At 45.4% G+C, this 576,716-nt stretch overlaps 1 protein-coding gene across 2 annotated transcripts; it reads left to right on the forward strand.

The window, feature by feature from the left end:
• The first annotated feature begins 231,245 nt into the window (after positions 1 to 231,245).
• LOC147712722 (uncharacterized) lies at positions 231,246 to 485,483 on the forward strand. Of its 2 annotated transcripts, none has more exons than XM_086923372.1 (5): positions 231,246 to 231,443; positions 289,062 to 289,250; positions 374,904 to 375,172; positions 471,601 to 471,756; positions 482,813 to 485,483. In XM_086923372.1, the coding sequence occupies exons 1-5, from the start codon at positions 231,371 to 231,373 to the stop codon at positions 483,005 to 483,007; spliced, it is 882 nt and encodes a 293-aa protein (XP_086779498.1). In that variant the 5' UTR covers positions 231,246 to 231,370; the 3' UTR covers positions 483,008 to 485,483. The 2 variants fall into 2 exon arrangements, with proteins under 2 accessions (XP_086779498.1, XP_086779499.1); XM_086923373.1 differs by having other exon boundaries at positions 471,601 to 471,801; positions 482,813 to 482,949.
• The last annotated feature ends 91,233 nt before the right edge of the window (positions 485,484 to 576,716 follow it).

Here is a 576,716-nt window from a genome sequence, read left to right on the forward strand (position 1 = left end):
GATATTTCTTGGAATGCGGAATTATGGGACAAAATATGGCTTCGTCTTCGCAAATCCTCTAGAGCTGCCAATACGACACAGACACTCCTCTTTATATATAATAGACTTTTATTTACTCCTTCTGCCCTCCATACATATTGTTCCACCACTTCTCACACTTGTTGGTCTTGCTCGTCACCGCATGCTGATCTACTTCACATGCTTTTTAAATGCAAATTTGTTTGGAACTTTTGGACAAAGGTGTGGTCCCAAATAAACTCAATTTTCCACTCTACTCATCCCTTTTCTATTTTACATATATTTTTAGGTAGTTTATCTCCCATTTGGAAACCCGTTACCACACACATGAAAATAATTGATCTACTACTTGCAGTAGCATTTCAACAAATAACAAAAAATTGGAAAGACTTTACCAACATTTCATACCAAGCATGGTGGTATGCTTTTTGTTATAACCACAGATTAGCTACTACATTTGTTTATCCCCAACATTTAGCATCCAAACGTTTAGATTTATGGGAACCAGTTATTTCATTCATAGACACCAGTGCTAGGTGCCCCCTCTATTACACCTCTGCAACAAGAAGTAGCTAAAAGCCTCCATGACTTCCTCTATGCTATTATACAGTTAGACTTATATTCTTTATTGTTATTATATTTCATGTATTCTAAAATCTTTCTTCTCTCTATTATATACCATTTATGCTATTTGATATTCAAAATGTCTTACCAGCCTACAATGCTTTTTGTTTTTACCCTTTGTATAACTTTTACCTCAACCGACACAGATTGTATACTTTTTCTTATTTTTATTGCTCTTATATATTGTATTCTATTGCATTCTTTTTCCCAATAAATAACTTTTGAACTTAAAAAAATATAATAATCGATTAAAGTAATATAAAAAATAATTTCAATCAAAAAATCATTACAATTCTAAAATATAAAGTACTAAACATAAGAACAAACAATGTTAAACAACAATATAGAAAATACATGATTAATATAAATACAGTTTTCACAAATTTTGGCAACATTTGGGACTCAATAGGGTTTAGATTTACTATTCCAGTTCCATTCTAAGCAAAAGTAAGTGTTGGAATTCAGAGGGTTTAAAGCATTAGATTTACTATTCACACTCCAGTTTCGACAACAATAGGTAAAGTGTTGGATTGCGGAGTGGTTAGATTTACTATTCCCACTACAGTCTAAGGTCCAAGCAACAGTAGGGAAATTGTAGGACTCTGGATGAGTTAGATGTACAGTTCACAATTCAGATTAAGCAACAGTAGGGAAAGTGTTGGACTTCGTAGGGGCTATATTTACTATTCCAGCTACAGTCTAAGCAACAGTAGGGACATTTTTGGAGTTTCGTAGGGGGTTACAAATAACATTAAAAAAATATATAAAAACATAGGTGAAAATCTTAAGTCATACTATATATGAAAAAAAAACCACTATATCTTTTGAGAAAAAACGAAAATATTTACAAATAAAATACATAAAAATAAAACTTTACAAAATCACTTCTCCACATACCAACAGAAAATCACAAAAAAAATACATACAACAATATTTATTTGAAAATATTACTTAAACATACCAAATAAAAATAAAGCCCTATAAATTCAAAAACAAAATTCACTGACAGTCCACATGACTCACAATTGAGCAGAGAGACAGACTGAGAGTTTGGCTGAGAGAATACTCCATCACACTTGTTCGAAAAACTCTAAATTAGGCTCTTTATTTTCAATATTTCATAGCACATAGCAAACAATACAGACCATCGCCACTCATAGATCATCTTTGCCTATTGGGTTACATTCAACTTTTTTACAAAGTGGGTACACTTTGTGATGCCTTCATCCAAAGAGAATACACATGTCAATAGGTTCCTCATAAACCACAGGTACATTTTTTTCTTTATGTCCAATTTTCCTCCTCCCCCGACTAAGCCCAGACAAGGCCTCCGGTGCCGGCATTGACATGCGGCTACAAGGGTCACCGCAGCCCGATGACCCCTTCTACGGGCTCTCAGGGGGCGCCGCCATGATTTTTTGGGCAATAATGTGGAAAGAGCTGCAGTATAAATAAGGATTACAATGTTGGCTAGCCGGGAGCTCTGTTGCTTACGTCCTGTCGGCAATGTTGTTTGGCCACACCCTCCCGGTTGTTGTCTTTGGATGGATTTTGCTTCAGCTTTTTTCCTTCTTCAACAGTGGATTCTGTCCTTGGACACTTACCTCCTGTTGTTTACTTCACCATCATTCAGTACAGTGGCTGCAGAAAGGAATTGCCCATACCTCAGGGTCAAACCGTCAAAGCTGCGAAGATCTCTGCTGCGTCCGGGCCTTAACAATTGGTTTCCATGCCTCCTTTGAAACCAAGAATCTTTACTGACACCTGTGTTGTTCTTCAAGGGCCGGCACTGAGTTCCACACATTTTAATATATACATGGCTACTTTGGGTAAGATTGTGGATCCCTTTGGAATTGAGATCATGTCTTACGCACAGAACACCAAATTAATAATCTCATTTGAACATGATCTTGAGATAGCAAAATCTAGACTTTTTATTTGCATATGAAAGTTGCCCTCATAACTAGTTGGTTAGACTATGACAACGCTCGCTTGGTTGCCACTAATGAGGCACACCTGTCTAGATTGCAGGTGATGCAGAATATTGCAGCCAGCTTAGTATGCAACCTTCCCTTTGGCTCTCCTTCAGAACTTATGCTAAGATCCTTACACTGGGTTCCTATCAGGAAATGTATTTTCAATCTTCTCTGCCATACTCATAGAGCATTGTACGGGGTAGGCCCTACCTATATCCAATCCAGAATAATTTTTTACCACCCAGGTAGATACCTCAGATCCTCCAATATGGCTCTGGCATTCCCCTGTCATATTAAAACTGCCTGTAATGGTGGTCATTCGTTCTCTTATCTGGCTCTGCACCATTGAAATAGTTTGCCGACCCAAATTCGTTCCTGTCAGAATTTTCTAATTTTCAAGAAACATATAGAAACGTGGTTATTTTAAGTTTTTTTTGTCTTTTAGACTTTCACCTTTCTCTGGAGCAGTAACTCTAGCGCCAGAATACTCCTTCAGGAGTGAGTTGTTGCAATTTACAAGAACCACTAACATAACATAACATAACAATACTGTTAAGTGTTGCAAATCTATTCCCTTCTTATTTTCTCTGCAAAATAGGTGTCCCCAGTGTTACTTGTTTATGTATCATGTTTTTACGAAAAGTCAGTAGTTTTTGTCACTATTGCTTCATTTCACTCCATGTCAGGTTTGTCGTTTTTCACTGTTTGAATTTAATTAAATGTGTCCTTTCTGGAATGTGTGAAAGATTTTCCTTGACTTTCAAACTGAACTGTCTCCAAGGTAGACTTTCTGCTGATTTATACTTAGACCTGTGGATCCTAGCTGGAGGCAGACTTCCTGTTGGTCCTCTTCTAGATTTATACTTAGACTCTCCCTTGACTTCCAAACTGAGTAGATTTATTTTAGCCTTAGAGCCCGACCTAGCGGGCTCTACCGGCCATTAAAGACCCACTCCATATTTAAAGGCCCAAGCTGAAGGTGAAGGCCTTTAACAAGGGAGTGGGCCTTTAATGGCCAGTAGAGCCCCCTGGGAGGGCTCCAAGGTAGAACATTTCGTCCCAGAGGGCAGAATGTTTGAATTGGTAAAAACAAAGGCCTCACAGAGCCCGAGGGGATTTAAATCCCCTCAGGCCCGAGAGACCTTTGCTCACAGCAGCAGCTGTGAATGAAAAACAACATTAGAAAGTTGCTGGCTTCTACCGGCCCGTAAAAGTCCAGTGTACTCCAATGTCTGCAATGGAGTGCTCAACATTCTTATGTTTTAATTTGGCTTATGCTGTTCTTATGTTATAATCTCTCACATTTGGCTTTATATTTATGCATTGTTGATGCGTATTTGTATCTGACCAACTGACTACTTTTTGCTTTCCGTAATGATTCCTAATTTCCAACAAACCTTTATGGTTTTCACTTTGAATTTTGTCCTGCAAAGGTTTTCTTTATTTGCACAATGACCCCCATCATTTGCCACTCACACTGCCTGATCCTGTGCATCCCCCTTTTAAATAAAATGATAGCAAACAATAGCAAAGGATGCAAAGAACAGAATATAATTAGAATAAGATTGTGCATAATTTAATCAAAAATATGCACCCCAAAAACTGTCCGTTATTAGGGAATCCTGGAATCGCGTGGAGTAATTAATGCTGGTGTACTTGTTTAGGCTGTTAGGAGTTTCATTACATGATTATCAATGAGGCATTGTGAAATGAGTTGTCTTGAGTGGTGAGTTGTCCTATCTGGATCTTGACAATACACTTTTAGTGTATGAACTAATCATAGGTAGTGTTCTTTATTAGATGGTTCACAAGGATAGAAATGTCCGCTAAGGGTAGGTTAGAGCTGGCCGAGATTCTACCTTGGTGTGATTAGAAGCACTTAAGGTGCTACTTTGTGTGATGAGCTTTATTTTCTATCCTGTATCCTTTATTTTTTTAGTTTTATGTATTGCATTTCAAGTATCGTTTTGAAAATCATATTGTGATTAGTTTTTTTATTTTATTTATTTAGCATCTTCGTGAAATACAACATAGAGCAAAGCACTGAGCTGAAATAGCAGGGTATCTTGGTTACATACATACTGAAAATTTTCATTAAACATCATTAAAGCATAATAATGGCACTGCAACAGTATATCCGGAGATGTTAACACCTTAAAGGCTCAACTTAGTTATTGCTGCTGAATCCCCCTATATCACTCCGTCAGCATTCCTCGACCCTCTACCTGGGAATGTAGCAGGCTTGGCAGCTCCCCTAGAGTGGCAGAATGGTAAGGCTTGAGACAATCCCCAGTAAAGAATAGGCGCTTATCCCACTCCTGTCGGCACCAGGCCCTGCTCCCGCTGTGAGGGGTGGTCCTGCTGCTGTGCCGCTAGGTACTCCCTGAGGGGTCCCCAAATGTCTCTTGGTCTAGAGGCTGAGGGGGCAGTCTGCATATTGCTCGCTCCTATTAGAACAGGACGCCAAGCTTAAAAGCCAGCCCTGTCTCGTGGGTGGCCTCCTTCCTCCCCAGTGTATTGCTACTTCTCTTTTGGCCAATAACAAGGCAATTGCGGCCAGTCGTCGGACCTTAAAAGGAAGCTGTACAACATACCCCAAAAGTGGGTTGATCTGGACTTGAATATTGTTACTCAGTGTGTGGTAAACCTCCACCAAAAATGCGTGAATACGTATGCATGTCCAGGCCAGATGTGCAAAATCAGCATGAGGGGATGGACATCTCTGACATTGGTGCGGTCTATTAGGATCTATCTTGTGTGCTCTGTCTGGGGTGACATACATGCGTCGTAGGAACTTGAAGTGGATCAGTCTGTGTCTGCTGTTTATGGAGAAATTTGGTCTCCTGACAACATGCCGTCCATTGTTCATCAGATATCTGGTTGCCCAGATCTGCCTCCCATGCACTCCGCACCCTGCTATCGTTTACCGGGATCAACTCTACACGTTTGATAAAGTTGCTAAATCAAGTGACCCCCCCCCCTATAGTCAGTGTAAGTGGCGGTAAAGATGGAGGCTCCAGCGGGAAGTCGGGGAATCTGGCCTGAAGTGCCGACTGGAGCCTGGCAAGGACAAACCTATCCCTGAATGTGGCATCTAGAAAAACGGATGTGTCTTCAGCGTCGAATATATGGCCCGCTGGGAAAAAATCTCCCAGCTTGGTGATGTTGAATTTCTCGCAGGTCTTCTGTATAAGCCTTTTCCCCGTTATCGGAAGTAGCTTAACATTGGGGAGTGGCATGTCTGAGGAATACACCATTTGGGTGTTCGTGAGTCACCCCAATTGGGCCCAAGCCCAGCTAGTTGTGGAGACTGGTTGGATATCCACGCGGTCTCGTGGGACACCAACAAGCAGCACCGCGGCCAGCGTGTTTGGAAGGACAAAGCCAGATTCCGGTTTCAGAAAGGTGATTCTGGCGTCCGGGTGAAACCAGGCCTGCGCAAAGCTGCATTGCGCTACCAGGTGGTATAGTCATAAATCAGGTACGCCGTATCCCCCCCTGGCGTATGGCAGTTTCATGACCTGCCATCTAAATCTGGGCATCCTAGAGCCCCAGACCAGCCTGATCAACTGGGCACGAAGTGCGCTAAAAAACTTATTTGTAAGGTGAATTGGGATATTGTGAAATAAATATAAGAACTTTGGTAGAACTATAATTTTAATGAGTGCTACACGCCCGCCATGGAAAGTGGGAGTTTCAGCCAATTATCAATTTGCGTCTCAAGTTTGGAAATAGCCACGCCATAATTGCAACGATGATTTGGTCGACCTCTAGATGTATGTGAACCCCCAAATACTTCACTGAGTCCGAGCACCATACCAGTCGAAATTCCAGTGTCCATTGGGTCATACTCTTAGTGAGAGGAAAGAGAACCGATTTATGCCAATTAATCCCCAGCCCAGAATGTGTTTCAAAGCACAGAATTTCTCTCAGAAGGGGTCCTAAATTAGTCTGAGGGTCATGGACATATAGGATCATGTTGTCCGTGTAAAGGGATATCAGCAGTGGTCCCGTACGGAATCGCAGGGCTCTGTGTAAATGTTTCTCCTGGAAGTGCCTCACTAGTGGGTACATCGCCAATATGAACAACAGAGAAGACAACGGGCACCCCTGTCAGGTACCTCTTTTGTGCAAGGGGGTCTAATCATTTGTGCCAGGATCCTACCGGGGCAGTCCCCTTCCCCATATACCCTAGCATTGTGATATTTCCCCATATAAAGAATTCCCTCTCTGCTGTTTCCCTGTATTCCAGTAGTAATGCTGCCCTCTTTTCGCCATAGGTCGGGTCTGTGGCTGTCACCTTAGCAGCGTCCAGGGCGCCAATCTCACCCTCCACCCGTGTCAGAGTGCCACAAATGTCACGTAGCTCTCCAGAACTTTTGGCCCACACCCCTAATGTAAGCCTTAAAGCCCTCCCATAACACTGCCTCCGTATCCACCGACCCAGTGATGAGCGTAAAGTATTCTACAATAGCGTCCTGGACCTCTTTCCCAAAAACCTCATCTTCTAGGGCCTGGTGGGGGAACCTACACTGCCTTTCAAAACCTCCAGGGCGAGAAATTGACAGGGAGAGTAGCACTGGAGAGAGGTCTGAGTAAGTTCTGGGTAGCGTTTGAATTTTACTGAACCACCTAGAAATGTCCGGAGTAGCCAACCAATAGTCTAGTCTGGTCCAGGTGTCATGGGAACTGTTGTAATGGGTGTAGGTGGTATGGCTCGGGTCTCACGTCCAGCTGATGTCTAGGAGTGAAAAGTGATCAATTATGGAGTGCAGAGTCTTACGCGCTCGAGGCTTGGGATCTGGGGCCCTAGAGCTGCTATCAGTGGGCGGGTGCAATGCGATATTGAAGTCGCCCCCCAGTAGAAGGGGCATGATGCCGAGCTGTAGCAATTTGGATAACAGTCTATCATAAAAATCAGGGGAGTCAGTGTTCGGGCCATATATACATACTAATGCTGTTCTGTGACTTAGCAGCATTCCCACCACTCACAAATCTGCCTTCGGGGTCATAGGTGAGAGAGTGACATGTGTATAAGGATAGCTGTGCCTCTGGCATAATTGCTATAGTTTGCAAAAAATCTATTCGGGCCCCAAGAGGCAGCGAACCGTGACTGATCACTGGTGGGAAGGTGCGTCTCTTGTAAAAAGGCAACATCCACCCTATGCCTTAGCAAATAATGAACCACCTGCCGTTTCTTCCGGGTATCATTTAAACCTCGGCATTCCATGTCGCTAATATGACACTCGAAGGGCCAGAATTATAACCTAACTGCGCCAACCACAGAAAAAAAAACTTATGACCAAAAGTAACCATACACAATACCCAGACAGCCTGGACACAAACATAGGAATTACAGCAGCCGTGCAATGCAATACGAACAATACCCATCCCTCTCCCCCACCCAGCCTTCCCGCCGGTCCGGAGAGGCAAAACCAACATTCCAAGAACTTGTAATAGCACCGCTGGTCGTACATCTATAACCAACAATAAAATCAATGCGGTACTGTCAAACATCACCATTACGATCTATTTGGTGTTCACCAAAGTGGGGGGTGCATTGCCCTCCGCGATCCAGCAACCCAACAAATAATACACTCAAAGCATGTTGTCCCGGTTCCTAACAGTAACATACCAAATGCGAGGTACAGTAGCAGATATCCTGAGCCCAGCAGTCAATCATGTCCAGAGTTTGAGAACAAATCCACACTGCTGGTGGAGCCACTGTGTGAGGGTGAAGCAGTTTCAGTGTCTGCGGGGCGCGTGCTGTTAAGTTTATAGTTGCAGCAGAATTCCTGCACCTCTGTAGGATTTTCAAAAATGTGAACACGACCATTCACCTCCACTCTCAGCCTGGCAGGATAAAGTATGCCATACTTCAGTCCAAGATTTTTTAGTGTAGCTTTAACCCGTAGGTATTTCCTCCTCGCGTCCTGAACCATGGTCGTAAAGTCCGGATATAGTGACAGTCTGGAGCCCTGCCAGGAGAGTTCTCCACGTTCACGAGCCAGCCGCAGTGCGGTGTCTCTGTCGTAAAGTTCATTATTCGCGCGATGATGGGCCTGGGTGGGCATCCTGGTTTAGGGCGGGGGCCAAGAGACCTGTGTGCGCACTCCACTACAAAACCAGAAGTAAAAGCTTATTTCACAAACAGGTCAGTCAGGATCATCTCCACTAGATTATCCATGCGCCCTGAGTCTGTGGACTCCGGCACCCCCACCAGGCAAATGCTATTGCGACGACTTCGCGCCTCCAAATCTTCGTTCTTTATCGCAACTTCTTTTAGGATTCGTTCCATGAGGTCTGTTTTATTCACTGCTTGCGCCTTTCCATCTTCTAGGTCTGACGTGCCGGATTCGACGACATCCAGTCTGCGATCGTGCACCTGAAGCTTCGCGCCAGGATCTTCTATACGCTTGTCTAATGAGTCAAAGCAAACATCCAGAGCCTTGAACCCGTCTCTCATTTCCAAAAGCAGGGGTTGCAAGGGGTTTCGGTCGTCTGCCGGAGCAGTAGGAGGGTGTCCACCATCCGCTATGTCGCCCAGTTGGTCTCTGGAAGATTCCCCTAGCTTCTCAAAGGGGAGGACGCGCTGTTTAGGGTCTTTGCGGCCCATGCCGCAGCTACTCAGGCAGGTGAACTTGTGAAGCTTGGCTATAACTTAGGGCGACAAGCAGACTGCGATATAATGCCACAGTAGCCCATCGCAGATAGTGAAAGGCCTCCTCAGCCGTGGGAAGCGCGCCCCAGCCGCGATTAATCCCAGCACCCCGCCAGCCAGGCCCCAGACAGGCCCTGGTCCACACTCCCAAGACCGCTCAGGCTGCAGATGTAGCGGTCACCTCGCCGCGATATGTAGTGGTCGAGGAGGCATAAGTGTAGGTGTTCTCCCCGCAGTCACAGGCTCCAAGTAAGCAAAGGGGGCCCAAAGGCGTGCTCATGCCACTCATGCTTGTTTAAGAAGTCGCCCAGCAGGCGACTCCTCAAATAAGCAGGAGCCCCAGGGGGGGAGGAGTTGCTGCATAAAATCCCAGGCGCTGGGGCCATGGATTGTTCATTGTGCCCCAGGAGCGTCACAGACAGAGGAAACCAGGGCCCAGCTCGGCGCTCCGCAAGTTGCGTGGGGCGGGGCCGCCTCCGCGCTACGGCCGCATTCACGACCCGGGGGTAGCTAGGAGCCTGGACTACCGGACCCGTTCAGCCCACCGCTCCCTACATGCGCCGCCGCTGGGGGCCGCAAAGCACGCCGCGGCGTGCACAGCCTCACCGCACTGATCGCTCGGCACCGGCCGGCTGCTTCCTCACTCCTCCTTGGCCCCTTCCTCCAGCAGGATCCGTGCGGCCGCCATCTTGCCCAAGGTGCTCCATGGAGGCTCTGCTTCACCCGATGTATTCCACCTCCGCCCAGGCGGTCAGCGTCCCGCCGAGGTCATCAGTGCATGTAAAGTTTCCGGTGGTTTGGTCCAATGGATGACCGGGATAATGTTGTTTGGGTGCTAGATCCAGGAGAGCTTCAGCGAGCCACAGCCATCCTGTGCATGGCGTAACCACGGCCTCCATATTTTGATTAGTTAGTGTTATTATTGCATGTATTGTGAACTAGGTTGAGATTACAATAATTTAGTCTTTTGAATATGCCTGTGATTGCTTCCTGTGGGGAAGAGAATCTGTCCTCAGTTGGTACAGGGATCACAAAATTCTCTTGAACTATGCATTATGCACATGCTTGTGCTTTGAAGAATGGAATAGATTTACTGCTGACAATAAAAAAGTTAACATTTCCTGTGCTTGTTCCATTTGAAGTGAAACAGAGCCTTAATGAGTGGGACTACTTGGTGAATGAGAAAGCACATATGAAAAAGTTGAAAAGCTGTCAACTGTTGGATGGATGTGAGATTGTGTTTGCACAAAGAAGGCATGGAGACCGGAGCACTAGAATCTGTTCGTGCTTTCCCTGCAATTAATGATGAATTTACTGAAAAGTAAACAAAAAATGACAAGAATTAGGGCAAGATTCCAGTTAATTTGCCTGAGATCTCTTGTGTAAACGTAACTGCTTAATTTTCTGCACACTGGATGGTGTAGGTATTCTGACAACGGATGAGGGTGCTTCAAAATAAAACACAAGAAGCAAGTATTAACATGTTTTCGGTTCTGCCAGCAGAAGACTTACCTTTGGATGTACTGTCATCAAGTTGGTTTGGGATTTTCCTGGAAAAGAAATTAGATTGATTAAAATTGCAGAGCCAGTGCAGATCACAGTAAAACCAAATGCAGTGTATCCTGCACTCCTCAATACAAGCTAACTCATTGAAGCAGAAAAAGGAATTTAACCATAAAAATTACAGTACTCTCAAGAGGTAGTTATTTATTTGAGACTCCAAATTGAGGAAGGAGTAAGGAAGATGTCCAAAGAATACATTTCTGTGATTCATAAAATGAACCCACCAACAACACAGACAGAAGTGAGGATGTTTCTAGGAATGGTTAACATTTGTTGTCAGTGGATTCAAAACATTTTCCCTGGTTGCAAAGCCTTTACGGAGGCTGACTCAAAGTGATGTGAGGAATGCAGTGCCTTGGGACAATGAATGCATGCAAGTCTTACTGGCCCACTTTCTGTAGCGCCCATGCTCTAGGCATGCCAAATTATGAGAAATATTTGTATTTATTTTGTCATGAAAGAGAAGGGTGCACATTTTCTATTTTGACTCAGCAACATGATGGAGTGAAACAGTCCAGTGCATGCTTTTCTGCTACATTAGACTCATTGGTGGGCTTTAGCCCAGGGTGCATGAAGGGAATGACGCCAATGACTTTGGCATTGTTCAAAGATAGGTGATTGTGATGGGACACACACTTATTGTGCTGGTTACACCTTCACTTGAGACATTGTTAACTTGTACACATACTCATCATCTTACAAACAGTTATGTTGCAGTACCCTCAATCCTGTGACATTTCTGCCATTGCCAAGGAAGGAGCTTGTTGGTAAAATAGATACAATTGACCATGATTGTATTGTTGTGCACCTAACACAGACTGGATATTCAAGATGCACCACTTGGCTAATTTAATTTTATTTGTTGATCGTTCTTGTCTGAGAGACCATTATGGAACTCTTTGAGCAGCATATGCAGCTGCACAATAGCACATATTATAGGAGCATCATACTTCTGTAATGTAACTTTAGCACAAGTAACAGAATGGATCTATATACCTATATGGTTTTGGAGTGGTTCATTATGTTGGCCAATAATGGTGACAAAGAGATTTCTTGACAAATGCTGGCACCCTTATCAGAAATGGGTAATACATTCTGGGTTTTTTGGAGGCCGTACATTTCTCCTCCATTGTTTAATGTGCCCTACACAGGAGTGGAGACAACACATCTTCAGTAATCAATATTTTGAGGATGAGGCAGTAAAGTACTGTGCTTTTGTGTCTGGTACATTAGAAGTAAATGATAAATGTGAAACAAAACAGCTCGATCACTTGAGTAGTTGCAGGTATTGCAAAATATAGTGTCAGAGAATGAAAATAAAAAATTAGAGAAAGCAGGATGGTCAAAAGACAATAATGAGATTCGGATTTGGATATGAGATGATGAAAGATGTGTATTACCCAATTCTATTTTATTGCAGATGGCAAGATAAATGAATTGGCCTACTTATGTGGGACATGGTGGTATGTTGTCAGTTAAAAGGTATTGGTTTTATCCACATTTCAGGAAAATAGTAGAGACACTATGTCAGAGATGTGCCTCTGTCAGCAGGTAAACATCGGTAGGAGGAAAAATCGATAGGAAAGTCAGACGGTCCCTTTACAAAATTGAAGTAAAAAAATAAATAAAATGCCCCTTATAAAAATCTGAGATATATTTTAGTAATTGACTGTAATTTACCCAACCTACTGGTACAACTCACTGACTGGAGCCAAGATATACCAAGGCAATTGAGCTCTAGATGTGGTTTGCCAACTTATTTAGAGTCATATAGAGGTATTCATTTTAAAAATGAGGTCATAAGAGTCCTATGCATGGCACTGAAAGTGGAGCAGAAATTACATTGTGGATATCACCCAGAAGGATCAGGAGTTTAGGGTGAAGGAACCCGTAAAGCAAAGTTTACTACGGTGTGTGCACACTGAAATGACCCGATGCCCTTACCTTAGCTTTGCTGTGTATGGCGAGCATGCCCAAAAAACAAGCTTATCTCCATATGAAGTCTTAATGGGGCATGCTATGCGGATTCCATGTATTCCTACAGCTGCACTTATTATACACAACATGATCTGATTCTGGATTATTGCAAAGGTATGTCTGATTTGATAAGCAATGTCTCTCACAATGTGAATTTGGCTACACCGTCTTCACATAAAGAACCCTGCCATGACCTACAGCCTGGAGACTGGGTCGTGATGAAGAAACATATTTGTAAAAACTGTTTGGAGCCTCAATGTAAAGTTCTTTGTTCCAGTTGATCTTGGTGGTGAATACTGCTGTGAAGTGTAGAGGTTTGCCACATTTGATACAAGCATCCCATATGAAGAGAGTGAATACTGCAGATGAAGAAGTAGTGACACAAACCACAAATTCACAGGGTCAAGCTCGAGTTTACTACCTGGATCAAGGCACAGCACAAGTGGCCATTGCGGAATGCTTTTTCCATGAGACAATGCAAAAACAATAGTTAATGGACAGAATGCAGAACAATGTCATAACTTCACCCCAGTACAGAGATCTGGGCCTAAATCCATTGTTGTTTTGCTGACCATGCTATTCCAGTTTGAACCCAGCCATATGCAAATCAGTCTTGTACCTGTGCCCCATGGGAACAGTCCAGCCCGAACTGCCAAGCCAGGTCCTCCCTGGACTGGAAACAAGCATCCTAGGACCGGTTTCCGGCTTCCATCCCTCATCAGCCAGGAAAGCTTGATTCCAGTGGCATGGAGAGCACGGGACTCACGTCTGAGCATACATGTCCCACTCGGGGTGACAAATGCAAAAACAATAGTTGATGGACAGAATGCAGAACAATATCATACATTCACCCCAGTCCAGAGATCTGGGCCAAAATCCATAGTTTTTATGCTCACCATGCTTTTCCAGTTTGAACCCAGCCATATGCAAATCAGTCTTGACCCTGTGCCCCATGGGAACAGTCCAGCCTGAACTGCCAAGCCAGGTCCTCCCTGGGCTGGAAGCAAGCATCATAGGACCAGTTTCGGGCTAGCAGCCCTCATCAGCCAGGATAGCTTGATTCCAGTGGCATGGAGAGCACAAGACTCACTTCTGAGCATACCCGTCCAACTCAGGGTGACAAATGCAAAAACAATAGTTGATGGACAGAATGCAGAGCAATGTCATACAGTCACCCCAGTAATAAGATCTGGGCCTAAATCCATCGTTTTTTGTTCACTATGCCATTACAGTTTGAACCTAGCCATATGCAAATCAGTCTTGACCCTGTGCCCCATAGGAACAGTCCAGCCCGAACTGCCAAGCCAGGTCCTCCCTGGACTGGAAAAATGCATCGTAGGACCTGTTTCGGGCTTTCATCCCTCATCAGCTAGGATAGCTTGATTCCAGTGGCATGGAGAGCACAGGACTCACGTTTGAGCATACCCGTCCCACTCGGGGTGGCAAATGCAAAAACAACAGTTGATGGACAGAATGCAGAACAATTTCATACATTCACCCAAGTACAGAGATCTGGGCCTAAATCCATCATTTTTTTGCTCACCATGCCATTCCAGTTTGAACCCAGCCATATGCAAACCAGTCTTGACCCTGTGCCCCATAGGAACAGTCCAGCCCGAACTGCCAAGCCAGGTCCTCCCTGGACTGGAAACAAGCATCCTAGGACCGGTTTCGGGCTTTCATCCCTCATCAGCTAGGATAGCTTGATTCCAGTGTCATGGAGAGCACAGGACTCACGTTTGAGCATACCCGTCCCACTCGGGGTGACAAATGCAAAAAGAACAGTTGATGGACAGAATGCAGAACAATGTCATACAGTCACCCCAGTACAGAGATCTGGGCCTAAATCCATCATTTTTTTGCTCACCATGCCATTCCAGTTTGAACCCAGCCATATGCAAACCAGTCTTTACCCTGTGCCCCATGGAAACAGTCCAGCCCAAACTGCCAAACCAGGCCCTCCCTGGACTGTAAACAAGCATCCTAGGACCGGTTTCGGGCTTTCAGCCCTCATCAGCCAGGATAGCTTGATTCCAGTGGCATGGAGAGCACAGGACTCACGTCTGAGCATACCCGTCCGACTCAGAGTGACAAATGCAAAAACAATTGTTGATGGACAGAATGCAGAACAATGTCATACATTCACCCCAGTACAGAGATCTGGGCCTAAAACCATTATTTTTTTGCTCACCATGCCATTCCAGTTTGAAACCAGCCATATGCAAATCAGTCTTGACCCTGTCCCCCATGGGAACAGTCCAGCCCGAACTGCTAAGCCAGGTCCTCCTTGGACTGAAAACAAGCATCCTAGGACCGGTTTTGGGCTTTCAGCCCTCATCAGCCAGGATAGCTTGGATTCAAGATAGTCTGGCTGATGAAGGTTATGAACCCGAAACTGGTACCAGGATGCTTGTTTCCAGTCCAGGGAAGACATGGCTTGGCAGTTCGGGCTGGACTGTTTCCATGAGGCACAAGGTCAGACTGATTTGCATATGGCCATGTCTGAACTGGGGAGGTGGAGTCAACTAAAGAATGATGATGGATTAAACCCAGATCAGTTGACTGGGGGTGAGTGTTTGATTTGCTCAAACGCTCCATCCATCATCCCCTTTGCTATCGCTTTGTTTGCCCTAAGTTGGCAGGGTATTCCCAGACGTGGGTCCCTTGCTCACTTTGCCACTGGATTCAAGATAGCCTGGCTGATGAGGGTTATGAACCCGAAACTGGTCCCAGGATACTTGTTTCCGGTCCAGGGAAGACATCGCTTGGCAGTTCGGGCTGGACTGTTGCCATGAGGCACAGGGTCAGACTGATTTGCATATGGCCATGTCTGAACTGGGGTGGTGGAGTGAGCTAAAGAATGATGATGGATTAAACCCAGATCAGTTGACTGGGGGTGAGTGTTTGATTTGCTCAAATGCTCTGTCCATCATCCCCTTTGGTATCGCTTTTTTCCTTGACACTAAGCATTCCAAGATGGTCAACTGTGTATGTGCATGCGTGGTGATGAACCAGTGGCCATCGTGTGATGATTTTTCCCATAAAGAAAAAACATTGTATGATTGCCACCCATACATGTGTCTTTTCGTTATGAGAAATAACACGAAAGCTGCTGGTGTCACGAGCATTCGTGCACATGCAGCGTGGGGCAATGGCAGCCATTTTCATTTGTTTTAGGGTTTTTTTAAATGCCAACGGAAACAAGCATTGGCATGGAGGTGCAAATGAGAATGGTGTTTAGACCATCATACTTTATCCTGTATAATGTCACATTTTGCACCACTTTTCACTCACTCACACGTCAAGAATGTCCTCTCTTCTTTATTTTGGGCTCTATGCTGTTCCCCCATTTCAGTCATGAATGCCTATTATTTTTATTTCCATAACTGATTTTCTGTATGCTGATGATTATATCTGCTTCTTTTATTTCTTTGAGCTCGTTTTTTTGTACTCTTTTCCTAGAAGCTGGACCCCTGCAACATACTGTGCATGAAGAAAAAACACAAGACAGTAAAATTATCTATCTAGATATTTATAAAAATATATGGATATATTTATAAATATATACTATTATATATAAAATGATACAACAAAACAATCACTTGCATTGTGATTTCTTTAAAAATGGGTGGGCAGACTAGGTTGAATGAGCCAAAACCTGTAAATCAGGAATATGACTGAACCAGACACCTAATGAAAATTAGGGCTACATCTGTTCTTCTTTGGGATTTTTTTTACAGGAGATAGAAATAACTGAAATACTGTGGTATGGGAGAAAAATTGACCATCATTTATCTTGTCTCTGTAGATGTACTGGATACCGGTATTACAGTGCCAAAGTATATGCCCATCATTATTTGTGTGTCAGTGGAATGTACATCAGATGTTTTTTGCCACAATTATATATGTCTGCGCTCTTTTGATAGGGAGTATGCCCATAAGAACGTCCATCGGTTCCTGTGCTGCTCAATTTGCCCAGATTATTGTCCACATCTGAGGTCTATGCACATTCTTTTGGAAGCCTGGGGGTATATGATATAGAGTTGGACCAGACAATCATATGATTAGTATAATGTCCCACCCACTTATAATTAACATTGTGTGGCCTCACAGTAACTATATGTGGATAATAATTTGCCTCCTTATTCTGTCTTACACACAGAGTATTCTACACCCCTACGTTGACTCAGTCGGCTTCTCCAAACTTCATCAACTCAAGGAAGTTTCTCAGATGGACTCAAAGCAGAACAGATCCTTCACTTTCTAGAGAAGGTAACCCACAAGACAGATAATTTCGCAAACAATCAATGCATCACAAGCCTACCAATCCTTTGGAAAGGTAAATGAAAAAGTTACCTCTAATCAACAGCAATCATCTCATACATGTCTAGCAGTAAACCAGTAGTCAATTCATACATGTCTACCAGTAAAGCAGCAGTCATCTCATACATTCTACCAGTAAAGCAGCAGTCATCTCATACACTTCTACCAGTACAACAGAAGTCATCTCATACACATCTACCAGTACAGCTTCAGACCATGCTGCAGCATTGAAATGACAACCATTTAAGTAGTGGTCACTGCCACTTTCATCAACTATAATGAGTGATCCCTGTCTTATTTTTCTTTTTAATCACTTCACTGTCTACAAGACAATTAACCATCAAGTTCTCATCAATATTCTATCGTCATGCATTGGATTTGCAGTAGTGCCACATGAGTTCTTCTTGGCATAATCATACATAACTTCATGAAGGGACCCCAAAATGTTGAACACCCTGTCAGTAAAAGCAGAAAGAAGGTACACTTCTTTCCATTAGTTTCAATTAAATGTGAATATTCCCAAAATATTCAAATGTTTTCCCATTTTAGGTATCTTAGTACGTGAAGTTGTACTCTTGTTGTAATACTTCACGGATTCATAAAAGGATTCTGCCTGATTCATCAGTGGTTTACCTACTATTATTTCCACAGACACGAACTCTTCCAAATGAGCGTCTCCAAACTAGTGGTTTCCTTTTTTACCCGGGAGTACCTCAAAGATATTGCCCCTTGTTTATTCAACTTTGATATAGTAGAGTTCTTCATGCAAGTCACAGAATCAAAGTCCACCAATATGTATGTATGTATGTATCGCATATTTGTATAGCGCAAACTATCACCCAAAGGGTATCCTGCCGCTTTGACTCTTAGCGGACCATACGCGATGTTACACTGCTGCAATACTTACACTATCCTAGGAAAGAGAAACGTTTTTAATCCTATTTAAAAGGAAGGAAGGTCTCCCAGGCTTCTCAAAGACAGAGGTAGGGAGTTCCACAATTTAGCTGCGGTAAATCTAAAAGAGCGTCCACCCATCCGGGTCCTCAAGATCTTAGGGACTACCACCAGGCAGGCTGACAAGGAGCGAAGAGATCTGGCAGGCGTATACCAAGAAAACAGCTCCTGCAGAGGAGACGGACCCTGCCCGTGAAGGGCCCTAAACACTAAACATAGTGCTTTGAAATCGATGCGTTGCGAGATTGGCAACCAATGAAGGTCCATAAGCGCCAAGGAAGATGAATCAGAGCGCCGACGAGAAAGAGCCAGCTTGGCAGCCATGTTCTGTACTCGCTACAGTTTACCCACCAGGGTGGCTGGCGTACCCAGAAGTAGTGCGTTGCAGTAGTCGAGTAGTGTGCGGAGCAACATCATGCAGGTAGCCACTGTTTTATTCACAAACGTGTCTAACTGTAAGTTAGATCCAAACATCACACCCAGGTTCCGAACAGAGTCTGCCACCAAAACAGCGCCCTGGGAAGAAGTAGGCCAAAAGTCCAACGGCAACGGCCGAGGGGTACGATCCAGCGAACAGTGCAGTACCTCCATTTTAGAGCTGTTAAATTGCAGGGAGTTTTGACTCAACCAATCCGCGGTGGCTGTCATACAGAGATGGAAAGTCCCCTGAGACACCGCATCCCTACCTTCAAAAGAGAAGATAAGTTGCGTGTCATCGGCGTAGTTGATGACCGCAATACCAAAGGACTTAATCAGTCTGACCAGGGGACGGAGGTAAAGATTGAATAAGATAGGGCTAATGGCCGTCCCTTGGGGTACGCCCTGCCCCACTTTTTTGATGTCAGATCTGTAGGGCGGCAAGGCTACCACCTGGTGTCTATTACCAAGATAGGAGACCAGCCAGTCCAGAGCCAGGCCAGACACCCCAATTTCCTCCAGTCTCCTGACCAGAATGGCATGGCTGACCGTGTCGAGCGCGGCCGACATATCGAGCAGCACTAAAAAGGCTGCCCGACCAAGGTCGACTCGCGAACGAAGATCGTTCTGAACGGTCACCAATGCGGTCTCAGTACCGTGGGCTGGCCTGACACCAAACTGGGCCACATCCAGACAGGTGTTGGTCTCCATGAAACTGGACAGATGTTTGGTGGCCAGCTTCTCCAGCATCTTAATGGGAAAAGGAAGCAACGAGATGGGCCTGTAGTTCGCTGAACAGGTGGGATCCAGCGTTTCCTTCTTCAGCAGCGGAGAGACCACGGCCAGTTTCCAACAATCCAGAACTCGGGCGGTACTGAGGGACTGGCAGCAGATGGCATGGAGGGGGGGGAAGAGCTCCTCTTGGAACACTTTCCAAAATTTATGTGGTAGCGGGTCCAGGGGAGAGCCTGAAGATACACTGTTGGCCAGCAGACAAAAATCCTCCAAGGAAGGAAGGGGAAAACTGTTCAGCCGTGCCTGCCTTCCATCCACCTCCGAGGACCCTGAGGTGGTTACTAGTGCAGGATCAGGCGTGAACTGGATACCTGGGATGGCCGTAGTGCCAAGATTGCTCAAAATAGTGGCAATCTTGTCTTCAAAGGCCTTTTCCAGAGAGTCGCATAAAGCTTGAGAGGCCGGAATGTCATTAGTAGCACAGGCAGGACGAGAGAGATCCTTAATGATCTTAAATAAGGTCTGAGATTTTTTCGCTGCTTGTAGTAGTGTCTCCTCGAGAAACCTGGCTTTGGCACACTTAATCTGCATTTTATAGTCCGTCAGTGCCTGTTTAAAGAGGACTTTATCTGACTCAAGGTACTGTTTCCACTCTCATTTAACTCAACTTGAAAATATCCACTGTTAAGGTGTTTCCCTTGTCTCTGTGACTGCCTTGTTCTCAGTGCACACAACATCAGAAAAGTTCATATCTAGAAATGGCTCTCTGACATGAAGGTGGGAGGACTTATAACCCAAACTTCCAAAGAGGCTAAATCGCTCAGATTCAACCTCAATAGAAAACTGCCCTTCTAAACACACCTGGCAAAGGAAATCAAGATATGTGGTGCACTTCTAAGCAGAATAAAATTCTACTTCTCAGAATATGACTTCAGAGCTACCACCCAAACCTTGATCCTCTCACTCTTCCACTGGCAACTGTGTCTCAACATTGGCCCCACCGAAGGATATCATAAACATCACCCTACTGATCAAAGGGCTAAAACACATAAGCACCTTATTATTATACTGATGAATATACTTTGCCTATCTCTGTAGGCTTGCATCATCTACAAGACATGCTGCATCAGCTACAATGCAGTGCTGATCACAATGAACTCTCAAGCCTACCTGGCTTAAAAGATAACCACAACTGGAGGACAATCTAACACAAGAAGCCAAGTTATGGCCGGAAAGGAAAGCAATAACTGCAAATAACAAACATCAGGAAGCAGGCCTAGTGTATATATTCTGAAAGATGCACCTCATTAGTCATTGTTAAATGATCAGCTAGCTTCTCTGTTTTTATTAGCCCAACCACAAACTCACAATGTTCTACCTCTCTCAAATTATTCTTGATCTCAAATCATTCCAGTATACGCTGCATGCACTACAACTGCTTTCTCAATACAATATAGAGCCATATTCTCAAGGAGCACTTTATCGCAGCCAAAGTCATGATAAATTTACCACGCCATTCACAAGCTGGTGCAAACAGCCAATATCACCAGTTTTCCGGAGATAGCAGCCACACAAAACAACGCCACTGATGACCCCAGCAACTATCGCTAATGAGATGCAGAGTAGGCATTCCTGTGCAAAAAGCTGCGACAACACCACTCCGCAACATCCCCAACGACCAGCCTGATCTGCGATAAGAGAACAAAAGACGCGATAAGTCGCTTTAGCACCAGGAAACTAACACCTGCTCTGACCTGGTGCGAAGGTGGAAGGCAGTCTGCACCACGAAAGGGAGCACTCCCCGGAGCCACACCTGAAGAACAACAGATGACATGGAGCCACTGAACATGCGGGCCGGACATCCAAGAGGGCCACGACACCCACCCCCAGGAACACACCCCACAACCTCAGACACCCACTGCCCCCCGGACTAACACTGAGGCAGCTCAGACAAACACATCGACCCTCCAAAATGCACCAACCACACAGACCCAACATCAGAGAATGTCATTGCCCACCACATGCCCAAAGGGACAACCCTCGTCCGCATCCAGATCACCATTGTACACAGGCTGGAGGTACCAACACAGCTGACAACCAACATCCCACCTCAGACCAAGTTGCTGGCCAAGATGAACCTGTTGGCCCCTGGTACCCTCCAACCAACATCCACACGAGTCGGAGGAGTCACACAGCCAGCCCAATACAAGTCCCTCACAACGGTCATGGATGACACCATCAGCTTGGTACTCCACTATCTATACTTTCCACACACAGCGTAGGAACAGCCAGAGACCAAGCAAGGTGTCTACACCATAGCTGGCTTCCCGCATGTGTCAGGGGGTAATTGACAGCACACATGTCTTACTTGTGCCCCCTGGCAACACTGCACACAATAAGCACAACAGAAAGCGCACGTATCCCACCAATGTCCAGGCAATAACGGCCCACCTACGAATCCCCACCAATGTCGCCCCCAACACCCCAGGCAGTGTGCATGATTCCTACACCTTCCGACAGTCCATCATCAACCTGCGCTACCAGGATGGCACCCACGAAAATGCACTGCTCGTTGACCAATACCAAATGAACACCCCACACACCTCAACTCCACAATCATGCAACTCACAACTCTGGGGATGCACATGTCACAAGCTCGCATACAACATGCACACCCACCAGACACAACAGCACAACTTAATTTTGGAACCTGGGCCAGCCATATACTTTAGCCATCAATGGCATGTCACCTCAGCCACACAATAGCAGGATGTGAGAAGAGGTGGGGACCAGACATGTGTGAAGGAGGCAAGTGGCAGTTGAATATGAATGTACACAATGGCAAGTGTGGCATGGATGTGCTGGACAGGCTTCAGTATGCAGACTACACACATAACCATGTCGACAGACCCCGCTGGTGTATGGAGTGTAGTGGACAGTGGACGCAACCATGTCACCCCAGCTAGTGGGGGAGATCACGGAAAAGTAGTTTGTTACATTCCCCCCGTAAGCATGAGCGGAGTGGGCTGGCCCGGCGTATGCCAGGTCAGCCTAGGGGTGTGAATAAAAGGCATGTAACTCTGGGCGTGGTCCTCTTCCAGAATGCCCAGCGTCTCTGCCAGGGTGGCACCTCTCACCCCGCCATGAGGCCGAATCTGTGTGCCTACTGCATTCAGGGCCACTGGTCCCCAAAACCGTCTTGCTTGCCCCTGCGCACTCAGGCCTCAATGCCCACCTGCTGACATCGGCGTGTGTCATATGGGGCCCACCACTTGCCGGTGCAAGCGCCAGGCCTGAGGCCCACGACTTTGGTAGCCTCCTCAGACTATCATGACCTCCGCGACACAGGCCTGCAGAACTCCATTCTCGTTGACCTACTCTACCGGCATACACAGCAGACAAGTAGAACACACAATTAGAACTGAGTCTTGATTACACCATGGCAGGGAACATTATTATTAAAGGCTGGGGTTGAGTCACTATGCTCCTTTCGACGTGGTGCCACCAAGTCTGTGCATAGCATCCTAACCACACATGTCTGTGGGCACACGCGGACTGCTACTCCTGGGCCACACTAAGCTTGAGAAGGTCATACATTTGGTACTGAGTCTTGATCATGCAATGGCCGGGTACACATGGCAATGCAGACTTTACATCACTGTACCCCCTTCGATGTGGTGACACCAAGTCAATGTATAGCATCACAACCACACGTTTCTGTGGCCCCTTGCTGGAAAGGCCTACCGCCTAGACTGGGGTTGAGTTGGTCGCACAATTGGAACTGAGCATCTATTTTTTAATGGCAGAGTACATATTGCACGCAAGGAGAGTTGTGAGGATTACGCGTTACAGTCAGGAGCACAAAAGGATCATCCTTACGGAGGTGATCGAACACTACCGACAACTGCCCTGGTATCACTAACTCTGTGCATCGCGTGCCACGTGGATGTGGGCCACTACTGACAGCTGCCTCCGACCTACACTGCGGTCCAGTAGGTCACAGAGTCTTGATTTAGCAATGGCGGAGTTCATATTAGTGTACCTGCATCATCGCAGACTGCATCCCCTCTCAGCCCCGGTGCCAGTAAGTCTGTTCCCCGACATTCATGGACACTCACTGATCGTACATTGGTGGCATCTGAGGCTATGGCCTAGGGGGTAGTTTCATCCTAATGTAGCTGATACTGAATTGGTTCTGGCAACGAGGCTGTCACTTGCCACCCCACCATTTGCTGCTTCTGGATAAAATCAAGCCTTCTGCATCATGCCCTGGAGGAGACCTTCCACTGTCCCCCGAAACACTCCCCCACATTCACCTTCGACATCGACGAGGACCCACCCAGTCCTCGTGGCCCTACCTCAGTGCACCGCAAGTCACCGTCCCGTGGCAGGGAGCTTGTACCAGCCGCTGTGCATCCAGGGCCACTAACTCTGTGCTAGTCATGTCCGAGACCCCTTCTTCTGAGATATTGAATGGCCTCTGAGTTGATGGCCTTAGGGTCATCAACGCTATGTGTCTGGCCCTGCGCTGTCCGCTGCCTCCGGCCTCATCTGCGGTCCACCAGGGCTCACACATCCAATTGAGTCCTGACCGGCCCGGACGTGGCATCACTGCAGGAGGCACATGTCACCATCGCCAGGACCACCTCCAACCGCCATCTGCCAGAGTAAAAATAGTGGTCCTGACAGACTAACGGAGTTGCTCACATCTGTCGTGGATGCCATCATCTGCCTGTTACCCTGCTCAGCACTCCAGGTGTCGCTAACTCAGTGCACCGCAACCCATGGACCATCACTGATTACGTTTTGTGCTGTGGAGAGGTTGCGCAGCAAAGTCACCTCAGGGAGTGTGGGAGACCTGGGACGTTGATGTGGAAGATGATGCAGGTCTAACACACCCCATTGCATCTGCATCAGGAATATCCGGAAGGGACACAATTCTAGTCATTTTCATTACATGAGCGCGCTCAGCTCTAGTGCCCCAACCTCAGTGCACTGCATCTCAAGGAAACTTCTGTTTATATGTTGGGTGACCTCTGTATTTGCTCCTGCTCCCTCCATGTTGCTCAGCAGTTGACTCTGTTATGCAGTTTTCTAAGTTTCCATTGCATTGATGCCCACTGTTCAGGTTGTTGCCAGCACCAAGCACTCCGTGCGGGCTGGCTTACACTCACCCCAATACGCATCCAGCACAGGCGTCACTGTACATGTGGCCCTGCCAATAAAGGGGCCAAGTGCACGTGCCCGTAGCCAGTTCAACATAATATCTGTGTGTGTCCTTGTGGTTTTGTTGTATGCATGAGGGCCCTGGGCCCTACGACATTACATTGTGCTGTATACACCGGACGCAGACATGTCACTGCAGGCAGTGGGTTGGAGCTTGGACATGTAGCTTTGTTGTCACCCGCTCAATACATAAGGGGAGTGGACTGGGCCATCGTACGCAGAGCCAACGGCGGTGTGAGACTGATATTTGCGTGGTTCTGTACTGGGAATGTGCATCTGCATGTGTCTCTATGGCAGTGTGGGTCTCCTCTGTGGGGTGTAGGTGATCCCTGAAGGATATTAGACACACACGTATGTGATCTGGTTCGCCTTCCATGGGTTCGGACCACACCCGCACCTGTTCATCAACCTCCTTTTGGCATTCTGACACCTGGCATCGGGGTGCCATGTGTGGCTAGGTGAAGTGTTGTGAGCCAGCTGTGCTTGCGGGTGCTTCCTGCTGTGTGGTCTGTTGCAGGGTCTGCATTTTCCTCTGAGTAGCTTGGCTGCCCTGGTCCTGGTGGTGGGTTGTGTGGAATGTCCATGGGCTATTTTATTGTAGGCCGTCAGTGTCGAAGGTGTGGTGGTCCTCTCTGGCATTACTGATGTGTGGTCTTCTGTGCTCTGCTGGGGGTGTTGTGTGTCCCTCTGCAATGCGAAGGGGAGATGCATGTTGACATTGTGTTGACATGTATGTTGGCGGATTGTCCTTTTTTACATGCAGACTGTATGACAATGTACATTGTGACTGTTTTGGAGGTGCAGGATTTAGATACAGGACCGTGTACATTTGGACTACATGACGGATGTGAGGTTGTACGTGTACATTTCCATTTCACAGTTTCCAGCTCTGTCAGATGTAGTAGGCCTGTTTCTGCGCGTGTGCGGACCCAATTGTGTCCTCTGTTATGCCGAGTCGTGTTTGCGCATTGTCATTGTTGTCAATGTGGATGTGCTCTTCTTGCTATGTGTGTGTGCTGGAGTGAGCTACGGGGATCATAGACATGATCCTGGGTCATTGAGGGTGTGCAGTGCGGTAGACCTCTTTGTGCATGTGTGCCATTGTGCCCATCTCCACCAGTCCCCCCAGTCCCTGGTTGTTACTCACCCTGTTGATGTTGTATCAGGTCTTCCTGAGCTGTGTCCGTACTCCAGACTCCTTGCACCGTCTCCACACTGATGACTGTGGCCTCGGTTTCCTCCAGCTCCTCCTGTGGTGCAGGACTCCCACCTCCTGTCTCTGTTGCAGCCTTCCTGTTGGCAGCGGACTTTTGCCTGGGGTACATTGTCTAATCATGCCAGCGCCTCTTGGCCTCCTTGATTAGCCTCCTCGACACTCCGACTTTATTTACGGTAGTCTAATTGTGGGTCAGTTGATGGTAGTGTTCTGTCACCTCCTTGACGCTGATCCGGTTTTCCTGCGGACAGCACCTTGTCGTCCACTCCCTCTTCTCCCTGGCTTTCCCCGACCCTGTTGTTCCTTGCTGGTGGTCTGTGGGGGTTGTGGGGTTCCCGTCGGCCTCTGCGCTAGGTCAGAGTGTATCCATTTTGCTACGCACTTTAGATTGTTTCTGGTGTGTTGTATTTGTAGCTTTTATAGTGCATTTTCCCGCCAGACGCGTGGGATTTGCAGGCCTGTTTCTGGCTTTCGCTGCTTTTTGTATCGCGATTGGCCTCATCGCAGGATTTTTTGCATTCACGTTTTGCATTTTTGCGGCGTGGCGTTGATTTTAACACGGACATTTGACGTGTCATCTGGAGGCTATCGCATGGTATCGCCGTGTTCAGAATGCTTGGTTAAAACGGCGTAATTTTCCCACGAAACACTGTGATGTTGGAAGTTGTGTTAAGTTACTTTTGCCATGGTTATTACACGTTCTTGAGAATATGCCCCATAGAGTTTTCTGATGCTCCCCAGCTACGTTCACTGTCTGTAAGTACCAATGCATATGCAAATGTATACCTACATATCCCTCCATCCTAGCACTGCATTGACTTCAAGACTTGTGACTGTCGTCAGGCAAAGGAGCGCTCCCTGGAACACAACAGAAGAACCAAACACATAAAAACGTTGAAAAGGCGAATATGTCTCCCCTTGGCAAACTGGTGTGATGATTATAATTTAAAAAGTATTTTTAAAAAGTATTTAGTTGTATCCCTAAATAATAAAGGAGTTGTAGAGCTAAATAATAAAGAAAAAAAGACAGCATGCTTTCACTTACTGCAGCAGCCACATGCTTAAAAATAAAAAAGTTACATGTAAAAAACTATAACCATTGCATTCAATTGAAACACAAAAGTACAAGTGCGTCCTAGCAGATGTTCATAGAACTGGTATAGAAACCCTTTTCAGTTGCCTTTTTTTGTTTACTTACCTGGTCCGACCATTTTGTGGTCCCCTTTTTCTAATTGTCTTCCCACCTCAAGTTCATCTTCACAGACATGCCACACCTCGCTGATTACACAGGACATGACAAAATCATTCACCAAAATATAAACCCCCTTTTCACTAGAACGATGTATCCATTTGTTGACACAGATTTCAACAATTAGATCTCTGCTGTACTTGATACCAGGAGCGGCTTATGAAGGTAAGAGCGATGGGGCGGGGTTGGGGGGTACTGGACAGACAATGACGAGGAAAAAATAATAATGTATTTCGTTTTCCCTCATAATTGTCTGTCGGGTTCCCCTCTACCCCACCCCACTGCTCTTACCTGCATAAGCCGCTCCTGCTTGATACACTGGCTCGGCTGAAAGTGGGCCACTTTGACCGAAATCCCCCTCTCCTCTCCTTGTTATACATGCAATCTCTGTGAAGCCATGAGCCACTGCAAACACTTTGAGAGAATATGTAGAAATATCTATTATCCTCAATCCAATGATGTCATGGAAATGCCATCAAAGACCACAATTACCATATCTACAAGGTGCTGATTACCTGGTTTGTCAACTCAATCTATTCATCTATTGACTGCCCTTGCAAAACGTTCTTCGTTGTTAAGTCCCTTTTTAGGTCTCGGCTAAAAGACGCGCGTAAGCGCGTCTCCGCCGAGATCTTATGTCAGGGACGATGCTTCCCAGGAGACAGGGTCTGTCGCGCGCTTTGCCTCTCTGGAGGCGATTTCCGCTGGCCACGCGCTCGCGAACGCGCTCAGCTGCTGTCTCCTGGGAAGCAGCTACACCACACGCGCATGCGCAGAAACAGCGACAGACACACACGAGCGCTCATGCACGCACGCACCCACACATACAGCGAACCCAGCGTCGCATGCATACACACACACACACACACGTGCACCGAGCATCCCCCCCCACCCCTCCGTTGTCGCACCCCTCCCCTCCGCCGTCGCACCCCGCCCCCCACCCCTCCGCCGTCGCGCACACACACACGCAGACATACAGGCATTCTCTCCCCCCCCCCCCCGCTCCGCTCACCGGTCAAAGGCCCTCCGGACACGCAGACATACAGGCATTCTCTCTCCCGCCCCCCCCCCCCCCCTCCGCTCCGCTCACCGGTCAAAGGCCCTCCGACCGCGGGGCTCTCCCTCGGTGCTCCTCCAGGCACTCCGTGGGCGCGGGCTTCACAAAACGGAAGTCCCGCCCCACGATAGGTTTCAGTCCCGCCCCACGTTAGGTTTCGCTTGCAGCTCGTTGGGTATAAAAGCTTGTCGATCCAAGTGTGTGTGTATTGCAGATGTTATCCCTTTTTACAACAAACCTTGACCTCACCAGAGATTCGTAATTGTCCAAACATTCCTCTATCTTGGTTAGTTTTTGTGTAATAGGAGATAGCAAGGTAGTTAAAATACTCTCAAATGTCTTCCACTGTTCTAAATCACAGTTCGAGTTAATACCATTTCCCGCTGCATAATTGGTATCACCATCAACCAAATCGGCATTAATTATAGGACTGCCCTCCTCGGGTGAGACACTGTCACGGGTTTTGTTCGACCTTGCCACTTTTGCTCTACAAGGCTCTACAAGGCCTTTGTGGTCCTCCTCCCCGCTTCCTTTTTACTGCCGGTTCCAGAGTTAATCATTTGGTAGAGGTTTTTTTATTTGGGGATGTGGCAGATGCACGTGTAGAGACGCTGGCTGTAATGTTACTTTGGGTCAGTGGCGATTTTGGGGAATCCTCTAGTGTTCCAAGGGGATATGGAACTTCAACGCCAACCTCAATATTAGTCGATGGTATAATAATGATTACATCTTGATGAGCTGGCGAGCGAGCTGTAGCTATAGTCCCTAGGGAAGATCTCCTATTTAATAACTGGACCAGAGACAACAGATGCTCGGTACAGAGGTCCCCTAAGAATAAACTGATCAAGCGTCCCCACCACGCTGCCACCATGAGAAGTACCTAGGTATTTCCTTTCCTGTTTGCTCATCTTTAATAACTTAAGTGAACTTAAGCCAACTGGTAATGCAGAGTAGTGAGTAGTGAGTGCAGAGTGGTAATGCAGAGTAGTGAGTGCAGAGTAGTGAGTGCAGAGCAGTGAGTGCAGAGCAGTGAGACCAGAGCAGTGAGTGCAGAGCAGTGAGTGTAGAGTAGTGAGTGCAGAGTAGTGAGTGCAGAGTAGTGAGTGCAGAGTAGTGAGTGCAGAGTGGTAATGCAGAGTAGTGAGTGCAGAGTAGTGAGTGCAGAGTAGTTAGTGCAGAGTAGTGAGTGCAGAGTGCAGAGTAGTGAGTGCAGAGTGCAGAGTAGTGAGTGCAGAGTAGTGAGTGCAGAGTGGAGTAGTGAGTGCAGAGTAGTGAGTGCAGAGTAGTGAGTGCAGAGTAGTGAGTGCAGAGTAGTGAGTGCAGAGTAGTGAGTGCAGAGTGCAGAGTAGTGAGTGCAGAGTGCAGAGTAGTGAGTGCAGAGTGCAGAGTAGTGAGTGCAGAGTGCAGACTAGTGAGTGCAGAGTGCAGACTAGTGAGTGCAGAGTAGTGAGTGCAGAGTAGTGAGTGCAGAGTAGTGAGTGCAGAGTAGTGAGTGCAGAGTAGTGAGTGCAGAGTGCAGAGTAGTGAGTGCAGAGTGCAGAGTAGTGAGTGCAGAGTGCAGAGTAGTGAGTGCAGAGTGCAGAGTGCAGAGTAGTGAGTGCAGAGTGCAGAGTAGTGAGTGCAGAGTGCAGAGTAGTGAGTGCCGAGTGCAGAGTAGTGAGTGCAGAGTACTGAGTGCAGAGTAGTGAGTTCAGAGTAGTGAGTGCAGAGTAGTGAGTGCAGAGTAGTGAGTGCAGAGTAGTGAGTGCAGAGTAGTGAGTGCAGAGTGCAGAGTAGTGAGTGCAGAGTAGTGAGTGCAGAGTGCAGAGTAGTGAGTGCAGAGTGCAGAGTAGTGAGTGCAGAGTAGTGAGTGCAGAGTAGTGAGTGCAGAGTAGTGAGTGCAGAGTAGTGAGTGCAGAGTAGTGAGTGCAGAGTAGTGAGTGCAGAGTGCAGAGTAGTGAGTGCAGAGTGCAGAGTAGTGAGTGCAGAGTGCAGAGTAGTGAGTGCAGAGTGCAAAGTAGTGAGTGCAGAGTAGTGAGTGCAGAGTAGTGAGTGCAGAGTGCAGAGTAGTGAGTGCAGAGTAGTGAGTGCAGAGTAGTGAGTGCAGAGTAGTGAGTGCAGAGTAGTGAGTGCAGAGTAGTGAGTGCAGAGTAGTGAGTGTGCAGAGTAGTGAGTGCAGAGTAGTGAGTGTGCAGAGTAGTGAGTGTGCAGAGCAGTGAGTGCAGGTGCAGAGTGGTGTGTATTGGCAATGTAAATGACAATGCCATTTATTTATGATTTAAAGAAAAAAAAGAAATGTCATGAGCAATGCCAATTGCTCTACCTTTAATGATGCCGAGACCATTGCATTGCAAATGCTTGTCTTTTTTGCTGCTGAGGAAAATACAAAAACAACAATGAATGGACAGAATGCAGAACAATGTCATACATTCACCCCAGGACAGAGATCTGGGCCTAAATCCATCGGTTTTTTGCTCACCATGCCATTACTGTTTGAATCCAGCCATAGGCAAATCAGTCTTCACCCCTTCTCAGGAATTATGCTCTGATCTTTCTAGGTTCTTGCATAACAAGATCTTTAAAGTATTCAATGATTTTCAAGTTCTCTCCCATGATGATACCTCGATCTGGTCATTTTGCCATTTACTTCGACAGCCAACTCTACTTTACACAAACTGCCCCCTCTCCTCTGCTAAGATATCATAGCATTGCTGGCTCATATCTAGTCTGGCTCCTCAACTGTTTTTTTCGCTTGACGGTGATGTGAAGAGTCCTCTTCTTCTGGTAATTTTCAGTCTTTCCTCGGAATGTGGTATAGTTGTGAATATCTGGAACGTGTTAGTCATGCCACTCGTCAAAAAAATAATAGCCATTTTAAGCATTTGTTGGCACATTTCTCGTTTAACTTTACCACTGAAAATCCTAGCGATGCATGTAAATAAGCAACTCTCCGCCTGTCTTGAGCCCAACCACCTACTAGATCATTCTCAATCGGGTTTCCAATCGGAGCGAGCACAGAATCGGCCTTTTATTGCAGTCACAGAAGACCTCAGACACATCTTAGACTGAGATCTGTCTGCTGCATTTGAAGGAGCTGTGTCCCACGTTCTAGATCTGCTCTGGAACCCCAGGCTGATGACTCTTTTTATCAGCATGAAAGCGAGGAGGAGAGAGAAATCATTAGCCAATAAATCATACAGTTTCAATAAACTATGACTCAGAAGAATCCCAGACTCCCAGTTAGATTTAGTTAGTTTATTATAAAGCCAAGAACAGTTGGATATACAAGCACCTCAAAATGAGGGTGTAGAATTACATTGGAACGAATACATAGCCAAACCTATGGGCGAAGTTACGGCGATGCAGCATGTACAGAATAATCAGTTTGAGAATCTGAATACAGAAAATAATAGCGCAAACGTCGAAATTCCTTTTCATTGGAGGTTCGTGAGTATAAAGCATTAGTTTGCACCTATACTACCACTAGCGTGATATCCCTTCTTGGCATTCCCCAAGGCAAGATCCATAAAGGTGTCAGCATGTGAAATCTTCCTAATAGGTCTCTTCACGTTAGATGGGTCGAATTGAATAAAGCTACAGAGCTCGTTCTAAGAAACTCTCTCTCTCTCTCAAGGCAATGCAGAAGTCCCCGGACACTGTCCCTAACTTCGCTACTTCACTTTTGCAGGTAGTATCCCAAGATGCATTGCTGCATCACACCATACAGCCAAGCTACCTCCTTGTGGGTATTTTCCAAAAGGCAGCGATGCTCCCAAGCCTTTGCAAGGTTGACCTTGATTCCCAGACTTGCTCAGATGAGAAAGTGCAACAGTTCTTTATTATCAGTATCAACATTCAATGTATCCTCTTCACCCTAAGCCTAAATCCTAAAACAAAAACATTATTCTAGCTAACAAGGATGAATTCTCCATCTGCAACAGAAAAGTGCGATAGAACAAATCCAAGATGCACATGAAATTCTCTAATAAATCTAATGTGAGAGCTACTGGGGGAAACATACAGTCCAGGCCTACAGAAATCGGTCAGCATAAGAAATGGCACAAGGCCTCATGAAATTGCACACAAAGCAAACATTATTACTGAGTATATCTAAATTAACATGGTACATAAGAACATCACTTTTGTGAATACTTTGTCAGCGACATGTATGAGTTCTGCACGTTGATGTTTTCTGATAAACATGCATAGTTGAAACGTTAATTTCTTCATGTTTATATTGAAAATATCCCTAACATGTCACCTTTCACGTTATTACAGTTCACTTCATGATGCCTAAGTTCATACAATGATGGATTATATGTAGGGACAGACTACCCATAATTATAATGCACCCCTACAAATGAAAGAGCAAAATTGGTGCTCTAACAGTACCCCCTCTGATGGCAAGTGTCATAACACCCACATTACAACTTCCTGTAGAAGGAACCGACCTAAACAGACGTTGTATCCAGTCTCCCCTGTCGAAATCTCTCTAAGCTCTTAAAATTCTCATAGTGACTGTCCTGCAGTCTCTCCAGTCTCCTCTCTCACTCTCTAACCTCAGCTCATCTCGACTAATGCCATTTGTAAGCCTTCACTGCTCCATCAACAAAATGACACAAACCGCAACTATTACTATTGTCTTCAAGATATAACCAATGATTCCTTTTCCAAGGTTTGCAAACCAACTTCCAACTTTTCCAAAGCCTTTTCCAACTTTCCTCCAAATCCCCTCAGCTGCCAAATCATGTATCTCATGGTGTATCTCAGTGATGTTACTTATATACTTCCTCAGATCCTTACTATGGTCTGGGATACATGTACTGCACTGTTTAACCCTCAGCATTTTACAGACTCCGTCTTTTTTTGCTAATAACACGTCTAAAACAAGACAGTTTTGCATCACCATAGCTCTTATTGAGACTATCTCTCCATCTACAAGTAACAATGACTGAGCTGTGTTGACCAACAATTTATCTACTATAGTTGACAACCTTCTAATCTTAACATCATTTAAGACCACTACCAAGCTGGGTATCATTTCTTAAACACATCGCCTACAATCTCTCCAGCACTGGTTCCAGATTTCTCTGTATGTGGTGACTTCCCTTCCAAACTCTTCAAGTCCTCTACATAGTATATGTTAGGAAACACGATAGCCACATGACGTGCCATACCAATCGTTTGGTAATTGAACAACCACATTTTTTCCACACACTAAATACACATTCAGCACAACTTGCACTGCATCCTGTAAGAACTTCTTTGAAGAAGCATCAGTGGTGAAAATGTGATCACACACACTCTGTCCCACAAATATGGTGCATAATATGTCTGTACTTGTCTGATGCAAAGCTTCCCTTGCTGTTCCCAATCCAAAGCTATTGGACCATAACTTCCCTTAGCCTTGTGAGCCAGCTCCTCCTTGGTCCATTTAATTTTTCCTTCTCTATTGTTAAGGTTACCCATAATGACCTATGTCTATCTTCTACTTGGTCTACACATTTCTTCTCAATGTCAGTTTGCATGAATGTCAAGTTATGTCTATGTGTATAAGCTGTATCTTATGTAACAGTAGGCACAAAATACATTTCCATTCTCCCTTCTTGTTTGTAATAATTGTATTTGTTCAGATGTTTGTAAGCTGGAACTTCTGAAAGCACTAAATCATAGTTTGAGAAATAGTACTCGTAATGACCCTTTCCATAAAACGTGATAAGCAGCAAACTGCAAGTAATAAATACCATATGTCAAGGGCAGGTGATGATACTAGATACCCTTCTCAACAGATGCATGCAATTGCATGCACACATAACAATCTCTCACATCCATAGTATTTACATACTCATACAATAACTTTGCATAAGCATTCAAGGTATAATCACCTTTGGACAAATCTGCATGCAATAAGCGACTAGTCTGTTCTATCAAAGCATTGTCAGCTCCTAATGTACCCTCTTTTGTGCTAGAAGTGGTAGATGTGGATGTCCCATGTACTCCCACCCCCTTAACTTCGGCTTTGTGTGGACGTAATGATGACTACAGCTTTTACTATGATCACTCCTACAATAAGTGTACCTATTATGGATTTGTGCCTACGGTTTAAATTTCTAGACTCCATTTTCAATTGAGTTCGGATTGTAAGAGGATCAATGCAAAGTCTCTTGCTCTGCCACTCACTGGTGCACACTAAAGTTCAGATGCAGTTTCTTCAAGTCAAAGAAATAATTTTCAGTTCAAGGTACAATATTTACACAGCTTGGAAGACTTCTCTAGCCCTCTTTCTTCTTCTACGGAAAAGTACCTATTTTTATTCTTCTTCCACTTGGGCCTTTTGGGCAAACAGAATTCTATTTACAGTTCAATTTACATCCCTTATGTGATCAGAGAAACTTTCTTCAATGACACGCTGCAAAATTTCAATGCGAATTGCTGCAATCTCCTGAGCTGGTAGCTGATTCCCAAAGGTTGTAAACGTGAGCTCTTCCAAAATCAAGCTCCGTAAGTCTAGCTGGATATGCTATAGTCAATGTCAGAACTTTATTGGCCTCTACTCCAGGGACTAGCAGTTCAATTTCAATTATCAGCACCATTCCTCACTCTCCTGGACCACACTCTTCCCGGCATTTGTAACAAGGTAAGACCATTCCGTAGAGGCGTATCTCTGGCATGGTAGTCTGACACTCCTTAACCTCCTCATGCGCCTTTGCTCTTTTTTGCCCTCACTTTGATCCAGTTCAGATGATTTAGTTATGAGAGCAAGGTCTCTTTCTGGAGCAAGTCTCAGATTGTGCCTTTTCTGCCTCACAGGCCACGATTCTCTTGTAACTACAGTTTTCTTCCGTAACATCCAACCACTCTCCAAAACAGTCTCTTCAACTGAGTCCGACTACCACTCTGAACTTTACCATCTCCCTCAGAGCCTTTACCTGGACCCCCCTCAGCATGACATGGTGGGTATCCAGCTTCTTCAGGAGCCCTCACAGTTTGACTTGCCCTCTCCGGTGGTCTTGCAACCATGGCTGGAGTTACTTCAAGGAGAGGAGCGTTTTCTTCTGAGGGTCCTGAAACTCTATGGGTGTTGGAGGCGTGTATCCAGTTTGGCAAACCTCCACACTTCACAGCATAGTTTGTCACTAAAATCCCCTAGTAGGGACCTCGCTAAAGTACAGCAAGACAGTTCTTCCTCCTCCTTTCGGACCAGGACCCAGTCCCCAGGGCTCAAGTCATGGCAGAGGTCTTTCGAGGTAGGTGCAGTCACAGCTTCAACCTGGTGAGACACAGAACGAACCACATCAGCCAATCCCTTGCAATAGTCAAGAACCAAATTATCTATGATGGTAATTAGCGCTGTGGATGGCACTGCAGGCAAGCACATCGCCCCCCCCCCATGAGGATCGGATCTTGTGAGGGGATAGCCCAGTCCTCCGGCCTAGAATGCTGCACAAACTCATCAACAGCACAGGCAATGCATCAGGCCAGTTCAGAGATGTTGAAGAGCCATTCCTGATGTTTCTGGCATGTAGCTACAGTGTAATCTTTGATCAACATTCAAGGCAGTGCACAGCAGCTTCATGATCTCACTAAGGAAGTGAGTCCCTCTATCCGACTCCAATGTCATTGGAAACCCGAACCGAGGTATAAGCTCCCTCAACAATAACTTAGCTACTGTGAGACTATCACACCTCCTAGTCAGTTATGCTTCCACCCACCATGAAAAGATGCACACTGCAACCAGAATGTATCTCAAGCCATTGCACCCAGGCATCTCCACAAAGTCTAGCTGTATTTGTTTGAAAGAACCTCCGGGCGGTCCAATGTGACTCAAGGCAACCACAGTTTTCTTTCCCACATTAATCTGCTGACACGTGACACATTGATGGCACACTGCATCAGCGATCACACGAAACCTCGGGTTAATCCATGTTTGTCTGAACACTCGCACCAATGCATCTCTCCCAATGTGAACTGCTCCATGAATCTGTCTCGCCATAGGATTCAGTAGACAATCTGGCAACACTTCTCTGCCATCAGTTGAAACCCAAATACCATCTTCCCTTTTCTCACATCCTGCTCTGATCCAACCGACCTGTTCTTGATCTGACATTTCTCCCTGCAGACCCCTGACTTCATCCCAGGTATTTGAAATGGCTAGCATCATGCTGAGCTCGGTTCTCTCGGTGCTCTCGCCAGAATATTCCCCATTAAAAATGCATGCATGACTTGCACAAAAGCAGACTACTTTGTCTGCATATCTGTTCTCTATGGTCACAAAATCTTCCCCTTTCCCATGGACAGCACACTTCATGCCTTCCACTTCCTTTGTTCGCTGCAAGGCTTCTAACAGTTGTCTCACATTCTCCCCATTCCTAATGGGAGATCCTGATGAGGTTAAGAACCCCTTCTGTGACCATAGGTGTCTGAAGTCATGAACCACACCAAAACCGTACTGGCTATCAGTTTCGATGGTGACTCGGATTTGATCGGAAGCAAGACATTCAAGGGTCAAAGCAATGATTTCAGCTACTTGCGCGGGGTATACTCCTTCTAAACAAGCAGCTTCCACAATTCCAGAAATGGTGTTTACAGCAAAAGCTGCTCTTAGGTAACCCTCACTGTCTCTCAAGCAAGAACCATCAACAAAAAGGACTTGATCAGATTCAGGTATAGGTTCATCTACAATTTCGGGTCTCGGTTTGGTACAAAGTTCAGTCACATCCAGACAGTAATGGTCTTCACAATCTTCCCCATCCATATTTGGAATATGCATCAAAGTAGCTGGATTTATCACAGAACACCTCTTCAAGGTGATGTTCTCAGCAGCTAACAAGATTTGTTCATATATGGTAAGTCTATTGTTCATCAAATGCTGTGTTTTGATTCTCGTCATCAGGAGCTCAACTGACAGTTTAACATAAACAGTAGAGGATGACCCATCACAATACTTTCACACCTTTCAATGCTGATACCTGTTGCAGCAATGGATCTGAGACATCCGGGCAATGCTGAAGCTACAGGATCTAATGTAGCTGAGAAATTGGCCACTGGTCTACGGACACCCCCATGTGTCTGTGTAAGCACGGATAGAGTACAACCCTCCCTTTCACAACAGAATAGTGAAAATGCTTTGTTGTAATCAGGCATTCCGAGAGCTGGAGTGCGACAATGGCATTCCCTCAGCTCCAAGAAGGCAACCAAGCAATCATTATCCCAGGGTACCGGATTGCTCATATCTTTATGTGACATTCTCTGTAGGGGCTTCGCCTTCAACAAGAAGTTTGGAATCCATTGTCGGGAGTAGGCAACCATTCCCAGAAACACCCTGACTTCCTTCTGTATGGTAGGTGCATTCATTTTCATGATTGCCTCAATGCGGTCCGGTAAAACCTTTCTCTTGCCTTTCTGTGTCCATTTTCTGCCAAATGGTTCAATAGAGCAACGGCATCTACAAGCCTCTTCTGTCTCTGATGCGATCAAGAAGTCGTCAATGTACTGCACGAGCACTGAATTCTGTGGCAGCACCACGCTTCCATGGTTCTTTTTCAAAATATGGTTAAAGATGGATGGACTTTCAGTAAACTCTTGTGGAATACGACACCATGTTAAAACACAATTCTCCAGCCGGGAAGCAAATAAACATTGGCTTTCCTCATGTAATGGGATGGAGAAAAATGCCTGACACAAGTCAATCACAGTAAACCATTCAGCCTCTCAAGGAATCTGAAACAGTATCACAGATGGATTCGGTACTACGGAACAACATGGATTCACAAACGCATTGATTTTTCTCAAATCCTGAACTATGTGATATTTATCGCTCTGCTTTTGTAACCTGACTATGGGTGAATTGCATAGACTTTCTATTATCTCTTTCAGAATGCTTTGCGAAATCATGGAATCACTCACAGGCATAATCCCTGCCACCATTTCCGGTGTCAGGGTGTATTGGGGTATTCTTGGAAATTCTGCATTTGTCTTAATCTGTATATGAACTGGCTCAACTCCTCTGATCAATCTTATCTCTTCCCACAGGAGAGACAGTGCCTCTCAAGTCCCATGGCATGTCATCCACTGTTAGTACGGGAAACATATCTAGACAGTGGTTCTGGTTCGCCAGTTTGAAAGCAATGTCATCATCATTAGTCTGTAGTCCTACCCCCTTGGGTGTGCAATAGATGGTACAATTCAGTTTGCAAAAGAGATCACGTCCTAGCAAACAGACTGGACTCTAATCGCACACCACAAATTGGTGTTGATCTTGAAAAGCTCCTATTTTCACACATATTTCTTATTTCAATGGATTAGTCATTCTCCTATTGGCAACTCGGACAACTTGGATCAATTGTCCTGAGAGGGCTAGGTTTGGGACTACTGCAGATCTCACAGTAGATTGGGTAGCCCCAGGGTCAGACAAGAATATAATGGGATTACCGCCTACACCTGCCTACGTCTGCCTCCACATACATTCGAGCTATCTTAATCAAATCAATATCTTGTGGAACTATTTTAGACTGTAACCATGTAATTACCTGTTCAAACTTTTTCATGACCAAAGGTGAAGGACCGTGAGTTTTAGGATCTCTGTCTGGTTCAGCAAAAGGCCAATCTTACAAGCAGACAATAAATCACTAGGAACCACAGTATCAAACAATGTATTCAGGTCAATCCACAGCACCTTCTAAATCTTTACAAAGCGATCAACTTGCTTATACTATTCAGCAGCCAGCTCCCTCTGCAGAGGAAAATAATTTGTGAACGCTGCCAAATCCCCCTTGCTCCAAGGCACATACCCTCCACTTGGCACCTCTCGCGGTGGACAAGCCCCAACTCCTTGTGTCCCCCCTCCTGGAGGTGGTATATCTCCCTTTACCTTCCTAACTCTCTTTTTCCCTGACCATCTTTCCTCCCATTTGTCAAGCATGCTCCATGCACGTATCCCAATAATCAACTCTCGAATGTGTGTTTTCAAGCCACTTACCCTTTTCTCTTCCAGCTCCTGATCACTGTAATTCAACCTATGGTTTCCCTGTATCATTTTCATTTTGGACAGGTCTACATAATATTTTTGGGACAATTCTGTCAATTTCTCATGTGCTCCTCTTGCTTTACGGGTGACATCCTTCGCCACAAACAATAGGTAATCCTGTTAGTAAATTTCTATTTATTTACTTTATTTATTTATAAAGTTTTGTATACAGTGAACAAGGCCCAAGAGGGTATCAGAGCGCTTCACATCTTTGCGGATGTGGGATACATTAGTAGGAACAATCATTCAGTATATGGGAGTAGCATGCTAAAGGTGTAGTCAATAGTTGGACACAAGAGTAGTGGATAATCAGAGCATCGGAGTAATAGACAGATAGATAAATAATAAAACATACTGTGTCTTAGGGCAAAAACCTATTTATTAGTATAGTTTTCACTTCATTTTTGAATGAAGAGGTAGATGAGATTCAACGGACTTCCAGTGGCAGAGAGTTGCATATCTTCTGGATGATGCCCAAGAATGCTCTGTAGCTCGTTCTCTTTTTTTTTACAGATCTGTGGTTTCAGTAGTAGTGAGTTTGCACTTCGTGAATGTCTGCATCCCCCTGATAACTCAAGCTTATGCGCCAGAGGTATGGGGGTCTTGAAATGTAGGGATTTATGAGTCATGCACGCAATCTTTAGCAGAATTCTTGCTTCGGACGGGAGCCATTTTAGAGATTTTTAGGGCTGGAGATATGTGACCCTTTCTTTTAGTACCGGTTATCAATCTGGACATAGCAATAAGTGAGGCACTTGGGGGGCTGTGTTGTGTTAAGGAAGACTGCAAAGAGTGGAGCTTCCGTAGTCAAGTCTAGGCAATACAAGATCTTGGACTGCAAGTTTAAAGTCATTGAGTGGTAGGAAGGGTTGAGTTTCCTTAGAATTCTCATTTGGTGATTAACTCCCTTGGTAGCATTGCTGATATAATTCCACATATTTGGGTGTTTGTCTAGAGTGACGCCAAGGAATTTAGCGGACTCAATAATGTGAGATGTGCAGTTGAAGTCTGTTAGATGCTTCATCCAGAGGGTGATCTTGGGAGTGTATTTGGGGGGAGCGATGAGGAGGAATTCTGTTTTGGCAGTGTTGAGGTTGAGATGGTTATCAGTGAGCCAGTTTTGCGTGTTCAACAAGGTAGAGTTGATGGAAATGAAATCTTCTGGGGTGGATATTTTCAGATACAGTTGAGTGTCATCTGCATACATGTGATAAAGAATGTTCCCAGAGTTCAGAGCATTTGCAAGTGGTTCTAAGAATGAATTGAAGAGAATGGGTAAAAAAGCAGACCCCTGAGGTCACCCATATTGACAGCTTAGAGAGTGATTGATTTACCTTGACTCTCTGGGTTCTATTGTGTAGGAATGATGTAAACCAGTGCAGTACAGGCCCTGATAGCTCCATCCTTCATTCGAGAGTGGATAGCAAGATGTTGTGTTTAACTGTATCGAAGGCTTAGGAAGACATGATTCATTGTCGTCTAGCATTTTTACTATGTCATCCATGATGTGATTGAGTGCAGATTTGGTGCTGTGACCTTGAAGAAAACACGATTGAAGTTGGTACAAGAGTTGGAAGGTCTCAATGTGGGTACAGAGTTGAAGTTGGTAAGTTCTGAACTGACTGCATTAGGTTTTTTTAGAATGAGGTAACCTGCCCTACTTTAAGGCAGTCGGGGATATTGCCTTGCAGGAGGGAGGCATTAACAATCTTAGACCATAGTGGTTGAATGGCAGCATTTATTTCTTTGAAGTTTGGGGGTGGTAGTGGGTCACTGCTATCCTCTCCAAAAGCAAGTTCCCACTGATTATTTCATCCACCTCAGTCTTCAGCCTCACTATGTCTAGCAATTTCGCTTTCACCTCAGCCTTGAATGTATCATGACTCAACGTGCTACTCTCTCCTTATCCCTCACTACACCAATTTCTCTGAAAGTTCTTTGAAGTTGGGGTCTGGAGGATATGCTGGTTTCCAGAGGTTTCCTGACCTGCACCTACTTCTGTTATCCTTCACATGGGTCCCCTGACGGGAGCTTCCCACATTCTCAAATCTGAATTTGAGTACGCTAATGAAACAGATCGTATGGCACTAGACCCAACATGTACTCTCGAGGGCTCTGCAGATGCTGGCATTGGGGTAGTTGTGCGTCCCATGGCACATCCTGATATGTCTTAATTTCCCTTTTAATTTTTCCATGGAATCTCGTCCTGTTTTTTGCCTGTGCTGCTCGCATCCATGCATCTAATGCCTCAAACTCTAGGTGGAGGCCGTATTGAAGACATCACTCCCCTCAACAGATACAACACTTCCATCGTAATTAACCATAACGCAGAAAAGCCAAATCTCCCTCTTTTTTCAGTGATCTTGTGCCACTTTTGAAATAAAACTATAGAGTCCTACATTTGTTGCCATGTAATATGCTGGCTTATCATTGGGTGGTGCTTCCTCACCCCTTTGAGTAACCACACCCCGATCTCCCCTGCAGAGATCCTGTAACACCCTAAAGCATCGTACGATTAAATCAGATTTTTCCTTCAACTGACAAGATTTTCTCAATTACAACTTTTTGATGACTACCAACCAATCCCAGCTTGGCATTACACCAACAGACCTATCACAGTGCAGAACACTCTGACGTCACCTTTTCCTCCTTGCAGCGGCTCACCCTCCTTCACAATTTCTCTGGTCATTTTCACTCACACAATCACAACTCCACAATTTTCTGTCTTTCTAAGAGATCAATAGAATTCAATCACTCACACACAGTGACCCTCATCTGAATCAATATAGTCCACCCCTGTACTCAAGGTTTACCAAACGATTCTCTCACACGTCCCCTTCACTCAAATTTCCCTGTCTTAGGTGGAATGGCCAATGATGTCTCATGACAAGTCCTCAATCCTGCAGTTAGACAATTGCCACAAGTCGGTGTATTCTACACCACTTAATATATTCCGGGATCTTAGGCCACTTTGGGGCCTGAAACTCAAATCACAAACTTTGGACCATGTCCGGCCCGAAACCACATTCACTCGACTTTCACACAATCTCCACCAGACATCATACAATCAACACACTCCCACAATCTAACACATGACACATCCCTATTGATACTCACTCCTCTGTTCACGGCAGTTCTCGCTGTACCATCAATCTCTGTCGGTCTACGCCAAAGTCCGTTGTTCTCCGCTCTCGATCATTAGTCTCTAATTTGGGGCTATAGAGAGCTAGGTCTTTTCTAGAGTTTTCTAAATTCTCGCCCACTTCATTTGATAGCCATCCTACGCTGCTACCAACTGAAGGAGCCGGGTTTCACGTTCTAGATCTACTCTGGAACCCTAGGCTGATGACTCTTTTTATCAGCATGAAAACATGGAGGCGAGAGAAATCATTGGTAATTCAATCATACAGTTCCAATCAATTACGACTCCGAAGAATCACAGACTCCCAGTTAGATTTAGTTCGTTTTTACAAAGCTAAGAACAGTTGGACATACAAGCACATCAAAATGAGGGTGTAGAAATACACTGGGACTAATACAAAGCCAAACCTATAGGTGAAGTTAAGTGATACAACATGCACAGAATAATCAGTTTGGGAATCAGAATACAGAAAATAATAGCATAAACGTTGAGATTCCCCTTCATTGGAGGTTTGTGAGTATAAAGCATTAGTCTGTCACTACACTACCACTAGCGTGGCATCCCTACTTATCATTTCCCAAGGTAAGATCCATAAAGGTGTAAGTGTGTGAAGTCTTCCTTAGAAGTCTCTTCAAGTTAGATGGGTTGAGTAGCATAAAGCTACAAAGCTTGTTCTAGGATGCTCTCTCTCTCAATGCAAGGCAGAAGTCCCCAAACACTGTCCCTAACTTTGATACTTCACTTTCGCAGGTAGTATCCCAAGATGCATTGCAGCATTACACCATCCAGCCAAGCCACCTCCTTGTAGGTAATTTTCCACCCGGCATCTATGCTCCCAGGCCTCTGCAAGATGACCTTGATTCCCTGACTTGCTGAGATGATAAAATACTACAGTTCCTTATTATCATTATCAACGCTCAATGTATCCTCTTCTCCCTACTGCCTAACTCATAAAACAAAGACATTATTCTAGCTAACAAGAAAGTATTCTCCACCTGCAACAGAAAAGTGAGAAAGAACAAATCCAACATGCACATGAAATTCTCTAGTAAATCTAATGTGAGACCTTCCAGGGGACAAAATACATTTCAGGCCTACAGAAATCGGTCAAAATAAGAAATGGAACAAGGCCTCATGAAATTACGCATAAAGTGAATGTTATTACAGAGCACATCAAAATTAACATGTTACATAAGCACATCAATTGTGTGAATACTTTGTCAGAGACATGTACGAATTCTGCACATTGACGTTTTCAGCTAAATACACATAGTTGCAACGTTAATTTCTTCACCTTTGTACCGATAATATTTCTAACACATCACCTTTCATGTTATTACAGTTCACGTTCTAATGGCCTAAGTTAATACAATAAAGGATTATATGTGGGTGCAGACTACCCATGATTATAAAGGACCCCTACAAATGAAAGAGCAAACTTGAGAGGCTCACCTGGTTTACTGCAGGGACGAAATCAATGGAAGCGATGCTAAGTCCCAACTTCCCTCACCTACCTCCTTTGCCCAACTAGGTCAAAGCAAAAAAGGGAAGGTGGGGAAGGAGGGAAACAAAACAAGGGAAGGAAGAAGAGGTAAACATCCACTGGAGCTTTGTGGGGCGATTCCCAGATTCCTGTCCGAGAAAACACAAGGTAAGTATGAATCAAGACTACCAGTAACTGGCTGCATGTTAACCCTTTAGTTCTAATGAGATACCTGTAAAGGAATATATCAAGTACATGAGGGGGAAACAAATCCCAAGGACTGTAGAATACTCCCAGTGTCTAAATGGAAGGACAATGTTCAGTGCGTGAAAAGGACTGCAGAAGTTTGACATTAAACAAGAGATGAACAATTTAGTACACAAACCTATGTTGAAAGAACCACAGGAGTGAATCGGACCCTTTATAAAATTAAATATCCGTAGCTCCTGAATTAGGGAAAAATCAAAAAAAATTCCCTGGACAGGAGAGAGCACAGAAAAAAGAGGGCAAAAAGTGCAGGGTCACTTTAAAAAAAACAAAAGTGAGATATCCAAGACTAATAACCTAGTCTCTTTGTTCCTTTTTTCCACAAGAAGAGAATTAACAGAAACTAAGCAGACCCTAAGAAGCACACCTCTAATCATAAGACCATCAGACACAATGTTGCCAGGAAGCCAAGGGTTAAGAGACTGCAACTTAAAAGAAACAATGTTGCCAGGGAGCCAAGAGTTAAGAGGCTTCGACAAAAAAGAAACAATGTTGAGAGGGATCAAAGGGTTAAGAGGCTTCGACGAAAATGAAACAATGCTTGCCAACCGGCAGACACTACGTAACAAAGTGCTCTGGAAGAGCACCAAACACCCAGGAAGAAAAAGGTAACAAGGAAGCCCCTGCAACCCAGAGCGAAGCAAGGTCAAGAGCCAACTGCGGTCAACAGAGGGACAGAAGAGCTGCTGCGTAAGCGGAGAAGGCCTGGCGGGATCCATACTGGAACATGAAGCGCGTTACAAATGCGTATCCCTCCCTTATATACACCTCAGGTGCCGCCTTCGCCCGCTGACAGGGAACAGCGGACGTGGCTCGCACCTACGTGCTCAAGCGAGAGGAAGCTCTGCCACAGACAGCGTGACCTGCACAGCACAACAAAACTTTTCGCTCTAACATATCTGACACAGTCTTGCATGCCAATCTCATCTCTCGTTTTCAAAGTATAGGAATCTGTAACAAAGCCTTTGGATGATTCTGCTTTTCTTTCTGAAAGAACTCAATTGGTTACCCTCCTTCCTTAAAATCTGCTGTGTTTCCTGTTCCCTTTAGGACCCCTCAGGGCTCCTCCCTAAGTCCGGCCCTATTTAACATCTACATTGCCCCTCCTCTATGACATATGCAGATAGCATACAAATGATTACATACAAGACTTTACTGCCACTAAAAAGATTTTATACCAGTATGTTTTCTTTAGCTGAATGGATGAAATGTGTCTTAAGATAACCAGCGATAAGACAGAGGTTTTGTTGTTCTGTCTATAATTATCCATCTGGCTGACAGCATGGTGGGCAGCTGATATTTTCTCAGCACCAGTTCCAGTACCTAAAACGAAAAATCTAGCCTTTCAATTTCATCAGAGCTTGACCTTTGCTAACCAAATCACCCGAGTTGTCTCAACCTGTTTTTCATTACTTCGAACTTTCAGGAAAACCATCCCCCTCCTTCCTGACTATACATGTAAGACCATAATTCAGGCTCTAATTATTTCTCACCTACATTATGGTAGCCTACTCTATCTTGGACTTCTTCGACACTCACTAGCTCGTCTCCAGATAAAGTATTGATTAGAGTTCTTCAGAATAATATCCACAGTAAATGTATGAACATTTTGTGAGAAAAAGTCACCGCAAGATCAACACCGCGCTAATCTGTAGGTTTGAATGGGCAAGTGTCATTTCGAGTTCAAACACGATTGTATAATTACTGTGGATGTTACAATGACGAACTTGTGTCGATACAATGAAGAATGGTATTGAGACTGTACATAATTTAGCCCTGAAGGTTAATGGCTATTTTTTATTCTTGATGGAATGAAAAAATAAAGAAGTTGTGAAATTGTATTTGAGATTGGCATGTTCATCTTTGGAACTTATTGACTGGGTGGGTTCAAGTTCAAAATTGTTTCTGTTTCTGCTTGTATAAAAGCTATTTATATTGCTTCTGGACTCCGGTGGAATTGCACTAAAACATGCATAAAGGACTGACAGGGGTGTGCAATGTGGCTAAAACCATTGATGATTTTGGTAAAGGCCCCCAATCCACCCCTAGAGGGGTAGAAGACTGATGCATCCTTTCAGGGGTGTGGGCATGGTGCAATGCCTGGGTAACCCACCCCCACTCCCTTTTTTGTTGGGCCTATATTTACCAAGGTGACTATTGGGCTTTCTGTACTCCAGGGGCAGATTTTTGGTAAATACCCCCGATCCACCCGAGGGGGGGAATTAAAACCTCCCATTTGTTCTTCTTGGGGACAGAAAATCTCCTGGACCCAGGAGGCAGCAGGAGAACTAGCCCAGTGACATGTTTTTTTAGCTAACCTTTGAGGTTTGCAAGGGTTTCTGAGTAAGAAAACCTTCTAGGAGGCATGCAAGTCACACTACCATGCACTCCCTCAGTGTCTAGTTTACACAATTGTGTGGGATTTGTAGGTTTCCCTGGGTGACCTATCCATGCTGCTTTTGGGGCCATTTCCTGTCATAGGCAGTAGGCCCACCCACACAAGTAAGGTGCCATTTATTCGGGAGATGTGAGGGAATGCTGGGCGACAGTTTCCAGAACTTCCCTCATAAAAATGTAAGGAAAATGTGTGTTTTTACTAAAATTTGAGGTTTGCAATGGCTTCTGGATGCGAAAACCTACTTAGAAAGACACAAGTAACATGACCCTGAACACCCATAGGTGTCTATATTTCAGAAATGTCCAATTTCTTGCAAGACAAAATAAAAGCCATATTTTCTCTACTTTCTTGGTCCCCTACTGGGGAATCCACAAGCCCTTGGCACACTTAGAATTCCCATGATGGTAGGAAAAAGGAAAATACTTTTGCTTGAATACCTTATGTGAAAAGATTTTTATGGAGGAGTAAGCACAAAGAACTACAAATAGCCAAAAAAGGGCTCAGCACTTGGATGACGTCAGCAATTAAGGCGTTGAAGGTATTCCATGTTAGTGAGGTAGCTACTTTTACATTTCACATGTATTACTTAAATTACTTCCCTAAGTGTATTTTCTTATTCTATGGTGCCATTTTTCTGTAGTTTGTACATGCAGCATATTAATATTTTATTGTGATTGTTCATTGTGTGAACTAGCTTGTCTGTAGGGGTCTTTGTGAGCTTAGATTGTGTATGGGTGCTTATACTGGGCAACAATTGAGAGCTCTGGAATTGAGGATGGAGATAGTGCAAGCCTCTCCCATTGCATGTCAGTGAGTCATGAAAGGAGTTCAGAATGCATGCTTATGAAATATTTTGCCCTTCTGCAGAGCCCCTACAGCAATGTTGACATGAGCCAATCGTAATTTTGATTCTATGTTTAAGTGTGTGAGAGGTACAGAGCTCTTGGAGTATTGAAAGGGCAAAAATAGGAGAAAAAGAGCAGCTTCCATGTGAATGTATGTGGGAGATTGTGAAGTGAATGAGATGCAAGTTACATGCAAATAGGCGAGTGAAAGGATGGTGTGGAAGAGGTAAGAGATGAGGAGTGGAATGGGTATGTGGAGGATTTAAGAACAATGTGGTGAGAAAAAGAGTGTAAGTGTTTCACAACGAGTCTGTAGAGGAGAGTGGTATGAAGGGAACAACAGGAGTTATTGCGACACTTTTCAGACCATAACCCCTTCGACAGGCCTCAATAATTTCAAATGCAATTCTAATTATTTAACTAATTTATCTGATACTAACAAGCATTGGAAAAGTCTATAGGTCTGGCTTATTTTAGGCATATGTCCTTAATTGTGTGATGTGTCTGGGTGCAATAACTACCACAGAGTGGAACTCAAGTACAAGTCAGGTGGCATGCTGTGTGAAGTACAGGATTTTAGCTAAGGTTTTAACCTATGCCCTTAATTACATAAGCCATGTCTCTTGGAAATGATTTATTGTTACACTTCTTTGGCCATGCCGCTTTTAGACACTTAAAGCCCTGTCTACACCTAAATATGGGGAATTCGAATTGAGGACCTTAGTGCCCTGGAGAGGTACAAGGAATCTTGGCATTCCAGTAAAAATATAAATTTGCTTCAGAAACGGTCTCCGGTCACTCATGAAGAAGTTTGTACAGCTTTTTCTTGTAATTTGGTGCCCTCTGTTTTCATGCTCTTTTTGTTTTTCCACTCTGTACACGACCTCTTAATTTTCTAGGTCCATTGTGTCCGGCATTCTCCCTGCAACCCTCATTCTCCCCAATGCCTCCTTCTTTGCTCTCTCCACTGTTTGGTGATTCATCCGTTCAGGGGACACCCGAAACCTCTCACTCAGGCCTCTCTTTGTCCTCCATGAGCCTCTCATCTAGGCACCTTCTCAACCCCTCAAGGCCTGCGAGTTCACTCTCCCTCTCTTTTCCATGTCCCATTCTTTACACCCACTTTTCCTTCACATCATTTGGAGGACACAAGTTTATGGTGTATGAAGGCTGCGGTTTATTTCTCAAAACACAACATGGATCATACATTTCACAATATCATGGTTGGTCATTCACGACCCATGTTTCCTGTCATACTTCACATCTCATAGTAATATTATCCGGGAGGGGCGTGGCTTGCAGCCGCAGAAGATGGCCGCAGGTTGCTAGAGCGCCGCTAGCAGTCAGCACATAGACCCGCCATCCGTCATCATCCGTGGGCAATTCGAGATGAAACACTGGAGATCTGTTCCACAGAGACCAGGGTCCCACCGAGGAAGCTCGAAGCGTCCGTCTTTGACCGCTCGTGCCGGAAAACTGTGAGTGGCGTAGCTCCCCCCTGCACAAACAAAATGGCACCCTGACACCGCTGCCACTGGATTTTGAGGCCGTGGACACTGGCCTGGAGGTTCATCAGCATATCGCCCCACTGTTTCCGGACCGTTGGCAGGCAGCGGCTGTGTGCGTATATCGTGCGCAGCGGGAGGCGTCCCTGCAGAATACCTTCTGAGTGCGTGTTTGGCGCGGCGTGACCACGAGGAAGGCTGATGGCGGCGAGCGGCCTGTATCAGCGGGGCCGGCCATGAAGGAGGCACCGGATCAAGTGACCATCCAGATCAGGGGTGTGGTTCCGGCCCGTTTCATGAACCGACAGTGCTTTGGCTGACCGCAACATCCCCCCCCCCCCCCCCCCCCCGCTTGGGAGCGAGAACTAGCGAGGGCCTGGGATTCCACAGAATCGCCTGCAAAGCTCCAGCTCTTTATTACTACAGGGTACTGTGGGCAGCGACTAACGTTGTTGAAGGAGGCACTTGGTGTGACCGGGACTGGCCCTGAGGGGATACCTGCTGCATGCACGCTGGTCTGAGGTGGCAGCCGGGCCAGAAGAGTGAGGGTGACCCGGTTTCTACCCTCACAGCTGAACTGACTTCTCTTGCCCGAGAAGCCTGGGGCTACCGGGGAGAGCGCAATGTGCTCCGAGAAGGGAGGGCCTTGTGCTCTTCCCATTGCGTGCTGTGGACAGTGCCTAAAGTCTTCTGGCATCTGGTGAGACGGGGACTAGCCCAGAGGGGGCTGCCTGCCGCACTTGTGCTGTCCTGAGGCCGCGACCGGGCCGAAGAGTGGTTAGAGACCCAGTTTCTCCCTTTACAGCTAAGCAGAACCTGTTTGCCCGAGAGGTCCCTACTACTGAACCCCCAGAGATCGAACCAGCCACCAGATGAGCAGAACTCGGACAACACTGTGAGACCCATAGCGGGCAATCAGGGCCCCGAGAAGAGTGCCATGAAGTAATTTGGGGTTGTGAAGCCACAGAGACTTAATGATATTTCTTTTCCTTGGCCCAGAGATCTCGACGTATGTAGAGGCATAGTAGGGAGGGGGGATACTGGAAAAGTACGGAGCCTCTCTAGGTGAGAACTGTTGGACTCTTAAGAAGGGGCTCCAGGGGTTGAAAGCCATGGGAGGTGCACAACTTTGTCAGGGGGGACGACCTCAACAGGGGGTTGACCGTCGCAACATCCCACTGGATTGCCCTATTACCAAAAAGATCATGGGGTGGGACATTCGTTAGTCTTGTATAATTCTTCTGGCTGACTGCAAGTGCATGTTTCCTCTTACATGTTGTGTTGGGATGTGATGGGGAAAGGCACTCTGCATGTTCATAAGATGGGAGGTTGGGGAACCATCTAGCAGGGAGGCAGGGTGGGAGGTGTTGGAGAAGGGGGTGGGGGTTTATTTCAGGGGTTGGTATGTTATGCTCGAGTCCAGTGATGTCCTTTAGTACGTGGTGTTCTGACCATAGTAACAAAAGGTCCTATCACTTATCCGATGCGGTCAACTTTTTTTGTCTGTAATGGGTTCACAAACTAAGGGTATCACATGGACGTGGAATGTAAACGGGCTGGGTAACAAAATCAAGAGGACCCTAATCCTACAATACCTTAAAAGACATGCTTCAGATGTGGTCCTCATCCAGGAGACGCACCTGGCTGGGAACAGATGTAAAGCCCTTGACTGCTTTGGTTATAAATTGGTTGTTCACTCAGGGTTCACATCCGGCTACAGGGGGGTGGGCATCCTGATCCATAATGCCATGCCAGCGGTCCTGCTGGGCACGTGGTCCGACGATGCGGGCTGCCTTGTCGCGGCTGCGGTGCAGTGGGAGGGTCACACAGTAGTCTTTTGCTCCTGTTATATCCTGCCAGGCCTACACACATCTATGCTACCACGGCTGGGCTCCTTCCTAGCGGATCTTCCCTGGGGCTTCTCCTATTGGGGGGCAATATGAATGCGGTGATGACTGCTGATGTGGACCGGTCAGGGGATGGATCTGGATACAGGGGGGAGCGGGGCCTGCGGGGCCTAGTCACAGTGATGGGCCTTAGCGACCTGTAGCGCGCGCACCACCCAACTAGCAGGCAATATACATTTTACTCAGCCCGGCATACGACATCTTCCTGGCTCGACAATTTCTTCGCCCGCTCCGATCAGATGGGAGCCTTTACTGACCCCTTCATCTTGGCCCATAGAATCTCAGACCACGTGCCGGTAGCGGTCACATTTCAGGGCCCGTTCATCAACAGTGCCTTCTTCCCGAGGATTGACCCATGGCGTCTCCGTGATCAGTTTGTAGGCGACAAACTCCGAGAGGGCTCGCAGCTCTATTTCGAGGAAAACCAGGGTTCGGTGGACTCTCAGTAATGCTGTGGGAAGCCTACAAAACGGTGTTGAGGGGGAAGGCACAGGCATTGATTGGTGCCCAAAAGAAGGAGGAGCGCCTGTGGATCGGCCAAATTGAACAAAACATTGCACATTGGAAGGAGAGGCTGGTACCGCCTCCTCTGTAGACCTCCATCACAGACTGACACTTAAACAATGGGAGCTTCGTTCCCTAGCAGAAGAGGAGGCACAGGCTTATGCACTGGCCACACTACGCCGGCTTAATGATGTGGGAGATAAGTCCCTAAAGTTGCTGGCCTGGTAGAGCGGCAAGATAGGGAGCACTCATGGGTAGCGCAGGTGATGAGACGAGTCTGGGTCTCCAGTATCCAACAGAATGGCCATAGCGGAGGCGTTTGCGTCCCTTTTTGAAAGGGTGTATTCACCAGTGTGCGCTAGAACTGAGGGGACTGTGCTGAATTCTTGCAGGATTTCTGGCTGCCACACCTGTCCTGTGAGCAGAGTGACTGCCTCAAAGCAGACCTCACAGAAGAAGAAATTAGTAAAGCACTTAATTCATTACAATCCGGAAAAGCACCTGGACCCAACGGGCTCCCGATAGACATTTATAAGAGCCAGGCAAATGTCAGCATAAACCCCTTATCCAGAGGTTCTCGGTAGCTACACCAGGTAGGTCCCCCCTAGCCACCGCGTGGTCCTCCCCGTGCTGTGTGCTGCGACCGCTGTTTGATTTCTGTATTTTTTTGTTTCCTTTGTGCCTGTAATTTTGCTGTTTTTCCCCTCATTCCCCATGCCTTCTGTATTCTGTTATTTTGGTTCCCCTCGTTCCCCCTTTGCCTTCTGTGCCCTCCCGCTTCCCGCCTCGCCCTCTGCTTCCTGCCGCTGCTCCCTGCGGCCCGCCCCCCCACCGTTCCCATTCGCCACCCCGCTCCCGCCTCCCAGCTGCTCCTCCCTCCCTCAGCCCCTCATATGGAGGCCGCACGGTGGTAAAGGGAGCGACCCTTGACCCTGTCACCAGGTAGGTCGCCCCCCTAGCCACCGTGTGGTCTTCCCCGTGCTGTGTGCTGCGACCGCTGTTTTATTTCTGTATTTTTTCGTTTCCTTTGTGCCTGTAATTTCGCCATTTTTCCCCTCGTTCCACTTGCCTTCTGTATTCTGTTATTTTGGTTCCCCTCGTTCCCCCTTTGGCTTCTGTGCCCTCCGCTTCCCGCTTCGCCCTCTGCTTCCCGCCGCTGCTCCCTGCGGCCCCGCCCCCGCCGTTCCCATTCGCCACCCCGCTCCCGCCTCACAGCTGCTCCTCCCTCCCTCAGCCCCTCATATGGCGGCCGCACGGCGAACGCGCAGCGGACGCGTGCAGCGGGTGGGCCGATTGTGCACTGAAGGCGCACCAAAGGCAAGCCCATCTGCGCCAGTCCGCATCTGGACCGCGCCCAGCACCAGAACTCCTGGTCCTCGACGATGCCAGCCCACCCGACGGACTTACGACGCTGCAACCCTCCATGCATTCAATGCCGGCCGGAACCCCGCCTGCTACCGAGCCCCCCGAAACACGCCCACGGACCCTTCACCTGCCAAGCCTGCCAATTCACCTGCTTCCGAACCTGCACCGCACCCGCCACGCCAAGCCCCAGCAACAACCACCTCAAGTGCATCCTGCTCAACACCCGCTCCGTTCACAGGCACGCTGTCGAACTCTGGAACCTCCTCGACTCAACATCACCAGACGTCGCCTTCCTCACAGAAACATGGATGAAGGCCTCCTCAGCCCCGACATCGCCATAGCCATCCCGGAGGGCTACAAGATCACCCGGAAGGACCGCATCAACCAAACCGGAGGAGGCATCACCATCGTCCACAGAAACACCATCCGCATCATGACCAACTCCGACGACACCCTCACCGCCGCCAAGCACCTCCACTTTCAGATACACACCGACCCCAAACCCACCCTCAGAGGCACCCTCATCTACAGACCCCCGGGACCACGCACACAATTCAGCGAAGCCACCGCTGACTTCGTCAGTCCGCAAGCCCTCACCTCCACAGACTACATCCTCCTAGGGGACCTCAACTTCCACCTGGAGAACAACAAGGACTGCAACACCGCCGCCCTGCTGGATAACCTCGCCAACCTCGGACTCAAGCAACTGGTGAACACCCCCACCCACTACGCCGGCCACACGCTTGACCCCATCTTCTCCAGCAAGCACATCTCCTTCAGCCACTCAACCGGACTACACTGGACAGACCACAACTGCGTCCACTTCAGCTTCAGGAGAACCACGACTCACCACCACCCGCCACATCTCGGCCCACCTGAAAGACCTGCACTGGTTCCCCGTCAACAAGAAGATCACGTTCAGACTCCTCACCCACACACACAAGGCTCTCCACGACACGGGCCCGAAGTACCTCAACAGCCGACTCACATTCTAAACACCCACCCGCCAGCTCCGTTCCGCCAGCCTCGCCCTCGCCTCCGTCCCACGAATCCGCAAATCTACCGTCGGAGGAAGATCCTTCTCCTACCTGGCAGCCAAGACATGGAACTCCCTCCCCACTCACCTACGGATGACCCTGGACCATCACTCCTTCAGGAAACAACTCAAGACCTGGCTGTTCGAGCAGTAGCTCCTTGAGACCCTAACGGGTGAGTAGCGCGCTTTACAAATTCTATTGATTGATTAATTGATGGTAGCTAGGGAGAGGTGTACACTCCCCCCCCCGGTCATTGGGAAGCTACGATAGTGGTTATTCACTAACGGCCAGATTCATCAACGGAAATTCGGCTCGCAAAGGGCCAGATTCTGAGAATCTGGCCCTTTGCAAGTGCAATTTTTGCATTTGGGATTCATCATCCCAAAAGCAAAATTCGCTATTATAGAATTCGCATATTTGCTAGGAATTGCATTTAAGGAATCTCTATTTGAGATTCCTTAAATGCAATTCATGAAACATTTAAAAATTGCGAATTCGCAATTTTGGGGGCGCTATTTACAGCGAAGTCAAACCTCGTGGTAAATAGCGGAAACTTAGAAAAATGCACTTAAGTGCATTTTTCAAAGTTGTATGTTACACACACACATGTCCTTGGAACATGTGTGTGCGTAACACCAGCATCCAATATCATTTCAGGGGTGCAACAGGGTGTCCTTTGGACACCCCTGCACCCTTGAAATCGCAAACTCAACATGCGAATCGCTAATAGCGAATCGCACATTGATATGTCTTCCCATTTATTCCTATGGGCCTTTAGGCCCATTGGAATGAATGGGGAGTTATTCCTTATTTGCGATTAGCAATTAGCTAATCGCAAATAAGGAAGCTGTAGAAATCGCATTAAATATTACAATTTCTACATGAATCCCATTTTGCGAGTCTGTATTAGCGATTCCTTAATAATCGCTATTACAGACTCGCAAAACATGCCGATGATGAATCTATCTGTAAGTTGGGAAGCCACCGGACCACTGCTCCTCGTACCGCCCCATCTCTCTTATCAATGTGGAGGCCAAGGTTCTGGCAAAGGCCTTGGCGGACAGACTGCTGTCGGTCCTACCGGACTTGGTGCATATAGACCAATCTGGATTCATGCCCCGTAGGAGCACTAGTCACAACCTGCGACGTCTCTATGGAGTGTGATATATGACGGAGGATGTCGGTGATACACAGACAGCATTGATGTCATTGGATGCATCAATGGCATTCGATAGTATCGAATGACCCTACTTATTTATGGTGCTTCAGAAATTTGGCTTTGGCACCACCTTCAGTGCATGGGTGCGTCTCCTGTACGAGCAACCGATGGCTCGGGTTAGAGTAAATGGGGCAGTGCCCAGGGTGTTCCCCCTTAAGAGGGGTACCAGACAGGGCTGCCCCTTGTCTCCTCTCTTGTCTGCCCTGGCCCTGTAGCCATTGGCACACTGGATCAGGAGGGATGGGTCTTTTTGGGGCCTGGCCCTGACGGATGACTGGGAGGAGCGTATTTCTCTATACACTGATGAGATCATACTATAAATGGCGTGGCCATACCATTCGATAGCGCAGGCGCTACATCTTTTTGAACTGTTCTGCAGCTATTCCAGATACACTATGAATTGGGGGTGATCTTTCCTCTGCCAGTCCCCCCACGGGTCCCTGCCAGATGCCAGCCACCGTCACGACAGATGACTTTAAATATTTAGGGGTGTACATAACCAGGGATGTGGGGGAATTTTTCCATAAAAACCTCGAACCCCAGTTGGCGTGCCTTGTGACCGATGTTAGCCATTGGAGATCCCTCCTGCTCTCCCTCATGGGCCAAGCAGCACTATTAAAATGCTTGCCCTGCTGAGGCTGCTGTATAACCTACAAAATACACCATACCCTGACCCTCACGGAATATTCATACATATCTCGCAGGCAGTGTGGGCACTGCTCTGGAATGGTGGAATTCCCAGAATAGCCCTCACCAAACTTACTAGGGGGGTATACGATGGGGGCCTGGCACTACCGTACGTGCGACTGCATTACTGGGCCTCCCAGCTTCAAGTAGTAAATGACTGGGTGTATGCAGACAGATCCGAAACGGCCTATAGAGTTGATAGACTGGCAATGCCCAAGGGAAATTGTGAGCACTTGCTCTATGCCCGGAGAGTGGGGAAAGAGTGGCTGTGCATACTAAGGTGGTGGTCCAGTGCTGGAGGAAGGCGAACAGGTTTCTGGGGTGGTCGGACAAATTGACTTGCAGTACCCCCCTGGGAGATCAACTGCGAGAGGTGTCACGACTGACAGGCTTTGGGGGTTAGAAATTAATCGGGATAGAATTTTTGGGTGACGTTTGGAAGGGTTCTGCTCCCCGCTCCTTTGCCTACCTCAAGAAGGAATACGACCTTCATGAGTCACAATACTACCACTATCTACGTCTTACATACGCCATTCGCTCACACACGAGCAAAGACACATTCATCCCAGAGTACTCCCTCATGAAGGATAGGCTATTGTTAGATCCCATATTAGAGAAGCCCACGTCCACCATCTACCGAAAACTCATAAGCAAGATGCCTGACCCACTGGTGAAACTTAGAGAGACATGGGCCCGCGACTTAGGTGCCATTGAAGACGACGACTGGCAAGACGCCATACAGAGCCCGCAGGAGATAGCAATCCGTCCTAGGTTCAGACTGGACCAATTGAAAATACTTCACTGCGTATACTATCCTCTCACACGCTTGTACAAATGAGGCAGGAGCCCATCGGCCCTTTGCCTGAGGGGTTGTCAGGGGAAGGGCGCCTTCTACCACATGTTATGGGAGTGCCCTGTTATAGTCTCATTCTGGACCGAAGTGGTAGACAAAATGTCGGTGGTTCTGGGCACACCTGTTCGGCTGGAGCCGAGGTGGTTGTTATTGATGGTCAAGGGAGACACAGATTGGTCAAGGCATGTGGAACTCTGGTTGGCACTGGCAGCGGCGATAGCAAACAAAAACATCGCCAGGGGATGGGGATCTCAGTCGCCCCCATCATGGGAGCAGTGGGGGAGAGACCTAGATTGGTGCCAGCGTGCCGAAGAAACCATATATAAGAGTAGGGGATGTTTGAAAAAATGGAAAAAGATTTGAGGTCCGTCTCTCTTTTTCTTGAGACCAGGGCAAAAGTATAGGGAGGGGTAGGGGGCTGGAATAGTAACCATGCAACTGTTCATTCCCGATGTGTACTGCTGTACGGTTTTGACTGATCACCACAATGTTATCTTTTACCCTGATTGTTGCTCACAGATCTCTGTAACCTGGTACTACGAGCTATGTTAAATAAATAAACAGAATTTCAACAAAAAAAAGAAAGTAATATTATCTCTCTTGTTTTGTTTCCATTTCTAGCTGACAGCACTAATCTTGTGCAGTGGCCCGTTCCGCAGGTATCCCAGTATTTACAGTTCTAGACTTCCCTTGCTACCAACCTCCTGGGTGGCCTTCAGACTGGCCAGAGCTGCAAGCGCCATTCCGCTTGGCCTGTACCCTTGCTGACCACTCGCCTGCTCACCATGCCCCTGCAGTATGGCATCCCAAGGACTCTGTCTGAGCGGCCCTTCTATTTTGCCTGTCTTTGTGTGCTGTTGCCTGCTCACTCATGCTCCTGCCATGAGGCATCCCCAGGGCTCTGTTTGAGCAGCTCTTCTATCTAAGTTACTCTTTTTCGTGGGTACCTTTTTGTGCTGCCACGTCCATGCTGCCTGCGGTTTCCCGATCGGTGGCAGCTCCCCCTTTTACCTGCTTGCCCATGTGAAACCTAGTTTCTCCAGAACCCGAACTATATTGAGTAGGAACATATCCATGCCCACCACGGTTAAGTGTACCCCATCCTCAGGTGGTATCCTGGTGAACTAAGGTTGATCAGTCTATGCCTCACGAACCCCCAACCATTCGCCCTGGATATTTTTGCTATTGTTATGTTATGTTATATAGAACTTGTAAAGGACAGCTTTCACTCCGGGGAGCATCATGGCACTATGCAGAGCCCAATAGAAACACACAAACCTACCAGGGAGAAATCAGATAAGTGATCTATATAGAGCGTCAGGGGACGAAAAGATCCAGGTTTTCAGGGCCTTTCGGAACATGATCTCTGTTTGATTAAAACAAAGCTGGTTGGGAAGCCTATTCCAAGCTTTGTCCCTAGCACCGCAATCGATGTTCCTCCCTTTGTCTTACATCTAAAATCTGGGGGCTTCAAAAGATTCACAGTGGAGGATCTGAGAGTGTGGTGTGGGACGTAGTGGGCACACCTAGCTCAAAGATAGTGGGGGCCTGAGGAGTTGAAGGCTCTGTAGGTAATTACTAGGATCTTAAAGAGGACTCTTTTGTGGATGGGCAGCCGGTGTAGCGCTTTAACGGCAGCTGAGGCTGAAGAGCTTCTGGGTTATTTTAAAACTAGCCGTGCTGCTGCATGTTGGACCATCTATAATTTGTTTAACACTGACTTATTGGTCCCTGCATAAAGGCTGTTACAATAGTCAAATTTATTGTAATGTTAAGCTTACGTCTGAACTTGTCTACCACCCCCTTCTCAATGGCCCCTCTCCATACCTGCCGTGCTATCAATTCTGACCAAACAATTTCCACAGGGTGGATCATCCTGGCCAGTGCCGCCATTTCTGATGTCATGGGGCCCAACAACTGCCTTCTCTCTACCCTTGCCAGGTCGTTCCCTCCTAGGTGCACGACAACCGCATTCCACTGCCTTCCTTTTAGTAATTCCTTTTGTATTGCTGGGAGCAGCTGCTCCCTCCTCATGCCCAGCTGCTCCATCCAGATCACCTCAGTGTTTCTCAGTCATATCCCTCGGAAGTCCTTGCATTCCACTGCCCATCGCTTTGCCCATGTGATGTATGAATGGCCCACGATCCATACCACGCGCCGGCCCCCGACCTGCTGAGAGATAGGGAATTTCAAATGCCTGATAGCCTTATGTACCCTTTGTACGTCTTGACTCTGGCCCAGCTTTTTGATCCGCTTGGCACTGAGCCCCAACTGGGCCACGGTGGGTATTGCCCCTATGCAGAATGCGTGTGACCTGAATTCCCTGGGGGGGAAACCCACCTTCTCTAGGGCTTGGCTTAGTGTTGCCATGAATTGGAACCGGCCGAGGTATGTACCATCTTACTGGAGCAATAGGGGGTCATCGGTGCGTAACCCCTCCCCACATATTCCTTCATTAGGCACACCGGGCAGCACTCCTTATCCTCAATGCCGTCGATCCGTGCGTCCTTCCTCCTGATGTTTTGATCTGTCTTTGACTGCCTCAAGTGAACTATCATAAGCCTTTCCTCCATGTGTAGGTCCCCCGTGTGTATTCTGGCCAACCCCGGGGTCCCTCTGGCCAGATCCCCCAGATCACTGATCCTGTAGGCTCTAAAAAAGGCATGGGAAAAAAAGCTGCTCTGAACAGCGTTCTCTCTAGATGCAATGTGCAGATTTCCTCCACTGCCCGCAGGACCGCCTACTCTGGTGAGGTCAGTTGTGTAGTCCAGGGGGCCCGTGCCCCCTTTTACCTTGCTTTGTTTGTTTTCCCTTTGGTCTCCTATTGGGTGGTTCCCTCCTTTTGAATGATGCGCCCAATTGCAGCGTGGCATTTTCACAGACTTCTCGCCTAGTGACCATGGTCTCGCTACCACCGCCGTGAGGGGTTCCCAGTGGGCCCCAATTGGTCCAGCTTTGCTTCCCCGGCCCACACTACTTCTAATCTCTATTAATCTTCCTCCTAACATTTTTCTTCTTCTGTGTTTTTTTTGTCTACCCTCAGGTGCTGCTTCCTGTCTGGGTCTTTGTAGTATATGCCTCCTGTCACACATTGTAAAACGTTTTATACTCTTTCTGGTTTTCATTTCCATAACCATTATTGCCTCCCAGGTCAGATATGTGTTTTTTCACGGAATAGAGTTCTCACCACAAGTGAAATTCTTTATTTCATTGTTGCAGTAGTGTATTAGGCAGAGTCTGAGGCACAAGATGTCAGTTACAGATGTTGCCTATGTATTGGTGTTGGGGCCAAGTTGTTCGGCTAGATCTTACAGAGAACGTGGATTTGGGTAACCAACCCTTCCAGACATCTAAAAGGTTCTGATGAGATGGTTGAAGCCATACTCACATGCAAGATGTCACATCTACGTTGGAATGAATGTTATAGTATAGTATAGAGAAATATTGGCTGACAAATATTATGTCTTAAATATTGTTTACAAAATTATTGCCCGATTGAATGTAGATTTTCTATTATTAACTCTAACAAGGTAATATTTTTTTAAATTATATTTAAGATTCCACTGTGGCATCACAAACTGTTTAGGAGGCAACAAGTGCGTAAAACCTTTAATGAACAGCATCACAACAGCTGATTTAAACAAGGAAGGTTGGTCCAGCAAACCCAAAAAGGTATACAAGACCAACAAACACCATTAATGGTTCCGAATGAAAGACCTCCAACAATTTGCCTTGTAGGCGGTCTGTTTTTCAGACTCCACACCCTGCCACAAATTTGTCCCAGCGACTCTGTAAATAGGTTTTACAGAGAGACACCTGCCCTTGAGGATAACATACACAACCTCAAAAGGTAGATAAAATGCACTCACCTGCTGGCAATCAAACTTTATGCATGGAGGTGTAGATTGAGAAGGTTAGTATACAGAACAGTGCACTGCTGCTGAGACAGAAGAACCTCTTGAAGCAGTAGCCAATGGTAGGACAGATGCTATTGCCCAGAATTCCTGGTAAAACACTCTCCTGGCCTACTAGGATGGCTCGGGCCTAGTCTTGGAATGCTGTGGAAGTGTGTGGTTCCTGAGTCCTCAAAGTGAAAACTGCTGTCATAGAGATCCGGTCACTTGTGCGCTACCTGATTGAAATGAAAGGACCTGTACCGCACGTCTGCCTCTGCACCCCCTATTCACTGTCTACGTTTACGCCAGAGATTGGCATGTGAGTCCACAGGCCCAAGAAATATGTGATTCACGTCTAGGCGTACAAGTCTAGACGTACGCTCCAACAATCTTTGGGCATATCAATATTCAAAATTAAAAATATATAGAAGGATTTGAAACGTATTCAGTTAAGCCAGCGGAGCAACAATCAGCCTACACAAAACGAGATAAAGCATTAACGAATTATAATAAAGAAACTGCATCGTTTATCTTTACTGTGCCTTCAGAGGTGCTCACACAGACAGGGAAAGTCCAGCAGAGCTAACAGCACGCCCCCACCCTGGCATCTGAGACATCATTCTATTTTAATCATTTTCTAAAAGGAAAGTCAAGGTCACAGCCAATCAGGATGGACTGTTTTCCTTACCAACTTCAATAGAAGAGAAGATAATAGGCGGAAATTAGTAGGCGCTAGAAGGGAGGGCAGCTGCTCGCGTTGCAACTGACGGGCCCCAGAATGGATATGACATAACGGGTTATTTTCAGCCTGGGAGGGAGTTGCCTCAGGGCAAGGGTGCGTCCAGGCCCCTCTGACGCAGCGAGGTGACTCGCGGCCCAGTGTGGAATCTGAGCGACCCGGAGTGACACGAACTCTGGCTCCGGCAAAACCGCTGCCGCAGCAGTCTGCCGTTCCACCACAGAGGTGCGACGCCAGTTTAATTTAGGCCTTCAGAGAGTCTTCAGCAGTGCAGCGCGTGTGCACCGATAGGGGAAATGAAAACGTTGCCTCGAAAGACCAGTGATTAATTTGGACTCAAGATTCTAGATCAACAACTGCAATTTTTGTTTGATCTTGAGCACGTTTCATTATCTGTCAGTGACTCGGATGATCAATCAGCGTAAAGTTGAATAATCTCTCAAAACATAAGAAAAATGTTGTGTTTCACTACCAAAAGCGCAAGAAAAGGGTGCATCAGACTCACAGGTGCCAAACACCAAACGGGCATTATACATAAAGGTATGGAGGCAATAGACCCAAACTTTGGGGCCGAGGCTCTACATTTCTGAATTGTGGGGCGGCACCATCTTCAATGCTCGAGTCACAATTCATTATTGGTCCTCCTCTCTTGGAATGTAAAGGTTGCATTTTGATATTCATTGAGTCAGTTTACCTGCAGGATGTGTTTGTCGTGCTCCTTTGGAACATTCAGGAGTAAATGGTGAGTTCTAAAACACACTGGGTCCAGATGAATAGAGATGAAAATATTTTTTCGAGGTATATGTGATAACCACTCCCCCAGATGTTGACGAAAATTGGTGGCCATGGGTTCAGTTTAAGAACATTATTTCCGGTTCATTCCCTGTTTAATGTCATGCAGTTCCTTTGTCTTGAATCATGGGATATTTATACAAGAGATAGAGCTCAAGACCAGGATCCATATCACACAGTATGCTGAATCTGCTCTCCTTGGTAGTACCTGGTGACACTAAGTTCTAGCTCTCCTCAAATATTTTAGATTTTGATATGCTTAGTTATTCCAAATGCCTGAACTGCAGTGCAATTCTGGAAAGCTGGTAGTTGTAAAGTAACAACAAGCATTTACAATGCAACGGTTTCGCCTTTGACAAAGTTAGAGCCCATGCATCCTTCCTCACACCCATGCATCCACAACCCTGCGCATCACTCCCTGCGCACATCCCCTGCAACCACCCCCGGTCAAGTGCCCCGCTGTACATCACGGACAGATGCCACCACCACCCATGGCCCCACCCTCGGACCCCCCAACAAACTCTCTCTTACCTCAGGGCCGGAGACACCTGCAGGGCAAAGAGAGACATTAGAGGGTGGGGAGTGAGAGTCGTCGGGTGAGAGGGACCGAAGCCCCTCAGGATAGAAGGCGTGTGGAACGAGATGGGGTGTTTGAAGAGAGAGGGGGACCCCGTCAGCAGTTAGTTTCCAAGCAGGATCGTCATTGCAAGCGCTTTCTCACGCTTTTAAAATTGACGGCCCTGCAGACAAACACCACTGTGGGGGCTGTCAATAGTGACAGACTGGTGTTCCAGGGGGGGGCAAGTGCCCCCCCTTACCCCCCCTGCGGACGCAGTTGGTAAAAGGAATGATTTCTCTGGGTTTTATACAAGCTCTAAATTGATACCAAAATGTTGTTCCTGAACACTTTTCTCATTAATATTTTCTTTCCAAAATAAAGAGCCAAACGTTTCAACGAGTTCATTAGAGCATATCCGTTTGTGATTGGCAATAAGTTTATTTTGAGTTTTTTCTGCTTTTCTAGGAATAATATAAAGCGGTTGGATCAGACGACTCATCAGCACTGTTGAAATAATGGAATCTATTTCAAAATGAATGCGACTAATGATGGGCAGACCGCAGCCTTCTTCTTATGTGTAGTTATATATTCCTCGGGCACCCTTAGGTCTGTGAATTAGTGATGGCCAAAATGGGGACAACAGCAGTTGTTTAATGCTTTATTTCAGTCAAAGACCATCAAGCAAGACACACGTTCAATCAGATGAAGTTAAAAGTACAGAGAGCTAAGAATAAAACATCCGATCCACAAAACTAACTATAGACTTGTACCAAGCAGGGAGTGTTCAATAAAATGCCTTCAGAGGTGCAATAAAACAGACCCGGCTGACATCATCCCAAGAGACAAGACTTACTACAACATGGATCTCAACAGACTGTAAATTCACTCGAGCCCTGTTCACTTTTATGAACCTCATCTCTGAAGAGCAGCGCGTTCAGTGGCATCTTTGCAGGAGAAAGACCGGAGGTGTGTACACAGAGCAGCCATCGCTCTCAGCGTTCACATCCGGGTTAAACTATGATGGGCCCAGCTGCTGCCTGGTCACTCCGCACCCTGTGACTGCCAGAGGCTGCTCTCATGGTGCAAACAGACGGAAGCCCAGAGTCCGGCAGCAAAGGTTCATCCATTTATGTAAGATAAAGGAATGCGCGAAATCCAGTAGAGTTGGAAGAAGGTACCCCCCCCCCCCCCGCCCCCCGGGACGGATCATCCCTCCAGTGGAAGCAGGAACGGTGAGTAAGAAGCATCATACCAACCTCCACCAAACGGACCCACCATGCGTGAGCCACACCTTTAAAACACAACAAGACACAGCAGAAGGCAGAAGACGTCACGCACGCGCAACGCGTCCCTCTTGATGATTGTCCGCATTAAATAAGGATATTCATCATCAAGCGAAGCACACATTTGAAAATCTTTAATCAGTCTTTTAACAACTTCAATGTCCCCTTGATCTGAAAAGAGAGAGAGCCTCACACCGTTCAGGGGATCCGTGCCGCTGCAGCAGCCGTGTGCACCCTGCGTGCGGAGCCACGCAACACCCGAGCAACACAGCACTCACCGTGGGCGGAGGCGCGGGGCTGCAGCTGTCCTACTCGGCAACACCTGCCCGGCAACGTCCTCCGCTTCTTCCGGGGCTCCCTCCAGGCAGGCCACGGGAGCCCCGCGTGGGCCGCCATACTTCTTGTGGGCCGCCGTCTTCCTTCTTCCCCTGGGCGGCGGGGGGGGGGGGGGGCGGGCACTTCCGGCCGGCCGCGCTAGGATTGGCTGGCCGGCCGGCCGGCTGAAGAAACCTCGGAGAAACCTCGGAGAGGACGAGGGGGCGGGCGGGAGAGGACGAGGGGGGCGGGAGAGGACGAGGGGGGCGGGAAAGGACACGGACGTCGGGAGGGAGTCGGAAAACGTGGGGACGGCGGGAGGAGGGACACAAGGCAGGACAGCAGCAAGCACGGCCCGGCCGGACCAGACACGGGGGCGTTCCCGGCGTCGCGTGACGTCGCCAAAGCCAAAGAATCTCGGGAACGCCCCCGTGTCTGGTCCGGCATTGATGGACAGGCCCCTCGTCCAATGGCTAGGCTCCATTTATGGAGCTAGCCAATCGGACGGGGGGGCGTGTTCCATAGTGCTTACTATACTCATTAGATTTCTCTGGAGGAGGAGCCTAACGGCTCCGCCCCCCAGCGAAACCTAAAAAGCACAAAAACTAAGCTCCAGGTGTGAGAATCCATGCTCCTCCCACAGCAGAGAACAAACACCCCAACTTGCAACACACCCATGAACACTGGTAGCAGAAGAATATTAAATAGTAACACTCTCATTGAACATTTCGGGCAGCAGGGAGTGAAGAAAAACTCATTTACAATATAGGCCCGTGAAATTTTCACATATGTTTTTCTGAAGGCACTATGGGCGAGATGTAGGTAAGTTAATTTTACCGATTCATAAATACCGAATTTTACCAATTCGATATTTATGAATCGGTAAAATAGAAGGGGGGAGATGTAGAAAGGGGGAGATGTAGAAAGAATCAGTAATTGAATTACCGATTCTGTAAGAATCGGTATTTACAGAATCAGTAAAGCCCATTGATTCCTATGGGCATTGAAGCCCATAGGAATCAATGGGCATTACCGGATTGGTAAATACCGCATTTTGCAAGGGTGCAGGGGGTGTCACTTTGACACCCTCTAGCACCCCGATTTAAGGCATGTGTGACATGTGGCACACAGACATGCCCTAAGGGCATGTCCGTCTGTCACATGCCATAGGTGTGCATGCACACATGTGCATGCACACCTGGAATCGGTATTGTACCACCCAATTGGATTGGGTGGTAAAATACCGATTCGGTAAGGCCTGCGGGACTCAGAAGAGTCCCACCTACATTTCACAATTACCGAATCGGTAAAAATACCGATTCGGTATTTTGCCGATTCAGTAAATTTACCGATTCGGTAAATTTCCTGAATCGGTAAAATAGGCCACCTGCATCCAGAATAGCCATTTACCGGTCGGTAACGGCCGAATCGGCCGTTACCGGTCGGTAAATGCCGACCTACATCTGGCCCTATGATTCTTCTGCAAGGAGGATGGATCATGTAATAGAACTACTCTATGCGCGCCCGTAGGCTTCTCCAACAAATAGCTCGCGAGCTACAGCTAGCTCTCTAGCTACCTTTAAGTAGCTCCTCAGTGTCTATCCAGCCTACTAAATTAAAAGCTTTTGCTTGGCTGAATTTATATATCTATGCCAAAATTGAAAAATGTGCATTCAAGACGAAAATGTGTATATTTTCAGAACTCAACTGAAGTTTGTAGAAAGATGGTTGAATTCCCAAAATAGATTTAAAGCTTACTAATAGTATTACCTTGGTATCAGGGGCATTCAAGATATACCTATTATGTATTGCATATTTAAAAGCATTCCAAACTGGCAAAGCCTTTTTTGCATTACTGCTGACTACCCTGCCTGAAGCACTGACGTCATCATGGTTAGTAACCTCGAATGGGGTGGCTATTAATATAACCTTGTCCTAAGTGGTCATCATTACATCACTAATAATATTAGTAGCTCGAGATGATTTTCATTGATCATAAGTAGCTCTTATTACAGAAAAGGTTAAAAAAAAAACCTTTTATGTGGGGAGGCTCAGTAGTGGCAAAACAAAGCTCTTGAACAAAAAGAAATAAAAGCATTGCACATTCTTAAGACTCCTTCCTCATTCACTCTAATGTGCCCCCTTCTCCAGGTCTCTCTTTTCTAGGTCGTATGCCCATATACCCGCTTTGAGGTGACCTTACAATTGTCTAAGGAGATGTATTACAAATGTGTTTATTGTGAAAATCATTTTGTGAGCTCCATACAGAATCAAACAACCTTATGTTATAATACAAAACCACTTTCAATCATATTAACTGCACTAAATATTGGAACAAGCTAAAACATACATTCATGCCACAGTTACTGAACACTTTGCGCTGGGTTTGCGGCAGAAAAGTGAGGCATACCACCAAGTGTTAGAGTGGCAATTACTTTCCACTGCAAAGCGTGTTAGCTACGCACTACAATGAGCTACTTTGAATCAACGGGCAACGACCCATTGATTTTGATGCAAAACTCTAGCTACTAAAAAAATAGAAATTTGAGACAAAAAAGTGTTCCTCCTCGGGGTAGACATAATGGGGCATATTATCAAGAACGGCGATAAAATTATCGACGCTTTAGCGGCAGGAAACTGCAGCTAAAGCTGCGATAATGGGCCTGATAATATGCTCTTGTGTATTCCCATAGCAGCCCATGTTCTGGTGTTAACCTGGGCTGCTATGGGAATTCACAAGGGCATTTTAGCAAGCCCATTATCGCTGCTTTAGCTGCAGTTTCCTGCTGCTAAAGCGGTGATAATTTTATCGCCGTTCTTGATAATATGCCCCAATGTTTGTTTTCTCAAGCATTTCCAACTTTGCATGTGTGCTTTTCTGTACAGCAAACATACAAAGTTGTAAAAGTTTAAACTATGTACAAGCATAGTATTTTGTTGTGAAAAAAATGCCTAATTAGAACTGATGCAATAAAAATCCCATCCCAATTTCAAAAAATAGTATCTATTTTTATATTTAATATGACACCAAAATAACAAAAATCTGATGAAGGGAGCCAAAGTTATGATTTCAGCAAGGTTTTAATAAATCAGTGCAATTCACTCCAAAATGTTTTGCAAATCACTGCTTTTCACTGTTAGCTATAATGTGTGAGCCTCGAACATGAGGGTCCAGGGCAAAGTCAAAGTTTCAGGTCAACTGCAATCTGATGTGGATGGATGCAGGGGCCTTGTCAAACTTTTACCGTAGCACTTTGAAACGTTTCTGGTTCTTTTTCTCAAAGTCAGTCTCATCAGCTGGGTCCTCTGCAGCTTGAGTTTGGTGATGGGCTCAACGTCGATGGACAGGCGAAGTCCAGCGGTCCAGTGGAAGCCTTGGTTCACAATGACGCTTGAGGCTACCTACAAACCAGCAAGTAGCAGTAGGGTAAGAGCCTCGGATTCTGAGCCCAAAAACCTCTACTGGTACTCTCTAGCACCAGCAAATGCTCCAGGACATGGGGGGCACCTCTATGGGGCTATGACTGGATCTCACGAGCGACACCATGGGAGTCCAGGGCAAGACCAGTAGTAACTGGTAAGCTAAGCACTGTGCAGGAAAAGAGCTTCAGTGGATCCCCTTGTGAGGGCGTCTGGGGGTGCCAAGGTGTAAAATGTAGGTGATCTCCCCTATCTATCCAGTATCTGGTAGTGCCCGGTCCACTAGTCCTGGAGGGCCCTGTGAGCCACAGGCTACAACACCCATACCTTCTGATCTGACTAGTATTCATCCAAGGCAGCCTTCTGGTCATACCATTGCTTCACAAGCTCGTGGCTGGCCTTTAAGTGCTTGCTTGCCTTTTTCATATACTCTGTCATGCGTGACTGCAGGTCCATTACATAGTCCACAATGTCCTGCTTTGGGTCTCTGGGAGGTTTCTCCCAGCCTTCTTTCACCAGGCTCAAGGGACCACTCACATAGTGCTGAAACAAACAAAAGTTCTAAGGGGCTGGAGCCCATTCCTTTTTTGGGGTGCCTAACTGTAGGCAAATGGCAGTCATGGCAGTAGGACTTCCCACCATCTCAGGCAAACTCATAATCATGCCTTTCATGGTTTTGTTGAGTGTCTCAGCTGAACCATGGTTCTTGGGGTAATAAGGGATGGTAAACCTATACATCAATCCACACAAATACCACATAGCCTTCAGGTACACAGACACAAGGTTTGTGCCCCTGTCTGATGCCATCTCCTTAGGCAACCCCACTGAGGGGTATTGACTATGGAAATCCTGTGGCATACATATGCAAGGGTAAAAGCCCAGGCAAAATAAAAAGCACAATGTCTGGCAAAAACATTGCTAAATAACACTAAATAACACTAAACAAGCCGTTGAATAATATTAGAAAAAGATGTTACCTGCACTCGAGTGCTACACGTTTAATCACAACAGCCGGTTGAAAACGGCTGCAGGCCCCGATGGAGACAAGTCAGGCGCAGGCTTCCTTTTTCTATCCCTGGTTTAAAGGGAACAGTGGGCGGGTATTATTTCAATGCTAATGGCATGGACTCTCAGCGTGTGAAGCTATAAACAATCAGGGTGTAACGTTACCTGATAAAAAGCGCCTTTTAAGTATATCCTTTGTCCTGTATCGTGAGGTTTTACATATATTTGATGGCGTAGTCAAAACTTAGTACCTAGAAAGGCGTTCTCTTAGACCTAGCAGACAGGGTAATTAAAATGACAATCGTTAAAATAAAGCCGCTTATACGGGTTGAGACCTTACGTAGGAGAGAATATTGGCTCGACCGTAGCGCACGTACCTTCTTGGGACTAGATATTCCACAATGTGTATTATTGAATGTGTTCATATCAATTTTTATAAATGTAATTACATTTTCTATGTTATCATATAATAATTTTCCTTGAGTCTTTTTCTCCTTATGGTGTGTCTACCTCACTACATACTTGTTTCTGCCAGACATTGTGCATTTTATTTTGCCTGGGCTTTTACCCTTGCATAGGATTGCTTTACCCTGACCCAGGAAGTTTATCCCATTCAGGGGGTCCTTGATATTTTACCACAATCCTGTGGCATACTCCATAACTACCAGGAGGGACATATTTCCAGAAGCAGTTGGAGGGTCTACGAGACAAATAATATAAACTTTCGCCCTCTCAAAAGGTGTCCCAACCACAGGTAGTAGAATTAATGGAGCATTTATTTTTCCCTGTCTTGCCACTGACTTGACAGGTGAGACAGGAGCGACAGAACTCTTTTACTACCCAAGGCAATAACATTTGTAAAAGGTCTCCCCAATGCACTTTATTATATGACGAGATAGTAGGCTCTTGGGTGTGCTTGTATTTATTGAAACAGTTGTCAAGATAAACTACAGTTTCCATCATGCAAAGAGAAACAACAACTTTAAGATGTCGTAAATGGTAACAAGAAATATGCCTATAAACCACTTCACTTGGAGCAACTAGTCTTATTTTCTTGCTGCTCGCAGTCAAAATAAGTACATCTTTACCTTTCTTCTAATTAACTGTTATAATATTATCTACTTTATATAATATCTATTTCCCTTAATATTCTAATAATTTTTCTAAACTGACCTTTAATATGTGGTCTGTCTCATTTAGCGTTTGCGCTTAGGACCTTTTCTTTGTTCTTATTCACACGCCAAACATTACTTTAACTGTTATTTGTCCTTCCGCACGGCCTTTCTCTGTGACACACTGAAGAGAGTGAGCATATTCTTCTTTTGCAGCCTGCTTTCAGTGCCATGTCTCCAACCCAGGCAGCTACGAGCTCTGGCCTCGACGCCTCCTCCCGGTTTTACTGGCTTCTCGCCCGCCATCAGCCCACCTCCATCCAGTCTTCGTCCCTCCTCTGATTCGCCTCCTCAGCGTGTCTGCAGCCTGCCTGCTCTCTCGGAAAGCACACAATACTTTGCTTTCATTTTCAGGATGTTGTCCTGCACAAAAAAATATAATTAATTCTGCTGTCAACAATTTTGCAAATGTGTAAATTAAAGTCCATATGTTTATGAATATATTACATTTGGCTTTATGAATACTATATATATTTCTACATATATTTTTTATACTTGTTGCCCTCAATGTCTCTAAATGTATTACATGGTGAAGCCGAATTGAAGAAGAGGACTAGATTTTTAAAGAAAATGTTAATTTATTTATCACTGAGCAACATGTTGTCCCTGCTTCTATAAACAATATTTCTAAATCAATTGAGACTTCAGTACAAAAAGTTTTAGCACAGGAACGTAATGCAGAATTTGGGAGCCCTAAACATGCTAAAAAGCATTCTTATGACCAAACAAGTAAATGTGAGAACTCTCCAAATATAACATTTCCTATTAATGTTGTTCAGTTACTTGACACTGATAATGACATGGGTGATATGGATAATGACATGGACAAGGCAGATCCAGACATAATGATCTGGGCTGGGCCTCTGGAAAAGAGGCGAAAACTTTCTCCAAATAAATTGGAGAGTCATATTCAGCGAATAATAATCCCAATAATTAATTCTCGCTTGGATTTTTCAGGTTTTCTGAGATTGTTAGAGATTCAGCTCATGCAGGCTTGTAACAAGGGACTAGCCACAGACACCAATAGTAAGGAGCTACTGGCTCATAAGGTCAAGATCCATCAAGGATTTGCTATACAGTTTGCCCAGCAACTTGCTGCTTTTCGAACGGAGTTCTATGAAGTAGGAGAAAATTCAGGAAAACATTTGGGCAAAGCTGTGTTTACTAGTATTGACAAAATTAATAATACTGTAGGGGCGACTGTTAACAAAACTGCTGATAAACTTAAAGTGTTCTGTGACTTTTACTCTAAACTATATGCTGAGGATGTGGTAGGAGATTGCACAGACCGGATAACTCAATTTACCGAATTGGTTTTGAATGGCATTCTATCTACACAGGAGAGGGAGAAGCTGGTTCTGCCTATTACTTGGGAGGAGATTGAGCTGTCATTGTTATTTTTACCCTCTGGAAAAGCTGCAGGTCCCAATGCTATTCCCCTGGAGTTTTTTAAGCACTTTCGTGGTATTCTAAGATTAGAACTGGTGGATTTATTTTTAAGAGCCCAACAAGGCATGGCCCCTCAGTCATGGCATGACTCTATAATAACTGTGTTTCTTAAAAAGGGAAAAACCCCTCTGTTACCGTCATCTTTTTGTCCCATTTCACTTATAAATGCCGATAGTAAAATGTTCTCTAAAATTCTTGCCTCACGATTATCCAATATTATTTCTCCGCTAGTTTCCAAATATCAACATGGTTTTATCCCTGCTCGTGACACTGCGGATCATATTCGACGGGTGATCACGTTTTTTTGATTGGTCCCAGGCAACCCGGTCTAATGTTGGACTCGTAGTTTTAGACGCTGAAAAAGCCTTTGACCGGGTTGCCTGGGGTTATCTGTGGAACGTGCTAGCCAGGAAGGGATTAGGCCCAGGTTTTCTAACGGCATTAAAAACTATGTATATCGCTCCAAAAGCTTGTATTCGAATCAATGGCCAACTTTCCCCTTTTTTTCAATTACTAGGGGCACCCGTCAAGGATGTCCCTGCTCACCTTTACTTTTTGCACTTTATATTGACCCCCTAATAACCGTTTTATTTTGGAACAAAAGATTAGACCTATTTATTTAGCCAACACTAACTACCAAGCATTAGCTTATGCTGAAGACATTGTGATAACCACCACCGATGTTCAGACGGCTCTTCCGGCAATTAATGAGCTTGCTAAACAATTTGGATCATTCTCCGGTTATAAACTTAACCTGGAGAAAACACAGATCCTATGTTCTGGGGATAATCCACCCTCGAATATTTCTACCATCTCAGAGGTCACATACTTGGGAATTAAGATATCTCTGCCATTAGAGAAAATACCGGAACTTAACATAAACCCCGTGATAGCCCAAATTAACACTATGTTACAGCGCTTAGATCATTTACATCTATCATTATATGGCAGACTTAACATTCTAAAAATGCTGATCCTATCAAAAGTGCTGTATATGTACCGCACTATACCGCTGGAATTCCATCCTTCCTGTTTTAAAAACGTAGAAAGGAATACTTCCAGGTTTTTGTGGGGCTTTAAACGCCATCGTAAAGCCCTTAAAATTATGATACTGAGTAATGAGTGTGGGGGATGGAATGTCCCTTACCTTTTATTTTATTACTTAGCAGCAACACTCCAATTTATCAGTCCTCTTATAATGGGAGATAAAGTAAATATACCTGCTTGTCAAACTCCAATTATATTCGAAATGACTATGGGTGAGAAAATGAAAGGTAGTTTCCTTAAGGTTGTTGAGCCTAGCTATCATAAAAAAACAAAGTATAAGACGCTGAAGGCAGCTTTTGGAGCTTGGCAAAAAGTACGGAAGCATTTGGGCTTATCTAAACTAGACGCCTATACCCCCTTAGTTTTGCCTGGTTTTCTGCCAGCTATTTTCTGTGATTTAACGATTTATAGGTGGGAGCAGAAAGGATTACGATATTTGGGCGATTTATTTATTAATGGACAAATTGCTTCATTCCAAGAACTAGAGAACACATTTTCTTTGGCAAGAAATGACTTTTTTAAATTTCTTCAGATCCGTAGTTTTTTACAGAGTTATCCATTTACTACTTTAGCTAGAATGACAAGAATTTCTTTACTGAAACTTTTGCAGAAAAAAGCCCCTATAGGCTCTCTCTATTTAAGTTTGACTCAAGAATGTGGGTACGATATGGAACAGGGCCAGTTGAAATGGGCTAATAAATTAGGTATCCCTAGTATCGATGTTTTGTCTTCCGTTAAGTGTGCTTCTGAATGTTTGATGGCAGGGGTGATGAAATCTCAGCATTTTATGTGCATACATGACCTCTATTACACTCCAAGTAAGGTTGCTAAGGGGAGTACGACAATTGGAACGAATTGTAGTTGTTGTGGGTTATATGCAGCTGATGATTTGCATATGTTTTTTCTTTGCCGCAAACGTAGGGCTTTTTTTCAACAAATTGAAAGCTTTCTTGCCGTTGTTCTTAAATGCGATATTACTGTAACCACCGAGATGGTGCTACTGGGCATGGAGTTTACTAGTTCCAGACCAAAGCCAGTAATTTACTTCTTATTTATTTGTATGGCGGTAGCTAGAGCATGCATTGCTAGGGAGTGGATTAACTCAGACCCTCCTTAATTTTTTACCTGGCGTGAAAAACTATTTGTTTATGTATAATACTGAGTCTGCTATCTATAAGTTAAAAGGGATCAAAAGGGGAGAAAATTTGGGCACCAATTGCTGATTGGATCTAATGACTTTGTTTGAATTTATTTTTTTAAGTCTCGTATGTTGTATGTATCCAAGCTGGATTTTTGTTCTTTGTTCTTATGTATTGCTATATTTCCTTGCAGGAAAACAATAAAACTATAAATACATTTTTTTTAAAAAAAGGATTTTTCAGGTTAACCAATGTTTGATCCTTCATCACTCAGACATCTGAATTCTTCAGAATGGTCTCCCTATGAAAACGTGGCTCAATATGTGCCACATAAATTGATACAGCTCTTAGACAAATTGGCATGGAATACACTCCATTTGGAATGTCCATGACCCTCTTTACGTAATAATGTCATTGCTACTCCTCCAATTGATCCTAACATGCTTTTATCTTTTACAAAATGCGGCACGGTGAGGAAATTAAAATGTTTTGCTATTTCATTTGTGCTTTGTTCTCGTGTTAAGTTAGCATTCGCAGCATCATTTTATGCTCAACTGCCATTTCGAATCATGTTGTCAGCTACATATCCTCTGACTCGAGAAGCAGACTGTGTAAATGTTCATTTCTCCAAGGTTAGGACTTTCTCTGCCAATGAATACACTGTTCTTATTAAGGCATTCCTTTTCCATAGGTAGAGGCTTTCTCCCACTAGCCTAAAGTTAGAAACAAACAGAATGACCTTGGCAGTGAGATAATGTGCGCGCGGTCTCAGAGTCGAGACTCGTCTTACGATACTTCTTTGTTTTAGCTACACCTGTTAGTAGATTTCCATTAGGGGTGGGACATTCTTGGTTCAGAAAATGTTCATAAAGTATGTCTATGTTTGCTGAAGTCAGTCGCACTGCAGCAATCCTAGGAGGCTTGTCAGACTGGACTTCGCTTGAGTGTACCTGAATAAAATATACTTGGTTTGTACTGTCTACTGTCTGACTGACTCTTCATTTCTATGGAAGGCTGAGAGGTGGTCACAAGGGACACGGTCCCTAATCGGTCACTTCCTTCAAAGGATTCCAAAAAAGGAGCTGATAGACCTTGGACAAACTGTTAAGATAGACTATTGCAGTTTTCTGTTCCTCGTATTAGAATACTTAATCTGGCTGAAGGAGCGCAGATCTAGGGCAAGCAAGTTGATCCTTTAATATTAATATATTGGGCTGAACGAAAAATCAGCTTTTTGCATAACACTAATTCCTCAATGGGTAGGAAAGTCAAAAAAATTTACTTTTTAAAATTAGGCCTAAATTGGGAAATTTGGCCTTAAAGGAGAATGGGCAGGAAGCGAATGGCTTACTCTTTGGGAAAAGTTTATAAAAGACATCAGTAAATATTTTGCCACTTGATCTTTGGATCCTGGGCTTTTTGGAGGGCCAGCAAAAGCAGGAGACTCTTTGCCGCCTGTTTCATCCCAAGAGGTGCATATAACCATACCACATTCCCTTCCTAATGGCAGCAGGAGTTTGTGCCACAGTTCTTTCCCCAGAATTCAACTAAGCCTTATCCTTTCTGGCCAACCTCCTGTGGGAGGTCGCTTAAAGCTATGTCTTCATGCATGGCAAACTATGACTGCTGATCCCTGGGAAATACAAATGGTAAAAGGTTATTTTTCAGAGCTCTATGCAACCCCAGTTCAACTCAAATTACCTCATCCTTTTTCTTTTTCCAAAGATCAAGAACTCATAACAAAAGAAATTCAATCTCTTCCTCAAAAAGAAGGCGAAAGAGAAATCTTTGATCCTTCAGGCTTTGTAACACTGATTTTCCAGTCCAGAAGAAAAACAAAATATTCCAGCTAGTCTTAAAACTAAAATGCTTCAACAAATACAGAATATATCACAATTTCAAGATGGAGACAATCATTCACCTCAGAGACTCTCTTCTAGAGAAGGATTGGATGGTTAGTTTTGATTTGCAAGATGCTTATTTATCAATTCAAATTCACATCTGTCACAGAAAATATCTATAATTTCAATGGGGTGAGCTGTATTACCAATACAAATGCCTTCTGGACTATCTTTTTCTACTCCTTAGTGTTTTCCCAAGGGTATGAAACCTTTTATTATGCGCACAAGGTCTAATAGACCATCTAACCCAGTTAACAGCTTTCCTGCCTCTTTTATAGATTTTGTGTTTTCTAATCAACAAAGAAAAATCTGTTTTAGAACCTTCCAGACAAACTAAGTATCTGAATTTCTTTTATCAGCTTAGACAAGCCCATTCTTCAACTGCCTAAAGACAAAGTATTCTATCTTAAAAAGGAAATAGCTCATGTACTGATGGTGTCCTCACTATCTCTCAGAATCCTGGCACGAACTGTGGCCCACCAGCTTCTTCAATTCAAGCTATTTTTCCAGGTCCCTTATATTATTGAGCACTCCAAACATAAAAAATGTGTCATCTCTGAAAAGGGATCTCTTATTTAGACATCATCCTATTAGATTTAGAGTCTCGTTCTGAGCTCCAATGGTGGTTAAACCACTTAGATATATGGAACGGAAAAGCGATTGTTTTCTACAGCACCATGTCTTGTTTTAGAACTTGATGCAAGTCTGAGTGATTGGGGCAGAAGATGTGTGCAGTTTTTGACTGGCTAGAACAGGGTCGCCAGAGGAGACTTCATTACATATCAGTTGCTTAGAGATGCTTGCACAGTGCTTTGTGATACGGAGCTTTGGCAAAGACAAATTAAGTAGCTCAGTCCAACTCCGCATGGACAATAAAATATTACATAAACCGGCTGGGAGGTACAAAATCAAAGTCTTTGGCCAAAAACCTTTGGGCATTTTGTCTTCATAACAAATGCTCAAGCAGAATACCTCCCAGGGAAATTAAATTGATTGCAGACTGGTGATTCAGAAATCTTCGGGATTCAAGCAATTGGCAACATCATCCATCAATTCTCAGGAAGTTTTCTTCCAAATTCGCCCTTAGCAAAATATCTTTTGTTTACAGCTTAAATACAGAACTCCATTCTTATTACAGTTGGAGACCAGATCATCAATCATTGGCAACAGATACCTTCCTACAGGATTAGTAGCTCCAAATGAATTATGCATTACCCCCATTCATAATGATTTCCCGAGTCCTAGCTCAAATACGTTGTCAAAAAGTGACCGTACTATTCATAACCCCCTTCGGCCAAAGTCAACCCTAGCTCTCTACTGCTCTCAAGCTATCTGTAGATCGACCAGCTATGATTCATTTCCTTCACTTCTCTACTTCTAAATCCACAAGTGCTGCCGCACAACCTAATTTTCAATTATACCCTCAATTTAATGGCCTGGATGGTTTTGGGTTTGCCTAGGAAACCCCAGGAATTTCAAAAGATACTGCGCAACTCATTTGCTAATCCGGGACCCCGGTATCTACAAAAGCTTATAGATCATCTTGGAGTTTGTGGCATAGCTTGTGTATGGATGCATACCCCTTCTCAGTGGATGTAACTTTAATAGTTAGTTTCTTATCTTCATTAGATTCCCCAGGGAGGGCTTATAGGACAATTAATTCTTACAGCTCAGCAATCTCAAATGGACACATAAGAGTGGATGGCAAACCAGTAGGAAAACATCCTTTGATATGTCGCCTATTACAGAGAGTAAGATTTACTAAACCTGCGACATTAACATATAATTTGATGTGGGATGTGAACATTATACTAAATGTATTCCTTGGTTGGTCTGACAACTCTTCTTTATCTTCAAAATTTGCTGAGAGGTCTGTCCTTTTATGTCTAGTTTTTGTTGAAATGTCTTTCTGATTTCAAAGCTTTGGATGTTTCATTGTTTCAATTTATTCCTTCTGGTATATGTGAACGTACTCCTCATCCCAACTTTTAATTTTGTTTCAACCCCCTTATACACCAGTCTCTTTGCTGACCTTGGCTCATTGGGTTAGATGGACAATGAATTGAATAGGAATTGACACTTCTGTTTTTGGAACATATTCCACTAGAGGTGCTATGGCATCTAAAGCTCTTTGGGCTGGAGCAGGCCTGGACGACATTCTCAAATCTGCTGTCTGGCCTAATGTTTCTACATTTCAAACTTTTTATTAAAAAACTATTTCTAATATGCGATCTAGTTGCTCCCCTTAGGAAAGTTAAGACCTGCCGCCCCCATGACGCCCAAAAATGGTTTTCGGACGAGCTAAAAATCCTCAAATTGGACCTTAGACGTTCTGAACGCCTTTGGAGGCGCAAATACTGTCCAGTTTTGCGAGCTAAATACAAAATGCTTTTGGCGAGCTATAAAAAAGCCATTCTGCGAGCCAAAACCATCTACTTCTCGGAGAGAATATCCCTCTCAGCTAATAAGCCTAAGGAGATTTTCTCTATAGTTCGCAGCCTAGTTGCATCTGACAGAGCCAACTCAAACATTATTCCTTCCCAAGACCTCTGCCTTTCTCTTAATGACTTCTTCCTGGAAAAGATTGCCAAGATCAAATCTAATATTCCTTCAGTCTCTCCGTCTCCCCCTCCTCCTGCCCCCTCTTTGTCCTCTCTTCCTCTTAATCAGTTTCCCCCCATCTCCCTGGACGTTTTCTTGGCTCTACTCCAGAAAGTGAAGTCTGGTTCCCCAGCCGACTGTGCGCCAGCTCGCATTCTGAAAGTACTCTTCACCCATTGCCCTGATCTTCCTCTCTCTCTTCTTAATACCTCTATCTCCTCTGGTTCAGTCCCCAATCATTTCAAATCTGCTATAGTGCGTCCTATTTTAAAAAAACCTGGCCTAGACCCTTCCCTCCCCTCTAACTTTAGGCCTATTTCCCTTCTCCCCTACCTCGGAAAGATCCTGGAGAGCTATATCACTTCTTGTCTCTCTTCTTACATCGAGGACAACCACCTCCTGGCCTCCCACCAAGCGGGCTTTCGACCGGCTCACTCCACCGAGTCAGTTGTTCTGTCCGTCTTAGACGAGCTAAAGAGTAAGGCAGATTCTAACTTGCCCCAAGCCTTGGTGCTTCTCGATCTGTCCGCTGCGTTCGACACGGTCGACCATTCCATCCTTCTCGACCGTGTCTGCGCAGCGGGCGTTCGGGGCACTGCCCTCTCTTGGCTCGCCTCCTTTCTTAAAGACCGGACTCAGGCGGTACATCTTTCTTGCTACTCCGCTCCCACCCGCTTGGTCCCCTGTGGAGTTCCCCAAGGCTCCTCCCTGTCCCCTCTCCTTTTCAACCTTTATATCCGTCCCCTTATTCTTTCCCTTCTCGATATGGGGGTCTCCGTGTATAACTACGCGGATGACCTCCAGCTTGTTTTTGATCTTTCTTCTCCCTTGCACTCCCTACCCAAATTCCACTCCACTTTGGTCTTTATTTCAGACTGGATGAATCGGAATCAACTGAAGCTCAATCTGGATAAGACGGAGTTGGTCCTGACTGGCCCTTCCTCTTCCCCTTGGTCGACCGCCTTTTGGCCTTCCATCTCTGGCCCCCCTCCTTTGCCAGCGACCTCGGCAAAGACCCTGGGCATTAAAGTCAGCCGGGACCTCTCTATGCATGCCCAGATCAGCTCGGTTGTTTCCTCCTGTTTTCTTTCTCTCCGAATCATCCGAAAAGTGTCCCGTTTCTTTTCGTCTGACGCCCTTAAGCTTATTATCCTGGCAATGATTCTTTCCCGTCTCGATTACGGGAACAGCCTGTATGTGGGCATTCAAGCATACGAACTTCGCCGCCTACAGGCTGTTCAGAACCAGGCTGCCCGCCTTATCCTCCACCTCCCAAAGTCTTCCCACATTACCCCCATTCTGAAAGCACTTCACTGGCTCCCCATCTCTCAGAGATCCCTCTTTAAGATAGGCTGTCTGGTCTTTATGGCTCGGGCCCGCATTGGCCCAGCCTTTATTAACTCTCTCATCACTCCCTATACCCCTAATCGTTCCCTCCGTTCCTCTAATCAGTTCCTTTCCAATGTACCTCAGTTTCGTAGATCCAAAACTGGAGGCACCAGATTCTCTGTTTTGGGTCCCTCTTTCTGGAACAGTCTCCCTCTGTCGATCAGATCAATCACCATTTACTCCCAATTCCGTAAGGCCCTAAAAACCCATTTGTTTTCTATTGCATATTCCTGCTAAATAGCTTTTGGCTTCTCCCATCTCCCTCAGCTCTTACCTCTAGCGCCAGGAAGCCGCTTGGTCACAGTGCGCTTTATTAAGAACCTTTTTCATTTCATTTCATTTCATTTCATTTCATTGTTAATATGTTTCAAACCAGCATAATAGAAGCCACCTGTTTTGTAAAATGAAGATATTCTTAGCTTTAGTGAAAGAATGTCTTGATTTTAATGAAGACAAGGAGCTAGTATTATTCGACAACACTGACATGACTACCCCTCCCTACCAGAACAACCAACCAAACCTCTTAAGAGGAATGGCGGTATTCTAGATGGCATAACATAACATGTGTATTTGTAAAGCGCACATGCACCCAGAGGTATCTTGGCACTGAATAACAGAGGTTCATTGTTACTCAACGGTACTCATTTTATCGACCTCAGGTGGATGAAAGGCTGAGTGGACCCGCCGGGATTTGAACCTGTGACCATGAGGTCGAACACAGGATTCTGCAGTGGACGCATTAGTCCACTGAGCCACCAGACCCGGCATGGCTAGCTATCTTCATATTCGTTTCTTCCAGTCTCACAAAAATTAAGATCAACTTACTGACGTTTCTGCATCTCCTGTTCTTCATGATTAGAACTTTCCTCTAGTGAATTTCACGAAAGACTTTTTGACTCTATTGATGGCTTTTATAATCATTCTAGTTACTGTTCTGTTATTTTTAGGTTTTTAATCTGCTCCTGCAAGAAAAGAGGATTTGTTGCTCCCAGTCAGATGGTTTATAGGTTTATTGGTCTGTGATTGGTTGTCACCATTATGACATCATACTGTAGCTGTTTCCCTTTGCACAATGAGATCTGTAGCTTAACTTGCCCGCTATTTCAATAGATGCAAGAAAAGATAGCATAATACTCATCTACTTGTCTAGATTAAAATCAAAGACAGAGAAGGTGTAGCGCTCCCACTGGCCATATGACTGAGAGACGAGTGCTGTAAAACATGCCAGATCAAGATCAGTGTCTGGTCTCTGGCTCCCATCAGTCACCACTCGGAACCGCCCTTCATCATTTGGGGCTCCGAGGACCAACACTATACTAGATCTTGGTGTTCTAGCAGAAAGGGATTGACCTTCCTGTTAGTCAGTAAGTGTTGGTGTTATGGTTGAGACCATATGTGTTGGTAAAGTAACTGACAGGGTTGAAAAAAGGTGTGGTGTGCAGTGCAAGGAAAACCAGGACAAATATAAAAGGGTGAATAAAATTGGTTTTAAGGAGCAAAAAAATTAATTTAATAGGGTATAACTCCTAGCACCAATATTAAAAAATAGCCAAGACAGGGTAAATTTATGACCTGTCTAGTGGTGTAACGTGGTCGACATGTTTCAGCAAAAACTGGCCAATAGCCTTGCTTTCTTCAGGACCTTAAATATACAGCTACTGCAAACAAAGAAACCCAATGTGACAAATAAGTGAAATGTAGTGTAGGAACGACACAGAAAAGTCACCTGAACCTCCAGGTTGTGTCTGTTCCAGATCTCTTCATACAATCAGCAGTGGGCTGAAATAAAAAAGCATGGCATGAGCTAATCCCCCCATACCTGTCTGAGATAAGCCTGTCTATTATACCTGGTGCAGTTATCCACATAGGTGTAGTCCATGTCTCGGACTCTGAACAGGCACACTGACCAGATTAGTGTAGAATACAAATCGTGGAAATTGAACCATTTCAAGTTTCACAGGATGCTTCTTACCTGATTAGTAAGAAGTGTACACCTCACCCCGCCTGGCTAGGGCTCAGGACTGGTGAAGCACCGCTCTAAAAAAGGTGAATAAATTCAAAAACAAGAATCATCCACCATAACATGCCTGGACTTAATCAATGAGAGCACTTGTCATAGATGGATGCTAGCAATTAGTGTACAGCGGTGGAAGGTGTCATAACCGCTTGTAAACAAAGGATATATCACGTTATTAAGCTGTTGTTACATGCTACCTTCAGTTGTAGGATCCAGTGCCCAATGAGCTGTGCAATAGAGTAAAACCATCTAATGTCCACAACCACACAAATAAGACTGCGTGCCCCGTTAATGAAGGACCACCAATAAGTGGAACAAAATCCAAAAAGCCAAACAACCCGTTTTAAAGCGGATCGCATGCTGAAAATAGCGTACTGTAGCTCAGAAGAGTTAACAGATACTACAGCGCGCACTCACCTATCCGTCGGTACTTCCTAGCGGCATCTGTGCCGTCTGGGGAGGTGCCGGCGGTCTGTTGCTGTAAGGATTATATCACGCCTGTCCTCATTGGTCCCAAACACTCACGTGACGCGCCATTCTGTGCGTCATGCGTCCGTGATGAAACGGAGTATCTGATTGGAGCAACGTCTCGGCCGACTAACCAATGACATGCTTGGTCAGTGTAAACACAAACATGGAGTTGAACCTTCGATAATAGAAGTTAATTGTTATATAGTTTGTGTTAACGGCCGAAAATCGGGGTGGTGCAGCCGCGCGAGCAGAGTAATGGGCATCATCTTGACAACTAAAGTTAAACATAACTAGCCAAAGCAGCGGAATATTTGATCTCGCTCAGGTAACAAGGATAGTTACGTTCATATTAAAAGTCATATGGTCATGGTCACTAGTTCGTCATGTGGTAGCGGCCTTGGAAGGCAAAAGGAATAGTATTGGTATCAATATATACAGCACAGTTTCACAGGGGTGTATCTGTTGGATAAAACAGCTGTCACACTGGCATCAAATATATAGCCCAATTGCACAGGGGTGTGTATGGTTGATGACCAAGCAACTGGGGCATATTAACAAGGTCTAGTTGCTTCGCTAAGTTGAATACACATCAAGGAGATGATTCAAAACGAGGACCAGGGAATGTCATCATTCAACCCCGTGCGGTCGGTCCCCAATCTCAGTACCCATTTCTGTTCTTTCTTATGTAAGAAATCACTCACATTGGTGATATGAGATGGAATGAACGGTTTCTCCAAGACCGTCCATTTGAAAGACGTTGGTGAGTGACCTTGTGTGATGAAATGGTTGGTGAGTTTGGTAGCCTGTCTCCTGCAATTAATGGTACTCCTGTGCTCAGATAGTCGCACCTTTATTTTACGGGTGGTCATCCCCACATACCTAAGCTGACAAGGGCAGGTTATGAGATAGATTAATTTATCGCTGTTGCAGTTCGTGAACTTCAGTTGTCTCCAGGGCCTGGAAGTCCCGATGTCTATCTCAGTTGTTCTGGACGTTTGGGCACATGATTGGCAAGTGCCACAAGGATTCACCAGTCCTGAGCCGTAGCCAGGCGGGGTGAGGTGTACACTTCTTACTAATCAGGTAAGAAGCATCCTGTGAAACTTGAAATGGTTCAATTTCCACGATTTGTATTCTACACTAATCTGGTCAGTGTGCCTGTTCAGAGTCCGAGACATGGACTACACCTATGTGGATAACTGCACCAGGTATAATAGACAGGCTTATCTCAGACAGGTATGGGGGGATTAGCTCATGCCATGCTTTTTTATTTCAGCCCACTGCTGATTGTATGAAGAGATCTGGAACAGACACAACCTGGAGGTTCAGGTGACTTTTCTGTGTCGTTCCTACACTACATTTCACTTATTTGTCACATTGGGTTTCTTTGTTTGCAGTAGCTGTATATTTAAGGTCCTGAAGAAAGCAAGGCTATTGGCCAGTTTTTGCTGAAACATGTCGACCACATTACACCACTAGACAGGTCATAAATTTACCCTGTCTTGGCTATTTTTTAATATTGGTGCTAGGAGTTATACCCTATTAAATTATTTTTTTTGCTCCTTAAAACCAATTTTATTCACCCTTTTATATTTGTCCTGGTTTTCCTTGCACTGCACACCACACCTTTTTTCAACCCTGTCAGTTACTTTACCAACACATATGGTCTCAACCATAACACCAACACTTACTGACTAACAGGAAGGTCAATCCCTTTCTGCTAGAACACCAAGATCTAGTATAGTGTTGGTCCTCGGAGCCCCAAATGATGAAGGGCGGTTCCGAGTGGTGACTGATGGGAGCCAGAGACCAGACACTGATCTTGATCTGGCATGTTTTACAGCACTCGTCTCTCAGTCATATGGCCAGTGGGAGCGCTACACCTTCTCTGTCTTTGATAATTAGCCTGTCTCACTCTTGACCCTCTGACACTCTCTTGTGATTAATGTTAGGTGGGCATGTGTTCAGAGCTGGTCATTAAACTGCCCATGGGTCCCCTTTACTGTATGTGGTTTAGATTAAAATCAAGACTTTCTGGGCCAGATGTACTGTGATCGGGTCACGGATCGACCCGACCTTTCCAAGATGGCGGGCGCAATGACCCCGAATAGGAGCGACAGCACCGCTCCACTCGCAGGAGAAAGCCGGCTGAGAAGAGTGGTGGAAACGGAAGAGGACGCTCTCTCGACGCCGGGATGTGCGACGTGCAGGAGGAGACCGGAGGACGCGACGGAGACACAGGGTCTGAGAGAAGACCACCCGGAAGCTGAGGAATCTGCAGGAGAGCCAGAGCTTGGAGCGGATGACGTGAAGCTGCCCAGTACTTCAGGAAACAGCTCTAGGAGCAACGCAAGTGGGTCCAGTCCTTCCCCAACAGAAGAGAAGGCTGTGGCTCCCAACCCCGCGGCCCTGGAGGGTCGTGGGTTCAGGCAAGTGACTGAGTTGCCGTTTTCTTTTGTTAAGGGTTGGTGGGCAGGGCTAAAGGGCACCCAAGGATGAGTGGGCACAGACCTTTTTCCACACTAAGGCACAAGGCACAAACATTACGGTGAAGGGTGCACTTGACAACCCCCCCATATCCACTGTTAGCCTTTCCATACACTTACCCCTTCTTTTCTCTTTTCTGGTACCTTTGGGAGGAAGAGGACCCGGACGGTGTAACCCTCAGGAGCAAAATGAGAAGCTGAGAATAGCATGGTCACCTGGCAACCCAGCATATCTAGAATCCCACCAAGAGAATCCACACCAGTGTGGACTATACTTTTGGTTTATAAGGATTGTGACTGGTGTAGCAAATAAAAACTATCTTTAAAGATACTCAGGGTTGTGCGTTTCTAGGACCAGTGTCATATCCAGACCCACCAGAAGCGAAGTAGATTACAAGTGGTGTCAGAAGTGGTATCTTAGTGTCTAGCAATCATGACACAACCCTTTACCATGGAGGATATCATAGCACAGTTGGCGGAATGGCAAAGAGACATACAACTAGAATTTGAAAAACAAACCAAAGCCGCCCAGCAAGAACGCAACGCTCTTCATACTGCTTTAAAAGAACAGGCCACCTTGTTGACCAACAACCAACAAGTACAGGATACAGCCATCCTAAGGTTAACTGATGCTATCACAAATACTAGGGTCCATCCTAACGTACCAGGCAGTGTGTTACAAAAGTTCCAAGAGGGGGATGGCCCAGATTTCTTTTTTGGGAAGTTTGAATGGGTTGCCACGACCGCTTCCTGGCCTCAGGAAAGATGGGGTCAATATATTGCTCCCTTGTTATCGGGGTGTTGCAAGCAGAATACCAGGCTGCTATTCCGGCAGGGACAACAACAGGGACAACAGGGACAACAGCCTACCCTGACTTAAAGAAAGCCATTTTAGAGAGGTTAGGTTGTGAGTGAGTATTACCGCAACCGGTTTCAAAAAGAGATATGGATTGTTAGGGACAATCCACGAGCCCTATACTATTGTATTCGGGATCTGGGAAACCGGTGGCTACAACCTACATCTTCCTCCATAGCGGACCTTACGAAAAAATATATTTGGAACAGTATTTGGAAGCCCTTTCCCCCAACACCAGAGCATGGATTAAACAACATTCAAATCTATCGGTCACTGTGGCTTTTGACCTAGCTTGTGCCTATCATAGGTCCCCTGAGTTCAAAGCCCAAACTGCCCGCCCACTTCCCAAACTCCCTCGACCCGGGATTAGGCCTTCCCTGGCAATGACAGAATCTAAACCACCTGCCCCGCTAAAACAATCCTTCAGACCTATCTTAGGGACGGCTGTCCTACAAGGACTCCAGTGCTTTCATTGTGCTGAGTGGGGTCACATTGCCCGTCATTGTCCTAGACGCACACCACCACAGTAACCCATGGAGGTAGGATACAGACGGGGAAGGGTACTAGTGGCAGGTGATCCTCCTGAGATACAAGAAGAAAATATACGGTAAACCTGTGATGGCCTTTTTGGACACGGTGCCATCACACGGTTGTCAGTAAGGAGTTGATACCTGACGCTCTACTCTTAGAGGGGGAATACGTAAGAGTTACCTGTGTACATGGGGAGGAGAAAATGTATCCACTAGCAGAAGTTCTGTTGGAGATAGACAGAGAACCACAATTGAGAAAAGTAGGGGTAGTTCCGTCCTTTCCAGAAACAATCCTGTTAGGCACTGATCTCCCAGGATTCCATGACTATCTTGCAGTCCTGAATCCACCATCCCCAACAGTAGCCTGGTTAGAAAAAAATCACGTTTTCCCGGGAGGAAGTTAGTGGGTCCTCTCCCAAAGTGCCAAAGTCTTGAAGGGAGAAACAGGAGGAAAGAGCCATGTATAGCAAAATAGGTCCTGTCTTACCTATCCATCTCTCCCCAGACGAACCACAAATACCCAGCAGAAGCTTCCGAACAGCTCAGAGTGATGATTCTACCCTACAAAACGCTTGGAATCAAGTACAAGAAGATCAACCTCAAAAGGTAGGACCCTTCTTTTGTGAAAGAGAGGATTATTGTATAGAGTGGTGAGAGAGAATGGCCACCCGAAAGAGCAGTTGTTAGTCCTGAAAGTCTTCAGAGAACAAGTATTAGAGTTAGCACACAGTCAGACAGGGGGGGGGGTCTATATGGCAAAGAACACACCTTGAAATATTTGCTAGATCGTTTCTATTGGGCATGGGTTTCTCAAGAGGTAGCCCGATTCTGTGCTTCATGTGTAAGATGTCAGCTAGTCAATACCCCAGTTCTTCCCCGAGCCCCGCTACAACCCATTCCCATAATTGATGTTCCCTTTAGACGGGTGGGGATGGACTTAGTGGGACCCTTACTCCCTTATGGCAGAGGACACCAATATATTCTGGTCTTGGTAGATTACGCCACCCGTTACCCAGAGGCCATACCGTTATCTAGCACTACCTCTACAGCCGTAGCCCAAGCCATGGTTACTTTCTTCTCTCGTGTGGGGTTTCCACATGAAATCTGAACTGATCAAGGGACCCCATTTGTCTCGAAGTTGATGAAGCAGGTATGTGATATCCTGGGCGTCAAGCAAATACGAACTGCGGTATATCACCCACAGACAGATGGTCTTGTGGAAAGATATAACAAAACGATAAAGACAATAAGTAAGCAGGTCATAGATAAGTCAGGGCGTGACTGGGATAAGCATTTGCCATTGGTGCTTTTTGCTATCCATACCCATGAGCAGAAATTCACGGGGTTTTCCCCCATTTGAGCTACTGTTTGGTAGGGATGTATGACGTTACAACGCATACTTTTACTCCGCATACCATTACAACGCGGTATTCACAACGCATACCATTACAACGCATAGCGCTTTGGGGTGCTGGATAGTGGTAAGTATAATTTACTATTCTAACTCCAGTCCCCGTGGACCCTAGGGAAGGTGTTGGATAGTAAATTAAACTTACCTCTTATCCTAGAGCGCCCCCCAGCGCAATGCATTGTAATGGTATGCGTTGTAATGCCTGCGTTGTAGTGGTAGTGCGTTGTAAAAATTGCGTTGTAACAGGTGAATACCGTTTGGTAGAAAACCTCGTACTCTCCTCGACATGACGGTGGAACAATGGGTATCAGAAGAAGATGAGAGCAAACCCCTGCTACAGTATAGCGCTGCCCTCAAAGATACCCTGTCAGACCTATGGGAGGAGGTACATAGTAATATGGAAAAAGCCCAAGTACACCAGAAGCATCATTATGACCAAAAGACCAAGCTGAGGGAATTTCAAGTGGGAAGTCATGTACTCATCCTCTTGCCAAGTACAGAAAAAAATTTGTTAGCCACGTGGCAGGGTCCCTATCAAGTCTTAGAACAGATTACTCCTGTTACGTATAGGGTGGCGGTACCCCATAAACCACGGACATGGAAGACCTACCATGTGAATCTTTTAAAAGCATGGGAGGGTCCCTTACCAGTATCTCTTTGTACCACTTCTCGCATATGTCAAATAACCACAGAAAAGCCTCTGGAGATTTCCATGGCTCCGGAAGATCCCCACAAAAAAGCGGCAGTTCACTTCGGGGAACACCTCACAGCAGAACAGAGATAACAGGTATAGGGCCTCTGTGATTCCTTCCCTGGATTAATTTCGGGAACTCCAGGAAGGACTACCCTAGTCGAGCCCAATATTGTCACAGGAAACGCCAGCCCAGTCCGGTTAAGACCATACAGGGTTCTGGCAGCTAGAAGAGAGGTCGTAGATCAAGAGATAGTCTATGCTGGAGGCAGATATTATAGAACCATCTCACAGCGCCTGGTCATCCCCAATAGTCTTAGTACCGAAGCCAGACGGGAGTATAAGATTCTGTATTGACTTTCGCGAATTAAACGCTAGGTCAAAATTCGACTCCTATTTCATGCCTAGGGTCGATGAGTTGATAGAACGATTGGGGGAGGCCCGGGTGATGTCAACCATTGACCTGATCAAAGGTTACTGGCAAATACCCCTCTCACCAGAAGCCAAGGAGAAGACGGCTTTTCCCACGCCGTCAGGTCTCTATCAGTTCAAGGGGTACACAGACAAAATATCGAGTTTTAAATTTCGATATACAATTATACCGAAGTTTAAATATCGATGGGACAAAATATAGAAGGTAAGTAATATCGACAGTCTTAATATCGATATTAGTATGATATCAGTAATATCGAAGTTTTAAATATCGATGTCAATAATATCGAAATAAATAATTTTGATGTTACTAATATCAATTTTTAAATAAATTTAGTGTATATTATATTGTATTTATTATGTTTTATTATTTATTTGTAATGTAATTTAATTAAATATTGTCTTTTAGTACTGTAGCGGGTTGTGGGTTTATAGGGGAATAGGGTGGGAAGTAATTTAATTATGTTAAATTAATTATTAATTAGTAGGAATTATTCATTAATTAATTGAGAATTATTTTTTAATTAATTTTAATTAATTGATTAATTGATAAATATGTTCTGTAGCGGGTTATGGGTTTATAGGGGAATAGGGTGGGAAGTAATGTAATAATAATTAATTAATTAATCTATGTTTGTAAATATTTTAATTAATAATTAATTGGTAATTAATTTATATTAATTAGTTAATTAATTAATATAATTTTGTACATATTTTTAATTATTAATTAGTTGGTAATTAATTCATATTAATTAGTTAATTACATTAATTAGAGTAATTTTTTATATAATTTTTTTATTCTTAATTAATTAATTGGGAAAAAATAATATTAATTATTAAATTAAATTAATTACAGCTAATGTGCTAATATATTTACTTTATTGTTATTTGTAATTAATAAATAATTGGTAATTAAATAATATTAATTAATTTTGGGTAAACGAGTATTTTTAGGGTTCAGGGTCAGTTTTCAGTTCTTGGGTAAAGGGGTATTTTTAGGGTTCAGGGTCAGTTTTCAGTTTTTGGGTAAAGGGGTATTTTTAGGGTTCAGGGTCAGTTTTCAGTTTTTGGGTAAAGGGGTATTTTTTGGGTTCAGGGTCAGTTTTCAGTTCTTGGGTAAAGGGGTATTTTTAGGGTTCAGGGTCAGTTTTCAGTTTTTGGGTAAAGGGGTATTTTTAGGGTTCAGGGTCAGTTTTCAGTTTTTGGGTAAAGGGGTATTTTTAGGGTTCAGGGTCAGTTTTCAGTTCTTGGGTAAAGGGGTATTTTTTGGGTTCAGGGTCAGTTTTCAGTTCTTGGGTAAAGGGGTATTTTTTGGGTTCAGGGTCAGTTTTCAGTTTTTGGGTAAAGGGGTATTTTTAGGGTTCAGGGTCAGTTTTGGGTTTTTGGGGTACAGGGATATTTTTAGGGTTCAGGGTCAGTTTTGGGTTTTTGGGGTACAGGGATATTTTTAGGGTTCAGGGTCAGTTTTGGGTTTTTGGGGTACAGGCGTACAGGGTAAAAATAAAATAAATGTACATTAAATCAATTAAATTAAATTAAAAAAAATAAAATTACATTAAATTATTAAGTGTTTTATTTATTTTAAATGTATATGTATTAGTTTTAATTTTGTTTTAATATTTTTATTTAATATTTGTAAAATTATATGTATTTTAAAATTATTTTTACATTATTATTAATACATTTTAAAAAACGATATTTTTAATTTCGATATTTTTGTACTGCGATATTATTTTTTCGATATTTTTGTACTTACCTTTATGAAGATATGACTCCGATATTTTTGATTTCGATATTTTTGTGCCGATATTTTTGTATTTCGATATTCTGTCTGTCGATATTATGTCAGACATTCAGTTCAAGGTACTTCCATTTGGCCTTCACGGTGCCCCAGCCAAGGTCAATGGATATCTTGTTATTTCCCCATCAGGACTTTGCTGTAGCCTATTTGGATGATATCTATTTATTTATTCTATTTCTAATGCGGGCAGCTACCCAAATAGGGTTTCCCGGTGCCAAGGGACAACCTGAAAGAGGAGACAGACTGAGTTTACTGCGAGAAAAGCCATGTCTTAAGGTTCTTCCGGAAGCTAGTGTAAGCGGAGGCAATTTTCAGAAAAGTAGGTAGCGAATTCCACATCTTAGGACCTAGATGAGAAAAGGAACAACCACTCATTCTCACTAGTTTGAATTGGGGGATCACGTAGTCACCGTGAGTGGAAGAACTTAGAGTACGAGCTGGAACATAAGGATGAACAAGTTCTTGAAGATATCAAAAGCCTTGTTTTATTTTAAAAATATAACAGAGAGTTTTGAACGTGATTCTACTGGTGATCCTAAGCCAGTGTAAGTCAAAGAGGGACTGGGAAAAGGGGGTACTTCTCGGATGCGAGGATGCGAGCCGCAGAATTCTACACAACCTGAAGCTTTCTTAAAACCTCCTGGCATGCACCCAAATAAAGAACATTGCCATAGTACAGGCGAGAGGTGATCAAAGCCTGGACTACAGTTCTTTGGGAGGTGACAGGCAGCATCCACATGATCTTGCGAAGCCATTTCAGGATGGCAAAACATGTCGCGGTAACTCTCACCACCTGTGGCCGCATAGAGAGGTTTTCATCGATTATGAAGCCCAGGTTACGAACCTGCGTACCAGGCAGAGGAAAAGGGCCCATTTCGTGAGTGTGTTTTCCCAATATTGGAACCTCAGTCTTATCCCCGATTAACTTCAGGAAGTTAGCCTGCATCCATTGGGAGACCTTACTAAGTCCATGCTGGAGAGTTGACATGTTTCCCTCTATGGCAGAAGAAGGAGAAAAGATGATTTGGGTATCATCTGCACATGAGAACAGTGAGAGACCAGCGTCTTCCACGATGGTAGCTAAGGGGCAGAGATAGATATTAAAGAGTAAAGGACTCAATATGGACCCGTGCGGAAATCCATATGCAGATGAACAGATTTTGGAAACCGCCTTTGAGGAAAAAACCTGGAAGGTGCAATCACTAAGGAAGGAGGTAAGCCAAGATAAAGCAAGGCCTGCTATACCTACGGACCGGAGGGAGGCAAGCAAGATGGAATGAGAAACGGTGTCAAAAGCGGCACTCAGATTAAGCAAAATGAGTGCCATTGTCTCCCCTCTGCCCATGCCGTGGCGCAACCTTTCCGTCACTCCAAGGAGAGTAGCATCAGTGGAGAAATTGGCCCTGAACCCTGATTGAGAGGGGTGCAAGATATCAAAACTCTCCACAAAGTGTGTCAACTGGTTGCTTACATGTTTCTCTAGGATGTTCGAGAAAATTGGAAGCAGAGATATAGGACTGAAGTTTGACAAATTAGAAGTGTCGGCACCGGCCTTCTTCAGTAGGGGGATAATCATGGCGCGTTTCCACTCTGGAGGAATGCAAGCCTCTCTTAATGATAGATTAAGAATTTCCCTGATGATTTCTAATGATTCATGAAGAAGTTGGCGTAAAATATTCATGGGTAGCGGATCACGAGGGGAACCAGATTTAATACTGGCTAAGCATTCCAGAAAGGAATCCATATCAAGAGGAAGCCAGAGACAAAGCTTTGCCAAAGTATTGGGCTCTCCTTTCCAAGTGGAATCAGGGTGTGGATTGAGTCGTCCAGTGGAGCGAGTGGTGTCTAATGTGCTATGGATAAGTTCAACTTTCTCAGTGAAAAAGGCTGCAATGCTATTGCATTGAGTCACGTCCAATATAGGAGGAACAGTGTCCGAGCCTGCCAGTTTCTTGACTACAGAAAATAAAGTGCAAGGACAATTTTGGGCATTCACAATAGTATTCGTAACGTAGATGCCTCTAGCTCTCTTGCATAGAGCATGATAATTATTGAGGGCTTTCTTATAGTCCGATTTACAGGTTGGCGAATAAGATTTTCGCCATCTCCTCTCAAGAATTTTGCATTTCGATTTTACAACTTTAAGCTCCTCCGTGAACCACGGGGCCGGAGGACGATGAGGGAACTTATGTTTAGTGTTAAGAGGCAAACTAGAATTAACAATGTTAGTAAGCCAATCTGACACAGCAGCATCAAACTGTGGTATATAGTGGTGTATAGCCCGGACTGGGAAACTCATCTTTATCATCTGAAGAAAGTGTTACACGCTTCAGCAAGCAGGTCTCACTATTAATCCAAAGAAAACCACTCTTGTTACGGATCACATTGAATACCTAGGTTATGAAATACAGGGAGGGTGCATCAAACCCCAGATGAAACAAATTGGACGCCATTACCAAAATACCCCGGCCTACTACCAGGAAGGAGGTTCGGTCCTTTTTGGGGTTAGTAGGATACTACAGGAGATCCATTCCCCACTTTTCCGATGTAGCCACCCCCCTCACGGATCTTCTAACAAAACCAAAAGCAGGAAAACTCATTGCTTGGAATAGCAGTTTGGACCACAGTTTCTGCTAACTGAAGGACTCTTTATGCTGCGCTCCACTCCTGATGTGCCCTGACTATAACAGAACCTTAGTTCTACAAACAGACACTTCTGACAGGGGGCTTGGGGCAGTTCTGTCCCAACCTGATAGGAATGGAGATCTACATCCTGTTTTTTTCCTTAGCCGTAAACTCTTTCCCAGAGAAACCTGATACGCGACCATTGAGAAAGAATGCCTAGCAGTAAAATGGGCCATGGAGGCATTACAGTACTATCTTCTAGGGCGTTCCTTCTTCCTCCTCACAGATCACGCACCTCTGACATGGCTTTCTTTGCATAAGGAATCCAACCCTAAAATTCTCTGATGGTTCCTTGCTTTGCAGCCATTTACGTTTCAAACCATGCACCTTCCCGGCAAACTACAATCAAATGTGGATTTTCTGTCCCGGTATCCTGCTGGTGAATGACCCTCACGTCCATTCAAGGAGGGAAGGCAGTGTGATCGGGTCGCAGATTGACCCGACCTTTCCAAGATGGCGGCCGCAATGACCCCGAATAGGAGCGACAGCAACACTCCATTCGCGGGAGAAAGCCGGCTGAGAAAAGGGGCGGAAACGGAAGAGGATGCTCTCTCGAGGCCGGGGTGTGCGACGTGCAGGAGGAGACCGGAGGACGCGACGGACACACAAGGTCCGAGAGAAGAACACTCGGAAGCTGTGAATCTGCAGGAGAGCCAGACGTTACATGACACGTTGTATGACGTTACATCGCAAACTTTTACAACGCACACCATTACAACGCAATTTTTACAACGCAGATTCCTTTACAACGAATGCCTTTACAGATGCTATTACTACGCATGTCATTACAACGTAAGTATAGGTAAGTATATTATTGCATAAAAAAATGTAATTAATAAAAATTTAATTAATTTAATACATTAAATTATTTTTAAATTAATTAATTTGTACATATATAAATATATTAAAAAAAATAGTTAAGGTAATTATAAATAGTATTCTAACTCCAGGGGAGTGTAATAGTAGGGTAAGTACTGGATAGTGTAGGGAAAAAAATTACTTTAATTTTATTTTTTAAAAACTATTATTAATAAAGAACTCTTATCAATAAATAATAAAATTATTAGAATTAATTTTTTTAATTTATTTAAATTATTTATTTTAAAAGTGAACCCTAAAAATACCCCAGTTCCCCAAAACCCTAAAAATACCCCTGTACCCCAAAACCCAAACCCAGCCCAGAACCCTAAAAATACCCCTGTACCCCATAACTCAAACCCAGCCCTAAACCCTAAAAATACCCATGTACCCCACAACCCAAACCCAGCCCTGAACCCTAAAAATACCCCTGTACCCCATAACCCAAACCCAGCCCTGAACCCTAAAAATCCCCCTGTACCCCCAAACCCAAACCTAGCCCTGAACCCTAAAAAAAAATTTGAAGCAGAGAATAGCATGGTCACCTGTTAACCCAGCATATCTAGAATCCCACCAAGAAAATCCACACCAGTGCGGACTATACTGCATCTTTTGGTTTAACGTTATAAGGATTGTGACTAGTGTAGCAAATAAAAACTATCTGTAAAGATACCCAGGGTTGTGCGTTTCTAGGACCAGTGTCATATCCAGACCCACCAGAAGCGAAGTAGATTACATATACTGAAATGCAATTTTGCATTTCCTAAATAGGTACTCCATAGAACTCGCTATTTGGGAAATACAAAATTATATGAATGACATTTCTGATTTCCTAATAGCTATTCCTACATAGTAGGAATAGCTATTAGATGATTTGCATATAGCCATTGTCTGACCTAGGGTGGTGTGGAGTGCAAAAAACAATGGATTCAGGCCCAGATCTTTGTACTGGGGTGAATGTAAGGCATTGTTCTGCATTCTGTCCATCAACTGTGTTTTTTGCAATTTTCACCCCGAGTGGGCTGGGTATGCTCAGGCGTGAGTCCCAGGCTCTCCACATCACTGGAGTCAAGCTATCCAGGCTGAAGAAGGCAGATAGCCAGAAACCGGTCCTTGGATGCTTGATTCCGGTCTAGGAAAGACATGGCTTTGTAGTTCGGGCTGGACTGTTCCCATGAGGCACAGGGTCAAGGCTGATTTGCATATAGCCATTGTCTGACCTATGGTGGTGTGGAGTGCAAAAAAACGAAGGATTTAGGCCCAGATCTTTGTACTGGGGTGAATGTAAGACATTGTTCTGCATTCTGTCCATCAACTGTGTTTTTTGCAATTTTCACCCCAAGTGGGCTGGGTATGCTCAGACGTGAGTCCCAGGCTCTCCACATCACTGGAGTCAAGCTATCCAGGCTGAAGAAGGCTTGGCCTGACCTCGTACCCGCCACCCTTTTGGAAATTTTAAACAATATTAAATCCAGTTCACCTATGGACCCCCTACCTATTTCGGTTCTACGTAAACTTGAGTTTTCTCAACTTAATGTGATCTGTACTTTATTGAATGCTTCTCTTGACTCAGCCACGGTCCCCCACAGCTAGAAGCATGCAATGGTGACCCCGCTCCTTAAGAAACCCACTGCAGATCCAAATGTTGCCGCCAACTTCCGTCCCATTTCACTGCTGCCGGCTTTTTCGAAAATTTTGGAAAGGCACATTCATTTACATCTATCACGCTTTGTCACCACTAACAATCTCCTTCACCCCTCCCAGTCAGGCTTTCGTCAAGGCTTCTCCACTGAAATCACTCTTTTAGGAGTAACTGAGAATATTCGCCAACTACTGGATCGAGGTGAAACGGCTGCACTGATATTGCTCGACCTCAGTGCAGCCTTCGATACTGTCTCGCACAGTATCCTTCTCAGTAGCCTTGCCTCTTTTGGCATATGTGACAAAGCCTTGCACTGGCTTTCGTCTTTTCTCACTGACCGGACTTTTCAAATCTTTTCCAACACTTCCACTTCCAACACTTACCTTTCTCCACATGGTGTCCCCCAAGGTTCTATCCTTAGTCCTCTTCTATTCAATCTTTATGTTGTTCCTCTAGCACATGTTGCACATCACTCTGGTCTTAATCTCTTTACTTACGCTGATGATTCTCAGATTGTGTTTTCCCTATCCCAAGCCGACCCTTCATCACCTTCTTCTCTGCAATCAGGTCTTAGTGACATCTCCCGCTGAATGAGCCGTAATTTTCTCAAGCTCAACAGTGACAAGACGGAGGTGCTTGTCTTTGGTAACAAGCCTGATCTATGGAGTTCAAGACACTGGCCGTCGACCATGGGTGACTTACCCATTCCATCGGAAAGAGCGAGAAATCTTGGGGTCCTAATCGATAGGGATCTATCGATGAAAGACCAGGCTAATAAAGTTGCAGCCACCTGCTTTACTATTCTAAGATGGCTGAGAAAAATCTTTTGGATTCTGCCTTCCGACACCCAGAGATCTGTCGTGACGGCCCTGGTGACCTCCAGATTGGACTACAGTAACGTGCTCTATCTGGGGGCTACCAGGGCGGTCATGCGCCGTCTCCAACTAGTCCAGAACGCCGCTGCATGGCTTCTGTGTGGATGCCGGAAATACGATCCAATCACTGAACGCATCAAGCAACTCCATTGGCTTAACATTGACAACCGGGTAAAATTTAAGGCACTATGCTTTATGCATAAGATTAAAATCGAAGTTGCCCCCACTTATCTCCAATCACTCGTAAACCTTATGTACCCGCACGCTCTCTCCGCTCTTCTTCCCAACACCTGTTCTGTGCGCCTAAGTTTAGGCTTACCAGAGTGGGTGGTCGTTCCTTTGCTGTACTAGGATCCAAACTCTGGAATTCTCTTCCCCTGGACCTACGAGTGGAGCATTGTCATCTTCGCTTCCGCAAAGCCGTAAAGACCAGGCTTTTTGCCCAATAACTCCTTTTCGGGATTACTATGCTATTACTGTCAATCAGCGCCGGGAAACCCTTACGGGTAGCTGTCGCGCTCTATAAGATTAATAATAAATAATAATAAATAAAATAAAGGCTGATAGCCAGAAACCGGTCCTTGGATGCTTGATTCCGGTCTAGGAAAGACATGGCTTGGTAGTTCGGGCTGGACTGTTCCCATGAGGCACAGGGTCAAGGCTGATTTGCATATAGCCATTGTCTGACCTAGGGTGGTGTTGAGTGCAAAAAAACGATGGATTTAAGCCCAGATCTTTGTACTGGGGTGAATGTAAGACATTGTTCTGCATTCTGTCCATCAACTGTTTTTTTTTTGCAATTGTCATGATTGCAGGCACGGAGTTCAGGATTGCAGACGCGGAGGCTTACAGAGTCCAGCGAACTCCCAAGATAGGCCCCCGATAGAAACGCTTGAGTAGGGATAGGCAGAGCAGGTTAAAGCCCTGCCTTTCCCAAGGGAAAGTGCTTCGCGTTGTAGCTCGCCAGTGCCTGTTCCCGTCGCGTCACTTCCGTTGCACAGCGTTTCCCTCACTTCCGCGTCGATCGGCGTTCCTGTTCCCTCGTCGGGGCGTTTGTTCTCCGTTTCCTACAACATCGTTGCTCCTGTATCCTGGATTCCTGTTAAAAGAAGAAAAGGACTGAAAAGCTAACTTTACTTTTGCCATGGTCACGGTATTCACTGCTTTGTGCTGTTTTCTTTATTTTCAATTCTTGTTGCATATGTTCTTCGTGTTATTTAAAGAAGCAAGCTGCTCTAAAAGCTATCAAGCATTTTTAGGTGTTCACAGTCGTCAGGAAGAAAAGGAGAGACACTTGATAGATGCAGGTGGGCAACCACAGAGAAGGCAAGATGTACAAGATTCTTGGGGTAACCTATTACAAATAATGTTTTACCTTTTGAATTGCAGCATTACCCTGACCTGACCATATTCTTATCCACCTATCCATTCCTGATTTCAAGAAGGGACCCTGCTATACATTTCTGATTTGAAGAAGGGAACTTAGGTATATACTTAAATTGTTAAGAATCTTAGTATCCACAGGTTGTGGTATTTTCTCTCTAACTTGTGTTCCCCTTATTTACAGTTTTCTTTTCTCAATACTGACGTACTCCAGCAGTTTCCTGGGAGGTGACCTACTTCTGCAGTTCCTTGGTTGTCACAGAGGAGTGTCTTCCCTTCCTTACCTTGTTTTGTTCCCTTCTTCCCCTGGTTACCTTTTGTTGCCTGTTTCATATAGGCATGATAGGTCGTTGGGGGAGGTTGTGGACTTTTCTTCAGTTCCCTGAGTTCAAGTTCAAGTTAAAGTATTTGTATAGCGCACTACTCACCCATAGGGTCTCAAGGCGCTTGTGGGAGGGGGTGCATTATTTATAGAATAGCCAGGTTTTAAGTTCCTTTCTGAAGGAAATGTGGTTCTGTGTGAGGCGGAGGTGGGTGGGGAGAGAGTTCCAGGTCTTGGCCGCCAGGTAGGAGAAGGATCTTCCTCTCATGGTGGATCTGTGGATGCGCGGAACTGCGGCAAGCGCTTGGTTGGAGGATCTTAGTTGGCGGGAGGGTGTGTAGAAGGATAGTCGTGTGTTGAGGCATTCGGGTCCTAGTTTGTAGAGGGCCTTGTGAGCGTGGGTGAGGAGACGGAACGCTATTCTCTTGTTGACGGGAAGCCAGTGGAGGTCTTTCAAGTGGCCGGTAATGTGAGCTTGGCGAGGGATGTCCAATATGAGTCTGGCAGATGTATTTTGGATGCGTTGGAGTTTTTTTCTGTAATTTGGCTGTGGTTCCGGCGTAGAGGGTGTTTCCATAGTCCAGTTGGCTAGTGACCAGTGCGTGGGTGACAGTCTTTCTTGTTTCGGTGGGGATCCAACGGAAGATTTTTTGAGCATACGGAGTACGTTGATGCAGGAGGATGAGACGGCGTTAACTTGTCTGGTCATCGAGAGGGAGGAGTCTAGGATGAAGCCCAGTTTGCGTGCGTGGTCTCTGGGTACGGGTGCTGTACCCAGGGCCGGAGGCCACCATGAGTCGTCCCAGGCAGAGGGGGATGATCCTAGGATGAGGACTTCCATTTTGTCTGAGTTAAGTTTTAGGCGGCTGTTTTTCATCCATTCGGCTACTTCTTTCATGCCTTCATGAAGATTGGTTTTGGCGGTGTTAGGGTTCTTGGTGAGGGAAAGGATCAGTTGGGTGTCGTCCGGGTAGGAGATGATGTTGAGGTTGTGTTGTCGCACGATGGATGCGAGGGGACTCATGTAAACATTGAAGAGGGTGGGACTGAGTGATGATCCTTGTAGGACTCCACAGATGACTTTGGTGGCCTCTGATTTGAATGGGGGGAGTCAGACTCTCTGGGTTCTCCCGGCGAGGAACGAGATGATCCAGTCGAAGGCTTTTCCTTGTATTCCAACGTTGCAGAGTCGTTGTATGAGGGTGCTTTGACAGACTGTGTCGAAGGCGGCGGAGAGGGCAACTGTTTCTCCGTTGTCTAGCAGCGTTCGGATGTCATCTGTCGCTGCAATGAGGGCGGTTTCGGTGCTGTGTTTGGCTCAAAAGCCGGACTGTGAAGAGTCGAGGGAGTTGTTGGATTCAAGGAAGGCGGAGAGCTGGCTATTGACAGCTTTCTCGATGACCTTGGCAGGGAATGGGAGGAGGGAAATGGGGCGGTAGTTCTTAAGCTCAGAAGGTCAGCTGTGGGTTTCTTCAGGAGGGCACTGAGTTCGGCGTGTTTCCAGCTCTCCGGGAAGGTAGCGGAGTTGAAGGAGCAGTTGATGACATCACGGAGATGGGGTGCGATGATGGAGTCTGCTTTGTTGAAGATGTGGTGGGGACAGGGGTCCGTTGGCGAACCTGAATGGATGGAGTTCATTAGGCGGATGGTGTCTTCAGTGGTGATTGGGTTCCAGGCGCTAAGGTTGTTAGAGAGCGTTTCGGTTTTGGGAGTGGGTGGGGTGGGCTGTTCTTTCGAGCTGTTGTTAAAGCTGTTATGTATGTCGGCGATTTTGTGTAGAAGAAAGAGGATAACGAGTTGCAGAGGTCTTGGGAGGGAGTAATGTCGTTTGAGGCTGCGGTGGGGTTGGTAAATTCTTTGACGATGTTGAATAGTTCCTTGCTGTTGTGGGCGTTGTTGTCGAGTCGATCCTTGAATGCTGATTTCTTGGTGGATCGGATCAATTGGTGGTGGTTGCGGGTGGCTGCCTTGAAGGTGGTCAGGTTGTCAGTGATTGGGTTTTTTCTCAATGTTTTTTCGAGAGTGCGGCATAGTTTCTTTGAATTCTTAAGGTCATTGTTGAACCAGGGTGCCTTTTTGCTGCTTTGTTTGATCTGGTGGTTTTTTAGGGGTGCTAATTCGTCAACGCTGTGAGTGATCCATTGTTTGAGTTTGGTGGCAGCTTCGTTTGGATCCGATGAGAGGGCTGGAGGATTTTGGTTGAGCGATTTGAGGAGTTGGTCAGTGGTGATTTTGTTCCATTTTCTTCGAGGAATGAGTTGTGGGGGGTTGTGAGTTGTGGTTGTTTTGTAGCTGAAGTGAACACATCTGTGGTCCGTCCAATGGAAAGCTGTGGTATGATTGAAGGAGATGTGTTTGCTGGAGGTGAAAATAGGGTCGAGCGTGTGTCCGGCTAAGTGGGTGGGGGTGTCAACAAGTTGTTTGAGTCCAAGATTGGCCAGGTTGTCCAGGAGGGTGGTGGTGTTGCTGTCGTTTTTCCTTTCTAGGTGGAAGTTGAAGTCTCCCAAAAGAATGTAGTTCTCGGAGGGGAGGGCATGTGGGCTGATGAAGTCAGTGATGTCTTCGCTGAATTGTTTACGGGTTCCTGGTGGTCTGTAGATGAGGGTGCTTCTAAGTGTGGTCCTGGGGTCGGTGTGGATCTGGAAGTGTAGGTGTTCGGCGGTTGCAAGGTTATGGTCGGAGCAGGTCGTGATTCTGATGGTGTTCTTATGGACGATGGCGATGCCGCCTCCTGTTGGTGCGGTCTTTTCGGATGATCTTGTAAGCGTCCGGGATGGCTATGGCGATGTCGGGTGCTGATGATGCGTTCATCCAGGTTTCTGTTAGGAAGGCGATGTCCGGTGATGCAGTGTCGAGTCGGTCCCAGAGTTCGGAGGCGTGTTTGTGGATCGAGCGGGTGTTTAGTAGGATGCATTTCAGGTGGTTGGAGTCGGAGCTGTGTATGGAGGTCGTGGATTGATGTGGGTCTTGATGCAGGCAAATTTGCAGGAGTGGCAGGCGAAGGGACCGTGGGTACTTCCTGGGGCAGCTTCGTAGCATTGTGGCGTGCGTCCGGGGTTAAGGGCTGAGAGGGTGGCGGCGTCATACGTTATGCGGGTGGAGTGAGGTTTGCGGGGACCAGGGGGTCTGGCGCTGGGCGCGGTCCGGGTGCGGACGGGCGTAGACGGCTTACCTTTGGCGCACCTTCGGCACGCATGGGGCGCGACCGCTGCGCGTGAACGCTGCACGCAAAGGCATCTGTCATATGTGGAGAGTGGAGGGGGGTGGGGCAAGGGAGGGGCAGCTGGGACGCGGCATCTAGGTGGAGGGCCGGTCTGGGGGGCACAATCAACAACAACAAAATGGCAGCGAGTCACCAGCCAAACACGGCTGTACCGTGACCCCAAAAAACGCTTTGCAAAGGCAGGAATTAATTAACACAGACACGAATTACACACGCAGGTAAGGCAGCAAAGTACAATCAATCAAAACGATAAAAGCGCAGCTCAATGGTAAAGCGCCACGCTACAATTACATTGAGGAAAAGCGCTACAATCCACTTGCATACAGGCACATAGATAGTTGCAGGGCCACTGAAATTGGAAGCGCAGTAATTCTTTAAAGGTGAGGAGCAGTTTTTCAGTAAAACGCAACGATACCAGTCTCGGCAGGGCAGGGAGCTGTGTGAGGAGCGGCCGCTTCTGTGGAGCACAGGGCGGTTCCTGTAGAAAAAAACAGGTGAGACCCTGACATGCCCTTGGGGCATGTGTGCACTCTATTGCACTTGTAATAAAAACATAATGGGGTGCTTTTTTTAAATTGCACATAGTTACCATCGATTTTTGGTCGATGGTAATTGCATTTCCTAAATGGTCATTGTGCATTTAGGAATGCTTTGTACATGTGCTAAGAAATCGCAAATAGGAATTCCCTATTTGCAATTTCAACTGGGTAGAAATCGCATTTTGCGATTCCCTAGTGACCTTTTTATGTAGGAAAAGGATGTTTTGTAATTCTTACGGGCTGAAATTGCCATTTGGACTGCTAAGAAATACAAAAGGCCTTTGTACATCTAGCCCTCTCTCACTAAAGCTAAGAAAATCTCAATTTATCACTCAAATATCATGTTTAAATTAATTTTGGAAATTGAGTCATTTTTCTTCAAATTCCAGCTTATGAGTTCTGAAAATAAACACATTTCAGTCTCCAATATGCAACCTCTATTTTGTTATACACATATTAATTCAACCAATTAAAAGCTGATTTAGTAGTCTTGGCTGCACAAAGGAGAGCTACTTACAGGTAGCTGGAGAGATACTGGTAGCTCACGAGCTACTCAGAGAAGTGTGGGCTAAAGTGACCTACACACCAGCTAATAGAAATAGCCCACACAATTAGGGCCTGATTGTGCCCCCCCACTGCACCGCCAAAGTCATGGTCAGACCGCCTGCCAGATTAGGAATTTCTTCCTGTCTGAAGTGCTTTTTTTTGGCGTTCCCATGGCGGTCCCTCTAAAAATGGGAACGCCAAAAACATTTCCTACACGGCATGGACTGAAAAGTCCATGCCGTGCAGGAACTGGTGTGCATGCACACAGGGGGGCACATGTTGTGACCCCCTGTGTGCATCCACAGGGTGCAGAGGCACAAGGGGCCCCTGTAAGGCCCTCATTGTTTCCTCTCTGCCAGGGTTTTTATGAAGGAGGAACCATCATGAAAACCCTAGTGGAGAAGAAACACCTAATATGCTTGGTCCCGCCAAGCATATTGATGCCTCTACATCAACAGGGAATGGCAGTTCCATGGCAGCTGCAGCATGGTTGTGGCGGTCTGACTACAAATATTATAATAGGGCTGTTGGGAGACCGCCACCGCCGCGCCCCCATGAGTCTAGCTTGTAGTGAATCAGGCGGAAACAGCCATAAGTAAATGGTGGTTTAGTGAGAACTACACAGTAGTGGAGCAAACAGGGAAAGCTCCACCAGGCTCAGCAGCCAAGACCAACAGTAAACATACATTCCACATAACTTAGTAACTGCAAACTTCTATACATGACATCATAAGAACATAAAATATATATACACATTACTACACGGTTCATAGGCTGCCAGACTCGTAATCGGTCCCCTAGGGTTTTGAAGCACATCAAAATGAAAACCAGAAAAGATTGAGAACAGTATGGCAAGCGCGTTGTGTGCTGGCTACTACAGAAATCTTCATGAGAGCCAGAAAAGGAATTGACCACATCAGAGAGCGTCATTCAAAGTTTAGTTATGAAGAAAAGAAAAACTATTATTTGCATAAAACCAGACAAGGGTGACATATGATCACAAGTAAACAGCTACATGATGCACGCACTGTAAAAGAGTGCACTGTACACATGTGTTAAGCCGTGTATGCTGAAAAGATCTGTGGCATACCATACTGCCAAAAGGGCAATGCATCCCTGTAACCACAGTGCTGCTCTGCACAGATTAATATACGTGACCGGTAACAAGCAACACATGTTTCCTTTAGTGTTACAGTTAAGAGGAACTCCAACAGTTTGGAAATCTTCCTTTGGCAATCTTGTAATTACTGATTGCAGATGAAGATAGTGCTGGAGAAATCAGAAAAGCACTAAATTTCTACTGACATAAGGAAGGAGAAATGAGTCACGCTATGCTAAATCCAAAAGGAAAAAATCAAACCCGCTAGAAGCAAAAATCAGTGACAAAAATAGTATCAAGGGATGACTGTGATGAAAAATCCACGAAATGCATTGTAATGCAATTTTTTCATAAAACTTTGTTTGTGAATGTTTTAAATTTAAATAGGGAGTTCCTAAACCTTTTCTGGTTGTACACTTAATTCATTGTTTAGACTTATTTACATACATTTAGGGTATGTATGTGATTTGTTTTTTAAATTTCTTCGGTATTGCCATTTTCTATCATTTTTTTAGAATACAATAAAACTTTTCGATTTAGATTTTACATTTAAATGTAAGTTTAAACAAAAAAGTAAAATTTAAAAAATGAATTTGGGATCATACTTAGTTTTCTAATAGCTTTTTTATGCATTTTACTAAATGTAAGACCATTTATTTTATAAGTTTCAAAATGATGGTTTATTGTGGAAAAGGGGATACTATTTAACAATAGAGATAACATTAAAAATTTATAAATATTAATTAAATATAATAAAGAAAATATTTGTAACTTTTGTAAAATGTATATGATAGATAATGCAATTTATAAGTACTTTCAAAGAACAGATTTTTAATTTGAATACATTTTGAATATTTCCAGTTCAGGAATTCAACCCCAACCATTTATGTCACGAAACAATTTATATATCTTAAACACTTTCTATTATAAACACAGTAAATGTATATTTTTAAGATTTTTAACATTATTTTTGGATTGTATATTAAAAGAGATATTTTTCCATAAACTCTTTAGCTGCTGAGGCTTTTCCCACCCCAGAGCAGAGCTTTTTGTGTTGTTGTTTGGAGCACTTCGCACTTAATCCTTCATACGTTTTTGTCCTAAATGTATCCAGGCCAAATATTGGCATTCTAAAGGTTCACAGGGTTTGTAGATACCTCTGGTGGAAATCAAGAACATATCCAAAATATAGCAAAATGTTTATTTTTTTTGTTTAAAAATGGGAAAAAAGTCCTGTGCAATAAGGCGTACAGCTTTGGTCTCTAAAAAAGGCATCAACAAAAGGTTTGCTGTGCTATGATCTTCATTTTCCAAGCTTTCAGAAACAAGCAGATTTAAAAAATCATGTTTTTACATCAGTTTTAATAAACTATACATTTCTGAAAAATAGATTAAATTAAAAATTAAGCATGGTATCGTTTGTGTAGATCAATCATGGATTTACCAAAGAAATGAATTGTTCAAATAAGAACGTAAAGAAAATAACTCAGAAAAAATATAAATAGGTGACAATGTTTTTATATGTAATTTTTACGTCTCCGTGGCTGATTTGCAAAAGTGAAATTCTGTTACATGGTTAGACGCTTCTTGTCGCTGGGATATATAGAGTTTCTTGGTTGTCCAAAAACACACAATGCCCAGAAAGAACAACTGAGCAGCAGCTTATAACAACTTTTTTCATTGTGTGTCAATTATGAATCAGTTCTAATGAATGAAATATGGGTATGCAGAAAATCGATCATTTTTAAAATGTGGTCAAGATGCTGAGTTTCGGAATAGTGGTTAGCTAGTCACCTCCACACTTTATTTTTTAACTATCCCTGGTGTCTAGTGGGCGTTCTGCCCCCCAGTGGGTAGAAAGACTGCTGGGCCAATATTTGGTGGGGGCTAGGGCCAATACCTCCACCCATCCTTATGTTTTGCCTTAGTTATAAGTGGGCTTTCTTCCCCCCTGGGAGGCTAGATTGGGATAAAAACCCATTCTGCTACAGTAGAGGTAGAGAATCTGCTCTGGCTATTATTGGGTGAGGGCATGGTCCGATGCTTGAGCGGGCCGCCCCCATCCCTGCTTTAAAAAAAAAATCCTCTGTGTTTAGTGGGCTTTCTGCCTTCCGGGGGAGCAGATTGAGGGTAAGCCCCAAATTCTGCTACATAGAGACAGAAAGATGCTGGAGCCAGTATTGGATGTGGTGCTCAGACTGATACCTGGGAAGCCTGCCCCAACTCGTATTTATTTAATAACAAAATCTCTGGTGTCTAGTTTGCTTTCTGGGCTTCCCTCATCCCCAACCTTCCCCCCTCCCCTCCCAGCAGTAGAAAGGATGCTGTGGGCCATTATCAGGTGGACCCATGGCCTGATGCCTGGGTGAGATGGCTCTACCATTTCTTTTTTTTATTATTATCCCCGGAGATAGAGGTCTTTCTACCCCCTAGTGGGCAGATCGATGGGTAAACGTTCCCCCTACCCTGCATAAAGGCAGCACTCTGTCACAATGCCAAAGAAAACTTATTCAGGATGCATATGAACCTATTCCTTTGCTTTTGATGCTCTCTACACGAAAGAGTTAATGAGGTGTACCTTAATAAATTGTCCACTATATGAAAGAGGTTGACTACAATGTATTTTCATTCAGTCTCGGTTTTCTTTTAATGTGTTTGCCATTTATTTCCAAGAACAGTACTGTAATGGCTTCTTCCATTTCTTCATATAGTGTCAGGCATCAAGGACATTAGGATAAGGATCTTTGGATAAAGACTACTGCTAATTTATATTTACAACTAAAATAAATATTATGTGGGTGTAATATTAAGATTTAAAACTGCTATTTATGTACATTTAGTGTATCGGTTAAGTTATTGTAGCGTTTTAAAGTGTGTGTGTGTGATAGCATAGCAAGGTGCTCTTGCACATGTGTTTTAGGTTAATAGCAAGTGCATTCTTGTGTGTTTGGCAGGTGTAGTTATAAATATGTATGTAACATTATATGTTTTGGGGTATAGGTGTGAATGTTTGATAAAGAAGAATGTGCTGTTCAAGGCTATTCATTTTTGGGAAATTGTGTCCCTATTTCATTTGTGGGATTTTTATTTTTAAGGGAAATGTGTTGGCCATTGATATTTAAAACTTTTTTTAAACAGTACTCTTTATTTTTTAACTAGTTTCTCCTTTTTAATGGATGTTTTATGGGAAACATTGGATTTAATAAAGAATCTTAACAACATGGATTTTTGGGAATTTTTAAAATATTTGTATCTTTACATTTATTTTGGTATTCATTTTAGTGTATTATTTCCTGTAAATTAGGATTCCTTATGCTTCTTTTTGTTAAATTTATAATTGGGAATATATATGTGGCATTATTTGTGATATGTTTGCTTTGTTTTAATGCATATAAGGAGTTGTTAATTAATTTTTTTATTATGTTTTTTTAAATGATGTTGCTTTGAAAATGTTTGTATATTATGAATTCACTTACATTTGTCTGAATATCAAAGTTTATTTTTGACTGTTATTTTGTAGGTAAATTGTTATGATTTATTTTTATTTGTTATTTGGAATGACAATTTACTTAGGGTGTTTGGTTTTGTTTTTTAGACTAAATGTTATTATTGAATTGTGCCTTTTGTAATAAAAAAGATATGCAATTAAAAATAGTGTTTTGGCAACTTTATTTTTAATTGTTAAATGATTTCAGGTTAGGCTGCAGTAATTGTATTATTTTTTCTGGTATTGGTAGATATCTGTATAGCTGGAATTGTGAGATAATTCAAGTCTTGTACATTTTAGAAACATTTAACATTCTATGCATGTGGTTAGTTTATTTATACATTTCGGGTTTTAGGGTTTGTCTGAGGGCTTGCTTAATTCTTAGAGTTTAATAGGAAAATTCTTCCAAAAAGAATTTCAACACATTTCTAGAGTGATGGGTAACACCTCCCAGTTGTCACATATAAAGATGTAGCCCACCCTTCACTAGCATTGCTGGTCTTTGCTTCTTGGTGCTTTTGACATGATTGGTGCATACAAACTGTCCAGGTATTTTAGAAATAATCAGGTAAAGGGGAGATTTTTTTCATTACTGTGTTTTTTTACAAAACAGTGAGTCAGTTAATTAATAATCATGTTGAACAACTTCTGGGGGGAAACAATTGCTAGGACTTATAGCTTTTTGATGTCAAATGCTAATTGACTTTCATATCCAATATCAAGGGTATATTTCTGGAGGTTGCACCTGATCACCTTGTCAAAGTGAAAATAGCATCCTTCAACATGGATAAACATTTTTGTCATTGTAAGGTTCATGGCATGCTCAAAGTCTACGACTATCTGTGATGGGAAGTAGTTCTAAAAATTTTAGTGAATTGGTAAAAACCTGTTGTATATACAGCTATGCTTGTTGGGGAGTAGACGTGGGTGAGCCACTGAAGACTCAAGACAGTCTAAAGTCAGCTACCTGATATGGCTCAGGCTGAGGTCCTCTTTGAATTTGTAGCTAAAATGAGCCTAGCCCCATGTGGCATCTGCCTAGTTCACACACCTGCTCCACCAGACAGCAGAAGAGGTGCTTCCTACTGCTGCATAATTTTTTTGCAGATGGGTTGAGAGTGAAGACCCATGGAGCACTGTGAAAATGATCAGAGAGGGGCATTATGCTAATGATGCAGTTTCTCTCTGAGTAACTTCCCACAAACTCCACAGCATCTTCAGGATTGGAACATTCGATCTGCTAGCCCACTCAAGGATAATGGAAAATGTGGCAGATTGAGTCTTCAGTTTTGTGTATAAAGATATAATTCTGTTCGATGGCCCGTCCCTTTTTTTACTAATACGTGTGATTGATTTCACTGTAGTGTTTAGGCTCTCCTAAAATCAGTCTCTTTGTCAATGGAGCCATGGAAATCAACATTAAAATTGTATATCCTGCCTTCCCTAACCTCATTTTGCAGGATTCAGATGCTAAATATTTTGAAGCCTGGCTTGTGGTCTGGCTTTTAGCACCAATCACACTGCTGGTTTGGCTTGCTGGCTCACTTCTTTTAGGGAGTAGTGCAAAAATGAATGGGATATTGTTATTTTGATACTGGCCACGTATATAGTATTTGTGGTTAAAAGGTGGTTGGCATAATAATTAATGAGATGGGTGACTGTGGTATGGTTAGAAAATGATTTGCTGTGTCAAAAATAAGGTTTGGTTTATCATTGTTTAGTTTATCATATATAATAAAGGAATCTTCGCGCAAGAAAACACTGTCCACACCTCTTTGAAAGCAAGAAAGGCCACTTTACTTAAGACAGGTGTGTACATCAAACATCTTTCCAACACATTATTTAATAATTAATAAAATCCAAATCTTCCAGCTTGACTAAGCATCCCTACCTAGGAGTAACCCCCCCCCACCAAGTTAAACCTAACCCAAACCAGAAACAACTAACTCTTGAAGAATACCCCCTCATTTCCTTTAACTGCCCTTTGAGGATGGACCAACCCGCTCCAGGCTGCCCACCCCCCACTAGAAACTGCCTACAAAAGAACAAGACACCTGTCCTAAAGTGGCAAGGCCAGAAGGCCATAGCAGTACCGAAAAAGACTGCAAAATGGTGAAAAACCGAGAGAAAAAGGGGGAAGGGTGGGTGGGGCAAAAGAACCTTCCTCTCCAACCTCCCACTAGCGTGTTGCTTTCCCGCCTGCCCTAAACCTCTTATATAACTTCCCTCCTAATCAACAACCCCACCTGTCCTGCGCCCAGTCGTCCTCGCGCGAACAAACCCAGGGAGAGACCGGCTCGCGCACAGCTCTCCCTGGGTCCCTCCTCGCGCAAGAAAACACTGTCCACACCTCTTTGAGAGCAAGAAAGGCCACTTTATTTAAGACAGGTGTGTACATCAAACATCTTTCCAACACATTAGTTAATAATTAATAAAATCCAAATCTTCCAGCTTGACTAAGCATCCCTACCTAGGAGTAACCCCCCCCCCCCCACCAAGTTAAACCTAACCCAAACCAGAAACAACTAACTCTTGAAGAATACCCCCTCATTTCCTTTAACTGCCCTTTGAGGATGGACCAACCCGCTCCAGGCTGCCCACCCCCCACTAGAAACTGCCTACAAAAGAACAAGACACCTGTCCTAAAGTGGCAAGGCCAGAAGGCCATAGCAGTACCGAAAAAGACTGCAAAATGGTGAAAAACCGAGAGAAAAAGGGGGAAGGGTGGGTGGGGCAAAAGAACCTTCCTCTCCAACCTCCCACTAGCATGTTGCTTTCCCGCCTGCCCTAAACCTCTTATATAACTTCCCTCCTAATCAACAACCCCACCTGTCCTGCGCCCAGTCGTCCTCGCGCGAACAAACCCAGGGAGAGACCGGCTCGCGCACAGCTCTCCCTGGGTCCCTCCTCGCGCAAGAAAACACTGTCCACACCTCTTTGAGAGCAAGAAAGGCCACTTTATTTAAGACAGGTGTGTACATCAAACATCTTTCCAACACATTATTTAATAATTAATAAAATCCAAATCTTCCAGCTTGACTAAGCATCCCTACCTAGGAGTAACCCCCCCACCAAGTTAAACCTAACCCAAACCAGAAAGAACTAACACTTGAAGAATACCCCCTCATTTCCTTTAACTGCCCTTTGAGGATGGACCAACCCGCTCCAGGCTGCCCACCCCCCACTAGAAACCGCCACCCAGGAAAACCTTTATAGTTTTCCTGCCCCACCCAAAGGCAAGGACAAAGAAGGGGGGGAGGTCGGGGAACACCACAATTGCACAGCCAATACTGTAGCTATTAAATCACGCAATTCCAAAAGATAAAAGAAAGACCCAATTGAGACAGGTGGACTCCAACCCCGCAAAATAAATGCTTCTCAGAAATTTGCAAATGAGGGGGAGCCAACTAATAAATGCATAAGTCTGTACCAAACAGTGTCATAGAACAATTCAATATGTTGCCCGTGCCGATTCCATGGCCGAAGAATTCCTCGCCCCAGTCCATTGTAAGCGTGGCACAAACGCCGTCCAAATCACCATGGTGCACACCCAGGCGTTTTTTAAATTTTTTTTATAAAAGACCTAGGAGAAAAACAAATGTTAGGAAAAACAAAGGCAAGTCATTTTCTTACATACTTCGCACAACATCTCGACCTGCAACTCCCAATTCAGCGAATCTGGGACCAGTCCCACCCCAGCCAGCAGCGACGGCTCGTGGAGGGAGTTACGGTGGGGCAGGAGGGCGGGGAGGGGGAGGGGCAGGGTGGAGGTTGCTAAAAACCGGCATATGGATAATTGCAGGTAAGTAAACAATTTAATTAATAAAACGAATTTCGTAGTGCGCCTTACATCGCAAAATGCAATGCAGTGCGAGCTACGAAATTCGTTTTATTAATTAAATTGTTTACTTACCTGCAATTATCCATATGCCGGTTTTTAGCAACCTCCGCCCTGCCCCTCCCCCTCCCCGCCCTCCTGCCCCACCGTAAATCCCTCCACGAGCCGTCGCTGCCAGCCAGTCATCCTACGTCGCCGCCCCAATCCAAAAGGAATGAGTACCAAATTGAAAAGGATCCCGCCTCAGACCTAACAGCACCTTACTCAGAACAGCCAACAACTGCGAAACAACAATCAGACTGCCATCAGCGGGACAGAAAAATGACCCCCCAGTGGAAAAATGAGGGGACACCCAGAAAGCCTCCCATTCCCCTACAGGACAACAAGAAATGAAAAAAACGCTCCGCCCCAAGAAAAACCCACGTACCCCTCCCAACTGAACTGTTTTAGACATTCGCAACCAGAGGCGAACCCTGTCTTGTGCCAGCACCACTCCACCTGGTAGTCATACCCGCCCTGTTGCTCAAACCCAACAACTCAGAAGCACGGGATGCCCCCAAAAATAACCACACAAAACCCAAACGAAACTTCCGACACTCAAAAGCGTCAGAACAACTCGGCTAACATCAGTTGAAGCAAATCAAAATTCACCGGCTGCCGCAGCCTCCGGGCACCGGCCTGCAAACTACCCAAACCTTCAAAACCTTCATGACCAGCACCCCCCCCAGCAGGATCCCTCCCCACCGAAGCTGCCCATAAAAAAGAGATCCCTGCCAGCTGACCCAAAATTGTCGTGAGGGAGAGGCCTCCGTCCACCAATAAAAAACAACAAAATGCAAACTAAAACGCTCATCAGACAAAAAACCCACCGATGCCTGACCGAAAAATTGTTCGCACCCAACTGCAAAGATTCCCCCCCCCCCCAAGCCTGGAAATAGCTTTGACGGGTGGTGTCAGCCCTGAATGCTCAACCAACTGAAAGACACTCAATCCCCCAAGGCCCATACGTACTGCGGGATCGTTAACGGTTCTAGATCTGCCCCAGGAGCCAAGCGTCGAAAGTCCAACCCCTGAAAGCGAGATAAAGCATCAGCAATGCAATTAGTGACCCCTGGAACATATCGAGCTGTGAATACAATAACCAGCTGCGAACACCGCAACATGAAAGCACGCGACAGTGTCAACTCACGTAAAAAACCTGTGCACTCTGTCTGTTAGCAAGGTCAACCATCGCCATATTGTCCACGTGGAACAACACAGATCGGGTCCGGAACTCTTCCCCCCAGATGTACAGAGCCGCCAGCAAAAGGAACAGTCCTAAAAAACCATGCTGCGCCCCTGCCCCTGCCAATGAATAGGCCAGCCAACCACGCACCAACGCCCGTCCCAAAAGATGCCGAAGCCGTGGGCTCCAGAATCGTCCGTGAAGAGCGACACCTGTCAGATAATGTCCTTGTCCGCAAAAAACAAGGACACGCCGTTGAAATCCTGCAGAAATTTGCAACCAGAAACCCAAAACTGCACGGACAGGTGCGGTAAGGTGCACCCGATGATGAGGAAGACTGGCCCCTGACAGTGCCAAGCCCAGACGCCTACAAAAACGTCCGACCCGCACGAACCACTCGGCACGCAAAGTACAAACACCCCAGCAACTGCCGAACCTTTCGGAGCTCCAACGTGCGTACGCCCAACACCAACCCAATGAAATCATAGATTTCGCGCACCTTGCCAGCAGGCAGCCTCGCAACCAGAACCGTGGTATCGATTGCAATTCCCAAAAAGGTCAACATGGTACATGTGCATGTGGTCTTATCGGTCCCAAAAGGGGCACCCAGCTCCATGGTCATAGCCTGAAAGATCGCAAGGGCCAACCGACACTGCCCAGACCGTGCATCAATGAAAAGGAAAGCATCCAAACAATGACATACCAAAACATGGCCACTGATGAAAGTGAAAGCGCTATTGCAGAAAAAATACTGAAAGTCCCGAAGAGGGCACAGGACACCGAACAGCCCATCGGCAAAACCCTGTCAACACAGAAAATGTCCCCCAAAGTGCATATATTATCACTACAAAGAACACCTGGGGGTCAAAAATAATAGGTGGATCATAAGACCAGTTGCAACGCAAAAGACACCAGTGAGTGAGCTTCGATAGCGAAATGCAGGCCGAGTTAAGGCTCAAGAGCACATGGAGAAATAGTTCCCATCAGAAGCCACTCTGTACCGCCCTTATTCTCATCATCTGGGTTCTCCTTACCCAGGAGACTGAACGGCCGGTCAGATGTTACCGTAGCCGATATGTGCGAGATAAGGGAAGTGAATGAAGTACAAAGAGTTAAGGTGGCTACTGTAGAGGCAGTGTTGTGGTGGGAAAAGTGCTAAGTGAGGGGAGAGAATATAAAATTAGGTGATCGGGTGGACAAACAACATTTATTAGTGTCCCCAAATCCCTAATATTTAAAAAGCAAGTGTAAGTGCGGGTTCCAAATAATCACCGTACTATATGATGGTCAACATGTTTCTGCATAATTTTGAACAAAGTTTCAAATGCATTCTTCAGGACCGAAATTGTAAAACACTGCTACTTAGATTATGTGAAATTAAAACCAATATCACCTGATCTTCAGGTACAAACTCAACCGAATACTGTTGCGTCGCACGATATTAGATCCACACAGAAAGACAGACAAAATAAAAAGGAGAACATGGATGAGTCATATTCCCATAGTTGATATACTGTGACAAAAAAGACATGTATAAAGACAAACATTGTCGATTAACACACTCACCCAAATCTTGTGGTTGAGAGGCTTCACCCCACCTGGCCACAGCGCAGGTATGAGGAGCACCGCTCTATAAAGAATTCATAAGTAATGTCTTTAGAGCAATAAATCAAAGGTTTAAAATGAGTTCACATCGTGGTTAATAGTTTGATAAGTCCTTCCTACTCCTCATTTAAGAATGCGGAGCGGCCCACTAATACTCAACTCCATCAATCCAAAAATGGCTGGCAAAAAGGAGGATAGCTTGGTCATAGAGAAGTTACTCATTGTATAAACTACGCTTATCAGCGTGTGTGTTCTTGTAATCAAAAACCCTCCAGAGTCAAGTGCCTTTAAACTACATCCTGTTATTAAAATATTGGCAACCAGACTCTAGGGCACTGATTTTAGCGCGATCGTTGTCAAACTCACTGGCGCGACAGTGTTAAATGTGTTCGCCGGGTAAAGATAACGCGCTCTTATTCTGGAACAGGCAGGCACTGATTTAAGCACGATCGTTGTCAAAATCACTTGCGTGACATTATTAATTTGTAATGACCTGGTAAAAATACTCGTCTCACTAACAACGAGCTCTGATTCTGGGGCAGGCAAGGAGTGCTAGAGCGCGAAAGCTGCACCAGCGCGTATACCTGGTAGCGCGATCGTGGTCTGACAGCGATGCATTGCTTGGGCTTAGCGCACAGAGAGCTCGCTCGCTTACCTAATCCGTCGATGTCTCCAGGCAGTCAGCTGTACTGCTTGGGGGGGCACCGACGTCACTGTGAACGAGACTAATATGCACTTCCTCGTTGTGCAGAGAATAATGACGGTCACATGGTGCAATCACATGACCACAGGAATGCTGGGAAATGTAGTTCCAACTGAAATCAGTGTGTGATGTAGACAAACGTTAGGGCAAATATGCACTAATGAATATCTGGGGAATTCAAAAGAGTAGTCTATGGCCAAAAGGCGCCGAGGCAGAGTTAAAGGGCTAGCGAAAACCCAGAGGGTGGCTTTATTTCTCTGTGTGTATTTACAATAGAGGATCATAGGGACATCCAAGGAATAGGTTCATTTAGTCCCTCTTTGTCACTGTTGAGACGGTACACCCACTTCTGTTCAATTTTGAACAGGAAACGGCTGATGTCAGTGCAGGACAAGGGTATCAGTGGTTGCTCAAGAACAGTCCAACAGAAATCTTCCGGGCCATGTCCCTTTTCCAAGAAATGCGCGGTGAGGCGGGTGGCTTGTTTTCTACACCGCACCGTGCTTTTGTGTTCCTGTAGTCTCGTCCTGATTTTGCGGGTCGTCATGCCTACGTATCGCAAAAGGCAAGGGCAGGTAATCAAGTATATTAGATTGCTGCTGTTGCAGTTGGTAAATCTCTTCTGTATCCAGGGGCGATTAGTCCCAATGTCAACCTCGGTGGATTTCCTGGTTTGGGGACAGACACTGCATGCCCCGCAGGGATGGTGTCCAGATACTGGAGGTAGGTCCCACAACGTGCCGACTTGTCTGGGTTCTTTGTTGCGTGGGCGTGTGTGGACCAATTGATCCTTGAGATTTTGTCCTCTTTTGAAAGCAAAAATAGGAGGGGCAATGTCATCATTTTCAGTTTTTAGGATAGACCAATATTTCTTTATGGTTTTCTGTACCTGGTTTGAGCGTGTGTTAAATGTGTTCACAAAAGCAATACGGTTTGTCTTGTCTTTGGGTGGCTGTATCTCCAAAAGGGACTCCCTATTATTGTTGGACGCCCTCTTCTTTGATTTCCGAATGATCTTTCTCGGATAGTCCTTTTCACTCAGTTGGGTTTCCAGATTCTTAGAGTGAATTTCAAATGCTTCTTTGCTGGAGCAGTTCCTTTGTACCCTTAGAAATTGCCCGAAGGGCAGGTTGTCTCTCAGGGCTCGAGGGTGACAACTGTCGTATCTTAGTAGAGCATTTCTAGCCATGGGCTTCCGATAAAGCTCCGATTCAATGCCATTGGCGGTTGCGTGTAACCTCAGGTCCAGAAAGGCTAGTGAGGTTCTACTATGTTCAATGGTGAACTTCAAGTATGGATTCTTACTATTCAACCAGCCGTGGAATAGTAGTAGGTCTTCCTCTGTGCCGCGCCACACCACCAGAATGTCATCAATATATCGTTTCCATACATGTAATGACGACATGTATGGATTGGTGGGCGTCAGAACCTCCTGCTGTTCAAAATGATGAACATAGAGGTTCGCCAGGCTCGGCGCAAAAACACTGCCCATGCTGGTCCCGGACGTCTGCAGGTAGATGGTCTCCTCAAAGCGAAAATAATTTTGTTTCATTGCAATCTCGGCAAGTTGCATAATGAAACTCGTAGGCTCTAAAGACATTACTTATGAATTCTTTATAGAGCGGTGCTCCTCATACCTGCGCTGTGGCCAGGTGGGGTGAAGCCTCTCAACCACAAGATTTGGGTGAGTGTGTTAATCGACAATGTTTGTCTTTATACATGTCTTTTTTGTCACAGTATATCAACTATGGGAATATGACTCATCCATGTTCTCCTTTTTATTTTGTCTGTCTTTCTGTGTGGATCTAATATCGTGCGACGCAACAGTATTCGGTTGAGTTTGTACCTGAAGATCAGGTGATATTGGTTTTAATTTCACATAATCTAAGTAGCAGTGTTTTACAATTTCGGTCCTGAAGAATGCATTTGAAACTTTGTTCAAAATTATGCAGAAACATGTTGACCATCATATAGTACGGTGATTATTTGGAACCCGCACTTACACTTGCTTTTTAAATATTAGGGATTTGGGGACACTAATAAATGTTGTTTGTCCACCCGATCACCTAATTTTATATTCTCTCCCCTCACTTAGCACTTTTCCCACCACAACACTGCCTCTACAGTAGCCACCTTAACTCTTTGTACTTCATTCACTTCCCTTATCTCGCACATATCGGCTACGGTAACATCTGACCGGCCGTTCAGTCTCCTGGGTAAGGAGAACCCAGATGATGAGAATAAGGGCGGTACAGAGTGGCTTCTGATGGGAACTATTTCTCCATGTGCTCTTGAGCCTTAACTCGGCCTGCATTTCGCTATCGAAGCTCACTCACTGGTGTCTTTTGCGTTGCAACTGGTCTTATGATCCACCTATTATTTTTGACCCCCAGGTGTTCTTTGTAGTGATAATACTGTATTTTGGGGCATGCACCTGGTTGGTCGGTAAACTCGCCCTTAGACCCTACTCCCATTGTTTGTTGTGAATGCCCCAAAGTGCATACCCAAGAGACCAAAAATCCCACGGATGAATGGGCAGAAGGCGAAAACCAATCTAATGTCACTGTCCATCAGCAGAGCACCAGGGCCCGCAGTGCAAACCAGCCTCAGGGCGTCAGCCACCGGAGCATAAGACACGCTAGAAACTGCATGGTCGATGAAATCAGTGATAGATGAACCCTCCGGCCAGGACAAATGGTGTAGGAGCCGGAACTCCCCAGCCGCCGTTTTGGTGCTTAGTCCAATTGTCAATAGACTTCGGGACTCGCGGCCGCCGAGCCAACTCAAAGTCTTCTTCCGTAAACCCTGCCGTTGCCTGCACAACACAATGCAGGAGCCCGAACACATCCACAAACGCACCATCCCAGATCCGGAATTCAGTTATCTCTGATAAATGAGACCCCAACGGCATCCCAGCACCAGAATAAGGCAAATCGCTTACGAAGGATACTATCCTCCACTAGCTGCTTCGTAGGTGCCACCGAGTCCCCTGTCCGTACAAGCCCACTGTCGGAAACATCCCCTGCAACATTAGCATGCACCTCCGACTGCCGCACAACCAGCGGTGCTCGAGCGACTCGCCCCTCAATCACCCCAACACCAGTACCAATAGATCTGGTACGCCTATCAGGGAGACTCTCCCCTTGTTACCTCTCGCCTAGGAAGGATACTATCCTCTGCCATTCCAGACTCTAGATTTAGGAGACTCAGACAAATAAGTAAATCTCTTGGGAAGGATACTATCCCCCGCAACCTGCTCCATAGGTGCTGTCAACGTCCCCCTCAAAATGAGTATTCACCTCCGCATGCCGCACAAGCAGCGGTGCTCGAGCGACTTGCTCCTCAATCACCCCAACACCAGTACCAATAGATCTGGTACGCTTAGCAGGGAGACTCTCCCCTTGTTGCCTCTCGCCTAGGAAGGATACTATCCTCCGCCATTCCAAACTCTAGATTTAGGAAACTCAGCCAAATAAGTAAATCTCTTGGGAAGGATACTATCCCCTGCAACCTGCTCCATAGGTGCTGTCAACGTCCCCCTCAAAATGAGTATTCACCTCCGCATGCCGCACAAGCAGCGGTGCTAGAGCGACTCGCTCCCCAATAACCCCATCATTCTTTTTTTTTTTTTTTTAAACTGACTACCGCCCAATAATACCTGTTGGCAACTGGGAGAACTTCTGAGGAAACACCACAGGATCCCCCTGAGTCGGACGACTTCTCGCCGACCCTCGTACCGTGCCGTGGCCCGCACGTGACCCCTGCAAGATACGAGGATCACAGAAAAATGCCCCACCCCACCCGGATGGGCCAGTGCTGCCAAAAGCCCAACGTCCATCTCCCTCAATTCCCCCTCTCCCAAATTATCAGCATGTACATCCAACTGTAAAAACATCACCAGAAAAAGAAAACTGCGTACTGCCACTAGGCAGAGCCCCTTCACCAAGTCCCCCATCGTAATATTGCCATTTAATGCCATCACTGCGCACAACGCTGCAGAAGAGTAATCCGCTCCAGATAACTCTCCCGGACCCCCCCCCCACATGAGACAGCCGTATGGTCAGTCCGCAAGCCTCTCACCAGCCACCAGCCGGCCAGCTGGAGCCGAAGCCGGAAAAACGAAGGCCGCTCAAGCCAGACTGCGAGGAAACAGCGAGAGCGACACCCCACTGGAGCCAAGGGGAACGCCCACAGACAACCCACCAGGACAAGGCACAACCCATGGGCCACCGCTCAAACCGCCCGCCAGACCACCCTGCAAGGCACCGGGCCCCCACGAATGCTTGGAAAAACAACCAGGCTGGATGGCGCAAGAACCCCCCTCCCCCCCCAGAGCCCGCCCCACCCAGACCAACACAGTTGTCCCGCCGGAAACCAGAACAAGGCCCAGCAAGCCCCATAACCGAAGCCCGGGGGCCGGGGGAATGGACAGCGCGGACATGCCACGGGAGAGCAAACCAGCTCCGGGGAAGCACCCCCCGCCAGGACCCACCCAGACCGGACAGGGAGACAGACCCGAGAGCAGCCTACCCCCCCTGCAGCAATGGACAAAGGAGAGAGGGGAGGGGGGACAGGGGACAGGAGGGAACACTGCCCCTCCAACAAAAAGTACGAAGAAGCACCTTGGGACACAACCAGCAGGGCACAGGGCGCCCGCCCTCTACCTGAGCAATACCAGAAACATGGGTGAGGCACAACAAGTAGGGGCTCCTCCCCCGCGGAGCCCCGTCACACACGGAGGACTGCCCAGCTTTGAAAGAGGCGGAAAAAACTCCCGACCCCTACACAAGGCCCCCTACAGACCGACTCCGCCTCCCGCCGGGCGCCCCTCGCAAGCCGGCAGCCCCAGTGTGGGCCAAACATACCTGCAGGTGGGCGCCCGGCACTTCAGGGGAGGACGGCACGGCACCATGGAAACCCGCAGCCACCACCGGGGGAACAGCCGGCAGGGCCGCAGCTCCGTCCTCGTCATCCTCCAGCCGCGGAAAAAGACACGCCGTGGCCGCCTCTGCCACGCCTACGGCCGCCCTGCGATGGGGGCGGGCCAAACCCAAACACGCCGCTCCAGGAACTCCATAACGAAGGAAAGCCTCTCTCCCCGCCTCCCAAATGATTTGCACAGCCCGCCGGACCGCCGCAAAATCGTTCATGGCCCCCAGAATACAGGTACAGGGCAAAAGAACCTTCCTCTCCAACCTCCCACTAGCGCGTTGCTTTCCCGCCTGCCCTAGACCTCTTATATAACTTCCCTCCTAATCAACAACCCCACCTGTCCTGCGTCCAGTCGTCCTCGCGCGAACAAACCCAGGGAGAGACCGGCTCGCGCACGGCTCTCCCTGGGTCCCTCCTTGTTGTGGGTGAGTGTAGGGATATCACTGTCTACATATGTGAATGGGGCTGGAGTTGCTTGCCTCTCTGCTCTCCTTTTTCAAGATATTATGCGTATAAATTGAGGAGAGGAAGGTAATTAGCCAACTCTTTGGGTTGGTTTTCTGTGGCCATATCTGGCACAATAGTCCTTTTATGGAAGTATGACTAGAGATATGGCATACCGTCTAAGACTCAGCAAACATGGAGAGAAGGAACTCCAACCTTGCGTGTGCTGAGTCCATCTATCAATGTTTAGTTTCAAGAATAACAAGATTCATATTTGTTGTTGTGGCACTCCCATAACATCCATTAGAGTAATATTTTATGCATTTCAATGAGTGTGTTTGTTTGTGTTGTTCCTTTTTACGGAAACATATCTTATTTTAAAAGGGGTTTCCCATTTTTTGAGGAGGAAGAGCTGGGCTTAATAGACAGTTTTGGGATCTGTAGATTATTTAACAAAAATAGAAACATGTTTATTATTCTTGTTTTCTATTGTTTTACTTTTAATTACTTTTTACAATTCATTTGTTGTTCTTTTTTATTAGTTTTAAGCATTGAAATGCCCAGCTATAGCTGTAATAGTCTTCGTAAAAGTTTATTGTATAATTAATAAAAATAATTACAAACAAAAAAACAGAGTTGAAAAAAACATTATTCATTCAGGAAATAAAAGTGATAACGGTAGGATTAAAATAGGGTGCCTATTTACAACAGCTTAGTAAATGATGCAAGTTAGCAGTGGGTCTGATCCATTTAGACACACTATGATTGCATATTAGCATTTTCTGATGATCGGCCTAAGCCAAAATCTTCGAGGTATTTAGAGGATCACAAGAGCAGCCTTTGTGTATTAGAGATTTATCATCTGTTATGGAGTAGAAGTTTCCTTGTGTGTTTTTCATAGTTTTTCTGTAGTGCGAAAATTACAAATAAAAAATTATACTTTTTGAAGTATGAAATAAATTGTGTTCTTAAATAAGTTTGACATGTAGGGGCCGATTATGATTGCGCTTAATCCGCATCCTCCGGGCCGGCGGAAGACACCGGCCAGGAGGATGCGGATCAACCGCTACGGACAGAAAAAAGACCCCCCGCCAGATTAGGATGGCTGGGGGATCTTTTTTCCGTCCGCCGCTTTTCCGCCGCGGTCGCCTTCCGACCACGGCATAAAAGCTCTAACATGGCTGGCGGTGTCTGTCAGACACCGCCAGCCATATTAGGATGTCAGTGGTCCTATGCCTTTCCACGGCGGCATTTCGCCGTGGAAAGGCATACGGACATTTCTTTGGGGGCCCGTTGCGGGCCCCCAGGGTCGAAGGGTGGGTGGGGGGTGCACATGGGGGTACCTATGGTACCCCCCTGCCTTTGCGTGCACGAAGCGGCAGGCACCACGCGGTGCCTGCAGCTTCGTGCACGCAAAGGTAAACATGGTATTATTAACATTGCGGCGTGTGCTGCTTCAAGCAGCACCCTCCGCAATGTTAAAAATACAGGATGTGACCGCCAGGGTGGCGGTCACATCCTAATTAGCACAGAGGGACGGCCACAACCCCTGCGGAAGGTCCCTCCTCCTCTGGGGTGGCGGACTGACGCAGGTCCGTCCGCCATCCTAATAGGCCCCTTAGTTATTTGTTTTTTGTGACGTGAAAAAATGTGCACTGTTGATTAGGTTGATTGGCGGCTTTGTTTTATGGTTTGTGTGCAGGCATATTGATTGCTTGATGCCTCCTCTATTTGTACACCATTATTATTGGTAGTACTTTTCTATTTGTTAGCTCGTGCAACTTTGTATTTTAAAGGCTGATCATTTTGATGTCTATTATTTTATAGTCAATAATGTGTTTTCATCGATATTTTAATTGGAAATATTGTTGCTGATATTAGTGCATTTTACATGGCCTGCTTTAGAATTCGATATTTTGGTTGTTGATAGTTAGACAACAGTATTTTCTCGTATCACAATATGTTTGCGGTTAATATTGTGACATACAACCACCTCCTTTGGTTGGAGGCTGAACCATACGGTTAGAGTTGATGAGTGCCGCTACCTACCTGCGTTTTCCTGCATGTCTCCCCTTTTCACTTTGGGAATCCAAATTCTACCATCTGGCCTGAATTATCATCTTGGCGGAAGGAAAAGGAGCTGGCTTTTCTTGCACTAGACCTGTACCCAAACAAGCTCCAGCAGGTCAATGTGTGAACATGTAAACCTAAGCAAGCAATGGCAAAGAGGCAGGGCCAAGAGTACACACCTCCTGTAAAGACATTGTGCTTGCTGCTTCATTCCCCCATGCCAGGTGTTGCTAGAAAATAACTGTCTGAATGCAAAACATACAGTCATAGTGGCAGTGTCAACAGAAACTGGTTTACATGGAGCTGTGGCTGCTAAAAACAAAATGTACTCCAAGTAACAGCCTGAGGACTGAACATAGGCTTACCCCTGATCATATCCTGTGGTCATCATTTCCGTGAGGAAAGTAGTGCACACCTATATAGAAAAGGGCATGGAACAGATACAGGCTTCTTTGCTGTCCCCCTTTGATGGGTATGGATTATACCCCCAAGGATGGAGGAGAACATCTATGTTGCTGTGCTCTGTAGAAGAATGAAGTAAACTGTTTAGAGTTCTTAGAGCCTGTCTTTCACCACCAGTGACTGAGATCCAGTTGTGCACATGGCCATTAGCCCCTCCACAGAATAGAAAGCTCCCCCACATCAACTACCCACAGGCGCGAGGTGGGTGTTAGTCACCCTTCGGAAGTACCCAGAACTGGTGGCTGGTCACCCATTGTGAGCTTCTCCATGTAAGGCGGCATCTTACAAAGATGACCGCTATGCAACAAAGAAGATGGTTGGTGCACCAGAGACTCACAAAGAGGAGGCAACGAAAGACAGAACCCTGCAACTGAAAATGGACTGTACCTCTTTTGAAACAACAGGAGCATATGAATAGCTTGCATGACCCACGACTAGCTACACCGAGATTGTAATGCATTTACAAGCATGACTGCTGAACAGTGCTGCACCAACAGGGATTCTCTGACCCTACCTGACCTGGGATTCCACCTAGACTTGAACTCTTGCATGAGACTGTATGAACAATAAGGTATTTGCACAGAAACAAAGCGTCTGAACAGGCACAACACTTGGGGCCTCATTTATGAGAAATGGCGCATCGCTGCGTTAAAGCAGCGATGCGTCACTTCTCAGTGCGCACTCTTTGCGACATTCCTGATGCATCATATTTAATGTATGACGCATCATGTCGGAAGGAGTTACAAATCTGTAAGCGCAAAAGTGACGTATTGCTGGAGTGTGTCACAAAAGTGACGCAACTCCAGAAATGCGTCCTTTCACATGGGGCAAGCCCCATGTGAAAGGTACTGCATCAGTCTTACGCCTGCTGTGAGGCAGGCGCAAGATTTTGACGCAACAGCGTCCTAAAAGTGACACAGTGAAATCTCATAGATTTCACTGCGTCACTTCTACGACCCTTCCTTGCGTCAATACGCCCCCCTTGCATACATTATACCTGGCGCAGGTATAATGTGGCGCAGGGGTTTACAAAGTGACGCATCTACCTAGATGCGTCACTTTGTAAATATGGCGCAACAAGTTGCATTTTTTACTCCACTGGTGCGTCACAAAAAGTGACGCACCAGCGACGTAAAAGTGACGCACAGCCTCGTAATGAGGCCCTTTCTTTTCAGGGTGCTTACATGCCCATGCTGGGCACAGAAGCATTTTATGGAGTGTATTGTGATCAGACAGGGTAGAAGAAGTGCCTTAAACCTCTTAAGGTTACTAAGCAGATTTGCTCATTTATAATAAGAAATGCCATACTTTTTTACCAAAGTATAACACTGCTTGGACATGCTTGCAGCAGTACTTAGTTCTGTGTTTCCATGAGTATCTGTCACAAGGCTTGCGTAATTGCCTTTGAGTCACACCGTCCCAGGAAAATTGGTCTGACATCCACTGAGGAGCGATTCCAAATTGAGTTAAAAAAAAAATTTGGAAATACACAGAGCTGGGCAGTTGCTACAAAGTGAAACAGGCTTCCGCATTACAATCAGATTGGGTAGCATACAGGAAGTTATGACTCACTTTTAATGCTTATTGTCCTCGGCTGAAAAACATGTGGTGGAAGGAAACTGAATGGAAGGAAGAGTGACTGAAGAAATAATTAACTGAGCTTTTGAGAAGAAATGTCTCATGCCACTTAGCAAGATGCAACTTAATAAATTCCTGCAGCCCAGAAATTACGCAAGCATATCAAAATTATTAGTTAGAGATACAGGAATTTGTTTAAGGGTGTCTGTCATTGTATAACAGGGCTTGTTGAACTGATGGAAGGAGAGCACTAAAATAATGGAGAACAACTTGACCTAGCTTTCAATGGCAGCTCAGCAGATGGGTACTCTGCAAAAACGTATAGTTGTCTGCCATTGATCATTCAAAAGCTTTGCTGCGTTTAGAACAGATAAGAAAATGGTTTACTTCCCTCTCTACCTCCTCATTCCAATATTTATATTGAAGCGAGCTCACGTCAAATGACACATCCAGTCGCCACATTTTCTAAAACAAATAGGTTCATTTCAACCTCTCTATAACACCATTCCCTTTCATTTAGTGGACTATTGCTGCCTCGATGATAGTTGTAGTTGTGCAGTCTCTCTCTGGTATCCCCCTAGACACCCCCGTTTGACTCCTTCTACAAGTACAACGAGCCCATGGCTGGCCAAGCTCAATAATTCTTTTGTTTAGTTAATAAAGGAGCCGGGTTCCACTTTCTAGATTTACTTTGGAACCCCAGGCCGGTGTCTCTTTTTCTCTGAACGAAGGTGTGGAGGGGAAGAAAATAGTTAGCCAATCAATCTTTAACATTCCAATGATCTATGACTCTGAAGAATCGCAGACACCCAGTTAAGTGTAGTAAGTTTATTGCAAGGCCCAGAACAGTTGGACATACAAACACCTCAAGAGGAGGGTGTAGAGGTGCATTATAACTAATACAAAGCCAAACCTATGAGGGAAATTAAGGCGGTGCTGATGGAGTGAGAATTTGCACGTAAAGCGACTTGCTCCTTCTCATGAACCTCGTTAACTTGTAATAGTATTAAACCATCCTGTTTGTCATTAATATTACACTTTTACAGTACACGCGGGTGTCCTAGAGATGCTTGCATATGTGTTTACTAATCCTAACTCCGCTTGCTTACTACAGAATGGCCGCTTCGCAGAAAATAAGTCTGCGCATGCGTCGGTCATACCCATGTGATGTGACGCACTCGCAGATTTGGAGGGAGAGTTCGCTCATGCGCATTGTAGCTGACATGGCCGCTTATTTTTAACCACGCGTCCTGCTTGCCTGCGCTGCTTTGCACTTCTATCTATTCCAGCTTAATCATTAATCACTATAGTTATTATGAAGTAAGGGGTACAGTGTAGATTATCATGGTGTACAGTGTATTCTATTTTTCTGTGTTATTAATTTGTTTTTGCTTACTTTTCATGTACCACGCATCCATGGGCCTGGGAGAGGGGGTAACTCCATATTTGAAACCTGTTCCGACCCTGTCACAGGATGAGGGAAAACCCACACGGCGCAGAAGCAGAACCAAGCCAGCTGGCTTCTGAAGCAAGATGTGCCTGGGAACTCACCTCTATCCTGGGAGAAGATGCTGAATTTCACCTAAAACTGTTACATTTGTTTCTTTCTACTGTGTACAACATTGTCTTCCTCTACACGTATGCCTGGGAACAGGAATGTAAGGGGCGGGTATGAAATTTTAATATTCATCATGGGAACGTAGAATTTTAGGAGATAATAATGACCTAATCGCCTCTCCTGACCAATCGTAAGTTGGGACCCTGTCACTTGCAACATTTGTGGGTGGTCTGGGGACCCAAAGAGGGTATATCCAGCCTAGTTAGTTAGGGAAAATTGTCCGACTTTTCCGAATAGCTGACCTGTCACCGACCCCACAACTCTATAGGTGATTGATACAGAGAGCTGCGGAGCGCTCTGTCCGAATTTCCACAAACTCCAAGGGGTGGAAATAGTCTTAAGTGCTGGCGAAGCACTTTGCTGGGAGATTCGAGAACCCAATCGGGGTTACTGGCGGATTCCGTGCAGTGAGGGGGTAGCGCAGGCGTTGCATCCGAAACTGCAGGTGTTGGTCTTGCCCTTTGGTGAGCCCAGTCCTGACCCAAATCCTGAGGGGTATCCTGTCCTGATTTTCCGTGAGCTGTACCTGCCCTCCTTCTGGCATCCTAAATCCTTGAGGGTCCTTGTGCTCGTCCTTTCCCGAAGCTGACCCGTGGCCAGGGTTAGTCCTCATTCCTATCCTAGGTAAATATACCTGTGGGTGTCCGTCTACTATCCTTTCCTTTCTGCTCTTTAATAAAGCCTCTATGCCCATGATATTTCTCTCTGTTCTCTCTACTGAAGCATTTGCAAATTGTTTGTTAGCATGTTCCATTTTTCCCTTTTCCTATAGGGCATATTGAAACTGTTTTTTGCTTAATTAAAGTGTGATGAACATTATAAATGCGTAGAATCTAAGCTAGATAGACTAAGATTAGGGTTTGAATCACGTATAGGCTATAAATGGTGTTTTCCCTCATTCATAGTTACATAATCTTTGTGATTCTGCTTATTGATGTTTTTATCAGTATTTGCCTTATACTTTTGTCCCTTTAAATTTTACATTCTTATATAAAGACTTTAAACGCCTCAGGTGTCTGTGGTCATTCAGAAAATTACAAAGTGATGTTATATGAATAGACTAAGTGTTTAGAATTATTCATCACCTGTCCTCAACAGCTCCTGATCCATCAGGAAGAGTAAGTACCTGTGGTAAGTCAAGTGCTATGGTAATAGTGCTACAGGAAACACGCATAGAATACTGATAGTGGCATGTAAAATCACCCGACTTACAAATTGTATTTTCGCAAATCACGTCATGGGCCCGAGTGCGTGAAAATTCTGGAAAACTCTGAGCCGGGTGACCTGCGCGCTCTATCAGTATTTTCTGGTAGCAGAGCTATGGTTAGGACTAGTTAGGATAGGTAGATAAGGGAGTTACTGTTGAACCGTGAAAAAAAAAATGTGCTGCTAATTTTTTTTTATTATATGCTGCTATAATAAGGATTGTTGTTTCATTTAAATGTCATAGAATAAGTTTATTATATTTCATGGAATACTGAATATATTACTAACCAATTGTGAGTGATTGTTTTATGTTGTGGGGATCCCCGGGGAAAAAGAAATAGCAAGTGGTGAGTAGAATCCACTTGGCTGTGAGGTCACTGGCTAGGAGAGGGATTAGTGCATGGTTAGGCAGAACTGGAAGCGCTAATTTGGATTTTGTTCCATTAATGTGTAAATGTTAGCTACCAAAACCGAGGTGAAACTCCCATTGTGATATCACCTAGTAAGGGTCACAGACGGCAGGAGTAATAGGTTCTTGGAGCTTGAATGGCAGCAGGAGTGGACATTGGTGAAAATTGACTTAGTATATATCCCGGAAAGAAGTGGATTAGTCAAAAGAGTAGCAGGTCCTCTATTGCTTGTGTGAAAAGGATAGGCGGAAGGGATCTATCCGTAGTGAATGAAAAGTAGACAAAAGTGGTTTACTTGCAGTAAAAGAAAAACTCTCTTTCTTTTTGAAACCCTCAAGCACAGTGGCAAACGTTTTACATTATTAACTAAAATCTGTACTTGCACTTTAAGAAAAATTCAAAGTTTCCGTTACCTTGTAAAGGAGGGAGTTGGTCGCAAGGCTGCGCTGACGTAACTCCGTGCCGCACTGGTATTGGTTGAGCCAGCGGGTGTGTAGCGAAGCCAGAATTGTAAGGGAGGGGTGAGTGCCGCAGAGTGAGACCGCGTCTCACGAAGGGGCCGCGCACCCATTGGTCAACAGATTTTGCAACCTCGGTGCTGATTGGTTGCTGTGAATTGAAAGACGCAGTAGTATTGGAAGTTGATACGTAAACAAAATTGAGCGAATCGAGCTTATAAACTGTTTTGAGAGGTGTATGTGGTATCCTGAATTTTTACCGGATCCAAGGAATCTAGGTTGTCATAAGGAGTTGATGAGTAGAGGAAGACCTCACAATATGTACAGAGTTAAGAGAAAAATGTCTTTTGCCGAAAAGATAAAGAATTATTTCAAGAAAGACAAGCCCATTCGAACGAGAGAGGGAGTGATCATTCCCCCTCCTAATATTCCCGCCTCATTCATGATGTTTGATAAAGGGTACCATACTTGTGTATGGTTAGACAATTGGGTAAAATACACTGAAGATGATGGAGTCCTAGCTTTTCCCCTCGATGGTTCTTTTAATGGTAGAATCTTGTTTAACTTGAGAACCCGAATGAATGAATTACACCCCCCACCCAGACTAACGCAGTATGAAGCTTTAGAGGAATGGGAAATTGAGGCTCTAGAGCGAGACAGACCCCCAATGGATAAGGGAGTGAGCAAATGGTATCCGAAATTACATTGGGAAACAAAAGAGCAAAAGATGAAGCAGTGGAGACAGAATATGATGGTTGAGGGACTGTTTCCGATGTTTGGGGTAACCGAACAAGCAGGAGGAAAAAAGACAGAGAAAAGTCGACATTTAATGGCCATGGGGGATTCGGAGGATGAATATCTGGAAGATTTATTGATGAAAAATCCCCCTCCTTATGCTGAAGCTTCTGGAACTCTAAGTTCAAAAAACCCTTTTCTGCACCATGCCAGAAGTAGAAGGGCAAGCGAGACAGATGTAGCTGGCATTTGTAGTAAACCCAGTAATAGTGATGACTTTTGCAGACCTAGTACAGCAGTTCCCAATTACCGACCATTTGGTGAGGATAGACCAGGGTCAGCCATTCCCACTGCCCCGAATATATACCCTCCTTTGGTGCCCCAACTAATGCATGATAACTCGTCTGAAAGAGTTTTACAAGAGCGAGAAAGGGATTCCCTGATTAAGCAACGAAATGACCTGATTCAGACTATAGCTCAGATACATTCCAGTCCTGATGCCCTGACAATCCCTGTAACTATCGGTCCTGCTATACCCCTTTATGGGGATAGACAGGCTAGTCCTAAAACTCCAGTCATTACTCCCATTCCAGCTCCCCCCAGAAAAGAGCCACTCATCGTTGATGACCAGGCAAGCGAATGTGAGTCTGTAATCTCCCTAATGGATCTACCCATAAGAGAGCCAGGTACCAGTGAATCTCGGTCAGGGAGTCAGGCTAAGGCCAGGGAAGTCCTAATTGAGACAACATCGGGAATCCGGAGTGCCACAGGGGTGACTCCAGAGGAACTAGATAGATGGACTAAATAAATGGATCGAGAAACTTCCCCGCCCAAACCTTTGGATATTTACAGACTAAGGATAGAAATGGAGGAGTTAGTGGCCGGAAATGTGGGATTAGACAGATTAAATACTCTTAGCGAAGAAGAGTTGTTGTTTATCAGCAAAAGCCTTACCCGGAATACTAGAGAGCTCCATGAAAAACTAATGGATGCTGCTGCGGACATGGGGATTGATGTAAGTCGATCCAAAGTCCTGCAGAAACCGTATAGGGCAGAATTCTCAGATAAGGATTTAGAAAACATGAATGTGTCAGGAAAGAAAACTCAGATAAAGGAATTGCTGAACATACTGCAGAAATGGGGAGATCTGGATAAATGGAAAGCCAGGTGGGCAAAGAAAAAGGAAGACAGTAGGGTAAAACCAAAAGCTTCTGAATTCGTGTTAAAAGAGGTGGGCCAAGCAGAAAAAATGTATCCCATGAGGGAAGTGCCAGGTGGGAAATATGTGCATGTACCGTGGTCCCGGCATGACATTGTGTCGTTTACCAACGACTTCCCAAGATTGAGGGAGAAGCCAGTGGAATGGTATAGACAGGTGGAGCATTTTGTGAAAGTCCAAAAATGTCTCCTGAATGACCTGGATGGGTTCTTTGACCTTGTAGTTCCTGTAGATTTATGGACTGATTGCAAGATAGCCATTAATTGGCCCAGTGAAGAATTACCAAGAGACTCCCAAACGGGAGCTCCTTCCCCAGATGTAATGAGAAAATATGACCAAGTCATACAATACCTAAAAGACAAGGTGCCCGCAAAGGAAACAGATTGGACCCGAATAGATAGAATTACCCAGGACCATAATGAAACAGTTGTTAGTGTTGAGACTGGAAATATCCCAGTGGATTAGAGATAATAAAATCTGTTGGCAAGGAAAGCCCATAGATGATGTCCTCAAGTACGCCAAGTACTGTGAGGATGAAATGGAAAACAAAAAGAAGGCCCTGAAGGAGAAAGTAATGTGGGCACAGGTGAAATTGGCTGAGCAACAAGAGAAACAGTTAACTAAAATGAATAGCAATGCTCCAAACACTAACTCTGGGGGGGGGGAGGGAAACCTCGAGTAAATATGAGTAAAGAAGAGGCTAAGAAGAAATTTCCCTGTCACGGGTGCGGGCAGATAAGGCACTGGAGAGACGAGTGTCCACATTTGCAGGCTGGTAATGCCCCCATAAATGGTTTAAATCCACAGGTGCAGAAAGTAAATCCACCTCCATTGCCTCGAGCTCCTAGACCTAATTATAAGAATCAGGCTCAACAGAATGAGAGGGTTGAAGTGTGGGAAGGACAGAATGAGAGAAATCCGGCAACCTCACAGTTCCTGTTAAATGATACATTCCTCTGTGATGATCAATACTGATGGGGCCTGAGGCGGGAGGAAGGGGAGTGCGTGCTTGGCGCATCCCTACCGGTAGACCAGACAGGGCCATACATTGAAGGAAAGGTTGAAGGAAAGGATGTCACCTTTCTGTTGGACACTGGTGCTACCCGTTCGACTGTGAGAACAGCGGACGTTCCTAATCTACCCCTCTCGGGAGAAGCAATCCAAGTAGTGGGCGTATCAAACCAGATAATTAGCACTCCTGTAACTGAACCCATGGAGATTTCTATAGGGAATTTCAAAGAAATGCACAGATTTGTGGTCTGCGATTCTAGTCCAGTAAATCTACTGGGACGTGATTTGTTGTGCAAAATGAACTGTACCATCTTTTGCACACCAAAGGGTGTTGAAATTCAGACCCCAGATGAAGATGGCCTGTACAAACTAATGTTGCTAAGGCCTGATACCGCAGTTAAAACTCTGACCATTCATGACTTACCTGAAGAGCTCCAGCAAAGGGTGATACCAGAGGTGTGGGATTTCACCGGGAGAGATGTAGGATTAATGGCAAATGTGGACCCAGTTAGAATAGCCATTAAACCCAATGCCACTTACCCGAAAACTAGGCAGTATAAGATGAGTGCAGAGGTGAAAGCTGGAGTCGCACTCGAAATGAACAGATTATTGGAGGCAAACATAATACAGGAAGTAATGAGCAGTCCCTGTAATTCGCCTATAATTGGAATTAAAAAGCCTAGCGGAAAGTACAGGGTAGTGCAGGACCTGCGAAAGGTAAATCAGATTGTTGTACCTTGTTGTCCCATTGTGCCAAACCCTGCTGTGATCCTGTATCAGATCCCTTGGAATGCAGAATGGTTCACTGTCATAGATCTATGCCATGCATTCTTTTCCATCCCATTGCATCCAGACAGCAAATTTCTTTTCTCATTTGAATTTGACAGCCATGTCTATGTCTGGAATCGTGTCCCCCAGGGGTACACAGAAAGCCCCTCAATCTTTAATCAGATCCTAAAAAGATGCCTTCAATCCTTAGTCCTACCGAAGGAGTCTGTCCTGGTTCAGTACATAGACGACCTTCTAGTGGCGTCTAAAAGTCAAAGCGACTGTGTCACTGATACCATTGCCCTGCTGAATCATTTGGGCAAGGGAGGACATAAAGTATCACCTGACAAATTACAGTTTTGTAAGAATTCGGTAAAGTATCTGGGACACCAAATAGAGAAAGGAATCAGAAGAGTTACTTCAGAAAGAATTAGAATAATTCGAGATATGGAATTGCCCAGAACCCAGAAGGAAGTCAGAATGTTCCTAGGAGTTGTGGGAAACTGCAGACAGTGGATTGTGGGATTTGCTGTTCTAGCCAAACCTCTGTTAAAAATGACTAAGAAAGGGGCAGATGATCCAGTTAGTTGGGATGATGAAAGCATGACAGCTTGGATAAAATTGCGAAACTGTCTGTGCTCCGCTCCTGCACTAGGCATGCCTGATTACTCCAAGAACTTTGAGTTATTCTGTGATACACGAGACAATTGTGCACTCTCAGTCCTAACCCAAGAACACGGTCTGACTAGACGTCCTGTGGCCTACTTTTCAGCCACTCTGGACCCAGTGGCTGCTGGGCTTCCCGGGTGTCTGAAGGCAGTAGCTGCCACATGCACGAGTCTGGAACAGAGTGAAAACATCGTCATGGGACATCCTGTAACGGTCTATGTTCCACATTCAGTTGTGATTCTGTTAACCCGAACCAAGACCCAGTATCTCACTCCTAGTCGGCTGACTAAGTATGAGAGAATTCTTATTGGTGCCGAGAATGTAATAATTTCCCGATGCAACATTTTAAACCCTGCAACACTGTTGCCCCTCACCCAAAATGCAGAAGCGGAGGGTGAGATTGAACATAATTGCATTGACCTGAGTTTAGTACAAAACCTCGCCCTGATATAAAAGAAACAGCCTTTCCCATTGAGGACCTAGTGATGTTTGTGGATGGCTCCTGCTTGAGACATGAGGACGGTGGGTTGAGTGCTGCCTATGCTGTAGTCACACTGGAAACGACCCTGGAGGCATCATATCTAAGTGAAATTAAGTCTGCCCAAGTGGGCGAGCTAATCGCATTGGCCAGAGCTTGCAAACAGGGGAAAAATAAACGAGTAACCGTATACACTGACAGTCAATACGGTTACGGGGTTGTTCATGACTTCGGCCAGCTATGGTTGCAAAGAGAATTCATGACTTCCTCAGGTACCCCTATCAGAAATGGAAAAGTGGTGCAAACCCTATTGGAAGCAATCCAATTGCCCAAAGAATTGGCAGTAGTCAAATGTGCTGCTCACAAATCTTGTAATGACGATGTGACAGCCGGAAACAGATATGCTGACCAAATTGCCCAGTACTGCGCCCGATACAAAATGTCCCTGAAAATAAAATTATGGGGGGGCGGAAACAGCTGCCAAGTTATGGTGTTTGAGAAGGTATCTACCTGGAAGGAACTGAGAGAGTTGCAGCAAGCAGCAGAGGAGGATGAAAAACACAGGTGGGAGACTGAGGAATGTCAGCTCAGGGAAAGGGATGGTATCATGGTTGATAAGACCGGTGTGCCTGTGTTGCCAGATAGTATGGCTGCCCCAATGGTACAGATGATTCATGGAGATACCCATATTGGAAGGGATGCAATGTGCCGTGTGTTTGACAAAGTGTTCTACAATTCAAAATTCAGAAATATTGTGGAGATGCTCTGCCAGAGGTGCCTGGTGTGTCAGCAGTTCAACGCAGGAAAGAGGACTGTGGTAGAGCAAAGTACAATTGGAAAGGCAGAAGGTCCCTTTGTCAGACTACAGGCAGATTTTATACAGTTGCCCATGTGTAGAGGATACAGATATGTCTTGGTAATAGTTTGCCTGTTCTCAAGGTGGGTGGAAGCATACCCAGCAAAGAAAAACAATGCCATTACTGTGGCCAAGTTGTTACTCAGAGAGCTAATACCTAGGTTTGGTTTTCCAGAGACAATTGAAACAGACAGGGGTGGGCACTTTGCCAACGAAATCTTAAATGAGCTCTATACAGCATTCAAGATTGAGCCTAAGCTGCACTGTGCATATCGTCCAGATGATTCTGGAATAGTCGAACAAGTGAATGGCACTATAAAGTCAAGATTGGCCAAAATGTGTAACTCCACAAAATTGAACTGGATAGAAGCTTTGCCCCTTGTCTTAATGGGATTGAGGAGCACCCCAAACCAAAAGACAGGCCTGAGCCCCCATGAAGTACTAATGGGAAGAGTGATGCAACAGGCATGGGTACCTGGACACAAACTGCTGAGTATTTCTGATGATTTGGTGCTAGAATACTGCAGGCAGCTGGGTGACCAAGTGCGTTCTATCTCTCACCAGATTGGGGAGACTGCTGACAAATGGCCAACTACTCCAGCCCATAAACTGAGACCTGGAGATTGGGTGGTGTTGAAGAAACACACCCGGAAGAGTTGCCTTGGACCAAAGTGGGGAAAGCCAAGGCAAGTGATCCTTGTAACTACCACTGCTGTAAAGTGTGCTGGCGTACCGAAGTGGATTCATGCCAGCCATACCAAGAAGGTAACCGAAGAAGAGGCGGCTGAGGCTGAAGGTGGTACAGCTGAAGAGACTCCAGACGAGGGTCCGGATCTAGCTGATGTAATACTACCGAGCACCAGTCAAGACGAGTGGTTTCCAGCCGACGACCTGATTCTTGATCCAATAAGAACCAGAAAATATTGCTAACTAGATAGAGAGTGGGATAGTGAGGGTGAGACAGGACTAGAAGAAGAAGGTCAGGTTAACGAGAATCACATCAGACCTGATCAGGAAATAGGCCAAGTAGGGACAGACCAAGTCATCGACACTCCTCCAGAGACTCCAGAAACTGGAAAGGGACAGATAGTAATTAAAGCCGAAGTTCATGCGGAAGAAAATCAAGGGGTCGAAGTGCATGAACAGGAACAGATAGAAGTAGACGAACGTGTTCAGGAAGCAGAGCCCAAATTGGTTGAAAATCAAGATCAAATACAAAGTATACCTGAACAAGGCCAGCTTAGAAACCAGGCAGAAGAAACCGATGAAAGACCTGGAACTAGTCAGATAGGAAGGGAAAAGGACACTGCCAAAACAATAGTGTCACAACGGAGTGAAAACAAAAGAGTTCACGAGGAAGGCCAAGTTTCCTCGACCACTAAAAGGCTCAAGAAGAAAGATAAACCAAAATATATAAAGAGGCTGAAACTAAGACTGAAACTGTAGAAGAGAAACTAGAAGACCGAAAAAGAGCTGCTAGTGAAAGGCAAAGAGACGGAGCTCAGCAAAATAGACGCAGTACCAGAGCGAAGAAACTAAATAAAAACTATCGGAGTCCTGAATGGACCCTTTTGGTGTTGGAAGAGATTGACGACCCTGAAGAAAGTGACAGAAGCGATCAAGATTCGATCGAGGATCGGAGCTCTGAGGTAGAAGACCCACCCTGAAAAGTGAAACTGCGTGAGCCTCTTGTAAGAAGAAACAAAGAGGGATTGGAAAGCCACCTATAAGCAAAAATGTCTGATTCAAATGTAAATTGAAGACCTAGAGGGAATTGTTGTAAAACTTGCTGTAAGATATGCTTATGCAGTGTAGCAATAGTTATAGTAGTATGGATAGGACTAACAGTCTTTATACCTTTTATGATAAGTAAAGATACTAACCTGTACCCTACTAAACCGATGACCCCAGATTCAGACGTTGTACATACTGAAGAAACACCACAAAGTGTAGAAAGACGTGACAATTCAGTCAGCCTGAAACAAACACGACCTGACTTAGAAGCATCAGATGAGGAAGGACTACATTTTCACCACATGAGAAACCGATCACATTTAAATGTCTTTGCAAATCTTTTAGTGCATTACGTAGAAGCTATGGAAATAGAAGATTGTTACGTGTGTATGAAGCTACCCACTTCTGTAGCTGAAGGCGTGACCTACCATCATTTACCCCTGACCTATGGAATTTCCTGTAGTATATTAGCAAGCTTATTTTATAGAAGCACTTTACAGTATTATTATTCAAACACTGACGTGATTTTTTTCTGAACTGCCTATTCGGGGGCACCTGAATATTGTGCATGTCAGAAGTGAAGTGACTCGTTACATGGGAGAATACTTTCTGACTATAGGTGACATAGATTTAAATGAAGCTCGGAGAGATAAGTTGACTTGCTCATTACATGAGCAAGAGAAAATGTTTTTGAAAATGGCAGAAAAGAGAAGGGAGAGTTTCCAGAGAAAGCCAATGATAAGAAACAGAAAACTGGTAAATGGGATGAAAACATGGAGGGCACCTCAAATGGCAAAGCAAATCCTGCGCTGTTGTTGGATTTTGAACGAAAAGGGAAACTCTGTCTTCATAGAGAAAAGACTAGTTACTATAACAATGTATTCATCGGTTCCAGTGAATGCGAACATAATTACAAGGTAATTGGAGGTTGGGGTTTCAAAAATGGGTCAGAACCTGTGTTTCCCGGGATTTATTATATATGTGGAAACAAGGCTTATTTCAAATTGCCGGATCACTGGTATGGAAGCTGCTATTTTGGCATTGTCTTCCCGAAAATATACCATGTGAATACCGCCGCTGGAAGCAATGAAAACACTAATGGCTTAGTGCGTAGTAGGCGTGAAAGTGTAGGAGAAATTATAGGTGATATATTTAGTGCACTGATACCTGGAATGGGGGTAGTTCTGAATACTCACCGTATCTGCAAATTGTCTACAGTAGTGGATCGGTTGTCAACTGACACTGCTGCTGGATTCCTGCTGGTCAATACTGAAATGGTTGCGATCAGATCAATGGTTTTACAGAATCGCCTTGCTCTTGATACCTTATTGGCAAAAGAGGGTGGAGTCTGCAGAATGCTGAAGGTGCAACATTGTTGCACTTACATTCCTGATAAAAGTGTAGAAATTAAGAAATACGTGCAAAACATAACTAATTTAGAAAAAGAACTTAAACCATTGGAGGTTGATAGTGCCTGGAAAAGACTGACTGATGGTCTCTCCTCTGTAGGTAGTTGGTTTACTAACATAGGCCGCAGTCTAGTAGGAAAAATACTGATGCCAATAGCTGGAATAAGTCTGATTGTATTCATTATAATAATTTGCTGCAAATGTCAAAAGTGTAGGAAGAAGTACACTGTGAATAAAAGAGGAGTCAAAAGAAATATTGATGACCTCGAATTAGAGGAATTAAGAAACCAGATCTATAAGAAGGTCAAAGGTTCGCATCCCAATAAGGATGCTGAAAAACGGCTTAACAACAAATTTGTTGAGATAGAAATGAGTGAGATGTGAGAAGTCTGAAGTTGGCATCTGTTTCCATTAATAGTGATGATAGTAAATATCATCAAAGAGGGGATTGATGGAGTGAGAATTCGCACGTAAAGCGACTTGCTCCTTCTCATGAACCTCGTTAACTTGTAATAGTATTAAACCATCCTGTTTGTCATTAATATTACACTTTTACAGTACACGCGGGTGTCCTAGAGATGCTTGCATATGTGTTTACTAATCCTAACTCCGCTTGCTTACTACAGAATGGGCGCTTCGCAGAAAATAAGTCTGCGCATGCGTCGGTCATACCCATGTGATGTGACGCACTCGCAGATTTGGAGGGAGAGTTCGCTCATGCGCATTGTAGCTGACATGGCCGCTTATTTTTAACCACGCGTCCTGCTTGCCTACGCTGCTTTGCACTTCTATCTATTCTAGCTTAATCATTAATCGCTATAGTTATTATGAAGTAAGGGGTACAGTGTAGATTATCATGGTGTACAGTGTATTCTATTTTTCTGTGTTATTAATTTGTTTTCGTTTACTTTTCATGTACCACGCATCCATGGGCCTGGGAGAGGGGGTAACTCCATATTTGAAACCTGTTCCGACCCTGTCACGTGATGAGGGAAAACCCACACGGCGCAGAAGCAGAACCAAGCCAGCTGGCTTCTGAAGCAAGATGTGCCTGGGAACTCACCTCTATCCTGGGAGAAGATGCTGAATTTCACCTAAAACTGTTACATTTGTTTCTTTCTACTGTGTACACCATTGTCTTCCTCTACATGTATGCCTGGGAACAGGAATGTAAGGGGCGGGTATGAAATTTTAATATTCATCATGGGAACGTAGAATTTTAGCAGATAATAATGACCTAATCGCCTCTCCTGACCAATCGTAAGTTGGGACCCTGTCACTTGCAACATTTGTGGGTGGTCTGGGGACCCAAAGAGGGTATATCTAGCCTAGTTAGTTAGGGAAAATTGTCCGACTTGTCCGAATAGCTGACCTGTCACCGACCCCACGACTCTATAGGTGATTGATATAGAGAGCTGCGGAGCGCTCTGTCCGAATTTCCACAAACTCCAAGGGGTGGAAATAGTCTTAAGTGCTGGCGAAGCACTTTGCTGGGAGATTCGAGAACCCAATCGGGGTTACTGGCGGATTCCGTGCAGTGAGGGGGTAGCGCAGGCGTTGCATCCGAAACTGCAGGTGTTGGTCGTGCCCTTTGGTGAGCCCAGTCCTGACCCAAATCCTGAGGGGTATCCTGTCCTGATTTTCCGTGAGCTGTACCTGCCCACCTTCTGGCATCCTAAATCCTTGAGGGTCCTTGTCCTCGTCCTTTCCCGAAGCTGACCCGTGGCCAGGGTTAGTCCTCATTCCTATCCTAGGTAAATATACCTGTGGGTGTCCGTCTACTATCCTTTCCTTTCTGCTCTTTAATAAAGCCTCTATGCCCATGAAATTTCTCTCTGTTCTCTCTACTGAAGCATTTGCAAATTGTTTGTTAGCATGTTCCTTTTTTCCCCTTTCCTATAGGGCATATTGAAACTATTTTTTGCTTAATTAAAGTGTGATAAACATTATAAATGCGTAGAATATAAGCTAGATAGACTAAGATTAGGGTTTGAATCACGTATAGGCTATAAATGGTGTTTTCCCTCATTCATAGTTACATAATCTTTGTGATTCTGCTTATTGATGTTTTTAAGATTAGGGTTTGAATCACGTATAGGGTATAGAAAATTCACCAACTAATGTGTTTTGAATTTACCGCCCTAGTTTAAGCCTAAACTAATTAGCATGTTCCCTGTTACCCTCACCCAATAGATTTCCAGTTGCCCTAAATGGTGTTTTCCCTCATTCATAGTTACATATTCTTTGTGATTCTGCTTATTGATGTTTTTATCAGTATTTGCCTTATACTTTTGTCACTTTAAATTTTACATTCTTATATAAAGACTTTAAAACGCCTCAGGTGTCTGTGGTCATTCAGAAAATTACAAAGTGATGTTATATGAATAGACTAAGGGGCATATTATCAAGGGGGTTTATCTCCGCTTTTTTGGCTTTAAAAGCCAAGAAAGCGGAGATAAAATTATCTCCCTATTACCAAGCTGTCGCTAACACCAGTTAGCGACAGCTAGTAGGAGATAGCGACCATCTTGGGCCCCACTTTGCATGTCAGTGATATTTATCACTAATGAGATGCAAAGTGGGCGTGCCAAGATGTTAGAGACTGAAAACAGTCGCTAACATCGCTATCTCCTATTACCAACTTTTGGAGATATTCGCGCTAAGCGGGAATATCTCCAAAAGCTAACACCTGCCCTGAGCAGTTCTTAGCCATGTTATCCAATGGGAGGTGGATAACATGGCTAAGAGCATTTGCTCGATAATGCATGAATATCGCTGACTTTTCAGCGATATTCATGCATTTCGGCCGTTTTTTATCGCATTTGCGATAAACCTTGTTAATAGCAAGGTTTATCTGCGATAAAAATCGCCGATGTGCGGCGATAATTTTTGTCTCTAAACAAGTTAGAGACAAAAATTATCGGTAGTTGTTGGTAATATGCCCCTAAGTGTTTAGAATTATTCATCACCTGTCCTCAACAGCTCCTGATCCATCAGGAAGAGTAAGTACCTGTGGTAAGTCAGGTGCTATGGTAATAGTGTTACAGGAAACACACATAGAATACTGATAGTGGCGTGTAAAATCACCCGACTTACAAAATTGTATTTTCGCAAATCACGTCATGGGCCCGAGTGCGTGAAAATTCTGGAAAACTCTGAGCCGGGTGACCTGCCGCTCTATCAGTGCAACATGCACAGAATAACCAGCTCTTGAATCAGGATACAGAAAATGATGGCTCCAACATCAAGATTCCCCTTCATTGGAGGTTTGTAGGTGCAAATCATATAGTCTGTCCCTATGTTACCACTAATGTGAAATCCCTACTTAGCAATTCCCAAGACAAGTTCTACAAAGTGTCAGCACATGAAGCCTTCCAAAAAAGTCCACTCATGTTGAATGGGCCAAGTAGCATGAAGCTCTAGAGCTCGTTCTAAGATGCTCTCTCTCTCAAGGCAAGCCAGAGGTCCCCGGACTCCGTCCCTAATTTCAAAACATGAACTTTTAGGTAGTATCCCATGATGCAATACAACATCACCCGATCCAGTCAAGCCACCTTTTTGCAGGTCACTTTCCACATGGCAACGATGCTCCCAGGCCTTGGCTAGATGACCTTGATTCCCAGGTTCACTCTGATGAGAAAATCAGCAGTCCTTTATTATCAGCATCACCATTCAATATATCCTAACCTCCCTAAACCTAATTCTTAAAATGAAGACATTATTCTAAATTTCAAGGATGGATTCTTCCACCTGCAACATAAACTTGAGAAAGAATACATTCCACATGCATATGAAATTCACTAATGGGTCTAATGCAAGAGCTTCCATGGGAAAAATACAATTCAGGCCTACAGAAATTAGTCAACATAAGAAATGGCACATAACTTCATAAAAGCACAATTATAAAATGAACATTATTACTGAGCACACCTAATTCAACATGTTGCACAAGCACATCAATTGTATAAATGCTCCGTAGCTACCAGGGGGCGGGGGAGCATCGCCCCACTGCTTTCTCGCAGTGCAAGAAGCAGAAACATAAAATGGTATTATAAATACCATATTTTAGGTTTTTGCTTCTCACAATGCAAGAAAGCAGAAGAATTTGTTGGGGGCGGGTAAGTGGGTAGGTATGCTCGAGGGCAGGGGAGGACTGGCTTGTCCAATGCTGTGGGCCTTGACCGCTTGATCAGCCCTCAGGGGCCGACCAAACAAGTCATGCTCCCTCTCCCTTTTCTCCATATAGGTTGCATGCAGCCTATATGGAGAAAATGGCCTCCCCATAGACGCCTGTGTAGTCTGCATCCCAACCAATCACAATGTTACCATTACAGCGTTGTGATTGGTGTAGGGGAGGGGATGGAGGCTGCCTGCTTCCTGTTCCTATGGAGGCAAGAAAGCAGGAGCAGACCAAGCAGTGAAGACACGGGACCCAGGAAAGGTACTTTTTTTTGTTTCTTTAAATGATTTAAACCCCCTTTCTCCGCGTGACCACACCTTCCTGTTGCGACCACTCACCCATGTCTCACAAATACTCGTTCGCCCCCTCACCCCCCATGCGGCTCTGCGCACCCCCTTCCCAGCCATGCTGGCCACGACTGTTAGCTACATGTACAAATTCAACACGTTAATGATTTTGTCTAATCAGGTACAATTGCTATGTTAATGTCTTCATGTTTACATTAAAATATCCCTAACAATTCATTTTTCATGTTATTACAGTACACAATCTACTGACCCAATGTTAACACCACAAAGGATTATATCCGGGTGCGAACTACCAATGAATATATTGCACCCCTACAAATGAAAGAGCAAAATCGCACTCTAACATTAATGGGAGGACCTTCCTCTACTTTCAGGATGTTCTGTTTGTGTTTAGAAGCTATACAGATGTTGGCAGGCTAGAGACAGATACATGTTATAACGGAATGCCTTGGTGTAGAATAAATCCGGCTAAAACACTTGATGGGTTTATGTGAACATAAATAAGCCCATTACCCAAAAAATCCTGCAACACAATCTTATTAAAAAACATTAACATTCTCTATTTTTATTATGTTTGCCACAACTGCACCTTTGTTTCAGAGGAAAGCATGTGGGCCATTCTCTCGTCACCCACCCTTTCATTCCTTTAAACGAAGATACCTTGACCACCCCACATACCAACATATGTTTGGTAATGAGTTTCCTGGTTGTTGACTCGAGTTTTCTCAGTCACTTTCACCTACTTGCTCCTGCTAATATCCCTTCTCTCTGGTCTGTCTGCCTGATCAGAAGACCGCCCTACTGTCACATTCTGGAGTAGACACGGTAGGGAATTGTGTCCCATGCTACAGGACTTGGACACTAAATTCTGTAGGTGCTTTACAGGTTGTACATACCTTATTCTGGACATTTGCATCTCATATTTTAAAGAGGAAGTCGTGAAGGAAATACATCCCATAATCAGTAACGGGAAAGGTAGGTGTCCTTCGAACCCCAGAATACGAATCTTGTGTATCCTGTCCCCTAGAAGTTCTGTGAAACTCAACTTCAAAGCTCTCAGGGAATTTTGTGTTTTTTTCTTTTAACCTAATGCCAATCTGTTCCTTTTCCGACTGCTCTCCATTGGGTTCTTGCTTGACTAGTCGATTGGGACGAACAAGATGCTGAGGCTGCTGGCCTGGGTTGTTTGTGACTCATCTAGTAATAGAATCAAGATTGACTTGGATTGGATGTGTCAACTTCTGTCATCTAAGTGGGCTCTCCTGCCCACCGGTAAAAGAGAGTTCATCAGGCAAGAATCGAGACATGACTGGAGATGGGGATGCCCAAGCCAAAAGATCATCTGTTCTTAATGCTACTGAAGGCCAGGTTCCGGGGTCTGGTACACGAGGAACCTGTAATTTGTGGAACTGGTCCTTCCTGCACTTGAAGTATGATTAGCCCAGCCAGTATGGTTAATAGTAGGTTCAAGTGGTGAACAGACAAAATATCGACTCCAAAATATCGACTGGACATAATATCGAGTTTTAAATATAGACTGGACAAAATATCGACTGGACATAATATTGACTACAAAAATATTGTTTTTCAGGTAAGTGAAGTAATATCGACTGTTTAAAATATAGATAGCAAAAATATCGAATTTTTAATAATATATAATATTTTATAGTGTATTTTTATGTAATAATATGTGTGAAAAGTGTGTATTAATGTAATAAAATATTTTATTAAATGGAAATTGTTTTTTTAATAATTGCGCTATGTAATTCTGTAGCGGGTTGTGGGTTTATAGGGGAATAGGGTGGGAAGTAATTTAATAATAATTAATTAATTAATATATGTTTGTAAATATTTATATTTAATAATTAATTGATAATTAATAATAATTAGTTAATTAATTAATATAATTGTGTACATATTTTGAATTAGTAGTTAATTGGTAATTGATTAATTGTAATTAGTTAATTACATTAATTAGAGTACATTTTAATATATATAATTTTGTGTTATTGTTAAGTAATTAATTGGAAAAAATAATATTAATTAATTAAATAATTACAGCTAATGTGCTAATATATTTACTTTATTGTTATTTTTAATTAATAATTAATTGGTAATTAAATAAAATTGATAAATTTTGGGTAAAGGAGTATTTTTAGGGTTCAGGGTCAGTTTTTAGTTTTTGGGTAAAGGGGCATTTTTAGGGTTCAGGGTCAGTTTTCAGTTTTTGGGTAAAGGGGCATTTTTAGGGTTCACGGTCAGTTTTCAGTTTTTGGGTAAAGGAGTATTTTTCGGGTTCAGGGTCAGTTTTTAGTTTTTGGGTAAAGGGGCATTTTTAGGGTTCAGGGTCAGTTTTCAGTTTTTGGGTAAAGGGGCATTTTTAGGGTTCAGGGTCAGTTTTCAGTTTTTTGGGTAAAGGGGCATTTTTAGGGTTCAAGGTCAGTTTTCAGTTTTTGGGTAAAGGGGCATTTTTAGGGTTCAGGGTCAGTTTTCAGTTTTTGGGTAAAGGGGCATTTTTAGGGTTCAGGGTCAGTTTTCAGTTTTTGGGTAAAGGGGCATTTTTAGGGTTCAGGGTCAGTTTTTAGTTTTTGGGTAAAGGGGTATTTTTAGGGTTCAGGGTCAGTTTTGGGTTTTTGGGTAAAGGAGTATATTTTAGGGTTCAGGGTCAACAAATAAGATTGTAAATTTTTTGTTTATTATTTTCATTTATTATTTAATTATTATAATTTAATTTAAGTATTTTTAAGTATATTTTAGTCATTAAAATTTAATATTAATTTAATTTAACACTGTTTTTAATAAAGTCAATATTTTTTACATCTATATTATTGTTAACGATATTTTGTACTCGATATTTTTGTACTTACCTGTTTGTAGATAGAAAGTCGATATTTTGTCTGTCGATATTTTGTCAACAATATTTTTGCAGGTCGATATTTTGGCAGTCTATATTATTTCAGTGATCCGGTTCAAGTATTGCCCTTGAGTCTGTCCTCCAGATTTTGAGATCCTCTGCACGGAACATCAGTACTTGGATCCCATAGTGTGTCACAGGCAAGATTTCAGGACGCTGGCATCCGGGGATGAAGGGATCAGAGCTCACGCTTCTTTCAAATATTGTGGTTAAACAATAATGGGGTAACCCTGTGTCCCTCAGAACCTTGGTATATGTAAATAAACAAGAAACGGTTCTGTCTGGTAGAAGGTTGGTTAATTAGTGGTGCACTAAATGCCCTAATTAGAACTGGATAGCAACCTTTTCTCCAACGCCTGTAAAGTAAAACATTTATTCAATGAAGAATTGAAACAGGAATCTAGATGCTTTGTACTGTTTCTGTTTATCAGAATTAATTCATTCATAGATAATCACGGTATTTAGAGGCTGTCAACATAAAGTAAATATTTATATGAAAAAGTGATCATGTGACATAGGTGCTCAGTGCTCAAGAGGTGTACAATATATACAAGGTAGTTGAGGTTTTATATACAGGTGAGGGATAGGCCAGATACTGCTTTAACCCCTTTGCTGCGTCGAACGTTCAGCACCCAGTGCTGAACGTTCGAATAATGAGCGCTGGCCCGTCGGCCAACGGTCGTGCGCAGCACTGGCAAGGTAGTGCTCGCGACGACCGTTGGCCGATGGCAGCGCTTAAGGGGTTAACACCAATGACTCTTTACACTAATAATGTCCTTTGGTTATGTGTGGAGTCTTCGTTAGTCTGGGCCTTGAGTAATCGTCGACATTTTAAGCCATTGTGTGCCCCATTCGGATGTCACACAGGGTCTTCATCAGGACAGAGCAGGGGCTCAGGGCAGGGGGACGGTGACAGCCTAAAAATGTCAAAACAGACGCGTTTCAAATTGATGAGGTTGCTGACATGCTCAAAAGATGCACAGGTAATTACAGGGCGGTGTTACTCACCCTAGATGGGCCGGACAGCGTCCTGGCCGAGGTGGGGGGCCACTTTCCGAAGGTTCACTGCAGGCCCCAGTTTGGATTGCTCTACGGGAAGGAGATTAAAAACCTATATAGTTCAGAATTGGGACCAATGAATCTGACGCTAGCAGGCAACTTGCGTGGACCGCTGTGAAAGTGAATGCAGTGAAGAGTGGTGTGGGTTTAAAATGAGTAGGTAAATGAATGCTTGACTTGCTGTGGAAATCGTGGTGAAATAAACAGAGGCAGGACCATGGTTTATCGTGGTGGGGCGGCGTATGTTAGAAATGGGGATCTCTGGTTGGCTAAGGCTTGTGCCAAAGCGTAGCCCAACCTTAGCCTTGAGAATAAAAATAAGTTGAAGGAAAGCAAAACAAATATATGTCTAAAAATAGGCAAACAATGTTTGAAGTGATAGGCACAAATAATGTAATAATATTCTGGCACTTGGTACGAGAGGAAAATGTGCAAGGGGAACTGTGGTGCTTAGTGGGAGAAGATATTTGGGTTAATTACTGAGTAACATGTATGATAGTGAAAGGGTACACAAGACTCTGGAAAAAAGGTTGAAAGATGTGGAAGGAATAGAGCTGTAATTCCTTTTCCAAAATTTAAAAGAAACCATCCAATGTCTAAAACTAACGAAAGCAGCAGGGCCAGATAAATTACTGGCAATTATACTAAAAAATAACATGGATCGACAGGCAAGCTTTTAAAATGTAACCTTCCGAAATATTTAAACTTCTGGACTTTTCCAGGAAATCTGAAAAGGGGCAATAGTTAGACCAATATATAAAAAAAAGAAGGACGTCACACAGCCCCAGAATTATCGCAGTATAGGTTTGCTGGATGTGGGGGAGAAAGTATTCTCTAAGATATTGTTAGGCATATTGAAGACCTGGGTAGAACCGAATAAATTGATATTGATACAGCAAGGCAGCTTCAAAGAGGGCTATACCATTGCCTTGGTTTATGGCCGATGGCAAAAAAGGCATTTGAATTATGGGGTAGACTGTTCTACTGTTTTGTTGATTTTCGAGCCGCCTTATATTTGGTAGATTATAGATTATTGTGGAATAGGTTGGTGTTGCTTGGAATTAATAAAACTTTACTCTAACTAATTCAGGAAATACACTCGCTGAATTGGGTCAGGGTAATCTTGGATACCCTTGGGACGCTATCTAAGAAAATTCAGATAAAGAATGGATTAAGGCACAGTTGTGTCCTGGCCCCACTGCTATTCTCTTTGTTCCTTTCTGACTTACTAAATACATTATGTTAGGCTGGTGGGTTAAGCCCTAAGATGAGGGGACCCACACACCATATCTGCGATACACTGACAATCTAGTGATAACAGACATAACAGAGCTGGGTTTGCACAAAATAAGAAACATTTTTTATGGTTATTGTTTAGAGAAATGCCTTATGGTTAATTTAGAAACGACTAAAATAATGATGCTGAGTTGAGGTGGTGGACAAATATAAATATTTGGGTATGTGGTTCGATAGCAAGCTAAATTGGAGGGACCACACACAATCACTAAAAGCATATGCTCTTTCCTCAGAATGGGGCTAAAAGAATTCAAGCAGAAATATGGAGGCCCGTCTCTGCAGCCAATTCTATCACCTTTCAATGCAGTGGTCCACCCGCAATTCCAATACGGAGTAGGAGTTCTATCTTTAGGTGGTAAATTAGATTGGAATTTAGAGGAGGGTAAATGTGTGAAACAGCTCCTTGATCTCCCAGTATCAACTATGATCTAGGCAGTGAGGGTAGAAGGTTAATTTACAGCCTGGAACTTTCAGGGACTGCAAGCTACATTGAACTTCTGGCAGAGATTGAGCAGAGAAGGGACACCCAAAATATCACAGCTTTGTAAAAGAGAACTAGAGGAAAGCGAACATAGGGTCTCATTAGGATGGCGGACGGACCTGCATCCGTCCGCAACCCCCGAGGTGGAGGGACCGTCCGCAGGGGCAGCGGCGGTCCCTCCGGTGCAATTAGGATGTGGCCACCACCCTGGCGGTCACATCCTGTATCTTTAACCTGGCGGCGGGTGCTGCTTGAAGCAGTACCCGCTGCAAGATTAAAAATGCATGTTTTACATTTACAAGCACAAAACGGCAGGCACCGTGCAGTGCCTGCCACTTTGTGCATGCAAATGCTGGGGGGGTACCATAGGTACCCCCCATGTGCACCCCCAACACCCTGGGGGCCCACAACGGGCCCCCAAACATTGAAAACCACATGCTTTTTCACGGCGGAAAAGCCGCCGTGGAAAAGCATGTAGCAATGCTCATCCTAATTTGGCTGACGGTGTCTTGCAGACACCGCCACCAAATAGCCCTCCACACCCCACGGATCAGCGGCGGACGGACCTGCCATCCGCCGCTGGTCTCACCGCCATCCTAATCTGGCATTGGGTGTTTACTGTGGCCACGGCGGTGAATCTGCATCCTCCGGGCCGGCGGTGGCTTCCGCCGGCCCGGAGGATGTGGATTCACCGCCATCCTAATGAGGCCCTTAATTGGGCATCCCAGGTTAGACATATGCTAAGTAAAACGGGTGTTAAAATTTCTGTAGATTCAGAACAATGAAAACTCGGGCAGCAAATCCCCAAACAGGAGCCACGTGCTATTATAAACATAAAGGCTCGAGAAAGACTTATGTTATCTGCGGAGCAAATCATCCGCCCAGTTCTTGGCCAAGTCCTAAGTTTAGAAACGGGGTATTGAAATTTAGAGCTGGCCTGAACCGATGTAATACAGGCAGGAAGATAAAAAACACAATGAGAAAGAATGGGGTCTGTGTACATGTGGGCTACAGGTAAAATGTGGTGGCCCACATATCTTGCTGGACTGTTTGTGGTTTCTAGAAGAATGGAAGGAATTTTTAAAGCCTCTATTTATTACCTTTAAAATTATTAATAGGGATCAAGCTTTTAGTCTGTTGATAAATATGAGATTTTTAAATACACGAGTCCTTGAAAGAATTGGTAATATAATCTAAAGTAGGCTACGGGGCAGGAATGTGATTTTACCCACTTTTTGAGGATGTTCTGGAGCCTTGGAGGCCCCGTATGCATATAGAAATGTAGATTTTATTTATATGTGATTTAATTAATTAATCATGAATTAAGAGCTATTTGTTACAGATTGGCGCTGCTTCCACTGTATGTTTTAGCAGTTTTTTTTATTGTGCTTTGTATTGTTCTTATTGCTAGACTTTGTGTATTATTTGTATTTTTAAACTGTGGCACCGTTTATGGCTATATTAGCCGAATAAAGTACATATTATATTGATGATGATGAATGGATGGGACTTTCAGTATTGAAACACATCCAAGTTGCCATCCTGCAGAGCTACCAGGACAAAGTGTTATGGTACTACTGGTTGACAATCAAGTCCTAGTACTATTCTTGGGGAGGCTTATTTAAATCCTTTGTGTATTATTTGAAAGGGACTTACCAGTAATCCAATTTCATATCCTTTGATACCCTGTGCTGTGAAACATTTGAAGGTCTCGGAGTAAATGAATGTCTAGAAAAAATATTAGGATGCTGGCACCCTTTTGACTTCTCCTGTTCTTTGGTGAATCACACTTTCGAGCCTTTTTGCAGAAAGTGCAAACATGTTCCTCCTGCTGCGAATGTTCTGGCATTTAGGCAAGCCACCCTCTCAGGTGCCATATTTCTAGTTCACCTAGATGAACCAGTTTTCTTCCTTCCATGAGTGGGACACTGTTCTCCCTTCCTTGTGTTCCTCTGCCCAGGGTTACACCCTCAACTTCACCCTCTTCTACTGGATGTGTACAAGTGATAAGGCCTTTACCTGGAGCACTCCACTATCTACAGACACGCAAATGACTGTTTCATATTTGGGGTCAAAAGCAATTAACCAAAGTCCTGCAGACTGTTCAGTAGTTTGACATGCCAAAGGGCACACTTGCCCAGGCCGGAGGACTGGTGGCAATAGGAAAACGAGGAATGTCAATGTAAGTGAAATATTTTCAGTATGGCAAACCTGTTGTCTTGTCCTTGACTGTGTCTGCACTGAATTAGACCATCAATTTTTAATAATTGTGGTGTATTTTTTGTGTTGCTCTATAGGGTTGAACCAAAGATTTGTTACTTGATGACACAGGCAATGATATATGGATTTCGATCAGGTAGGGGACTTGGGACTGGGCACAGGTTACTCCCAGCTCTTGAATATACCATCTTGATACCAAGTGTGCAATGGTAGTTACACAGGATGTAATTTGGGGCTTCCTTTATGGCAAGTGAGGGACTTGTAGTAAAATGAGATTTGGAGTACTTTTTATAAAAAGAAGGAAAGCGACAAGGTTCCAATCTTGTGAGGTGGACTCATCTCAATGACCTAAGTGCTTGCATAAACAAGGGAGAGTTAAAATGATAAAGATTACTGGTAGTAATTCAAGTTTTCTTAGAGGACAGCAATTCTGTATATGTGTATTTATTTATTTATAAAGTTTTAAATAGTGACCCAAGTGGGTATCAGAGCGCTTCACAGAAGAACAAGGATAACAGCGAGGGAGACAAGCAGGTCATACAACAATCTGAAAGTGCAGGACTAACAAGTAAACAAGAGTACCGAGATATCGGCCTACCACATAAATACTATACATAAGCACACATGTAAGGAGGAATCATCAAAGCATGGCCTCAGGGGGATGTAGGTACATTATAAGTTCAGAGTTTATGCATAAGTAGTGCCTTCACTTCATTTTTGAAAGAGGACGTTGAGGGATTCAGTCTGGTTTCCGGAGGCAAGGGGTTCCAGATTCTAGGGGCAATACTGAAATTTTGCAGTTTGAGCAGCAAAGTGCTAGAACTTCCCAAAGATCTGCAACCACCAGAGAGTTCCAGTTTCCGGGCGAGGTACAGAGGAGTGTTAAGGTGAGGGGCTTTGTGGGTCATGCAAGCAATTTTAAGATGAATCCTAGCCTCAAAAAAAGCCAGTTTAAATAATTCAAATCGGGAGTGATGTGCTGATTTCTTTTGGATCCTGTGATGAGCCTAGCCGCCGAATTCAGAGAGGGCCTAAGCGGTGCCAATTTGTAGCTCGGAAACCACAGAGAGGTGCACTCCCACACTCCAATCTGGAGATGAGCAGACTCGAAATCTTCCGGAGGAAGGAAGGGTTTTAACCTTCTTAGTATGCTCATTTGGAAGTTTGCTCCTTTGGTAGCCGCGCTGATGTGCTCCTCCATGTTCAGGCCTTATCAAGTATTATTAAGAGAGATTTTGTATAGTCAATGATGTGTGGAATACAGTTGAAAGCTGTTAGTTGTTTCATGTATTCAACGATAAGGAGGAATTCCATTTAGCTTGAGATGGTTGGAAGTCAGCCAGTGTTGGGTTTTGAGAAGTGTTGAATTGAATAAGCTGATATCTTCGGGAGAGGAGATTTTCAGGTACAATTGAGTATCGTCAGCATACATGTGATAGAGTATATTGGAGGATTTGAGCAATCGCGTTAAGGGCTTCATGAACAGATTGAAGAGAGTGGGTGAGAGCGAGGACCCTTGTGGGACCCCCAGAGTGATCGGCGTAGAGTTGGAGAGGAAGTGATTGACTTTAATTTGTTGCGAAAAAATTAGGCAAACCAGTTTAACACTGATCCTGAAAGACCCATCCTGTGTTCCAGTATGACTAGAAGGTTGTCATGTTTGACAGTATCAAAAGCTGAAGAGAGGTCAAGGAGGATTGGAAGGCAAGCTTCGTTCTGATCCAGCATTTTGAGAGCATCACTCAATATGCGGGTAATGGCCATGTCAGTGCTATGACCCTGACGAAAGCCCAATTGGAATTGATCTAGAAGCTGGAATTGATCAATTTGGCTACATAGTTGAACATGGCCACATCTAGCAGCTGCGATAGAACAGGAATGGTAGTGATTAGACAGACGTTGTTAAGGTCGTCTTGCTCAGCAGTAGGTTTTTTAAGAATGGGTGTAACCTGCCCAGACTTTAGACAATAAGGAATCACGCCTTGCTGTAGGGAGGCATTTACAATCTTGGTCCATATAGGAACTAGGGACCTCTTCATTTGATTGAAGAAACTGGGGGGTAACGGATCACTGAAGTGGTTTGAGGGTTTAAGTGTAGTAACTATGTTAAGTATAGAGATTTCGTCAAAGGGTGTGTATTGGCTCCAAGGGGTGCTGTTTTGGATTGTGTACACTGGACAAGGGAGTGGCTAAGGGGAGGGAGTGGATGAGGGGTAGATAGGGGAAGGGCTGTCAGCTGGTTCATCGATGTCCAGAGATCAGTTTCAATCTTATCCATCTTTTCAAGAAAGAATGCAGCAAAATCATCACACATTTTGCTGTATAATGGAAGCCGTTGGCGAAAGAATGGGAAGATTGTTGGTTTGGAGTTTAATTAATTCAAAGTTTTTTTTTCGCTTGTTTCTGGCTTTATCTAGTTGGCTTCTGAAAAAGTTTGCTTTCGCACTTTCTATATGTTCATTGTAAGTGCTCCTCCTAGATCTCAGTAGCATAAGGTATTCAAGAGATGACGAGGCCCTCCAGGACTGTTTGGCTAATCTCAGATTGCGTCATTCTGTATTTAAGCTATAGTTGAACCAAGATTTGGAGTCTTTGGTGGACATTCTTTTTAGTTGCAAGGGGACAATAGCATCAAGAATGTTTAATAAAGAGTTGTTGTAATGCTCAGTGAGGTCATGAACCCCAGACATGTGAGTAGGTGAAGGCAACTCGAGCTCGGCGGGGACGGGTAGGTCACGCAACATGGATACAGGCAGGATGAGCCTCAACTAAGGGCCCTCCCTGATATCTTTTCCCGCCGACCCTCATGTGGCATGTAGTCCCCAACCTAATGGCATAGGATACCCCACAGAGGTAACACACACTACATACATGACATGAGCATGTTCCCCTTTCTTTTTACACTCTTTTCACTTGTTATATGGTCCTGAAGAATCGCGGGTAACTTGTCCCACTGCGAGAAACATGTCGACCACTTATGACCTCTAGTCTTCACTAGCGTCACTCAACCTAACTGTGTTGACACCTAGTAAGCTAGTTCTGAGAGAGAGAACTCGGGCATACTACACTAATTTTCATCTGTTTTATTATTCTCTGTTACAGTTGTAAAGGAGTTATAGACCTTCCGAATTTTACTATCGAAAAAGTCTGATGAGGGACGAGACCAGCTGCGCTGCCTGTACACAGCTTGGGTCATTCACATGTAGGTTAAATTCCCCTAACGCTGTAAAGTTGGAATACAGTAAAGATTTATGGGCAATATAGTTACAAAATTCAGTAATTATATTAGGCACACAGTCTGGGGGTCTATAAACCAGAAGTCCTGAAAAAGAGGGTGTAGGACCAATCTTAATACAGACGTTTAGCCCTTCTATCGGAAGGAGATGTAGTGATGATCAGTCCAGTCACACAGGACAATCAGGTCAAGTTGAAAGAAGTTGGATTTAGCAATTAGTGGGGCTGTCACAGAAATTAATCATGTTACGGTCAACTAGGAACGTTTTGAGGCTATTCACTGCAGGTTCATTAACGTCATTCTAGTGAAGATTGAAGTCTCTGAGGAAGATTTGGGGACAGTCATGAGCCACATTGGAGGTGATGGTTCCATAATTTGTTCCACAAAAGGAAAGTTATCACCCAGCGGATAGTACAATGTGTTCAAAGTGCTTAGAGCCTGGGGCTGCTTATGATGTCTATACACATCTATTTGCAAGAGGGGAGTGTAGCAATGTGTGACTGTTTCACAATAACATTATTCAGATATTTACAAGCATCTAGAATGTCAAGGACCAGACCAGAATACTCCTTTAGCCAGGTTTCCGTAAGTATTAGAAGGTCAAGGTACTGCGCCAAGTAGAGTTCAGCAATAACCGCGGTGTGTTTCGCAGCAGATCTACAATTGATAAGTAAGCATTTCAAGTGGGGAGTTGAGTCAGATGGGGCAGATTGAGTGATGAGAACTTGTTTGAGGTTAGCAGATTTTATAGTGTTAGGGTTGTGTCTGAGTCTTCTGTGAGGATTTAGGGGAATAGACTGAATAAGGTCCTGTTTACCCAGATTGACTGTATGAGTGGAATTGTTTGTAAGAAGGAGGGAGTGAATGTCACTATCTGTTAAGCAGATCTTAAATCTACAATGTCTGGAGGCAGCATTCGGGCAAGAAGTGGTTCTCCACCTTTGGGGGGAGACGCAGCGTAGGGAAATAATCCCTTCACTGAAAGGGGAGATGCCAACTTGGTGTAGTAGTTAGCAGCTGGTACTTGAATATGTCTGTTCTTCCCTAAAGAACTGTGGGCCAAAACTTAATTAGCTAATACTGCTGTGATGATAGTAAGCTTATGTAGGTCAGCCCTAAGTAGTTGAAGATCCTGAGAGAAATCAGCTAGGCAAGAAGCAGGAAGGAGGTGATGCTCAGATGACAAGGAGTGTATCTGGGAGCCCATATGTGGGGAGGGAGCTCTGATAACAGAATGTGGGTGATGCTGATCAGGGAGATCCAGGGGAGGAGAGGTTGAGTTGGAGAGATAATTTGGCTTGCCAGGTAGCGATGGAAGATTACTGAGCTGATTACTTAGAGATGCTAAGGTTGTATGAGTACTGATGTAGTTAGTGAAAATAGGTTCAGACTTCAGGGCGGTCACCTTGTGAGCCATGGGACATATGGGGGACAAATTAATAGTGGGTAGGCAGGGGCTAGCACAGGATGTGGGTGTAAGTGTAGTGGCAGAGGTAGAGCTATTGCTATGACGCCAAGATTAGGGGAGTGGGTAGTGTGCTGGGTAAGATCACTGATAATTATGTGAGTGTCGGATCCCACTGGCAGAGGAGGGGAGATGGGAAAGTGGGAGCTGCTTGAAGCAAAGGTGTTGAGGGGGAGGGTTAAAAAGGTGGGAGGGACTATGTAACAGGATCACGTGGGGTAGCTATGAGAGGCATGAGGGGCTAATCCACTTATTTGCAGTATAAATATTGCTGGTAGTTATAGACTTCTTGATGATGTGAAAAGTTTACTAAAAATTACCTAGGTGATGGTCAGCAGCTTGGATGAGGATTATCCCATTATTATATATGGTAATGGTAGCAGCGGCTTTAAAAATGGGTGAGGGGACTACCTAAACCTTAGTCCGTGTGCGATTTTTTGGGAGGAAGTGATCATGAGTAGCGAGTGGAATGCTTTCCTCCATTTAGCTCATGTCTTTGAGTAGAAGTTGAGATCACTAATTGTAGAACCCTTTTTAAAGCAGAAGTAGGGATCAAAGATTACGGTTTCTGGATAAGATTTAAGAATTCTGTGTTTGAAGCATGTAGATGCATTTTTCATTATAAAAGCATTGAGGCCCAAAGGCTCCAGCTTGGCATCAAGTGACCTCTGTGAGGTGGTATCTATGATTGAGAGAGACAGATGAGCTCAGAGAAGGCAAAGATGTAGGAAAGAGTAGATGACCTGAGCCCCAATTAACCAGATGGGAGGGCGATCAACTGCTGTTGGTTTGTAACTCAATGCAGAGGTTTAGCTCTTTTTTGTTTAAATGTGTTTATTGTTGTTTCTAATTTTGTAGTACACAATCGCTCAGAAGTTACATAACTTGCCCCTCTTCCGTTTCTTACTTCCATTGTTACATCATGCAGACACATAGCTTTAAGCGAAAAAGAAGCCACTCCATATTAGTCACTATCAGTGGTGATAAAGCGTCCAGATGAAAACCTCTTTTGGCCAGAGAGGGTGGGTCAGAAGTTGGGTCATTATAGAGAACGGAGACAGCCAAGAGCAAATGCAGCAACCAAGCCCCCGCTAATATGGCCACACCGAAGTTCCAATAAAGTCAAAAGTGAGCCAGGAGTACGCCAGATGGAATGGTCAACGTGCACTCATTAGCCGTTGCAAGATGGCCCCCCATTATCCATAAAGATCTGGATGGCAGAGAAGCAGTCCTACTTTTATTTCTATGGCAGAAGGAATGTGGAAATGTAACCCTTTTTTAGGGGTACACTGGTGTAAGGTCACCCTTTTGTCCAAGGTTTCAAAGACCAACAAAGTAGAGATCAGCACTGGAGTAGGAATAAATAATAAGTTTATGAATCACTCATGAGTGAGACCACATCCACACAGCACTCCCAAGTGCTGCCTGAGATAGTGCACTGGCTTTACAAACCATTGCCCTCTTTATATAGGTTTTGTGCAGTGTAAGCACGTGAACAGAAATGGAAAGAACAGTTTTAGAAATAGTTATCAGCAAACAAGGGCATATAAAAACTACATGGTCAGCAAAGTGGGAGGGGGAGCATGAGTGCTTATGGCAGCAGAAATTATTGACAGATAACAGATGTACTGGCAGCTACAAACTCTCAGCATGTACATTGCTTTTTGCTGAGTCAGGAAGTCAACTAAAATAGATAGCACAGGCAGGAAAAGACGAGCAGCAGAGGACGGAAATGGACACCACAGCCAAAATGGCTGCGGCTTATGCCAAATAAAATATTACACGTTTTCCACAGACGGCCCTTTTGGCACAAGCTAAGACATTTTCTTATGCTTTAAAAGGGGTACGATAAATATCATGGATATCAACCAGCATCATTTTGCTGACTTCTCTGTCTATTGCTAAACGGGCATTTACATTTTGAACATTTGTGTTAGATGGTAAACAAGTAGTACAAGTGGAAATACAGAGAGAACAAAGCATTGGCCCGCATTGGATACATAAACAACAAGAGAAGAGAATAGCTATAATTATGTACAAGGCCGTTAGTATTTTTATATAGATACATAAAATACGTTCCAGAACAATCCAGGCCAAGTCCATGTTCCTGAATCTTGATGTATCTCAGTGGCTATTTTATGCATTTTGAAAGTGCCATCATAAACAGAAGGGGCGTGGTAAGGGCTAAAGACACAACAACTACTACTGATAATGCGACATGCTCCCTCACGATCAGGTAGAACCACTTCTAGCCCCATTCGGTTTTGCAAAGTCACAATTCTTATAAATTGGAGTTCTTCGGTAATATTTCTAAGCCCCATTGCTGTCTGATTAGTCACAGCTTCTACTACACTGGTTAAGCACCTGCTATTTAAAGCCGCACCAACAAGAAAAAGAGTCCCAAATTGAACTCAACATATTGATGTAATGCAGTGTCAGTTTGATCCACTTTATCATTATTTATAGTTCTTTGGAATCGGTTCACGAAAACGTCATTAAACAGTTTTTGATCTTTATGATAACATGCAGGTGCTAGGAACACAGGAGGAAGAAAGAACACGATGCAAGTTCTGGACCATCCGATTGGTAGATGATAGTAGCCTTTACTCCCACAAATGAAATAAGTGTAGTGTGTGGATAGAAAACCGCTATTGTTCATTCCAGTAATGTTCAATACTGTGGTACAGTCACTTTTTCCCACTGGAATACCACCAAAACAGCTCACATCAAGATTTGCTCGGGCTCTAGTAACAGCAATGGCTCGTTACCTTTGGCCGTTCGAGTGTTGGGGAAACATAAAGTGCAGAGGAATTTCCTCTGCGATACTGCTTCATTTCCCATACAGTTCCTTTGGCTTGTGGATCCCCTTCCTCATCGGGGTAACAAACTTTATTAAGCTTTGCATTAAGTCCTCCTTCATCAGCTAGAGTGATATTAGCAATTTCAGAGGTCCACAACAGTGCAAACCAGGCTCTACAGGAGCCAGTCAGTCAGTCAAATATACTTTTATTTGATTCATTAAAAAAATCATAAAAGGATGGACAACCATCATAAAACACCATGCTTTAGAATATACATTTTTTTTTAAAAACCTAAAAAGTCTTGAGGTTGATGTCTGAATAAGAAGATACTTATTTTAAAAATAATGACGAATATAACAATGCATTTGGGAAAGATCTGCTAATTAATTGGCTGCTTGGCAGGGTCGCATTTTACCAGTTCTTTTGCTGCGATTTTCCATAGTATTATGGCTCTACAGGACAGAGGAATTGACGATCCTCCGAGACATTTAATGACCGCTGCTCTACATGTTCTTATTTGTTCCTTCCTTAGAGCCTCCCGGAGAATGGATTTTCGGGCTTCCAATAAAAAAGAGCATGTGCATAGAAAGTGTAGTAGCGACTCTTCCCCTTGACCACAGAAACGACACTCCTTGGTTGGCCATGTTTGTTGCCATTTTGGGGTCAAATCCTTTGAGGGGAAAGACCCCATGCGTATCAAAGTCAGATAATGTTTTTTCGGGTGGGAGAATTGTTCCAAAAGGTATTGTTGCGGCTTCAGCCTCTGATAATCCTTAATCACAGCCCAGGCATGATGTTTTTTTGCAAAGGACGTTTTATCAGTTAATAAAGAGGTCCGTTTGATAGCGTTATTGACAACGATTTTAAATCCTGAGTACGTTGTGAGGGTGAGCCAAGCATCCTCTAGCTGTAATGCCGACAGGGATTCCTTCAGGGCTGCTGTGGTTGAGTTAGCTAGGCTCTTTTGGTTTTCAATCTCGACCCAACAATAGTGGGCTAGGGTGTTATCTTCTGCCTCCCTCATCCTCCATTAGTATTTTACTAAGGCGCCTTGTCTGGCCATAATCTGATTTTTTAGACCATATTCTAGGCGGATTTGTGCCTGTGAGGTGTGTAGCGGAATTGTGAACAGTCTCTTAAATAGTGTAGATTGTGCTGTATTTAGGACTGTGGCATCTTTGGTGTTCAGAATTTCTGAGCCGTATGAAATGGAAGGTAAAAATTTTGCAGCAATCACTTTAAGCAGGTGGGCAGTGGAGCATCCTATAAGTTTTTTCCTTAGAGTTTTAAAAGCGAACAACAGTTGTTTGGCTTTCAAGCGTCCTTGGTCCAAGTGTGATTTGAAGTTAAGCTTACAATCTAACTGAAAGCCCAGGTATTTGTAGCACGTAACCCTTGTCAATTGATGCTCACCCAAATTCCAGGAAAAAGTTAGACTTTTCGGTGTTTTAATAGATTTCGAGAAACACATAACTTTTGTTTTTTTATGGTTAATCGTAAGTTGGTTCGAGGTGGCATAGTCTCCTAGTTCTGTGATCAGTTTCTGTAGGCCTATGGGAGTTTGTGCTAGCAGGACGATGTCATCAGCATATTGGACACAAGGGATCATTTTTTTTCCCAATTTTGGAGGGTCTGCTTGGATTAACCTGAGGCGCTTATCAAGATCGGAGGTGTAGATGTTAAATAGACAGGGTGCCAGTACGCAACCCTGTTTTAGCCCATTGGATGTTGGAATTTTGCCGGTTAAACTGGACCCGTCTCCTTTCTTTATTTGTACCCACGTATGTGAGTATAGATTGATGATGGCCTTCAGGAGTTGTGGCGGAACCCCCCAGTCTTGCATTTTTGCCCATAAGTTGGCTCTTGAAACTTTATCGAAAGCCGCTTTTAGGTCAACAAAGCAGGTGTACAGGGGCCTAGATTTTGCAAATGACTGATTGGCTATGAGGGTAACCGCTGAAATATTGGTGAGGGTGCCCATCCCTGCCCGGAATCCAGTTTGTGTGTAGGGTATTAAGTTTGATCTGCTGACCCAAGCCTCTAGCTCAACCAAGAGATTGGATGCGTATAATTTCGCCTCCACATCTATCAATGCGATTAATCTGTAATTGGAGGGATCCGAGCGGGAACCAGACTTGTGGATTGGGTTAAGGATACTTCCTCTCCAAGACTCAGGAATCAAACCTCATGTTATGGCTTTGTTAAAAAGGGGAGTAAGGAGGCGAGAAAAGAATGGAGGGTCGTGCCGAAACAGGGCATTTGGTAGACCATTAGGGCCTGGAGCTCCCTCAGGTTTTAAGTTTTTTATTGTTTTTAGTACTTGTTCGACAGAAAAAGACTCTGAGTCTTGAGACGGTTCATGGGTCAGTGTGTTATTGGCTTGTCCTCCGCCACCGGCCCTGTTTGCTGTTATTGTTCCATTATTCAGGGCAATTGGAGATAGAGTTTCATTGTATAGATGTTCAATGTGGGCTCTCCAGGTTGTTTCCATTACATCCGAGTTATGATGTCGATTCCTGCCATTAGTTAACTGATTAATTTGATCCCAGAAACGCTTGGAGTCCCTTAATTTACATGCATAGAGTAGTTTTGCCCAGATGTGTTCATTGTACTCTTTTTTGGCCAATCTTATGTCCCTGTTATGCTCCTTTCTTGCTTTTGCAATTATGATCAGGATTCCCTGGTGGTGTTCTGGTCCCCGTGATCGTAATTGTCTGATGTACTTATTTAGTTCTCGTTTTTGTTTCCTCAAGCGTTTGGTGTACCAGGCTGCCCCCTTTAAATTTCCTGCTTTATGGCCATGGACGTGCTTGGAATATTTGTTATTTATGACATGGATGAAAGACTCCCAGGCCTTTATGCTCAGTGTTTCCAGATTAAATCTTTCCAAAAGGCTGGAATATATACGTGTGATATCCTCAATGTTTTCCTTTTTCCAGCAGAGGCGTTTTAAGTTATAACATTGGGTTAGGGAAGACATCGCCTTTGGTTTCTCTGGAAGTGCGAAACTACCTAGTAAAGTGAACGATTGTGGTAGATGATCGCTTTCTGCCCTATTTTTTATTTGAAAGTTCTCAATGTACGGGAAAAGGTCGTAATCCGTAAACGTGTAGTCGATGGTTGAGCATGATTTTTGGGTGACCCTTGTATGTGCTGGGGGCCGATCTGTTGGGCTTTGACCATTGAGCACTGGCATTGAGAGATCATTCAGGCGAATTGCGCATCTCTTACCAAGGGAAACCTGTCGATTAGAGGCTAGTGTAGCCCCTATTGTGTCCTTATTGCAGTTTTGCTGTAAATTCATGTTGAAGTCACCCGACAGTATGATGTTAGCATCTGGGTAGGCTAGTTTTAGTGTTATTAGAGATGTGATAAGTTGTTCGATTCTTAAGCTCTTTTGCTTAGATGCCGGATGGATGTAGATGTTCAGTATGAGGAGAATGTGGAGCAACGAGGCCTTTAGTTTGACACATAACATCCAAGAGCAGTCTAGATCTATTATAGAAGTGTGCCATGGGATTTCTATTGAAATAAAGGTGGAGAGGCCCCCTTTTGCTCTTCCGTATTTGGTTGTTCTTTTAGCCGGATTCTGAAATTCTTTGTAGCCGATTATTGTACAGGGGCTTTTCTGCCATGATTCTTGAAACAAAAGAATATTATACTGTGTTATGAAGTCCATGAAGTCAGGATTTTCTAATTTTGTGTGCAGGCCATGCACGTTCCAGGAACATATGTTGCAACCTTGATATGTGTGTGAAGCTGTTGGGGTTATTCATGCTTTTCCGGTGGGGGAAACGGTCATACTCAGGTGCCGGGAACCCGGGTGCTTGCCTGCTTCAGGATGGTCAAAAGTGATGGTTATTTTCCTGACCAAGGACTCTTTCTCCTTTTTGAGGCAGCGTAGGTCTGGGCCTATTGTGCCTTTTAAGAAACACATTGGGTGAGGTGGTTGTTGTAATGGACTGGGATAGCAGGAGGGGACTATCTTTTTTAGCTCGATGCCCCATTTGGCAAACGTGTCCTTTTGCTGCCAGATCTGTTCGATAGGAGTATTGTTGGTGAATGTGGCAATTGTTAATTCATGACCCGTGGGACTTGAGTTTTGTTCGAACTCAATGCTATCGATATCATTGGAATTGATGTGGCTCAAGGAGGGGAGAGCTTTAAATAATTTGAGCAGTGCAGTTCTGTTGAGGTAGTCGTGCACTCCCCTTGAGACATATTGGGGGTTAAAAACCAATTTATTATTGTTTGGCGTGTCGCACTGAAACTCTTTTACAGAGCTCTTTCTGATATCGTTCTTCGCCACCTTAGGCTCTGGGAAAATCGGAAATAAATCTCGGGGTTCCAGAGTGTTTCTTTGTGTATGGATTTCACCACCCCTGTTTATTTCTAAATTACTGCCTACAATTGGGCCAATTTCCTGGGTCAAAGTGGCCTTCCCCAGTCTTGTTTCCCTTGTGGTCGTTGAGGTGCACTTTACTATTGATTGGGTGGCTTGAGTTATTTGTTTGTTTTTCACCTTACTTGCTGTAGGAATGAATAAACGGTATATTTTTTCTGGCGGAGGTGACTCCCTTGAGTTGAGATTTGAAGTGCTTTGAATGACAAGCGGTATAGGAGGTGAAATCGATTGCTCTTTGGGCCTGGCTGATTCGAAGCTATTTTGTGGTATTATGTCATCTTCAGGAATTCCGTTTTGAACAGATCTTAGCCGGAATTGATCTGATGCCTGGCTTGTGTGTTTGGTCTTTCTGGACTTTCTCAGTCGTTTTCTCTCTCGTTTAGTTAGTGGCTTGGATATTTTTAGTTGTCTTGATGGAGACTGCTTACATTGAGCTTGAAATGATAAGTCCAAAGCACTGCAGTTGTCAAGAGTGCCAAGTGGATTAGGTGAAGGTGTAGTTGACTTACTTGGTTCGGTTGATCCGAGGATTGAACTCATTTTGCTGGTTTTAAGCCCCACGGGGGAGTTAAGGCCGTCCAGGACCTTTTCCTTTGGCGCTTCATTTTCAATCACTATTGGTGTTGGGGACTTAGTCAAAGCTCCTCTTGTTGTAACCAGTAATTCTGTCAATAAAGTTGGCACTGAGGCTAGTTTATCGATGATTTGGGTGCAGTGACATTGACACATTTGGTAAGCTGTTTCCCGGTCTCGCTGCACCCTCAAGATCATCTTGTTGAAGCTATGCAACTTTTGTTCCACCCCCTGAACATGAATAGCAAGGATGTTCAGGAGGTCGACTTGGGTATCCAATTTGTCTGCGTGAAGAGTCATTGCCTTGCTGATGATGTCCATTGTATTTAACAGGTGAGGCCAGACTGAGGATGTGGAAGGGCAATTTTGTTCTACTGGTGATTGGCGACCACAGTTTTCCAAATGGTGGGTGTGCCCTGTGGGTGGCTCGCTCAGCCGGCCTGAGAAAATAGTGGGTGATACCTTGTTTTGGGAAAGCGGTAAATAGGTGGAGAATCCTGGGTGACTTGATTGGCTTAAGGTCTTGTCGTCTACTTTGACCAGACTGAGGTCCTGGCAATTGTACTTATCTATTTCCGGTGAGCGGGACAATGAATCAAATTTATCTTGATTATAGGTATTTGAATTGGAGTTCCGCTGACAGGCAGGAGAGAGGGTTCCAGACATCAAGGGGCTCGGGGTGATTGTATTCGACTGATGTGATGGCTCCCTTTTGGTATGCCCGTTTGGGCTACTGTGTCCACCGTAGCTAGATGAAGGTTGTTGTTGCTGGGACGGGGAGGGCATATCCCAAGTTGGCGAGTGAAAGTGAATGAGGGCCTCAGTTACCTGAGAGGGATTACTTTGGCAGATTTCTGAAAAGAGGGGCGCTTTAGGTGTTTGTAATTGGGGGTGTTTGGTGTCTTTGTACTTGTCACCCGTAGAATCCAATCCCGTATGCAGGGGTTCTTTCGTTTCCTTCCTTTTAACCTCGTTGATGGTGACACTTCTGTCACCTAGATCGATCGGGTTGTCCTCTTTTTGGAGGTCTTTATCAGCGTTAGTTGGAATGTTTGTATTGGTAACTTTGGAGTGATTGGGCACGTGTCGATTCCGATTTTCCTCCGTAGTTTTTATTGCTACCTTTAAAAAGTCTGTAATCAATGCCCGTTTGCTGCTGTTCGGGCAAGAATTATGCCTGTTTAAAGCTGAACGAGTTGTTTTCTTGCTTCCAGCGTGCTTGGCTTGAAGGGTAGAATCTACTGGATTTTTTTCTGTTGTTTCTGCTGTTTCCATAGTGCTTGCCTCGACGGCTGATGCTTCTGTTGTAACTGCGCACTCATGCCGTGCTTCTGTAATTAATATATCCTCTGTGTTTGGCTGGCCCAGGACTGAGAAGGGCTTACCAGGACTGACATGCGTACAGGCTCCCTCCTTGCCCTTGTCCTCGTCCTTATCCTCCATTTTTGGGATAGCTTGTGGGGGTTTATCCTTTTTTTCCCCTCCTCTTGTTCGCCCTGACCGCATTTCCGGGTTTTATGCTGGGTTTGTGGACTTTTCAGGCTCTGAAGGGTATGATTCCGGGGGCTTGTCCGGTGGTAACTGGAAGGGGAACTCCTTCAAAAGGTACCACAGTAGTCACCAATTATCTTTGGCTGCAGGGGCTCCGATTTAGCAAGAGTAGAAAAGTTTATGCAAATGTTTTTTTTTTTTTTTTTTTTTTAGCTGTTTGGTGGGCTGATTGAGGCGAGGGCAAAGCTGTTATTACTGTCCCTTGTTACAGCTCTCCTCTGCTCGCAGCCCATTAATCACTACTCCCCCTCCACCTTCATTCCCTGCAATAGCGCTGTCAGGGAGATTTGCTACTGTGATTCTGTGTGGCAGGCGGTGCTATCGAGGAGTGTCAAGGAGGCACGAAGAGGGTTTCAGCTGAGTGTGTAATGTGGCGGAATGGATAGGTGGGGAGGCAACAGAGTGGCTCACCTTGCTTCCTCTGCTGCACACACCTGGAGGCACCCCTGCGACTCTCGTTTTGCTTGCACCAACGGAGCTCGGACGCCGCCCTCTCCACTGTGCTTCTCCGTATTCCGGGCTCCTAACACCAGAGCACCAAGAGCCCGGCTTGCGCGCCTACCACGCTGGAGCTGGTTCAATAAGGACGGCTGCCGGAATTGCGAGGAATGCGGAGAGGGTCCCAAGCGCTGAAACCAATACTTGCCGCTTACCGCTGCCTGCCGCTTTTTCTTCACCTCGGCTGCGGTTACGGTTTTTCGGTTTTTCGGCTTTTCGACCTTCGGCAGCTCTGATCTGCTACACCCTCCGCTCCGCTCTCTCTCGTTGCGCCTCCTCTTCCGGTTACAGGAGCCATTATGCGAGAATGACAAGGGAATGAAAGGCGTTCCTCCCTTCTTCTAATGTGCTGGCGTCATTTCACATACCCAGCAGTTGGTAGTGTTTGTAGCATTATGATTATGATCCACATTTGTATGAAAGTGTTATTGAGATATGACAATCAGGGTTTTCTTTCATGATAGGAAAGAGTAAAATAACAATGTTCAGTGGGGACAGGAGTAGTAGCAGTCAGAAAGTTTCGAGTGGAGCTACTTCCTCTACGTACCCCATTATGACAACAATGATTACAACAGTCAAAGTTAGTCCAATAGCGAACATCATGCTTTTACTACAGACTTTTGCAACATTCTATTTCTTCTCCTCCGGCATGTTCATTTCATCGGTAAACAACAAAACAGATGGTGCCCAAAGATCCTGTGCAGGCATTGGTTGCTTCACTAACGTTGAGACGAGTAATCACGAATAGGCTAACCCCTTTGTAGTCAGTCTTTAACCACCCAGGACAGTGGCTCAAACAGACTCTTTCTGCGAGGAAATGTCTTTCTTCCTGGATTGAAGCAGATATCTAGATATACCATGGATTGTGTGATCTGGGAAGGCTTCCTCAGGTCCTTCAGGTGGCGCAGCTCGCCCTTTCTCGGTAATCAGAATGTCGTGGAGATTTGTCAACGCAGCTGGGCTTATGAGGGCATGCGGCAAGTAATCGTCAGGCCACAGATCGTAGCCTTCACCCTGCGACCTGTCTGGGAGAACTGCCCATACCTGCTGATAAATAGAAGACAAGCTGTCAGTTAACTGGGACAAATAGTCACTCATCAACACATGGTGTACATCATGTTTAGGGCGAGGCTTAGAGATTCCCCAAATATTCATAGGCCTGCCAAACACAACCTCATATGGCATAAGGCCAGATCGTGTATGTGGTATTGATCTGATAAAAAGTTGTGCTAGGGGCTCAAAGACGTGGAAGCCTGTATTTTAGCCAATATCAATTTCAGGGTGGAGTTGTAACGCTCCACCAGGCCTGCTGACTGTGGGTGAAAATCAGCATGAACTTTCTGCTTAATCCCGAACCCTTTCATGACATATTCTACAACTTGCCCAATTAAATGAGGTCCGTTGTCCATTTGCAGGACCTCAAAAGTGTCAAGGCCCACCTTGCAGGATCCGGCTGATGAGTAACTGGCTCCACCTCCAGCTGTTACCAACACCCTGAAATATAATTCACAGGTTGTCCGAACCAGCAGGTGAGGGAGAAATGAAGGACAAGAAAGACCGGGGACAGGAAGGAAACAGCAGGGACAAGGGTTCTGAAATGACAAAACACAGGAATACTACACTCATTAATTCTCGCTAGGACACCTTATACCTTGTCAAGCTGTAATTAGTCTTCCAGCACTAAAGTAACTCCCAGTTCATACTCCTACAAAGAAAACCACACGTTATAATAGTTCACGTCAGCATCACACAATATATAGTTATGTATTACACTTGTTTTCACACACCCTATTATGAGGAGATGAACATCTATAATGTCCCCTTTTCTGATAATCCTATATGAGATCTTTGACAGTCTTTGTCCCCAGTATAGAAAACCCTTATGAGTTGGAGATGTATCTCTCGTAGCACTCTGAAAGGAAATACCGATACTACACTGCAGATGGTAAATAGTTCTTCTCGCATAGAAAAAGGTAGCATGAGGATGCGTCCACCCCAATGCTCCTCTACTTAGCCATCCAAATCAGCAACGTAGAAAAACGGCAGCATGGAGTTAAATTCATCCCTGTGCTCCGCAATAACCGACAATCCAACAAACACACACCACTATCCGGCGACGGGAAGTTGTGACCACCTCACCGCCCCAGACCTGTCATCCAATAACACACGGCAACGCGTGGAACACCACCACGCTCCGCTGTTGATCAGTTCTTATCTCCTAAACAATTCCAAGGAAAATGAACTTTCACTGCGGCGCCCAACACCGGCCACAGTGCTCAGAAACCAGGACAAACACCAGAAACGATCCAACTCGTATCAGCCAATACGAGTGCACTACAGTACCGAAATAAAGGTGGAGGGGAATAACGTGAGCTACGGCTCCCAACGTTAAAACCCCAAACAGTACCTTTCCACCTCCAAGTCTCTGCAAACGCTGAACTCCGTGGCAGAAGCAGCCACTCCCGCAGACGCCGAACAGCCGGAACCAGCCACCGAAACAAAGGACAGACTCAGTATTACGCTCACCTTCGTCTGGGCGCTTCCCAACAAATACTCCCCACTGCAAAGGGTCATGGGAGTTGTAGTCTAGGTAGGCATGGTGACGGAAAACCTCACATCATGCCCTCCCTCCTAGCGCCTCCTAGGTCCAGGCTTAGCAGGGTACCTCCTATGGAACGCCCTGACCGCCGCAGGTGCATGCACATTCACGGACGGTTCCCAAGAGTCATCCTCAGCTGTGTACCCTTTCCAGGCCACCAAATACCATAAAGCACCTCTGCAACGCTTAGAGTCTTTGATGCATCGAACCACATACTCCAGTCCACCGTCACATAGCACAGGCGGCGGAGCCCTGCGTTTAGCAGACAAAGCAGGCTTCAACAAGCTGCAATGAAAAACAGGATGAATGCGAAGAGAGGCAGGCAGCTTCAGTTTATAGGCCACAGGATTGATTTGCTTCAGAATAACATAAGGACCAATGTACCTGGGCTGAAACACTGACCGCAATTTAAATCGAATGTTCTTGGTAGATAACCACACCTTGTCCCCTACACGGTACACTGGACAATCCCCTCGATGCGTGTCAGCCCACCTCTTGTAGACCGCCTTGGCCTGATTCAGGTGTTTGGAAACCTTCCTTTGAACAGAATGCAAATGACGGATCTGACTCATCACCGAAGGCTGGTTACCCACCTCCCCAGGAATGGTTATGGGCAAAACTCGAGCATCAAATCCATAGTTTGCATAAAATGGAGACACACCCAATGAGCTATGCCACGCATTATTATACGCCAATTCAGCAAGCCAAAGAAGCGACACCCAATTGTCCTGTACCTCTCCTGCATAGCACCTTAGATACTTTTTCAATGTTTGATTCAAACGTTCAGTTTGACCATCTGTTTGGGGATGGAAACTAGTTGACAAGGAGGATTTAATGTGCAGTCCCACACACCAGGATTTCCAAAAGCTAGCAATGAACTGCGGACCCCTGTCTGAAATTATCACCTCAGGAATCCCATGGTAGCGGAAAACATTGGTCAAGAGAGGTTGGGCTGTTTGGCCAGCAGTGGGTAGGTTTCGGCAAGGAATGAAATGCCCCATCTTTGTAAGACTGTCCACTACTACTAACACTGCCGTATGCCCATGATCAGTAGGCAATCCGGTTATAAAGTCCATGCTAATACTTTGCCATGGCCTTTTGGGTGTAGGCATGGGGATCAGTTTTCCCTTACTCTGACCTTGCTGGTTCTTAGCTCGAGCACAGACATCACATTTTCCCACCCAGGATGCAATATCCTTGGCCAACGTGTTCCACCAAAACTGTCTTTGCATAAGAAGTATTGTCTTTTTTACACCTTGATGACCAGATACAAAAGACGAATGACACCAGTCGAATGCCTTTTTCCGGCTTACCGCCGAAGGTAAAAACAATCTTTTGGATACAAAGGGTAAACCCTGTTTGATGGAACGATTGTCCTCTTTACTACTCCACGTGATCCAGGCGTTGGGGGTTCTTTGCTTCCATGGCAGGGACGGAGGTCACTGCTTCAGAGTCCTCTAGACGCGACAATGTGTCCGCCTTCCTGTTCTCGCTGCCTGGGCGGTAAGTGATAATGAAATCATACTCTGCAAAAAACAACATCCATCTCATTTGTCTTGGAGATAGATGTCTGGCAGTTCTCATATTCTGTAAGTTACGATGATCAGAATATACCGTTACAGGATAAGCAGCCCCCCACAAATGTTGTCGCCACTCTTGAAATGCCTTTTTTATAGCCAGAAGCTCTTTTTCGGCAATAGTATAGTTCTTTTCTGCCGGGCTTAGTTTTTTGGATAAGAACGCCACTGGGTGTAGTTGCCCTGTTTGCTGATCTCGTTGCGATATTATGGCCCCAACAGCCTCCTCTGAAGCATCTGCCTCTACTATGAAAGGCAATGCAGGCTGGGGATGCGCCAGGATAGGAGCAGAGATGAATGCTTCCTTCAGAACACAGAAGGCTATGTCCGCTTCTTGCGACCATAAAAACGACACCCCTTTCCTAAGCAAACGAGAGAGAGGAGCAGCGATCTGAGAGAATCCTAATATGAATCTCCGATAATAGTTTGCAAAGCCCAGAAAGCACTGGACATCTCTCACCGTTTTAGGTACCGGCCATGTCTGAACCGCTTTTATTTTCCTCTCAGCCATTTGCAACCCTTCAGGACAAAGCATAACTCCCAGAAATTCCACTATGTCCACTCAAAACTCACACTTGCTGAGTTTGCAATATAGTCTATTCTCTCTCAGTCTCTGCAGGACTTGTATGACGTGCTCTTGATGTGCTTCCACCCGTTCTGAATAGATCAGAATGTCGTCAATATATACTACGACGCTGATATCCACTAGATCTCTCAGAACGTCATTTAAAAAGTACTGGAACGCTGCCGGGGCGTTACACAAACCAAAAGGCATAACGGTGTATTCAAACAACCCGTATCAAGTCTTAAAGGCTGTTTTCCACTCATCCCCCTCTCTCACACGTACTAAGTGGTATGCCCCCCGAAGATCCAGTTTGGTATAGATCCGGGCATTCCTGACTTGATACAGAGACGAGGGGGAGAGGGTACCTATTTCGAATGGTATTTTTATTTAGCATCCTGTAATCTACACAAGCCCTCAATTCGCCGTTAGCTTTAGCTATGAAAAACATCGGCGAAGCAGCTCGAGACTTGGAAGGCCTAATAAACCCAATTGCCTGGTAATGATCTAAGTATTCTTTTAAATGTTTTGTTTCCGGCACTGATAAAGCGTACACCCTACAAGTAGGTACCAGTGCTCCTTCCACTAGATCAATACAACAATCATAGGGTCTATGAGGTGGTAACTCATTTGCCATTTTCTCATCCAATACATCCTCATACATGAGATACTCAATGGGCAACGTCACATCTTTTTCTGCTGCAGTGGCGACATGAAACGGGAAGGATAACCCTGCTGCCTGTGTAACTGTGTGTGGTCTCATGTGTGCCTGACATTCTTTGGACTGAAACTTTATCTTTTTCTCCTTCCAGTTAATATTGGGGTTATGATATGCCAGCCAAGGCATGCCCAATATGACCTCATATTGAGGCGCCTCTATGATGTTCAAAACCAAATGATCGCAATGTTCACCCTCAACAACCTCTAGAGATAGCAATACTTCTTTGGTTTGTTCAGTGATCAACCCTGACTTCAATGGTTTGCCATCCACTGCCCACACTTCCTCAGGATGTTGCCGAATAACGCGTTTCAATGACAAAAGGGACACCAAACCGCTATCTATGAAATTGCTGGTGGCTCCCGAATCTATCATTACCAACACTTGGTGTATTACTTGATGACTCTCTAAGCACATGGACAGCACTATATGCGACACTGAATCCTGTATCTCTTCGCACACCAGCGAAGGAAGTTTCAATGGGGATTTACCGGGACCGTCATCCAAGGATTCATTATTGGAACCCGTATTAGATACAGCCAATATTTTCTTGACCCATCCACCCGTGTTCTTAGGCTTAGAAGGACACTCCCGAACATAGTGTCCTTTTTTCCCGCAGTACATGCACAACCCATGTGTTCTGCGGGTTTCCCGTTCCTCTCTAGTCAATGGTGCCCTTACTGCCCCTATCTCCATAGGTTCGTTTCCTTCAGCAGACACCACTGGTCCTTTCTTGGTACTATATTCTGGTCTGGAATAGCCTCTGTCCCACTTCTTCCTATCCCCACTGCGTTCTGACATGCGACCGTCCAGTCTCAGGGAAAGGCTGATCATTCCTGCACAAGTAGTGGGTTGTGGGTCTATCTGAGCGATGATATCTTTTAATCCTTCCCTAAGTCCTTGGTAAAATATGGACATTTGTTTTTCTTCGGGCCATGACGATTCTGCCACTAACCTATTAAAAGTCGTTGGATAGGTGACCAGCTCATTCCTACCCTGCCTCAATTCCAATAACTCCTTATCTGCACTGAAGGTGGTTGCACGCCTATCGAAAACCCTCTCAAATTCTGCTCTGAATGCCCCCAATCTGACAGAATGGGATCATCCTTACGCACCAAAGGCACAGCCCAATTTGCTGCGTCCCCCACCATATACGAAATGGCAAACGCCACCCTGGAGTGGTGAATGGGGAAAGACGCAGGTTTACACGAGAAGTGTAACATGATTTGAGTAAGAAACACCTGCGTTATAGAGGGATCCCCCGAATACCTTTCAGGGCTAGCCAACGGAATAGGAGGGGGGCACAGTAACCTGGATGCGGGGGTTCTGAGTTGAGACATCAAATGGGTTCCCTGCCAGTCTATCCACCCTGTCTTTCAGGGCGGTTGTCTCTGCTCTGGACGCTATTAGTTCATGTTGCACCAATACTAGAGTTTGCAAAACATCCTCTAAGGTGGCCATGATTACTCAACAGCTGTGTCAGCAAAGGCATATATCTTGGGCGCGTAATTCTGTCAAGGCCCACCTTGCAGGATCCGGCTGATGAGTAACTGGCTCCACCTCCAGCTGTTACCAACACCCTAAAATATAATTCACAGGGTGTCCGAACCAGCAGGTGAGGGAGAAATGAAGGACAAGAAAGACCGGGGACGGGAAGGGAACAGCAGAGACAAGGGTTCTGAAATGACAAAACACAGGAAAGGGATAAGTACTAGGCAACATACAATACTACACTCATTAATTCTCGCTAGGACACCTTATACCTTGTCAAGCTGTAATTAGTCTTCCAGCACTAAAGTAACTCCCAGTTCATACTCCTACAAAGAAAACCACAAGTTATAATAGTTCACGTAAGCATCACACAATATATAGTTATGTATTATACTTGTTTTCACACACCCTATTATGAGGAGATGAACATCTATAATGTCCCCTTTTCTGATAATCCTATATGAGATCTTTGACAGTCTTTGTCCCCAGTATAGAAAACCCTTATGAGTTGGAGATGTATCTCTCGTAGCACTCTGAAAGGAAATACCGATACTACACTGCAGATGGTAAATAGTTCTTCTCGCATAGAAAAAGGTAGCATGAGGTTGCGTCCACCCCAATGCTCCTCTACTTAGCCATTCAAATCAGCAACGTAGAAAAACGGCAGCATGGAGTTAAATTCACCCCTGTGCTCCGCAATAACCGAACATCCAACAAACACACACCACTATCCGGCGACGGGAAGTTGTGACCACCTCACCGCCCCAGACCTGTCATCCAATAACACACGGCAAAGTGTGGAACACCACTACGCTCCGCGGTTGATCAGTTCTTATCTCCTAAACAATTCCAGAGAAAATGAACTTTCACTGCAGCGCCCAACACCGGCCACAGTGCTCAGAAACCAGGACAAACACCAGAAACGATCCAACTCGTATCAGCCGATACGAGTGCACTACAGTACTGAAATAAAGGTGGAGGGGAATAACGTGAGCTACGGCTCCCAACGTTAAAACCCCAAACAGTACCTTTCCACCTCCAAGTCTCTGCAAACGCTGAACTCCGTGGCAGACGCAGCCGCTCCCGCAGACGCCGAACAGCCGGAACCAGCCACCGAAACAAAGGACAGACTCAGTATTACGCGCACCGTTGTCTGGGCTCTTCCCAACAAATACTCCCCACCGCAAAGGGTCATGGGAGTTGTAGTCTAGGTAGGCGCGGTGACGGAAAACCTCACAAAAAGGTGCAGTTGGTGTCGCAAACCCTCCTGTTGGAGTTTGCTTTCACTTCCCAGGTTTATACTGGATACAGACCAAACCAGACTGGATCATCTTTTTAGCAGTGCCATCAATATCAGGATGATCCCAATCTTGCATGAGTTGTTTTGCCATTGAGGATGCACCAACATGTGCCGGCCCATGTGCATATGAATCATGGGGTATAAGTAAGCTGTGGGTAACTTCCATTTGGTCATATCTTTATTCCTCCAACAGCCCTCAAAATCCAGTGACCCCTCCTTAGACCATTGGTATAGCTCATCAGTGGATGCAGATTGTTGCATGTCCAGCACCTTTTGCCTGGCATCATGCCAACGTTCAGCTTGTGACTTCACCACATACATGTAGGTGGGTCTTTGCAGCATTGCGGTCTCAGGGGCTGTGTGATCCGCAAATGCATGTATCTGCTCCTTGTGTGCATACATTTAACAATTGCTACTTTCTTAGGATAGTTTAGGGCAATAAGAAGATTATGTACTAATTCTCCATGCACTATCTGTGTCCCATGTGAGGTGGGGAAACCCCTTTCTTTCCATAAGTGACCAAAATTATATGCCACCCCGAATGCGTACTGGTGGTCGGTAAAACTATTGACAAGTAAGCCTGTACTAAGTTCACATAATCTTGTTAGTGAGTGTAGTCTGGAGTTCCTAATACTGGTGCAGAACAAAGAGCTTGGCGTGACTGTTGGAAGGCATTCTGACATTCAGTAGTCCATGGGAGGGGCAAAAAAAAGGGCCAACAAAGGTTTGATAATGTGTGAAAAACTGCCTACAAAAAGAAGTGAGGCCAATCAGTGCACGGACATCCTTCTGAATATGGGGCACGGGAGTATCTAAAATGGTCTGAATGCGATCTGGTGTAAGTGTACGTCCTCCCTTAGACAGGAGGTGACCTAAATAGGTAACCTGCTGTCTACAAAATTGTAATTTCTTTCTAGAGACTTTGTGATGATGGGAGGCAAGAAATGATAACAATAACAGTGTTCCTTCTTTACACTAGGTAAGGACGCCAGAGCGGCATTCTCATTGATAAGACAGGATCTCTCAACCATTGAATAATTGTCATTCAAAATAATGCGCACACTTTCCGGAGAACAATGTATTGAGGCACAAAAATATTTAAGCATATCGATACCCATAATGTTATCCAGTGTGGTAGGGGAGAGAAAAAATGGGCATGCTGCAGTAAATTTATCAAGTCTGAATTCAAGTGGCTGTGAAAGTGGGCCAGGTGTAGTCGTCCCATCGAATTCTATCAATGTTATCATTGTGCCAGTCCGGGGAGCCCTAGGAACCATTTTTCAGGCAGGGCACTACAAGTAGCCCCTGTATCAACCAGAAACTGATCAGTAGATCCCAAGACGTTTGCATCAACATAAGGACCCATTTGATCTACTGCCACCTCAACCGGTTCCTTACCCGGTTGAGGTGGCAGTAGATGCCCTTGCAGAATCTGCAAGGGCATCAGCAGAATAATCAGACATTTGATATTGATTTCGTCTATAAAAAGTATTACAGTAATTTGGTCCTTGTTCAACTGCTTTAAATCTAGGGCGAGCTCTGATACCTCCCCTATTTCCTGAATTTCCTGGGCGTCCTCTCATACTGCCCTTTCCCCGCTGATACTGCTGACCTCGCAAAAGAGGCACTCAGAACGCCGATGTCCATTCTCTTTACAATAAGCACACTGATCAGAGGACAAATTTGCTTGAGGAAGAGGGGGCACTCCAGGTGTATACATTACACGTCCGTCTCTTCCACCTCCCCTAAATGGTGGACCATATACTAGAGCCAACATAACTTTTGTCTTTAACTCATTAACCTTCTTCTCCTCCCTGCCTTTTGCTTCCTTTTCCTGCCACTCATAATATTGGGCCATGGTCCAAAGGGAAACTGGGGAAGATGCGGTCGAAAGACTCTTGCTGGCCTTTAAGCGACTAGCTATTTCCGGTAACATATTAGCGCCACGTTTATCAACAAACAAATGCTTACCCGTATCATTGGCCAATGACTGACCACTAATATCATGGAATGTTTCCTCATACCTTGAAAAGAAGTCAGAAAGTGAGTCATCCATTTTCTGTTTACAGGACACTAACGTAGTCCAATCTATTTTCTTAGGGGGTATGAGAGTCTTTAACTTAGTCACAATACCCTTTCTATTGCATATGTCGCCCGAAGTGGGAAGGGTATGGCCAGACGTGGGTCCGGTGCTCACTACACCACTGGATTCAAGCTAGCCTGGTTGATGAAGGATGATGCCCTGAAACCGGCAAAAATCTTTGCCTAGTACAGCATTCTGTCCATCAACTGTTTCTTTTGCACAGATCTAATATCTCCTTCTGAGGTTTCTGCGCAGGCTCGCTTTCCGCATCTATCTGTTCTAAATGTTCCTAGGTATCACCATATGTTACACTGTCATCTATTTTATGTATTGTTCTCCACATATCAGGAGGCAAAATAAGCCCAAAGAACATATCAATATCTGGCAAGGTCATAGTGCAGGAGCTAATGGCTCCTTCCACCTCCTCATAGAAGGGGGCAGGATTTTTCTGGGGGTCGGGCAAAGCAGCTTTAAGAGCCATCACATCAGCTCTACTCCAAGGAGTATAAACCCAATTATATATAAAATATCCCTTTGCATCATCCAAAGTATTAGCATAATTTGTTCCTGTACCCTTTGGGGAACATACATGGGTGCAGCTTCATGCATTGGTCTCATAGCAGGCTCACTACTGCTAGGATCATTCGCATCCACCGGAATATCCGTCTTCCCTGTCTGAGATTCTGTTGTCTCAACGCCTACTTGCTGCTTTTTAGCTAATTCTTTTTACTTTTGCATTTGTGATGTATCATCCCGTAATTTAACCGCTCGTCTAAATGTGTCAGATATATTTTTGAAAGGGTAAGTCCCATCTCTTAGCTGCCTAAATTCTGTATTCTAATCATTTGGGCCTGATTCGCCAGAGATATGCTGCCAATTGTATAATATCTCCCAACAGAACTTTTCTAAAAAAATATAACTGTTTTGCATTTTCCCAAGCCTGAACTCTAGTTGTGAGGATCGTCGCTGTAGTCGTCCAACAAGATTCCTATCTAGCACTGCCCTTCAATTTATCTTTATCTGCGCTAGACAGAGTAAAGGGAGTCTGTCGCCCAACTTGCTTATCTTTATCTTTTTCATCAGAAGACAAATGCTCCTCATCAGAAACCTCATCCTCAGGGGCACTTGGAGTGGGGAATGTATACGAGGGTGGGGGCCCTACCTACCCTCTTCCCTACTGGGCCAAACCCCTCCTTGTTCTTCAGACCTCGCAAAAGAGGCACTCAGAACGCCGATGTCCATTCTCTTTACAATAAGCACACTGATCAGAGGACAAATTTGCTTGAGGAAGAGGGGGCACTCCAGGTGTATACATTACACGTCCGTCTCTTCCACCTCCCCTAAATGGTGGACCATATACTAGAGCCAACATAACTTTTGTCTTTAACTCATTAACCTTCTTCTCCTCCCTGCCTTTTGCTTCCTTTTCCTGCCACTCATAATATTGGGCCATGGTCCAAAGGGAAACTGGGGAAGATGCGGTCCAAAAACTCTTGCTGGCCTTTAAGCGACTAGCTATTTCCGGTAACATATTAGCGCCACGTTTATCAACAAACAAATGCTTACCCGTATCATTGGCCAATGACTGACCACTAATATCATGGAATGTTTCCTCATACCTTGAAAAGAAGTCAGAAAGTGAGTCATCCATTTTCTGTTTACAGGACACTAACGTAGTCCAACCTATTTTCTTAGGGGGTATGAGAGTCTTTAACTTAGTCACAATACCCTTTCTATTGCATATGTCGCCCGAAGTGGGAAGGGTATGGCCAGACGTGGGTCCGGTGCTCACTACACCACTGGATTCAAGCTAGCCTGGTTGATGAAGGATGATGCCCTGAAACCGGCAAAAATCTTTGCCTAGTACAGCATTCCGTCCATCAACTGTTTCTTTTGCACAGATCTAATATCTCCTTCTGAGGTTTCTGCGCAGGCTCGCTTTCCGCATCTATCTGTTCTAAATGTTCCTAGGTATCACCATATGTTACACTGTCATCTATTTTATGTATTGTTCTCCACATATCAGGAGGCAAAATAAGCCCAAAGAACATATCAATATCTGGCAAGGTCATAGTGCAGGAGCTAATGGCTCCTTCCACCTCCTCATAGAAGGGGGCAGGATTTTTCTGGGGGTCGGGCAAAGCAGCTTTAAGAGCCATCACATCAGCTCTACTCCAAGGAGTATAAACCCAATTATATATAAAATATCCCTTTGCATCATCCAAAGTATTAGCATAATTTGTTCCTGTACCCTTTGGGGAACATACATGGGTGCAGCTTCATGCATTGGTCTCATAGCAGGCTCACTACTGCTAGGATCATTCGCATCCACCGGAATATCCGTCTTCCCTGTCTGAGATTCTGTTGTCTCAACGCCTACTTGCTGCTTTTTAGCTAATTCTTTTTACTTTTGCATTTGTGATGTATCATCCCGTAATTTAACCGCTCGTCTAAATGTGTCAGATATATTTTTGAAAGGGTAAGTCCCATCTCTTAGCTGCCGAAAATCTGTATTCTAATCATTTGGGCCTGATTCGCCAGAGATATGCTGCCAATTGTATAATATCTCCCAACAGAACTTTTCTAAAAAAATATAACTGTTTTGCATTTTCCCAAGCCTGAACTCTAGTTGTGAGGATCGTCGCTGTAGTCGTCCAACAAGATTCCTATCTAGCACTGCCCTTCAATTTATCTTTATCTGCGCTAGACAGAGTAAAGGGAGTCTGTCGCCCAACTTGCTTATCTTTATCTTTTTCATCAGAAGACAAATGCTCCTCATCAGAAACCTCATCCTCAGGGGCACTTGGAGTGGGGAATGTATACGAGGGTGGGGGGTCGTTCTAATAGGAGCCAGTCATCCTGAGGTTTATTAAGTATGGGATAAAATAGGGTGCCTAATAGGGTACTGGCCATCTACCTCTATTCGACGCTCTCTATCTTGTTTTTCTATTTTTTCCTTCTTTTCTTTCTTTTTTTTAATTATAGCGCTTTTTGATATATTGTTTTTTGTTGTTCTTTTTCTGCTATAGCTTCTGCTCTCTTCACTCTCTGGCACTTCTTTCTCCCACATACGCACACAATGATCATATCCTGTCTACTTTTTCTTTTAAATAAACACTGCTCTACATATTGAACCTTTTTAAAACCAAATGACCCATTCACTGGCCATTGTAGATCAGAATCTTTTTTTGTGTATTTGCTCCATAGTGGACCATACATTATGGAAGAAATACCATATTTGACATACATATCTCGATTAAGTGTTCCCTCTGGGGGAGCCGCCTTGCTTTGTTCTAAACTAGTTTTGGTACTACAAGAGCAGCAACACCACCTACGGAGTGTGCTGGAAGCAGGCATGTTCTACAAATATTAGTAAAATATTACTCCTGAAAAGTCTCCACATTACCTGCCTTCAATTTTTGCACAAATTAAATCACAAATTCAAACAAAAAGCCCAGGCTTAACGAATCAAGAGTGCCACTTTAGCGACCTTATCAAACAGAAGACTCTAACTCCCACCTACTGATCTCCGGTCGACCTAATGGTGTCTCCAAAATTGCGCCAAAGAAAACTCCAGTTAAAACCGGCTACCACCTGGAGGGTCAAATCCGGAAACCCAGAAAACTCACTTCGGCCTGCAAAGACAAAGGTCTCCTCGTGCAGTTTGCTTCCTCTGCAAAATTCCAATCTTCCATCAAGACCACTCCTTCAGACAGCCATGTCTCCAATAGGGCCCCACGAATTGGGCACCAACTCTGGAAATGTACCCCTTTTATAGGGGTACACTGGTGCAGTGTCACCCTTTTGTCCACGGGTTCAAAGACCAACAAATTAGAGATCAGTACTGGAGTAGGAATAAATAACAAGTATATTAATCACTCATGAGTGGGACAACATCCACACAGCCCTCTCAAGTGCTGCCGGAGGTAGTACACTAGCTTCACAAACCAGTGCCCTCTTTATACAGGTTTTGTGCTGTGTAAGCATGTGAACAGAAATGGAAAGAACAGTTTTAGAAAAAGTTATCAGCAAACAAGGGCAGATAAAAACTACATGGTCAGCAAAGTGGGAGGGGAAGCAGGAGTGCTTATGGCAGCAGAAATGTTTGACAGACAATAGATGAACTGGCAGCTACAAACTCTCAGCACGTACATTGCTTTTAGCTGAGTCAGGAAGTCAACTAAAATAGATAGCACAGGCAGGGAAAGACAAGCAGCAGGGGACGGGAGAATTACAAATTGACACATTGCCTTGTGTCAATACTCACCTTGTCCTTTGGCACTATACCTCTACTTGATGGAGACACTACTACGCTACTTTCTTACAATATATGATACACGTTGGGTCACTGATTCACCCTCCCGGTTGCCCCCACTCAGTGCTCTCTCTATACTAAAACACTGGTATAAGCTTTCCACACACCCAAAGTGTACCTGAACACCTCTGTAGTGGGATCAATGACTTGTGCCGTCTTATACTACCTGTTTACCTGACTGTATATTGATATGTTACCTGACTGTATATTGATATGTTTTATGTATGTTATTATTATCCTTTCATGTTAGTGACTACTACATTGCTCCCATTACCCCTGTTCATTCCTACTGCCCCTACCATGTCATTGTGAAGCGCTCTGATATCTGTAAGGATCTTGTTCGCGCTATATAAAACTTTGAATAAAGGAAAGGAAATGGACACCACAGCCAAAATGGCTGCTGCTTATGCCAAATAAAATATTACACATTTTCCACAGGAAGACTTCATTTTGTCGAGGTGCGTGGTAGGGGAAAAGAATCCACAAGATGGAGGATAGCTAGATCCACTGTGCCCTCACCATGAAGTCAGACTCAGCGCTCTCTTACGCCACCCGGGGAACACATCAAGTGAGCAGCCCCAAACTGCCCCCATCAACAGAACCAGCTCACCTGGAGACGATTCCCACCAGATTTCTCCCTGCTGGAAGGTTGTAGCATTTATTACAGTCTTGAAATTATCCTTCATGGAAATACAGAAACACAACTTAGAGGTGCCTATGCAATGTCTGCATTAATGCTAGAGAAACATATTGAAGCAGAAATTAATGTGGTATTGGAGCACCATACATTTTTCTCAAGAATGCAAGGGAAAAATGAGACTGTAGGGAACTATGTAACCTACTTACGAACTTCAGCATGCATTTGCAAATTTGATCTTTTAACTCATTCGCTTATTAGGGATCAGTTGGTGCGGTGCACTAACAATATCAGGGTTCAGGAGAAGTTGTTAGCAAAGAACTCTGATCTCAGAGAGGCTATCAAAACTCTGGAAAGTATAGAAAGTATGAGCACTTGCGTGCATGAAATGCGAGTTACGCCTCTGTCACAGAGTGACTCCAATTATGTTGGTGTAAATTAAATTCTTGGAGATGTTATTGATAAGATTTAATAGAAGGGAAACAAAGTGGTAACAACAAGGAAACAATGTATGGTCAAATGAAATGTTATTGCTGTGGTAACCCTGGTCACTCTTCAAATAGTGTCCAGTGCAATGCTAGGAACGCTATCTGCATGAAATGTGGGAAGAAGGGTCATTATGTAGTCATTATTATTATTATTATTATTATTGTTATTATCGTTTATAAAGTGCCTGAATCACCCCAAATGGGGTATCTCTGCGCTAGGGACAACTGTTAGTATGAGAAGCAGGGTAAAAAAGTAAAGTTTTGAGTTTTTTCCTGAAACCTAAGTAATTAGTAGTGACACGAATCTCACAAGGCTTGTCTTATGCGAGGGATGGATGACAAGCAGGCCTTTTCCTTCAGAACGAAGGGAACAAGGCGATACAGATTTCACTAGCTTATCAGCTAGGTAGGCAGGGCCCATCTGGTTTATACCTTTAAAGACAATACAACAGATTTTAAAATGTATTCTTTTACGAACAGGCAACCAGTGAAGTTTGTGCAACAGGGGACGTGAAGGGGCCCTATAAGGAGCACTGGTTACCAGACGGGTAGCTGTGTTCTGAACCACCTGAAGATCTTGCAAAGTGGATTCCTTAGTGGAGATCAGCAAAGCATTGCTGAAATCCAAACGACTAAGTACCAAAGCATGAACCAAGGTTTTACGTGTAGATGCGGGTAAGAAATTAAAGACCTTGCGAATTAGCAGATACTATTAGTCTATGCGTTGATGCTAACCATTGATGGTGGAAATCCTGCCATGTTGGTTTTGCTCGATCTGTCTGCGGTGTTCGATACCATCTCTCTTTTTGTTCTGACACAACATCTTCAGCAGATTGGTATCCAGAGTGCCAGCCTCCACTGGCTCAAGGACTTTCTTACAGACAGGGTTCAGACTGTTTCTATTAGTTCCTATCACTCTAAAATCATCCGCCTGGATGAGGAGGTCTCCCAGGGTCTTCCTTGAGCCCCACACAGGTTACCAACTATTTCCCCCCCTAGCCCAATTGGTAAAGTCCTGTGGGTTTGAAATACTCTCCTGATGACACTCAACTGGTTAACTCATTCGGGCACGGCATCGACAACGTCAAACAGCGATTTGCTGTTTGCATGAGGAAAATAGCCATTTGGATGTCCCACAACTGTCTTCAATTAAATAGGGGCAAAATAGTGATTCTTTTGTTTGGTAAAGCACAACTCTTTTGGTCGAAATGACTGGTGGCCGGCCAAATTTGGTCCGACCCTCTGCCCAGCAGAACAGTTAGAAATTTGGGTATACTTCTGGACGACACTCTGTCCATGAAAGACCAGTTAATTTCCGTCTGCTGTGCTTGCTTTGGCGTACTGCCCCTTCATAGGAAAGTTTTCCAGTTGCTTCCTTTGAGTTCCCAGAAGACACTAAACCAGGCATTAACCATCAGCCGCCTGGAATACGGCAATGCTCTCTTCCTTGCCATAAATGAGTCTCTGGTAACCAAAATGCAGGCTATTCAAAACACTGCTGCCAGATTGGTTAACAACCTGCCTCCACCAGCTCCCACACTTAGAGCACTTCACTGGCTCCCCATTAAAAACAGATTACTGTTTAAATTCCTTTGCCTCATTTAGAAATCTAGGTCAGGACTAGGCCGAACATATCTCCAGGACAGACTCAACCCCTACCTCCCTGACAGGAGTCTAAGATCAAAAAATCAATTTCTGCTACAGCCTCGACGCATTTGTATGTCAAAATATGGAGGCCACACATTTTTTTACCCTGCCCGCTTCACTGGAATAAGTGCCCTCTGTTTGTTTGTGCATGTCCTAGTACCGGTTTTAAAAAACAGCTCAAAATGTGGCTGTTCTAACTAGCTGCTCTCTCAATGCCCTCATCTGCTGCATGTTAAAGCACCAAGATGTCCCTTTGGGGACGACTCGGGTTACATTAAAACCAAATTAACATAACACAACATTATGCCCTAGTCTGTAAGGGTGATAAAGGTCAAACTGTCGATACAGTGTTTGAAGATCTAACCAAGATGGTTTTGACCACTATGCACAGTCCAGTTGAAGTTGATGTAGGTCTCTGATAATGCCTGAGAGTCACATCACACTCAATGATAAGGAAATTATTATCTTAAATGATTTGGATACGCCTCATACCATGGGCGGTGAAAAATCTGAGAGAGAGAATTTGAACACATTCCTCTTCTTTCACCTGATATAAATCCTGTGAGCTATGGTGCTCAAAGATTGATGTCATGGGGTACACCATTATGAGAATCACACTCATGAACAAAGAGACAGTAGGAAAAGTGTACGTGGCCAAGAGGGGAGATAATGTACTTGGTTGGTATCATCAACGTGATATGGGTATTATGTTGAATTCCAATGCAGTACAGCCTGGTATGTCTGTGTCAGCAGAACAGGAACATGCAGTCCACAGTTTTCTAGTGTGTTCAGTGATAAGTTGGGCCTTCTCAGGGGTTTCAAGCACAGGATTATCCTGAAGATAAACATTATTCCTTGTGTTCACAAGGTCAGGAAAGTGCACAATCTTACGATGGAAACTTAGAAAAAACAACTCAGCAGGTTTATCAAAGATGGCATAATTGAAGAGGTTGAATCTTCAGAGTGGCTTGGCCCAATAGTGTTGGCACTTAAAGATGGGGGTAAACAGATCAGGATGTTTGTTGACCTCCGAGGTTTAAACAAGTGCATTTGGGTTGATCATCAGCCCTTCATCAACATCTCTGAGGTTTTGACCATGCTTGGGGGTTCTAAAGTGATCAGTGTTGTGAATCTATCATCTGTATGCTATCTAGTTATGTTACATGAGGAGTCCACACATTTGACATTGCTTGTCACTCCTTTAGGAGATTACAGATTTGTTTGGATGCCCTTTGGATTGGCATCAGTGGCAGCATGTTTCCAAAGAATTATGAAAAACGTTTTTGATAAAATATCCGGAATACTTTTCTTTCAGGATGACATCTTGATTTATGGAAAAGATCTGGGAGAACGAGGCATTATGCTTGTGAAGTTGTTGGACAAATTGGTGCTGGCTGGTTTAACACTTAAGAAGGAAAAAAAATATTTGAGTCAGAACTGTCTCTTATTTGGGTCATACTATTTCTTCGGAGGGAATTAAACCCAAGCTGTAATTGATTGACTTGATTCTTAAAGCGCTGGCACCACAAGACAATGATACAGTGAAGTCTTTGGGCTGGCAGAGTTCTACTCCAAGTTTATACCCAATATTTCCAGTGTAATCCAACCCATCCTGACACTGCTAAAGAAATCCATGAAATTTGTGTGACTTGATGAGTGTAAGTAGGCTTTTGACGGTATTAAAGACTGCATCTTTAAAATGCCTATTCTGTGGCATTTTGATGTATCAAAAAACATTTTCACCATAGATGCCAGCCTTAAGGGTCTAGGGCAGTGCTCTCACAAGTTGATGGAGATGAAGAATGGATTGTTAGCATTTTCATCATGAATTCTAAAAGATGCGGAGGAACGGTATTCTGTCATGAAGAGGGAGGCCTTGGCGTGGGCAATCAAACATTTTATTTGTGGTCAGGTCCAATCACAGACTAATGGTTCATGTGTTTTCTATTAGGAAAGATGATGAGTTGGCACTCAGGATTAAGAGGTGGATAGGAAGGTTGAGTGCTTTCAAATCCTGGGTAGAGTATATTACTGGTTCCAGGCACAAAGTAGCGGATTGTTCATTCAGGTTGCTGTTAGACAGGGAGGCGATGTTTACGGAAGTTGACAACATCAATTGGGTATGTGAAAATCTGTTGCGTGACCATGAAAGACAGTTGTTGGCCAGGGAAAGAGATCGGAAAATTCAAGAATTCATAGTTAAGGAATGGACAGAGTTCAGTTATCTCTCAGATGAGATAAGCAAGTTATGTTGGAATGAAAATGGCTCACGGTTGATTCCGCCCAGGGACATAGGGACAAAGCTGTATTTCTGGCACACGAAGTCCCTTTGGGAGGAACCACACTAAGGCTTGAGAGAGTTGTACTGGTGCCTAGGGTTAGGAATCAACATCAAGAGTGTAGTTAAAGACTGTGCTACGTGCTCCAAATATGACTAGAGTAAGGTTGTTTCCAAAGCTCCGTTGTCACCTGTAGAAATTCTGGAGAAACCATGGTGGAAGCTGGGACTGGATTTTGCTCGTCCTTTTCATATGTTACCTCCTCGTGAGATGTATGTGATTGTATTAGTTGATTACATGTCCAAATGTGTGGTGATTAAGGCTCTGGTTTAGATTTGGGTGGATGGATTACTCCGTCACAATAGCGAGGGATATTCCAAAATATAAATCCCATTATAACCAATGGGATTTATATTTAGGCGGACTAGATATCCGTCACCGTTGTGACAGACTAACCTGTCCGCTAAGATCTAAATCAGACCCTAATTGTGTAGGTTTTGATCAACACCAAGGTCATGATCAACTTCTTAAAAGTCGAGTCTGTTTGTGACGCCGTCCCTCATGAACTTGTCACGAACAATGGTGTCCAGTTGTCATCAGAAGAAATGCTGAAATGTTTTGGGAAAATCTATCAATAGTCCATCTGTGGTTCCGTGATTCTGAATTGGGTTAGATAGTTTCGAAACCCGATTTATGAAGATCGTCGGAAATGGACGATCTTGGTGTCAGCAGACCGCAAATTACGAGTCTAACGTGTCTGAGTGTTTTCGTATGAATCGATATAGGAGAACACTCTATATTTGAGGATTTAGTTTGAACCCTCGGGTTCCATTTTGTATGTGGCAGCCATCTTGTATGGTTGCCCTAACAAAGGCCCTATGATTGTGGCCGAACACGTCCTTGACACGTACGCCTTAGCTGACTTCTTGTTGACCTGGCCGAACTGACTCCTCGCCTGGGGCGAATCCCGCTGAGCCAGTTCCTTGTTCAGTAGCTGCATTGATAAAGATCAAAGAACAGGACGTGGTCCGATTTTATGGCCCACCGTTCCCACTCCTCTATCTCCTTTCCATCTGTTTCTGCCTTTCCTTTACGACATGTTCATCGATCTGGGTTGAAGGTTTTATGGTGGGTTTGTCCGGCCTGATCGAACAGGAAACTAGCATGTGTGCAATCGTTTTGGTGGGCTGGACAACAGAAAGTGGGATTAACTTTGACTGTCGTGATTCGCTACTTTTTGAAATGCTACTTGTTCATTGGTTAGTTTTGTAAGCACTGAATGCAAATTGTGATGTTGCCAGAAGCGTAATTTTCGGCATAAAAGACCGAGTTTTGTTCACTTGAATTGGTGCAGTCTCTGTCGAACTACCCGTGTGTACTTCGTAGACCTCTGTCACTGGTTGCAACCAATAAACTTTGGTCTTTGACGTCATCGAGAAGTATCCCGTGTCTCTGTTTGCCAAAACAGGGGAATCCGAGGTCTTTGGGTGTTGCCCTGACACCGCTGGGTTATTGTAATAGTATCGGTTCCAAGAAAACCCAGTACCTCATTTGACGCCCAACGTAGGGCGACTTCAGCGGTACCGGTCCAAGCCAGAGGTTCGTGAGGAGCTTCGTGTGAAAATTCCGGAGGTTGGCCAGCCACTTCAGCGACCCCTGTATGTCGACGTGGTTCCGAAGGTCTTTGCTGCGAGGTTTCCCGCATCCCGACGGCTACGAAGGACTGCTGCCCTGACTGTCGCCCTGTTTTGGAGTCTTAGACGTTTGTAGAGCGAGACGATTGACGGGTCTTCTGGTGACGCCATCGACAACTCAGTTAAGTATAAAAGGGAGCGTCTCCTAGTTCTTAGTTTGTTTTGTATCCTTTAGTGGATAGCTTTGATTTGGTACCTGCAGGCCCCAAAGCCAAGGGATTTGTGTATTCACGAGCTTATCGATTTTAGATTACCCTTGTTGTTTGAAGCTAGAGTAGTGAGCAAGATGCCTGGTTTTGGCAGCCTTAGGAATTTGTTTAATTGTGGTACGTTGAGGGATTCCCGGTTAGAGGATTCGTGTCCGGTTCCTCCGATCGGAACTCCTACATACGAGTTGTATGTGAAGCATGGTGTGGGTCCTATTAGCTACAATGAGATTTGGATAAAATACACGAAGAATGACGGTGTCCTACAGTGGCCCCGTTATGGTAGTTTTGAGACAGAAGTCTTAGATAATCTTGAAGTGAAGTTGTTCAAGAAGAAAGCCCAACCGGCAATGTTTGACTCTTGGAATTTGGAATTTAAAAACATTTCTATAGCGCACTTATACCATGCGGTTTCTTGGTGCTGTTGGGTTGTGAGGAGGCAGGCAAGAGCGGAGGGGGATTTAGGCATTGTAGGCTCGGGAAAAGAGAAGAGTTTTGAGACCCTTCCGGAACTCGATGTAGGAGGATGACATTCGGAGTTCCGTCGGAAGGGAATTCCAAAACGCAGGAGCGAGCACTGCGAATTTCGTACCGCCAGTCTTTTTCTTGCTGAAGCGGGGGATGGTTAACAGGGCCTGATGAGTGGACCTAAGCTCTCTACCTGGCGTATAGGGAGTGATGGCTGAGCAAATGAATTCCGGGGCGGTGCCCATTTTAGCCTGAAAAGTGGTGCAACCAAGCTTAAACAAGGCACGTTCTTTCACCGGCAGCCAGTGCAAGGCCTGCAATAGGGAGGTAGCTCGATGGTATTTAGGCAGGCCGTGAATCAGGCGGGCAGCCTGGTTCTGCACTAGCTGCAGGCGGCGAATGGCGTAAGCTGGAGCGCCATTATAGATGATGTTCCCATAGTCGAGGCGCGAGAGCACCATGGCCATCACTATAATTCCGCATATGGCGCAAGGAAGCCAAACAGAAAGAAATTAAGTTAGCGAAGAAGAATAGAAAGGGTATGTCAATGGTGCAAGCCGCCGTTGCATACAGAGATAATGAAGAAGAGAAAGACAGTGAGCAGATGCTTAGAGTGAGGAAGTTAGCGGTAGACAGATGCTACCCAGTTTTGCCGGCTAAAGAGCAGAAAGACGAAAAGGATCTTGTGAAAGACCCTTTGATGTCGCATTTGCTAAATTCTCCGCCACCTCATGTGCAGAATGCTACGGCACCAACACCACCTGTTGTGGCTGTGCAAGCTCCTGTTGCTTTGCCTCCTGTTATTCCTCCACAGCCAGCTTCTACGTTGGTTGTTGTTCCTAATGCGCAGCCTTCTCAAGGGTTGCCAACTTTGCCTTTTCCTGCTACTACTGTTTCTATGCCTGTTCCGACTATGGATCCTACTACTACTACTGTTTCGTCTCCTCTTGTCCTTCCGACTGTTCCTTCTCCTATACAGCGGATGACCACTGCCTTTTCTAATTTTCTAACTCCTATTTTGGGACAAATGGGTATGTCTCCTGTGAGTGTGTGTAGACAATCGCGTAACCAATTGCCCGATACAGATGAATGAGTGGTCCTTGACCATATGGTACATAGATGGGTGACGTATAAGTCCCAGTATGACCTAGAAGGTATTATGGATGTCTTCCGACAATGGGAAGCACCAAAGCAGCGTTATGTTTTCTAGCTTATGTGTGGGTTCCTCCATGAACAATGGATGGACGGATTGGGTAGAGTTCCTGTAGAATTGTCTCGATTGTGTTCGAAGTTTGCCAAAGGAACGATTGAGTGTTTACTCGACGTTGAGAAAGCGGTATCGACGTTACTGTTGCTCCGTAGCGATGTTCCTACTGAACGACTGTTTGAGCCAGATTCGTCAGTTGGGAGACATGCGCGTCAATATCCGATGCGAGAGGTTCCTCCAGTATGGAGACCTGCTGATGCGACTGCTGTTCCACCGGTTCAAGCACACTTTCAGCGTGTGTGGGTTCATGTACCATAGAAGCAAGCAGAAGTTCTAACGCTTAAGCAGACTTTACCAGATCCGCGAAAGAATCCTGCAGGATATTATAAAGAACTTGCGCAAACTGTGAGTTTGTGTGTCATGAATTTGGCGGATATAGATATGCTGTTTGGGAATGTTGTTCCACAGCCCATCTGGAATGTCATTCGACATACAGATCATGATAATGAATTGGGCGATTCGTGTGTGAATCTTGTTGCAGCAAACGACAGACAAGTTGGAGGAGCTAAGCCTGAAGATGTTATTACTGAACTTCCTGGTAGGATTATCACTTTCATGAAGACTTTAATGCCTGAAGTCCGTGTTAATTGGGACAAATTGTCAGCTTGTAAGCAGAAGAAAGATGAGTCTGTTTCAGACTTTTTCTCGCGTTTCGAGGAAACTTTTGTTGATCATAGTGGTCAGGATATGGCTACCGAAGGTGGCCAGAGATTATTCGTTGATACATTCGTGCACAATCTTCTTCCTGAGTTGTGTACTAAGTTGAAGGATTCTGAGAGTGCTTGGCCTGTTTCTACTTCGGCGCAGATTCTTGCTACGGCTCAGTACTACGAGAATAGGCGTAAGGATGAGTTAGAGAGAGCGGATAAGAAGACTAAGGAACTGAAGACTAAAGTTCTTCTCCAACAAGCTTATCCACCTCGTGTTAATAATCAGAGCGACTATCAGCAGCCTCAACAGTATTCGAGGAACTCGCAAAGAGACGAGACTCCTCAACAACAGCGTATTCAGTATGGGCCTAATCAGTGTGCATATTGTAGAGAAGAAGGCCATTATAAGAACAGTTGTCCGGTTTTGTTGCAACGTGCTAATAGTGCTCCTGGTGTTAGAGGTAGAGGGGCTCAACAAGTGCCTAGAGGTAGAGGTCGCGGACAGAACGCGCGCCCTTTGCCTCCACAGACTTCAATGAACAGTTTTGATCAACAATAGAATTCTTCTGGTAGGTCTACACAGTACTACGTAGATGATTACTATGTTGAAGGCGATGGAGAGCAAGGTAATGATTGTTAGGACAGCCATGGACAAAGAGAGGGAGTTGTTTCAGTTCCGGTAGATCAGAGTGGACCTTACGTGGAAGTGATTGCATCAGGTGTGTCAGAGCCTTTTCTGCTAGACACTGGTGCTACGAAGAGTTCTATTATGCACTCTAAACTCCCTGGCGCACCTTTGTCTGGCTTTAATAATGTTTCTATAGGTTTTTCTGGCGCCCCCGTTATGAATCCGATTTCTGTTCCATTGCCTCTTTCTGTTGGTCCTCGTAGGTTTGAAGCACCCCTTCTTTTGACTACAGGTTGTAATGAGAACTTACTAGGCCTTGACTTGTTGAAGAGATTGTATGCAACTTTGTACTGTTCTCCGTCAGGAGTACATCTTACTTTGGGTGAGAACGTGATTTCTCCGATATATGTCTCGAAAGATTGTATTCCACCTGAATTGTCTTCGCTACCAGATTCATTATGGGCTACGGGTCCAAATGATGTGGGCCTGTTAGACATTCCTCCATACGTTGTGACGTTGAAAACGAATGCTCAGTTACCACGCATTCCGCAATATCGTATTTCGAGTGATGGTGAACGAGCGCTTTTAGCGATCATTTATGATCTGATCGACAAGGACGTTATTGAAGAGACTCGAGGTAATGTGTGCAATAGTCCGGTTTTGCATGTTTTGAAGAGAACTGATTCTTCACAGCCTCCTGTACATAGGTTTGCCATCGACCTTTGTGAGGTGAATAAGATTGTTGTTCCGCATTTCTCTGTTGTACCCGACATTACTGCGTTACTGACATTGATTCCAGCTTCTGCTAACTGGTTTTCGGTGATCGACTTGAAGAATGCTTTCTTCAGCATCCCGATTGCCATAGAGAGTAGAGATATCTTTGGATTCTCTTTAGGAGGACGAAGTTTCCGCTTTAAGCGTGCTCCTCAAGGCTATTGCGAGAGTCCATCTATCTATAGTCAAGCTCTGAAGACGCAACTTGACTTGTTGGCCTTACCAGTATGTTGATGATTTGTTGGTCGCTGCCGATACTGAAGACATATGTAAGGATGCCACTGTGTCTTTGTTGTCTCATTTGTCTGAATGCCATCACAAAGTTTTTCTTTCAAAACTGCAATTTTGTCGCCAAGAAGTTACCTACCTAGGCCACCTCTTATCAAAGGAGGGAAGGAAACTGACCCCAGAAAGAATCCAGACTATCGCGAGAATGAGTGTCCCTACGACACAGAGAGAAGTACGTGCGTTTTTGGGTATTACATCATACTGTAGACAGTGGATCCCAAATTTTTCTCTTTTAGCGAAGCCTTTGATAGCTCTTACGGTTAAGGATACTCCAACTCCTATTCCTTGGACTGAGGAATGCCAAAAGAGTTTCTCTGAATTACGCAATGCGTTGTGTTCGGCTCCTGTGTTGGGTACTCCCGACTACAGTAAGCCTTTCACATTGTATGTCCATGAAAGAGAAGGATGTGCATTATCGGTTTTGACTCAACAATTTGGCGGGAAGCAACGCCCATGTGCGTACTTTTCGTCAACTTTAGATCCTGTGGCTAGAGCGTTGCCGAGTTGCCTGAGAGCAACTGCAGCAGCGGCTGTTTCGATTCGACAGTCTGCTGGTTTGGTTATGGACAATACGCTAGTGGTTATGGTTCCACATGCAGTGGACACCTTGTTGAATCGGACGAAGACACAGCACTTGACTAGTGCTCGGTTGTCAGGGTATGAGCTTACATTGTTAGCGAGCCATGTGCACATCAAGAGGTGCAATACCCTAAATCCGGCTACGTTGTTGCCGATTTCGCTTGAGACAGACGATGATAGTGAAGAGCAACACGATTGTTTCTTGAGAACTGAAGAAGAGACGAAAGGGAGGATAGATCTGAGAGATACTCCTCTTCCTTATTGTAATGATGCTTTGTGGGTTGACGGCTCGTGTTTTAAATTACCAAATGGCGATACCACTACAGCATATGCCGTGACGACTTTACATACAGTTGTCGAAGCTGCACGTATTCCGCACAATTCTGCTCAAGCGGCGGAATTGATTGCACTTACGAGAGCATGTGTGTTGGCGAAAGGGAAAAGAGTGAATGTGTATACTGATAGTCAGTATGCATTTGGAGTGGCTCATAGCATTGGACGATTGTGGCGTGAACGTGGATTTTTGACATCGCATGGGACCAAAATCCAGCATGGGCAGTTAGTGAATGAGCTTCTTGAATCTCTTACGCTACCTTTGCAAATAGCGATCGTAAAATGCAGTGCCCATAAGAAGATCACGGATGATGTTGGTCCTGGTAATGCGTTTGCGGATGAAGTTGCGAAAGAAACTGCTAGGAATGTGGCGAGTCGAATGTATGTTGCGGGACCAGCGAGATGGGTTCCAGAGAAGAGCATGTGCGAAGACACTATTGAGAGCGTGAAGATTATTCAGAGTGAGGCTTCGGAGAAAGAGTTGGATGAATGGAGAGAGAGTAAGGGTAGGTTGGATTTGAATGGATGTTGGACTGATTTGTCCGAACATCAAAGATGGTTGCTGCCAAATGCGTATGTGCTTCCAGTTGTTACATTGGCACATGGATTGGCACACATTAGTGTGAAAGGGATTTGCAAGTTGTTGGCTCCGGTTTTGCAGAATGTAGGAATGCCCAGATGTGCAGAGAATTTGGTCAAGAATTGTATGGTGTGTTTGATGCACAATCCTGGCAAGGGAACTCCAACACCAGCTGGTCATTTTGCTCCTCCTACGTATCCGTTCGAGGCTTTGCAGCTAGATTTTATCCATATGGAAAGATGCAACAACTTAAAGTATGTGTTGGTGGTTGTTTGCTCTTTTTCTAGATGGGTAGAAGCTTACCCCCTTAAGGACAACACTGCTTTGTCCACTGCCAAAGCTTTGATAAAATAATTTTTCCCTAGGTTTGGATTGCCGAGAATCATTTGGAGTGATAACGGAAGTGAGTTTGTGGGTCAAGTGATGAAGAGAGTGTGTGACGGTCTCGGGATTAGGCAGAAATTTCATGCTGCAAATCATCCCCCATCAGCTGGTTTAGTCGAGTGCTATAATGGCACTGTGAAACTTAAATTAGCCAAAATTCAAGAGAGCACTGGTTTACAATGGCCAGATGCTTTGCCATTAGCACTTTTGTCCACCCGAATGACTACATTCGCGAATGGGTTTGAGTCCGTATGAGGTTGTGTTTGGTCGCCCGGCGAATATTTGGGGCGCACCAAGACCAACGAGATTTAGTGACCTTGAATACCCTGTTCTGTTTTACGTCAACAGGTATATAACTCTCTTCCACAAGCTACAGAAGATCCAGGCCACGCGATAGAACCCGGCTCTTGGATCTTCGTCAGGAATTTTCAGAGGACGAAGAACGAGCAGCCCCGTTGGACTGGGCCCTACCAAGTCCTGTTGTCTACGAGATCTGCGGTGCGAGTATGTGGGAAGCGTCACTGGATTCACTGAACCCATACGAAGAAAGCACCCTTACCTTTGCCTTATGACAAGTGGGTTCAAGATGGTCTTGCAGATTCGGAAACTGAGACTGTTCCGAAATTTGTTACGTTCAGTGATGCTCGTTTGATTGGGACTAATTCAGAGCTGGAGAGTGATCGTCTTTTGCAAGCATCAATACCTCCTGCAGAGCGGTTGGACACTACCGAGCCTCATCTTTTGTTTGCTGATCAAGAATTATCTGGAAGAGACAGATACAATTTGAGATCGAGAATTAAGGACAAATAAAAAGATTAATAAAGTTGATTTTTTTTAATGTTTGCAGGTTAACTCTCCACCGAGGATCTACGTATTTTTGTTTTTCTGAGCTGCCATCCGGCTCTTGCTGCTAGGGTCGCGGTTGCTACCAGTCTTGGGAGTGTAAGTCTGAGACACTAGGTCTTGGGTTCTGTTGGTCCGAGGCAGCCTTCTTGGGTGCAGCAGAGGCACTCTCAAGCAGAATCAACCAACCACGGCGGGCAGCAACTTTAGTTTAGGATGGATTTCTTTGAGTTGGAGAGACCTGTGCAGACACTGACTTTTAGAAAACGCATTTGCAAAATAATGTCGAAGAAATGCTTTTTGATACCATGCATACTTTTATTACTGAGTTTTGTGATTTTTATAATTGGTTATGTAGCATTTGTTTTCAAAATAACATCTAATTCCACTGTGCAACATACACCTTCACCTACTATTTCCTCTCATTCTTTCCACCCTTTGCCTGAATATGAGGTAGTCAGACGTAAGGAATTCGCTAATAATTCCTTCATACAGCTTTTGCACCAGCATCAGTTAGTGATCAATACAACGAACTGCTGGATCTGTGGTTTGATGCCTCATACAACCGATAAAGGAATTCCTTATTTGGTCTTGCCCTTTAGTTTGAATGGTTCGATCCGAGCTTACAGAACCATGTTCATATATGCCCACAGTGTTGACCCCTTACGTTCACCGAGAGATAATCCGAAGAATAGTCCTATAGCTAGAGGCATAGTCGACATGATTAAAGGGACCAATGCAGTAGAGACTATTCCGAAAGACGAGAGGCAACCATATAGTGGTTGGAACGTTACTGGATATGGAATAAGTCTGAGTATTAACCAGCGTGCGAAAAGTCCTCTACCGATCTGGATAGTGCCCCATAAGGGCTACTATTGTCTGCAGGGCAACGGTAAGAATCTGAAGGCTCAGTTAGGGAAGAGCATTTGCGCTTAGACTTTTGTGTTTCCGTCTCAGTCTTCCCCAGCGTTCTTAGCTGCTAAGGGTACCTATTTCGTTTGCTATGACAAAGCATACACATGCTTGCCCCATGACTTTTCGGGCACATGTTTTGTTTCCTTTCTGTTCCCCCCACTTTTACAGCTGCGGCAGATTATCACAAAATAAGAATTGCTAGAGGTGTCTTTAGCCAAGAAGACACTGCAGGACAAGAATTGGGTGATTTCTTTAAGGGTTTTCTGCCGTTCTGGGGACCTATGGCTAACAGTAGAAATATTCGTCAGCTTACGAGAGTGGTTGAGTCCACCATAGTTGAGTCTGCCGGTGCCCTTGGTAACCTGACTGCTGAGCTCCAGTCGGATAGACTTATGACACTTCAGAATAGAGTTGCTCTAGACGTTATTCTAGCAGATCGAGGGGGAGTTTGTAGATTGATTCAATCGAGCTGCTGCGTTTTTATTCCAGACAACGCTCCGTCAGTCTTCCAAGCCATTTCTAAATTGCACAAAATCTCCGATTCTGTCCATCTGGACAAAGGGGATTGGTCTTTGATGTCAGGGTATGAGCTTACATTGTTAGCGAGCCATGTGCACATCAAGAGGTGCAATACCCTAAATCCGGCTACGTTGTTGCCGATTTCGCTTGAGACAGACGATGATAGCGAAGAGCAACACGATTGTTTCTTGAGAACTGAAGAAGAGACGAAAGGGAGGATAGATCTGAGAGATACTCCTCTTCCTTATTGTAATGATGCTTTGTGGGTTGACGGCTCGTGTTTTAAATTACCAAATGGCGATACCACTACAGCATATGCCGTGACGACTTTACATACAGTTGTCGAAGCTGCACGTATTCCGCACAATTCTGCTCAAGCGGCGGAATTGATTGCACTTACGAGAGCATGTGTGTTGGCGAAAGGGAAAAGAGTGAATGTGTATACTGATAGTCAGTATGCATTTGGAGTGGCTCATAGCATTGGACGATTGTGGCGTGAACGTGGATTTTTGACATCGCATGGGACCAAAATCCAGCATGGGCAGTTAGTGAATGAGCTTCTTGAATCTCTTACGCTACCTTTGCAAATAGCGATCGTAAAATGCAGTGCCCATAAGAAGATCACGGATGATGTTGGTCCTGGTAATGCGTTTGCGGATGAAGTTGCGAAAGAAACTGCTAGGAATGTGGCGAGTCGAATGTATGTTGCGGGACCAGCGAGATGGGTTCCAGAGAAGAGCATGTGCGAAGACACTATTGAGAGCGTGAAGATTATTCAGAGTGAGGCTTCGGAGAAAGAGTTGGATGAATGGAGAGAGAGTAAGGGTAGGTTGGATTTGAATGGATGTTGGACTGATTTGTCCGAACATCAAAGATGGTTGCTGCCAAATGCGTATGTGCTTCCAGTTGTTACAATGGCACATGGATTGGCACACATTAGTGTGAAAGGGATTTGCAAGTTGTTGGCTCCGGTTTTGCAGAATGTAGGAATGCCCAGATGTGCAGAGAATTTGGTCAAGAATTGTATGGTGTGTTTGATGCACAATCCTGGCAAGGGAACTCCAACACCAGCTGGTCATTTTGCTCCTCCTACGTATCCGTTCGAGGCTTTGCAGCTAGATTTTATCCATATGGAAAGATGCAACAACTTAAAGTATGTGTTGGTGGTTGTTTGCTCTTTTTCTAGATGGGTAGAAGCTTACCCCCTTAAGGACAACACTGCTTTGTCCACTGCCAAAGCTTTGATAAAATAATTTTTCCCTAGGTTTGGATTGCCGAGAATCATTTGGAGTGATAACGGAAGTGAGTTTGTGGGTCAAGTGATGAAGAGAGTGTGTGACGGTCTCGGGATTAGGCAGAAATTTCATGCTGCAAATCATCCCCCATCAGCTGGTTTAGTCGAGTGCTATAATGGCACTGTGAAACTTAAATTAGCCAAAATTCAAGAGAGCACTGGTTTACAATGGCCAGATGCTTTGCCATTAGCACTTTTGTCCACCCGAATGACTACATTCGCGAATGGGTTTGAGTCCGTATGAGGTTGTGTTTGGTCGCCCGGCGAATATTTGGGGCGCACCAAGACCAACGAGATTTAGTGACCTTGAATACCCTGTTCTGTTTTACGTCAACAGGTATATAACTCTCTTCCACAAGCTACAGAAGATCCAGGCCACGCGATAGAACCCGGCTCTTGGATCTTCGTCAGGAATTTTCAGAGGACGAAGAACGAGCAGCCCCGTTGGACTGGGCCCTACCAAGTCCTGTTGTCTACGAGATCTGCGGTGCGAGTACGTGGGAAGCGTCACTGGATTCACGGAACCCATACGAAGAAAGCACCCTTACCTTTGCCTTATGACAAGTGGGTTCAAGATGGTCTTGCAGATTCGGAAACTGAGACTGTTCCGAAATTTGTTACGTTCAGTGATGCTCGTTTGATTGGGACTAATTCAGAGCTGGAGAGTGATCGTCTTTTGCAAGCATCAATACCTCCTGCAGAGCGGTTGGACACTACCGAGCCTCATCTTTTGTTTGCTGATCAAGAATTATCTGGAAGAGACAGATACAATTTGAGATCGAGAATTAAGGACAAATAAAAAGATTAATAAAGTTGATTTTTTTTAATGTTTGCAGGTTAACTCTCCACCGAGGATCTACGTATTTTTGTTTTTCTGAGCTGCCATCCGGCTCTTGCTGCTAGGGTCGCGGTTGCTACCAGTCTTGGGAGTGTAAGTCTGAGACACTAGGTCTTGGGTTCTGTTGGTCCGAGGCAGCCTTCTTGGGTGCAGCAGAGGCACTCTCAAGCAGAATCAACCAACCACGGCGGGCAGCAACTTTAGTTTAGGATGGATTTCTTTGAGTTGGAGAGACCTGTGCAGACACTGACTTTTAGAAAACGCATTTGCAAAATAATGTCGAAGAAATGCTTTTTGATACCATGCATACTTTTATTACTGAGTTTTGTGATTTTTATAATTGGTTATGTAGCATTTGTTTTCAAAATAACATCTAATTCCACTGTGCAACATACACCTTCACCTACTATTTCCTCTCATTCTTTCCACCCTTTGCCTGAATATGAGGTAGTCAGACGTAAGGAATTCGCTAATAATTCCTTCATACAGCTTTTGCACCAGCATCAGTTAGTGATCAATACAACGAACTGCTGGATCTGTGGTTTGATGCCTCATACAACCGATAAAGGAATTCCTTATTTGGTCTTGCCCTTTAGTTTGAATGGTTCGATCCGAGCTTACAGAACCATGTTCATATATGCCCACAGTGTTGACCCCTTACGTTCACCGAGAGATAATCCGAAGAATAGTCCTATAGCTAGAGGCATAGTCGACATGATTAAAGGGACCAATGCAGTAGAGACTATTCCGAAAGACGAGAGGCAACCATATAGTGGTTGGAACGTTACTGGATATGGAATAAGTCTGAGTATTAACCAGCGTGCGAAAAGTCCTCTACCGATCTGGATAGTGCCCCATAAGGGCTACTATTGTCTGCAGGGCAACGGTAAGAATCTGAAGGCTCAGTTAGGGAAGAGCATTTGCGCTTAGACTTTTGTGTTTCCGTCTCAGTCTTCCCCAGCATTCTTAGCTGCTAAGGGTACCTATTTCGTTTGCTATGACAAAGCATACACATGGTTGCCCCATGACTTTTCGGGCACATGTTTTGTTTCCTTTCTGTTCCCCCCACTTTTACAGCTGCGGCAGATTATCACAAAATAAGAATTGCTAGAGGTGTCTTTAGCCAAGAAGACACTGCAGGACAAGAATTGGGTGATTTCTTTAAGGGTTTTCTGCCGTTCTGGGGACCTATGGCTAACAGTAGAAATATTCGTCAGCTTACGAGAGTGGTTGAGTCCACCATAGTTGAGTCTGCCGGTGCCCTTGGTAACCTGACTGCTGAGCTCCAGTCGGATAGACTTATGACACTTCAGAATAGAGTTGCTCTAGACGTTATTCTAGCAGATCGAGGGGGAGTTTGTAGATTGATTCAATCGAGCTGCTGCGTTTTTATTCCAGACAACGCTCCGTCAGTCTTCCAAGCCATTTCTAAATTGCACAAAATCTCCGATTCTGTCCATCTGGACAAAGGGGATTGGTCTTTGATGGGATGGTTATGGGGATTGATATCCACTTGGGGTTGGAAGATTCTGATGGTCATTGGGATGGTCTTAGCGATTCTGTTCATGTTCTCTCTCTGTGTTCAGTGTGCTCCGGCTATTTGTGGCCTTTGTGCTACTTTGTGCGTACGGAAGCCTGTCCGGAGAGAAATGCATAGTAATAAGATGATGCTACAGAAGCATATCGATGACCTGATGAATATAGATCCGGATTCAGATTAAAATGGGTCTGGGTTTATTGCCTATGATAGGGCAAAAGGAGGGTCTGTGGTTCCGTGATTCTGAATTGGGTTCGATAGTTTCGAAACCCGATTTATGAAGATCGTCGGAAATGGACGATCTTGGTGTCAGCAGACCGCAAATGACGAGTCTAACGTGTCTGAGTGTTTTCGTATGAATCGATATAGGAGAACACTCTATATTTGAGGATTTAGTTTGAACCCTCGGGTTCCATTTTGTATGTGGCAGCCATCTTGTATGGTTGCCCTAACATAGGCCCTATGATTGTGGCCGAACGAGTCCTTGACACGTACGCCTTAGCTGACTTCTGGTTGACCTGGCCGAACTGACTCCTCGCCTGGGGCGAATCCCGCTGAGCCAGTTCTTTGTTCAGCAGCTGCATTGATAAAGATCAAAGAACAGGACGTGGTCCGATTTTATGGTCCACCGTTCCCACTTCTCTATCTCCTTTCCATCTGTTTCTGCCTTTCCTTTACGACATGTTCATCGATCTGGGTTGAAGGTTTTATGGTGGGTTTGTCCGGCCTGATCGAACAGGAAACTAGCATGTGTGCGATCGTTTTGGTGGGCTGGACAACGGAAAGTGGGATTAACTTTGACTGTCGTGATTCGCTACTTTTTGAAATGCTACTTGTTCATTGGTTAGTTTTGTAAGCACCGAATGCAAATTGTGATGTTGCCAGAAGCGTAATTTTCAGCATAAAAGACCGAGTTTTGTTCACTTGAATTGGTGCAGTCTCTATCGAACTACCCGTGTGTACTTCGTAGACCTGTCCCTGGTTGCAACCAATAAACGTTGGTCTTTGACGTCATCGAGAAGTATACCGTGTCTCTGTTTGCCAAGACAGGGGAATCCGGGGTCTTTGGGTGTTGCCTTGACACCGCTGGGTTATTGTAATAGTATCGGTTCCGAGAAAACCCAGTACCTCACATCTGAACACAGCGTTGTATTCTCCACAAGCTTACGGTCTTGCTGAGTGCATGAATTATACCGTGAAATCTTGTGTGCAAAAAGCAGCGGAAAATAGAACGCCTTTGTCAGATGTGTTGGATGAGGTGTAGTGGGCTCATTGCAACTCTTGCAGTGAGGTAACATTTAAGTCACCTTTTGTTGGATTAGAGGAAGAGCAGGAAATGCAGTTGAATCCTGCATGGATGAGTGGAGGAGGTTGTGGGTTGAAGACAATGAGGAGAATGAGTGGAAAGGTAAACATGCATGAACTGAGAAGAGAGGGCAAGTTGCTGAGAAGTTCATTTCAAAATATTTCCAGGAAGAAGTACGTTCAGAAATACTGCACCATATTCTGGCTGTGGTTAGTGGGTGAAAAGGTATTAGTGAGGAAACCCGTTTTGCGAGGAAGGCTGAGACAAATTACCTGGGTCCATTCAAGTTTAAGACAGTTATGAAGAATGTGGTCAGACTGGATAATGGTGATGTATGGAGCACGTCAAGTTTAGTGAAATGGAATGGAACAAATGATGGTGATATCAACAGTGAACTCAAATCTGGAGCAAGTGATAGCCATCGGAGTACTTAATTTCTATACAGCCTTACCAGGAGAATCCGGGACTTTTGTTTCCTCGCTGTTCCTGCCGCTTGTTTCCCCCCGCTGCCGCCACCACCAGACACCAGGCGCGGCCGCCGAGAGGGGGAAACTGCAAACTACATCCCCCAGGAGCCCTTTGCACGCCCACGCCCACAACTCGCCAGGCGGCGCATAAAAAGACGTAAGATCTTCGGCGGAACGAGTTGCCTATCGGAGCACCCTAATTTCCACAAAGGCTTACCCGGAGAATCCGCGACTTTTGTTTCCTCGCTGTTCCTGACTCTTGTTTCCCGCCGCCACCGCCACCAGACACCAGGCACGGCTGCCGAGAGGGGGAAACTGCAAACTACATCCCCCAGGAGCCCTTTGAACGCCCACAACGCGCCCGGCGGCGCATAGAAAGACGTAAGATCTCCCACATCGCGGGACGCGCGCGGGACTAGCCGGGCTAGGCCCGGGCAAAGGGCGGGTCGTCTGTGGGCGGTCCGTCAGAGGCCAGAGGAGGCCGGGCCGAGCCACGTTATTTTCGTTTCTGCCCTGTTATAAACTCTGGTCAGTTATTTAATGTGGTTTGTTTGTATCATCTTAGTTGTTATAGAGTTGCTAAAGCTTTGTATTAATTGCTTATTTACTGAAGATAGGCCGTTGTCTGATATTAAGCGTGTCTCACTAGCCTCGCCTTAGCTATTCCACAATGGTCCGAAAGAAGACACAGATTGCCCCACCTAGGGAATTAGCAGCCACAAAGTCAACAGTCACGACTATGGATGCTTTTTTAATCAGGGCAGCATCTGTTATCGATAAGGAGATTGAGTTGGTGAATAGGCGCCATCATCTTTGGGAAAATTCTAACGTAGATGAGCAATCTACTGCCTCAATAAACGGCCCATATTGTGGTGGTGCAAGTGGGGAATTAATGGGTCCTGACTTGTCTGAAATTATATATACAGATACGGTAGAGGTGGTACCACAGTCCCTGTACCCAGTAATAACCATCACCAGTAAAGAAGGCCCTTTAATTGTTGACAATCTGGGGAAAGGTGGGCAGACACCTGTAGTGCTACCTGAGGACCTAAATGTCTACAGCTCGCCCCCATCCCCACTGCCCAATGGGACCAGTTGCCGCGCTGGTGGCCTCAAGAGGAAATGTAAGGCAATAATGGGTCAAGCAAACAAAATAAAACCCAATGAAAAACAGGCACCTATCACAGTAGCAGGGGGGTATCAGGAAGTGAGAAGTATTTGCTGGACACCCTCAAATTAGTTCTGAGCACCGCACTGGAGGAAAGGTTAGCCCCAATTATGTCGAAGCTGTCTGAGATAGAGCTCAGGCTTGCAGCTATGAAACAGTCCCCACTATCCAACTCTGTTGCCGTAAGTAATCCTCCAACCCTGCATCCTCAACCCAATCCCGTAGCAGGCTCCACACAAGTACCATATAACCCCGAAATTGCTCCAGAAATAAGCAATAATAACCATCTCCAGAGCTGCCAGGGTATTGGACTACAGGAGCGTGAGTTTAGGGGTACTACTGAGGGCATGACAACAAACAGGCAGACCATAAGGACAAGGGAAAATAACCCATCTCAGGGCCCACGGTGTGATAGCAGTGAAATACATGGCGAGATAAGTAGTAGTGGGCGAAACTCTGAGGTAATCGATTTGCCTCCTCAATCCACACCACTGGTGGTTATTCTGGGTAATGTGCCACCTCTCCAATAAAGCTCTACAGAGGCCTTTTATCAGCTTAGGAACAATGTGACCCACTGGTTATCCAGTAACACCTCAGTGGGTTCTGAAGTAGGTCGCAACATTATCATGGTGCGACGTGTGGGCTGGGTGGGAAACTCAAGAAAGCTAGGAGGTGGTGACTGTATAATCGTGAATTTCAACGACCGTTTGATCGTTGAGAACCTATTCCGAGAGACACACGCAAGAAAGTTTAAAACACAGATCTGGGATACAGATGCTCCCTCTGGGCTTCTTTTATCAAACTAGTTTCCCGAACAACTTCAATTTTGACCCACACACCCATAAGCGCATGCATGGCCCCAGACTTGATAATAGATTAAATAGTCTTAACCACCAGCTCGCCCATATGACATCGGATAACATCTGGGGGGATCACTATGGTTTACCAATTCCGCTAGCGACAAATAGATTTTCAGCTTTGTCCACATTAGAAGAATGCGACTGACTAAAGGCAACTACAGACCTTAATGATTTGTCATCACCCACCGAAAATCAGCATATGGGGGGAGGTCCACTAGATCAGATCTCAGTCAGGGGGAAAGTGACTGCATGTAACAAGGACCCAAAAGACACCCTGCCTGTGGTCCCATCTAGTCTAACGTCTTATAACATAATATCTTGGAACATAGCTGGGTTGGCAGGGAAAGCTGAAGATCCAAAATGGGTAGAGTTTATAAGGACCTTTCCTGTGATTTGTCTGCAAGAGACCTGGATGGTGGAAAGTGACACATTTTTAGAAGGTTACAAAACCTTATTTGTGCCGGCAGAACCGTCACGTAGTGGTAGAGCTAAAGGGGGCATGGTAATTTATATTGATATGGCCTTGAATTGTGTTGCCAAATGAATAACTTCTTACAACACTAACATCCAAGCAGTTACCCTAAAAAGAGGGAATGCAACAGTGCTCCTGATTAATTTCTACAATGCTGTAAATGCCAGAGGTGAATGCAGGATTAATGAACTGGGTAACTTCATCAGATTACATTGCGCTAGGGATTTCCCCCGGCTTTTGATTATGGGGGACTTCAACGTGCATCCATGCGGGAATCCAATGCATACAGCTATGGGAGCACTGGGTTGCCACAGGATGGAGGGACTTCATTTCGAGCATTCAGGCAGGGGAGACATGCTGAACCATTTACTTAATGAATTTGATTTGGATTCAGCCATGTCAGTAGTGGACATTTGAAGTCATCAGTCTGTCCCAACATTTAAAGGTCGCTCCGGGGGGTCCTTTATTGACCACATCCTGTTTTCTAATGGCCTTCAGTCCACCATATTGGTCTTCAAAATTGAAGAAAGTACATATAGTGACCATAACCCAGTATGTATCTTCTTTGATGGTAATCTTTTAAACCTACGGGAAAAGCTGTTAACCTGGGGAGTACTGAAAAGCACAGATGGAAGGCGTTGGCTTAAATGGTCGAATGTGAACTCTGACCAACTATATGGTAGGATCCATAAAACCTGTGACCCAGAGTTAACATTGTGTGTGTCTTCCACATCCCTCCCACCTGGCTTTTGAGGGGATTACCACTAAAGTAGGTTCCATGCTAACTATCCCGATATCGGGGCCTTTGCACAGAGACCCGAAATCGTTTGTTCATACTTGTTCAATAGCTGCGCAAGCGCTAAAGGCAGCACTGAAATTTAGTCCTAGAGATCCGCTGTTGATCCGGACACTACACCAGACCTATAAAAAGGTCCTGGCAAAGCAAAAAGCAGATATAAAGGACAAAGTCTGGCAAGAACTTCTAGACCCAAATATCCTGGGTAACAGCAAGAGTTTCTGGGGATCCATTAATAGACCATTGTTTGACAGGGAAGGGGAGCAGGCAGTAGACACTAACATCACTGAAGATGACTCGGTGTCCCATTTTACTTTCACTTTTTTTTTACATCTGTTTATTGGGTTTTGCATAGTTGTTTCTTTAGTAACATAAAGTACAAATTGGAAATGAACCATTACACTACAGCATTCTTCCTTCAGTTTACAACGTGAAATAATGCACATAATCATACATAACACTATTAAGTTCATGCAAAGTGACTTACTATAGAGCAGAGTGTCAGCCAACATCACTCACAGTCGTGTGAGTTCTCAAATATTCAGTGAGATATGTCCAGTAGTCTCGAGGCCTTGATTTGGTGGGCAATTCCTCTTCATACGTGCGTAATGCGTCTTGGCAGTGTGTCATGTCAGCAATCCAGTGTTTAATAGACGGTACATTTTTACTGTCCCAGCACAAGGATATCCTGCGCTTTGCTAGTAACAGTGCCACCATGCAGAATTTACGTATCAGAGCACGCACATTCGGTAACAAACCCAGCAGACAACTTTTAATAGTACATGCCACAGGTATTTCCACCATTTCAGCCAATGTTGCAGTGACCTGTACCCAGTAGTCGTGTATCTTCACACAGTTCCGCGCTAAATGTAGGAAGTCAGCTTGGTCCTGCCCACATCTTGTGCAATTCGCTTCAGTGCGCAAACCATATTTATAGAGTTTGACGGGTGTGTAATATGTTTGGTGTAAGTACTTTACATGAAGTAGTCTAAGGTTACCATTAGGCGTCAATAATTGGGTCAGTGTGCAGGTTGTGAACCAGTCCATCTCTGTTAGTGGATCCTCTAAGTATACCTTCCATCTGTCCATTGCTTTTTGACTGGTATATCCTATTTCTTCCTGCACTACCTTGTAAAGGCGTGACATTAGGTGTGCAGTGTTAGATGATGTGATTAGAAGTTGCAATGAATTTAGTTGTGCAGGTTCATTGGGAAAGGTCGGGTACAATTTCTTGACAGCTCCTCTTAATCTATGGTAATTGAAACAGAACAGCAGTGATTGGTTTTGAATGTATGACAGATCTTGGGCCGTAGTAAAAATGCCATCAGTGTATAAACCACCCATAGTGACTATCCCCACTTGTTGTAGTAGCCCCATCCCCACATCCTCATTTGTTACCTAGATTTTGGGATGATGATTTAGTGGGAGAGCTGGAGCATATGGAGGTAATTTATTTGCCAACTTTCCCAGTGTATGCCATCCTTTAGCTGTTGTATCAATAGTATTTATGTCTCGTTCATGCAGTGGTGATCTGTGTTACGTGACAACCGCATCTAAGGGGACTGGATGTGCGTCACCCTCCTCCACCGCTGTGTGGGTTAAGTAGGGAATCGTGTGGTACCAGTGAGTTGCATATTGTGCCTGTGCGCACAGGTAATAGAGAAAAAAGTCCGGCACGTTCAGTCCGCCTCCGGAGTATGGCAAAGTCAGTGTTCGTAATTCGATTTGTGCCTGCTTTCCCGCCCATATGAGCCGCAGCACAACTGTTCTGATCCTCTTAAAAACCTCCCTTGGTGGGCAAATAGGTATGTTATTGAATAAGTAAAGCAATTTGGGTAAGACTACCATCTTAACTAGTGCTATTCTGTCCGCTAGGGACAATGGCAGTTGGATCCATCTGTTCACCTTGTTTTCTATGGAGGAAATCACTCGCCCATAGTAAGTGCGAATAACCAATTCTGGGTCTCTATGATACCACACCCCAAGGTTCCTGTTAGGCTCTGTCTGCCATTCCAACAGGAACTCTACATCGTGTGGGGCAGTGGAGTCTGTCAGTGGTATAATGGAGGACTTATCCCAAATTATCTGCAATAAGGATGTCAGATGTTGCTCCGGGTCTCTGACATAGAGCACCATGTCATCCGCATACAATGAGATAGGCAGAGGGCGCCCCGGAAATTGTAGTGCCGAGTGATGGTGTAGTTGTCTGATTTTATAAGCTAAGGGTTCAAGGGCAAGGGTAAATAATAGAGGGGACAGTGGGCAACCCTGTCTTTTCCCACGTTGCACCTCAAAGGTCTCTGAAATATATCCGTTTATACGGACCCTTGCTGTTGGTTTCGTATATAAGAGTCTTACCCATTGGACATACATCGGTGGGAACCCCATTCTCTGCAATTAAATAAGGCCATTCAATGGAGTCGAAAGCCTTAGCGGCATCCAACATGACTGCCACTGCTTTAGTATTTGAGCGCAAGTAGTGGGACAGAGCAAAGAGCGTCCTAGTGTTATGTGATGTGGATCTGGCGGGTATGAAGCTGGATTGATCAGGTAAAACTAGATTTGTGATAAGGGGTTGCAACCGGTTAGACAGTAGTTTAGCTAAAATTTTGGAGTCTACATTTATCAGCGACAATGGTCTATACGAGTCGCATGTGTCTGGATCTTTTGCGGGCTTCAGTAACGCTATTATCACCGCTTATCGCAGGCTTGGAGGTAGATTACCGCTATCAAATGCCGCACCAAACATCTCTACCATGTGTGGTGCTATTATGTCCACATATGCTTTGTAAAATTCACCCGTGAACCCATCCAGGCCCGGGGCCTTACCATTGGGCAAGGCTTTGATCGTTTCAGTTATTTCTTCTACAGTTATTGGCAGGGATAAGTACTTTCTCTGTGTATCAGAGAGCCACGCAATGGCTACATTCTCCATATATGCAAATATCTCAGCTGTTGACCTAATATGTTGTGTGGTGTATAATGTCTTATAAGTGTTTACAAAGCTATGTAAGATCGATTGTGTATCCGTGCACAGATTTCCCTCGTTATCTTTAATTTGTAATATTGCTTGTTGGTTTCTACCTTCACGGATCCTATCAGCTAGAATGTTGCCCGGTCTCCCTCCTTCCCCGAATCTTCTAGCTGTAGGGTGCTTATGTATGTATTTAACCTCATCATTAGCAAATCTTTGATACTCCGTAAGCGTTTGTCGAATATCCCCTAATATGGTCATGTCTTGTGTGTTGGTATATGCAGCTTCTAGTTCTTTTAGTCGCGTTTCACAGTGTGTTAGCTGTGTTCTTATGTCTCGCAATATGCCAGTCGATGTGCTTATGCAGATTCCCCTTATGGTCGCTTTAAAGGCTTCCCATAGTAGGCATAGGTCATCAGAGGAGCTTTTGTTATTTATGAAATAATCTTTGATTGCTTGGGCTATTGTGTCTGCATATACCAAGTCTGTGAGTGCAGTCGCGTTAAACCTCCAGCTGTATGGTGGTGGTGTGCATCGTGGGATCTGAAGGGTCAGTATTACAGGATTGTGATCCGACAATGTTTTCGGGAGATGTCGCAAATCCTTGGTCCACAACAGTTCCTCTCTCGACCCCAGCCAGTAATCTATGCGTGACCAGCTATTGTAAGCTGCGGAAGTGTGTGTAGCTTCTTGTGTCGTTGGATTTTTTACTCTCCAACTGTCATATAATTGTAGGTCGTCCATTATGTCCAACACTTTGGCTCTCGCTCGTTTATGAGGTTCAGTGGTTACCCCCGATCTGTCCAGCCGATCACTTAAGGCCAAATTGATGTCACCACCCCAAAACAGAGTTCTGTCTAAGTCACCTTGTAAGTGTCGCCATATTCCGTGAAAGAATTCCGGGTCATCCGTGTTAGGCCCATATGTATTTAGTAGTGTCACCACTGTCCCCGTAGAACTTCCTTTAGTAAAATGTATCTTCCCTCCCTATCTACAATTGTGTCTTCCACCTGAAGCTTCGTCCCCTTTTCGATCATAATTGACACTCCCCTGTTATAAGAAGAGTATGCCGAATGGTATACTGTTTCCGCCCATCGTGTACCTATATTTTTAGATGCGTATGGAGCCATATGAGTCTCTTGTAACATAATGATATCAACATGCCACCTGTCTATACATGCAAAGATTTGACATATTTTGGGGGGATTTGTGAACCCTCGTATATTCCGTGTGATTATATTCAACTTTGTTGTACCAGTCACTCTACCCTGCATCTCCCAGTGTCACGCATGTCATGAATTCCTGCAACGTAGGATAAGTAGCCACCTGCATGAGTTTTAGTTGATGTGTTGTGCATATCAAGAATAAATTGCGTTCATTTTGTAATGTCCAAAGTACAGCAATGCTTCCTTTTTTTTTTTTTTTTTTTAATTTTTTTTATTAGCAAGTTTTTCCCATATTTTACATTACAAACAGGGCACGACAATAGCATTTACTTTACAAATATCTAATCATATTGACAAAAAAAAAAGAAAAGAGAGAAGAAATAAGAAAAATAAAAGAAATTAGGCAAAGAATACAATGTTTTGTACATTCAATAAATAACGAAAATTAGTAGCATTTTTTATCCTATTCCTTCTAACAAAGATGCCTAACTCCGTTCTTCAATCCAGACTCTCCTCTTTCCATCGCATAAGAGGTCCCCAGATCTGGTTACCAGTTTTCCTACGCCTTTTCCCCTTTCTTGCGTAGATTTCTATCTCCAAATTATAAATTGAAAGCAATTTTGCCAGCCATTGGTGGTATGATGGAGCTTTAGGATCCAACCATGCCGATGCAATAGTAAGTCTTAATACTGCCATAGCCATAAACAAAAAATATTCCCATATCTCGCCAACTCTGCAGCTACTCTGTTGTTGATCCTCCCCTTCTTCTTTTACCCCCAAGAGTATACTTGAAGCTGTAATAGTCAGATCTAGTCCTAGGTTTTGAAAAAAACCCTCAATACTTTTTATCAATGGTTGTAAATGAGGGCATGTTGCAAAAATATGTAGTAGATCTGCATCGGGATCCCCACACCTGAAACAATTAATTCCCGTTGTGCCACCCCACTGAGCAATTTTTGCAGGTGTATGATATAAATGAAATAATGTTTTATAGTGTTGTGCCTGTAAGGGCGCTGAGCATAACAGTGTGCATCCCATTTCTAAGGAAGTATCAAAAGTTTCCTCACTAATGTTCAAGCTAAGTTTCCACCTGCTTGACCATTTCTCTATGTCGTCCTCTCTTGAAGCCAATAATTCTGCATAGAATCTCTTGATGGTACAATCCTCCCCTGCCTGTATCACTTCCATAATTTCATTTTTATTAAATCCTAGCAGGCCGCCCTTCTTATCATGTAAAAAGCTCCTAATTTGTAGATATTTGAAAAATTGCCTTCTATCCAATGCAAATTTAGTTTGTAATTCCGAAAACTGGTAGACTCCCTGTTGTCCCATGATATCACCAACCTTTCTAAGTCCTTTTCGTTCCCATTCTCTCAATATACTCCCCGAAGTAATTTCCTCAGATAGATTCGGATTTCCTTTCAATCTTGTATAGGCATTGTATCGGCCTAACCCAAATTTTTTTGTAAAAGCTTTCCATACTGTATATGCAGCAGTGAGTGTCTTGAATCGTGTTCTCTTGTAGTAACTGGGTTCAGTGAACCTCAACAAAGCATTTTCCACTTCTGGTCCTAATAACAAACCATATATTGCCAGTGAACCTAACTCATTCCCTACTTCATATTCTCCCCCACCCACCAAACCCAGCATATTCTGAAAAACTGCTGCCCAATAATAAAACCTTAAATCTGGCAATGCCCATCCTCCCCTTTCCCTTGGCAAAACCATGAACCTGAGAGCTCTCCTGGTTTTCCCCTTTGACCATATAAACCTATTAATCATATTTTCTATTCTCTTAAAGAGATTGTTCTCAAAAAGTAAAGGGATAGCTCTGAAAAAATACAAAAATTTTGGCAACACCAACATTTTTATCACATTAGTCCGCCCCAGGATTGTTAAGTGCAAGTTGTCTATCCTATCTAAGTCCTTTCGTACCTTATTTATTAAAGGATTTATATTTGTTTCTACTAAGGTATCTAACTCAGCCGATATGGTCACCCCCAAATATACTCCAGACTTAATTACTCGCCCATCTGTACATGGGGTGTGGCAGTTCTTAATAATCTGCGTCTTAGTAGTGTTGAGTTTATAACCTGAAATTCTTCCAAATTTCATGGCTTCCGCTTCTACTTGGGGTATAGCCTCCGTTGGGTCTGGTGTAATAACTGCAACATCATCGGCATATGCCAATATTTTACAATGGCCCATCCGAGTAGGTAAGGGTTTTATCAAGAGACTTGCTTCTATTTTTCGGATTAAAGGATCCATATACATTGCGAATAGCAATGGGGAGCAAGGACAGCCCTGTCTTGTGCCTCTCCTTATCACGAATTGTGTGGTAACCCCCGCGTTCACCCTAACCGAAGCCGCTGGGTTTACATATAGCGCTTGTACTGCCTTAAGGAAGCCCTTTTTAACTCCTACCCTTTCCAGTGTAAACCACAGATAGCCCCAGGAGACCCGATCAAATGCTTTTTCTGCATCTAGTAACATAATTGCTATCGGGTCCCCTGAGACTGCTGCGGCATCAAGCAATGTAATCACTTTGCGCGTGTGGTGGGTGGTACCTCTCCCGGGTATGAAACCATGCTGATTTTTGCTCACCACCCTATCTAATATCCTGGCATATCTTGTCGCTAATGCTTTAGAAAAAATTTTTGTGTCCGTGTTCATTAACGTAATGGGCCTGTATGAGCCAGGTTCTTCTGGCGGTTTCCCTTTTTTTAAAATTATAACTATCTCGGCACCACCCCAGGTCTTAGGTATTGAGTCCCCGCTTTGTGCTTTTAGCATTGTCAAAAGCATATCTATTTTTAAAACCTCCCAGAACACTTTGTAGAACTCTATTGGAATCGTGTCCGGGCCAGCCGCCTTTCCAGATGGTAAGTTTGCTACAGCATTTCTTATTTCTTCCTCCACAAAGGACTCATCTAACCCATCTGCTTCCTCATCCGTAAATCTAGCCATAGGAATGTCATGTAAATAGTCCCTGATTTTCCCAAGATCAGTCCTTATCGGCTCCTCATATAGCTCCTCATAGAAAGATCTAAAGACTTCCCTAATTTTTCCCGTCTCTGTATGTATCGTGCCAGAGGGGTCCTTAATCTCCCTCACCCTACCTAATGCTTCTTGCTGTCTTGTGCGAACTGCTAAAGTTCTTCCTACTGTTTCGCTAAACTCATGACATTTTTCCCTTTTGCTAGTGTAGAGTTTTGCAGCTTTTCTAGCAATCTCTCCTTCGGCTTCACTTTTCACTTTTAACAGTTTCAGATTAAGCATGAGCGGATTTTGCGGATTGGCAATCCGCGAATTTTGCGGATTTGCGGATTCGCAATCCGCAAAATCCGCGAATTCCCGCGAATTTGCGGATTTTTTTTTTTTTGTGTTCGCCCGTGTTTCTGCCAGTTCGCGAGGGTTTTTACAATTTCGCAATTTGCGAACTTACCTGTCGGGTCGCAAGTTTTGCGAACTTGTTGTTTCTACGTGTCCAGCCTGTTTGGGACACTCTTCTTCATCACTGCCACTCTCTGTCACCACTGCCACTCTCTGACTACTCATGCCACCCTCTGGCCCACCCATGCCACCCTCTGTTTCATCACTACACCCTCTGGTTGTCCAGTGTACATTATTTTCGGCAAAGCAAAGCACACCTTCCCTGCCTCAAGTGACCTGAATTAATTTGGGGCTGATTAATGTGTCACAGAATATTTTTTTAGCTGGCACCTGCTTCCTTAGTGCGCCCTGATTAGTGATCTTTTGCACTTGCTAAGTGCTTTCATTGTTGCAAAATTAGTTACAACACCTGCCCTGCCCCAACTGACAATAATGAATTAGGGGCTGATTAATGGATTTTAACTTCCAGCCTGGCTCCTGCTTGTCTCCCTTAGCTGTAATTCAGGACCTTTGTGGCATATGTGTAACTATTCTGAGGTTCAGAGCAGGGTCACATAATAGTTTCAACTGGCAACTGAACTCTGGAGGGGCCCCTCAGGAAGCACTACAGGAAATGGCTACTAATGATGTGCCTGAACTTTTGAACCTGGTAAGTAGTTACTTTCAGTTTTGCCAAGATCGTATTTCTGCAATTTTGCACTTATTCGCGGGGCGCGAACTCACGCGAACAGTGCGAGCAGTGCGAGCAAAATCCGCTGCTCGCGGATTTGCGGATTTTGCGGGAAATTCGCAAATCTCGCGGATTGCGGATTTCCCGAAAATCCGCAAAATCCGCGAGCGGAACGGATTTTCCGCCCACGCCTATTTCAGATATGCATTTTCTACAGGGGTTCCACTCAGAATACATTCCTCTAAACCCTCCTCAGCCTTCAGCACTAACTCAGCTATTTCCGCATTCTTCCTCTGCTCCTGCTTTCTCCTATATAAGCTAAAGCTTAAAGTCTCTCCCCGTACCCCCGACTTAAATGCGTCCCAGACTACCCCCACAGAAGTGCTACCCCTATTATTCTCAAAGAATTCTTTTATCCATGCCTTCATATGCTCCACATATTTTTCTTCCGATAGCAATGCTCTTTCAAAAGTCCATTGAGTTGTCTGCTTGGTGATTTTTAGTTTTCTCACCGTAAGAATTAGCGGGTTATGATCACTTAAAATTCGGGGAAGCCTATCCATCCTGGATTCTGTTAAAATTTCATTTGAAGCAAAAAAATAATCCAATCTCACACATATTTTGTGTGGGGCAGAGTAATATGTATAGCCCTTATTGCCTATCATTTTTTTCCCCCATACATCATATAAAGCATTATTTTTTGCTAATTCTTGAAGAGCACGACACATCCGCTTTTTCCTGCCACAGTAACTACCTAATGAGTCTAAACCCAAACCATCAGCCCCATTGATATTCAAATCCCCAGCCATTATAATTCTTGGAGCCCAAGTAGCCAATTCCACATCCAAATACTGAAAAATTTCCGGGTCATCCTCAGTCGATCCATATACACTTATTAACGTTGTCCACTCCCCATCAATCCTACATTCCACCATTGCCCATCTCCCCCATTGGTCTTGTACCTTTTTCCTCACACAAATATTTTTATCTCTGGTTAATATAGCCACACCCCTTCTTTTAACATTTTGGTGTGAAGCCACCAAAACCTGAAAACCCAATTGCTTTAAAAGAAACTCTTGTGAACTCAAAACATGTGTTTCCTGAATAAAAATAAAGTCTACATTCATTTGCCTCAATAATAGTGATACCTTGAGTCTTTTTTGGGCTTCGTTTAGCCCACATACATTCCATGTTACGTATTTTGTACCCATAAATAATTCTCTATGGTTCTGTTATTTACCCAGTTACACTTATATTCATACTCAAACTTTATCACTCTATATCTTTTTATTCTTATGCTTCTACTTCTTTGCAACATGGTTTCACTCATCTTATATCTTTCTATGTCTGTATCTACTTTTTCTCTCGCCCCTGCATTTGCTTTCGTTAACAACTTTGTAAATCTTTTTTGTCTTTTCTGCCTTTTTTGCCTTGCCGTGCCCTGTTCCTCCCCACCCTCCCCCACCCCTGGACTGCACCCCTCCCCCCCACCCTCCCTACTGGCAAAGAGGTCAATAATGACCTCTGTTTGACAGCCGATACCCCCCAGAGGACCTCTCCGCTCCCACCCTCCCGAGGTGTCATTTTAACCAATCTATATCCTTAATATCATTTCTTGTACTGCTCCACCCTTATATTCTTCTTACATTTTATTGTTTCTTTTTCTGTGTAACCAACTCTGTTTGTCTAATAGCTAATGCTCTCTCATTTTGTGCCTTTCCCTCTCTTTGTGCTTTCGTTTCTTTTAAGTAATTCAGGTATTCTTGTGCCACTACCTCTGAGAAAAAAACTCTGAACTGGCCGTTGTGACCAACTTTTAGACGGCATGGGAACATTAGGTACACTTCACAACCCATATTCTGAAAGGGCGTTATTAGCTGCCTCATTCGCCACCTTCTCTCCACAGTCGTGTGGCAAAAGTCCGGACGGGTGAAGAATGTTATACCCTTATGTGAACGCTTAGCCGTAGGCTTTGCTTTTTTGATTATTTCCTCTCTTAGTAAGAAATTCCCAATATATACTAAGATAGCCCTTGCTTTCTGATTTGTAGCTTTCTTCTGCGTTAAGGGGAACCTATGTGCACGCTGCACCTCTTTGTCCCAATCCCACATATCAAGTTCTGGAAATGCTCCCTTCAGCAACTCAACAACAAACCCCCTTATGTCCGAACCTTCCTTCTCTTCATCAACGCCCAAAATTCTTATATTATTCCGTCTCTGCCTGTTCTCAAAGTCTTCAAGTTTCCACAGGACATCAGATGACGTTTTTTCTTGATCATCTTTGAACTCCTGTAGCTTTACCACTTCCTCCTCCACTTTACCTGTCCTCTCCTCAACCTCCGCCAGCCGCTCAGCCATTTCTGTATACAATTTATCCACCTTACGTAGAGACCCTTGTATCTTTTTATTCGCCTGCTCCGCTCTTTGACTCTCCTGGCGAGCCTCTCCCTGGATCTGCTTTAGAGTCGAGAACAGAAGCTCAAAATTTGCCGCATTATTATTTTCCTGTATCTGTGGGCATGTGTGTGTCTGGGGGTGTGATCTGTTTGGTTGATCAATACCTCCAACTGCGCCTTCAGGATGCATCTGTGAAGTTGGTGCATGATCCCAGTCCAGTTTTTTCGCCACCCCGGATTGTATTGCGCTTCCTCTTTTCTTCGTTCTTCTAGAAGTCCTTCCCTTAGCACCCTTTTTTCTACTCAGCTTAGACCCCAGGTTTCGTTTTAATATAGTATTGTGCTCTTGAATTGGCTCAGACTCTAGTTCTGATGTATCTATCTGTGAGGTCTCTGAATCTGATGCACTTTCCGCAGTTATATCTGTCTTATCAGAGGATAGATTAGGAGTCAACTCATCTGGCCCCTCAGACTCAAGCTCTTCCCTATCATCATCGTTACCAGTGAAGAAACAGTCATCACTAGGTGAGCCGGTCGCTACTGGGAGAGATACATCTTTTCCCTCCATATATTGATCATCTACCCTCCTGATAATCCCTTGGGGACTATCCTGCAACCCCTCCACATACATAATGGTGGCATTGTCCTTGCTAACCCCCTCATCTTTCCTATGTGTAGGGGTGTTTGAAGCGATTTCATTTGTAGCAGCGGCATCGCTCATGACAATAGTCACAGGTTCAGATAAAGTTGTTACTCCATTATTGCTATCCAGCTGTAACGGGGTCTCTTTTGAGTCAAGAATACCTTTATTAATGCCAGACACGCCCTCTTGCTCCTTACCTACCAACTCTGCCACTGCAGTCAACAGAAGTACAGGCTCCATTACCCCTCGAGTGGTCGGCTTGCTCAGTTCCCTCACACCGGTCGTTTTCTCAAAGATAGCCATCGGGTGTTCTGCATCTGAGGGTGCGCCAGCATCTGCCAAACCTGCCTGGGTTTTATTCCTATTTCCTTCCTCCACCATCACCAAGGCTGACGATGTTATTATCAGCAAATTCTGATTCTGCTCCACATTTACTGCCAGGCCGGTTTCTTTAAGATTTCCCGCATTCTCGGCATTCTCAGCGCGACCCGGTAACCCAGCGCAATCCGGTACCTCGATTAGGTTGTCTCGCACTTCCGCCTGTCCTTCCGCCTGACCTTGACCGGCCATCCAATCAGGAGACTCCATTCTCCCTCCTCCAATAGGATTATCAGCAGGCTCCATCGAGGGCTGTGATTGGCCAGAATCCGCTACAAACCTCGCTCCGGGGATTTGTTCTGTAACCTCCGTCAGAACACTACAATCGCCGCTCCTGACACTCGAACCAGGTATGCCGGGGGCGTCCTCAGCTCTAAGCCCCGGAAATGTTTGGAACAATGTCTGTTGGCGGAGGGATGTTTCTTTTGCTTTTGCTAAGCCTGCTTCTAGATTCCTGCCGGCGCCCTTTTTTAGCGCCTCTTTTTTTTTCCTCTTCTCCGTGGCCTTGTCTTTGTCTTGTTTCCTTCTCTCTGCCACAGAGATTCTCGGCTCTTCACGATCTTTTAGGGCCTCCCTTCTTAGCTGTGCCCTACGTCTTGTCCTTACTTTAAGGGCCACCGAAGGGTTCTCGGTCTCACTAATTAGAGACTCCTCTTCCTCTGACATATCCTTGGCGGCTCGTGTCGGGTTTAAGGCCATATATTTCTTTCTTTGATGCCAAGTCTTCCACCTCGCTGTATAGCCCCTTCTATTGGTACCCCTATTAACAGCCGCAAGTTCCAATATTCTTTCTCGAGGTACTCCAGAGCTTGTGATGCAGACCACTTAAACCCCCTGGCCCAAGCCCAAGCCGGAAAGGTCATAAACATGCTCCGATATCACTTTTCAGTTTTCTTCTCCCATCAATATGCCCGATGTGGCTACTCCTTTTTTCCTTCTCTTTGCTCTTCATTAATCAGGGTTTTGCAGTTTCTAGGAATAAATCCAATCTCCAATTCATTCTGAAAAATCCGTAGTCACCTCAGGAGAGTGGACAGGAGCTGCTGCCTCCTACGGTCCGTCGGCGGCCATCTTGCCGATTTTGCACTTTCTATAATTGAACGTGGAAATGTTGCAGTCTTTAAAAATTTAAAGACTACAGCAATGCTTCCTAAGTGTTTCGGTTCAAGAATTAGAACATATCCCCTACCCCCTTCCCCCCACCCCACATCAGCAGCCCAAACCTGCTGAGGCCATTCCCAAACATAGAACTTCTTAGAACAAAGGTTCAGGTCGGGAAGCACCCATCAGGAGGCTTGCCGAGAGCACACATCTCCATCCAAGTTAATGGATGTGGACGGACTATATCATATTGGTAGACAGTGCCCGTGGGCTATAGGTAGTCGCATTAACAGCAAATATCCTTGAAGCTAACCCAGCAGCCCGGTCATATCAACGTACACAATCAAGAACCTTATGCGAGTAAAAAACAACATTCTCGTAATCAGTCAGACAACAGTGTACTGCACTCATTCACTCCTTCTTGTCATAAGACAGATATTTGCTTACAACATCTTCCTTTCCGGAGTTAGTCTACACTGTTCGGGTTCCAATGTATCCTGCAGTTTATGTAAGGCAGCACTAAGAATGCAGCAACCTTTGCACTCAGTCGTTACCAACTAATATTTTGCTAGTGCAGGATCTCTCAGCCCACCTTTGGTCATCTCAGTAGGAGATATGGAGAAAAACATCTCACAACAGTCAGTCTATGAGATTGACATGAACCAGTAGTTAGTGACATGTAATATGTAACATCATCTGGGGTATCTCAGTGTCTAGTTCAGTAGCCAGTTTGACAATCACCCTTCAGGGAGTGATTAACGGTTCAAGTGCCATGATGCAGTTTTGTAGCACCATATACCAATGTCCGATTGGTTATCTCAAGTTTACATAAAGGCATCATGTGCTCCCTAAGTCAATCTCACTTAGTTCAGAGAGTGTGAACAGATACTTTGCAGGACAATATGTGATCCAGTATCATCTGCGAACATCTATATATCTATACTACTATTATAAAGGAAGAACTTTGAACCTTTGAGGCGGGTAAACTCGGGAACCACAGTGCCAATCCACACACCTGATACATTGTTGTAATCGTCAGGGTGTATAGAAGGACATAGGCTATATAAAGTTAAAAAATATACGTTATTTATAAAATTTAGCGAAAAAAAGTAGTCCTGTGGAAGAAGCGCCGGCCGCGACCTGCGTGCTGACGTCAGGAGAGCGGGGAAGAGCGGCGTCCAGGAGCGCGAGTAGGAGCGGCGGACATGGCGCGGGGAGGTGCGGCGGACAAGCGGGGAGGAGCTGTGAGGAGCGGCGGACAGGCGGTGAGGAGCGGCGGACAGGCGGGGAGGAGCGGTGACGAGCGGCGAGGAGCGGCGAGGAGCATCGGAGCGGTGAACTGAGGAGCGCAGGGGAGGAGCGGCGGCTGAGGTAAGGCTCTGGGGGACCCACGGACAATGTAGGGACAGGCGGGGGTCGGGGCAGGTGGGGGACGGAGCGGGCGGGGCCCTGAACACTCATGGCGGGGGACGGGGCGGGTGGTGGCCCTGAACACTCATTTCGGGACGGGCTGCTATGTCGGGGAGGGCGGGGGTCGGGGAAGCATAATTGCTCCCGGACAAGGTCGGGCGGGCTGCTAGTTACCTTATAACCGCATATCTAGGAATGATCTTGGCATGTGCGGCGTCTCAGTTGGTGAACAAACTTAGTGCCATGCGATCAGTCAGAGTCTCGCTCCTGTTCCACTCGTTTCTGTTCCTTTATCTGCTCGTGAACTTTCTTAATGAATTCATGGGCAGCTTGCGGTGTGGGGAGTATTGTCGTTTTCCCCTTCCAGTTGACTTTTAGGCGGGCTGGATATAGCATTGCATATTTAATTTGTAAATTACGTAGTTTGGACTTTGCAGCATTAAATTCCTTCCTTGCCTGTTGTACTGCATATGTGTAGTCCAGGTAAAATTCCAGGCGGTTGCCATGATATTCGACATCTTTCTTTTCCCTTGCCATCCGCAGTATATCATCTCGATCACGATAGTTCAGCACCCTAGCCACAATGGGCCGAGGGGCAGCGCCAGGTGGAGGTTTGGGCGCCAAAGAGCGATGAGCACGTTCCACTATGAAAATGGGCGACAGAGGTTCTGTACCGAATATCGTTTTGCATAGTTCGTCAACATATTTCTCCATTCGACCTATGTTGGTAGATTTGGGTATTCCCGCTATGCGTATGTTATTGCGCCTTGAGCGCGCTTCCAAATCTTCGGCCTTGTTCTTGAGCACTTCTAGAAGCTTGTCTCTTTCACTGCTTTTAGCTGTATTGGTTCGTGTTTCATTCTCTGCTGTTGATAATCGTTTTTCCGCCTCCTCAAGTCTCTCACCCTGCTTGTCCAGTTTCACCGCCATGGTATCTACACGACCAGTCAGATGGTCAAGTTTTCCGCTGATGTCTTGGAGGCTAGTTTGGTCGCTGTCAGTATGGCTTCCATGTTGTTCTCAGTGGTACCCTCTGCACCTGTCCCGCCTTCCGCAGTACCTGGTGGTCCGCGTACTGATCGTCGTGGTTCAAATGTTAGTTTTGGTTGTTGTTTTTCTGGTTTTCCCATTGTCACTCAGGTGTGGTAGATATGTGTGGTGCTAAATATCCGCGTCGTTGACAATCACAATCTGTAATTATTACCACTTTCTTATATCTCAGATTTAGATCTTTGCTTCTTACAGTTGTGATGTGATAGTGATCTCTATGCCATTCGTGTTTCGCAGTTTATGGATCAGACTCTGCTTATGTGTTCAATTGGGTGTTCAGTCTCTTTATTTTGCCATCTATTGCATATTTTAGCAGTGCGTGGGTTCAATGGCATCCTAGTCTCGCTGCATAGCAGGGTCATGTATCTTCCACGCGTGTTCTGAGGAGCCTAACCCCAGTGGAGGAACAGTTTGCACTACATATATGAAATTGCTCTTTTTCGGCCTCATGGATCGCAACCAGAGCGTGTATTTGCCTCCTTCTCACGCATCCATTCCATGATCGTGCCCGTGTATAGTCAACCCATGTGATAGTCAGACAGGTAGCCCAACGCTAACTTGTGCTTCGTTTACCCCTTCAAGAGTGGTGATCATGTGCAGTTAGACATGCGATGGCGTTCTGGTGGGAGTGTGTTTTGGCAATGGTCCATGAATCCTGTTATATCGTGAGTAAGTCTTTATGTAGCTGCGATCTCGGCATTGCCCTTGTATTATACATGCCGCTTCGCTATGCTTCCGCCAGCCTTGCCATTTGTAGCTGGATTATAGTGAGCTCAGCCGGGTATTAATTACATATTCTGCTGGTTATGTCTTTCTAATGTGCCACGTTGTCATTCCTGCCGTGTACATGGGCGCCGCCATCTTGGTGCAGTATTTTGCCTCCTTCGCGCCGAGTTAATACTGCGCTGTAACGTATTTCAGTTTGTGCCTATAGCGGTATCAAGCCTTTCCCCAGTATTGTTAGGTATCGCTACCTTCTCATGCCAACTTTTATTTCAGTAGCGATGTAGGCAGCACTGGGAGTCGCGGAGATCTATGGCTCGGAAGCCGCAATCCTACCCGCTCTCCGTGTGGTCGTCTCGGCAGCTTCTATCGTTCCGTTGTATTGTACTTGGTAACTCTACCACGTTTTATCGGCAGCCGAGGCTTCCCTGGTTATTCCGACATCGATTCCCGTCGATGAGATGTTTAGCACCGTCGTATTCACGCTTTTATCTCCCAATCTTTGGTCCGTCCGGCGAAGCTGCTTTACAAGGCAGCCATCCCGCAGTGCGCCCTCTAGCGCCCCCCCATTTTACTTCCATTTTTTAGTAGTAATACCCCACAGTCAGAATCTCACAGTGGTGGCCAGGCTCAAATTTTCCCCCATTTTACACCGAATGAGGTTGAGAAAGGCATTATAGGGCTGACAAGAAATAAAGCCCCTGGCCCTGATGGCATGCCCCCAGATCTTTTTAAATCCAAAGTATCGTTATGGGCGCCGGTTCTGACCGCTGTGCTCAACGCAGCCGCTAAACACGGTTGCCCAAGGTCCTGGGGTTTCTACAATTGTGCCAATATTTAAGAAAGGAGACCGTAACAGTACAACCTGCTACAGGCCGATATCCCTTATCGATTCTGTGGTCAAGGTCGTGGGAGGTGTAATCTTGAACAGACTGACATCATGGGCCGACGCAAACAGCTTCATCTCTAGAATACAGTATGGGTTCCGGCCAGGACATTCTACATTGGCACAATGTCTCAATTTGTATACAGTCCTGGGGAAGTACACTATAGCAAGGCGGGGCACTGTTTACATGGCGTTCATGGATCTTTCCTCCTCGTTTGACTGTGTCAACCGGGGGAAATTGTGGGAGGCCATGGGGGTCGAGCCGGCACTGGTTAACTTCCTGAGGGACCTGCACCGGGACACAAAGGCCAACGTAAGATATTCACAGGAGCTTAAGGTATCTAGGGATTTTGGTGTTCATAGAGGTGTAAAGCAGGGGTGCATCCTGGCCCCCTTTCTTTTTAATGTATATATTAATGATTTAGAAGAGTGTCTGGTTAGCACTGGATTTGATTACCCTTATGTCGGCGAAAAGGGTCTACCAGTTCTGCTATATGCGGAAGATGCCGTCCTCCTAACAAGAACTGCTAGAGGTCTCCAGTCTCTATTAAGTGCCTTCTACAGCTTCATGGCTGCCCGTGATTTATCCAATAATAACAGCAAATCTTACATCATGAAGGTGGGGCAGCATAACAAGAAACAGTACCCTTTCATGGTTAATACAGAGAAGGTACCTAGGACCAAGACAATCTCTTACCTGGGAGTCTTATTTGACGACCAGCTAAAATGGGGACCATTGCTGCAGAGGAAAAGGAGAGAAATCATACGGGCTAACACTGCTATTTTTACTTTTGCCAAGAAAATAGGCAAGCGCCCGATTGCAACTTTACTAAAAATCTACCAGGCAAAAAGCGTTGCAATAGGCAGCTACGGTAGTGAACTTTGGGGGTATGTGGCAGCTGTTGGTATAGGGGTGGCTGAAAATAACTTTCTAAAACAGCTTCTGGGGGTACCAAAAGGAACCCCTAATCAAATAGTCCATGAGGAAACTGGTACTTCGTTTATTAACGATATCATAGAACTCCGGCCATTAGTTTTTTGGCTAAAGTGCTGGCTTAATAAAGACGTGGTCCTAAATCACTTGCTCTTAAAAGATGTCCTGACTATGGATCACATGCTCAAAATTCCATGGTTAAAATATTTAAAAGAGTGTTTTTCTGCATTGGGGCGTCCGGACCTTTTTTCGAATCCAGACTCGATTGCTCTTACCGATGTGGAATTTGTGAAGAAAACTTTTACCTCTCTAAAGCAATTGAATCGTGATGAGGTGGAATTGATTAAACCCAGAGTCCGTAAACATATCATGTTGAAAACTACTCCCTCATTGGAGCCTTATCTTACATGGTCCATATCGGGATATGAACGATTTTTGTTGATAAGGTTCCGGCTGGACTATTACCATCTTTTCTTAGCTGTCCAGAGGGGCTGTCACAGAGGCCAAGTGTTACCGTCCTGCGGCTACGACAATGAGTCTCCGCAGGACTTGGTACACTTTCTATTTTTTTGTCCCCTTTATGAGGAACCACAGAGGTTTTTCCTAAAGCCCCTTTTTAAAGTACAGAATTTTACCCAGGTGCCCCCAGCCCTTTGTTATCTACAAATGTTGAAGCCTGAAAGCACTTTATTCTTGATTGGCTTTTTAAAATCCGCTTTAAAATCTAGAAAAAGTAGGGCGATTTAATTATATGTCAAATTGCTGCTATTCCCATATTCGTTTCTTAATGGCTGTTTCTTCTAATCACATTTTAAAATCTTTTTTATATGGAATATTTTTAAATGTACGGCTTTTCTTTTTTCTTTTATTGTTTATATTTCATGTTCTAACTATGTATTATATTGACTGTGGTAATATTGCTTTTATGGTTTTCTATCTCAAACAAAAACGAATAAAGTATATATTGATTGATTGATTGATTGATAGCCATGGAAAATGTGGTAGTAGTGATCAGCAGGGTAATCTCTTTGGTGGTTACATTCCCAAGTTGTTTTCCAGACGTACCACAAGGTATTCTACCAGACCTATTTGGTTGCGTCTTAATTACTTTACAATGTCTTAGTATCAAGAGCTGCATTTTCAATTAGCTCATTTATATATTGTTTTCCACCGGGGCATGATTTTCAGTAGTTCTTGTTTTATTTTCTGTCATTATACCGATGATATTACTTTGTATATACTCATGGTCTTCTGATTTAATTGAATGTCACATTGCATGTTCCTATGTTGTAAACGTTCCTTTTCTGTTTAAGGAAGGGATATTTGTTGTGTTTTACTTGAGTTAAACATGTAATATGTTCTAGAACAGCTGACATGTTGACTGTTCCATGCAGAAACCTGTCATCCTGGAATAAGGAGTAGAAGGGATTTCAGGAGGACAGTCGGAGCTGAAGATGTTGGCTGTTGTTCTCAGTTGGTGTTGGTTGGCTCAGTAAACTACAAAAAGCTCTTACTTATATGGGCTTCTTCTTCAATGGGCAACTTAACAAGCCATAAGTGCGAACTACCCCAAATATCCCAAAAAGGGCTCAGCACTGGGTGGTAAAGGCCTAGCAGTTAAGGGGTTAAGGTGCCAGAGTGCTGTGGCTCTAGGAAGGGACTATTAGCTAAGTGCACTGGCTGGATGGACTTGCATTAGACAAACTCTTAACTCCTTCCAGTGGCTCACAAGCATGCACGGACTCCAGACACCTTAGACGTGCTTTAAGGCGCTCCATGGGGGAACATTATCATAGTGAGGTGCTTAGTGCCTAGACTGACAGACTCGAGAATGACCCGTGCTGGGGAGCATGCGCAGAGCAAGGCCCGGGGCGAGCTAGTCACAGTTCAACGTCAATAGCCTTTAACCTTACTACACCGTTCTGCGACGTTACTGCCTGGCGGTTCAAAAGAAATGTTAGATAATTTGCGGTGCGTCCTAAGTGTTCCACAATCTTGATGCCAGGAAATTCACCATTTCTGAACCTCACAAAGCTCACCTAGCCCAAAAAAAATTATTGCGAGTTTTGGCCGAATTTGAATGATTGACAGCTATCACGGTAATAATAAAATATATTTTTAGGTCTCCTCCTGCAATGGCTGCGCAGACATGCGCAGTCGAGCTGGCGAGATTTAATGACTTTAGGTATTTTTCACTAGTGAGGTTAAGCCCCGCCCCTCTTCTCCATTGGCTGGCGTCCTAAACGGTGGCCAGCCATTGGAGAAGAGGTCCTAGTGACGTTCTTCTTTATCTTTTAGCCCCGTCCTTTTCAGACTGGGCTCCTTGACTACCTGCTGGCGTAAAAGCTTTCTTATCTTCTTTAGGGGTACGAAAGGGGGCCCCATAGAGAAGATAAGAAAGCTGATACACCAGCAGGAAGTCAGGCGCTTGTTCCGAGCGCTTGTTATGCCTGGGATTGTTTTCTTTCTGATTGCTGCCATTTATTCGCGTTTTCGTGTCTGGGACTGATCAATCGCTGCATCCACACGGGGGAGGTTGTGCGGCCGGAAACCCCCCTCTCCGCCCTACATGAGGAACAACACCCGGGACAGCTGGATAGCTTGAGGCTGGCGGACTACAGGTAAGGTAAGGCCAAGGGAAGCAGCGCCAGGGGCCCTGTCTGTGGTCGGCGGGAGGAGAGCAGCCCTGGTCAGGGGCAGGATACATTGGATACTTTACAGGGCACATGTGGCAGTACGGCGTTTTACCATGTTACAATGGTATGTTATGAGTTGTACCTTTAGATGCATTTGTGATGTCAGTCTTTGCATGCTTACTACAAGAATGTTTAATTTTAATACACATTTTATATCATGGAAGTCGTTCGATACCTTCCACATAGCATTAACCCCAATGTGCCACGTGCTCTCGGTAAAATGCTCATGAAAACTTATGACATACCAGCCTGCACATGCTCTCACCCTCAGCGCACATATCAATGGAGTGCGGCACTACGCTCACTTCACAATACTCACGCTGTGCCGTTTGCAGAACACATTATCGCACTCAGTCGCCTTGTGCGTTCCTCAGCTTTCCACTTCCTGCCCTCCCCATCAGGGCCTTGCCCGCCACGCCCCTCCAGCTGATCCAAACCCCAGCCAGGTTTGTCATCTTGTGTCTCTGCGTCCCTTGGTGCGCGTGCAATGTGCATTTCCGTTGTGTTCGTGAACACAGGGCCCGCCCTGACGCCAGATGCCTGCTCTGATTTTCCGAGTGCTACATTGCGGGATTATTCGCCATAGACACCCTTCTCTCGGCTCTGTGGGCGCACGACCCCCCTGATCGCAGCACGCCTGGCCAGATTACATATCCTGGGTTATTTATTTGAGGGTGGGGATAGTAATATGTCTGGAGCGGAATTTGTGATCGTGTTTATTCCCTGATTTCTATTTTTCCCCAAATATAGCCTTGCATGTTTTTTTTCTGGCAGTACTGGCCACCTTCTGCTGTAGTGTAAAGCGGGGAAAGGGTAAAAGAGCGGGGCAGGCTCCCTGTTTTATGTCAGCATCATTGATGGGGTTAGAGGCACCGTGGGGATCACCCACCGCTGGTCGATGTCCCCCACAAGAGGGAATGCCCTACGAAACCCAGCGCTGTGCAGTGTTCCTGGGAGGCGGGATTGCCCCTACTGCTCCCATTGATGGCTGCTGTCGCTGCTTTGGCTGCTGTCACCGCTCATGCTGCCGTCACCGGTCTTGCTGCTGGGAGGAGATCTATCTCCCGCAGCTTCCGGATTTTGCGGATTTTGTGAGAGAAGGTATTATTTCTAAAACCCAAGAGCTGTGTTATGCTCCTGGGAAAAGGGGCCAGTGCCCATCATCACTACATTTGGAACGGAAGGTGCAGTGCCACAGAGAGGAGGGTTTGCAACACTAACAGTGCCTATAGCTTGCAGTGTCCGAAGGCTTTAAGTGGGATGAAAAAACTGAGGGGTCTCTCGAATGGGCGTGGCCAATGTAAATGAGGGCATGGCTTAAAAACACCTAAGCTAAAAATCTGTGCTTAGCATAGTTTGCAGCCCGACTGGTATTTTGCTGTTTCTTTCATTGCACTCAGAAATATGGATACATCAAGTAACATTATAACTACAACAAGCCAGGACTATTGGCTTTGCCAATGATTGTTGCATAAAATAAATAAGCAACAGCTATGGCTTTGTTGAATATAAAATTGAAAATGCTTCAGTTCTGAAATGGTGAGACTCAAAGAACTAAAACGAGCCTCTTTGAAGTTACATCAAAGGCTTTAAGCAGTGGTACTGCAGCAGAGTTAAGAATTTTTTTTTCATCCTTAGGCTGAGGGTAAAAATGGAGAGCCCTTTCGGGCTGAGCAGTGGCAGGACCCGGCCCACTTAAAGCCATGCGTGTCCAACTGATAAGGGATTGTGCCAAATCCTTCATGCGCTGTATAGCGCCCAGGGAACATGGACTGCTTTTTACAGCACTCTGAGAGGAAGGGTTGCTCCTCACCACACCCAAGCTTTTCAGGCATCCTACAACGAGGAGCTGTTTCTATGACAACCAGAGCTGCCAGTGGCTCTTTGATGAGGGATTACCACTACAACACCCTGAGCCTGAAGTGTCCCTCGGAAGAGGGTTTGCAACCACAGCCCCAATAGTGGACGGTGCTACTGAGATTGCTGCTGATTTCTTTGAGTGACCAACGCATGTAGAGTGGCGGAAAGAAGGTTGGCGGGGTGTGGGTTATGCCAGGCCTAGCATCCTCAGTAGATGTCTATCATGGGAAGAAGGTGCTGGGTCCTCACAGTGCCTGGAACCAGGCACCACTGCTGGGTCGATCACCAGTGCTTGTGATTTCTTGATTTACTTTATTATAATGTCCTGTTTTGTAAAAGCATAAAACCTGCCTATGGGCCCTATAATTGCTTTGTCGCGATGCACCAGACAAGGTGTGGGTTTAAAAAGAACTATTCAGTCCAAGGGTAAGAGTGTGGACGAGGAAGGACCCTACAGGTGAAGCATGTTGCCTCTGCTGGCCTGGTCTGTCCTCCTAGTGTGTATTCTAGCAAGTGTCAAGTTGTAGAAAGGTAGTGACCTGGGCAGCTGACCATAAACTTCAGCAATGCCACCCAGTGGAGCTAGGGTTCAGGAGGCCATGGGGTACGAGAAATATTCCAGAGAGAAAATGACTCTCTTTAAAGGATTCCCCTTACCCTACAACGCTCACCTGGCATGACCTCATGCCTTAACTTCTCCACTAGTGAGAAGTGTGCAGTGGGGGGGCGTGGCTTGGACGCCGATCGGGAAGCGGCGTGAGCTCGCAGCTCCGTGCGGAATCCCGCTAATTCTCCTGTTTTCTGCACCCTGGGCGACCCGAGGTCGATGCTCCTGCCCTCTGAAGTGTGAGGGAACAGCTGGGCACAGACAGAGAGTCGCGGGGGGACTGCTGGCCCCGAGGAGATCGAGCTGGGTGACGGCCGAGGTGTTGCCGAGAGTGAGAAGAAAATGGCGGCGAGGAGGTCGGGAGGCCCCGGACTTCAGCTTTGGGCCGAGTTGTCGCCGGCTGGCAGGAGGTCCTGCACCCGATAGATCGAGACACTGGGGCCAGCGGTGTCGGATCCGGCGATCGAGGGACAGCGATTCACCCCGCTCAGACCTTGGGGACCCTCGCTGGCCGCCTTCTCTACATCCTTCCTTCCCCCCTCGGGCTTCCGAGGGGGTCGGCTGAACGGTGCTCGCCAAGCTGGACATTGATCCTGGGGGCATCGGAGGCGGCATCTGACCCTGCTCGGTGCCGGGGAGTTGGCACTGAACTACGAGTGCAGAAGCTAGACGGGCGCTTGGGCCTGTGGCGCAGTACCCTGGAATGGCGGCGGCGGGAGGGCTGGTGGCCGAGGAGCGCCCTGAGGGGGACCCAGCGACATCGACTCGGATGGGCGAGATTTCCTCGCCGGAGTTGGACCAGGAGCAGCGGCTGAACCGGCGTCTGGACGCCATACTCGATGCGATCACCTCAACCAAGGAGGCGCTGCACCAAGACATTGCCCAAGTGGCCACGGGACTGGGGCTATTGCGAGCGGACCACGCGAAGCTGGCGGATAGGGTCAAGGACCATGATCAGCTGTTACTTGACCTGAAGCCATCGGTGGTGACCGCGGAACACAAAATCACGGACATATTGGCCCGGTTGGACTCGCTGGAACGACGGGCGGAGGATGCCGAAGGCCGCAATAGACGGAACAACGTGCGGGTCGTAGGCCTGCCGGAACGAATTGAGGGGGAGGATGCGGTGGCCTACATGGAGACCTGGTTCCGCACAGTGGTGGCGCCGGAGGGGCTTACTCCTTTCTTCACTCTGGAGCGAGCCCACCGGGTGCCTGCTCGCCCGCCAGGGCTTGGCCACCCCCCCGACCGATGGTGGTGCGGCTCCTCCACTATAAGGACCGGGATCTCCTCATCCAGCGGGCCAGGATGTCGGGCCCGTACGAGGTTGAAAACAGTAAGGTCACGATTTTCCCGGACTACACTCAGGCGGTCCAGAAGAACAGGGCATCGTTCCTTGCGGTGAAGAAAGAGCTCCGGGAGGAAGGCATCCAATATTCTTTGCTCTACCCGGCCAAGCTGCGGATCATACTGGATGGAACTACGCACTTTTTTCAGACTCCGGACGAAGTTTGGCAGTGGCTGGAGTCGTATAGAGCGGGGACGGACAGATCACATAAAAGTAGGCGAGATCAGCCTAAGCCACCCCGGATCAGACAATCGCAGCGCATCCGGTCCCGCAACAGGCGCCAGCGGGAGAAACGGGAGGCTCAAATGGCGGCGGAGAAGAGGGATGCGCTCGCAGCGACGGCGGCCATCACGGGGTCGCAACAGAACAGCGAACTAGCAGAAACGGACTCGGGCGGGGAAGGCAGCAGAATGGGAGAAGACCTCTCAGAAGCGGAAAGCTCGAAGGGGCCGGGGGTGACCCCCCAGACGTCTGATGGAATATTTTGCGGCTGAGACTGTATTGGGACTTGATCGAGACTTAATGGAGGGTGGTATCCTGTTGGTGATGAGTGGGTAGCCGGGAAGGGGGGCTGAGTGCATAGTAGGGGATGAAGGCGCGGGGCGCGGGCTCCGCTAGCTGGGGTCGGCGGTAACTCACCCCCCTTGGGCCCTTAAGGCCTGCTGTGGTGGAGACCACAGGGTAGGAGAGTGGGAAGTTGGTTCAAGGTTTGGATGGGGGCTGCCTTTGGGTTCGTGGGCTCTGTCCTGGGGAGTGGGGTTTGGGGTGTTTTTCAGTTCAGGGTGTGTTCGGGGGGGGGGCAACTACTTTGGGGGGATTATGAACCTTTGTCTGGATCGGACTGTTCGATGTTGGTATGGGGACATTACCTAACTTGAAATGCCTGACGTGGAATGTCCGGGGGCTGCAAACTATGGTTAAGCGCCACAAAGTACACGCATTCCTGGTGCGCAGGGGGGTTCAGATTGCTATGCTGCAGGAAACTCATCTGACCAAAAAAGAGTGCGCTGCATTGCAAAAAAGGTGGCGGGCCAGGTGTTCGGCACCACTTACTCAGCGTATGCCAGGGGGGTGCTGATCTGGGTGAGGGCGGGGATTCCATTTCAGGTTCTGAATCAAGTGGTGGACCCTGATGGTCGGTTCGTGGCGGTGGAGGGGAGGTTGTATGGAAGGGACGAGGTTCTCAGCTGTGTGTATGCGCCGAACACTGATCAGGCTCGGTACTTTCATGGCCTCTCTGGGTCCTTGGCTTCTTTCCTGGCGGGCCCGATAGTGTTAGGGGGGGACTTCAATTCGATCACGGATGTGGCCCTGGATAGGTCCCATCCCCCCGGTAGACTCCCCGGTGCGCAGGTTGGCCATGCGCAGGAAGGATTGGCAGGACAGATGGGGGCTGCAGGATGTTTGGCGGGAGCAGCACAGGGACACCAGGGATTATTCCTTTTACTCTGCTCTTCACGATCTGCATGTCAGGATAGATTCGGTGCTTTGCGGTGGGTCCCTAGCCCCATTGATTTCCCATACGGAGTACCTGGCTAGGACCATCTCGGATCATAACCCCCTATTGGTACACATTCAGTGGCAGAGGGAGCGCTCAGCAATACCAACATGGCGGCTCCGGCCGGAGACGCTGGAGGACTCAGTATTTAGCGACGCGGTCCAGCAAGGCATTGACCGCTATTTTGGCGAGAGTGAGGGCACGGCTACGAGTAGGTCCACTGAATGGGATGCAATGAAAGTGGTGGTGAGAGGGGTGTGCCTGGGTAGGTTTTCGAATGCGCGTACGACTGTGTTGAATGCACTCATGAAAGCGGAAGAGACTTTGAGGGGTTTGGAGCGCCGCAGGCCGGCCAGGCCGGACTTACAGACCCAGTTATTGGAGGCGAAGGAAGCGGTCGCCACCGAGACAGAACGGTTGAGGTGTTACGACTACAGGCAGTACGTCATCAGAGCGCATGCAGAACGGGACAAGGTGGGCACCCTCTTGGCCAGACTTGCTAACCCGGAGCTTAGGGGCTGCCCGATCCTTAGCATTAGCAATGCACGGGGGGAGATGGTGTATTCCCAGGCAGCGGTGTTGGAGTGTTTTCGGGTGTACTATCAGGAATTATATCAGAGTCAGTTGGGAGTGGAGGTCCAGGAAATAGCAGAGTACCTAGGGGAGAGGCAGCTTCCGGTCCTAGATGAAGAGGACGCGAAGGAGCTGGGCGGCCCGATCACGCTCACTGAAATACGGGTGGCCATTAAACACATGGCTCGTAATAAAACGCCCGGGGTGGACGGGTTGCCAATTGAATTTTATCAACAGTATGTCGACAGCCTGGCCCCCAGGCTTCTGGTGGTGTACACGGAAGCTTATGAGGCAGGGGGACTGCCTGGGTCCATGCGTGAGGCCTTGATTGTACCGCTCCTAAAGCCTGGCAGGGACGCAACGGATGTGAGGTCCTATCGCCCGCTATCCATGCTGACGGTAGACTACAAGATCCTGAGCCGAATCCTAGCCACCAGACTGGCCCCACACATGACGGGCCTGGTGCACAGGGATCAGGCTGGTTTTATACCCACGAGGAGCACGGCGCTGAATATTCGCCGCCTGGTGGGAATAATGGACGCCATCTTGGGTGGGGACGGGGCTCCAGCGGTCCTGTCCGTGGACATCGAGAAGGCCTTTGATAGCTTAGAATGGACTTTCCTGGATGGAGTGTTAGAGAGGTTTGGCATGGGAGAGGGGTTCCGCCGGTGGACGAGGGTTTTATATGCCTCGGCGACGGCGAGGGTGCGCTTCGGCGGTCTGGTGTCTGCGGCATATCCGGTGGGTAGGGGCACGCGACAGGGGTGCTCCCTATCCCCCCTATTGTTTGCTCTGGCGATAGAACCTTTGGCGGTCCATGCGAGGTCGGGTGACAGGTACGCGGGGATAGCCAGCGGCGGGCAGCAGCATTATATATCATTGTATGCGGATGACCTGCTCCTGTACCTCGACGACACGGCGCGGGCCCTGGAAGGAGCGATGGACCTGCTATCGGAGTTTGGCCGGCTATCGGGCCTTAAGGTCAACTGGGCGAAGACCTGTGTGTTTCCGCTGAGAGCGGGGTCGCCCGACCCTGGTCGCGATCTGGGGGTGGTCTGGGAGCCGTCTTGCTTCACCTATCTGGGAGTCTGCATCTATCACGCGACTGCGGATCTATTGGAGGGTAACATTGGTCGGTGCGTCCGGGCACTGAGGGGCAGCATGTCCTTCTGGTCGACACTCCCGCTGACGGTTCTGGGTAGGATCGCTCTTTTGAAAATGGTGGCGCTCCCCCGCTTCCTGTACTACTTCCGGACGTTGCCTATCTGGATTCCTCAAGGGATCTTTAGAGACCTGAGGACAATGATTATTGGTTTCCTATGGGGGCATGGCCGCCGTAGAGTGGCGCTGAGTACGCTGCTTCGCCCCAAGATTGAAGGAGGTATGGCTGTGCCCGACTTTGAGCTATATTATTTGGCGGCGCAGTTACAGGTCCTCACGCAGAATGTGGCCAGGGTGTTTAGGGGCCCGGAGGAGGGCCGAGACCGGGGGATACAACGCCATGTGCTGTCCTATATTGTCATGCAGCAGAGACTCGAGTTACGAGGCCTCACTATGGAGGAACGAACACTCCGGCTGTGCTGGCAGAGGAGCCTTAGGAGAGCGAAGGCGACGCGACCTTATGCACCGGAGATCCCGATCGGTATGCTGACGGCACTGCCACACGGGGGAGATTGGTCACCATTGCTAGATTGGGAGGAGGCGGGCCTACAGGTAGTGGGTGACCTGTACGTCGATGGGGCTCTGGTACCGTTCGAAGTGCTTCGGGAACAGTTCGGGCTGCCTGACGGGAGGTTCCTCCTGCACGCGGCGGTGGTGGCGGCTATCCAGAAGCACTGGAAAGGGGGGCTCATGGAACCGACCACGACTATGGCGTGCCAGTATGTGGTAATGGCGGCGGGCACGTTCAAGGCTGTAACATGCCTCCATAACAGGATGCTGAACGAGGGACTGGAACCGCTCCAGGGGCTCAAGGCTAAATGGGAAGAGAGTGTGGGCCGGCCCATCCCAGACACGGTGTGGGGCCACATCTTGCGGCGCACGTGGAAAGGCACGAGAAATGCGCGCTTCCAGCAAGTGCATTTCTATGTGCTCCATAGGGCCTATTTAACCCCCGAAAAAATACAGCGGTACTTCCGGGTGCCGGACGCCCGGTGCCCGCGGTGTTCGTCTCCAGGAGCGGACATGGATCATTTGTTCTGGGGATGCTCGCACTTGGAGGCCTACTGGGCGGAGGTGGGGGACCTCCTAAACGATGTAACGGACAGGGAGGTGGATTTCGACATGGCGGCATGCTTGCTGCTCTGGTTCCCGCATACCAAACACACCAAGGTGACGAGCAAATTTATTGATCTGGGTCTGATACTGGCGCAAAGAGAAATATTGTGGCATTGGAAGTCCAGGGGTGGGCCGTCACTGCGTAGATGGAAGAATGAATTGCTGCGGTGGTCTGAATGCGAGAGTGTGCTCCGGATGAAGCAGGCTGTTAAGATTGGAAATGAGAAGGCTTTGGATGCAGCGCGTGCGTGGGAACTGGTGGTACAGGCTTTGCGTGATTCTTTGGTGGAGGATGAGGACTGAGGGACTTAGGCCAGCGGACACTGCGGGGCAAACACAAACAGAATGGAAACTTACACTGTAGTGGACCCAACCAACGCGTCGGGACGAGGCATACACCTTTAGCAGTTGCCAGGGGGGGGGTATTGGGGGGGTAGTTTAGTGGGAGTTGGGGTGGGTCGGATGCCAAGTAGCTGGTCGTCTGCTAGGGCGCCTTGTGATCAGTAGGACGGTGGGGTACTATGCGGATCGAGAGATGGCTGGGGGGAACGGCCAGGCATGATAGGCCCCACAGCGCTCGGGGTAGGTCCCGACATGGACAGTACCACTGATTACACAACTGGAATGGCTGACGGAAGCAATGTTGAGGGTGGGGGGGTAAAAGCAGATACGTAAAACGACATATCAACCATGGTCCCTATGGGACGAGCACCGTGAGGTTCCCCTACTGAGTGGAGTATTACGCCGCCCGGCCTCCGGGATGCGGGCTGAATGGCTGTGTACGATATACGTTTTACTATTGACCGGGGGGGATGTCATGAGTGGACTGGTTGACTATTTGTATCCTGTGGTTTCTAATTCTGCAATAAAAACAAATTAAAAAAAAAAAAATAGTGAGAAGTGTGCAGTCTGAGCGCGCGCACATCAATGCTCAGCTATTGCCATTGTAAATAACAATGCCATTTATTTATCTGTTTCCAAAACCAACACATAAATACAAAAATTGTCATTTACAATGCCAATAGCTCTAACTTTTTCAAGGCTGTAGTAATAAGTATCACATGCTTGCTCGCAGAAGAGCGAAAAATACAAAAATGCGATTACCCTGAGCCAATGGTACCCATTTTACCAACTGTGAAATGCTGAGATGTTGATTATGCTTACCTGCATTGGAAATTCTGGCATGTAGGTGGCACCCAGATCTCATAAGCGGGCACTCAGTCCACTAAACCATCTCTTCTGCTGTTAGGAAATGGAGTTAATGTTTTTGCTGTTTTTTTTTTTTTTTACCAATCACTTGTAGTCCCATACTGAAGCCTGTGCTCTGAAAGGGTTAACCCTGGTCAGGCAAACACAGCCCACTCCGAGCAGCGCAGCCCCTGCACTATATAAACGCAGGGGAGGAGGAAGGCCGGGCGCACTCTCCACCTCTCCACACGCCCATCTCAAACGGACACCCCGCCACAGACCTCCAGCGCAGCGGTGCCAGATAGAGAGCAGGCTCGGGTCAGTCAGGCAGCAGCGTGGAGAGCTCCAGGATGTTGTGCCGCGTCGGAGCCACGAAGAGGATGGGCCTTTTCTGGGCTCTGATATGTGTGATGAACTTTGCAGGTGAGAGTTTTGAGGGCGGGACAGAAGCGCGCGCTATTCGATGAGCGCAGCCGGCAGCAGCGCTGTGCACACAGTTGTTGTTACCCCACTGCCCGTTCATCCCAGGCCGCTTTGTGCAGAGCAGAGCTGTCCCTGAGGAAGGTTTCACACTGATGTGTTTCTTTTACTTTATATTATATATGTGCAGAATTGAAAGCATGCCTGTTATTTACACGGAGGAAGTAAAAACGTATTGCTGTTTTTCTCCCTTCATTGAGCCAAGGGATGTTTTAAGCACAAAGAATATAGCCAATAAATTATAAAATTAATAATAATACCGATATAGTATAATGCATGCATGTCTCACTGGAGGTGACGCCTTGAATCGATCATGCTGGCCCCACGCCCCCATCAACATTGATCATGAATAGCATATTACATTCTGCGCATGTTCTTATATACCACATGTATTACACGATACATACATTAATATTGTAATTTTAAGAATTTTGCTATGGTTGTGTACATCCCCACACACAACAGCGAAAGTCAAGTGAAGACATAGTGCCAAGTCTGCTTGGCTTGGCAGAGTGGAGCACGGGACTTGGTCCATGTTGGTGGCAGAGGGAGTAGTCAGAAGGCACACCAGGGCTCTGTAGATGCTGGGACACCCACAGGTTGCACCCGGTGGGTGCTGGGGTCCTGATACGGTGCACAGCTGCAGGCTGTGGGCAGTGGTCTAGGCAGGAGTCTAGATTACAGAGCACGTGCCTGCCCTTCTCCAGACATCCGAGTACTGTGGACAAACGCTGTCCTTTAGCGTCAATGGAACTTATTCCTCATGCTGATAATCAGAGGTGTCCCTGCTTCAGTTTTCCATTGGTCTCCCCCTACTGTTCAAGGCACATGTTGTACGCATGCCTGTGCTTTCCTCCATGCCTTGTGCTGCCGAAGTGCACCTTGAGGTCATTTATATGCTTGATTAATTGGCTTGTTTTATTATTCCAGTTAGGACCCATTGCTGGCACCTTGGCTGGCCACCTCTCTAATTCCTGTAAATATATGCCAATGCCAAGCATCAACCATTTGTCCACCTTCCTATGCTAAGTGTTACTTTGTCCAGTGGACACTTGTCCCAAAACGTCTGGAGAGTCGTTCCAAAATTCCCATCAAGATTTCCCATTTCTGTGCGTTGAATGTGCATCCAACTGGTTACTCACTGTGAACTGTGCTGAAACAGACCTGTGTACCATGGGGGCAGGTGAATTTCATATTCATTATACAATGAGCTCAACCCCACTAGTGCAGCCCAAATTGGACTAGTTTCTGAGACAAGTTTAAAAAACAAGTTGTAACAAAAAAACACTACCAGCTTACTGTATGTCGGATGCCCATGTTTCTTCCTGCTCTCCTCAAATAGTAGCCAGAGAACTGGTAATACTTTGATATACCAAGTCCTGAAAGGTGGGAACATTTCCACTTATGCAATAAATAGTGTACATTTACTTTTGTTTTTTTAATGTCCACATGCTCTATGAGCCCATTGACTTATTCTCACAAATATTCCAACAAACATAATTAAATATAATCTCAAACATTCAACACATTGTACAGGGCACGACTGAAGGTCACACCCTGTTACACAGTAAGCTATGGGCATGTCCAAATGTAGAGGTTGAACAGGTATCAGGAGCTTGGGTAGTGGGTCACAGGTGTAGCCAAGAGCTATGCCCTATGTACATTGCTTATTTTTATTGTATTGTGTTGCAGCATTTATATACTACTTACTACCCAGATGTTGTGTGCTGAGGCGGTTGCCTACATGAGTAGCTCTCTACGCGTGTAGGGTGTGTGGTTGGAAGGATATTGTTTTAGTTGTAATCCTATGTGGGAAGTGTTTCCATGTTGTGCGCGATGACCACTGAAGTGCGGTTATGGGGCGCAGCGCATAGAGGTGTGTTGGATGATGAAGTGTAACAGACAGACGCACAGCTTTACAGTTTTCAGCATGCTGGTAGCTTAAAGGAACTGATATGCGGCATGCCCAGTGTTGGAACGGGATACTGGCACAGGATATGGACGGGACCACTCCTTGCTCACAGGGTAATCTAGCCATGGCCAGCAGGCACTGGAGGCAGGGCATAGGGTATGCCCATTGCCGAAAGACCTTGGCTGCCCTTGGGTCAGATGTACTACAAAAATAGGGGCACTAGTTGAAATACATTATTCTAAAGCTAAAAAATAAAAATAATGTACTTATCAAACTCTTAATAAGGAGGTGTAATAGTTCCCTGAGAAGATCAGCTACAAAGCAACACAGTGGAAACTCTCTACAAATTCCCATAACTAATACTCAATTGATCGGATTTTATGATTACAATCTAAAACCTAAAAAACAGCAAAACTTAGTAGATATGTTTAACTACACCACAGAACGCTCCACATGATCTGTTCTTAATCTCACACATTAAAGGTATGGGTGCTGCCTTCTCAAATGACTACAGCAAGTGCATAATCAATAACATCTCTGATGGGATAAGCAATTTTTTTTATTGCGTGTGGAAATGCTGTCTATTTTCTGTGTTTACCTTCCGCAAGGACTTCTATATGTTGACAGCGAAACTGTAGTCTTAGAACTGCATTTGAAGTGTTTTAAGAATATATCATGCTTGTAAGTGTGATTGTGGCAGTCTATATTATAAATATAATTTCTGCAGGAACATATAGATGCTTGCATTGGCAGACAAACTTCCAACTGCATCAGTTTGGTCTCTAATGGGACATACAGATGCGGAGAGTGGTATTGCAACCTTTAAACTGCATTGAACATCTGTAATGATTGACTGCTGCAGCAGTCATCTTTAGCCATTGCAGGGACATCTAGTTGCTGACCATGGTACTGCGGCTTTACAGCTGGAGATGCTGTTTGCCGACATCTATTGCTAGAGATAAGAACTGCAACAGCCTTTAACTGTTGTGTTTGTGGATATTGGGCTGCTGATTGTCTGTCACGTGTGCGTACATGCTTCCTTCTTTAGCAAGAGATCTAGGTCCATAGACAAACAGAATGCTATCTAGGCCGACAGTTTAAAACTGTGACGCTTCAGTGACAGATAAATCCATAAACAGATTAAGATATACCGATGATATGGACGGACAAGGACTGGAACATAGTGATATGGTAGCTATATGAAGACGTGTCATAATGAGATAAGATTGGAGGGCGGCAGTCAAGTCACGTGACTGGACAGTCTCATGGGTGTGTGGGTTGAAGATGGAAAGGAAGTGTTGGTACGTGGGTGGATTGACATTTGCTTATAAACTGTTGATGCAGGACAATGTACCATTGATTTATATATTTAATTCAGTTTTATATAGCGCAGACTTTACCCAAAGATGTTAGATCGCTTTACAATATATGAGATCCCTTAACCATGTATCCTAGATATTGTATCTATATTATGCTTGATATACATGGAACCTTTTGTTATGCACCATATACCTATGTATCTACGATAGGGAGATTACGCTATCATTGACTGTCATGGAACTTTGTTATTTAACATGTATCTAAGACATTTACCTAGTAAAGCGCTCTGATACCCACAAGGGTCTTGTTCGCGCTATATAAAACTTTCAAATAATAATAATAATAACCAGGGCTTTAAGTGGGCCGGGTCTCACCGGGTCAGAGCACCGGCAGTTTTTTTAAGGAGGCCTCGAAACGGGTCTCTATCGGGCTCTGTTTTGTGCCCTGGCACAGGCGGTACGTTTTTTTCAAGCGTTATAGGGGAAGGGAAATCCTTTAACCCGTTGCATGCTTGTGACGGAACCGCTCCGTCACAAGCCACGGGTGAGTTGTGCTTGTGACGGAACGGTTCCGTCACGGCCCGCTCGCCGCCCCTGCGCGGCGCGAATTCCGCGCCTGCGCTGACGCTTTAATGGGCGGGCGGGTTTGTGACGGAACCGTTCCGTCACAAGCACAGCTCACCCGCGAGCCGTGACGGAGCAGTTCCGTCACTAGTATGGAGCCGCCGCGCGGCCGCCCCGCCCCCTTAGCGCTGCGGCGGAATAGCCGCCGCAGCGAAGGGGTTAAAGAGAGTAATTTCTCTCGATTTCCCTTCTCTTTATGAATCTCAGGAGTAGCAACATTGTCGTGGTGTCACCAGGGCTTTAAGTGGAATCTTTTTGAATATTAATACAAGCCATAGTTGCTGCTCATTTATCTTATGCAACTAACAACCATTGACAAAGCTAATAGTCCTGACTTGTTGTAGGTATACTGTGACTTGTTGTATCATATCTGGATGACAGAAACCACAAAATACCAGTCGGGCGGCACACTAGGCTAAGCACAGATTTTTAGTTAACGTGTTTTTAAGCCACGCCCTCAATTACATTGGCCTCGCCTCCTTGAGGGACCCCCCCAGTTTTTTCATCCCACTTAAAGCCCTGATAATAACCAAGTGCGCTACATAAGGAGAATTACACACTAACAAGTTACAAATACAATCAGGATCATTAAAAAGATAAAGATAAAATAAGAGGTGCAAGAATTAGGTTAATACAGATCAGGCGCGCACCGACCATTGGGCTCAAAGGGTTTCAACCCTTCCCGGGCACACACACAGCCACACCCGAGTACTTCACAGGCCTTTAAAAGACCATTTGCATGCTAATTAAGCTTTGTTGTTCTTTCACCCCTTCTTAGAGCCCCTGCATCTCCACTCTGCCTCTTGCTGGAAGAAAGCTCTCCCCCCCCCCCCCCCCCCCCCCGATTTTTTGTTTTGCCCCCCGAAATTTGACTCTAGTTGCGTCTCAGTCAGATACAGATAAAGAAGTCATATTTACAGCGTTGCATTCAAATGAATGCCAGGCGGCCTCGAGGGACGTGAGAGTGAGTTGAACCATTGCGGTTCTGAGGAGAGAGCAGGTGGGTGGGCGGACGCACGCGGTGGGGATCTTCTTCCTGCCATGCTAGTAAATATGGAGTAGGTTAAACCGCGTAGAGTCCGTCATGGCGTCGTATAAAGCGCGTGCTCAAGAATGTGCGCCTTGGCGGGGTTTCCACAGCCTGTCGCTGGGGCCCGGCGCCGCAGCACGTGAAGGAACAGCTGCAGCCCGTTGTGACTGCACACTAAACGAGGCACAGATGCGCCGGCTGCACGAACTAAGGGCGAGCTTCAGCCAGACTTTCTCGTTCACTTCACAGGCCTCCCACAGCCCAGCAGGCCCGGAGCTGGGCGGAGTTCCTCAGCGCAGCAACTGCCTCGAAGAAACAAAGTACGAGGCAAGAGTGCGCGCTCGAGGAGCATTCTTGCAATAAGAGCATACATCCGTAATGGGATCTGTGCACAAAGATTTAGAAAAAGTGCCTTTATTGTACTCCAGGGGTTTGTAGAGTGGTTGAAGAGAGCTGATTGTCAGCTTCGGAGTGCTTGTTGCAGGATGAGACTTAGGAAGTCACACATGTGATGTGAATGTATGATCAGAGCCACACCCACACACTGTCTTCGAATTACACTCTCAGGGGCCCCAAAACATTTAAGATACCAATAACATCGGTATATTCAGGGCTGATACTACATATGCAGTTCGAACATATAAAAAACACTGTTCACTTCATTTTTAGTATAGCGAGTTGGATGGTTCTTGGTCGATTGACAGAGACATGGAAGGATGCGCGATGGTGTTTTTGTGGTACCACTCCCCACCGCAAAAATACTTCTGTGAATCATCAGGAGGGTTGGGGCATGTTCCTTCAGACTGGGCTGCGTAGTGGGGGTGGTGGGGGAGACAACCGCTACAGTTTGAGCAGCAGGCGCAGTAGGTGCAGGGCAAGGCTGCAGTTACACTGTTGGCAGTGCAGAGGTGGACCGGTACCTCTTTAGGTGATGGTATGAATTTGGCTTTCATCTTGATGGACTTTTTCATTTTTAAAATCGTATTAGTAGTTTTCTGTACACGAACCAAGCCCAGAATTGTTAGAGGCTTTACAAATTATGGGCTATTACAGCCACCGATAAATAAGTCACGTGTCCTGCATTGACCTAGGAGCTGAATTTAAACAACATTTCCCTTTCCATTTTTAAAGAACACTGTGCAATGTTTAAAAAAAATTAAAAATGTGGTGATATTGCTTTGCAATGGTATGGCACGTGGGGTAGCATCAAATTACATCTGAATTAGAGTGTGATGAGTACATGGTGAAGATAGAAATCACTGCTCTTGTGGCAACTGTGCATATGAGTAGTGTACCTTGTAGGGGTTAACCCCCACATTAATTCTCATATTCTTCTCAAAAGCCACTCCCTTTAGTCTTTGGTTTCCAGCTGAGTTTATGCTTTGCGCCCTGCCTTCGGTAGGGAATCCTGAGCCGGTACTCTCCAAGCAAGAGGCAAATATTGAAAGAAAACTCAGAGGTTAGCTAGAAAGGCTTATATTGCGAGTGGCGCTAGTCAACCTGGAGCGTTCCCTCCTGGAGGAGACCACCACGGGCAATTACAGGTGGCATGGCATCCATGGACCACAAAACAGCAAACTTGTCATTGGGGTCAAAGACGGCAGTGGCAAAGAGTGTGCGACAATAACACATCGGCGATTCTTTGCAATAAAGAGAGGACATGTGCCTGTCGGTGTAAGATTATAGTGGGTTGGACAAACACAATGATATTTTGAAAAGAGAAATAACTAGTTACAAACATGCAACACCATAAAAGTCCACGCGGCAGGTAAGGAGCTAGACAGGATTACAAATTGAGTCTCGGAACCATTTGGTTAGACTTGAGGTGTCCAGCACAGAAGCTCCATACTCATGCTCTCTGGGCAGGGGTGAAAAACAGCTATTTGTGTGACTGAGGTATCTCAGTAAATATAGGTGGTATAAGCTGGCGAACAATGTTTCTTTCTGGGAGACCAGACATATCTCTTAGGTAGTACTGCTGCTTTCTGCACATGACACTTTGCACTCTGTAGTGCAACCCACCCTTCCCTACTACCCTATTCAGCAGGTGCTCAGCGGAGCAGGTGGCCAGTGTGCCCTGCACTCCTATCAACCAGCGAGATGACACCAGTTTAAACTTTTCAGTGTCTGCCAGGCCTAAAATCGAGCCCTTAATAATGCATGCAGGGCCTTCCTGTGCTATTGTGTGGCGCTTCTTGGACTCGATGCGCAAAGCGCAGAACAAAAGGCTCAGTCTTGATGAGACATCACAGGCAGTGGGGATCTAATTACAGCTTGAATCACAAAGAGCAAGACGCACTTTAAATATTTACAGGCCTTAGGTGGCCGTCGAAGATCCTCATGCCTCATCCGACCCCTCCACCAGAGCAATACATTAAGAATTTGGCAAAAAAAGCCCATGAAAATGATATATGATATATGAAGCCACCATGCGGGTGGTAGCGGATGGTCTGAAAGACCTCAGACTCTTCAGGGAAGAGCTCAGTATCCCTCTTAGAATAGTATCTCACTAGTGAACCTTGGACAGTCGAGGACTGTTCGTAGTGCTACGGTTGGGACTAATGCAACAAAGTGATGCAGATTCTAGATGTGACCGATGGACATTAAAATAACGCATTTGAACAGTTTTTTGTTTTTTTTAGACAAGTTCCATTTTACCTAAATCCACTCTGTGTGGCTGAACAGTTGTGTACTAGTTCTATTAGTTACAGTGGAATTCCACAATGGTAAAATTATACATATGGGGATACCTAAGGTTGTGTACATTTAGGAGTAGCAGCATCAGGTGAGAGAAAAGTATGAAGGGGGTCTTCTTGGATTTTAGTCTATAGACTAGAGGAGTGGGAGTCCTTGCCGACGATAAATGGGGTACCCCGTGAAGACAACCATGTTTTACTTTTATTTTGTGAAGTGCAGCAGCGAGCATGTGTGCTTTAGGATTGTGCTTGGTTAGAAGCTGTGTACTTGGTAAATTAAAATTACAACCCAATGTTTGGTGGGTTTAGGATAATATAGCTATTACGAAGGCACTTGATGTTGACTGAAATGAATTTTTGATGTACCCAAGAAATTGCAGAAAGAGTGAAATATCAATTTTTTCCCACCTACCTAAATAAAGGCTACTCTTTGCACGTATACTTTTGACCGGCTACTCCTTGCATGCATACTTTCGACCTATATCAATTTAGAAAGTGCCTCGGTTTGCACACATATAAATAACAAAATATATGATAACTGTTTCTGTTACATCAACATCCTCCACCTGCTCATTAGCGGAGTCCCAAACCTTAATTTCAGAGGTAAACACTTGACAAAAATCACAAATAAATTAATAGGAGACTTTCGGCCTCATTTAGAGTTTGGAGGAAATTGTAAACCCTTCAACATGTGCAGGAAATATGTAGTAGAATTCATTGGCTACGTTTCCTCCACCACAGGGATACAATAGTCAGTATTATGGAGACAATTCAGCCACTGTGTTCTACACTATATTTGTGGTTTCCTCCAAAACTTGGGGGATTTTCAGTTCCAATAAAACAGTAACAGAGGCCCTTTGTACATAGAATGTCACAATATGCTGGTAAAGATAAATGTCTCTCTAGTCTCTCTAATTGGTCAAACAGGCTGGGCTGATAAACTGAGGAAGTCATGAGGGAGATCTGGATAAAACATGCTCCTCGTCACAAATTCAGAAAGACATAAACGAACGTGGCCAACTCAGAAAATAATTAATGGTAAATTGAGAGATGGGTTATGATAATATGTATTTGTATTGTGGTGTGCATTTTAGATAGTTATTATATAAATAGGGTCTCAGAAGACAACATGGACTGCAGGAGGAGAGGAATAAGAAAACTCAGTTCCACAAGTATTCCTCAGTTCATTTAGATTCGACTAATGATTTTACATTAGGCCATTCTTCAGGGGTTCTATCCCACTCAATTAATCTCTTCAGCCATTCTCATCTCACTGACTGTACATCCTCTTTAAAAACGTCTGTAGCCCTCCCCTATCGAATTTCACCGCAAATTCCTTTTCTCCAGTTAACTCTCATCCAATCATCTTACTTTATTTTTCTCAAAAACTGTGGAATGCCTTGTCCTCAACTTACTTATTCCCTATGTATGTCCTCAGAGTGAACTTACACCCATCCAATCTGGTTTTCATCCACCCAACTTCACTGAGGCTAGCTAACATCACCAACAACAGCACCTCTGTGCACTATAATTAACCTTTAAAAAAAATGATTTCTCCTTTCTCATCGGCATCCAACCTTGTGGCTCACCCTTCTATTCTTTCCACCATGGGCTGTGCACTAGGGGAAGAGGAAAAATTTACCAAATAACAAAATAGGTGAAATCCTTCTGTTTTAGGAATGGCGTTAGTCAAGAACTTTTGATTTGTACTAAAACAGAAGTTGTATGTAAAATATACTTATTTATCAGGTTTCAGGCCAGCTTTTTTTATCAGTTAGTCTGGAATTGTGTAATTCACATTTTACTTTCGCCCACACAGCATAAAGCATGGGGCAGCGGGTAAGCCACTTCAGCCTTTCACCACTAACTCCACTATGATTCTGCCCTTTAATAACACACACAAAGTAGTTCTCTTCTTTGTGCTAAGGAATACTACTGCAGCGGATGCTTTTAGCCACTTTTTTTTTTAAGGTTGATGAGGCCCAGCAGCTTTCCCATTAAAGGTTCGCTATACCCATGAGAAAGAAAAACAAGCACTGGCAAAGCCAAAATGCATTGTCAATGGTGGTGTAGCATGCCTGTGAAGATAAGGTGTTTTTTTAAAAGACCTCCAACTTCACTCCACAGGAGAACTAAAGAAATGCAGGCCAACGATGAAAAACACAGATTTTGTTGTTCTCATGTCCATGTACGTTGAAATGTGGTCAAAGGAGGTTTAAGCTAACCAGAGATATTTTATTTGTTATCCGCAGCCAATCAGAATCTACAGTAGCCTATTTGTATTCACCCAGTTTTGGCACAGCTTAATCAACAATTATGACATAATTTGATATTCACGTCACTCACTTTATTAGTCTAAAATCTGCATGCGGTGGCAGACAGTGTCGACGGCGGCGGAGAGATCTAGGAGGATGTGGGCTCCTGTCTCGCATGTTGTCTAGCAGGATCCTGATTTCGTCTCTGGCGGCGATGAGGGCGGTCTCAGTGCTGTGGTTGCTGCTGAATCCTGATTGGGAGGGGTCCAGGATGCTGTTGTCTTCGAGGTGACGGGTGAGCTGGATGTTAACTATCTTCTCGATGACCTTTGCTGGGAAAGGAAGCCGGGAGATGGGCTGGAAGTTCTTGAGGTCGCTCGGATCCGCCTTGGCTTTCTTCAGTAGGGCGTTGATCTCTGCATGCTTTCAGCTCTCAGGGAAGGTAGAGGTCTCGAAGGAGAGGTTGATGATGTTGCCCAGGTGAGCTGCGATGGTACTGCCGGCTTTGTTGAAGATGTGGTGTGGGAGAGGGTCAGACGGGGATCCGGAGTGGATTGTGCCCATGGTCTTGATTGTGTCCTCGATGCTCACGTTGGCCCAGGTTGTCAGGGAGTCGTGGTTGGTGGGGCGCGGTGGGTCCGGCGTGTCGAGGCCTGTAGGGGTCGCCCGGGGGTTGAAACTGTCATGGATGTCGGTGATCTTTCAGTGAAAGAAGGTGGCGAGGGAGTCGCACAGGGCTTGCGATGGCGGGATGTCGTTGGCGCAGGACCTGGGGTTGGAGAGTTCCTTCACGATGTTGAAGAGCTCCTTGCTGTTGTGTGCGTTGTTTTCTAGGCGGTCTGTAAAGGAGGTCCTTTTGGCGGTCCTGATGAGGTGATTGTGGTTGGGGATGCAGTCTTTGTGGGCAGCGCGGCTGTCCGGCGTTTGTCGCTGTGCCATATGTTCTCCAATTTCTGGCAGGCGCGCTTTGAGGCTAGGAGTTCCCAGGTGAACCAGCTGGCTCTTTTGCTGGTGTCTCTGTTGGTGGGCTTTTTCAGCGGGGCTAAGGTGTTGGCGCAGTCGTCCATCCAGCGTCTGAGGGTGAGTGCATCATCGTTGGGGTTGGTGGGGTTGGTCGGTGGGTTGAGTGCTAGGCTTGTCTGTAGTTGTTCTTCAGTGACTTTGCCCCAGCAGCGGCGGGGGATCTGTAGGGTGCAGTGGTGTGTGAGAGGTTTTCAGAAGGAGAAGTGGATGCAGTGGTGGTTTAAATTGATGTATTTAAGACTTGCCTGTGTCTTCCAATAGGATTCCATAATTGAGATTACACTTCTGTTCTTGCATGTAGACAGTAATAAAGTATATTGACTTTGAAGTAATTTAAGACTTGTTTGTTTTCATTATTTTGAGATTTCCATTCCTTATTTTTGTGTATATATCAATGGATTTAATCAAGCATGATGTCACAGGAGTCTTCCGGTATTTATCAATGTCATGTAGCATGCCTGTTGCCATATAATCATTTTCTGTACCTCCCAAAAGGTTGTAAGAAGTATGATGTCATTTGAGATTTGCCTATGTTTCCAATAGGGGGTAGATAAGCTTGCTGATATTTCAGACTTGCCTATGTCTACCATTAAGCTACATGTATTATGATGCCCAACCTCTCTTCTACCCTTCTATGCCAAAATCCTCGAAGGCCATCAACCGCCAACTTACTGAACAACTGGAGAAAAACAACCTGCTCGACAACTCCCAATCTGATTTCCGTGCAATCACTGCACTCAGACTGCCCTGATAGCTGCCACTGATGACAACAGAACCCTCCTCGAGCAGGAAGAAACAGCAGCCTTGATCCTCCTCGACCTCTAAGCAGTGTTCAGTACTGGATTCCACCACACCCTCATCAAAAATCTCCACCAAATCGGGATCTAGGGAGATGCCATTAGATGGATCGGATCCTTCCTCATAAGATAAACCCAGAGAATCCGCCTACCACCCTTCACCTAGGAACCCAAGAGCATCCTCTGCTGCATCCCTCAACGTTCATCCCTCATCCCATCCTGTTCAACACTTACGTGATGCCCCTGGCCAACATCATCAAAACCCACAGCCTCAAAATCACGTCCTAAGCAGATGATACCCAGCTCATCCTCTTGTTCTCTGAAGCCCCATCCACTCCTAGGACAAACTTCCACAACTGCATGACGAGTGTCGCCGACTGGATGAAGACAAACTGCCTGAAACTCAACACAGACAAAATGGAAGTGCTGATTTTTGGGAACAACACCTCCCTGATGAATGACAACTGGTGGCACTCTGAACGCGGACCAGCACCCACATCGACAGACCACGCCTGCAACCATGGCATCTTGCTGGACAACAAACTCACCATGAAATGCCAGATCAACGTAGTCTCCTCCTGCTTCCACACCCTCTGCATTCTACAAAAGATACCATGAAAACCGCCACTGAAGCACTAGTCACCAGCCGTCTGGCTATGGCAATGCGCTCTATGCAGGAATCACCACCCAACTCTTGAAGAGACTCCAAACGATACAGAACTCAGCTGACATACTCGTCATTGACCTCCCCAAATGGACCCAGACCACCCTCCACCTCAGGAATCTCCACTGGCTTCCGATCCAGAAGAGATGCCTATTCAAGAAACTTTTTCACACCTACAAGATCCTCCATGACCAAGCGCTAGCATACATCAAAAACCGCCTGAAATTCCACCAACGCTCCAGATACCAACACTCCGCCTCCCTCGCTTTCCTACACACTGCCAGCGTCCGACAAAGCTACAGTGGAGGACGCTCCTTCTCCTACCTCATTTCCAAGTCCTGGAACGACCTTCTACTCCACCTCTGAACATCTTCCTCCGGAAATTCAGAACGAGGCACAAGTCTTGGCTTTTCCAATGATCACAGCAAGAACCTAGGACATGGGTACCATCGCGTGTGCTTAGTCACGCTCAACAAATCCCTCTTGATTGATTAACTGATGCAATTTGAGACTTGCCAGTATTTATTGATGGGGCTTAATATGCATATTGACACTCAAAGCGTACCTGGCTCTACCAACAGTGTTTGTTGAGCCTGCTGTCGTTCCCTAATTCCATCATTGCATCAGTAACATTTGATGAGAGTGCGATGTAATATAAGATAGGTCTACCAATAAATGTATATGACAGTGTGATGCCCCTTTAGACAAGACTGCCATAAACCAGAGGTTTTGGGAGGAGTGAAATCATTTCCTGCTTCTCTTTGTCTAACAAAATAGCAGTGGTGTTTGTGTTGGATATTCCAGTACCTTCAGATGCCTTCTGATATCGACGCACTTGACATAACGTGCAGTTGGTCCGTTTGTGCCAACCGGACTCCGTGAACGTGGTGCTGGCTTGTATGCGGCTGCCTGATGCTTAATAAACACAACGTGTTTTTCTTCTGATAGTTGCCTGGTGCGGTTGTTGTGGCGCAGAGTGGGCACTGCTCAGTGTCCGATAGCTGGTGGTCGGCCTGTGAAACAGTTGCAATCAATCACCCCCTTATCAGGCGCGGCCCAGCGCGGCTCGGAGCTCGTTAGGTGATTCTCCTTTGCCAGCACGAGGTGATGTAATGGCCCTCACCTCATCCCCCCTACACTTAATTTAACCTTTTCCCTCTGTGCTGCGTGATGGGCGCCTCCACACCCATATCCTGTCTGGGGCTGGGAGGGCAAGTCGTGGAGGGAAGGAGAGACGTTATCAGATATGTCCAGGGCGAACCGAGCTCCACCCTTTCCGTTCCCGCAGCGTTGCTAATGCGGATCACGTTTAACGACGATTGTTGAGCCTCGAGAAGGCTGTGCAGCTCACAGCTGCACCGACCAGAGTCGGCTCATATCCTGCGTTCCTCACCCGAGTCTTTTCAGATTTTTTTAAATTCACATTCTGTAGCTCAAATGCAGACCTGCACTTACCTAGGAACACAAAGAACAGCAATCACTGGCTTTCTACTAGACATAGGTTAGCTTGAGGAAGCAGTCTGATTAGATAAACCAGTAAGATAGCTCTTTGGGTTGTAGTCTGTGCCTGCTGCTGAGGTGTCCTTTTATCCTGCAAGATACAGGCTGAAAGTCGGCTTTTTATCCTTCCGTGACTTAAAAAGGAAATCTATGGGGCTTGGCAGTAAAACGTTTATAATTTAAATTCTGGTGATGGTGTGTGTTTGCATTTTCAATAGACTCTGGCATACATTCAGCACGTAATGTATGAAAAAATAACAAAAGTGCAGGGACACAATATCTTTTTTTTTGTAATGCGTCCCTGTCTCTGCCACGTGCCTGGTTTGCCGATTACCAAGGCTGCCCTATCTTGATTCCACGTCATCCCTCTTTTTCCACCACCTTACACTTCATGAGCTCACTCTCGTGGCTGCTTTATTCATGCATCTTGTCTCGGTTTGTCTTTTAATCCTTCCTTATCTCTTTTCGATCTTTTGCGCTCAGGTGTTTGAGATAGAGAAAATAGATGTGTTTGTGGCATTTACTATGTAAATGAACAGCATAAAAGTCATAGTCTGGAATTTTGTGGAAGGAATATTCAGGTGTCATAATATAGTGACCAAAATATTAAAAAACAAAATATGGAGGAGGAAGCAATAGACTATTATTCTTAACTCTTATCATATATATTGTCAGAAAATCTAAACGTACTTACCTGTGAATATTTTGGTCCTCAATATTCTTCTGCCAATATTGTGGCAACTCCTTACGTGACATTCCTGACCCACACCTCAGCATAATAATGGTAATTAGTACGTGTATAATAAAAAAAGCACAATAAAAAAGGAAAATAGAAGGCAAAATGCCAGTAAAGAGTGGTTCATAATGCAGATGAATAGTAGTGTCGAGCAGTGGCGGCTCCTCGAGGGAGTGCTGCGGGCGGTAGGGCGGGGAGGGGCAAGGTGAGGGGTAGTAAACTCCGGAATGAGGCCCAACAGAGTTGTGTATATAAATAAATAAAACAAATTACATTGCACGCGCTGCAAAGCCAAATCGGCAATGTAATTTGTTTTCTTTATTTATTTATATACACAACTACGTTGGGCCGCATTCCAAAGTTTACTACGCCCCCCCCTGCCCCTCCCCCGCCCGCCCCACTGCCCGCAGCACTCCCTCGAGGAGCTGCCAATGGTGTCGAGTAGCTTATGGAAAGATGCAATAATGCCCTAGGTGAGACCTGAGGGTTGGCTTTAGAGACCAGTTGTGGTATTTTCTGTTGAGAACTAAGAAAACGAAATTCTCATTGAAGTTCACATAAAGAGAAGTGTGGCTCACTGGTTAGAGGAGGCAGACCTGGAAGCAGAGGTCAGCCTGGGACTAGGGTTCAATTCCCGGCACGGCGGGGTCTTGAGTCCTAAAATGTCCATGGACTCGACAATTCTCGCTCCGGGGCCTACCACAACGGCCCCTCGCGGCGGGATGCCTGGCTTTCACCTTGCGGATACCCTGCCGGGGTTATCTCAGCTCGGTGATTTGCGCTATATAAATTCCTGTACAAAGAGTATTAGTTCAAGTGTAGACAGAAGTAGGCACTCTCAAAGGGGCACATTAAACTGCCAAAACTGGCTAGGCCTACCTCTAGCTCCTGCAAGTCAATGGGACTCCTCCGGATCAAACAGACAAAGAAGTCCTGTCAGATATGCCAGAACATTATGGGGCATATTTACAAGAACTGACGCATCGGCATCGATGCATCAGGTGTCTTGCGCCTGTTGCAAGTGCCCTAATAACTCCATGAATGCGCTGCATATGCAATACAGGGATCCATGGCGCAAGGATTCACAGATGCGTCAGAAATCCGGATGCATCTTTTGGTGCTACAGTGACTCATTGCTAGAGTTGGTCTTAAAACGGACGCAACTCCAGCACTGCGCCAGAACACATAGACGAGTCCCACGTTAAAAACCCTGCGTCAATCCTTATGCCTGATTTGAAAAGGTGTAGGGATTTTGAGGCAGTCAGGTCGTAGAGTGATGCAGTGAACAGTTGTAAATTTTACTACATCAGGTCTACATTGCTTTTATCCTGGGAACGCCTACCCTGCACACATTATATCGGGGGCAGGTATACCTCTACAAATTGACACATTGGGCCCAATGCATCAGTTTGTAAGCATGGAGCTGTGTGGAGCACTGATTGAACCGCCGTTGCAAAAAACAAATAATGCGGGAGCACTAGCTCCTTGTAAATATGGCCCACTTTCGGACCTTCCCACATCCGAAGTGAAGCACATACCCTAAATGGTAAGATTTAAACTTTACATTAGCTATCAACGTGAAACATAACTGAAACCTTTTCAAAACTATCTATCCTTGCAAGTAGGAGCTGACACACTGAGTGAGTCCGTCTGCCTCAATGTGTGGCGAGCATAAACGCTAGAAAAACTTTCTCTCAATAAATAAGAAAGACTGATTTTAAGACAGTGGGCGGGAAGGGGCTCTGCTCTGCAGCACGCACATGCGGGAAAGCAGAGAGGCGTGTGTCCTGTTGGGAGGCACTTTGGGAGGTCAGCATAGAGGCACCTCCTCATCATATTGAGGTAAGGTTTCCAGCTGGAAGCTTTATCTAAACACAAGTCATGTGAAGTGGGTGCTGGGCTAGCAGGGATTATAGACCCTTACAGCAATGAACTCATGCCACCTGTTCCTGATTTGAGTGTATTGCTGGACAGAGAAAGTTAACCCTTTACAGTCATTCGGCCTCCATCATTGGACTGTTTCCCTTTCAGATTCCACACGTGTTACATCTATTAAAGAGAGCAGTGCTGCGACTCTTTTCAAGCTGTATAGGCATCAATTGTTTTCTCTTAATAAAATAATAAGAGGAATATTGATGACTGTAACCAGAAGAATGTGTGTGGCACCCACTAATATGCAGAAAGTCTTTTAAACTGGCATACATTATGTTTAGATGTTACCTTCCTTTTTTGGCAAAGTTGTAAATATCATCTAGGTAGGGCTAACTATAGCACCACGTTTCGAATCCTGGACTTTAATTTAACATCCTTGTGCATTCTGAGTGTTTAAGTCTTGGGAAATTATTTAGGCCTTGTCGGGAGGCATGACCTCCACCACACTTGCAAAGGTTTGCCCGCAGTATTTGTAGATCCTGCCTGCCTGCAAGGGATCTCTTTGCTGTGAAGGAAGCCACTGCCACAGTGACTCCGTTCACAGCAGCGAAGTTTGCCATCTGGTGCCATATTTAAAGTGCCCACTCTGCACATTCTTTTTTGTTCAGAGAAAAAAAACTCCCGAAGAAAGTTTGTTTTTTCTGAACAAAAAGTAAATGACAGGATGTGCAGGAAGCTGTATTCCTGAGCTTGAGGGCCAACATTTTCCCTTCCCATGTCTGCCACCTGTCACCTGGATAATATGGGCAGCGCAAATGAGTGCCTGTAGACCTGCTGATTGCACACTGACTGGTGCACTTTTGTTATTGAGTTAGCGCAACGATTTTGAAGGACAGTGCAGGAATTGGATATATTGTTTAAAACAAGCATTTACAATGCAATAGGTCTCGCAGCATTTAAGTTTGAGTTATTGGCATTGTGTATGACAATGCCAATACTTATAACTTTCGCAAATGTGACACCTATTGCATTTGTACTGCAATATGTGTTGAGAGTGAGTGAGTCAGTGAGTGAGAATGAGTGGGGGAGTCAGTCAGTGAGTGAGTCAGTTAGTGAGTGAGAGAGAGTGGGTGAGTCGGTGGGTGAGTCTGGACAGTGAGTGAGTTAGTGAGTGGGAGAGTCAGTCAGTGAGAGTGTTAGTGACAGTGAGTGAGTGCGAGAGTGGGAGAGTCTGTCAGTGATAGTGAGAGAATCAGTGTGAGTGAGAGGCAGTGTGAGTGAGAGTCAGTGTCAGTGATCCTCTTTTTACCTTACATCTTATACATACCTTCCATTTGTCATACCTGCCTTAATCCTTCTTAATGTAATTCTGCAACTGGCGGATACTCCTCTTTAAAACCCTATCCCTGTAATATAATATTACCTAAACTTCGCTAGCCTTTCCATCTCACTAACCATTCACCTGAAACCACACAGCCCCCACTAACGATCACACCTCCCTGGTGTATGAGGGTGCGTTGTGTGAGGGTGGACAGCATCAGGGGAGGTTTTCATCCCTTATGTCTCAGACGTGAACAACCACCTGGATAATTCAAGCAATTTCTGGTGCAACCCTGGCGTAGCACAGGTACATTCATTCCCAAATGGCAGAGTGGGTTCAATGAAGGTTCTTAATATCAAGGCACTATAGAACCCTCCTGCGGTTACTGTGGACAATACACTCATGTATTTAGGATGTCCCCATTACGAAAGTAATATTCAGGACAATATTCCCCCAGAACTGGGCTGACTGAAATGATTCTCAAACATATAAGGATGCCTGACCAGCTGAAGCCCCGTTCTGTGGTTTCCCTACATTTTGACTCAAATACAGGTGGTTATGTTACCATAGAGAGTGTTTGTATCCGGCTCTCACAGAAGACTGGGTTTGTAGAGTTTGTGGACTGGGACTGTATCAATTGAACATATTGTGCTCACTAAGGTAAGTATAGAGGTTTTGAGGTCCGTGGTAAGCATGGGCGGAAAATCCGTTTCGCTCGCGGATTTTGCGGATTTTCGGTAAATTCGCAATCCGCGAGATTCGCGAATCTCCCGCAAAATCCGCGAGCAGCGGATTTTGCTCGCACTGTTCGCACTGTTCGCACTGTTCGCGTGAGTTCGCGCCCCGCGAATAAGTGCAAAATTGCAGAAATACGATCTTAGCAAAACTGAAAGTAACTACTTACCAGGTTCAAAAGTTCAGGCTCATCATTAGTAGCCATTTCCTGTAGTGCTTCCTGAGGGGCCCCTCCAGAGTTCAGTTGCCAGTTGAAACTATTATGTGACCCTGCTCTGAACCTCAGAATAGTTACACATATGCCACAAAGGTCCTGAATTACAGCTAAGGGAGACAAGCAGGAGCCAGGCTGGAAGTTCAAATCCATTAATCAGCCCCTAATGCATTATTGTCAGTTGGGGCAGGGCAGGTGTTGTAACTAATTTTGCAACAATGAAAGCACTTAGCAAGTGCAAAAGATCACTAATCAGGAAGCACTAAGGAAGCAGGTGCCAGCTAAAAAAATATTCTGTGACACATTAATCAGCCCCAAATTAATTCAGGTCACTTGAGGCAGGGAAGGTGTGCTTGCGTTGCCACAATAATGTACACTGACTGGACAACCAGAGGGTGCTGTGATGAAACAGAGGGTGGCATGGGTGGGCCAGAGGGTGGCATGAGTAGTCAGAGAGTGGCAGTGGTGACAGAGAGTGGCAGTGATGAAGAAGAGTGTCCCAAACAGGCTGGACACGTAGAAACAACAAGTTCGCGAAACTTGCGAGCCGACAGGTAAGTTCGCAATTTGCGACATTGTAAAAAACCCTCGCGAACTGGCAGAAACCCGCGCAAACACAAAAAAAAAAAATCCGCAAATTCGCGAGAATTCGCGGATTTTGCGGATTGCGAGTTCGCAAATCCGCAAAATTCGCGAACGCGAGATTTGCAAAATTCGCCCATGCTTAGTCCGTGGTGACTGTTTTGATGCACTGTAAACTGAAAACAAATCTAGTAAAAAAACATCCAGAATAAAGCAAGTAATAATTAAGTATGGTTTGCGACGGTGAGCTTTTGGCACAATGTTAACGAGGTTGTAATTAAACTGTACTTATGTATTTGGATACATTCTGTCGTAATCTACAAGTTCTGTTTTTGTAACTTTGCATACAAAGTACGTTTTCTGTTTACAAATGTCAAATTAAAAGAAAGAAATGAAAAAGGAAAAAAAAACAAGAAGGAAAGAAAAGATAGAATGCTCTTTAGTCTTTCAGGGGAAATAAACACCTATAGCTACATACTGTAGTATGTAACTACTGCAGCAGACCAGGTTCGTTTAACAACCTTCTTCCAGTGAAGCTGGTCTAATACTAAAGCAAAACTGACACCTCAGCAGTGACCCTGCAAAGAAATGATATCAAGAACTCCATACCATCACTACTAGCGCACTAGCGACTCGTCATCAACTTAGCCATCATCACAGCCCTTCTGCTGCCTCCCTAAAACATGGATAACACGACTAAGACCCAAGCCGGTCCACATGCACTCAACGCCACCAAGGCATCCCTTACGGATCAGTCCACTGTGGCATCCTATCATCAGACCTGTGACATGCAAGTATAGATGTGCCTGCAAGACAAAGGCTAGCTTGGCTCACAACGACAGAACACCAGCAGCTAGCTCCCCTGGCACCCGGCTCACGGTTTTCACAAGGATCTGCGGTGCCCATTCAGTGCACAACCGAGAGCCCACGCAGCAAAAGGATTGTTCTCTCCATCTTTAACGTGGACAGGTAGATACATGAGCATCAAAAGAGGCGTCCTGCTCACTTTGCTAGAGAGACATTACCTTCTGCGGGTGAATCCTTCGTCCATGTTACTGCACTGCCGGACTCCACAAAGCCAGATATCAAAGGCTACACATATGACTTTTGACACATGTTGTGGTATTTATGCATCTTTATAAAAATGCAATGTTCGGCTCTTGGCCCTTGTTACCACAGTATGTTGAATGTTAATTGACCAAATGGCTGCCATCCTTAGAAACAGATTTGGGAGCACAAATTTCATTTTAACGTAATTCGCGGAAAATGCGAAACCCACTTCTGAATAATCACACGGAAACTGGTGAGTGCTACTTAAGAAAGGGTTTCTCAATATCATGTCCACTGCAGCTGCTCTTTCTGCGCGCCGGACCACGAGCACTATCAAATAATGATAAAGAATCGGACCTGCTCTGAATGTATGACGTGCTGCGCTAGGCACACTCGCTACCAGCAAGAGTGAAACAGTGAGAGGTATACACACATCTGCAAAACAACGAGTCTGTCCAAGACCTGCGAAAGGCAACGTTGACAATTAACGGGGTAAAAATAATGCAGCTATAAGCAGTGGGGAGGGAGGCCCCCCAGCAGCTCCCCTCGCTGGCTGCTGAATCCGCGGCTTTTGGGTATCAAGCACCGATCCCATAATTCAATCAGAGGCCTCTACGTGCAGACAGCCTTAATGTGCACAGACACCACACCTGTGTGAGAGGCAGGCTCGCGCCTTTCATCACAGCCTCCCAGTTAGCCTCTGCTGCCTGCGGGCGCTGCCTGCTGCTGCACACCAGTCCGGGTGCCTGGCGCGGGACCCCGGTCATGTGAGCAATAGACCTTTCCGCGCTAACTTTGTTACAGGCAGGTTCATATGCATGCGCGTCTGCAGAGGGGGCTCTGCGTGTCGTGTCCGCTCCCTACCCCCAGGCCCGGCCGCCCCCATCCCCGCTCGTCAGTGGAGGGCATTCAATGCTAGTGCGCACAACACACCCGTAAAATGTGTACATGTTTGTTTGTGTGGGCCCAGTAGTGTAAGAGTCATACGTGCTAAGAGCCATACATGCGCCTGCCTTTAGATGTACGAATGCGTGTAGTGGTTATTCACCAGACATGCCGAAAACCGCACGCAGCAAAAAAATTAGATATAATGCATGTAGGAATATGTTGCGGCTATCATAGCGATAAAAGCATGTGCGGCCTTGTCCTACATGTAATGGGGTTAGGGTTTTGTGAGATGATGTCTTTTTGGACATGAAATGGTTTATTTTGAATGAGGGCGCTCGATTCTTACAGCAGGCACAATGCCATGACTGCATCACCTTTCGGTGAAGCAGCTGTTCTTCAGGAGCGTCTTGTCTTCGGGGGAGGCCTTCTTTGGGTCATTGTTTTAAAAGTGCAGCAAGCACGTGACCTACAGTGATGTTGCGCAAATGACAGAGATGCGGTGGGGCAAAAAGTATGCTTCAACTCAGGCAGACACACATTTAAAAGCAGAAAGAATCTGACCCAGAGCGTTGAGGGATGTCGCAGAGGAAATAACACCACGTACAGTGAGCACCGACTATCACGATCGACGAAGACACGCCCCCCTGCAAGGAAACATCATTATTTTTGACTTATGAAACCCGACACATTAAGAAGGCATCAGACCGAAGAGAAAACCGCGGTTTTGCCAAGAGACCTGGCTTAGATTTCGCTTCGCTCGCTGCACCTTCCGGTAATATGAAATATTGGCATTCGCCCCAGAGAACAGGACGTGCTGTGACAAACACAGGGAAACGCCTGGCATGAGAGCAGGCTGCCGCAAAGTCAGAAGGGATCTCATGAGTGCCAGTGTCAGGCCTGCGTTGCATCCTCAAATTAAAGGTCCGCAATGAGAAAACAAGCAAACTCACCGCCACAGCCCGGCTTTAACAGGAAGCCAGGCAACCTTTGTTGGGACGGGGGCGGGGCCGGACAAAAACAGGAAGCAGGCGCTCCTGTGCCCGCCGGAGGATTGCCGTGTTAGCTAGCGGGGCTCCCATGCTCGTGGAGAGGCCCGCGGCCCCCGCCTGTTAACCGGAATGACCCGCTGGCTGCCGAGGGACACGCAAGAAGAACCTGGTGAGTGGGGTGTGGGGGGGATGTGTGCGCGCGCGTGTGTGTGTGCGCACGTGTGTGTATCTGGTGAGGTAAGGGGGGGGACCGTGTGTGTATGCAGTGTGTGTATGCAGTGTGTGTGTGTGTGAGCGGGATGCCTGTATGTGTGCGTGTGTCTGTGTGTGCGACGGCGGAGGGGTGAGGGGGGATGTCTCTCCGTGCGTGTGTGTGCTTGTGTATGTGTGTGCGCATGCGTGCAGGGGGAAGTGTGCCTGTGTATGTATGCTGCGCTTCCCAGGAGACAGACACGGCGCGCGCGCGGCCTGTGCCGATCGCCTTTTGAGAGAAGCACGCGGCCGGCACTGTCTCCTGGGAAGCAGAGTCAGTAACAATAGATCTCGGCGAGTACAGTGCTTACGCACTGTATCGCTACGAGACCTAAAAAGGGATACCAAAAGACGCGGAGTGTGTGGAGCAGGAACAGGTGCTAGACTTGTGGTACAGATATGCAAAGCGTGTGGTTGGCGCTGTTACATTGGAAACCGGATTGTCTTTATTGAGACGTGAATCTTTATATGACAGCTTCATTTATATGTTCCCAGTGTGCCAGCGATCTGACTTAATAGGCGTGATGTTCTTATGAAGACTATCTTGAATACGTGGACCTCACCCTAGATACATTTCATTGCTCATGGGAGGCATTGTAAGTGAGTTTAGCGTCTGCTTTGGCAAAACATGGGCTTTTAAGGTTGCACTGATTATTGGGTGCTTGTTGGAGGTTTAGGTTGATTAATCTATAAAATGAAGTATAGGTGGCGATTTTAACTTTTATTAGTATTTTTCAATATATGTTTACATAAACGCTAGCAATGTGTCTAGCATGTTGTTTACATTCATGGTTTAAAACAATAAGATGGCACTCTTACCATTGGTAGAATTATGTGGCACAAATTTGTATTTTTGGGCACAAATGCACATCTGGGTGATTAGCACCTTCTGGAACACATATAGGCAACTGATTTTATTTTCATTTGGATTATTTAACTTTAGGTTGTTCCTTATTTCCTTGTTCTGATGAGGTCCGGATGAAAAAGGGTTGAAACGCGTCGACTGTTGGTGCATGAAGGAATCCATTAAATAAAGAAAGAGTTGTATTAAATTGGATATACACAATGTAAAATTCTTTTAGAGATGTAGCCTTGACCTCATGTGTATATAGGATTACCTCGCAGTGGATTGCTGTTATTTAGAGTGGTAGGAAACAATATCTGACTTAATATGTAAGTATATGTGTAAAAAGATCTTTATTTATGTTTGGTTTTGAATTTTCATCATTTCAAGAACAATTAAATGAAGGTAATAATTGTTCCAATCAGGAATAAATATTGGTATGTGGTTTTGATCAATATAAGTAATTGGGTTTGGACGATGTACCATTGAATAGGGTAATTTGATGTATCCTATGGTTACTATGAATGTATCTATTCCTCCACATCATTATTTTGTATAGTGTCAATAGAGCAGGGCCACTGTCATTTTGACCCAGCACCCATGTTATGGACTAAGGGGTCAAGGTTTATCACCTGCAGATGCTCCATCCTTGTAATCCAGCAGTTTCCTAGACTCTGAATAGGGCGGGGAGAATGCAGGTTTGGTGGGTGGGAGGGCTGTTTACGGCATTCCTCCCACTCTGCCAAACCCTGCAAATGGCTTTAATGAATCCAGTCAAGTCAAGTCAAGTCAATTAATTTATATAGCGCGCTACATACCCAGAGGGTCTCAAGGCGCTTGAAGAAGGGTGGGGAATTACTTGTCGAATATCCAGGTTTTAAGTTGCTTTCTGAATGCTAGGTGGTTCTGAGTGAGGCGAAGGTGAGTGGGAAGTGAGTTCCAGGTTTTAGCCGCCAGGTAGGAGAATGATCTTCCTCCCATGGTGGTTTTGTTGATGCGAGGTACAGCAGCAAGGGCTTGGTTGGAAGAGCGTAGTTGGCGGGAGGGGGTGTAGAAGGAAAGTCATATGTTGAGGCATTCGGGTCCAAGTTCGTAAAGTGCTTTGTGTGCGTGGGTTAGGAGGCGGAATGTTATCCTCTTATTAACGGGGAGCCAGTGGAGGTTTTTTAGGTGGCCAGAGATGTGGTCTTTACGCGGGATGTCGAGTATGAGTCTGGCTGATGCGTTCTGGATGCGTTGGAGTTTTTTCTGAAGTTTTGCGGTGGTGCCGGCGTATAGGGTGTTTCCGTAGTCCAGGTGGCTTGTAACCAGTGCGTGGGTGACCGTTTTTCTGGTTTCGGTGGGGATCCAGCGAAATGATTTTTTTGAGCATGCGAAGAATGTTGAAACAAGATGATGAGATGGCGTTGATTTGTCTGGTCATCGAGAGTGAGGAGTCCAGGATGACGCCCAGGTTCCGTGCGTGGTCCGTCAGGATGGGTGCTTTTCCAAGGGCCTCTGGCCACCAAGAGTCGTCCCAGGCGGAGGGGGAGGTACCTAAGATAAAGACTTCTGTTTTGTCTGAGTTCAGTTTCAGACGGCTGTGCTTCATCCACTCGGCTACTTCTTTCATTCCTTCATGAAGGTTGGTTTTGGCAGTGTTAGGGTCTTTGGTGAGTGATAGGATCAGTTGAGTGTCATCAGCGTAGGAGATGATGTTGAGGTTGTGTTGGCGTGCGATGGCCGCGAGGGGGCTCATGTATACGTTGAAGAGGGTGGGGCTGAGTGAAGATCCTTGTGGCACGCCGCAAATGACTTCAGTGGCCTCTGACTGGAATGGTGGGAGGCGGACTCTCTGAGTTCTTCCGGCAAGGAACGAGGTGATCCATTCCAGTGCTTTTCCTTGGATTCCGATGTTTCTGAGGCGTTGTAACAGGGTGCTAGGATAGACTGTGTCGAAGGCTGCGGAGAGGTCGAGGAGGATGAGGGCGACTGTGTCTCCATTGTCCAGTAGAGTTCGAATGCCGTCTGTTGCTGCGATGAGTGCGGTTTCAGTGCTGTGTTTGGCTCGGAAGCCGGACTGTGAGGAGTCGAGGGATTTGTTGGTTTCAAGGAAGGCGGCGAGCTGGTTGTTGACAGCTTTCTCGATGACTTTGGCCGGGAATGGAAGGAGCGAGATGGGGCGGTAGTTTTTGAGTTCGGTGGGGTCAGCTGTGGGTTTTTTCAGAAGGGCGCTGAGTTCGGCGTGTTTCCAGCTTTCCGGGAAGGTGGCGGAGTTGAGGGAGCAGTTGATGACGTCTCGGAGGTGTGGTGCTATGATGGAGTCTGCTTTGTTGAAGATGTGGTGAGGGCAAGGGTCTGTGGGGGATCCTGAGTGGATGGAGTTCATCAGGCGGATGGTGTCCTCAGTGGAGATTGCGTTCCAGTCATTAAGGATGTTCAAGGGAGGTGTAGGTGCGGCAGAAGGTTGGGTGGGTTGGTCTCCGTGTTGGTTGTCGAAGCTGTTGTGGATGTCTGCGATTTTGTCATGGAAGAATGAAGCTAGGGAGTCGCAAAGGGTTTGAGAGGGAGTGATGTCGTTGGAGTTGGCAGTGGGGTTAGTAAACTCTTTGACAATGTTGAATAATTCCTTGCTGTTGTGGGCGTTGTTGTCTAGTCGGTCTTTGAATGCGGCTTTCTTGGCAGTCCGGATCAGTTGGTGGTGTATGCGGGTGGCGTTTTTGAAAACGTCCCTGGTGCTGGTGTTTGGGTCTTTTTTCCAGGCCTTCTCAAGGGAGCGACAGAGTTTCCTGGATTTCTTAAGATCATCGTTGAATCAGGGGGCGTTTTTGCTGCCTAGTTTGATTTGACGTTTTTTTCAAAGGTGCTAGGTTGTCTTCAGTGTCAGGTGTCAATGCATGTTTTTTTTTCACTGGGGTATAAGAATGCTGTACTATTTAAAAAGATTTTAGGCATTGGCCTGTCACTCATACTTCTAACTAAGCTAGAAAACATCATGAGGGCATACCATTGGGGGCAGACACATATAAACAGTGGTGGAGCAGGTGGAGGGAGAACAGGAAGAAGAATGCGGGGGTATAATAATAAAAAATAAAACTTACCTGATGCTGCTTCTGCTGTTTAGAGCCTCGGTGCTCATCTGCTTCATGGTCCCAGCAGCCCTTGGGATAGCATAATAGACTCCTTGTGCAATCCCCGCATTGCTGTCATGTGACGGGAGAGAAGCGTAGGGGTTGGCCTGAGCGGAATTGTTTACCACTCGCTCAGGCACAGGGAGTATGTGCTGTTTTTCCAACCCGGCTGTGCGATACAGCTGGGTAGGAGAAGTTGACTGCGCGTGTCTCTTTGGCCGGCCTGAGACTGCCGGCAAAACAGACATGCACAGTTAACAGTCCACATCACTCTACCCCATCTGACATGGCCCGCCCATCCCCACACATGCTGACTCAGCCAGCAGCTGAAAAATAAAACGATAATAAAATATTGTTTTATTTTTCAGCTGCTTCTCCGCCATTGCGGAGGAGCTGCCGCTGGGGCATACCTCTGTCTGGAAAGGGATTAAATTAATTTTGATAAAATATCTACTTATACTATCTATATGAGTAACAAAGCACATGAAAGGGCACGTAGGGCTAAAGCTGGCAGCTGAAATACTAAGATCAATTGCTCCAAGTGCTGCATGCTCCATGCTCAGTGACTTATGCGAGATTCCCTTATTCACTCGCAGCCCGTGAAGCTTTTCCAATTGGATTTTAACAGAAGAGCATTGAGGTATACTCAGAGAAGACATGGCAGATGTATTTTAAAGACAAAAGATAAGAAATTTAGGTAAACTGAGCAGGACGGTATTCCTATAATTCAAACAGGATGAGAGAGATGTCTGAATCTCAAACCTTCTCCCTTCAACTCAGCAGCAAGCAAGCTTTTTCATTAAGCTCTTCAAAAGGGAGTAATATGTAGCAGCACTTTTGTTGACATGTGGGCAGAAGTAAGATCAGCCTTGATAGTAACACAAACAGTTTTGGTCATAGTAACAGGGGCAAGTGACTATTGAGGTATAGTAGTCTAAGGCTGACTTAGGGAGGTGATGTGGGCTAACAACACAGAACAGAGCAACACATAAAAAAATGACATAATAAATCAATGTCCAATTTAATGCCTTCACAATTAATGACTATGTGAAAAATGATAAACATTTAGAATATTTCAGGTGGAATTACAAATTGGAACCCCTCCTTTAGGGTCCTCACAGACTAACTAGGGTGCAAATCACCTATTGTAAAAATAAATCACAGCAGGTAACCTTGAAAATGTAGTCTGCTCCCATTGTGTGTGGGATACCATGTGCCAATTTGCACAACAGCAGTCTTTAATCCAAAAAAAATACCAATGCTCTAATATGGGCTTCTTGGAAGACTTAAGGCTTTCACCTGGACTGATCGTAAAGCAGTAATTTGTTAGATAGAAATCCTCCTAAAAGATCCCCCAGCCAAGATCTCTCATACTGCACAAGTCTCACATGCCTAACATAAAATCCAAGCTTTGGAATGGATTACAATATGTGGAAAAATATATATAAACTCTGTATTGCAGATTATAAAACCTGTTACAGAAAGAAAAATTCAGTTTCTTTCTTTACTAAACAAATTGAATCCTCTAAAAACTCCAGTAAAGAACTCTTTCAAACCATTCCCAAACGTACCACAATGTCTACGGAAAACTCAGCCGGATGTAGTCAGGCCTTCTTGCCAATTTATTTCAGAATAAAGTGGAGGAGATATACAACAGGTTTTCCAAAAACATCCTAACTCGCCATGTGAATAAAACAACACTTTTTCACCCTTGACTTCAGGAAAAGAAACATTCAGGAAATTTACCCACCTTACCGTAGAACAGGTAAAGCGGTCCAACATTACCATTAACCCCTTTGATGCTTGTGACAAGGTCAACTCGTCATGGGTGTTACCTGCGTTGTGCTTATGGCGAGTTGACCTTGTCACAAACAATGGGATTTTGCAAATGGCAGCACACAGCGGGAATATGCAGTAGCAATGATGTGGTTAAATTGGGATCCCCACTAGACCCTTGTCCACCAGCAATGGTCGTACCTGACACTGTTGCAGTGCTTTTGACTAAGATCTTCCATGCGATGCTTAGTTTAGGACATTTTCCTAACCAGTGGAGAACGTCCTGGTCATTCCATTAATTAAAAATCTAACCATAACCCTTTAGATCCCATTAGCTATAGTCCTATCTTTCGGCTTCCTTTCCTAGCTAAGGTGGTAGAGAAGGCCATGGAGCAACAACTGACCTCCTTCATTGAAAACAACCATATTTTAGATGTTACACAGTTTGGAATTAGAAGTGGCCACAGTACCGAAACGGCTCCAACTGTGGCAACCAAGGACATTAGGACAATGTTAGATGGGGCGGCAGAGCAGACCTTATCTTATTTGATTTACCTGGAGCATTTTACATAGTCAATCACTATTTTTTGACTGACCATCTCCAGAGCATTGGGATCAAAGATGCTGTCTTGCCCATGGTTCATTCCTTCCTTGCTAATCGCGTTCAATAAGTTGCCAATAAGGAATTTACATCCAAACCTTTCTCCTGGCTCTGTGACATCCCTTAGGGCTCATCCCTGAGACATACCCTGTTTAACATTTATTTTGCACCTGTACCCAGCTTGACCAAATTCTTTGGGCTTTCGCTGGCATCCTTTGCTGACGATACCCAGATTGTTGTTTCGCTCTTTAGCAGCAATAACAACTCAGATGAGACATTCCGGAACTGCATGAATGCAGTCAGTAATTGGTTGAATGACAACTGTCTTAAATTAAATTCGCCTAAGACCGAAGTCATCTTATTTGGCAACATTGTTTCTTTTGGTCCCCGTCATGGTGGTCCCAGGATCAAGGAAGCCTCCCTATGGCTTTTGAGAAGGTAAAAAAACTAGGTGTTATAGTGGATGCGAAACTAGCCTTTAAAGTTCTGTGGTCACTTCATCGGCATACTATACTCTGAAGATAATTAAAGAAAATTGTTTAATACCTTCCCTTTGACTTATTGAAAACAGTTGTCACTGCCCTAGTCCTATCTAGACTTGAATTTCGCAATGGCCTTTATCAAAAGTTGCAGAACATACCTCAAACATTGCAAAATACCCCAGCACGAATGCTTTTGAACATACCTAAATTTCATTATGGATCCCAGACCATAAGTAAGTTACATTGGCTCCCCATCACGCATTTAACCTTCAAGGCCCTTGCATTGCTTTCAAAGCACTCTGTGAACTAGGCCCTGACTATTTGAAGGAAAACTTCAAATGGTATTTTCCCACTAGAACGTTACTGTCTAGCTCATCCAGAAACTTGATTACTCCCTCCTTCCTACATTCCTCCCGGGGAAGCAGGAACTTTGTTATGTCCACTGCCCTAAAATGGTGCAGTCTCCCTCTAAACCTGAAATCCACCACTACTTTATTAGTCTTCAGGAAATCTTTAAAAACCTGGCTATTTAGCAATTAGTAAAGGCTCTCTGTACTTGTTCACTTACAGCGCCAAGATGCCAACGGGCATTTGTGCGTTCTACAAGTTTTCTCATCATAATCATCATCACAATCCAAATGGATAAGCCTATAGACTTTGACAAGTCATTCACAATTAAATTAGGAGGACTATTGTAGCCCCAATTAATAACCAAGAAAACAAGCCTGCCGGATTTAGCTTGAATAAATTAACATGACCATGTAGTCTCAACCTAGAGAGACCCATCAAACATGTTTGGAAGTCTCACAGTATACATTAAAATGAATCACCCTCTGGAGTTATGTTATGTTATGTTATATATGAGTCTTGTATAGCGCAACGGCTACTCCAAGGGAGTGTCCCGGCGCTTTGTGCTCCAGACCCAAAAGAAAACTGAAAGCTTTTCCGGTAACCGATCAAGAAAAGAGTTTAATTGCATTTGTCATAGCGCTCACAAGGTATATCCCCTTCCTAATGTATTTATCAGACAGTTAAAAATGTAAAGTCCCTTTTTATATCCTAGAGGTCGCAGTATACACCCCCCTAGTATTCTATTTGCTAGAGCGTTCACCATGTGTTACCAAATTATGTGGTCCATATCCGAGAGACCACTATGTAAATCCCCTACCTGCATTGTCCGGGAGTGCTAATTTCTAAATTGACGTTGCAGTAAGCACTGATAAGAAAGCCACATTGCACTCTGTTTTTATTTTTTTCATTTTTTAATTTCTTTTAAGTTGTAAGATTGTATTAATGTGCTGGAAGAATCTTTTAAAGATATGTTTTTATATATCTAAATAAAGAAAGTTTGAACTTGAGTCGTAGGCTGACTCATGGAGACGACGTGGGCCGGAAAATCAAAACTCAGCAACTCACAAAATTAAAATATATCGGTATCAAACCAACCCTCCTTTAAAAAGTAAAAGTACTGCAACGAACACACAACTAAATGCTGTGCATAAAATTAGAAGTATCTACAAGATGTCAAATTAAATTGTAAATTGAAATCCCTCTTAAAGGTGCCATACAGAATCACAGGGTCTACATAATGTATTCCAATGAATTTTCACAGAGGGTAACTTGGTACATCGATCTTCTTTCCATTATCTGTGTGGTGTCAGGTGGCAATTTGCACGCCAACATACTCTAACCATATAAAAACAGCAACGGCGCTCTATGAGTCACACATGAAGTTTATAATCCGCAAGGTTAGGCCTATAGAATTTGCCAAGTTGCTCACAATGTAAGATTAGTTGCCCTGTGCCTGTGTCATCTCATTTAAACATGTACAAATGAAGCTTATTGGGTCACCATGTGACCTCTGCCTATAGAGACCCATTAAACAGTTTAGGCACACCAAAAGTATACATTGACATGAACATTATCTCTCCTTTTGGAGCCAAAAAGCATTTACTGTGCCAGACCTAAAAAGAGGGGTGTATATACTAAACTTATTCCTGCTGCATTTGTCAGAGTTCACAATGTAAAACACCTACCTATTGCACTTGTCAGAGGTTTCACAATGTAAAACCCGTTTCAATTGTATTTGTCAGAGTTCACAGTTTAAAGCCTCTGTACATGGGGTATTGCAAGCAGTTGAATGTAGAAGCCCTTCCTATAATATTTGTCACAGAATTCGCATAATGAAATCCCTTCCTAGTGTATTTGCCATGCAGGACACTATGCAAAGACTTCGTACTATATTTGACCCTGTTAGTTATGTGCAATGGAAGAACTTCTTATGTGGACTAACAGAACTGCATTTCAATCGAATGCTTGTAGAGGAAAAGATCAACTATTTGTAGAACCAGAGCTACTCTCAACACTACTTCTTATATATATTTTTTTCTGGTGATGACATAAGCCCTTGCTAACAGCTGTACTATCAAGGCAGGTCAAAAAACCAACGAAACTTCAAAAAGAGCAGGATTTGTCACTGAGGGTAATCATAAATGTTGGCTACTATGGAGGCCTACCGGTATCCATGTTAGAAGATACTGGTCTAAAAGTCTTTAATGCATGTAATAACAATCCACTTCTAATGGCATATTGCCTTAATTATATGCTTTTCACAATAACTAATTCAGGGCTACTGCCTTTGTCACAACTTTTTATATTAAACAAATCAGATCAGTGATATCTGTTCTTATCACTGGCTTGTTACCATAAACACCACATGCCTACCATATTGAGAATAATCCATGCAAGCACTCTTTTTCAGCTCAAGGACACACATTTTGGCCAATTAAATTGAGTAGGGAGGACGAGCAACATGTGGGTGGAGCCAAAGCATTTCTATTAATAGCGCTCCTTTAAGCACTTCTCCTGATGATTACTTAAAGTCTGGTGACAGCTACGACTAGCAAACCAGACCTAAAAATAAGTGCACTGCCTTCTGGATAAAGTTTTCACATATGACCCTACTATAAAGCTTGCAGATTATCTAATCATTAAACACGGAACCCTCATAGAACATCGTCAAATAATAAAAGCACTGGAACAATGTATTCACATGATTTATTTAGATCTTAACACACAAAGTGTTAAATTGTTATTGTTTTTTAGGGAACAGGCAATTATTCTTGCTCCATATAAAGTGTTTCCCTACTGCTAATTTACTCTTACTCAACATGATGTAATGGAGTGTAATCACTAATGCCCAGGATTGCATTTCAGAAAACCTACGCCCCCCAAAAAAATGTTGCTTCTTGAATTAGGTCACTGTGCTATTTATTGACTCCTGGCTCACAACCTCTGCTTTACTGCTAGAGAATTTGAACTATGCCAGTCTATAAAATTCAATGCCAGCCATGGTCAGCTGTTCCTGTGTCATGTAAAGTAATCATATCCTCCTAAGTGGTATGCTAGATAAATTGTTCTATGAATGCCAGTTTCAACATATTATAGTGTGGTATGTAGAAGTACTTTTTGCATGAGGAAATACAATTCTGATTTGCCAGTGCTGATGCATGATATGTAAAATAAAAGAGTTGCACCATTGCACGCCAATTCTTGCCAGCCACTCATCCCTCACACATACATGTACACACCACTCAGCCATGTAGGACCATAACACGTTCTTGGGTGTCGTAGGCATCTGCTGCTCATGCGTGCATGGACAGCATCAATGGCGTGGATTATATACAAAAGGCTGTACAACATAAAGTGAGAACTAAGTTAAGACATGGTCTCTACCACAGGTTTGGGCTGACTGATGTCTTAAGTAGTTGAAGAGCTGGTGCCGCTCTATTTTACCACCTTTACAATGATAAATGGTTGAGTGTCAAATTAAGTTTTTGGCTAGAATGTGTTAAAAGTAAACAACTGAAAAAAACTGAATAACATACACAACACATAAAAAAACAATCAAAACACAGCAGGTTTCATCACAACAAAACGCAAAAACTGCAATTCCAGGCATAAAAAAGAACATTACAATAATAGAGCACAAAAACAAAGCTGCACAAAAAACATTGAACCACATCACCACCAGAAAAAAATGCCACACAACTAATGCACACAAATGTTCTTGTCACATCCAGAATCTTGTTTACATAATACCGTGGCCAAACTCCAAAGGTGTTTATGCAAATGCCGCCTTCACTCAAGGATTCGAAAAAGCACCAGTTAAAATATTTGTGAATACGACCCATAGTCAGTCTCCTGAGCAGTTTTAACGATACCCAGAATTCTATTGAAGTGATTGTGCCTTTTGGGTCCACCTTTTTCGATGCTAACAGTTTTGTGTCAAAAAAGGCTAAAACTTCGCATGCTGAGCTCTGAAGGCGTAATTTGCTGTAACTAACTGACGAAGTTCCGCACACTTCCTGAAGAGAAAGTAAATTGGAGACGTCATATATAAAAATGTGCTTTCGATGTATGATTCAAGAAAAATGTTGGGACTAAACCTAGACTATGGCTGGTCACAATCCTAGATTACTAGAGTATTTGATAATCTAATACCTTAAACTAAGATAGCTTGTATATTTTTTCTGAAGGTGAAATCTTGAAACTGAACATTCAAGGGCTGTTTAATTATATAGTTAGGTGATTCGGATAGATAAAGGAAATTACTCTGGATTTCCATGGCCTGAATGATTTGTATATATTTGTGTCTATTCTTTATTTTAGTAATAGGCAGAAGGACATGGACTGCTTATAGTTTTTTTTGTTTTTTTTAAACTTTAGTTTCCATTTTCCATATAACACAATAAACAGAAACGAAGGGTTACTGTCAGTCATAGCAGTATGATATATGGAATAGCTACTACATGTTTAGCAGTGGATAGTTAACATGGATATCGGCAACATTATGTCAGTCTCTGCATACATTTATACTATCAATGGTTTTACAGCTCCTGGTCTCTCCTGTGGCCCTCTAGTAGTGTTCTCTTCCATCCTTGATCTCAGGATGCAACATACATATAAAGTAAGATATACTGTAACGTAATTATATACACATTGCTCACGCCATGAAATCCTCACCCCACTCCTTCCTGGACAATGCCCTGTTCTAGTTGTGAATCTGTGAACTGCCGTAAAGTCTCAATGTACGATCTATTGGGTCCCCATATGTCTTTAGGACGAGACGTGCTAGGCACAATGCTTGCATAAACCTCGCGTTTATATTACAGTACGCCATGCTACGCAGCCAACTCTGCAGCTCAGGAGCTGATTTATGGCCCCACATTATAGCTATTTACCTTTTAGCCAGCAGAAGTCCAATGGATGCAAACCTTCTGAACTTTTTCGGGAAATTAACTGCATAGCCCAGTTAAGCTACTTCTGGTGTAGGAATGAGAGGTAAGTTAATCATGGCTCCTAAAGTAGTGTGCACCTGCTCCCAATATGTCTGTAGTTTAGGACACGTGCATGCAAGGTGTGCAAAATCTGCATACGGTGCAGCGCAATTCTGGCAAGTGTGTGGTCTGGACGGGTCCAGTTTGTGTGCTTTTGCGGGAGTGAAGTAAATACGACGTAGGAATTTGAAATAGAGAAGTTTATGCCTACTATTAAGAGAGACTCCGTTGGTTACCTCGCAGCATTTTGTCCATTGCTCATCCGTAATTGAGTGACCTAGATCGTTCTCCCGAGCTTTGCGGACCTTGTCATCGTTTACAGGCTTCAGGCTAGCACAAGCTTTGTATAGCTTAGAAATCAAATGGGTACCAGTATCATTTTCAATGACCAACGTAAGGGGCGGGAAGGAGTCCGGTTCCATGGGATAGTTAGGCAGAGTAGCGCGTAGAGCCGAACAAAGACAGTCTAGCACAAAACTGTCCTTAAAGGCGACCTCTAGGAAACGGGTGTCGTCTGATACCGAGAAGATGTGTCCCCCCGGATATAAATCTCCTATTTTGGTGAGATCAAATTTGGTTAAGGTGCGTTGAACCAGTTGTTCACCTGTTATAGACAGCCAAGGGGCGTTTGGAAGGGGCAGCGCAGAGGAGTATAATGCAGTGGTGCCCATGTACCGTTTAAGTTTATCCCATGCCCAGCTGGTGGTGGAGACTGTCTGTATGTGATTGGGGTCTCTGGGAATCCCCTTGGGAAGGACCGATGATAGCCGTCCGGTAGGACTAAATCTGCCTCAGGCGAAGAAATGGGATCCTCGCGTCCAGATGAAACCACGCATATGTGAAGCAGCTTTGGGCCACCAGATAGTCCAATTGTAGATCTGGGACGCCATATCCCCCCTGCCATATGGGAGGGTAAATGCAAAAACCACCGTTGATGGACAGAATGCAGAACAATGTCATACATTCACCCCAGTACAGAGATCTGGGAATAAATCCCTCGTTTTTTTGCATGCACACCACCCCAGTTCAGACATGGCCATATGCAAATCAGCCTTGACCCTGTGCCTCATGGGAACAGTCCAGCCCGAACTGCCAAGCCGAGTCTTTCCTGAACCGGACTCAAGCATCCTAGGACCGGTTTCTGGCTATCAGCCGTCTTCAGCCAGGATAGCTTGACTCCAGTGGTGTGGAGAGCATGGGACTCACGTCTGAGCATACCCATCCCACTCGGGGTGACAAATGCAAAAACCACAGTTGATGGACAGAATGCAGAACAATGCCATACATTCACCCCAGTACAGAGATCTGGGACTAAATCCATCGTTTTTATGGGAGGGTAAGCACCTGCCAGTGGACCCTTGCCCCTCTGCCTCCCATATCAACCTGATGAGGTTTGTGTGCAATGTTAAAAAAAAACCATTCGTTGGCGAATTGGGATATTGTTGAAAAGATATAAAAATTTAGGGAGCACTACCATCTTGAGTATCACTACTCGTCCGGCAATTGAAAGCGGTAAACGCAGCCACTGATCAACCTGTGCCTCTAACGCACAGAGTGATCGTCCATAATTCAAGCGGATGATCTGGGCAGTGTCCAAATGAATAAGGATTTCCAGATATTTCACTGAGTCCTTGCACCATTCCAATGGAAATTTGCAGTCTCATTGTTTGTACTGGGTGTTAGAGGAAAGATCACCGACTTGTGCCAGTTGATGCCTAATCCAGAGAAACGGCCAAATCTGAGGATTTCTCTAATGAGCGGCTCCAAATTTACTTGGGGGTCTCTCACATAAAGAATGGTGTCATCAGCATAGAGGGAAACCAACAGGGGGCCAGTGTTGAATTGCAAGCCTCTCTGCAAATGTCTTTCCTGGAAATGACGAATTAAGGGATCCATAGCCAAAATAAACAATAGGGGAGACAAGGTGCAGCCCTGTCTGGTGCCACTGGAAAAAGAAAAGGGTCGGGACAGTGTGCCGTTCAGGTGAAGCCTAGCCGTTGGCCGGCTGTATAACAAGACAGTGGTGGTGATAAAGCCCATGGGCATACCCATCCGACGCATCACTGAGATGAAGAAGGGCCATTCTAAGGAGTCAAAGGCCTTTTCAGCATCTAATAGAATTGCCGGGAACCTCTGGATTAATTGTGAAGTATAGAAAAGAGTGTTTGAAGATTTAAAGAGGTAGAGTGGTGCGGGCCGAAGCCCGATTGGGCCGGTGATATGATAAATTCCATTAACTGAGATAGACAGTTGGCAATGATCTTGGCCAAGATTTTGTAATCTAGGTTTAATAATGAATGGCATTAAGTGGAGTGGTGTGGCTCACTGGTTAGAGGCGGCAGACCCGGAAGCAGAGGACGGCCCGGGACCAGGGTTCAATCCCTGACGCGGCAGGGTTGTGAACCAGGGTCAGCGGACTCGATAATTCTCGCCTCAGTGCCTACTCTAACCAGGGACCACACTCGGCAACTCTGGGCATTAGCTTGCCTCATCTCCACAACGGCCCCTCACAAACGCCGGGGATGCCTGGTTTCACCTTGGAGACACCCAGGAGGGAACATCTCACAGGGAAAGTCAGGACGGGTTCCCCAGCGGTCTATGGCACCAGGACGCCTCCAGGTAGCAGTGCGCTTTACAAGACACAAACATTTACAATTGCAACATTCTGACTTTGCCACATTTAATGTCATTTTTTAAATCTAGGGGGGCACCTATGGAATATGAGGGTACCCATGCCAAAATGCTGGCCCTACCACAAAGGAAGGTATTTTAAAAATATGGGGGAACCCATCCAATATTTAGAACAAATGGGGTTGACTCCCAAAGGGATATTGGGTTTCATTGGCTTGGCACACAATGGAAGGATTTGAATATTTAATAAGTGCCCATTTGGTGCCTATGTCATGGGCTTTAACAATTTACTATTTTTCCCTATTCTTTTATATTTTTCTTAGGGGAGAAACCCCTAATAGAGGACAGGCTTACTATTGTTGCTCGTTCACTACTATTCAGGGCAAGTATTATGCCCCAGAACTTTCAAAGTTCAAGCCAGCACCATAATATAGACAGTATCTAAAATAGACATGTGTCTGTATTAGTATGCTGTTACACTATTTGAAGTTATTATGGAACTTCAGCAACGTCAGTTGTTATGATGTTATGGTCATGTGATTTGCCTTCATGGAAAAAATGAGGGTCAAATGGTATATGATGCCACTTTCGCCACCCCTGACATTTTGGTGAATCGATGCCCATGTTGTTGTTCAGATTAACCACATAGTGGTGGGTTCATAGGACATGTTGATACTGTACGTCCCTTCAGAGTCCATTGTTAGCAGTATCCGTTCTCTTATACTGTTCGACCAGGCTTCCCTTTCTTCTCAGCGCACTTCTCCTTTGTACTGTTTTGTGCTCAGTACAACTTTAGTTCATACTGAGAATAATTCATCAATTTTGTAAAGCATTGCACGTTTTTAACATGTATTGTCCAATGTACTTCAAATATGAAAATAATATTCATCTTGCTGACCAAGCTTTATTCAGTTAATTTCAAAGACAAAGAACCTGGATTTAATGTTAAGAGTATGACAGGGTGGTTTCAGGATGGTTTACAAAGGTACCTTTCACTTGAACTTGCTATGCATGCAACAAAACACATTCTGAAGAATCTACTGGATTCCTGTAAAAACGGAAAACTGATTGGAAAAATAGGCAGAGCTTGCAGTTATAGGTACTGCGTACTAGGTTCTCAAATGAAAGATCCCCTTCGATGCCTCTTCTACATATAATAACATAAAGTAGCGAAATGCAGTGTAACGCATTATCCCATACAGCTTGAGCTAGTGACTGAGTTCCTATACGTTGGTGGACAGATGTGCTGATGCAGGGGCAGTGTAAGTTTCTATTAACCCTTGTGTGGAGTAGCGCTCTAGTGTTTCCCCGTCATGTGATGACGGGGAATGCTGGGAGCGCAATCACGCGGTCGCGATCGAGAGCCAGCTGCTCTACCGGATGGTAGAGTCCACGCCGCTCTCCTCACAATAAAGGAATATCTTAAACCTCAACGAGTGTCTGCCTGGTCTGTTCCCTTGCGCCTCACTATTAATTAGCGATGAGGCTGAGGGGCGGACACTCTTCTTCAGTCCCGAGGTGCGGCGTGCACACGCGCTGGGATGCCAGGACCTGCGGGGAGAGCGCGACAGGTAGCTGCAATTACTGGGCAACACGGCACGGAGCGCCAAACCTCACTACGAGCACCAGGTGAGCCTGCAGGGCAGCCGGGCAGCCCCGCCCACGTCACCACGAGCGCTGCTTTGCACCTAGAGAGTAGCCCCATCATGGAAGGTGCAGAGGCACGGAAACACAGAGGCCGGAAGCTGGTGCACACTCCTACAGGGCGGAGAGGGGCCAGCCAGAACTCTGCTGGGCATTCAGTGATAAGCAAGTTCTAAAGGTAGAGTGGGAGACCACCATTAATGTGAGGCATACAGGAGGAGCCCAGAAAAGTGCAGCCCAGCCAGCCACGCCAAAGGCAGCATAGACCCTCCAGCCAGTCACGCCCAAGGCAGTAAGGACCCTGAGGCGCCGCGCCAAGCAACCACACAGGGTGGCCAGCAGTGAAGCTCAGCACATGGGCCCCACAGGCACCTGGAGGTACACCAACGGGACACAGTGGGTGTAGCTGCAACCACACTAGGCGCCCCACACCCCAGCGCTCCAAGATAACCAGACAGCCATAGGACACCTGAACCTCGCGCACCAAGGACAAGGCCACGTAGGCGAGGACCTCACATCCCAAACAGGAGTGACTAGCCAGCACGAGCAAAGCGCACCAGCGAGCCCCCCACCCAGGACGGACAAAGCACCACTGAAGAGGTAAGCTGCCATGTGTGCTCAAACTTTCTCCCTCACGAGCCCAGTTCTCTTTGAGACACTTTGAGAAGGTCTGCAGAAGGAAGCCCCGGAAAACGTCAATAAAGTACGTGATGCAGGACTCGGAAACAGAAGGAGGGGGCGAAGATGATGATGACAGTGTGCTGTGCATAGATGACCAAGTCTTGGGTATAGACTGCTCCTGGACACGTAAGCCGTTGTGGGAACTTTCCATAGGGGGGATGCAAGTATCAATGGACGCCGACTCAGGATCACCATACACTATAATACAACGCAGCATTTAGGACCGAGACTTCGCACAAGTCATAGGCAAGCTCCTTCTCCCACCGGACATCCATCCAGTCACCTTCACAGGAGAACCTATCCCAATGGTGGGAATTCCGTCCGCTACGGTTTGATTTCAAAGGCCACACGGCAGAAGGGAAGCTATACGTGGCAGAGAAGGGATCCTCGGTATTAGGATGGGTGAACCAGGGAGAATTAGGGATCCAACTAAACCCTGGAGGCATGACGCAAGTACTGATGACAGGTCCTCCACGAACTTATGAAGCCAACACGTGGAAATCAGATTTTCCAGCAGTCTTCGGAGGCACCATCGGCAAACTGGCGAAGTTTACCCACAAGATATGCCTCAAACATTCCCTTTAATTGCAGAGATGCAGTGCAGCAAGAATTGCAACGATTGGAAGATAATGGGGTGATCGAGCCCATTGAAAGCGCAGAATGGCTGGCGCCACTGGTCGTAGCCATGAAGCCCAACGGATAGGTTCGCCTGTGCATAGACTTTCGGGAACTCAACTAAAATATCATAATAGATAAGTTCCCGTTGCCTAGGATAAATGAGATGTTGGCCCAAACGAAAGACATCAAATGGTTCTCCACCATAGACTTGACCTCAGCATACCACCAGATAGCGCTACACCCTACGTGCAAGAAACTCACCTCATTTATCACGCCATTTGGGTGCTACCAGTTCCGGCGGATGCCATTCGGACTGGCATCCGCTGCAGCGGTGTTCCAGAAGTTGATGCATAAACTTTTCAAAGGAATGGAAGGGTGCAGCATTTCCAGGACGACATACTGATCATGGGGAGAACCAAAGCAGACCACGATACCAAGCTCACCACAGTGCTGCGCATTCTGGCGCAAAACGGTCTCACTGCAGAATGGGACAAGTGCAAATTTGGGGTAACCTCAGTAACGTACCTGGGCCACGAAATAAGTGATAAGGGAGTCACTCCAAAACAGGCTAGCGTAAAGGCAATCAAGGACGCTCCTACACCCTGAAGCAAGGACAACGTCTGTTCCTTCCTAGGAATGGCAGAATTTTATAGCAAGTTTATTCCTCACTTTGCCACCAAACGCACAGTATGCGTCAGCTACTAAAGGAGAAGACAGCCTTTGCGTGGTCGGAGGCATCTCAGGAAGAATTTCTACGAATCAAAGAAGACATCTCCAAAGTTGTGCCTCTACACGGATTGGACCAAAGGGCATTTTCAGTTCTCACCACAGACTCGAGCGACAGAGGATTGGGGGCAGTCCTCAGGCAGAAGTCTGCAGAAGGCGAAATGACAACGGTCAGCTTTGCGTCTCGAGCCCTGCCCCAAACGAAGAAAAGTTCAGCGTGGTAGAGAAAGAGATGCTGGCGATGATCTGGGCAATGGAAATATTCCGCCAATTCCTTTGGGGATCCAAATTCCTGCTCAGAACGAACCACAAGCCGTTAGTTAAGGTGCACACATCCAGTGGTCACGCAAGTGCCACACTTGGCATAGCGAAAATGACACTAAGGTTGCTGGACTACGTGTATGATGTCGAATACATCCCAGGGGCCAAGAATAAAGTTGCTGACTAACTCAGCAGAGCAGCTGCCAAGGAAGACACACCCAAACCAACGGAAGAAGACGACTACACCATAGCTTTTGCGGAGAACCAGGAAGCAGTCATAAGTGCACAAGAGTGGAGCACAGCATATGACAACGACGGGAAACATCACTTACAACGCAAGCATTACAACGCACTACCATTACATCTCAACCATTACAACGCAAACCATTACAACGCATTGCGCTGGGGGGCGCTCTAGGATAGGGAATATATTTAATTTACTATCCAACACCTTCCCTACTATCCACGGGGACTGGAGTTGGAATAGTAAATTAAATAATTCACTATCCAGCGCCTAAAAGCACTATGCGTTGTAATGGTATGCGATGTAAAAACTGCGTTGTAACAGCAGGCGTTGTAATAGCCTGCGTTGTAACGTCATAGATCCGACAACGACGCCTGCCTCACATCAGTGAAACAATTTATAGTCACAGGGAGGCCAGAGAAGAAGCACCTAGATGCCGAACATCGGAAATTCTACGAAGTCAGAGAAGAGTTATAAGTAGGGGACAAAGAAATATTCCTACTATGTGGAGACAAGGTAGTCCCTCCGGACCAATTGGTAAAACGCTTACTCACGATTCTGCACGAGGGACATTTGAGCATAGTGAAAACTAAGCAGAGAGTCAAGCAAGCTTACTGGTGACCCGCACTAGACAGCCAGGTGGAGAGGCATGTCAGAGAATGCATGCAATGCAGCAACGCGGGCAAGCCACAGACCACACTGCGACCTCCTTTAGGGAAGTTCACCAATCCAGTCAACCCATGGGACGAATTGACAGTGGACATCTTGGGACACATCCTAGACGCGCAGAGTGTACCCAAGTATGCCATCGTGCTTGTAGACTGATATTCCAAGTGGCAGGAAATTGATATATGTGAAACAGCAGATACAGACACCATACTTGCATTCCTCACCACCACATTTCTGAGAGAAGGTATTCCAAGAGCCATAACATGTGACAATGGACCCCAATTAACGGCAGATAAATGGAACGCATTCATGGAACGGAATAGAATATGGACAAAACACACACCGGTTTATCACCTGGCCGGGAACGGCCTAGCGCAAATATTTAACAGAGTCATCATGGGGTCAGTACAAGCGGCCATCAACGCAGGGAAGAATTGGGAGACGGAACTCAAATGTACAGAATAGGCTTACCGTATCACTCTAACCAAGACAGGATACAGCCCATATAAGATATTGAGGGGCCGTGACCCTTTTACTAGAGACAATGTGGCGTGGAAACAACGGGTAATGCAGAGCAAATGGTCGCCTGCGGTAGTGCGCAGCAACCTAAAAAAAGCGCAAAAGATCTACACAGACCACTACAACAGGCGGCACAACATCAAAGAAACGTCACTGGAAAGAGGGGAATGGGTCAGAATGAAGCTTGCTCAGTTGAGGAGGAAAGGTGACAGCAAGTTTAGGACGCCCCTGCAAGTTCTAGAAATATAAAGTAGATCTGCCCTATTGAGTGATGGAAAGATATGGTCCAAAGACAGAATGTCCAGGTGCAACAAAGTGTTGAAGCGGGCCAAGACGGGAGCAACGCAACCAGAAAGGAAAGATTAATGGAATCTGGATGAGGAGGAACATATGGCAGACACAGGAGCACCAAGTGACAGCTCCACGTGCACCAATGCAGAAGAGGCCATCACCACCGGAACACAGAAAAATCTAGAAGACACAGGACGGCAGGTACAGCGAGAGAACCAAGAAGCAGGAAGCTCGGACATGGGGTGGCAAACACCAGAGGCACCTAATGATGCCCCATCCAGTGGAAGCAGAGACGTTGGCACACGCACCCCAGTGAAACACACCCGCCCTGGCAGAGCTGTAGTACAACCCAAAAGGTATTGTGAGTACGACATGAAAGTATAACTATCTATCATTGTTAACTCCATTACCAGGACACTATGTTGTGTTTGAATTGTATTGTTGTTAAAGCGGGGAGATATGTAGAGTAGCGCTCTAGTGTTTCCCCATCACGTGATGATGGGGAATGCTGGGAGTGCAATCGCGTTGTCGTGATAGAGAGCCAGCCGCACTACCTGATGGTAGAGTCCCCTGCGCTCTCCTCGCAATAAAGGAATATCTTAAACCTCAACGAGTGTCTCCCTGGACTGTCCCCTTGCGCCTCACTATACCTAGTGTGGTTGTTTTTTAGCTGAGCCTAGAGCTGGCACATTAGTAGAATGGCATCGTTTTTTGTTTAGATACCAAATTAGGTGCTTTGCCCAGCTCACGTGGGATACTCAAATCCTTCTGCATTCTGAACAGTATTGTGCTTGGGCCCAAGTCCCAGGTTGTTATGTTATCATGTTTCCCTTTACCGGTATTCATTCTGTGTTGCCTTCCCAAAGGCCATGTCAATACTTTTCCACTTTCTAAGTGGCAATGTCTTTTGATTCACAAGTCACATTTGTTTCTGCTACATAACCAACTTTGAATGTCTGGAAGTTCATTGTCAAGCCTTGTGTAGTAGACTGGATGTGCGATTTAATTATGATTTCAAAATAGGGGAGTATCAGCACCGTGAAAACAATTGGATGCAGTATATGAAAATGTATGGGTTAACACTAATGAGTTCTATGGCTCATTTGGATCCTTGTACGTAACCTTGACTTAAGCTATGTATTGTTATTGTATATCTAGTATTGTAATTCTTAAAGGTGTAAGGTATTTGTCTTCTTTATTTAGATCCCTTCTCTTCCTTGTACCTTTTCTCTAAAAGAAGACATTGAGTTATTTTTTAGCAAGGCATGTTGATATACTGCATGTTCTATATATATCAATGCTCTGCTTTATTATTTTGGGCCGTTTCTCTTCCCCTAATTTTCTTTCAAAATATTTTCTTAGAATCATAAAGTGTGACCTTTGCACACTGCAATCAGACATCATTGTCCTCTCTTGTCTCATTTTCTTATCAATTACCTCAATGGTCATTTGTGAGTATTTGGAGAATGGTAGCTCAGAAATTAAATGCTTTATTTCTACCTCTATAATTGCCCACATTTTGTATGGCTGCCTTGGTTCACCCAATCTGATCTAAGATATAAGAGTAGGAGCAGAGAATGCCTTACACGTAAAGTCACAGTTTTCAAAGTTTGCTGTAGCTGCCTAAAAGCTTTCACCAATGATACTCAAGGCACTCCTGGTGGATTACAAAATATACAAAACTCAACCCCTTACCACTTAATTAACATCATATATTCATTAAAAATAAAACGTGTCCCACAGAGGAGCAGTTGATTAATTTTATTATCCAATGATGAAAACACTTTGTATCTCTTTTTTAAATAGATATACAGATAATTTATCACATACAATCAGTTCGACATATACAATATTGTTTATGATTCATATCAAATAAAGGAGCCACCCTCTATTCGGGAGGAAACCATAATTGTGGTACATGTCTCCACAAAAAAACGAAAAAGAAAAATAACATATGCTTAAAACTAAACAAAATAACAAGGACTCACAATATTACAATTAGCTCAAACACAGAACACCATTACAGTTAACACAACATATTTCAAATATACAATACGCAACTAACATGAATGCGCCTAGGCGCGTTTCGGAAATGCCATACACCATCCATCATCAGGGAGCTGTCTTCAAATGGTGCTATGAATTCATAGAGACATTCTGTCTAACATGTAGATATGATTGTATTCAAGTACATTTACGGGCTCCATAAAATATATACAAAACACTTTATAAAAGATATTCAGATTACCAGGTGCTAAAAAAAATCAACGAGGTTCCATAGGTGTATTTGGGATACAAAATCGCGTATCATGCCACTCAAGGTCAAATTTTGTCTGGAAGAGCACAGTAGATTTACTGTTTTTAGCCAGGTCCGCAATAGGGTTTTTAGATTAAAAACGTAATATAGATTGAATGTTCAACTCAGTGTTCAAAAGCAATATCCCAAACGGTCTAACGGAAACAGGGTCTGGATTCCAAAATGTCAAGTTTAGTAAAGGGTCAACTGGAACACAAACGTATACTATTAACCTAACAAACAGATGCTGCTGTCAGAAAGTCCTCTATGGTGTACCCAAATAGCCTCCTCAATAAGATAACGACAAAGAGATAAGCGAAAATTCCTTCACATAGTACGAGACCGCCAGCGTGCTCATATGCGGTTTACACGGGTCGATGTCTCCCGGCACTCCGGGTTGATTACCACTTTGAAGACAAACTCCAGTTGTATATTTCTTGAAAACTGTAAAGCTAAGACATCGCATGGGGTAGGCGTATTTGTACGTTCTCCCAACACCTCATCTATTATTTACCTGAAAATGTGTCTTCTCCTTCTCATCAAAATCTTCACTGCTGCAGCCAACAACCGCAAGTAACTTACTATTTTCAATTTGAGCCTGTAAAGCTGAAGTGTGATTGTGAATAAAGCCTTTCCTCCATTTGTCAAGAGGATGTAGATGACAAAGTAAAAGCTAATTCAACTTAAGGGTAACCACTTCTTTAATGGATTGAGTATAGCTGATGGCCCCTCCAGAAAGGAGGATGCAACTCCTCATGAGCACTTTCATTCCTCTCTTGCATTTGGTAGGTTATCTGGACAATAAGTCATTCTTGCATTTGTTGCGGTGCTGATAATGCCGCTCTATTCCCCCCTTTGGGTGCTTTACGATAGGGGTCTGTGTGTGAATGGAAGCTTTGGATGATGAACTATACATAATTGAATTTGAGGTTATATGTTCATGCAAAATTTCACACACAGGTTACTTGCCCTTGATACAGACCTCCCTATGTTGAAAATGCACTTTCCAGACCTTACATTGAGAGCCTGCGCTTGATTAGACCTTTAGCCCACCATAGAGAATCATAACTAATCAAAGTGCCAACTGTAGCCACAGATAGGAATGTAACTTATAGAATCTACATCTGCTATTTATTTTTAGGTGGAGATAGAACTTGCCAATACAGAAAAATGACCCGATTTTATGTTTTTTCTGGAGTTTTATGTTTAGGTAAGGGGCAGTAAAATTGGAGATCCCATGGATACATCATGGGGTGTCCACTGGGAATGTTGGGAACACCAAAAAAGCTGGAACTTTTGCCTTAATTAGCAAACATTTCGCACCTGTGCGTTGTACCTATGGACATAAAAGTGCATCTGAAAATCCAACATTACAAAATAATTTGTGAGAAAAAATGCATTTATTCAGCTGGAAAGTCTTGCACCCCTGGTAGACTTTTCCATGTATGCCGCTCTAGGAAAAGAGAGAAAAACCGGAGATGAACGAGCAGAAAAGGGACTGATGGTGTGGAAGCATGTTGTAAACCTTACTAGCAACTCCAACAACGTCTGACCATTATGGCATTTACAGATATTTACACGTAGGTTTCCTACCTGGAATCAAAAAAAGTTGATCTGTGTTTGCTTGGTGATAAATGGTACAGATCACGCCCAATGCAATTGGGTCTTTTTAGAGAATATTTTTTGCATGTGTTGTGGGTCTAATCTTATTCTGTAGGTCGTCCTTCTCCAATATTTCGCCTGGAGAAGGAAATTCCGAAATAAGACGGTTAATGGTCAGAAAACGCTTTTTACGAATAAGGCAACCATTTCATGTTTCAGGGTGGCCAGGTCTGCATAGCATGAGAAAGTAATGCTACATGCAATGAAATTGCGGCTGGAATTGAGGGATCAGCCCTGGTCTGGCTTTCCTCCTTCCTGAGGGACCGCACCCAGGCGGTCCGGCTAGGAGACTTCACGACCACCTCACTCCCCGTCACCTGTGGTGTTCCCCAGGGCTCCTCTCTTTCCCCCTTACTGTTCAACCTTTATATCTTTCCTCTCATTTTTGCACTTCAGCAGCTGGAGGTCACCGTGTATAATTATGCGGATGACCTCCAGCTCATCTTCGACCTATCCTCCTCTCCCCTCTCTGTCTCTAACTTCCAGTCCACTATGATATTCATCAGGGACTGGATGAACCACAACCATCTTAAGTTGAACCCGGATAAAACCGAGTTGGTTCTCACCGGTGGTTCCTCCAGTCCCTGGAACTCTCTCTTCTGGCCCTCCTCCCTTGGTCCCGCCCCCACTCCTTCCACCACGGTCAAAACACTGGGTGTCAAAATGAACAATCAGCTCACCCTCCATTCACAAATCAGCTCTGTAGTCTCCTCCTGATTCCTCACCCTCCGAACCATCCGCATTGTCTCCCGCTTCTTTTCCCCCCAGGCACTCAAGTTGATCATGGCCGCACTGGTGATATCGCGGCTGGACTATGCCAATGCCCTTTACAAAGGCATCCCAGCATACAGCCTGCGGAGGCTCCAGTTGGTCCAGAACCAGGCGGCCCGGTTGGTCTATGGTCTCCCACGTTACCACCACTCTACACCCCTCCTCAGGGAGCTTCATTGGCTTCCTGTTCAGGAACGTTCCCTGTTTAAGACCGGCTACATGGTTTTCCAGGCCCGCCAAGGCACCTCCCCTGCCTTCATTTCCTCGCTAATAAATGAATATGTTCCCACCAGAGAGCTTCGCTCTTCTTCTAAGTCTCTCCTTCAAATCCCATGCTTCAAACGTAAAAAGTGGGGTGGGACCAACTTTTCTACCTTAGCTCCCACTTTTTGGAACTCCCTCCCCGACCACCTTCGTTCTGCCACTCATTATGGTTCGTTCCGCAAAGACCTGAAAACGTTCCTCTTCAAACAGGCCTTCTCCGTGTAACTTCCCCTTCTTGCTTTACGACAGGTTTATTCTGCCTCGGTTGCCGAACCACCCACTAGTGCCAAGAAACCGCACGGTGCACGTTGCGCTCTATAAATGTTTTAAAATTGGAAATTGAATAGGACATGGGTAGTTATGAACTGACTAGGACTCCTTCATTAACCCTAAAGCTTTTATATTTACAGCTAGTTTATAAAGCTAACCCATCAATTCAAAGCATTAAAAGGTGAAGTATGGGTGGGTGTATTTGGAAATAAATATTTATGAAATATTTATTTGAGACAAGGCTTGTGCTACAGACCCTTTCAACTTTTAAAGTGAAGAAGGTCAGTGGTGTTCATCCATTTCCAATGGACTGTTCTACACAGCAGCCAAAGTTTCAGCGTTGTGTTGCACCAGGAGTATGTGCATTCAGGAGCCATTTCTAGAACAATATGGTGCTGGCCCCCTCCTCTTTAGCACTGGTGCACCAACAGGCGATGTTTGGAGGAGAAGATTTAGCCTAACAGTCAGAACTGCCAACCTAGGATCATGGAAACCACCAGGTCTGAGTTTTAGCCTTTACTCAACATCCTGTGATTCTGGGCAAATTTCTAAATCTTCCCACGTATAAAAAAGTGTTATGCAAACTAGTGTTCTAAAGCCCTTGGGCCAAGTTCACGCTATATACATCTGCAAAAAAAACAGGCTGGCTAGGGCCACACACACACAAACACCTTTGCACAATAATGCATATGAATTATGTGTGTGACGTTTAGCGTAGGATTGCACTGAAAGGTTACCTTTCCAAAAATATTCTGAGAGAATGTTTTACTGTTCCCACAATGGATGAGTGATGTACAGGCAGCACATATGCAATATGTTGAAAAGCTGTTTTAGAAAGCGGTTTTAAAGTTACATAAACGGGGTACATACAGCTATGCCTCGGGGTGTTAAAAATGGGGTCACTGGGATCTAAATCTGTTGAAATACTTCTGAGATACTATATATCAGTGCAGTTTTCTTTTATTACTTACCACAGTATGAACGCATGTTCATATATAACGAAACCGTGTTACTGCAATGCTGAATTAAGCTTAGAAAGTCTATAAGCAAGCACTGGCAAAGCCAATTGTTCTCACTTTGCCAGTCCTTGTTTGCTGCTATTGGTTTTTCCAAAGTTTGTTAAATTTAGCTGCAGAGCTGCAGAAGAACCATAGAGAGATAAATTACAAATGATGTTTGAAGAAAAATCCCTAACATCAGCAGTGACAGGGGACTCAGCCAATCAAAAACTAGAGTGAAGCCTAAACGGCCGTAAGGCTGGAGCACGCAAAAACACGGCGAAAAGCCATCGAATCAGGAGCACCACAAATAAAATAAGCCCAGAAGATATCCAGTCATGAGTAGACATGAAGCCCACACTGTGAAGTATAGAAGTGTCCATTCCAAGGCTGTCTAGCACAGTCAGCTAGAGCTGTCCGAGGAGAGGGTTCATGCAGTAATATGACTTCCTCGCCTTTCATTCCACAGTACATTTAGAGGTGGTATTAAATTGATTAGTGTTGGGATGCAGGCAACTGAATTTCGTCCATGACTACTTTATCCCAGTTCCATTACTTGGGTAAAATATATGTTCAGAAAATTCACTTTCGATCCTTTTGCAACCACTGCCAAGGCAGGCCCCGGAGAACAGATGCAGAGGATTCAGGGATGAGGTCATCGGGGCGCATAAAGTTTCCTTTGGAACACAATAAGTGAGAGATCACTGAAACATGGCAGTGGGTTACTCCTTGCTGGTTATGAGCTTTTCCATCCCTTATGTCAGGGATTACGGTTTAATCACTTCTGCAGAGCATGAAGATAACATTTTCCAGCTGTGAAGGAAGTCTGTGCAACGCGAACCAGCAGTGCAATTGAAAATCTACTCTTTTAAGGGTTTACGTTTCTCCCATGCACAATAGATTTGGTGTTTGTAAACATAGATATTCATAATATAATATACTCATGTGAGCTATAGAAACTATAGGCTTCATTAACAAAGAAAGGCATAAAACTACACCTACATGCGAGTGCGAGTACAGTCACTTTTGGAATGAACAAACATTCCCAGGGAATGTGAATGAAGAGCTGTGCCAGGTGCAAGTCTCAATGCATATTCCTGGGAAGGTCATGTGACATTTCCAGTGGTGTCTTATTCCGTTTGGCAGCGTTCTGCATAGCAGAGAACTCTACACAGGGGGAATGGAATCCCCCATGCAAATGCACATCTTTTTGTGTTTATTTCTCCCCAGAGGAAAAACATTTTTCCCTGTGATGAAATACTTCCCCCAACATTCGGAGCAAATCTGGGGGTGATCCGGTCCCATTTCCACCCACAAAAGGATTTTTTTGAGCCTTTGGACAGACTAAGGGTCCGATGTAGGTGGCCCATTACCGGTCGGTAAACCCGGAATTCGGTAAATTTCTGGCTTACCGACCGGTATTGAGCCATTTCAGATGTAGGGGATGATTCGGTAAATACCGAATCGGTATTTACCGATTCTGTATTTACCAAGGGCCAGATGTAGGAGCCCTAATACCGGTCGGAAACGGCCGATTTCCCGTTTACGACCGGTATTAGGCTTTTCAGATGTAGGGGGCCTACCGAATCGGTAATTTTACCGATTCGATAAATATACCGATTTGGTAAAATACCAAATCGGTATATTTACCGAATCGGTAAATTCATATGTAGCTGACACTCCTAAGAGTGCCGCAGGCCCTTAAGAGTCGGTATTTTATCACACAATCCTATTGTGTGGTAAAATACCGAATTCAGGTGTGCATGCACATCTGTGCATGCACACCTGTGCCATGTGACACACAGACATGCCCTTAGGGCATGTATGTATGTCACACAAGCCTGTACTTGGGGTGCTAGAGGGTGTCAAAGTGACACCCCCTGCACCCTTGCAGGATTCGGTATTTACCGATTCGGTAAATACCGAATCGGTATTTCCCATTGATTCCTATGGGCTTCAAGGCCCATAGGAATCAATGGGCAATACCGATTCGGTATTTACCGAATCGGTAAATACCGAATCTTACAGATTCGGTATTCCTAAATTCGGAATTACCTAAATCTGCCCCTTCCCATTTACAGACTCTTAAATACCGATTCGGTAAAATTCGGTATTTAAGAGTCTGTAAATGGGAATTACCTACATCTAGCCCCAAATCAATATTTACATATTCGGTATTTACCGAATCAGTAAATGCCATGTAGGAAGCACTTTTAAGAGTGTTTATGTGCTCTAAGGATTCGTTATTTACCACCAACTATTAGTTGGTGGTAAATACCGAATACCTTTGAAAATGCAAATCTGTGTATTTTCAACAGTGCCATGTGGCAGACATACATGCCCATAGGGCATGTATGTGTGCCACATGTGCACACAAGCACTATTCAGGGGTGCAACAGGGTGTCAATGTGACACCCTCCCACTCTTTAATGTTTCCCTATTTTACCAAATCGATATTTACCGATTCGGTAATTCACATTCATTCCTATGGGCCTCCAGGCAAATAGGAATGAATGGGAATTACCGAATCAGTAAATACCGATTAGGTAAATACCGAATCGTACCGATTCGGTAATACTTACCAAATTTTTTTCTACATAGCATTTACCGATTCTAAAATACCGAATTGGTAACATTCGAATTCGGTCCTAGGGTGATGGTTTCCAGTCCAGGGAGGACCTGGCTTGGCAGTTAGGGCTGGACTGCTTCCATAAGGTAAGTAAAAATCAAGACTCTCTTTGAATTACCTAAAGGTTCTTAAATAGCCTCTAGTCTCATGCACACCGCAACATCCAGTTATACAAAGGAGACACAATCCTATCACATCAAATAATATAATTTTTTTTATTTAAAATAACAGACCCTATCCAACAATTATAATACACACAATGATGAACACCAAAGCTTTATAACAAAAATATATTTATTAAAAACATTTATCTTGTATATTTCTATTACTAGGACAATCCTATAATCCAATCAAGGTTACAATCATATATTTAAAAACCAAAATATCACATCTATTTTATCTGAGAGACACAAAACAGTGTAAACATATTATTCACATTGTAAATTGATTATTCCACAAGGAATCCATTTCATCAATCTGTTCAAATGTCCATAAATGAAATGAAATATTGGGCATAAACAAGTTCCTTGGATACAACCATATAATTTAAACAAAAGCGTTGACACGTTTTGGTGGTACTTGATAATTCACAACCACCTTCTTCAAGACACAAGTGATAGTCGTCTCTCTTATAATAAATGACAATAAAAACACCTAATATAAAGACAAAACATAAAAACATGTCATCATCTGATAGATAGATATATATAAATATATATATATATTTTGCTCAAAATTCCCGTCAGGGAAATGAAAACGCACTCTCTTGTCTCGTTTAGTTTACAGCGATTTATTCAACAACCAAAAACCCAACGCGTTTCGCTTCTTGCAAAGCTTGTATATATATATTTTTTTATAGCAAACATATTCAAAAAGAGTTTTTATATTTTATCAAAAAACACTTTCAATATGCATGTATATTTCATTTATCCAATAAGTCAGAGTGTTATACATAATTGTTCGAAGGCTCCACTAGTTCAGAAACAAATAAGGCATACGTCATAACTCACAAAGACTCACTTATGCCAGTTTAAAACCAGAGAAAGGCATACTAATTTCTACCCTTACATTCCCTATACATCCACACGCATATACTTATGTACTACATCATACCTACCTCATCCACTCATGTGGTGTGTTCTGTAGCTGTATAACTTTTTTATAAACAGCGGAACCACTCAATGCTCAACAAGGATTAATGGAAATCTGTTGAGAAGCAAAAAGGAATTATGATTATTATGATTATAGAGGCAACTACTCAGAGTTGAATAGATACCCATACTCTAGGGTCCCGGATTGTATCCAAAAGTGGACAACATACCTTCCTCACATCCCGTACATTTCTGCGAGGTATCTTAGTCTCAAATGACCAACAATGGTGTTGGGTGCCTATTTTTGATATATAAATGGCTCCAATCCCTATATAGCAAAAGATACAGGTATCATTGACCAACATACTTTCGTTATACTTCTGCTACTCCTAAGGTGGTTTCACATACGATTTTAAACTCACCGGAATAACGTATTCCCGAAGAATGACCCTTCCATGCTAATGATAAAACATGAAGAGGCACTCATGACTGTCCTTGTTCCTCCGTAATAAGGGTAATGCCTCTAACCGGGTAATAAAAAAGCGGTGATTAAACCTAAAATTTAATTAAGAAGCTCAATTTATTTAGTATTAGAGTAAGGGGGTCTAATTCTCTGAATATTTTATTATACAGGATCCTATGCTTGTATAAGACACCTTGTTCAATTAATAAATCTCACCCGTATCTTTATGTAACAGGTAACATATTACCGGAACAACCGACCATCTACATTGTTAAAAAAGGATCTTATGTCCTGTCAATAAGCAAGCTCATTATTACAAAAAGGGGGTATCCATCGTAAATGCGCGTCTCATAAAATCTCAAACAACCAATGCGACTCTGTGTATACACAAAGTTAAACAGTATAGTCATTAGAAGCGTCTACGCTCCGAGTGTGGGCGAAAATGGAGAGTGGAATATGTTAGGTTGAACTAATAGTAATATCCCAAACCTATATCAGTATTGTATGCAGTAAGTTTTAAGCCCTACCAAAGACACATGAATCCACTAATATTCTTGTATATATATTCTTCCATTTTATGTGTACTTCGACAAGGTAACATCGCTGGTTTATTACAAATGCCACCTTCTATACATTCTGGCGCTGCCTCACATATTTCAAAAAAATAATAAGACACCCAATGAATTAGGGACAACAATATTTCACAGATAGGTGAGATAAAAACATATGCTCCAATAGAAAATAATGTAAAATGGGATACATTATAAAGACCCATGCTGCTGGTTAAAACATTAAGAAGCAAACTCTGTTCTACCTAATTAACTACTTGGAGTAGCTAGGTCATAAAGGAGTGACCTGAATGTGACAATGGCACGGCCGGTACGTGTCCCCCATCACACTCTGGTCCTCACTTCATGCGCATAGCCCACTCCTCTACCAAAAACTCAATTATAAAAGGACTATTAAAGATCTGGATCTATGTTTCTATACGTCTCATCCAATCTTCCTTGGTGTTTAAGCCTCCTCTAATGGTATCTAAGATGGAAATGTACCACTGTTCGCAGTTCTTTCTCTTTGTTGTCAGATCACTTCCTCTTATGCTGCCCTCAAAGCGTTCTATAATGAACCATTTAAAATCAATACAGGTATGACCCTTCTCATTAAAGTGGTCCACTAGAGGGGCATTTATTTTTTTGTTTTTGATAACTGACCTGTGTTCCAAGAGGTGAACCCGGCTTTCTTGTGCCGTCTCGCTAACGTAACCTAACTTGCACGGGCCTATTATTAGGAACACCACGTTTTTGGTCCTGCAATTATTTAATGTCCTAGAAGTTAGAGTGTATCTGTTAAGAGTATATTCTTTCCCTGTAATGCATTGATCACACATGAGGCAACTACTGCACTTGTAGTTGCCTACAGCCAAACTACCTGTGACTGTGCGTTGATTCAGTTTAGGCCCTTCTCTGTAGGTGTGTACCAAATCTCTCCTCAAATTGTTGTTTCTCTTAAAAGCAAACAGAGGTTTTTCAAGTGTCGTCAGCTGGTTATCATTAAGAACACTCCAGGTGGAATTGATAACATTTTGAATTTTATTACTATTACTTGAGTATTGACTGACGAAAATTAACTTTTGGACCTTACTCTTATCATTTTTCTTCTCTATTTTGTGGGGGAGCATATTGTCTCGATTATAAAATCTGGCTTGTTTAAACAAATTTGAAATAATTTTTTTAGGTTATCCCCTATCATTCGATTGTGACTTTAGATTCTCTGAATGTCTGTAGAAATCTTCCAAGAATGAACAGTTCCTACGCAAGCGTAGGAACTGTCCAAACGGGATATTGTCCTTTTGGGCCCTCGTATGAAAACGAGAGTATTGTAACTAAGTATTGTTGTCAGTTAGTTTACAAAAAAGTACTACTTCTAGTCTCCTATTTACATTCTTAATGCTTAAGTCTAAATAATTTACTCTATTCTTATTATATTCCGCCGTAAACTTAAGGTTCACATCGCCAAGGTTCAGCCAGTCTAAAAATTCATTCAAAAGTTCCCTTGTTCCTTCCCATATGAAGAAAATGTCATCTATGAATCTGCTCCATATAGTCACATTTTCAAAAAATGAAGCAGATTCACTGAAGACATGTATATCTTCAAATTGTCCAACATACAGGCAGGCCAGACTGTGGGCACAAGTGGCCCCCATACTAGTCGCCTTGCACTGCAGAAAAAGTTAATCTCTGAAAAGAAACAAATTATGTATCAGCACAAGATTGGTACATGATATAATAAACTCAGAATTGGCCTCTCTGCATTTAGCAGGCCCCAGGATGTTTATGATGGCATTAATAGTTGCATCCTGGGGTATGTTCGTATATAGGGCCTCGATGTCAAGTGTGACCAAAATTTAAGTTTTAGGATTAAAGCTACATCCTTCTATGGTACTTATTATATGGGCTGAGTATTTGGTATAAGATTTTTGCCGTTGAACTAAAGGTTTTGAAAAAGCATCCACATACTTACTCAAAGGTTCAAGGGGTGAGTTAATGCAACTAACAATTGGTCTGAGCGGGGGATTTCTAACATTTTTATGTACCTTAAGGAGTCCGTAAATGGCAGGGATGATTGCTCTCTCATTAAATTAGAATCTGTATTCTTTATCGGAATCCCATGAGTCACAGGGTCAAGACTGATTTGCATATGGCTGGGTTCAAACTGGAATGGCATGGTGAGCAAAAAACGATGGATCTAGGCCCAGATCTCTGTACTGGGGTGAATGCATGACATTGTTCTGCATTATGTCCATCATCTGTTGTTTTTGCACATGTCACCCCGAGAGGGACGGGTATGCCCAGGTGTGGGTTCCGTGCTCTCCATGCCACTGGAATCAAGCTATCCTGGTTAAAGAGTGGTGAAACCCCGAAACCGGTCCTAGAATGCTTGTTTCCAGTCAAGGGAGGACCTGGCTTGGCAGTTCGGGCTGGACTGTTCCCATGAGGCACAGGGTCAAGACTGATTTGCATATGGCTGGGTTCAAACTGGAATGGCATGGTGAGCAAAAAAACGATGGATTTAGGCCCAGATCTCTGTACTGGGGTGAATGTATGACATTGTTCTGCATTCTGACCATCAAATGTTGCTTTTGCTTTCTTTAGTTACTGGCAGGTAGTAAGCAAGGTAAATCAAGCCATAAACATATTTTTATGTCCAAAGTTACCTTTGTGAAAAAGTCCCCTGTGCATTTATCTATCAACGTGAGACATTTCGTTGGAATTCATTAGCGCCACACTATAATGTTAAAGCCCTGATGACGTTACTGGCGGGGTGCACACGCCGCACCCCTGGTTAACAGTATTGTGCACTAAAACGATGCCAGTCCCCTTCAATTAAAAGTGAAACCCCGCAGAACTGTCCGGACTCAGTTGCACCAGGCAGGAAATACACAGAGAATTCCCAGTTCCATGGAGTTTAGTGCTCCCACTTAACACCTGACCGTATCAGGCTGTTCTGGCCCTGGGAAGCAATCGATGCTCCACTAGGCCAGGGCCCCAGCCCGGGAAATACTGCATTTGTGGCCAAAATCCTCAAGTGATTTTGCTGGCCGGATATTCCTGCTAGTAAAATCATAAATCCAGGTGCAGGAACAATGCACCAGACGTGATCAGCCGGAATTGCAAGCTGCACATGGATACAGCTCTGGTTGATTCGGAAATGAGACCTGCATGTAAAATGTACGCATTAAAATAATTTTTCCAGGTAATTGAAAAAGCAGCAGCCCTTCCTCTTCTCTCTAAGATAACTCATTCCACTGAGATTATGTATGACACTTTTTTTCAATTCCAGGAAGTGATCCTGCTTGCAAACCAAAACGTGTTCCTATACAACATTCAACATTAGGTCGCGATAGTTATTTTTGTAGCATCGTTGATTTATTTATTTAGGCTTTGCATTATTAATTTGAATCAGGTTTACATCATAACAATGTTGAAAAGGAACCTCAAGCTATCCAGTCACTCAAGTACTTCAAACACAACAAAATATTCGTATTGACTTTTCTAAAGGACCTGTCTCTGTTGCAAATTATTACAGGATAATTCAGGCCACAAGTACATTATAGTAATGGTACTATAATTTAACTACTCAGTAACCTGTAGGTGTTACTTAATCTCACAAAATCTTACTGATGAAGCTCTTGAGAATTTATGAAATCTCTTGTTTTTCCAAGGCACAATCCAAGCCAGCACTACAGCTGATCCAGGAGACAGTAGGATAGCACATCCTACATCCAGTGCCACCAGCCCTGCTGAAATCACCACGAAAGAAACAACGAGCATAGCCATTCCCACAACTGAAAACCCAACAAAGGCAACAACTTCAGCTGCTTCAGTGAGCCCAAGTGTAACAAGTGTAACAGGTAACGCAGATGCTTATTTGGTTGTACCTTCCAGTCTGCAAGTAATTTGAAACAGTCAGTGGGAGTTTACCCTCTTAAGATCCTGGACCCATAAGAACACTGTTTTCTTATGTATATATTTACAGTTCTGGGTTGGCTAGTACCACACTATTAAATGCTTAATTGTATTGTATATGTTCTTAACACAAAAACTGTGAAATGAACGACATCTGCATTTTGTATTAGGACTGTGAGTGTTTTTAGGCAATACACGGGATAAGCGCTTGCTTGTTGTGCAGTTTCTGGAAGCCAGTGAATGACAGGCGGAAGAGAGGCTTCTGTGGGTGCATTTTTGGTTCAGGGAGCATTAAAATTCGAGAACCCCTGTAGATGACCCAACTCCCGGAGTGTCACGCTGGTCCACAAAGGCGTCTGGAACCCATTGGCCTTGGCCCATACTGTTAGCGCCGTCAGGGTATGCTGGGGCAGTCTGACCTGTTACTCGCCGCCATACAGTGCCCCCGGCAGGGCCGGACTGGAAACTGAAACCGACCCTGGCAAAGTGCTCGGCCACCCGCCCCGTTGCTTGGGGGTGCGGTCATGCTGTTTACCAGTGCCGAATTCTGCCAATTTTGTTACAGGGGCCGGTATTGCAGCAATGCTGCAAAAACGGTCCTGTAGCAAAACACGGCCTGCAGGGGCCCAACATCAGCCCCCACCCTAGCGGCCCACCGGGGAAATGCCCGGTGCCCACTACGGCCATCCATCAGCCCCCATTGACCAGTGGTTAACCCTGTTGTAATGCCCTGCGGGACACGTTCTAGTGTTCCACAGGAAGCTGGACTGCCAGCCACTCCGTTGAGGGATGGACACACTACACCCACACACCCATCCATCACGGGTGTCACAAGTGGCGTGACCCTGCTAATAAAAGGGCCCGGGTGCACGTGCTCATGGCCAGTTTAATATACTACAGATCCAGTGTCTGTGTCCTTCATTTCCGCGCATTGTGGGCCTGAGGCCCTACACCACATTGACGAAGGAGGCGGGCAGCTGACTCCGCATGCCTGCTGTTCTGCGCGTCATCACTCCCCGTGGAGGTGGAAAGGAGCGTGACAAGCGGCACCAGAGACTGCAGAGAGGACTGCACCCCTCACATACCCAGTCGCTGCCTCCCCCCGAACCAGGGGGGTATCTAGGTAGCATGCCTGGTGGCTCACCCATGCCCATCGCCAGCACGACGATGACATCCGCTTGGTGAGTAGGCCGGCGTCCGCCCTGCCACCAGTCGCATGCGTGTGCCCCTGCAATCTCCTACAGTCAGACGGGCCAAAAACTAACCTCACCAGATGCCGCACGGGCGATGAGGCTGCGGTCGCTGCGCTTTGGCTAAACAACGCAAAAGAGCGGACCCCCGAAGTATGTCGAACCAGTCACCACACTGGAGGAAGCCCGTACCAGCAGTCCCAGTCTGACGCTGCCCAGTGGTTCACCCGGGGGAGCTGAAGCGGAGCCCACTCAAGCCGAGTGTGAGCCATCTCCAAGCGAAAGTGAAAATAGTAACACAGCGCAATCGGGCTGTCACCAGGCCAGCAAAACAACGCCTGTGTGGGGAATCACCACACAAGCCCCTGAAAGTACCCGGAGGAAGAGTAAGCGCCACCCTGTTCGGTAGAGGGCCTGGGCGACGCCGCCAACAGAGGGAGGACTGAAGGCGCGATAAGGGCAAGGCAGCGCAGTGCTAGAGTCCATCCCCCCATACCGGCACAAGTGCGAGGAAGCTCCTCTGCCCATCGCCAGCTGCCACAGCCATGAGGGAGCCGGTAGCGAGAGCCCAGCAACAAGTCTGACGTCCGCCAAGGCCTGCAGGTACGATATAGACTGCTGGACTGATGCGGCCGACAAAGAGTCAACTCCAGCAGCGCCACCCAGCCGCCAAGAACAGCACCACGCCTGCTGCTGAAAGGAGTAACGAGCACCGGCAAGAGTGTCCCTCCATATCACTACCGTGGTGGATGCCTGCTATACCAGTAACGCTAAAACAGCATCCAGTATCGAAGCCAGCACCACCTGGTGGTCCACTTCACAAACCGCATCCACCAATGTCGCAGGCACTGCCCGGAAACGAGCAGCGCCAACACAGCACGGAACCCTGCATCAGCCCCCTTTCAGCACCCTGAAGCCTACAGCAAACCGGCCAAGCTACCGCAACCCTCCAGAGACTGCTGTTGCCTCTAGAGAGCAGGCCAGGACACAGTGCCACCCCAGCGCTCGCATGCCTGCCTGCACCAAATTAGCACACAGCCCGATTCCAACACATCTCAGGCAGAAGAGGCCCACAGTTTCCAGAAACAGACTACCAGAGCCTGGAAACGGACACACAGTGCTGGCACCAGGTGGTCATTTGTGACACTGCACCCTCCTACAGCCGCATGAAGCAAGCCCAACACACCAAGGCACTAAGGCAGGCTCAAGACCAGCGAAGACAAGGGTCCCCAGCCTAGGTCACCACTCTAACGATAGAGCAGTCGCCTACACTGCAGCATCAGACTCTCACGTCCCACCCTGCTGCTGTCACCGGGGAGCATCGCCCCTGCACCTGCCCGCACCACCCCACAGGAACACTGCGAGGCCTGGGTGAGTGCCAAAGCGAGGGAAAAGGCATCAGCAGTAACTCCATCCCAGGTAGCAAGACAGACACTGCACAGAGCCCGGCACAGCTCCCACAGCACCCCTAAACCTGCAGCACTCAGGGCGAGCCACCGCGACGACCGCAGCACCACGTGGTAGCTCTCCAGATGCCAAGCGCTAAGGGACAGACTGACGGCTTAGCCAGAGCAACTGGCCAGCTGTACCCCGGACACCCCACTACCCTGCCAGAATTCGCGCTCCAGCACACTAACTGCCCACCGCGACCGACGGCTGCAGACCTGTGACCAGCGAAGCGGCCCGGTACCCCACGGACCAGCTGCACCAGGGCACCGCACAGCGTACCGCTAACCAATCGGCAACAGCAGTCAGCAGATCTCAGAGTGCGCACCGCCATCACCAGGAAGACTGCCTGCTCACGCCCAATAGCTGAGACGGATGGCACCGGACACACCAAGATGTGCCCTCATAGAAGATTGCCCATAGAGTGGCCCCCCCCCTGCACCCTGAAAGTGTGAACAGCCAGGACACTTGTGAAGGTAGCGAAGTCTCCAGGTGGATGCCACACTTGAGCCCCAAGGTACCCCAAGCTGCACCAGCACAAGCCAGCATCATATAGGCAAGAGCACCGCCTGCCACCTCTGCAAAGTACGGGGAGAGACTGACAAAACCCCGCAAGGAACTGCAAGAAACTCAAGCAGCAACATCAAAGACAACCCCCACTAGCAAGAGTGGAAGACCAGCCAGACAGCAACGTCTCAAGGTAACTACCCCACTACAAGTACAAGAAAGACTGGTGCGGAGCACGCGCCACATGTGGCTGCCCAACACCACCACCAGCTAGGAGGTCGCATTAAACGCTCCTACTGGTGAATAGGCACACCCAACAACCACACCACAGGCACCCCATGTGCCAGAAGAAAGCGTCCATGAACGAGACCGAGCACGCAAAAAGCACGCAAAGCCAGAAGCGCGCAGAAAGCAGCGCCAGTGAACCTGACTGCACAAACAGCACCCGGGAGACCTCTCCACAAAGAAGCACTGCTGAATGCAGGTAGGGGAGCACCCACGTCTCCACCGCCCCAGCGAAGACCCGTAGTGGGTCGAAGACAACACAACAGTGTCCTCCCTCGCACTGCCTGCAGGTGGAGTCGGCAGTGACACACGACAGGCAAGAGAGGAGTCTCACACTTCATGTGGCAGGCCGCCACAGCTACATGCGCTCCAACAACCGGCGACACGCAACCGGACGTCACGTCGCCCAGCAAGCAAGGAGTGCGCCGGAGCGAGGGAAGAAGCCAGCGCCATGACAACGCCGCCTCGAGGTCCAAGTACAATGCCCTCGAAGAAAGAAGAGAGTGACAGCCCTGTCACCCCGAAAATTGGAGGAACACAGGTGGGCTGAATAGACCAATAAAGGGAGAAGACCGAGGACTCACAGCAAGCCAAGAGCACAACCTGACACACCAGACAGCCACCAAGACAGACCGACGTCCCTGGGTAAAGCCTCATGGGTGAACCAAACGTAAGCCGCAGCAAGCGCCAACCGCGTCTCATCCTAACGCTTCCCCAGGCGACCGTCTGTCCCCGAGCATCCGCAATCAAGCAGCATCCCTGCTCCTGTCCGCAGATGCCAAGGGTGAAGATCAGCACAGAGTGTCCGTCCTCACACTGCCTCAAGATGGAGTCGGCAGTGGCCCCAAGCCAGGCAAGAGAGGATCCCCACACTCTACGTGTCAAGCCGCCACAGACACTCCACCTCAGCAAGGCGGAGGGACATGGCTACCAAGTCCCTCCTGACATCCAACACTCGCAGCAAGTCACCACACCTGTCATCCCGAGTCACCACATGGCTGGCAACAGCCCTCATGCCAGCCATCAGCACCTGCGTCAAACAATACCACTCCCAGAATATGGGCGAACTGGAGTCCTGCACCGTCGCCACACCAGCCGACAAAAGAAACCAGAGGCCACCTCTGAACCTGGCCGACACCGGAGCCGTGGCGGTGAGCGCAAGTCTCGGTCAAGACTCATCCACCCAGGAGGGTTGTGCCTGCGACTAAGTAAAGGCTCCTCAGCGGTCCTGCAGGTGCCCCCTGAGGGCACACAAGCGGCCACGAGCGCAGCCCTTCTACAGGCCTGCAGCAACCCGACAATGGGCCTCCCTAGGCGGGAGAGCGAGAAGAGACTTTGCCCCACTGACAGATTTCCGGTCACAGCCAGGGCTGGACTGGAACCAAAACCGGCCCTGGCAAAGTGCTTGGCTGCCCCCCCCCCCCTCCCCACTCGGAGGGGTTGGAGGAGCCGCCGAGCGCTTTGCTAGAACCGGTTTTCCGCCGATTTTGTTCTCAAAACCGGCCCCCACCCTTGCGGCGCACCGGGGGATTGCCCGGTGCCTGCTATGGCCAGTCCGGACCTGGTCACAGCCAAGCAGTTCAACAGGGACAGTCGGTCCAGCAACACCTCTGTGAATTATCACTTGGGCCACTGACGTCAGCAAAGTGGAAGCCAGGCAAGACAGCAAGACATGTCATCGTCAGCAAACTGACGGAGTGCAGCGGACGTCTCCAAGCCAGCGGTTGTGTCCTAAGCTCCTCAGGTTAAACTACGGGTTGCGGCAGAGAAGGTTCTGCTGCAAGCAAAGTCACCAGCCCAGGTATGATGTTGTCCTGCCACCTGACTCTAGAGACTGATGGACCCAGTGATATTTAGTTAACTGTTTGTTTTGTCCCCACAGCTTGCAATAATAAAGTTGGGGAGGAATGTAATGTCCTGCGGGACACGTTCTAGTGTCAGCAGGAAGCTGGACTTCCAGCCACTCCCTTGAGGACTGGACACACTAAACCCACACACCCATCCATTACAGGTGTCACGAGTGACGTGACCCCGCTAATAAAAGGGCCCGGGTGCATGTGCTCGTGGACAGTTTACTATACTACAGATCCAGTGTATGTGTCCTTCATTTCCGCGCCATGTGAGCCTGAGGCCCAACACCACACCTGTATACGGAGTCATTCCGATCTGCAAAAGCCTAATCATTGATGACCATTAAGTGCGAGCCCAGTAATACTTTAGAAGGTCAGGGATAGCCAGACCTCCCTCGTACACCCCCCTTCGTAACTTGGCCAATGCTATCCATACGGCCCACCGTCCCATAGCAACGTCCTCAACTCACTATTCACGTCACTGAAAAATGTGTCTGATATCTGACATGGGGTGTCCTGTATAACATACATTAATCAGGGTAGAGACATAATCTTGAAGAGGACCGCCATTCCCATCAGGGAGATTGGTAATGTCCTTCAATGGGCGACACCAATCCTCAAGCGGTTTGGTTGAGGCTTTAGATAAGGCATGACTAATTGAGACAATAACGTCAAGTTAAACATCCTTATCCATCCGCACACAACAAAACTGACATGGACGGATAAGGACGTTTAACTCAATTAACTTGATCACCTCGGCGGCTTCGTTAATTAATTTCCACCGGCTGGTGAAGGTAGCCCTCAAGTTTACTATCAGACCATAATCCACGGATGTGAGTGTTAGGTGTCGGCTGACACCTCTCCAGACATGGGTTCAAGTTGGATCCCCATGTATTCGGCTGTCACCCCTTTTCCCTCTTGTCCTGATGAAGACCCACTTCTGATGCCTAATAAGCTGCACATCTATTAAGGGTCGAAATGTCAACGTTATTGTCTCAATTAGTCCACGCGATTTCCCTGACTTGAACTGGAAATCATAACCACTGTTGGTATTTATGCATTTATTCTTGGACTTGCAAGATAAATATCTCCCTATGTTATGTATAGGTCATATGTGTTCAAGTCAAGTCAAGTCAAATATACTTTTATTTGATTCATTAAAAAAATCTTAAAAGAATGGACAACCATCATAAAACACCGTGCTTTAAAATATACATTTTTAAAAAAACCTAAAAAGGCTTGAGGTTGATGTCTGAATAAGGAGATACTTATTATTTTAAAAATAATGACGAATATAACAATGCATTTGGGAAAAATCTGCTAATTAATTGGCTGCTTGGCAGGGTCGCATTTTACCAGTTCTTTTGCTGGGATTTTCCATAGTATTATGGCTCTACAGGACAGAGGAATTGACGATCCTCCGAGACATTTAATGACCGCTGCTCTACATGTTCTTATTTGTTCCTTCCTTAGAGCCTCCCGGAGAATGGATTTTCGGGCTTCCAATAAAAAAGAGCATGTGCATAGAAAGTGTAGTAGCGACTCTTCCCCTTGACCACAGAGACGACACTCCTTGGTTGGCCATGTTTGTTTCCATTTTGGGGTCAAATCCTTTGAGGGGAAAGACCCCATGCGTATCAAAGTCAGATAATGTTTTTTCTGGTGGGAGAATTGTTCCAAAAGATATTGTTGCGGCTTCAGCCTCTGATAATCCTTAATCACAGCCCAGGCATGATGTTTTTTTGCAAAGGACGTTTTATCAGTTAATAAAGAGGTCCGTTTGATAGCGTTATTGACAACGATTTTAAATCCGGAGTACGTTGTGAGGGTGAGCCAAGCATCCTCTAGCTGTAATGCCGACAGGGATTCCTTCAGGGCTGCTGTGGTTGAGTTAGCTAGGCTCTTTTGGTTTTCAATCTCGACCCAACAATAGTGGGCTAGGGTGTTATCTTCTGCCTCCCTCATCCTCCAGTAGTATTTTACTAGGGCGCCTTGTCTGGCCATAATCTGATTTTTTAGACCATATTCTAGGCGGATTTGTGCCTGTGAGGTGTGTAGCGGAATTGTGAACAGTCTCTTAAATAGTGTGGATTGTGCTGTATTTAGGACTGTGGCATCTATGGTGTTCAGAATTTCTGAGCCGTATGAAATGGAAGGTAAAAATATTGCAGCAATCACTTTAAGCAGGTGGGCAGTGGAGCATCCTATAAGTTTTTTCCTTAGAGTTTTAAAAGCGAACAACAGTTGTTTGGCTTTCAAGCGACCTTGGTCCAAGTGTGATTTGAAGTTAGGCTTACAATCTAACTGAAAGCCCAGGTATTTGTAGCACGTAACCCTTGTCAATTGATGCTCACCCAAATTCCAGGAAAAAGTTAGACTTTTCGGTGTTTTAATAGATTTCGAGAAACACATAACTTTTGTTTTTTTATGGTTAATCGTAAGTTGGTTCGAGGTGGCATAGTCTCCTAGTTCTGTGATCAGTTTCTGTAGGCCTATGGGAGTTTGTGCTAGCAGGACGATGTCATCAGCATATTGGACACAAGGGATCGTTTTTTTTTCTCAATTTTGGAGGGTCTGCTTGGATTAACCTGAGGCGCTTATCGAGATCGGAGGTGTAGATGTTAAATAGACAGGGTGCCAGTACGCAACCCTGTTTTAGCCCATTGGATGTTGGAATTTTACCGGTTAAACTGGGCCCGTCTCCTTTCTTTATTTGTACCCACGTATGTGAGTATAGATTGATGATGGCCTTCAGGAGTCGTGGCGGAACCCCCCAGTCTTGCATTTTTGCCCATAAGTATAGGTCATATGTGTTATTTATGTCATTTCTGTACAGCACTTTGTCACATATAACTACCAGTCAGTCACTAAGTGTACACCATAGCCAACTGTGTTTTTTCGCTGAATGTGTTTCATGTCGCAGACAGCCATTTCATTTATTTGTATATATATGAACAAAAAGTAAAGAAATTCATTTCTTATATAAATAAGTTGTTGTTCTTGGTGTATTACATGGACATATGATTAGGACATATTTCCTTTATGTATTTAATACGGTGTGCAAATCAATTGAACTACCGACAGAACCAATTTCTTTCTCCACTTGTGCAGAAGTAGCTGAGAAAGGAAATTACTCAAACCCAGTGTAAGAGTGGTAAATTTTGTAAACCGAGACAATTGCTTGCAAATCTGAATGCAGTATAGGACTGGAGGAAAGCAATGTGAATTTTGTTTCCCATTGCCTCTCTGACTTTGATATGGAATTCATTATGGCTAGAAAATGCATGCTGTTGCATGCTCCAAGGCCATGACATGATCAGCTGCATTGGCTCAGCAGAGAGCGAAGCAGCTTTTTTTAAGCATTTGCACTTTCTAAAGCGCATTCATTCAACCCACTTTTTCTCAGAGTGAAAGCATGATTGTTTGTCAGTAAAGCTTCAAAACAGTGGGCAGTGATTGGTTCTTTATTTTCAGACCTTTTCCTTGTGTAAATAATGCACTAATTTAGAGAAATATCAGGTTAGATGAATGGACTTTACAAAGTGAAAGCACGAACAAATCAAGTGCTCGCATTTCCGCTGAGCCAGCATAGCTGATCAAGATACGATCCTGGTTGATTTAAATCTTAAGCTTTATTGTACAGTGTTATGATTTCCTTGTTCACACCATCCTACCTCGGTCTATGACCTACGAGAACAAAAATAGTGTGTCCAAGATAGTCCAGTCATGAATAGAGGGCATCATTGTGTTTTTTCACTGGCTGTAGCTGATAGAGATTTTGCTGTGATTGCCTTCTCCTGGTTGCATTAAAACTAAAGACTTTTAAATATGTAAGTCATACACCTCACCATTCTAGGACTAGATGTAAGCTTGGTCTAATGGACACACTGCAAAAATGTATTTTAATTGGAAATTACTCCTTATTTAGATGACGATTGTCTAGATTCCAGATAATATCTACAACTCCCTCATTTGATTTTGACATTCCCTGTTTTAACCTGATCATTATCCTGACAACGGAGTCCGAGCATTATGGCCGATGCACGGTGGAGCTATAGAGGAGATCGACCTTGGTCCACCCCCTCGGCCGTCACCTACCCAGCCGGACATTGGGCACAGTTTCTCCCCGTCTCCCTGTTATGTCTCCTTCCTCCCCCTCCCTCCGACGAATTACTGTAATATTGCTTTTTTATCCTATGTTTGACTATGCTCTTGTAACAGATGAACTTGTAACTCATTGATCCTTATGTAAAGTGCTCTGATACCTCCGGGTCTAGCCAGCGCTACATAAAACTCATCAAATAAATAAATAAAAATAAAAGACCCCCCTTCACGATACCTTTACATTTCCTTTTGCTGAGCAAAACGCTTTTTAACAGAGCACACTGTTTACAGTCCCAGATGCTACAAAATGCAACACGTCAACCAATGTACACCAGCTCCGGGAAGGCCACACAACCATCCACACAGCATTCTGGTCATGCCCTTTAAAGGAACCAACTACCGTAAACTCATAGAGCTCTTAATCTGCCTCTTACCCATTTACTTTTCAGGCAGTAACCTGATCCACTGACCCGCCTAATTCCACTAAAATCTTCATCAAGTAAATTATGATCTCATCGCCACTTCATCCGTCAATCAATCCCTCAAAATAATTTTGAGGAATCCAACTTTATGCGAAATTCTAACATCAAGAAATTGAAAGAAGCACTCTTTGATTTCAACAGAGTGAACATGGACATGATCACGTCACTAAACAAATGCACCAATATTTTAAATCTTGTCTTCACCACAATGCAGTCCCTCGCATGGCATTTATGAACGCCATCAGATAAGTCAAACCGAGGCCCTTTCCAACCTTCATCCACTGTACACTCAAACCACTGTCATCAAAAACATGCCAAGCAACAGTAAGGCTCTTTCCAAAAGTTTCCTAATGACAGTCTCAAACAAGACCTCATCACCAAACAAGCAGTATCTAAGTAAGACAGGAAATGGTAGTGAACCAGACTATGAGCTGACGTAGTAACACTGAAAGCTCATTACTCTTCAAACAGAAAGGTCAACAACATAAACAAAGCCACATATAACAAGTCAATCCGTATACATGGCTCTAACAGATTCCTCCTTCAACATTTTCATACAAACTGGGCTACCCTGTAATTGGCCAATCTGAGTATCTATTCATGACAATCAGCTGAAAATCAGAGCGTCTGCTTGATTACAAAAGACTAGGGAGTAAAGCAAAACAAAGCAGCAGTATTTGAAATGAAAAGCATATAACCATCAGGTTCCTCAAGTGTGCAGTATGAACAAAGACAGCTGTATAAAACTTTGTTAGAAAGAATGAGTAGAGATTGCGAGAGCAAGAGCAAATATGTCCAGTCTATGCAGGTACATAGGAACAGATGTTTTTCTTTGTGGCATTATGGACCTGATGTAGTAAACTCTCTTGCAGTCGCAAATCCTTCAATTCACAAAAACAGAGGCCTTGCGACCTCAAAAGTGTGATTCTCAATGTACTATGTGTGCTTAGTGAGTCAAAAATATTTTCACAAGCTACGCTTTGTGAATACGAATCACAAAGAAGGGCGATCAGCAAAGGGTATCTGCTCATTAACTGGTAGTAGTTCATCATTCTTCTAACGGTTCATGTTTTTTCAACTGAACTCAGTTATACATATAGATTTCATCGGGACCATTAATAGTTAAAAAGCTGTGTTACCTGCACCAAAAAATAATTTGGATCTTGTTTGTTGATAGAGTCTCAAATCAAAACAGAAGCTTCGTAGGGCTATGCAATAGATTGGTTTATGCCTTCGGAAATGATGCACAGTGAAGAATTTAATTCAAAGTAATGGATTAGTGAGATGTGTAATGTTGTGGATATCCCTCAAAAGAAGTAAACACGCTGTGAAGGTTATTAAATATTTATTTATTTAATTAACAAGAGAGCGCCGGGAACGTGTCTGGACCGCTCGGCTATCGGCGATGAAATGCGCCTCCAAAATGGCCGCAGCTCTCTACGTCATCGCGTCTCACACGACGACTAGAGCGCGACACCACATATCTCCCTCCTTTATATAGCAATAACAAACCATAAGGTATCTCCCTGGGGTCACAGTTATTTCACTTTGCCCAGTTCATAGTCTCTGTATTTGGCAGGCCTTACTACTGTTCTCCCAGCCCGCATACTTCTTACCGGAGTGGAGTCGAAACTCTCCGAGTTGCTCTCTGCCTGGCTGGCCAGTCTCCTTCCAGTTCCCTTAGGACTCTCTCTCTCCGTAGTCTCACCAGTCTTCTCCTGATGTTCCCCTGCGATAGGATTGTCTCCTTCTTCGTTCTCATCTCCACTTCCTTCTACTCCAGATTCTTCTTCTCCTCCGCGCGGTATCTCGCTGTCTGTAGGTGAGCATTGGTTCTGTTGTGTCCTTGATCTTTCTTCACTGGCCCATTGCAATATCTTGTTGCATTTGGACATGCGATCTTGTGACCAGACATTTCCATGGCTAAGCAATGCTGCTCTGTCGTACACCTCCTTTACTTGCATGGGCAGGCTGTATGAATGATTGAATACATTCTTCTATAGCGCATGGCTACCCTAAGGCATTCCAGCGCTGTGTGACCTGAGAGCTGGTGGAATCTCAATGGAACAAGAATGTCTTCAATCGCTTCCTGAAGGCCAGATGGTTGGTCTCAAGCCTGATGTTATCCGGGAGAAGGTTCCAAAATTTGGCCGCTTGAAAGGAGAGCTGGCGGTCCCCCATGCACGCCCGCTTCACCCTAGGAACTACTAGGAGATGACGCTGATTAGATCTCATAGGTCTAAGAGATTGATGGCGCTGGAATAGGGGAGCCAGAATAGTGGGGCCGGTGTTAGAGATGGACTTATGCGCCATACCCATGGTTTTAAACAAGATCCTTTCCTGGATGGGCAGCCAGTGAAGGGACCGAAGTGCGGCTTCCGCCGAGCTGCGTCTGGGAACGTTCATGATTAGCCGGGCAGCACAATTCTGTACTACTTGCGATATTTGGATGGTAGCTGCGGGGGCCCGAGATAGACAGCATTCGCATAATCCAACCGTGATAAAATCAACCACTGGACCTGCAAGCGTCTGGCCTCGAAAGGAAGCAGAGTCAAGACCTTCCTAAGGTCCCGAAGCAGACCGTAGCAAGTCGCCGCAACCTTTTTGGCCTGAACTTGAAATCCCAAAGTGGAGTCAAGCCAGACCCCGAGGCTCTTAATCTGGTTCTTAGGGACTGGAGGAGGGCCCAGACTGGTTGCCCACCAAGAGTCAAGATTAATGGGGGTTTGCTGTCCCCTTTCCTTCTCAACTGGGCAAGTTTGACTCTGACCCACTCTCCTCTTTTTAGTGAGGTCTCCTTCACATTGCGTCTGTTATTGTAGTGCTCTGTGTATATTCTTTGTGCTCTCTCCAAGTTGTGCTGAACCACTGTTGGTGACCATTTACTTGTGACTGTCTTTTCCTTCCACGCCAGATTGTCCTTGGTGAAAGGGTCACGTCCTCTTAGGATTTGGAATGGACCGTACCCAGTGCCAGTGGGTGTAATTCGGTAGGCCCACAGCATGCTCCGCACTTCCTTTTCCCAATCCTTGCCCATTGCTATGGCGGCTTGTATGGAACCCATTATGACACGATTAAACCTTTCGGCTACACCATTGCCCGCATGGTGGTATATGGGTGTGTGTTTTATCTTGATTCCGTTTCGTTCCATGTATTTGTACCACTTTTCCGATGTGAATTGGGGTCCATTGTCACTCAGAATGGAGCGGGGTATGCCTTCTCTGGGGAAAGTGTCCGTAAGAAATCTGAGGACTGACTCAGTGTCCATCTCCTCCTGTATGTCTACTTCTGGCCACTTTGAATACCGATCAATGAGAACGCACACATACTTCGGGGATCCCTGTGCATCCAGTACTGGCCCAAGAATGTCTATAGACAACTCCTCCCAAGGGTTGGCCCCAGTGATGGCCGTAGTAGGGTTTGAGACTTATCCGCTCTCTGGCGCTGGTCACATTCCCTTACATGCCTTTCGATCTGGATGTCCTTTGCCGGCCACCAGTAAACATGTTTGGTTCTCATCTTCATTTTCACAATACCCAGGTGTCCTTCATGCAATACAGCTAGCAGGTGCGGTATCAGCGACGCTGGAGGGACAACTTTATCCCCTCTAAACAGGAATTTCCCTTGATCTCCAGTAGAAAACTCCTCACGCACCTAGAAGAATTTCCCGAGTTCTGCTGTGAAATGCCTTTTTTCGGGCCATCCTTGTAGCAGGAAGTCCTTAACGTCTTTGATGTCTGGATCACTTTCATAGGCTTGTTCCCATTCTTGACCGCTTATCACTTTCTCCAGGTCTTCTGCAAAAGCTACACAGAGTTCATCCTCGTCTGTGCTGGTCAGCGCTTCCTCCATCGCTGAGGCTCGGCTGAGATAATCAGCTACCTTATTCTTAGTTCCTGGGATGTACTCCACATCATATCTGTAGTCTAACAGCTTCAGAGTTTGGCGATGCGGGTGTAGCGCTAACGTGATCGTAGGACGTGAGTACTTTGACCAGGGGCTTATGGTCTGTCTTAAGCTGGAACCTCGTGCCCCATAAGAATTGGCGGAATTTCCCCATGGCCCACACAACCGCCAGCATCTCTTTTTCTATCACGCTGAATTTCTGTTCTGTTGCCGATAGAGACCTGGAAGCAAAACTGATGGTCTCCATTTCTCCATTCTTCCTTTCTTGCATAAGGACTGCCCCTAGTCCTTTTTCGCTTGCATCAGTAGTCAATATGGACTGTCCCTGTGGATCACATCCTTGGAGGGGCACTGCTTTGATGATGTCTTCCTTGATTCTCTGGAAGTCTCCTTGTGCCTCTTCTGTCCATGTAAATGTTGTTTTGTCTCGTATGAGCAGCCACCGGTGGTGCGTCTTGGTGGCAAAATGTTGCACAAACTTACTGTAGTATTCGACCATCCCTAAGAATGACCTCACTTTCTCCTTCGGTTCTGGTGCATCACATATCGCTTTGACGTTAGCTTGTTTGGGTGTAATGCAATGCTCACTGATCTTATGACCTAGGTAGGTGACTGACGTCATTCCAAACCGGCACTTTTCCCATTTGGCCGTCATGCCATTTCCTTCCAAGACTTGCAACACCTTTGTCAGCTTTTTGTCGTGGTCAGTGTGATCCTTGCCCATCACCAAGATATCATATTGGAAGTACTGTACTCCCTCTATATCTTTGAACAGTTTGTGCATACGTTTTTGGAACACTGCCGCTGCTGACGCCAGGCCGAAGGGCATCCGGCGGAACCGGTAGCATCCGAAGGGTGTTATGAAGGGCATCAGTTTATGGCTTGTGTGGTGTAGGGCTATCTGGTGGTAGGCTGAAGTGAGATCAATGGTGGAAAACCATCTTATCCCCTTTGTTTGTGCTAGCATTTCTTCTATCCGTGGTAACGGAAATTTCTCCACAATGATGCACTTGTTCAGTTCACGTAAGTCCACGCATAGACAGACCTTGGCATTGGGTTTCATCGCCACCACCAACGGGGCAAGCCATTCTGAGCAGTTTATCAGTTCGATGATCCCATTGTCTTCCAGTCTCTGCAACTCCTGTTGTACTTTTTTCCCTGACCGCTATGGGTATATTCCTTACTTTGTGGGACATGGGCGTGACGTTCTCCTTGAGATCTATTCTGTGCGTGAATTTCGTTAGTTTACCCATTATCCTTGGAATACTGTGGGGAAATGCTTTTCATCTTTTTGAAGTTCGGTTGATACTCTGTGCTGGTCATCAGGACTTGCGTGTCCCCTCCTTGGTTCAATTGTATGCCCAAGTCGCCTTGATCCATCCACCCGAGAACAGATGGACCCTTCCCTGCTACATATAGTTTGCAATCTGAGCTGCGATCTTTGAACTCGAACTTCAGGACTCGATACCCTACCATTGGAATCAGTTCTCCAGTAAACGTAACAGGACGTATGTCTGGGGGCTCAAGGTGCAATCCCAGGCTAGGTTTGAAGCTTTCGCTCCACACTGTCCGTTGTACGATGGTGTACGGGGAACCGAATCTGCTACCATCTTGATCGGTACATCTCCTATAACCATGTCACATTGTGGTTTCTTGGAGCATCTGCAGTCAATGCCCAGCACTTGTTCTTCAATGCACAGAACATTATCTTCTTCGTCCACTCCTCCTGCTTCTTCAACTCCCAGGTCTTGCGTTACATATTTCACTGTTGGTCTCTTCATCTTGCAGCGGCACACTTTTTCAAAGTGTCCTCCGATTCCACAATACATGCATTTCGCTCGGAATGCAGGACAACGTTTGTCGTAAGCCGCATGGGATGGCCTTCTGCATCTGTAGCACGTGTTTGTGCCCTCTTTGTTCAGTTTCTTTGGCTGCGTGGGTCGTGTAGTCCATTTGTTTTGCTCCTTCCCTTCCGCTGCCGTAGTTTTGCCTCTCTCTGGTGGTTCTGCTTCATCGACTTTATTGACCATGGGCCTCGTGGTGGTCTCTCTCTTCGCTGCGTCTGCACATCTTTTGGAAAGTTCCGCCTATTTCACCATGGCTATGACATCCTTCAGGGTAGCATCTCTGTTCACCCATAGTTTGTCTTGGATTGCTGTATTTGTGGTGTGCTTGACTATTTGGTCTTTGATAAACTCATCATGCAAGGTGCCAAATTTGCACGTGGTTTCTAGTTTCTTCAATGCTGTGACATAGTCGTCTATGGATTTGCCCGTCGCTTGTTTCCTCTGTTGGAAGTTGTATCTGTCTATGGACGTGCACACTGCCGATCTATAATGGTTGTTTAGGTCTTCTATCGCGTGCCGAAACACGTCGCCGTCCGCGGCCTGTCGTGGAGTGGGGACCAGATTCTGGAAGACTCTGATTCCTTCTGGGCCTAAGTTGTGCAGTGATATTCTCTTCCTCCTTTTGCTGGGAAATGCTTCTTCACTTTCATCCTTAGGGCTTCTAAGTAGTTCATAAAATATTCTCTCCAATCCTCCCACTTCATCAAGGGCTCACCCGGTTTGGGCAGGAATGGAATAGGAGTCGTGAGTGAAGACACCTGCGCACACATTTCGGCGCGTCTTTCCGGTGCTGCCTCTTCTCCCCTTGGACTGCCTGGCGCACTTGCACTTCTGCGGTGTGTTTGGTTCTGTTGGGGCTCCAAGGCACCCTCCTCTCTGTGCTGCGCTCGTTCCGCCAGGACCCTGCATATCCAGTAAGCATTTTAGTGGGTGACGATGCTTCTGGTGGGGCTTAATTTCTCTCTGCTTCTCTCCTTCCTCCCTGTAGTGGTTTGTCCCACTATGTGAGTTTCCTCCCTCTTTGGCGCATTTATATGGTGCCTTGTCATGCCTGTGCTGGCCTATTCCTCCCCCGTGGGGTTCTATTTCTTCTCTGCTTGGAGTGGGGCTGCCCTCCTTCCTCTATGTTCTATGAGGTATTCCTGTCCCCTTTTTTCCTTGGTTGCTACTGCTCTGGGTGCTTGCCTGTAGTGGTGTTGTCCTCTGCCACGCTCTCTTGCTGCTTGTACTGCCCCCCTGGTCACTGTTCCACGTGTCTTCCTCGTTTGTTTTTCCTCTGGTGGGTCCTGGTGTCTCCTTTCCTTCAGGTCCCACCCTCGTCGCCACTGTAATGTTGTGGATATCCCTCAAAAGAAGTAAACATGCCTTGGAGGTTATTAAATATTTATTTATTTATTTAACAAGAGAGCGCCGGGAACGTGTCCGGACCGCTCGGCTATTGGCGCTGAAATGCACCTCCAAAATGGCCTCCTCGCTCTACGTCATTGCGTCTCACGCGACGACTAGAGCGCGACACTACAAGATGTTACACAATTTTGTCCAAAAGTGAATACATCGAGAACATATCAAGCTTTTGGAAGATGATCTGCTTGTCATGGCTCTTTGTCTGTGGTTTATGCTTAATTAATATACACACTGAACGTAACTATTTACAAGCCAGTGATGTTGTCAATTAATAGATGTGTCATCCAGCACAACATTTTGTGCTGTAACCTTGGACTGTAAAAACTGTGGTCGGCATTGGAGCAATTAAGTCTTTTTTTAAATCTTTTTAAGAAAGGTAATGTTTTTTTTTGTGTTTAATATTTCTTTATTGGCAATTTTGACATGTTACATTACAGTGGTCGATTTGTCATTGATTACACATACCATGGGCATAAAACAATAACATAGTGCTATCCCATGTGCTGTGTGCTTCACATAAATGTTAGACATTAAACACATATGAAGAGGTGGGTGGGTATGTGGTGGGAGAGTGGTATGTAAGGGGGAGATGTGGATATCTCCATGTATCCCCGAGGGGCAATCGTCAGAAGGGTCGATGTTGGCCTTCTTGTTCTGTCCTGGTTTATAGGGAGGGGGAGTGTGGATCTGGTATGGTAGCTGTACCATCAGTGATCCGGGGTAGTTCAGCTGCAGTTAGTATGCTGGAGCCATAGTAGCCTCTTAGCTCAGAGGATGGTATGATATGTAGGAGGTGATTGTCCGTATTCATCTCCTAGGACCTGCGCTATCAACCTGTGTGTCTGGTCTTCTGTGGCTCTGTCGTGTTAGGGAGGGGGAGGGAAGAGGGGGGAGGGAAATAGGAAAGGGAAAGAGGCAGAGAGCTAGTAGTAGAAGACTAGTAGTAGTAGTAGAAGGCGGAGGAGGCCGCGGGGTAGGGTTGGGGTTGGGAGGGACAGGGGGAGATTGTGAAAGGTTCATGATCATTGATAAGAGAGAATGGGGAAGGGGGAAGGGTATGAGGGTGGAAGGGAGCAATTAAGTATTTCACATACTCATTACTCAGTTGCATAGTTGAGGAAAGTGATCAAGTGAAGCACAATGAATCAATTCTGCACCGGACAAATAGACAAGATTACGCTCGCCATCAACAGCACCACACTTAAGATTACAGTTCTTCTGTACACCACCTAACAATATATCAAACAAGCATTTGTAAGGCAACAGGTCTCACATTTACGAGAGATTACGCTATTGTCATATACAATGGCAATAGCTCAAACTCTTGTAAATGCAAGGCCTATTTCACTTCAAAGAAGAGGCGCCATTGTTCGGGCTGCTTGAAAGTGAAAGTGGGCATAGCGAGGAGAGCGCGTTGTGCCTGCAGTAGGAGAAACTCATTAAAGAAAATACTGCTTGCAGACTAAATAAGACATACTGTGTCGCAACAGAAGTAAAAAGGCCAGTGGCCATGGGAGGTTACAAATGCAGACAAGGCAGTACCAAGGAGTCACTAACAAGCCTAATATTGACTCGGATGCCAGCGTTTTCAAAGGACAATGACACAAGTCAATTAAAAATATTGGCTGAGAGTGGTTGGGGCTTCAAAGCCATACTCCAATATTGCATGCCTTGCAGCAGCGCATATGCTGCCCAGGCCCGACCTGAAAGGAATAAGCTTAAAAATATACACACAGATAATACTTGCTGACATCCACATCAAAAGTCCCAAATATGGTGTAAAATTATTTCTCAAGAGAAACACTCACAACCTTCTTCAACATAGCCATCTTATCCGTTACACAACCTGTCTTCTCCTCCACAATGAAAACAAGACAGATTTTTTTTATTGGGGATTTACATTGGTACAAAACAGAAGATCCGTCATTCTAATTTCTGAGATAATTCATCTTAAGAGTATAAAACAGGATATATAAAAAGTACATGTAGTTGTCATATGATAAATTAATACCAATATATAGACATATTCATATAAAACCCGAAGAAACATACAATATACAATTCATGAGATTCCGCTATTATATCCGGCATAAATTAAACGTACAGATAAATACCTATATATACATACAGAGGGCATAAATTCATGATTGCCCCTCCCTCCACACCTTCAGTGGTAACTATATTTTGTACCCAAATTTGCGTGTTTTCCTTCCCTTATGTAAATAAATTGTGGATTCGTTGTTATGAATACCAAGGAGCCTGGCCAGCCACATTTAGAATGAGGGGGCGTTCGGGTCTTTCCAGGCTGCAGCCAGAAGGATACGTAATAAAGCTACTGCCAGGAAGATGAAAGCTTCCATCTCCTTATTAAAACCTAGCTTGCTTTCATTCCCAAGGATCATAATTGTCAGGATAGACTGATCTTCGAGCCTAGCAGCCCCTCCAAAAATCTCTCAATTTCCCCTTTGATAATATTAAGTTTATCACAACAACAAAGCATATGCAGTATATCTGCAGGTCCTTTCTGGCATCTTGGGCACTCATTATCCACCCTCAAACCCCAATCAAATAATTTAGAGGCTGTGTAATAAAGATTGTACAGTGTCTTAAAATGTTGAGCTTTTAAGTTTGAAGATCTTAAAATCTCCTTATCCATTTGTAAAGTCTTGTCCAAATCTACGTCTGGGTCTTGAAGTTTCAATGCCCATGCCGTCTCCTTTTTCTCGAGATCGTCACTCATTAATTCATTTAGATCCCTATATATATCTTTAATCCTTCTCCCCCCGTTTAATAGGTACTCCAAGATGGGGCAGCTATCACCCGGAGAAAGGCGTGGTCGCATAGCTCTGATTGTTTGCGTGATCTGAGCATATTTGAAGATTTGACTGTTGGGCAGCCCATACTTCCGCTGAATAACCTCAAATGCCATAATATTACCTTCCTTCATTATATCCCTAACCGTCCGGATACCCTGCTGCTCCCAGCTTTTCCATGCCCCGTCCAGACTCAGGCTTGGGAAGTGAGCACACTTCCACAGAGGCTTATACAAATTGATCTTTGAGACTTGCAGAACTTTTTGAAGTACTTTCCATAGTGCACAGGCACTTATAGATACCTTATGGCGCATCTTCTTAAAGTGCCTACGGTCGGTTTTTCTTAGCAGGGCGCCTACCACCTCCTTTCCCATTAATATCTCATATATTGAGGGGATATCGTAGACCTCGGGAGCCGACTCTTGGGTATACCCCTTGCTTGAGGCTGGGTCAAACAATATTGACATCTGTGTCAACAAACAGGCCCAGTGGTAATACCTCAAATTAGGGACTCCTAGACCCCGCGCTCCCGTGGGAGAGTCATATATTTTAATGACATCCTGATCTTCCCATATTGCCATAGAAAACTATTAAATATTGATTCCATTCTTTTCATCATACCCTCCTCAATTAAGAAGGGGATAGTTCGAAATAAATAAAGGATTTTAGGCAACATGGTCATTTTCAGGACATTCGTCCTACCTATAAGAAACAGGTGCAGCATATCCATTCTATTTAAATCTTTCTCTATTGCTGTTAACAATGGGTCGAAGTTATCTTTTATGATTAATTCAGTAGCCGCATTAATTGCCACTCCGAAATATGTTGCCGAATTTACATATCTATGGTCAGATTTGATAATATTCTTTGAGCATATTATTTGGGATTTCCCCTCATTTAACCGATAACCCGAGTGGCGCCCAAACTGTTTAGTAATTTCCACCAGTATTCGCAGCGCCTTGGCAACACAAAGGCAGAACACCGTTTCCTTAATGCAAGGAGTAGATTCATACCATGCTGCTGACGTTATTAGAACTTCCAACTAATATAGATAGTCCTTCATATACTGTGTCTTTTGCAGGTCTGTGACACAAAATTATTTCCATGAAAACCTTGTCAACCTCGTTCACTTTAATCATCAGTGACATTAATTTATGTGGCGACTCATTCCGCAAAGAAGGGATTTCTACTCATGAACAGTTAGTGATCGCTTCCACTTTGTACCTGGAAGCATACAATGATTTTAGTTGAATACCTTTTGCAGTCCTAAAACTATGGTGTATCTTCCTTTGTAATGTACTTACCAATTTTGCGCATCAGAAAATGTCCCTAACGTGCCTGCTACAAGTTATGAACATGTGTTTTTTTTCATCAAACATGACCCGTAGAATTAATTTTCTCACTCACTGTACAAGCTGACCATACATTCAAATTGGAAATATGATGATACATGATGTGTCAATTAAGTGATGGCAGGGCCTTTAAGAACAGTCCCACTTAAATACGATTATGCTAAACTCTAGATTATGTTAATTAATCAAACAGAATACTGAAAATGCCAGGATTGTTCCTCAGGATCAGTCATCTGCGGCCCGTGCAGGTAACAGCGGTGGGGCGGTGGAGCTAGATGGGGGGATTCCGACAGACGATGATCAGACAAAATTAATTATTTATTTCATGTTCCCTCTGCCTCGTCCCTCGAAATGCCCCACCCGGCCCCACCGATGTTACATGCACGGAACGCGGCTGGGAGCAGTGCCCTCAAGAGGCCCACCTACCAGCAGTTCTGACTCTGAAATAAGGTCAACAGAGGATCAGAGTGGCCAGATGAGGGGAAGGGGTTTAGGGAGGGTATTGCGAAGAGTGAGACCTGGAAAGGAATGATGAATAACACACTCACTACTGTTGGATACTTCACAGTATTGTCTAAGAGTTTCTGTTATTGGTTTTATAGTTCTCTTACTCAGAGTCAATATTTTACTTTGGTCCAGATATAACACCAAAATAGTTCTCTCTAGGGTATCTTTGGTTTATGGTTCTGGAAACAATATGCATTGACCAAAGCCTTGTTCCTTCATGTTAGAAATGGGGTAGCATGGTGCAGAGCGGGCAGGCCAAACTCCTGAGGACATGTGTGAAGCATCCACCTAGTACACACAGACGACACACATGGAACCACGCAAAAAGAGACACGACACCAGTTTTGGTGAAAAAGAATAACTTTTGTATTGTACCAAACCTACACAGGTAATCACAATTATCACTATACTGCGCCAACTGGCGACAGGGCAATATTTACAATGGGGATTATTTACAGGGCAGGCCAATCGGGCCGCTGCCAGAACCATTGGGAAAAGATAATGGATGAATGAAAAAGATAAGTCCATCAGTTGCAGTGCTGTAATAGAAAAACATAAACCATTATCATTTGGCATGAAAACTCATTAGGCGTCAGCATTAACGTCAGGCAGAACACCTGCCACACAGCCTCTTAGCAGGACGTTCACCCTAGGCCTAGAACATCAGGACGCGTAATCAAGTGGCCATTGTCAGCTACATTAGGCAGAAACTCCATTAACAATGGGCATACCCACAAAATAAGCCGGGCCACCCTGGGGCACCTAGAACACCATACCCTGATGTGAGGCATTTACATGAGCCTAACAGCTTGGAACATACTTAGCATGGGGCATTAACCTTAGGCAACAAGACACTAGGCATGAACTCATCAGTGTGCACATTAGGGGAAGCCTCAACACATTTAGCATGAACCGCGTGGTTGCGGGAGGCATGGAACAGGACATCGCTGCATGTCATTAGTACTATAACTCAGTGCATGAATCAGGATGCCTCTCCCTAGACATGAACGTAACCTGGCATGGATCTAGCGCATCAGGCCGTTGAACATTAATACAACCTCACTATACAGACATCCTGGCATTGAATCAGCAGTGGCCCTACCCGTACCTCCTGAGCACCCAAAGTTATGACACTGCAGCGGTCCTCCATACTGTGCAGCTTGGGCTTAATGTAGCAGAATAGCAGTCAGCGCCACGGTGTAGTCATGCAGAGTCTCTAAATTTGTGAATGCCCCCACACGTGGCAGCTGCCGCTACCTGTGGTGCAGCTGGGTTACGCCGATCAGGCAGGGAGGAGTGAGTCATGTCGGAGTCCCTCCCTGGGGCTCGAGAACATCATACAGCGCCTACGATGCAGCTGCCCACTGTCGGACGGGGCAGCTGTGAAAATCCGTCTGGGCAAAGGGGGCGGGCACCGGTGATGTGGCCTGACACACCCACCCCCCCTCCTTGGTGGGCCCCACTCACTGGCTATCCAGCGGGGCCTCGACTCTCCGCACAAGCTCCGGTCTCTCTCCCGGACGGCCACCAGTTGTGCGCTGCCTCTCCTCCTTCCTAGAGCGACGTCGACGCTGGCCAGCGCGAGGTGGGCTCCTGCCTGGCTCCCCTCAACTCCGGGCTTCCTGTCATGCCTTTTCCCATGGGCCAATTCGAGCGCGGCTTCCTGGGGGCACGGACGATGATGCGGCCGGCGCCCCGGTTGCCAGGAAACGCTCCTCTTCGCGCCGCCGGCCCAGCGCAGCCTCGCCTGCTACTGCGGCGGCCCTACCCATGCTTCGAGGGCCCTGGCGGCAATCTTCAGTGGCGCCTCTTCTTGTCGCAGCACGGCGAGGCCCGCTCAACCTCCCCCACGTCTTCCGGGCTCTGTCAGTGATTAGGGTCACACAGAGCTTCTTCGGGCACAGCACTTTATTTCAGTTACCCGGGCAGTGACGGTGATCTTGAGCAGCCCACGCTCCTCGGCGTGGGGGGGCACAGCAGGAGCGCCCCAGTACAGCGCCGGCCAGCACCCAGATTCTCGTGGGCAGCGCTCAACCCAGTTGGCAAAGTCCCCCTAATGCAGTGCTTCAGGGACACAGCACCAGCAGGAGGGCAGCAGACACTTTCAGTCTAGCAGTTAGTTAGCCCTGCGCTATTAACAGGTGGCGATTCCTTTCCATCCTGGCAAGCAGCGCTTGGGGCCACACAGCTCCTCTTCACGGGTACATTGAGCAGGGTGCTCACAAGGCGCTAGGTCCCACCAGAAGGGTCAGGAACAACAGGTTGCGCTCCTCACCTCCTTCTGGGCGCAGTTAGAGGTGCTCCCTGGCAGTCAGGTAAAGCGCTCTTCGCTCCAGGCACTTTTAGGGGTAGCACTCGCGTGGCGCAAGGTTCCACCAGCCTCAAGGACCTAGGAAGGCGTTCCTTCTTCAGGGGCCAGGTAGCAGAGCAGCAGGCACTACTGGGCAAGGTCAGCAGTCAGTGGGTACTCATCAGGACAGGGCGGTAGGCTTTCACCATCCTCTACTATAGCGTGGCACTCCTCCTGTACAGCAGCCTGTACTCCTGCAGTGGGGCTTCCACTAGTCCTGTGGACAGTAGAGGGGTTTTAGTTGGGTGCAGGGTCCAGCACACAGGCACAAGTGGCGGTACCCCCCTACCAGACAGTGCCAGCAACTTCTATAAGCCTCTGGGAAACTGGTTCTTACTGGCTCCCTGGATGCCTGGCTTTCCCTCCCTCCAAAAGCAGGGATGGCTGGGAACCGAACATCTAGACTGCTAACCTGCTGCAGTCAGGTGGCATCACACACAGCCATGGCATCCATTTTAAACGCAGCATGTTACCAGGGTACATTCTTACAATGGGGGGTTAACAACTGCACACCATTGCATTACATTTAACATGGCGTCTCACACCACACATGGCCTATACAGTTTTCTACCATGGGGGAGACACCCTAAAATAGGGGGGTGAAAAGCGAAAAATGTTGGGAAAATGGGCCAAGTCAACACTTCACAAGAATATGGTAATTGTTTATGCTCTTTATAGTTCCTTTACTACAAGAAGTATAGTACCTGTTATGCTCTTTGCAGTTCCTTAACAAAATTATAGAAACATGCTTTATGTGTCTCCAGAAGTCTTTGAATAAAGGTATTGGAAAATTAATACAAACTTGTTTTGAGTGTCTCCAAGAAGTCTTTGCATCAAGTTATTCCATTCAAATACAAAGGTTTATTGATCTTTTCTTAGTTATTATCACTATAAAATGTTCACATTATCACTCATGTGCTCGCCGATCCTCTGTATCCCATGTACGATATAATAAGCATTTTTTCCTGGCGCGTGTATGCTTTCTAGGGTGTTCAATTTTTTGTTTACTCAGTCTCAGGAAACAAGATACCAAAATAGTAGAGAGACGCTGTTTGCAAGAGTGCTCCAATCCGTACCTGACTGACAGCAATTTCAAGAACGGAGCCACATGTTCAGGAGCGGTTCGCGGAAACTTGAATGAGGCAGAACGAAGTAGAAAGATCTACTGCTAGTTTCTTTCTCTTCTTCGTTCGTGGGGAAAATGGACACCGACTCGAAATATTTACATGTACTGATGAAGCTGCAATAATCCACATGCAGCTGAGGGCATGGTCGTATTTATAGGGGCAATACTCCTGAAGGCACACTGAACGTGCGTCTGTCACATGTTTGGGAATAACTAAAACTAAACAAGCATTTGCAATGCAATAGGTTTCACATTTACACGAGACCTATTGCATTGTAAATGGTAGGCATCACGGACAACGGAAGGGACGGAGGGGAAGGGAGAAGGCACGGACAGGGAGGTAGGGAAGGAAAGGGGATCTGGGGAGAAGGCACGGACGGCGGAAGGGTGAGTGGGAGAAGGCATGGACAACTGGAGTGTGGGCGGAAGAGAAGGCGCGAACAACGGGGGGTGGGCGGGGGACAGAGAAAACACGACAATGGGAGTGGGGGGAGTAAAAAAGGCACCAAAGCATGTTGTGCCTTCAGTAGGAGAACCTCATTAAAGAAAATAGTGCTGAAAGACTAAAGAAGACTTACAGTGTAACAACCAAAGTAAAGGGGCCAGTCGCCATGGGAGGTGACAAATGAAGAGGAGGCAGTACTAAGGAGGGACTAAAGCTTATTGACGAATCAGAAGCCAACATTTAGGACGGACAATGCCACAAGCCAATGGCAAATATGGTGGAGAGTGGGTGGGGCTTCTATTCCCTACTCCTCTACAGTAAGTCTCTCAGAGCAGCGCATGCACCCTGGCTCTAGGCTAATCTAAAAAGGACAATGAAAGACTATGGAATATGGTAATGACACGATAACCACTTACATCAATATAAGGAAAGGGTACAGAGTGTATATAACATGGGGCAGAGAGTATACCAAGCACACCAGACAGGAACAGGTGCATGCACTCTGACACCCATAGAAAGACCACAATAGCCATGGAAGGATCATGACAGTCCTCCCTATAATAATCGTGACAGTGGGTCAACTGGGTGTGTTAGGATGCAATTTGTAAAATTGGTGAAGCAATCTTGGAGCATGGATAGCTTTACATGGTTCCAGTAACCTTTCCAGGAAACTAAATACCATATTTGCCTTGTATGTTTTCACAATCGAGTCTTTTACCTACCTCATATTCTTCGTGATCTCCAACAATCAAACGTGGAGGTTTGGAGCAAACATTTGATTTGGCTGGCTTTAACAAGTATGTGTGGAAAACTGGGTGTATTGTCATATTTCTCGGTAGTTTTAGTTCTAATGCAACTGGGTTTATTTGTTGTCGAATTTCCAAAGGTCCGATTAAACGAGGATGGAATTTATATTTACTTGAATGTGAGATTTTCTTGTAGACAACCAGACTTTATCTCCGAGCTGATAATTCAGACCTGGTACTCTTTTTCGGTCTGTATACTTCATGTACACATTTTTGACTTTCAAACATTGATACATAATTGTTGTCTTAAGTCCTGCATACGCTGTATTTTTCTGTCAATTTGTGTTGCAGTACTTGGTTATTAAGAGAAGGAGTCAACAAAGGCAAAAAATGAGGATGACATCCATGAATTGCAAAAACTGCGACATTGGTAGAGATCTGTTTTAGATTGTTATATGTAAACTCAGCTCCCCATAACAAGTTCAACCATGACTCTTGTGTATTGTTTAGATAACATCGGAGATACTGTTTTCAACCTTGATTTACTCATTCTGTTTGTCCATCGGACTCTGGATGAAAACTGGCTGACAAATTCCTTTGTATGTGAAGAGCATGACTCCACCCTTTTCTCAACCGAAAAGTAAACTGAAGACCTCGGTTGGAAGTGATCGATTTCCGTAGCCATGTAAGCATACCACATTGTGAAGGAGCAATTATACCAATTGAGAAGCTGTGGGCATCCTAGTACAAGCTACAAAGTGAGCCATCTTGGTTAATCTGTCAACCACAACCAATATTGTGTCTTTTGTTGATTTTTTGGGTAAGTTTATAACAAAGTCCATAGGGCTATCTTCCCATAGGTTTTCAGTCCCGCCTTCCCAGCTGACCCTCCCTCACCCCTCCCCCTCCACTATCCATTAATGACAGATGACTTTGCGCGCAGCGTTCACGCGCAGCAGAAGCGCCCCATGCGCGCCGAAGGTGCGCCAAAGGTAAGCCCGTCTACTCCCGTCCGCGCCTGGACCGCGCCCAGCGCCAGTCCCCCTGGTCCCTGCCACACCCAACCCACTAGAGTCACTTATGATGCCGCAACTCTCCTCGCCCTCAACCCCGGACGAACACCACTATGCTGCGAAGCTACTCCAGGACGTACCCACGGCCCATTCGCCTGCCTTTCCTGCAAATTCAACTGCTTCAGAACCCTCACCAAATCCTCGTCCTCCACACACAGCCCCGAACCTAACCGCCTGAAGTGCATCCTGTTGAACACCCGCTCCGTCCACAGACATGCAACAGAACTCTGGGACCTAATCGACACTGCGTCACCTGACATCGCCTTCCTTACTGAAACATGGATGAACACATCATCTGCTCCCGACATCGCAATAGCCATACCGGTCGCTTACAAGATTATTCGAAAAGACCGCACCAATCAAACAGGAGGAGGCATCGCCATCGTCCACAAAAACACCATCAAAATCACTACCAGCTCCAACGACAATGTTGGAACCGCCGAACACCTCCACTTTCAGATCCACACCGACCCTAGGACCACACTCAGAGGCACCCTCATTTACAGGCCTCCAGGCAACCGCACTCAATTCAGCGATGACATCACAGAATTCATCACCCCACATGCCCTCGCCTCCAAGAACTACATTCTGCTAGGAGACCTCAATTACCACCTTGAAAACAAACACAACAGCAACACCACCACCCTTCTGGACAACCTGAACAACCTCGGACTCAAACAACTTGTTGATACCCCCACCCACATAGCCGGACACACACTCGACCCTATCTTCACCTCCAGCAAGCACATCTTCTTCGATCGCACTACAGATCTCCACTGGACGGATCACAGCTGTGTTCACTTCAGCTACAAAACCACCCTGACCCACATCCGTCCACAACCTGTTCCTCAGAGAAACTGGAACAAAATCACCATCGACCAACTCCTCACATCACTCAACCAAAACCTCCCACCCTCTCAATGGACCCAGATCAAGCGGCCACCAACCTCAGGCAATGGATTACCCACAGTACAGACGAACTAGCACCCCTGAAAAAACACCAGATGAAATCAGCCAGCAAAAAGGCTCCCTGGTTCAATGATGAACTTAAAAAATCCAAGAAACTATGCCGCACCATGGAGAAGAATTGGAGAAAAAACCCAACCTCAAACAACATGGCCTCCCTCAAGACAGCCACCCGCAAACACCACCAACTGATTCGATCCGCCAAGAAATCAGCATTCAAGGATCGTCTCGACAACAACACTCATAACAGCAAGGAACTCTTCAATATCGTCAAAGAATTCACCAACCCCACCGCAGCATCTAACGACATCACTTCCTCCCAAGACCTCTGCGATGCGCTATCCTCCTTCTTCTACAACAAAATGGCTGAAATCCACAACAGCTTCGAGAATTCTCCCAGCGATCAACCCGCCCCACCCCCTTCAGATCCTACTCCTCCAACTAACAACCTCAGCGCCTGGAACCTAATCACCACTGAAGACACCATTTGCCTCATGAGCTCAATCCACTCTGGCTCGCCTTCTGACCCCTGTCCCCACCACATCTTCAACAAAGCTGACTCCATCATCGCACCCCAACTCCGCGATGTCATCAACTGCTCTTTCAACTCTGCCACCTTTCCAGAAAGCTGGAAACACGCCGAACTTAGCGCCCTTCTGAAGAAACCCACAGCAGACCCCTCCGAACTGAAAAACTACCGACCCATATCCCTCCTCCCTTTCCCGGCCAAAGTCATCGAGAAAGCCGTAACAGCCAGCTCGCCGCCTTCCTTGAATCCAACAACTCCCTTGATCCATCTCAATCCGGGTTTCGAGCCAAACACAGCACCGAAACCGCCCTCATTGCAGCGACCGACGACATCCGAGCACTCCTGGACAACGGAGAAACAGTGGCCCTCATTCTACTCGACCTCTCCGCCGCTTTCGACACAGTCTGCCACAGCACCCTTATACAACGCCTCAGCAACATCGGCATACAAGGAAAAGCCTTGGACTGGATCATCTCATTTCTCGCTGGGAGAACTCAAAGAGTCCGACTTCCCCCATTCTACTCAGAGGCCACCGAAGTCATCTGCGGCGTACCTCAAGGATCCTCACTCAGTCCCACCCTCTTCAACGTCTACATGAGTCCTCTCGCCTCCATCGCGCGTCAACACAACCTCAACATCATCTCTTACGCGACGGCACCCAGCTAATCCTTTCCTTCACCAAAGACCCCAACACCGCCAAAAACAATCTCCACGAAGGCATGAAAGAAGTAGCCGAATGGATGAAACAGAGCCGCCTAAAACTCAACCCAGACAAAACGGAGGTGCTCATCCTAGGATCTTCCCCCTCAGCTTGGGACGACTCTTGGTGGCCTTCCGCTCTGGGCACAGCACCCACACCAACAGACCATGCACGTAACCTTGGCTTCATCCTAGAGTCCTCTCTCTCGATGTCCAGACAAGTCAACGCCGTCTCGTCCTCCTGCTACAACGTACTTCGCATTCTCAAAAAGATCTTCCGCTGGATCCCCCTCGAGACAAGAAAGACTGTCACCCACGCACTGGTCACGAGTCGACTTGATTATGGTAACACACTTTACGCCGGAATCACAACAAAATTACAGAAAAAACTCTAGCGCATCCAAAACGCGTCAGCGAGACTCATATTAGACATCCCGCGCCAAGATCACATCACCGGACATCTAAAAGACCTCCACTGGCTTCCCGTCAACAAAAGAATCACTTTCCGCCTTCTCACCCACGCACACAAGGCCCTCTACAATCTAGGACCCGAATGCCTCAACACTCGACTGTCCTAATACATATCCACCCGCCAACTAAGATCGTCCAATCAAGCACTCGCCGCAGTCCCGCGCATCCGGAAATCCACCATGGGTGGCAGATCCTTCTCCTTCCTGGCGGCCAAGACCTGGAACTCTCTCCCCACCCACCTCCGCATTACTCAGAACCACATCTTCATTCAGAAAAGAACTGAAAACCTGGTTATTCGACAAATAATGAACCCCTTCCTCTAGCGCCTTGAGACCCTCTGGATGAGTAGTGCGCTATACAAATGCCCGAACTTGAACTTGAACTTATAAGATAACGCCTTTTTTGGGAATGCTATTTTTTTACCCTGATTCAGGTCTCACACTCTTTAACATTAGCTATAGTGTCTCGTCGCCAGCTGAGCCACCAAACATTTCGGTTTATTAAGTCTAAAGTTTTGGCACAACCCAGATGACCTGCCAGTTTAATACTTGCTTTCTTAACTCCTTGGTTGGTATATACGGCAATTTCTTTTGAAACGGCAATGCTGCTTGAATGACTCTTTGTTTATCATTTTGCTGCCTTGCTACTAGTCTCAGTAAAGGCATATTTTGTCTGATCTCGTCTAGGAATCTGTCTGACACTGTGACACCAATGATTTGATTTTTGGCAATTATAGAAAGCAGGTCTGTTTTCTCAGCTGCTTTTTGTTTTTCGTCATAACGAGACAATGTGCCTGCTTTGTGTTTTGCACTTCCAGGTTGGAATGTGATAATGAAATTAAATTCCACAAAAAACAATGTCCATCATAATTAGCGAGGAGTCGAAGCTCACGTGCATCTTAGGAATTGCAGGCTTCTATGACAGGTGTAAACTGTCATTGGGAATTTCGCACACAATAAATAGTGACGCCATGCTTTAAAGGCTATGTGTATAGCAAGTAACATTTTCTGCTATTGTATAATTACATTCTGCTGCTAGTAATTTACATGAAAAATAAGCTACATGGTGTTTTTGGCGTGTTTTAGGATTCCTTTAAGACAACATGGCTCCATTGGTTATATCAGAGGCATCTGCCTCCACTATAAATGATTGGTCTATGTCTGAATGTTGTAATACTGGAACAGTAACAAAGGCTTTTTTGAATGTCTGGAGAGCTTGATTAGCTTCTGGGGTCTATTGAAACACCACTAATTTTCTCAGCAGGTGACTTAACGGGGTTGCTTTGGTGTAGAACTAGTTATTGAACCACCGATAAAAATGGGCAAATGCCAAACACCGCTGGATGTCTTTTACAGAGGATGGTTCAGGCCAATCTTGGATAGCTTGTGTTTTGCAATCTGCCATGGTTATCCCTTGAGGTGAAAGAATAAACCCCAATAATTCCACTTTGTTAGTGTGAAAGTCACATTTGGTGAGGGTGGTCAATATTGTTTTTGCAGGTTCTTCATGTTTAGAAACAGATGTGGATTATATTAATATATCGTCTATATAGACAATTACAAATATGTCCAAATATTCATGCAACACATGATTAACAAAATATTGAAATGCTGCTGGAGCATTACATAAGCCAGACAGTATAACACATAATTCAAAGAGACCATAGTGGGTTCTGAACACTGTTTTCCATTCATCGCCACAAGAGGGTAAGCGCCTCCGATTTCAAGTTTTGTGTAAATGGTGGCTGACCGGACTTGATCAAGGAGCACTGGTATGAGTGGCAGAGGATATCTATTCTTTATTTTGATGTTATTTAATGCTCTATAATTGATAAAAGCCTGCTTTTTGGTACAAAAAAGAGGGGTGAAGCTGCTGGCGACTTTGACGGATGAATTAAACAGTTTTAAAGATATCTATCTAGGTATTCTCTGAGGTAGTTGTTCTCTTTTTCGGTCAGGGCGTATATTCTGCTGCATGGTATTTTGGGCCCTGGTAACTGATCAATCTCTCAATCATATGGGCGATGTGGTGGGAAAATATCAGCACTACACTAACTGAATACGTCGCAATAAGAATCATAAACGTTTGGCACTTCAACATCTTTTTCTGGTGCTGTGGTTATCCAATGTGACTCAAACAATTGGACTCCGGTGATAGGCGCTAATGAAAAAGCTGGACTTTCCTGATAGGAGTGGAGTCCAGTGAGCCATTTCTGTCTACACCAATCGGAATGAAGGATAATACTTCTTTTTACCCAATCTATTGTAGGGTTATGTTCGGTTAACCATGGTATTCCTTAAATGATCTCCGGTTGCGACTTTGTACTACAACGGAGTACCGACGGAAAGAGCGGGGCTCCCTTCCCTAGAAACACAGTTTTACCTCCCTCTGACCTCTGCTGGTTCCAAGCTTTGATAGACCCAAGAAGTTCATTGTGTGCTTAATGTATTTGTTTAGGGGAATTACTTCTTGCAGGTCTTTACATTTCGAATCCCTCGGATCCCCCTCAAGGTTCTTTTGTGTTACACATTCCTTAAATTACTCCAAACTGTGGGGCATCTATGATATGAAATTGAATAGTTTCAGTGTGTTTGTTTACTTGGTCTTGAAAAGTCATAATCATCATTTCTGTATTGTGTGTTATCAATCCTGAGGTTAACAGGGTACCGTCTACTGCTTAAACGGTTTCCGCTCTTTCTTTCTGAAGTCCTAGAATCTTGAGTTTGGAACAAAACACAGAGTCAAAGTTTCCAGTTGCCCCGGGATCTACCATAACAACAATTGGTTCATTGATATTTCCCACAGAGAAATGTACATGGAGTGAAAGGTGGGACACCGAGAATTGAAGCATGCTAGCGATGGATTGGTCAGGGAGCTCTCCAGTAATACTCGAGGAAATCCACTTCCTGTTCCCCGAGCTTATCACTTTTCCTGGGTCTTGTGAGTCATTGAGGACGCTGTATTCATTAGGCCTTTTGGACAAACCAAACAGCCCTTGGCGAAATGGCCTTTCTTTCTGCAGTATAAGCACAGGCCATTCTTGCATCGTTGTTCCTTTTCTTCTGTGGTTTAAATCTTTCTAACTCAACCTATTTCCATGGGTTCAACCATGTCATGATTTACAGAGTTAGATTTTTCTTTCCTTCGGACAAAAACAGGATAGTCTGATTTTTTTCATTTCTCTCTTGCGCTCAGTCAAACGACGATCTAAGCGTAATGTTAATGCAATTAGTTCTTCCTAGGTATTTGGTTGAGGATATATGAGAGCTATGAGCTCCTTAATCTCTTCTCGTAGGCACTAATAGTACAAGGCAGCTCTTTTATCTTCCGGCTAATTGGTATCGGCAATAAGACGGTTCAATTGAGTCAAATAATTAACTAAGTGTTTATTGCATTGTCTGAGCTCTAAGAGTTCCCAATCTGCTGACCCCGTAATAGATCTCCGGTCAAATACTTTTTCAAATTCAGCCTTAAAATTTCGCCAATTATACAACAATGGGTCATCAGTATTAACTAAAGGTACTGACCACATAGCAGCATCCCTGCTTAAATAGGATATCAGGAACGCTATTATTGACTAGTTGGCTTAACCATGAAATGTAGCTGAATTTGAGTTATAAAAGTCTGGAATTTGGCTGGATCCCAGCGAAATATTTTGGAGATGCTAAGGGGACTGCCTGTGATATGGTAATGGATACAGTTTGAGCCAGCTGTGTTACTACGGTTTTGGTTGGAGGCATTTGATATATGTTATGTTGTTGGATTTGAAGTTGGGCTACTTTGCTAGCTAAAGCAGCAGTTTCTTATCTGGCAGCTGCAGTTTACTGCCTGGCTGCTGATATCTCTCTTTGCATGTTCCCAATCATTTTACATAAATCATCTAGGGTAGCCATATTTCAGATACTGCTCAGGAGGACCTTACATTTGTTGGTGGATTATTCCTGTCAAGACTGTTCCTCAGGAGCAGTGCCTTCAAGAGGCCCACCTTATGGTAGTTCTGACTCCGAAATAAGGTCAACAGAGGATCAGAAGTGGCCAGATGAGGGGAAGGGGTTTATGGAAGGTACTGCGGGGAGGGAGAACTTGTAGGAAGCTGGTTCTGTATCTACCATAGCAAAATGAGGTATAGTGTCACAGAGTCCAGTGGAACCCCAAAAGTAGACAAAGGTTAAAGTAGATAGCACCTTACTCTCTATTTGTGGCAGTGAGGGCGAGCAGTAAGGCTTTATCAGATGGTAGTGTTAAGCATTTGTTGTACACAATCAGCAAATGATGTCACACACTCAAAGACTGAACTCAGTCCAATTTTTTTTGTAAAGTGTTTACAAGTGAATGCAAGTTCAATTGCAGTTGTTTGAAATGCAGGTAAGTCAAGGTATTGAAATTACGGTACAGATTACTTTTTAGTTACTTTTTAGATCACTTTTTAAGTTACTTTTTCTACTCAGTGTGATATACCTAGATATCACACTGGGACATTTCCTAGAGAAGAGGTAAGTAAAGTCCATTTTGCACAATTGCAATTTTTCAGGTTTCCATACAAATCAACTCTAAAATTTTCAATGGATTCCTATATAGAGAAATGAAGTTATCGGTTACCAGGTAAGTAGTCAATCTTTAGGGTTGAGTTTCTTGGGTTAGAACAAGGGTTTCCCCAGAGGCAAGGATGCACGCTTGTTACACCCTCAGTTGCATTAGGGCAGCCAGATGCAGAGAGCTGAGGCCCAATGTTATCCAAAGGGGATAGAGGGCCTCCAATTGGTGGCTGCTTGCGAGAAGGCCACAAGGTTGCCGGAGCAAAGCTCCTGGGGTCTAGCTCAGGGCAAAGGGGGATCCAAGTTAGCACCCATAGTACACCTGTAGCGGTACAGGGGCGGCTGGGTGCAGGGTGCTGTTTCGGCATTGGGTGCTCTGTTGATTTCAATGGGGATTTTCCGGTTTCAACGAAGACTGCAAGCTCGGGGACAAAGGTCTTCTGGAGTTGACCACTGGGTAGAGAGGTAGGTTGGGATGCCTGGGGATGCCGTGGGGATGCCGTGGGGCTTCAGGTGCGGGGGTGTCTTTTGGCATCAGGTTTTTCTTACTAGCTCCGTTCGCGGTCGGGTGGAGTCTACAGAAAGTGGTCGGGGGGAGTCTCCAGAAAGAGGCTGCAGGCTTCACTGGGAGATTCGAGGCAGGTCAGAGATCCCCAGATCTCGGGTCATGTTTGCCGGGTAGACCTCCGCGTGGTGTTGGGCCACACAAACTCGGGCCATGGGTGACTGTTTCAGAGTGGTGCAGACTCGCGGATTTCGTCGGAGCCGGAGTCTGTTGGTGAACAAATCCAGTTTTCACGGAAGACAAAGTATTTTCTGTGGAAGGCAGGGCAGGTCCTCGGGTTTCTTGAGGTTGCTGGCTGTAGCACACACCAGAGTTTAGCTTCTGCAGGTCCAAGGTGGGGATCAGCCGGTAGGGCTGGGGCCAAGTCAGAGGGTGATAAAGCTGCAATAACTCACATGCGGCTGAGAACGTGGTCATATTTATAAGGGCAATACTCCTGATGGCACTCTGAACGTGTGTCTGTCACATGTTTGTGAATAACTAAAACTAAAAAAGGAACAGAAAAGACTATGGAACAATTTAAGGATAGGGTACATAGTGTATATAACATAGCGCAGAGAGTATACCATACACACCAGACGGGAGCAGTTGCATGCACTCTGACACCCATAGAAGGACCACAACAGCCATGGAAGGACCATTGCAATCATTAGTGATATCCTTTATATGGGGAACGGGTAGGAGAAGAGTGGCATGGTCCACATTAATGAGACCAAAGAATGCAGGAGGACTAGCACTCCCGGATTTTGAATACTACTATCTAGCAGCTCAGTTGCAGTGGCTCACGAGGTGGGAAGCTCGAAGGGTGAGAGGAACGGCCCAGTCAGAGGACGCAATCCCTAGTCTGGCAGTATTATCTAATATAGTGCTCCGACTGCCAGCAAAGAGAGGAGAGGAAACCAATGAAGTTAAAGTGTAAATGCTGGATAAGGAATCACCAGAAATCTAAAACTAAAAAACCATTCGTCCCACAGATACCACTATCCCTATGTAAGGCACTACCACACGGGGGGACTGGCGAGGGCTATAAAACTGGGCTGAGGCATGAGTGACCATCATAGGCATGTTATATGAGGACGGATCCCTCCTTCCATTCAACAAATTTAGAGAGTGGTATGATATACCCAGAGGTCACTTTTAATCTATAATGCCCTCACAAAGGCAATACGCAAACACTGGGGGGAAGGCTTCTTGGAACCCCCAACATCAGAGGGGTGCCAGTATGTGGTATCAGCTTCTGGGAATTTTAAAGCGGTTACCTGTTTATACAGATGTCTCAGGACAGAAACACTGCCTGCTCTTGCCCGGTTCCCAGGAAAAATGGGAAGAAGATCTGGGGACTGACATCCAAGAGAAAACTAGGGGCATACTAGTGGAAAGAACAACAAAGGTCACTAGAAATTCCAGGTTCCATTTAATAAATTACTACATACTATACAGAGCATACCTCACACCAACACGTATCCACCAGCACTTTGGGGTACAGGTAGCACTCTGTTCTCGATGTGGAGAAGCAAATGCTGCATTTAAACTCTTGTTCTGGGACTACCCTAACATGGGTCACTTTTGGAGAGTGGTGACAACACTGCTAGCAGAAATAACAGGGAAAAAGATACAGGCATCATCAGGCTACTGTCTCCTACGCTGGTTTCCCCACACCGCCAAGGTCAAGGTAACAAGTAAATTCCAGGATCTCGGACTCCTGATCACCAAAAGAGAACCCACTAGAAAGTGGAAAACTCAGAGGGGCCCGGAATCAAACGGTGGAAAAAGGAATTTACAAAGTGGGCGACTTTTGAGGGGGAGGTAAGAGTAAGAGAAGCTAGACGGGGCAGGAGATACATGGACGTAGCCATGGCTTGGGAAGCACTAGTGAAATTATTAAAACACCCCCGGACATAGCAGGAGTGGCAGGGCAAAGTGGGCAACTGGGGGATCGTGAGCATGAATGAACATGAACCTGTTGACTTAACAATAACGATCCTAGTTCATAAGTTAACGAATCAACAATATAGAACCCATATAGGGTAAGACCCATAGTGGGAGATCACGATAAAGAACGCCTAGGGGGATGGGGTAGGGGTAGAGTTAGTTATATGATAGATGTTCTATAGTTAAGAATCTAAGATGCAATACTTTAGAATAACAGGGCTAATAGATTGTTAAGGAAATAGACGGATCCTCCACGTCGGACACAACAACGGTTCAGAAAAGGCAATAATAGCTGTGCGATGTGTTGGTGAAATATGTCTGTCCATCTGGAAACACGTTGGGGTACGGATTCAAGGGTCCAGCACACATTGTAATGTAGAAGATATTGAAGGTTTTCATTGTATACAAGAAGACGTACGATGGCATGAAATGCTCAATAACGTTTGTTTAAAAAACAAATAGCTGTGGAAGGACCATGACAGAAAATCTATGCTGCCCCAAGTAATTAGACCAGTTTATTGGCTACTTCTATTCATGGAAGGAACCCTCAGCCAATTGACTGAGAGAGAACTTGTTGGAACTGACCATCTTCTGTGTGGGATCACTTCAGATTTTTTTGCTCCTGTTGGCCCTTGTTGGCTGTAGAACTCTGTGAACTTTACCCTTGATAACCAGTGGTAAAGTGCCTGTTCTCCACCTTTTAACATGATGTGATGAAATTGGCATAACCCTGACTGCCATATTCACCTTAACGATAATTCCCTAGTATATAGTATAAAAATGTACCTAGGTCCTGTAATTTAAATGTCATCAGTGAACTGCAACACCTAACACTCTAACTACAGTACCACAGTATACACATGACTGCAGGCCTGGCTCAATAACCCCTTTTAAAAGGCCTAACCCTTCCTTTTAAATATTAATAATTTACCCCTAAGTTGGCTTTACTGCCTCTAAGACAGGGTGCATGGTATTGAAAAGCAGGACATGTAAACCTATAAGGTTAAACATTCCCTTAAAGTGAAAAGGGCCTTTAAGTTATTGTTGCATAGGGAAGCATAAGGAAGCAATGGGATAAAGTATTGAATTTAACATTGCTTTCTCCGGCTAGAAAGCAGCTACAGAGGTCATTTTTAAACTTTTTGAAATATTTATTACAAGCCCAATTCACTAGTGAAGTTGGATTTGTAATAAATATTTTGGAAGAAGTACTTTTGGAAGGTTACCTCTTTCTTGCCTAAATGCCTATTTCCATGAGTTACATCTGCCACCCAGCAGGTGAAAAGCTCTTTGAGGGGTGAACTTGCTCCCAGAGGAGAGACAAAGGCCTTTTGTGTGGGGAAGCAATCCATTTCTCTGGTAAAAAGATAATCTGGGCTTTGCCAAGGAACTGAATTAACTTCAAAGAAGCCTACCCTGTCTTTACAACAAAGTATTACCACACAATTTCTTTAACACGCAAGGGTAATTTTACGGTTTGGGGTGGGTAGTGGTAAAGAGAGATAAAGATAATTTTAGTCAGAAAGGGAGGGAAGGGTAATTTTTTGATTTGTTGGTGGGAATTTCAAAGTGAGATTAGGAGTAAAATGAAAACTTGGGGGGAGGGTTGGCGGTCCCAAAAAACCCAGTAAATACATTAAAATGTATATTTTTTTTGGGGGGGGGGGATTCACCAATCCCCATCATTCCATCAAATAACAAAGCAGGGAGTGAAGAGATATAACAGTCATGGACTCAATCTCCTCTGTAAATTATGAAAAAACTAAAAGAGTCCACTCAAAATGTACAAAATAAAGTGCTAACCTTCCAAAAAGTGACTAAACCCAAGTGAACCGTTTGGTTACTAGCATGGGAAAGCAATAACGTTTTTTAAATTAACCCTCACCCACCAAAAGGTCTCTGCAACAAAAATCACAAAAAACAAACTTTCTGGACACAATGGTGTTCTGCAAATGTTGGTGTAATTCCTTTAAGCTGCAGCTGGTTCTGATTTTCCGATGGAAAAATGAATGGGGAAAACGAGTCTTTGGACCCCACTCGGCCTCTACTTGACGGATCACCTCGAAACTTTCGAGGAAGGAGCTGAGGTGGGAAAACTTTTTTTGTGAAAGTTCCGTGAAGACTCATCAAATGGTGGCAAGGTTATTAGTACACAAAACAAGCACTGGCAATGTCAGTAGGTCTCGCCTATGCAAGATCTATTTGCTTTACCAATGTGTTTTAGCCATGGTGTACCCCAGCATGGCTGCTGTTCTTCACTGAATGTTTGTGGCATTGAGGAGAGTGGCATGGAGTGGAGTAGAGTGGAGTAGCATAGAGTGGTGTAGTGTTGCAGAATTCAATGCAATAGATTAGAGTGGTGCAGAGTAGACTAGAGTGGCCTAGTGTTAAGTGGTGTAGAGGAGAGTGGCGCAGAGCGCAGTGGGGTCGAGAAAAATGTTGGAGAGTAGAGAATAGTTTGGCGTAGAGTGCAGTGGTGCCAGTGCATTGGTTTTCAGTAGAGTGGTGTAGAGTGCAGTGCTTTAGGGTAGAGTGGCAGTGGCCTAAAGTAGAGTGGTGCAGAGTAGAGTACAGCGGCGCAGCGAAGTGTGTAGTAGAGTGAAGTGGCGTAGAGTGGAGTGGTGCAGGGTAGAGTGTCGCTGTACAGGGTATATTGCAGTTACATAGAGTAGAGTGGCGTAGACTGGTGAAGAGTAAAGTCAAGTGCAATGGCATAAAGTGGCGTGCATTGGAGTGATGCAGAGTGGTTTAGAGTGCATTGGCATAGAGTGCAGTAGAATGGTGTAGAGTAGGCCATGTGCCCCCTCCTCAAGCCTGTTATATCCCCAATGACCCTAACCCCCAGGCCCACCATTAAGAATAGGTGGGTGCCCACACAGGGCACCTCCCAAACACCACGTTGGGGGAAACAGGGTTGCAGGAGCCAGTACTGCTTCTGCCCAGAGGGAGTAGATATTTATGCTGCTCTCTCTGGGTGGTAGCAATACATGTTTTTTTAAATCTCCCGCTAGGTGGGAGCAGACTTAGAGGCCCATTTGGATGTAGGGCAGATCGCCACTGCCCCCATGGCTGTGGCGATCCGCCCTACATCCCTGCCCACCCGCCACCCATACTAATATGGCGGGGGGACCGCGGTGGATGGGAAGACCGTCCGCCGCTTTTCCGCCCGGTCAACCCCTTGACCGGGCGGTAAAGCGGCGGACACCGCCATCCATATTATAATGGGTGCGGAAAGATGCCTTTCCGTGGCAGGCATCCGGTAATGGACTGCAGGGCCCGTTGCGGGCCCCCAGGTATTCGGGGGGGGTACACATGGGGGGTACGCCTGCACGCCTGCCACAATGACAGGAATACAGGATGCGCCCGCCACTTTGGCTGGCTGAAGTACCGAAAATTATTTGCCACCTCCCAATTATAGTTATATTCACAACCAATCCCATTCCCATTACCAATAATCAGTCAGTTGGCAGTGTAGAAGGTCCAAGCATTTATTAGAACAAACAAACTCTGCCAGAGGAGCTCCTTGCGACCTAACCCGACGAGATCCGCCAAGAAGACTGCTGGCACACTGTCAGGACATCACATATATACAGTTGCATTTGCAGAATCATGGCCCAACATGGAAAAATACAAGCTGGTACAGTTTGGTACAGAAAGGAAAGGCCATATATGGCACACAAAGCACTCTTGGTTTAGCTCATCCCAGATTAGCAAGGTCGAACGGGTGACTCCCTTCTGCCAGCTTCGAGACAGTCCGCCCCGCACCCCTCCTGGAATGTGCTTATGGGGCCTTCTCCTGCTACCTACAACCTTGACAGGACTAACGAGCTGAAACAGCAATTCTGTAACAGTTGGGTTATTTCTCAGGAGAACGACTTTAGCAAAAGGAATGAATGGGGTTTGTTAATGTAAGGCTTCGAGCGAGGCCACAAAATGGCGCCGGTCAAGTCGAGAAAGTGTAAAATGCAGAGAGTGGTGCAAACTAGAACTCTAAAATACGACAAATGGATTTATGCTAATGTTTGCGTGCATATACTAAAACATTTAGATACATCATGCTAATCTTGAGATATCGATTATGGGTACTGCATAATAGAAAATCAATGCCGGTTCCTCAAACCCTCCTTTTAGCGTGGTGTAGCTAAATACAAAGTCAGGGATGCTAGTCTCTAAAGATCTCTTCGTTAATGGCCATCAATTCATGGATCTCTTGTTGCAGCATCTGAAGTTTGGCAGGGACTGGGGTAGGCAACCACAGTGTTGCCACTCGGGAAGCACAATAGGAACAACAGGCCGGGCCACATTGTATCAGGATGCAGCAGGTAAAGATAATACCGGCTGCACCACCCAGAATCAATAACAACTTCCATCCCCAGGTGGACAGGAGCCCCCAGCCCCATCCCGATAGTGACCAGGACCCATTATCAGTATGTATTTCGGAGGCAATGCGATGCAGCTTCTGAATAGCAAGGTGGACGGAGGGGGCGGAGTCTGGAATATACACGCAACAAGAGCTGCCGATCACGCGGCTTGCTCCACCTCGATCAGCCAAGATAACGTCCAAAACCATACGGTTTTGGAGCGCAACGAGCCTGGTCTCCTGAAGCGCAACAGTTAGGTTGGCTAGGATGTCAGTGGTTATGTTAATGACATTTTCCACAATCCTGGACAATCTCCTTATCTCTCTGCTATTGAAGATGGGTCCCCAGAATGGCACTAAACCCTTGCTAAAATCTGTGAACTGCTACAAAGAGGTGTCGGGTTGATCGACTTCGGTCTTGTCAAGTTGTCTTCATTGTCTAATGGGTAGCGCGGTGGGAGCGGTGCGTACATGGTGTGGCTGTACAGGGTGCAGCTGATGTGTCTTGTGATAATCAGATGGTGCTATATAAACAGGTGGGTAGAGGAAGGACAAGTAACAGCGCCCTGCCCAATTACGTGGTAACCAGGTATATGCATTTTCTCCACAGACGAAATAACATTGGGTGGCGTTATTAATGGGGGGCTAATGCGTCGCTTCATACGATAGGTATAATTGCAAATACTGTCTCCGACCCGTACACGGCCTATTCCCTGTACACAGAATTCGGAAGAAACATTCAAAATAGGAATGGGTACAATACGGTCACTTGTAACATTACGTGCAACAAAAAGTCGGAAATATTGAGAAGCGTTGAAATGGCTAAAATCGGTAAGCTCTACCTGCAACCAAGTATCATTCCTAGCCACCATATACCTGTTCATACATGCCTGCGGGTCTATTGACCCCCGTCCCCCATTTCCTGACTGGTTAAAGCCCCCATGCTCATCAATATATGCTAAAATCATATTGTAGTCTTTTATATCATGATCTCTGCGATTATCAACCCAGTTACGATATATGGCGGAAAACAGTTTGTACCAGGCTTCACAACTTCCCAGATAGGACAACGGTAGTGAGAGGAACAGATCATGATTGTGCACCACAGATGGCAGAGGCCCACAAACCCAGCAATCGGTAGTGTTGGTGACACTGTGTGTCTGATGAAGCATTTCAACAAATACATTTTTAGCATAAGTCTGGCGATGTGGCTCTTTGTGGGGTGCTAAAGTGTACAGCAGATGTTCAGATGGGGCAGCAGTAGATGGTAAAAAATTCTGCAAAGGGTATTTATGTTCCAAATATACAAACAAGCCCATAAACACAGCAATAATGACAGTTATAACCACTACAAATGCTACTTTGACCCTTGTGGTCCATGTGGAATACATTGGCTCATAAAATGGTACGTGACGTGGTGCAATTGGAAATTCTTCTTCTAAAACAATACGGCCAAAAGGGTACATTCCTAGCTAAAAGTCCAAAAATAAACTCGGGCCTAGCTGTCCGTCCTGCCAGAGGGTTCCTCTCCCTGTGTCCGTCAGAGTCTCACAGGTAGACTCCTATCGTTCATCCCAAGCAACCAAAGAGTGGCGATCAAACTTTATTTCTTGAGTCTCGCTCAGTACCTCAGACCGACAAACTAGCAAACCCTGTCTATTCAATGGAGTATTTCCTTATCTCCTAGTGGTGGGGTCTGAGGCACAGTTTTTTGTTTTCCTTGGCTGCAGGTTGTATCGCACATGACCCGGAACTTCCTGATCAGAGAATAGTACTCCAGGTACCTTTCGAGCATAAGAACTTTCACTTGCCGGGGTACTGGAAGCAGGATTTAAAGCGATTGCAGATTCAGCAGAGACCAAGTCATCTGATCTTGTCACTCCCTCCTCTAGCCTTGGCTCAATCTCACAGGCTTCAGAGAAGGGTACGAATGCAGCAGCTCTCTCAGTTTCCTGCGTCAGAATTCCCCCTGGGCGTTGCTGATCATAAAGAAGTGGAAGCGGCAGCCTCTTCAGATGGGAGACATGTATCCAATGCTTTCTCCCATCCACTTTAACCGCCGTCCGGGTGGCGAGCAGAATCTGCTGTGGCTCGGACCACCTTGGAGCCAAACTGGTGTCACGTTCAAACTTCTTAACCAGAACCCACTGGCTGGGTTGTAGGCGATGTCCAGGGCCCTCTGGCAGGGGCTGCAGTACGGAGGCTACCTGCTGATGAATAGAACGAAGATCTTTAGTCAAAGCATATAGGTAATCAATCAACATAGGATATTCAATGTCTGAAAAGGATCGTGGCCTGGGTACCCCCATACGCTCGCGGGCCTGCCGAAGATAATTTCATAGGGAGAAAGGCCAGATCAGGAGTGTGGGGTAACGTGCAGTGACATAAGGGCTAGAGGCAAGGTTTCAGGCCATTTCAACCCTGTGCTTTCCTGTATTTTGGCCATCTTGAGCTTAAGAATACCATTGTACTTTTCCACGAGCCCTGCTGATTGCGGATGCCGGGCAGCATGGAACTTCTGCTTTATCTGTAGGCCCTCACAGATATGCTTGACGAGGGCCCCATGGAAGTGCCCCCCATTGTCTGACCAGATCAAGCAGGGCAAACCAAAGCGGGGCACAAACTCTTTGAGAAGGGCCTTTGCTGTGGCCATAGCAGTATTCTCCTTAGTGGGGTAGGCCTCAACCCATTTGCTAAAAGCACAAACCACCACCAGGACGTATTTCAAGTTGTTGACACGCTCCATATGAATGTAGTCCATTTGGAGTACCTCAAAAGGTAGCGTTGGGGGTGCAGAATTCCTACTCAAGACATTTTCTCCCTTCCCCGGATTGTGTTGTAAACAGACCATGCAGTATTGGACCAACCGAACAGCCGTTCTTTGGATATTAGGGTTGTTCCAAACTGGGTCCAGGAGCCTGCAGATACCTTTTGCTCCTATGTGTGCAGGGCCGTGTGCCATAGTCACGACGGCCTGTACGAGTGCATTGGGCAATAACCATCTTTGTTTTTCTGTCAGATCAACCCAACAATTATTTTCATCCAGTCTTCCTACCTCTTTTTCCCATCTCTCTAATTCTGCAGGTGTGGCCTCCTTCTGTAATACTCTCACACTTTCCATTGTGTTATCAAACAATTCAGATTCCTCCACCCATCTTGCAGTTCACGAACATAGTTGACATTTGGGGACTGTGCTGTCTGTTTGGCCACCTGGTCTGCGAAGGCATTTCCCTCCCCCACCTCATCCACTATTGCTTTGTGCGCATTGCATTTGATGATGGCTAATTTCTTGGGCAAGGTGAGGGCGTCTAGCAGCCGCAGAACCAGGGGACCATTTTGTATTTTCTGACAATGGGAAGTATGGAAACCCCGCTCCCTCCACAGCCGCCCAAAGCTATGGGCCACGCCGAAGGCGTATTGGCTGTCAGTGTAGATGTTGACTTCAAGTCCCTCATTCAATTCACAGGCTCGCAGTAGGGCCATGAGTTCAGCAGCTTGGGCTGATCGATGAGGTACTCGGAATGTTTCGACTACTGTCTTCAAAGTCGTAATTGCATATGCAGCTGTTGTTGTTCCATCTGCTAGTTTAAAACAGGAACCATCTACATATAACTCCCCCTGGGGTTCAGCTAGAGGAGTGTCAGTGAGGTCGATCCTGCCCTTAGTTTCTTCTTCAGTGCGATAAATGCAATCATGTGTGTCCTCAGTAAGCTCACTCGTAGGGAGTGGTAGCAACGTGGCAGGATTCAGTGTTGCACATCGAGTGATCGTAATATGTGGTGCAAACAATGTTAGTTCATATCCAGTGAGGCGTGCACTTGTAAGATGCTCTGTTTTTGTTTTGTTTAGTAATGTGTCCACAGCATGCGGCACCATCACTGTCAGATTGGAATTTAGGACGAGTCCTTCCGACTGCCGGATCGCCACTGCAACATCTGCTGTGGTCCTCAGACAGCTAGGAAGTGCTCTTGCGACATTATCCAGTGTGCCTGACAGGTAAGCGCAAGGTCTTTGCTTACCACCAAAGTCCTGCGTTAACACCGAAAGTGAGCAACCGTCGACCTCATGCACGTATAGTACAAAAGGTTTACGGTAGTCAGGAGTGCCCAAGACAGGAGCTGAACATAAAGCAGTTTTTAAAGAGTCAAAAGAGTGCTGACATTCATCCGTCCAGGGGAGGGGTTCATGCACTTCCTTAGTAGTCAGATGCAACAGAGGTTTAGCAAGAAGGGAAAAATTAGGTATCCATTGGCGACAGTAAGAGGTAATGCCAAGAAAGGCGCGAAAGTCCCGCTGCGTGCAAGGAACAGACATTTTAGAAATGGTAGTAATACGTTCAGGTGTTAGTCGTCTACCCTCCTTCGATAGTAGATGACCGAGGTAGGTCACCTCCTGTCGACAGTATTGGAATTTAGACAGGGATACCTTGTTACCCCTAGCAGCCAAATGATGCAACAATTTAACAGTGGCTGTTTTGCAGCCTTCTTCTGTGTCCGAGGCAATGAGCAAGTCATCCATATACTGTAAAAGGACATTGCCTTCCAGCAAGTCCAGATCGTCTAGTAAAGCCTTCAGGGCTTGGCTACATATGCTCGGGCTTTCAGTATAGCCTTAGGGTGCGCGACAGAAGCGGAAGCTTCGTCCAGATAACGAGAATCCAAAGATCTGTCTGCTATCAGGATGGATAGGGATACTGAAGAAGGCATTTTTCAGGTCTATGACCGAAAAATACTGGGCAGTTGGCGGAATCATCGTAAGGATCGTGGTGATGTCTGTTACCACGGGATACTGTGGTACCACAATCTTATTGACAGCTCTAAGGTCAATCACAAAACGGTAAGCAGCGCCATGGCCCTGTTCACCGGAATCAGAACTCTTTTTCAAAACCGGGAGAATCGGGCTATTGCAAATATTAGCAGCCGTTTCCTCCACCACCCCTTTGTCAATCAGGTCTTGGATAATCGACAGCAAAGCCCGTTCCCCCGCAGGTGCTATTTTGTACTGCGGGATGCGGGGCATTTTCGCGCCTTGTTTCAGCGTAATGTGAACTGGGGGAATATCCAACTTACCCACATCAGCATCCCCTGTCGCCCCAAGTGTTTTGCTGGAATACCATCGAACTCTGGGGGAAGCGGTTCGTTTTTTGCAAAACATTGTTTCATGTGGCCAGTGTGGGGTCGTATTGTTAAATAAACGCCATCAGCTGAGCAATGTATTGTCACGTTTAATTTTTTTAACATATCCAAACCCAACAAGTTCTCTCCACAATGTGAGGTCAGCAAAAGAGGAGTGTCAATAGTGGCGGGACCAATCGAGAAGGGGAGAGGTTTGGAGATGGGACTGACAACTGGGACTCCCGAGAATCCCACTGAGACATTATTTTGCCCGGACAGAGCCGCCCCTGGAACCAATGATCGAGCAACAGAACTATTCATTGCTCCCGTGTCAATTAGGAAATTCTCAGAAGTCCGCATCACTTCCCCCTTTACATAAGGTCCCTTTTGATTGACCGGGATCGACACTTGGCCCCTACTCTGTCCCTGGCTGTCCTATGCTTGTACGTATGCATCCTGATCTTCGTATTCGTAATCATCATGCTAGTACTGCTTGCCCTGATGGTTATCGAAATGATTACGCTCAGACTTGCCTGATCCTCCTTCTCTGCCCATATCATTCCGGTCGGGGCCTCCCCGTCCACGTCCTCGCCCTCGGACTGCTCCGTTCTGGGCAAGCAACAACGGACACTGTGCTTTCCAATGCCCCTCCTCTCTACAATAAGAACACTGGTTTAAGCCCAGAGTCGGAGCCCCGCCCGTGCCTCGGCCTGTACCCGCCCCTCTGGACATGGGCCCTCGTGCAGAAACTTCCGGAGCTAAGTTTGTAACAAATCTGTTCACGAACAACCTAATTCTACCTTCCGTAGCCAAATCCTGCCCGCTAAAGTCAATAAAAACTCCTTCAAACCTAGTGAAGAAGTCGGACACACTTTCATCCTTTTTCTGCCGGCAAGCAGTCAGTTTGTCCCAGTCAACCGTCCTTGGAGGTATCAAAGTGTGCATAAAGGCAATAATTTTTGCTGGCAAGGATGTTATTTCATTCTTAGGTTTGTCTCCCGGTTTGCGATCTCGATCCCACCCTCTTAACTCATCCCACGTCCCCCCCAGTTCAGCGTGATCAGAGTCATGCACCTGCCGCCATATATCAACAGGCACAAGCAACCCAAAGAATAGCTCGACGTCTGCTAATGTCATTACGGCAGAGGCCGCAGCTTCGGTCAGTTCCTTGTAGTAGGTGGTAGGATTCTTTCGGGGGTTGGGCAGTTGGGATTTCAGAGCAAGGACCTCACTTCTTTTCCATGGAGTGTACACCCATTGCTCCTGAAACCGAGCGTCTATCCGTGCCCGGGTGATCTGTTGGTTATCATTGCGCAGTTCGGGAACTTCGGGATGATAAATGGGATGGACCTCTCACATGGGATGCTTTGAAGTCCACTGAGGGCTCTTTAAGAATAGTCTGCCTCGATACTGGACCAGGGTGACTACGTTTTTGTATACTTCCTCTGGGGTCAGATTAAATCTATGAGTCCATTCTCAAATCTCATACAGTATCTGAGGAGCACTCCCGTTATCGAAGCTGACCTCCCAAGACCAAATGAGGGAATTAGACATTTGGAATATCACATGTTGTTGCATCACCGGTTCTAAATCTTTCACTGTACTCCATATGTCAGCTACTGTATATGCGTCGCTCCTTATCCATTTGACAGCCTGATCTGCTAATACTTCCTTCTCACCATATGCCACAGATGATCTAGTGAATAGTCGTTTACCATCCAACCCTCCGGATGCCCCTCTCAGGGTCTGCGCCGTCATACCGGGTGTAGTGCAGGCCGATTGAGACGCCCATACGGGACTCAGGAGGCTTAATTGCGTGTGAGGGGATGTTAGAGTCTGTCTGGAATCAGGGATAAGGGTGGCCAAGTCCCCTGTAGAGGGGGATGGAGCGCCGGCATCACATCTAGGGGTGACAGAGCCTCGCTCCTCTGGTGCGGATGCTTGCGGTGCTACCGCCATTTGAACAGGGACCGCCCGATATATGCTCTGCGGGGCATATGGCGGGGGAGGTCTCTTGTCTAGCAGATCCTCTATCTCGTCTACAGCTTAATTTCGCGTTATATAGCTCTTATCCACTTGCAGCCTAAATCGTCTATCCTCATTCTCAACATTCTTTTCTGTTCTATTTTTGTCATGCGTAATAGCTTTCTGTGTTATTGTTTGCCTTTGCTGTATCTTGAGTAGCTTTTCCGACCGAATACGCCTTCTCCTTGCCTCTTTCTGCCATTTGTTGAGAGTGTCAAACATGGCCTGTCGGCTGCGTTTGACAAAGAGACGCTCTTGTAAATACTGAATCTTTTTCTCATCAAAGGATCCAGTTTTCGGCCACTGTAGTTCCACGTTATCCTTGGTATACTTATGCCACAAGGAATTAAAAAGAAGGGGGCCAATACCGTGTTTGCAATACATATCGTGACTGGGTGTTCCTTCAGGAGGGGCAGGCTGACTTTCATCTAACCTCACGCTTTCTCTGTGAACACAGCCAAAGCATAATTTACTAAAGCACGGCATTTTCCTTTCTCTATTCTACGTGAGCTGAAAAGGAATCGAGTATTATCATTCAAAACAACAGAATCAAGTTACATCAATCACAGTTCTTTCAAACACATGGCCATGCTCTCATTCAAAGACATACGCACGTTTGTCAAACAGAACTTTCAATTGGACATAAAACAAGACACAGCGTTATTATACATGACAAAACAAAGAAATACCACTATTGTGCAAACGGAAGGTGGAGCCCGTCGACTCCCACCTATGGAGAACCCTTTATCCAAATATCCAAAGCTGGAAAGATCACCTTTCGACAACAGTCTTGTCCTTAGACTGCCTGGAGATAGTTTACACAGGTTTCTAAACCACAGACCAACCTACAGGCCATCCAAGAGTATTCATGGTTCACCTCCCGAACTATGCTGGCCCAGCCCGCTTTTGCAAGCGCCGCTCCAGATCTGTCCGAGTGCTACCCAATCTCAACTGTCGGCATATACTAAAACATTTAGATACATCATGCTAATCTTGAGATATCGATTATGGGTACTGCATAATCGAAAATCGATGCCGGTTCCTCATGGCGCATTCCTAATTTACCCTACGGGGCCCCCGCCCTTATGGCGGATGGTCCCGTTTCCCAATAGGATGGAGGGCGGCCGAAGTCCGCCCGTCATCCTAATGACCCCCTTAGTGTTTTCTTCGTTTTGGCCAGCGATTTAAAATGTTCCTGCCAGATGGGAGCAAGCACATGTCTCCCTGCCTGTGCTAGTGTGGGCAGGAAAACAACTGTGTCCTGGGGGTAGGCTCCCAGGAGCACAGTAAGTGAGCCAGCCCTGGGGGATGGGGTCCTCGGGCCATTAAAGGTTTACGGATGGGGCCATGCGGTCCTCCTGCCTTTTAATTTAAGTTATGATCCTATTTGATGTGGAACCCAGGGCTTGGGTGTGGGGGTCACATGTCCCCCCTCAACTTTTTTAAATTTCGGCCCTCAGGGATGGGCTCCCCGGGGCCAAAATAGGCTAAGAGCGGGGGGATGCAGAAGGGGGGAGCTCCTTGGGCCAATAAGAACGCTCTATTTTAGATTGGGCCCTCTCGCAAGACCCAACCATCGTTTCCAAAAACTGCTGAACTGATTTAGACCAAATGACAAAACAACAGTGTGCGGACCAAGATCTAGGGCTAGATGTAGCTAATTTGGATTTACCGATTCATAAATACCGAATTTTACCGATTCGGTATTTATGAATCGGTAAATCCAATGTAGGTAATTATTCGGTAAAAAATACTTTACCGATTCGGTATTTGCCATTGATTCCTATGGGTATGAATGGGGTAGGGTGCTGCACTCGTGTTTGTTGCTGCAGTTTAATCCTATATAGCGGTATGTGTGCTGTACCAGATTAGTGCCTGCCAACTGGTATTAGAACAATGAATATGGCCTAGTGTCAAAAGTCACTAGGACTCTAGTACGCACTACTATGAAATGAATTCTGAAAGATTTATATCATTTAATGTATTTTAAACCTTTTTTCTCAAAATCATCAAACATGTAATTTTCTCATTATTTTCATCAGTTAGTGTTTTATGACACAAATTGTACAAACATCAAACAAATGAATAAATTGTAGGCAACAAAGGCAATATTTTGTCAATATACAGATTCACTGTTAGACAATAACCAAGGAAAATACAAAAGAAAAAACCCAATGCATTTCGGGGCAATTGCCCCTTCGTCGGGGGTCTGAAAAAGAAAAACAATGTGAGCAATCAAGAAGGCTCATATATAACAAAATGTCGTAATCTATAGATTCTATGGTCCATTGAATTATAAGCCAACGCTTACCTAGTGAATGAATGTTGAGGTGTAACCTGTATGTGGTTGTTCCTATTTTGCCAAACAATTTCTGAAAAATCATGGAAAATTTTAATTTATAAAAGACTTCTTCAAAATATACCTATATCAAATGTGTGAGCTAAACAGGATAAGAAGGTGTGTATTACCTGCCTTCTAATCAAGTTTACATCTGTGGAAAAAAGATGGTTCTCAATGAGTGCATATTGCCCAATTTCGACATAACGTGCATGTGTATGAAAAAAGATTGTAAAGCTCACCTGTATATGGAGCTTTTAAGCATACAGAAAACCTATAGAGACAAATAATTTCTGTGAATACGCTATTCAGAGTCTACGACAGGAAGCGGGATTGAAAGCAGAACAAAAGAAAAACAGCGTCTTTTACCTGCGTGTTTACAGGTTGTTGTCTCAATCACGCAAAGGGTTTTCTCGACGAAGCTGTAAGCGCAGAAAAAGGAAAGGCTAAGACTCTAATCCACTTTGTTTAGTGGGATCGCTTATTTAGTTAACAAACGAAGTGTAGCGAACTAACTCACCGCACGGAATTTTGGTGTTGATTCATCAAGGTAGCAACATCATCAAGAAAACCGGCTGGCGGCGATGTAAGGTTAAGGAGTCCTTCATCTATTTTAATGGTGTGTTAGAAAAAAGTAAAAAGAGTCGGCGGACTATTTCGGGTGAATTTTTTTTCTCAAAACAACTTTACGTGCTCACAGCGTAAGCACAAATATTAAAGCTGTAAATCCTTTACTGAAGTGGTGAACTGCGAGTAAAACGTTGAAATACGGTGCAGAAAAATAATAATCATTAGCTTAAAGCAGCTTAAAAGTGAAAGAAATCTTAATCCCGGATGGTATAATCAATGAACATGAACCATACAATGGAGAAACGACAGCTCGCTATGATGGTGCTAATCCCCGAGAGTGGTTGTATTAAATCTCAACCCGGTTGCGTTAGTGGAAAACAGAATCAGTGCACTGTCGTTTGTCTAGGTAATGTAAACAAATGGTGGTGAACTCTGAAGTTTGATTATTTAAACGTTTCTAGAGTCGTGCGTATTTCAAACATATATATAGGCATATAGCCAGATGGCTGTTGGAATAATGTGTGTGCCTGACAAAAGAAGAAAAAAAGAAAGAAAAAAAGAGAGAAAAAACATTATGTGGAATAATAATTCCCTGCCTATTTACAAGCTATACATATATTACGTGTAGGCAAAATCAGTAGCAGTATGCATATTTATGCCTAATTTTAACTGGAGGTAAAATGTTATTGCACCATCTATTCTGCCTATATCCAATCTATGAACCTGATACAAACAGTGAAAGTAAACAATAAGCATGGATGTGACAATAAGTATGAAACAATAGAAAACTGGAGTAGTTTTATATCTAGGTGATAACTGCTTAGAATAAAGTTATGTGGTTTATAGGAAACAACATGATTCATTTAGCATTATTCAACAAAAATTCAAAGGAAGCATGCCATTTCTATTTTATCATTCAATCCAAGAGGGGTCATGGTTTGTAATTTACGAATCCAGTAAGTTTCTCTTTGCAATAGTATTTTGGCATTATCCATGCCTAGCCTCTGGGGTATCAGTTCTATGATCTGGAAACGAAGCTGTGCTATATTGTGATTTTTTTCTGTCCAATGCTGTGCCAAAGGTGATGTTGTGTTTTTGTTTCTTATACGACTCTTATGCTCAGAGAGTCTGATTTTTATCTTCGTGTCTGTCTTGCCTATATATAATAGGCCGCATGGGCATTTTATAGAGTAAACTACATGTTCAGAGTCACAGTTTGTTGTATGCCGAAGCGTTATTTTTTCTCCCGTTCGTGGGTGTTGCAATGTATTTCCTGGAATGACGTTATTGCAGTTTTTGCAATTAAAACACTTTGTGAATTTGTTCCTGTTGCATAGGAGTAGGTTGATTTAGAAGTTCCGTCAGATTCTGGGATCTTTTGTATGCGAACAGCGGTCGTTCGTAGAATAGCGTTTCAAAGTCTTTTTCAGCAAGTAGAATTTCCCACCTTTTCAGTATAGTCCTTTTAATATCTCTGGAGGCAGTCGAGTACTTGGACACAAAAACTATTCTTTTACTTGAGTCTTTTACTTTATTCTTCAAAAGCTCTGCTCTCGGTATTGTCTTTAATTTTTCAAGGTGTGCCTCAAGTAGTTTCTTTGGGTAACCTCTATCGAGATATTTCTGTTTTTGATCATTAAGACTCTTTTCACATTTATCCTGATCAGAGGATATACGTTTGATCCTCATAAATTGGGAAACTGGCAAATTGTTTATTAGACTGGCTGGATGAAAACTATTATACAATAGCGCAGTGTTTTTGTCAGTTACTTTTTTGTATAATTCCGTTTGAATGGAACCTTCTTTGATTTTTACCAGTACGTCCAAAAATGGTAATGCCTCGTTGCTTGTATCGTATGTGAATTGAATCCGTGAAATGAATTCTGAAAGATTTATATCATTTAATGTATTTTAAACCTTTTTTCTCAAAATCATCAAACATGTAATTTTCTCATTATTTTCATCAGTTAGTGTTTTATGACACAAATTGTACAAACATCAAACAAATGAATAAATTGTAGGCAACAAAGGCAATATTTTGTCAATATACAGATTCACTGTTAGACAATAACCAAGGAAAATACAAAAGAAAAAACCCAATGCATTTCGGGGCAATTGCCCCTTCGTCGGGGGTCTGAAAAAGAAAAACAATGTGAGCAATCAAGAAGGCTCATATATAACAAAATGTCGTAATCTATAGATTCTATGGTCCATTGAATTATAAGCCAACGCTTACCTAGTGAATGAATGTTGAGGTGTAACGTGTATGTGGTTGTTCCTATTTTGCCAAACAATTTCTGAAAAATCATGGAAAAATTTAATTTATAAAAGACTTCTTCAAAATATACCTATATCAAATGTGTGAGCTAAACAGGATAAGAAGGTGTGTATTACCTGCCTTCTAATCAAGTTTACATCTGTGGAAAAAAGATGGTTCTCAATGAGTGCATATTGCCCAATTTCGACATAACGTGCATGTGTATGAAAAAAGATTGTAAAGCTCACCTGTATATGGAGCTTTTAAGCATACAGAAAACTACAACCAACTGACAGGTACGGCCATGGGTTTCCCAGGAGCATGTATCTATGCAAATATCTATATGGCAAAATTTGAACTGGAATACATCCTCGAAGATTTAACCTGGCAGCAAGGTTTGATCTATTACAAACGCTATATAGATGATATTTTCATCATTTGGAAACGCTCAAAAGCTGATCTCTTAAAGAATATTGAAAGTTTAAATCTGGTGGATTCACGGATTCAATTCACATACGATACAAGCAACGAGGCATTACCATTTTTGGACGTACTGGTAAAAATCAAAGAAGGTTCCATTCAAACGGAATTATACAAAAAAGTAACTGACAAAAACACTGCGCTATTGTATAATAGTTTTCATCCAGCCAGTCTAATAAACAATTTGCCAGTTTCCCAATTTATGAGGATCAAACGTATATCCTCTGATCAGGATCAATGTGAAAAGAGTCTTAATGATCAAAAACAGAAATATCTCGATAGAGGTTACCCAAAGAAACTACTTGAGGCACACCTTGAAAAATTAAAGACAATACAGAGAGCAGAGCTTTTGAAGAATAAAGTAAAAGACTCAAGTAAAAGAATAGTTTTTGTGTCCAAGTACTCGACTGCCTCCAGAGATATTAAAAGGACTATACTGAAAAGGTGGGAAATTCTACTTGCTGAAAAAGACTTTGAAACGCTATTCTACGAACGACCGCTGTTCGCATACAAAAGATCCCAGAATCTGAAGGAACTTCTAAATCAACCTACTCCTATGCAACAGGAACAAATTCACAAAGGAACAACAAAGTGTTTTAATTGCAAAAACTGCAATAACGTCATTCCAGGAAATACATTGCAACACCCACGAACGGGAGAAAAAATAACGCTTCGGCATACAACAAACTGTGACTCTGAACATGTAGTTTACTCTATAAAATGCCCATGCGGCCTATTATATATAGGCAAGACAGACAGGAAGATAAAAATTAGACTCTCGGAGCATAAGAGTCGTATAAGAAACAAAAACACAACATCACCTTTGGCACAGCATTGGACAGAAAAAAATCACAATATAGCACAGCTTCGTTTCCAGATCATAGAACTGATACCCCAGAGGCTAGGCATGGATAATGCCAAAATACTATTGCAAAGAGAAACTTACTGGATTCGTAAATTACAAACCATGACCCCTCTTGGATTGAATGATAAAATAGAAATGGCATGCTTCCTTTGAATTTTTGTTGAATGATGCTAAATTAATCATGTTGTTTCCTATAAACCACATAACTTTATTCTAAGCAGTTATCACCTAGATATAGAACTACTCCAGTTTTCTATTGTTTCATACTTATTGTCACATCCATGCTTATTGTTTACTTTCACTGTTTGTATCAGGTTCATAGATTGGATATAGGCAGAATAGATGGTGCAATAACATTTTACCTCCAGTTAAAATTAGGCATAAATATGCATACTGCTACTGATTTTGCCTACACGTAATATATATATAGCTTGTAAATAGGCAGGGAATTATTATTCCACATAATGTTTTTTCTCTCTTTTTTTCTCTCTTTTTTTCTTCTTTTGTCAGGCACACACATTATTCCAACAGCCATCTGGCTATATGCCTATATATATGTTTGAAATACGCACGACTCTAGAAACGTTTAAATAATCAAACTTCAGAGTTCACCACCATTTGTTTACATTGCCTAGACAAACGACAGTGCACTGATTCTGTTTTCCACTAACGCAACCGGGTTGAGATTTAATACAACCACTCTCGGGGATTAGCACCATCATAGCGAGCTGTCGTTTCTCCATTGTATGGTTCATGTTCATTGATTATACCATCCGGGATTAAGATTTCTTTCACTTTTAAGCTGCTTTAAGCTAATGATTATTATTTTTCTGCACCGTATTTCAACGTTTTACTCGCAGTTCACCACTTCAGTAAAGGATTTACAGCTTTAATATTTATGCTTACGCTGTGAGCACGTAAAGTTGTTCTGAGAAAAAAATTCACCCGAAATAGTCCGCCGACTCTTTTTACTTTTTTCTAACACACCATTAAAATAGATGAAGGACTCCTTAACCTTACATCGCCGCCAGCCGGTTTTCTAGATGATGTTGCTACCTTGATGAATCAACACCAAAATTCCGTGCGGTGAGTTAGTTCACTACACTTCGTTTGTTAACTAAATAAGCGATCCCACTAAACAAAGTGGATTAGAGTCTTAGCCTTTCCTTTTTCTGCGCTTACAGCTTCGTCGAGAAAACCCTTTGCGTGATTGAGACAACAACCTGTAAACACGCAGGTAAAAGACGCCGTTTTTCTTTTGTTCTGCTTTCAATCCCGCTTCCTGTCGTAGACTCTGAATAGCGTATTCACAGAAATTATTTGTCTCTATAGGTTTTCTGTATGCTTAAAAGCTCCATATACAGGTGAGCTTTACAATCTTTTTTCATACACATGCACGTTATGTCGAAATTGGGCAATATGCACTCATTGAGAACCATCTTTTTTCCACAGATGTAAACTTGATTAGAAGGCAGGTAATACACACCTTCTTATCCTGTTTAGCTCACACATTTGATATAGGTATATTTTGAAGAAGTCTTTTATAAATTAAATTTTTCCATGATTTTTCAGAAATTGTTTGGCAAAATAGGAACAACCACATACAGGTTACACCTCAACATTCATTCACTAGGTAAGCGTTGGCTTATAATTCAATGGACCATAGAATCTATAGATTACGACATTTTGTTATATATGAGCCTTCTTGATTGCTCACATTGTTTTTCTTTTTCAGACCCCCGACGAAGGGGCAATTGCCCCGAAATGCATTGGGTTTTTTCTTTTGTATTTTCCTTGGTTATTGTCTAACAGTGAATCTGTATATTGACCAAATATTGCCTTTGTTGCCTACAATTTATTCATTTGTTTGATGTTTGTACAATTTGTGTCATAAAACACTAACTGATGAAAATAATGAGAAAATTACATGTTTGATGATTTTGAGAAAAAAGGTTTAAAATACATTAAATGATATAAATCTTTCAGAATTCATTTCATAGTAGTGCGTACTAGAGTCCTAGTGACTTTTGACACTAGGCCATATTCATTATTGATTCCTATGGGCCTGTAGGCCCATAGGAATGTATGTGAATTACCGAATCTGTAATTACCGATTCGGTAAATACCGAAAAATTCAAGGGTGGCAGGGTGTCACTTTGACACCCTGTTGCACCCCTGATTAGGCCAAGTGGCACACATACATCCCCTAAGGTCATGTATGTGTGCCACATGGCACAGGTGTACATGCACAGATTTGCATATACACAGGTATTCGTTATTTACCACTAACTAATAGTTGGTGGTAAATAACGAATCCTTAAAGCCCTGTGACACACATCTCAAAATACAGATTCAGTATTTTTACCGATTTGGTAATTTTACCGAATCGGTAATTTTGCTGATTCAGTAAAATTACCGAATCTGTATTTTGAGATGTCCTACATCTCAGTATCCAAATACTGTTCGGTCACGGCCGAAAATAGGTATTTTCGGCCGTTACCGACCGGTATTTGGACACCTACATCTGGCCCTTAGCGTTCTACCAAATTTGGTGTAATTCCGTTCAGTAGGTTTTTGTGGTAGTGCTTCTTAAAGAAGTCTAATGGAAAATGCATGGGGATTTTGGTTTTGGGACCCCCTTTTTTATCGGACCACAACTTCTGGTTGACCCCATCCACTGGGCCAAAGTCAAAGGGAGGGGTGCATGCAGGTCCCACCGAGACATATTAGTCTCCATGGACCCCATCTCTGGAACCAAATAAAACAAAACGGAGAGGACCATATGTTTTTTTTAAAGGGGAGAAGGGTTGCAAATCTCCCCCTCTCCAAGCCTTCTCGGGGCTTGGGGACCCCATCCCCTTTGGCATCTGATTTTAACTTTTTTTAAAAGAGGAGGGAGACTGCATGGCCCCCCTCCCCTACTATATTTTGGCCCCAGGGACTTATCCCTCGGGCCTTCCATTATTTACAGGTGGATGCCTCAGTGCCCACCTGGGGGACCCACCAAACACCATGTTAGGGGCTGTGGAGTGAGCCCCAGGGCCCCAGCTGCCCCAGCCGGCTCGTCACATGGTGTGGGAGCAGGCTTCTTTTGCACACATTACTCTATGAAAGAGTGTGGTGTAAGAGGTCTGGAAATCACTACAAGATAGCTCAGATTAATATGAAGCATCATTAATGGCATCACACGTACAACCACCTTAGGTGAGCCAAGCTTGTACAACACTGAGCCTATACCATACACTTCACGGGCAGCCGTGTTTATATTAACAATCAAGCACAGATAGATGGGTTACTCCTACTACGCACAGTGTTCAATCTGTATACAGCTGTGCAAAGAAAACCTATTTCCTCCAGATACCCAACTTCTGTTACATAACTAATGCCCTACTCCAAATAGCCTTTACCTGTATTAAACAGTACACAGTCACCAAACTACAGTAAGAAATTAAGTGGATATGGGTAGAAAAGTGGGTACTGTTAACAGTATGGAGAGAGTTTAGTATGTACCACACTTCAGATAAATACATCAGAGTATATAAAAGTATCTACTAAGAACAGTGTTAACTCTATGCAAAACTTGTCTAAAGAGTCATTATTCAGTACAACTACCCAAGGTCTGAAGATGCTAAAGGTCATACTACCTGCAGTCTTCATAATGTGGTGAATACTTTACAGATTGCTCATCTCCTGAAGCTAAACAAGCACATGTACTTAGGTTAATGCCTAGTCACACAGTCTTCTATGTTAAGTAGAAATTGTCATGCTGAGATTATTCTGTCTATAAACCCAAGGCTGGTTACAATACTTAGTATGTAGTACGTAGAATCTTTTCCGTGTTGGGAACCTTTTGTACAGAAAAAAAGCTTGTGTGGAATATAGTAGACACAAGTTGTCAACTGTCACCCACATACAGAGTTACTCTTCAATACAAAGATTTATAATGTAAGTGTTCAGTACTTCTACACAACTATAATGCATTAGCAGCACATGGCTTTTGTAAACACTTAGACCCATTAGCTGGACAGAGACCATACAAAATTAGTTAGAGAAGTAATATGGTAGTTACCCACCACTATATAAACTATAAAACAAACAAAGACACTCATTGGATGATCTCATCTGTTGTGTCATCAATGATGTAATTTGAGATATCATCAGTGAGGTCATCAATTATGTTATAGAACGTGTGATGGGTAATGTCATATGTGAGGTTATAAGCAGTGAATGGCTGGGGTACAAATAAAGTTAGCTCTGCTAACTATAACTGGTGAATTTGTGTGTTTTTTTTTATTTCAAACTGTTAATGTTGTCACTGACACATTCACCTGACTATAACATCACTTAAACCTTTGTTTTTTTGAGTGAATATAACTTTTCAACATTTGACTGCATTGTGACAAAATAGATATTTCCATTCTATGCCATTATATTCATGGGCAAGCTAGATGACTATATACATACTACTTTATGATCAAACCGCTGGTACGGCTACATTGATGACATATTTATAATTGGAATGCAGGAAGTAGAACAATGGACCAATTTACAGCTTCTATCAATAATATTCATCTTACCTTCAAAGCCACCAGAAGCAATACTAAGTAGAAGCATCATCTACCTTTTCTGGATGTGCTACTCACCATTCATGAACTAACAATTGTAACTGATCTGTACCACAAGCCTAAAGATGCTCATTTGTATCTAAACTGGACTTCATGTCACCCTCACCACACTAAACGTAGTATCATGTACAGCCAAGCACTCAGAATGAGACAAATCTGCAGCAATCAGGACCATCTACATGAGCTTGCTACATTATTTAAAATGTGAGGCTTATCCTCTTCATATCATACAGCAACAAATTGACAAGTCTTTGCAGTTACCCAGGGAAGCATTTACTTGGAATACCAACAGCAGACACAAAAATTATAGAAATCCATTTGTGGTTGCCAATCATCCATCAGCTCCCAATTGCTGAAATATAATGCAAAAAACATTTCCTTACTATCCACCTGTGAAAAATTGCAAAACGTTTTTCCAACACCCCCAGTCATTGCTTACTGCAGAGCTCCCAATTTAGGATCTTGTATAACAAATGCAGGGGCTCATTGCTGTGACTCTAAAAGGTGCATCATGTGTAAATACTTTTTACTAACATCATCAGTAACTAGTTCTGTTACAAGAAGAACATATGGAATAAGACCTCATCTTACATGTCGCTCAACACGCATTATTTATGTGATTCAGAGCCAACAGCAAAGCTATAATAAACAATATATATGCCAAACAGTGAAGGACCACTGCACACGATTCAGGAACCTCAAATCAGCTATAATTGACAAGCGTGTTGCCAATCATTTTAACCTTGTGGATTATTTACTAGCAGATATCCCTGTGGAACATGTCTTAAAGGAAGAGCTACTGAACTCAATAGAAAACTTCTGGATGTACCGTTTAAAATTGCTGCATCCAGATGGACTGAACATCACTGACAATACCACCAGATTACTGCATATCTCAAGAGATCTCAGGCCTGAATTGATTCCACATTCTAAATTAAATCATCGCTCGTCAGCTAGGTGATAATTGTAGTCTGTGAGGAGCTGGCAGAGAGGTTGTTCATTTCCCCGGCCATACATCTGGGGTGGGACAGGCACCAATTGCAGTGGGAGAGGAGTTTTCCTAGAGGTTGCTTATTTCACCTGACCGCAACACTAGGGTGAGCACAACAGCACTGCACAGGAAAAGAAAGGTTCTCCAATCTTCACTTTGGGTGAAGAGGGGCCCAGTGGGGTTGTTTGTATTAGTGCACACGGGAAGTGCTGCAAAAGAGGGGAGGGTCACCCTTAGGAATGTATTCCCCATTGGTTAGGGAGTGGCCAGGAGCTTCCTCCAGCCACAGGCTAATGCTAGGCATAAATGTGGGACCTACAGTATGCTCCTCAGAATGCTTGTGGACATGTGAAAGAAAAGAAGAGGACTGGGCCTGCTATCTGTGGCCTGAGAAGAGCCCTAAAGACTGGACCTGCTCTCTCTCTTGTACCCAGGAGAAGGAATTCTTCTCCAAGGGTCATACGGCAAGCCTCTTGCCCCAGCTATAGGGAAACACCACGCTACAAGAGGCCTTTTCTGCAGCAGTCCAGTTGACTAGTTTCAATTGGACATGCCTGTACCCTGCTGGATTGTGTCTTGATCCGCAAATGCTGTCCCAAAGGTCCTGGACCCTAGCCTGGTATAAAGTGTACTCCTGTCATAACCTGAAACCTGAGGCTTAGAAACGTTTTGGCTTCCAAGACCCCTGTAGGACTGCGACCAACTTGGCAAGCAGATCAAATGAAGGTGCGTTGTCTCTGGGCCAAAGTTCAGGTTACTCCTGCTCAGAGGTCTTCCGCAGAAGCAATTCTGATTCAGCAGAATCTCACAGAGATGGTATCCAGCCTTATGGAGCCCTCTCCAGCCACAGCCTATAGTCTTACCCCTCTGGAAGAATCTGAGCTCCAAATAAATCAGTGACTAAGGGCCTGTTTTGGATTTCGGCAGACGGTTACTCTATCACAATGGTGATGGCTATCCTGTCTGCTGAAATTTAAATCCCATAGGATAATGTGGGATTTATATTTCGGCTAACACAATATCCTTCCCCTTTGTGACAGAGTAACCCCTCCACCGAATTCTAAATCAGGCCCTAAGTCCAAAGATCTTCACCCGGTGAAGATGTGGAAAGTATCTGGCCAGTGAGGGACCTTCTCTGAACCTGAAATTCAAATTTCACCAACTCAGAGCTTTCCTGAGAAAAGTCAACTGCTTTTCTAAAACCTCATCCATCAGCTATCCCATGATGTGGAGCCTATTTTGTCGACAGCCTGCTGCCTTGCCCCACTGATGATTTTTGACTTCCATTTCCAAAACTAAGTCCAAAGGGAAAACTTATGACGGGGAACACCTGGTTTCTTTATCTCACCCACGATCCATCATGGTCATCCTTAACTTGTGCCTAGCTACTGGTCAAGCACAACCAGATGACCACAGTTGGCGCTTAACTTTTTCTGCACCAATTTGAAACTTACATCATAACTCAAGTTTCCCTGATTGCATTTTTGTCAGTTGAGTGTCATTTTATTTATTAAAATGCGCTTTAATTTTCTAAATTGGTTTAGGATTTTTCATTTGTTGTGATGTTTGTACAGTATGAGTAATGCATACATTCTTTGCTCATTGCCTCTAAGTTAAACCTGTCTGCTGTGTGGCATAGCTTCCAGGGGTTGAGCTCAGGTTAATTAAGTAACTTTAAGGTTTCACTCTGTTATTATTTGAAGTAGTTACTTACCCCCTCAACTAATACCCCAATTTGTTAGTGAACCATTTTACACAGGGTCTTCCAAATAAATTTCTATGTGGAGTTTTCCATGAAGGGCTATGCAGCACATGACAGCAGGATGCCACACTGCCCCCAAATGATTAAAAATTGTCTGCACAATCCTTACCGCGCATGTCATACGGTGGTTAAAATACATAGGGTAGCAACGTGGTTTGGATTAACACCAACTTGTATGCAAAATGCTTTTTTCTAATTAAAAGGACTATTGAGAGTGTTCATCCGCTGGTATCATGTCCTCTCTTCACTAGTGCTTACTTCACTGTACTTGTCCCCTACCTATCAGAAACCAAGCACACTGAAATATTATTCAAAAAGCAGCTACTATCAACCTGGTGCACCAAATTAACATATCATCCTTCCTAAAGCACCAATCTGGTTGTACTTCATGCGGGAGCACTGATACAGGTTGTGGACAATGCTCTGCTCATGAGCAGCAGACAGCCTTCTAGTACTACTTTGTCAATTGTAGGCTTGAGTAGTGAAAATTATAAAGCTCTGATGAATATAATACCATATTTCATGAAACAACTAGAGCGCTAACAGTCTTACTTATGACACAATTATGGCACAACTGAAGCCATCTTGATTGGAATAAACTGGTAACACTTAAAACATGTAATTTAAAAAGGAACTAAATGAGGGGGTTCATTTTTGTCATAGAAATTATGGTTAGTGTTGTAGAAAGAAAAATTAGGGCATGTTTTAAGAGAGATCTCAAATCCTCTTCTATTTGAAAATTCTGACATGCAGACTGAACAATCACTTTTAATACCAGCAGTAGACTTCCAGTTAACTCCCTGGTGAGCACTACCCTCTACACCACTGCACTACCCTAAACCCTAAAACACTACCCCCAGCATGAGCCCTTACACTACACAAACACCACTGCACTACCCTAAACCCTAAAACACTACCCCCTACACTATGCAATTACCACTGCACTACCCTAATCCCTAAAACACCACTGCATGACCCTAAAACACTATCCCCAGCACGACCCCCTACACTACCCAAACACCACTGCTCTACCTTAAATCTACCCCAGCACAAACCCCTACACAACCCAAGCACCACTGCACTACCATAAACCCTAAAACACCACCCCATACACTACCCAAACACCACTGCACTACCCTAAACCCTAAAACACTACCCCTAGCACGACCCCCTACACTACAGAAACACCACTGGACTACCCTAAACCCTAATTCTACACCCAGCACGACCCACTACACTACCCATTCCTGACTGCACTACCCTAAACCCTAAAACACTACCCCAGCACGCCCCCTACACTACCCAAACAACATTGAACTACCCTAAACCTTAAATCTTCCCCAGCACGACCCCCTACACTACCCAAACACCACTGCACTACCCTAAAACACTACACCAGCACGACCAATTACACTACACAAACACCACTGCACTACCCTAAACACTAAATCTACCCCCAGCACGACCCCCTACACTACATAAACACCACTGCACTACCCTAAACTCTAAACTAACCCCAGCACAACCCCCTACACTACAAAAACACCATTGCACTACCCTAAACCCTAAAACAGAACCCCCAGCACGACCCCTACATTACACAAACACCACTGCACTTCCCTAAACCCTAAAACACTACCCACACCACGAACCCGTAAACACTACACAAACACCACTGTACTACCGTAAACCCTAAATCTACCCCCAGCACAACCCTGCCTTACCCAAACACCACTGCATTACCCTAAACCCTAAATCAAACCCCAGCACGAACCCATACACTACCCAAACACCACTGCACTCTAAATCTACCCCAGCACGACCACCTACACTACTTAAAAACCACTGCACTACCCTAAACACTAAATCTACCCCCAGCATGACCCCCTACACTACACAAACACCATTTCACTACCCTAAACCCTAAAACATAACCCCAGCCCGACCCCTACATTACACAAACACAACTGCACTTCCCAAAACACTAAAACACTACCCCCAGCACGACCCCCTACACTACCCATTCACCACTGCGCTACCCTAAACCCTAAAACACTACCCCCGGCACGACCCCCTACACTACCCAAACACCACTGCGCTACACTAAACCCTAAAACACTACCCCCGGCACGACCCCCTACACTACCCAAACACCACTGCGCTACTCTAAACCCTAAAACACTACCCCACACCACTGGTCTGTGGTACGTTTTAAGCTAAGTAATTAATTCCTCTTCAATCTTGAGGGTCCCCGGGGGCCAACTAGCCCACCAGGTACCTCTATTATGTGCCAAGGAGCTGCGTTGCAGAGAGGTGCTCTGATGCCACACTCCTTTTTACACCTCTCTGCAACGCAGCTCTGTTGCCCTTACTGGAGGTAGCTGGTAGGCTAGTTGCACCCCAGGGAGCCTCAGTATTAAGGGGAGTTAATCCCCCAACTTAAAACACGCCACAGGGCGCGTTTGCACAGTGGTGAAGGGAGGCGGCGGGGCTTGACTTCACATGTGTGGAAACACACTCTGTGGAGCAGTTTAAGTTAGGGAATTAATTCCTTGTCAATCCTGAGGGTCCCTGGGGGCCAACTAGCCCACCAGGTACCTCCAGTAAGCGCCACGGAGCAGCGTTGCAGAGTATTGTAAAAGGGGCGTTGTCTCTGAACTCCTCTCTGTAACGCAGCCTCCTGGTGCATACTGGAGGTACCTGGTGGGAATTAATTCTCTAACTTAAAACGCGCCATATCACCTCAGGCTATGCCCCCTTCCTTCACCACTATGCAAACGCGCCCTGTGGCGTGTTTAAAGTTGGGGCATTAATTCTCTTTCAATACTGAGGGTCCCTTATGGCCAAATAGCCCAACGGGTATCTCCAGTATGCGCCAGGGAGCTGTGTTGCAGACAGGTGTTCAGAGGCCATGCCCCTTTTTACACCTCTCTGCAACGCAACTCTGTGGCGTTTACAGGAGGTACCTAGTGGGCTAGTTTGACCCTAGGGACCCTTGGGATTGAAGGGGACTGTTATGTTTTGAGCAGTCTTGTAGCTGGGCGTGGGCGGAGTCATGGGGTGGAGGAGGAGGCTGGGCACGAACCGGAAAGGGGCAGTTAGAGTAGGGACAGGGACAAGGAAGGAGTGTGTTAATAAAGCTCCTTGAATATCAAGTAGTGTCTGTCATTATTGCATGCACGACACTACAGCTGGCGACGAGGGTGGGATGAAGTAACCTGCCATCCCCACAGTGAGGAAACGAGTGCCCTGTCCCTGGGCAGCACCGAGAAGGAGTCGCTGGCGCGACACGTGTGCCCCCAGAGAAGATCGCCGCCTGAGGACCCAGGCCAGCGACAGCTGTGACGTCTCCACGATCCGTCGATCGTGTGGAGCGCTGCCGAGTGAGTGCTGAAATAAGTTTGCTGCCGAGAAGTCACTTCGCGCCGAAACGGGAGCTCACCCCGGATGCGTGCAACTTGGCAATGGCGTCGGAAGTGGCAGCGAGTGAAGCGACAGAATCGCGAGCCTACCGTGACCCCTTCGTGTAGAAGCTCCAGGGAAAGCGAGTGAAGCGCGGCTGCTACAGTGCTGCTGACAAGCTCGGCGATCCGGTGAGTCTCAGTAACTGGATCGGAGCGAGGAGAATGAATGAAGTTGAAATCTCGCGGGAGCCGAGATTTCACTAAAGGCGGCCATCTTGAAGTCAGGCAGCCCACAGGACAATCCCTATGTGTAAATGGGAAGCGGCCATTTTGACGTCAGGCGGCTCATGGTTTCAGCAAACAAGCATTGGTGAATGTGAAACAAGCACTGGTAAATGCAAAGATAAGCACTGGCGAATGCAAATAAGCCTTGGTAACTGTGAAACAAGCACTGGTAAATGCAAAGACAAGCACTGGCGAATGCAAAATAAGCCTTGGTAACTGCAAAACAAGCACTGGGAAATGCAAATGCAAGCATTGGCAAACGAAATAAAATAAGCACTGGTGAAAGAAAACAAGCACTGGTAAATGCAAAAACAAGCATTGGCAAACACAAACAAGCATTGGTAAATGCGAAACAAGCAGTGGTACCTTATAAAGAGTCTTGACAAAACGACCGGCACCAGTAAAATAAAAGGTGACATAGCCAATCACGCTCAAGGATGTAGAATCCACCGCCAGAGAATGGCAATGCTGCAGGGGCTACCTCGACTGAACCTCGAATATCACATTTGCGTCCCCCTGAACCACTAATGTTGGTGGCTGGCGGAAGCATGGGCCCTCAATGGCAGGAGTGGCTAGAAGATTTCGAGGACTATCTTGAAGGTTCAAAGGTCACTGTGGATAGAGAGAAACTCATTGCACTGCGTAATTTAGTTGGCAAAGAAGTCGGCAAAGTGATTAAAGAGCTGCCAGAAGATGACAAAGGGACTTATGCCAAAGCAAAAGAAGCGCTGAACAAGAAATTCATACATAAACGGAATGTGGACTATGAAAGATATGTCTTTCATAAAGCTCGTCAAGACAAAGAAGAAATTATGAGCACCTTCATCTCCAGGTTACGACGGCTGTCTCAGTACTGCAGCTTTGATGCGTTCTCAACGGAAGACGCTATTCGACTGCGAGTGATTGAAGGCTGTCACTCCGAAACACTCCGAAGGAGGTTGCTCAGAAAAAGCCACAACATTGACGAGATAGAAGAAATGACAAGGGCACATGATCAGGTGGAGGAACACGTCAAGTGCATGGAGACAGGAAGAAGTGAGAGAAAGGAACAGGCCTTCTTGACGCACAGCACCAAGACTCGCAGGAGGTCAGGTGATCAACAAAGAAGGTCCAGACCAGTCTCTCGTCATCAACTCAAAGGACGCAGATGCTATAAGTCTAGCCAGAGAGCCAAGAAGGCCGAACCTCCTAAGAAATCGGACAGGTCTAGAAAGTGCTATCGATGTGGATACGATTATCTGCATTCAGACGTCTGTCCAGCGATGGGTCAACAGTGTCACAAGTGTGGGCGCAAGAACCACTTTGAAGCAATGTGTGGAACATATAACAAAGAAAGGAGAGGTGAAATGAACAGGCGACAGTCTGACCCCAGAAGACACCACGCCAAAGCGGTGCAAGATCGGGCGATATCATCCTCTGGATCGTCCCGCTCAAGCCGATACTCTTGTGAATCTCAGTGGACCAGAAGTTCACCGAAACGATCACTGTCGAGAGAGTCCAGATCGACGTCTGCAGAGTGTAATTATACTGATGAATATGTTTGCATGGTATCAGACCCTGATCAACTAAAAAGGTATCCTCCTCTGGACATAAAAGTGGGGACTCATGCGACACAGTTCATGCTTGACAGTGGGGCATCCCTGAATTACATGCCCGTGACAGAATATAACAAGATGAAATCACCACCTCACCCGAGCCCAGCACACGTAAGAGCGTTCACCTGGATGGCGAAGAAACCACTTCCATGCTTGGGCAAATTCGAAACAACTCTCACACACAAAGATAAATCGGTGACAGCACATATCCATGTCATTGAAGGTCCCGAGGCGGAGTGCCTCCTCAGCCTGCCGACGGCAGAACGTCTCCGTCTTGTGGAGATCCTTTACAGAGTCAGTGATGACCCGGACATAATCCGCAAGTTCCCTAAATTATTTACTGGGCTAGGCAAAATTAACAAATGCCAGATCCGCCTCCACATCAATGATCAAGTACGCCCTGTAGCTCAACACCCTCGACGAGTGCCTTTTCATCTTCAGCAAGCGGTGGAGGAGGAAATTCAGGAGCTGCTACAAACTGACATTATTGAGAAGACAGATGGTCCTATGCCATGGGTGTCTCCTGTTGTCATAGTCCCAAAGAAAGGCACTCCAGACAAAGTGCGCCTATGCGTAGACATGAGACTTCCCAATACTGCCATAGAGAGAGTGTCACCCACGACCCCTCCTGAGTGACATGATAACCGCCTTGAATGGAGCCAGGGTATTTTCCAAACTTGATCTGAACAAGGGCTATCACCAGCTGGAACTCCATGAAAAATCAAGATATATAACGACTTTCGCTACACATTTAGGTCTGTTTAGATACAAGAGACTAAGTTTCGGCATTTCATCAGCAGCTGAAATCTTTCAAGAAATGATTCGACAGACCATCAGACACATACCCGACTCGCTGAATTACAGTGATGACATCCTGGTATATGGGTCAAACACGCAGGAGAATGATAAGGCGCTGGATCGAGTATGCAATGCTCTCCTGGAGGCCAACTTGACTCTAAATAAAGATAAGTGTGAGTTCCACCAATCCACTCAAGTTCTTTGGCCATGTGTTTTCGAGAGCAGGCATGAGGCCTGACCCGGAGAAAGTGACTGCACTCAACGCCACCAAGAGTCCCCAAGATGTCAGCGACATTCATTCCTTTCTGGGCATGGCGAGCTATTGTGCCAGATATATCAAAGACTATGCCACCATCAGTCATCCCCTTAGAGCCCTCACCAAGCAAGGACAACCTTTTGTGTGGAGTTCCCAATGTGAGAGGGCCTTCCGGGACATCAAACAGGCTGTTGAGGCTGCACACAATCTGGCATACTTTAGCCCCAAAAGAAAGACTGAAATAACAGTGGTTGCCAGTCCAGTAGGTCTGGGTGCCATCTTGGCCCAGTATGACAAAGACAATGACCTACGGCACATCGCGGCCTACGCCAGTTGCAGTTTGACTGAAACAGAAAAGGCCTATTCTCAACCAGAGAAGGAGAGTTTCGCAGTTGTCTGGGCTTGTGAGCACTTTCATGTCTTCATCTATGGTAAGCATTTCACCATGATAACAGATCATCAGGTGTTGGTCACCATATTTGGCAACCACAATGCACAAATGCCACCTAGGATAGAACGTTGGGGCCTGCGCCTACAGGAATACACATACACAATCATCCACAAACCGGGGAAAGGGGAGAATCCTGCGGACTACATGTCCCGACACCCTCGGGAATCCCGGGCCTCGCCTCCGTCAATTGCTGAAGAATACATCCATTTTGTAGTAGGATCAGCCCGACCTCCGGCCATTCCCTTAGAGGCAATCCAGGAAGTCACTGCCCAAGATGGCATTCTTCAGAAAGTCATGCGTCGACTGCGCATCCATCGATGGAGACATGACAGTGAGGAAGAGAAGACCGATCCTCAGGTCCGCCAAGAAATGCAGGCGTTCAGACACATCTGCGAAGAGCTATCTGCCACCTCGGAGGGGCTCCTCCTGAGAGACCATCGGATTGTCATCCCGAGGCAGTTACGACAAGGAGTCATCAACCTGGCTCATGAAGGTCAACGGGGAGTGGTTGCAACCAAAAGAAATCTCTGTGAACGAGTTTGGTTCCCGCTGCTTGATTCCATGGTGGAGGCCACCCTCAAAGACTGCCCAAAGTGTCAACTAGTCAGCCATGGAACACCCCCGGCCCGCTTCAAATGACTAAACTACCAAATGGAATCTGGCAAGAACTAGCCAATGACTTTTACGGACCCCTTCAATCGGGCAAGTATGTGGTGGCTACCATGGATGAGTACTCAAGGTTTCCGATAGCTCATATTGTGCCCTCCACTAATGCCTCCTGCACCATCGCAGTACTTGATGAGGTGTTTGCCGCCTGGGGTGTCCCAAAGGAACTCAAAACGGACAATGGTCCTCCGTTCAATGGCCAGGAGTTTAGTGAGTTTGCATGACACCTTAATTTTGGACATCGAAAGGTCACGCCTCTGTGGCCACAGGCTAATGGCACTATTGAGAGGTTCATGGCAACTCTGAAGAAAACATTCAAACAAGCCACGCTTGGAAAGAAGGACTTGCAAGTTGCCCTCAACGAAGTCTTGCGAGCCTATCGGACTACCCCACATGCCACCACAGGAAAGTGCCCGGCCACTCTCATGCTGGGGCGACCCATCAGAACCAGAATCCCGACGTGGGAAGGTGCTCTGCAACCAGTGTCTCCGACACATGTCCGCCAAGAGGTGGCTCTTGCTGATCGCACCAATAAGAACAAGATGAAATCATATGCGGACGATCGACGGCGAGCCAAGTCTCCTTCCTTACAGATGGGGGACTGTGTGGTGGTCAAACAAGAACAATCTCGAAAGACAGACTGCATGTTCAAAGATGAGCCGTTGGTTATCACCCAAACAAAGGGCACCATGGTTACAGCGACATCTGAAAGGAGAAAGATTACCAGAAATGTGTCTCACTTTCAAAAATGCACCCCGGGCCTGAAAGAGACTCTTGAACAGGATGGAGACATACCGGACACACAAGGACCCAGTCAAGTGGGCACAATCCAAAGACTTGATCAGCAGGCTGAGACTGAATCGGATGCTGGCGGTATGAGTCTGCGACCGAGAAGAAACATTCACAGACCTCAAAGACTGATTGAAGAACTTGAATAAAGTTAGTTCGTTTTTTTGTTAACAAAGGGGGAGATGTTATGTTTTGAGCAGTCTAGTAGCTGGGCGTGGGCGGAGTCATGGGGTGGAGGAAGAGGCGGGGCACGAACAGGAAAGGGACAGTTAGAGTAGGGACAGGGACGAGGAAGGAGTGTGTTAATAAAGCTCCTTGAATATCAAGTAGTGTCTGTCATTATTGCATGCACGACACTACAGGGACTTAATCTCTCAATTTAGAATGGTGACAGGGTGTGTTTACACAATAGTGAAGAGAGGGGATGGGCCCTGACGTGTTGTGTGCAAACACGCCCTGTGGTATGTTTTAAGTTGGGGAAAAATTTCACTTCAAACCTGAGGGACCGTGGGGGCCAAGTAGCCCACCAGGTGCCTCCAAGAAGTGCCACTGCGGTGCGTTGCAGAGAGGTGGTGCAGGCAATGCCCCTTTTTACATCTCTCTGCTATGCAGCTCTGTGGCACTTACTGGATGTACTACGAATTCCGATTTACTTACCTGTTATCAGGAGAGACCTCAGTGCTGCATCTTTGAGCCCAGTACTGATCTTGAAAAGTAATTCTAACCATACTTACCAGTAACTTGAATTTCCTTCCATAGGCTAACATTGACTGGTTTCACTTGGAAATTCTTCTAAGTGTGGAGTTTTCGAAATTTAAAATATTCACCTAAAATCACCCGAACAACGAATTCCGATTTACTCACCTGTTATCAGGAGAGAACCCCGTGCTGCATCTTTTAGCCCAGCACTGAACCTGAAAAGTAATTCTAACCATACTTACAAGTAACTTGTATTTTGCTTCCATAGGAATTCGTTGTCTGGTTTTCACCAGATAAGTTTCTAAGTGTTGATTTTCACAAACTACAAATATTCCTTAAAAATAGCCTGTATGACTTAAGCGCATTCTTTCAACTGTTTACAGGACATGCATCAGTGCTGCATCTAGGATCCACCTCTGAGTAAGAAAAAATAACGATAACACTACTTACCTGCTAAGTGAATTTCCTCCCATAGGATAACATTGGTAATTCTATCTGAAAAAGTTTCTAAGTCTCAACTTTTAAAATACAATAATATTCCTTAAAAATCACAACTGTAACCAAAACGCTTTTATCAAACTGTTTACAGGAGATGTCCAAGAACTGAATCTAGGATCCAGTCCGGTGATTAGAAAAGTAATCCATAAAGTAACTAATTGCATTTAACTAGAAATTCACTTGAGCTCAATGTTGCATTGTATTTGAGATTGTGTTGGCCGTTGCAACAACTGTAAGTACTGTACTTAAAAGTCTATTGCCTATTTCCGAAGTATTTAAACTAAAGTAATTAATTCTGAGAAGGTATATTTTGTAATGTAATGTATAATGTAATTATAATGTAATTTAAAAAATAAACTATCTAAAAACAAATAGTGTAAATAAATGTAGTAAACCTGTGTCAAAAAAATAAATATAACAATTAATAAATTTAAAATTAGTCATTTACAAAACCTTTGAAATTCAGTGAAAAAAACATAGGTTTCAGACATGTTATAGTTAGGAATTAGCATTTAAAAAACCTTTGAAATTCACTGACAAAACCATAGGTTTGAGGCCTGATATAGTTAGGAATTAGCATTTAAAAAAACTCACTGAAAAACCTTAGGTTTTAGGGGTGTTAAAGTTAGGAATTAGCATTTAAAAAACCTTTGAAATTCACTGAAAAAACCAAAGGTTTTAGGGGTGTTCTAGTTAGCTAGACATTTCACTCGTACAAAACCATTGAAATTCCTTCGATATAGTTAGTTGTACAAACTATAACTCGCGCGCCTGCAATCCACTGCTGATTATGTCACATATTACATCATTCATGACATGGGGAAGACGGCGCAGCAGCGCTTTAAACTATGAAGGGAAGCAGATAGTTCGGGAGCACACTGGAGTGCCTTGAAGCCACAATGAATTCACTAATCTATGTGGACCTTTTCAAATATGATGGCGAGTATGCGGCACCCACTGTGGGTAAATACTGGCAACTATAAAACCACAAGGCCCATAATGCACAAGCGCTACAAAGTGGATCATGACTACTTTAGACACATGAGCAGGAGACTGTGAGGCAAGCCGGAAATGATTCGCAATCAGCCACAACACCCAAAAAGAAGGAGCAGACAGCTCTGAAACGCGTCGGTGGAAGGTTTTTAATGATGGATGAAATGCCACCTTCAAGAAAGCAATGAAGGTTGCGTGCATACCTGCTGGTGTGGAGTGCTTCTTTAAAATACAGAGCATCTTGGAACACAAAATGCGACAGCTTCAGTCATGAAAGGAACACCGCCCAGTTAATTAGGAAGGAGTGATGGAGGAGTGGGACTGTCTCAGCAGGGACTGTTCTGGTTGGGAAGACGGCGCAGCAGCGCTTTAAACTATGAAGGGAAGCAGATCGTTCGGGGGCACACTGGAGTTTCTTGAAGCCACAATGAATTCACTAATCTATGTGGACCTTTCCAAATATGATGGCGAGTATGCGGCACCCACTGTGGGTAAATACTGTCAACTATAAAACCACTAGTCCCATAATGCACAAGCGCTACAAAGCGGATCACGACTACTTTAGACACGTGAGCAGGAGACTGTGAGGCAAGCCGGAAATGATTCGCAATCAGCCATAGCACCCAAGAAGAAGGAGCAGACAGCTCTGAAACGCGTTGGTGGAAGGTTTTTAATGACGGATGAAATGCCACCTTCAAGAAAGCAGTAAAGGTTGTGTGCATACCTGCTGCTGTGGAGTGCTTCTCTAAAATACAGAGCATCTTGGAACACAAAATAACGTGATGGCTTTGGTCGCGAAAGGAACACCGCCCAGTTAATTAGGAAGGAGTGGTGGAGGAGGGGGGCTGTCTCAGCAGGAACGGTTCCAGTTGGGAAGACGGCGCAGCAGCGCTTTAAACTATGAAGGGAAGCAGATCGTTCGGGGGCACACTGGAGTGCCTTGAAGCCACAATGAATTCACTAATCTATGTGGACCTTTTTAAATATGATGGTGAGTATGCGGCACCCACTGTGGGTAAATACGGGCAACTATAAAACCACAAGTCCCATAATGCACAATCGCTACAAAGCGGATCACGACTACTTTAGACACGTGAGCAGGAGACTGTGAGGCAAGCCGGAAATGATTCGCAATCAGCCACAACACCCAAGAAGAAGGAGCAGACAGCTCTGAAACGCGTTGGTGGAAGGTTTTTAATGACGGATGAAATGCCACCTCCAAGAAAGCAATACAGGTTGCGTGCATACCTGCTGCTGTGGAGTGCTTCTTTAAAATACAGAGCATCTTGGAACATATATATATATATATATATATATATATATATATATATATATATATATATATATATATATATATGTATATATATATATATATATATATATATATATATATATATATATATATATATATATATATATTTATATGTTTTCAATTTTCCTATTTGCAGCCTTTACTCAACCAGCTTGCAAATAAGTAAAAAGGACTCCAACTTTCTTCATGCAAGTTTATTTTAGTGCTAGAATGCCGCCATGACGCGTTTCGGGCTCGAAAGCCCTTGATCACATGGCATGTCAGAGCATTTTTCCCCATATTTGAAAGTGACAGTGCATTTAGATGACATAAATAACAGACTTCCGATTTCAAAGTCTTTCTTTTAACAACATAGTGCTTTTTGAATATTTTCATCACACAACTAATGTTCGTATATGCTATTTCACATTGATGATTTCATAATTATTTACTTAATGGCTTTTTAAATACAAAATAATAGTGTTGTCTCTGGCTCACAGGTATAATAAATATATAATATTTAATTTTTAAAAGCCAAAGCTTATATTCATTCTGGCCCATCAATATAATAAATACCTTAAAAGGCTAAACTAAAAAATGTATTAATAGCTGATATTTGCATTTTTAAAACCAACGTATCACAATTTTCTAAAAGGTGTTATCACACATATCCTAACATTGTATCCAAACAGAAACAACAGTCGTCTAAAACAATGCCTGAAATCATATATGTTTTTTACTTTTTTTTAGGCAGTTAACTATTAATGTGAAACTGTAAAAAGTTTTCTCAAGTTGGCCTCCCTATTGCCACCTCGTCTTAGGGAAGGTATAGAATCCACCACAAAATATTTTAAATCTGATAACTGGCTGTTATGGACTTCCCTGGAGTGTCGGGCCACTGGATTGCTTGGGTCAAAGTTAGTAATGGCTCTCATGTGTTGGAGGAGTCTTATGGACTGGCAGTTTAGTACTGCCAATGTACTTTAGGCCACAGGAGCACTCTAACACATAGATGGCGTATTTAGTTTTGCAGGTCAAACTCTTAGTAATTGGAGTGGGAGTTGTCCTAAACGGGGTACAATATGAGCTTCTGTTAATGCCTAACTTGCAAGTTTTTCAAGTCTGACATTATTTGAACCCTTTTTGTCCTGCAATCCAATTCGTGCTAGCAACAATCTCAGGGCTACTCTTTACTAAATAATCACTAGTTGAAGTGGCCCTTCTATACGTAATGATCAGATTTTGGGGGATTAGTTCACATATTGATGAATCATTATGTATTATATGCCAGTTTTTCATTATAATTTGGCATTTATCCTCTCTCTGTTTGCTGTAGGTCAGAATGAGTTTGGGATTGCTGACCTCTGCTGTTGGCTTAAGACCAGATTTTAATTTGGTTTTGGACAAAAGGTCTTCCCTACTTAGTTGGTTGGATTTGCGAATTGCTGCATCTATGGTTGCGGAGAAATACCCTCTGCCTAAGAAGCGACCCTTGCATTCCATTTGTGCCTGCAAGAGATCCTCTTCTCTGCTGCACAGCCTACGCATACAAAGCATTTCCCCATAGGGGATACTATTTATTGTGTGCTTAGGATGGAAACTAGATGCGTGCAGTAGGGTGTTTCCTGCTGTGGGTTTGCGGAATAAGCGTGTTTCCAATTGATCATTTGCGACCAATACCTCCACATCTAGGAAAAAGGCAGATTGATTACTGATGTTATGAGTAAGATGTAAATTGATGTAATTTTTGTTCAAATTGGCAATAAAAGCTTCTGCACTTGATCTGTCACCTCGCCATATCAGGAACAAATCATCCATGTATCTGACCCATTGACTACATGACTGGATAGTATCTCTTCATACAAAATGTTGACAATCATCTCTTCCCACAACCCCAAGTATATATATATATATATATATATATATATATATATATATATATATATATATATATAATGTGACTTAAGCAATATATATATATATATATATATATATATATATATATATATATATATATATATATATATATATATATATATATATATCAAACCAAAGTTGTTCCACAACTCACGAAAGCCACAACTCGGCGTGGTAATCTATACAAACAGGTAGGTAGCAGCCCAGCAATGTGCACACTTTCTGCCATACGCGTTTCGAGCTTGTAGCAGCTCTTGATCACTGGCGGCAAGGAGACAGGATACGGAAGTTAAGAACATGTGGTTTATTTAATAAAGAGTCCCGCCCCAGTGGGCGCAGTGGCATGCTGGTATTGGTAGTCTTTATCACGCCACCCCTACTCAAAGTTCATTCACCAAGTGGTTCCGTACCTGGCTAACAGATAAATGAAATCCCGGTTGGGCATGCGCTCACTGTTAGGCTAGCCTCGGTTCACCTTGCCTGTGTTGGCCACGTCGTACCTCCAAGCCTCTTAGTATTCCGCACAGAGGTCCCGCACAAGTCGCGGTGGGGCTTCGTAGCGGCTGGAACTGCCGCTAAACATCAAACCAAAGTTGTTCCACAACTCACGAAGCCACAACTCGCCGTGGTAATCCATACAAACAGGTAGGTAGCAGCCCAGCCCAGCGGGACTCTTTATTAAATAAACCACATGTTCTTAACTTCCGTATCCTGTCTCCTTGCCGCCAGTGATCAAGAGCTGCTACAAGCTCGAAACACGTATGGCAGAAAGTGTGCACATTGCTGGGCTGCTACCTACCTGTTTGTATGGATACCACGCCGAGTTGTGGCTTCGTGAGTTGTGGAACAACTTTGGTTTGATATATATACATATATATATATATATATATATATATATATATATATATATATATATATATATATATATATATATATATATATATATATATCTTCAATATGCCTGCTTTCACTTTCTTAAAAACAGGCTTCAGCACGCTCGGGCTCACTCAAAAGACTTTATTTGTGGCTATAGGTGATGTGTTTCAACTGCCTCCGTGATCTTTGTCAAAACCATGCAAATTGCCATTACTTTGTTTTTATACATCCAGTCAAGTTAAAAATCCTTAAAGTGACGGTGCAAAACAAACCATAAAAGTGATATGTGCAACTTTTAGTCTCCGCTTTTATAAAGTGACAAGTGCAAATCTTGAACCACTTTTTTGATTACCTCAAGTAATTACTACCCACAATAGCAGAATATTTTCGGATGAGCCTTTCATATTTCAGTCTCAATGTCCAATTGTAAAGTGGATATTTCAAATGAGAAAAACATAATATTTATTAAAGATTGTGCTGTTATCCTTGATATCAAACAGTTCAACACCAATTTCTGAATTATAAAGTGCTTGTTGCAAATTAAAAATCAGAAAAAAACACTTTGTCTATTGTTGATTTCATTCTTCAATTAGACATTTAGGGGCTCATTATGATCGCGGACGGACTTGTATCCGTCCGCGACCATAGAGGAGGAGGGAACCTCCGCATGGCCAGCGGAGTTCCCTCCTGTCAAATTAGGATGTGACCGCCACCCTGGCGGTCACATCCTCTATTTTTACCATTGCTGCGGGTGCGGCTTCAAGCTGCACCCTCCGCAATGGTAAAAATGCATACATTGCATTTGTATGCAGAAAGTGGCAGGCACTGTGCGGTGCCTGCCGATTAATGCATACAAATGCAGGGGGGTACCATAGGTACCCCCCATGTGCACCCCCCACCCCCCCTCACACAGGGGACCCGCAATGGGCCCCCGCAGTGAAGGTACACATGCTTTTCCACGGCGGAAAAGCCACCGTGGAAAGGCATCTCTTTTACACCATCCTAATGTGGCTGGCGGTGTCTGATAGACACCGCCAGCCACGTTACAGCTTTTCAGCCGCGGTTGTAAGTCAACCACGGCGGAGAAAAGCGGCGGACTGAAACCAGGACCCACCAGCCATCCTAATGTGGCGGTGGGTCTTTGGTGGGTCCGCAGAGGATTTTCCGCATCCTCCGGGCCGGCGGTGACTTCCGCCGGCCCGGAGGATGCGGAAAATCCTCCATCATAATCAGCCCCTAAATGTGAAAATCCTTCCCTCAAATCTTATTATCAAAATTAGATTCAAAGCAATAAAAATGTTCATCATCTGTGTAAACTGCTTGACCATCTAATCCTGGGCAAGTGCCCTTTATCTGTTGGCTGATCAGACCAATAACCATTATCTAACCGACTCAAATCATTCATATACACATTGCATCCTATACTACTATTGAATATGAGTATCCAATCAATATTATTATGACCGTGGTTTTTCTATTATAAAGTGCCTTACAAGTGCTGAATGTGAAATCCCACTACTTAATTGTGAATTCTATATTATAAAATTTAAAAATAGGCTGATAAGGTAGCTTCTATCTTATTTTTTCTTATTATTTTAGCGTATAAGTGAACATATAAATATTGTTCAGTGTTGAGGCCGTTTGGAATCTTAGAATTAAATCTCAAAATATGTCTGGATTGAAATTGTCTGAGACATTTTTCTCTATTACCACCTCTAAGCCGGCTTGGCACCCGATCTAACACAAAATATTTTAGATCTTCTACCTTGCTGGCATGTACAGCTTCATAGTCCCTGGCCCACCGGGTAGGTTTGATCTTTATTTTGGGAAACAGCCTTTACAACGAGGTAAATACATTGCATGCCTTTCCCTCGCATTTTTTAGCACGCATATTTTTACAGAGAATATGCATTTACACTGCATGAAAATACCATATATTTAAGGCAATTTGGGGGGGGGGTCTTCCACCCAAATACATTGTTTTTAAATCTAAAAATAATGTGTGGTATTGACATGCAATTTAACTACATAATTGTGGAAAAACATGCGTGCTAAAAAATGCGAGGCAAAGGCATGCAATGTCTTTACCAGCGTTGTACCATCGTTCAACCCCTTATTTTTGATGGCCCTGATATGCTGTAAGATGAATTGATGTGCAAGTAAAATAGGGCTCCCTACATAGAGCTTCAAACAAGTGCATCTGAGAGCATAAACTACAAACTCACTCCTACAATTCAGAGGTTTCGCAATTTTCCACTTTATATAATAAAAAGGCAAAGCTACTTCCATGATGTTAACACCATGGTTACACGCTTTGCACTTGTGGCATCTTCTAATGCCTTTACTGCCACTCAGTCATGTCTCTTGTTGCTGAGTCCCAGGACTGATGACCACCAAATCCCATCTCACTAACCTAATACTGGATCGCTGAATAACAGGTGCCAATGCTTCTGAAAAATCACTCTTATTTGCTGAAGCTGGGTACTATACCCTGTTATAAATCGTAAATTCTGATCTTGCTGAGTGGGTGGATTCTTTATCTTTTCTGAAAAAATCAACTGCTCCCTGGCTTTCATATTTGCTTTGTTTTTGGCCTCATCCAAGGTTGATTTGCCAAATCCTCGTGCTACAAACCTATCTCTAAGTTCTGTTTGTACTTTGTGGAGCCAATCTGGGCTACTACAATTTCTCCTCATGCGCAAGTTCTCAGTCTAAGGGATGCTATTTTTTTGTTTTTTAGGACGGAAACTCCGCACATGTAATACTGTGTTAACTGTGGTGCATTTACGGTACTTTTTGTGTATAGCTGCCCATTTTCCACATGTACGGTTAGGTCTAAAAACTGTATCGCACTCTCAGTGTAATTAGATGTAAAATGTAAATTTAGATTATTAATGTTGAGCCTGTTCAAAAAGCTTTCTGCTGATGACTTGCTGCCACGCCATCTTATAAAAAGATCATCAATATAGCATGACCACAAGATCACATTCTCAGTAATTTCCAAGGCAAACTCAACCCAATTTCTTCTAGGAGCACTATCAGCCATCAGCATAAAAAACGTGCAGCTCATTATGATAGCCAATATAAGAAGAACACTTTCCTATCAATCCCTCCCCCTGCCTAAATTGTGTGTTAACCTTTCTGCTCTGCATAGACCAACTTTGTATATATGTGATCAAGGGCAGTTCCTGCCCGAAACGCGTCATGCCTACCTGAACTGCTGACATTGGATAATAAAAGTTCGCTGTGACACTCTGCCAAAATCGTGTGGTGGTCCGTTACTTCTGTGGTCTAAACTGGGAACAGAATTTTGCTCCATATATATATATATATATATATTGCCACAGCTTCTTCTTTCCACATGGAGTAGATCAAAGGACACGGCACAGCAACAGATGGTTTTAGCGTTTTTTTATTTACACACCAGTGCAAAAATAACGTGCATCAAAAAAGGACGGTCTACGCGTTTCGGCTCCTGCCTTCCACTGGACCATATATGTTTTCACTGAAAATTAATAAAGGTTAAAGGGACGTTATAGGTAGGTGAAAATGTAAGTTAAAACATACGGTTTTAAATTACCAAAACCATTGAAATTCACTAGTAATAGTTATCTTAAGTAACTATGAGCCACGAGTATCAAAATAGTTTTTTGTGATTACCAAACTGCGATTTTTACTGAATTGCTATTTGGTAATCACAAAGTGCAATGTATGAAAGGAAACTCCTAAGATTTAGTGATTCCTTAATAGTACCAAGTAGTGATTCGGTAAATAGGTAATCGCTATTAGGAAATACTACTCCAATTGTTCCTATGGTCCTAAAGGCCCACAGGGGCGAACGGTTTTGCATTAGCTAATTTACGATAACCTAATTGGTAATTGCTAATTTTGGAATGCAAAGCCAAGGGTGCTCCTTTAAGCACCCCTCAAAAAAAGCACATGTAAAGCGCACACGTGCCCAATGGACCTGTGCGCGCTACATAACACTTTGAACAATACATTTTTCAAACTCTGCACATGGTTACCATTGTCTTGGAGTTGATTGTAACAGCATTTCCTAAATGCACAGTTTTCATTTGGAAAATGCTTGGTACATGTGCTAAGGGAATCGCAAACTGTGATTCCCTGTTTGTAGTCGCAATTATAGGTAATCGCTATTTCTGAGATTACCTAAAATTGCAACTGCAAAGCTTTTCATACATCTTGAAAGGTTATTTTGCATTCGCAAACGGCCTAAAATATCGATACACACCGTTTAAAAATGCAAAATTATTTGATACATGTGGCCCTATAAATGCAAAATTATTTGAAACATGTGGCCCTATAACTCGTGCCCTAAGCTAACTATAATTCCCGCCCGCCATCTGCTGTTCTTTCATCAAATGTTGCAGTGATGTTATCAGTGATGTCATAGAACATGTCATGAGTGATGTAATATGTTGGGTAATTAGCAGTGCATGGCAAGGGAGCAAGTTAAAGTTACGGTAGGGCTCTTGTTATAGCTACTTTAGATAAATATAACTGATGAATGTCATTGGTTTTGTTCATTTAAAAGGGTAAGTTTTAACTGCAATTTTCACCAAACTATGACGTCCCTTTAGTATTAGTTTTTTTCAGTAAATTTCTAGGGATTTTTTTTATGTAAAGAAATATTTTATGGCCGTACAAAAAGTCAAGCCCCCGCCATGCATGGCCCCGCTCCCCAAGCCGCTTCGGGCCCCTAGCACCCCATCCCATTAGGCCTTTTCTTTAATTAAGAGGAGGGGCACATGGCCTTCCTCCCTGAGCCAATAGTGACCCCATGGACTCTATACTCCGGGCCCAAAACATATCTTTTAAGGGGAGTGTCAATGGCCCCCTCTCCCCGAGTCTGTGGGGGGCCCAGGGAACCCCATTCTCTGGGGCTGTAATATAAGATAAGTGAAGTAGGGCACATTAGCTCCCATCCGTGAGCTTAAATATACTTTGGGGATCCCAACCCTCAGGAGAAAATCCCATTAATGAGGGGATGGAGTGTGCCCAAGCTTTAATTGACCTGGGGACCCCATGCCCCAGGGCCCATGTTCCATATGTGACACCCACCTAACAATACATTGGGGCTGTGGGGGGGCATCCTAGGGCTCTTGCTGTCCCAGCGGCTCACTGCATGCATCCTGTGATGATCTGTGTCATGTATATTATATGCTTATTCCCTTAAGAGTATAGAATGAATGTGTAAGTAAATTCCAACATAATACCTTCTGATATGGAATGTCCATGCTTGTTGTAGTCAGTTGACTTGTGACCGTTTGTGGATGAGGTTAATAAAACCTACGTGCTGAAACGATCTTATGAGGATTCATTTATTTACATGTGGAGAACACCACACATCCTTCCTGGGTGCTGCGGGAGTCGGTAATGTTTCCACCTGGTGGGATCAATGTGTGTGTGTTTTCCTGCCAGCAAGAGCGCAGGCAGGGAAACAAGAGTCTGCTCCCACTCTGTTGGAGCATATTTAAAGCTTCTGCCACGTGAGAGCAAATATGCATTCGATGACCGCAGTCATGTCTGCTCCCACCTAACAGGAGCTTTAAAGATTCTCCCACCGGGATGGAGCAGGCATATGCTTCCCTGTCCGCGGTATTGCAGGCAGGGAATCTGTGGTGTCTCATTGATGGGCTCTCCGGGATACAGTAATTGAGCCGACCCCAAGGGAGGTGGTCCATGGAGCCTTTACAGGGTCTTGGAGAGTGGTAGCGCAGCCAATATGCATTTGAAGTGCATTTCGGCACCTGGGGGTGGAGGTCGGGTAAGGGGCCCCCTTCCCAAAAGTAATGTTTTGTGCCACCCCCCTGTGTCCTGGTTCTTGCTGTGGAGGGTGAGGTGGATTAACAGTAGGGCAGATTCACTGAATTTGCAGAAAAATAAAAATAAAACATTTTTGGCCCCAGGCTGACCCCACCACCAGACTTGGGGATCGGGGTATCCTTACACTGACCCTTATGGCTTTGTTGATGTGGGGCAGCCAATCAAATCTCAGCATAAGATTTTTCAGGTACGTGGATCCTCCGCGGCTTGAAATTTACAAAGGTTTTGAGCATTAATTGCTAAAAAAAATACTGAACAGATTTACATCAAAACACAAACAGAACAGCAAGCTTTCTATACAAAGATCTAGCTTTCTGCCAAATTTTGTATAAATACGTTCAGCAGTTTTTGAGTTAAACAAATACTCTGTGGCTTTACATGTATTTGTGATATGTGGAAGCCTCTGAATTGGCTAAACTCCTCAGGCTCTCCATCTGGTTTAGTTCATCACTCAGAGAATTGTGAACATGGTTTGTTGAGACAGAAAGCCATGGCCTATTCATTTAGTTATATAGCTAAGTCCCTCTTCAAGGCCAATCCACACGCAGGTTTATTTATGAACCCTCTGAGGCGAGAATCCGGTTGGCCCTTGTCTTGTGATAACGTTTTGCAAAGCTCCTCACCGGAGGACTACGCTTTCCAGGTGGCTTCCCACCTTTTACCTAGACCTGATGAAGACCCGCTGTTGAGGCTTTAACTCGCCCCTCTCCCTTTTTACCAGGTCGAAACGGATCCTCTTTCTGTTCTCTAATGAAAATTTCACACAGGAGGGCTCTTTGAGCACCTTCTTTCTCCTATCTCCCTAGCTGGATGGACCGTATGTAAACAATGAGAATTATACTGTCAAGTTGCGCATAATTATATATATATATATATATATATATATATATATATATTAATATAGTATAATGAATCCATTGACTTCTTGTGTGTGATAAGTATTGATATAATTTACTTTTTTTTCTCCATATTCTTGAAAGTAATACCTTACCCCGTACATCTAGGTTGAAGAGGCTGGTCTGGACAATATCCAGATCAGGATAAGTTAATCGGTTTAATCTTGTTCCCCCTATTGGTCTCTCTGCTTGGACCATTGTTGTTGCATATCACATTTTACTCGGATCCTTCAGGTTATTGTTGGGTTACCCCATTGATATGTAATTGGGGATTTACTGTTGCAGTAAATTAATGTTCCTAGGTATGTTGGCTTACCTAGAAAACACATGCAGTGCTGGGGGCCATTAAAAAAAATGATTTTGGGAGGACTCCCTCTCCAACCCGCCAACAGCAATGCAGAGATAGAAACTTGCTATGTTTTTCGTTTGCAACATGGAGCTGGCATTACATTTTCAAAGTCTGCTTTTTGTTCTTACCTATCTGTAATGGGTCCCAATCTACAATTTACACAATGTACTTCTAGTAACATCCGCACCACATGCAATCCCTGCCTCTAGACTTTCAACAATAATGAGCATTGTTGGCTGTAAGAAGATGCCATCACCCTGTGCTTGTAATTTATGGGTTAAGTTATGGGTGCCAAAATTAAGGGGGTTAGAAGAGTCATTCCTGCATGTAATAACAGCAACTTAGCCAGTTATCCACACCTCCTCCACAACCCCACCCATACATGAAAACAGAAATCTGCAAAGAAAATTATAGGATTGTAAAAGTTATGCCCCTGTGACAGAAAATCAATAGGTAACACTAGACAACTGAAAGGACGCTGTCGTCCACAACCATACATTCACCCACAAAATATCCACGCACGCTATTATCAGAAAGGTAGACCAAATCTTCCTTGAGGGTGTTTATTTGGAAGTCTGTTGTATTGCAAGGAGAGCAATGTTATGGTTTTCTAAGCGCTCTGACATTTATCGGGTTCCTGACGCAATAGCTTGTAGTGCTCACTGAATAAAACAGAGAAAGGCTTTTTATTTGTATTTAAAGTTCGAGTAGCCGACAGGTAAAGTTATGTTCGTGTTATCGGGGAAAAGGGTCTGTGAGTGGGTTGTTAGTAACGGGCCTCCATGCAGGATATGTCCATTCACTCATATAGGCGCCGTCTATATTGGGTTCTAGAGGCCCAAGCAGGAGTTAGGAGAGACTGGTAGGGCGCAAGCCAGGGTTCACCACGTCATAGTGCTTTTGTTTTGTTTAGGCGCCTTGACGCCCACTGGGCATAGCTGCGCATTACAAATGCCATTTCATTCATTCATTTTAAGACATGTTGCCTAGCAGATCATGGTAGAAAAAATGCGAGGGGTGGGAGGAAGCAATTGACGAGCAGTGGACGGGCACTGATTACTTAGAATCCATCTGTGCTTGGTCCCAGCTCCACAGACAGGAGCAAAGGGACACAGAAGTCAACAAATGGTAAGCAGTTGGAAGGCTCCAAGCCCTTTTGCATAAACAGTATTGTCTTGCAAGGCTGTCGCAGGCTCGACCTAAAAAGCGAAACGAGTGGCATCCCCCATGCTTGTCTTCATAGTGCAAGATCTGCACTGAATCGCCTCCAGGGGCTTGGATATGAATGGCCATAAAAAGAGACAGTTCTAGGGGGTGGGAATCTGATCCCTCCATCATGGCATGAGCTCCGCGACGTGCTCCTTGCTCGCTCAGGTGAATGAAATGATTTGTGTCTGATTCACAGAACAAGGGAGACTTTTCTGGAAGTCGTACTAATTCTTAACCACATTTTATTGTCTTCTGAATTTAGAACTCCCAACAAAGGAAATGAGTGCTACTCACACAACGACGACAGAAGGAGACACAACCTCACCTGTTACAGATGAAGAAGCTAAAACAAACACTACAGTTTTTGAAACAAATGCCACCGATAATGCCCTGCACATTATTGCCATGACTGAGACATCATCTGAACCTATGGACACCACCGAGCAGACTACTCCTCCTGCAGTCACGCAACCTGCTGCTATGACAGTATCACATTTGCCAAGTAAAACTGTCCCACCTGAGAATGTGGAGGTAAGATTTATCTTTATCACAATCAGGGCACCTCGCTTAATGGTACTTATTTTTTTAAAATCTGTTTTTATCCAAGCTGATTTATGCTCCCGTTATCTGGTTTATCTATATTTATTTTATGTTATATGAACACCCACACTCCCATCCACCACTGCCACCTAGATCAGTCAATTGTCAAGTCTTTTCTGAGACTTCAATGATCTTTTCAGTGTGAAATTTTTTCCTGTTTAAGTACATTCTTTGTATTTTTTGTAACTTCCCCTCTTTTACCAGTGTTAACAGTTTGTTAATGCCTAATTACACAATTTCAGTGATAAAAAAAACACATGTGAGTTTTTTGTCTAATTTCGTACAGAAAATCTTCATTACTCTCTTTCTAAGGCCGCCCACTTACTTTCAAACACATTATCCTTACTACATGCGACCTCACCTTGGAGACCTGTAATTACATTGTCCCATGTGGCACCAGCAAAAAGAAAGAAAAAGTTCGCCTTTAGAAGTATTTCTTGTAGTTCTTTTATTTCTGTGAGAAAGTGAATTATTGGTTGAAGTGGGGTGGTAGTCCTCTTCAAATAATAGTGACTCTATCTTTTTCGTGACCTCACCGTGTCTCAGTCACGGAAAAGAAGAGAGTTCAGATCAAGCAATGCCAACAAATTGAAACATTCCAAGGGCCAATCAGCGAGGGGGGAACTGTGACAATAAAGCCTCCAGACAGTAATCATGTCATTACCACCACATCTGCTTTCCTTGTCTTATCATAACAATAGGCAATATCAAGAAGTAAAACGGTATTTCCGAAAGGATTATAGACTGACCACAAAGTGGTGCTCACCAGTGAAACTATTGAGAATTCAAGGCATTTGAATAAAGTACTTGCCAAAACTTACCCTACTTTCGAACTATGCAGTGTTTGCTGTGTATTTATAGTTAGGACCAGGTTTCCATAGCAAATAGGTTTTAATTTTTTTATTTTATTTACTAATACCTTTGGCGCTGCTTGAGGTAACATCACAAAAGTTTCCAAAGCAAAAGTTTCCAAAGAAAAAGTTCATTCCACTTCAGCTCCTTACTGGAAAGCTTCAAGGTAATCCATTAAGCGGGAGCTGAGAAAAGCTAGACAGGGTGTCCCAACATGCGCTTTCCCCTTGCAGTTTCCTATAAGAACTTTAGACATAGCTGCCGTCAAAACAGCTAAACAGAACTACACCAAATTTGGCAGAGAGATTGATATTTACACAGAAAGCATATGTTTTGTGACTTGGTGTATATCTGTTAAGTAGTTTTTGAGAAATGAAGGTTAAAAATGTATCGATATCTAGAGACACTGGAATACAGCGGAACCGGCAGATCAAAAGAGAAAATGTGATCGGCTGTTTCACATCAGCAAAGCTGTTTGGCAGTATCTTTAAGTCACGGTGTCCTTAAACATTTTGACAAAACATATAGGGGGCAGAGTATGGATATCTTGACCCCCTAGCCCTTGTGGGGGGGTCCCGGAGTAATCAGTTGTACTGCCACTATCCATGCCATAGCCCCTACTACCTCACTCCTGCCCTCTGTTACCGGCTTCACCCGTACCTCATCCCACCTGCCCTCCATATTCGTTGTGCTGCCACTGCCCCTCCCTCTTGCCTTCCATCGTTTGTTATGCTAGCACTCTTTCGCCTGTCCTGCATAGTTGGCTTTCTGTCCTTTCCCAAGTTTGATAAAGCAGACAGAAAAAAAACATGTTAGCCTTGTGACCTACCTGACGGGTCAGGGGCTTTATGAAACATGAGTCTGTTATAGACAAACATAAAAGACTGTACATTAGTGACTGGACCCACTTATGCTCATGTTAGGGTTGGAGAGCATAAACAAAGTAGAAATGAAAGAAATTCTTTTAACCCCTTGCGTTGGGGCGTATTTTCCGCCTGTGCTGACTCCGCCTTGCGCGGGCTGAGCCATGAAGGAACGGTTCCGTCATCAGCACAGCTCAACCAATGCTGATGACGGAACCGTTCTGTCATCAGCACGCAAGGGGTTAAAGTATTCTCCTTAATTTTGTTTCGACTTTTATAAATGACAAGTGAATTGCAGTCTTCATGATGATAACTTAGTGGCATCTTGTGAGGATTGTGGCAAGGCGGTTGAGGGATCCAAATGTCAATTTGTCCACCCAACTCACAATCTAGGAGGGCAGTAAGGCTTGAGACTGTTAAGCCCACTGCTGCAGGAGGCATTTTTGAAGTGGGAGGTGAGAATACAGAACAAATGAAATGCCCTGCCATTGTACTGAAGGCCAATGGCATTTTAGGATTTGTGGGGCAATGGGCAGATATATTTTGGGACCCCATGTTCTGAGTAACTTTGAATTTTATTGCCTATTTTTCTACTATTGTAAGCCTGCATCAATATCCGAAAATTATATGCAGGGGCATAGAGTGAGAGAAAGATCACATAAGCGGGGGCCCTTTGCAAGGTGGTGACCCTGGGCAGCTTCCAACTTTACCCATGCCATAAAACATTCCGGATGAAGAATCTATGCCCAAGCTTTTAAGTAACTCCTGGTGCCTTTTGGATATTTATCTCTGGGAAATAATTTGCTCTCTGTGAGAAAGTAAATTATTGGTTGAGATGGATGGTAGTCCTCTTCAAGTAATAGTGACACTATTCTTTACTAGGTCCAGTTAGGTCTCAGTAATTTAAACCTGAGCTCAACCCTTGGTAGCAGTAGCACAGAGCAGACAAGTTTAACTGAGGAGAAATGAGTAAAGCTTTTATCCCTACCAAAACAATTAAAGTAGAAAACACAACACAATATGTATCCCACTCCATTTTATAAAAATAGAGACTTTTTAAATTAGCAAATAGACATCAAAACACCAAACATTAGATGTAGTGAACCAGAGATATGATTTTTCAAACGTTTAGATGTTTCTAGCGCCACAAATCACAAAGCACCAACAGTAGGTATGTAGTTGTACTAGGCCAGGTCAAAGTTAAATGTTAAGGCTGAGAGCGGGTCGGATACATGGACCAAGTTCGTCCTGGTGGAAAGTTTGCCTTCTGACCTAGCCTTTTTTCTAGAGAAAATCGATGTTGTGTGGGTCATGGTGCCAGGTGGATCCAAAAAGGGACTTTTCTATTGGATCTGGCTGAAGTGCAGGACCTCAGTGGGAGCCTAGGCTCCAGCGGGTAGATCAAGGCTCTCAAAGTCAAAGGCAGGATAACTCGGAGCGGGTGAATTAAAGTTGCTTGCCAGGAAGGCTTCGTTGGGGTGCTGCATAGTAATGGTCCTGGTGAAATCTTTTATGTTTGGACTTTCTGGAAGTCAGGATCCATTCAGCTGGGTAAGCCAGCAAATTGAGTCTGACAGCAGTTTGGCATTTGCGGGTTTTAGCTCGGTGGTGGTCCAGAGGTAGCCTTTGGTTCTTTTTGCAAAAATTTCAGAAAAAGTTTTCAAGTGTCCAATCTTGTTATTGTGGTGGGGTGGGGGATTAGAAAAGGATCCAGGACCTTTTTGGCAAAACTTGGGGGTTAAGAATCAATGTCCCAGAAGTCACCAGCGGGGTTCAGTGCAAAACCAGTTGGAGTAGGTCAGCTAGGCGCAGAAGAAATGTGGAATTCTTGCAGCTTTTGTCTTCCAGGTTTTGACTAGGAGGCACGTTAACTAGCTGTGGAGACCACTCTTTTATCATGGGTACAAGGGGGGAGCAGGATCAGTCCTTGAGGTTTTTCTCCACAGGTTCAACAGCATGCACATTCTTCTGTCTTCCACATGTCCAGTGGTGCTCTGAAGAAGGTACTCAAGAGTGCCACTTTTATGCCTGGCACTAGCTTGTTGGTAAGGAAACTCCATGACCGATAGAGAAAATATTCCCAGGGGCTACCCAACCCACATTGATAACGCTTCCTTGTAGGTTGACCCTAAACAATCCCATAATTCATTGTTCTGCTGAAATCTCACATGGTACAACCATGTTTACCCTGGGCAGAGCTCAAGGCAAAGCCCTGAGGTGTGTCCAGGAAAGGAGTATCTTCCCCTGCAAACACGTTTTCCCCCCATTGGGATTGATGCCACTCTGGCTACTTGCACAATGGCCGGCCTAGGTGTAAGATGCATCTGCCTGTGACAGGGGATGTCCCTTTGAAGCTTGTGCATTTGGTGGGTACATCCCCCAGATCATCCTGTCAGATGTGCCCACACCTCCTCCCAGCCAAGATCCCTTTCCTGTGAGCCATCCTCCTCTACTTGCAGGAGGCCAGCAGGCTGCCAGTTGACAGTTGGGGATGAACTCTCAGAGAGCTACTGGACATTTTAGGTAGAATTATGCCAACTATCTAAAAGTGGCATTTTCACAATAGAAATGTAAAATCTGACATGACCATTAGATTTGGTTTTTAATTTCCATTAATTGAGTCCTTGAATCATGGTTCTAACTATTCCCAGTTTGAAGTTATGCATTATAAGATGTTGTAATACATCCAAGTGCTTTTCTATGAAAGAACCAGCCTTACCATAGTAAAAAGCAACTGTGGAGATGTTTCAGAAAAGGACAAGAAAGACTTAAGCACACATTTCCTTCTTAATAAATACCATGCATCCTTCCCTATGGGCAAAAGGTGCTGCATTCCGCCAATGACATTTGACTTGCAGACCCTGGATACACAGAGCACCAAATACTTGGGACTTATAGGTAGGTGAAATATGGCAGTCAGGGATTATCCAACACTACACATGCCGCACTTTCATGTTAATAGAGGCCTCGCCCCTTTCTTTAGATGAGCCGTGTCTAAAGAAAGGTCTGCAGCTGCTTTTAAAGTGAAAGCATGGTATGGGGTGCTTTTAACACAAAAAGCATTTTTGTCAAGTTGACAAACAAATGTTTTATTTGGTAACAACTCCCCATGCCGTTGTTCGTGAAGATTAGTTAAATGGTGCCAAAGATAGGCAAGTCAAAAAATACTTTACCTATGGAAACATGGTCCTAACTATAGCTACTGGCACTATATATATATATATATATATATATATATTTATATATATATCGTCGGCTGCTAGCCACGCCCCCTTCAAAGGTTTTTTAATGCTAATTCCTAACTATAACACCCCAAAAACCTATGTTTTTTTCAGTGAATTTCAAAGATTTTTAAAATGCTAATTCCTAACTATATCAGGCCTCAAACCTATGTTTTTTTCAGTATGTATGTGAAAAGGAAAGCTCAGACCAACGCATAAACATCGTGAGCAAGGGAGCGTGACTCCCGAAACGCGTTGATGAAATATGCTTAAATAAATAAGCTTTTTGACAAAACCTGTTTGTGAGTGGCTGGATGCTTTCAGTGGCAGAAACTGTGGAATCTGGAATCTTATTCTGAATATATATATATATATATATATATATATATATATATATATATATATATATATATGTGCAGAAACTCCGAATTGCCACCTCCAATCTGCGAGAACTGGCGAAGCAGGAGACAGACCACAAGTATCAGGAACTGATTTTTTTATTTGCAGGTTTTTCTTGTACAACCGACCATGACGCGTTTCGGGCCTTGCAGCCCTTGTTCACATGCAAGGGGAAGTAACATTAGGTGATATTTTAAAGTGCAAAGTGCTCCGCCTCTCGGCCGCCTCCCACTGGGTCACATGGTAAGTAGATATAGCCAACAGACTTAATGTGTCTCAATACATGTTCGTATCACAAATTGGATTCAATGAAACAGTATTGTGAAAGGTATATGTACATTCATGAACCATAATGACAGTTGTGGTCAATTAGTACATGTTTGAAAACAATAACTGCATAAATGCTATTGCGCGTTGTGAGCATTATTATTTGTATACAAAAATAGCGGGTTCAAATCCCTGAATCAAAAAAGACCCACACACAGAGCGTAATAATTGGATAAATCCAATATGTCATCATAGATGAAGATGACCACCATTGAACCTTTATATGAAGAACTTACGTATATGTATGTGGTGGAAATTTTGGCGGCAGAATGTGCAAATGAGCAAAAAAAGTGCTATAGTGTAAAACCACCTAAAACCAACCCTATCTAGTGTGCAAAGAGGCTAAATTTAAAGTGCAGATATTCACATCACAAAGATTGTTAAAATCCATGATATATATATATACATTAATGTTAACAGAGAATGCATGTATAAACATTACCAATACTATAAATATGTGCAAAGCCATATTATGTAAAAAAGGTAAGTATTAAATGCTATTCTAAAAACAATAATTCATCATGATTTTACAAGTGAGGAATAAATATAGTGATTAAATATGAGGTGATAAAACTGGAAGTGTAAAAAAGGGGGAAGGGGTGCCACGAATTTATGGTGGCCGAAGGACAGAAAACACTTCTAAAAAGGATAAATTAAAATCCCATAGATAACAGGGAACCTGACTATCTATTATATATCATAAATAGTATAGGTTTATCCCTTCTTGTAATCCAAAAAGAGTGTGGGTGGGCAACAGGGAACCTGACTGCCCACCTGACTGGAGATACATCATGATGAATAGACCTTACAAAGACTATAATGAGTGAATTACAGATACGGTTGATGTGAAACTTCATATCAATTTAGGGCAATCATGAATCACGAAAACAACAAGCACTAGAAACAACAAATCAGAACTTAACCGCAGCAGTGACCGAAACAGTGAGCCTCATAAGAAGTTATGCATATCTTCTGTATTATTGAGCCCATTAGGCCACTTGCTGTCGAACTGAAGAATAAAACGTGTCTCTAATTGTCTCAGAAGCAACTCCCTGTTACCCCCTCTTCGCAGAGGAGGTACCAACCCTACTACATAATACTTTAAACATTGCAGATCTTGATTATGTTTGAGCGCAAAATGACGCGCTACTGGGTAGGCTTGGTCTTTGTGGAGTATTGCTCTGAGATGTTGAAGAATTCTGACGTGCACCTGGGCCTTCGTACTACCAATGTAGTTTAACCCACAGGTGCACGTCAGAACATAGACTGCAAAATCAGTTTTGCAGTCGTGGTTGCCCTTGATAGGAATTTCATTCATATTAAACGGTGTACGGTAATGGGTCATGTTTACACCGAATTTGCATGCCCTGCAATGCGAACATTTGTAAAAACCAGCTTTAGTTTTTAGCCATGTGCCCTTTGTTTTCAGTTCTGGACTACTAGTGTCCAAAGATGATCCCATATTTCTTGCCCGTCTAAAAGTGACAGTAGGTGTCCGGGGCAGAGTGGAGTTGAGAATATTGTCAGTTAAGACTATAGGCCAGTTTTTTCGAATAATCTTTTGAATGGCCTTTTCATCACTGCTGTAGGCTGTGATGAATCTTGGACAGATTGTCTTTTCCGAAACTGTATTGGCCACAGACTCAGTATCTTGCAAAACAACATCAATTTCTTCATTAGTTTTTGGCAAGAGGCTCTCCCTACTTCTCAACCTTGCCTTGACCAAAGCTTGGTTGAAGGTGCGATCAGAATAGCCACGTTCTTTTAGCCGGGCCTTTAATTCAATGATGCACCTCTCAAAATCCGTGGTAGAGCTGCAAATCCGTTTAATCCTTAGGATTTCTCCATAAGGGATACTGGATAACGTGTGTTGCGGGTGGAGACTGGAGGCATGTAGTGTGGTATTGCCTGAAGTGGGTTTACGGAATAGAGTGGACTCTATTCTATTGGCATCAATATATATCCTGGTATCCAAAAACTCTATTTCAGAGGGGCTGATGTGCGAAGTAAAGTGCAGATTGAGGGAATTGACATTAATTTCGTCCACAAATGATTGTGCCTCATCTGCACTGCCCTGCCAGAGAATAAAAATATCGTCAATATATCTAAGATATTTGACAATCTTTTCCCTTACCCACACTTTGTGCGCGACGGCGAGAACCCGCTCCTCCCACCAGCCTACGTGCAAGCACGCATAGCTGGGGGAGAAGCAGGATCCCATCGCCACGCCACGAAGTTGTCTCCACAAATCCCTGCCAAAAGAAAAGTAATTGTTATTAAGACACCAGTCCATCAAATCCAGAATAACATTGTTATGAGCATATAATTCCGCAGATCTGTTGCCTAGAAAGTGCTTAGTAGCCCTTAGTCCCTCCTTATGACCAATACTCGTGTACAAGGACTCAACGTCCAAAGTCATAAGGAGCATGTCTTCTTGCCATTCAAGATCCTTGATTTTTAGTAAAAAGTCACCAGTGTCCTGTACATAACTTGGTAGTGCCTTGACTAGATCCTGGAGAAAATAATCTACATAACAGCCTACGTTCTCTCCAGCGCTGTCAATGGCCGAGATAATCGGTCGTCCTGGGGTGGGGAAAGTTCCCTTGTGTACTTTAGGGATCAAGTAGAGAACCGGTAGCACCGGAAATTCTTTGTTCATGAATTTGAATTCTTCTCCAGAAATTAGCCCCTCCCGCCGATATTTGTTCAGGAGTTTTTCCAAAGTGACTTTGGCCTTAATGTAGTCTTTGTTGTTACTTTTGATATAGCAAGAAGTGTCATGTAATTGTCTTAGGGCTTCTGTTATATAGTCTTTCTTGGCCCAAATCACCAAATTACCCCCCTTGTCAGCTGTTTTAATCACTATTTCAGGATTGGCACTGAGTTTTTTGACAAGGGCGATATATTCAGCTTGCTTTTGATTATACTGTTGTCGTTTGCGATTGCAAGATCTAATATGTATATATATATATATATTCAGAATAAGATTCCAGATTCCACAGTTTCTGCCACTGAAAGCATCCAGGCACTCATGAACAGGTTTTGTCAATGTGGAATCTGTGGATTCTGGAATCTTATTCTGAATATATATATATATATATATATATATATATATATATATATATATATATATATATATATATATATATATATATATATATATATATATATATATATATATATATATATATATATTCAGAATAAGATTCCAGATTCCACAGTTTCTGCCACTGAAAGCATCCAGGCACTCACAAACAGGTTTTATCAAAAAGCTTATTTATTTAAGCATATTTCATCAACGCGTTTCGGGAGTCACGCTCCCTTGCTCACGATGTTTATGCGTTGGTCTGAGCTTTCCTTTTCACATACATACTGAAAAAAACATAGGTTTGAGGCCTGATATAGTTAGGAATTAGCATTTTAAAAATCTTTGAAATTCACTGAAAAAATCATAGGTTTTTGGGGTGTTATAGTTAGGAATTAGCATTAAAAAACCTTTGAAGGGGGCGTGGCTAGCAGCCGACGATGGCGGCAGCAAACTAGAGAGGCTCCCGGAGTAAGGCGGCATCCCGCATCAATCCGCATGCCTATCCGCTAAACAACGAACCCAGACGGGATGTCCCGAGTCCAGTGTCCGAACGGCACTTAGCAGAGAACTTTTGGAGCAGCGGTGCCCCGGGAACCGGTGAAAAAGACGGCATCCGAACAAGGCCTTGTGGCACATGAAAAGCAGCGGAGGCTGGCTGAGGCGCTGCCCGAGCGGAAGTGAGGCCTCGGCGGTATTACCAACCGGAAGTGCTCGTAGTGCAGAACGACCCGAGCGGAAGCGGCAGTAGGAATCCGATGCCCCCGTAGACCGTCCAAGGGCAGTAGATATCGCCCCAAGACAAGTCAATACTGCGGGTAGCGGCAACACTGACAGAAACCGAAGCCAGAAAACAAGTGTGACTACGCCCTCATTTTGCATACCATACGCCACTACGGGCACGAACTCTCTCGAACAACAGGCCGGGCGGCCTGCAACAAGGTTTCACTAGGCTCGACAAAGGGTCCTATGAACACCAACGCGACTGGGCAAGGGGTGAAAACCCATCGGAGGGGATCTGGCCCGGAAAGCCCAATTACTGCGTAGCCGAGGCGCCATCGAAACTCGGGCGGTCCCATCGACCACTCTCTACGAAGAAACTCCTGGCAGAATTAACCACAGGCTACGTGCTACAGTGAGCAATTTCCTGGTGTGTGAACATGGCGGGCAGAGGGCCTAAGCATAATTCCACCCAAGCTAAGCTTGATAAATTTGCATACGAGAAACAGTCTCTCCCCCAGATGGAACAACGCAAGTCTTTGAGTAAAGGGACGGAGGGAGACGGTGCAAAGAAAGCCACGCTGGAAGATGTTCTGAGCGCACTGGCCCAATTACAAGCGATGGTGGGGGCGACAGCAACGCAAGTAACCCTCATTCGGGCAGACCTCCAGAAAATGAGTGAAAGGGTGAAGCAAGTGGAGGTGGTAGCTAAATCTCTGGTGGAAGATGTATCGGACCTGCGGGTGGAAATTGAGAAACTGCAAGCCGATAACAAATCGCTCAAGGAAAAGCTGGACGACCATGAAGGACGCTCCCGGCGAAACAACGTCCGTATCCTGGGAGTCCCGGAATCTGAAACTACGGGTTCTATGGATCTATATGTGGAAGATCTGATCAAGAAACAGCTTGCCCCCAAGGGCCTCTCAAACTTTTTCACTGTGGAAAGGGCCCATAGAGTTCCAGAAGGAAAACCGGAACCAAGGGCCTCGCCACGACCGATCTTGGCACGACTTTTTAACTTTCGCAATCGGGACACCATCCTTCAGGCGGCCAGAGTGGCACCGGCCATCCAAATCCAAAATTCAAGGATATCTTTCTTCGCGGATTAAATGGCTGAGGTATCGCCACGGAGGAGGACATTCTTAGAAGTGAAAAAGACATTACGAGAGCAAGAACTACCCTACTCCATGCTATTTCCGGCCCGGCTAAGGGTGGTCGCTGACAAAAAGGTCTGGTTTTTTGACTCTCCGGAGGCGGCCAGAGATTGGCTTGATGGCTGGCGCACTGCGGGGCCTCCGCGTAGGTCCAATAGAACGAACCACGGCCACTGAGATGGCAGCTGAACTGGATCACAAACATCAGGCAGAGGAGGCGCGAGCAAGTCACCGACACAAGAACTTTCTGAGGCTGGCAGAGGGGAATAACGCAGACAACCCATTAACACATTGGACGCTGACTTCTTTTATTGACTACAGTTGCACAAGAGTCGTGGTTGGACGCTGGCTTGGGTGCCCTGAAGGGAGCAGGGATGCCGCCTGCTCAGGGAGACGCTCTCCCCCTACGTGCAAGTCCTCTGTTTTTGGGATGGGATAAGCGCTCTGCTCAGTTGGGGAGGCGGGCAGTTGAAGGTCCGTTAAGCAGGGAGGCAGGGAGGGGGAGGGAGAGGGGGGGTTGTTGGTTGTTTGTTAGAAATTCACAATATCGGTCGAGAAATGGAGTTCTATGTTTGAATAATATAGCTGAAAAGGTAAAATTAGGGGTCCGGGTCCACCACCTGGATTCATTTGTATACGTCTGCATGACCAGAAATGGCGGATGGTCTGATACGTAATGCGGGGGACACAGAGTCACGGGCACGTGGCTCCCCCCTTCGAATACTGTCGTGGAATGTACGGGGACTTGGGGATAAGGTGAAACGTGGCCTGGTATTGAATGCGTTGCAGAGACAAAAACCTCACCTAGCATTGCTACAAGAAACACATTTAACGGGAGGGGCATCTAAGGCCCTAGACAGGAGGGGGTATAAGATGGTGGTTCACTCGGAGTTTACTTCGGGCTCCCGGGGTACTGGCATTTTGATCAAGAAGTCCTCGCAATTCATCCCACTGGGCATGAAAACTGACGAGCAGGGTTGCTTCGCAGCCATACAGGGACAATGGGAGGGACGACCCCTTATTGTGGTATCGGTATATATCCCGCCATCCATTCACTCAATAAAGCTTCCAGCGCTCAGTGACTTTTTGCTGTCCCTTCCCAAGGGTGATGTAATTCTTGGGGGAGACTTTAACGCCACAGTAGACACACAACTTGACAAATTCCCAGCGACAGGCCCGATGGGGGGACCTTCCCGGTTTCAACGATTCCTGACAGCGATGGGTCTAGTAGACATCTGGCGGCATGTCCACCCCCAGTATAGGCAATACACCTTTCATTCAACGGTTCACAACAGCCTATCACGAATTGACTATTTCTTAGCACTGGGTGACGGATTACAACACGTCGATACCATAGACATCCTCCCTAGAGGCATATCGGATCACTCTCCGATCACCCTGACAGTTTCTACTCAGGAAAAATCTCGCAACCGTATATATCCCATTCAAGCATCATACCTTAAAATCCAGAAAGTCAGGAAAACCCTTCAGAAGGTTACAACACAATACTTCGAGGAAAATATAGCCCCCGTGACCTCTTCGGAGGTTATATGGGAGGCTTACAAGACGGTATTGAGGGGGCAGGCCATGAACTCGATCACGGTCCACAAAAGGGAACAAGCTGCCGAACAGTCTAGGCTCCAATTGGCACTTCGCGACATGACAACTTTGCATGAGACACACCCCACACCGGACACGGCGCACACACTTATACTCCAACAAGAACTGTACACAGAACATGTCCGGCAGCGGGTGAAGGGGCACATAACTGATACACAGAACAGGATATATGATGTGGGAGATAAGGCGGAAAAGATGTTAGCCTGGCTGGATAAGAGAGGGGGAAGCTCAAGGGGCATCCAACAGGTGAGGGATAGCACCAGTGAAATTCAGACAAGCCCTGAACAGATAGTGGAAGCACTGGCGACACATTTCGAGGAAGTTTATACCCCCAGACGGGCTGTATCTACTGACATGGCACGGGCAGCACTGGATAGGATAGAAACCCCGATACTGCAACCAGAAGCAACAGCCGACCTAGAAGCGGCCATAACTAGGGATGAAATACAATTGGCTATACGAGCGCTGAAGTCTGGCAAGGCGCTCGGACCAAATGGCATTCCAGTAGAATGATATCAGGCCCAATCAGAGGAGCTAAGTGCATATTTACTAGCCATGTATGAAGAATTCTTAGAAAAGGGTGAACTTCCACTCGATCAGAGAACAGCTACTATAGTAGCGATTCCCAAGCCTGGGAAACCGCAAGAGGACTGCTCCTCTTACCGCCCTATCTCTTTGCTGAATGCAGAGGTTAAAATCTTAGCCAAACTCCTTGCTAACCGGCTGATGACCCATCTACCGGACCTCATACATCCAGATCAATCCGGGTTTATGCCCCACAGGAACACGGCACTGAACCTTCGCAGAGTGCATGGGGTGCTGGGGAGAGTAGACTTGATCCACGATCAAGCGGTTGTACTGGCCCTAGATGCAAAAATGGCCTTTGACCTAGTAGAATGGAACTACCTGTTTGAGGTTCTTGCTTGTTTGGGCTTCGGCCCGAAATTTATATTGTGGATCAGACTACTATATACGAAGCCAGTTGCACATGTGGTGGCAAACGGCCACATTTCACGAACATTCCCTTTGGGGAGAGGCACCCGCCAGGGCTGCCCCCTCTCGCCATTGCTCTTTGCACTCTCCCTAGAACCACTAGCAATTTTGATAAGACAAACGCCATTACTTAAAGGAATACATTGGAAGGAGGGCTGGGAAGACAGGCTGTCCCTTTATGCGGATGACATGCTGGTGTACTTAACAGACCCAGAGCATGGAGTGCCGGCACTCCTGGACCTCTGTGATGATCATGGTAAAATTTCAGGATATATGATCAACTGGAATAAATCAGAAATGTATGTTTTAAAAGGCCCGGTCCCGGTACTGGGCTCTGACTGCCCCTTAAAATTATGCGGCTCCTCCTTTAAATATTTAGGGATCCACGTTACAATGGACCCAACGGAATTTGTACAAAAGAATCTGGCGCCACCCATGGAACGGCTTAAACAAGACGCCAAGTTCTAGGCGGGGTTGCCCTTAACAATACTGGGTAAAGCAGCACTATACAAAATGATGTCCTTGCCCCGCTTTCTATACATACTAGAGAACACGCCGTATCCAGTGGCACCAGGATACTTCAAAAAGGTGGCAGCAGTGGTATCTGGTTTGCTGTGGGGCAATCGCCCGACGCGTATTGTTGGCGTATTGTTGGTGGACAGCTGGCGTCGATTGCATCAGTTGAGCCGGGAAGGGACCCATTTTACGTCACACACGGGCACGGCTAGATTATTGTTTACTATCCAGAGGGTTGGGTTTGGGTCTTCGGCATTATGGCACCAGTCTTACGCAAAATATTTGAAGAATCCTTGGAAATGGGGATCCTTCATTCCTCGATGCGGGAAGTGGTTATTACATCTTTGTTAAAACCCGGGAAGCCTTCTAGGATGTGTGACTTTTATAGGCCTTTGTCGCTCATTAATTGCGACACAAAAATATTGACAAAGGTCTTGGCCACACGACTGACACTACTCATGGATACAATCATTCTCCCTGATCAATAGGGGTTTGTCCCAGGTAGGGCCACTACACACAATCTACGTACCCTGTTCTCTATGATACAGACGGTGGTGCCAGAATTTCCGATTGCTGTTGTATTTCTCGATGCCTCCAAGGCCTTTGACTCTGTACAGTGGAGTTATTTGTTTCAGGTCTTGCAGAGAATGGGTTTCCCTTCCATATTTATTTCCTGGATGCAGCTGCTGTATCATCGACGGTCTGCTAAAGTGCTGATAAATGGGCATCTGTCCACTGCTCTCTCCATATTGCGGGGCTCCCGACAGGGGTGCCCGCTATCCCCGCTGCTTTTTGCCATATCAATTAAGCCGCTGGCATCCAGGTTACGTCCGATTCACTGAGATAGGGCGTTTCAGTGTTTTCAGCGGCAAATTTTGATTTCGCTTTATGCTGACGAAGTCACGTTATATGTAGATAGCCTGAGCAAAATATCAACCCCCTCTTGTGGGAATTTTTGGTGTTTGGAAAGCTCTGTTCATATTAACTGGGGGAAATCGCAATTTGTCTCTAAATTCCCATTAGCCTTTCCTATTGAATGGTGAGAATCTGATCTTAGATACTTATGGATCCAAGTCTCTCGGGACAGGGAGGAAACACTCCGATTGAACTATGGCACAGCAATAGCAAAGCTGATGACTAATGTTACCCGATGGATATCTCTGCCTTTCTCGCTGGCGAGTCGGGCCTCTCTCGTAAAGATGGTGGTACTCCCACAATTTTTATATTTATTTCTTAATATTCTCTATTACCCCGGTGCATTTTTTTTCAAGACCCTTCGCACTGAACGAATACGATTAGTGTGGGGCGGTAAACAGCCTCGACTTACATGGTCGCTCCTCACGCAGCCGTAGGGAAGGGGAGGATTTGATATCCCTAACTTCAAGATCTACTATATAAGTGCACAAGCTCATTATGCCTATCATTGGCTGTCGCCTACACCCTATATGCCTCAGATAGCCGCTGAGGATTGGTTGGCAATCCTCTCCCCCTTAGTGGAATTATACACGGCCCTCTTACTTCTATAGAGACACCATTCATGACGGTTACCTGCTCGATGGACGCCTGGAGGCGTATGCCACGTCTCCCGCTCACATACCACCCAGACATGGTTTTCCTGCAGGAAGCGGGCTTCCGTGCTATGTGCAAATGGTTACGGGTAGTCACATGGGGAGATCTGTTCATGAAGGGACGTTTCGGACGCTGGAACACTTGTTCCGGGATTCTATATGTGTGACTCAGGCAGGGACTGAAGGCGCTTCTTCCGGACTTTCCCTGCGAGCCGGCGGTTTTTGCTCCCTTGCACTTTATACTAAGCTCTTCCGATGGGAAACACCTGGTATCGGTTCTGTATCGTACCATACGGGCACAAAGGCCTTGGGTGGATAGCACGGCTCGCACTCACTGGAGTGAAGATTTAGACAGAGAGATAACCGATGATCAGTGGGAATATTGTTGTAGTGTCACAGAAAGTGTTTAGTCTAATTTTAGGTTCAAGGTCATACATTACAAATTTTTACAACGTATTTATTATTCTCCCGCCAAAAAATATAAATTTCGCCTTTCAGATAATGACAGGTGTGATAGATGTCAGAGAGCAGGCGCGGGGTTCTTGCGTCTGGCGTGGGAATGTCTGCCGGTATGGGAGTACTGGACGCAGGTGCATGTAGCCCTGGAACAAATGATGGGCACTACGCTGGAAAGGAATCCCTTGATGATGTTGTTGGGCTTTACCGCACAAATACCTAAACAAAGCAGAAGGTTCCTGGATATTGCTTTATTATTGGCCAAGCATAGGGTAGCTTGTCGCTGGGGAAGGGGGAGGGCTCCAAAATTTAAAGAATGGATACGAGATGTTGTATATTGTCAGGAGCAAGCATCTCTGTATGCTGAGACATTACGATGGCTTCTCGACCGAAAGTTGTGTGGCGTCCTTTACAAACGTATCTCCTGCGAGCGGGGGAGGGAGAATCTGACTCGTCACTACTACAAGAGGAATGATTGACACGGAGTTGGGGTGGATCGTTTTGACACTCAGGGGGCCCTTTATTATCATCACACTGTCTCTGTAAAGAATGTATACAGACATTTTCTTTATATGCTGTTCTTGTTGATGTGGCGCACTGTGCTGACAGATGGAATATCTCCGTCCTGCTTCACGATATGCTATATTTTAATATTTATATGTTGCGATGAAACGGTCCCTAATGTTGTTGTAGTGTATGCTGAGGCCTGGTGACACCGTCGGAGGGTCCTGTTGGGATGAACTGTCGCAGATGTTTGGAGACAATTTACATATAACACCAATGCATGTGATCACTGCTGATATGTATGTCATGCTGTACGACTTTGTACTTTTTATATTGTTTGGAAACTGATATAAATAAAATTAAAACATTTTTTTAAAAAGTGTTTCTCCATGGGAAAATGCTCTTATACATTACATTTCCAGGTGCAGGAATGTATCCGTGAAACTGTATAAGTAAACATTTATGTATATGAGTTATCCTGAAAAACTTCAACAGTCTCATCTTCCCTGGCCTAATCCAGGAATTGTTTGCGATGTCTGGAAAATCAAAACTGTGCACCAGTTGCAGATGTAAGCTTCTGACTTTTGTTTGAACGGTTTTGTGGATTGGAGCTCAGAGGTGGCAACATCCTTATAAAGTACAGCAGGGGGTACTTTATTCCTTATAATACATGGCACAGAATCACCCTTCCCTCAAAACATGTACATTCTTGGTTTGTTCTGCTTTCTTGTAAAAGACATAGAATGTTTGTAAACGTGAAATATAAAATCTAGAAAACCAGAGCATATGAAGGAAAAGCCACGCTTCAGTTTTATTTTTGAAAATTCATTCAGCTTGACGTTTTCCGAGTTCATATCATTTCGCATTCCTTCTAACCGTTCATCAACAGAACTGCTTCAGGGAGGGGAGCGACTGCATGATGACTCCCGGTAGGAAAGTTTATTTCTTAACCTTAGCAGTTTACAATGGTAAGCACCAGGACTGTGTTGTTAGATTAACATAGAAGAATAGCTTTCTTGATTGGGTGTGAACTGAACAACAGAGAGCACAGCTAGCAACAAAATAAGCATTGGCATAGCCAATAGGTCTCGCCTGTGGGACCTTAAAAGTGTTTAGCCATGCAACAGTTGATGTTGTTGCACCAAGGATATTGTGCTGCATAACTAAATACTTATAAGGTATCAAAAGCAAGACCTAGTGGCTATGCCAATGCTTGTTAGTTGTTCCATCCTGAGGTCCAGGCAGAAGGCGAGCTTGCTGAGAGGACACTGTGGAGTGTTTGGGAGCATATTTGACTTATTAATAAAATCTAGTTGGTGTTTCTAGCTTCCTGTCCTTTCAAGAGCCGCCGAACTTCAACAACAATTAGCACAGTACTGGCAGGTATCAATCACAGTGCCAGAGGGAACAGAAAAACAGTCTACCAGTCTGTCTTACACTTCACTTCTAAATCATAACAATGAAGGAAGTTACACTACTCTGGAAAAGGAGATAGCAGAGAAAATAATGTGGATCATCTGCCCCCTGTTTTCTCCCAGACTGCTTCTTATCGATGCAATATACAGCCCCAGGAACGGTGCATGGATTGTCATCTGCATGGGAAAAAATGAATTTTGGGGCATTCATTGCAGCTCCAGGGTTCAGTAGGGAGTTCTTTGCTGCCCCTAGCTGGCAGCGTTGCCATCCGTACAATGTCTCATGGAGGTACCGGGCCTGTATCTAACATGATGCAGCTTTAAGACCTTCTATTATCTTTGCGGCCTAAGTTGAAGACAGTAGTATTGTACACTATAGTGACAAGGTCTTGACGCGCTCCGACTTCCATTGGTTGCTTGTGTCTGAGTGACTTGGTGTTGCATGCAGTTTGGCCTATGTGGGAGATCTTGGGTGAGGTGGGTGTTGGCACTATCTCAGTTAATCGGATAAAATAGAGACAAAGCGCCTACGCAGGATCGGGGACAGTACTGAACCTCAAGACTAAATGAGGCAATGTGTCCCTAAATGGCACCCCAAAACGAATCAAACAGCATTTTATAAAAATACATTCTGGCATCAAGAATGCAAAAATGTAAACCATGACATTTTATTCAGAATAATTCAAGAGCATTACAGAAAGCCAAAATAATAGTCAATTCGATTTCAAATGGAATTAGTATAAAAGTAAAGCCTGATTTTGAATTTGGCTGTGTAGGAGCAGGCCACCATGCCAGCGCCCCGCTCCCACACCACCAAACTTGACAGCTGGCTGCTCACCAGATTACGAGTTTCCTCGTGGTCCAGCGGGCGATCCTTTGGCGGTCCCATGGCAGTGCCTATTAGAAAGGCACCACAGTGGGAGCGCCAAAGCCCATTCCTGCACGGCATGGACTGTGTAGTCTATGCCATGCAGGAAAGGGGGTGCATGGACATGGGGGCAGATCATGTGCCCCGCTAGATGTATCCCCAAGCCCAGAGGCAACAGGGTCTCTGTAGGCCCCCTCTTAGTTTCCTCACTGCCAGCATTTTTAAGACGTGAGCGCCGCCATGAGACCGCTGGAGGTGAGGAAACTCGTAATATGCTTGCCGTTGCCACAGCAGCACCGCCAAGCATATTGAGGCTTCAGACTGCCGTGCCATCACCAGGTATCGTGGATCCCCGGAAGCTGCGGCGGTCAATGGTGTCCGACCACCGTACATCCACCACGGGTTTGGCCGTAATTAGGCCCTTAGTCAAATGCAGCAATAGAATAAAATGAAGTAAAAAAAATAATATTCAGAGTCCAAAGCATGAGGCAGACCACCAAGGGTTCAGTCTCCAAAGTCAAGGATTCAAAAGACTGACTCACCTCCGAATAGCCTTATTTTTATAGGTAAATCTACAAAAGAAGTCAACCGAAATCTCATAAACTGCATTGTGCAAATATAGCAATGAACTGATAAATCACAATAGAGAATTATACAACGTCATTTAATATCACCATTTAATCTCTAGAGCCTAACTAAACATTAATGTACCCTTTTCTAACCTAATGTCATCGAAGGTTGCTATACAAATCTAGTGACTCAAACAATGCAAGCCTTATAAACAATGATGCTGGCAGGATGAGCCCTGAAGATGGTGAAAGGCTTCCTCTGTAGTTCTTCGAGAATAGCATTTCAGTATATTGGCGCACATTTTGATTAAGTGCAATGACAGAATGATAAATGAAAATATCATGACTGCATTAGAATCCAAGATGGAAGTCAGACCTAGTTGAGGCCTAGTTTTGCCAAACACAACAGAATACAGTTCTTTCAGGTGCCGTGTTTGTTTTAGTGCAAAAATATTCATAATGTTTACCACACATTTTAATAATGAAAAATGTGCTTCATCATGAGCGAGCAAACACAAGGAGATGCAGGACGGAGCGCTGAAACTTTTCATACACTCACCCCCAGTCACAGATCTAGGTTGAATCCATCATCGTTCTTTAGCTCACTTTGCCACCCCATTTTAGACACCGCCATATGCAAATCAGTCTTCACCCTGTGCCTCATGGGTACAGTCCAGCCCGAACTGCCAAGCCATGTCTTCCCTGGACCGGAAAAAAGCATCCTGGGACCAGTTTCTGGGTAACACCCTTCATCAGACAGGCTAGCTTGAATTTAGTGGCAAAGTGAGCAAGGGATCCAGGTCTGGGCATACCCTGCCAGTTTAGGGCGAACAAAGCAAACACAAGGAGATGATGGATGGAGTGCTGAAACTTTTCAGACACTCACCCCCAGTCACAGATCTTGGTTGAATCCATCATCGTTCTTTAGCTCACTTTGCCACCCCAGTTCAGACACCACATATGCAAATCAGTCTTGACCCTGTGCCTCATGGGTACAGTCCAGCCCGAACTGCCAAGCCATGTCTTCCCTGGACCGGAAACAAGCATCCTGGGACCAGTTTCTGGCTCACAGCCGTCATCATCCAGAATAGCTTGTATCCAGTAGCAAAGTGAGCAAGGGACCCACATCTGGGCATACCCTGCCAACTTAGGGCGAACAAAGCAAACACAAGGAGATGATGGACGGAGCACTGAAACTTTTCAGACACTAACCCCCAGTCACAGATCTGGGTTTAATCCATCATTGTTCTTTTGCTCACTTTGCCACCCCAGTTCAGACACCGCCATATGCAAATTAGTATTGACCCTGTGCCTCATGGGTACAATCCAGCCCGAACTTCCAAGCCATGTCTTCCCTGGACCGGAAACAAGCATCCTGGGACCGGTTTCTGGCTAACAGCCATCATCAGCCAGGCTAGCTTGAATCCAGTGGCAAAGTGAGCAAGAGACCCATGTATTGGCTTACCCTGCTAACTTGGGGCGAACAAAGCAAACACAAGGAGATGATGGACGGAGCGCTGAAACTATTCCGACACTCACCCCCAGTCACAGATCTGGGTTGAATCCATCATCATTCTTTAGCTCACTTTGCCACCCCAGTTCAGACACCGCCATATCAAAATCAGTCTTTATCCCGTGCATCATGGGTACAGTCCAGCCCGAACGGCCAAGCCATTTCTTCCCTGGACCGGAAACAAGCATCCTGGGATCCGTTTCTGGCTAACAGCCGTCACCAGCCAGGGAAGCTTGAATCCAGTGGCAAAGTGAGCAAGGGACCCACGACTGGGCATACCCTGCCAACTTAGGGCGAACAAAGCAAACACAAGGAGATGATGGACGGAACGCTGAAACCTTTCAGACACTCACCCCAGTCACAGATCTGGGTTGAATCCATCATCGTTCTTTAGCTCACTTTGCCACCCCAGTTCAGACACTGCCATATCAAAATCAGTCTTTACCCTGTGCATCATGGGTACAGTCCAGCCCGAACGGCCAAGCCATTTCTTCCCTGGACTGGAAACAAGCATCCTGGGATCGGTTTCTGGCTAACAGCCGTCATCAGCCAGGGAAGCTTGAATCCAGTGGCAAAGTGAGCAAGGGACCCACGACTGGGCATACCCTGCCAACTTAGGGCGAACAAAGCAAACAAAAGGAGATGATGGACGGAACACTGAAACTTTTCAGACACTCACCCCAGTCACATATCTGGGTTGAATCCATCATCGTTCTTTAGCTCACTTTGACACCCCAGTTCAGACACCTCTATATGCAAATCAGTCTTGACCTTGTGCCTCATGGGTACAGTTTAACCCGTACTGCCAAGCCATGGCTTCCCTGAACCGGAAACAAGGATCCTGGGACCAGTTTCTGGGTAACACCCTTCATCAGACAGGCTAGCTTGAACCCAGTGGCAAAGTGAGCAAGGGACCCATGTCTGGGCATACCCTGCAAACTTAGGGCGAACAAAGCAAACACAAGGAGATGATGGACGGAGCGCTGAAAGTTTTCAGACACTCACACCCAGTCACAGATCTGGGTTGAATCCATCATCGTTCTTTAGCTCACTTTGCCACCCCTGTTCAGACACCGCCATATGCAAATCAGTCTTGACCCTGTGCCTCATGGGTACAGTCCAGCCTGAACTGCCAAGCCATGTCTTCCTCTACCACAGGCACTTCATCAGCACTAGAAGCTTCATCATCCGATGATTCCATGTGAAGAGAAAACTCAGTGCTTGAATCTTCCCCCCCTACCTCTGGCTCCGAATCAGAGTCAGTCTCTGAACCAAGGTCAGAGGAAGACTCAAAAAGCATAACAACAACCTGCTGAGCAGTAATCCTGCGACTAGCCATTATCCTTAGTAAGAAAGAAGACTGCACAAACAAGTCAACAACAACCAACACTGTGCAAAGTAAGTGGTAAACAAGGTAAGGCTTTAACACAAAGATCTATACACTCCAAAACAATATAACTCTTACCAAAGATAGCTACACTCCCCAGCACCTACTCTGCTGAGACGCAGCAAAAAGGCAATGATATCCCACTATAAAGAATAAAAAAATACACATTAGACAACAAAGTACACATCAAACACTAATGCAAAAAAGATTTTGACAATCAAAACACAGAGCCAAACAAACTGCTATTACTACACCTTTTACAAAAACACATTCATCTAGGAAAAGTAGTACAAAATACATTCACTTACCAAGCACATGCAACTACACAAGCTGCAAAACCAGCAGTAACAGAACCGCAACCTACAACAATCCAAACCGCAAAAGCCTTGAACTAGAATGAAATAGAGAAATAAAAAAATTACTATTACATTTCACAAACAATATAACAATTAAAAATATAACACACAAATTCGTCACCCAAATCGACAATCGGCCAGATGAGCCTTCAAATAGGGCTGAGACCAATGGGTATTAGGTGAGGTTTTCCACCAAGACACTGGTTATATTTTTGGATGTTTTTTTCTGCCTGTCCCCTTTGGTGCCAGTCAGTCTTTTTGTCCTTACTGTACCCCCCTCACACGGGGGCAGTAAGGACCAAAAACAAAACGACTGGCACCAAGGGGGGCGGGCAGAAAAAAACATCTAAAAATATACCCACCTTTGGAAGCGAACCTTGCCCAAGGGCTCACTTTCACACACTACAAAACACAATCCCTAGGGCCTAGTGAGCCAGAAAGGCCAATAAACAGACAAAGAAATGGGGCAATTCGCCCCCAGGTGAGGTGGGGTGGTCAAAAAAATATTCCTGAAAAATGCCACCTCTAGGAAGCGACCCTTGCCCAAGGGGTCGCTTCCATTGCAAAACAAATGCCCCAATAACAATCCCTGGTGCCTAGTGGCATTTTCTGCCCCCACCGCCCGGGGACAAAACGGCCAAAAAAATGGGCCGAAAATATAAATATAAATTTAGCCACCACCTGGAAGCGACCCTTACCCAAGGGGTAACTTCCTACATTCTAAAATTATATCCCTGGTGCTAGTGGCGATTTTCTGCCCCCCCCCCCCCTCCTGGGGGCAAAACGGCTGAAAAAACAGGCCAGGGGGGCAGAAAAACAAAAATAACTTAGTCCCCCACCTGTACACGACCCTTGCCCAAGGGCTCATTTCATACATTCTAAAAAAAATCCCTGGTGCTAGTGGGGGCATTTCCGCCGTACGATCACGATGCTGTGCGCGATCGTGAGGCAGAAATGCCCTGCAAAGAGATATCAGGGGAAAAGAAAATCTCTTTCCTCTCCCGTGATGCCCCCATGCGGCCCCAAAACCCCCCCAGGAACAGGTTTACCTACCTTTCTCGAACGACGCTCAGGAAGCAAATGGCTTCCCGAGCGTCAGGGACTCCCTGATGACATCAGCGCGCGCTGTGTACGCTGACGTCATGCGATTCCCATGGGGGGTCGGGGTGGCAGCGGAAGCTCTTCCGCTGCCATCCCCTTCGTGGGGGCGAAATTGAACTCCCGCGGGGGGAGCGCCAGCGCTTCCCCCGAGGGAGGGGCCCATGACGAGCTGGACTCGTCATCAGCACACGACCACTGTGTGCCATGACGAGTCCAGCTCGTAATCAGCAGGGAAGGGGATAAACCACTGACTCATGTTGTAATTGGCATTCTGGAAGGTGTAGTTATCTATGTTATGTGCTGATGGGAATTGTAGTCATCCGTGGTGCTTCCTGATAACAGAGCTCTAAGTGGCAGGCGGGGATGAGGAGACCGGTCAGCATAAGCTGTGAGAATAGAAAGAAGAGGCTATGTCTTTTAAAGGAGAGGGAGACTATGGCAGCCAGCTCAATGTGCTGAAGGTATGTTTACGGCCACATAGCCTTGCAACGGTACAGCCTCTGCCCCAGAGTACACTGGTACTTGTGGTCCAGATTTTTAAATAAACTTACCATAATCATCAGTGTTGGGACCCCTTAAGGCTGGGTTTTGGTTTCACGTCATTCTGCAACCGCCACAATATGATTGATTGATTGATTGATTGTGACCTAGCACGTTTGTTTTGTGGATCAGTATTATCTCTTCACCTACTCCATGTTGGTCCTCAATGGCTTAAAGGTGGAGGTGTTGTTTATGAAAAATAGCTGTTTCACTGGCTTAAACATGGTCAGTTGACTCAAAGTTGATCACTTGGATGACGTAAAGGTGGCTATTAAGTTTACTTTATGAGGGTTGCTTCATTGCTTTGAATACTGTTGCTTCATTGAAATCAAAGTTGGCCTCCTCCTGCGTTCATCCGTCTTTGACTTAAATATGGTTGTTTTCTGGATATAAAAAATTAAAAGACTAACGTTTTATAGACAATAGCTACTAGGATGCATCACAGATGGGGACTTTCTTGACTCAAAGAATATACATTTTTGGTCTATCCTACCAGCCACCTTTGAGATGTTTGTCGGCAAAAGGTTTTGTGGACATACTAAAAACTTACAGATGACTTATAGCCTGCCCCATGATTACCATTGGTTGCTTTATTGTCACTCTGTTATTTGCTTGCTTTTTAGGTCAAGCCTAGAGTAGCGCATGCTCGCCGTACTTACCCCCTGCCCTGTCCTAACACTTATCATCAGTTTCAAAGCTCGCCGTGCTTATCCCCCTCTCTGCCCTAACACTTATCATCAGGTTCAAAGCTCGCTGTGCTTACTCCCTGCACCCGCTCTGTCCTAACACTTATCAGGTACAAAGCTCGCCGTGCTTACCCCCGTGCCCCCCGCTCTGTCCTAACACTTATCATCAGGTTCAAAGCTTGCCTCACTTATCCACCTGCCCCCGCTCTGTCCTAACACTGATCATCAGATTCAAAGCTCACAGTGCTTACCCCCTGCTCTGTCCTAACACTTATCATCAGGTTCAAAGCTCGCCGTGCTTACCCCCCTGCCCCCGCTCTGTCCTAACACTTATCATCAAGTTTAAAGCTCGCTGTGCTTACCCCCCTGCCCTGTCCTAACACTTATCATCAGGTGCAAAGCTCGCCGTGCTTACCCCCCCTGCCCCCGCTCTGTCCTAACACTTATCATCAGTTTCAAAGCTCGCCGTGCTTATCCCCCTGCCCTTGCTCTGTCCTAACACTTATCATCAGGTTCAAAGCTCGCAGTGCTTACCCCCTGCACCCTGCTCTGTCCTAACACTTATCATCAGGTTCAAAGCTCACTGTGTTTACCCCCCTGCACCCGCTCTGTCCTAACACTTATCATCAAGTTTAAAGCTCACTGTGCTTACCCCCCTGCCCCCGCTCTGTCCTAACACTTATCATCAGGTGCAAAGCTCGCCGTGCTTGCCCCCGCTCTGTCCTAACACTTATCATCAGGTTCAAAGCTCGCCACACTTATCCCCTTGCCCCCGCTCTGTCCTAACACTTATCATCAAGTTTAAAGCTTGCCGTGCTTACCCCCTGCCCCCGCTCCGTCCTAACACTTATCATCAGGTGCAAAGCTCGCCGTGCTTACCCCCCTGCCCCCGCTCTGTCCTAACACTTATCATAAGCTTCAAAGCATTCAAGCATTGGCATAGCCAATAGGTCTCGCTTTTGGGACCTTATATGTGTTTAGCCATGTAACAGTTGATGTTGTTGCACCAAGGATATTGTGCTGCATAACTAAATACCTATAAGGTCCCAAAAGCGAGACCTACTGGCTATGCCAATGCTTGTTTTATTATATCATGCTAACGTTGAACATATACCATTTCATCTCTGTCAAGGCCACAGTAGTTGCATGCACACTTTTTTTTGCAAGCCAAGATGCCAAACAATAAAGTATGCATGTTTTGTTCTTAACATTTTGTATCACTCTACAACAAATAATGCAGGGTTTAGAATTGCCCATTTAACATATAAATAATTTTAACTCTACCTTTTCAAAGGAAGGAGGACGTTGGATATCTCTGTTTTCGATTAAATCGCACACGGAAGAACTGTTTTTAGGAGTATAACTTTCAGACACATAAAACGTTTGCTGGCGGCTGACCCCTGGTCCATCTCAACTTGAATAATGGCTCCAGAGCCACCTATGTGTTCATCCATTTTGGCATAGACCCGCTAAGGAGTTTCCATCATTGCAGCCAGGTGTGAAATGCCCAACTCCGAAGTGCAGGGTCAAGGGGGCAGGATTGGTTACAGTTGAGGGTCACAGCACTCGGCGTGCGTTCAAGGCGCCTCAATTAACTTCCGCTCAACGGTGTCACTCACTCGGTGTTATGTTTCACATTCTCTTCGTTCTCGGCGTACTGAAAACGAAAGGCCTGCCAAGCCGGCAGCTTGTTAGAAGCAACTCCTGTTCTTATCAAATATATTTTGACTTGTTGGTAACCACAGATGACCCTATGCTAAAACGGACACACAATTTAAATTGCATGTATGTATCGCATATCACCCCTGACCAGGCAGTTATTTAAGTCTTGCTTAGTAACAGCTTTTGCTGCCTCGCCAGGCTTGTTTTTTGTCCTAAAATAATAATAATATTAATAAAGCCATTTCTAAAGCGCCTGGCTACACTCAGAACAGTGTGTCCCGTGTCCCCGCGCTAGATTCCTACTAGTTCCCAAAAGGCAGATGCTATACACAACAGGGGAACCTCCTATATCTTTGAGGCTAAAGAAAAAGAAAGCCAAGGCGAAAGAGGAAAGGGTGAATTAGATGACTGGAAACAGGTGAGTTTTAAGTTTTGCGCGGAAACCACAACAAAAAGATGTGCATGCATACAGGGGCTTTCGGAGAGCCCTCTTCATCCATTGGTCCGCCCACCACAGCCTACACATTGGGTAGTAGATCCTCTCACTACATCCACCGTGAATGACAGCTTTTTTTCTTGATCACATAGGCCTAACCCTAACCGCCAGAACAAAAGCGAACTTTAGCGCGACGGCTGGTGTGTATGGGCTGCTGGGCCACTCTTATTGTGCCAACTTTCTTCGCATTTGCTCGATTTAAATGGTATGCTTGCCAAGGCCAGAGCTATTGGCATTGCCAGTGCTTCTTTAATGTGGTGTGAGGACAGTTGCTGCAATTAAGGCCCTCTTTACTACACAGGCAGTCTTTTGCTGTACCATGTTTGAAAATAATTTTGAAGAAAAGCGGTATCGTTATTATGGAAGCAGGTTCTTGATTTTTTCTGTGAGGCTTATGTGAAAGAAACCTAAATGAATCTTGATACTTGATAACCCCCTTTTGTAACTAGATAGAGGTTCCTAAGTTGGACTTTCTGCACCATAGGGGAGGAAAAGGATCACATAGCTAGAAATCAGGGAGTCACCATCACCCTGTCCTTCGTACATGCATACATTGCCGCATAAAATGTTGGATGAAATGTTGCCTGATGGCGTCCTTACTGCAGGAGAATGAGATCAGACTTTTACTTTGCCTGAGCTTCACTATCCCACCAAGACTGCATATTACTGGGAAAAATCCCTCTGCTTCACCTGGGCCCCTATTGGTGAAATAGAAGTCGGATTTTTTAAATTAATATGCTGTATTGGTCGAATCTGGGAGTAGACAGTAGTGCCTTGCATGACCATTTAGGGTGCACACAAGACAGTGTCTTGCAAGAATGGAATTCTACTCTGGTAACCTGCACTTTTGCATATGGAAAATACACCCGCATGGCGGTGTTCTCAGAGGGGCCTTCAAAAATCCGATGAACGCTCACAAATTAGTAACAGTGAGATTTTCCACTAACAATTTCAATGTAGTTTTTTCCAACTTTGGAAATGTGCACAAACCTACGATTCGGTTGTGGAAAGCTGCAGTACATGCATTTTAATGTTGGTGATGGATATTGGGCACTGACACATTTAATAGCCAGGATGGGGCCCAAATATGTATGAACTTGATAAAGGATTAAATACAAAAAGTCATTTCGAAGTTCAAAAAAGCAAGATTTCCAATAAGAACCATAGTATAAAGGTAGAAACATGTTCGAAACTGTCACTCCCAGTAGGGTGTTGCTAATACTTATGCCCTGACGCATGCCCTATCTGTCGGCCATCGAACCAAGGGGCATATTATCAAGCACAGTGATAAAATGATCGCGGCTCTAGCAGCAGAAAACTGCTGCTAAAGCGGCGATAATGGGATTGATAATACGCCCTTGAGAATTCCAATAGAAGCCCATGTTGACACCGGAACATGGGCTTCTATTGGAATTCTCTAGGGCATATTATAAAGCCCATTATCGCCGCTTTAGCAGCAGTTTTCTGCCGCCAAAGCGGTGATACTTTAAACACCCGTCCTTGATAATATGCCCCCAAATTCCCTTCTTCAGTGAAAAGTTAGACATCTTAATGGAAACTGCAGCCCCCGGTGTAGCCTCAAGTTTGACAACCTTATTTCTTTTATTTTTCCATGTGAGGCGACCGTAGACCATTTTTTCAAAAACATTTTTAAATAAGAATGCCAAACACAGAAGTATAGTTTTGGGGAAAAAAATGATAACAGCTACCAACTTATAACTTTAGATATATACCTGATAACGAAATCACAAAAATACTAAACTCAGTAGTTTAACAAGACCAGAAAAGAGGGAAGAGCGGACAAGAAAGGTAAGCCACTACATGAATGTTATGTTGATAGGATCAAGCTCTCCCCAGTCTCATACAGTGTTCCCTTATTCACAAATGGTTTCCATCCATAACTCTGAATTAATTAAATTCTTTATTACTTAGTTAATAAAAAAGACATTGCAAAACACCACAAATAAAGCGAGAGTATATGAAAAATCAAATCATGGGCTAAAAATCTAAGTGTAATCTGATAACATTCAAGGTAAAAATTCATAATTTAGCAACATGGAGATCAACTCCCATAAAGTATGCCACAGCAAAACAGGCAACATCAAACTGGCAATAAAGGCACACCCAATTTTTAGGAGATGATCCCATGGGCTAGGGCGAAATTTAAATCATGCCAGAGAAACTTGTGTAGTTTTAGGAATTTTGCCTTACGCTTGTGACATGAAATTCCTTAAATTACACCACATTACGTGATTATGCCACTTTCACAGTAAAATTATAGCACGCGAATGCGGAAATAAAGAGAACGACCAGAATTCCAGCAGCTGTTGTTCGTGGTACTTGTGTTTCTGGTGCTATTTTTAGTGCAAAATCCATCAGCGTATTCAAAATGGACAAAGGACACATTTCATGCTAAAATATAGTGATAAGTGACAGATTTGCATTTCACATAATTGAACAAATTGTCATGTACATTGCCTGGAATTTCACATAATTACACAAAAACAAGATGTGTGAATTTCGCCCACCCTTAGTTACTCTTCCAAATAGTCCATAAAGGTTTGGGCCCCTTTTTCCCATCTAAGATAGAAACACTAAGAAAGGACTACAGACACCAAGTAGCCATATTGAATCAAGTAAGAATATACAACAAATACCTTTTTTGTCCCTGCTAATCGAAATTCATCCTGAATGGGATGTTAATCACTACTTTACTGAGCAATGTCTCTAAATCTTTTTTTACTAGCCCGAAGAACCTTTTTGCTTGATAGCGTCTCCGGGCTCGATTCAGGAAATTTCATGATGTGCCTACCATATAAAAAGCTTCTTTCTTCTGGATCAGTTAGGTCACTGGCCTCTCCCCAAATGAAAATGTTACCATTTCTTCCTCTCTGGCTTCCTCTCCAAATGGATCCTTTTCTCTGTACTGATGCATTGCACTGCGAGGTGTGAAATACTCTGATTCAGAGAGCCATTTATTTTTATTCACCTTCTTCAAAGTCCACCTGTTCACCCAAGATGGTTGCTGCTTTTTTCAAGAGGTCCAATACAATCAACTCTTCTAATGACTAGAAGTATCAGCACCCAGTTGTACCGCGGGTGAGGATCTGGGGTACTAACCCCATTTGCAGATTCTCCCGCTTCATCATGGTTGACCAGAGGTAGAACCAGGTGCTGCACAGACATAGTGGATGGTTGGGCTCATGTGTTCATCACAGCTGACAGATCCTGAACTGCCTGTGCTCTGATCTGCCCATTTTATTTCCTCAAAGTTCCAGGCCACCATGTTTGGTCAAAAAATGGGGGGGCTTGGGGGGGGGGGCAGTGAAGATATGGATCTCTCATCAGAAGCCTAAATGTAGCATTTATATTCTGGAGTTGTAGTGTGCAGGACCCCGCTTTGTAATTCCTCGTGTCATAAGTTATTTCTCCCTGTGTCCTCTTTTAGAAAATTGTGCACTGATCTATTGACAGATGGCTTCAATTTGTATCAACCTCATTGTAGCCCCATCCCACAAGCAACGGATTTACTCACAAAATAAACATGGTATCTTCCAACACCGCTCTGCCTGAAATAGACAAGGCAAGAAAATGCTGCTCTGACCCCAAGCCCTTCGGCATCTATTGTAGTAGAACTCTGAGGTGAACATGGCTCCACGCCCTGCCAGGCCAGTGGCCTGTGTAAACGATTCGCAGCCAGGGCTGTGACATCCTGTTTGGATGTGTAAAAAGAATGTCCAGGAAGGAAAAGGGAAAACCCGCCCTGGCATGGTTCTGAATTCTTGCATTGGAGGGCTCATTTCTTATTTTAAGTTAGTTCAGTGTGTTTTCCTGTGCGGTCTTTGATGAGAACCACTGGGCACAATGAACTGCAAGAAGGCATTTTGAAAACAGGAAGTTTTTCTCCTAGTGGCTGCATCAGACCCAGACCAAACAAGGCTTCTTGTTTTGGGAGTGTTCCAATATAAGCAAGACTGCCATTTTCTTAAGAATCTACCTTACTTGGTGAGTGGGGTTCTGCAGAGTAGGGTCCAGTGCTGAGGCGTGGTGCAGGCTGCTCTACATGAGTAGCAAGCTGTGCCACATAAGGTTCATGGTTAGAAGGGTGTTGTCTTCCTTTTGTGATCATATGTGGGAAGTGTTTCCATGTCGTGCAAGATGACCACCGGCACCGAGGTGTGGTTATCGTGTTATGGGACGCAGCACGTAGCAGTGTGGTGGATGATGAGGTGTGAGAGACAAACACCTGGGGCCTCATTTATGAGGCCTTGCGTCAGTTTTGCGCTGCGGATGCGTCACTTTTTGTGACGCATCGGCAGCGTAAAACATGCGCCTTGTTGCGCCATATTTAAAAAGTGACGCATCTAGGTAGATGCGTCACTTTTTAAACCCCTGCGCCACATTATGCCTGCGTCAGGTATAATGTATGCAAAGGGGGCGTTCCCCCGCAAAAAGCCTCGTAATAGTGACGCAGTGAAATCTATGAGATTTCACTGCGTCACTTTTAGGATGCGGTTGCGTCAAAATCTTGCGCCTGCCTCACAGCAGGCGTAAGACTGACGCAAGCCCTTTCACATGGGGATTTCCCCATGTGAAAGGACGCATTGCTGGAGTTGCGTCACTTTTGTGACACACTCCAGCAATGCGTCACTTTTGCGCTTACAGATGCGTCAGAAATACTGACGTATCTGTAAGTCCTTGCGACATGATGCGTCATACATTAAATATGACGCATCATTGGTGTCGCAAGGAGTGCGCAGTGAAAAGTGACGCATCGCTGTTTTCACGCAGCGATGCGTCACTTTTCATAAATGAGGCCCCTGGTTTTATGGTTTTCAGTGGGCCGGCGGCTTTGAACACCTCTACATGTAGGTCGACCACAAGGCCTGGTTTACAAGATCTATTTCTTTTACAAGCATAAAATATAGGTCACTTGCGACCATGTTACTGAAACTTTACACAGGTGCAAGAACCAGGTCATCTCCATTTTGCACTACTTTGTTGCTTGTGTCATTGTGACTGTTCCCAAGTATTTACGACTCAACGTGAGAAAAAGAGGTTTCTCTGTCGCGGCTGTCAAACTGTAGAACTGATTTCTATGTGTTCAGAGCAGTACCTACTGAGATTCAGGCAATCACTGAAAATATGGTTACATCCGTTCTCTTAATTATTGACGAATTTTAGCATTTGCTGTTGACTGTGTGTCCACTTTAGATTTTAGTGCCAAGGTACCTTCAGGTTGTCGGTTTGCCCTGCATAACTATTAAAGTAAATAAATTGGGAAAGAAGCAAACAAATATTGCGCATCGATGTTCCATAAACATATTTGCAGTTGGGAATAAATGGATTCCGGTACAATTCCTAGAACCGTATTTATTCCTCATCAATTATTTTACGTGTACGGAGAGAGTTTGATACAGTTTAAAGACAGAAAAGCCAAACGCTGTGCTTTCTAGCTACTTGTTTTATAAAAACAAAACTGATTTCACCTCTATCATAAACTCTTCTTTTAAAACTTAGAATGGGAAAAAGTACACTTACCGCTTTTTCTTAACACAGCTAAAAAGAACTGTAGCACATCGGTTTGCTCCATTTTTACCCGATATAAAAAAGTTCAATTTAGAGCATATTCTACAATTTATTTGCTTATTTTTAGCCCGATGGAGATAATATTTGTATCAGAAGTGCTGTATAATAGGCCAGTCACGTGGTACATTAGACTGTAATCCGCATAGATGGTTTACATGTCACAGTTTAAATACAACAGTACAAACCACAGCATACAACACACATCATTTTGTTTCGGATAATGTGCTTATACACATCTTATTGTTGCCTTTGTAGTTGAGGAACAGTCGGGTGAGTGTTACAGACTAGTGTTCCCATTAAACATTCCGGTGCTAGTCCCCGTGTAGTACTTTCATACCTGAAATTACCAAAGAAATGCGGAATTGACTGTGTTGCAGATTAGGCCAATCAAGAATGAAGAATAACAGTGGAAATCTGTGTTTCTGCATCAATTACTGGATTTCATTCCAGAATTAAAACTCAACACTCTCTTTGACTCATTCCTGAATTAAAACTCAACACTCTCTTTGACTCATTCCTGAATTAAAACTCAACACTCTCTTTGACTCACACCATGTGCGCACCTTGCCAGCTTCACTCTGGCCCTTCTGCCACTCTCGGTGCACTCGGATTCAAGCTGTCTATACGCCACCACCACTTTATTCTGACTCCGGGGCCCCCAGGACAAGTGAACTGGCCCTACCAGATACTGGAACAGAATGGGAAGGTCAACCACTTTGCAGACCTTATCATCCACAGAAACCCCCACAGAGAGATCCATCTCAGTAGGTTAAAACACCACCATGACAGGACCGGCATGACAATGCTCATGGTTACAGATGGAGGATAGAAAGCCTCTCCCACACCTCCTTTCACATAAGGGCAAGTAAGGCTCAGGGAAAGGAGTAGTGCTCTCCTCCACACTTGCAGAGGAACAGCAGAGGGACTGTCTCAGCTTGTTAAGTTGTTTGCTGTTAAATCAGTCTTCTGCAACACCAAGTCATACCCATTGGTGTGTCCATTGTGAGGATGTAGGTGACACTTTAATTGTTGTATAACCATGAAAGGACAGCATTAAAGCTGAGGTTAACATGCTGGTGTTGGGGGAGAGGGTTGAGGTTCTTGGTCCAGCACAGTGGTATTGGTACCCAAACTTAATCCAAAAGATGGGCTGCCTGAGCTGAGATTTTGTGTGGACTACAAGGGCCTCAATGCAGTAGCCAAAACTGATGCTCACCCCATCTCAAGAGCCGATGAGCTCATGCATAAACTTGGGGCTTCCAAGTATTTGAGATTTAAGGTATTGGAAGATTGCCTTAATAAAGGGTTCCCATCAGAACAACAAAGAAAGCAGCCATCGAGGAATGCATCAATACCAGTGCACACAACAGCAAAGAACTCTTTGCCGGGGTCAAAGAATTTGCCAAACCTAGCACAGAGAAAGCAGACATCCCTCCATCCGAAGACCATTGCAACAACATCGCCACCTGCTTCCACTGCAAGATCAAGGAGATCTATGACAACTTTGCAAACCAAGACTCACCCACCCCACCCACAACCACTGCATCCAATGGCTCCAGCCCCCAGCAGACCTTGACCAACTGGACTACCCTTACTTCAGACCACACCTTCAGGATCATGAAGAGCATCCACTCTGTAGCCCCCTCAGATCCCTGCCCTCACCACACCTTCAACAGAGCCGGCATCTCCATCGCACCCAAACTCTGCTGGTCCATCGAGTCCACAACTTTCCCGGAAGACTGGAAGCGCGCAGCGATCAAGCCCCTGCTGAAGAAACCTTCTGCCAAGCCGACAGACCTTAAGAACTACAGACTCATCTCACTGCTCCATTCCCAGACAAAGTCATTGAGAAAGCCATCAACGACCAATTCTCCAAGTTTATCGAATTAATAACATCTTGAACCTCTCCCAGTTGGGCTTCAGAAGCAACCACAGCACTGAGACCATTCTTCTCTCAGCTACAGACGACATCTGCACCTTCCTCAACTGAGGGTGAGACTGCAGCCTCATCCTCCTGGACCTCTCAGCCACTTTCGACACATCTCTCACCACACCCTCTGCTCAAGACTCCACAACGATGGAATCCGCGGCGAAGCCTTAGAATGGATCCACTCCTTCCACACCAGCCGAACGCATAGAGTCAGACTTCCACTGTTCAAATCAAAAACCACAGAGATCACCTGCAGAGTGCCTCAGGGATCCTCCCACTGCCCCAACCTCTTCAACATCTATATGAGAAGCCACAGACTCAACATCGCTTCCTACACCGACAACACCCAGCTGATTCTCTGCCTCACAGACGAACCCACAGTCACCAAGAGCAACTTCCTTGATGGGATGAAGGCAGTTGCCACCTGGATAAAGGACAACTGCTTCAGGTTTAACTCAGACAAGATGAAACTCCTCATTCCTGGGCTCCTCACCCTCCGCTTGGGACGACTCTTGGTGGCCGCAGTGCTCAGAATCCCCCCCTCCCCCCCCCCCACACCCACATACCACGCACAAAATCTCGGCTTCATTCTGGACTCAAAAGTACAGCTCAAACTGCCAGGCCAGTTCCTCCCTGGACCAGAAAACAAACATCTTGGGACTGGTTTCGGGAGTAACCAGTATGCTTGCTTCCGGTCTAGGGAGGACATAGCCTTCCAGTTCAGGTTGGACTTTTCTCATGAGGAGCAGGGTCAAGAATGAATTGCAGATGGCTGTGTCCAAACTGGGGTGGCATGGTGAGCAACAAAATGATGGTGTAACCCAGATCTGTGTCTCTGGGTTAATATTTGTTCAGCATTCCGCCCATCATCTGTTCTTTTGCATTTGTCACCCTAAATGGGAAGGCTATGGCTCACTATGCCACTGGATTCAAGCTAGCATGGCTGATAAGGGGTGATACCCTAGAACTGGTCCCAGGATGCAACAGAAAGATGGATCAAACCCAGGTCTCTTGATTGCGGGTGAGTGGTTGAAAAGTTTCAGCACTCTGCCCATCATCTAGTTGCGTTTCCTATGTTCACCCTAAGTGGCCATGGGTATGCCCAGACGTGGGTCCCTTGCTCTCTGTGTCCCTCGATTCAAGCTAGCATGGCTGATGAGGGGTGATACCCAAAAACCGGTCTGAGGATGCTTGCTTCCGGTCCAGGGGGACCTGGCCTAGCAATTCGGGCTGGACTGTTACCATGAGATGCAGGATCAAGACTGTTTTGCATATGGCTGGGTCCAAACTGGGGAGGCAAAGTGAGCACAAGAACGATGTATTAAACCCAGATCTTTTGACTGAGGATGAATGGTTGAAAAGTTTCAGCACACCGTCCATCATGTTATGTTCGCTATCTTCGCTCTAAGTGGCCAAGGATTTGCCCAAACATGGGTCTTGCTGCTTGTTGTGCCATTGGATTCAGCTAGCCTGGCTGATTAGGGATAATATCCCAAAACCGGTCCCAGGAGGCTATTTTCTGATCCAAGGAGGACCTGGCATGGCAGTTTGGCCTGGACTGTTCCCATGAGGAACAGGGTTAAAGGCTGATTTGCATATGGCTGGGTCCAAACTAGGGTGGCATAGTATGCAAAAAAACAGTGGATTAAACCCAGATCTCTTGACAGGGGGTGAGTGATTGAATAGTTTCAGCACTCTGTCCATCATCTTGTGTTTGCTATGGGGGTTATATTGCCAAGTTGAATTGACAGTTTCAAAACAGCATTCAGGCTGCAGTGGAGGACATGGGACCTATTTTAAGGGGCTAATTAAGTGTAGGGTACAATATGTGCAACATGCCCAGTAGTAACATTTAATTTACAGGCCCTGGGTAAATGACATCCCACTTTACTTGGTACTTATAAGTAGATTTCATATGCCAATTAGGTGTAAGTCAATGAAGCCATGTTTTAGGGAGTAAGCACAAGCACTTTAGCACTGGTCCTCAAACTAATAGTACGGTGAAGGCAAAATATTTGGGGAAAGACAACTCTAAGGCTGACAAGTCTAACAATGCAATATTATTCTACCACCAGCCCAGTAGTTGGTCTTACTTACTTACTCTGACAACCAGATTAGTCTGCCCTTTGATCCATCCACTCAAGAGTTAATCGAGAGTGCACATTTACAGGGAAGTAGCTCAATAGTCTTGTTACAATTGAAAGGAAGTGCAGCATGAGAACCATGACATGTTCAAATGTTTCTCTATGATAATGGAAAATAAAAACATAGGGCCTCATCACGATGGTGGTGGGGCCACCACCGTAAGCCAGTCAGTTGTGGTCCCACCGCAATCGGACCCAGCATTACCGCCCTCCGCATTATGATGGCAGGCAGATGCTTGGTGGTCAGAGAGACCGACCGCCACGGATCCGACGGGCTCAAAGAGCGCGTCGGAGGGTCCGCCATCCCTACAATGGTGGCAGTGCCTGCCAGGCACCGCAGTAGGGATTACGATGTCCCTTCCCGCCGGCCTTTTCACGGCGGTTCACCCACCATGAAAAGGCAGATGGGAAGGTACATTGGGGGCTCGTAGCCGGCAACCCTTCCTACCTGGCCCTCTGACATGAGCCCTGGGCGGCACCTATGGTGTGCCACATGGTGCAGGGATATATACAAAGTGTTTTTTTGTACCGCGGCATGTGCTGCAGCCTGCAGCCCTTGCTGCAATACAAAGGACACACATTGTGACCGCCTTGAAGGCGGTCTCATCATGATTCCAGTTGTGGGACTGCCGACAGCTAGTCTGGCAGTCGTGTTACGGAATGTATGACAGCCATCCTAATCAGGTCCATAGACATAAAAAATAAGCAAACATTGAATAACATTTTTTCGTTTTGTTATTTGGCATGTTCATTCATTTCATTTATAACATCATATAAAATAGTTTGAATAACTGTGGTTAAATAATGTGTCCATGAGAGGAGGACTAAACAATGCCCTAGGTGTCAACATTTTGACATCCATGTTAACTCGTCTACCTGGCATGGAGGAAACCTGTCAATATTTATGTTCACATGTGAAAAATCCAGCACGAAATTGCAATTCCACTGTCTGCTCAATTTCCACCGAGTTAGTCCGAAAAACCACCGCAGCTTAGTTTCCATATAGGTAGGACTAGTCTGTTCAGAATCCAAATTAGTGGAAACATGTCCACCAGATCTAGGGCACTGCAGACCCAGAGGATAGTCACTCAGGTCTAGACCTTTGTTTAGCGTAGTTTTAGACGTGAATTTCCACATTGCTACTTATTGACTCATCAACTGGAGGTGAACTGAACAGTGCTTTGGTGATAAGGGCAGACAAATTGAACTGGGCTTGCATAATCAACTGGAGTCATCTACTGAGCGGTGTTTTAATGCGGTCAGTGTTTTTCAAGAGCTCTCCATAAGGTGCAGAAATGTTTAATGAATGAGTGAAATAGCATGTATGCTCGGCGCAAACAAAGGAAACAGCTACTTCTGTAAAAAAGTATCCTGGCTCTAGGTAGAAAATACATTTGCAGACATGCCGCCCAAGGATAGACAGCGACATGAGAACCCCTTTCCCGAAGTCAGAAAGATAGGTCCTAGATTTTATTCTGAAACTAAACATTTCCAGATGTTTTCTAAACACTGGCATATTTGGCTGGGAACAAGGGTTACAGCGAACAAGAGTTACAAAGTTGGGTAGCGAGTACTGATAGAGATCTGCCCCAAAATCTAGCCTTTCTGAACCTGGGAACAAGCAGGGGTGGTGAAATCTTAAAGTCCTGGGTGGAAGGTACGAAGTAAAAATAGCCTTGTGGTAGGAGTGATGCAGTTCTTCGTGTAAGGTTTTGTGGCAAAGACACAATCAATCAATCAATCAATCAATCAAAGTACTTGGAAAGCGCGCTACTTACCCGTGAGGGTCTCGAGGCGCTGAGGGGAGGGGGGTGCCGCTACTGCTCGAAGAGCCAGGTCTTGAGGAGTCTTCTGAAGGCGAGTAGGTCTTGGGTCTGCCGTAGGTGGGTAGGGAGGGTGTTCCCGGTCTTGGCAGCGAGGTAGAAGAAGGATCTGCTGCCGGAGGTTGTTCGTTGGATGCGGGGGACAGCGGCGGGGTCCAGGCTGGCGGAACGGAGCTGGCGGGTGGGGGTGTAGAAGCTGAGTCTGCTGTTCAGGTAGGGTGGTCCGGTATTGTGGAGTGCTTTGTGTGGGTGGGTGAGGAGCTTGAAGGTGATCCTCTTGTCGATGGGGAGCCAGTGTAGGACTCTCAGGTGGGGCGTGATGTGGCTGTGGCGGGGGACGTTGACGATCAGTGGGGCGGAGGCGTCTTGGATGCATTGTATACGACGTAGGTGTTTGGCTGGGATTCCTGTGTAGAGTGCATTGCCGTAGTCCAGTCTGCTGCTGACGAGGGCCTGTGTTACCGTTCTTCTTGTTTCGGTCGGGATCCACTTGTAGATCCTGCGGACCATGCAGATGGTGTTGTAGCAGGAGGAGGAGATGGCGTTGACCTGTTTAGACATGGAGAGGGAGGAGTTGAGGATGAATCCTAGGTTGCGTGCATGGTCGGTGTGTGTTGGTGCCGGTTCCAGTGTGGTCTGCCAGCAGGAGTCTTCCCAGACTGAGGGGGTGGGTCCGAGGATGAGTACCTCTGTCTTGTCAGAGTTTAGCTTCAGACGGCTGTTGCTCATCTAGTCGGCGAAGGCCTTCATTCCCTCGTGGAGGTTGGTTTTGGCGGTGTGCGGGTCCTTGGTGAGGGAGAGGATGAGCAGGGTGTCGTCGGCATAGGAGATGATGTTGAGGTCGTGTTGGCGGGCCACTTGTGCGAGGGGGGCCATGTAGACGTTGAACAGCGTCGGGCTGAGGGGTGAGCCCTGGGGGATTCCGCAGATGATGTTGGCTGCTTCGGATCGGAAGGGCGGGAGGCGGACACTCTGGGTTCTGCCGGAGAGGAAGGACGTGGTCCAGTCAAGGGCCTTCTCTTGGATTCCGACTTCTAGGAGGCGTGTCTTCAGAGTGCGATGGCAGACCGTGTCAAAGGCGACTGACCGGTCCAGGAGGATGAGGGCTGATGTTTCGCCGTTGTCTAGTTGGCGCCTGATGTCGTCTGTGGCGGCGATGCGGGCGGTATACACCTGTTACAACGCAACTTTTACAACTACCTACTGTTACAACGCAACTTTTACAACGCATACCATTACAACGCATTGCGCTGGGGGGCGCTCTAGGATAGGGAATAAGTATAATTTACTATCCAACACCTTCCCTAGTGTCCACGGGGACTGGAGTTAGAATAGTAAATTATACTTACCACTATCCAGCACCTCAAAGCGCTATGCGTTGTAATGGTATGCGTTGTAATGGTCGCGTTGTAACAGTAGGTAGTCGTAATGGTATGCGTTGTAACATGGTACATCCGATGCGGGCTGTCTCTGTGCTGTGGTTTCATCTGAACCCGAACTGGGACGGGTCCAAGGTGTTGTTGTCTTCCACGTGGCGGGCCAGTTGCATGTTGACGATTTTCTTGATGTGCTTCGCCGGGAACGGGAGCAGGGAATTGAGCCAGAAGTTCTTGAGGTCCTTGGGGTCCGCCTTGGGCTTCTTGAGGAGTGCGTTGATTTCTGCGTGTTTCCAGCTTCCCGGGAATGTCGCTGTTTCGAAGGAGATGTTGATGACCTTCCGTAGTTGGGGTGCGATGGCTGCGTCTGCTTTGTTGAATACGTTGTGTGGGCACCGGTCTGAGGGAGATCCTGAGTGGATGGAGTTCATGACCTTGCGTGTCTCGTCGTCGTTGATGTTAGACCAGGAGGTCAGGTGGTTGGCGCTGGTGGTGTTCACAGGGGAGGTGGGGTCTGGCGTAGTCGGGGCGGTCATGGTGTTGAAGCTGTCATGGATGTCAGCGATCTTGTGGTGGAAGAAGATGGATAGTGAGTTGCACAGTTCTTGTGAGGGAGGTATGTCGGTGGGGTTGGAGAGTTCCTTTACGATGCTGAAGGGCTCTTTGCTGTCGTGGGCATTGTTATCCAGGCGGTCTTTGAAGGGGGATCTTTTGGCTAATCTGATGAGGTGGTGATGTCTGCGGGTGGTGTCCTTGTGGGCTGGGTGGTTGTCCGGAGTGCGTTTGTGGAGCCATATCTTCTCCAGTTTCCGGCATGCGCGTTTGGAGGGCTGCAGCTCGCCGGTGAACCAGGTGGCTCTGTTGCTGGCGTGGCTGTTGGAGGGTTTCTTGAGTGGGGCGAGGGTGTTGGTGCAGTCATCGGTCCACTGTCTGAGGTTGAAAGCTGCGGTGTCTGGGTTGGTGGGGTCGGTGGGTGGGTTTTGGGCGAGAGTGGTGATCAGCTGGTCTTCGGTGACTTTGCTCCAGCAGCAGCGAGGTAGCTGTTGAGTGCGGTGGTGCGTGGTTGGTTTCTTGAAGGTGAAATGAATGCAGCGGTGGTCTGTCCAGTGGAGTTCGGTGGTGTGGTTGAAGGCGACGTGGGTGCCTGTGGAGAAGACGAGGTCCAGCGTGTGGCCGGCGGAGTGGGTGGGTGCGGTGACTAGTTGTCTGAGGCCGAGGTTGGCAAGGTTGTCGATCAGGGTGGCGGAGTTGGCGTTGTTGTTGTTCTCGAGGTGGAAATTCAGGTCCCCGAGGAGGATGTAGTCCGTGGAGGCGAGTGTGTGGTTGCTGGCGAGGTCGGTGATGGAGCCGCTGAACTGAGCTCGGGGTCCGGGGGTCTGTAGATGAGTGTTCCTCTGAGGGTGGTGTTGGGGTCGGTGTGGATCCTGAAGTGCAGGTGTTCGGCGGTGTTGAGGGTGTCGTCTGCGTTGGTGGCGACCTTGAGGGTGGACTTGTGGACGATGGCTATTCCTCTTCCGATTCCATTGGCGCGATCCCTGCGGGTGATCTTGTAGCCGTCCGGGATGGCTATGGCGATGTTGGGCGGCGAGGAGTCGTTCCACCAGGTCTCGGTCAGGAAGGCCACGTCTGGAGCAGAGGTGTCGGGTAGATCCCAGAGCTCGACAGCATGTTTGCGTGCGGAGCAGGTGTTGAGGAGTATGCAGCGGAGGTGGTTGGGTCCAGTCCTTGGAGGTTTGGTGGCTCTGTCACAGGTGAAGCTGCAGGTGTGGCAGGAGAAAGGTCCGTGAGTCCGTTTCGAGGCAGCTTGGAAGCAGGTGTGGTTTTGGCCGGCGTTGAGTGTGTAGAGGGTGCTGGTATCATAGCGGAGTCTGGTGTTGTGGCGTTCACGGGGTCCAGGGGTTCTGGCACTGGGCACAGTCCAGGCACGGACGGGCTCAGACGGGCTTGCCTTTGGCGCGCCTTCGGCGCGCCAGTGGCCGCTGCGTGGCCTCCATAAGAGGGGGAGAGGGAGGGAGGAGCAGCTGGGAGGCGGAAGCGGTGTGGCCAAAGGGACGCAGCGGCGGGAGGAGCGGGAAAAAAGGCAGGCGGCAGAGAACAGGCACAAAGCAGCTGGCGGCCGTGTGGTGGCGTGGGGAGCGCCCTGCCTGCGAGCAGGGTCAGAGGTCGCAATGCCTTGAATTGACATTTCTTGTAGATTGGGAGTCAGTGTTGTCTAACCTGTTTGCCTAAAATGAATACAGATTTTAAGCCCGTAGAATAGTCTGAATGCAGCGTTCTGTAGATGTCCTTTTTCAAAGAGATACTGTGGAAGTCCAACATAAAGAGAGTTACAATAATCTAATCTCGAGAGAATCAAAGCCTGAACCAGATCCTTCTTGGAGTTGGCTTGTTGAAATGGAAGAATCTTTCTGATAACGCTCAGGAGTTTAAAGCCAGTTGAGGGTGTTACCGTAATGTGTTCTTTAAATGATATATCATGGTCAAACCAAATTCCAAGATTCCAAGACTGAACAAGAAATGTAAGAGTGCCAAAGGAGGCTGGTCCCCATTCGATGGATCAAAGATTGGAGGGTCCAAGAACCATAGAATTTGTTTTATCCTTTTTGAATATGAAATAATTGGAAACCATCCAATTTGCAACCTCTTATAGGCTGTTCCTGAACTTTTTTGCTGTGTTCCTGAAATCATTCTGTATTGTAATAATCAACTGGCTATCATCCCTGTACAAGTAAAAAATGATGTCGAAGGATTCAAGAAGTTCGGCTAATGCAGAAATAGATATATATTAAACAAGGTAGGGCTCAATACTGATCCATGTGGTACACCACTGGAAATAGGTGTAGGGGTGGAACTACATTTGGAAAGTGCAACTGCCTGGCTTCCTATCTGACTAAAAAGATGCAACCCACTGGCCAGAACATTCTCACCAGTTTCCACTGATTGTGAGGCAAACGTGAATAGGATATGGTGTCAAAGCGACTGACCGATGTAATAAAATCAGCTCACCAACACCATTGTTGTCATGGATGTCTCTGATGTCTTGAGTGACCTTGCCGACATTGAAAAGACCTCTGCAGAAGCCAGACTGGGCCAGAAGGAGGCAATGGTTGTTCTCTGAGAATGTTACAAGTTGCGCATTTACCACCCTTTATGTAAATTTAGCGTAAAGAGGAGCAGAGAAATTGGATGATGATTGAGCATGGTAGTAGGTTCAAGGGATGAGTTCTTTAGTGAAGAAGAGTCCGGGACTCTACCTGCAATCAAAGAAGAGATGGAGATGTCCTTAAGATAAGGTGTAACCAGCTTGCAGATCTGCTTCAATTGTAGACAGGCAGGCGTCCAAAGGAGAGGCCGGGGATGCATACGCAAGAAGGTCCGGCATTTGTTCTTCGGAAATAGCACAGAAGAATGTCCAGGATTTCTGGCTCAAGTTCCTTGAGACTTCCTGAAATGAAACACAATCTAGCACTCACAGTCAAAATAATTTATGCCAATAGTTTGAAATTATATCAAGTAGGGAGTTAGAGGGAAGGACCAGGTTCACCCTCCTAATATTAACAGTAGATAAAAAACTATTGTGTAAAACAAAAGTCAAGAACCTGGTTGTTAATACTCGCAACGCTCGTTGGGGTTGGAGTTGGAATAACTGTGATATGTACAATAGAAAGAAAAATGATATTTCTTTCTTGAGTCCCCTCACTCACCAGGGTTTCCCCACAGTGACATGCTTCATCATTGGGGCCATCTCAGTCCTCTACGGGCTGAGGCGTGCTGCGACTTGCGAACTACGTAGGAGCACTTTATTGTGATGGACTATGTGTGGTGCATGTTGTGTTGTGAAAGCGGAGTGGTAAGTGTCAATGTGGTTTAAAAATACCTGCCTAGTGAGCTGTAAATAATTTATTCTAGCACCTGGGTGGTATATTAAAAGTGGGGTAGCGAACTAGGGATCCTACTGTCAATGGGTAAGGTATGCCTATTCCCTAATACCAACATGTTTCGAGATACCCCTATCTCTTCCTCAGGGCTATACAGGGACCAGCCCTGTGTACACCACTCCTAAACCGTGCTATAATTAAGGAAAACAGCGAAAATAATGAAATTAATATTGCAGGAATAAAGCATGCATTAGTACATACGTCCTAATGGTCACGTTGTACATTAATAAGGGACTTAACTGTGCCCCATGGTCAGCGAAGGATCGCTCGTGTCCTGCCCAAATTTGGAGTACAGGATAAGGAGGTATTGTCACCTACGGGTGTTCCTCCGGACCGCATGCCACGAGTGTGGAGACCCTCCCTCCCAGACTGCGGGCCTCCACCACAAGTGTTGAGACTCCCCCCGCCCAGACTGCGGGGTCTCCACCAAGAGTGCGGAGACTCCACCCCACCCCCAGACTGCGGGTCTCAATCACGAGTGGGGTGACTGCCCTCCCGAGACTGCAGGCCACTCACCTATATATTGTCAGCATAGCCATGCAAAAATCGCGACCTGGCAGACTAAAGAGCCATATAAAAGCAGAGAAGGGATATGCTTTAATTTGAAGGAGGAATTCTGCACCATATAATGAACGCGGAGGAGTAGAGCTATGCTTGAACCATAAGGGCTGTCTGTAATGTATACCATCACATGAACAAATTAGGCTCTACGACATATCCGATTTTTTACAGAACCCTGTAACTGGGATAATTGATGAAATCAAAGTACAGTGGGAGAGGAGCTATCAGCATCTAGGACACATTTGAATTGAGCAGTGCCTATGCTGACAATATATAAGTGAGTGGCCATACTTGCCCATATTGAAGGTTGAGGCCATATATATACAGGGTCAAACCGAGGTTACTTTATTAAGTGTGACTTTTTCCTTTTTGACATAGTGACTGCAGATACCTGCGAGCACCCGAGAGTAATTTATTACCCTGTGTCAATAACTAAGACACTGTGAATGAACACATAGATAAAGCAGTTGATGAGACATCTCTCCTTGTGAGAGTAAGTATCTTAAATTAGGACAACTCTGCTTAATCATATGATGATTATAATGTAGGCCTTTTTTCTTCCAATACTAGATGTTTTTAAGTGAATAGCGGATGTGAGCTGCCCACCTGACGAAATTGAATAATGCGGAGTGGAGCATTTTTCATCTGAGTAAGGTGTGTGACCAGAAAAGACCTTGCTAAATTAGGAAGTGTTGAAGTATAAAGGTAGAATGCGTGGTTATAACATAAGAACAAAACATACAGTGAGGGCGAATAGGTGTTAACACCAAAGTGGTATGTAGTAGATGTGCACGGAGTGAAAGGAACTTTGGACTAAAAGCGGTATCCACAAAAAAAGAGCACAGGTATTGATATGTAAGTCAGCAAATAAGAGTAAAAGAATTAGAGTATCCAAAGGTTTGCCAACTCAGAAGATGCTAGAAATGGAGAGCTGCTGACATGTTATCTTTGTAAAATGCAGCATTAAGAGAAAAAAGTGATGATATTTTGTTTTTGAATTTATCTCAACAGATTGTTTTTAATTGACCGAAACGCGTCGACACAAAAACATTTTTTAACATTTGTATTATAAAATGTTTTAACATATGCATTTCGTATAGCTGATTGAATAGTAAATATTTGTTAAACCTGGCACCTTGGCGTGAGTCTCCCTTCCACTTTTTGCTGATGTGCCTCCGATGTTTTGCTGGTTTTCCGATACTCAGGGCACTGCGCCACGGCTGATCCGTGCCGCAGTGCAAGTGCTCCCTACTGTAAAACTGTACATACGATTGGTATCCATGATTGGTGCATTGGATTTACTGTCAGTCCCTAGTAAAGCGCACTAGAGAGTGCCGGGGCTTGTAGATGCCAATACTGCTGGTGGGCCTGCAGCGCTGGTTGCGCCACCCACCGAAGCAGCCGTAAAGTTGTGTCTGGGAACTGCGACCGCAGAACCCGCGTGCGGTCTCGTACTGTCACGCTAGCTGGGCAAGTGCACCCACTTGCCAGCCCCTGAACCTTCCCTTGACTACATATTAGTCACCCCTATGGTAGGCCTGCGGGCAGGGTGCGTTGTAGGTGTAAGGTAGGACAAGCCCTGATGTGTGTGGCATGTCCTAGTAGTGACTTACAACCAAGACCGTATCTCACTATTGAAGGCTACCTGCTCCATTAGGCCAGACTGAGCTGCGAGAATTATTACACCCTATAATTCCCGCAGGCTCAAGCAGCATGGTAGCGAGTCATGTTTAGTATGCCTGAGCTCAGGATGATAAAATATTTCTTGTAGTCAAGTTTATTTTAGTATCCTGGGTTTGCAAATGCTACTTTTAGAAAGTTAGCATTTGCTTGCTTAACCATTTCAGCCCGCCTCTGCTGGTATGTGTATCTGACTGTCTGGGATGTGTGAGTGACAGGGCTGGAGGGATGACAGGTGGTGAATGCGCAGATTACACCTTAGTGGGAGGTAGGAGTGCCTCTTGACTCGAACTGTAGCTGTGCTCGGCCACCACCATGCTGGCTCCACCCTCCTGGGGAGCGGCGGATGACTCTGCCGGCACCTGGCCCAGGAAGGGCGAAGCCCCCATCAACGAGGTACTCTGGCCGCCCCTGTCCGCACAATGCTGGCTCCACCCCCTGTGGGGCGTCTGATGCGCCTGCCCCTCACACTGAAAGCAGAAGCCGGAGTACACCCGCCGGGGTACTCAAGGACTGAGAGTGGCTATGCAAAGGCCCCCCTGGCCTGCGAGAACAAAAGAATTGGCCTATAAAAGAAGGAGCCCTGCTCCTTGAAAGTTAGATCCTGTTTGGGCCACAGAAGGACTCTGCCCTACGAGAAGGACTGTGAGAGACAAGGAAGGGTGCTGACTCTTGCCTGTGTCTGGTGCCTTGCTGCTGAAGGAGAGGAAGAAGAAAAGACTACGAGAAGACTTTTGCTTTACTTTGTGCCAAACTCTGCTAAAGAGATCTCCAAGGGCTTGCTGTGAACTTGCCCCCTGACCAGCGTCCCAGGACCAGTGGACGCTACCCCCTGAAGGAAAGCGACTGCGGGTGCTGACCATCGCTGCAGTACTGACGGAGGAATCTCCTCCAAGGCGACGACCCCTGCCTGACCACCGTGACCGGGGCCCAAAGCAACAGCGGAAGCAAAGTGAGGACCAGCCGCCGCTGGCCCAAACACCGTGACCGCAACTGCACCGGGAGCCCGAGAGCAAAGCGAAGGAGGACCCGTCCGGTCCAAGCTCTCGAGTGGGCTGCGATACGAGCAACCACTCACCTGCAAAGACGGACAGTTGCCCTGTGAGAATCCGCAAAGTCGGTAACCTGCCCGACAGCCCAGCTGTGAGCGCACAGCTGCACCGGCACTTGGCTGGGTACGTCCTGCACTTGGGGACCGTACTGCCACTTGCCACCACCGCACAGCCGCCGCCGCCAGGGTCGGAGCGGACGACGAGGAGAGGACCCTGCCGCCACAGAGCACCGCTGCCCCGGATGACCAGTGACCTGCTCGGCTGAAGAGCCGCAACGATCAGCGACCCGGGGAAGGCAACGCGACGTGGGACAGATCCCCTGGAAGCCGCCGGCTCCACAAGAACTTTGGTTAACACCGGCCTACGGGCCCAAAGAGAACTGCTATAAGAACTGTGGTAACCTGAACTGAGTAACTTGCAACCGTTATCATAAAGTACGTTGACTGTATTCACAAGCCTGCTTAAAATCTATATAAAGATATATATTTTTACAGAATACAGTCTGGTCTCGTTGTGTGGTGGGTTGGTTGTAAAGGTGTACTATTGCAAGTGTTTAACCTATATGCCCCAAAGATTAGCCTGCGACTGCTTAAGCCACACTACCTAGAGGGTAAGCAGAGGTTGTCTGGAAGGTAACCCTCAGCCCTGACGAGGAAGAGGAGAGTCCCTGCTTGTCGCTAGTGTTGCACTGCGCCAACTAGAGACTCCCCCTTCCTACATTGGTGGCAGCGGTGGGATTTTCGAATTTACACTTGCGATATCTATACCTGAGCTTCTGACCACTACACAAGGATTACGGTCCGGTTACTTAGCCACAGACTTTGCTTTTGAGTTTTGCCGAAAGGAAGATTCCGAGCGCAGAAGCCATGCCGGGCACAAAGAGCCTGGATGGAGCAGAGTCCACGACCTCCGAGGTGTTGGAGGTGGAGTGGGACGCCGCAAAGCTGGATAAGTACTCCAAAACTGAACTGAAGTTTTTCTGTAGGAAACTCAAGGTTCCGCACGCTGGTTGCAAGAACAAACCAGAGCTCTACAAGGCCCTGAAAGCCTGGGTGGAGTCCAGAAAGACCCCGGAGGATCAAGACGCCCTCGCGGAGCAAGTTGCAACTGAGGAGCAGAATGCACTTGGAGATCTGATCGACCTCGAGAGGCAAGACAGCGTGCACAGCTTTGGTAAAGGCCTGTCGCCAGAGGAGCTGGCGGACAGGAAGGAAACAAGGAATCACGAAAGAAAGCTGGCAGAATTGAAAATCCAACTGGAGCTTGAAACAAAAAGAATGGCGCTGGAAGAGCGAAAGCATCAAATGGATTATGAAGTAAAAATGAGGGAGATAAGTCTCAAGGAGAGAGACTTGGATCGTCCTCCCTCTGGTGGCAGCACATCGCCAGTGCAGGTAGAGTCAAGAGTGCACATCCCGAAGGACGTAGTTAAAGAGTTCTTTAAGGGGATGACATAGGACAGTGGTTTAGGGCATACGAGGTAGCCATGTCCTCCCACCGGGTCCCTGACAAGGATTGGGGAGCGGGTTGTGGGGAAGGTTCCTTAGCGAAGGGCGAGATACCTTGCTAGATTTGCCCGTTGAGAATCAGAGATCCTATCCCCACATGAAAGAAGCTTTAATGAACAGGTACGGGCTTACCCCTGAAATGTATAGACAGAAGTTTAGGGGATGTACTAAGCGGCCTGGGAATACGTATGTGGAGTATGTGACTTACTTTTGCAGAGCACTGGATGGTTGGGTGAAGGGTAGCAAAGTGAATGATTTTCAAGGTCTCTTTGATTTAATTGCATGGGAGCACTTGTCTGATCACTGTTTTCCTGAGTTACGCCAACACCTGATCGATAGCAAGCTGTCCAACCTGAGGAAGCTTGCTGAGGAGGCGGACCGCTGGCTCAGCACCAGGGTCCACAAGGGTCCCGTGGGAGACTCCGCCAAGAGTGGGCAGGGTCCCCAGCAGAAGAGTGGGGGGGACAAAGGAGGAAAACAGAAAGGGTTCCAAAAAGGCCCCCAAAGTAGTTCCCAAGGGAGCCCGCAGCAGGGTTCCCAGCCTCCCCCACCTCCGAAGCAGAATGGGGCCCGACAGGTAAACCTGTTCCAAAGGGGCCCTTCAATTGTTTCAAATGTGGCGAGCCTGGGCACATATCCAGTGACCCCAAGTGTCGCCTGTTTGGAAAACCCGCACCCACTGGTGCTCCGCCCCGTTAAGTGACTAGCGTTCACCTGGGAGAAGAAATGATGGTCCCGGGGGGTGGAGATCCCGTTCACATGACCCTGGTCTCGCTAGGAGACAGCGAGATGACCCCTACGAACTACCTGCCCTCTAACACTAAGAAATATGGGCAGGTGGTGATCATCAATGGTAAGGAAGCTGAGGCTCTTAGAGACACAGGAGCCAGTGTGACTGCAGTGAGGCAGCACCTGGTGTCTCAAGAGCAGGTGGTACCCCATGCCTACTGTAGGGTTATCAACGCTGATAATTCAGAGAGTCAGTGTCCGATGGCTCAAGTTCCCTACGAGTAGGGGGGGGGTCTCTGGTACTCTGCAGGTCTGTGTGAGAAAAACCATGCCTGTTGACTGTTTGCTAGGGAACGACTTGGAGCACTCCCCTTGGGAAAAGGTGGAGAAGACGACTCACCTGCGGATGGTGGGTCTGCCTGACTGGGCGTGCGTGACCACCCGGTCGATGGCAGCCAGTAGGGGTGATCGAGAGGTCCTGGGGCCTGAAGGAGAGGCCCAGGAACCGGCCTTAGGGAGAAGGCGCAAGGGGCGCGGGAAACCGGCTCCTGAAGTTCCCACGGTCCAGGAGGAAGCAGACCTTGAGGGGGATGCCCTCGAGCCTACAGGGGAACAGATCGCCGAACTGGGGGACCTGCCTGAGCTGACCCATTGGCAGCAAGAAGGAGGACCCTCCAGGGAGGAATTCTGCAGGGAGCAGAAAGAATGCCCTTCTCTCGTGGGTATGCGGCAGCAGGCTGCAGACCAGGCCAATGGTGTTCAGGCCAAAACACATTACGTGTACTGGGAGAACGACCTCCTGTATTCGGAGCCTAAGGCTGCTGAACCTGGGTCAGCCCGTGTGCTGGTGGTACCCCAGAAGTTCAGAGCCTTCCTACTGGGTCTGGCTCATGATGTGCCTTTAGCAGGACATTTGGGGATGGACAAGACCTATGACAGGCTTGTCACCCACTTTTACTGGCCCCAAATGCATAAGAGTTCAGATGCTTATTGCAGAACCTGTCCGACTTGCCAGGCAAGTGGGAAGACGGGAGGGAAGAACAAGGCTCCCCTCCAACCCTTCCCTGTGGTCGGTACGCTATTCCAGCGAGTGGGTATTGACATCGTTGGGCCTCTGGACCCCAAGACAGCCATGGGCAACAGGTTCATCCTGGTCTTGGTGGACCATGCCACCCGGTACCCTGAAGCCATCCCTCTGAGGACAGTGACAGCTCCCGTGGTGGGGCGTGCACTGATGGGAATTTTCTCACGAGTAGGATTCCCTCTAGAGGTGGTGAGCGACAGGGGGACCAATTTCATATCGAAGTATATGAAGTCCCTTTGGCAGGAGTGTGGCGTGACGTATAAGTTCACCACGCCCTACCATCCCCAAGGTAACGGGTTGGTTGAAAGATTCAACCGAACCCTAAAAGGCATGATCATGGGCCTGGAAGGTCCGATGAGGCGTAAGTGGGACGTCCTCTTACCATGCCTGCTCTTTGCATATCGCGAGGTGCCACAGAAGTCCCTAGGGTTCAGCCCCTTTGAACTACTGTACGGTCACCCCGTGAGAGGACCGCTGAGTTTGGTAAAGGAAGGCTGGGAGCAATCTCCCAGGAAACCTCCCCAGAATGTATATAGCTACATGCTGGCCTTCAGAAACCAGACCAGACGCTTCAGACAACTTGCCGAGGCAAATCTGGAAGCAAGCCAGGAGGAAATGAAGCGGTGGTACGATCAGAATGCCACTCTGGTCGAGCTTCAGCCTGGACAAGAGGTGTATGTCCTGGCCCCAGTGGAGCCCTGTGCCCTTCAGGATAAGTGGACAGGACCATTTGAGGTTGTGGAGCGCAAGAGCCCCGTGACATACTTGGTGGACATGAAGACGCCCAGGAACCCTTTGCGGGTCCTACATGTCAACCGCCTCAAGCCCCACTTGCGAAGGTCCGAAGTGGGCATGTTGTTGGCAACCGATGACGGAATGGAGGAGGAGTCGGAGCCTCTTCCTGACCTCTTGGTGGCCTGTGAGAAAGATGGGTCAGTGGATGGAGTTAACCTCTCACCCACCCTGACCGCCGAACAACAGGAGGACTGCCGCCAGTTGCTGGGGCAGTTTCCAGACCTGTTCTCCCTGGTTCCGAGTGTCACAGATTGGTGCGTCCAGGATGTGGACACTGGAGACAGCTTACCTGTGAAGCATAAGGCTTACAGGGTGACTGACAGGGTCCGGGCCTGCATCAAGGAGGAGGTCTCCAAGATGCTTGCCCTCGGGGTGGTTGAGTCTTCCAGCAGTCCTTGGTCCAGCCCCGTGGTCTTGGTTCCGAAGGCTGCTGCGCCGGGAGCCACACCCGAACTCCGGTTCTGTGTGGACTACAGAGGACTCAATTCAGTCACGAAGACTGACGCGCACCCCATCCCCAGAGCTGACGAGCTCATTGATCGGCTAGGGGCTGCCCGGTTCCTCAGCACGTTTGATTTAACGTCTGGGTACTGGCAGATCGCCTTGACCGATGGGGCAAAGGAGAGGTCGGCATTCTCTACACCAGATGGGCATTTCCAGTTCCGGGTTATGCCATTTGGAATGAAGAATGCCCCTGCCACCTTTCAGAGATTGGTCAACCAGGTGTTGGCTGGACTGGACGAGTTCAGTGTCGCCTACCTGGATGACATCGCAGTGTTCAGCGGTACCTGGCCCGAACACCTGCGACACCTCTGGGAAGTGTTGATGGCCCTGCGCAGAGCAGGCCTCACAATCAAGGCAAGCAAGTGCCAGATTGGGCAGGGTTCCGTGGTGTACTTGGGACACCAAGTTGGGAGTGGCAAGGTAGCCCCCTTGCAGCCCAAAATCGAGACCATCCTGGCTTGGGAACCCCCCAAGACCCAGACTGCAGTGAGAGCCTTCCTGGGGCTCACTGGGTATTACAGGAGGTTTGTCAAGGGCTATGGCACGATCGTGACCCCCTTGACAGAGCTGACTTCGAAGAAGCAGCCCAGGAATGTGATTTGGACTGACACCTGTCAGAAGGCTTTTGACACCCTGAAGACTGCCATGTGCACGGCGCCCATGCTCCTGGCCCCTGATTTCTCCAAGGAGTTCATTGTGCAAACAGACGCTTCAGAGCATGGTGTAGGGGCTGTTCTTTCACAGATGACTGAGGAGGGCTTTGACCAACCCGTAGCCTTCATAAGTAGGAGGTTACTTCCACGGGAAAGTAGGTGGAGTGCAATAGAGCGTGAAGCATTTGCTGTGGTCTGGGCGCTGAAGAAGCTAAGACCCTACTTGTTTGGGTCTCACTTCCGAGTTCAGACGGACCACAGGCCCCTCAGATGGTTGATGCAAATGAGGGGTGAGAACCCGAAACTGTTGAGGTGGTCCATTTCTCTACAGAGTATGGACTTTACGGTGGAACACCGCCCTGGCACCGATCACGCCAACGCTGACGGTCTGTCCAGATTTTTCCGCCTTAGTGATGTGGAACTCCCTGGGGAAGGGTAGTTCCCCCCACATTTCAGCTGGAGGGGACACATGTTAGACCTGGCACCTTGGCGTGAGTCTCCCTTCCACTTTTTGCTGATGTGCCTCCGATGTTTTGCTGGTTTTCCGATACTCAGGGCACTGCGCCACGGCTGATCCGTGCCGCAGTGCAAGTGCTCCCTACTGTAAAACTGTACATACGATTGGTATCCATGATTGGTGCATTGGATTTACTGTCACTCACTAGTAAAGCGCACTAGAGAGTGCCGGGGCTTGTAGATGCCAATACTGCTGGTGGGCCTGCAGCGCTGGTTGCGCCACCCACCGAAGCAGCCGTAAAGTTGTGTCTGGGAACTGCGACCGCAGAACCCGCGTGCGGTCTCGTACTGTCACGCTAGCTGGGCAAGTGCACCCACTTGCCAGCCCCTGAACCTTCCCTTGACTACATATTAGTCACCCCTATGGTAGGCCTGCGGGCAGGGTGTGTTGTAGGTGTAAGGTAGGACAAGCCCTGATGTGTGTGGCATGTCCTAGTAGTGACTTACAACCAAGACCGTATCTCACTATTGAAGGCTACCTGCTCCATTAGGCCAGACTGAGCTGCGAGAATTATTACACCCTATAATTCCCGCAGGCTCAAGGAGCATGGTAGCGAGTCATGTTTAGTATGCCTGAACTCAGGATGATAAAATATTTCTTGTAGTCAAGTTTATTTTAGTATCCTGGGTTTGCAAATGCTACTTTTAGAAAGTTAGCATTTGCTTGCTTAACCATTTCAGCCCGCCTCTGCTGGTATGTGTATCTGACTGTCTGGGATGTGTGAGTGACAGGGCTGGAGGGATGACAGGTGGTGAATGCGCAGATTACACCTTAGTGGGAGGTAGGAGTGCCTCTTGACTCGAACTGTAGCTGTGCTCGGCCACCACCATGCTGGCTCCACCCTCCTGGGGAGCGGCGGATGACTCTGCCGGCACCTGGCCCAGGAAGGGCGAAGCCCCCATCAACGAGGTACTCTGGCCGCCCCTGTCCGCACAATGCTGGCTCCACCCCCTGTGGGGCGTCTGATGCGCCTGCCCCTCACACTGAAAGCAGAAGCCGGAGTAAACCCGCCGGGGTACTCAATGATTGAGAGTGGCTATGCAAAGGCCCCCCTGGCCTGCGAGAACAAAAGAATTGGCCTATAAAAGAAGGAGCCCTGCTCCTTGAAAGTTAGATCCTGTTTGGGCCACAGAAGGACTCTGCCCTACGAGAAGGACCGTGAGAGACAAGGAAGGGTGCTGACTCTTGCCTGTGTCTGGTGCCTTGCTGCTGAAGGAGAGGAAGAAGAAAAGACTACGAGAAGACTTTTGCTTTACTTTGTGCCAAACTCTGCTAAAGAGATCTCCAAGGGCTTGCTGTGAACTTGCCCCCTGACCAGCGTCCCAGGACCAGTGGACGCTACCCCCTGAAGGAAAGCGACTGCGGGTGCTGACCATTGCTGCAGTACTGACGGAGGAATCTCCTCCAAGGCGACGACCCCTGCCTGACCACCGTGACCGGGGCCCAAAGCAACAGCGGAAGCAAAGTGAGGACCAGCCGCCGCTGGCCCAAACACCGTGACCGCAACTGCACCGGGAGCCCGAGAGCAAAGCGAAGGAGGACCCGTCCGGTCCAAGCTCTCGAGTGGGCTGCGATACGAGCAACCACTCACCTGCAAAGACGGACAGTTGCCCTGTGAGAATCCGCAAAGTCGGTAACCTGCCCGACAGCCCAGCTGTGAGCGCACAGCTGCACCGGCACTTGGCTGGGTACGTCCTGCACTTGGGGACCGTACTGCCACTTGCCACCACCGCACAGCCGCCGCCGCCAGGGTCGGAGCGGACGACGAGGAGAGGACCCTGCCGCCACAGAGCACCGCTGCCCCGGATGACCAGTGACCTGCTCGGCTGAAGAGCCGCAACGATCAGCGACCCCGGGAAGGCAACGCGACGTGGGACAGATCCCCTGGAAGCCGCCGGCTCCACAAGAACTTTGGTTAACACCGGCCTACGGGCCCAAAGAGAACTGCTATAAGAACTGTGGTAACCTGAACTGAGTAACTTGCAACCGTTATCATAAAGTACGTTGACTGTATTCACAAGCCTGCTTAAAATCTATATAAAGATATATATTTTTACAGAATACAGTCTGGTCTCGTTGTGTGGTGGGTTGGTTGTAAAGGTGTACTATTGCAAGTGTTTAACCTATATGCCCCAAAGATTAGCCTGCGACTGCTTAAGCCACACTACCTAGAGGGTAAGCAGAGGTTGTCTGGAAGGTAACCCTCAGCCCTGACGAGGAAGAGGAGAGTCCCTGCTTGTCGCTAGTGTTGCACTGCGCCAACTAGAGACTCCCCCTTCCTACATTGGTGGCAGCGGTGGGATTTTCGAATTTACACTTGCGATATCTATACCTGAGCTTCTGACCACTACACAAGGATTACGGTCCGGTTACTTAGCCACAGACTTTGCTTTTGAGTTTTGCCGAAAGGAAGATTCCGAGCGCAGAAGCCATGCCGGGCACAAAGAGCCTGGATGGAGCAGAGTCCACGACCTCCGAGGTGTTGGAGGTGGAGTGGGACGCCGCAAAGCTGGATAAGTACTCCAAAACTGAACTGAAGTTTTTCTGTAGGAAACTCAACGTTCCGCACGCTGGTTGCAAGAACAAACCAGAGCTCTACAAGGCCCTGAAAGCCTGGGTGGAGTCCAGAAAGACCCCGGAGGATCAAGACGCCCTCGCGGAGCAAGTTTTGCAACTGAGGAGCAGAATGCACTTGGAGATCTGATCGACCTCGAGAGGCAAGACAGCGTGCACAGCTTTGGTAAAGGCCTGTCGCCAGAGGAGCTGGCGGACAGGAAGGAAACAAGGAATCACGAAAGAAAGCTGGCAGAATTGAAAATCCAACTGGAGCTTGAAACAAAAAGAATGGCGCTGGAAGAGCGAAAGCACCAAATGGATTATGAAGTAAAAATGAGGGAGATAAGTCTCAAGGAGAGAGACTTGGATCGTCCTCCCTCTGGTGGCAGCACATCGCCAGTGCAGGTAGAGTCAAGAGTGCACATCCCGAAGGACGTAGTTAAAGAGTTCTTTAAGGGGGATGACATAGGACAGTGGTTTAGGGCATACGAGGTAGCCATGTCCTCCCACCGGGTCCCTGACAAGGATTGGGGAGCGGGGTTGTGGGGAAGGTTCCTTAGCGAAGGGCGAGATACCTTGCTAGATTTGCCCGTTGAGAATCAGAGATCCTATCCCCACATGAAAGAAGCTTTAATGAACAGGTACGGGCTTACCCCTGAAATGTATAGACAGAAGTTTAGGGGATGTACTAAGCGGCCTGGGAATACGTATGTGGAGTATGTGACTTACTTTTGCAGAGCACTGGATGGTTGGGTGAAGGGTAGCAAAGTGAATGATTTTCAAGGTCTCTTTGATTTAATTGCATGGGAGCACTTGTCTGATCACTGTTTTCCTGAGTTACGCCAACACCTGATCGATAGCAAGCTGTCCAACCCGAGGAAGCTTGCTGAGGAGGCGGACCGCTGGCTCAGCACCAGGGTCCACAAGGGTCCCGTGGGAGACTCCGCCAAGAGTGGGCAGGGTCCCCAGCAGAAGAGTGGGGGGGACAAAGGGGGAAAACAGAAAGGGTTCCAAAAAGGCCCCCAAAGTAGTTCCCAAGGGAGCCCGCAGCAGGGTTCCCAGCCTCCCCCACCTCCGAAGCAGAATGGGGCCCGACAGGTAAACCTGTTCCAAAGGGGCCCTTCAATTGTTTCAAATGTGGCGAGCCTGGGCACATATCCAGTGACCCCAAGTGTCGCCTGTTTGGAAAACCCGCACCCACTGGTGCTCCGCCCCGTCAAGTGACTAGCATTCACCTGGGAGAAGAAATGATGGTCCCGGGGGGTGGAGATCCCGTTCACATGACCCTGGTCTCGCTAGGAGACAGCGAGATGATCCCTACGAACTACCTGCCCTCTAACACTAAGAAATATGGGCAGGTGGTGATCATCAATGGTAAGGAAGCTGAGGCTCTTAGAGACACAGGAGCCAGTGTGACTGCAGTGAGGCAGCACCTGGTGTCTCCAGAGCAGGTGGTACCCCATGCCTACTGTAGGGTTATCAACGCTGATAATTCAGAGAGTCAGTGTCCGATGGCTCAAGTTCCCTTCGAGTGGGGGGGGGGTCTCTGGTACTCTGCAGGTCTGTGTGAGAAAAACCATGCCTGTTGACTGTTTGCTAGGGAACGACTTGGAGCACTCCCCTTGGGAAAAGGTGGAGAAGACGACTCACCTGCGGATGGTGGGTCTGCCTGACTGGGCGTGCGTGACCACCCGGTCGATGGCAGCCAGTAGGGGTGATCGAGAGGTCCTGGGGCCTGAAGGAGAGGCCCAGGAACCGGCCTTAGGGAGAAGGCGCAGGGGGCGCGGGAAACCGGCTCCTGAAGTTCCCACGGTCCAGGAGGAAGCAGACCTTGAGGGGGATGCCCTGGAGCCTACAGGGGAACAGATCGCCGAACTGGGGGACCTGCCTGAGCTGACCCATTGGCAGCAAGAAGGAGGACCCTCCAGGGAGGAATTCTGCAGGAAGCAGAAAGAATGCCCTTCTCTCGCGGGTATGCGGCAGCAGGCTGCAGACCGGGCCAATGGTGTTCAGGCCAAAACACATTACGTGTACTGGGAGAACGACCTCCTGTATTCGGAGCCTAAGGCTGCTGAACCTGGGTCAGCCCGTGTGCTGGTGGTACCCCAGATGTTCAGAGCCTTCCTACTGGGTCTGGCTCATGATGTGCCTTTAGCAGGACATTTGGGGATGGACAAGACCTATGACAGGCTTGTCACCCACTTTTACTGGCCCCAAATGCATAAGAGTTCAGATGCTTATTGCAGAACCTGTCCGACTTGCCAGGCAAGTGGGAAGACGGGAGGGAAGAACAAGGCTCCCCTCCAACCCTTCCCTGTGGTCGGTACGCCATTCCAGCAAGTGGGTATTGACATCGTTGGGCCTCTGGACCCCAAGACAGCCATGGGCAACAGGTTCATCCTGGTCTTGTTGGACCATGCCACCCGGTACCCTGAAGCCATCCCTCTGAGGACAGTGACGGCTCCCGTGGTGGGGCGTGCACTGATGGGAATTTTCTCACGAGTAGGATTCCCTCTAGAGGTGGTGAGCGACAGGGGGACCAATTTCATATCGAAGTATATGAAGTCCCTTTGGCAGGAGTGTGGCGTGACGTATAAGTTCACCACGCCCTACCATCCCCAAGGTAACGGGTTGGTTGAAAGATTCAACCGAACCCTAAAAGGCATGATCATGGGCCTGGAAGATCCGATGAGGCGTAAGTGGGACGTCCTCTTACCATGCCTGCTCTTTGCATATCGCGAGGTGCCACAGAAGTCCCTAGGGTTCAGCCCCTTTGAACTACTGTACGGTCACCCCGTGAGAGGACCGCTGAGTTTGGTAAAGGAAGGCTGGGAGCAATCTCCCAGGAAACCTCCCCAGAATGTATATAGCTACATGCTGGCCTTCAGAAACCAGACCAGACGCTTCAGACAACTTGCCGAGGCAAATCTGGAAGCAAGCCAGGAGGAAATGAAGCGGTGGTACGATCAGAATGCCACTCTGGTCGAGCTTCAGCCTGGACAAGAGGTGTATGTCCTGGCCCCAGTGGAGCCCTGTGCCCTTCAGGATAAGTGGACAGGACCATTTGAGGTTGTGGAGCGCAAGAGCCCCGTGACATACTTGGTGGACATGAAGACGCCCAGGAACCCTTTGCGGGTCCTACATGTCAACCGCCTCAAGCCCCACTTGCGAAGGTCCGAAGTGGGCATGTTGTTGGCAACCGATGACGGAATGGAGGAGGAGTCGGAGCCTCTTCCTGACCTCTTGGTGGCCTGTGAGAAAGATGGGTCAGTGGATGGAGTTAACCTCTCACCCACCCTGACCGCCGAACAACAGGAGGACTGCCGCCAGTTGCTGGGGCAGTTTCCAGACCTGTTCTCCCTGGTTCCGAGTGTCACAGATTGGTGCGTCCAGGATGTGGACACTGGAGACAGCTTACCTGTGAAGCATAAGGCTTACAGGGTGACTGACAGGGTCCGGGCCTGCATCAAGGAGGAGGTCTCCAAGATGCTTGCTCTCGGGGTGGTTGAGTCTTCCAGCAGTCCTTGGTCCAGCCCCGTGGTCTTGGTTCTGAAGGCTGCTGCGCCGGGAGCCACACCCGAACTCCGGTTCTGTGTGGACTACAGAGGACTCAATTCAGTCACGAAGACTGACGCGCACCCCATCCCCAGAGCTGACGAGCTCATTGATCGGCTAGGGGCTGCCCGGTTCCTCAGCACGTTTGATTTAACGTCTGGGTACTGGCAGATCGCCTTGACCGATGGGGCAAAGGAGAGGTCGGCATTCTCTACACCAGATGGGCATTTCCAGTTCCGGGTTATGCCATTTGGAATGAAGAATGCCCCTGCCACCTTTCAGAGATTGGTCAACCAGGTGTTGGCTGGACTGGACGAGTTCAGTGCCGCCTACCTGGATGACATCGCAGTGTTCAGCGGTACCTGGCCCGAACACCTGCGACACCTCTGGGAAGTGTTGATGGCCCTGCGCAGAGCAGGCCTCACAATCAAGGCAAGCAAGTGCCAGATTGGGCAGGGTTCCGTGGTGTACTTGGGACACCAAGTTGGGAGTGGCAAGGTAGCCCCCTTGCAGCCCAAAATCGAGACCATCCTGGCTTGGGAACCCCCCAAGACCCAGACTGCAGTGAGAGCCTTCCTGGGGCTCACTGGGTATTACAGGAGGTTTGTCAAGGGCTATGGCACGATCGTGACCCCCTTGACAGAGCTGACTTCGAAGAAGCAGCCCAGGAATGTGATTTGGACTGACACCTGTCAGAAGGCTTTTGACACCCTGAAGACTGCCATGTGCACGGCGCCCGTGCTCCTGGCCCCTGATTTCTCCAAGGAGTTCATTGTGCAAACAGACGCTTCAGAGCATGGTGTAGGGGCTGTTCTTTCACAGATGACTGAGGAGGGCTTTGACCAACCCGTAGCCTTCATAAGTAGGAGGTTACTTCCACGGGAAAGTAGGTGGAGTGCAATAGAGCGTGAAGCATTTGCTGTGGTCTGGGCGCTGAAGAAGCTATGACCCTACTTGTTTGGGTCTCACTTCCGAGTTCAGACGGACCACAGGCCCCTCAGATGGTTGATGCAAATGAGGGGTGAGAACCCGAAACTGTTGAGGTGGTTCATTTCTCTACAGAGTATGGACTTTACGGTGGAACACCGCCCTGGCACCGATCACGCCAACGCTGATGGTCTGTCCAGATTTTTCCGCCTTAGTGATGTGGAACTCCCTGGGGAAGGGTAGTTCCCCCCACATTTCAGCTGGAGGGGACACATGTTAGACCTGGCACCTTGGCGTGAGTCTCCCTTCCACTTTTTGCTGATGTGCCTCCGATGTTTTGCTGGTTTTCCGATACTCAGGGCACTGCGCCACGGCTGATCCGTGCCGCAGTGGAAGTGCTCCCTACTGTAAAACTGTACATACGATTGGTATCCATGATTGGTGCATTGGATTTACTGTCAGTCCCTAGTAAAGCGCACTAGAGAGTGCTGGGGCTTGTAGATGCCAATACTGCTGGTGGGCCTGCAGCGCTGGTTGCGCCACCCACCGAAGCAGCCGTAAAGTTGTGTCTGGGAACTGCGACCGCAGAACCCGCGTGCGGTCTCGTACTGTCACGCTAGCTGGGCAAGTGCACCCACTTGCCAGCCCCTGAACCTTCCCTTGACTACATATTAGTCACCCCTATGGTAGGCCTGCGGGCAGGGTGCGTTGTAGGTGTAAGGTAGGACAAGCCCTGATGTGTGTGGCATGTCCTAGTAGTGACTTACAACCAAGACCGTATCTCACTATTGAAGGCTACCTGCTCCATTAGGCCAGACTGAGCTGCGAGAATTATTACACCCTATAATTCCCGCAGGCTCAAGGAGCATGGTAGCGAGTCACGTTTAGTATGCCTGAACTCAGGATGATAAAATATTTCTTGTAGTCAAGTTTATTTTAGTATCCTGGGTTTGCAAATGCTACTTTTAGAAAGTTAGCATTTGCTTGCTTAACCATTTCAGCCCGCCTCTGCTGGTATGTGTATCTGACTGTCTGGGATGTGTGAGTGACAGGGCTGGAGGGATGACAGGTGGTGAATGCGCAGATTACACCTTAGTGGGAGGTAGGAGTGCCTCTTGACTCGAACTGTAGCTGTGCTCGGCCACCACCATGCTGGCTCCACCCTCCTGGGGAGCGGCGGATGACTCTGCCGGCACCTGGCCCAGGAAGGGCGAAGCCCCCATCAACGAGGTACTCTGGCCGCCCCTGTCCGCACAATGCTGGCTCCACCCCCTGTGGGGCGTCTGATGCGCCTGCCCCTCACACTGAAAGCAGAAGCCGGAGTAAACCCGCCGGGGTACTCAATGATTGAGAGTGGCTATGCAAAGGCCCCCCTGGCCTGCGAGAACAAAAGAATTGGCCTATAAAAGAAGGAGCCCTGCTCCTTGAAAGTTAGATCCTGTTTGGGCCACAGAAGGACTCTGCCCTACGAGAAGGACCGTGAGAGACAAGGAAGGGTGCTGACTCTTGCCTGTGTCTGGTGCCTTGCTGCTGAAGGAGAGGAAGAAGAAAAGACTACGAGAAGACTTTTGCTTTACTTTGTGCCAAACTCTGCTAAAGAGATCTCCAAGGGCTTGCTGTGAACTTGCCCCCTGACCAGCGTCCCAGGACCAGTGGACGCTACCCCCTGAAGGAAAGCGACTGCGGGTGCTGACCATTGCTGCAGTACTGACGGAGGAATCTCCTCCAAGGCGACGACCCCTGCCTGACCACCGTGACCGGGGCCCAAAGCGGAAGCAAAGTGAGGACCAGCCGCCGCTGGCCCAAACACCGTGACCGCAACTGCACCGGGAGCCCGAGAGCAAAGCGAAGGAGGACCCGTCTGGTCCAAGCTCTCGAGTGGGCTGCGATACGAGCAACCACTCACCTGCAAAGACGGACAGTTGCCCTGTGAGAATCCGCAAAGTCGGTAACCTGCCCGACAGCCCAGCTGTGAGCGCACAGCTGCACCGGCACTTGGCTGGGTACGTCCTGCATTTGGGGACCGTACTGCCACTTGCCACCACCGCACAGCCGCCGCCGCCAGGGTCGGAGCGGACGACGAGGAGAGGACCCTGCCGCCACAGAGCACCGCTGCCCCGGATGACCAGTGACCTGCTCGGCTGAAGAGCCGCAACGATCAGCGACCCCGGGAAGGCAACGCGACGTGGGACAGATCCCCTGGAAGCCGCCGGCTCCACAAGAACTTTGGTTAACACCGGCCTACGGGCCCAAAGAGAACTGCTATAAGAACTGTGGTAACCTGAACTGAGTAACTTGCAACCGTTATCATAAAGTACGTTGACTGTATTCACAAGCCTGCTTAAAATCTATATAAAGATATATATTTTTACAGAATACAGTCTGGTCTCGTTGTGTGGTGGGTTGGTTGTAAAGGTGTACTATTGCAAGTGTTTAACCTATATGCCCCAAAGATTAGCCTGCGACTGCTTAAGCCACACTACCTAGAGGGTAAGCAGAGGTTGTCTGGAAGGTAACCCTCAGCCCTGACGAGGAAGAGGAGAGTCCCTGCTTGTCGCTAGTGTTGCACTGCGCCAACTAGAGACTCCCCCTTCCTACATTGGTGGCAGCGGTGGGATTTTCGAATTTACACTTGCGATATCTATACCTGAGCTTCTGACCACTACACAAGGATTACGGTCCGGTTACTTAGCCACAGACTTTGCTTTTGAGTTTTGCCGAAAGGAAGATTCCGAGCGCAGAAGCCATGCCGGGCACAAAGAGCCTGGATGGAGCAGAGTCCACGACCTCCGAGGTGTTGGAGGTGGAGTGGGACGCCGCAAAGCTGGATAAGTACTCCAAAACTGAACTGAAGTTTTTCTGTAGGAAACTCAACGTTCCGCACGCTGGTTGCAAGAACAAACCAGAGCTCTACAAGGCCCTGAAAGCCTGGGTGGAGTCCAGAAAGACCCCGGAGGATCAAGACGCCCTCGCGGAGCAAGTTTTGCAACTGAGGAGCAGAATGCACTTGGAGATCTGATCGACCTCGAGAGGCAAGACAGCGTGCACAGCTTTGGTAAAGGCCTGTCGCCAGAGGAGCTGGCGGACAGGAAGGAAACAAGGAATCACGAAAGAAAGCTGGCAGAATTGAAAATCCAACTGGAGCTTGAAACAAAAAGAATGGCGCTGGAAGAGCGAAAGCACCAAATGGATTATGAAGTAAAAATGAGGGAGATAAGTCTCAAGGAGAGAGACTTGGATCGTCCTCCCTCTGGTGGCAGCACATCGCCAGTGCAGGTAGAGTCAAGAGTGCACATCCCGAAGGACGTAGTTAAAGAGTTCTTTAAGGGGGATGACATAGGACAGTGGTTTAGGGCATACGAGGTAGCCATGTCCTCCCACCGGGTCCCTGACAAGGATTGGGGAGCGGGGTTGTGGGGAAGGTTCCTTAGCGAAGGGCGAGATACCTTGCTAGATTTGCCCGTTGAGAATCAGAGATCCTATCCCCACATGAAAGAAGCTTTAATGAACAGGTACGGGCTTACCCCTGAAATGTATAGACAGAAGTTTAGGGGATGTACTAAGCGGCCTGGGAATACGTATGTGGAGTATGTGACTTACTTTTGCAGAGCACTGGATGGTTGGGTGAAGGGTAGCAAAGTGAATGATTTTCAAGGTCTCTTTGATTTAATTGCATGGGAGCACTTGTCTGATCACTGTTTTCCTGAGTTACGCCAACACCTGATCGATAGCAAGCTGTCCAACCCGAGGAAGCTTGCTGAGGAGGCGGACCGCTGGCTCAGCACCAGGGTCCACAAGGGTCCCGTGGGAGACTCCGCCAAGAGTGGGCAGGGTCCCCAGCAGAAGAGTGGGGGGGACAAAGGGGGAAAACAGAAAGGGTTCCAAAAAGGCCCCCAAAGTAGTTCCCAAGGGAGCCCGCAGCAGGGTTCCCAGCCTCCCCCACCTCCGAAGCAGAATGGGGCCCGACAGGTAAACCTGTTCCAAAGGGGCCCTTCAATTGTTTCAAATGTGGCGAGCCTGGGCACATATCCAGTGACCCCAAGTGTCGCCTGTTTGGAAAACCCGCACCCACTGGTGCTCCGCCCCGTCAAGTGACTAGCATTCACCTGGGAGAAGAAATGATGGTCCCGGGGGGTGGAGATCCCGTTCACATGACCCTGGTCTCGCTAGGAGACAGCGAGATGATCCCTACGAACTACCTGCCCTCTAACACTAGGAAATATGGGCAGGTGGTGATCATCAATGGTAAGGAAGCTGAGGCTCTTAGAGACACAGGAGCCAGTGTGACTGCAGTGAGGCAGCACCTGGTGTCTCCAGAGCAGGTGGTACCCCATGCCTACTGTAGGGTTATCAACGCTGATAATTCAGAGAGTCAGTGTCCGATGGCTCAAGTTCCCTTCGAGTGGGGGGGGGGTCTCTGGTACTCTGCAGGTCTGTGTGAGAAAAACCATGCCTGTTGACTGTTTGCTAGGGAACGACTTGGAGCACTCCCCTTGGGAAAAGGTGGAGAAGACGACTCACCTGCGGATGGTGGGTCTGCCTGACTGGGCGTGCGTGACCACCCGGTCGATGGCAGCCAGTAGGGGTGATCGAGAGGTCCTGGGGCCTGAAGGAGAGGCCCAGGAACCGGCCTTAGGGAGAAGGCGCAGGGGGCGCGGGAAACCGGCTCCTGAAGTTCCCACGGTCCAGGAGGAAGCAGACCTTGAGGGGGATGCCCTGGAGCCTACAGGGGAACAGATCGCCGAACTGGGGGACCTGCCTGAGCTGACCCATTGGCAGCAAGAAGGAGGACCCTCCAGGGAGGAATTCTGCAGGAAGCAGAAAGAATGCCCTTCTCTCGCGGGTATGCGGCAGCAGGCTGCAGACCAGGCCAATGGTGTTCAGGCCAAAACACATTACGTGTACTGGGAGAACGACCTCCTGTATTCGGAGCCTAAGGCTGCTGAACCTGGGTCAGCCCGTGTGCTGGTGGTACCCCAGATGTTCAGAGCCTTCCTACTGGGTCTGGCTCATGATGTGCCTTTAGCAGGACATTTGGGGATGGACAAGACCTATGACAGGCTTGTCACCCACTTTTACTGGCCCCAAATGCATAAGAGTTCAGATGCTTATTGCAGAACCTGTCCGACTTGCCAGGCAAGTGGGAAGACGGGAGGGAAGAACAAGGCTCCCCTCCAACCCTTCCCTGTGGTCGGTACGCCATTCCAGCAAGTGGGTATTGACATCGTTGGGCCTCTGGACCCCAAGACAGCCATGGGCAACAGGTTCATCCTGGTCTTGTTGGACCATGCCACCCGGTACCCTGAAGCCATCCCTCTGAGGACAGTGACGGCTCCCGTGGTGGGGCGTGCACTGATGGGAATTTTCTCACGAGTAGGATTCCCTCTAGAGGTGGTGAGCGACAGGGGGACCAATTTCATATCGAAGTATATGAAGTCCCTTTGGCAGGAGTGTGGCGTGACGTATAAGTTCACCACGCCCTACCATCCCCAAGGTAACGGGTTGGTTGAAAGATTCAACCGAACCCTAAAAGGCATGATCATGGGCCTGGAAGGTCCGATGAGGCGTAAGTGGGACGTCCTCTTACCATGCCTGCTCTTTGCATATCGCGAGGTGCCACAGAAGTCCCTAGGGTTCAGCCCCTTTGAACTACTGTACGGTCACCCCGTGAGAGGACCGCTGAGTTTGGTAAAGGAAGGCTGGGAGCAATCTCCCAGGAAACCTCCCCAGAATGTATATAGCTACATGCTGGCCTTCAGAAACCAGACCAGACGCTTCAGACAACTTGCCGAGGCAAATCTGGAAGCAAGCCAGGAGGAAATGAAGCGGTGGTACGATCAGAATGCCACTCTGGTCGAGCTTCAGCCTGGACAAGAGGTGTATGTCCTGGCCCCAGTGGAGCCCTGTGCCCTTCAGGATAAGTGGACAGGACCATTTGAGGTTGTGGAGCGCAAGAGCCCCGTGACATACTTGGTGGACATGAAGACGCCCAGGAACCCTTTGCGGGTCCTACATGTCAACCGCCTCAAGCCCCACTTGCGAAGGTCCGAAGTGGGCATGTTGTTGGCAACCGATGACGGAATGGAGGAGGAGTCGGAGCCTCTTCCTGACCTCTTGGTGGCCTGTGAGAAAGATGGGTCAGTGGATGGAGTTAACCTCTCACCCACCCTGACCGCCGAACAACAGGAGGACTGCCGCCAGTTGCTGGGGCAGTTTCCAGACCTGTTCTCCCTGGTTCCGAGTGTCACAGATTGGTGCGTCCAGGATGTGGACACTGGAGACAGCTTACCTGTGAAGCATAAGGCTTACAGGGTGACTGACAGGGTCCGGGCCTGCATCAAGGAGGAGGTCTCCAAGATGCTTGCCCTCGGGGTGGTTGAGTCTTCCAGCAGTCCTTGGTCCAGCCCCGTGGTCTTGGTTCTGAAGGCTGCTGCGCCGGGAGCCACACCCGAACTCCGGTTCTGTGTGGACTACAGAGGACTCAATTCAGTCACGAAGACTGACGCGCACCCCATCCCCAGAGCTGACGAGCTCATTGATCGGCTAGGGGCTGCCCGGTTCCTCAGCACGTTTGATTTAACGTCTGGGTACTGGCAGATCGCCTTGACCGATGGGGCAAAGGAGAGGTCGGCATTCTCTACACCAGATGGGCATTTCCAGTTCCGGGTTATGCCATTTGGAATGAAGAATGCCCCTGCCACCTTTCAGAGATTGGTCAACCAGGTGTTGGCTGGACTGGACGAGTTCAGTGCCGCCTACCTGCATGACATCGCAGTGTTCAGCGGTACCTGGCCCGAACACCTGCGACACCTCTGGGAAGTGTTGATGGCCCTGCGCAGAGCAGGCCTCACAATCAAGGCAAGCAAGTGCCAGATTGGGCAGGGTTCCGTGGTGTACTTGGGACACCAAGTTGGGAGTGGCAAGGTAGCCCCCTTGCAGCCCAAAATCGAGACCATCCTGGCTTGGGAACCCCCCAAGACCCAGACTGCAGTGAGAGCCTTCCTGGGGCTCACTGGGTATTACAGGAGGTTTGTCAAGGGCTATGGCACGATCGTGACCCCCTTGACAGAGCTGACTTCGAAGAAGCAGCCCAGGAATGTGATTTGGACTGACACCTGTCAGAAGGCTTTTGACACCCTGAAGACTGCCATGTGCACGGCGCCCGTGCTCCTGGCCCCTGATTTCTCCAAGGAGTTCATTGTGCAAACAGACGCTTCAGAGCATGGTGTAGGGGCTGTTCTTTCACAGATGACTGAGGAGGGCTTTGACCAACCCGTAGCCTTCATAAGTAGGAGGTTACTTCCACGGGAAAGTAGGTGGAGTGCAATAGAGCGTGAAGCATTTGCTGTGGTCTGGGCGCTGAAGAAGCTATGACCCTACTTGTTTGGGTCTCACTTCCGAGTTCAGACGGACCACAGGCCCCTCAGATGGTTGATGCAAATGAGGGGTGAGAACCCGAAACTGTTGAGGTGGTTCATTTCTCTACAGAGTATGGACTTTACGGTGGAACACCGCCCTGGCACCGATCACGCCAACGCTGATGGTCTGTCCAGATTTTTCCGCCTTAGTGATGTGGAACTCCCTGGGGAAGGGTAGTTCCCCCCACATTTCAGCTGGAGGGGACACATGTTAGACCTGGCACCTTGGCGTGAGTCTCCCTTCCACTTTTTGCTGATGTGCCTCCGATGTTTTGCTGGTTTTCCGATACTCAGGGCACTGCGCCACGGCTGATCCGTGCCGCAGTGGAAGTGCTCCCTACTGTAAAACTGTACATACGATTGGTATCCATGATTGGTGCATTGGATTTACTGTCAGTCCCTAGTAAAGCGCACTAGAGAGTGCTGGGGCTTGTAGATGCCAATACTGCTGGTGGGCCTGCAGCGCTGGTTGCGCCACCCACCGAAGCAGCCGTAAAGTTGTGTCTGGGAACTGCGACCGCAGAACCCGCGTGCGGTCTCGTACTGTCACGCTAGCTGGGCAAGTGCACCCACTTGCCAGCCCCTGAACCTTCCCTTGACTACATATTAGTCACCCCTATGGTAGGCCTGCGGGCAGGGTGCGTTGTAGGTGTAAGGTAGGACAAGCCCTGATGTGTGTGGCATGTCCTAGTAGTGACTTACAACCAAGACCGTATCTCACTATTGAAGGCTACCTGCTCCATTAGGCCAGACTGAGCTGCGAGAATTATTACACCCTATAATTCCCGCAGGCTCAAGGAGCATGGTAGCGAGTCACGTTTAGTATGCCTGAACTCAGGATGATAAAATATTTCTTGTAGTCAAGTTTATTTTAGTATCCTGGGTTTGCAAATGCTACTTTTAGAAAGTTAGCATTTGCTTGCTTAACCATTTCAGCCCGCCTCTGCTGGTATGTGTATCTGACTGTCTGGGATGTGTGAGTGACAGGGCTGGAGGGATGACAGGTGGTGAATGCGCAGATTACACCTTAGTGGGAGGTAGGAGTGCCTCTTGACTCGAACTGTAGCTGTGCTCGGCCACCACCATGCTGGCTCCACCCTCCTGGGGAGCGGCGGATGACTCTGCCGGCACCTGGCCCAGGAAGGGCGAAGCCCCCATCAACGAGGTACTCTGGCCGCCCCTGTCCGCACAATGCTGGCTCCACCCCCTGTGGGGCGTCTGATGCGCCTGCCCCTCACACTGAAAGCAGAAGCCGGAGTACACCCGCCGAGGTACTCGAGGACTGAGAGTGGCTATGCAAAGGCCCCCCTGGCCTGCGAGAACAAAAGAATTGGCCTATAAAAGAAGGAGCCCTGCTCCTTGAAAGTTAGATCCTGTTTGGGCCACAGAAGGACTCTGCCCTACGAGAAGGACCGTGAGAGACAAGGAAGGGTGCTGACTCTTGCCTGTGTCTGGTGCCTTGCTGCTGAAGGAGAGGAAGAAGAAAAGACTACGAGAAGACTTTTGCTTTACTTTGTGCCAAACTCTGCTAAAGAGATCTCCAAGGGCTTGCTGTGAACTTGCCCCCTGACCAGCGTCCCAGGACCAGTGGACGCTACCCCCTGAAGGAAAGCGACTGCGGGTGCTGACCATCGCTGCAGTACTGACGGAGGAATCTCCTCCAAGGCGACGACCCCTGCCTGACCACCGTGACCGGGGCCCAAAGCAACAGCAGAAGCAAAGTGAGGACCAGCCGCCGCTGGCCCAAACACCGTGACCGCAACTGCACCGGGAGCCCGAGAGCAAAGCGAATGAGGACCCGTCCGGTCCAAGCTCTCGAGTGGGCTGCGATACGAGCAACCACTCACCTGCAAAGACGGACAGTTGCCCTGTGAGAATCCGCAAAGTCGGTAACCTGCCCGACAGCCCAGCTGTGAGCGCACAGTTGCACCGGCACTTGGCTGGGTACGTCCTGCACTTGGGGACCGTACTGCCACTTGCCACCACCGCACAGCCGCCGCCGCCAGGGTCGGAGCGGACGACGAGGAGAGGACCCTGCCGCCACAGAGCACCGCTGCCCCGGATGACCAGTGACCTGCTCGGCTGAAGAGCCGCAACGATCAGCGACCCCGGGAAGGCAACGCGACGTGGGACAGATCCCCTGGAAGCCGCCGGCTCCACAAGAACTTTGGTTAACACCGGCCTACGGGCCCAAAGAGAACTGCTATAAGAACTGTGGTAACCTGAACTGAGTAACTTGCAACCGTTATCATAAAGTACGTTGACTGTATTCACAAGCCTGCTTAAAATCTATATAAAAATATATATTTTTACAGAATACAGTCTGGTCTCGTTGTGTGGTGGGTTGGTTGTAAAGGTGTACTATTGCAAGTGTTTAACCTATATGCCCCAAAGATTAGCCTGCGACTGCTTAAGCCACACTACCTAGAGGGTAAGCAGAGGTTGTCTGGAAGGTAACCCTCAGCCCTGACGAGGAAGAGGAGAGTCCCTGCTTGTCGCTAGTGTTGCACTGCGCCAACTAGAGACTCCCCCTTCCTACAATATTGATATGTTGTTTGTACTGTACCAACGTTGATGCAATTTGCTCTTGATATATCAGAATATCTGCAACAAGAAGTGGTAAAAACCAGAAACACAAGAGTATGGGCATAGGTTGTTACTCTCTCTGTTTTTATGAATATAGAAAATAAAATAATGAAAATATTTTTCTCTTTGGCTGCGTTAATTACCCTTGTTAGATTGTAAGTGCTTTTGTGGTGTCACTTCTAGTAAAAGAATCTTGAGTCCATTGGGTGGATGAAGTGAGTGTTGTGTGGTCTACATGCCCATAAAAACAGATTGTAGTGGATAAGGACCAGTACCATACTGGTTGTTGATAATTAGTACATCCAAGGGAATCCTCTTGTTTTTCTTGATTTCTTACCCTGTTCCCTTGTGATTAAGGGTGACTCTCCCTCTTTTTTTTCATTGCACAGAGATAGGCCTAACATAATGCAAGGTTAAATCCACAGAGGGTGGTGGGACAAGTATGTGTCGCCATAGCAACTGTGAGATGTTCATGCATTGTGCTGAACCTTCAGCAAGTTTTGATCTGTGGACTGGGACATCTACAAGAAGAGTATCGGAAGGTGACACAGGTTTCTACAGCCCAAGCACCTATTTTTTTAACACTGCTGAACTCCGCAACAATGAACTGTAAGACAAACTGGGAAGAGATGCAACATCCGGCAGTTGATGACCCACTAGGGCTCTTGGGAAAAAGCACATACGGTTTAGGTGTCATGGGGTGGTTGTGGCTGGAACACATCCAGAAACAGCCAATTGTCGGAGAAGGGAACGATCATGACCCTCTCGATGTGCAAGAATCCCACAATAGAGGCAATGGCCAGTATGACATTTCCTGAATCAGATACGAGGCCAAATAGCCTTGGTGTAGAAATAAAAATGTGGAAAACCCATGGAAAGCTTCAGTTGCTATTGGTGAGTTGCAAGAAGTTACTGTTTGGTTAGAAAGTCTTGTGGCAAAACCACCGATAGGATGTTCCATAGCATTAGCTTTATGAAGGAGCAGTGTTTCATGAAGCCATTAAATGCTTCAAGTTCATCACAGGTCTTTAGGAACCCGAGAATGAATGGATAAGACACTTATTGGAATAACCTCGCTCCCACTCTCCATGGAAATGAATGACCTCTTTCTCTCTCTTTTGTGATGAATTTGCTACTTGATTCAGTAGCACCTGGTCCTTCAACGCTTCCGTAGCAATCTTTGTTGAAAATATTCCTGAGACCGTTTGCTGCATTTTGAAGACAATGGATTAGCCTAGCCGGACCACGTCTAGGACCTACTGATCTGATGTCAGTGCTTTTCATCCTACATTTTGCGTCCTTCTACTCACTGCCTGAGACATCTTAAGAAAGTGCCTGGGATGGACAAGACTTTGCAATGAGAAAGTAGAAGGGTGCAGTTTGCTTTTTAAGACTTTCACACTACCACTTCCTCTTCACTGAAAGGACTTTCATCCCCATGTCTGAAAGGTTGCCGACCTTGATGAACAGCTAGACAAATATGACCTACTTTTCATACGCAAGGTGTGAATCTTTGGTTGTTCGGTGCTTATTAAATAGCCTGTCCCAGCGCAAATCCTAAAACATTGGAGAGAGCGCTCCCCACCCGCAATGGGGGGCGATGCTTAGGACATTGGGCTTCCGTGGCCCGGGCCCCTCGCGATCAGGTGGTGTGCCGGCCAAGAGCGGCTTGATCCTGTTCTCCGCTTCCGCTTGCTGTGTCCCCCAATAGTAGGGGTAGGGCAACCGAAAACACCTCATCACTCGGCGCTCCCGAGTGCCACCTCCGAGGTGTGCAGGGGCTATAGAGCCCTCTTTGCCCTGGTCTCTTTCCGGACCTGACCATCTCGGCTTGGGCGCGCGGGCAGAAAAGACATGTTCGAGGCATATGAGCTGCAGATTGTACACTATGCATAGATCGCCACCTAGTGTTGGGCCCGGATGTTTGAAGTTTGTTGTTGTCCTGAAAAGTTCTTTGGAAGTCACGAGATAATTGACTTCTCCTTAGGACCACATTGCGCATGGGCATCGGCTCCATCCCCAGATTGTTTTTCGCCATTAGGGAAATGATGGAGCTTTGCAAGTACAGGAAGGATGCCAGTGTAATTTGTATCTAATTAAGATAATACTGGAACAGATAAGGGTAGCCAGGGAGGCGCGTGGGCGTGTACAACTCTGCAGCTCTACATGCCAAGAACAGATGCATACTGGTAAGTAGCATTTTCCGTTCGAGGCATATGAGCTGCAGATTGAACACTATGCATAGATTATATAGCAGTACCCACTTTTAGAGGCGACCACCCCTATCTGTTGCCGTAGTTTGGAATAATGTTTTGAGAACAGCCTGGCCCACATTAGCTTGTTGTTTTGTTTGCACATCTACACAATAGTGTTTTGTGAATGTGTGCGGTGTAGCCCATCTGCCAATTAAATGGCTACTAAATTTGAACACACATGCAGTTGTACTGATAAAAATATGTAGTGCAAAATAGATAATGTGTGGAAATTGGGGTTCAGCAAGTATTTATCATGTATGCATCACCAAGCAAAATGTTCTGTTTTTTAATCCTATTAAAATCTTTGTTTTCATTACACTTCAGTATTACAAAAGAAGTTTAATTTGTATTTTGAAATATTTCTACAATTTATTTACAGATAGTCGAATGTTGTGTGTTTAAAAAAAGACAGCCTTCAGTTATCCTTTCACCCTCCCCTGTACCCCAGCAATATTGTCTGATAGTTCAGTTTACAAAAGCCTCTCAATGTGTAGTCAGAGAAAGAAAAGTAAACACCAATCTCCATGTTAAAAAAACAAGAAGCAATGTGTAAGAATACATAGCCGACATATGACCTGTTATCTTTGATCACACAGGAAATTCATCTTCCTAACCTCAGCGTGATCATGGGGGTGCAGCAGCACCCCCAGATAATTACTACCATACTCTGTGAAGATGTGGTCTAATAGCGAAGAAAGACACTGACTTTGATGCCCTGGGACACAGAACATCAAAAGCAGCATCTGACACAAAACTGCCTTTTAATTTGGTAATCTCCAACAGATCCTGACAGCCTCATCACAATGAGAACGCATGTCCCTGACAGAAGACGAAGCAGCCAAACTTTGAAATCATCTTCTCACTCACACTGCACATCAGGAAGGATTTGAAGAGCTGGCCGTATAAGGCCTACCACTTATGTTTGGTCCTTAATATGCTCTCTCAGTTAGAGTGACCAACCGTACGTAAATTTCACAGACTGCCCGTAATTTGGGCCTCTTGTGCGTTGGGGTTTCTTCCACGGATGCCTTTTGTCCGTAATTTCAGACATTGGCGTCAGCTGCCCCCTGCAAGCAGCCTGTAACTCTCACTGCAGGGGCCAGTTCACGCTCCTGCTGTGATATGTGGCCTGCAGCAGCCCTTCCCCGACCTGGCACAGACTGCTATCAGGCCCATTATCATTCTGTATGTTGGCCTAATTATCACATACAGAATGATAATGGGCCTCTCTGCCCAGTGACAGCATTTCGGATCCAATGTTTTTAGGTCTCGGCTAATGTAAGACTGCGCAAATGCACAGTTGAGCTGGCAATATCTTATGTTTAGAGGGTAGATTTCACTAGCAAGGTTAAGCCCCGCCCCTCTTTTTCATTGGCTGGCGTCACCGTTCATGCTAAACCAGCCATTGGAAAGGAGGTGTTAGTGACGTACTTCTTTCTCTTTTAGTCCTGTCCTTTTCAGACTGGGTTCCTTGACTTCCTTCTGCTGTAAAAGATTTGTTATCTTTATGGGGCCTGCCCCATAAAGATTAGAAACCTTTTACTGCAGAAGGAAGTCGGGGGAAGAGAAAAGTCTACGTCAGACAACCGCTTGGGTTCAGTGACTGGACTGCTAGAAGCTATTTGTTGTTGATGGTGTTGTACATTTATAAAGCTCTTACTACCCCTGGTGAGGAGCGCTCTATTGACGGGCAAAATGCATAAGGTTCACAACGAGGCCAGACTCCAGGTAAGAAACAGATTACTTGACTATTTGAACACAAGAACTCGGATTTCCATCCCGACCCGATTAATTTGAGTGTTTTGAGATTATAACGTATACTGTAAGCAGGGTAATTTGCGCATGGAGAAAAGCAGAATTGCAAAATGTTATTTCATGCAGGACATGTGCGGTCACGCATAAATAAACGAACATATTCCGCCAGCCTTATTAAAGCTTTTTAGAAACTAGGAGGCAAGGATTAGCCACGCCGCCACCGCCACCAGTCCTCACTACGGCTAGACGAGTTGATCCGATTGGGGAGGGTTGAAGGGTGGCACGATTAAGGCTTACGTCAGCACGCACCATCCCTCATGCTCTCCCCGTCTCTGCATTGAGAGTGACGAGCAGAGAAGGCCACGGGACTGCCCCGGGAAAAGTAGAGGGTCACTAGTCACAGTGGTCCAGCACCACCATGTCCGGGCACTCTGGCAGAGCCGAGACACGTAGCCGGGCCAAAGATGATGTTAATAAAGTGATGGCGGCCATCGGGAAGGTGTGCAAATGGTAAGACTGGAGGGAAGGCGCCGGTGGCTGCCAGCTGGGTAGTGCCTTTTTCCTGTGACTTAGAGCAGCTGTGGCCAATTATGGCACTATTTATCTCTGATTGAGTATTCTTGGAGCCAATGGCAGTTTCGGTGGTATCTGACGAAGCGTGTGTGCTTTGTTGCCTTACCGTATCCTCCCTGTGGGCGTAGTCATTCACAGCAGCTGCCATATTAAAGTCAGTCAATGCCTCTTGATTCTGAACTTAGAAGTATGAAGAGTTATGAAGGCATATCAGTTTGCCTGACAAGGTTATGGCTGTTGAAAGAAGATGGTCCGTATTTTACACAACACAACTCTAGATGGGCGATTGGAACAAATACCCAGTTAATTTGTATTTTCTTTAACGTTCTCTTTTTGAGGGGGTAGCTTTATACGGCAGGAACTCGACCCAAAGGTATTAGGGTGCTTTACATGAGCACAAGTTAAATTACACAAGGATACATTCATTTTTAGGACTCTCTAGTACTCACTCTATTACTCTCTAGTACTATCTACTCACTATGTACTACTCACCCTCTACTACTCATTCTGCAAAAACAGCCTAACCTTACTCCAAACCTTTACTCTCTGCCTAAAAGCACTAGTGAACAAAAAGCCATAGGTCTCATCGTTATTACACATAAAGCAATTTTGTTTGTAATCAGGTGGCTTTTTAGCTTTAGCTTTATTAGTGTTTTTCAAACTTTCATGAACATAACATGCATATATATGCGTAGATATATGTATGTGTATATATATTACCTACTGGCGGTCGCCAGTAGGTATATATAGTTAGGATTTTTTTCCTATGGGATTTCTGAAAATTCTATGTCGAATAACGTTGGTGTTTGTGGACAGAATTGGCTGAAATTTTCAGGAAAATTGCACATTTTGTTTCTGAGCAGCCCATGAAAATTTGGGGGGGGGGGGTTTCGTGAAGTGGGGGCCGAGAAAAAAGGGGGGTCCCAAAACGTGTTTTTAACATTGAGTTTTCCAAGGGCGGTTGGACTCACTTTTAGCTCGAACGGCTGAATGGATTTCTATGAAACATGACAAAATTGTAGGGACTGGTAGCCCGATGTGCCTTTGCTAGGTCTCAAGATATGTGCTCCAGTGGATTTTGAGAAATTAACGTTAAAAAAAATATATATATATGTGACAGCGTCCCGGTTAGCGCCCCGGTTCGCGTACCTGACGCGTAACGGAACTTCGCGAGAAGAAGCGGATTGGCTCCCCGGTGACTGTGAACATTCTAAACAGTCCGGAGTGGCCGCCATCTTGTGTCTCGGTAGGATCGAGACACAAGAGGTGGCAAAAACAAAGGGGGAAATGAGCATAAGGGGGCAGAGTACATCCTCCCTGACCCCCTAGGTTTGATGAGGGGGTTTTAAAAGGGCCCCGGGGGGCAAAAAAAAATAATTTTTATTATCTTTTTTTTTCCGGGGGGAGCGCCCGGTACGCGCACCGGGAAGCGGTCCGGGGAGCGTAATATAGGGAAAAAAGAATGAAAGAATATTCAAATATTGTATGTTTATTGATTGCTCTTTTTGTTGTATTTTTTTTGTTTTTTTTTATTTAAGTACCAACATGTAGGTACCAATGCAGAGTCTAAAAATAAATATACACTGTCTCCTTTGTAGATATCTTGCATGTTGTTTCAGAGGTTATTGTGGTCTATGGAATTCATAGCATAGTCTGTGAGGAAAGCAGAAAGAACATGGAGACAGGAGATGATAAAGAGATGTTAAATACACATTGGAGATAATATAGTGGGAGAAAGGAAGTAACTGTGAGCAAACTTACTATGTAACACAAAAAAGTTGCACAGTATATTTTAAGTCTCATTTTATATTTTATCTTTTTGGGTAATATTTCATAATTTTCATATTAAAAAGAATAATGTCTCAAACAATTTTAAATTTTAAAATTTAAATTTATTGTTCTGATTTTTCAAAATCTAAGAGAATTTGTAACATTAAATCATCAGGTATGTCCTCCTTTTCATTCCAAGAATCACATTCTTCAGCACATTTTAATAATTCTTGGTCTACTGTTTCATCCATAAAGTCTAGTTCTTCTTTTTCTTCGTTTGGATTGTTTTCAATCTTAATTTGAAATGAAATTGTTGCTTCCATTTTCTTGCTGTAAATTGCATAAAAAATAAATATATCAGTGGAGATAGGGCACTGTTGGGTTTAAGTTCAGACAGGTACTTGTGAGTTTTTAACAGTGAAGTAATCTTTGGGCAGTGCATGGTTTCAGGCAGGAAGTATAACTATTAAAAAGTGCCTGTGATGAAGCCTAAGTAAATTCATAATTATACCACAGAAGCCTAACTCAATCAATAGTTTAAATAATTAAGTCTTTCTCAATGACTAACTCTTATAGAGGGACAGTATGTAACTATCTGAAAACATTTTCCTAAATTAATTTAAAGTGCATAACATAGTTCTCCTTTCAAATTTTTTAAATTATATCTTACCTTTGAAAAAGAAGTTAAAGTTGACAGTGAAAATGCTCTTGAAATGTACTTCAGTAAGTTGTAGTCAAAATGGCTGTGTTTCTCTCTCTTTCTTTATATATATTCAGGTACATAACCAATCAAATGTCTTGAAATAATAGTAGAAAATGAAAGTAACATTTTAATTGGTTGTCAATTCTAACACTTCATATGTGTTTTTGTCATGTAATTTACCTCAGGATATTTAGTCAGGCCTACAGCATAATTTTCTCAATGGAATTCCATCAAATTTGGGTAAATGGTAGGGACTGCTATGTAGTAGGGCCTATTCTATATTTGATGAAAGTGTCTCCAGTGGTTTTTCTGTAAATTACTTTCCCACCTTTTTTTAGCGAGCGCAAACCTGTGCGCGCCCCGGTACGCGTACCGGCAGCGTTACGGGAGTCCTCCATTTTGTGTATCAGTAGAATTGAGACACAAGATGGAGGGGAAACAATGTTCGGAATGGTTAGAAGGGGGCACGGTAGACACTTTTTGACCCTCTAGGTTTTCTGAGGGGGGCTTAGGACGCTCATATAGGCAAAGAAAAAAAAAAACATTGCGTGGGGAGCGCCCGGTACGCGCACCGGTAAGCGAACCGGGGAGCGTACTTTGGTGAAAAATAGTGAAAAAAGTTAGAAAAAGATAAACATTTTGAATGATCAGAGGTAGGGTAGCTCTGAAAAGAGCTATTGGGTTCTGTGGCTAATTTAGGTAACTACAAGTAGGTTCCAATGCACAGTTTTAAATTCAGGAGGAATATTCTATTCCCCTCATCTGACAAGTGCACACCATCTCCTCTGTAGATGTCTTGCATGTTGTAACGCAAGTTATTGTTGTATATTAAACCCATTCTAAAGTCTCTCATGTAAGCAGAAACAGATTTATTCACATGTTTCCGTGCTTTCTCAAATTGTGGAAAAAATTGGTTGAGCATTCAGAAAGCAACTTAAAACATGGATATTTGACAAGTAATTCCCCACCCTTCTTCAAGCGCCTTGAGACCCTCTGGGTATGTAGCGCGCTATATAAATTTATTGACTTGACTTGACCACTTCCATTTCTGTCTTTGGCATATATTGGAATATACCAAGGCAGTTTGGGGAAAAAGTGTCATCAATTGATGAAAGATGTCCTTTAAAAGCATTTCCAGACCAACCCCAGTCATAGTCCCAAAATCATTTCCACCACAGTGCACTATTAAGAGGTCATGGTTTGGCATATGCATAAAAAAATGATATTAAAAACATATAAAATATATTTTTCCTTTTAAAGAATAATACATTTGACAGCTTTTGATATTTGCTATAAAAAAATAATGAAATTCACTGAAAAAACCGTAGGTTATAGACCATATATAGTTAGGAATTAGCATTTACAAAACCTTGAAAATTCACTGAAAAAACCATAGGTTATAGACCATATATAGTTAGGGATTAGCATTTATAAAACATTATTTTACTCACACAAAACCATTGAAATTCGCATATATAGTTAGTTGCACTAACTATATATCGCGCACCCGCAATCCACTGCTGATGATGTCACATATTTCATCATTCATGACATGGTCAGTGACATCACTGATGACATCACTGATGACATCATCCTGTGTGTGTATGTTTCTGTAAAGTTAAAATATGTCTTACATATTGAAGAATGAGTGGATGTATAAGTGTCTGGATGAAGGATTTAGTAAGTGCATGACTGACTGTATGAGTGAGTGATTAAATGTGTCTCACTGAGTGCATGGGTTAGTGACTAAACTGTCTTAATTTATGCATCATTATGTCTGTTGTTCTGTAAACTGCTGCATGTGTTGATCAGTAGCTATATGAGTAACTATATGGGTTATTGATTGGTTGCCTAAGTATTTGTATGGGAGACTGAGTGTGTGTGTGGGTGGCTGGGAGGTGTATGACTCTGTGCATAGATGTGTGAGCAGTTGATTCACTAGATGTATGGGTTAAAAAGTGCATGTGGAAACAGCTGTATGGGCGGTTGACTGTGTGCATGAGTGTATTGGTGAGTGAATGGATATCTCAGTGCTACATGTCAAAGTAAGTACATATGTAAAACACAGTACATGTGAGAGTTGACATATATAAATAACTTTGCATAAGAGCCAGTGAATGTGTGAGTGGCTGTATGGATCATTGTGAACTTGTATCAGGGATTGTATAAGAGAGTAAATATGTGTTAGTATATGTTTGAATAAGTAAGGTGTGTATAACTGTATAGTTGAGGAAATGGAGGTGTGATTGATTCTTTGCATGACTGACTAGGTGTGTGAGTAACTACATGGATGAGTGACAGTCTGTGAGTGTCTGTTTACACTGATTGTATCTAAGGTTATAATAGAGTCTGAAGAGGTTCTTTGTATTATCACATAAATGATATCATCAGTGATGTGATCAGTAATGTCAAATGAAATGTCATCAGTGATGTCATCAGTGATGTTATTTGAGATGTCATCAGTGATGTCATTTGAGATGTCATGAATGATGTCATCAGTGATGTCACTGACCATGTCATGAATGATGTAATATGTGACATCATCAGCAGTGGATTGCGGGTGCGCGATATATAGTTAGTGCAACTAACTATATATGCGAATTTCAATGGTTTTGTGTGAGTAAAATAAGGTTTTATAAATGTTAATCCCTAACTATATATGGTCTATAACCTATGGTTTTTTCAGTGAATATATATATATATATGTATATATAAACATATAAACATCTGCATATCTATATCAATACCAATATTAATGCATACTTACGTATACATAGATGCACACAAATGCATGTTATGTACATGGTACTTTAAAAAACACTAATAAAAGCAAAAGTAAAAAGTCACCTAATTACAAACAGAATTGCTTAAACTTTATTAAAGACGAGACCAAATGCAATAGGTCTTGCATTTGCGAGAGATTACGCTATTGGCATTGTAAATGACAATGTCATTTATTTATCTGTTTTCAAAACCAACACATAAATAAAAAGTTTGTCATTTACAATGCCAATAGCTCTAACTTTTGAAAAGGCCGAGACCGTTGCATTGTAAATTCTTGTTTTTCATTGGGGGAGCGGGGACATGTAAGATCTGAGAAGCCTTTAGCTTTGATCTTTTTCTTCACTTTTTTGGGGGGGGGAATATGTAGAATCAGGTGTGTTTCACTCGCATCCACAACAGATGCAGTGAGTGCAAGGTTCTCTCAACCTAAAATAAACTTATTTTGACTTGTGCTTATGTTGGCTGGCTTTCACCTTGTGGATACCCTGCCGGGGCTATCTCACAGGGGAATACCAGGACGGGTTCCCTAAGCAAGCGCCGGGACACCCACTGTGGGTAGCTGTGCGCTATATAAGCTCAAATACATTTACATTTACATTTACTTATGCACTATTGTGCGACTTCCTCTGATGTGTATGCAAAACGTACCTTTTGTCCCGAAATTTTGTCCTGAATTCTGACCTTCTGTCCTAAATTTTTGTCCTGAATTTTGACCCTTTGTCCTGAATGTTTGCACTCACTGTCCTGAATTTGCACCCATGCCAGGTGGTCACCTTACTCTCAGCACCAGGACATACTTTATGGATATTGGCAATGTGTCACATAGCATAAATCTCGTAAACTACCAACTTGCTTGCCCGAGTGTTAAATGCATGGCTACATGTGATCTCTTGAGGGCGCTGTGTGCCTTCTTATTAAAGGAACGAGTAAGCGATGGTCTTGATGCAGCTTTGGCTGATTGTCCTGTTTGGGAGCAGTGTCACTGTTAAGCAGAGACAAAAATTCACAAACCTCTACCGCGGCTATTTTTCAGGAATAAAGCACAGAGGTCTTTTTTTAGGTCCATTCTCACATGAGCACGGTTCTTGTTGTTCCATGCAGAGGAAGAGCCTCAGAAGACTAGCGGCAGTGAAGCAGGCGCCCCTCTGACTCCTCCATGACAACAACCGCAGCCAGTCCTCGCTTATCTTTTAAATAGTCCGTCACGCCGCCTGTCAGCTGGTTCACCTCCTTATTTTCGCCCCTTTCCTTCTGTCACATGAAAAAGACCCACCGGCCCTTCGTGGACTCGGTTGGCAGAGGAAGTTGAGAAAGGGATTGTGGCGAGTTAAAAAGAGAAAGGGTGAAGGGGTGAAGACTAGATGTATTGTCCATTACATAACATGGTTCAGCCGAGGTCTGTCAGGCTTCCGTCTTTCCACCTTTTCTTATATATCTTATTTCTCTCCGCCCTCCTATCCGGTTTATAGCTAATCTTTCTTTTGTCACATTATTTTTTCTAACTTGCCTTTTCCGATGCCCGCGATTTGCTGCTTTTTATGTCTGCTGTTTTTTGTTTGAATAGTTTCCTTCTCTCTACTTTACTGAACTTGGTTCTCCTGGTTGCACTTGACACCACCTATTAGCCTTGTTCTTAAAGAGTTTTATGAGCTTTTGTTTGCAGCCCTACAAATGCAAGTGTAAAAGAATAAACTTTTAGTGGTTATTCCCACTTAAACTGCTAAAAGGGGGGCGGGGGGGCGGAGGGGGAAGAGGGTCATGACGTCACTGGGCAGGGTCTACTACTCCCATATCGGTCCAAAGAGCTTCTCACCTTGCCGCAACTTGAAGCATCACCTGCCGTCCGCAAAGATTTCCACTAGTTCAAGATCCAAATACAGAAATAAGTAGCTGAAAGATGCTCAGTAACCTTTGTGAAGGGTCTTCCACTGCATGCGATCATACGTCGCAATTTTTTAAGATACTTTTGATCCGTTTGTCCTCGAAGCTCATTTTTTTTTCTGTAAAGTCTCCAGATTATGCAGAAAATGCTGGATTATGTGGCAAATGCAACAAATCCATAATTATGTTTGGGGGTGGGGGAGTAACATAATTCCAGTGGCTCTGCCAGATTATATAGCATTACAGCCAGTCTGGCAGTTTATTGGAAAACGCAAATGTAGATAAAAAAACATAATGTGGCTATCAAAGCAAACATGACCTCATTGCCCCACCTTCTTGTCACATTCTTGAGCGCTCCTGGTCCACTAAACAGGTCTCCGTAATTGCGGCCTCTCTTTCTATTCTATGAAAAAACGACTCCAAATCTGACTGATATATAATTTCTTTTTATGTGTTACCTTTCCTTATTCTATTTAAATGACCCCCTCCCTCTTCCACGTTCTTTATATGCTTGTCTTCGAGGCTAGGTGGTTGTGCCCTCTGGGTATGCAGTTGAAGATAAATCCGTTATCATAACGTAACTGAGGAATTTACCGGTTTAATTGTGCAGCCATAACCGGGAAATCGCTCAGAGCCACCCTGTAGCAGATACGGGGCATTTCTGCTGATTTTGCCTCTGATGTTGTATTGGAGTCAGCTCTGCTTCAGCAAACAATAAGCTCTTGGTATACCCGATCCCCGAGCACAAAACGAAAAGAAGAGACACGTATTGGCAGAGCCAGGCACGCCGTGACCCGGCCCTGCCATGGCGGCTCAATCTGCCTACCAAAAACGAACACACGCGGAGCTTCGGGAGCCTCTCAAGTGATCAGCAATACCGTGGCAGGCATTCCTGGCACAGAAGGATCCGGAAATAGAAGGGGAAGGAGATAGACACCGTGTACTGACAGCAAAACAATTGTTGGCAACGATTGATAAAGCAGAGGTGCAGGCATTGCTGCTGATCATCTGGGTGTTGTTTAAGTTGACCAGGATATGGTAGGAGTTTTGCACCAAGACTCATATATCCAGGTTTGCTCATATGGATGAAGTGTTAAAGAACACTCGAGCTAATGGATGTCCAAGCTCCTGCCTCTTCTCAAAAGCAGGATTTGTTTGGACAATATCAGTCAGCGGAACCTAATGATTCCCTTTACATATTGCTATACGAAACTATGTAAAAGGACAGAAATTGGAAATTTTGAATTCCCATATGCATATTGGAAAATAGTTATCCTTTAGAGAATTTTGAAAAAGGATTTTCTCTAGTATCCAGAGGTGATGCATGCTGGCTAATATGGTGCACAGTTCAACAGTTGATCCTGATGAGACTCAACCTATAGACCAGGTGGATAGAAAAGCAGGGTGTGATGTGAAAAGAATTTATGCAGCAATGATTTTTAGCTTACACAGACCTATGTACACATTAAAATACACTGCTTGTGCTACACAGTCTTTAATAAAAAACTTTCAGAATTTATGTGACATATTCCAGCAAGGCAGCGATAGTCTTCAGCAGCTACGAAAACAAGAAGTGAGCTGGTCATTAGATCTAACATTTGAAACATTTGGTAGCAGCTTGTCTTCAAATTTAGCTACGTCTTCGGAAGATGCATTATGCACAGAAAAGTTAGTTGGTGCATGTTCCGTTTATTGGCAGTCTTTTATTTGAAGAACAATTAAACAATATGAAGAAAAGTGCAAGAAAGGATTGTTAAGTGGTCCTTCCATTTCTCCCACCCCTGGAAAGAGAAGGTTATTTTGTGGGACTCAAATGATCGAGGCATGTTCCAACTTAAGTTTGATGTCCCAGCCATAGGAGGAGGGCCTGTCATCAGGGACCTTCTTCTCAGAGAATTCCTGGCTACAATAGTCAACTCTATCCATTATCAGGAGATGCCACTAGGAGCCATCTGAGACACCTGGTGGATTAGTGGCAGTCATCATTCACAGACAGTTTGGTGATTCAAAATATCAAAAATAAAACACAGCATTTTATTCTGTGGAGTTTGTGGGGGGGGATTCCAGTTAATATGTTTTTCTCCAATCTCTTTGTCCCATTCAGTCAGAGAAACAAACTGATTTTTTAGCAGGCATACAGACTTTACCAACCAAGCGGGCTGTGGAACGTGTCTCTTCAGGGAAAGAGTGCAAGATTGCTATTCAGTCATATTCCTAGTTGAAAGACCCTCATGAGAATACAGACCAGGATTACATTTGTGAAATCATCTTAGCCAAACCACTCAGAAAGCTGGTTGTGATTTTTTTTTTTACGCTCATTCATCTGGCAGATTTTCTACCCACTCTGGATCTCAAAGACACTCATTGGCCATCTCACAGACATGTCCTTAGAATTGCAATACTATTCTGCAATTGTCACCCCGAGTGGGACGGGTATGCTCAGCCGTGAGTCCTGTGCTCTCCATGTCACTGGAATCAAGCTATCCTGGCTGAACCCCAAAACTGGTCTTAGGATGCTTGTTTACAGTCCAGGGAGGACCTGGCCTGGCAGTTCGGGCTGGACTGTTTCCATTGGGCGCAGGGTCAAGACTGATTTCCATATGGCTAGGTCCAAACTGGAATGGCATGGTGAGCAAAAAAACGATGGATTTAGGCCCAGATCTCTGTACTGGGGTGAATGTATGACATTGTTCTGCATTCTGTCCATCAATAGTTCTTTTTGCAATTGTCACCCCAAGTGGGACGGGTATGCTCAGACGTGACTCCCATGCTCTCCATGCCACTGGAATCAAGCCATCCTGGTTGAAGATGTGTGAAACCCCGAAACCGGTCCTAGGATGCTTTTTTCCAGTCCAGGGAGGACCTGGCCTGGTAGTTCGGGCTGGACTGTTCCCATTGGGCGCAGGGTCAAGACTGATTTGCATATGGCTGGGTCCAAACTCGAATGCCATGGTGAGCAAAAAAACGATAGATTTAGGGCCAGATCTCTGTTCTGGGGTGAATGTATGACATTGTTCTGCATTCTGTCCATCAATAGTTCTTTTTGCAATTGTCACCGCGAGTGGCACGGTATGCTCAGATATGAGTCCCGCGCTCTCCATGCCACTGGAATCAAGCTATCCTGGCTAAAGAGGGGTGAAATCCCGAAACCGGTCCTAGGATGCTTGTTTACAGTCCAGGGAGGACCTGGCCTGGCAGTTTGGGCTGGACTGTTCCCATTGGGCGTAGGTTCAAGACTGATTTTTATATGGCTGGGTCCAAACTAGAATGGCATGGTGAGCAAAACAACGATGGATTTAGGCCCAGATCTCTGTACTGGGGTGAATGAATGACATTGCTCTGCATTCTGTCCATCAATAGTTCTTTTGCAAGTGTCACCCCGAGTGGGACGGGTATGCTCAGACAGGAGTCCCGTGCTCTCCATGCCACTGGAATCAAGCTATCCTGGCTGAAGAGGGGTGAAACCCTGAAACCGGTCCTAGGATGCTTGTTTCCAGTCCCGGAAGGACCTGGCCTGGCACTTCGGGCTGGACTGTTCCCATTGGGCGCAGGGTCAAGACTGATTTGCATATGGCTGGGTCCAAACTGGAATGGCATGGTGATAAAAAAAACAATGGATTTAAGACCAGATCTCTTTACTGGGGTGAATGTATGACATTGTTCTGCATTCTGTCCATCAATAGTTCTTTTTGCAATTGTCACCCCAAGTGCGACGGGTATGCTCAGATGTGAGTCCCGTGCTCTCCATGCCACTGGAATCAAGCTATCCTGGCTGAAGAGGGGTGAAACCCCGAAACCGGACCTAGTTTGCTTGTTTCCAGTCCCGGGAGGATCTGGCCTGGCAGTTCGGGCTGGACTGTTCCCATTGGGCGCAGGGTCAAGACTGATTTGCATATGGCTGGGTCCAAACTGGAATGGCATGGTGAGCAAAAAAACTAAGGATTTAGGCCCAGATCTCTGTACTGGGGTGAATGTATGAAATGTTTCTGCATTCTGTCCATCAATAGTTCTTTTTGCCATTTACTGTAGTTGGTAGGATACTTACAGGAGCAGCATTGAGTTAGTTTACTCACTTAGATGACTAGTTGAAATCTGCTTCCTCTTTTTTAGAGATGGAAGAGGCCATGAAATTGGTCTGTCAGCACGGTCTCCTGTTGAATCAGAACAAGTCCTCGCTGATTCCAGTACAAGATCTACTGTTCACGGGCACCATTACAGAATCTACCTTGGCCAAGTACTATTGCTAGTAGAGAGCTCTTCATATAAGTTCTCTAATGACAGAAATAATGGACTCATCATAGATGTCTGCAAGTCAGTAGCTTGGTCTTCAGGGCCATAAGACACCAACAACAGTGGTGATAACTTTGGCCAGAGTATATTCAAGTCAATTGCTGTACAACTTGATGGACTTTTGGATCGCAGTGACAAGCAAATGTTTTATTCTTGTTTTGATCAGCATCAAACAAGAACTGGGTTAGTTAGTTTTAAAACACATGTTAAAGGATGTCCCTCTAGCTCCTCCTTCCCCATGGTTTCTAACAACTGATATCAGTCTTGTGGGATGGTGTGTCAGAGTTTTATCAGGTGATACAGAAGATTTGGTCTGTAGAAGAGAATGTCGCTTTGCTGAGCTCCTAGAAGGAAAGCGGGTGGTACTGCCTGTCCTTGAGAAGGCTCCCTTTAAACCACTGAGATCATTGTAATTATCATGTTTTATATACTGTACTTACAAAGTACTACTCCTTGTGGTAATTATATCTACCCTGAGGATTGGGAGCTGGGGGCATTGACTTCACAAACCCTATGTCAGATTTTTTTTCCAGCTCAAGTATTTTCTTTCGAAAAGTGTTTTCTAAATTTCACCCCGAGCAGGATATTGTTTACCCACTGTCTTTCCTAACACAAAATCTCCAAAGGAGGTGGATTTTCATTCTTTTTATTCCTTAGATTTGCATAGAGCTTTTTCTCTATCTTTACGCAGAACTGCTTAATTTAGAATATGTGATATGTTATTCGTTTCATTTCTTAAGCTAAAAAACTGTTGTTGCTGCATTGAGTAAAATGGAGAGTGGCAGCCATTTCAGGAGTCTGTTTAGTTTCCCAAGTGCTGTTATCGGAAGGAGTTCAGTCAGGATCCACTAAAGGGGTAGCAGCATCTTGGGCACATGCTCAAGGAGTTTTGTTGGAGAATGTGTGTGGCAGCAACAATGTCAACTCCACCTACCTTTGCAAAAGACAGGGATGAGGTGGGAATGATATTCCTGAAGGGTTCTTTGAAAGCCATGTTTGTGTTTATTATACGTGTGTTTGCATGTAAATGTATGAATTTTAATTGAACCAAATAATGCATGACAATTAGCCCAACCCGTGGAATGGCAAAAGAAAAAAAGTTTGAATTCAGATATTTTTAAGTATGTGTACAATCATTCCAATGATATACAGCGGAGGCTCCTCCACTAAGGCAGAGGAGCGACGTCCCACTGCTTTAAAGCAGTGCAATGGAAAAAATAAAATGATAATAACAGAAGTTATTATCAATTTATTTGTTGATTTCCAGTTGCCGCCAGGTTAGGGCGGGGCGGTGCTGGGCTCCCCACATCACAGGGAAGAGGCGTGGCTACTGCTGCCCCTCATGTGCACTTAGCATGTTCTCCGCCCAGCCTGCATTACAGTCTGGGTGGAGAACATGCCCAGGACACCTGCCCGTGTCTGAATGCCAAACCACAGCACTCAGACTAATCACAACACTGCTATAAGCAGCATCGTGATTGGCCAGGGGTATTTGAAAGCCTGGGTGCTTTCTTTTCCTGCGAGGAGAGGTGACGATGACCAGCAGGTAAGTTTTATATTTTGTAATTTATTTCTTTACCCCCACTTTCCCCCCGCCACTGTCCCCTACCAGCCGCCACTGATGATATGCCTTATATGGACATTTCATCATTCTTACGTGGTTCTCTTTTGGAAAGCCAGACATTCATTTTTAGTGTCAAAACAGAATTCTAAACGTTCATGTGTTGGTAGCTCATCTATTCCAGGTTTTTCCTTTGCATTTGGGACTTGTAGTCCTGTTTATCCCATAATAACCTCATCACTGGATATTCCAGAGCAAAATCATGGACTGGATAGCCACTCAGAGGTGACCTGGAGAACCGTACAAGCAAAAGAGGGAGACATTACCAGTTTGCTCCATTAGTGCTCTTGAAAATTCCCAGAATCCAATGCATTTCACTGAAAAGTTCCAGTTGAGTCAGAGGTGAAACAAAGACATATGAGGTGGAATCAAGATTAGCCTTGTTATTTGACAGCCCATCATTTGGCAGTTGGGGTCTCCTAAGACAAGCATTGGCAAAGCAACAGTCCTGCCAAGTGCCACGCATCATGCATTAGACTAACACATTTCAGTGTGGTACTCAAGCATTACCGCACTAAAATGCATTGTCACGCATATGCGGTGTGTCAGCTGTCACTAAAATCGCTGATAAAACTGAGTCTGTGGTAGCGCGCCACCTGTTGCTTTCCCATGCTGCTGCAGCAGGCTTGGGCTTGCAGCTGAGCTAAGGTGGCTAACAGCGCTCACTCAACTGCTGCAATCACAAGGTTTCACGATTGTGCAGTGCTTCCAATCCCCGCGGCTCTCACTACCAGCATGACACCATTGGTAGGAGACGTTACATCCTGCTGCCAGAGTGCGGGCAGTTTATATTGTAATGTAGAAGGCAGCTCAGCTGGCTAGTTTGCGGTGCATATAATAGTCATGTCCGAGCTGTGCAGATAATCATGGTGCAGGCCGAGGCTCTCACAGCCCTGTTTTATGCAGCTCGCACCGGCCCGGGCCACCGCCTCCTATCAGCTGTAGTTATTACTTCTCTCCCACTTCATTAAATATATTACAGCAGCCGAGGGAGACGGAGAGAAGTCAGTGTTGCAGCAGCCACCAGGACACTCTGTTACTGGACGGCCCTGCCCTGGACTCAAAGGAGTCAGGACAGCTGAGCGGCTGCCAGCCCGATTATCACTGGAGGCGGGCCAGACCTGGGCGGCAAACTTGAATTGCCGCAGCCCACTGTGACTCACGGCCTGAGCCTGCCTGCAGCCAGCCTTGCACCTCTGCAGACCGGAGTTGATGCCTTCAATTATAGAGCTCTGAAAGCGCAAGGCCAGTATTGGTTGAGAGGGTTAACCATTATGGGGGCCCAGCAACCAACCTGCTGCGTCTGAAGTTGTTCAGGGTCTCGTCAGCAGGCACTTGACATGTATACTTCATGATGGTAAGACAATTTTTTCATAAGTTGATACTGTGATGTACATACTGAGAGGTGCTAACCTCGAGCTTTGCAAGGGAAAGGTTTGTGTTTTTCCTGAGCAGAGATCCCATACAGTGACTGCTTCCGAAATTAATTTAAAGCAAGATCTGTTTTATATTTTACTAGCTTACCCGTCGCGCGTTGCTGCGATCTCAGAAGAAAGGAAAATCAAGGAAACTCGTTATGAGAACATTCAATTTACATTGTGTCATTGTTATTGAAACTTATTCATTTTAATATGGAAAACTTTCAAAGTGTGGCTTGAGCAGTGCGTACTCGATCGGCTTCCAATCTTGATTCTGGTTGCTCTCCTGTTTCATTTGAGCGGGCTTGAGCAGTGCGTAATTGATCGTTTTCCAATCCTGATTCTTGTTGCTCTCCTGTTTCATTCGAGCCGGCTTGAGCAGTGAATAATCGATCTGTTTCCAATCTTGTTGTTGCTTGTTCGTTTGAGAAGAACGGGCTTGAGCAGTGCATACTCGATCGGCTTCCAATCTTGATTCTCCTTGCTCGTTCGTTTGAGAAGAACGGGCTTGAGCAGTTTGTATTCGAACAGCTTCTAATCTTGCTTCCCATTGCTCGTCTGTTTCTGAAGCTGGTAATGCATTTTTCTTTCGTGCTTCTGATGTAGATTGACCAATCGATTTCCATTTGGGGGTCATAACTGTCGACGATGCTCGCAAATTCGCTGTCTATTTCAGTATTTGAAAGATTATGAGGGCCCTGGGGGGCCGATTTTTGGGCCCTGGTGGGCCGATATTAAAAAAAAAAATATGCCAGAAACCTTCGCGGGAGTGTACTCAACAACTTCCCAAAGTTTCATGGCGATCGGATGAATGGTGTAGTAATGCATAAAGGACAAACAGACAGACAGACATTCATTAGTTTTTATATATATAGATTAGCTCTTCTGCTTTTGCATTCATCGTCCTGTAGCACTGAAAATCGTAACATATGTTAGTGTCGTTGAGCAACATAATTCATAAAGTTATTCTTGTTAAAATACATGCTCAAAAAGCGATTCAAAACAGTGCACATTATATTTTATCACCTAAGGCAACAGATGCAGCCAAGCATCATTCCACAAACATGCAGGTACCCGAACTCACTGTCTCGCGAGTGCAGCTCTCATTTATTCTCTCTCAGTTTGGCTGAAAGCGCTTACCTGTTTATGTGCTACAGTAAATGTATATTTAGCTTTCTTTCTACTCCTGACTTCTCTTCAACGTTACAAATGGGGGATGTCATTTCTGAATGGCCATTAGTCTAGACACTGTCCACATTATTAACATTACTCTTTCTGACTTTATTAGTTGTTCCAGGCTTTTGTGTTTAATATTAATGGGACATCCTTTGTCAGCTGGGAAACTGATAAAGGAGTGCTCCTCCTGCCAAAACGTATGTTAGATTAATAAAAAACAAAAATGAAACTGCACACCCCTTTAGTTCCCCATGTCAAACATTAACCCGTCCTCTTTTGGTGTGTCAGCGTCTGCCATATGTTTGGATTTTCTCATAAGGGAACATACCATTTAAAACACAACACCGCCCTGGCTGGCTGTATCTTATGGGTGCCTCACCATCTCTCTCCTGAGCCTTGCCCGATGCAGAGTGTCTGAGGCCACTGTCCAACCAGGTTACATGGGCACTACGTTGGTTCCCTTCCATTTCTAGTGCTTTGTAGCTGTTTTAAGAGCTCCCTAGAGTTTCTTGTTGCTCAAATGGGTGTAATTTCTGATATTTATATGGTTCCCTCATCTTCATTGCTTGATTTTGCTCGGGAGAAAGTGTCACTCAGTCATTGAAATGCCACTCATAATTACAATAAAATTATGAAAATGTCACACACAGCAACCTGAAACCTTGGTAGCACTGACACCCACGGACCACCCTCGCAACTGGGGATTCATCCTCGACTCCTCCCTCTCCATGTCCAAGCAGGTCAACGCAGTCTCCTCCTCCTGCTTCAACACCCTCCGAATGTTTCACAGGATCTACAAGTGGATCCCGATCGAAACCAGAAGAACGGTGACCCAAGCCCTCGTCAGCAGCCGGCTGGACTACAGCAACGCACTCTACGCTGGAATCCCGACCAAACACCTACAGCGACTACAACGCATCCAGAACGCCTCGGCCCGCCTGATCCTCAACCTCCCCCGTCGCAGCCACATCACCCCCACCTAAGAGACCTGCACTGGCTCCCCGTCGTCAAGAGGATCACCTTCAAGCTCCTCACCCACACACACAAAGCACTCCACAACTCCGGACGAGCCTACCTGAACAGCAGACTCAACTTCTACACCCCCGCCCGCCAGCTCCGTTCCGCCAATCTCGCCCTCGCCGCCGTCCCTCGAATCCAATGGACCACTTCTGGAGGCAGATCCCTCTCCGTCCTTGCTACCAAGACCTAGAACACCCTCCCCACCCACCTACAGCAGACCCAGGACCTGCTCACCTTCAGGAGGCTCCTCAAGACCTGGCTCTTCGAGCAGTAGCAGCTCCCTCCACTCCCCTTCAGCGCCTTGAGACCTTCACGGGTGAGTAGTGCACTTTATAAATACAGTGATTGAAGCAGCACACAAGGTAGAGAGCTAGAAAACACCTGCACTCGCTTGGAGTGCTGAAAGAAAACCAAAAAGTCATTCTGTAAATGTGATGAGTGAAAGAATACAAGTGATCCAGTCAAAAGGATGATGGTAAAGAGACTATGATTCATAGGAGGGACAAATATAAGAAGAGGAAGGCAAGCCATTGAATAAGAAGCAAGAAAATGAGAGTGACAATATAGCCAACCAACAGTAAGCAATGCGTGGGCTTCTAGCCCCCTGTAAGGTTTTGGTATGTTCCACAAGAGGCTTGGGCTTGCAGACAGCTAGCAGCTGCGTGGGAGGCGTGGCCTAAAAAGATCTCAGGGCCATGCATGCAATGTTTTACACATTAAGCACCGACATGAGTAACCCCGTGTGGGAATCATGGCCCAAATTCATCCTATAACTTTCACCGTTTTTTGGTTCAGAGAAAGAAGCGTGTTTACCTAAAAAAAAATAACTCTCAGAGGTCCTCATTCTGATGTGACGGATAACTGGAGTACGAGACACCCGGACCATAATGAGTCTATCTGTCAGGTTTTGCATCCCCACTTCACCTCCTCAGTCACAGCACATCAAACGTTTTTGACTCCAGAATTTTGCATAGCACGTCGGACCCCTTTCACACGTGCAGTTCATTATCACAGGGGCTATATTGTGTAGAAATAGTCCCACCTGCTTTTATCCATGGAAAAATGGCCGCTGGGAGGTTTTTGGTTACGCGGGTGCGGTCCCACACGGTAATACCCAGAATCCGGCGGGGAAGCCTTACCCCTGAGACACCACTCCACCCAGCTAGTGACGAGGCGCGTGTGGATAGTGATCTTTTAATTCAAACTCGGGGATTTACCCGCGAGCCCGACACCTCCCTCGGTTGCAAAGCTCGCCTCGGTATGAAACTGTGCGTGCAAAGGGCAGGTCCACGCTTGTTTAACCAGCTGCGGCTCTCCGTCCTATCAAACTACCTTATCTGAAGAAAAACTTCCTCCTCTCCCTGAGAACTTGAGAGCGCTCTCGGAGACACATTCAGGGTCCCCCGGGACATCCCAGCGCCGGGAGCGGCGCGAGGTCTGAGAGGAGTGACGCACTGAAGGTTACAATAGAGGTCAAACCAATGAAAAGCTCTAACGAAAGGGAAGAAACAGATTTTTAACCATTTACTTACTACTTCTTTGTGGAGAAAAACTTTTCATTTCACTCATGTTAATGCCAATAAAAAGTCCCAGACTATAGTATTCTTGCAAAGGTGTAAAGTACTAGTCGAGCAGGTGAAGGGAAGATCATCTAACCGTATTAAATCTGGCAAAAATCTGATGTTTCACCGAATACTGCGAATGTTGTTACATTACACTCATGACAAGAGCAATACATTAGAACTTAAAAATGCATTAGGATCAGGTATTTCCAAAAGTGCATGCAGCATGCCTAATCTGCATGGACACCCTCTTCCCTCGACACATGTCCCTTACATTCACCCCTCAGTTGCAATAATATAGCCAGTGGTAATTGATAGATCGAACCAATAGTTCAGCAAGGGTAGAAAGTGGTATTGCCAATAGAACGCTTGCAGATGACCAACAGCAACTTCTTTCATCTCGCTAGACTACGCCAATGCTCTGCACCTGGACTCGCTCTCTTTTCGAATGCACGGGCTCCAGGTGGTCCAGAATGATGCTCCATGGGCCATTCTGAATCTCTCCTCAACAGTCTCGGTGAAGCCTCTGCTGCCTTCACTTCATTGGCTCCCTACCCTGCAGAGATGCACTTATGAGGCTCTCCGCCCAGCATTCGCAAGAAATGGAGGAAGATCCACCTCTACTCTGCTCATATTCTGCATTCGTACGGGACTGACCAACTACAGGTCCCTAAATTCAGACGCTGGAGTACGGGCAGGCGCTCTTTCTTTTACCCTGCACCCAAGTGAAACTCCACGCTGGTTGGACTGAGGCTATCTCCTGATTTCTCTACTTTCAGAAAATCTATACATTTTGCTTTTGAAACAATTGTAATGCATGTGTCATATCTATCTGATTTAGCACAACTCCAGGACACCTCTTTCTTGGGGTATTAGCGCGCTTGCAATCAATCAGCATTAGTTAAGCTCGACTTCTCACCCGTGTGTGTCTCAAGGTGCTGGGGGGGGGGGGCTTCTGGGGGGGGGGCACTTAGGGGGGTCTAGCGGGTCCTCCTGGGCGCTGAGGGTCTGTCGAAGAGCCAGATCTTGAGATCTTTCCTTCCAGAATTGTCAGCGATGGCTTTAAAAAGAGCTATTCATTTATTGATTCATCCAGTGCCTGATTGGGCATTCGGACACTGCAACTCTTGTCAGTGAAGTTCTACAAGCTACGTGGCTGCTTTTAAGAGCGAATGGGCTGACATGATGCATTCAATAAATGTTAGTTGTTTTTGAGGCAACAATTGTCAGGATTTCACTGGAATTCAGGCCAGGGACGCCAATGCTAAACCCACTCCTTCCCTTTCAGTCAACTCTGAATTGCACACTGGAATCTGTAGTGACTCGACAGGGGAAAAAGGCAGAAGAAAAACAGAGAGAAAAGAAACACTGCATAAGCCCCTTGGCCCTCTGACCTAGGCAGCATGGGCTGGTGGAAGGCATACAGCAAGAACCCTCAGTTTGTAATGGAATATTATTTAATCCTCATAGCCCTGCAAAACAAGGTAGCATTAAACAAAGTATACTTTTGTACAACAAGGTACAATGTTTTTAGATTATCAGTAGGATGGATTACCAGGATATGGAAGTGAAGAGGCCTTGGCTAGCCCCCAGATGACCACGATACAGTCTGAGAACCGAGTATGAAGCTCCTCCTCCAATTGTAGAAATGTCAGGAGCCAGGATGACTTGTAGTGTTTGAAGTTGGAACAAGAATTCTGAAACAGGATGAGGCTAAAATAAGCGCCTTTCACAGGAAGGGTTAACCTGAGGTGCCTTGATCACCAGATGGAATTGAAAAGCAAAGCAAAACAAAACAAGTGCAGGAAACGCAAAAGCTGCATACTTTCCAACCGGAAGAAAGAACTCATCAACCGCTGTTGCCAGGCACATTGTAATGCGGTGACTGGTGCTTAAATCCTCTCAACACTTACTGACCCAGAACCTTCATGCTCCTTCCTGAATGTTTCCCCTTTTCCAAAATGTTCTGGCTCTTTCCAAATGTTTTAGCTCTTTCCACCTTGTCCGAGAAGTTCTGATCTGTATTACCCTGCGACTCCACCCTCCCTCACCTCCAGAGTTATCACTAGGTATTCTGCCACATTCGCCTACGTCGGCCCATTGGAAGCTGGCATTGGGGAATGTGACAGCTTCTCTGTGATGCTGGGCGAGAGAACCCCGGAGAGCACAAACCCCTGGATTCCTGACTAGATCAAGAAGCAAGTGGTAAAATAGTGCTAAAATACATGTGCATAGATGGTTTCATTCATGGCCTGTCTTGGCCTTCCTCAAGAGCACAAATAGAACCACCACAGAGGAAGAAGGAAGCATGGGTTGTCATCGTCAGGTTAGTTACTTGGTTATTTGCATAGTAAATAACTTGCACCAGTGCCAGCCACGTGAGCGGCAGCTGTGGCATCCTGAGCAGGACATTGGCACAGCAAGTTATCTCCTGCAACAATCAGTAGCAACTACATATTCCAGTTCTTAATTTATTATAAAATAAGTGGCATGGCCCTAGTCACAGGGCTAATGCAGCTTGCATCACGCATTGCCCCTCCCAGCGATTCCAATGGCAGTACCAACACAACTGACTACTAACCAGCACACTTCTACAAGTGTGACATTCAGAATATTCAACGACCCTAAAGATATAGAAATGGCTTAGGTGGCATATATTCGTCATTTGTAATGTACACTGAATTAATAAACAATGATTATGTGCTCATCTCTAATTTAGACATACAGCGCCACCTTGTGGTAGACTGTCATAAATGCCGGTGCCCAGCACTAGAAACCACTGGCTTAAATTAAGCACTGCTATTCGATATCAACAATCACATCAGACACACTAGCATTTTGAGCAATGCCTTAGTATATCCGATGCACAAAATGTTACTCAGACTCTTAAGAGCCACACACACACTCATGAAGGTCATGTCCTCCACAGATTCTAAAGTAGGTGGTATTTGTCTTTACATAGGAATATGTATGGTTGGTTCTTCAGCAGGGCACCCTGTGTCAGGGTAGCGCTGCATCTTCTGTGGCACGGATATGTATCTGCTTCGTATACATTTGTTTGTATCTGACACAATATCTGTAGAGGCACGTACATCATTTTCTAATATTAACTAACATTTATCATCATTACAGTGGCTGGGAAGTATTGTAGTATTTCATAAGCTCCACTTCAGCAGGGTGCATAAAACCAATGGTTTGATCATATAGTTGTAGATCTGGTTTCTGGTTGCCAGACAGGACCTGGTCCGGGGGACTTACATTTACCATTATCCGGGAATAGCATACAGAGCCTGATAAATCCAACTGATATATGGGGACAGCACAGGTGTCTGCCAGGATAAAAACAAAGAAATTCTTGCCTGAATTAAGCACCCACGTTGGAAATTAATTAGTCCATTCAGTTTCAATATGTTCAGTTCCATTTTATGTTTAACATTTTTTCTAGAAATAGAAAGGAAACTTAAATATTTCTTTTCACTAAATATAAATTCATCAAAATAGTTTTTCTAATAACACAGTTTGATCTTTGTTCTTTTTCCCCACGTAATACTTAAGTACTTCAGTTTAATAGTGTACAATATACGCTCCACTTACACATTGTATTGTCGCAGTTATTTCATATTAAAAGTGAAAATGTGATGCAGAACTGATCAGCAACAAGAGCTTCCTTACAATATGTATATAATTGGTTTGTATCCTGCACCTATGTGTAATTCCGTTCATCAATGTGTGCTTTTCTTGCAATTGAATTCTAGCTTCGTGTGGACCAGAAGACCACCTCCATCCCCCAAAGCAAGCCGCAGACGACACTGATTGCCCTCATCACCACCGGCCTGGTGGTGGCAGCCCTCATCCTGTGCGCCTACTTCCTGTCCAACAGGCAGAGCTGGAGTCCTGGGAGTCGAAGGCTGGTTAGTTCATACAGCTGGCAAAACAAATAAGGAGACATCACTGATGTACTTACAATGTTTTCCAACTACTCTATCTTCTGTTATTGGGGGAAAGGAAGTTTAAGCTGGAGGGGATTCTACAGGGTTGAATGGGGAACCGCTAGTAGTGCATGAGTTTGCTGGAAGCAAGTATCAATGATTCAGCATTATTCACATCTTTGTAGGATGACTCATAGACATTTATAAACATGATTTTAGTTAGGCAAATCCTTCAGTAAAATTCATACAACGGGCAAATACCAGAGTAGAAAAATCTCTAGCAGAGACGAACATGCCAGGAAACCAAGTCTCTGTTAAGAAGCCAGTGTCATGGACATTACTCACCTTGCAATCTGTAACTGTGGGATCTAAATGAAATTGGCACAACAGACCTATTCTTATCTACGCAGACGTAAAGCAGCTCACTGAGGGTGAACGTTTTCTGAAAAGTAAAATCTGAAAACGAATACAACAACAACAAGCATTGGCATAGCCAATAGGTCTCTCTTTTGGGATCTTATAAGTATTTAGTTATGCAGCACAATATCCTTGGTGCAACAACATCAACTATTGCATGGCTAAACACTTATAAGATCCCAAATGCGAGACCTATTGGCTATGCCAATGCTTGTTTCACTTGTTAACACTGTTTGGGGAAAGGTTGCCCCCAATTACCACCAGTTTAGCATACCAAACATAGCAATCAGCTACTCAAAGTGACCAGTAAACATTTGCCTACCACTGCGCAGTATTTTATGCAACTTTCGAACCGTTGAGCTAGAAACATGTTTTTTTGTTAAAACCTGCAGATTATGAAGCAGACGATGGATTGTGTGAAAAAGGCAGCATATCCATAATTGTGTGAAAAAACGCAGTGGGGCACAATCGCATAATTACCCTGGCCCTGCCTGTAAGTAATAAAGCCAAAGCCGCTCTATATCAAGCAAAAACTGCTTTGTTACTGCGGGGCCTCACTTGTATAAAAAAACAGCAACACAATAACGGCGAGGGCTATTAATAAATATCATTGCAACATCTCCAACGCAACACTTTGAAAGTCCGTGTTAGAAAATGACGGCTCTTGCGAGGCTCTCGAAATGATGCATTGCAGGCGGAAACTGCTCCTGGAGAGATGCGAGCCCCAAAAGCAACAGCTGGAAGTCGATACGTAATCAGGGTTTACTAAACTTGGAGTTTGGGTCAGCGATGCACGAGATAACGTTGTTGACATTTGCTTTTTTTCCCAAAGCCCTGATTAAAGCTTCGCTGGAGCAAACAAGTTGTTTTTGAGAACTCCACCTGAGCCGCTTAATTGTTCCTTTTTTTATTTTTTATTTTTACAACGCGGCTGTGCACAGAGCTTGTGGTCTTGCACTGTCTGTCATTTGCTTTCAATACCTTCATGCAAGGTATCACTGATTGGAGGATTAATGCTGACGTGAATGGGATCACAGACACATTTGCTAACGCTTTGTTTGCACAGGCTTTGGCAGATTTGGGGACCCTGACCTGGAGCGGGCCTCCAAGAGGTCCGCTAAATGTTTTTGTCTGAGCCTTTTTCAAACATGTTCACAGGTTGACAGTAAAGCCACAGAGTGGGGGAAGGGTGCCTGCAGAAACTGATGAGCAAAAAAAAAAAAACAGACCCACAAAGCGTTTCTCTTGTGGGAGCGAGCAGGGGCACCATCTGTTGCAAGTTAATTACAAACAGATGTCGCTAAAACGTACTCCTGCAAAGGAATCTCCAAGCGTGCACGCGTTGTCATTGTAAGCAATTCGAAGCGTGGATGTTTTTGGGCGAAAAAGTGAATGGATTCCAAGAGGCCTCCTCCTGTGCAGCACATGCGCGCTGCGTAGGCGAGTCCTAAAAAACGATGGTCAGGTCAGAAAGTCAGTCCTGATTAGAAATGTTTCTTGCCCTATGTATTGCTCAATTTCACAAAAAGTTGACATTTAAACTAAATATCAAAATATTAATCCTGTCAATTTTTCGTGTTGATGAAGTTTAACTCTTCAATCCTGTTCAATGTTCATAGTTTGAAATAAGCAGGTCATTTTTGCCCTGTCAATATTTTGAACAAGCATGGGCAAACAAATAGGTTTGACTTTATGTGCCAATGCATGTAAATAAAGGCATACACAGATGCTGTTTACATGTCCTGCTTGCACAAATGTAATGTTGTTTAAGAAGGGAAAGACTTGGAAAGCTAGCACAAAAGGATGTCCTTATGTATATGATGACCTATTATGTACATACATAGGTATTCACACACAAAACGGCAGCTTAGTGCAAAGTCATGACTTTGATCATTGTGACATCGTCATACAGACTTGCAGTTATTTTGACAACAATGAAACTTATTGCATGACAACTTTCAAGAAAACGGGAATACTTTACTTTTTACCAATGACTTGTGTATTTTCAATTTTGATATTGCACAATGAGTTGATGAGTGTGTGTGCGTGTGTGTGTGACAGAGAAGACACCTCTGGTTCTGTATTTGTACAAATATGTTTATTTGATAAAACATTGGTTTCTTTGAAAGGTCATATAATACAGGAAGATTGTAAGCCTGAATTGAAGCAACATGGGGCAGTCCAGATCGATACAGGGGTATTGTTCCAGATCCTGGTTGCATGGATGGTAAAGCCCTGCGGTCCTGTTTTTAGGTCTCGCCTAGCTTTGCAGCGCATGTGCTGCTCGCTCGGCGAGACATATTGTTAGAGAGGAGATTTCAGAAGGAGCTCGAAGCCCCGCCCATCATTTTCATTGGGTCACAGCTGCATCCATTTCACCTACAAGAAGACTACAACACACCACCGCACGCTACAGATCCCCCGCCGATGCTGGAGCAAAGTCACCACAGACCAGCTTACCACATCACTGAACCAGAACCCACCAGTCGACACCTCCGACACAGCTCACAATCTCGCACAGTGGATCACCAACTGCGCCGACAACCTCGCTCCGCTGAAGAACCCCCAGGTAAGACCAGCAACAGAAAAACTACATGGTTCACCGATGCCCTCAAAGACTCGAAGAAATCATGCCGCACGCTCGAAAAAACCTGGTGCCATGAACGTATGACAGAAAACATGACAGCCCTCAAGAACGCCATTTGCGAACACCACCAGCTGACCCGTACCACCAAAAGGACATCGTTCAAAGAGTGGCTGGACTACAACACCCACAACAGCAAGGAACTCTTCAGCATCGTAAAAGAGCTCCCCAACGCCAGCAACAACGACATCACACCATCACAAGACCTCTGCAACTCCCTCGCCACGTTCTTCTACCGCAAGATCGCAGATATACACAACAGCTTTGACGCCCAGACGCCGCCTCCAGTCACCAAACCAACGACCCCCACCACCACCCTAAGCGACTGGACCCCCATCAGCACAGAAGACACCACCCACGTCATGAACACCATCTTCTCTGGCTCTCCCTCTGACCCATGCCCCCACCACATCTACAACAAAGTAGACACCATCATCGCACCCCACCTCCGGAACGTCATAAACAACTCCTTCGCTTCAGCCACCTTCCCAGAGAGCTGGAAGCACGCAGAGATCAAGGCCCTTCTGAAAAAACCCAAAGCTGACCCTAAAGACCTCAAGAACTTCCGCCCCATCTCTCTTCTTCCCTTCCCGGCTAAAGTCATCAAGAAGACTGTCAATAAACAGCTGACTGCATTCCTCAAGGCAAACAACTCGCTCGACCCATCCCAATCCGGATTTCGAGCCAACCACAGCACCGAGACAGCCCTCATCGCAGCCACCGATGACATCAGGACTCTGATGGACAACGGGGAGACAACCGCCCTCATACTCCTAGACCTCTCAGCCGCCTTTGACACCGTCTGCCACCGCACCCTAATAACCCGCCTCTACAACACTAGGATCCAAGGAAAAGCGCTGGACTGGATCACCTCGTTCCTCTCCAACAGAACCCAGAGATTCCGCCTCCTGCCGTTCCGCTCCACGGCAACCAAGATCATCTGCGGCGTACCCCAAGGCTCCTCGCTCAGCCCAACCCTCTTCAATATCTACATGAGCCCCCTCGCCGCCATCGAACGCAAACACAACCTCAACATCATCTCCTACGCTGACAACACCCAGCTGATTCTCTCACTCACCAAAGACCCAACCACCGCCAAAACCAACCTCCAGGAAGGAATGAAGGATGTCGCAGAATGGATGAAGCTTAGTCGGCTGAAACTGAACTCAGACAAAACAGAGGTCCTCATCCTCGGACAATCCCCATCCACCTGGGACAACTCCTGGTGGCCCACAGCGCTGGGCACAGCACCGTTACCCACGGACCACGCACGCAACCTGGGATTCATCCTGGACTCCTCCCTCACGATGACCAAACAAGTCAACGCCATCTCATCCTCATGCTTCAACACCCTGTGCATGCTCCGAAAGATCTACCGGTGGATCCCCACACAAACCAGAAAGACGGTCACCCAGGCCCTCGTCACCAGCCGACTGGACTACGGGAACGCCCTTTACACAGGAACCACAGCCAAACTTCAGAAACAACTTCAGCGCATACAGAACGCATCCGCACGACTCATCCTTGACATCCCTCGCCACAGCCACATATCTGCCCACCTGAGAAATCTGCACTTGCTCCGCATCAGCAAGAGGATCACGTTCAGGCTCCTCACCCAGGCACACAAAGCGCTCCACGACATGGGCCCCGAATATCTCAACAACCGCCTCTCGTTCTACACCCCTACCCGCCAACTCCGCTCCGCCAGACTCGCCCTCGCAACAGTCCCACGGATCCGCAGAGCTACCACGAGAGGAAGATCGTTCTCCTACCTGGCCGCCAAGACATGGAACTCCCTCCCCACACACCTACGACTGACCCAGGACCATCTCACCTTCAGGAAACACCTCAAGACCTGGCTATTCGAGCAGTAGCGGCCACCCCCACCCTTCAGCGCATTGAGACCCTCGCGGGTGAGTAGCGTCCTCTATAAATGTATTGATTGATTGATTGATTGGGTCGCATCAGCGTTTATGCTAAACGCTGGCTTCCCATTGAAAAGGATGCTTTTTGGCCTCTGCCCTTTCTCCTTTTTGTCCGGCCCATCCAGACTGGATTGTCTGCTTTGTGGCTGTTGCAAAGCAATTTCTTATCTTTAAGGGGGGCCATCTATTTATGAGCTTTCACTTTTGTTCGAGAGGCGGCGCAGGGGCCATCTGTTTCTTTTCTTCAGTGTTCCTAATAGCTGAAAACGTGTGTTCGTCTGGAGCCTGGAACTCCCAGAATCTTTAAAACAACACTGGCATTTCCTCCCCCCTTTTCTTCCATCTTTTTCTCCTCGCTCTCTTGTTCTTATTTCTCACACCGTCCCCACACCCCCTACTGCCTTACATTCTAAATGTAAAATGCAGGTTATGCCCTTGGTTTTTGCAGTAAATTCTCAACCCACTCAGATATATGTGTTTATTTGATACTGATATCGACACCGTTCACTATTCGATATAGCAAAGATAATCCTTGTTTCGGCTTCTCTTCGGTAGAGGTTATGCTGGTGGTCGTTATTACTGGAGAGCTGCTACGCGCTTGGATCGGAGCTGCAGCGCCGTCTGCAGACCCGTGGGGGTGTTCAGGGAGGGAGTCGCCCCTCCCTGGCAGCGTTGGCATGGATTAAGAGCAGTGCAAGCACTGAACGCTACCAAGCCTGGGCTTACATAGCGCGAACTCGACCTGATGGTATTGGGGCGCTTTACATGAGCACCATGTAAAGCTCTCCAATGTTCATGCTTAATCGAGCAGCGTGGGCCACAAGGTTGACTAGACGGCTTGGCGTTAATTTAATATAAGTTTGGGTGTCGCAGCACCCCGCTTTCAGGCTAAAACGTGAACAGAAAAGGAAAGCTGGAGAAACGAGAGAGCTTAGACAGAAACCAAACCCCCTCTGTGGAGGCACACTGCTCCCATCACCCCAACAAAAACAAAGACTTAAGGCCCCAAGGAATTTGTAAGGCAGAGAACTTCCAACAACACCGTGAAAACCATGGAATGCTCATTGGAAGCAGATGTCCTTTCAGCTTCAGTGCTAAAGCCACAAACCCTACGCTTACCTACAACCCCTCCCCTGGTCGACTCAGGTACCAACAGGCACTTACTTCCGTCGCCGTCCTCAAACCACCAAAGCAAAAAAAGCGTCTTCCCACACCAGCCCCCCACAGACCCATCCATGCTCTTGAGCCCTGCTTGTCGCCGATTTGCAAATCATATAATAACCCTCCTACCAACCCCAGAAACAATCCCACCCAAGAGCCCCATTCCTGCACCCTCTTTCTCTGCGCGGCCCTCCTGTGGTTCACGGAGCCCTCCCAGGCCGGGAAGCACGAGGATTCTCTGTACATGTGGATCGACACTCACCAAGCCAGGGTCCTTATAGGTAACATCTCTCTCTCTCATCTTGGAATTTACTGTAGCCAGGGGGTGTTGGAAGAAGGTTACATGTGGTCAATTCCGCAAAAAATAGCAGTGTTCTCTGCAGCATGCTTGCGTAGTATCGCATGTTTTCAGTGTTCAAAAGGTGTTCACAATAACATTTTGCTTATCGACTTGACCGTTTGCATCACTCCCTGCTAGCCTGTCTCCATGTCTTTCTGCCTGCCTGCCCAATTTCCACAGTGTCATTTGTACACCAGTGAAACTGCATGTCTTTTCAAACTTAGTGGCCCTCTCAATGGAAAATGTGCTGTCTGTAAAAGACAGTGGTGTACATACCACACCATGCTTTATTACTACACTTGTGAGAGTGCTCCAAAATGCACCACCAGCCACATAGCACATGTCTACCGCTCACTCTCCTGCTGGATCGGCGTGGAGGCTCATTTGCTCTTTGTGTGACCTTGGATTTTTCACAATGCCCATGACTTGAGGGATGCAACACTGATCAACACCGGAACTCGTTCCATTACCACTGGCTCGAAGTGATCTGGTTTGAAGCATGCCTCCTGGAGCACGGCTGTCAGGGAGGGGCTCGGCATTCAAATGTGAGCAGCACATGTAATCAGAAAGCAGCCTTGGCTGCGTATTGTCTTCAAGGGGTCAACTCTACGTTAGTGTCTGTTTGTACTTGTCTGTGAAGCTTGCGCTGATGCCAGTAATGCACAGGTTCTTTGTACTGGTACTAAAGTTATCTATATGGCCTGTACCTGGTCTGTCTGTGACTGCATCTCAGACGCATCTGCCTTAGATTGACCTTCTCTGGAACTGTATCCGGACTGGATCGTTTGCTTCACGGCTGTGCGGTAAAAGAATATGGAGTTTCGAGCGAGAATGTACTATAGTACAAATGCAATGCAATAGATTTCGCAATTACAACAAAGTGAGCTATTGCCGTTTTCAATTACACCATTTGAATAATGCATCACGAAGGTAAAAAAAAAATGTCATTGCGAGAGCTATTGCATTGTAAATGCTTTTTTTATTTCTTTACACTTCTTCATCTGCAGTCTGACGGTGTCCTGGCTGTAGGTGCACCGAGAACCACCAGAGATGGTGAACTAGTCCACAAGAAAAACAGGAATGTTGGTCAGGATGGCTTTGCAAATAATGCCGCTGCTTTTGAATATGTATGATGGACAGTAAGGAGAGGCAGTGAAGTTCCATCAGGATGGGGGATGATATGCTCAAATCTTTTGGATGAGAAATGCTGTGTGTGTAAGATGCCCTTACGGGGGGGTGCCTATGTGGAGTATGGAAGGTCATGGAGCAGTGCTTTACCACTATCCGAATACAAGTGCACAAAGGCTTGAGTAGCTACCATGAAGTCACTTTCTACAAGAAACAGTTTTACTTTTTTTCGAAGAGAGCTGTTACTGGTCCTTCTTTGTTTTTTGCAATATGTTCTTTGAGGGTCAGGTTGATGTCCAATGTGAATCCAAGTGAATTGGTATTCATTGAAAGTTGGAGTTTGAATCCATCAAGAATAATGTCACTGAGCCATGCTTGTACTGTTTGTTGTTTGTTATTCTTAGAAAACAACACACGTTCTGTGTTGGTTGGGTTAAGTTCTGGTAGGTGTGGAAATTGTGGGCCTGAATGATGTGCAGACAGTGTCTGGGACATTTGGATGCCTGAAGCAGAGGAGACTTTTTAGTAGAGTTGTGTATTATCAGCATATTGGTCAAGGACATTTGGAGGAGCACCAGGTAAAAAGTCCAATCAAATATCTTTTCATAGATCCTTTATTTTTCAAATGTCCTTTCTTTATATTTCCAACAAGCAGTCCAGCCATCGCGTTTCGTTCCAAAACACTCAAAACTTAATCAGGGCTGAAAAACAATTTTATAAAAAATATCAGAAAACAGCACAAGACACTACAGAACAAGACAAGAATAATAACATAAATATTAAGATGGAAAAGTAAATACCAATGATATTTAAACATTAAGATCCAGAAGACAATATCAAGAAAAAGAGACTAGGGACTAGGTTTTGAAGGAGAATCCCAATGAAGAAGCATGCCACCTACGATGGGTGAGGAATTTTGTCCTAACAAAGGGGTTCTTCCACAAGCACCATGAGATTAGCCATGATCTAAAAGGTGAGACTTCTGCCTTGCAGTGAGTTGTATTACCTTGAAGTTTGTACACCGGCCATTTACTGTAGCAGTGATAGCTTGAGGGTTAGCTCCCTTCTCAACTCCATGAAGGCCTTCTGATTTTCTGGTAACCTTCATTTGTTGCAATTGTTCTAACAGGGCAGGGATGCTGCTGCTGCTACGACTCAATCGCATTCACAAATATTGCCCACCACTCTCTCCTTAAAATCTATTTACCTTAATGCCGGATATGGTTAGCACCTCTCATAATTTTTTCTTGTCATTAAATCTACTCTCACTTATTCAAAACATAATTGTCTCTTCGCATACAGTATGCATACCCCCACAGCAACTCCTTTATGTATCCAAGTCCCTGCTAAAGAACTTTTGTACATAGTTCTAAATATTGATGTGACACAGGTTACAAATGATTTTCCAAATATAATTTCGCCTTACCTATAAAAGCTTTTCCCAGGTTTCATTTTTACACGTATTTAGCACTCTATTTCAATCAGGTTTGGACTCTGGTCTAGCCTTAAAAGCAGGCTAGCCTGCTTTTTTTTCTAATCATTTTCTAAGGAAAAGGGACAACTCAGGGATCTGGGCTGGACAATTTGCTATCAAAAAAGGGGACCCTGTGGGGGAAGTGTAGCCCTTGACTTCCACAGCAATAGTATTAAGAAGTAAAAACCTCTCATGCGAGTAAGTTTTTGTTATGCGTTTAGCGCATTTATTTGACCAAATCCCATTACATAATGCAAAATATAATTTTTACAGTATAATACAATATTTATATTTCTTTGAAAACACAGTGGTCCTAAAAAGTGACGGTGCAGTGAAAAGTGATATATAGTGACTAAAAAGTGCATGTGTGCTATAAACTAGAATACGTGGACGACAAGGACGATATGATGGTATAGTCAACACCCATGATACGGGTATCAAAATCCACTATAACATTTTAAAGAGATGGTTCACATATGTTGCTGTTCGGGTTTTACCACTAAGCATAGTTAGTTAGAACAGGGTCATCATCAGGAAGGAAACATATATACAGGAGATACGAAGGGATTGGGGGAAAGAGTTCCACAATCGAAGAAATACCAAATACTATTTCATGGAACAACTTCTTTATTTATTTATTTTATATATTTTTATTGGTATTTACATGTTACAAAAAACACTGTTACAAATAACAAATAACAAGTTTCTCGGACATTCACATAGGGCAATGCGGCTTGCGGTGGTGGCTGTATTCGATTGTGGTTAAGTGATTGGTCTTACAGAATACTCTTGTCTGCTCCACAGTCTTGCGCACATATAACACTAAACATTTAAGTTATTGTGATTGGACTAATTGGTATATATAGCGTAACACAAAACATAGAAGTGTTGGGCGGTTGTTTAGTTGCGTTTGGCTGGTTTGGCAAATTTTGTTGTTCATGGGGGTTTGTATGGGTTTAGGAATATGTCTAGTTTTGACCACATTACTCTGTTCGGGTTCCTCCCTGGTGTGTGTCTAAGTGCAGTGTTGTCCGCCCCTCTGAGAAAAGTCACCCAATTCAGCCACCCCTTGAATGTGGCTTTGGTGGTGTCTTTCCAATTGGCTAGCACTGTTTTGATTGCTGTCATCAGGAGGAAGTCCAGGAGGTTTCTGTCCTGTTGTGTGGCTATGTCTGCTGTGATGTGTGCTGTGGAAGTTGTGGCAAATGTTTGTTCTAGAGTACAGCCTAGGGCTTTGTTAATGAAGCTGAACACCTTCCCCCAGAATTTGCTGACCTTATTGCAGTGGTAGATGAGGTGTGCGAGGTCTCCCTTTTCTGTGCCGCAGTTCCAGCAGCTGTCACTCTCTCTGCGGCCGATTGAAGCTAGGCGAGCTGGTGTCCAGTGTGCTTGGTGTAGTAGCCAGAATTTCATCTGTGCTAGCCCTGGGGATATCATATTTTTTGATGGTGCCGCCCAAAAGGTTTGTAGTGCTTGTCAGTGAGTCACAGAAGATTTAGCAGGCAGGGGCCTGTGATCAGATGTCCCACAGATAAGACTGGAACTGTCAATCCATTAGGGCTCCCATCTGGATTAACAGCAAGTAGGGTAAGTTAGGATGGGAGGAGCCCATAGGATATTCAAGTTGTAAGTGAATAGTGGCTTGGGATTTGGTAAAATAAATACACTAAATGCATAACAAAAATGTACCCGCATGAGAGGTTTTTCTTTGAAATACTATTGCCGTGGAAGTCAAGGGCTACACTTCCCCCTTAGTTATCTAATAATGATATGGAAGCCTCTTTGACTAAAAGTAAATGTTCCATGGTCACTTCCATCATTTTATTATTTGAATCATTTCTGACTGTTGGGGCAAGTATTGCCTTCTGCAAGACTGCAGGAACCACTAATATCTATTAAACTAGCTATGCAACACTCTTTAACAGAATTGCCATTTATATTCCTATTAGGATGAAGACTATGCTGGAAACGATAGCCCCGACAATACCTTGATATCAGTGGCCACTCGCGATCAGCCAGGACAGCCGGACAAGCCGAATCTGAAAGCAGGAAACCAAGAAAACGGAACAGGCCAAGCAGTAACACCAGTGGCCACCAACGGGCATTCCAACAAGCAGCACATTGTGGCGGACACAGAACTGTAACATGGGGAGGTATTTGGACATCTCCTGTGATGTGTAGTGGTGCACCAGGGGAGGACAAAGAGTTCCTATCAAAATGACTATTTACCTATGATCACAACAGCCTATGTTCTCAAGGACCTCAAGTCGTTACCATGCAAAGAGGAGAGTTATGCTTTTTTGAGCTTGGCAACCAGTTCGCTGTTAATTCCTACAAGGGAAAAGGAGGGCATTGCAATAGATAGTGCCCAAATTAGAGTAACTCAGTATCCTGCAGCCCTTTACAGAGTGGGCCGTGCCAGCCGACTCACATATGACACTTTTGAATAGACTTGAAGTTAAAAGTGTGACCTCCTAGTAGCATTTACTATCATTGCCTTTCATTGTCTTGTTCCATACAAAGGCCACATAGAAACTGGGCGAGACAAAGAGATACATGCTTGAAAGAATAACTAACTAGCATAAGTCTGTGAGAGGTAAATGGCAGAGCTCTATCCAGTTGATGCCATCAAAGGATATTTTGCTGTATGGTCTTTGCGTCATAAGCCTTGCAGTGGACCTTCGCACCTAGTCAGCCTTACTGTACTTCTAGCTGTACATAGGGCCGAAGCTGTGCTTAGATTCTACACACTAGAAGCAAAGAGTGTATCATACGCTAGTTGGAATGGCACACTGGCCTCCCCCATCATGGAAGTGGGCGGGGTTAGTGTCAGCACAGAGCTGTTCTAGCAAACATTTCATATTCCCTAACCACCACAGCCTGCTCACCAGAGGCAATTCAGATCACAAAGCAGGGCCTAACAATCTGTGTACAAGCCACTGAATCTACCACAAACTGTGTCGGTGGCTCAGTCCTTAGCTTTATGTTTTGTGGAGTGGTTGGAGGCATAACTACTTACTAAACATTCCTTTCCTGTAAACACAGCATGCATGGCTGGTGAGTTAGTCCAGTGGCTTTGCGTGTATTTGCCCTATACATGTACGTGCAATGCTATGATCCTATCCTGCTCGTTAGAAAATGACCAAACCGTTTTATGCAATTCCTTAGCTTGTGCTAATTAGCACAGATTTGGGCAACATCAGTCTCATTTGCTTTCCCACTAGTTAGGCCCTTGGAGTGGCTTTTAATTCCTGACTGGGTCAGTAGCAGTAGTTACTGGCCCCAAAGATAATCGTAAGTGCTGAAGTATTACCACAACCAGTATCCAGGGGACAGTAATACCAAATGATTTCTGGGAATAAATCTCCCAGGTCAGGCCTGGTGGACTTTCCAATAAATGCAATTGGTTGATGAGTTTACACGTGCAGCTTCTGCATGTTATTCCCATCGGCATAGGGGTCAACGGGATGTCACAGAGTAATGACCAATACACCCAGTACTGGAAATATTGGGTGCGTTATCACCGCCCTTTTTACCAGACACTCATAGTGAGATCTTAGGTGTTTGCGGAATGTGCCCACTTCAGGGTCAGATTGGTAACACGGGCACTTGGGAAATGGCCGAATGGCCGGTAGCCGAGTTCTAGCTGTGGGCTGCTTTTTTGGGCAGCCTGGGGGCTGTCTGTGCTGTTAGGATGCCGCCAGCGACCCAGTGGCTGCCTGAGTGGCCTTTCTAGAGGCAGATGGGCGGAGGTATCACTCCCTTTCTCTCGCTGGGCCGGCCCATTAATATGAGCGTGGGCAGGGGGACTGAGCAGAAGTGGTTACACTTGCATTTATGTGTGACTCAGCAGTGTGAACTAATCTGTGCATTTTTTCCTTATCTAAGTGAAGTTAAAACATGCCCCCACCCGCTTTCTTTTCATAAAACTTCGCTGAAGCAGTGTTTTGCGGAAAGGCAATAAGCAAATGTGGCCCAATTTTTTCTGGTGTGCCTGGGCTGATTTTTGATTCCAATCCAACCCTGGCCAACATGCATGACACAGGTCCCAGAGATGGAGCTGAATATGCTGAAGACCACTGGATTCTATAGGAGGCAGGTAAAGTGTAGTTTTCAGAAAAACACATGGAATTTATGTAAAAATACTTTAAAGTACTCATATTTAATAATGCCTGAATTCTGTTATAAAAACTAATAATCTGTATAAAGATAGTGAAAACAAAGGCTAGCTTATCTTTTTTAACATTTCATGACCATGCTACGCCCAACTAAAGTTTCCGTCCTCTGTTTTTATGCAACCCAGAAAAATCAATATTGTGTGCAGCTTTATATTGCAATACATGTAAATTATTTTGTTTGTAGTATAGAATAAATATAAAAGATGCATTTAATTCCATATGTTTAGTGAATGAACAAGAGAGACTCTTCTCTCGACCACCTGTCTGCTTCAGGTGTCAAAGTTCTGAATTAGGATGCAGAAGGCTGGAAAGTCCGTTTTGCTACCCTCAGCCAGCACACTTGGTTATACTGAGCAAGTCGAAAGTCATTTATTCACTGATCTTCTTTACCTTTGCTCAAAAATAAATGTCTGCTGCAATAAAGCTTGAATTCACATTCTCACTCTGTGTCTGTACTTGTTGAAAGAGTGCACATAGTTATATCTTATGTTTATTGTATATTTTTTCCTTCCCCATGTTCCTATAAGTTCTAAGTAATTTACTTAGGTCTGCCCACTTCACAACCCCCCCTTTCACCTCCTGTGGTTCTTCCCTCTTCCTGGAGCTTAACTTAGAATGTTGATGGTAATAGTATTCTAATGCTTCTGCGGCGGAGAGCGGAGGCTGGAAATAAACTCCTGAACTTACATTGGCTGTGTGAGAATTACTTCACTGGCAACGATCTGTGTGAGGGGATTCTTGTGCCTTTCTTCACTTTTGGGGCTCACCTAAATAAATCATCAGCTTCTGTCTGCCAGCATGTGTATCGGAGACACAAATTCCACTTTTCTCATTGCATTAGCGAGTCTCTTCACAGTGAGGCGTACCAGTAATAAAATAAATAAATAAATACAATTATTAGCGTGTCACTCCACGGTGATAAGCACACCAAAGTTTTGAGGATTCATCTACATACTATCCCACGGTGGCACGCACACCCTGTGCTGGGTCTATTATTCACCTGATTGCAGTAATCCACATTTTCTAGTGATTGGCGTGTCTGTTCACGGTGACACACACACCATATATTTTGCTCCAAATTCTTTTCTCTACTGCCTCAATTGTATGCATGTAATTTCGGTGACACGCACACCCCATTCTATTTTTGAAAGCCTCATGCGTGCCATTTCACGGTGACAGGCACACCATTCCTTATCATCAGGTTTCTGGTGTCTTTATCACACCTTGTTTGGTGCTATTGCTTGTTCTACTTTCGCATCACAGGTGTAAATTCTATACTTCTATTCATTCCCTGGTATCTCATAATATAATGGCAGAAGCTAGTATGTCCCAACCTGCTCCTTTCCTAAATGAATTTGGGGAACTCAACATTCCATGGAAGGGGTGGGAAAACATTTTTGAACCCTACTTAATTGCTATTGGTGGAGAGAAGTTTAGTGCTACTAGAAAAAAGCACATATTACTCCACAGTTTAGGTCTGCATGGCAGGAAGATCTTTGAGTCTTTACCTAAACCAGAATCAGGAAATAGTGACTCTGATGAGGAAGAGGATACTTATAAATCTACCCTGCTAAAACTATGAATTCACTTTGGAGACAAAGTGAACATTGTACTTGAGGGGCATAAGTTCTTCAGCAGGGTTCAAGACAAACAAGAATCTATTTCTACTTATGTGTCAGGGCTTAGAGGATTGAGCAAGTTATGCCAGTTTCAAGAACTTAATGATTCGCTTATAAAAGACCAACTAGAGCGATGCACTAACAATAATAAGATCCAAGAGAAACTTATGCAAAAACAACCCAATCTTGAAGAAGCCATTGTGATTGCTACATCGATTGAACACACTGCCATATGTTTGAAAGAAATCAGATCCCCAAGCTCTAGTGAACAAGTTTCTGAAATAACAGAATTAGGAACTGATATAGCCATATGCAAAATAAAAAATGATAAAAAGGCTACCCAATTGAGCGATAAAGAACATTTCAAGCTTAAGTGCTTCTGTTGTGGAAGTAGTAACCACTTAGCCAATAATCCTAATTGTCAAGCTAAGACAGTTGTGTGTAGGAGGTGCAATGAAAGAGGTCATCTGGCAAGGGTATGCAAAAGCTTCTCAAAGAAAGGATTTGGAAGTGAATATAATCATCCAGAAGAGACATTCCAAGTAAAAAGAAAAAGTAGTGCAAGTCAAGTAAAGTATAGAAAACCAACACAAATATCCTCTGTGTGAAGTTCATTTAGAAGGAAACATAGTCAAAATGTTTGCAGACTCATGTTCACCATTTACTTTACAGAACTACTCTCACTATTAGTCCGTGGGTCAAGTTAACAAATATGGGTTACTCCCAGCTGATATTTCACCCACTAGGAACAATAAAGATCCCATCACTATAAACGGCATGATTAAAACTCTCATACCCTTTAAAGGCCGCACTACGGTTGGCAAGGTGTACATAGTGGAAGAGGGATCTAATCTCCTCGGATGACAACACCAAAAGGAATAAGGGGATCAAGCTCGATCCCAATAATCCAGAGCACATAATTGATGAGTTCCCAGAAATTTTCTCTAGTAAGTTAGGATTACTTAAACACTTTCCACATAAAATCAAAATTAAGCCCAACGCAAAACCAACTATACATAAACCAGGTTGATACCTCATCTTGTGTGGGGACTGTTAAAGAAAGAACTCAATAGGCTTAAGGATTTAGGCATCATTCAACCCATTGATTGCTCAGACTGGTTGGCACCCATCATAATTGCAAAAATAAAATCAGTCTTAAGACATTAGGCTCTGTGTTCATTTACGTGATCTTAATGCCAGCATATGGGTGGAGAGACATCCCTTACCACGCACACGCATCCACCAGATGTTGAGCACAATGGGGGAAGCTACATGTTTTAGTGTCTTAGACCTCTCTATGGCTCACCATCAAGTAGAATTGCACCCAGAGTCTAGACATTTAACATTTGGACTCGCCTCAGCTGCTGCTGTTTGAAAAAAAAATCATGCAGTAAATACTTGAAGAGGTACAGAAAATACTCTGTTTCCAAGATTATGTTCTGATCTATGGTTCCAATACTGATGAACACGACAAAATCCTAAAAGAAGTACTCTCTAGGTTCAAAAATGCAGGATTAACTCTTAAAAGAGAGAAATGCCAGTTAGATGTTAATACAGTAGAATATTTAGGTCATAGCATTTCAAAAGATGGTTTTAAGCCCAAAATGTACTTCTTAGAAGCCGTTAAAAATGCACCAGCTCAAGAAAATAAGGAAGAGCTTAAGTCCTTCCAGAGACTAGCCAAATACATGGCAAAGTATGTGAAGAATTTTGCCGACATGACGTCCAATCTTAGAGATCTGGTAAAGAACCATGCACACTACTAATGGACAGAGGATCACCAAATTTCCTTAATGAAAATAAAAGACGCTATCCTTGCCGCTCCTTATTTGTGCAACTTTGAACCTAGTCGTAAAACATTTCTGACTACAGCTGCCAGTAACAAAGGATTGGGAGCCACTCTCTCCCAATTCAAAGAAGGTAAAGAGAAAATTGTGGCTTTTGCATCGTGCACCCTCACCAAGTCAGAAAAAAACTACTCAGTTGTGGAAGGAGAAGCCCTCGCCTGTTTTTAGGCAGTCAGACATTTCAAGTTCTTCCTATGGGGAATACAGTTCTGCAGAAGCACTGACCATAGACCACTGATAAATGCAAAAACAACAATTGATGGACAGAATGCAGAACAATGTCATACATTCACCCCAGTACTGAGATCTGGGCCTAAATCCATGTTTTTTTTGCTACCATGCCATTCCAGTTTTGACGCCGCCATATGCAAATCAGTCTTGACCCTGCGCCCTATGGGAACAGTCCAGCCCAAACTGCCAGGCCAGGTCCTCCCTGGACTGGAAACAAGCATCCTAGAAGCATTTCCACTCCTTTGAGTGAGTGGAAAGGTGTAGAGACAAAAGGGTACAGACATAAGTCATTTGCAAAATACTTATGCAAATTTAGAAATTCATACTAACCAAGTTCAAGAAATTTGGAAAGCTACCCTCTGACCAAGAGAGTAAGAAAGGCCCTCAAGAAGAGTTAAGGAGCAAAGTTTTAGAGTCAAGTTTTAGCAGAACATCAGCCAGCCCATAGAAATTAAAAAAACAGCAACACAGTCCTCACCTCTAGCTAAGTAGAAAATCACGCCTTCTTACCCCACCCTCTGAGCACTTGTAGTTATACTCTAAATTCTCTATAGTCCATCACATATTGTGTCATAACACGCAATTTTCAATCCATTCTTGGTCGAAACAGGTGGTGTTCTATCACACCACTCTTGACATGACAATTTCGCAAAAGATCCATTGTTCGTTTACTCATTTTATCAACTTCTTGCCAAGGAAATACACATGTGAAGCTTCCATGGTTTATATGCTTCTTCCATCTCAGTCATATATCAACTTTTGTGCCTTGAGTGTTTCAATGCGCTGCTCACTGAGGAAGTGTTCCATTCTTTATTTCAATTTGTTTCCTCCATGCAACCTCGGCAGACACACGGGGCTCGCGAAGGACAGTTCACATTTTTCCTCCCCTTCTACTTTTGTAATACGTCTTTTTAATTTCAATGCGCATTTAAAGGATTATTCTTTTGATTCAGTTTAGTGTAAAATAAAACCAGCAGCTTTTAGTCTGTTATTTTCACATGCATTTGCGGTCTACTACAGCACATTTAACACGTGCTTGCGCAGTTTTCGTTTTCTCCATTAGTCTTTTGCGTTTAGTTTGCACATCACTCGATTAGTGTTTTCACACAATGGGGGGTTCAATCGAGCAGCTTTTATTTCGCGGAAACCCTGCTCCATCAGATTGCTCAGCCTGGCTCTATGCCATCATTTCTCTGGGCAAATAGAATATTGTTTTACAACAGGCTAATGATTTATATCACACGATTGTCCCTCAAAGCAGCAAACTTTGGCCAGAACATCCGGTATTTTTACGCTCTGCGCAAAGCCTTTGAAGTATAATTGTAATAAACAGTGCCCCTTTCAGAAGCACTGCATTCCCCAAACAGAAGTAATACATTCTATTGTGTTCCCAATTGCTTCATATTCACAAGTAAATCTGTGGAATAGGTGAGCCTGGAACTGCAGAATCTCCAACCCTTTAATTCCGTGGGACATTCCTTCTTTAACCTCCACTAAAAGCCTTTCCCCGTAAACAGTTAATTGCTTATTTTGAATCGAAGTATAAGGAGATTCTTTCAGCCAGCACAGGCCCTTTTAAAAAGCAACAAAGGTCACCTTGCCTTCTTACCATGTCCCTCAACCAAGTTAGGGCCTTAGATCTTGGCGGGCTGGTTATTTTGTCACAACAGTGACGGATATCCCATCTGGGGAAATATCCTATGGGATTTATATGTCGGCGGACTGGATATCCATCACTGCTGTGAGGGAGTAACCCGTCCGCCGAGATATAAATCAATCCGGAAGTTAGGAAGGCCAAAGGATGAGGGTAATCCTTCAAGACCATATAAAAACTGTGAGTATGATGGAAAGTTAGTATTATACAACTTTTGACATTCCTAGAGAATCAGTCTACAGCTACCTATCAGCCCATTAGTAATGGCCCTGAGTATGCTCACAAGGGACTGGGCAGAAAGTTCGAGGGAGAGCAAGTAGCAGTACTCTGTGGTACAAACCAAATGAAGATTGTTCACATCGACCGAATCAGGTCTGTGGATACTGAGTACAATGTCTTAAAGCGTTAAACACAATAGAGGGGTGAACATATACTAAATACCTGGATACTAGCCTTGGTGGGAGCCACCGTAAGTCATGGAGGATGGTAGCGCCTCTTCAGAAATAGCTGTGTCTTCGAATGCCAGAAGACAAGTTGTCCTCAAGATGGAATGTCCTTATTTACAGGGCACTGGCAAGGCCCAAAAAAAAAAAGGTTGGATTTGGGCCCAGATCTTTGGACTGGGGTGAATGTGTGACATTGATCCACATTCGGTCCATCACCTGTTTTGTTTGCAATTGCCGCCATAAGTGCGCTGTGGATGCCCAGACGTGGGTCCCAGGCACTCCACACCACTGGAGTCAAGCTAGCCGGGCTGATGAGAGGTGTTACCTCGAAACCGGTCCGGTCCTCGGATGCTTGATTCCGTTCTGGGAAGGACATGGCTTTTGTAGTTCGGACTGGACTGTTCCCATGGGGCACAGGGTCAGAGCTGATTTGCATATCGCCATTGTCTAACCCAGGGTGGTGTGGAGTGTAAAAAAACGATGGATTTGGGCCCAGATCTTTGGACTGGGGTGAATGTGTGACATTGATCCACATTCGGTCCATCACCTGTTTTGTTTGCAATTGCCGCCATAAGTGCGCTGGGGATGCCCAGACGTGGGTCCCAGGCACTCCACACCACTGGAGTCAAGCTAGCCGGGCTGATGAGAGGTGTTACCTCGAAACCGGTCCGGTCCCCGGATGCTTGATTCCGTTCTGGGAAGGACATGGCTTTTTTAGTTTGGACTAGACTGTTCCCATGGGGCACAGGGTCAGAGCTGATTTGCATATCGCCATTGTCTAACCCAGGGTGGTGTGGAGTGCAAAAAAACGTTGGATTTGGGCCCAGATCTTTGGACTGGGGTGAATGTGTGACATTGATCCACATTCGGTCCATCACCTGTTTAGTTTGCAATTGCCACCATAAGTGCGCTGGGGATGCCCAGACGTGGGTCCCAGGCACTCCACACCACTGTAGTCAAGCTAGCCGGGCTGATGAGAGGTGTTACCTCGAAACCGGTCCGGTCCTCGGATGCTTGATTCCGTTCTGGGAAGGACATGGCTTTTAAAGTTCGGACTGGACTGTTCCCATGGGGCACAGGGTCAGAGCTGATTTGCATATCACCATTGTCTAACCCAGGGTGGTGTGGAGTGCAAAAAAACGATGGATTTGGGCCCAGATCTTTGGACTGGGGTGAATGTGTTTTGTTTGCAATTGCCGCCATAAGTGCGCTGGGGATGCCCAGACGTGGGTCCCAGGCACTCCACACCACTGGAGTCAAGCTAGCCGGGCTGATGAGAGGTGTTACCTCGAAACCGGTCCGGTCCTCGGATGCTTGATTCCCTTCTGGGAAGGACATGGCTTTTGTAGTTCGGACTGGACTGTTCCCATGGGGCACAGGGTCAGAGCTGATTTGCATATCGCCATTGTCTAACCCAGGGTGGTGTGGTGTGCAAAAAACGATGGATTTGGGCCCAGATCTTTTGACTGGGGTGAATGTGTGACATTGATCCACATTCGGTCCATCACCTGTTTAGTTTGCAATTGCCACCATAAGTGCGCTGGGGATGCCCAGACGTGGGTCCCAGGCACTCCACACCACTGTAGTCAAGCTAGCCGGGCTGATGAGAGGTGTTACCTCGAAACCGGTCCGGTCCTCGGATGCTTGATTCCGTTCTGGGAAGGACATGGCTTTTAAAGTTCGGACTGGACTGTTCCCATGGGGCACAGGGTCAGAGCTGATTTGCATATCGCCATTGTCTAACCCAGGGTGGTGTGGAGTGCAAAAAAACGATGGATTTGGGCCCAGATCTTTGGACTGGGGTGAATGTGTTTTGTTTGCAATTGCCGCCATAAGTGCGCTGGGGATGCCCAGACGTGGGTCCCAGGCACTCCACACCACTGGAGTCAAGCTAGCCGGGCTGATGAGAGGTGTTACCTCGAAACCGGTCCGGTCCTCGGATGCTTGATTCCGTTCTGGGAAGGACATGGCTTTTTTAGTTTGGACTAGACTGTTCCCATGGGGCACAGGGTCAGAGCTGATTTGCATATCGCCATTGTCTAACCCAGGGTGGTGTGGAGTGCAAAAAAACGTTGGATTTGGGCCCAGATCTTTGGACTGGGGTGAATGTGTGACATTGATCCACATTCGGTCCATCACCTGTTTAGTTTGCAATTGCCACCATAAGTGCGCTGGGGATGCCCAGACGTGGGTCCCAGGCACTCCACACCACTGTAGTCAAGCTAGCCGGGCTGATGAGAGGTGTTACCTCGAAACCGGTCCGGTCCTCGGATGCTTGATTCAGTTCTGGGAAGGACATGGCTTTTAAAGTTCGGACTGGACTGTTCCCATGGGGCACAGGGTCAGAGCTGATTTGCATATCGCCATTGTCTAACCCAGGGTGGTGTGGAGTGCAAAAAAACGATGGATTTGGGCCCAGATCTTTGGACTGGGGTGAATGTGTTTTGTTTGCAATTGCCGCCATAAGTGCGCTGGGGATGCCCAGACGTGGGTCCCAGGCACTCCACACCACTGGAGTCAAGCTAGCCGGGCTGATGAGAGGTGTTACCTCGAAACCGGTCCGGTCCTCGGATGCTTGATTCCCTTCTGGGAAGGACATGGCTTTTGTAGTTCGGACTGGACTGTTCCCATGGGGCACAGGGTCAGAGCTGATTTGCATATCGCCATTGTCTAACCCAGGGTGGTGTGGTGTGCAAAAAAACGATGGATTTGGGCCCAGATCTTTTGACTGGGGTGAATGTGTGACATTGATCCACATTCGGTCCATCACCCGTTTTGTTTGCAATTGCCGCCATAAGTGCGCTGGGGATGCCCAGACGTGGGTCCCAGGCACTCCACACCACTAGAGTCAAGCTAGCCGGGCTGATGAGAGGTGTTACCTCGAAACCGGTCCGGTCCTCGGATGCTTGATTCCGTACTGGGAAGGACATGGCTTTTTTAGTTCGGACTGGACTATTCCCATGGGGCACAGGGTCAGAGCTGATTTGCATATTGCCATTGTCTAACCCAGGGTGGTGTGGAGTGCAAAAAAACGATGGATTTGGGCCCAGATTTTTGGACTGGGGTGAATGTGTGACATTGATCCACATTCGGTCCATCACCTGTTATGTTTGCAATTGCCGCCATAAGTGCGCTGGGGATGCCCAGACGTGGGTCCCAGGCACTCCACACCACTGGAGTCAAGCTAGCCGGGCTGATGAGAGGGGTTACCTCGAAACCGGTCCGGTCCTCGGATGCTTGATTCCGTTCTGGGAAGGACATGGCTTTTGTAGTTCGGACTGGACTGTTCCCATGGGGCACAGGGTTAGAGCTGATTTGCATATCGCCTTTGTCTAACCCAGGGTGGTGTGGAGTGCAAAAAAACGATGGATTTGGGCCCAGATCTTTGGACTGGGGTGAATGTGTGACATTGATCCACATTCGGTCCATCACCTGTTTTGTTTGCAAGGTCCAAACCTGTGCAAACACATGCAAGGGCATCCCTCATATTGCCCTGTCTTGTGTAGGTTTAACCCAACCCTCCTCCATCCATCCAACTTTCTTCGGGAAAAGTGAAAGGGATAATGCATAAAGTTGAGCTGCTTCAGGAATACAGACTTTCTAATGCTACACATGAGGCCAAACCGAGAGTCGGAAAAAAATGAGGGCTCAATCATTGGTTCATTTGCTTTGCAGAGATAGTCATTTATATATTTGACAAATATATACCAGAGTGTACCGCTGATCTCAAGATGCAGTGGTTCGAGGAAATATAAAAGTTTCCTGTTCATTTACATTATATATACTCTTTTCATTCTTAGATTTACCCTTTATACATTTAATCCTGTGCTTTACTTTAAACCATTATGAACTTCTGAAACACACATACATTAATAAAAGTTTGACTCCCTCAGGCAATCGAAAACAGGCCTACCTTCTGTCATGCCAGTCAATGAAGTTATTATTAATTTATGTTTCATTGTTTTTGAAACCTCATACATTTGAGCACAAACCCTAGACACATTGACACAGGTCAAAGCAAAAAAAAATAATGGCTAAAGTTATCTGTATTTCTATACAGGGGAAATTGTCTTCTTTCCATGTATTGCTATAGCAATGGATGTTCGTGATATGCGGAGTTACTGTGAAGTTTGGCAAAGTGACAGTAGAATTTCTTTGTAATCAATGGATGTGAAAAGATAGTGCAGTGTTACAAAGTAAGGAAAGCCAGAGGTGGTAAGTTCCAGGAAGCTTCATTGAAGTACAGGTTACAGAAGTATGATGTTGTAGCCAAGATGGTAAGTAGGCCTGTAAGTATCTCTGTAAGTACGCCCCACCAGGAGCTGTTTCCCTTAGCTCAGCCTAGAGTTAACTGTCACACAGCAGCCACAGCACATTATATGACATAGTGAACATTCTAAGTATAGCCAGACTGAACAAGAAAGGAAGACAGGGTGGAAAGAAGGAAGAGGAGGAAAGACCTTATAACATATCCTCTTTCCTTACAAATAGAAAGAAAAGAAGAAAGGAACAAAATCAAATATGAGATAACGATATGCAAAACGAAATAAACAGTATATCATAGGAAGCAGAAATGCAAACACAATAGAATAAAAGAACTACTACAGACAAGAAAAAGAACTACTACCATAAGAAAAATAGAAAGAAGACAAGGCACGAACACCAAGTCAGAATAAAGATCTCCTACAATCAAGAAAATTTAGAAACAACAAGGCATAAACACCAAACAACAAGGCACAACACCATCGCTCTGTTTCCCAAGGGAATAGGAAACCCAAGGAAACTTGAGTCGAAAGTAGAAAGAACAGAACACACACACCACAACTAGTGCGCCTGACGCCAAGATAAACACAAAGTACAATGAAACTGTGAAAACAGCGAGCCAGCACTGCAAAGCAAAGAAACGTGAGAGTGAGTACTGAAGAATTTAGGCAAATAGAAAAAAAAAACGCCATGGCTGAAGTGTACGCCTACAGAACAGGCCCACTCTGCATCACATTTGGCGATGCAGCGTGGGCAACTTTACACCCCCCACCCTGACCCTCTCCTGCCTGACGTCACCGCCCCAGTACAACACCCGGCACGGGCCGTGCCTGCTACAGAACAAAGAAGAATATAATGAAAACGAAAAGGACAAATGCAACAAATAAGAAGTAAACACCTGACGTCTCAGGTAAGCCAAGAAAAAACGGTGAGAAACTAGGCAATGAGCATATCAAAATATTACAAACTAGGCAATAGAAATATCAATATATTAGAAACAAGGCAATAAGAATATCAATGGATTAGAAACCAGGCCTAGTACAGAATATCAAGAGGAAAGAATGTAAGTATGAATTCAGACCCCCAGAAAACGCAAATTAATAGAATAATAGTGGGGTAAGCATATAGGAACAGTAGGTGCAAGTATTGAAACACAGAACCAGTAAAATTAAGTAACCTCCCTCAAATAATTGAATATGGCTGAACATCAGACTAAAATCCAATAGACCTGCAGAATAAATAAGACAAAAAGTATGGCAAGCTAAAATCAAATGAAATCATAGTGAAATATGAAAATGCAGGCAATAATATATTTAAAAAAACATGGAAATTAAACCAAGAAAGAAATAACACCGGTACCCGACTTAGTACCTGAGTGTGGATTCATTTGAGAAGAAACCTGTTAGCCCCTCCCCTGCTAGTGACAGAACCCCTCCGTCATCAGCCGCGGTCACGCTGTGCTGATTATGGAGCGGTTCCGTCACGGCCCGCTCGGAACGCCTGCGCGGCGCGGATTACGCGCCGGCGCTGAACGTTCTATTGAGCAGGCGGGGCCGTGACGGAACTGCTCCGTCATGAGCACAGCGCAACCTCGGCTGGTGATGGAGCAGTTCCGTCACCAGCATGTGCCCGCCGCGCTTCCGCCCCACCCCCTTAGCACTGCGGCGGAATAGCCGCCGCAGTGAGGGGGTTAAAAATAAAGCAGTAAGCAATATCAAAATAAACCAGAAGATGGCGCACTGAGTACAGCTACAAGGATGTCAAAAAGAGCAATAAACAGTATTCGGTGCTTCTTAAAGCAAAAAAAAAAAAGAAAATTGAAAATGTTGAGAAGAAAAATTTTCCCGGACCATGGGAAATAGTCAGTGTCAAATAGCCGCATGTTGACGTTATTGAAGAGTCCAAATGAAGAAATCACACGTTGTTTTGAAAATAAGAAAAGTACCTCCATAATCTCAGTGCTCCATGAAGGCGAAGTTCCCAAAATACGATTCACACTCGCTGCAGCAGAAACGCCGATGGAGAACAAGGATGAGAATGCAGTGCAAATGCTGTTGACAGAGATGTCAGGTAGGCGCAAAATGGAGGCACGTTTCCTGCGTAGTTGTACCGGGTGGCTCCCGGCACGCAGAAAAATGCAGGCGTAAGAAGGCAGCTGAAATGAACTTGGCATCATGAATTGTGGAGGAGAGGAGCACGGGCATTCTGCAAGCACGCGACACTGAATCAGGTGAGGTGCGCGTGAATATATTTGAAATTTGAATGAAGCGCTGCCATTAGTTTTACTGATGAGAATTTTACGAAAACAAAGTACAATCATTGCTTGGCCAAAAAAAAAAACACTGCGAAATTCAGCAAAAGGTGTAGCTCCTCTTAAATAAAATAACGTGGCAAATCACTGAAAAATGTATTTGGAAGGTCGTTGAAGGAAGGTAAAGCCACAAGTTAGACACAGCTCCAAATAAATTACACATAGGTGATGACTACTCTAGAATAATAGACTAAAGACTCTGCTCTCGTAAATATGCTTATCAGGGTGCCACTTGAGTCAAACAGTTGGGGAAAAACGTTTGTTTGAGTTGTAGAAAGTCATTGACTCTGATATTAATTACACAGAAAAAAGCAGAAGGGTGATCCGGCCGACTGTAACTCTGTGAAAAGTAAGTCTGAAGAGACAGGGTATTGTATGGCAGGGCACTTGATGAGAAGGAGATCCACTAACACACAGCAGTCATTTGATGAATAGAGTAGTAAAGCCAAGGCAGAGAAGTAATATAAAAGAAGACTCACCAAGCTTACAAAAAAGTACTGGCACGCCCGAGTTGAGGCCGACGGTGTCATTTGTCACTGGTGGGGCTGGGGCTGCCAGCAGGTAATGATATGATGGTATAAGCTTGGGTTCTTTGATTAAATCGTAGTATAGAATCCTTAGATGCTTAGATGAATCCTTAAATGGTATAAGTAGAATAATTTCTTTGAAGAATATGTCCATTGAATCGCGCATGGAAGACCAGATCGTCGCCAATGTTACAAAGTAAGGAAATCGAGAGGTGGTAAGTTCCAAGAAGCTTTATTGAAGTACAGGTAACAGAAGTATGATGTTGTAGCCAGGATGGTAAGTAGGCCTGTAAGTATCTCTGTAAGTACGCCCCACCAGCAGCTGTTTCCCTTAGCTCAGCCGAGAGTTAACTGTCACACAGCAGCCACAGCACATTCTATGACATAGTGAACATTCTAAGTATAGCCAGGCTGAACAAGAAAGGACGACAGGTTGGACAGAAGGAAGAGGAGGAAAGACCTTATAACATGCAGCCAAGCCTTGAAAGGCGGGACTAAGCAAAATCGCAATTTGGATGAGGGAAAACCTGTTGAAGCTCAATGGTGACGAAACGGAGGTTTTAATCCTGGGCCCTAACCCGGATCTTTGGAACACAAGACATTGGCCTCCTGAATTGGGATCTCTTCCCAGTCCGTCGGACCAAGTGAGCAATTTGGGCATTATCCTTGATAAAGGCCTGACTATGCTGCCTCAAGTTAAGAAGCTAACAGCCACGTGCTTCAACATCTTGAGGTGGCTTAGAAAAATCATTTGGATGCTGCCCGAGGACACGCAAAAGTCTGTAGTCAATGCCCTCATCACCTCGCGGCTTGACTACGGAAACGTCCTTTATCTAGGATCTTCGCAGGCTGTTTTGAGACGTCTTCAGCTCGTGCAAAATGCCGCTGCTAGACTCCTGTGCAAGTGCAATAGATGAGAGCGCATGTCAGGTCATCTCAAGACATTGCATTGGCTCAGAGTTGAAAACAGAGTCAAGTTCAAGCCCCTAAGTTTCATGCTCAAAATCAAATTCGGCTCTGCCCCCAGATACCTTCAATCTTTGGTACACACCTACCTCCCTGGCCGCTGTTTGAGATCCTCATCGCAGGGCCTTTTCAGCGTGCCTAGGTTTCGTTCAGCCAGGATGGGTGGTAGATCCTTCTCGCTTTTGGGACCAAAGTTGTGGAACTCCCTCCCTCTTAATTTACGTACAGAAACAAGCTATGTACAGTTCCGCAGAGCCATAAAGACCTGGCTGTTTAATCAATAATTTCCTGATTTGGCCTCGTATTCGAGTTTTATTACCTTTTCATCTGCTATCTTTTTCTTTAGCGCCGGAAAACTCTTTTTGGGTAGCTGTCGCGCTTTACAAACCTAACAAATAAATAAATAAATAAATAAAAGCCCAGATGCCTATCGATTCCTGGTGGAGATGCTGATACTTTTTACAAAGCTGTTTTGACACCTCTCGAGTGGAGTTTCTGTCATGTTGTGGTTGCGGTGAGTTGCTAGCGATTTGCAGCCTGTTGCGAGCGAGACGGTACACCTCCTTGAGTTCAGCGGCTGCCTCCTGTTGCACGGAGCCCTGAGGCCCTGTTGACCCCCGCAGTGCGACGTGTCTTCCAACAATCTATTAGGCTTTTGGCTCACGGGCAGCACGTTTGTCCGGTGGTCTGCCTTGGAGTGTCGGGATGCACCACCACCTGACAAACAGCGGCCAGCGCTTGTCGATGAGACCTCTTGTTCTACGGCATAGTTCATCATCCGAGTTATGTGTGACTCTGGTCCAAACTAATACTGCTCTACGCTCCTGCATACATTTCTTGACCCCTACACCATTTGCTCGGTGTGAGGTGGGGGTGGCTTTTGACTGCAATGCCCGATAGGAATTGCTGTTGTTGCCTGATATATTTATATTCATATGCTTGACGTTTTGCTATTGAGGACAGCACTCGTCCATTTTGGTGAGTCTCTTTCTACAACCTTCAAATGAGGTTTCTTCCTCAAGATGGTGGCCGAGCAGTTTGATGAAAATAAACATAGGACTAACATTAATTTCCTTTCATAGAAAGTATAGAAGGACTTTATACAACTTGCCAGTGCACTAAAAAAAGATAAGTCTTCTCACTGGGATTTTTTTTTTCAAAGATATTTTTATTAAATTTCCCAGCATACATCTTGAAACAGTACCATCACACCGTCCCTCGCAGGGGAGTGGCATAATTTGACAGGACTATAATTGATTAAAAAGGTACGTCGCCCAATATGAATCTAACATCTTTCTCAATGAATTGCTTAAATGTAGTGTGGTCGTGGGGTGGTTGCGGACCGGAATAACAGGCGGGGAGGCCGTATATAGTGAGCGATTGTTTCGCTTCTTTATTAAGTTTGTACAACAGTTTGTCACGGTAGCGAGGTATCCCAAAGACGAGGGCGTTGGGACGGCTGTCTTGGTCTTCTCCCGTGGTGACGTCGAGGTGTCAGGTCTCAGGGCGGGACTCTTTGGATGGCGTCCTCGGAGGTTTACCGGGAACGAAAGAAACAGAAGGGGCGGTTAGTCCAGCTGAAAGGGACTCGCAGAGTACTTTACCAACACCAGGGGGTGTGGGAAAGGGCTAGAGCTACCGTGAGGAGGGTAGGGGATTATGTACAGATCGGGGAAGCAGAAGAGTAAGAGCGGAAGAGTGTATAGGTGAGAGGGAGGTGAGGGATTCGATATAATAGTGTCAGTGTGGCCCCCGAGGTGCTGTACAAGAAAATCTACAGTGTAATACATCTTCCCAATAGTGAGGGTAATTTACACTATTATATACAGGGCAATTTTAACTGACTACAACAAGCGTTGCCCTGCCGCAACTCTTCTGAGAGTCGCGGCCGCTCTCCAGCCACCTCCTGCGGACTCCACCAGTCCTCAGTCCAAACGTCCTCTTCTTCGTCCTCCGGGTTCATCTTCTCTGGGTCCAGGCTCCTCTGATTCTCCTGCCACGAGTTCGCCGAGTTGCCAACTTCTCTCTTGTCAGTCCCTTCTTCCGGGTCCAGAACAAGGGAGGGTCTTCCGGGGTCACGGACTACTGCTTCCGGTGCTGTCCCGCTGGTGATTGGCCCCTGCAAGGGAGGATAGAGGGGTGGAGTTCGGGTTGGTAGGGACGCCTCTGTTGGCGTTGTCAAGGATGGGAATCGGCCCGGATGATGCCGTCTCGGAGAGGCAGGCGGGGGTTGCCGTATCACATCCCCTTCCCCTAGCTGTCCTTCTTGTACGGGTTGGTGGGTGAGGGTGACGGGAGAGGTAATCCGCGTTCCCTTGGTCCCTGCCCTTCTAATGTAGAGTTTTGAACCTATATGGTTGTAGGGGTAGGGACATGAACCACCTAAGGACGCGGTCATTATGTCCCTTGTTTTGGGCCATCCATTCCAGAGGGGCATGGTCTGTATACAAAATAAAGTCTTGTCCCTCCAGGTAATAACGTAGGCTTTCCACTGGCCATTTAATGGCAAGAGCCTCTTTTTCCATGACGGCATAGTTCATTTCTCTCGGGAACAGTTTTCTGCTTAGATATAGGAGGGGCCTTTCCTCCCCATTCCTGTCTTTCTGGGATAGAACCGCCCCAAACACTGATCAGAGGCATCTGTCTGTAAAATGAACTGTTGAGAGTAATCGGGGCTAATAAGCAAAGGATCGGACATTAAGGATTGTTTAAGGCTGTTAAATGCTCGTAACAGTTGGGGTGTTGGGTTTTGAAGTGTTTCTTCTGTTTTGGAACTTTTTTTCAGGTGAGCCGTTAGGGGAACAGCAGTCTGGGAAAACTTGGGGATGAATCTCCGATAGTAACCCAATAGTCCCAAAAAGGCTCGGAGATCTTTCCGGGTCCCGGGGAAGGGGATGGACTGAATGGCCTTGATTTTATTGTTTTGGGGTCGGTTCACCCCTTTGCCCAAACGGTAGCCAAGGTATTTCACTGTCTGTGCAGCTAGTGTGGTTTTGGCAGGATTGATGGTGAACCCAAAAGACCCAAGGGAAGAAATCACCTGCTGTAGGTGATGCATGTGTTGGTCCCAGTCATCACTATAGATAAGGATATCGTCCAGATATTCCCCGGCATATCGGGAATGGGGACGCAAGACTTGGTTCATTGCTCTCTGAAAAGTGGCAGGGGCGCCATGCAGGCCGAAGGGTAGTACGGTGAATTGAAACAACCCATCGGGGTGGAGAAAGCGGTCCTTTCCTTATCCTCTTTTTTTAAAGGTATTTGCCAATAACCTTTGCATAGGTCAAGGGTGCTTATATATTGGGCTTTCCCTATGCTTTCCACCATCTCGTCGACCCGAGGCAATGGGTAGGTGTCGAAGCTGGAGATCATGTTTACTGCGCGGAAGTCAATGCAAAATCTGATTGATTCGTCAAGTTTAGGGACCAATACAATAGGAGAATTCCAGCTATTATTGGATGGCTCAATTATACCCATGTTCAGCATTAGGTAGGTCTCTTGTTTAATGACGGCTCTGCGAGCCTCAGGGACCCGATAGGGACGTTGGCGTACTATCTTACCGGGATCAGTATGGATGGCATGTTCAATAATGGTAGTGTGGCCGGGGTTGGAGGAGAAGACCTGTTGTAGGGGCATGAGGGCGTCCCGAAGGGCCTGTTTCAGTTTTTCTGTCAGTTCTGGATCTATACAGGTCCCGTGGGAGAGACCGACCTTGGGGATCCGGTTGGTTAGGACTGGTTGGGGTTCTTCCCATTTTTCCAAAAGATTTATATGGTAAATCTGGGTGGTTCCTCGAACAGGGTCCAATTCCAATTCATAGGTAATGGGGGTTACCTGTCTTAGCACTGAGAAGGGACCCTGCCACTGACCCAACAACGTTTGATCGGAGGAGGGGAGTAACAGGAGCACTAGGTCTCCTTGGACAAAGGCTCGAGCTTTCGTGCCTTTGTCATATTGGAGTTTCAGTGCTGTTTGTGCGTTCGCCATGTTTTGTCTGACAATCTCTCTTATCTGCCCCAGATGTGTCCTGAGGTTTTCTATGTATTCAGGGAGGGGTCGAGTTCGGTTGGGCTCGGCTTCCCAGCCTCCTGGGCCATATCTAGGAGGGTTCGTGGAGGACGTCCATATAGTAGCTCGTAGGGGGAATACCCCGTGCTGCTCTGTGCCTTACAGCGGATTGCAAATAGGGCTAGGGGTAGCATTTCTTCCCACCTCTTACTCTCGAGTGCTAGCAGTTTCTTCAGGGTGGTTTTTAACGTGGCGTTGTACCGCTCGACCAACCCGACGGTCTGCGGGTGGTAAGCGGAGGTCCTTATTTGCTTGATGCCTAGTCGTGAACACACTTGTTTCATAAGGGCAGAAACAAAAGGAGTCCCCTGATCCGTTAGGATCTCTCTAGGAAATCCTACCCGGGAAAAGATAGTGACAAGCACTTTGGCAATGTTTTGGGCAGTTGGCTGATGTAGGGCTATGGCTTCGGGAAAGCATGTAGCATAGTCGACAAGGACCAAGGCATATCGACAACCACTTCGGGAAGGTAACATGGGACCAATAATATCCATCCCGACTCTACTGAAGGGTATGTCAATAAGGGGCAGAGGTTGAAGGGGTACTTTAGGGGGCTGATGCCTACTATTCGTCTGGCAGACCGGGCATTCTCTACAATATCTTTTTATTTGCTGATAAATGCCTGGCCAGTAAAACCTCTCTAGAATGCCCTGTCCCATTTTCTCATCGCTAAAGTGACCCCCTAATAGGTGGCTGTGGGCAAGGAATAACACTTTGTCTCAGAAGGGTCCTGGTATTATTACCTGTGGAGTCTGACGGGGTCCTCCTTTTCGGTACAATTTTCTTAAAGAAATTGGGACCTACTTGTAGAGGGTCCTCCTGGTCCAGAGCTCTGCCCTGTGCGTCCTGTAGGACAGGGTCTTCTTGTTGTGCCGCTCGGAACTCTCTATCCGTTTCCCATGGATGTTCTTCAATACGTACTGGATAAGCAGTAACATGATTCCTTTTCTCTCTCTTCTTCTGGTTCTTTGTTTTATATGTTTTGGTCGACTGGTTCGGGTAGAGATGGACATGGTGAAAGGGGGCTTCCGACCACCATTTTTCTAACGAATCCGTCTTGTCGTGGAGGAGGTGAGGAAGACCTGAGTAATCACTTCCTAAGATTGCCTGTTCGGGAAGGTGGGGTCCCACTATTAGTAGGCTTCCCGGGTCGGTAGGGTGTTGCACATGAACCTGGGTGGTAGGATAGCTTTTAATGACGGCATGTACACACTGGATTTCAACTGTTCAGGTCACCTTCTTACCCTGGTGTAGGAAATCCTTGTGGACGGATGACACTTTGTCTACATCCCGTGTCGGCGAGAGCAAGTACAGGGTGTCCATCAGTTTTTATCGGACAGTGAAACCGTGGAGGTGTACCTTCGGGATTTATGCAAACAAAATTCCTGGCGATTCCCACCTCCATATCTTCTTCCTTCTGTGGGCACACACGGGCAATATGACCATAACCTCAGCAGTGGTAGCACTGGGGTCTGGGAGGGGGTGGTCTGGGAATGACTGGATATGGCATGAGAGGGACAGGTTCTGGTTTTCGGGGAACAAGGGTCCTGTGGGGTCGAGGGGTGCTGGGATGTGGGAGTCGGGTCGGGTGGTCGTATTTTCCCCTCTGGAAGTCTTGAGAACGGCTGTATGCTCTTGCGATTTCAACGGCACTCTCGAGCGTGAGACGGGCATGTTGACGGACCCACTTCTGAGTGGAGGGGTGTAAGGAGGCCAAAAATTGTTCCAGATATATCTTGGCTAGGATGTCGTCTTTTGAAGAGGTTGCTGGTTTAAGCCAGCGGTTAGTGAGATCCTTAATGCGGAAGGCCAGTGCCCTGGGAGTCTCCTGTGGTCCTTTCTTGTCCTGACGGAGTTTTACCCTGTAGGTCTCATCATCTATGCCCAGCCGTTCTAAGATGCATCTTTTAATATCTTCATATGGAGTCTGTCCCTGAATGTTAGCCTGTTGGTAAGCTGACTGCAGCTCTCCGGTTAACAGGGGACCCAGATATTGTCCCCAGCGTTCAGGAGGCCATGAAGCTGCTTGAGCCAGTCGTTCAAAGTTTGTGAAAAAGTAGTCCGGGTCTTCCCCCGGCACATATTTCTGTAGGACGACTGAGGGGAGGGAGGCTATTGGCCTGTTTTGTCCTAAGACATTGGTGAGTTTCCCCATTGCCTCATCCTGGGCGGCGCCTTGACCTTTCAGGACGTCGTGTAACTGTCCCTTGTCATCCTCGGCGGTCTTGAGGAATTGTTCCATCATTTTTCCCAGTTGTTCTTGGGTTTCCGCCAGTTTCTTTACAGCCGCCTCCATACTTCCGGTGTATCCCACTTCTGACACCAACTGTGGTAGTGGGGTAGTTGCGGACTCGAATAACAGGCGGGGAAGACGTATATAGTGAGCGATTGTTTCGCTTCTTTATTAAGTTTGTACAACAGTTTGTCACGGTAGCGAGGTGTCCCAAAGACGAGGGCGTTGGGACGGCTGTCTTGGTCTTCTCCCGTGGTGACGTCGAGGTGTCAGGTCTCAGGGCGGGACTCTTTGGATGGCGTCCTCGGAGGTTTACCGGGAACGAAAGAAACAGAAGGGGCGGTTAGTCCAGCTGAAAGGGACTCGCAGAGTACTTTACCAACACCAGGGGGTGTGGGGAAGGGCTAGTGCGACCGTGAGGAGGGTAGGGGATTAGGTACAGATCAAGGAAGCAGAAGAGTAAGAGCGGAAGAGTTTATAGGTGAGAGGGAGGTGAGGGATTCTATACAATAGTGTCCGTGTGGCCTCCGAGGTGCTGTACAAGAAAATTTACAGTGTAATAAATCTTCCAAATAGTGAGGGTAATTTACACTATTATATACAGGGCAGTTTTAACTGACTACAACAAGCATTCGATGGAGACCGGGTACTCACATGCCCCGCCGCAACTCTTCCGAGAGTCGCGGCCGCTCTCCAGCCACCTCCTGCGGACTCCACCAGTCCTCAGTCCAAACGTCCTCTTCTTCGTCCTCCGGGTTTGTCTTCTCTGGGTCCAGGCTCCTCTGATTCTCCTGCCACGAGTTCGCCGAGTTGCCGACTTCTCTCTTGTCAGTCCCGTCTTCCTGGTCCAGGACAAGGGAGGGTCTTCCGGGGTCACGGACTACTGCTTCCGGCGCTGTCTCGCTGGTGATTGGCCTTCGCAAGGGAGGATAGAGGGGTGGAGTTCGGGTTGGTAGGGACGCCTCTGTTAGCGTTGCCAAGGACGGGAATCGTCCCGGATGATGCCGTCTCGGAGAGGCAGGGGGGTTGCCTTATCACATGTAGGTTACAGTTTCTGATGATAACGGAGCTTAGAGTGAGTTCTTATAAGCATAAAATGAGAGCAAACGGTTCCACATGTGTTTTCTCTTCTTTTCTGCGATGGTAACTTCCCTACGTCTTCCAGCCGGAAGGTGCTACATGGAATGAAAAAAAATCATATAAAAACAGCTCCCTATCGGGAGATAATGTAAACAGAAGAAGAAATAACCCGCCCCCCCTTCCCCAGCCCCTCCCCTCCCCTACCATGGTGGTGGCAACATTCATATAGTTTAATTATCCTATGGTATTGGAAATCAATTCATAATTGAAAGAGATAAATGTCTCTAATGGTGGAAGGACAAACAGCCGATGGAAGTCCACGTGAAAGAAAAGTGACTAAGGGGCCCCATTTGAATTCAAAGTTCTTATAGTTATCCCTGAAAATTGGCTGAGCAGCTTCCATAGACGAGAGTGCCAAAGGGAGATAGCTGGTGCTTTCTTCCTCTTCCAGGAGGCTGCCAGGGTAACCTTAGCTGCTCCTATACAAAGCCACAACATTGTTTTATCAGTTCGGTCTGATGTTCTAGAGAGGGATTGCGAAGCCCCAAATGGACACCCTCAATAGTAGAGGGGATGGGGTATCCCAACATGTCCTTGATATGTGCCAGTATTTCTTCCCAGAAAGGGCGGATAGTTGGGCAATCCCACCATATATGCTGAAAGTCCCCAAGTAGTCCGCACCCTCTCCAGCATCTATCGGAGGTGGTGGGGAAGATCTGCCTAAGCCTGGACGGATGTAGATACCAGTTCATCATAGTCTTCAGGTGGGCTTCACAAAGCTGTGTGGAGTGATTATGATGTCGGACCATAAATGCGTCCATTCATCATCTGAAATAGCACGCTGTAGTAGATCCTCCCACATGGACATATACCGTGGGTGTGGGGAGAGTGTGGTAGTGAGTAGGAAGTTATATATGAACGAAATCACCTCTTTCATAGGATTGGTCTTGGTGAGGAAGGCCTCGAATTTTGTGAGCGGACGGGTGGCTGCCTCTCGCACCTGAGGAGTAAGGGCCCAGTGCATTAATTGAGCATAGTGGTATCTTTCTGTGTTCCCTAGTTCATAGTCCCCCTTGCAGTTATCACAAGTTATCAAGAGTGAGAAAATTATGAAACAGATGTGTCAAAGCAAGGCATCCTCCCTCCCTCAAGGCATCAAAGGGCCCCTCATGTGGGGCCGGGGGGAATGCCTTGTTAAAGTGGAGTGGTGTAAATGGAAAAGGGAACGAAGTCCACCTGTCGTCGCCTGCGAATGAGTCCCATACCCTTAAGGTGGTGCATGTGGGAGTGCTAATGTATGTATTCTTAGACCTGTCTTTTTGGGGCACCAAACCAGGTCCCATATAGTCCTTCCCGCCACTCTGCAATCCATATGTAACCAGTGCTTTTTCAGATTCCCGCTTCGACCATTCAACCAAGACTCTCAACTGCACCGCTTTGTAATATAAGTGAATGTCTGGGAGACCAACTCTCCCTTCCTTGCGAGAGCGACGCGATGGGGAGAAGGAGAAGCAAGCGCGCCCACCTGCCAAATAAAGCGTAGGATCATAGCCATCACTCGCTGTGATTTTTTTAAATAAACATAGGACTAGCTCTGTTTCCCTCTCTTAGAAAGTAAAGTAGAGCTTTAAACAATTAACCAGTGTACTAATGAAAGGTAGGACTTCTCATTTGGATTCACTTTAGTTACAGCCATCTTGGAATCGTGCTTGTTCATGGTCTAGTGATTCAATATACAGTGTACCGGATGCTTTAAATCAAAAGGCTGGATATACTATAATGCTCTGGTGACATCTCAATCTCAACTAAGATCCTTTCACAACCATTAACTTTGTCTCCTTCTCCACCATAGCACTAATTAACACTAGTTCCTACAATAACCTGGCACAGGTAGGTCTTAATGCTTTTAAGATTGTCTACCCGCCTAAACTTTCTAAGAAACCAGCCAAGATCTTCAAACACAATCTGCTGAAACAGTTCCCTGAAACACTAATCTCTGATGCCTATTTCTGCACATCAAAGGGTATTGTGGTTAACTACCTAATTTTCTTCACTACCAGAAGAGACCAGTGGAGAAGAGTCTTAAATTCAACGCTTAGATCCAAACCAATGAGGAAAACTCATCATGGTTTCTGAATAACTATAATACCCCCACCAGACTTCAACTCTGATGTTGCCGTATCCCTCTACAATGGAAACATCCTTATATAAACATCAGACCAAAATCTTGATCAGTTTGACAGAATCTTTATGAGGATTAAAAATACATTGGAGAATACAGTCCCAACTAACCTACCCAATCAAAGTCTTCCCTCAGCTGCGAAACCTCACATATCATACTCCTCCTTCTCAACCTACTCCGCCTCTCCCTCACTCCCCCTGACCAGGTATGACCAGTCTCCTTGCACCTAAGGTGAATTTAATGTCAACAGACCTAGTCCTGGTATATCAACTCAAGTCTGCCCGAATATCAAAATGGGTATTCTGCCATCTCCCTCTTCACTCATTTGTCTGAAACACAATGTTCAGTCTGCTACAGCATCCAACAACAATAATCTGGGGAACTTCAGCTCTACTACTTACATTCTGCTACTTTTCCTTCTCTCCAACGGAGAATATACTCTTTCACCATACTTCCCTTCCTATCGATGTACACTGCCCCGTGACCTAAGAGACTTATATAGGAAGCAAATATGCCAACTCTCCCGATCCCTCACCTATTCTCACACTCCAGCACTCCATTCTCTAATCCACAACATTCTGTCTCCTCCCTGACTACTTACATCCTCACCTATGAGAAATCCACTTTGCCCCCATCGCTTCTCTCCTCGAGGGGTCTCACCTACTAGCTACACCTAGACTTGCCGCCCACAATACTAACCTGCCCTCCAATGAAGAAAAGTAGGCTGACCTCAAACATGATCTACAACTTGTTAAAGATAGCCTACAGATTCTAGAACACTTCTCTATGAAGATGGAGAAGTTTAGTAAGCTCAATCTGACACTTGAGACTAATCAACCCAGCCCTCCTGCAATGGATAAACACAGCAGGAGAAAAACCTAATCTTCTGAAAACCTGCTCAGTCCGCTCTGGAAAACACAGCCATTTCTTAATCACCACACCAGGCCCCATAGGGTCTACTCACCATCTGTCTGATGATGACACTCTCTCACCACTTCTATCTAACAACGGCTCGCACAGTGTCTCATCACCCTCACCATTCAACATCCAAACTATTCCCGTCAACCCATTTAGAGAATCCAGAGTTAACTTGAGAACTGTGAGCAAGGATAATTTATTAATTGTCGCCACTTCAAACCGAGAAGCGGTAGCAACTAATTTGCACGTCAAATTGATGATAATGAAGTTAAACATGCAGCGGATATTTCTGACCTCATCCTCATGCAAGAACTGGACCTCCTGATCTTAACTGAAACCTGGATTAATGACACCTCCTCTCTAATTTTGGTCATATTAGTCCCTTCCGAATATGACATCATAAGACTTGATAGACCTATTAAAGTTGGGGGTGGCATTGCTTGCATCTATCGCTCCATTCTCACCTTGAGACAGGTACAAACTTCTACAATGTCCTCCTGTGAACACCTCAGCATTGAAATCTGAAACAATGGCAAGATAGTTTGTTTGCTCCACACGCTCTATCATCCCCCAGGAGGCAATCTTCTCTTCATCGAACAAATAATGGAGTCCGTAGCCGCAAACTCTGACCAACATCCCATCACCATATCTTCCTTGGGGATTTCAGCTTACACTGGAATGACACACCTGATCCTTTACTGTGCTCCTTCCAGGCTTTCCTCACATCTTATGCCCAGGATACTAACAGCAGTAAGTCCCAATGTGACATTATTCAAACCATTGTAACCAATCCCCTCAGAGAACCGACTCGAAACAACGGATCTGTAAATATATATAACCTCACAAATATCAACTTAGAACAGACTACCTTAAACTGTTCTATTAACAAGTTGAAGTGTGGGCTCATTAATTGCAGAATTGCTAGCAAACAGGCTACTGATATATTCAATCTCATTTTAGAGAATGATTTGGACATTATGGTCCTCACAGAAACTTGGTTAAATAGCTCCTACTCACCCATCCTCGACTTACTTGTTCCTCCTTCCCATGACCTAATCCGACTAGCTAGAATCGGGAAACTAGGGGGAGGGGTAGCCTGCATTTATCGTAACTCAATATCATTCAAGCAAGCAAACTCCATCGGGTTATCCTCCTGTGATTATCTATGCATTAATATTTCAGATCACCAGCAAGCTGCACATATTCTACCACCCCCCAGGCGATGGCTTGACCTGTATTGATGAGATAATGGAGATCATGGCATCCAATGCCAGCTCACAAGTTCCTCATATTTTCTTTGGTGACTTTAACCTCCATTGGAACAACGTAAACAATCATATTGTAGGCTGGTTTAAAGAGTTTCTGTCAGAACAGGAGCTATCTCAATTCTGTGACAGCCCAACTCATAACAAGGGAGTGACATTGGACTTCATCATTGCAAAACCAAACATCGTCCTACTAGAATCCATCACCCCATGGGATTGGTCTGATCATTATTGCATCCTCTTCTCCATCAATAGCGAAGCTACTAAAAAAAGGGGCCAACCCTAAAAAACAAGGCAATGGAAAAGGAACTTACAAAATATCAACCCCATCACCTTGGTAAACCATAACTCTGCTCTGACCCTCATGATGGACATGACTGATGTACATGACCTCACAACCTTCTACAATGCCTCGTTACTCGAAATCCTGGACTCTACAGCGCCCCTCCAGGAAAAAAAGTCTCCTCTAAGATTTCCAAACCTTGGTTCAACGAGGGCCTGAACTCGGAGCGTAGACATCTAAGAAATAGCAGAGCGTCTATGGAAATCGGCTCCTACCACTGATAACCTTGAGCACCTTAGAAGGTTAAGGAATTCTTACAATAGGAAGATTAAGACAAAGGCAGACTTTTTCAGAACTCAGCTGAACCAAGCTATCAACCGGCCAAAAAAACGCTTTGAAATCGTCAAGCATCAATCATGCAATACAACGATCTCTAGGTAATTACATGACCTGGCCACACCTACCTGTCACATGCTTGTCAATTTCTTCCACGAAAAGACTAAGGTGATCGAGCTTGACATACAATCCAAGATGGTGCTCCAGCAAACTATTATCAAAGATTCTAACTGTGGCGATTTATTCAAAGTCCATTTTAATAATCCAGGGAAAGTCACAAAAAACAATGCCTCATGGCACACCTTCTCGCCAATCTCTCAACAAATTATCGACAACACTCTTCATGCAATCAACCCCTCCAATCATTTCTCTGACCCTCTGCCTCCTGCCCTGTTCAAAATTTTAAAAACATCTATCCTACCTCTATGGGCTAAAATTGTAAACGCCTCCCTGAGTCAAGGTGTCATTCAGGACTGCCTTAAAATAGGGCAGGTCACATCTATACTAAAGAAAGCTGCTGACACCACTCCATCTGATCTAAACAACTACCGTCCTATAACCAACATCCCCACTTTGGCGAAACTATTGGAGAAATGTGTACCAATTTAATTATGCAACCACATTGAGAATTATTACCTCTTAGACAGTCACCAATCGGGCTTCCGTCAAGGACACAGCACCGAATCTGCACTCACACATATTATGGATGACATACTAAAAATGCTTGACCGCAATGAATCATGCCTATTGATACTTCTTGATCTGTCCTCCGCCTTCGATACGGTCAAGCATGACAATCTTCTGTCCCTATTGGAACGAAGGATGGGCCTCTCGGGCATAGTGTTGCAATATTTCTCCTCCTTCTTCAATAACAGAACTCAAAAAATCAAGATGAAGAATTCACTCGCAACCCTCTATGGTCACCCTTGATGTTCCTCAGGGATCTGCCCTATCACCCATTCTTTTCAACCTCCTAATGGAGCCTTTGGCGAATTCACTAAAATCAGCAAACATTCTGTATCACCTGTGCGCGGATGACACCCAGCTGTATCTGAAAATCACCTCACCAGAAGACTTCATTGCCCTCAACACTATTCTACTGAACACGCAAAGCTGGCTCACTAAAAACGACCTCATGCTGAATACCAAAAAACAGAATTAATTCTCATCTCGCCACCGAGCCACACACCAAATCTAGACCTATGGTTAAAACACCTAACTTCCTTTGACTGTGTCCACCTCAACATTGACTCAGCAAAATCCCCAGGAATCACGATAGACAAACATCTGAATATGCAGTCGCACATCTCTATTTCCACCAAGGGAGCTAATCACAAGTTAAGTATATTAAGGGAACTCAAACCCTTCCTCCCTCAGGCTGATCTAAAAATGGCAGTACAAGCCCTAGTGCTACCAAGATTAGATTACAGAAGCACCACCCTCTGTGGTCTCCCTAAATACAAGCTGGCTCCACTGAGAGCAGCTTCAAAATATATGGAAGGTTCCCCTGTTGAATGTACACAGGTAGGGGTAGAGCAGCGACGGCTCGTGGAGGGAGTTACGGTGGGGCAGGAGGGCGGGGAGGGGGAGGGGCAGGGCGGATGTTGCTAAAAACCGGCATATGGATAATTGCAGGTAAGTAAACAATTTAATTAATAAAACGAATTTCGTAGCTCGCACTGCATTGCATTTTGCGATGCAAGGCGCACTACGAAATTCGTTTTATTAATTAAATTGTTTACTTACCTGCAATTATCCATATGCCGGTTTTTAGCAACCTCCACCCTGCCCCTCCCCCTCCCCACCCTCCTGCCCCACCGTAACTCCCTCCACGAGCCGTCGCTGGGGTAGAGTACTATGAGACAAAAGAGAGACCTGTGGTTTACATACAGCTAAATAGAGTCATAGATACTGACTGGAACTAGACTATGCTAAGAGGAAACCAATGCGTATATATCAATCACTGGAACACATTGTGGAAATGGTTTAAATTTTAAGCACTGTCCATTTCTGTCACTTCCTAAACAATTGTAATCAATAAACAAATTCTAACAGGTAAACACACAACAACAATGAAATTTAAAAGGTATAAACACAATTTATTAAAATACCTCCCTGTCAGGGTTACAATCTAAATAAAATACAATAAAAGTATTCACATAGGTGAAATTAATGTAAAAAGAAGGGGTCAAAGTACAGAGGTCGACGCTGCGTTTCGGTGTTCATTATTATACACCTTCTTCAGGACACTTTGACGATTTACAAATCAATCTGATATCGTTTGAAGACTCTCTTTTTTAAAACATTAAGAGGACTTCTTGTTCAATCAGTTATATATCTATGTTCTGAACGTATTCGCGACATCAAAAAATTACGATATTTTCTGTCACCTGTTTCTGGTATCAAGGTGCAGATTTAATAAACCACGGAGGAGCCACCAGACTTCTCTCTTCACTTAAAAGTCTATATGTTGTGATGTCGGGTCCTTGTTACAATTTTTGGGATCCCACAACTATATAGTCTTCTTGTAAACGGTGTGAATATTTGAGTGGTGGTAGTTCATCACCTTTAGTTTTAGGGTTGGCCTCCCTGCTCCTCCGTGCTCCGCGTTCATTCGAGTGATTCACTCGAATGAACTAAACCAACCAACACTCTGTTTCAAGATCTCACTCCCTAGTGGGGAGCATTTCTCTGCACACTTAATTGAAAAATTGAATTTGAACTGCAACTTGAATCATCAAATGCTCAGTATCAGACCCAGCCCACATCATCATCTTGACTAACATTAGCGAGTGCCCATACTTCCTACGTCATAGATTATACTCCAAAAAACAATGCATCATGAAACTCCTTTTTACTAGCGGACATTGCGGAGCTGCTCCAATGTATGACTTCGTTAAAACCCTCCAATCATTTAAATGATCTACTACCCGCCAAGTTCTTCAAAGAAATTCTCCCACTCTGGTCCATGATTATCCATAAATCTCTGGTGCAGGGTAGGATTCCTGATTGCCTCAAAATAGGACAAGTCACCCCATCCCAAAAAGCCAAATGCAGACTTAGCGAATCCCAACAACTTCTGTCCAATTACTAATATAATGACTTTGACCAAACTGCCTGAGAAACTCGTACACACACACAGCTCTGCAACCACATCGAGAAGTTTCAGCTCCTTGACCAATACCTGTCAGATTTAAGAGTGGGACATAGTACTGAAACGACTCTAACACACACTGTTGCTGACGCCTTGAGATCTCTTGACCAGAATGTACCCTGCCTACTTAGCCTTCTTGATCTGTCCTCGGCGTTTATTTATTTATTTTATTTATTTAATGATATTTATAGAGCGCGTGCAAATACCCGTAGGCGTCTCGGCGCTGGTATGCAATGCTGTGTATCCCTGATCAGCAGATTGGTATCTGGGTTTACTGGTTGAATAACCACGTCTTCAGTTTCTTTCTGAACTGGAGGAGCGTGGAACTTATTTTAATGTGGTTCGGTAAGGAGTTCCAGATTTTAGGGGCTGCGATAGAGAAGCGGCGATCACCCCATGAGACTGTTCTACTTCGTTGAACCACAAGTTGGTTCAGTGAGGAGGACCGAAGTGTTCTAGACGGGTTATAAGGAATTAGTAGTTTTTTGAGGAAGCGCGGTCCTTGATCTTGCAGGGTCTTATAAACTATGCATAATGCTTTGAATTTAGCCCTATTTTGAATGGTTAGCCAGTGGTAATCTTTCAGGGTGTCCGAGATGGGAGTAAACTTGGGTTTTTTGGATAGCACGCGTGCCGCTGCGTTCTGCACAGTCTGAAGCTTTTTTGTGACTCTGCTTTGTGCATTAAGCAGAAGACCGTTGCAGTAGTCCAACGATGTCAGGACCAAGGAGGTGACTAACGTCTTGGCTGCTGAATCTGGTAAGTAAGGAATGATCTTTTTTATTACTTTGAGCTTAAAATGGGCGTTAGCTGCCACCTTGTTTGCATGGGCCATGAAACATAGCTTGTCATCAAATGTCACTCCTAGGTTTCTAACCTTAGCGGTGGGGGTAGGAGGGACACCAAGAACCGATGGCCACCAAGCGGTCAAACATGAAAACGTGACTGATCTTCTTCAAAAAAGGATGGGGTTATCAAGACCTATCTTAAATTGGTTTGCCTCGTTCTTACAAAATAGAAGGCAAATAATTAAAGTTAACCACACCCTCACAACCAGTAGACTGGTCTCAATTGGAGTACCTCATGGTTCCACACTCTCTCCCACACTTTTCAACCTGTTTATGGAGCCACTCTCCGAAATGCTGAACCGCTCTAGCATTCAATTCCACATGTATGCCAATGACACTCAATTGTACTTGAAAATGTCTTCTACGGATGACTTAAAAACTCTTAACAGTGCTCTACTGAAAACTCAATAATGGTTAATTCACAATCACCTTTTGCTCAATACACTCAAGACAGAATTCATCCAGATTTCCCCCCATTATCATTCTTCACCCATTCAAGACTGGCTCAAATAACTTACAGCCCTCAACTGCTCTCCACATGTTGTTGACTCTGCGAGATCTTTAGGTATAACTCTGGACAAATACCTGAATATGCAAGACCACATCAGTGCAACAACAAGGGGAGCCACTCATCATCTCAACAGATTACGGAAAATGAATCACTGACAGAATATCGACAGTCAAAATATCGACTTGCCAAAATACCGAGGTAAAAATATAAAATGCCAGAATATCGACTTCCTATCTACAAACAGGTAAGTACAAAAATATCGACTACAAAATATTGATAGGAAAAAATATAGACAGTCAAAATATCGAATTTTTTAAATATCTTAAAAGTAATTTAAAAGTAATATAATACAGTAGGGAAAGCGTTGGATAGCGTAGGGGTAAAAATTACTATTCCAACTCCAGTGAGTGCAACAGTAGGGAAAGCGTTGGATAGCATACAGGTAAAAATAACTATTCCCACTCCAGACAGTGCAACAGTAGGGAAAGTGTTGGATAGCGTAGGAGTAAAAATTACTATTCCCACTCCAGTGAGAGCAACAGTAGGGAAAGCGTTGGATAGCGTAGGGGTAAAAATTACTATTCCCGCTCCAGTGAGTGCAACAGTAGGGAAAGCGTTGGATAGCGTAGGGGTAAAAATTACTATTCCCACTCGAGTGAGTGCAATAGTAAGGAAAGTAAATACTTCATATATAAATATAAATAACATAAATATTAATACCAATTACAAAATAATTAAAATATTTTACAATTTTATAAAATATATTAATTAATCAATTAAAAATACAAATAAAAATTAATTAATAATACAAATTACCTACTAATACTAATTATTTACCAATTACCAATAAATTAATTTACAATGTAAAAATAAATAAAAATTAGACACAAAAAAAATTAAAAAAATGTAATTACTTACAATTAAATTACTTCCCAAGCTATTCCCCTATAAACACACAACCCGCTACAGAAAATAAATTACTAAAATTAACATATTTATCAATTATTCAATTAAAATTAATTACCGATTATATTTTAATTAATTACCAATTAATAATTAATTAACAAATAATTCTAAATAAATAACAATAAATAAAAAAACATATTTAATTAATTATAATTAAATTACTTCCCACCCTATTCCCCTACAAACCAACAACCCGCTACAGAATTATACTACACAAAAATTTTAAATTAATATTAACTTACCTTAAATTCGATATTTTTGTTGTCCATATTATGTCTAGTCGATATTATGTCCATTCTATATTTTTGATTCGATATTATGTCCATTCTAGTCGATATTAAAATTTTCTAGTCGAAATTTTGGTAGTCTATACTATGTCTAGTCGATATTATGTCTATTCTATATTTTTTACTCAATATTATGTCTAGTCGATAATAAAAACTAAATATTTTGACTCTATACCACGGAAAATCAAGCCATTCTTGCCTTCTGAGAACATACAGTTAGCAGTCCAATCTCTAGTTATCTCCAGTTTAGACTATGGAATTGTGACCCTGGCAGGGTTACCCAAAGCTAGATTGGCACGTCTGAGAACCACTCTGAACTCTCCTGCCAGACTCCTCACTAGATCTAGAAAACATGATCACATCACAGCAGACCTAATTCAACTCAATTGGATGTCTATCGAAGCAAGGATTTGTTCAAGATACCTGCCTGGTGCACAAAGCTATTCATTATAATATCCTGTTTACCTGGCTAAAAAACTCGAACTATCTGGTTTGAATCAGACCCTAAGAACGTTTAACATGCTCCTGCTGAAACCTCCCAAATTCAAAAAGAAAAGAACCTACAACCGTGCTTTCTCTGGTCTCAGCAAGAATGTAGAACGCTATTCCTCCAGAGAAAAGATCTAATCCCTCGACCTCTTCATTCAAAAAACAAGTCAAATGGTTACTCCTGAATAACCACCTACAGCAATTGTCCTGAAGCCACCATAACTTTTATTTCTTGTTGACATCTTTGATATCTCATTCATCGTTGCAATTTTTGTGACACTACATGAACCATATGATTGGTTGCTCTTTTGTTACTTTACATGTACCACAAGGTGGGTTGCTCTTCTTTAGTATTTGTGCTTGTCAAGTTCCTTTATGTTGTTGTATTTATGCCTTTATCTCCTTTTCACTTCTGCTCCTTTGTACAGCACTCTGATACACTCACAGGTCGCACTATTCGCGCTATATAAAACTTGTCAAATAAAATAAAGATAGAACGATTTTTTAGGATGTCATTGCTTTCAATACAAGACCAGGAAAAGGATTCAGTGATTCCTATAGTGAGCCAGAAAATGTAAAATGCAAACATATAATTGTGAATGAATATAAAAATAAGCAAAACTCAGTTTGCAAGTCGAATTGCAAATTCGTAAGCAAAAATACCATGATGCCACAAGACAGCTGGCAGTGTTTAAATGTTGGGTGCCGTGTTATTCAAGGATTATGAATCTTTTGAATAAAACTGTAAAATGTCAGCATGAAAGCACAATCATAATCGGCTGCGCCCAGTGACAAAGGAGAGCAGTGAATACTGATGTAATTTACCAATGCTATGGCGCAAGCACGAGGGGAGTGGCAACTGTGTCTAATCCGCAAAACCATCACAATATAGTTACAAAACTAAAAGCTAAGAGGCCCCTATCTTGGTTCAAGGAGAACAGCCTTTCACTGAGACCACATATGAAGAGTGATTTTTCGCACTTGAGGAAAAGTGCCAAATTAGTCACTTTCAATTGTCCTTGATCATACATGTCAGATATGCTATTCTGCAGTTCACTATCTGGCCCTCATTTTAATTGATCTGAACAAGACAAAATGGTCCTGTGCATATTATATGAAAAATACCTAGTAATCCCTTTTCTTCTGTTTGTCCTTTTGCATAAATATTCTTCTTTTATAGTTGTTGGGATAGGAATGTCTTGTGCATGGTGTGCAGTTGTGTTCTCCTGTCCTGTGTCCAACTGCATGTATCTGGTACCCTAGTTTTTCATTTTGACTTTAATCTCACCCTAATGTAGTGTTTGCTCATAGGCCTAGGCCTGTGTGTTGACAAGAGTGAGATATTGGGCTTGTCCTGTGACCTCGACGGGTGCACCAAGGAAGCCCTCATTGTATTGACAATGGACCACTGTACCTTTCATGGATAAAGCACATGGACTGGTGGTGACAGCGTACTGCATTTTGTGAATCATTCTGTGGTCCGAACCTTTTACCTATATCACAGGAGTGGAGGTCTACTGGCCCACTTATGTAAAGTTCTCCTTCTATGTGCTAACCTGGATCCCAACGCTCACATCCCAATTGTACGTTGTGCATATTTTTGTGTGTTGCATTCAAGGCTCATGCACGGTGTGAATGAGTAAACCAGAGTGATGGAAGCCTCCAGAATCCATTTTGTACAACAATACCTAGCCTTGTAGAGGAGATAGTTTGTTTTCCCATATACTGGAAGTGAATTGCTGACATGCCTGCAGCTGGAGAAAGGAGACTCAGACACTGAAGTGGCAAAGGAGGGGAAAAGGCTCCATTTCAAATTCAATTAGTCGTTTTGCTGACAGGAGCTGTGATTATTCTTCATGTAGAACTGCCATTTGGTAGATGGTGGGGGGAAGGATGGGGCTCCGGGTCCTGTTCTTTAAATTGAAAGGAACCCTATGGGTGAGGGCAGCCATTTTTTTTCCCTGATCGCTCTTCTGTCTGACCGATGACAGCCAGGTGAGGAAATCTCTCCTACATCTTTGTACATATGTGGAGGGTACTTCAAGATGGAGACTACCCTGCTGTGAGAAGCATCACTCTACCCACATTCTGTGTCAGGAAAGCTACATGGCTAGGACACTTGAAAGTAGAACCAGCCTAAACTAGTTCTGAACGTGCAAACAGACATTTCTTGTCTGCTTCGACTGTATAAAAGTGGAACCCACCAACCCTCTTGCTCTTCCAGTTTAAAGTACTCTATGACCAAGGAAGGGAGGGCTCCACAGAGCACTCAGACCTACTGTCCAACAAGAGCTGGTGTAACAGTGGAACTAAATGAACCACTTGCTCTTCAAGTTTCAAGTTCTCAATGTCCAAGGAGGGAAGTGCTCAACACTCCACAGAGCACTCAGAGTTGGTGTTGCTTGATCTATGCCACTGTAACTGAACTGCTGAAGACTTCAGTATGACTGAGATGCTGTGCCTTAGCTGTAAAGAGTGTGGGTGTACCATCGTGACCCAGTGCTGCTGTGCAACCAAGACCTGTGAGGCCTCCACCTCTGCTTGAGTCCGACCATGCTAGGCCGCACTGATCCGCAACCAAACAGCCCGGCCCATGAAGAAGATCCAGTTCTCCCTTACGCTGCCCTCCTGTTCCAGTAACATTACCCAAGGAGACCACTGAGCAGGCAGAGGACACTTACTGAAAGTAGAGAAAGTAGAGAAATTGAGGAAACCTTCTGTAACGGGGTGGTATGACCCTCTACACTGGACATGGACAACGGGACTCCCCCCGGGACTCCCCCCGGGGGCTCTTACCATCCCACCCTCTTTGTTCCTCGTTACAGAACGAACTTCCCTCTGTTGAATTCGAAATCCGCACCTCCGGAGAACAGGAGGAACCGTGGCCCTTTAACTGGAGATCCAAAGATGAGTGGGCAGGGCTACCTGTGGAGGAGGCAAGGTTAAATGCGGAAGCCGGAAGGGAGAAGGTGTGCTTGTACATCGGGAGAGGCGAGAGTTGGAGAGCAGAGTCGGAAGAAGAGCGTGGTGAAGAGAGGAGGAAAAGACCGGAGGAAGAACCGAGGAGAGCGGAAGCCGTGTCAGCAACTGAGAAAACGCCAGGAGGCCAACGTACCCACGAGCCACCCTGCCACACGCCCAGGGGAGGCGTGTGGCTCACTCAGGTACGGAGGCGAGTGGCGGGTTGGGTCGGGAGAAAGGGCAGTTCAGCCGAGTGATTGGGAGCCCCCCGTCCCGGTGTACCCTTACCCCTGAGCACTACACCCCTCACTGCACAAGAGCTTCCTTACTCCTTTTCCCCTCAACATCACGATTACCGGACCCTACACTGACCCCCTTCCTTCCTTGTGTTTTCCTTTGCAAGAGGCGCCACGGACGAGGATCAGCCCCTAGCGAGGAGGAGAACCGAGGGGCTACGCCGAACGGATCCATCGAAACCGAAAGCCCGTCGGAGGAGCCGAAGCTGATCCCCCAGACGGACCCTGTACCCTAGGAAAACCTGTACGGACTATTTGTATGCCGCAATAAAGCCCTCTCTGATAAAAACCCGTCTCCTGCTCATTCCTGGCTCCCCCGAGATAGCAGATCCCGTAACACCTTCCAAAATTATTTCGGAGAGTTATATCAAGAGGATTTGGTGGTCACTGAGGGAGAAGTTAAGACATGGTTAGGGCAGGATGTTCCCCAAGATATTTATGGAGCTAGCAGCGCAGTGATAAATAGCAAGATAGCTGCTGTAGAGATAATAAATGCAATAAGGGCAGGGAAGTCGGTTACGGCAGCAGGCCCTGAGAATTATATAAAATGTTAGAGGAGGTCCTATTGCCACACTTGAGGTGCCAGCATCCTGGGATGAGGTTACTGTAATGCTAATACCAAAGCCAGGGAAAGCTTTAAATCTGTGTGACTCCTTTAGGCCAATTCTTTAATATATTGTGATTATAAGATCCCTGCAAAGATCCTGGCAGAGAGATTTAATGGGGTGGTAGGGGGCCTTCTCCACTCAGATCAGGAAGGGTTTGTCAGAGGTATAGGGATTCAGGAACTGACTTTCATCTTAATAGAGGCAGTTGATATAGCTTGCACCTACAGACTTCCCTTAGCAGCTATTACATTGGATTCTACTAAAGCTTTTGACCGGGTAAACTGGGCATACCTGCAGGTGATGTTAAAACTTCACAATCTGGCTGGGAATTTTTGCCGGTCTCTGGCCAGAATGTACAGGAAACCGCAGGCAAGAGTTCTGATAAAAGGTAATCTTTCCATGCCCTTTAATCTTTCAAGAGGAACAAGACAGGGATGCCCATTATCCCCTGTCCTTTTCAATGTATATATTGAAACATTGGCAACCAAGATTAGGAAGGAGAGTTGCATAGTCATTTTTAGATACAAAGAATGGGAAAATAAGGTGTCTCTATATGCCGATGATTTGTTGGTATTTACATAAGATTTGGAGACCACGTTCCCCTTACTAAATGACTCAACGTCACAATTTGGTCACATTGCTGGGTATACAGCATATAAGGCAAAAACAGAGGTTATAGCTTGGAACCTGGAGTCAACACTAAATATTTGCAAGAAGGAGATGAGATACCTTGGTATAAAGATTACTCAGATTTTCAAAGATCTTCCAGAATTACATTTTCTGTAATGAAAGAAGCCAGGAAGTTGATGTTAAACTGGGCTCATCTTCCTTTCACGATCATAGGGAGAATTAAGCTGGTGAAGATGATAATCCTTCTGAAGGTCACATTCCTTTTTCAGATGATTCCTTTTTTTTATTCAAGGCAGAATGGTTGAAGAAACTACAGGGTAATATCAATAGCTTTATATGGGACTCAAAGCCCCCCCAATTGCTTGGAAAAATCTACATATAAGGAAGGAAAAGGGGGGATTATGTCTACCAGATCTAACCTACTATGCCTGGGCCTTTCCCCTAAGGAATGGAAAAAATGCTACTAACGCAACCAGACAACTCGGACATTGTTAATATGTTTAAATACATTTTATCAGACATTGAAGGATGGATGCAAGGGTTTATGCATAAGTTCAAAACCCTAAATACTTCAAGAAAGTGCGCCTCAAAACCTTACAGGGAATGGCTGAACTTTGGTTCAATATTAGAAAGGAGGTAAAACGTACATATTGTAGTAGGTGGACGCCAATATTGAATGCCCCAGGATCACCTGAATGGACAAAGGATTTGTTGGCAAATCCACTTAAGGAGGCAGGGATGTTAAGATGGAGGGATGTGGTGGAAGATGGAGAGTTGATATCCTGGGACAAGTTGGTTGTGGTGTCTATGAATAAAGTCTCAAATTTAAATACTTTCAAATGAAGGGCTGGTTTCAGTCATCTGTGGAGGAGATAGGTTTGTCAAATGGCTTGGAAGATGACTTAATGAGAGAGGCACCGAAGAAGGAAGTGGCAAGATGGTATTAGCGGTTGGTGGAGCTATCAGAGGTGTCTTCAAACTCCTGACCGATCTGTGGGGGAAAAGATTGCCGGGGACCCAGTTGGAAGACTTCTCTACAGTACACCCCGCCAATTTGAGAAGGAACCACATCTTCTGTCTCCATAGAATGTATTGGACACCATACAGATTATCAAAGTTGGGGAATGGAAGAACGTCAAGATGTATAAAATGTTGCCATGAGAAAGCAGACGACATTCCATATGTTCCTGGAGTTTCCTGTGATTTAGAAGTTTTTGGAAGACGTGAGCAGAGATAACTCAAACATACTTGCCACAGAACTCCAGGTAAGCTTATCTCTTGTTTTCTTTGGGACATCACCTGAACATGCTGATATCACTAATGAAAGAAAAAAAATGTTTTTTATTTGATTCTCTTGGCGTGAAGAGAAATATATAAGAAATTGATTCGTAATGGGTGCCAACTAAAATGTAGTGGATAAAATCGGTTAAAAGTGCTTTAAGTCTAGATAGAGTTGTGGAAAAAAAAGAAACACATTTTGAACTCCTACTATAAAGTGGTTAGAGCTTAATGATAAAAGGAGTCCGGTCCAAAGATTATACCTTCTTTTTATGGTCTCCAAGTTGTACTGGCAGATCTGCACATTGGCAGGTTTCCAGTCAGGGCAGAGAAACACAGGAGAACTATAGGAGGCATTAAGATCCTTGGTATAAAGATATAGCTCTGGAAGGTGCTGGATCAGGTGGGCCCCAGAGTCTGGCTCCAAAGTAAATGAGCACAAAAAAAAGAAAGAAATCTTAATAGCTTCTCCCAACATCTGTTGAAAGCTTCAACCAAGCATAATAGGGAGGTAAGAGGTAAAAGTGCGATAATAAAGAGGAATTAAAAAAAATCTCTTTTACCACACTTTTTCTTCACCTTCCAATCGAAATATGTACATTTCTGGGCAGATTTAAGCACCCTTTCTTCACTGGTGCAGAAATAGGTAAAATATGAGGGAAAAGTGTGAAGCCAGACACTATTTGCTCATCTTATCCCTGTGTTTTCCACACTTCAGCAGAGATTAAATGAGGTTGTGAGAGTCAAGTGATCAAGAGGTTGTACTTGGCCGAGTTTGCAAAGCCATAGGAGAACAGACCCGGGACATCAGAGGTAAGCAACCTCAACCCCCACAGTTGAGGCCCAGTAATCTCTACTTGCTTTGTGTGCTCTGACAATTGTAAAATCACTACAGTGAAAGATGACGTAGGTATGCTTGGTGTGCGATATGTGAAGTTCACAAGTGTCTCCAAAAGGAGCATGTACTACTTCATTTGATGAGAAATTATGAACATACACTATTAAAATAAAGACACACAGGAAAGGCTCATTGAAAAAATGCTTCAGACTATAAAGAAATATTTTTCTTTGGTTAACATTTTCAGAGCAGTGCTGTATAAACAGTGTTGAGAAGTATTCCATAGCCTCAGGCTCAATGGCTTCAGAGTGGAAAATGTAACGGGCTTGGAAAGCATTAGTGTCTGGACCTAGCCAATACTAGTATATGTGTCTGTGTGTGTCCATGTGAAATGTATCAATAAACTACTTTCTAATCATGGATTGCTGTATAGACCTAATTACGAAGCGATGAAGATGGGATTCAAACCCACATGTGCTAAGCACAGCGAGTAGGAATGTCCATGTGTAAAGTTTTCAAATTGGCCTCAGACACTTACAAATAATTGTGCATATTTTGTTTTCCAAACATATGAGGAGTGGTGTACATACAGGTTGACAATGGCGTCGTGGAGTATAGTAAAAATGAGACAGAGGATGACTTTGTGTAAAATGAATTGATTGACGTGTTGAGAGAGAATGGGTTAACCATCAGGAAGGACAAGTGCAAAATAAAGGTGGGACTTGTGTACTATTTAGGACACCATGTCTGAAAGAAGGATGCGACTAAGGGAGCGTCCTACAAGAGCCATTAGGGATGCAGTAAGCCCAGAGGTGCAGAACAATAAAGGTCATTTTTAGGGCATATGTAACACTGCTCCAAATTCTCTCAATATTTCCAAAAGAAAGCCCACCCAACGAGAGAGATGTTAAAGATGCGGCACTAAGAAATGTGAAAAAGCTATTGTGGATGAGTGTCATGAAATAATGCTCTTGAAAACGTTCAGCAGTGGTGATTGTTTCATAGTAGAGACAAATACCAAGGAACATGATTTGGGGTTGGTATTACAAAAGGTGAGGTCAGGAACGGAGGTGGTGTTTGGATTTGCATCGTAGGCATTTCAAGGAGCAGAAGTTAATTTTTGTGTCATTAAAAATAATTGTTTGTTGGTGAGGAATTCATCATTTCAGGGCAAAGTTATGGGGAATTGAGTCGTGTATTACTATATAACAGCATTATTTGCAAGAAATTTCCCTTGCAATATATAGTATGTCCCATATCAAAAAATATGTTGGCTGACTTTTATATCTGGTTACCTTTGAAGTGCGAGTTGGAATAGGAGAACAGCACTGCTGATATTGAGGAGATTGTGGTAGCGTATGTATGATGCCGCAAGGTGTGTTGAATGAGGATGAGTGAGTGAATCCATGAAACAGGATGAAGTGATAATGAAGGTCATGGAATGTGAAGGGTCTATGTGAAAGAATAAGACCATATTTCCATATGTCAGAGTATTTGAGCACAAGAAGTGGTGTCTTCAAAGATTGGATCTGTTGTGAGGGCCTGATGTGCTGAGAGCTAAGGTTTTTGATTTTGCTCTCAAGGGCCCAATAGATATGAAACCCAGGTTGAGGAAGGATTTCTGGTGACCTTCAAATGATAGGTTTGTGGAATACTATGGGACAGAGTTTGAACATTATGCTGTAAGTAACAAATCTTAAAACAAGCATTTACAATGCAATAGGTCTCACATTATTAAAGTTTGAGCTATTGGCATTGTAAATGACAATGCCTTTTATTCATTTGCATCGGTGCATAAACAAGCACTTTGTACTTATAGTCCATGCTAATGAGAAGCAAGGCTGGCAGTCTCTTTTACTGCCAGCCTTGCTCATCGTAAGCAAGGACTATACGTTCAAAGTGCGTGTTTATGCACCGATTGCTGGTTTTAATACCAAATGAATAAAAAACATTGTCATTTACAATGCCAATGGCTGGTTTCAAGTTCCAATTCTTGAGTTAAAAAAAACTCTGTGTTTATGCATCTGCGGCAGACATCTTTATGAAAACCTGCAAGGTGCAAGTTTAATTCTGTCGAGTTGGGGAGTAATTATCACTCTGTAGTACATACATTGCATTAATTAATAAATGAAATTAATATATACAATACATACAAATATATACAAAAAATCTGTAATGTGTACAATAAAATGGCCATGGCTGGGGTAATTAGACGCACAGAGAATGATGCCTCACATAAATACAGGGTGGGCAAGGAAAAAGGTTTGGGTCCTGTATCTGAACTGGCTTGGACCACTCAATAATGCACAACAAACAAAGTAGCCAGACAGATTTATTTTTAGAGTTTCGATGCCACCCAGCCTATCAGTTCTGGGGATCAACTATTTTATTTTAGTCTTTTTGAGTATTTTTAGCAAAACATTTTCTCATTTAATTTGCATATATCATCAAACAGACAGTGATCGAACAGTGAAAAATACATACAGACAAATAAAATGTGCGTAATATGTACAAGTGTGCAAAATCCTTACAGTCAATACTATCACTTTTTAGAAACAACACCAAACAAGCACTGGCGTTGCCAATAGGTCTCGCAGTAGGAAAGTTGGAGCTATTGGTTTTGTAAATAACAAAGCCCTTTATGTTTTTAAAATGAAAACAAAAATAAAAGGCATTGTTATTTGCAATTGTAATGGCTCCAACGTTCCTACTGCGAGACCTATTGTGCACTGCACAGTGTGGGTGAAAGTGGCACTGTGTGGGTGTGAGTGGCTTTGAGTGAGTGGTGTTGCGTGGTTGAGTGGCGTTGCGTGGTTGAGTAGCGTTGCGTGGTTGAGTGGCGTTGCGTGGTTGAGTGGCGTTGCGTGGTTGAGTGGCGTTGCGTGGGTGTGAGTGGCGTTGTGTGGGTGTGAGTGGCGTTGTGTGGGGGTGAGTGGCATTGCGTGGGGGTTAGTGGCGCTGCGTGGGTGAGTGGAGCTGCGTGGGTGAGTGGAGCTGTGTGGGTGAGTGGCGCTGCTTGGGTGAGTGGCGCTGCGTGGGTGAGTGGCGTTGCGTGTGTGAGTGGCGTTGCGTGTGTGAGTGGCGTTGCATGTGTGAGTGGGGTTGCGTGGATGAGTGGGGTTGCGTGGATGAGTGGGGTTGCGTGGATGAGTGGGGTTGCGTAGATGAGTGGGGTTGCGTAGATGAGTGGGGTTGCGTGGATGAGTTGCGTTGCGTGGGTGAGTGTGGTGTTGCATGGGTGATAGTGGGCTTGCATGGGTGTGAGTGGCGTTGCGTGTCTGTAAGTGTTGCTGTGTGGGTGAAAGTGGCACAGAGCCTTTGATGTGGCGTGGCGCAGGAGAAATGGTGCTGCTGCTAATGAAATATAACAAGCCAGACCTCTTGGCTGTACCAAGGCTTGTTACACGTTGGATACATCTAGCTTTGCAGTATAGAAATCTGGACTCCACCGTGAAGGCTTCTCGACAGGACACATGGAAATGTGGGCCCTCGGAGAGCTGGATTTTCCCAGCCCTCGTTATTTTCTGTTATTTTCTGATGCGCCAGCGCTGACACTTCCGGGACATTTTCACACTTTCGGGGGAGCTGAAAATAACAAATGATATGGTTTATTCATTTTCGAAAGTGGGTTGTGAATGCTGCTGTCTACGCCACGTCTGATTTCAGAGAGATTATTCTATTGAGTGGGTGAGTGTAAATGAACATCGCTGGGTAAAACGCATCCCCCAGGCAGGGCCCATCGATTTGCCATTGTGTGTTTTACTGTTTGTTTATGGTGGTGGCGTAGGGACACAAACGAGGGCTCCAGAGGGGATTTGTGTGCTTTTCTCAACATAACCTTAACCAAACACTGGAACACAGGCGTGAAACACTGTAATGAAGATGAAGGCCCTGCCCTTGTCTTCCGACAAAAAAGCACAAACTGGGCGCGTGAAAATACAATTATATCCTTTGATTATAGCGCATTGATAGCGCTCCTGCACAGTCTGGCACCTTTCAAATGTTCTATAAATAGGTGTTAGTCCAAGTAGCAATCACTCCAGTACAGCAAAAATTCGGATTATTAGAATCATTACAATATTAAAAACACAATGAACTCAACGTGTATTGGCAAACTCAATAGGTGTAGGTCTAGCTTTAATGTGCAAAAGTATGCAAACAGCATGTGCACATGCTCTTGTCTGTGCTTAGCAAATACTGACCTATCGGCTTTGCAATTACTTGTTCATTTGTGTATGGGAAGGTAAATTGTAAATCTGGATTAACCCATTAAAATTAAAGCCTGCTGTAGTGCAAATAGAAATCAAACAAGCAATACAATACAATAAGCCGACTGCTATGGAAGTGGTAAAGTCTGATAGGGGAGGGAAAGCTCCTGGTAACAAGACATAGGCAAGGAGTGTGGCAAATGGCCGGATGGGGGCGGGAGATCCTGGTGGGGGGGCGGGAATGCGAGGGGAGGAGAATGGAGGGGGAGGCAAGACAGAGGCAAGGAGTGTGGCAAATGGCCGGAGGGAAGCCGGATGGGGGCAGGAGAGCCTGGTGGGATGATGATTTCGTGTGGTGATGATCTATCTTGTCCTAACGGCTAGTGGTTCTATATAGGCGAGAGGGACAGCTATAGTAAGTTATTTAGAGGGCGAGGTGTGGCGAGGTTGACCCTGGTTCGGAATGACGGCTAGTTATCTTTTATTGTATGCGTTTTATATAGCTCTAGTGTGGCAGGCAGATGCGCGGAGGGAAGCCGGATGGGGGCGGGAGAGCCTGGGGCGGGATTGCGAGCGAGGGGAGGCGGATTAGGAGGGAAGCCGGATGGGGGCGGGAGAGCCTGGTGGGGGGCGTGAATGCGCGAGGGGAGGCAGGCGGATTAGGAGGAAAGCCTGATGGGGGCGGGAGAGCCTGGTGGGGGGGCGTGCCTGTGGGAGGGTGATTGAGAAATGTTGCTGGGATGGGGGCGGGAGAGCCTGGTGGGGGGGCGTGAATGCGCGAGGGGAGGCAGGCGGATTAGGAGGGAAGCCTGATGGGGGCGGGAGAGCCTGGTGGGGGGGGCGTGCCTGTGGGAGGGTGATTGAGAAATGTTGCCGATGCGCGTGCATGTTTAATCACGTTGTTCACGTGAACTGCATGAAAACCGCGGGGCTGAAAGCCCTTTGGTTTGACGATGTTTTCGCCACTTGAATTCTCGCTCCGCTCGATGCGCTTGCGCACATCGATAGGTCGCGAGACCTAAAAATAATTTAATCAGATACCTAACAATTATTCAACGCTAGGAACCAGTCCTTTGTATTAGGTACAAGAAGACAAGCGTACAAACAATTTATGAGCACTGCCTGCCTGTCTTACTAAGCCGGGGATCAGGAAGTGAATTATAGGGTTGCAAAACTAGGGATAACAGAGTGTATTGAATTTTGAACGACCCTAGAGGTACCCTTCTTCTTTTTCCCAGGCTTGGGGTCAACACGTTTCGAACCACAATATTAGTATGGGTTCTCCTCAGGACACGGACTGGATGGAGCCGGAACTGAACATGGCACTTGAACTTCACTTGTGTGTCGTTGCAGTTAGATGGCCTCAAGAGTGCCGGAATTCTTCACATGAGAATGCGTCTTGAACGCAATCGGTAGGGAAGTTTTCTTGGAACTGTAAGTCTAGATAACGGCCTCGTAGTTCATTGGCATATACCGTGAGCAAACTTATTTGTTCGGAAGGAGCGACCGGCTCTGTTGGATCACAGACGCCGCCTCACATGAATGACGACCTCGTAGTTTGTAGACAGAATTCTTAATCAAGCTAATTGTTCGGAATCAGCGACCTGCTCTGTTTTCTTGCGGGCGTCTGGAATGTCATTCCAGACGCCGCCCGCGAGCAGATCCCTTTTATGGTATTTGAAACTACACAGTAGTATGCATATGTTATTATGGATTTTCATTAAAGGTGGTCTGAAGTAATGTTTGCTGATTATGATGAAATATTATTAGATTAATTTGCATTAATGGTCCAAAGTATAGTTTGTTGAGATTGCAACCACTTGCGTAGTGGAGGAGTATCTTAAAGAGTTTTTTGGAAAACGAGGTTGTTTAGAAGAAATGGTGAAAGAGCACAGGATTCAACTAGTTTATGCTTATTTGAAGGATTTTCTAAACAACTAAGGTGTTAGGCAAAGTAAAGCATTACTGTATTTCATGCCAGAAATAATGCAATGGTTGAACAGAGATAGTGCACTCTAAAAATCTACATAAATGTAAATGCATGTAATGTGAAATTGTTTTATATAGCGCGCAAATACTAGGGGGTGTTGTAGTGCTAGCGATTAGACACCAGAAAAAAAGCAAGTTACTGGCTCACCTCCATGTAGGCTTTAGGTCGCTTGATTTTGCTCCATACAGAGCAGTGTAGTTACCTCTCTACTTAGCCACAGCAGCATATTATCTTATGTTTCCAAGTATTCTAATGGCCTTGAAGGGATTCAATACTAAGTAAAGTGCATTTTCGTGGTCTTTTTTCAGCTTTAAGAGAGAAGGGAGAATGTACTGACTCCAGTTGGTCAATGGATTGTTCCCATATTCTTGTGGAAAAATCATTCTATAAAATCATTCTAGCTAATGTTCCTGTTCAGACGTAAACCAGGAGGTATACTTTGCGAGATCAACCGGACACCACAGGAATTCCTTTATTTCCAGCAACCTCTTTACTTAATCTGCAGCCAGGTGATTGCCCTCCTCAATGGGAAGCTGCGAGTCATTCAGTGCTACTCACTCCGCTTGTGCTATTTCCTCTGCTGGCAAAGTACAATGGTGTCAGACCTGTAGCGTGCATTAGAGTGCTCTTCGCTACTGTGCAATCTGCTAAATTGTAGTTGACCTATCTTTAGGGCTACAACTTTCCCTCTCCGAGCACATAGTTGGCATTTGTGCTTGCGGTCTCTTACATGCCCTGCTGTCTACCTGGGTAACTGGATCTAATCAGAAAAGAGGGAGAAGGAAGTCGTTGTGATCCATTCAGCTTCCTTGGTACATGGCTCAAAAAATCAGAGAGGGAACGGATCACCTGTCCTGGGTCACCAGGGATTTTTATATTTTCGTTTCACGATACCGATAAAAAACCTTCAATCACGTGCCAAGGTTCGGATGGCGGAATATCTTGGTTCTCCGCCTTTAAAAGGTACGTGGCAGCATCATCATCAGGTTAGTTGTTATGCTTCCTCCACCCGGAGGTGAACCACTGGTTACAACAGTAGTGATCAGTAATCAACAATAGTGAGTTATAAAGTGACTTTGAAAAAGAAAAAGGTGTTCTAATAAAAAAGGTTGAGTGACCAGATAGAACAGGAAATGTATTAAGTCTGGGTTCAGGCTCCATTAAAATCTTTGGGCGTCATAGGAAGAGTAGTAAGGGGTCTTCCGCACTGATCTTTAGTCCATAAAAAAGGTCGACTTATTTCAGCCTTTGAATCGCCCAAGAGGGGTCAGTTAGACTTTCTTCAGGACCTAAAATAAGTGCTATAGACCCTTATCCTGAAGGTCTTTCTTTGTCTAGGTATAATAACCTGACTTAGGTGAGGTCTAAAAGTACCTACAAAGAAGGGAAAATAAAGCAAGACACACAAACATATATAAATTGTATTAAAATGCTGCATCCGTGGCAAAATGGTTGTTCTTGTATTAATAAACACCAAGTTTTACATGAAGGAAGAAACTAGAAAATGGCAATTCTCTACTCACTACCATGACAAAATTTCCACTCATTCCAAATGGCAAATAATCTCTCATTGTTCAATTTCTCAGAAGGAATAGTGTCATTGAGATATATATCTCAATAACACTAAGTTGTGAAGTAAGTTATCCTTCTGGATAAAATGTGTGGTACACCCCTAATCAGGATAAAAATGTGAACATAATAGTTAAAAGCAAGGGGCCATGCGGGGGAAAAAAATAAAACCAAAGTCAACCTTACTACTTTGGGTGCTTAAAGAGTAGGCCCACCTTACTGCGTCGGATCACCGCTATGGAGACTTGGCATGGCACTTTCGGCTGGACTGTTACTACTGGAGCATGATCAAAGCTAGTTTCCATATGTTGGTTACTCTGTGTAGTGGCACAGTAAGGACATAATATAATACCAGTTGCTGAGGTTAATTAATCACAGGGCACCTTTCACCTTGGGGACATAATGCTCAGTAACCCAGGTACAAAAAATCAGAGAGGGAACAGATCACTTGTCCTGGGTCACCAGGGTTTTTTTTAATTTTCGTTTCACGATACCCATAAAAAAACCCTCAATCACGTGCCAAGGTTCGGATGGCGGTATATCTTGGTTCTCCGCCTTTAAAAGGTATATGGCAGCCTCATCATCGGGTTAGTTGTTATGCAGCTGAATGGATGTCTAAGGTAGAGATTGTCAGAATTGCTGCATAAGGAAAAGACAGAACATAACAGAAGGATTTCAATATAGTTTCTTATACATGCAACCTGGAAACTCTCTATCCTAATTATTATCATTGTGTTCTATCCCACACTCACCTGTGCATTGACTGAAGAGGATCCAATAGAAAGGTGTCTCTGTAAATGATTCTTGGTCTCTTGAAAATAAAGATGCCGAGGATAATGTCTTGCAGTGTAGAACAGAAAACAAGCAAATATTAGGCAAAGTTCTGGCTGGACGTCAAGGTGAACGCGTTCTCGCGTATAAACAAGGAGAAGGACTCGGTAAAAAATAAACGCGTCCTTGCGTTTAATCAGGAATTTAGATTCAGCTCACATAAACGCGTCCTTGCGTTTAATCAGGAATTTTAGATTCAGCACACATAAACGCGTCCTCGCGTTTCATCAGAAAGTGCAGATTCAGCAAAAATAAACGCCTCGCCTTTCAATTAGCAGATGAGAGTTGGCAATCTTGGACCTCGGGGAAAAAGGAGGCGCGTATTCGCGTTGAATCAAGGAGGGTGTAGTGTCTTAGTGTGGACACGTTCTAGTGTTCCTGTGTGATGTAACACACTCTACACCCACCCACCACAGACGTCATGGTGTCACATGACGCTGCCAATAAAAGAGGCTGAGCGCACGTGCTCAAGACCTTTCCTACCACTCATTCCTGGTGTCCGTGTCCATCCTTGCTGCGCCTAACATGAGGGCCCAGGGCCCATAACTTTCATCATTACAATGGCGACGAGGTCGGTAGTGCAACCCATGCGTGCCACTACCCTACACTGAGGAAAAGGGGGAGAGAGCTGCCCGCCTGAAGGGCACCCCCTGCAGCAAGGCACAGCGAGCCGAGAAGCCGGTGAGCACGTCGGAGCCCAGCAGCCACCAAGAGGCCTACAGCAAGCCGACGGTAGCCTCCCGCGTCAGCCGCCACCAACATGTGCCACCAGGAATGAGCGGACCGCCCAGAGCCCACCTGAGACGGCCGCAAAGCAGTGACCCCCCGGAGAGGTGTACCGGGCGGGTGGAGGCCGCGACAGTGCATCAGGCCCGTCGGCCGAAGGTGAGCCCCAGGGGCGAAGTGACCTTAAAAAAATAAACTGCCCAATCATAAGCAGGACCTGCGGAGCCTACCCGCGGCCTGCCTGAGCCATCCCCTGCCCCCACCGCGCGTGTGACTGCTGCGGCGGGGCCCAGAGACAAGCGACTGAAGAGGGAGAGTGCGGCCGGACCCGCAAGTAACATAATAAACGAGTGGGAGGGAGCGGAGTAGCTAACCGCCTCCCGACCCCCCTCGCAACGTGGTCCGGGCCAGCGGAGTCCACCTGCGACTTGCCGACGGCACCCCCAGCCAGGATAGACTCAGCAGCGCCAGCGGAGCCCACCCGCGACCTGCCGGCAGCACCCCAGCGAGTAAAGACATTGCAGAGCCAGCGGAGCCTACCCGAGGCCTGCGAGAAGCAAGGCGGGTCTCCGCCGCGCAGCAAGTGCCAGTAGAAGCTGCTGCGGCGGGAGACCGGCAAAAGTGGAACCTGCTGGGCCAGAGATCTATCAAGTCGGCAGAGCCGGCGGAGCCCAACCGCGGCCTGCCTCGAGCGCCCCCCGCCAGGGAGGAGTGACCGGAGAGACCCGCTCCCCCGCCGGAGTGAAGCACAAACCCCCCGCCCGCGTGAGGACTGCCGAGGCTGCCGCGGGCGGTGAAGGGTAAGCGGGAGACCGGAAAGTGGAGCCTGCAGGGCCGGATCGTTACCGGCGTGTAAATAGGCAGAGCCGGCGGAGCTCACCCGCGGCCTGCCTCAAGCGCCCCCCCGCATTGGCAGATGAGTGACGGAGCGACGCGCCTAGAACAGTTGCCCCCCCCCCCCGCCCGCGCGAGGAATGCAGAAAGCTGCCGCGGGCCGGGAGGGCGGAAAGAAGTGAAGGCAGGACAGGCGCCGGCAACAGAAGGTGCCCCCACCTCGTGGGCAGGAACATAGTGCCGGGAAGCGGCCGCGCCACCAATACCAAAGGTGCCCCCTCCTTGTGTGCTCCGTGTGAGGAGCAGAGTGCCGGCAGCGCGGTCATTACCGCCAAAGATTAACCAGCCCCACGGGAACACTGATCAAAAGGAAGTACCGGTGCACCCATAAAGACTGTGAAATTTGCCCCCAGCATCAAAGCTGCACAACACCAAAAGTGAAAAGAAAAGCGACTCACCCATTCACAGCAGCAGCTCCAACCCCTTGTGCACTTAAGCAGTAGAGTGCACATCTGGGGAAGACAAGACAGGCTGCTAACAAATCCAGCAACACTGCCACCCAGTGGCCAAAAGCAAAAGTGCACTTGCATCCACCAGTACTAAATCAAGCATTGTACAAGCAAGAGAAATCAGCAGCATCTAGAGGCAACAGACTGAGTAGCGCCCCCAGGGAAAGTATCTCAACTCCCGCAACAAGAAAGCGCGCAACAGCGCAGAAGACACCCACACGCACCAGCAAGGAGTCGGCAGACGCCACTTCCAGAGTGACGTGGGAAGAGTCACCAACGCCTCACCAAGCATCCAAGCAAGGACAAAACGTCTGGAGAAAACGACTGCCAAGCACTGGAGGAACGATCAAGGAAAAGACTGCCGCGACCAGGAGACGGAGAGAGCAGTGACTCCTAGTGGCCACAGGTGTTCACCGCAGCATCAACTACCCCCGCCAACGGTCCAAAGCAGCAAGTACCTGACGCTAGCCAAAGCAGCAAGTACCCAACGGTCCAAAGCAGCAAAGTACTGGACGTCAGCCAAAGCAGCAAGTACCTGACGCCAGCCAAAGCAGCAAGTACCCAACGGTCCAAAGCAGCTAAGTACTGGACGTCAGCCAAAGCAGCAAGTACCTGACGCCAGCCAAAGCAGCAAGTACCCAATGGTCCAAAGCAGCAAAGTACTGGACGTCAGCCAAAGCAGCAAGAAATCGACGCCAGCCAAAGCTGCAAGTACCAACGACACGCAACAAGTGTCCGAGAGCCTTGAAAAGTACGGGCGCAGATAACGCGCCACGTGGTAAGGCACAGCCCCCACAAGATGGAAGAAGGGCAAAGGTAACGCCACAGTGCAGAACAGTTACCGGAGACGACCACTAAGCGTGGCGCACCCCCAGAAGCCGATCCACAGAATGATCGCGTACCAAGTATGACCCGCGGCGGGTCCCCTCAAACAACACCAGAAAGTGCTAATGCACCAAGTCCGACAGGACGACCGAAGAAACCTGCCAAAACATCAGCAGGAGTGGACCGCCCAAACGGTCCAGGACGTTCAACCTAGTCAAGGTCTGTGAACACTATCCCACGAACGTCACCGACATGAAACTAGAGAAGAGGGTTCGCGACACCAACTCTGGAAGTTGAGGAAGAAGGAGGAAGTGTTCCAGCCGGGGACAAACCAGGATCACACATGCAGCGGGCGCGCCCTGCATGGAGGAACCAGGTCAGGAGAGAAGATGCAAGGTCGGACCAAGTGATGTCGCGAAACAAGAAGGGAGAGAAGGAGAGATCCGAGTGGCACGTCTGCCACCGTGAGAAGAAAAGAAGAGGAGAGAGCGGTGTGGCACGTCCGCCACTGTGAACAGAAAGGAAGAAGAGGAGAGAGCTGCGTGGCACGTCTGCCACCGTGAGAAGAAAGGAAGTAGAGGAGAGAGCTGTGTGGCACGTCTGCCACTGTGAACAGAAAGGAAGAAGAGGAGAGAGCTGTGTGGCACATCTGCCACTGTGAGGAAAGTGCAGGGTGGCACGTCGGCCACTGTGAAACAGAAAGGAAGAAGAGGAGAGATCTGAGTGGCACGTCTGCCACCGTGACAAGAAAGGAAGAAGAAGAGAGATCTGAGTGGCACCTCTGCCACTGCCAGAGCGGAAGGAAGCATATTCCACGTGGCCGTTGCCACAGTTGAAGAGCAGAAAGAAGTATATTCCCGTGGCCGTTGCCACAGTTAATAATGGAAGGAAGTAAATCCACGTGGCCGTTGCCACAGTTAGGAGTGAAGAAGAAGTCAGTGCGAAGTAGGTCCCCACAGTGAGTCCAAGGCCGAAAATGGAACATAACCATCATCCCACGGCAAACTACAAGAACTCCAACCGTACCCGTTACCACGGAAGTCAACAACAGAAGGACCGTGAGGACAAAGGGGCTGCCCAGTCGTCTACAGACGGTTTCCATCGTGCACCACCAACTGGTGCCAAAGCGGACCAATGTTCCCCGAAACAGACTGAACTCCATCTGCCCATTTCCAAGCAGCGGCGGATAGAAAAGCATGGCGGAACTGAACACTTCCCTGCATCCTGAGATATGTTATTTTCCCCAAATGTGAATTATGAAGTTGGGTCTTTTCAATGATTAAAAAGGGGAGTGATGTAGTGTCTTAGTGTGGACACGTTCTAGTGTTCCTGTGTGATGTAACACACTCTACACCCACCCACCACAGACGTCATGGTGTCACATGACGCTGCCAATAAAAGAGGCTGAGCGCACGTGCTCAAGACCTTTCCTACCACTCATTCCTGGTGTCCGTGTCCATCCTTGCTGCGCCTAACATGAGGGCCCAGGGCCCATAACTTTCATCATTACAGAGGGTGAGCCGGCACAAAAGAAATAAACGCGTCTTCGCGTTTATTGAAGGGAGTGCGGACACACTAATGCAGCTACGTTCAGAAGTTCCCAATAAAGTTTGTTCAAATAAGACACACAAAAAAAAAGAAAAAGGCACTCAGTCCCGTTACGAGGCTGCCTGGGGAAGCGCGGGAAGTGCAGGAAAAATTGGAAACTCCGTGACTCTTTAAATCCAAGGGTACAGTGCAGGAAAGAATTAGCGCTCATGCGCTCGTGATCCAGAGAAGGAATAGTTCAGCCCACGGGCCACACATGACTCCAAAGGAATGCTCGAACAAGAAGACACGATCCTGGAATCAAACCAGCAGGGGAGAATTAGCGAGGAAAGCCAAGCACCGCCATCTTGCACTTAGAGGCTTAAGAACCTCCACATCATCATCACCTGATCAGTCCCAAAGCAGTATGGGACAGCACACAACTCGCTTTTCTAGCAGTGCATTCTGGGACCTGTAGTGCAGCTAGGGAACATATAGTTCTGGTTCTAACACCGTCCATCATCTTGTGTGTTTGGCTACCACAAAGGGCATCAGGTGGTTCTCCACCATTGACTTGAAGTCTGCCTATCACCAGGTGCCTCTTCATCGGGACAGCAAGAAATTGACAACATTCACAACACCATTTGGATGTTTCAGGTTTACGGGAGTTCCCTTCGGTCTCGCCTCGGCGGCCGCTATGTTTCAGAGAATTATGCATAACATTTTTGAAGGCGTCCCTTACATTCTACTCTTCCAAGATGACATCCTGGTCATGGGCAGAACATGACAAAAGGGTTAAGCAGGTGCTAGAAATTCTCAACGAAAAAGGTTTGACAGCAGAACACCTCAAATGTATATTTGCACTAACTCTGTAAACTATCTTGGCCACCAAATAACCGGGGACGGTATCAGTCCTAAAAAAGAACTAATTTAGGCGATAAAAGAGTCGCCTGTGCCCACGAATAGAGATGAACTGCAGTCATTCCCGGGGATGGTTGAGTTCTACGCCAAGTTTATCAGGAATTTTTCACACAAGACGTATGAACTGAGGCAACTTCTAAAACTAAAGAACAGATTTGATTGGAAGGAAGAATGCAACAAAATCTTCCAGGACCTTAAAAGGCATATGTGCACTGCATTACCACTACAAGAATTTGACACGTCATTGCCAAATTTTGTGACCACAGATGCCAGTAACAAGGGTTTGGGCGTGGTACTCACCCAACAAGACTCAAAGGGTAGGGAGTATACCATAGCCTTCGCATCACGTTCACTCACCCCTGCAGAGGAGAACTTTTCAGTAATAGAGCCCGAAGCGCTGGCATATGTGTGGGCCTTAGAACATTTCAGGCACTTTGTTAGGGGCACAAGAGTCACATTGTGCACTGATCACAAACCCTTAACCATATCAGTGCGGCGCAGATTCCTGCGCTGTGCTGAACGTTCTAATGAGCCAACGGGCTCATGACAGAACGGTTCCGTCATGAGCACATGCCAACCGACGCTCATGACAGAACCGGTCAGTCATGAGCATCGAAGGGGTTAACCAAAGTTTTCACCACTAAGGGTTTGTACACAGCCTCCTCAAGGCTAGCCAGGCTGTCTGTACGTTTATTTGACTACCTGTATGACATCCAATATGTACCTGGAATAGAAAAACGTGGTAACAGACTTCTTAAGTAGAATGCTAGTAGGTAAGGCAAGCAACGAAGAGATTTCTGAATTGGATGAGGTTACCGTTGCCAAGGTACTTGAACAATCCAGCGGGATTTCCAAAGGGGAATGGTTCATGGAACAGGACAAGGACAGTACCATCAGTCAAGTGATACACATGATGACCCAGGGATTATTATTATTATTATTATTATTATTATTTCTTACACTTATAGTGCGCGCAGATACCCACAAAGGGTTTCCCGGCGCCATGGCTACGAGAAAAAGATACTGAAAGGCAAAATACTGTCACAGATCAACAACCTTTGGTAAACACAATTATTTATTAAACAGCCAGGTTTTGACTTTTTTCTTGAAACTGGCAAAATTTTCCTCTTCGCGCAAAGCTAAAGGGAGAGAGTTCCAAAGAGCTGGTCCCAGGTGGGAGAAAGATTTACCTCCCATTCGGGCCAGTTTGAATCTGGGAACCACGAAAGTTGCTCCATTTAAGGAACGAAGATTCCGTACAGGAACATGGGGCCTGACCAAATTCTGCAGGTACCGTGGTGCGGTTCCTGCCCTGATCTTGAACATAATGGTCAAGGCCTTAAACCGGACCCGGTTTTCAACTTTCAACCAGTGTAGATCTCTAAGGTGCTTCGAAATCCTTGCTGTCCTAGGGATCTTACATAACAGCCTGGCTGCGGAGTTCTGGACCAATTGTAGTCGTCTGACTACGGCTAAATTGGAGCCCAGATAGAGAATGTTACCGTAGTCAAGCCTAGATGTTATTAGCGCGTTGACTACGGTCTTCTGGGTATCCACAGGAAGCATCCAGATAATCTTCCGCAGCCATTTAATGATGGTAAAACAAGTGCCACCCACTTTGTTGGCCTGCTGCTTCATGGACAGAGAATCGTCGATACACACCCCAAGATTTCTAACCTGGGTAGCCGGACTAGGGAAAACACCCATAGATGGCGGCCAATGTCTATCTTGCCACAGCTCACGATTTTTCCCCAGGAGAAGAATCTCTGTCTTCTCCCCATTAAGCTTCAGCTGGTTAGTTGACATCCAGCTGAAGACCTCCTGGAGACCAAGTTTCAGGACTGAAGGGGATGAAGACTCTGAATTAGTAAGGGAAAAAATAATCTGTGAGTCATCCGCGTAGGTCATGAGTTCCAGACCTACTCGCTCTGCTAGATCAGCGAGGGGGCGGAGGTAAAGGTTAAAGAATAGTGGGCTTAAAATTGAGCCCTGGGGCACGCCATGAGGTGACCGAAAAATGTCCGACTGTGCGTGTGAGGACGAGATCTGGAAAGTCCGGTCGCTCAGATAGGATCTGATCCAGCCCAATGCGGTCCCTCCGACACCAACCACGCTCAGCCTGGCAAGCAGTCTGTTATGCGAGATGGTGTCGAAGGCCGCGCTCAAATCAAGCAGGACGAGAGCCACCGTTTGCCCGTCGTCTAATAGTGCCCTGATTTTCTCCGTAACTCCCAGGAGGGCGGATTCAGTTGAATGACCTGCCCTAAAGCCCGATTGGGAGAAATGGAGCAGGTTGTTACTCTCCGCGTGCGATGATAGTGCCCCATGGATATGCTTCTCCAAAATTTTCGAGAAGGCAGGTAGCAAAGATATCGGCCGATAGTTTGCAAGGACCTCTGGATCAGCAGATGGCTTTTTCAGCAGAGGGCTGACCATAGCGTGCTTCCAGGACGCCGGAACAGTTGCCAAACGGATGGAAGCATTAAGTGTCTCGGCAATAGTTCCTAGAGCACCATCATCCAATTGGCACATGATATTAATAGGAAGGGGATCACACGGAGAACCTGATTTAATAGAGGTGGCCAGAGATTTTAAGGTGTCCCCAGAAATACATGGCCAGGCATCTAGCCGATTTCCTGGAGGGCTATCTAAGGGAAGAACTTCCCTATCCACCCCCACCGAGGGATTTATATTTGCTATAATGGTGTCGATCTTTTCCACAAAATATGTGGCAAGGTCTTGGCATTTTTTCGAGGTGATGGATCTGCAAAAACAAGCAATCAGAACAACTCAAACCCTACTGGGAGGTGAGAAATGAATTGTCACATGAAGACGGGTTCCTTCTCAGAAATGGAAGATTTGTACCACCCCATGATATAAGAAGCAGACTACTCAAGCTATGTCACGAAGGGCATTTAGGCATTGTGAAGACAAAAGGAAGAGTTAAAAACATGTACTGGTGGCCAGGCATAAGCTTAAATGTAGAGAACTGTCAGGGAGTGCGCTCTCTGCATGGACTCAGACAAAGCACAAGTGACGTTCAGACCACCTCTGCAACCCATTCCAAGCCGTAAGTGATAATGGAGCTCAATTTATGTCTGATATTTTCAAAAATTACATTCTAAAAAAAAAATTGAACATAAAATGACATCCGTTTATAACCCCGCCTGATACGGAGCCGTTGAAAGCTTCAACAGGGTTGTAAAATGAATAATCCAACTAGCAAACAGCAACAACCTAAACTGGAAACAAGAGACACTCAAGACAGTGTGGGCCTACAGAATCACACTGTGTGAGACAACAGGACACAGCCCTTTTGAACTGATGCAGGGAAGAACTCCTCTATTAAAGGACAATGTGGGTTGGATTATAGCTGCAAAGAGGGTATACTGGTCAACTCAGCAAGTTAAAGAAAGGCTAAGGCAAGCTCAGTCCAGAGGCAAAGAAATATATGACCAAAGACACAGGTGTAAACCTGTAGAGCTCAAGGCAGGAGACATCGTCAAGGTAAAAAGAAGTGGCCATATTGGAAAGGGTCAGGACAAATACACACCTCCTCTATATGTGCGTGAAGTGTTCTGCAATTCCGCACTCTTGAGTGACGGTAGAGTGTGGCACTTCTCCAGCCTCTCTGCCTACAGACACCCCTTGAAGAACACCGAAACCACCACGTCCAATGAGTTTGCAAGGAGCGCCTTTCAAGAACATAAGAGAGACACTGCACAACCTTGTGCATCTGACTATGAGTCAAACTATGAGTTCCCCACGGCGCAAACATCAATGGACAGCCACGTCACGCAGCCCACCTCTGGGCACTTGGACGCACCATCCATTCAGGCTGTAACAGGAAGAGTCAGACATATGTTGCCCACCCCACCTGCGCAGGAAAATGCTGAACCTGTAGGCAGAAGCAGGGCTGGTAGGCTGTTAGCCCCACCAATAAAATTCAGAGACTTCATTTGTGAGTAGATTGCACCTCCCCTGGTGCACTTCCCTACACTCCCTCTCCCTTTCCCCCTCCTCCTCCTCTTCCGTTCTTCTCCTAAGAGGGAGGATGTGTTATGACCTCTGTAGTTGTGTCTCTGCGTGGACACCATAAGTGTTATGCCTTCGTGCTGTCCCAGCCCGGACACCTTACCAGCAGAGAGGTCATCAGCTGACAACTGTCCGTTGACAGTTGACAGCTGATCTCTGAACTGCATTGACGTGTTTTGCTCCAGCCCTTCCTGGAGCCTTAGTTGGCGAATATAAATAAAGAACCAATTTACTTCATACCCAGGGTGTGCGGAGTTCTTTACAGCTCCTTGTTTTTCACTATTATGTTCAAACTTTTATGCTGATTTGGGGTGTACCACATATTTTATCCAGAAGAGAAACTTACCTCACTGGATCCCTTGACTTTCCAGTCCACCGCAGGTTTGTCCCGCTTGTGTGGAGAAAGCCAATGGTGAGCATCTCACTTCCGCTCTCTGCTTGCCACCATCATAGAGGTGATTGATCTAGTCTACCGTGCCTCTGGGGATAAAAACCGATGAAGGCCCGCAGGGGACGTGCCGCAATGGCAAGCCCGTCTGCATCTGGACGGCGCCAGACCCACTGCCCCATCTATAAAGTATACTAGAGAAGCTCTCCTAGTACTACGTAATGCTGGCAAGCCCAATCTCTGCCATAATCATAATTGAAGCACCAATTCAGAATGTTATACACGTCAAGCATGTAAATTTGTTTTTAACAAAGACTTCCACATCCAACAAGAGCAAGTTCCTTTTCCGACAATCCCTGCAGGGACAATTGAAGGGCAAAATCTGGGGAGGGCAGTTTCCTGTGAAGTACTTAACACAAGCTTCCTTATCAAAAACAAATATGAATTTGCTGGTTTTGTGAACCAGAATAAACCAGACATCATATTTCTTACAGAGACCTGAGCAGATAGCTCCTCAATCCTCAAAATTGCCATTCCAATGGGCTACAATAATGAAAGTCTGGTCCGAGTAGACAAAAAAAGCAGGGGAATTGCGATTGTTTATAGCAATTCGATCAGAGCAAACTTTAAGCCCATCCCTCATCAGGAAGGTGAAATATTTCATTTAAGTATGAAACCAAACAACACCTACACTTTTCATGGATTACTGATCTACCGACCACCAGGCCACAGGGGCAACTTTATTCGAAAGATCATGTGGAGAAGTGTGGCTCAGGGGTTAGAGGCGGCAGACCCGGAAGCTGAGATCGGCCCTGGACCAGGGTTCAATTCCCTGCCTCGGCGGGTCTTGGGCTAAAAATTCCACGGACTCGATAATTCTCGCTCCGGTGCCTTCTCGACTCATGGGTTCACACTCTGCGACTCTGGGCAATAGCTTGCTTAATCTCCACAACGGCCCCTCGTGGCGGGATGCCTGGCTTTCACCTTGTGGATACCCTGCTGGGGTTATCTCACAAGGGAATACCAGGACGGGTTCCCTAAGCAAGCGCTGGGAAACCCACTGTGGGTAGCTGTGCGCTATATAAGCTCAAATACAAATACATGTCTAAATTATTCTAGATTCATGATTCTGGGCGATTTGAACTTTAACCTAGGGCTGACAAACAACTCCAATATAGAGCATTTGGTGGATAATATTAAGAGCTTTGACCTTCAGCAGTTAATAGAGGGAACCACTCATCAAGCAACCCACACTTTGGATGGAGTATTTATAAATAATCAGGAACTAAGCATGGACAAGGTCCGCCTATAGTGTGGTCGGACCACATGGCCATTTTTCTTTCACTTGAGGTCCCCCCCAATAAAGGCCCTTGTACCAATGCACTTAGAACCCTCAGGTTTCAGCCCTGGAAAAAGCTTGATGTTGACGAACTAAAGGATATTCTTTCCAACTCTAACCCAGTCTCAGAAAACAATGTGAGAAAAATATCAATAAACTATACTCACTGGTTAGAATCAGCAGTCCTTAGACTGGTACCAGAAAAACTAATAAAGTGTCATAGGAAAAACTCATCAGCCCCATGGTACTCTCAAGAACTAAAAGCCTCCCAACTGAACTGTAGGCTCCAAGAGCGCAGGTGGAGAAATTAATATTGCCCGGAAGAAAAGATTAAGTATAAAAAATTACTTGTGAAATACAAGGAACTAATTAAAGCAGCTAAGTCTAAATATTTCACTGAAAAGATGAGCTTAGTCAAAAATATAACCACTTTACTTCATACCCAGCGTGTGCGGAGTTCTTTACAGCTCCTTGCTTTTAACTATTATGTTCAAACTTTTATGCTGATATGGGGTGTACCACATATTTTATCCAGAAGAGAAACTTACCCCACTGGACCCCTTGACTTTCCAGTCCACCGCAGGTTTGTCCCGTTTGCGTGGAGAAAGCCAATGGTGAAAGTAGAGAAGAAAAAAAAAAGCCAAGGGAGCTATTCAAAACGGTTAAGTCTTTGTCAAACTGGAGCACCAGCAGTACTTTTAACCTTGACCAGTCCTTCTGCAATAAACTGGCAGATTTTTTTCAGACCAAAGTTAATTCTATATTTCAAGATTTCAATCTTACCCAGAACACCTTGGGTATAGGAGGTGCTCCAACCCTTGCAGAGGAACTGGATTCACAACTATTCCATAGGGACCCAAGAATGTAACAAGTTTGCCATTTTCACTAAGGAAAAAGTGATTAGCCTTAGTAATTCCATCAACCTGGGGCTCCCTCAGACCCCCCAGGTCTTTAATCTGATCTCCAGCTAGTTGCTGGTCCACTTATGAAATTACTAAATACGATACTGACCACAGGGCAGTTGTCGACCATATGGAAAAAAGCCTCCATTCTGTCTCTGATGAAAAAGCCTCTCTTGACCCAAAAGATGTAAAAAGCTATAGGCCTATATCTCACCTTCCCTTTCCATCCCAGATAGTAGAGAAGGCAATTAATAAGGAGATATTATCATTTCTAGTTGCCAACCAGCTTCTCTGCTCCTCACAGTACGGCTTCAGAGCACACCACTGTACCAAATTTGCTCTGATAGCAGCCTCTGAGGAATTGGAAATGGTGATCGACAATGGCAACAAATCAGCATTGATTTTATTAGATCTATCTGCAGCTTTTGACACTGTTCACCATTCACTCCACATAAACAGACTCCACTTGCTGAGTTTTAGTAACTCTGCACAGGCTCTGCTGAGCTCGTTCCCAAGTGATTGGCCTTAGCTTTTGGAGAAGGGAGATTCCAGTTCCTCTACCTTCTCCCTCCCTTGTGGGGTTCCTCAGGGGTCCTCGCTCAGCCCCACGCTTTTTAATATCTATATTACCCCCTTGATTAATCTCATTTGCAGTCATGGACTCGCAGTAGTCTCCTACGCCGAAGTCACACAAATTGTGGTGTCCATATCATCGAACGTTAAAGAAGAGGCAAAACATTTCTGTAGCTGCGTGTCTCAAATTGCAAACTGGATACAAAGAAATTGTCTGAAGTTAAATTCTGAAAAAAACAAAGTCCTGCTTTTTGGAAATGAAACCACCTTCTGGAACTCATCATGGTGGCCCTCGGATTTAGGCTGCCTACCCTTGCCGGCTCAAAAAGCAAGAAACCTGGGTGTCAACTTTGATACCAAAGTATGCTTCTCACATCAAATGAATCAGGCTTTTTTGTGCTCAGGGTGCATAAGATTTTTCTGTTCATTTCCCTGGAACTGCAAAAGACTATGATGATGGCACCTATCTTCTCTAATATGGACTACTGTAATGCTCTGTATTTGGGCACTCATAAGCATCTGGTGAACAAATGTCAATCTCTACAGAATGCAACAGCAAGAATGCTCCTAAAAATTCCCACGTTTTCATCCATATCCAATCATTGCATGGTTTGCACTAGCTCCCAGTCAGTAAGAATATAATTTTCAAAGCACCCTGCCTGGTCCATATAGCACTTCATCGGACTGGTCTAGTATACTTTCAGAAACTGCTCTTTTGGTACACTCCCAGTAGGCATAGTAGATCCAGCTGAGCTCGAATTGTAACTATCCCAAGAATAAACAAAGCAAGATGGGGTGGGAGGACATTTTCCTTCTGTGCAGGATAACTCTGGAATTCACTGCAACTAACTCTACGTCTATTGTCCTTTAAGCTGAGGTGGGTGGCATGTATTTGTACGGCATGCATTACCCACAATGGGTCCCCGAGCATATTTCCTTATCAGTTACTGTTCTAGATATATAGCATATAAAAGTATTGGTTGGATCCTAACTCTACACCAATTCCCAAATGGTGATCTTTGGATGCCTCAGGTCACATGACTCCCTCACCAACTACAAATCCACACTACAACCAAACATGCTTATCAGTTTCGAAGGTTTTGTATCTCTGAGAGATCAGTGTTGGTCCCAAGGATACTGGGCAGGTTTCAAGCAGTCCTGCTTAAAAGACATTGATTATTGAGAGGCTAGTAGCAACTTAAATTGGTCACAACAGGGCTGCTTGCAGTAAGTACTCTAGAGCCATGACACTCATATTCCATGTGGCCCGTTAACTGGACATGTACAATCCTATCCAATTCAAGTTGATGATCCATGCCTACAAAGCCTTGCACAACAAAGGACCAGCCTACATCAACCATCGCCTGGATTTCCACCACCCAACCAGATAACTATGCTCCGCCTCCCTCTCACTCACCTACACCTCCTGCATCTACCTAAGTGACAGCGGAGGATGCTCCTCCTACCTCGAAGCAAAAACCTGGAACACCCTCCCTCTGCAGCTACGGACTTCCAACTCTCTACTGGAATTCCAGAGAGCGCTCCGGACCTGGCCATTCTACTGAGTCATCTGAACCATCATGAACCTCAAGTGCCTGGATACCCTCTTGAGTGATTAGCCACGATATATAAATCCATTTGATTGATTCATTGATTGATAGCTTTAGGTATTAGCTCTTGACATGCTGTAAGAATTACTAATATCCTTTTGGGACCCCTGTTCTTTTTATGCTGTGAGTTTTTTGTGTAACTTTATGAACCGTGGCCCATACTAATGTGCTGAGGCCACACCCCCTCACCTTTTGCCCACTACAAAGAATGTGTCTGTCAGGCTGAGCAAAGGTCTGTCTGACACACACTCTTTATTTACAGGTCAAGCAGCCAGGAACTAGACATGCGTCTAGGGCGGTGCGATCGGTGCCACCGCACCGGGCTCTGACTTGGGGTGAGGGCGCCATGTTCATCTTTCAAAAGCACCTGATGCCGCGTACAGTGACTTAGCAGATTCCAGACTGTAGAAATCCACGGGAGGCAAAGTTGTAGAACAAAGGTTGTTTATTGAGTTAGCAGTTAAGGAACAACCATCTAGTCATGCCGTGGTCAAAGCCAGAGTGCTCCCAACATGGAATGCACTCAGTGAACACAACAGCATTCTGAAGAACCATAGTAACAGAACACAAGGAACACACATAGGTAGGAATGCAATATCAAGAGCATAAAATACACAGAATATTACATCACCTCCCTTTCTTAAAAGAATAAAATACTTTTAAAAAAACAAAAGAAAAATAAACAGAAACAAAATTATTCTCTGAACCTCAAAGGTCTATTCACAGTGCGAGCACTCTTCCTAACACCAAATTCAGAGGAAAAGGTTTTGGTGGGAAAAGGATTAGAGGAGGATTTTTCAGAGGGAGACGAGGTAGAAGTTCCTTTAGAGACAACAGAAGAGTTACCGATGACCTTAGCAACTCTGTTTAAATTCCACCAGAAACCTCCCTCAACTTGTACAGCATTACCTACAATCTTAACAACTTTCACAGGAGGACCAAACTTGCTTTCTCCTTTGTGTACATGTACAGACTTCCTAATTCTCACACAGTCCCCAACCTCCAAAACACTCTCTTTCGTACCTTTCCTTACATCAAAATTTTCTTTTTGCTTGGACTGTGCAAGCAAAACATTACTCTTTACAATGGACATGAGACTCGAGACGTCAGATGTAGACTTCATCCACTTAGACATCCATCCAGGACAAAACGACGTGTTAGGCTTGCGACCTCTCATTAACTCAAAGGGAGAAACCTTAGTGGAGGAATGAGGAGTAGTCCTATAAAACCAAATCATGCTCTTCAAAGCTTTACTGACCTCAACATTACTACTCCTAGCCCACTTTACACAATCTCCCACAACTCTGTTCATCCTCTCAACAATGGCCATTCCCTTGAGGATGATAAAGGGAACTCTTGACATGCTTAACTCCTGATTTGGATAGAAAATCATCAAACTCATGACTCACAAATTGCTTCCCATTGTCGGAAACCAACACTTCAGGAAAACCTTCCCTACTCCAAACATCACACAAGAACTCAATGACAGTCTTAGTATCAGCATCTTTTACCAACTTAAATTCTGGCCACTTAGAAGCATAGTCAACTAGGACTAAAATGAATTTAGAACATCCACTCAAAATAGAATAGGGTCCCATTAGATCGATGCCAAGTTTAGCCCAGGGACGATCAGGGCACTCAACTGGCATAAGAGGAGGAACCCAGGTTTTGAGACTCTTATCTGAAGATTTACAGATACAACAGTCCGCAACAAAAAGATCGATATCCGAATCCATAGCAGGCCACCAGAAGACATCACGAATTCTGCGCTTGGTGAGAGAACAACCCAAATGACCCTCATGGGCTTTCACAATGATATCTTTCCTAAATGCAAAAGGAGGAATAATTTTGTCATTACGCAGTAGAATCCCATCTTCAATAGAGATTTCATGTCCCACCTTAGAAAAGGGTTGAAGGGAAGCGGACAAAACCTTCTCACGCGGCCAACCCACCTTGACAAAATTGCCCACATCCTGAAGAACACTGTCTTCTTCAAAAACCTTTCTCCACTCTGCTTCAGAGCAAACCTGTAATTCAGGAATGTCTACACAAGCAACCAAACAATCATCACAGTCTTCTTCAATAAGATTGGAAAAGGAGATATCAACATCATCATCACAAACAGGAGGTGGAAACCGGGACAAAAAATCTGCCCTCACGTTTTTTCCACCAGCAATATACAAAACATCAAAACTATATTGTAAGAGCCTAGTCACCATTCTCAAAATCCTAGGTGTGCAACACTTGGTAACACCACCACCCAAAATGTTAACCAAAGGTTTGTGATTGGTTTGAAGCAGGAAATGCCAACCCCAAATGAATGGTCTGAACTTCTCAATAGCCCAGGTACAAGCTAAGAGCTCCTTTTCTATCACAGAGTATTGAATTTCAGCAGATCTCAAAACCCTGGAAGCAAAACTGATAGTTCTTTCAATCCCACACTCATTTTGCGTTAAAGTGGCACCAAGGCCAACACGACTTGCATCAACAGTCAAACAACACGACAAAGCAGGGTCAAATGGCTTAAGGACAGAATCAGATGTCAAAGATAGTTTGACTTTTTCAAAAGCCTTAACACATTCCTCACACCAAACAAACTTAACGCCCTTTTTCAAGAGGTTACTAATGGGACGTACAATGGTCGCGTAATGAGGAATGAACCTGGCGTAGTATTCACAAATACCAAGAAGGGACTTCACACCAGTTTTGTCAGACGGAATGGGAGCCTTAGAAATCGCGTCTAAGAGCCCAGGTCTAGGTTTTATACCATCCTGTGTCAAAATATGACCAAGATACTCAACTTTGGTACACAAAAACTTACACTTTTCTAATTTCAAAACAACACCATGATCTTGGAACAAACTTAAAACATTATCAAGGACAGAATCGTGAGAGGGAACATCCTTGCCAAAAATCAACACATCATCTTGAAAAACTGTCACTCCCTTAACACCTTCCAAGATATTGCTCATCACCCGCTGAAAAACCGACGCAGCCGAGGCTAAACCGAAAGGCATGCGTCGATACTGAAAGGTGCCCAAAGGAGAGATGAAAGCAGTCAGATGACGGGACTCAGGATGCAGCTCAACCTGGTGGTAAGCACTGGCTAAATCTAGTTTGGTGAAAAACTTAGCACCTTTAGTAGCAGCAAACAGGTCATTAATAAGGGGAAGAGGGTGAGAATCAACCCAAATAACTTTGTTGACAAAGCGAAGGTCAACACAGACCCTAAGTTTGCCATCCCTTTTACGAGCTACGACTAAAGGCGAAAGCCAAAGAGAGGACTCTGCAGGTTCTATCACACCATTCTCACACAGCATTTCAAGTTCTTTTTTCAAATCGTCTCTGACGCTGAAGGGAACACCCCGAAGTTTATGTTTAACAGGCGTTGAACCCTCTTTAACAATAATCTTGTGCTTGAATCCTTTTATCTTACCCAATTTTGAACTAAAAACAGAAGGAAATTTGCATTTAAACATTTGTAAATAGTCAGAGCAGGTAGCAATAAAAACTTGTTCCTTAGCACCAGGCTTAAGTGTCATACCGAAGAGACCTTGATGAAACCAGCCCAAAATATTGAGCCCTTTGATAGCGACATAAATTTTCCCTCTAATCTTCCTCCCCTGAAAACACAAAATGTCTTCAAAAAAACCAAGAAGACTAATTTTCCTTCCTTTGTATGACACAGGAGCACGGTCTGTAGGAAGAAGAGGTTGTGAATTATTCCAAGTATTGTCAAACAGTTCTTTATCAATCATGGTAATTTTAGCACCAGAATCCACAAGAAGTTTCAAAATCTTGTTACCGACAGCAATATCAATGATAGGGTCGACACAGGAATCGGGATCACCTTCAATGATGGGTTCTTCTGAGAAATCAGTAACGACTCCAATAGTTATTTCAGATTCTGAGGAAGAATCAGAGTCAACAACACCAACTACAGGTTTGTTGAAATTTTTCTTGTTTTTCAATTTTAAGCAAACTTTTGCAAAGTGTCCTACCTTTTTACAGTAATTGCAAACTACACTAGAAGCAGGACAAGAAGAACCCTTTTGATGTGAGGGATTACCACACCTAATGCACATTTGAGAAAAGGACGAAGACTCTGACTTATTCAAAGCCTTTCCTTTAGCAAAATTGGAGATAGATTTCCTTTTAACGAGTCTGGAAGACAAATTCAAACTTAAAGCATTTATAGGTTCAATAACTTTGTCTTCAAGTTCTTTAAGAGAAACCATAGACGTTTCTACACTCTTAGCTAACTTAATAGTGTAGTCTAAGGAAGGATCGCTCATAGCTAATAACTTTTGTCTGATATTCTTATCCTTACAATGACAAACAAATTGATCCCTGATAAGCTGGTCATTGAAGTTTTCAAATTTACAATCAGATGCTAATCTCCGCAAGATAGAGATATAAGTATCAATATCTTCAGAATCAGTTTGTTTCCTCTTAAAGAAAGTGTGTCTGCGAACCATTAAGTTGGGTTGTTTGTCAAAACGAATCTTAAATTTCTGGACAGTATCAATGTAATCATCAGATACAGCACCCTCGATAACAGGTAACTCTGGGAGATGTTTGAAGACAGACCTGCCTTCAAAACCCAGAGAGTGTAAAAGAAGACATTTTTTCCTTTCAGGGCGAAATCTAGATGCACCAATGGTTCCTAAGTAATTCTCAAAGGCATCATGCCAAACTTCCCATCTAATTGGAGGTTCACCAGGAGTTTCTAAAAAGGCTGGAGGAGGATTGACAGATTGTAGGGTAGACATAACTGAAAAAGCAGAATAATAAAAGGATAAATAAATAACAATATGTGAAAATACAGCAAGAAGATGTAACTAAGAGACTTAAGTACTGTATACACTTGTAGTAACTGAATAATAGAAATAACTCTCAAGAGCAGTGAATAAATAACAATTGTACTTAAAGAAAGGTTTAAGAAAAACAAAGAATCACACTTGTTGAAGATTCAGAATGTCACACTTGTAGTCCTGGTGTAAGAAGAGAGGAGCTGTACGCATCAGCGATGAATCCACAACAAACACGCCTTTAATTGGGGTGAGCTGTGCGCATCAGCAATGGATCCACACAAACACGTCTTTAACTGGGGTGAGCTGTGCGCATCAGCGATACGCAGCGTGAGCTGTGCGCATTAGCAGTAGTAAGAAGAACCGGTAGATAAGCTGTGCGCATCAGCGATACACGATACGCAGCGTGAGCTGTGCGCATTTGTGGTGACCGGTTGCTAGGAGATGTGAGCGTAATGAGAACGTCACAAAAGAAAACAGAAAGTGACCAATCCAGAGTGCGCAGACACGTCAAATAGGAAGGGAGGTAATAACAACGTTATGCGTGATGATGCACCAGACGTAGTGATGTGGCACGCTGTTATGACGCTGCTCAGGAAAGAAGAATGACGGAACAGGGAAGCCGGAGCACGAGAGGTAAGGCTCGAGCAGGCTCTCAGTGTTGTTGTTCAAAATAAACAGTTAACGGTCGAGGTGAAAGGAGAGGCCTCAAATGTCAAAGAAACAATATTTCAAAGCGGAATAAGAGCTTCGAAATAAAATCGGAATACACCCAAAGACGTCACCTTTCACAGGCAGGAATATAAAAAGTCAAACACACAGACATAGAAGGTCTCACAGTTTTTGGCGAAGCTCAGGTTCAGACAGAGTTAGAATAAAGTTGAGATTCGACTGTCTTCTGTCTTCTGTCTTCTGTCTTCTTCAGCAATCTGGTGTTGAAAATGTCGAATGGGTAGTACTTTGATGCTCAAAACCGGCACAGGGACAGAAAAGGAGATGAGGCTCTCTCTGTATTCTTGATGGCAGACAGCTTTGCGGGTCCCAAGGAGATCACATATGTTGAGCACGCATCGTCGACAGTAAAATTATGTAGAAATCCACGGGAGGCAAAGTTGTAGTCATGTCGTGGTCAAAGCCAGAGTGCTCCCAACATGGAATGCACTCTGTGAACACAACAGCATTCTGAAGAACCATAGTAACAGAACACAAGGAACACACATAGGTAGGAATGCAATATCAAGAGCATAAAATACACAGAATATTACACAGACGTCAATAAAAATAACAATTAAGGTGATTAATGTTCTTCCTGGAGAAAGACGAGCGTTGTCTAGTAAAAAATTTGAAACATCATAGTCCAGAGGGTTAATGTGCCTGCTGCATGTAAATTGCAATGGAAATATTAGAGCTATATATTATTTGCCCAGTCTTTCGTTTTACTAATTTTGCAAAAGGGATTCATTTGGGGAGAAACCCCCTAACAATGGTGTTACATTCTAAATTCTGAATTTGTGATTTTCCAGTCCAAGACCTCTTAAACTATACTGCCTACCAGTAAGGATGACATGTGACTCCTACTCCTTGTAGGTCTCTGCCTTACGTAACCTTTCCTATATACTGATTTGCACAGCGATGATTGTCTCTGTGCAATGCATGTGTGATGTAAAGTGTTCTGATATCTTAAAATGGTGGCGCTATTAAACTAATGAATCTAAGAGAGAGTGGTTACAGTGACTTGGGGGGCATTGTCAAATGATGGTAGTGAGGAAATCCGTAACTCAGGTGGTCATTGGGGGGCGCCAACATACATTGTCACACAGGGTGCCACAAAAGCCGGCCCTGCATGCGCTTAATGCAGAGACCCCTGGCTGCCTGAGTTGAACTTTGCCGTGCTGAAGAAGTCACAGCTCCTGTGGACGTGACAGCATCAGCCTGACAAAGCACCTAGAGGCCCTCCCCTCATGACGAGGGAAGCGTCACTGATTGCTTCGTTCCTGGGCGCTTCAGTTCTAAGCCCTGAAGTGCCCAGGGTATAGTGTCAATCACTAACACCTCATCACAGAGTGGGGTGGCGTCAGCTGTCTCACTGACCCCATCCCACTCTGTAATGTGAGGGACTGCTCTCATTGGCTGCCCTAAGGAGAGCCAATGAGGGAAGGCAGCAGTCCTAGCATTCATAGGACTTCTGAGGCAGAGCTGCATAGATAAATCTAGTCTGAATTTATTTTTAATGTTTAGTGCGTGTGTTCGTGCATGAATATTTGGGAGTGAGTGTTGTGAATGGATGTGTGTGCGTGCACGTGTGAATGTATGAGTATGAGTGAGTGTGTATGTGTGCTTGTATAGCCCCTCGCCCGCTCCCTGGTAAAAGCACAGGTCGAACGCGTGTGGAGTCTTAGCCACCAGAATATACATCCACTGATTTGTCACTGAGGAAACTAGGGCAGGGAACAGAGGTATCATTGCAAACTTGAAACACTGAAGCTTTTTTTTCTAACATACCCGCCCTATGGCTACTAACTCTAAATAGCTCATAGCAATACACCATACAGTCAATATTTCTCTAGAGTAGCCAAAGATGCCTAAACCTTTGCACCACTAGATGCATTGGCACATAACCGCCTTTCCACACAGTTGCTATATTTGTGGTGATTGTGGGTGCATTTTAACAATCAGAAACTGCTAGAGCGTTCTTATTTCTGTGTTAATGATGTAATCTACCATATATTCCTTATTAAATAAAAAATGTTTTACTGTTTTAAGATGATATAGCTCTGACTGGACATGTGAGTCCTCATTACGAGTTACCCGGGTTTTCCCTATCTTCGGAGATACTGAGTCGTATGTCGTGATAAAGTCGTGTGTAGGGAAAATCCGGACCATTATTAGTGGGACTCTGGGAGTCGATTTAGAAATGAGCAATTGCCAGGGGAATCGGCAATCCAGGTCCAATTCCCTAGTAACTCCTCATTTTCACTCACAGATTTATTTCAGCTGCTTTTAGCAGCCAAGGTCTACCTAAGAAATGAAACAGATCTGAGGAAACATTGCGAGGCATATAATTCCAATGAGGCTGGTGACGGATGAGTCCCCGGGACGCCCCTGGTAAGTGAACATACCCAGCTCCCTAACAGGGCTTACATCTAAGGTGTCATGGTATGTTTGCATGTGTCTCTGGTAAAAGATGATTTCCTTGTTGCTCCCTCACCGTGTTTGCATGAGGAGAGGGTACTGTTATACAGATGTGTCGGTGCACATCCTATTTAGATTCCCACGGCGATTGAAAAAGGTTACCTTCTTCCTTGAGTTTTTCGATGCTGGTATTCCATCGTTGATTGGCCAGGTCCGTTAGCCTATAATACAAACTGGTGATTTTAAATAATCGTATTATGGGCCTATTTTCACATGCTGAATAAGTGCCAAAAGGCTGGAACTTAGAACTAATGATTGTTATATCCAAAATAAATGCAGGTGGGTTTTTGACACCGACAATTGCTCTCGTTCTGGAGAAATGCCTAATTTAGGTATAGCAATTCAAAGACAGGAAGAGTCAAATAAATCAGAGAAAAAAAATAAAACGACAGATCTAAATCATACTGTTTTTCCAACATCAGGAAATGTTTCTACATAGCAAAACAAAAGTTGGATAAGTGGAAGGCAGTGTTTTTTTGCTTGAATAATTTCGAACACAAAAGGAAGTTAAAAAGGTAAATTTAGTCTGGGGATGCGGGGGAACCAGGAAAGGTCTGTTTGTGCTAAGCAGGAAGGGTCTGAGAGGACCCTGCGTCAACAGAAACCAGGCACCACCGGAGGGAAGCACAGCTCCCATTCTCTTTTCTTATCTGAGCGTGTGCACACTGTCCTTACTGCACCCACCCCTCAATGTCTTGAGTGGGCAGTCAACCATAAAAAAAGGCTTGATGTTGCTATAATTTTAGGTCTCGTCGAAGACAGCTTTAGTAGTCTGAGGGATCTTATGTTCATAATTACTTATTTTGTTAGACTGCAGAAGCAACAGGACATAGCTTGTTATTCGGAGTCACTGTGTGTTCTGTGATATATTTACTTTATTGATATGATAACATGTTAATTGTTGGTTTATGGCTTCTTAGGCCTGGCATTATCCAAGACTTTTTCATTTTACTAAAATGATATGTATAACATACTTACTAAACAGGCCTATCAGGCACCTCTCTTCAACCATTGGTGTGTTGCGTCATTCACATTTCTCTTTCACCCACTACAGCATACAGAATGGGGCAATGGGTCAGACTACTTAAGCATCTGGTTAAAATCACTTTGAGTGACAGAATTGAGCCCTTCCAGAAGGAGCACATCAGCACACAAGGTAGTTCCCTTCAGTGCTGGTGTTTATGTTTTTAGTTTGGAATTACTTCAATGTTGTCTTTGTATTTAGAGCCTAATGTGATAGCAGGGCACATAGGGCACATTCCTGCTTTATCACGTCATCTGCTGCTAATACTGCTGTAAATTCCTTTGGAGTGGCCTTGATTATCTGAAAGCTGCTATTTGACATCAGCTCACATGAACTCTGAATATAAGCTAGTCAGTGTGCTCTATCTATCTTTGCAACCCTGTCTTTCTGTTGTTGTTTCTTTCGTCCTACCTGCCTTCCTTCTTTTCTTCTTTATTGCCTTCTTCCTCTTATCTTCTCTCTTTCATTCTTTCTTTTTTCTTTTTCTTTCCTGCCACCTGTCTTTCCTGCGTTCTTTCTTTCTTTCCTATCTTCTTTCCTTTTTTCCTTCTCTTTCTTTCTTTCCTTTTTTCCTTCCTTTTGTTTTTCTCTTCTTTCTTCCCTTCTATTTTTCCTTCATTCTTTCTGGCCTTTTTTCTCTCTTCACTTCAAATCTCACAAACTGTGAATATTAGCTAATCAGAGTGCTCAATCTATCTTTGCAACCCTGTGTTTCTTTCTTTCTTACTTACTTTCTTTTTTCTTTCTTCCTGTCCTTTTTTCATCTGTCTTTCCTGCTTTTTCTTTCTTTCCTGCCTTCGTTCTTTCTTTCTTGCCTTCCTTCCTTCTTGCCTTCCTTCTTGTCTTCTTTCTTTCTGTCTTGCCATTTTTCTTTTTTCTTGACTTCCTACTTTTTTTCTTGCCTTATTGCTTTCTTTCGTTCTTGCCTTTGTTCTTTCTTTCCTGCCTTTGTTCTCAAAGGCAAGAGGCTAGCAGCCAGCGCCAGACCAATTGGCTTTTATATGTCTGTGGCAGCCAAGTCCTTATGATTTTGCTAAAATTATGTGTATACCATACATAGTTATAGGGCTTTCAGCCTGATTTCATCCATCAGTCTGTTGTTGTGCATTCACATTTCCTTTCACCCACTCCAGCATGCATTAACCCCTTGCCTGTGGGGCTAATTCCCCCGCTGTGCTGGGGGGCGGGGGCCGCGCACAGTGCCCGGTGCTCATGACGATCTCAGCTCGTCTTCAGCCACAGTGGCTGTTTGCTCATGACGAGCTCACAGCCACACCCGTTTCTTCAGAACGTTCAGCACAGCGGGGGAATTAGCCCCAAGTGCGAGTGTTCTGACCGTTATGACGAGCTCAGCTCGTCATGAGCACACAGCCACCGTGGCTCATGACGAGCCGAGCTCGTCATGAGCATGGGAGGGGTTAAAGGCCAATTTCAGACATTGGCTGACTTCACTATGACTTATCACTGCCCTTTCATAAGGAGCACATACACACACGAAAAAGTTCCCTCCAGTCCTAGGGAGTATACATAGTAATGTCTGCTTTTTTTAGACCAAAAACATTTTTACCTTTAGCAAATTTTTGTTTTTTTTAGATTGATGAAGTCGGGATAGGGTCTTAAACTATAAAGTTTTAGAAAAACCATGACAAAACCCCTACTGCTTGTCTTTATGGCAGCATAAGGCTAAACACTAATCACCCTTGTAAATTCACTTGTTTTACTTTGCTGTCTAGATTTGTAGCTCTTTGCCTTAAACATAAGCTTTTTGAAGCTGCACTGAAAATGCCCATTGTTTAAAGTATATACTGTGGAATATTTTACTGTTTAGTCCATTTAAGTTTACCACTTACAACACAAACTTAATTGTCTTAAACCTTTTTAACTTTTACTCTAGAGTATGGCTTAACTCTGCTAATGCAGTCTGTTCAACCAAGCCCTAATACCAACTTCCTTAGTTTTATTAATTTATTTTTCATTTATTTATTGCGATTTTATATAGTGGCAACATTGCCCGAAGGTGTCAGAGTTCTTTACAAAAGAACCAGTTGTGTTACATAAGGACTTTGGATTACATGAATTACATAAGAGATATAAACAGGAAATGGATTGCAAATGTACAAGTGGAGCGAAAGGAGGGAAAAAATTGCAAATGTACAACTTGTAAAGTCACTCAAGGAAGAGATAAAAAACATATAAACTCTAAAATCACATAGGAATGGTAGTAAGTGCAAAGGTCTACTACATATACTAGTGGTCAGAGATAAATATATATACAAATTGCAAATTCAATCAGGATTACATTTTAACAGCGATTAGGCTTGGACAATTATAGATTACATATTTACAGTGCAAGAAATTCTTGCCATCGTTCAGCCAGTTGTTCAGGTGTTAGTGTAGTTGCCTAAAACGTTGCTTCATCACAGTATATTCTTTCATGGCACAAAGCGGCCCAGATATTGGCAAACACTTCCACGTACGAAAAACAGACCTATTAATTTTGCCAATGAATGTTTAAGAAAGGCTTATTTTAAGCCGTGGTAGGGAAATAAACAACTTAAAAAAGACTTGCATGACTGTTACTGCCACAAGGATGTCAACCGTTTTAACAGGAGGTTAACAGGCGAATTCTGCCTTGTCTTACACAGGGTGTACAGAATGCCCTTGTACGCTAGGCCATGCTTTGCTCATGTATTTTCACTGCTCACAAGCCACTCAGGTTTTAAGGTGCTTACATGAAACCCATATTCGTTCAGGCCTATGCATGCTCTTCAAGGAAAGGTCCATGCCGCATAGTGATGAAGACATCATCTGGGTAATATTCAACTTTAGCATGAGTTCAATTAGACATCCCCTAACAACCTCCGGGGCGTTCGCCTCTGTAATGTTTTAGAAGATTTAACTTCTACCTAGAAACTACCACCAGCCTTTTGGGCCACACGCTATTGCGGCCTTTGAATGATTTCAGTCGAGATTATATCCATGCCCTCCAGTTCCCTTAAAATACCCAGAATTAATTATAGTGTTTAGGGCATGAAGTTTCACCACATCTTACAGTCACCACTATGTCAGTGATGAAGTTGATTACCTGTATTGTGTTCAGTCCGTTGCCTTTGTTACTGGCTCAGAACAATGCCAAAGCATGAATGAAGGGTGCATAGACCTCCAGTTATCTTCCATTTCACCAGTCTGCTTGAAAATGTCACCAAAGCTACCAATAATGACCAGGGCTGCTGAGTTGCCAGACAGTATCATAAAATGTTTGTGTCCTGGATGAGTATAGAGCCTCCATTATATGCAGGTGCATCCTTTGCACCTCTGTTGTTCATGGCTGTTTTGAAGATCCTAATACCAATCTTCAAACAAGCATTTGCAATGCAATAGGTCTCGCATTTGTGAGAATTTAAGCTATTGCCATTGTAAATGGCAATGCCTTTTATTTATGTTTTAAAAACCAACACGTAAATAAAAGGCATTTTCATTTACAATGCCAACAGCTCAAACTCTCACAAATGTGAGACCTATTGCATTACAAACCAACGCTTGTTGTGGTTTGTGTCTGCACGTCTCAGCATAGGGTGTTGGTGAAGGCTGAAGAACGGGACGGTCTGGTAATACTCTGAGATGCTGAGCCTGTAGACAGCTATTTGAGATGGCAAAAGAATCACTTTAGGAAATCTGAGGAGATCCGCAAACCGTTAATTAGTAATATAAATATTCATGTGATTTGAGGGAGGCTGGGGGCATCCGAGGGCTTAGTGCACCAGGTCACACATTATCCTGGGGAGTAGGCGTGCCCCCTTTGTTCTAGGATGAACCACTCTGGATTGTGAGCCCTTGGGTTGCCGTCCTGGTGTGAAATGCTGCCGGGCTTCACCTTTATCTGGTGGAATATCGCCTCACACTGAGCGAGCCCCTCCCACACCCGGTATTTCCAGCAGATCACAACTGCCTGCAGCAGCCGCTGCTCCGCTTCCTCATTGTCCTCGCACTTTCCACCCCCGCCCCCCCCCCCCAAGGTCCCCCGAAATGTGTCTGTCGGCTAAAAAGATAGAAATGTCCGATGGTGCCGCACACAGATGACAGGAGACAACTTAACTAAACAGCGCGTGCAATCGTCCCTTCCTGTGAATAGTGGGGAAATACAAGGCACAAGTCCTAAACCAGAAATGAATGTGTTCTTGTGTAATGTAATTGGTGCTCATGTAATGTGCTGAAATGCCTTTGGGTAGAGTCTGCGCTATATAAAACTGCAACAACAACAAAATCAGTAACTAAATCACTGACAAGAGAAACCTTAACATTTAATATAAACTGATCGATGTTGTTAGCCATTAGAGTTAAGAACATCAATCTAAGGTCCGATTGGGACCCATTTAAATATTCGTCTTTATTTACTAGCGGGCACCCCCGGCTCAAATTAAGCACTGCTCCTGCCATCATGATTGTTCACCATATGTGGTAGTTTTAACTAATGTACAACACACCGAAACCCATATGAGCCAGAGCCAGCAGGAATCTCATGAATCGCTGAAAAATAAAACTGTTTCTTGGCTACATAGAAAATGTGGGTTTCCAACTGCTTACTGTGATCAGGTGTTGACTACTAGAAGAGTCAATTGGATAGGGAACTCTAAGAAGAATTGCAGGGGCGACTGCGTTATTGTTAATTTTAAGCACCCACAACATGCCACCACTGTTTTGCTTAGAGCAGCTTCTCTACCGAGCCTTGATAACAGCGTGTGTGTGCGCTCACTTGGCTTTTTCTATAGCCACCTTAACAAAGTCCCATATGACAATAATAGTACCAGGCTCCATCCACCTACTCATAGGCCACATTTTGATATCCCGATTCAGAATCGATTCCATGCTCTAAACTCCTTGGATGCAAATTACTGACTTGCCCAGGACGGTCAGTCCAAACTCTGTGAGACCCGAAGTGTTCAGTTATACAAGACAGTTGATAATATCATAGCACAGTTAAATGTGGTGGCCGATTTAAGTCTGACCACCGAGTGTGGGGCCCGGAGACTTGGAAACCAAAATGAGGGAGATGACATTAATGATCTTTTGATGTCAGATGGCACAGGAATAAGGGGTAAAGGGATTACAATCGTCATTTGGAACGTTGCAGGATTAAAATCTAAGGGGAATATTCTATACTCTCTGTTTCCAAGAAACGTGGTGCAGGGAAGATGTCAGTTATGAGGGATTTGTTTCTTATAACTTGCCAGCGCAGTGTACTGGACCAGGGAGAGCGAAAGGTGGTCTACTGATATTAGTATCTATTCTTCACCCAATAGTAATAAAAAAGTATATAACTGTGGGAGATCATGTACAGATTATTTGGCTTCTTGAGGACAAAGGTCGTAATATCCTACTGTAAAATTACTATAATAACATCTTTGATAATACTAGGGTGACAGTAGTAACCGACCTGGCTAGTGCGATTGAAAATTTATGTTTAGAAGGGAATGTTACCTTTGATTTTATTTGGGTAGGTGATTTTAATATCTCATTATGTGAATTGTCAACACAAAAGGTCTGTGGGGTCACAAATAATGGTAGGATGATGTGCATTTTGGATATAACAGCTGTGGGTTAGCACTACATAAATGTATGGGCTGTTATGACCTAGAAATTTTGAACCACTTGAAAGATGTAAATGGCCAAACCATTCCGACTTTTAAAAAACGGCATTCTAGCTCTGTTATCGACCATGTGATTGTTTCTTCCAATATTATTTCGTGTTGTGCTCCCCCCCAGAATCGAAGTAACCTCATTAAGTGATCATAATTATATCATCTTGGATACTATCTTTTGGGATGGTAGCTCGGTTAAAGTAGGAATTACAATCACCAATGTTGAGCCACATAGACCCAACGGAGTTAGATTCAGATGGGCAGGGGAAAAGGCCCACGACTTAATCAGTTCTATAGTGAAGGATAGCTTGGTAGATATTATCTTCATCCTTGAAAATAGCGCTGATTATGAGAAGGTTTTAATCTCTTTCCTTGGTATTAATAATTCTATCGATGCCAGGTTCACTAAACATAATAGCAGAGAGCGTAGAAACGGACCAGGTTGGTTCAATCACTTATGCACTACCTCATTACCTAAACTCAAGCATGCGCTTGCTAAAAAGCCCAGGGACACCACTTCCATTATCAAACTAAGAGTGGATTATAAGCTTGCACTGAAACAGAGGAAGAGTGAGTTACAGCAGCAGGCCTGGGACTCCCTTAATCAAGCAGCGGAATTATCCAATAATACTCTGTTTTGGGCCACGGTCAATTCTCCTTTCCTTAAAGACAAAAAGATACCAGAGTTGACCTCCAATGTCCCGAGTGAAGGGTGGGTTGCTCACTTTTCTAACATTTTTGATACTAATGAAAGTGTAAATATCAACCCTAGCAGGTGGATTATTTTACCGTTGGATATAACAGCTGGTGAGGTTGAACTTGGCATACGTGCAAGTAAGGGGGGCAAAGCCCAAGGCCCTGACGGGGTGCCGATTGATGTATATAAGGCAGTACCTGAGATGTGGGGACCTCTCCTGGCTAATGTCTTTAATGCAGCTGTGTGTACCGAGGCCCCCAAAACCTGGGGAGAATCTATCATTGTCCCGATTCATAAAAAGGGCATTAGGTCTGATGTGAAGAATTATCGCCCCATTTCTCTTCTTGACTCCTCAGTTAAGATCATGAGTAGAGTAATGCTTGTCAGGTTAGAGGAATGGGTCGAGCGAGAGGGCATCCTGGATGACAGCCAGTATGGCTTTAGGAAGGGCAGTGGTACACTCGATCAGTGCGTCAATCTTGATTTACTGGTCGGTAAATATACTTAAGCAAAACCTGGTTCACTTTACCTCTGCTTTGCTGACCTAAGCAGTGCCTTTGACATGTTAGACCACTCTATCTTATGGCCAACCTTGTTACAGTTAGGAGCTCCTGAGGGCATAATCTTCTTTCTCGCCAGGTTGTATGGGAACCTACAAACATGTGTGCGCTCCGGTACTAAAGGCGAATGCACTCCAAAATTTAGAGTTAAAAGAGAGATTAGGCAGGGCTATGTATTGGCAGCCCCTCCTTTTTATACTATTTATTAATGGAATCAATGCCATTCTGAAAAAGATTAATGCAGATGCCCCCCAGATCAAAGGCGTCCCCGTACCGGTGTTATTATACGCCGATGACGCCGTTCTACTTTCTAGAACCCCCTTGGGACTACAGCGTTTGATTGACAGTTTTTCTTCCTTTATTAAGGATAGAAAACTAGTTATCAACAAGAGGAAAACACACACTATGACCTGCGGGGTTAAAAACACATTTTTAAATGCCTTTTTTATTGATAGTAAAAAGGTGCAGCAGGTAGACAAATTCTGTTACCTTGGTATCATCTTCTCCAAAGACAGGAAATAGACCGAAGAATTTAATAATATCCGGAATAAAATGGTCGAAAAGGCCCACTGAGTTTTTAGATTTGCTGCTAAGGTTGGGGACAGACGAACCAGGGATATGCTTAAGGTCCATCAAGCAAGATGTGTTTCCATCACATTATATTGGGCGAGTGTATGGGGCCACAGGTGCGATTATAATTTGCAAAAAGAGAAAAATTCTGTCTTAAAAAAGCTCTTGTCCCTACCAACTTCCGCTCCAACTGAGTTAATCCACCGAGAATTAGATATAAATTATCTAATTGATCTGTTATCCCTAAGGCCACTCATGATTTGGCGTTCAATTTGGCTTAAGGCGGAAAAATCTTTTAACAAGTCTATAATCGAGGATTGCTTATCACTGGATAGACATCTTAAGATACCATGGGTAAAATATGTTGTTGATTGTTTTTCCAAGATATTTAACTTGAATATTTAGCTTGATCCAAGTGCAGCATCTATGATACCCAAGGCTGAGTTGAAAAGTAATTTCTTGGCCTTTAGGGTGAGGAAGCGGGCATTAGCCTACGGATCCTTGACCACTGTTGTGCTCTACACCAGATACAGTTTGGTAGAAGGTCTTCCTTCGTACTTAGCCATGGTGACTAGGCCATCTCATAAGTTTGTGCTCACTAGACTCAGATTCGGTATGGCGCACCATTTGGTGGCCCTTCCGACTCTCAAGAAACACCCATCGGGGCCATGCATGTGCACTTTTTACTGTTCTGTAAACTATACTCGAACTTACGTACTGCCTTTTTGAAACCGATGTTTGTAAAATATGGTGTACGTACAGTTAAGGAGGCAATGATTTTAATTTTTAATCTGCAATCGGCCGATATCTGTTTTTATACAGCCACGTTTTTAAATTATTGTATAAATGCCTGGAAAATTATGTGCTTTTAATGATCCATGTCTGTAATATTCTTGTAAACTTTTTTTGACATTGATGTATTTGCTATTATTATGTTTTTTCCTTTGTGCTTTTAAGGTCATTTTACATGTGCCGAATAAAGCTTCATGAATTGAATTGAATAATTTTCAGTTTATTACTATTGTTGGGGCAGGAGCATCATGAATCATTCAAGGCTTGATGTGAATTATGATCCCTCCCCACATTCATCAATGGCTATAAATTGTGTACTACACTTGGCACACATATGTACAATGTTGGAGGACATCTGTAATCTGCTAGTTTTGCAACAGGCCAATACCCAGGACAATTTTGAAGTCAGAGAGTCCTGTATGAGTATCACTCAAAAACAGACATCAGCTCTGAGGTAAATAGATGAGGCAGAGAACTGGTTCGGGGGGTAGAATAGACACTAGTAAAACAGAAGAAGGTATTAAGTGAGATATCTGGGCTGATGGACAAGACATGATTTAAATTGGACAAATGGAAAAATATCAGCATTTATCTCCTTCAAGAGGGTCCCAAGGGATCAGACATGAAGACGTTGGTTAAAAATCTCTTGCAACAAGCATTCTTCAATTTGGAGGAATGGGACTTTTTGATTGCAATTCATTGGGCACATCCACCTTATCATCTACCGATAACCTACCAAACACCCAACTAAAAAGCTATGGGGCCTAGCAATTGTTTCAACTGGCATATATACTCGAAGCGAAGAGGCAGCTCGAGCTAGACCAATTGTGAATAAACTGCTCACCTTTATCTTGGAATAATGTTGATAGTAAGCTCACCGGCTTGATCAATCAATTTAGAACAGGAATAACTCCTTCTTTGTCCAGTCAAGTCTGGTCAGCTCTACAATGGAGTGAGGTTATCAGATGAAACATTTAATAAACCCCCTTTGGGGAGCAACGAGAGCCATGGACAATTTCAAGAATCAGCCTTGTTTAAAATGGTTTTGAAAGGTAACAACTCTTTTTCTGCCCTAACCCAGGTGGTTAATTAATACCTGCAGTAACCTCAGTTTTGAATGAGAGAGGGTGAACAATAACTGCTCAGACAACTATTAATCTACCGTGCTGTCATGTGCACTTTGCCTTTTACAGCCTGGGACAGACTTGGCATTGCTTTCAAACAGAGTTGATGGGCTAATGATTGGCACTTCATTTAGCGTAGATACTCCTGGAAGACACTTGGGAGGCAGTGAGCAGCATGGGTGCAACAAGAGCTTGGGAATCCCTCTAATGAGGGTTGGAATAAGGAACAAAAGGGCATGCTGCAAGGAAGCGGTGGGGGTATGCTTGCAGGTAGTGATGGAGAACTTGATGGGGATGGATTGTGGCACAAGAGAGAAATGCTAGGAACTATGGAAGTAAAACTATATCTGGACGACAGCCATTAGACACACTGGATTAGTGGATTCAATGGTATGACCCTTAAGGCAAGAATTCATGGATGAACTGGTGCCGGTGACCTCCAACAGGATCAACCCATTGCTTATAGATTGTGTAAAGTATCCATATAAGGCCCCGAAGGCTATGCTATACCAGGTATCACACCTGCATACTTCCATTCAGCATATGTAAACACCTTCTCTCCCCAGCCCCTATGCTCTTTTTATGGAGCTGTATGTTGTGATTATTATATTCTTCAGCAATTAATGCTGATAGTAACCTTAAAATCCATGATTAAAACTGTAATGTTTGCAGACATTGTGGCAACATTCACTGTGTGTGCTGCTTATTCACTACAAGCTGGTGATCATGCAGCCGTGGAGTTTGACACCTTTTCTGGGTGTTAACTGAATATCACTAAGACCCAGGTGTCAATGGCTATAGGACACAGTCTGGCGACTCAAAGAACATGGAGATAACTCCAGATTATATTAACCCATATTGGTACAAAAATCGAATAAGTCTGTTTTTGATTTGATTTGATTTGGTTATTCAGTTTATTTATTTATGCAGTTTAATGTAGTGCAAACATAGCTCGAAGGTGTTAGATGGCTTTATAATGTCAAATTAAAGATTGCATGAAGCAATAAGCAAAGACCGGGTAAAGAGAAGCACAGAACAAGTTACAAAAATAACATAATAACAATGTGATACAAATAAGAACCCCTACAACCTGAGAATGAGAAGAGCACTAGAATAATCAATTCAGGAATGGGAAAGGAATCTGAGTAGGTGAGGTACAGGGGAAAGAGATGGCAGATGAAGAATGCAGAAGAGAAAGGAACGAGGAGGGTAAAGGAAGAGCTTGAAGAGGAGTACAATTAATATATCTTAGATACAGATCAGTAGATGTCTTTAGAAGAAGAGTCATTTAAATCATTGACGGTGTCTATTGAGGCAGTGGTACAAAGATGCAAAAGGAGAGAGTTCCAGATTCTGGTTGCACCTGTGCCATTCTATGGTCAGTGATTGCAACCTCTTGTTTCTTTACTCTTTCTAGACCATGCAGAACAATCACTGGCTCTCGTTAATAGTCAGCATCATCTTATGAAGACAGAAACTGCATTTACAGTTCTGTATTTTTTTAAGGACTCACCCATACATGGTCACCTGAAACATTCAGCAGATAAAGTGTGTTGTAATATATTGTTCCATTTTGTATTGCCATCCTTTCCCCTCTCAGCTGTTTCTCCCCTTTTCCCTCCCTTGGAACATTCCTATAGTGCTATTGCTACTGTTTTCAGGTCAGGATACCTATGTCATGCTGATTTCTGACTGGATTATGATGTTTTTTTGTCCTCATACCATCTTCAATCATTAATAATAAGCATCCTTCTGGATTGTAACGACCCATGTGCCTAAAGGATTGGACTCTCTTCTTCTAGCAACAGAGGTTCGCTGGCCTGCCTCGGGTATGACTTGCTTCCTAAGTCCAGTGCAGAGCAAGAAGATGTAATCATTGGACAGATCAATTTACCAAGGTGTTCAGCATATCCCAAAAACCACAGCCAACAATTCTTTTGTTTTCCTACCTATCCATCTTTTCAAAAAAGGCAACTGAGCTTTTCAAAGCATACCAGGAAGGAGTAGATGTTTGAATCTATACAACTTACATATTTCCCTTTTCACAATCAGGATTAAGTAAAACATCTAGTTTATTTGCTTTACGTGTAGAGAAGAACTCTCCAAGTCTTGCTGCCTGGATCGTGATGATGTTATTAAATACGACTGATACATAATTTATGCATCAAATTCTTATTGTAACACTGGAAATGATTACAAGCTGTGTAGGGACAGTGATACCATCACCCCAATATCCAATTCCCAGTCAAGATCCAAGAAAAAATATCATCTGGACTCTCCTCTTAGGTTAGTGTACCATTCAAATTCTTCAGCAAGATTGCTATGTTGTTTTCCTGGCCACCCCTTACTGACTGCCAACTCCGGCTGGAATCACACTCCCTATTTCGGTACAGGGTACAGGGAATTACCAGTCATACCTATTGATCTTACTGCCACCTTTTTCTGATTTCTGTACCTTCCTCACAAGCTGAAAATGAATGTTTCTCCGGCAACTGAGCCCTGCCGACACGACTCCCTCAGCACACTTTCTGCCTTAATGACTGTTCCCGGCGAGCCTCTATGCTTTGTGCGTCTTAGTTCTGCTTGTCAATGTGAACCGCATCTGTACTTCGCCAGCGTGATTCTTCACCTAGCACACTAGGCAGTGCACGCTGCTGAATTCATTTCCTCAAACCAGTGCACTTCTGATGCGGCATTGCTCCAACTGTTACCAGGAACTGCATGAAGCCATTCTGCAAGAGCAAGTTTTTTAGGTCTCAGCCTGCGAAAGACTGCGCACATGCGTAGTCGAGCTGGCGAGACCTAATGAGATAGAGGAACTTTCACTAGCGAGGTTAAGCCCCGCCCATCTTCTCCATTGGCTGGCATCCTAAACGGTGGCCAGCCATTGGAGAAGAGGTTCTTCTTTCTCTCTAAGCCCCGTCCTTTTCAGACTGACTTACTTGACTTCCTTCTGCTGTAAAAGATTTGTTATCTTTATGAGGCCTGCCCCATGAAGATTAGAAACCTTTTACAGCAGAAGAAAGTCGGGGGAAGAGAAAGGCTATGTCAGTGTGGATTTGCATCTGTGGCACTTCTAGCCTCGGCTGTCTGACCGCGTGGATGTGTTGGGCATGTGTACACAATATTCCGGTTGAAGTGAGGGGTCGGGCTCCGCCGCGTTAGTGGCTGGATGCTGTTCATGCAGTGGGCTGGCATGAATGCTGCAGTGTCTGCCTGCCTCCTCCCAGCTCGGGGAGGAAGCGGGCAGCGCTAGGACCAGGGTGGGGGCTCGGGTTGTGTCCCGGCCTTGTTGCCTCCCTCTGCCTTCGGTGCTGCTGCTCCAGACTGCGAGGGAGGCTCTCAGTGTGGACGGGGCATCCGCCGGAGGCAGGAAGGACACTGCAGCCTACGAGTCTGACGATGTTAACAATGGGGTGAGGCGGTAAATCGAGACAGCAGCAAGGATGGCAGCAACCAGGCGCGTCTCCCACCTCCAGCCATGAGGTAAGAGACTCTCTCAGAGTGCTTGACAGACAGCTCGTTCGCTCCCTCTCCTAAGCAGCTGCTGCGTCCTGCACGTTTCTTTAAGTCCCCCTTAGACAACTTGCAGGAAGATGCAGCCATCCCCCTATGGGGCTCTTCCTGTTCTCAGTCCCCAATACACTCGCCCGAGGGCCCTTTGCCTATCCGTCTCCGAAGCGGCGGGGCACTCTGGGGCCCGGGCAGAGGGTGCCATCCCAAGAGCATGCAAAAAAACGACCCCATCCTCACAGAAGAACGCCCCCGCTCATAAGCGCTACATAATTTTTTTTGTTGCTTTCACCGTATCAATATATTGAGAACTGTTTACCTCTTTTATCGGATTTCCTAAGATCACCATTGTAATTGGGATACATGACCATTCCTGTGTGGTCCCCCCGCGGCACACCAGCCACCCCGCTCGTGCGATGCAGGCACCGTCCAAGTCCCGCGCATTGAAGCGCCGCACCCCACTCCTCTCGCACAGCGCACAAGGAATCTGTGGAACCGGCAGGAAACAGAGCTCCACCGCGTCCGACCCGCACTGCCCCCGATCCCCCCGGCCTCAGTCGGACAAAGGGCCAATAGCACGAAGACTAGGGCCCGCACACTGCACAATGGTCGCCTCCAACATGCTGCACAACAACAGCACACTTACATCCAGCACCTTCGCACACAAGTGTCACACCCCATACAACGAGCCCATCCTGCACTTCCAAAAAAGGACTCAGCCCATGCTTCTGTGCACACCGTTGCCCACCAAGTTCGCGCCAAGGGCACACTGATCACCCCCACACCACGTGCCCACCCAGCACACCGCACTTAGTTCGCACCCACCGCGGTGCACGGAGGCCGCGGTACGGCCACACCCCATGCGTGAAGCCTGCACACACACCCTGCAGTGCGGAGTCTGGCACCTTTCCCTCGGGTGCCCCGCCCTCTCCGCTGCTGACATTTGCTGTGTCCTTGCCCCCGGCCCCTCCGCTCTCCACGCATCCCATCCACCTACCTATTCCATGCAAGTAATTCCTCAACCAAGACGACCCCCCCCTCCTCTCGGTTTTTTTGGGTGGTTGGAAGTATGTTGCACACCCTTCACAAACATGTTGAGGATGAGCTTGCAAAAAACACAGTTGATGGACAGAACGCAGAACAATGTCTTCCATTCACCCCAGTACAAAGACTGGGCCTAAATCCATCATTTTTTTGCACTCCACACCACGCTAGGTCAGACACTGGCTATATGCAAATCAGCCTTGACCCTGTGCCTCATGGGAACAGTCCAGCCCAAACTACCAAGCCATGTCTTTCCTAGACCGGAATCAAGCTACCAAGCCATGTCTTTCCTAGACCGGAATCAAGCATCCAAGGACCGGTTTCTGGCTAGCAACCTTCTTCAGCCTGGATAGCTTGACTCCAGTGATGTGGAGAGCCTGGGACTCACGTCTGAGCATACCCAGCCCACTCGGGGTGAAAATTGCAAAAAACACAGTTGATGGACAGAATGCAGAACAATGTCTTACATTCACCCCAGTACAAAGATCTGGGCCTAAATCCATCGTATTTTTGCACTCCGCACCACGCTAGGTCAGACAATGGCTATATGCAAAGCAGCCTTGACCCTGTTCCTCATGGGAACAGTCCAGCCCGAACTACCAAGCCATGAAGCCATGTCTTTCCTAGACCGGAATAAAGCATCCAAGGACCGGTTTCTGGCTATCAGCCTTCTTCAGCCTGGATAGCTTGACTCCAGTGATGTGGAGAGCCTGGGACTCACATCTGAGCATACCCAGCCCATGAGCTTGCCTCATTTGTTTACCCGCTGCAGTCGTTGTTTCTGTTTGTACGGCTCCTGGGCCACAGTTTGATTTTCAGTAGGCAACGTGTTTGCAAAGTTAAGCTCCCCTGACAATCTTTTGGTAACTGAGAGCTTAAAATCAAGCTACAATTACACGCAACAATTGGTTGTTAAGGCTTTTAATTTTGCCAGTTCTTTAATGTCAAAAGACTTATTACTTTTAAATGCAAAATACTTTTAATAGCATCATCTCGTACATGATTAAAAGAGTAAGAGCAGATGGATAAAAAAGAACCTGCAGGTGTCACGTGTTAAGGCAGCGGTCTTCACATTAGTTGAGGCTCTTTGTAAGATGGGGGCGAGAGGGGGGGGGCGGAGGAAGTGGGCACTGTCAGTCACTCAATAGAAACTGCATCTTCTGTACCAGGGTGTTTTAAGGCACTGTAATTATTAGTTCCATATACCCTGGCCCTTGAATCTGACTACACGTGCTTATAGATCTTGTTTTTGGACAATTGGCTTTGCCTGGGCACCTAGCGGTCTGTTGCACCAGCTTCTCACTGTAAGATGCTGCGTGGTGGTATTTGACTTTTGAGGCTATCTGCACTGGCTGTGGTGTTGTGTTTTTTTTAATGCCACTCTGCACTCCAATACACAGTCCTCTCCGCTGCACAGTGTTATCTAACCTGTCTTGCAGTGGGAAGACGTGGGTCCCGATAAGCCCAGCAGTTGCTGGGAAAGTTGCACTTTCGGAGGCATGGTTGCAGCCTTGCTTGATATCACAGGTGATGCTTGTTGTGATGCGGGCCTGGAATCCTCCCAGAATTCTTACACCAGACTGTGGGGGAATTAGACCGACACCATTGCATCGATTAGCCCGAAGCTATTGTCGCTCGGTGGAGATCAGATACCGTGAGATAAAACACAGTATTTACCTACTGCTGATTGTCGATCCATAGCAGAGGGAGGGGCTCTTGCGAGACCTGGCAGTTGCTTAAGCGCTGAAAACTTTTATAGTCTAAGCCGATTTAAAGTTCATTTGACGGAGACTAGTAGAGCGAAGAAAGCAGAATATTTTTCAAGTATTTGGCAGTAGCTGTGGTTGATAGAAATTGGGTGGCCTTATTGAATATTTCTGGGATGTTAGCAGTGAAACTGCGCTTTTGCCGAACACCTCTGAAACTATAATATTCATTAACCATCCTGTGTGTCCAACAAGTACTGAAACGAGAAATTGCAGTATTAATACACAATTCCGTGCTGTGGGAGACCGATGTGTACTGAAGTGTACATTCAAACTACTAATGTCTCCATGCACTAGCTCTCAGTGCCTTCTTTGGGGTGATAGGGTGTGTGTGTGTGGCTCTGTGTGTGTGTGTGTGTGTGTGCGTCTCTGTGTGTGTGCAAATGCAATAGGTCTCGCATTTGCGAGAGTAAGCTATTGGCATTGTAAATGACAATGCCATTTATTTATCTGTTTTCAAAACCAACACATAAATAAAAATTTTGTCATTAACAATGCCAATAGCTCTACCTTTTGCAAAGGCGAGACAGTTGCATTGTAAATCCTTCAAGTGTATCCTGGGAAGTCAGAGACCAGTATCCTGCCCTGCTACCTGGAAAAACACTTCTAACACATGGTCATCAGACTACAGAGCAAGAGGACTAACTGACTCTATCAAGTCCCTGGAGTGTTTCTCAGCAACAAGAAACAATTAAGGATAATACATAGCACATTCAAGAGCATACTATATATTTATTATTCTATAACTATCTGTACCTTCTCAGAGTTAAAAACTGGAGTATTTTACATTTTAAGAACATTTACATATAGATACATGGCAGTAGCTAGCATGTCCCAACCGACACCTTTGTCACTGAAGAAGGCAAACCTTGGAAACAATGGACAAAATGGTTTGAGTCTTATTTAATTGCTATTAGAGGCGAAAAATTCACGCCCTTACACAATTAACATATTTTACTACACAAGCAGAGTGTTGAACGGACATAATGTATAAGAAAATCTATCTAACTCACAGGGTTAAGAAGAAGGTGGTGAATCAGGTGGACAACTAGATGTGTATCAAATGTCCTTTAACTTCAGTAACATTTTGGAAAACAAATAAACAAAGTCTTGATATGACATACATTTTTCACCACTGTACAAGGTAAGACCGAAAAAGTTAATTCATACATTGCTGTCACAAGCACTTACTTGAAGTTTTCCCAAAATACTTCACACGATCAGTATTGTGAGTATTCCCAATGCCTCCCTGAGCCTTCCTCCTCACCCCTGAATTACTCTAGGGCAGAGGTCTTTAAACTTTTGGATGCAGAGACCCCCCTGTCACCATTTTGAGGTGTAAGGACCCCCTCCTGACAAAAAATTCTAAACCTGCAGGCAGGGCTACTGGAATTATGAGGCAGGTGGGGATCAAATTTCGCGACAGGCTTGACTAAGCTGCGTATTTTGGGATAGCATTGCTTCATTATTTTGAAAATAATTTTTTACACAAAGTAACACTGAGGAAAGATTACACCCCATCAGTACCTTTTTATAACCAAAATACAGCAATTAACATCAGAAAGATTTCTAGTCAACCTTTGTGATGGGCCTTCCACTCCGCAGGAATACGTGCTGCCAAATTAGAAGCTCACCTGGCCCTGGCCGGAAGAAGCAGGGGTCCCTTAAAACCCTGGCGGTTTTGTGCAGAGTTAAAGAGTTTGCCCATGCTGCTTTCCTCTCTCCTCTCCTCTCCCAACCCCGGATCCCTCTCACTTGCAGGCCATTTTCTTTCACCCCTTTTTACAACTTCTGAACTCTCCCCATTCAACCTCTCACTTCCCCTTTAATCACTGCCCTCATCTCTAACAGTCTCTCGCATTTATCTCATGGCTTCTCTGGTCCTGTCACCTCCCACCTCGTCTCTCCATTCAAATTTTTGCCTATTTGTATCTTAAACCTCTCCAGTCTCCCCATTCATCTTTCACATCTCCCCTTTGTTCTAACAGAAGCCCTCACCTTTGGCTCACACTCACTTCTTGCGTGTCCACACTTCTCTTCAACAATTCACATTTCTCTGCATCCCTAATCTCTTCAATCAAATTCTCTCACACCCTTGCTGTCGTCTCTCATCCTCTCATCTCTCCTCAACAAGCATACGGGTCGGACCCGTATGCTCATCTCAGCCTGACCCAATCTGCTTATTGTTCCCTAATTCATGAAGGCATGAGTTGTCTGTCTGTGGGAGGGCAGGGCGGATATACAGACGTGGAGGCTTAATATATTGACGAACAGGGGTTTCTTTATTATCAGTTGACACAGTTTTAGGTTTTACGACAAGGTCAGAAGTCTCTTCCTCTAAATGGGTCTTCTCGCTTTCCGAAGGGTTGGGTGAAGAGGCCAGTGTTGGTCTGCCCTCTTCGGAAGGGAGACGATGTTGTCGTGGAGTTTATGTGTCTGTGGCGCAAGTTTCACCCGGAAGCTCGCCAAGAGGAGAGAAAATAGAGCCTGTCAGTTTTCTGGGCCAACAGTATATACCCATCACCTACAACCGGTAGTGCCAAGAGTTTTGAAAAGATTGTGACTGGAGACGAAGGTAAGGCAGAAGTATAATGGGCGCAGAAGTATAAGGGACACAGTGCCAAAAGAAGGAAATTCAGGGAACGAATCAGGTCTAGGGAAGTGACAGTGCGGCTAGTAACAGGGTTTAGTGAGTACTGAAAACCAGCATCTTCCCAGTTTTCTCCACCGCCACCCTCAAAAGTCTCCCTTCCACCCGCCTCCCTCAAAAGTTCCCTCCCACACGTTTCCCCAGGTGCGGTGTCACTCACCGGCTCTGCCCCAACTCTCCGGAGTTGCGGCTCGCTCTCCAGCCTCCTCCGGGGGATACCACCACTCCTCGGTCCAGGGCTCTTCGGTCTCCCCCTCTTCCTCGCTGCTCGGGTCGCTGTCCTTACTCCCGGCGTTCTGCTCCATCTCTTGGCCCCAAAACTCAGCGTCCTGCCCCGTGCATTGTTCCTCTTCCGTTATCGACTCCTCCTTCGGCTCCTCCTTCCCGCCGGTCCAAGGCGCTTCTTCCTGGGTTGCGTCTGCTTTTACTGGTTAATCCCTAATATTTCCGGGTTCAGCTCCACCTTCTGTCTCCGGGCTCCGCTGCAGAGAAATAGGAAAGGTGGGTGTCTTTTTCCATTCTTTCGGCTGGGGTCTGTTTTGCCTCCGTCCTGTGCATGCAGGGAATTTAGGTTGGTGTAGTTCTCGGTAATGGTGTCTCCCGAAGGGCCCCCTCTCACACTGTCTCACTATTTTGGTGCAGGCTGTGCAGTTATAGAACTTGCACCCTCCTTTGCTTCGCTCCACTAAGAATCTATTATCCTTTTGGAAGATATAAAAACATTTCTCTATACTCTATAGGTTACCCTATTTGGCTGCTTCTCCTTCTCCTTCTGTGTGTTTCACACAGTGCAACCGTCTTTTTTGGTGCCCCACCCGGTTTCCTTCTTCTCCATGAATTCCCTCACTGCCACTCACCAACAATGCACCTAATCTCTCTATAGCACCTTTCTGACAAACATTTCATTTTTTTTATAGCGCTACTCATAGTTTACTTACACTAATTTCTGTGATCTGCATGGTACATATTCTTTGTAGCAGGCACATTAACCTCTGCACTGTGTGGGTGACAAGATTGCCCGTGTGAGTGCATGGTGAGCGATGCAACAGTGTGACAGTAGGGTGAGAGGAGTCACTGCAGGGTGAGTGAGGTGGCTGTACGAATTTGGGTGCGGATGCAAGTTCAGAATGGGACGAATTAATGTATGATTACTGATTGGCTTGTTTGAGTGAGTTGTGTATTGAGCAGTGAGGGGGTCAGGTGAGTGAAGTGTGACAAGAGTGCAGGATGAGTAGTGTGCTTGTGTTACAGCAGGGTGAGGTATAGGGTGAACAGCGCAAGTGCATTGTGAGTGCATAGTGATAACTGAGTGCAGAGTGACAGGTGTGCTTATGTGACCGCAGGGCAAGTGGAGTGAAAACAGTGTGAGTTCATGGCAAGTGGCATAAGTGCAGTGTGGTCATTGTGAGTACAGGGTGAGCGGGTGAATGGTGTGAGTGCATGGTGATCAGGGTGAGTGCAGGGTGAGTAGTGTCCTCGTGTGATTGCAAGGTGAGGTACAGGGTGAACATTGCATTATGAGTGCAGAGTGATCACTATGAGTGCAGGGGGAGCGGGTGAATGGTGTGAGTGCATGGTGATCAGTGTGAGTGCATTGTGATTGCTGTGAGTGCAGGGTGAGCGTGAAAGTGAAGGGCGAGAATGAGGAGTGAAATGTCTGAATGTAGGGTGCACTCTCAGACACTTGAAGTAACTCAGCATGTTATTGACGGTGGCATAGGGTTTCAGATATAAGTTAATCTTTTGCTATTATGGCATTAATCGGGGATCGAGGGTGGAGTAAATAAATAATGTGCTGATCCTGTAACAAACTTCCAGTCCTATGGTTAGGGTTGCCAGCAGATTATTTTGATTGCCCAGTTGGTACAAAAATAAGCAGTCACCTAAAGCTGTATTTTAAGCACTAATCTGCGCATACTTCGAACAGAAAATATAAATAGAAAGCACTTTTAGTTGTGTACTAGGGCTGCCTCAATGATCCATGACTGATATTTAACGAGAACAAAGACAGAAAAGTCAGATAATGAATGGATATATACTTTTTATTTATAAGTCTATTTTGTGTCAAGAGGAGGCATTTGCAGGCTCTTTAAACAACACATTGCAGGCATTTTTCTTTTCATGAAATGCATTCTCACACTACAGCAGTAAATGTAAAATACAAATGTAAGGAATAGGCAGAGTGGGGATCCAGGGGGTACTGGAACCAGGAAAAAACAATACGCCTCTGTAACCAGTTTACAAAGGCATGTAAATATGCAAATGGTGTTTAAAGATCTGGGAAAAACTCAGCCCAGGCGCGCAGGAGATAAGACTCCCAACACTGCCCAGCCGAGCCCCCAGCAGCTCGTGTTACACTGCAACAGCCTGGGCTGAGACACAGGACGGGGGGAAGCGGGGGGGCTGAATCC

This window comes from Lissotriton vulgaris, chromosome 5, assembly GCF_964263255.1.
Source record: "Lissotriton vulgaris chromosome 5, aLisVul1.2, whole genome shotgun sequence".
Classification (NCBI taxonomy): domain Eukaryota; kingdom Metazoa; phylum Chordata; class Amphibia; order Caudata; family Salamandridae; genus Lissotriton; species Lissotriton vulgaris.

Coding starts and splice junctions, on each gene's coding strand:
- LOC147712722 (XM_086923372.1), top strand. CDS start 231,371: ATGTTGTGCCGCGTCGGAGCCACGAAGAGGATGGGCCTTTTCTGGGCT. Junction 231,444..289,061: donor ATGTGTGATGAACTTTGCAG/GTGAGAGTTTTG, acceptor TGTTTTTCCAAG/GCACAATCCAAGCCAGCACT. Junction 289,251..374,903: donor AAGTGTAACAAGTGTAACAG/GTAACGCAGATG, acceptor TTCTGAATTTAG/AACTCCCAACAAAGGAAATG.